Raw genomic sequence first — 576,716 nt, forward strand, 5'->3', positions numbered from 1 at the left:
TTTTAACTACTTGTATCACAAATAATCCTGAAAATGTTTAATAAAGACCAATTGAAAAATTATATTTATCCCAAAATTAGTAAAATGCAATCATAAAAAATTGCCCCAAAGGTGACCATAGCCTTTAAATTTGTCAGACTTTGCCCTTCCTTTTTATACATTGTCAGAATTCTCCCTTTATTCCTTGTACACTTTGTCAATTTAGTATTTTGTCAGAATTCTATTTCCTTTACTTTCTTAGAAATGTCCCTTTTTTTTCATTGCTTCTTCGGAATTCTGACTTTTAGTAGACAGAAAAAAAAAAAAAAAAAAAAAGACACATTGATACTAAGATTTTAATTGCATTTATTTTTTTTTTTTACAAAATTACAATTTAGAGCCTAACTATTGTATCCAAAATAATCATAATAAATATAAGTCAGTACTGAAATTAAATTGCTTATCCAGTAGTTAGACATATTTACATGGTCTAGCTAAATATAGTGCAAATCTGTAAGATTTTCTGTCAGTTTAAAGGGGCTTTCTGACTGTTTTATACTGATAACTGATCCTCGGGATAGGTCATCAGAATCTAATGATTGGGGGTCTGACACCTGGGACCCCTGACGATCAGCTGTTTGGAGGACACAGGTGAGCCGCTGCCTCCCACAGCATGCCAAGCACAGAACCATAGATTGTATAGCTTCTATGCTCGGTATTGCACCTCACCCCATTCAATTGAATGGGACTGAACTGCGCCTATGACATCACTTTGCCTATGTGACTGGCGCAACATCACTGACCTAGGGTAAGCTGCAAAAAGGCCTAAACAGCTGCTTGGCGGGGGTTCCAGGTGAACCCCCACTGATGCGACAGTGATGACCTATCCTAGGTCATTAGTATAAAACAGTCAGAAAACCTATGTCCTATGCAAGGCCAACATATTATAGCTACAGGCCCTTACTAATAGTTAAAGCTGCACAAATATGTGCCATTTGGCTACTATGGAACCTTAAAGTTAAGAGTCTAATAAATTCATGAGCAGTCTCTTGGGGTGGCAAATCACAGGCTGCTATGTATACACAGTAGCCTGTCAATTACAGCCCCAAAAGGTGGGGTGAACACTCCTCATGAATACACGGGACTCCACTGCGAGGTGAACACTTGTAGGGCTCATAGTAGCCAAACTGCACCACCTTGGATAATGGTAGTACGGACTTATAATATGCTGACTTACACAAGCCAGTATATTAAGCTGACAGATCCACTCAAAATAATTATAATATATATATACACCATATCATACAGTAGGCTAGCTTCACTTTTCACTTGGATTATTAAGAAAGGGGGGTTCTGGAAGTAAAATATTTAAATACCTATCGTCAGGATAGGCCATTAATATAAGGGTCCATTCACACATCCATGTGTGTTTTGCGGATCCACAAAACACGGACAGCGGCAATGTGCGTTCCGCATTTTGCAGACCGAACATTGCCGGCACTAATGGAATATGCCTATTCTTGTCTGCTATTGCGGACAAGAATAGGGCAGGTTCTATTTTTTTTTTCGGGATCGGAATTGCGGCCCCATAGAAATGAATGGGTCCGCAATTCCGTTCCGCAAAATGCGGAGCGGAATTGCGGATGTGTGAATGGAGCCTTAGATTGGTTGGATTCCGACTCCTGGCACCCTGCGTGATCAGCTGTTTATAAAGGCCATGGTGCGCCATTGAGCACTTTGGCTTCTACATAGGCCTGTAACCTCATGTTCATTGGTCGCAGGGCTTATGTGCAGCTCAGTTCCATTTACATGAATGGGCCTGGGCTGCAATACCAAGCACAGCCACTATACAGAGTATGGCACTGTGCATGGTATGCTGTGAGGACTGCTGTGGCCTCCTGAAACAGCTGATTCCAACACACCAGATATTGATGACCTATCCTGAGAATAGGTAATAAATATTGTACTCCCCCAAAAACCCCATTAAGGCTCAGTCCTGATCCATATCAAGGTAGATAAGCACTATAGCAGTCAAGAGGTGGAGGGAAGGAAAGACAAGTACAACTAGTGCAGTGCAACACATACTTGATGGTTGAAACAATAGTGCAGAGGTGGCGGCGTAGTCTCAGGACTACAAATGTGAGGTTATTTCATAGGGAGAAGGGGGGATCTGAGGATGCAAACAATTACCTGATTTCTCATACAAGAAATTTTAAAGATTTTGTGAACATTTAGAACAATACGGTTTTAGTTGAAGATTATGGCAGGAGTTTTTTCTCAAAAACCTACAGTGGTACAAAGAGTATTTACAATAATGTTGTGCAGACCTTGGCGGTCTCTAGAAAATGTATACATGAAGACGCAGTCTCTTGTATTGAATTAGACCAGCCAGTGAGATTCTCTTCAACGTATGGCATTATGCCAGATGTTAGTTGGTTCACGTACGTCACCTGTAAAATAAAGTTACACCACCATGTTAATATTTAAAGTGCAGAACTAAAGTATCATTAATGGTAAAGGGGTTTTCCAGGACTTGGATATTGATGGCCTATTGGCAGGACAGGTCTTCAATATTAGATCAGTGGAGGGCCATCAACAGACACGCACACCAATCAGCTGTTCATGGCAGCCATCGGCACTGGAAACTACAGTGGACAAAGCAATTAGCCGAAGGCCCCAACATACTGCAGCTCATCCAATTTGAGTGAATCGGAGCTGAGCTGCAACACACTGACACCACCCATACCTGTACTCAGATGGAGTCTTCTGCTTCCGGCTGCGTCCAACGTATAGTTTCCAGTAACAGCAGCTGCTGCGTAAAGCTGATTGTTGAAGTGGTGGACGTACACCAATCTGATATTAATGAACTGTCCTGAAAACAGGCCAAAATCTAAATTCCAGAAAATCCCTTTAAATGGGATTCCTTCTTGCCCTATAATGCTACCTCCCCCAGACTCATATATTTCTTGGAGATGTGCAAATCAATTTGTAATTTGGACATGATAGAGAAAATTAAAAAAGTTTGTGAACCTGTTCTAGAATGCTTCCATCATCCCAAATAAAGACACTCCTATAGTCAAACAACAAAACCTTACTATAGAAGTCTATCCAATAGTAAATACCAAATGACAAATTCCCATTGTGTTTTAATCCCTTAAATACCAGCTAATTTTTATTTTTTTTCGTCATGTTTAAACAGCCATAACTCTTTTTTTCATTGACATGGCTGTACAACTCCTATTTTTATGCAGGAGAAATTGAATTTTTTGGTGCCGTTTGAGAGCACATTTTCTATATTTGCAATGCAAAACTGTATAAGCCCATGAAGATGCAAGCCTTCTGTAATGTTAGAACTTGAAGACCACTAGAACACTGGCAGTATTTTTATGATGTACCTGTGAAAACATTTCATAAATGAAAGCTACAAGAAAATATATTTTTTAAAATCTAAAAATCTTATTCGAGAAGAATGCTTCTTTCTCCATGTGTCCGGCTCCTTTCTACCCTACCCACTTTCCTAGACTGCTCCCTTAGGGTCCATTCACACGTCCGTAGTGTATTGCGGATCCGCAATACACCCCGCCGGCACCCCCATAGAAATGCCTATTCTTGTCCGCAATTGCCGGAAGATAGTCGTCGCGCTCCGTCCCCATAGAGAATGAATGGGTCCACACACGTTACGCAGAATTGTGGACGTGGGAATGGAGCCTTATTCTGAATTCACTGATAAAAGCCATCTCTAGAGAGAATAATTCAGAAGGCAGAGTTGGAAGATTAAAAAGGAAAGGAGCCCGATAAGCGGAGAAAGAGGCATTTTCCTCCAAAGGTCTATTAAAAACTTTCTTCATTTAGCTTGTACTATTGATGCACAGAAAGTGATTTATAATCTTAGGTACACTTAAAAGACAATCCGGTTTCATTTTTCTTCTTCTAGTAGAAAGCCATTTAAAGTAGGTTATGTAGTAGGGTTAGTGCTCTGTAGATTCACCGTTTCTTGCCCTTCCTATTTTGTTTTCCTGATGGACCTGAAAACGTATTTAAAGAGGTAGTCTGCCTTGTGTCAAAGGTCCACAAAAAATAAGCCATGACAAGGAATCCACTGAAATGATGCAGTGAAATCCATGTGCTGCCCAAGAAAATCTCTAACATGTTAGGTCCTTTACAGCATGAAATGCTGTTTGTAATCATGGAACACTCAGGCGCAAAGTGATTGTCCACTCCTTTATTATTGATTGCCTGTCCTCAGGATAGACCATAAATATTTGATCAATAGGGGTCCAACACTCCGTAAATTAGCCATTTCAGAGTAGCTTTGGCGCTTTAACTTCAATTGGAGCAGTGGTGCAGAAACCAGCTTCATATATTACACAATGGACAGAACTTCTGGTGCTGAAGCTACTCCGAAACAGCTGAGATTAGGCAGTCTATATTTAATGAGTGGACAACCCCTTTAAAAACAAATACTGTGAATGGAGAACCTGCTTTTACCTAAGAATGCTCTAATATGGTATTTAGAAATGGGTTTCAACCCAATTCCATGCATGAAAAACATTCACATAGATTACAAATTTTCAGCTACTGAATATATGTGAATATTACCATTTGCTGATATAGGGTTCATATACAATTGATCACCGTGCCGGTTCCAAGACCTATATGTTACCTGGCATTCATCTGTGTTCTGACGGTATATGAGAAACCCTGCACACTGCACCTCACTTCTCAGGTACTGTACTGATGGCGGGCAGGTTGCCAATGTTACCGATCTCATTGCTACCACATAAGGATCTCTGGAAGACATACAAGATTGAAAGTATAAAAACACAGGACTACAAGATATCCAACAAACTTTACAGTAATCAAGCTACACTGTTCACATCTGCATTGTGTTTTCTGCTTATAATGGAATCCATGATGCTCTGCGAGATCAATACGAGGGAGACCAATGGAGTCCAACAGACCCTCTATTGACTTACATTTTGATGTCCATCATTTTGGTAGAAATAGTGCTGCGAACAGCTCTGATCCCTGGTCAAAAAGGACAAAATTTGCAATCAACCTTGTAATGTAAATGTGAACAGGCCTCAGACCTTTTTTCAGTAGCAGGATCTGATGTTCGATTGATTGGACTGATTCATTTAGATTGAGCTCTCCAAGTACATTACTAGTTTCTTGGATCATATCTGGAAGGAGTCTAAAAGGTACAGCCCTATCATAATATGTGCAGGCTTTTAATGCAGTTTTTGAAGCCAAAACCAGGAGTGGATTTAACCTCTTCGCTACCAGTGCCATACATGTATGGCGCTGGTGGGGGTCTTTAAACGTGGTGCCCTCTCACGCGTGCAGCAGGTGCCATAGCCGACAGGCCTCTGCTGTTTCAAACAGTAGAGGCCTGTGACTAATGTCTACGACTGGCAATAATGCAGATTGCGGACATTACAGCCTTTAGATGCAGTGTTCAGGTGTGATCATGGCATCTAAAGAGTGTAAAGCCCAGGAAGCGAGCGCTTGAGGGTTAAGCAACAAGCAGTGTAATTTTGAAGCAGAAGCAGTGCCCGCACAAGTGCCGCCTCCTCTTCAAATAGAAAATCTGATATTAATGATCTATCCTGAAGAGAAGTCACCAATATATACCCGTTGCACAACCTCTTTAATGTGTTCCTTTGGACAACAGCTGTAGCTGAATAGTTAAGATGGGGAAATTAGGCTTCAACATACTGTGTGTAGACTCAGCCTAAATAGTAGAAGATGCTTGTGATTTGAATTTAAGAGATGCAAAGTGAAACAGTGATTATGCAAAGGTGACTTCTCAAAGCACCCAGCATTCAGCCAGAGAGACTTTCTTTAAAGATGACAGTCGGCGGGCACCACTCCAAAAATATCAAATTACTTCCACTAGTGGATACCAACTGACCTAGAGTCTCACTCCGACTCTGTCCCTAATCTCAATACAGTTCAGTTGTATACAGCTCTTAGCTTACATGTATGAGTGAGGAAAAATTGCTACTCCCTTTGTTTGAAGTGCTTACACTTTCAGTCCTTTATTTGCATAACATTAAAAGCAGTTTCTAGGCTCGCAGGCCTGTGTTTCTGAGACACCGAGTAGTAACCTACTCCATGTGCGACGTTTCGGGGGTCACACCCCCCCGTTACTCATGCATGGCTATCAGGTGCAACCAGACAATTTAAATACTCTTCGTTCTCATGTCTCAATCATCAACATTATTAAAGACATATGGTTACAACAAAAGCTGATTCACAAAAATACCCTGAAGCTACATGTGTCATTTAACCCCTTTGGTTTGAGTGTTTCCAACTTGTTTCGTGTTGTAATAGTTTGTTTATTTTCTTCTGGAGTTTGTCCGGGGTTCACATTCTAATACTACCCATTTTAACTCGTTCCATTTGTGTTTTTTCGCTACAGTGTTGCAGTAGCGTAGTCCCCTCATTTTTATTTTTACTTTTTTAGCAACTTTCGCCATAAATCTTTTTATGCTTGATCTAAGCTCGTTAAGCCTTATTCGGATTTCTCTTTTTGTCTGTCCTATGGACCACATGCTGCAGGGACATCTAATGCCATAAATGACATTTTTAGTCAAACATGTAGTATAATGGTACATAGGTATATTGTATCCTTTTCTAGGATGATTTATTGTATTTCCTTTTATGATCTGATTGCAATTCATACAAGATAAACATGGAAGTGTTCCTTTTTGCTTGTGGCCAAAAAAGTCTCTTTTGTATTTTTACGTCACCTTTAATTAATTAATCAATTACCTATTGATTTCCCTTTCCTATATGAAAAATTTGTTTTTTGTTTGAAGAGTGAGGACCCCTCCACGGGTACCCACAGAGCTAAACCTAAATTTATGTCTGACTGGGAATCGGAACTGGGATCCACCTTCTCGGCAGACCAATGGTCTCTATCTCTCCTCTTTACTCATAAGTTAACTGTGTCATGTAATTTACAGGAGCTTAACTACAAAATCCTTACCAGATGGTATAGGACCCCAGTTCGATTACACCAGTTTTATCCCCAGGTAACGGATGTATGCTGGAGGTGTCTCGCAGCGAAGGGCACAATGACACATATATGGTGAGATTGCCCAGGTGTAGCTCCCCTGTGGCGAGATGTTTTTATTTTATATAACCACCTATACAAAGCTACTGTTATTCCTTCCCCCGCGATAGCTCTCCTATCCATGCTCTCAGGGCGGATCTCTCAGATTAAGAAAGGGGCTCTACGCCTATTCATTTTAGCTATGAGACAGATAATCCCCCGCCAGTGGAGGTCTACCGAAAATCTTTTGAGAGTAACCTGGTCTGGCGCTTTGGATGCGCTGGTGCATATGGAGGAGCTGAGTGCCTCGGACACAGAGTCTGCTTCGGCTTTCTGGAGGGTGTGGGATCCATGGAACCAATTCCGCACTTCCACGTCTTTTCCTGGGTGGTTGACGACTGGTACCATTCCTGGTAGCGGTTCCTAAAGTGATGTATATGGTAGGGCCAACCCATTTTTCTGTCCCCTTCCTCCCCTACCTCTTGTTCATGTCATGTCTTTGTCTGTCGAGTCTAGTCTTGTCCATTCTCGTGTCATGTGATTGTCTGTCCAAAATTGGGAAATGTATGCCATACTTCCTTTTCTACTCAATTCTGGTGGTTCCCATCGGCTTATTATTTGTCAGCTCTATTTTGTATGGGTGTATCTGGATTGTACTACCTATGAATCGCTTATGGAGCCAACAGTTGGCCATTTCTTTTCCTTTATATATATACTTGATATGCTTGTTGTATCATTCATTTACATGCTTCAATAAAATAATGATTGAACCGTAAAGAGTTTTCCATATTTTTTATCATGTTGTAGTAAATCCCAATATTTAATAGTTTATTTTTTTATCAAAAGGGATGTCAGGAGTGGTGACAGTTTATGACAGTCATGCACCTGTTTTAGTTGCTACACATATTCCCCATGTAATAATAAAGGAATGGCACAACATAGAGAGATCAGAATAGATGCTCTAGAATTATTATTTCTACTAGAAGTTATGAATGAATTGCTAGCAGTCTGCAGTAAGGGTACAGAGGGGAGGTAACCAGTTGGTGGAGTGTACCTGCACAGACTTACTCTATCCAATCAGTGCTGCCATTTTCAGACTAAGTACTTGCATTCCCCATATCAATAGCAGATAACATGGAAGGTCTGGGCTGCCGCCCAGGGCTCGTGTTTCCTAGGGGGGCCCATGGCCACCCAGACCATTCACCATCTTAATAGACTCCACATCCATCCAGCCCCTCAACAGGTTAAAATGCAAAGCCTGCCTTTAAAGGGACTCTGTCACCACTTTCTAACCCCCCCTTTTAAAAGTATTGTTCTCTCCATGGCGCCCTTGTGATTACAAAGGTGTTGTTATAACATAAATTCGCCGTCTCGTTTTGATAAAAATACCTTTTATCTAACCTGTCAATCTTGTGGATAAGGTGCCCAGGGCGTTTGTGAAGGTCTGAAGCTGCCGCCCGCCGCCGTTGGTGCCCAGCTCCTCCCCTGATCCTTTCAGCGCCGCCTGAATGTAAAGAAATCCGCCTCCGGCTCTCGCTCAGTGCCCCCTCCTCCTTTTCAAAGATCCCGCGCGTGCGCACAGGCCTGTGCCTGATGCGCCCGTGCGGACATTTAGAATCAGCCTCATTGAGCGAAGTGCGCATGCGCGCACAACGCTCAACCTACTCATAAGACGAGCACTGCAGCCAGCCACTCAGAGCCTGCGGCTCCATACAGCGCTTGGCAGGCTCTGAGTGGCTGGCTGCAGTGCTCGTCTTATGAGGAGGTTGAGCGAAGTGCGCGCATGCGCACTTCGCTCGATGAGGCTGATTCTAAATGTCCGCACGGGCGCATCAGGCACAGGCACAGGCCTGTGCGCACGCGCGGGATCTTTGAAAAGGAGGAGGGGGCACTGAGCGAGAGCCGGAGGCGGATTTCTTTACATTCAGGCGGCGCTGAAAGGATCAGGGGAGGAGCTGGGCACCAACGGCGGCGGGCGGCAGCTTCAGACCTTCACAGACGCCCTGGGCACCTTATCCACAAGATTGACAGGTTAGATAAAAGGTATTTTTATCAAAACGAGACGGCGAATTTATGTTATAACAACACCTTTGTAATCACAAGGGCGCCATGGAGAGAACAATACTTTTAAAAGGGGGGGTTAGAAAGTGGTGACAGAGTCCCTTTAAGCTTTAATATTGTTGTGCCCTATGTAACTGACAGTAGCAGCTGAGAAGTGGATCATAAGCTATTCCACTGCGCTTTCTTCCCAAACTAGCTTTGCAGGACAAAACACACATACAATGCATTTGAAAAAAATCTTCAGACCCTTTCTCTTTTTCATATTTTGTTATATTGCGGGCTTCTGCTACAATAAAAAAAATATATAAATGGAGATAGATAGAGATATATATCCAACGCTTTCCCCCATCAGTCTGCATTTATTATCCCATGATGAAAAAGTGAAAACAGAATTTTACAAAGGTTTTCAAAACTAAAAAAAAAAGCTAAAATTTTGCAGGGACACGAGTATACATATAAGCTATGACACTTTAAATTTTGCTCTGGGGGCCTCCCATTTCTCTTCATATTTGGAATATTTCTATACCTCGATTGGTAGTCTACCTGCTATGAATTCAGATGGGTTTATTTTTCCAAATAATATCCATCCGTATATATAAGGTCTCACAGCTGACAACGCATATCAGAGTAAAAACCAAGCTATGAGGAGGAAAGAACTGCCCTCAGAGCTCAGACAGGATTGTGTGGAAGCAAAAATCTGGAGAATGGTACAAAAAAATTTCTGCTGCACTGAAAGTTCCTAAGATAACTGGCCTCCATGATTCTTAAAGAGGTTATCCAAGACCTATAATGCCCCCCATATGCCCAGGCCCCTCACAGAGGTTGTACTTGCCTCACTCCCCAGCACCCGCATCGCTTCTGATGCCAACACAGCCAGCGCATCTTCCCGTCGTGCGATGCTAGGGAGGCTCATTCCTGTCACAGCCTGCTATTAGCTGCTGACACCGGATGTTTTCATCTGCGCGACGGGGAGATGCAGTGCCAGGGAATGAGGTAAATACAATCTGTGTGAGGGGCCCAGACATATGGTGGGCATTATAGTTATTGGATAACCCCTTTAATTGGAAGTGCTAGCAGTCTGCAGTAAGGGTACAATGGAGTGTTAACCAGTTGGGAGTGTTCCTGCACAGACTCACTCTATCCAATCAGTGCTGCCATTTTCATACCATGCAGGTACGTTCCCCTCCCCCAACTGGTTACAACCCCCCTATACCCTAACGGCAGACTGCTAGCAATTCATTCATAACCTCTAGTTGAAATAATAAAGGAATGGCACAACATAGAGCCATAGGAATAGATATTCTAGAATGGTTATTACATGGGGATGCATGAAGCTATTAAAACAGGCATGTGACAGCTCCTCTAACTGTGCAATGGCCAAGATTATACTATAAAGTGAAAGAGCGGTCTCCTTTTAAACCGTCAGCTGATTCAACAGACTTCTACAGAACCTGTTCTGCTAAACGCTAATACAATTAGTGCCCCCAGGACAGAGTGGAGAGGGGGGCAGCAGTAAGTTTGTGTTGACGTCACCGTTTATTTTTCCCCTTCTTCTGATCCATCAACATAACCCCAAAAAGACAGATTGTAGTGGAATTACTTATGTAAAAAAGAAGGTGTAAGACCAAATATGTAAATAAAGTTCTATTTCACCCCAATTAATGAATCAAGGCCTAAAGGAATTACTTATGTATAAAACAATGTGGGCACCACAATAGCAGTAGTATCAGACAGCTTTTTCACCCCAAATTAGTGCATCAAAGTGTAGTAGAATTGCTCATCTGTTATCCAAGGGGGACACTGTTCTATTGGCCTCCCTAATAGTGTGGATAAAGTTTCCCTACACTGTCCCGGTCCTATCCCTGAAATCTTCCAAACTACATTTTTTACAAATAAAGGCTTTCCTAATCACTGTCCCTAGCGCCCGTTACATCTCTCCCTGCACTTAGTTCCCTGGAGAATGGTGGAGACCGGGCAGGATGAGGCTTTTTATAGGGCTGACACATCACAGGGGCTAGCTAGCTGCTGATTGGCTGGCTGCACGGCATTATGGACGATTCCTCATTCCCAGGCTTCTTACTTTCACTTTGCAACATGTGCAGCAGCCATTTTAGAAAAAAAATTCGGATTTGTGACTAATCCGATTTTTCCTGAAATTTGGATCAAATTCCACTCCGATTCACTCAACACTAGCTAAGACACCAACCAATTAGAATAGGGACTGTGTACCCCACCCCTCGGACCCCCTCGAAATTAATGGAGCAGCAGGCCAAGCATGCGTACTGCAGCCCCATCTATCCCTACAGAAGTTCCGGAGACAACAGTTCAGCACTATTTACAGAATTCCCTTAGAGATTAATGGAGAAGCAGCATGCATGCCCGACCTGCTGCTCCGGTCATTTCTGGGACTCCTGAGGGGTATGGCTTCCCTCTTGTTGTGATTGATTAATATTCCAGGTCCTCCACTGATCTAAAAGTTATCCCCTATTCTGTGGGTAGTGGGTAACTTGTAACCACCGGAATACCCCTCTGTTTCAGTAAGGCTACTTTCACACTAGCGTTTTCAATTCTGCTATTGAGATCAGTCATAGGCTCTCAATAGCGGAAGAAAACGCTTCAGTTTTGTCCCCATTCATTGTCAATGGGGACAAAACTGAACTGAACGAAACGGAATGCACTAAAATGCATTCCGTTCCGTTTGGTTGCGCTCCCATCGCGGACAGAATAACGCTGCAAGCAGCATTTGTCTGTCCTCAATGTGGTGCGGAGCAAGAAGGATCTGTCCTGACACAATGTAAGTCAACGGGGATGGATAATTTTCTCTGACAATAGAAAAAGGATCCGTCCCCATTGACTTTCAATGGTGTTCATGATGGATCCGTCATGGCTATACAAGACATAACACAATCGGATCAGTTCATGACTGATGCATGTGGTTGTATTATTGTAACGGAAGCGTTTTTGCAGATCTATGACGTAGCCTCAAAAAAGTTAGGCTACTTTCACACTAACTCAGTTATTGCCTCATCGGCCATTTAGACTTTCACTTTCATCAGAGAAGATCACATTTTCTCAAATGCCATGTTAGAGTAAACCAGTAAACTCACCCAGTTTTAAATGAATTCCTCCGAGACATTAGCATAACAAAATCTTTGGTCTTGCTTTGCTTTACAGGCGGGCAGGTTACATAAAATATTTTGTCATCATCACCAGCAGATTCCACAAGGTCGCAGCTTCTACAACCAGAACATAAAAAAATACTGTGAAATCTGCACTGAAAATAAAACCGGAGCAGAAATCTAGGATGCATGAGTAAGTAATGTTTAAGATTTAAAAGGGGTTATCACAATACATTAGTGCCTTGTATTAACTTTCTCTACATGATAAATGCCATTTGCTGAAGTGACAACCCCTTTAATGGTCCTCAAATTACCTACATACAGACATGATATGGAACCGGTGAAGCGGAAAAGATTGAAAGATTGATATATTTTTGTGGACAAAAGTTTCAGTAACACTTGTGATCTATACATGTATACGTATTTTTCTCCCTATAAGACGCACCAAAGTGGGGGGGGGGGGGGAGAAGGTCAGTGCGTCTTATGTGGAAAATACTAATTATACCATTATGGAAGCACTCATTAGTGCAAGACGGTTGGAGTGCGATGAATGCGGTGCTCCCTCTGCGGGCTGTGTACTCAGATTCCTGGTCCTCCTTGGTCGCACGCTGTGCTGTGACCTGCGTACAGTCAGGTCACAGCACAACGCGGCAGGAAGAGTGCTGGATCTCAGGAGTGGCTGCGGTGTCCAGACCAGGAGAAGCAAGTTTATTTATTTTTTTCTGATCTGAGGTTTGTATAGGGATTCTCATTCACATTGGGGCTCATTCACATTGAGGTCTGATTGGGGGTCTGATCAGAGTACTGGTTGGGGATCTTATAAACATTGGAGGTCTGACTGAGGCTACATGCAAACAAACGTATTTTGTTTCCACGTCCCTTCCTTTTTTTTGCGGATAGGATGTGGACTCGTTCATTTCTATTGAGCTGTTAAAAAAGCCGGATAGTCAGTTTGTCCGTGGTTCCATGCCACAGAAATAAAATAGAGCATGTCCTATTTTTGTCCGTTTTGCGGACAAGGATTGGCATATACAATGGATCCGCCAAAAATAAAAAATAAATTAAAAAAAATACGGATGCCATACGGACGTCAACTTTTTTTTTTGCAGATCCGCAATTTGCGGACCACAAAACACATACGGTCGTGTACATGTAGCCTAACATTGGTGGGTCTGATTGGTGGTCTGAACAGAGGCCTAATGAAAAATTAAACGGGTTACCCTTTAAATGCCCCAAGCACATTGACCGCTTCACCTGTTTGCTTGGTGCTCTGATCTTTGTAAGCAGTTTGTAAAAGGGTGAAGTGGCGCTTTAAATTGTTTTATACGTGCTTTGAGTATAAGGGGGGGGGGGATGTCCTGGTTGGCGCCCACCCACAGTGTTTGATGTCTGTCCTATTGTCTGCCTTCTTGTGTCTGATGTGTAAAGGGGGTTTGTAGAGAGGAGGAGATGACAGGAGGCAGTTGAGGGAAAGGACTGCTGATAGCAGTGAAGAGAGCTACTAACACTCTGCAGAGAGCAGCCTTGACCAAACAGGACTGATCTGTGTGCCCCATCATAGCATGAGTTGTCAGATCATGGCCAGTGTACTGAGCGCCCACACTGATGCCATGTGTGCCCTGAGAGATTGAAAACAATGTTTTTATACCCAAGACAGGGGTCAGCAACTTTGGGCAGGCACTCCAGCTGTTGCAAAACTACAACTCCCAGCATGCTCCCTTCACTTGTATGGGAGTTCTGAGAGCAGTCAAGCAAGTGTGCATGCTGGGACTTGTAGTTTCACCACAGGTGGAGTGCCAGAGGTTGCTGATCCCAGCTCAATTTTCTATAGTAACTACCAATACATCTGTAACCATCAAGCTTTTCAACCAACTGTGACTGGAACCACCAAGTAATGTGCCTCCTGCTGAAGTCAAGTTTCAAGTACATATAAAATGTTCATCTTATTGCTGAACCATCCTCAAGTGAGGCCCCAGAATAGTATCTAGGGCCACACATAGGACTGACTCTTACATGCTGCCATGTAACAAAGGCACTATCCATTGGCAGAGAGGTTCACTCTACAGGCCTACCTATAGTAGTTGGAGGCAGTGCTAACCTGCAGCTACAATTTAAAGGGGCCATACAACCATACAAGACCACCACATAAAACTAATTTTTTTTCTTACAAGTAGTGAACATCCCAGTGAGGCCGCAGTCCAAGGTCAGATAGCAGAAGATAAGCCTGGCTTGCTTGAACCTTCACCTGCATTTCAATTTTTATTGTCAAAACGTCATTTTCTTCATATGTAAAAACCTGGATCTGAAAGAAGGCAAAATGATAATGACATGAAGGATTCAGTGCATTTCATATTGTAATACAAGACCATGGTGAACCTGGACACTGCCAAAGGTAAGCACCAATGAAAAGTGTCTAGACTCCATAATGAGGTGTGACAATACCTCACCAGGACAAGTTGGAGCCTACACTATAGATTACAACTAGGGATGAGCGAATCGACTTTGGAGAAGACATCCGAAGTCGATTCACAAAACTTTGTTCCAATACTGTACGGAGCAGGAGCTTGTACAGTATTATAATGTATTGGCTCCAATGAGCTGAAGTTATTGCAGTAATTTGTACTGTAAAAAAACATTTCCCGAACTCAGGTTCAGTTCCTAGGTACCACTTGGAGCAGAAGCTCCGTACAGTATTGGAACAAAGTTTTATGCGAATCGACTTCAGATGTTTCATCCGAAGTCGATTTGCTCATCCCCAATTACAACTACAGACTGGTTCTGTTCCATCTAGAATTGGTCAATTTAAAATGGACTACAGAATTTTCAGACAAAGCATTGCTTTTTGAAACAGTCCTGTGAACTGTACTGTAAAGTTTACATATTTGGGCTCTTTCTACTCCTTTTTGGGGCAGAGCACAGGACTCTGTATTTCAGATCCCCACCTTTGGTTTCTGGCTTCATTGCTCCCCCACATAGGTGCCACTGGTCTCAGGTCTCCCTATATAAACATCCGGATTGATTCGGGTAACATTGCTGCTGCAGGCAATGACTGGCTGCAGTGGTGACATGCCACCCATGGGTCATGTTAACCGGATGTTGACATGGAGAGACCCAAGACCTGCTAGGGGGAGCAATGGAGCCAATACACAGCAGCAGGGAACAGGTACGTATGATTCTTACTGTGGCTCCAGCCACGCTGTTTGGGGGGTGTAAGCAGAAAAGAAATGAACAATCCCTTTAATTTTTCTCGCAGAAAAACTGAACACTTTCTGCCAGGTTTCCCCACATATCACAAATGATTGCTTGAGGGAGGTTTCATAATCAGGTGCTGGCACTTAAGTCAACCATTATGAGATTGGTGGGGGTTTCAGTATCCCCATGGGGGGCTGTGGTGCTCAGATGTGATCTATTCATAGTGTACAAAGCACAGTGCTGTACCCTGTATAGTGGCTATACTTGATCATGCTGCTCATTCCCATTTATTCGAATGGACCTGAGCTGCAGAACACCCATATAACCTATGGATGTGATGTCATAGGACGAGAAAGAGACCACAGCAATCATCTGAGCACTGCAGCCCCTTCAAACAGCCGATCATGTAAACTGATATTAAAGGGATACATCCATCAAAAAGGGCATTCAAAAATTCTAAAAAGATAAAAATTAAAAATTGTTAGATGTTTCTTTTTTCATTTCAGCTGTACTAGACCATTAAATTGAATACAAAAAATATTCAGATTCTGTCGCAGTCAGTACAGGGAGATAAAACTCCTATATAGATAGGTCATCCATTGTCAGTTTACTGCTGTGGTGAGGGGAAGATGCTTCCCAATAGTATAATAGTAGGTGTAGAATTGGGATAACAGTATGGCAGCTCAATCTTTCTTTTGATAGGCATAGATGTCCACAGAAAAGCAGTGCATTTATCGGTGTAATGAATAATACTCTAATTGGGTCACTCATCCCTACCCTTCTCTGATCGGAATGAATCTGACTGAGAAAGTCAAGTGAGGCTGTCTGCTGCGTTAAATGTCCAAGCAAAGAGGAAGTTAAAGAGTTTAGACAGGAAAAATAATTCATGGAGTGGTTCCAAAAAATTATATCCACACGTTGCATACGGGACCACTTACAACTGATTGAGGTGGAGTGGCTCAGATTCACCAGACTCCATGATATGGGCTTGTCCAGCTAAAATACCTCCTCATGCTTTACAGCACTCCATAGCTTTCACCAGGGATATTTGGTACAGGTACCTCCTCTTCCACCTTTTATATTCACACCTCACCTTTGCAGTAGTACGACTTATATTATGGCCAAGCCCTGGATTGCAGCAGGTTTATTTTGTTTTAAAGACCAAAAGGTGTTTTATGACTTAGGGCTTGTTCACACGCCCTTTGTGCTCCCGTGGCCGTATTGCAGGCCGCATACATTGGTTCCGCAATACACTGGTCACCAGCCGTGTGCATTCCACATCACGGATGCGTACCAATTCACTTAAATGGGTCCGCAAATCCGGAGATGCGGTGCAGAGCGAAAGCACGGAACGGAACCCCACAGAAGCACTACGGAGTGCTTCCGTTCCATGCTTCCGTTCTGCAAAGAGATAGAACTTGCGCTTTTCGCGGAACAGGCGGATCACGGACCCCATTCAAATGACTAGGTCTTCGATCTGCATGTGGCTTCCCCACGGTCAGTGCCTGTGCATTGCAGACCGCAATTTGTGGCTATCCTTTGGATAGATCATCAGTATCTGATGAGGGGCAGACATTCGGGACCCCTGACCATCAGCTATTTGAGGAGGAAGTGCTGTGGCCTTATGGTTTGACGCCTACCCTCAGCCAGTGATGTCATGTTCATCGGTCACCTGGCCTTGTGCCAGGCTGCTCCTCCACCTGTTGACTGCTGCAAAGTGCATTATTGCTCTGTTCTGGAAATGTATAGCCCTACCATTGAGATCCCATCTGTATGTTCTTGTTAAGGACCTCCATTCTTTGTTTGGACTACTTACAACTCTTGAGATTCTGCTGACAAGTTCCGACTATGGTCTTTGTCTATTTCTTTGAACTATGTATTCTCTTTTCCACCGATATATATACACATATACACACACACACACACACACACACACACACACACACACATACACATACAGAACCCAGATATAATAATTAAGCCTGCCAATAAAGGGGGAGGGGTGGTCGTGATGAGTAAGGAGAAATATGAATCAGAAATGGCGAGACTGGTTTCGGATGAAGCAACCTATAGAAAGTTGAAAAGTAACCCCACCCTTGAATATAAAAAGATTCTTGATGGCATACTAGTAGAGGGTTTTAAAAAAGGGGATATTAAACAAAAAAAGAGTTTGAATACCTAACCGTTCCATTTCCCATAGTGCCGATGATATATCTCCTGCCAAAAGGTGCACAAAAGCCTGATTGATCCCCCAGGGAGGCCTATAATCTCGGGTCTGAATTCCCTGACCTGTAAAATCACAGAATACATTGATTTTTACTTACAGGGATATGTGATGCAGAACCCCTCGCATTTGAAGGATACAGGGGCAGTGATACACCTTAAAGATCTGAGCCCGCCCACAGTAAATACATGGATGGGCACAATTGATGTGGCATCCATGTACACAGTTATCCCCAAAAAATTGGGTATGGAAGCGGTAGGGAGTAGGATCCAAAAAGACCCCAAAATAGGAGATCTGCAGGGGAATTTTATCCTGGAATGTCTAAATTACTGTCTTGATCACAACTACTTCTGGTTTAGGGATTCCCACTATGTACAGTGCATTGGTACGGCGATGGGGGCGAAATTCGCCCCCAGTTTCGCCAACATCTTTATGGGGGCATGGGAGGAGAGTACCATCCTTCCCACACTAGGATCGGACACCCCAGGGGGTAGGTTGACCCTCTGGAGGAGATATATTGATGACTGTCTCCTAGTGTGGGAAGGAGAGAGAGAGGGACTTGAGACCTTCATTCACCAGCTGAATAATAATGAGTGGAACCTGCGGTTTGTGGGGGAGATCAGCAATGTTTCCATTAACTTTTTGGATTTGTGATGGCCGATTTAAAACTAGTTCATATTTTAAAGAGACGGATGTAAACTCATATCGATATGAAGAGTTGCCACTACGGTCCATGGCTTAAAAATATACCGAAAGGACAGTTTAAAAGAATGGCCAGGAATTGCACAGTAGTGGAAGACTATAGGACACAATGTAAGGTGCTAAAAGATAGATTCCTTGAAAGGGGGTATGATGAGGATAATTTGGATACGTGTATCCAGCCTGTAGAGGAGGAAAGAAAGAAAGAAAAGGAATGTATAAGAAAAAGAGAAAAATAATGAGAGGGACTATAGATTCTCCTTTGTGACAAAATATTGCTCGGACAACATCAAAAAAGTGGTGAAAAAGAATTGGGGTATATTAAAGAACGACCCAATTTTAGGAAAAGTCATACCTGATAACCCTTTATTTTTTAGGAAAGCGTCTAATATTAGAACGAAGCTTGTGCACAACGCCATCCCTCCAGGGGGTGTAAAGCCGAGTAAGGAGGGAGGGAAATTCACATGGTGTGGGTTCTGCACTGGGTGCAAAAACCGTAACACAAAAGGAAGATCGAGAACTGTCAACTGTATAGTATCCAAAAAGAATGGAGGGGAGTTCCGTATAAAAGGAAACTGCTCTTGCGAAAATGAGGGTATTATATACGTGCTGGAGTGCCCTTGTGGACTCCAGTACGTTGGTAGGACAGTGAGAAAGCTGAAAATAAGGATCCAGGAACACCTACGGAACATCAGGAAAGGCCTGATGAGTCATAGTGTATCAGCCCACTTCAAGCTCGTGCATGGGAAGAATCCGCGGGGCTTGAAGTTCGCTGGAGTAGAAGTGGTTAAACCACATTGGCGTGGGGGTGACTCGATGGCACAAATTAATAAGAAAGAAGTACAGTGGATCTACCAGCTAGGGACCCTGCAGCCAGGTGGTTTGAACATAGAATTTGATTTAAAACCATGCCTAGTGTAAACTATTACTGCGGGTGACGCTATTTGGTGAGTTCTTTACCTTCCCTCTTGAGGACCTTTTGGCGACGTCATGGGGGAGTGACCGCTCAGTGGGCGGTTGTATCACGTGATGGACGTCATGAGGAGGAGGGGAGGTTGAGAGCTCCTGAATGACGAGACCAAGAGTGGGCGGTGCCTAGGCGATTGCATTATGAACAGTATAGGTAAATGTGGAAAGTTTGAGGGATCTGTGATATAGGTTGTATAAAATAGGAGAGTGAAAATAAGAGAAGACGTGTCACGAGATGGGAGTGTATGATGGTATAAATAATGAAGTTTATTTGCGCCATAAAGCTGCGGTAACCCGAAAGGGGAAGGATGAAAAATAAGTGGTTTTGATTGGAAGAGCACTCTTTTCCAAATATATTTGAAGATTATTGTTTGTATTTTATTTGTATTTTATATGCTTTGGAAACTATGTGAAAACAGTGTTTGTATAATGATATGGATGAACATCGGCTCCTGTAATTTGGGAAGCTGGGCTATTTAAAAGGGCCCCACTGTGGACATGCGCAGTTTTCGCCCCTGAGGAAGCCAGAGAGCGAAACCCGGGTCGGGCAGGAACGTTACAGTTTTTACCTTTGCTACATGCCTTTTGTCTACTATCGCTTGTGAGTAGAATAAAACCTTTTAAACCAACTTGTAAAAGGGTGCTACACTATTTGCCAATTTTCTTAACCCTGCAGAGGAGACGGTCTGTGGAGGATCGGATCCTTTGGGTGAGGAGGATAGAGGCTGGTGCCCAGTTTCATTCACCCGTGAACCGGATGATAGTCTCAAGCAGCGCGGTTTCCAAATTTCCATTACACATATACATACAGATAGATATATCTATCAGCACTCCAGGAAATAAAAATTAAGAACACTCTTTATCCACCTTGGCTTGAGAAAGGCTCATGTAATTGTGGGATTGGCTTTTCCCGGTGGGCCGTGAACCCACATTTAGCTTTAGGCTGTGCTGAGAAATATATATATATATATATATATATATATATATATATATATATATATATATATATATATATTAAAAGTTGAGAAAAAATATGTCCTGAGGTCCTAGAATAAAATAAAAAAATAAAAGGAGGAATCTGATTGGTTCCTATGGGTAACCAAGGCCTCTTTCACACTTGCGTTGTCCGGATCCGTCGTGTACTCCATTTGCCGGAAGTGCCCGCCGGATCCGTAACACCGCAAGTGAACTGAAAGCATTTGAAGACTGATCCGTCTTCAAAATGCGTTCAGTGTTACTATGGCACCCAGGACGCTATTAAAGTCCTGGTTGCCATAGTAGTAGTTGGGAGCAGTATACTTACCGTCCGTGCGGCTCCCGGGCGCTCCAGAATGACGTCAGGGCGCCCCATGCGCATGGATGACGTGATCCATACGATCACGTCATCCATGCGCGTGGGGCGCCCTGACGTCACTCTGAAGCGCCCAGGGAGCCGCACGGACGGTAAGTATACTGCTTCCCCACTACACTTTACCATGGCTGCCAGGACTTTAGCGTCCTGGCAGCCATGGTAACCATTCAGAAAAAGCTAAAACGTCGGATCCGGTAATGCGCCGAAACGACGTTTAGCTTAAGGCCGGATCCGGATTAATGCCTTTCAATGGATTTTTGACCGGAGCAAAAAGCGCAGCATGCTGCAGTATTTTCTCCGGCCAAAAAACGTTCCGGAACTGAAGACATCCTGAACGGATTTCTCTCCATTCAGAATGCATGGGGATAATCCTGATCAGGATTCTTCCGGCATAGAGCCCCGACGACGGAACTCTATGCCGGAACAGAACAACCCAAGTGTGAAAGAGCCCTAAGCCAGTTTTCCTTTACACCAGTTTTGATAAATCTCCCCCATAAGCTGTTAATATACGGAAATTTTGATGTTCGTGTCCCTTTAAAGGATAACGGTCGTATATATTTTTTTGGGAGTATTGGATTGTGGTGATTAATATCACCTTGGTGGCCCTATTTCAACTTTTCACTGTGTATTGAATTACCCCTTAATTCCACATTTTTGTTCCCTGCCTACTTTTACCTGTGCTTAAAATAGGGTTGCTAGGCATGGTCTGTCTATCTGTTGAAGGACGGAGCACGTAGAAGCACGCTGCGTGCAAGGTCACATTACTGACAGCCAGGGACTAAGTAAATGATTAAAGCCAGGTCCGCCCCAGCAGCTGATAACAGTGCCTGGGCTGTGTGCACTTCTCCCTGTCCCTGCGCTTGGCAGACGCTCCCTCACTCAGCAGAGCTGGAGAATGCAGAGTTGAAGCAGCGCAGACCAGGGAAGGGAGATCTGCCATCTGCTCAGTGTATAAATGGAAGCAACATGTGGTAAGAGGACCCCTTTGTGCTGCAGGAGATTAACCCTTTAGGGGGAGGGCTCTGGTTACTGACACTTTTGGGGGGCTATTGTTACTGGCTAGTGAGGACAGGCGGGATTAGCCTCAGGGTGAGGGCAGTGGCGGCCATCTTAACTGATTAGGGAAATTGCCGTTTTATGCAGACTGGTTGCTAAGGGCTGAATCTTATTAAATATGGGGTAAGTCAGTCTAATAGTAACTAATTCTGGAATATCATGTTATTAGTAACTACATATATGGAACTTTGGGTCTAAATGTGACAGTTACCCTTTAAAGTCCCAATCTTTACTCCTGGAAAACCATTTAACATTGACTTGATAATACCCAACAGTGAGACAGCTTTCAGTTCCATCATTCTTAGGCTCCATCCACAAATGGGTCTGCATCCATTACGCAATTTTGCGGAACGGGTGCGGACCCATTCATTCTCTATGGAGACGGAATGGATGCGAACTGCACACCGTGTGCTGTCCGCATTTGCGGAGCGCGGCCCCGATCTTCCGGTCCACAGCTCCGCAAAAGATAGAACATGTCCTATTCTTGTCCGCAGCTGCGGACAAGAATAGCCATTTCTATAGGGAGTGCCGGCCGGGTGTGTTGCGGATCCGCAATTTGCGGGTCCGCAACACACCACGGACGTGTGAATGGAGCCTTACTCAATACTATTGCATCTTCTGATCTGAGCCCTCAATGGAAGGATTTCTCCTCTACTCTATATACAATCTGTACAGTTGAAACTCGAAAAATTAGAATATTGTGTAAAGTTAATTTATTTCAGTAATCCAACTTAAAAGGTGAAAAAAATATATGAGAGACTCATTACATGCAAAGTGAGATATTTCAAGCCTTTATTTGTTATAATTTGGATGATTATGGCTTACAGCTTATGAAAACCCCAAAGTCACAATCTCAGGTACCCTTTGCTCAGGGGGTATGGATTAATTAGCTGACTAGAGTGTGACACTTTGAGCCTAGAATAATGAACCTTTTCACAATATTCTAAATTTAAGTTGCATTACTTTAATAAATTAACTTTTACACGATATTCTAAATTTTCGAGTTTCACCTGTAGGTTTATCAGAAAGAATACATTAGACGATGGTGCATTTTAGATCCACTAGGGGGCACTGGTGAACTTTGGAATAATAATGCAGATCTGATTCTTTTGAGAAATCTTTTTTGTAAGAAGCCTGAAAATTGTGGCAACAGGGTTAGCAATTTTCCAAAAACTTATATTTATTCAAGGTATTTTTTTATATTTTTTTATTTTTAAGAACAAGGCTATAAAACTGAGAACCTTAAAAAAAAACACATCATATACCACTGACATTCATGAGACTTTCATGATCGGATTCCTATTAAGCTTTAAAAATATATCAAATTATAATGCAGTGTCTCAGTGTGAGTCCTCAAGGAATCCCAGCTAGCCATGTCTTGAGGATTTTGGTTTAGTAGTAGGTTTATTTGCCTAGCGAGACGATATAGTACCAAGTTCACATGGCATGATTTTAGCAGGTTGTGACTGCTGGGCTAGAATTCAGTAATATTACAGTACCGATAGGGCTGGTGCGCGCTATGAGGGAGCAGAGTCCGAATCGTGACACCCCCCCCTTCCCCATCTCATGCCAATGACTGGCAGGTTTCTTTCATGTTACAATCAGGAAAGGTACCAGGCCTTGTGGGGCACCAAAGCCCACATCTCCATAAAGAATAAAATGTATTTTTTGGCAGATTGTAACAGGGCAGGTTTTAAATCAGCAGGATCAACCCCACCAGGCAGTATGCCTGGTTTACTGACAAGTGCTACTTAAAGGGTATCCAAACTGTTACTGACAGCACAAAGGTGCAGAAGTGCTGCTCAGAACGTTCTGCACATTCAGTTTTCATCACCTTCGCTTAGCTTTTGGGCGTGTGGAGTATGTCTCTATAGAACGTATATGGGATCTGTAGGCTACAGACTTTAAAAGCAGAGCAGATGAAAGCCCAAGGCGCAGAACACACTCAGCAGCGCTTTAGCAGCTTTGGGTTTCCAACCAAGGTAGGCAGTCTTTTAGAAAAACAATATGCATTAAGTTTCAGGCTTCAATCCTCATTGATTTTCATAGCCCTGATATTCAGTTTGTAACCTGCCCCTGAGTTCAGACTTCTCATGTGAGCGGGTCTCAGTAATGCATCCTGGATCTGTGTGTCCAGGATGCTGCCATCTTCCCAGAGGAGGGCATAGCCAGAGGGCCCACCTGTAAGAATAGTTTGTGGGTCCCTTGCTGTTCAAAAGCTAATTTATCAAGGCTCTCATCAGGGGCGTAGAGGCTGCTTTGGGGCCAGAATTCAAAGGGGCCCACCCAGGAGGATGACCAAAGGATTTTTATTTTCAGGGCCCCCTCAACAGTATTATACAATAGCATATACAATGACCAGTGGCGTACCGCCCATATAGGCAGACCACGCAGCTGCTGTGGGGCCCATGCAAGGGGCCCATGCAAGGCCCGGAGCGCATGGAAGGCCCCACCCCCTACATCTGTATTCTGTACTATGATAACTGCCTACTACTAGTTATATGGGGCATTGAAGCGGCTCACTTGTCTTCCATCCCGGGCTCTGCTTCCCCTCTGTTCAAGTAGTAAGGTGTGCGGGCCCCTTCATCCTCCCTCCCCTATATAAGCCTCTATAGCAGTGTTTCTCAACCTTTCTAAAGCCGTGACCCCTTAATACAGTTCCTCATGTTGTGGTGACCCCCAACCATTACATTTTTTTCCTTGCTACGTCATAACTAATTTTGCTACTGTTATGATGACCCACCAAAAAAACGCAGACACCAATACACCAAATGTTAATTCAAATACACAAGTATTCATTCATAACCACAGAACTTTAGCATAAATACTAAATATTTTCAAACCAAATAAATAACTTTAAAATAAATAATAAACAACAAATACCGCCTAAAAAATAAATCAGTGGTGCTCAGGGTACCCCTCAAATAAATAAATCAGTGGTGCATCAGATTTCTCCCAAATAAATAAATCAGAAGTGCTCAGGGTCCCCCAAATAAATCAGCGGTGCTTCAGGTCCCCCCAAATAAATTAAGACTTGCTCAGCCAAATAATTAAAATAAAATTAGCCAGGCTCAATTAAATCATTGGTGGCAGTGGTGCTCAGCGGCGGTGTCATTAACGAAAAAACTCGGACCTCAGCAGACAGGTGGCCCGACTTACCCGTCCAGACGTCAGGCTCCTTCAAGCAAAGGCAGTGATAGGACATCACTTCCTGTGCGCGAGGATAAGGGGCCGCTGCCGTTGTGCGGGCGACCCACAATAGGAAGCCTCAGGCGACCCCTCAGAAAGGGTCGATCGACCCCCAAAGGGGTCGCGACCCCTAGGTTGAGAACCGCTGCTCTATAGGATCTGTTATCGTGTCGCGCTCAGGATGGTTCAGTTGCTATGACAACCACAACGCTTGGTTGGTTGTCACTTTCTATTTCACCCGCACATTCCTTTCCGCTAATCACAACGTGGCTGACCGCCCCGCCCAATATTTGCAGTCAGCAGCCAATCTCCAACCGCGGGTTTCTAATCTAGACTTTCATTGGCTAAGGGGAGGAGATTCATTGGGCCACTCGTCCAATTGGTGAGCTAGTTTTGGTCTCATTCTGTAACACGTGTAGACCCGGAAGTAGGAAACCTTGAGCGCGGTGCGTGTGGATTGTGTTGCGCAGGTAAGAGGTGTGTGCTGCCCGGTATCCTGATGTTACTTGTGTTGGTGGTTATTGACTTGGTCTGCAAGCTGTGACTGCTGTTGTGGTCTGCAGTTCAGGGTTTGCCGAGAGTTGCAGTCCTCCCAGTAAGTTCAGCCAGAAAACTGCTGGACAAGGTACAAGGTATTCAAAAATGACGCAAAGGAAAACTAACTTAGCTGACTGACTATTACCCAGAACATGCACACCTATTGGAATGTGCATGCAGAGACCTTGAGCAATTTCATGAAGGCGGTATTCACTAAGCAGCACGCAGGCACAGTTTATAAGGCAAGGGGGGCTATGGTGGCACTGGTATACTATTGTCCCAGCGTCACCATAACCCCCCATGAACTGTGCGCTGCTTATAGTGGACAGTGCCCACAGACAATGAATGGGGCCAAACGGAAGTGTTTTTTTCTCGATATTGAAACCTTATGATGGATCTCAATACTGGAAAATAGAAACGCAAGTGTGAAAGTAGCCTAATACGTACCCCGCTCCGCAGAACCCACGTCGCTCCTGATGCCTACACAGCTGCCACTGCTGGGGGTATGGCAGAGGAGCAGCCAGGGCTGGTGGTGGGATGGGCCATTGGTGGTTAGTGGGCAGAGTTAGTGGGTCCCCATCCAGATTCTTGCTATGGTGCCCAATGATTTCTATGTACACCCCTGAACGACACTGTAGAAAACGGACAGACAGTGGCTGTTGGGCCTAGTCAGAGCGATTTTGACTAGCCACAGGAGTGGGAGTTGCATAGGAGGGGGGTTGCAAAGTAGTTCCTGGGGGTGGCCCCATTCAAAAATTTGCTGTGGGGCCCAGTCATTTCTAGTTACATCACTGGATCTCATCAAGGTGCCCCTTACTATGGTTCTCTAGTCAAGCAATCTATTAGATCAGAATACATCAGTAATTTTGAGCCAAGGGAACCTTGGTGCCCTTTTTTAAAATATTTTGGTATGGGTGCACCTTGGATATGCAGCTGCACAGGTTGCATCAATGGCATATCGGTCCTCATTTTCGCCTGGCAAACAGCCTTATCTGTGCAATCCTCCCTCCTTTAATTGTCCTCTCTCAACGCACACCTGCCATATGCAACCTCTTCCCCTTCCTTGTTGCTATATCTAACAAAGGGAAGAGAGGGGAAGAACACAGTCATCAGAAACTGCAGCAGTGCTGTGATGAATTGATATCAGATTTAGCAGCTGATCACTTAAAGGGGTTTTCTGTGATTGATAGATAACCTATCCTCCGCATAGGTCATCAGTATCTGATCTGTGGGGGTCCAACACCCGGGACCCCCGCCGATCAGCTGTTTGAGCAGGCACCAACGGTTCTGCGAGTGCCATGGCCTTCTCACAGCTTACCAAGCACAGCACCGTACATTGTATAGCGGCTGTGCTTGACAAGCAGATACAGGAGTGCTGGTTCCTTCTCAAACAGCTGATCAGCGTGGGTCCCGGATGTCGAACCTCCACAGATCAGATACTAATGACCTCAAGCTACATTCAATAACCTAAGGGAATATCCATTGCATTTCTCTCACGGGAATTCTACATGCAACTGGTGAAGCTAGGGAAATGATTAGAGAGCGTTTATCATCTTCAATTATTTGTACAAGAGATTGCAACTCAGACTTGACTCATACATGGGTGGTTGAATATCTAAACTGCCTAAAACAACCAGTATATACTCATCCATATTCTCCTCTGCTTCCTCCTGCACTGTGCTCTGCTCCTCACCGCCAATCTGTTTTTCTGGCTGCAGCAGTGACATTCTGTGTCCACAGGTCACTGCTCCAGCCAATCACTGGACTCACCAGAGACTTCTTGTGCATGGCAGAGGCCGGCAATTGGCTGCAGCAGTGACTTGTGCAAAGAATGTCACTGCTGCAGCCAAGATGACGTCAGCAGAGGGAAGACCAAAGCTCAGTGCTCAAACAAGGGAGAAAACAGGTAACTAGCCATTCATTTGTTCTTTTAGGCTATTCACAGTGGTTGCCAAGTTTTACTTAACTTGGATAACCCCTTATAGTAGTTTTCCAGTTTGCATCAAAAACTTTTAAAATAACCATTTATGAAGGTAGCTGTGATTTTGTAATGTATATATTTTAGCTTTATTGCTCCTATCTTCTGTTGGGGGCTGTGGGCACATGACCATGTGTCTTTCCCATTTCCTGTGATGTCTATAGGCGGGGCAGTTATAGGGGAGTGTCTGTAGCTAGCTGGGTGGGAGGAGCTATAAACTATCTGGGCTTTGTTAGTGGTGGTGCTGGAGCAGTGGCAGAGAAAGGAGAAGTGCATCATGGGATTGGTTGGATACAGCAACAGGAAGTGCTACATACAGGATGGAAAGGAGCCAAATTGATTTGTTTACATGGTGAATGTTCTGCCCAGCATGGTTAGAAAATGATTCTATTTCATTCTGCCAGGGTGTTGGTATTTCTGTAGTGATTAGTGTGGTTATAGCACCATCTAGCGGTGTTAAGTTGTATTACACTTCGTTTTTCCCGTTACAAAGACTGCTGCATTGTGGGTGGTGCAAAGCTTTGTGGGAGTGCAAAGCATCTTCAGAAAGAGAAAAGTCTCCAGTCACCAGGACACATCAGCAGAGCTTTCCCATGCATGTCTCCCTTACAAACTCCACCATCCTTGTAAAATCATATCTGGTGAGAGATCTACCTTTGTTTCAGGGATATTAGGTTATGCAGAGCTGTTCAGTCAGTTGTAATTGTACTCAGGGAGTGGTTACTACTGTTATTTAGACATGTAGTCTTATGTATAGGCAGCCATTTTAATATGTGCTTCAGTGTTATGCAAATGTTTCTATACTATTCTATACGTTATACATGTTATTTGTATTCTTGTAGTTTTACCAAACTTATACAATCTCTCACTCACGCGCATTGTGCAGAGTACAATCTGTTGACCAATAAACAAGTTAGACTACAAAGAACAGTCCTCTTATTTGGAAGACAGGAATGGTTTATGCTGAATGTCAGACTGCACACTGTGTGAACGTGTATGAAGACAGAACAGTGAACATGGGTCAGAAGAGTCCAAATTAAAAAAAATAATGGGGGGGGGGGGGGAGATGTACATGATGTAAGCAACTACATGAGAATATCTTAAAAACCATTGTAATCCTGGAAAACCCCTTTAAAGTTTGAGAGTAATAATATTATTTTGGTTCTTTAGCAGGGTAAGAAAAGCAGTCAATATAAAATTAACTGTAAACTTACATTTTTCTTTGTGTTGATCAATTCCCATCCTTCTCTAGAGGCTAGTATGGTCAGAGCAGCAACATTATTGTAACAGAGATAGGACTAAAGTAAGAATAGAAAACAAGTACTTTATCAGCTGTATTCTATATTACATACTAAAAGTAAGATGCGGGTCAAGAAAATCCTGTACATTGATGCCTACCTCACCCCCACAAATTTTTATATATATATATATATATATATATATATATATATATATATATATATAAAGAAAAAATGGAGTTGGTGGTGGCTGCTCTCCTATATAGCCTATGATATGGTGCTACAAGTCCAGGGAGAGGACACCCTACCTCTCTGGATAAAATAGAATTTGAACAAAGGTGTATGGACGAGCACTCTACCAGTTGGCACACATTTATTAAGGAATTAATATAATTAGCTAGCAATATAAAATTGATAAAACAATACAATAAAATACAAGTACATTGATACAACCACAATGGGGTAATTGGTGATAATTGGTGATATTCAATATCCAAACAATCCTATGACAAAGATGATATAGATGATATAGAAGGCCTATTGTTGTGGCCTATGTGTCCATAGGAGTCCAATAAAACCCTGAATGGATAGGAATGATGCTAATATAGCTCCACAGGTTCTGGCAGTCTACCAGTATTTGATGTGTCAGGTAGTAGTCCCGTAACATACAATAGTATTGTTGACAGAATAGAGATGCACTTGTCGGCTTTTCAGCCGCTTACCTCCCCTTCGTATGTAACTTCAGTCCTGCGGTTTGCTCAGACTGGATAAATGGGGCTCATAGAGTGCGGCGTCTCCCGTTGTTGTATTCAATAACCGGGCTTGCCGACTATTATATCGCTTACCTCTTCATATGGATGATGCACTTTGCTCTTACAGTGCGGGTAAAGCGCGTGGAACACCCCGGTTGGTATGAAGGGTCTGAGACTTCTAGTTTTCACAGTCTGTTTTTTGTTGTCTGTTTTTTTTGGTAATATCCGATTTTAGGTATCGATAAGTCTAAGATGGCCTTTCAATCATTGATATGTTTAATAAGTTTCCCTCTCTTGCAGATATCAAAAGAGGGAAAACGCAACAAAAATTCCATTCAACATATACCCCATTGATGGATGCATCCTATTATTTAAAACCATGATAATTTATACTAAATAAAAAGTCTTTACACTAAATGAGATTTTTTAATAAATATAAATATATAAGATATATAAATAAAGATAAAAATAGAAATAGATGTGGATAATTAAAAAAATGTAGATATAGTGGATATTTATTACAATATAAACCTGGAGTACCGAGAGCGGATATGAATCAATAATTCCTATCATAGATACCACGATACATGCCCAAGCACATAAAAACCGCAGTGATACCAGGGCTGGCAGCACTATTGACTCTGATGATAGGGTTAGTGGGGGACCTCCAATTTAAGGACGGCCGTAGTGTCAAGACATGGCTTGACCTATAACACTGCATCAAATAAAGGACACCCTCACAGAAAGCCAAAGAGTTCCAACTCTGAATTTAGTCCTGATGGTAACAGACTCCCAAACTCATATATTCGTCGGGACTCCCTTCTGGACATGTGTTTAATATAATTGCCTCCTCTCCAGTGTTGATCCACCTTTTCCAGTGCAGTAAAGACGAGACTGGCTGGGTCACTATTGTGGACCTCCTTGTAATGTTTAGACAAAGAATGTTTGTCATAGCCTTTCTTAATGTTGGCTATGTGTTCAGCCAGTCTTGTCTTTAATAACCGTTTGGTTCTGCCAATGTATTGTCTATTGCAGGGGCACTGGACCAGGTAGACAACACCGGTAGGGTTGCATGTGAGGCAATCTTTGATGTCCCAGACAAAAGTATTCTGTGTGGAAGGGACTGTGGTGGTCTTACGGGGTTTGTTATTAATTCTACATGCAATACACTTGCCGCATTTGAAAAACCCTTTCAAATCCATCCAAGTTCCCATCAATGATCTTTTTTTCTCACTAGATTTCACGGAGGGAGCTATTTTAATACCCAAATTGGGTGCCCTAGTAAATATGACTTTTGGGGATGTAGGTAGGAGATGGCCTATCACCCTATCATTTAATATATGGTGCCAATGTGTCTTCACTATTTGCTGTATTTTTCTATGATCATCATTAAAAGGGAGGATAATCCTATTACTGATCTCTTCACTTGTCTGGGATTTTTTCTTGGTTTCCACTTGACTGTCAAAAAAGGTTTGTCCGTCTAGTTTCCTGACCTTTTCCAAAGCTTTTTCCACTATTTCGTCCGGATAATCCTTCTCCGGGAATAGCTGCCACATTCCAGCTGCCTCCTCCTCAAAACACTGGTCCTCCGTACAATTCCTCCTGATCCTACGAAACTGACCAGTCGGAATGTTACCAAACCATCTTGGGAGGTGGCAGCTGGAATATTGGATGAAGCTATTTCTATTAGTTGGCTTGAAAAAGGTATGGCAGACAAACCGATTATTTTGTTTTCTGATCACTAGATCAAGGAATTCTGTCTCTTCCTTGATCATGGCATTGAAAACCAAATTCAATTGATTTTCATTGATCTCCTTCAGAAAGAGATCAAGGGAATCTCTTTCACCCTTCCAAATGAACACCACATCGTCAATGTAGCGACGCCATAGGGCCAGGTCCGCCCCCAGCCTAGGTCTAATATGGTGGTGTTCCCACTCTGCCAAGAATAGGTTGGCATAGCTGGGGGCGAACCTGGTCCCCATGGCAGTCCCACATTTCTGCAGGTAGTATACACCCTCAAAATAAAAGTAGTTATGATTGAGGATGTATTCTATACCATCTAAAATGAACTGAATGTGGGTTTCCTCTAGTTCTCCCTCTCTTTCAATTTGTCTCACTGCGGTCAGTCCCTGTTGATGGTCAATTGATGTATAAAGGGATTGTACATCCAGAGTCCCCATAATCCACTCTGGTTGGACATCCAGATGTTCTAAAGGGGCGTTCTTTCTGAAGGAGATCAATGAAAATCAATTGAATTTGGTTTTCAATGCCATGATCAAGGAAGAGACAGAATTCCTTGATCTAGTGATCAGAAAACAAAATAATCGGTTTGTCTGCCATACCTTTTTCAAGCCAACTAATAGAAATAGCTTCATCCAATATTCCAGCTGCCACCTCCCAAGATGGCTTGGTAACATTCCGACTGGTCAGTTTCGTAGGATCAGGAGGAATTGTACGGAGGACCAGCGTTTTGAGAATGTGGCAGCTATTCCGGGAGAAGGATTATCCGGACGAAATAGTGGAAAAAGCTTTGGAAAAGGTCAGGAAACTAGACGGACAAACCTTTTTTGACAGTCAAGTGGAAACCAAGAAAAAATCCCAGACAAGTGAAGAGATCAGTAATAGGATTATCCTCCCTTTTAATGATGATCATAGAAAAATACAGCAAATAGTGAAGACACATTGGCACCATATATTAAATGATAGGGTGATAGGCCATCTCCTACCTACATCCCCAAAAGTCATATTTACTAGGGCACCCAATTTGGGTATTAAAATAGCTCCCTCCGTGAAATCTAGTGAGAAAAAAAAGATCATTGATGGGAACTTGGATGGATTTGAAAGGGTTTTTCAAATGCGGCAAGTGTATTGCATGTAGAATTAATAACAAACCCCGTAAAACCACCACAGTCCCTTCCACACAGAATACTTTTGTCTGGGACATCAAAGATTGCCTCACATGCAACTCTACCGGTGTTGTCTACCTGGTCCAGTGCCCCTGCAATAGACAATACATTGGCAGAACCAAACGGTTATTAAAGACGAGACTGGCTGAACACATAGCCAACATTAAGGCTATGACAAACATTCTTTGTCTAAACATTACAAGGAGGTCCACAATAGTGGCCCAGCCAGTCTCGTCTTTACGGCACTGGAAAAGGTGGATCATCACTGGAGAGGAGGCAATTATATTAAACATGTCCAGAAGGGAGTCCCGACGAATATACGAGTTTGGGAGTCTGTTACCATCAGGACTAAATTCAGAGTTGGAACTCTTTGGCTTTCTGTGAGGGTGTCCTTTATTTGATGCAGTGTTATAGGTCAAGCCATGTCTTGACACTACGGCCGTCCTTAAATTGGAGGTCCCCCACTAACCCCATCATCGGAGTCAATAGTTCTGCCAGCCCTGGTATCACTGCGGTTTTTATGTGCTTGGGCATGTATCGTGGTATCGATGATAGGAATTATTGATTCATATCCGCTATCGGTAATTCCAGGTTTATATTGTAATAAATATCCACTATATCTATACATTTTTTGAATTATCCACATCTATTTCTATTTTTATCTTTATTTATCTTATATATTTATATTTATTAAAAAATCTCATTTAGTGTAAAGACTTTTTATTTAGTATAAATTATCATGGTTTTAAATAATAGGATGCATCCATCAATGGGGTATATGTTGAATGGAATTTTTGTTGCGTTTTCCCTCTTTTGATATCTGCAAGAGAGGGAAACTTATTAAACATATCAATGATTGAAAGGCCATCTTAGACTTATCGATACCTAAAATCGGATATTACCAAAAAAAACAGACAACAAAAAACAGACTGTGAAAACTAGAAGTCTCAGACATTAAATTGTGCAGAAACGGAAGTATCAGATCCAGAGGTCCGATCCAGGCTTTGAGGATAACCTAGGGAAGTATATAAGGCGTATTTAGACAGGTACGGCGCAACCACTGAGGAAGGGAGTGTGACAACTCCCGAAACGCGTCTGGGTTTCACGCCATATACCTGTCGACATCTCTTTAATTGCATGGCCATGCAAATAGGACTTTGATATCTGCAATACTAAACATTTGAAAATTGCAGCTTGGAATCATCGGACGCAATACAAGGAATACGTCACTACCGGAACCTACAGGAAGTGACGTAAGTGTTACTCCGCAAGTATCCAGCGCGGATACCAAACAGAGCATCGTGAGACGCCGGCCCTTCATACCAACCGGGGTGTTCCACGCGCTTTACCCGCACTGTAAGAGCAAAGTGCATCATCCATATGAAGAGGTAAGCGATATAATAGTCGGCAAGCCCGGTTATTGAATACAACGGGAGACGCCGCACTCGATGGGCCCCATTTATCCAGTCTAAGCAAACCGCAGGACTGAAGTTACATACGAAGGGGAGGTAAGCGGCTGAAAAGCCGACAAGTGCATCTCTATTCTGTCAACAATACTATTGTATGTTACGGGACTACTACCTGACACATCAAATACTGGTATACTGCCAGAACCTGTGGAGCTATATTAGCATCATTCCTATCCATTCAGGGTTTTATTGGACTCCTATGGACACATAGGCCACAACAATAGGCCTTCTATATCATCTTTGTCATAGGATTGTTTGGATATTGAATATCACCAATTACCCCATTGTGGTTGTATCAATGTACTTGTATTTTATTGTATTGTTTTATCAATTTTATATTGCTAGCTAATTATATTAATTCCTTAATAAATGTGTGCCAACTGGTAGAGTGCTCGTCCATACACCTTTGTATATATATATATATATATATATATATATATATATATATATATATATATATACACATACATACATACATACATACTGCTCAAAAAAATAAAGGGAACACAAACACAATGTAACTCCAAGTCAATCACACTTCTGTGAAATCAAACTGTCCACTTAGGAAGCAACACTGAGTGACAATTTCACATGCTGTTGTGCAAATGGGATAGACAACAGGTGGAAATTATAGGCAATTAGCAAGACACCCCCAATAAAGGAGTGGTTCTGCAGGTGGTAACCACAGACCACTTCTCAGTTCCTATGCTTCCTGGCTGATGTTTTGGTCACTTTTGAATGCTGGCGGTGCTTTCACTCTAGTGGTAGCATGAGACAGAGTCTACAACCCACACAAGTGGCTCAGGTAGTGCAGCTTATCCAGGATGGCACATCAATGCAAGCTGTGGCAAGAAGGTTTGCTGTGTCTGTCAGCGTAGTGTCCAGAGCATGGAGGCGCTACCAGGAGGAAGGCCAGTACATCAGGAGACGTGGAGGAGGCCGTAGGAGGGCAACAACCCAGCAGCAGGACCGCTACCTCCGCCTTTGTGCAAGGAGGAACAGGAGGAGCACTGCCAGAGCCCTGCAAAATGACCTCCAGCAGGCTACAAATGTGCATGTGTCTGCTCAAACGGTCAGAAACAGACTCCATGAGGGTGATATGAGGGCCCGACGTCCACAGGTGGGGGTTGTGCTTACAGCCCAACACCGTGCAGGACGTTTGGCATTTGCCAGAGAACACCAAGATTGGCAAATTCGCCACTGGCGCCCTGTGCTCTTCACAGATGAAAGCAGGTTCACACTGAGCACGTGACAGACGTGACAGAGTCTGGAGACGCCGTGGAGAACGTTCTGCTGCCTGCAATATCCTCCAGCGTGACCAGTTTGGCATTGGGTCAGTAATGGTGTGGGGCTGTGGATGGGACATTATAATTGAGAAAAACAAAACAAAATGAGCAGCCAGAGTTTAAGCAATCCCCTTCTCCAGTGGACTGTGCCCACTGCCGCTTATAATATAGTGTCACTGCAATACCTCCACATAAACTGTGCCTGTTGCCACTGCCATACCTCCACCCCTCATGAACTGTGCCTGCTGTTTATTATATAGTGTACCACTGCCATATGGGGGTGGTGCACTATATAATATGTGGCAGCAGGCACAGTTCCTGAGGGGGCTATTTCTAGTACATTATTTACTGGTGGAAAAGGGTTATGGCAGGGGAGGAGCCAGTAAGGTAGTAGGCGGGATAGGAATAGGTCATGGGGGAACCATTTAGATTTTGGCTATTGGGCCCAATAACTTCTATGTACACCCCTGTATGAATAGATATCAGTTCATATGAGACAAACTCTGAATTACACAATTTTACCTACTTGGTTGCTTTTCTCCCAAGAAATAGAGACCGGCTTTTCTGGCTTGCTGGACAAGATGTATTTTCTAGAAGGGGAAAAAGATCATTCTTTTATAAGAGTGGTAAAAAAAACCCCATCTAAATGCTTCCCTCAATTAAATGCAAACCCTCTCCCGCAGAAATGTTGATTTTAACTATTATGTATGATCAGCTCTGCAGCGCTACCTAAGCCTCCAGATTGCCCATCATTTAGGTGCACCAAAAGCCAGATGTACCAGATTAAGAAGCCTGTGTCTCTTAATAAATGTAAGGCTACTTTCACACTAGCGTTCAGAGCGGGTCCGTCTGATGTCTGCACAGATGGATCCGCTCCTATAATGCAGATGTTTGTATCCGTTCAGAACGGATCCGTCTGCATTATAGTTTGAAAAAAAAACTAAGTCTGAAAGTAGCCTGAACGGATCCGTCCAGACTTTACATTGAAAGTCAATGGGGGACGGAGCCGTTTGAAGATTGAGCCATATTGTGTCATCTTCAAACGGATCCGTCCCCATTGACTTACATTGTAAGTCTGGACGGATCCGCTTGGCTCCGCAAGGCCAGGCGGACACCCGAACGCTGCAAGCAGCGTTCAGGTGTCCGCTTGCTGAGCGGAGGCTGAACGCTGCCAGACTGATGCATTCTGAGCGGATCCGCGTCCACTCAGAATGCATTAGGGCTGGACGGATGCGTTCGGGGCCGCTTGTGAGCCCCTTCAAACGGAGCTCACGAGCGGACACCCGAACGCAGGTGTGAAAGTAGCCTAAAACATTTTACTCCAGCGTTTTTTTTTTTTTTTTTACTACCAAGACTTGTGTAGGACATGTCAGTCTCCCAAGTTTTCACCAATGTCGTACCTGCTGCTTTATAGCAAATTAGGGCAGTATACATTAATGTTTAAGATGCTGTTCTCTATTGATCGGCTTAGATGGAGCAGCCCCCAGGGCCTAAACTGTCCAGTTCACAAGCTACAAAGGCCTAGACAACCCCATGAACATCAATTTGTACACTATACCTTGCTACGCGTATTTTCCTTCGTGCAATGGCTCCACGAAATCTTCTGATACTGTCCTAAAATTAATAAAATAAATGCAGGGTTAAACGCATACTTACCATTTGCAAACTGAATTATATAGGGAGTCAGGGCGCCACAGTTCATACAAAATTACCAGATTCTGTCATCTGCCTTTCCAGTTGTCCAGGTATAGCTGGGAGCAAAGGGGCAGGGTATTGGGAGCATCAAACCAGAGAACTTTTTTTAAACTATGTGGTTTCATTATAATCTTAACATTACCATTCCTACAACCTGCTACTGTCTTAAGTGCCTAACCAATGTGTGACACCACCATGGCTTCTGTTTCCAGGTCTGTTCATTAGGTGCTATGTAACTTATGTATTATATTTCATGCACTGTGCCTGGTTTACCAGCAGGTGGCAGTGTACATGGCAGAGATCTTTAATTAGAATGGAACTTACCATTCCATTCATCCCCCTTTTGGGCACAAGTGGGCTAGTCCTGTTTCACACCAAGGGAGGGGTTGCAGGAAGCTGTATACCAAAAATGTTTTGTCACAGCAAACTAACTCTTTTCTGTTGTGTAGCTGTATGAAGGCTTTGTTTGTTTTTAGTGACACCATTTTGGGGTACATATAACTTATTCATTAGCTTTCTGGATGGTAGAAATAAAAAAATAATAATCCTGGCCAGATATTAGCCCCACCCATAGGGCAGGGCTAATGCTGATTTCACAATATATAAAATCAGAATTGTGCTTTACTGAAGTGTTGAATTACCTAAATTCAATTGCCCAGACCTACTCCAAATTAGCAGTTATGTGGCTGAACACTGAAGAATACACTAGTATGTACCAGAATTGCAATAACTGCTATGTCACCTTACCTCACATTTCCCCGCAGTTAAGTGTGCCTCAAACTGCACAATGCATTATATGCCATGTAAAATGCACTGTGCACATTGTGGAAACTGCACTGTGAACTGTTGGAATGAAAGGGTTAACTGCCAGGTATCTTTCAAGAACTGAGGTCTGAAGGGCTCACTCCTGAATCACACCAAAGAGCACATTCCTGGGATATAATAGAGCGCCCTGCAGACCTTGTATGAAATGCAATACAGCACAGATTGAAGGCTGGGATACACTGCAGCAGGAGAGAGAGACATTTGCATTCTGCATGGTAGTTAGCTAGCAAGTGGAGGTGAGCGACAGTTACAAATTAGTGCACCACATCAGCCCCTAGATAGGGCAGAGACACTCAGGAAACCATACAGCAGTTGAAGGGTGGCCTGAAGCAATGGCAGTTGATCTTAGGCTCCAGAACTTTTAACATCATTGGAACTGAAATCAGGTCAGGAGATTCAGACCAGCCAGCCGCCCCCCAAAGTGTAATACCGGTGTTAATACTTGCATGTGGACTGTGAGTAAAGGGCATCTCAAAAGAGAAACTGACTTGAGTAGATATGCCTGTGCAGAGTAAAGCATTTGTATATTCTGAGTACTATGGCAACCTGAAGAGGCACTAGCATCCAATACCCCAGAGTAGGGGTATTACTATTGTTGCACTTTATTGTATTTCACACAATTTGGATGTAATCTTAATGTATGACATGCTATGTACCTGGTTTACCAGCAGGTGGAGTATGGCTGGCAGTGCTCTACAGCAGGAATGGAACTTACCATTCCATTCCTCCCCCCTTTGGTAGAAGTGGGTTAGTATGACCTCCTGCCAATGGTGGGGCTGAGTGTGTTAGTCAGTGGAGAGGAAAGTGAGGTGGAGGGGGAAAGGGGGTGTCTGTGGCACCTCTCCAGCCAGAAGGAGTGTGGAACCAGCTGACAGAGCACCCACTCCCTGCATATAGAGTGAAAACAGGCCAAGGACACCCTCATCGTCAAGCCACTATTAGGCTAGTGTTAGACAAGTGCAGAAATCACCACCAAGTCAGCCTGCCATCATACCTCCTCCGCTTGTGCCAGAAGGAATTTGCACTACAGTCTGCTGAAACTGTTTATGTTCAAGATGCACTTCGTAAAAGAACTTTATTATGTTTCAAGTGTGGCCTCATTCGTGCTTCATCAACCATTTCACTGCACCAAACCCTAGGGAGCGATGGGCTTAGGTAGGACACAGTTACAACACTACACCAGGGCCACTACCACCCCCATCCTCGACACCGGCTCCCACAGGTGCTGGCTGAAAGTGCTAATGCCAAGAACGCAGAGAGCACCACAAGGAGAGTTGCCTTGGCCTGTAAATCAGAACAACCATTCTCAATGCGGTCTTGCAGAAGGAGACTCAGACAGCATTGTCGCACAGGAAAGTTGCGTGCAAAGCCAAGAAAAAGAGTAAGCCTGTCGCCACTTAGAGACCGTGACTTTACCAAAACATTCTGCCACTAAGTGTGTGCCCTTATTGAGAGACTTAACAGGTTGCCCCATATATCAATAGAAGCAGACCACACAACTGCTATTGGGGCCTGGTAGAGGAAGGGTCTGGCTCTGAATTTTCTCTTCCTGACATGAAAGCACTGCATTTCCATACAGCTGTCACTAGAGGGAGCTCAGTGCAAAGAGATTATTATAGTTACTGAATAATGCCCCCTAACTCTCCCTAGTGGTGGCTGTAGACAGTTTTATAATATATTATGTGAAGGTAAGCAGTGATTTAGATTTGTATGTGGGAGATTTATCAATGTATGTATGCCATTTGTCTGGTTTAAATACATTGAGAAATATCATGCTTAGAATGAGCGCCATATTTTTCCAACATAGAAGTCAGAGAAGGTGGGTGAGGATAATTTTTTTATTACAATTTTTATAAACTAAATTTTCCTCTACAAAAAAAGGTTTTAAGTTACCTGACAAACACATACTGGCCAGCTAGGCGGAGCGGGGGGGACTATACTAAATTTTTCTATGGAGCCCTATGAGGTTTGTGTATGTCCTACCCACATCGGAATATAACCATTATATTAGCTGCCTCTAAGATGTGTGTGACTGTTAAGCTTGTGAGAAGTAAAATGCATTGTTTCGAAAAACTTCATAGAGGTAGCTCTGTCACCGGGAGAAATTAAGGTCTCCCTTCACTCAAACCGCATGGTATTTAAAGGGAACCTGTCACCGGGATTTTGTGTATAGAGCTGAGGACATGGGTTGCAAGATGGCCGCTAGCACATCTGCAATACCCAGTCCCCATTGCTCTGTGTGCTTTTATTGTGTTAAAAAAAACTATTTAATACATATGCAAATTAACATAAAAGAGTCATATCTTACTTGTGTCACCAGAGAAGTCATATTTTCAAGCTCTGACTCATCTCAGGTTAATTTGCATATGTATCAAATCAGTTTTATTACACAATAAAAGCACACAGAGCTATGGGGACTGGGTATTGCGGATGTGCTAGCGGCCATCTAGCAACCCATGTCCTCAGCTCTATACACAAAATCCAGGTGACAGGTTCCCTTTAAGAGCACAACTAGCAGGTAAATTGGGCAAATTGGAGGTATAAATACTAGGGGAGCCCCTGGCGAAATTCTGATTCTGTGGTCTCATTTTGAATCCATAAGTAAGGAACAAAGGTAAAGTACTAAATTGGACAAATGGGGGGGAATCTCTTTTGTTGGCGAAGGGGAGGGGGGATATGGTTCACACTATTTGTTTAAAATGAAAATGGAGACATGTAAATGTACTATCATATACTCGTATGTCAACATGTTACCATGTTCCAGCATGTATGTTTGTAACATGTCCTCTTTTTTCTTCAATAAAAAGATTATATATATATATATATATATATATATATAAAAATGCATTGTTTCCTTCAACCATTCTTAACTGGGGAGCCAAGTGTACCACTCATGGGCCAAAACAGACCTTGTCAAGGATAACACCCTGTAAATCTTCATTAATATAGTTCTTGCTATCTTTCATGAAAAAATGGATTGGTTCAGATCAAAGAAGTTGTTAAAGCCAAGTTAGGCACAGGTTATCACTGCAGACATGTTATCTATGTTGGTAGAACTGCAGATTCATCTTTGTACCTTTGGTATCAACGTTCTTCGTTCATATGGGACAAGCAAGTTCAGATTCCTTCTTTGTATTAGAGTATATCTGTACTTTAGTGTGTCTCTCTCCTCAGATACATCACCGAGTATGGCGACCCGTGGAGATGTGCAGGTACATTATGGCACATTAACCTCTAATAAGGTCTTGGCGTGTCATACATAGCTGCTAATAAAGAAGGTAGTTTTCAACAGATTATGCACCGTAAGTAAACAGCACTTCTTACCTTTGTAGAGGCTTTGACATTGGGGAACACCATATACTCTTTGTTGGCATCAAGGGCTTGGTATATCAGGAAAGCGCTATTAATGTGGCGCGGCTTGCCTTCAGTCCACTCTTCACAGTTATAGGCTTCCACGCGGACGCCAACCTCCACGCTGCAAGAAAGAATTATCATTTTTGTATATTATGCACCAGTGGCCAGAAGTTTTCATGGATTCTATGGAAGAATGAAAGAATTTTACAGACAGGTTTTTGCAATCATTGTGATAGATGATCATAGTTGGCAATTACATTTCATTAGTGTATAGTACAGTACAAAGATGTAACTATAGTTGAATGACAATATAGCACTTGATACATGACCATCGTATTGTCAACTCGTTCACCCTGCCAATACCCCCTTTTCAAATAAGACAACACAAAAAGGTGGATTTTATTGGCCACAGCAGCCATTTTATTAACAAAAATATTAAATAACCCCGTACCCAAGGCCTTTCCACCTGAAGGCCTGCCTCCAGAACCAAAACCCAACCTAAAGCCTGTTACCAATCACGGGGGGAGTCCTTGGAGCCCCGCAAATCTGACGGGTAACTGCCCGCCCCTCCGTTAAACGCCAGCTCAGAGGCAGAACCGGTAATTCTGGGCAACAATGAGGGCAGATACCCGCCATACGCCACTCCATAAACCAATCCCTGGGGGGTCCAGAGCCCCCTTTGGCTCCCTCCCCACCACGCCAAAGCCACCATAACCACTAACTCCAAGGACCACCCACGACCCAAGGGGCAGACATACCTCACCCCTTGCGTCCCGCCACACCCGCAAATCCACCTCAATCCCGTCCTGCAATCCTCCTACACACCACAGATCAATACCCACCGCATTGAGGTGCACCCCATCACTCCTCCAAAACACCCCTTCCCCCACCTCAAGCTCCAAATCTTCTCTTTTAACTCAGGCTTCAAATTTGCCCCTAGCGGCCCCTCAAAGCATACATAAACCTTGCCCTTCGCTGCGTAGTCTAGCCGAGTTTCCCTGTTCGCCCTAGCCCCTTCCCTATCCCCCAAGCTTTGCACCACCGCCCCTGACGTTCCGCTAGCCATGCTACCGGCCGCCTTCACCCCCGACCCACTACTACCCAGTGGTCACAGTACCGGTAAACCCAGTGTGGGCAGCTGCACCCCCGGACGCCTGCGTAGACCCTACCAACCCCTTCACCAAATCCCGCAAACCCCATAACCCTCCCAGCCTGCCCGCGACCGCCGCCCCAGGCCCCCCCCCCCCGACGCAAGGTAAATCCCCTTGTGCCTCACCTAGCTGCGTGGACGCTGTGATTCCACCAGCCGCGACGTGATGCAGTGGAGCTTGACTGGTGCAGACCTCTCCTCTGGACGCCCGTGGTTCTTCAGCACAGACTGTGCCCTCTCCTACCATCGCAGTCCTCCAAGCCTGCAGTACCGCAGGGCCTGACGACTACTCCAGGCCAGCTACATGCTGCCCGCCTCTATCATCCAGCACAGGGCCGCCATCTTGACCCCGCCGTTCCTCCAAACTTGCCTGCCGCACCTTTCCACGCCGGGCATGCTCACCCCCACCTGGGGCAGCTGCTGATCCTGGTCCTGCCGCTGAGGAGACTACGTCCGGGCCTCCCCCTCTCCAGGTCCCGCCTTACAGTAGGATTCCTCCTGGCATGCGCACGCCGGGCCATGGAGCTCCGACCCGCGGCATGTTCGGAGGGTCCCTGGAGGGGCTCCTGATCCAGTCCGCCCCTCTGCTCACCGCCGCTGCCCGAAGCTGCGCCAACAGCGCTTAAACGTCAGACATCGGGACCGCCACAAACCGGTACTGGATACTGGCATTGGGGTTCTCAGCGGGCTGCTCGCTTCTGTCGCCCCAAAATGGCACCTTATCCCACCCCAACGACCCCTATATAACACCTAAACCCCCTCCCCTAAAACGCTGCCCCTTCCTGCCCCCCTATTAACCCTATGCTCGCCTACCCTCACTATGACTCCCTCCAAACTTAGTCATGCCTGGCCTTCTCCCAGGCTTTCAGCCCCAGGTCCGGCCAGCACTTTAATGTCAGCTGAAACACTAGAGAAAAAAATAATGTATGTGCGTCTAGAATCTGGCATACATGCGATGTGCAAAAATGAGCATGTGCACCAGAATTTGTAACCATTTGCAAAATGCTAGAAAATGCTGTCTAGGTCAACTTTTATGCCAATTCTTTGTCTAGTCCTAATTTACACCTTTTCTCATAGACTTGGACATGCTTTGCTGCATCTTGTGATCAAAAACCATACCAACTCCAAGGCGGTCTAAAAAGTTGAAATCTCACACATTGGTCCAGATTTACTTGTGTTTTCGCCAAAAATCATTTTCAAAAAGTAGCACAGATTGGTGCATCTAGGCTTTTATACTTTTTCAGACATGCTCAAGAAGATGGGGCTTGTCGGAAAGGGGGCTTAAAATGTACCACTTTGGGCCAGAATTGCGCAACAGTTCTCCAGTACAATTTGTCTTAAAGTAAGCCAACCAATAGCTGGTATTGAGTAAGAAAAGTGTCCATCACCCAGCCTGAGCCCCTGTGATATAACTGGCACAGGTCTAGACAGCATGTGTAAATTTACACCATCTTTAGGATTAATAAATCTGGCCCAATGTGTTGCATCCTCCCTGCCTTAGACAAAAAAAATAAAAAATAGATCTTCACAATCGAATGCATTTAGCAAATTCTTTTTAGCCTTCATTCCCAATGTAGCAAACATTTAAAAAAAAAAAAAAAAAAAAAAGGAGCACACAACTCAAATATGGGATAAAATAAAAAAACTGAATAAAAAATATTCCAGCACAAAATGCAACACTTAATAATTCTCACTCACTGATCTTATTGCCTTTACCAAGCTACGTCCTCAGATTTTCACACAGGGAAAGCAATGAATGGGGCCACATTAGACATTGAAGGGGAGTACATATTTTCACACACCAAAATATAGAATATGTAATACACAAGCAAAAATATAAGAAAATGACAAAATACACTGAAATTCTCCTTTCCGCTTAAAAAGCTTGACATCTTCCTTCTAGAAACAGTTGTGTGTCTAGTGCAGGGGTCAGCAACCTTTTTTGTATAGAGTGCAGATTTAAAAAAAAAAAAAAAAAAAAAAAAAGCTGAAGCACTGTGTGCCAAGCCATACAGGAAAGTAATATAACACAAATGTGACGTAAACCAGGTATTTACTAGCTACGTCCCAAAATGCTCAACAACAAAAAAAAATACCAAATTTACCCAAAATTTAGAAAAATTAGCAAATTTCCAAGTTTCAATTTCTCTACTTCTATAATACATAGTAATACCTCCAAAAATAGTTATTAATTTACATTCCCCATATGTTTACTTCAGGTTTGGAGCATTTTGGTAACGCAATTTTATTTTTTGGGGACGTTTAGAAGCAAATCTTGAAATGTTTAAAAAAAAAAAAAAACACTTTAAGGACCAGTTCAGGTCTGAAGTCACTTTGTGAGGCTTACATAATAGAAACCACCTAAAAATGACCCCATTCTAGAAACTACACCCCTCAAGGTATTCAAAATGAATTTTACAAACTTTGTTAACTCTTTTGGTGTTCCACAAGAATTAATGGAAAATAGATACAATTTTAAAATTTCACTTTTTTGGCAGATTTTTCATTTTAATATTTTTTTCCCAGTTACAAAGCAAGGGTTAACAGCCAAACAAAACTGAATCTGTAGTTTACAGAAAAACCCCATATGTGGTCGTAAACTGCCGTACGGGCACAGAAGGAAAAGAATGCCACACTGTATTTGGAGGGCAGATTTTGCTGGACTGTTTTTTTACACCATGTCCCATTTGAAGCCCCCCTGATGCACCCCTAGAGTAGAAACTCCAAAAAAAAGTGACCCCATTTTAGAAACTACGGGATAGGATGGCAGTTTTGTTGGTACTATTTTAGGGTACATATGATTTTTGGTTGCTCTATATTACACTTTTTGTGAGGCAAGTATTCACTGCACTGGCCTTTTTTTTCCCGACGCAGTGAAATCCCGCGCATGCCCAGTACTATCTTCCTGGCATCAGCCTCATCTTGTCGCTCCATGCCTGTGCCGGATAAGGTCCCCAGCACCCTCCAGCTCCAGTAGAAGATAGTACTGGGCATGCGAGAGATTTCACTGCGTCGGGAGAAAAAAAAGCCGCCCAGTGCAGTGAATACTAATGAGCTGGGCGGCACTAGGAGATGGCAGTTGGGGCACGGCTGGGCACACAACTGAATGAGGGGCAGCCCCTTGGGCACAAAGTAAGGTAATTTGCATATTGACAAAAACACTTTTTATAAGGAAAGGCAGCGAGGGGTGATAATGGTATAGTTTAATTAAGCATATTAAGACTACTAGAAGAATATAGGTCACTTTATATGCTCTAACGGCCTGTCAGTGTCCCTTTAAGTACCAGGACATCATGACATACCGGTACGTCATGTGTCCCCAAGAGGTTTACAACTAGAGAAAAATAGATAGTAAAGATTGTCACTGCTCCTCGGAATCCTCCTAAGGGACCAATATATGGGTTACCAGTATATGGGGACCCCCTACCACCAACCGTAGAGTGGGGAAGAGCAGCCCTCACTCATTTTAAGTGACCGAGGGCTGCCCTCCCCCATTACTCTCCAACATACATTGGTACCCCATATACTGGTGACCCTCACAGAGCTGCACCAATCACACTTAGATCTCACCCCCCCAGACACAGACTAATCACATTCTGACCATCCGCACCCCCCAAAGTAGTCAGTTAGCTTGTTCCCCATCTCCCCCAGAAATAATTTTCAGGCTCATCACTCCTTCCCCCTTAGTCAGAAAGCTGGTTTCCCTTCATAACCAGCCTCCCCCATTTCCCCAGCAATCATGTTCAGGCTCACCAACATCCCCCTCCCTCAATCTGGTCACAGTGCTCATTCCCCCCCCCCCCCCCCCCCATCTCCCTAAGCTCACAATCCTGCCCCCCCCCCCCCCAATCTGGTCACATGCTTGTTCCCTCATCTCCCCAAGCTCACCTTCCTCTCCCCACCGCAAATCTGGCCATCTGCTCATTTCCCCAGCTCACCTCTCCCCCCCCCCCCTCCCCAAGCTCACCTTCCTGCCTCCAGCCCCAATCAGGTTGCATGCTGGTTTCCCCATCTGCTCCTCATCTCCCCCCCCCCCAATCTGGTGACATGCTCATCTCCCCAAGCTCACCTTCCTGCCCCCAGCCCCAATCAGGTCGCATGCTGGTTTCCCCATCTGCTCCTCATCTCCCCACTCCCAATCTGTTCACACACAAACTCTGTACATTTAAATAACTCTGGCAGCATTTCTGGCAGTCCTGAGGAGGAGATGCACAGCGGCGAGGTACCGTAGAGGCCAGCCAGTAGCGTAGCAGAGTGCCACTCTCTGCTATCGCTCCTCTGTGGAGACCAGGGCGGGTATAGCAGACGAGTCGTTCACGACGCATCTGAAGATCTTTATGTTCAGAGGTACAGCGCGGTGGTGGGGCATCCAACAAATGGCGACAAGACTGAAATGTCTTGCTGTCTTTTGGGGACAGCAGAAAGCTGCCGCAGGTTGCCGTCCCCTGGTCTACTGAATAGAGCCCAGATGCCGTACCATACACAGGACATGGACAAGAGTGGTGCTGAATATAGAAGAAATCTGCCATTTTTTTAAAATGATAAATGTAATTAACATCTACATTGTCCTTTATGCACAAAAACAAGTGAAACTGCATTGATTGCAATTACATTTATTTACATAAGGCCATAAGGGTAGTCATGGAGCAATAAATTAGCTGAAGTAGCATGGCAGAGCATCAAATAAAAGAAACACATCTTGCATCCTCTGTATATGCCATGTTATCTTCGTATTTTAGACTAGGTCTACACGACGACATTTGTCGCGCGACAATAAGTCGCGCGACAGATAGGGCACAACTACACTGCAACATTTGTAGCGCAACATTTTGTTGCACTAATGTCGCGCAACAATTTTTATAATGGCAGTCTATGGTGTCGCACTGCAACATGCAACATGCTGCGACTGCGACGCAACAGTCGCAGAAAAATCCATCTCGAATGGATTTTCTGCGACTGTTGCGTCGCAGTCGCAGCATGTTGCATGTTGCAGTGCGACACCATAGACTGTCATTATAAAAATTGTTGCGCGACATTAGTGCAACAAAATGTCGTGCGACAAATGTCGTCATGTAGACCTAGCCTAAGGCCGAGGCTAGACCTGAACTTTTTGTAGCACAATTATTGATTTTAACGCTAGAGCTGCAGTCCAAAGCAGTATCAAGCTTGTGCACTGCCGCTGTCATTCGGTGAGGATTTTAAATATGCAGCACATCAGTTTAAGCTACAGTAATGCACAGGGCAAAATCCATGACGCATCTTCAGCAAAATCTGCAACGGAAATTCCGCTGCAGAAAATACTGTCTGTGTAGTTGTGCCTTTAAGAGTTGCATACATATCCCGGTCTGTGCGAGTCAACATCTATTAATCATTGCACATATTATCCCCAGAATACTTCTTAGCTTCTCTTTCCAAAAACAAAGATCACGCAATAATAGGTGGCTTAATTGGAGTCATAAAACATTGCAAGACCGTACATGCTCATTACCTCCACACATGTTCAGAGCTTGGCAACCTGCTATGTACTATGGACTGCTCGGTGGCACTTTATGATGAAACACTGTCTACCCATTTAACTTTGACGATTAAGTGATATGTTTCAAGGGGTATAAATCATGCAGTATGGTGTATGACCTTTATGTCTACAAAAAATAAAAATATATAAAAAGTTCTCTTCCCCAATACATGTGCAATGTATAAGCCAAATATTTTTTACATCAATGGCTAGAGAGAAGCAAGAGCTGTGGATTTTGTAGCTCAGCGTACGCGTTGACAAAGAAATGGAAAATCCATTCTTGAACGCAAGGCTGGTTGCAGTCTTCATTTACATCTTGTTCTGTTTGATCTTTTCTCCATATTCTACAAGTGTTCCCTTCTCAATCACTGGCCCCGACTTAATACTGACGTATGCCCCCGCCAGCTTTCCATAAAATTGGCGAGGGCAGTGAAAAATGGCAGTGGTTACTGAAAAGGTAGGATGGCATTGAAAAGTCACAAATCCAGTGGATTTTCAACTTTTTAAAGATAAACCGACAGAAGAATAACAAAATTTCCCTAATTGTCTACACTCAGGACAATAATGGGGTATATTAATGGGCAGTCCTAAAAAAAAAAAAATGGTATTACTTACCGGTAATTTGATTTTACAGAGCCCATGACAGCACCACCGGAGAGAGCAGGATCCGCCCCACAGAGACAGGAAACCTGCAGAATAAAACGGGCAGGCATACTCCTCCTCTTCAGTGAGTTTTCCAAGTATCGGAGGAAGGCCGCCACATGAATTAGACATGCAATTTGTATACAGGGAATATATATACACTTTTTCTCTTGCAACACCCGTGTAATATAGAAGAACCACCAGGGAGGGAAACCCAGGGTGCTGTCATGGACTCTGTAAAATCAAATTACCGGTAAGTAATACCATTTTTTCCTATCGCCCATGACAGCACCACCGGAGATTTACTAGAGTAATCCTTAAGGGTGGGAAGTAGAAAGAAGAACCCCTTTACCAAAGGAAGGATCACCAGAAGAGTTCAAGTCCAACCTATAGTGCCTAAAAAAGGTTAAAGGGGAAGACCAGGTTGCTGCCTCACAAATTTTCTCCATTGGAACAGAAGACCTCTCAGCCCAGGAAGCAGCCACCGCCCTGGTCGAGTGGGCCCTTAGGCCCCCGGGGGGAGACAACCCCGATGAAAGGTAGGATAAGGAGATGGCTGACATGACCCACCGAGATATAGAACTCTTTGAGGCAGCAGAACCTTTGTTTCTCCCTTGAAACTGTAATTAGAGTGAGGAAGATTTCCGGCCAGGAAGAAGTAGAGGACAGATAGGCCAAAAGGGCTCTCTTGACATCTAGACAGTGGAGAGATTCTTCTTCCTCAGAGGAAGGATTTTGACAGAGAGTGGGAAGAACAATCTCCTGAGAGCGGTGGAATTTGGTGGCGACTTTTGGAAGAAAAGCCGGGTCAAGACGGATGATAACTTTGTCCTCTAAAATTAGGGTATACGGAGGGTTGATGGAGATGGCTTGGATCTCACCAATCCTCCGAGCAGAAGTCAAGGCTATCAGAACGGATAGCTTTAGGGTAAGGTGCTTAATTGAAATAGAATCAATGGGCTCAAAGGGGGGCACAGACAAAGCTTTTAATACCACCTCTAGACTCCAGGGGGGGGGGGGGGGCTTTTGGAACTACCACCAAGGAAGACCTCTCCACAGCTCTAAAAAACCTGGAAACCCAAGGGCTACTAGCTATGTTCTGATTAAAAAGAACCGACAGGTCAGAGACCTGAACTTTCAGGGTACTGACTGATAGACCCATCTCGACCTTTCTGGAGAAACTCAAGAATAGAATGCAAAGGAGCAACCCTAGGTAGGTTCCTTAACTGGATCTGGGCAAAATCTAAGAACTTGTGCCAAACTCTGCTATAGATCCTTACTGTAACCTCTTTTTTACTTTTTAGCAGGGTAGAAACCAAGGCATTTGAGAACCCTTCCTTTTCTAATAACCACCTCTCAAAATCCAGGCCGTTAAGTGTAGGCTGTCTACAGCTGGATGTCTCACTGGTCCCTGGCTCAGAAGGCCCCGGACCGTCGGAAGCACCCAGGGATCGGCAATCTACATGGTCCGGAGTCCCGTGAACCAGGACCTCCTGGGCCAGAAGGGCGCAATCAGGATTACTGTGGCCCGCTCTTCCCTGATTTTCCGTAAAACTCGGGGAATCAGGGGAAGAGGGGGAAAGGCATAAGCCAGGCGGAAATTCCACTCCTGTGTCAGGGCATCTATCCCACAGGGGGATCCCGTTCTGCTTAGGGAATAGAATTTTGTCACCTTGTTTGAATACGTGGCAAATAAGTCGATTTCGGGGAACCCCCAAAGATCTACTATCCTCTGAAAAACAATGGGGTCTAGGGACCATTCCCCCTGGGACAGGGTATGGCGGCTCAGAAAATCCTCCTGTCTGTTCTCTACCCCTCTGATGTGGACTTCTGATATCGAGGTGCATATCCTTTCTGCCAGACTCAGAGTGACATAAGCTTCCTCCATAAGAGCCCTGCATCTTGTCCCTCCCTGCCTGTTCAAATAGGAGACTACAGTCCTGTTGTCGAAAGGATCCTTAGGTCCTTTCCTTCTATCTTTGGAAGGGAGGCCCTTGTCGCAAGGCTGACTGCCATCAACTCTTTCAGGTTGGAGGACTCTGCTTTTTGTAGGGGGTCCTAACGACGGCTACCCCTAAAGGGACGAAAGGACCGACTAAACCTATTTCTGTTAGAAAACGATCCCTGAAACCCAGGAAACTTTTTCTTCCTGTCTGGCGCTTTATCCAGCAGGTCGTCCAGACTTGGACCGAAGAGGTATTCCCCTTCACATGGAACACCAGAGCTTAGACTTAGGCCTAGTTCACACGAACGTATGGCTTTTATAGTTTTTTGCGGTCCGTTTTTCAAGGATTGGTTGTTCCGTTTTTGAGTTCCGTTGTGTTTGTTTCTGTTCCGTTTTTCCGTATGGCATATACAGTATACAGTAATTACATAGAAAAAATTGGGCTGGGCATAACATTTTCAATAGATGGTTCAGCAAAAAACGGAACAGATACGGAAGACATACGGATGCATTTCCGTTTGTGTTCCGTTTTTTTTGCGGACCCATTGACTTTAATGGAGCCACGGAACATGATTTGCGGCCAAATATAGGACATGTTCTATCTTTCAACGGAACGGAAAAACAGAAATACGGAAACGGAATGCATACGGAACACATTCAGTTTTTTTTGCGGAACCATTGAAATGAATGGTTCCGTATACGGAACACAAAAAAACGGGCCGTACACCCGCAAAAAAAAACGTTCGTGTGAACTAGGCCTTAGAAGCAATGTCCCCAGACCAGCCCTTTAGCCAAAGAGTTCTCCGTGCAGAGTTGGACAAAGCCGCTGATCTGGCTGCCAACCTAACCGAGTCGGCTGAGGCATCCGCCAGAAAGTCCGCTGCCTTCCTAATTGTAGGGAGGGAGGCTAATATCTCTTCACGGGGGCATCTATTTTTTAATTGGGACTCAAGCTCTTCCAACCATATAATAAGAGACCGGGCCGTGCAAGTGGAGGCTATACTAGGCCTAAAAGAAGAGGTTGATGCCTCCCAGGCCCCTTTCTGAAAGGCATCCGCCTTTTTATCCTGCGGGTCTTTCAAGATTCCCGTGTCATCAAATGGTAGGGCCGTTTTCCTGGAGACTTTGGATATGGCCACATCTATCCTAGGTGCCTTATCCCAAGACACAGAATCTTCCTCCTTAAAAGGATATTTACGCTTAAGACTTTTGGAAATAAATACCCTCCTATTGGGTTTTTTCCACTCTCCCTTTATCAACGCTGATACGTTTTTATGTATTGAAAAGTTACCATGCTGCCTGGACTCCAACCCCCCAAACATAATATCCTGAATTGAGCCGAGTTTCTTCAACCGGAAAACAGGGTCTCCCCACTATTTCTTCTGCCCCCGACGAGGCCTGTGATGAGATATCAGAAGGGGAAAACACTGAAGAAGGGATCTCACCCTCGTCTGACGAAGGGGGTTCTCTGGAATACGCTCTAGTTTTAGGTTTTTGCTGTTTCTGGGCTGCCTGGGATGCATTAATCTCAGAGCGTACCAATGTTTGCAAACATTTGTAAAATGAGGGAGACTCTTCAGCCACCGTCCTATCTATACAGGGCTGGCACATCTTATCCCTGGGAAATGAATTACACAGGTTGCAGGTCATAATGTAATCACCCAGCGATACTCCGTCTAAGCTATAACTAACAGTTATGTTTAGACATTTCCATCTTACCATTCAGATGGCAACCCCCTGCTGCATAACGCACACTCCTTATTTTTCTTCTTTGCCCCCACTTTTTTAGGCTTAGCTGGGGCAGGAACCGTGGGATCCTCAGACCGCTTCTGAAGGCTCTCGTCCTCCATTGCTTAATCAGAAGAGACGCCGGCCGACAAACTAGTGCTCCTCTCATAGGCGCCTGTAGATGTCACAGCCGGCGTCATGTGACTTTAGGAGCGCTCCACGGCCTACTTACAGCCGGAGCCGCTCCTCTTCCTCCCCCTGGTGGTCAGCGCCCTCTTCCGGCGTAACACATGCCGCCGTCTCCCCGCACACTGCCGCCCCCTCCGGAGCTCAGTTGTGCCTCTGCCAGCTCCCGCCATACTTACCAGGGATCGCAGGTTAGTGGGGAACCACCAGAGGGAAGGATCCAGCATGTCGATCTGCAGGCTTCCCATCAGAGACAGGAATCCACACTGAAGAGGAGGAGTATGCCCGCCCGTTTAATTCTGCAGGTTTCCTGTCTCTGTGGGGCGGATCCTCCTCTCTCCGGTGGTGCTGTCATGGGCGATAGGAAAAAAGTCCTGGATAAGTTCTGGTCCTACTTCCAGAAGTTGGCAGCGTCATCTTAGAGGTTTAGTCTTTCTTCTTTGCATCCAGATTAGTGATGAGCGTCTACTTTATATGAATGAGGAGAATTGGATCTCCAAGAGCCGACGAGTGCAGTGACCCAGTGGATCACTGAAAAGTTGAATTTCATGTTACAAAGTTACATGTTGTGATTTAATGCAATGTCTTAAGATACACTATGGGGGTAATTTATTAAGACTGGCGTTTTCCACATTGGTCTTAAGTCCCTCTGAACTGGATGACGCGTCAAAGTTATGTGGAGGAGCAGGCCTCTACATAAGTTTGGCGCTTCCTCCAGCAGGCCAATTGACAGACTAATTAAAGGGGTTTTCTGAGACGTTAGGTCAATAGTATCTGATTGGTGGGGATCCGACACTTGGGGCCCCCACCAATCAGCTGTTCGAGATGACAGCAATGCTCGCAGTAGCGCTGCAGCCTTCTCAGCTTTCCCTAGGCCAGTGATGACACATTCATCAGTCACGTGGCCTAGGAGCATCTAAGCCCCTTTGAAGTGAATGGGGCTGAGCACGATACCAAGCACAGCTGCTACACATGTGCTTGGTTAGCTGCAAGAAGGTAGCAGTGCTGACAGGAGTGCCAGTGTCTTCCCAAACAGCTGATCGGCAGGGGTCCCTGGTGTCAGACCACCACCACTCGGATACTGAAAACCTATCCACAGGATAGGTCATCAGCTCTAAAGTCTTGGAAAACCCTTTTAAAGAGGACCTTTCACCTGTATAAACTATGTTAACTGAGTATGCTGCCATATAGAGCGGCGCCCGGGGATCTCACTGCCCTTACGATTATCCCCGGACGCCACTCCGTTCTCCCGTTATAGGCTCCGGTACCTTTGCTTTTTAAGTTATAGTAGGCGGGTCTTCCCTTGTCCTGTGGGCCTCTCCTTCTCCTAGGCTGCAGCGCTGGCCAATCGCAGCGCACAGCTCACAGCCTGGGAGAAAAAAACCTCCCAGGCTGTGAGCGGTGTGCTGCGATTGGCCAGCGCTGCAGCCTAGGAGAAGGAGACGCCCACAGGACAAGGGAAGACCCGCCTACTATAACTTAAAAAGCAAAGGTACCGGAGCCTATAACGGGAGAACGGAGCAGCGTCCGGGGATAATCGTAAGTGCAGTGAGATCCCCGGGCGCCACTGTATATGGCAGCATACTCAGTTAACATAGTTTATACAGATGAAAGGTCCTCTTTATATCTACACTAGCTCCTATTAGGGTTGCCACCCGTATGGGAATGACCCGACAGTCCGGGTTTGCAATCCTGTGCCCGAGTACAAGCCTTTCTCAGACCCGGGCACAGGATCAGCTGTGCTGCGGCAGGGGAGGGAGAGGAGTCTCCCTCCCCTGTTCCTCTGATAGGCTGCAGGTACAAGGCCGCAGCCTAACAGAGGCCGGTGCAGGCGGCGCAATGTCGTCATCACGCAGCCTGAGCCGTACAGCACGGTACACAGGCCGGGAAGAGGCCTGCATCGCATCGTTGGAGGTAAGTAAAAGTTTTTTTTTTTTTTGTTTGTTTTCAGAGAAGAGAGGCACCTGAAATTGGTACATATGGGGGAAGGGTTAGAAAGAGGCACCTTATACTGGCACATATTTGGGGGGGGGGGGGGAGAAAAGAGGCACTTCTTACTGACACATGGGGGGGCATCTATGGGGGGCACTTACTGGCACATTTGGGGGCTTCTACCGAGGCCACAAAGAAGGGGTATTTTATATGGGGGGCTCTGCATTGTACTAGTATTATCAGGGGATTTATCTGTTTCTGCAGTATAGTATTGGGGAGCACAGAGGCACAGTATTGGGGGTAGTAGGATGATTTGTCCAGAAGATGGGAGGATGATGAAAAAGTAGTAAAGATTATTTTTTTTGTTGTTGCTATTTTTCATCTCTGCAGTTTGACGACAAAATGGTAGTTCAGAACTGCATGTGTACGACAGAGGTCTGAAAGGAGAAGATGAGGAAAGAGAACATCTACATCAAAAGAGACGTCACTGGATGCAAGAGGTATGGGGCGCTGTATTTCTGTAGTGATGGGATCAGGGGCGTAACGATCGCGGTGCGACAGCGACCAGGGGTGGAAGCGGGACATGGGCGTGGCTGGAGGCGGGACATAGGTGGGGCCTGGAAGGGGGCCCTCCCTCCCTTCGGTTCAGGTTTGGCTTGAAGAAAAGGTGGCAACCCTAGATCCTATGCTGGCATAGAGTTAGGCCATTTTCTATGTCAAAATTGGTGTGAAAAATGATGAGATGTGCCTGCTGGCCCACCCACTTCCTACGCCCCCTTTTCTCAACACGTCGGAAAAGTGGCATGTGCAGGGAAAAGATTTTGACGCAAAATGGCATGCAACAAAATCTGCGACTGAAATACACCACAAAAGTGGCGTATATAAGTTAATAAATGACCCCCTGTGTATCCCAAACGTTTAAAGGTAATCAGCAGATTTGCACCTATGAAACTGGCTGACCTGTTACATGTGTGCTTGGCGGCTGAAGACATCTGTGTTGGTGCCATGTTCATATGTGCCTGCATTGCTGAGAAAAATTATGTTTTAATATATGCAAATGAGCCTAAAGGAGCAATGGGGGCGTTGCCATTACACCTAGAGGCTCTGCTCTCTCTGCAACTTCTGCGTACTCTCAACTTTGACAGTGCCAGGCCAGTGGAAAAAGTAATCACGCCTGGTCCTGTCAAAGGGCAAAGAAAGTGGTAGTTGCAGAAGGCTGAGCCTTTAGGTTGTAACGGCAAGGCCACCATTTCTTCTAGAGGCTCATTTGCATATATTAAAACATTTTTTTTCATAATTTCTGGTTAAAGTAGGAAAATAAAAAGTAGCAATCTGGACTCTGCAGTACTACTCATGTATCACTGCAAGGTCAAGGTGACAGATTTCCTAACTTAGTACCAAATTAAATTTGGTTTTTATTACACTAAAAAATATATATTCGCTTTTTAGTATATTTCTTTCATTGCTTCATAATTACCTTTTATGAAATGTGTTATTCACAATTGCCCGAAACACCAGTCTGTCTCCTACAGTAGATGGGCCTCTGAATTTGAACATGTCCACAGACTTCAGAACTGCATGTGTATGACAGAGGCGGCTGAGGAGGGGAAAAAGTATATATGTTAGTGCGGGCTTAGGACATTTTTTTCGCATGAAATGAAAGCAAGGAAGTACATGGCAGCATGGATTATTGTTGGATTTTTTAAAAATTAAATTGGGATGTACATGTAAAACAAATACTACGACAAAAACGTCTAACTTTACATTATACTTTCGGTAAACATTATGCGCTCTTCTGGGATTTTATACTAACAGTCTCAGGAGTTTATCCAGCCAAACATTCTGTGTAAGGGCTCATGCACCAGAACAGATTCTTTTTCCGCATCTAATCTGTGGATCGGATGTGGACCCATTCACTATAACGGGGCCGCATAAGATGCAGGCAGCACACCATGTGCTCTCCACATCCGTATATACGTTCCATTGCACCCACAAAAAAAAATATATATATAGAACATGTCCTATTCTTGTTCTGCTCTATAGAGGGCAGGACGTTCCGCAAAATGCAGAACGCATACGGTCGGTATCCATGTTTTTCAGTTCCTCAATTTGCGGTCTGCAAAAAAGGATATGGTCATGTGAATGGGCCCCAAGGTTGTGCTGGGAGAGCTGCCATGTTCACCAATCTCCAGCTGATCAACCTACCATTGAGAATGAAGCCAAGTCAGTCAATCAGGTTCCTGGCTCAGCATCCAATTCCCAGAGCTAGAAGGGGTATTTAGGCCTGCTACTCATTAATGGCAGCTGCTGTATGTATTCCAGCTCAGTTTGCACCTCTGTGCTTTGTACTGTAGCTCTAGATCTGCTTGTTAACCCTCTGTATAATCTGATTCTCCTGGTGTTCAGACTGTGGCAAGTTTCTGGATTAACCCTTGATCTTCTCTTTGGTTCTGGCCCAGCTTGTCTACTACTCTTTTTACCCCAGTCAGTCAATCTGTAAGGCCCGCTTCCAGCAAACTCGCACCAGTTTTCTGATACCTTACATATCCTGGGTCCCTAGCAGTGGTTTCTGAGTTTTCTGGCTGTGGTTCTGGATCATGACCTCAGTATTTTCTTAAATATTCGCACGAGTGTAAAAATTTGCCAAAGTTAGTCAGCAAATCACCTTGCAGAGATGTTAGCAACAGTTTCCATCCATGCCATGATCTGCCCTCCAAATGTGTTTCCCTGATGGTTTGCATGAGGAGGAAGAACCAGTTCTATACTTTCTACACAAGTGCTATCTGTAGAGATCTTGTTATTATCACTTTCCCAATCTGCATCTGAAAATACAAAGTGCATTAATAATTGGGATTTAATATCAAATATATTTAGGACAGGTGCATGTTATTAAATTCATGTACCCAACATATCCCGAATTCAGAAGCATTGCTAGACTTCACCTGGGGCAAATATTTAGAGGGACATAACTATAGACATAGCAGCTGCTGTGGGGCCAGAAGTTGAGGTGGTCGACAGGCAATAACAAATCTGACTTTCTTGCTTTCTATTGGACTGTAGGAGGCTATTCCCCTCCTATTAAGTCCAGTCCACTTTTTTTTTTTTTAAGTGGAAAGAGCAGCATAAAACTCTAAAGTTCACTTTATGCGCAAAATGCCACTTGCTTAAAAATAGGCCAGAAAATTATTTTGATAAATCCTCCCCACTGTGCATAATGTAAACATTGATCTTACAAACCATAAAAGGCACAGCTATCGTCCATCAGATTGTTATAGGCATCTTCATGATAAAGTCGTATACGCCTCCTTTCAGCCGCCAAACTGTACTCTATGTGATCCTGCGCAGACTGAAGCCTCACCGGTTTTAGATTAACCTGTACAAAAAAAATAAAATGAGTTAAATTCACGTGCCAGAAAATGACAAGAAACCACACATTTATAACTAAAAACTTGAATAGATTGGCTGGAACCAACTAGAGTCCTGACAGTGGAGACTGAGGGGAAATTCTCCTTCCTACTTCATACTCCTGAAAAACACTGCAAATATAGCACTGCATTCAATTGTTTTCTGATCCCATGATGTAATCTAAAGCAGAAATTGGCGCACTTGTGAATTTAGGCTAATGCACGATATTGGTTGTTAGAGAACTATTATTTCCAGTTGCTTTTGCAACTGAAAAAATACTTGAGTACATTTTATAGGGGAAAAAAAAAAAATTCCGTAATTCACAAAAGATCACTTACAGATGTACATTGACACCAGCTGCGCCAGGATGTATTGTATTACTGTAATTTCTTTGTTGCATTACCACATTAAGCAATTCAGAATAACACTGGCTACATGTGTATTAAGCAAATGGGTAATTTTGCATGGTATTTTATATGTTAGGGGACTACATGTGCACGATTAGTTTACATACAGCTATTAAAGTACCATTAGTCAGTTCCGTAGACATTGAATGGTACAGCAGAGGTCATGCGTGACCACCACTCCATTCATGCAGTAAGGAAGAATGGGGGTTTCTAGATCCCTCTTCTAGTGATCCATAGTGTGCCCAGGGGTTGTCCCACTTCAGGAGGGTGGATAAAAAAAATTTTTAAGGAAGGGTCTGGTATCGGGAAAAGACTGCAGAGTGCAGTGGAGTTTTCCATAGACACCAGTGAAAGGCTCCATTCTTTATTTCTAACCTTTCACAAACATTAATTTTGCATTACTTTTCATAGGGAAAATATGGTTCATTTATTATGGGGTTGCTACCTGGCAATGGAGAGGAAACTGTTTTCTAAAGTTCAACCATACCTCTTCCCTTCATTCACTTCTTCTCCCATGCTTTGTTTGATGCATATATGCCATTATTTAACCATAGGATGTATAAATCCCAATACTCACTTAACATAAAAAAAATCGTCAAAACTAATGGCTAGTGTTGGGTGCTAGAGTAGAACACCTCGGGATGCTCGGGTGCTCTACCGAGCACATGAGCACAATGGAAGTCAATGGGAGAACTCTAGTATTAAACCAGGCACCACCTGCTCTGAAGAGGGGAGGGTGTCCGGTTCAAAGAAAAAAAGGTCAGAAATTAAAAGGAAACACCACTGAAATGGTTTGGGAACAGCATGGGGAGGATGTCTGGATGCATCTTGGTCTCCCAGGTCTCTGCTGGGAACGATGTTGTCCGAGTAGTACGCTACTTTTACAGACCGACAAGAATACGCACAAAACCAAAAGATAATTTTTTCTCTAAAATCGATTTCATTAGGAAACATTCTTTCCTGTATATTTACTTGTATATTAAGTGCAAGTGCTGCCAAAAATTACAAGGAAGGGGCACTCCGATACAACCTGTATATCACATAAAGGGGGCCTCATTCACATTGTGGTACAATTGTTCAGGTAGTGGGACTCCTACATTCAAAGCCTATGCGCTAAGGGAAAGGGCTGCCAAAAATTACAAGGAACCGGCTCTTCAATACACCCTTTATTACACATAAAAGGAGGGCATCAAACACACCCTTTAAAAATTACGATTGACGGCCTGCTGGTGACACTCAAAAACATTAGGAGCGAGGGCAGCCTAATAAGCATGTTGATATGATGGAGGACGAGAAAAGGGAGATTGAACAATATACCCTTTTTAGTGGTAGAAGGGGTGCATGGGAATACAGTGTATTCAATACACCATATAAGCCACATTTAGAGTGCCTTTATGTTCAGCCGCTTTCCTCTGGTGGAGTAGAGAAGTCGGGGGCAATCCAGGCCTTGTTCATTTTTATAAGCGTCAACCGGTCAGCATTTACAGTTGACAGGCAGATGCGCTTATCAGTTATGCCCCCAGCAGCACTAAATACACGCTCTGATAAAAACGTTGGCGGCGGGGCAGGCCAGCACCTCCAAGGCATAGCGTGCCAGTTCGTGCCACGTGTCCAGCTTGGACACCCAATAGTTTTAAGGCACACAGGGATCACTGAGGATGCTGACACTGCTACGTACTCCTTCACCATCTTCCAAAGTTTTTCCCTCCTTGTGACACTAGGCCCTGCATCAGGTTGAGGGTGCTGGCGGAGTGTCCTAAAACTGTCCCAGGCCTTGGAGAGTGTTGCCCTGCCTCTGTTGGAACTGCTGTGTGTTCCCCTCATCTCCCCTACTCGGTTGGCCAAGAAACATACTTTTTGGAGCAATTTTTCCACAAGGACCTTCTGGTATTGCACCATTTTGCTCATCCTCTCCACCACAGGAATGAGAGATGAGTTCTCTTTGTAGGGGAGGGGGGGGGCCCAAGAAGGGTGAACAACCAGTAATCTGTGTTGGCCAAAATGCGTACAAAGCGGGATCACGGGAAAGGCAGCCTAACAGACAAGACTTTGCTGTCCTCATCAGGAGGATGACTCAATCTCCTCATCCTCTTCTACCCATCCATGCTTAACAGATGGAATAAAACTTCCATGGGTATTACCCTCTGTAGAGGAGGCAACCATCTCCTGCTCATCCTAGTCATCCAATTCGTGCTGAGAAGACGAACTGAGGGTGGTCTGGCTGTCCCCCTGTGTACCGTCTTCCCCATTTCCACCTCTTTCACATGCAAAGCTTCCGCCTTAATTGTGAGCAGTGAGCATTTGAGTAGACCCAGAAGTGGGATGGTTACGCCGATAATAGCATTATCGCCGCTCACCACCTGTGTTGATTCCTCAAAGTTTCTTAAAACCTAACAGGTCAGACATCAATGCCCACTCGTCGCTTGTGAAGAGCAGAAGCTAACTGGAAAGGGGACGACCATGTTGCAGCTGGTATTCCACTACTGCCCGCTACTGCTCACAAAGCCTGGCCAACATGTGGAACGGGGAGTTCCAGCACATGCTCAATTCACACAACAGTCTGTGAGCTGGCAATTGCAAGTGCTGCTGCAGCGTTGCCAGACCAGCGGAAGCGGTCAATGACTTGCGGAAATGGGCACACACGTGGTGCACCTTAACCAGTAGCTCAGGCAAATTGGGGTAGGTTTTGAGAAACCACTGAACCACTAGGTTGAACATGTGGGCTAGGCATGGTTTGTGTGTGAGCTTGCCGAGCTCCAAAGCTGCCACCAAGTTACGGCCATTATCAGATACAACCATGCCTGGTTGTAGGTTGAGTGGCAAGAGCCACAGCTCAGTCTAGTCCCTTATCCCCTGCCACAGATCTGCGACGGTGTGCTGTTTGTCACCCAAGCAGATTAGTTTAAGCACGGCCTGTTGCCGCTTCCCCAATGCAGTGCTACACTGCTTCCAGCTACTGACTGATGCCTGACTGGTGCTGCAAGATGATAATTCAGAGGTGGAAGTGGAGGAGAAGGGGGGGGGGTTGCAGCCACTAGCATAGGTGGAAACCCTGATGGAAGTAGGGCCTGCAATCCTTGGAGTCCGTAGCACCTGTGCCATCCAAGGGTACGACTCGCTCCCAGCCTCCACAACGTTCACCCAGTGTGCCATCAGGGAAATTTAGCATCCCTGGCCAAAAGCACTTGTCCATGTGTCAGTCGTTATGTGGACCTTTCCAATATCTGCGTTGGTTGGGCACGGGACACATGCTGGTGTAAGACTGGGACTGCACACCGTGAAAAATATTGGAGGACAGTACAGTGGGACAGCCACTGCCATCAGGCTGCGGAAAGCCTCAGTGTTCACAAGCCTAAATGGCAACATTTCCAGGGCCAGCAATTTTGAAAGGTGCGCATTCAGTGCTATGATCTGTGTGTGGGTGGATATTTGCGCTTTCTTTCAAAGGCCTGGCGTATAGACATCTGTACACTGTGCTGGGACACAGAAGTGGATGTTTTAGCCGATGGTGCTTGCGAAGGTGCAGGTGCATGGCGGGAGGCATCTGGGCCTACGTCTTGGACAGGGGATTGGCCAGCACGCAACACAGGGGAAGAGGAGGCAGTGGTGTGACCCGCAGACACTGGTTGTGGACCCAGGCATTCAGCCCACCTATTCGGGTGCTTTGATGCCATGTGGTGGATCATGCTGATGGTGGGGAGGTTGCTAGTGTTCACACCCCTGCTCATTTTGGCACGGCACAGGTTGCAAATGACAATTCTTTTATCATCCACACTTTTCTCAAAAAAGCTCCAGACTGCAGAACACCTACGCCTTGTCAAGGGAGATTGCCGCAAGGGACAGTTGCAGGCCTGTTTGGTGTGGCCCGCCTTCTCCCTTTTACCACCCCACTGCCTCTTCCAGCCTGTTGCAGTGCTGCGGATCCCTCCCCCTCTGTACTGCTGTCCTCGCTCGGCTTGCCACCTTCCCAGGTTGGGTCAGTGACTATCGTCCAGCACCTCCTCTTCCACTTCCTCACTCTGGTCATCCTCCTGACTTGTTGACCTAACAACCACCTCAGTTATTGACAACTGTCTCATCCTCATCATTGACCTCTTGACACTAATTGCGGTTCACTTATTGGCAACTGTGTCTCATCATCATCCACCTCGTGAAACACTAATTGCCATTCCCCACAGTCATCTTCTTCAGACTGTGGATGCTCCAGAGTTTCGGAATCAGGGCACAAGATCTCATGTCCCTCTTAAAGCGGGCTTGGCGAGAGGCCAAAATTAAGGAATGTCAATGAAAACAGCTCCTCAGAATAATATAATGTGGGATCACTTGTTTGCCAAGACTATCTATGGTGGGTGGAAGGAGTATCAGGGTGAGGATTCTGTTGACCAGACTCTTGGCTACTGAGACTGGACTTTGTGGAAGACAGGGTGGTGCTTAACCGACTGGGAGCATTATCTGCTGTAATCCAACAGACCATCTGGTCTCACTGGTCTGACTTTGAGAGTGGTGTGCTGCGCCGCCCTGCAAACTGGGACATGAAGCTAGGCATCGTGAATGAGTGCGTTTCTTGTGCTCTGGCAGCAGGCACAGTTTCACCGTGCCCAGGGCCACGGCCTCTGCGTGCACCATCAGCAGCACGGCCACTTCCCCATCCCTTACTGCTCGCCTTGCGCATATTAAATGGTATATATGCTTGCAAGTATGTCACATGTACAGTAGCGCAGGTTTTGTAAGTGTATGCGCAAATAAAGTACACAGAATGTCAGGCTGCGCACACGTTAGACAGGAGATGTAGCGCAGATAATGTCTGTCTGCAGCAGCCAAACAATTACAAGCTATTTAGTGCAGGTTGCACTAAAAATATATATTGCTGCCAGATACAACTATAGTCCTTAAAAGGACTTTTGGGTCTCTAACAAGTATAAAAACTAAAATATTCCTATTTCACTCCCTACACTCTCCCTTCTGCTCTCCAGCTAGCCCTGACTAAGGCCTCTTTCACACGGGCGTGTGTGCCCCGTGGTCGTGCTGTGGCCCGCAAAATGCGGGCCACAATGCACGAGCACAGTGCGTGGGGCAGCTGCAGTGGATCGCAAAAAGATAGGACATGTTCCATCTTTTTGCGGAACGGAAGTACGGGACGAAACCCCACGGAAGCACTCCGTAGTGGTTCCGTTCAGCACCATTCTGCATCTCCGGATTTGCAGACCTATTGAAGTGAATGGGTCCGCATCCGTGATGCGGAATGCCCACGGAATGGCACCTGTGTATTGCGGATCCGCAAATGCGGTCCACAATACGGCAACGGGGCGCACACGCCCATGTGAAAGAGGCCTAAGACTGAGCCGAACACGTGTCATCAGGTGCTATGTTGCACCTGATCACGCTTTTCGGCCAGCCAATCACTGCAATGCCAGTAGCCAATATAGCTACTGCATTACAGTGAATGGTAGTACTTACCTGCACGTTTATTGGTTGCGTAGCAGCCAACAAACGTTTGGGGAGGAGACTAGCATCGCGTTCGAGCACACTCAGTATTCGGCCGAACACCACGATGTGCCGGGCATCGCAATGCTAGAGTAAAATTAGTGTTCGGCCAAGCATGGTCGCCCAACACTACTAATGGTTCAAGGCAGTCTTAAATACTGGAGCACCTTTAAAAAAGGTACCGGTATCTTCCTTATGCCCTACTTTTTGGGTAGTTTGTATTTTTTTATTTGTCTATTTTCTAACCAGTTACAAATTGCATAAAACTGCTGATTCACGTTATAAGTGTGTCACGGTTAATGATTACATCTCTTGTCCTGTAGTAACACTTTGTAACTTTGAACACAAACGATAAAGCGAAAATGACCTGAAGATACCAAAACTCATTGACTGACCTTTACCACACTAAGGTAAGAGTTCATTATTGGGCAAAACAAGATGCAAACACCCGAGACACTACAAGTGATATTAGATTGTCAGCTCCTCCTGTTCTAAGGACACATACAGGCTAATCATCCTTTCATTGAACGGTCCTCCTAATGTCCAATGTTTATAGGAGCATTTTCCGGAGCGCTTGGCAGGTTCTTTAGATAGACAAAGTGAATGTTCACCATCTAAAGAATGGGTCTCAATACCAGGGTTGAGCTGGCTTGTATAAAGTAATACTTTGCATGCACTTCCTTTCCGATGTCAGCCAGTGCATGAACAGCTAGCAGGGGGAGTATAATCATTCTTACAGTTCGGGAATCTTTTACATACCTAGTCCATGAGAATAGTGTAATCCTTGCAGCCGTTAAACTGCATTCTTCTCCACAGCCTCACTTCCTAGACTATATACTGCTACTTTTTCTATTAAAAGGTTAATGATCTCCTTATAGACAGAGGGGTGGGGGGAGGATGTCTTTTCCTGTGCCGTCCACCCCAGCATCTCAGTGCACCAAAACATTAATGATAGGAGATCAGAAAGGAGATCAAAGAAGTGCAATCAACCTTCGTGTGGTGAGGGAGACCTGTGGGCCCCCCCATAGTCTGCCACTGGTCAATATGAAATATTTTTACCTATTACTGAAAAGCAATTAATTACAGGTATAGACCTTGCTTTACTGTATACAATTTTTCCTGCCATTTATTACATATTTTTTTTAAAAATGCAGATTGCAAAGATGGCATAACAGTATGAACCTAGTCTTAGACAATGCAGCTAAGCTGAAGACACTGATCACAGGTCTGCCCTAATAATGAAGCCATATAAAATAGCCACACATTACCCAAATGGACTTAATGCACATACAAGTTTTCAGCCTACAATTGTACAACCGCTTTAATATAATGATTGGTTCACACATTGTATTTACCTTTTTTGCTCCAAGAGGCTTAACCACATATGTTGAAAATGCTGTGCATACGTGTTTCTGGCTACTTGTAATTGGATCTTCAACGGCAACTTTAATGCCAACCTGCAAATGAAATTTCATCCCAGAATGACAGATTTATGGTCCATATGTAACAGTACATAACAGTTCATACATAATTTCATAAAAAAATATAAATAAATCAATGTTTAACTAAAAAGCAATAGGAACTGCATCAAGCCCAGAGGAGCCGCTACAGCAGATGGGAGTGGTAGTGGCCCTGATGAGGTGTTGTGTCATGGTGTACTCCTTTCAGGCTGTTGATCTCTGGGGACTGATGCAAAGAAAATAATCAGGCCAGAAGTAAATGTAAAAAGTCTTACTATGTGGCATACCCAGCAGTATTAAGTACAAAGTGCAGTTTCTGGCACCAGATGAGGGGTTATGGAGGCTGGTTGGATGGCAATTAATGGCACTTGTGGATATACAGATACAGCAGAGTCACTTAACAGTCAGTCATAACACGTAAACTAGATGTGATAACTCACCAAGTGTGTGTGTGTGTTAACCGTGCTATATCTGTAGGTGTCTGATGTGTGATACAGGCTTGATGTTAGTCTGGCCTGGTGATTACTGTGGGTGATGGAAGCCTGAGCTGTAGTCCTTCACCTGCAGCAGTGTCTATAAAGCTGTGATTTCGCTGATCACTCCGCTGTTCTACACTGCAGCTTATTGGAAGCAGTGTTGAAAGTTCCGATGATCACTCTGGAGCAATGGTCTCACAGGAGAATTGGATACAGTCCCTTGGAGCAGGAGCTCAGACATGTGCTACCTAAGGGTACTGCCACACTTGCGTTAGAGGAATCCGGCAGGCAGTTCCGTTGCCAAAACTGCCTACCAGATCCGAAAATCCGTGCGCAAACAGATACCATTTGTTTCTGGATACGGATGCAGATCAGTCTGAAAAATGCATTGAAATACTGGGTCCGTCTCTCTGGTGTCATCCGGAAAAAACGGATCCGGTATTTTTTTCACATTTGTAAAGGTCTGCGCATGTGCAGACCGGGAAACCGGATCCAGCATTAATACATTTCAATGGAAATTAATGCCGGATCCAGCAATCAGGCAAGTGTTCTGGAATTTTGGCCGGAGAAAATACCGCAGCATGCTGCGGTATTTTCTCCAGCCATATACCGTAAAAGTGACTGAACTGAAGACCTCCTGATGCATACTGAACGGATTGCTTTCCATTCAGAATGCATTGGGATAAAACTGATGTGTTTTTTCCCCCCGGTATTGAGCCCCTAGGACAGAACTCAATACCAGAAAACTAACGCTAGTGTGAAAGTACCCTTACCCCTCCACTATTTCAGGAACTCCCCCTCCTGGCAGGAAGTAGGACCAGCACATTCCTACAAAATGGGGAGGAACAGTGGTTATACCTGTTCCTGCCAACCATACCTTCTCTAGCTGGAATGAACAACCAAAAGATATGGAAATATATCAGAAAACATAACAGCCATTGCAGATACCCCAGGTCTAGTGTATTGCGGAAGCAGTTTACAAAAAGTTGCATAAACTATAAAACAGGTATAATTTGAGATCTTACTTCATATCACTAAAATAATAATAAACCTCCAAAGAGCAAGTTTACCTCCATGCTTGTGTTAAATGCCCGGTTTACTTTTGCTCTAATGCAGATTTGTTGGCCAATCCTAAGAGAAAAACAAATCACAACATTGTAGTTAAAAGTAAAATATAGACAAGACCGAGGGAAAGGTGCTGTATACTGCAGTTAGAGTCTATATATACACCGAGTGTTTACACTTGCAACCATTGTTTATTGCTAATAACTAAAATAAAAAAAATTAAAGCAACTTTGAAAAAGAGGCATTTACAACTATTCCACCATTCTGTGTACACAATTTCTATGCAGACTTGTGTTTTTTTGGTAACAGACTTTCATTATTATTTTACCCTTTAGTCATCACTTATTGCCTTAAATCCGCACAATTTCCTACTGTCCAGGTTAGCAGAAGAGGAGGTAAAGGGAGTGGTGCAACATTCAGCCCTTTACATAGGCTGAGAATCATCCTAGGAACGATTGTTTCAAATAGTTGTCTGTGTAAATGAACACTTAAACGCTTTAATCTACAGTGGTGATCATTTATTCCCTACAGAGGAAGGGATTCCTACATGTAAATGCAGCTCTCCCCTCTGCTTAACAATCTACGATTATCAGGAATGAACTGTTCATTCTCCATAATTGCCTTTTCAATCAGCATGCTATGTTATGGTCAGGACACAGGGCGTAGCTACAATGGATGTACAGTAGATATTTTATTTTATGCACTTCTATAGAGCTACTATATTCCGCGGCGCTTTACAGACATTAGCATCACTCTGTCCCCAATGGGGTTCACAATCCAAGTTCCCCATCAGTATGTCTTTGGAGTGAGAGGAAACCCGGAGGAAACCCACGCAGTATGGCACCCTTAACTGGGTCCTGGTGTCCTATGGGACCTAAAAGTTGTTCTGCCATATAAAATAGTATTATAAATAGCACATGGAAGGTGGGGGTGCTGTGAAATATTTAGTTTTAAAGGGATTGTCTGACTTCAGCAAATGGCATTTAGACACTTACTAATGTATTGCGATTGTCCATAATGCCTCCTTTCCTGGCTGGATTCATTTTTGGGGTTACGACCACCCTGCAATCCAGCAGTGGCGACCGTGCTGGCACACTAAGAAAAAGCTCTGGCCTCCCTGGTGGCTGGGTCTGTGAGTGCATACATAGACATGCCTGCACAGCAGCTCCCATCCCCTGGAAACAAGCAGGGTATAATGCAATGCAATGGAATAATGAATCCAGCCAGCAAAGGAGGCAACATGAACAATCACAATACATTAGTAAGTGCCTTGTATTAACTTTGCCTACATGATAAAAGTCATTTGCTGAAATGAAGCAACCCCTTTAAGACCCAGGAGCAACTTACACCTTGGTCAGGACAGCAGGGGCTTCCTATAACAAAGCCTTCCTAATACAGACAGAGACAGGTAGGACTATCCAAATCAGTCATTGTACATTATACCGACAGGACACTGTTCTGAAGAGGAGACAGAACATCTAACAAAGATGGAAACAAATGAACTCATGAGAGACCACGAGCTAAAGACCCTGTGAACATTTGATGTAATTGGCCTAGATTGGATGGCACAGCAGTCCTCCCTGCTAAGCTGCACAATCCATCTTCATAAACCGAAGGCTTTTGTGGTGGAAATGTCCCTGAACCTCCATTGAAATCATTTACTTTTTCCTGCTCTCATCCATTTCGAGTACTCATTTAGCTTGTAACCCAGAACAATTCTTGTCAGGAAGATAGAGAAAGTTCTTGGACTGAAAATAGGCCACTGCCCGGAGAGAAGAAGTTTCCACTCTCCTCTGCCAGGGTCCTTTAATCCTGCCGCAGGAACACCAATGACAGGAGGGGAGGAAACTTCATATGATCTCTTATTGAAATTCCTGACAGCATCACGGAGAAGTCTGCCAACTAAATATAGACAATAGTGACAGCATGGGAAAATGACGCGACTGCTCAATGAGACAGCTTAACACACTCTTGTAATAAAGTCCCTAGAAAGTTATAAAATACGTCCTATTTCTAGAGCATTCATATGATGCATGACAGGCCTAGCAAAGAAGCACGCAGCATACTGCCCAAAAACACCGGCAACAGCAGATCGCACCTACAGGGAAGCAAAGGAGAATCTGGTCTCCAATGTTCTCCAACTTCCTCCACATGTAAAGGGGGTTAGACGGGTAGTCAGAGGATGCTCCAGTATCGTTCTCTAATGTAATACTTGGAAAGGAGCTTTACTTTAAGCCTAATGCCAAACTCAATTTGGCAATTCTGGTGTGACTTGGCCTCTCATCTCCCAAGCTCACCCCCAAGGAGCAGTATTTATTTGGCCGAGTAGCAGCTTTAGATGCCTCTGAAATGTAGACACTGATCACAGGTAGAAAACATTTTTGTTGCCCATCCAGGTCGCTGTAAAAGTCCTTATTTGAAAAAATTAATAAATCCCTAGCGAAATCCTACAAGAATAGTGACAGCTCTAAAGTAAAGACCAAGAACCATTCATATCAGAGCTTCCTGGAGCCCTGTGAGTGGCAGAGGTAAGTGTTAATTGTAGTTATACCTCAAGTATTTGTGTTCATAATACAGTGCAAACCATCTACTGTATGTACCCATGCTGTGACATCACCATGTGCAATAATTCTTTCCTCTGACTTCATGGTGTTTTCCCTTTTACTTTGACATCACCATGCTTTTTATTTCTGTTTATGACATCACTATGTGCATCATGCCTGCAATGTGACATCATTTGACCATTATTCCCATGCTGATGCTTTACTTCAATCATTATCCTTGTGCTATGACATCAGCAGTTCACCTTCATTGTTCAGAAATGCCAGTTTCTTACCTCTGTATGGTGACATCACTAGGGGAATTGGAGTCTCTATTTACACAATCTATACAGAATGCCTAGCCTCAATTATATTAAAGGCTTGGCACCAGAATCTACTGTACATAACTCCTCCAGCCAGGTATTTGTGCCGTATAACAGGACATCGCTCTGCTGAAGCAAGCAAGATATGGAGGACCATGGCAGGTTTAGAATGGTAAGATTTTGACATACTTGGGGCACAATGGACATTCCCAAGGAGTCAGATAATCCTGCAAATTTTCTTTCATGGATCCTTTGACTATCTTTCACCAATAACCTAAACATGGCTTTTCTCACAGAAGGATCATAATTATCAATATATATGCAGTTAATTATGGAGTAGATGTTATTAGACCCACAACTTAAAGGGGGTGTCCAGGAATTGAAAAATATGACTGCTTTCTTCCAGAAAACACACCTGTTCATACAGTAGGTTGCTCCTGGCATCATATCACAGGTCCATTGAGGAGAATGAGACTGAGCTGCAACATCAGACAACCTGGAATCAAGTATGGTGTTTTTGGAAGAAGAACAAACCTGAACCTTACAGTAATGACACTGCTGGGATTAAAGACCATACCTGGCAGTCTCTTCAATCTGTATATCATCCACAGATGCTGTAACACAGGCCACACCGGCATGTCTCTCCGCTTAAAGACAGAAACAGGGCAGAATAAGAATAGCTCATTAGGAATAGGCTGCAATAATAATCATGCAGAACACTTCATTTCAGAGTCATACAAACATACAAAACACATGCAATGTACTGGTGGTGGCAGAGGACCACTCATTCAGCCGACACCCCCTAGAACACGTCAGACTATCACCTATGGTGTCTAAAGCGAATGCCTCAGTTAAACCTCAGTGTTTTGGTCAGTGATTTCCATCAGCGATTGAGCCAAAACCAGGTTTGGCTCTAAACACAGAACAGGAGCAGATCTTTCCATTATACCTTATGGCTGTGGAGGCTCCAATCCTGGTTTTGGCTCACAAATCACTGATGGAAATCACTGACCAAAACACTGAAGTGTGAATGAGGCTTAAGGGCTCATGCACACAACTGTATGCCCTCCAAGACATACGGTCCGTGAGCAGGTCATATGTCCCGGAGCGGCATACATCGTGCGCACGGGAGTACACAGCATCATAGGTTACTATGAGGCTGTGCGCATCGGGCCGCCTGCCGGACTATTGTCCTGCAGTCATATGATCTTATGAGTGCAGGACAATAGTCTTGCGGGCGGCACAATGCGCACAGCATCATAGCAACCTAGGCTACGTCTATATACGGGGGCAATTGAATCCCTAGAGATAAATTTCTGGGAAATTGCTGCTACATTGGAGGAAAAAGGGGCCACTAGGTTTTGTTTTTTATTGCTATGGCTATATGTAGACTTTGCTGGAGAGAATTCGCTGTGATATTGACTTCCATGGAAATGCGTGGACATGCTTTCAAATTTCTTAAAAAATTTGCGGTCTATGAAATCACAGTAAGTAGCAATAAAAAAAATATATATATATATAACTTCTCACTTTACTTACAATATGATTTATACACTACTCCATGCATTCCATGAACAGTGATATAACCGCGAAGTCTAGCCACACCAAATATGTTCCCTTGATTGGTCAGCATGAAGGGGCCATATGGAAGATAGTACCTTCAGAAGATCAGACTACACACAGGAGGGTTGTTTGTAGTCTGTAAGCATGGCGACATAGATCTGCATAGATGCTTAGTTTTGATTACAAATAGTCTACCAACTATTTGCGAGCTTTATTTTCATATTTTAGATGCAAAGGTTCAGCCAGTCACCTTCTACCAATTCTAGGCTAGACATACAAACTCTAATATGTCTAATAGAGCACACCATATGTCAAATGACCTGAATCTATCTTTAGGATAATTATGTTAAACAGTTTTTACTGCATCATACTCTAATCCCATATTAATTGCTACAATAATTATGTTTCAATATTAAGCCTTATGGTTTCTTCTGACACAATGGAAATCCTTTTAAAAAAAAGGGTTTCTCTTTTTTTAGAAACAATGCCACTTGTCCATGGTCAGAGTCTGGTATGGAAGTTCACCCCTATTTAAACCCATGGACATGAGTGGCGCAATCTCAAGAAATAATAGTACTCAAGGACAACCCCCTTTTATTGAGGTACACATTCATGTCTAGTTGGGAGCAGAGCTCAGAATAGCTGAGAAATACATTGTATATGAACCCCACACCATGGAACAGAGCATCAGCCCAAACACTGAATACACACAAAAATCTCAAGACATCCAGTCCTACCTGCCAGGCAAGCTGTGGTGTCTATCCATGTGAGGAGCTGTCCAGCACTCAGCTCACCACAGTGGTTGGAGTGCCAGGGGTACACAGTATGGCACATCTGAACTTCACCCATCTCATAGTCAGATGCCAGGGCTGTGCTTGGTCTCCTAGGGTCACCTGCTGCATCAGCGGGTTCTCCAGAGAATAGCATGCGGGTCACGGTCACAAACTTCTGCAGGAGCTGCCTGGGAGCAGGGAACAGAGTTCTGAATCTGTAAGCAGCAAGAAAGTAAAATGCCAAGTGTGCAGAGACCAGGAGGAGTGAAGGGAGGGACAGGCTCTTTGGATTTATGAGCGGCATGTAATCTAATGAGATGGGAGTGAGAACTCCAGGAAGATGCAGACACTTGTGGAGCAGGTACTGGCAGTGCACACTTTCCAGCAGGTGCCTGATGTCTCAGCTGATCCAAAGTACACAGCTGTGTCAGGTCACGTGTGGACCATAGTACCAGGGTCATGGAAGCTAACTGGCAGTTTTCCCAGGTGGCATCTAGCCATGCCTTGACTTCAACACTCCCATCTTTCGATAATACTCAGCTAAAGTGTTATGTCACAGAAGAAAAATAGATTATGCAAGATTGAGGTATATTACAGTCCTGTACACCTGCGATATGCTAGTGCATCGTACAGTATACTAGAAATCAATCCTAAAACCGCAAGAATGCAGTGTAAGCCGTACGTTTGAAAGAACAGTGTATAATGTATATATTCTATTCAAAATACTAAACCACAATAAAAGCAAGGGGAGATCTAATAACCATATCAAGGTGAATGCAGAGATCTCTCTCATGATCCATTTACTGTGACAAGGAGACATCCTCTACGCCTAGAGAAAAGAAAGTTTCTACATTAACAGAGAAAAGGATTCTTTACTGTAAGAGCAGTGAGTCCACCAGAGGAGGTGGAGATGGTGAACTCACTAAAAGGGTTCAAGAGGGGTCTGGATGTATTTCTGGAGTCTAATAATATTACAAGTTATAGTAACTAAAAACCTGTAGAAGGGCCATTGATCCAGGGAGGTATTCTGGCTGCCTGATTGGAGTTGGAAGGAATTTTTTCCCCTAAGTAAAATTTGCTTCTACCTCAGTTTTTTTTTTCCTTCCTCTGGATCAACTTGCAGGATAACAGGCTGAACTAGATACACAGATGTCCTTTTTCATATATAAATCCTAAACTACAAGAGTGCAGTGTTTACTATGCTATATAAATTCTAAACTACATGAGTGTAATGTTTACTATATAAATATTACACTACAAAAGTGGAGTATAGCATACCACATACATCCTAAACTACAAGAGTGCAGTGTATACTATGCTATATAAATACTAAACTATAAATGTGCAGTGTATACTATATAAATACTAAACTACAAGAGTGCAGTGTTTACTATGCTATATAAATACTAAACTACAAGAGTGCATTGCATGACACATAGGGCACAACTACTACACTGCTACATGTGTCACGCGACAGTTTTTATGATAGACACACAAACATTAAATAAAATAGATGAAATATACCCGTGCAAAGCCGGGTCCGTCTGCTAGTATGCTATACAATACTAAACTACTAGAGTGAAGAGTATACTAAACTATATAAATCCTAAACTACAAGAGTGCAGGGTTTACTAGACTATATAAATACTAAATTACAAGAGTGAAGTCTATGCTAAGCTATATAAATACTAAACTACAAGAGTGCAGTGTTTACTATGCAATATAAATCCTAAACTACTGCAGTGCAGTGTATACTATGCTATATAAATACTAAACTACAAGAGAAGTATATACTAACTATACTAAAACTTTCCACCCTACTCTAGATCACATTTTACCACCTGTGCACTTGACCCAATCCCATCCCACCTCATCCCTAACCTCACCACAGTATTTATCCCAGCCCTAACTCATCTTTTCAACCTATAAGTAACCTCTGGTGTGTTCCCCTCTGGTTTTAAAAGGGACACTGGCAGGCCCTATAAACATATTTAGTTATTCCTATGCAGTCATAGATCTATTAAAGTGTATTCCAATGATATAAGAGTACCCCCTGTCCGCATTGTAAACCATGTAAAAACAACTTTAAATTAATCTGTCAATCACATTTCTTTATGCCGAAGGGGCGTTTTTGCTCATACCTTTGTGCCCAGCCACGCCTCAACTGTCGATTCCTACCGCCGCCCAGCTCATTATTATTCACTGCGCTGGGCGGCTCTTACATTCCCCGATCCTGTCACCCGAGAGAAGAGTTTCTTGGCCGGCGCAGGCGCATTAACCATCTGAATTTCTGATGACATCAGCACTCTGAAGCGCTGGATACGAGTGCCTGGGATGAGAGATCGGACGCAGGCGCATTCAATTACAGGCTTGGGAGGGTGCCGGCGCATGCGCAGATGGTCCGATTGAGGCCGATGCCCATAAGTATCTATCGGGCATGCGCGGGAACTGACAGGATCGGGGAATGTAAGAGCCGCCCAGCGCAGGGAATAATAATGAGCTGGGCAGCAGTAGGAATCGACAGTTGAGGCGCGGCTGGGCACAAAGGTAGGAGAAAAAACGCCCCTCGGGCATAAAGAAATGTGATTGACAGATGAATATAAAGTTGTTTTTACATGGTTTACAATGCGGACAGGGGGTACTCTTATATCATTGGAATACACTTTAATAGATCTATGACTGCATAGGAATAACTAAATATGTTTATAGGGCCTGTCAGTGTCCCTTTAAACATGCTACCATTACACCCATCCTTTATCCTTTGTCCAGTTATCACCCCATATCACTTCTTCCATATGCCTCAAAGCTACTTGAGCAACATCTCCATTCTGAACTGTTCTCTCACCTCTACTCCCTCTCTGACCATCTAGAATCTGGCTTCCGACCCTACCACTGGACTGAAACTGTCCTTGCCAAAGTCACCAACGACCTGCTAACAGCCAAAACCAAAAAACATTACTGGGTCCTCCTTCTCCTTGACCGGTCCTCTGCCTTTGACATTGCCAACCACTCCCTTCTGTTTCAAACTCATCTCTTGGCATCACTGACCTGGCCCTCTCCTGGATCACATGATGCCTCACAGACCAGACACTTAGCGTCTCCCACTCACACCACCTCCTCCTCATCTCATTCCCTTTCTGTTGGTGTCCCACAAGGCTCTGTTCTAGGATCCCTGCTCTTATCTATCTACACCCTCGGCCTGGGACAGCTCAGAGTCCCATGGCTTTAAGCACCAATTTTATGCTGACAACACAAATCTACCGCTCTGGTTCAGACATAACCACCTCACTACCCAGAATCCCACAATGCCCATCTTCCATATCCTCCTCCTCTTGCTTTCTAAAACTTAGCATGGATAAAACAGAATATCATCTTTCCCCCCCATCTTACTCAACCCCCCAACAGACCTATCTATCACGATCAATGACTGCACACTCTCCCCAGTCAACCAAGTCAGCTGCCTTGGAGTGACCTTGGATTTTGCCCTTTCCATCATCTAACTCAAAAACATCTTCTGCATCTGCACTTTCCTCAACTTTGAGTCTGCAAAAATGCTTGTACATGCCCTCATCATCTCCTGCCTAGACTACTGCAACATTCTCCCTTGTGGCCTTCCATCTAGCACTCTCACCCCTCCAATATATCCTTAACTCTGCTACTCGACTAATCCACCTCTCACCCTGTTACTCCTCTGCCAATCCCTTCACTGGCTCCCCATTGCCCAGCAAATTCAGTTCAAAATACTAACAAATACATTCAAGGCTGTCCACAACTTGTCCCCTCCCAACATCTTAGCTACTTTCCTGATACATCCCCACACGTAATCTCTGATCCTCACAAGACCTCCTTCTCTCCTCTTATCACCTCTTCCCACAATCGCCTCCAAGATTTCTCCCAAGCATCCCCCATACTCTGGAACTCGCTACCCCAACATATCAGACTCTCACCTACAGTGGAATCCTTAAAAAAAATATATATATATATGAAAACCCACCTCAAACAAGCTAGTGACCCTGCTGCCTCTATACCGCCATGGCCAGCTTTACCCTCTCCTACTGTGTCGTCCTCCGATACCATATAGATTGTAAGCCCTCACGGGCAGGGACCTTTCCTTCTGTACCAGTTTGTAACTTGTTCATGCTTAGTGCAATTGCCAGTGTTATGTATGTATACCCCTTTTCATATGTACAGCACTATGGAATCAATGGCACTTTATTAATAATACTAAGCTATATAAATCCTAAACTACTAGTTCTTAAACACTGTTGCCTACTCGGCTATCTAACCACTCTTGTCCCAGACTACTAAAACGTAACTTTTACTTAATCTTGTTTAAAAAACAACCAAAATATTAAATTGTGAGCTACCTATAGGGTTAAAAACACTGTACCCCAATGTGGCTTACTGTATATAAGGACTCACTGGGTGCATGAGTTGGCGGGAGTGCACTAACACCGCTCAGTCATGCAACATATTCCCAGTTGTATAAACAGATTCAAAAAATGCCTGTTATCTGCTTAGCCCCCATGTCTGGGGAGTGACACACCAAAGTTGGATGAACTGAGAAGTATCATGTATTATGGCATCAGGCACACGATGCACACTGTAAGATCACAATAGGGTCAGCAAGTTAAAAAACCTAACATCCACCCCCCAACATGTTTCGCCAGCTAATCTGGCTTCATCAGGGGTATCGGGCAGACTTGAGTATCTGACGCTGGTGGAGGAATTGAACCTCTCAACTCTCAGTTCCTGTGTGGGTAATGCACCAATCCGCAAACTGTTTGAATCATGTTAGTTACTTCTAACCTATCCTTGCACACATTGTTGCAAAGGCAGGTTTTGTGGCGTCACTTAGGAGGAGGGACCAGGATGACCCGATGTGCAGAGAAGACCGCCGCACACACTTACCCTTCCTGCAGGTCCCATCTGTCGTGCTGCGCATGCGTTAGAACTTAGGCAGAAAAACAGACAACTTCTCTGTACGCTGTGCCGTTCCCCGCATTAGCCTCTCTTGCGATCGTGCTGGTTTCTTGCGCATGCGCCAGAACTTGAGAAAAAAGAGGCACAGAATTCCTTAGATGCCTCTATCCTCGTAGCTATATTTGCGCAAAAGATAAATAAAAAACCAGGGAAGGGGATATAAATAGCAAACTTATACTCTGCCTCTAAGTATCATTACTACTTGTTAATGCGCATACTAGCAAATCAGTTCCCCCCCCCCCCCCAATCCCCTTTGTTCAATCTTGAGGGGGTGAACAATCGCCAATGTACTCGGGACAGGACATCTGCATTTCCCTGCAACTGGCCTGCCCTGTGTTACACTGTAAATTTAAAGTTCTGTAGGGATAGTAACCATCTGGTGACCCGGGCATTTTTGTCTTTGGCCTGGCTCACCCAACAAATACCGGAGACACTAGAGTGCCCACTTGATAGACAGGGACACTCTCTCCACTATACTGTACCTGGTCTCGTCTGGGGTGAGATTACGGCTGAGGAAGACAACGGGATGCTCCTCCCCGTTGATTTTCTGAGACAGTACAGCACCGAGGCCTACTTTGGAGGCATCGGTCTGTACTAAAAATTCCTTTTTGAATTTGGGCATCACCAAAACCGGGGACCCGCACAGGGCCGACTTCAAAGCAGAGAAAGCCCCTTCTGCCTGATCATCCCAGCGAACCACTGAACTGCATCCTTTCAAGAGCTGTCAATGGCGTGGGCACCGTAGCAAAGTGGGGGACAAACCTCATGTAATAGCCCAACATTCCCAAAAACGACATTACTTGCCTAGTAGTGACAGGTCTGGGCCAATTCTGTATCGCCTCCATTTTGTTCACTTTGGCTTTGAGGACTCCACGCCCAATGACATACCCCAGGTATTTAGTCTCCTCTAACCCGATCACACTTTTTTTGGGTTAGCGGTTAATCCAGCCTTCCGAAGGGAGTCCACTATGGCCTGGACTTTGGGTAGGCGACTTTCCCAGACTGCACCGCACCGACGATGTGGACGAAGCACAATGTCCATAAGTTGTTAAAAAAGTGGCAGGGGGGGGGGGGGGGGTAACACCTTATATTGGTACTACCCCTCTGGTGTGATGAAGGCAGTTCTTTTTGGCAGCCTTGTCAAGGGTACCTGCCAGTACCCTTTGGTGAGGTCCAAAACCGAAAAATACCAGGCTTCTCCTAATCTCTTAATAAGCTCATCCACCCGGGGCATGGGATATGCATCAAAATTGGAAATCTCGTTCAGTTTACGAAAATAGTTACAGAACAGTGACGTTCCGTCTGGTTTGGGTATTAAAACTATAGGACTGACCCACTCACTTTTAGACTCCTCAATAATGTCTAGTTGCAGCATTAGCTGCACTACCTCCGAGATGGCTTGTCGCTGAGCCTTGGGTACCAGGTATGGTTTTAACTGGACTTTTGCCTGAGGCTCAGTGACCATGTCATGCTGAATTGTGGAAGTGTGTCCAGGGAGGTCTGAGAACACATCAGTGTTCCTGCTGACGAACTTCTTGGCCTTCTGAGTCTGTTTAGAGAAGAGGCTGTCAGCAATCTTCACTGTGGCAACCGCTTCCCTTGCATCAGACCAAGGGGCTAGAACCTCTTCCTCTAGAAAACTCGTCCGCGGGCTGTTGTCAGTACCAGTCTCCCCATCTTTCCAAGGTTTGAGTAAATTCACATGGTACACCTGCTCCAGCTTTCTCTGCCCTGGCTGGTGTACCTTGTAGTTTACCTCTCCAACTTTTTCAATTACTTCGTAGGGTCCCTGCCACCTAGCCAGGAACTTCCTGTCCACGGTCAGTACCAGAACCAAAACCCGATCTCCCGGGTTAAAGATCCGGACCCGAGCCTGCCGATTATACACCCGACTTTGAGCTGTTTGATGTGCAGCAACTTAGAGTTCCTTCATGACCTTGGACATAAAAGGGGTCCTCTGGTCAGTTAGAACCTATTTAGGTAGCCCCACTCGGGAAAACATCTTCATTGCGGATCTGCAAAACACGTGTGCCTTCCGCAATTTGCTGAACGGAACAGGCGGCTCATTGTAGAAATGCCTATTCTTAGCCGCAAAACAGACAAGAATAAGACATTGTATTTTTTTTGCGGGGCCACGGAACGGAGCAACGGATGCGGACAGCAACACTGAGTGCTGTCCGCATCTTTTGCGGCCCCATTGAAGTGAATAGTGGGTCCACACCTAATCCGCAAAAACTGCGGCTCGGATGTGGACCAGAACAGTCGTGTGCATGAGGCCTTAACTCTTTAGCTATGAGTTTGGCCGATGTATGTCGCAGTGGCACCGCCTCCGGATACCGAGTGGCATAATCAAGGGTGACCAAGATGTGTTGGTGTCCTCAAGCGGACTTCGGTACTGGACCTATGAGGTCCGTAGCGATTCGCTCAAACGATACCTCGATGATTGGGAGAGGTACAAAGGGACTGCAGAAAAGGTGCTGGGGGCTAGTTTGGCAGGTCGGGAAAGACTTGCAAAACTCGTCCACCTCTCTAAACACACTGGGCCAGTAAAACCATTGTAATATCCGGTCCTGTGTTTTCTGCATTCCCAGATGACCACCGAGCACATGTTGGTGGGCTAACTCTAACACAGGTTTGCAATAAGCCAGGGGCACCACCAACTGTTCAATATGTTCACCCCGCAGCTGGTTTACCCGATACGGCATATTCTGATGAACCACAAAACAGGGAAACATCGACTCGGCGCCAGGTTGTTGCGATTCACAATTATTACCACATTCTCCCAGGATCGGGATAGGGTTTGGTCCTTGTGTTGTGCTGTACCAAAATTTTCCCCAGAGACATTGAGGTCTGCCAACTCAGGACCCGGTGGCAAGTCCTCCACATCTTCCACCATTACACTCAGCGGGGTTGTCTCCCCCTCTTACACCGAAGTGGCGGTCACCCCTACTGCTGGCCCTTCGGCCTCAGGTTCCCAGGGTACTGGCCTACCTCCTGAACAAGCCCAATCTCCTGGGTTTACCCCTGACTCACGGGTATCAGTAACCCTCACAACCGGCCATAGGGCCAGGAAGCCCGGAAAGCCTCTCCCTATTATGAGTTCATAGTGTAGATTTGAGGCGACTGCCACCTCGTGGGTCCACCTGCCGGCTACCGTGGTTAAAGGCACCAGCGCGGTGGGGTAGTCTTAAGTCTCCATGGATGCACATCACCCAGACTTTCCGGCCAGTATACTCAGTGGACCGCACTAGGGTCCAGCAGCACCTCCGCTTGAGGGTCTCCCACTTCCACAAGTGGTCTATAGATTCCAGGGTACCTGTTGCAAACAGTTTCCTGGCATATAGCGACTGACTGTAACCACAATTGGTGTCCATGGGTTCAACCCGATGAGGACAGTCAGCCCTTGCATGGCCAGGCGCCTGACACTGCCAGCAGACTAGCCAGACCCATAGTGGGTACATCCCAGGTGGGTTTCATCAGCTCAAGCCTGCGGGCCTGGGGTGGAGATCTCCAGGGTTTGACTGCCCCCCTCCAAAATAGAACCCTCCTGTAGATTCTTAGTAGCCTCATAGCGTTCCACCAGGTCCACCATCTCCAGGGCATTGCCAGGAGACACCTGGCCGATCCAGTGCTGGAGAGGGGGTGGCAAAGCCCTCTCCAGAACATATCAGCTAATAGTTAATCCAGCATAGCCTGGGACTCAGCACATCAGGTTGTAGACACTTTTGCAAGAGGTGAAATAAGTCCTAATACTTGGGTTTCGTGGGCTCAGCCGGGTTAAACCCCCACTGACTTACCCGCTGGGCCCAGACCACACATTCACCCCCAGTCTTGCCAGAATCTCACCATTTACTTTTTGGTAGTCAGCCACTTGATCATCCGGCAAGTCAGAATTAGCGTTGAGCATGAATGGATTTGGCAGTGGCTGAGGGACAGAGGGTTGTAGTCAATGGAGTATATTCAGACCATGGTCTTGTTACCTGTGGGGTACCTCAGGGATCTGTTCTGGGACCCATATTGTTTAATATCTCTATCACAAAATTGCAGAAGGCCTCAATAATAAGGTTTGTCTTTTTGCTGATACAAAGATTTGTAACAGGGTTGATGTTCCTGGAGGGATACACCAAATGGAAAAGGATTTAGGAAAACTAGAGGAATGGTCAAAAATCTGGCAACTAAAATTTAATGTTGATAAGTGCAAGATAATGCACCTGGGGCGTAAAAACCCAAGAGCAGAATATAGTCCTAACCTCAGTATCTGAGGAAAGGGATTTAGGGGTCAATATTTCAGAAGACTTAAAGGTAGGCAGACTGTCAGAGCAGCAGGAAATGCTAGCAGAATGCTTGGGTGTATAGGGAGAGGAATTACCAGTAGAAAGAGGGAGGTGCTCATGCCGCTCTACAGAGCACTAGTGAGACCTCATTTGGAGTATTGTGCTCAGTACTGGAGACCATATCTCCAGAAGGATATTGATACTTTGGAGAGAGTTCAGAGAAGAGCTACTAAACTGGTACATGGATTGCAGGATAAAACTTACCAGGAAAGATTAAAGGACCTTAACATGTATAGCTTGGAAGAAAGACGAGACAGAGGGGATATGATAGAAACTTTTAAATACATAAAGGGAATCAACAAGGTAAAAGAGGAGAGAATATTTAAAAGAAGAAAAACTGCTACAAGAGGACAGTTTTAAATTAGAGGGGCAAAGGTTTAAAAGTAATAACAGGAAGTATTACTTTACTGAGAGAGTAGTGGATGCATGGAATAGCCTTCCTGCAGAAGTGTTAGCTGCAAATACAGCGAAGGAGTTTAAGCATGCATGGGATAAGCATAAGGCCATTGTTCATATAAGATGGGGCCAAGGGCTATTCATAGTATTCAGTATATTGGGCAGACTAGATGGGCCAAATGGGTCTTATCTGCCGACACATTCTAGGTTTCTATGAATATTCAAATAGCGAATTTTGTATCGTGAATATCACCACAAAGAATTTGTGAATATTTAGAATATAGTGCTATATATTTGTTACAAAGAAAAAAATAAGGGGTTGGGTCAGCACAACCTGCTGCAGGTGCACATCACTATGGCGAAATACATATACAAACGGAAAATGCAAATGTGATCGCACACTACATCCAGCACTCTGCCCTCCATGCTGGATGAGACATTGGTTTATATTTTGGCCAAAGCATAGTAAGCCACTCACCGCGTCAAGGCTGTCTCATGAGTGGTCCCTAACTCTTGTTCCTACCTGTTCATGGGCCATGACAGCCACATAAAATCCAGGGAATGCAGGTCAGCATGCAAGCCAAGTACACTTTGCTTGTAACCCCGTCCGGTGCCATTACAGCTTTCATCGGATCCAGGGATGCAAGTACCAACATGCATGCTGAACCTACCATATACTTCTCCTGGAGCCAGATGGCTAATGGTAGGTTCTATACAAGCAGACTCAGTTTTATACTGACTTTAAAACCAGCCTCAAGGACAGATTAACTGGTCAGGTGTGCAATGACTCCAAGGAGATCGCCACGCCTCCAATATATACTACAAAGAAAAAAATAAGGGGTTGGGTCAGCACAACCTGCTGCAGGTGCACATCACTATGGCGAAATACATATACAAACGGAAAATGCAAATGTGATCGCACACTACATCCAGCTATATATTTGTTATATCGAATATTCGACATTTATTTTTCCATCTGAGCACATGATTCCTCCCTGCTTCTTGGCCAATGAGAAGGAAGCAATGTCAAGTTCACAACAATACTTAGTGCACCAATCAGTAATCTGTAGTCAGACCTGCTAAAATGTTATAATTTTATAATCACTGCCGATTAGCGCAATTGCGAATATATTGGAGCACTTGACTATCTGCATATAAAGCTATTCTAATGTTCTGCCGTGCCAACCATTTTCTCCAGTCTCAAGAAACTTATACCAGCTTGAAAAATGTAGCCAAAATGACCCACACCTGTATTTTGGGTTATGAATTCGCATTACGCAATTTTTACATTGCCAATTTATCGAATTCAATAAAATAATCTCGAATTCTCAAAATTCGCGAATATGCGACAAATATTCTACAAAATATTTGTGAATTACAGTATAGCCCCTGCCTCTCACCACTAGTCGAAATACAGCCGCTGAGAATCGGATGCCAGGAACGGAGCGACGACCTCAGCTCACTGGTCTCAGGGTAGTTTCTCTTGTGGCCACCTTCTTGCACATCGCCAGGCAGCTTTCGAAGTCATATAAGGGTGTCATCTTTGGCATCGCCACACGGACCGCTTTCTGGACATTATGGACACTTTGGGATGTTCCTGCCATCTGTATAGCCATCACGTGTTGTAACAGCAGCTGGTTTGTTTCTTGCTGCTGCCTGTTAACCTCCCATTGTTGCAGGTTGGTTTCTCAGTGCTGCTGGTTAGCCTCCACAAGAGCCTTCATTATGGCCTCTATTTTGTCGAGGGTCATGGGCTGAAATTTAGCAGTTTTAATGCAAGACATACAACCGTGCCCAGAGCAAAAATTAAAAACAACAATACTTCGGCGATCACGCTTGCCTCACTGCGCTTGCCCGCATCCTCCACCAATTGTGGGGTTTTGCTCTGGTAGAACGGGTAAGCGGATGCAGTACAGAGGCAAAAGACAAGTTCTTAACGGAAAACTTCAGTGTTTATTCACACTTGAGGCAAATGCACAAAACAATGCGTTACTTTGCAGTCTCGGTGTTTACTTCACTTACAAATGGAAAGTACATCTTGATGTTACTTCACACAAATTGGAAAGTTCATATAAGACAAGTCACCTTGATGTCAGTTCTGCCTCCAGCAGGCCACGGCAGGCTTTAGGGGGCCAGTTTCCTCGGCCCATGGGTCTCAACCCTCCAACCTGACACCAAGCCTCAGATCTCAACACAGATCCTGCTGAGCCCAGCTGTCTATTTAAGGACAGCCAGGTGCTGCCAAAAACCCGGACTGGCAATTAAAATCCAGTCCGGTATTTGACCCCACCTGGCTGCAAATCAGCCCAGCAGCACACGCTGGGAGGAAAATACCCGTTTTCCCAGACCATTCCCCTCACTGTGTCATACCTCCCCACAGAAATAGATTTGATATGTTTCTATGGCATATCAAAAGTTTTGCCAAAACTCTGTGACCCTTTGAATTCGTAACATGGTAACAATTTGTTAGGCCAAAAAATACATCCATCCAGTTTAGCCTGTTATCCTGCAACTAGATCTAGATGATGGCAATCTGGAGGTAGAAGCCAATGGATTAATGACCCCTCTCTAGTAGCTATAGCCTGTAATATTACACTCCACAAATACAAGCAGGGCCCCTCTTGAACTATCTTTCCATAAAGAATCCTCTATGTTTGCGTACAAACCTTCTTTCCTCTAGACCAGCAGTGCGCAACCTTTTTTGGTCTGGGGGGCCACATTATCACATCACTACTTCAAGGCACCTCAAAAAAAAAAAAAAGTTGATCAGCACTCGTTTGCACCAGCCTATTAGGCCTCATGCACACCGCCGTGTTCCACGGCCGAGAGCGGTTTGTGGTAACACGGCTTGGATTCCTGTTGAGAGCAGGAGCGCACGGCGTCACTGGTTGCTATGACGCCGTGCGCTTCATTCCACCGCTGCACTACAGTAATACACTTAGTGTATTACTGTAGTGCAGCGGCGGCATGAAGTGCACGGCGACATAGCAACCAATGACGCAGAGCGCTTCTGCTCTCAACAGGAATCCAAGCCATGTTACCACGGACCGCTCTCTGCCGTGGAACACTAAGGAATGATCACAGTCCTTGCTCCCACATTCAGTTCTATTGACTATTGGGAGACCATCCTTGATTACACGGTGAGAAGTGCTGATTTTCGTACATCTTTCATCCTGATAAAGTATGCAGATCAGCCAACAAATGAGCGATTCCTCGTTTATCGGCTGATCACTAGGGATGAGCAAATAGACTTCGGATGAAACATCCAAAGTCGATTCGCATAATACTTTGTTTGAATACTGTATTGTGCGAGCTCTCCATACAGTATTAGAGTGTATTGGCTCCTATGAGCCAAAGTTATTGCTTCGTGAAGTCTTGCGAGACTTCACATAACTTCAGAAATCAATTTCTACAGTAAAAAATAAAAAAATAAAAAAATTAACAAAAAAAAATTTTTTTTCCTGAACTCTGGTTCAGCTCTAAGGTACCAAGTGGAACCGAACCAGAGTTCGGGAAATGTTTTTTTTACAGTAGAAATTGATTTCTGAAGTTATTATGCAAAGTCTCGTGAGACTTTGCGAAGTAATAACTTTGGCTCATCTGAAGTAGATTAGCTCATCCCTACTGATCACAGTCATGATTACACTGACCAGATATCCGGAATCAGCGATCCGATAAACACTAGTAATTATCCTGAATATCGTGCAGTGTAATAGGAACTTAGAGATTGTTATGAGATGAGTAGAGATGATTTTTAACATGTTCCTGCAGCATAGCCCTGAAACAGAAGATTCATACTTTCCTGCTCCCTGCCGCTGTCCCCATTTTCCGGTCCCAGTGCTGTTTACATCTGACTGGCTATGGGCATAGTCACATGCTCCACTCCAGCCAATGACTGGCTTCAGTGGTGATGTGGCCACAAGCAGTATTTCACCGCTGAGGTCAGTCATATGCTGGGGAGGTGCTCCGGGACCGGAAGATGGAGACAGCAAGAGCAGCACGGAGCAGGAAAGTAGGAATCTGTTTCAGGAACTTGTTTAAAAATCATTTTTACTGGGAAACTCCTTTAAATGGCGGCATTTCTTTCCCGTCTCTTATTGACAAATGAGTGCTTTCCTTCACTGCAGAGGACGTTGCTCACTGGTTCTTACCGCCTCCTGCTCCCCCAGATATACTGTAGGTGCCATAACCAATAAGCACTTTCCCTGAAGGCTCATGCACACGACAGTTTTGGTCCGCATCAGAGCTGCATTTTTGCGGCTTGGATGCGGACCCAATCACTTCAATGGGGCTGCAAACTAGGCGGACCGTACTGTCCGCATCCGTTGCTGTTACGCATAATGCAGAACACACAAGGCTGGAATCCATTTTTTGTGGACTGCAAAACATAGTGCGGTCGTGTGCATGAGGCCTTACTAGTGGGGAAAGCACTTTGGTTAACCCTTTAATGACCAGGCCTGAAAAGGCCCTAATGACTAGTCACTTTTTTGTGATTTAGCGCACGTGGTTCAAACACTTGTAACTATTTTTGGACTATCAAAATAACTTGCAGCTTTTTATAAAAATTTTTAGTTTTATTAGGGGGAAACTGTACAAATATTTTTCTAACAAGTCATACTATAGTCAAACTATAACTCATTCTTTAAATATGAAAATTATTATAATTCATAACCTATTGTGTTTGAAAGTTTGATATATTAAATGATATGTATAGTTTCACATGAATGGTGTGATAATAGTGAGTTTTGGTTGGTGTGAGCATTTTTTTATTTTATGTATTTTATTTTATTAACTTTTTATATATTTCTGCAACAAAAAAAATACTTTTGGGGGACACTAGCTGTTTTATTTTGCATATTTTCATTTTATTTGTATTTTAATTTTATGATCAAATTTATTTTTAACCCTTTGAAAACCAAGCTATTTTTCACCTTCATGACCAGGCTTAATTTTGCAAATCTGACATGTGTCACCATGTGCTAATAACCTTGCAATGCTTTTATTTATCCAAGCCATTCTAAGAATGTTTTCTCGTGACATTTCGTACCTGATGTTAAGGGTAAATTTGGGACAAAAACGTTGACCTTTATATTATACAAAATCCAAAAGTTACTGAAAATGTGGGAAAAAAAATGTAATTTTCAAAATTTTAATTTCTACGCATTAAAGGCAGATAATGATACCTCAGAGTTTTTACTTAAGATTCACTATATGTTTACTTTATATTAGCATCATTTAAAAAAATTTTTTTTTTTTAGGATGTTAGAAGGATTAGAATGTAAGAAGCAATTTTTCAAATTTTCGATAACATTTTTTGAAGATCCAATGGGGCCGATGGCTGTACTATACTTTGCAATGCTCTTGCATTGCAAAGTATAGTATAGTACTATCAGGTTTCCTGATGGCAACACTGGACGCCTTTGGAAGGAGTCTGGTTGCGATTGCAACCATCGGGCCGCTCCCATCGCAGCGAGGCAGCACAATGGTTGAGAGAGCCGCATCCCTCTATTAACCCCATGGATGCCGCGGCATCTAAGGGGTTATAGCAGAGTGTTAGCATACAGCTGACACTAGCTGCTGATTGTGGCAGCTCAGGAATAGAGATGTCCCGAACTATTCGCCGGCAAACATCGATTGTTCGCGTTCGCCGCGGCGGGCGAACATATGTGATGTTCGGTCCACCCCCTATACGTCATCATTGAGCAAACTTTGACCCTGTACCTCACAGTCAGCAGACACATTCCAGCCAATCAGCATACCCTCCCTCCCACCTCCTATCAAAAAGCAAGGACAGCATCTATCTTAGATTCATTCTGAAGCTGCAGTGTTAGTGAGAGCAGGGAGAGTGCTGCTGCTGAATTAATAGGGAAATCGTTCGCTAGGCCAGTGTTCTGTGTCCACTTCAGTCCTCAAAGACTCATCTGCTGTAAGGACAGCATCCTGACAGCACCCCAAAAAGCCCTTTTTAGGGCTGGTACATCAGTCTGATATCGGCACCCGGGGTCAGCCAGACAGCACGCCAATCAACGCATGCTGTTGCACCACCAGAATGCAGTCATTGCAAAGCTCAGCAGTGTGGCATTTTTTTTTGCGCATCTGCCTCTGATAACAGCGATGCCATTTTCAACCTGTGCCAAAAGAAACTGATTCGTGGGAAGTCCAACACTCACCTAGGTACAACTGCTTTGCGAAGGCACATGATCTCACATCACAAACACCTATGGGATCAACACATGATGAGTACAAGCAGCACAGAAACTCAAAGCCACCATCATCCTCATGGTCCAGCATCAGCCACGTCAACCACTGCTGTCGTCCTTGCCCCCTTTCAACCACCCGCCACTCCGCCTCTCACCTTCAGCAGTTCCTGCTCATCTGCCCACAGTCAGGTGTCTGTCAAGGAAATGTTTGAGCGTAAGAAGCCAATGTTATAGAGTCACCCCCTTGCCCGGCGTCTGACAGCTGGCTTGTCGGTACTCTTAGCCCGCCAGCTTTTACCATACAAGCTGGTGGAGTCTGAGGCCTTCAAAAAATTAGTAGCTATTGGGACACCGCAGTGGAAGGTACCCGGCCGAATTTTTTTTTTTCACAAAAGGCAATCCCCAACCTGTACTCTATTGTGGAAAAGGAAGTCATGGCATGTCTGGCACACAGTGTTGGGGCAAGGGTCCATCTGACCACTGATACCTGGTCTGCAAAGCACGGTCAGGGCAGGTATATCACGTACACTGCGCATTGGGTAAACCTGCTGACGGCTGCCAAGCATGGAATGCGTGGCTCTGCAGAGGAGTTGGTGACATCGCCACGACTTGCAGGCAGGCCTGCTGCCACCTCCCCTACTCCTTCCTCTTTGCTAACCTCCTCGGCTGAGTCCTCTTCTGCACCCCCCAGCTCCCCAGGGGCTATTCCACATCCCGTATACGACAGTGTCACGCCGTCTTGGGGTTTACTTGCCTGAAAGCAGAGTCACACCGGACCAGCACTCCTGTCCGCCCTGAACACACAGGTGGATCAGTGGCTGACTCCGCACCAACTGGAGATCGGCAAAGGGGTGTGTGACAACGGAAGCAATTTGTTGGCGGCATTGAATTTGGGCAAGTTGACAGATGTGCCGTGCATGGCACATGTGTTGAATCTGATCGTACAACGCTTTGTGCATAAGTACCCAGGCTTACAGGACATCCTCAAGCAGGCCAGGAAGGTGTGTGGCCATTTCAGGCGTTCCTACACGGCCATGGCGCACTTTTCCGATATTCAGCGGCGAAACATGCCAGTGAGGCGCTTGATTTGCGACAGCCCGACACGTTGGAATTCAGCACTCCTAATGTTCAACCGCCTGCTCCAACAAGAAAAATCAGTCAACGAGTATTTGTATGACCGGGGTGCTAGGACAGCCTCTGCAGAGCTGGGTATTTTTTTGCCACGTTACTGGACACTCATGCGCAATGCCTGTAGGCTCATGCGTCCTTTTGAGGTGACAAACCTAGTCAGTCGCACCGAAGGCACCATCAGCGACATCATCCCATTTATTTTCTTCCTGGAGCGTGCCCTGCGAAGAGTGCTGAATCAGGCCGTAGATGAGCGTGAAGAGGAAGAGTTGTGGTCACCATCACCACCAGAAACAGCCTTATCAGCATCGCTTGCTGGACCTGCGGCAACTCTGGAAGAGGAGTCTGAGGAAGAGGAGTCAGAGGAGGAATGTGGCTTTGAGGAGGAGGAAGACCAACTACAGCAGGCATCCCAGGGTGCTTGTTGTCACCTATCTGGTACCTGTGGTGTTGTACGTGGCTGGGGGGGGAGAACAGACCTTCAATGAGATCAGTGAGGATGAGGAACGGGACATGAGTAGCTCGGCATCCAACCTTGTGCAAATTGGGTCTTTCATGCTGTCATGCCTGTTGAGGGACCCTCGTATAAAAAGGCTGAAGGAGAACGACCTGTACTGGGTGGCCACACTAGACCCCCGGTATAATCAGAAATTGGCTGAAATGTTACCGAATTACCGGAAGTCGGAAAGGATGCAGCAGTTCCAAAACAAGTTAAAAAGTATGCTTTACACAGCGTATAAGGGTGATGTCACAGCACAACGGGAATCTAACAGGGGAAGAGGTGAAAGGAATCCTCCTACCACAACTACGCCGGCAAGGACAGGACTCTTTACAGACGTGTTGTTGGAGGACATGCGGAGCTTTTTAAGTCCTACGCATCGCCACAGCCCTTCGGGGTCCACCCTCAGAGAACGACTCGACCGACAGGTAGCAGACTACTTAGCCTTAACTGCAGATAGACACTGAGGAGCGATGAACCCCTTGACTACTGGGTGTGCAGGCTTGACCTGTGGCCTGAGCTATCCCAATTTGCGTTAGAACTTCTGGCCTGCCCCGCTTCAAGTGTCCTGTCAGAAAGGACCTTTAGCGCAGTCGGAGGTATTGTCACTGAGAAGAGAAGTCGCCTAGGTCAAAAAAGTCTAGATTACCTCACCTTTATTAAGATGAATGAGGCATGGATCCTGAAGGGACTGACAGTGGGGGATGCATTTGACAAAAAAAAAAGCCTGATGAGATGCCTTGGGCTAAAAATGGTCCACACGCTGCTGTATTTAATCTCTGCATGCCGGATGACTTGCGTGACTTCTCCGCCACCAACTAGGGTTCAAGCCGCAATGTTTTAGTGCACTTTCTGCCTGGAAAACATCGGCTGCAACAATACCTAAATTTTTCATACATGTGCCAATTCCCCTCCGTGATCGTTATCTTGTTGTGGTGAAGGGGCTTGCGTATCACAATGAAGCGATCACCTCTATGAGTGTGTTGGCAATGTTGGCACACCCCAGATGATAAGGTCGTTGCTTCATTGTGAACAGACCAAAAGCGATCGGCTGGATAATTTTGCATGGAAAAAACATACATTTTCTTTGTGATCATATAAGATGATAATTAAATCCTACTAGGCCAACAATGCCTGCAGAATCATTGTTTTCTGGGTCACTTAACTGTCACTGAACTACCTCAGCACGACCATAGGCTTTGAAAAACCGCCATAGTCTGCAATCTCCCAAACGTGCGCACGAGCACAGTCATCACTACACCAAGATTGACGCATAGAGGAATAAAATTTATGTCATGAGTGTATCAACTATTGACAACTCTTGGAGGTTGTCTAAAATCTATTCGATACACGTCCCGATAGGGGACGTAACAGGGATTAAACTGCTAAGAATAGTACTATTTAACACACCACTCATATAGGGTGGCACAGTACATTGCACGGCACATGCCCAGTGCCCAAAATTGGAAGTAAGAGGACCGACCAACCATCTTTTTCCATCTCCCGGTTCCTAAAATCTATTCCATACACCCGCCCCTGAGAGGGGACAAAACAGAGGTTAAACTGGTAAGAAAAGATTTTTTTCATAAAAAATAAATAAATAAATAAAATAAAAAGAAGAGGACAGCCTCTGCGGAGCTGGGTATTTTTTGGCCGCATTACTGAACGCTCATGCACAATGGCTGTAGGTGATCAGGCCGTAGATGAGCATGAAGAGGAAGAGTTGTGGTCACCATCACCACCAGAAGCAGCCTTGTTGTCGTCGATTGCTGACCTGCGGCAACGCAGAGAGAGGAGTCTGAAGAAGAGGAATCAGGAGGAAGGTGGCTTTGAGGAGGTGGAAGACGAACCACAGCAGGCATCCCAGGGGGCTTGTTGTCACCTTTCGGGGACCCTTAGTGTTGTACGTGGCTGGGTGGAGGAAGAGACCTTCAATGACGTCAGTGAGGACAAGGAATGGGACATGGCTAGCTTGGTATCCAACCTTGTGCAAATGGGGAGTTTGCGGTTGTGCAAATGGACTGTTTGCAGTTGTTTGCGGTGCATTAAACGGGGAGTTTGGTCTGTCACTATGAAGCGGGCGTAACCCTTACACTACCTGATCGATACAACATCATACCTGATCGTATACACACACTGGATGTTTTAAAGCACGTTATTCCAAACATTTTAGGAATGTTAGGCGATTTATGCCCTTTATGGATTAAAACCCGACTCTGTGTCAACTGCGTAATTTTCCATGGGAGTTTTGCCATGGATCCCCCTCCGGCATGCCACAGTCCAGGTGTTAGTCCCCTTGAAAACTTTTCCATCACTATTGTGGCCAGAAAGAGTCCCTGTGGGTTTTAAAATTCGCCTGCCTATTGAAGTCTATGGCGATTCGCCCGTTCGAACATTTGCGGAAATTTGCGTTCGCGAACTGAAAATTTTATGTTCGCAACATCTCTACTCAGGAACCGCCATCAGATTCAGCAGGACCGCAACAGGGGGCACAGATGGAGGCAATGAACAATTAAAGCAGCGTACAGCCGGCAAAGTTAAAAACAGGGAGCGCTGATCGGACAGAGGGCACGGAAGGACTGGCAGGACATTACAATGCACAGATGGGGCACAGATTGGGGGCAAAGATCAGCTAATGCCTGATTTTTTACACTGCTGCGCTCCAATTGGTTAGTCTGCATAAAGTAACCAATTGGAGCGATCACCGACAAGGGACCACTCTGATTGGTCCCTTGCCGGCATTACTCGACTCTGTACTGTCCCTGACAGCTGCAATGCAGGGTAAGAAGCTTTAATCCAAGCGCTTTGCAGCGCTTGGATTAAATTGCTGCCAGAACGTTTATATAAGTGCTATCGGTATGGGGTGTGTGCAGATAGCGCGTATATAGACGCATGGCAGTCGTGAAGGGGTTAAAGTATATTTTTGCCACATATGTCTCCCCAAGAGGTTCTAAAAAGACCATTGGGGGAATGAACCATTTTATTTTGCACTTTCTATTTTATTTATTTATAATTTTTTTTTTATTTTCTTTTATTTTTATGCCAACAATATGTCCCCAAGAAGTCTTTAAAAGACCTCTGGGGGACACTGACTTTTAGGCCTCATGCACACGACCATTGTTCTGGTCCGCATCCGAGTTTTTGCTGCTCGAGTGCGGACCCATTCACTTCAATGGGGCCGCAAAAGATGCGGACAGCACTCCTTATGCTGTCCGCATCTGTTGCTCCGTTACGTAGCCCCATAAAAAATATACAACATGTCTTATTCTTGTCCGTTTTGCGGACAATAGGCAATTCTACAATGGGCCGTCTGTTCTGTTACGCAAATTGCGGAAGGCACATGAGCGGCTTCCGTGTTTTGCGGATCCGTGTTTTGCGGACCGCAAAGAACGGAACGGTCGTGTGCATGAGGCCTTATTGTGCACCTTTTTTTGCCTTTTATTTGTATTTTTTTTTTGCGGTTTCAATTTGTTTTATATATATTTGCCACATAATTTGTCCCCTATAGGTCCATGAAGGACCTTTGGGGACAGACTTTTGCACTACTTCCACTGTAGCATCCAAAGGAGCCCTAGTTACAGGAGAAACCAGCCTCCTGTGGGGGCTTTGTACCAAGGCAGAGCTGATCAGAGCCTACTGACCCTGCAGCTCTGTGCTCCTCTGCCCCAATGACACCCGGTGAACACATGATCGCTGGGGTCTAAACTACATAGTGCTGCTTGAGGAGAAGGCAGAAGCACTGATCAACTGCTTTTGCCTTCTCCTCAGGTCTCCTGCTGTCACTGGGGACCAGTCCTGCTAGAATGCAGGAGCTGTAATTCTGCATCTTGCTGAGCGCTGGGCAGAAACATAGCTGATTGCATGATCAGCTATGGTTCTGTCCAGCAGGATGGGGGCTGCAAACCATGGCTCTGGGGGCCCTGCGAGCTGTGCACCCCTGCTCTAGACATAGGGGATGACCCTTGTCAGTGTCCTGGGTATAAATAAATGATAGGAGAGATCTCTGTACTGACCCCTGATATATTTTTACACAGTTATTAGATCTCTCCTCAGTCTTTTTTCTAAAGTGAATAACTAATGTTGATAATCTTTCAGGGTACTGTAATCCACCCATTCCAGTTATTACTTTAGTTGTCCTCCTCCGAACCCTCTCCAGCTCTGCTATGTCTGCCTTGTTCACAGGAGCCCAGAACTGTACACCGTACTCCATGTGTGGTTTGACTAGCAATTTGTAAAGTGGCAGGACTATGTTCTCATCACAGGCATCTATGCCCATTTTGATGCAACCCATTCTCCTAATGGCCTTGGCAGCAGCTGCCTGACACTGGTTAATACAGCTTCGTTTGCTGTCCACTAAAATTCTTAAGTTCTTTTCCATGTCAGTGTTACCAAGTGTCAGTGGCATGCCTACAGTGATCGGCTCCCCAGGCGGGCCCTTTTCTGGCTTCCCCCCTCCATTACATTAAATAATTGTGCCCCCTTCACAGTAGTCATGCCCCATCTGTGCCCCCTTCACAGTAGTCATGCCCCATCTGTGCCCCCTTCACAGTAGTCATGCCGCATCTGTGCCACCTCTGTGTTAATAAAACAAAAAAAAGCAGTAACTACTCACCTTGTCCCATTCCTGAAGCTTACATCCAGCTCTGCCTCTGCAGACACAGATTTTGCTGCACTGTGTGGGAGGAGCACAGGCATATTCCCGGGCTGCAGGCTACTCCCATACGGCCAGCAGTACGTTCTGTCTCTGCAGGCTGAATGATGGAGCAGTGAGCAGACAGCTTCCTGCTTCCTCATTCAGTGCAGGAGAGAGAGCACGGGGAGCTGGTCAGTGAGTGACAGAACTGCCGTTCTGGCACCCTCTTGAGAGCGGGCACCAAACCCCCCCGCCCCTTGGCATGCCACTGCCCAGCTTTTTACCATTTAGTATGTACGGGTGACTTGCATTATTCTTCCCATGTGCATAACCTTATATTTGTCAGTGTTAAACCTCATCTGACACTTCTCTGCTCAAGCCTCCAATCGTTCCAGATCGCTCTGTCCACTGCCATGTTAGTTACTTTACACAGTTTAGTGTCATCTGCAAAAATTGATGTTTTGCTGTGTAGGCCCAATACTGACCCCTGTGGTACCCCACTAGTGACAGTGACCCAATCTGAGTGTGTACCATTACTAACCACCCTCTGTTTTCTATCACTGATAGAGTTACTTACCCACATAGACATTTTTCCCCAATCCAAGCATTCTCATTATATATACTAACCTTTTGTGTGGCACAGTATCAAATGGAGAAGTCAAGATATAAGACATCCTTTGACTCACCCCAGTCAAAAACTTACCTCCCCATAGAAACTGATTAAATTAGTTTTACATGACCGACCCCTCATGAAGCCATGCTGATAGTGTTATTCCTTTTTTTCATTGAGGTACTCCAAGATAGCATCTCTTAGAAAACCTTCAAACCGTTTACCCACAACAGATGTTAAACTTACCACCCTACAATATCCAGGCTCTGCTTTTAACCCTTTTTGAATATTGGCTACACATTTGCTAAGTGTCAGTCCTGTGGAACACTCCCTGTTAAGAGTCCTTAAATATCAGAGGGTACATTACATTACTTCTCTTAGTATACAGGGGTGTATGCCATCTGGACCTGGTGATTTGTCTATTTCAATCTTTCTAAGACGCCGCTGTACTTCTTCCTGGGGGAGAAGCCACGTTTGATGGGGAGTTTACTTTGACACTGCATTTCATCTGTTTATTTTCCTCAGTGAATACAGACAAAATATTTTATAGCTTTGCTTTTTCCTCATCGCACTCTACAAAGTGATGAAGGATGAATTGTAAAGGGTCAGGGTTTAAACTTATTTATATAATTGAACAACATAGTTTCACTCTTTGTCAATTAATATCTGTCTCTAATTTGGCTGCTTTTATTTGTCTTTTACATATTCTACTTTTTTCCAATGAATTCTCACTACCTTCCTGTTTTAGTGATTTAAAGGCTTTCGTTTTGGCATTTGTTGCTTCCTTGAATATGAATATTTATCCATAGTTTTTTTTCTTGTTCCTCACCCTTTTATTCACATAAGGTATGTACTGTACCTCTCACAATTAGAGCGTTTGGGATGCTTTTAAAAAATATCCCATTTTGTGGCTGCATTTTTATTTTTGAGGACACTGTCCCAGTTAGTTAAGCCAATGGCCTCTCTTAGCTGGTAAAATTTTGCCTTTTTGAAGGTTGGCATTTTTGTGCCTCCCTGAGAAAACTATTGAATGACAATTGGAAGGTGTATTTATGGTCACTATTTCCCAGGTGTCCCCCAACCTGCACATCTGTTGTTCTGTCAGGTCTATTGGTTAGCACCAAGTCCAATATGGCCGTCCCTCTGGTCGGGTCCTGAACCAGTTGGGCAAGGTAATTATCTTTGATTATTCCCAAGAACCTGTTTACTTTATGAGATGTACACATTTCAGTTTCCCAGTCTATATCCGGAAAGATGACATCCCCCACAATAATGACCTCATTATGATTTGCCACCTTATCTATTTCCCTTAGGGCTCATGCTCACAAGCATAACTGCTCAGTGCCTGTGCTACGGACCACAAATAGCGGTCTGCAAAGCACAGGCACTGGTTGTGTGCACACCGTTTATGGATGCAGACCCACTGACTTTAATGGGTCCGCGATCTGCAACATACAGCCAAAGAAATAACATGTTCTATCTTTTGTGTTCCAGGAGCATGGGTGGGAAGCCCACAGAAGCTCTTCGGTGGGCTTCCGATCCATGCCTCCACTCCACAAAAGATAGGTGAAGTCTTTTCTTTGGTTGTATGTTCCAGATTGTGTACCCGTTCAAGTCAACGAGTCTGTATCACGGAGTGCACACGGCCAGTTTGCAACTATGACCACCACTGATTGATTACAGGGTGGTTGTAACTAGGGATAAGCAAATTTACTTCAGATGAAACATCCGAAGTCGATTCACATAAAACTTCATTAGAATACTGTACGAAGCGAGTGCTCTGTACAGTATTAGAATGTATTGGCTCCTATGAGCCAAAGTTATTACTTCGCAAAGTCTCGCGGGACTACGGGTAACTTCAGAAATGTATTTCTGTTAAAAACCTTTTACTGAACTCTTTCAGTTCCAAGTGGTACAAAGTGGCCTAAAACTACGACACTCTGGGGGTGGTGTATTTTGTCCACGTTGTATGATTTTTTGTGGTGCAATTGAGTTTTTCTTGGTGCACTTTTTAAGATGTGTTCTACATTGTAATGTTTGACCTTTTCCAAACAGCTTTTTGTCTAATAAACAAAGTTTTACTGTCTTTTTTTTTGCTAATGGGTAGGGACATGGATTGGGAACATTTTTCTAATATACTTTATTTAGGGAAAACCTTCATTTGTAGGAGAAAACTATGGATGAAACGTCCCTGTAAATAACTCAATTAGGCCTCGTTCACACTTCAGTGTTTGGCCAGGGATTTCCATCAGTGATTTGTGAGCCAAAAGCAGGTGCAGGTCAAAAACACAGAACAGGTGCAGATCTTTCCATTATACCCAGGGCTGTCTTTAACGCGGGGAAAAAGGGGCAGCTGCCCCGGGCCCAGTTGCTCCTGGGGGCCCAAGGCAGCTGCCTCTTGAGCCCCGCTGGCCACTGTTGACGTGGGGGGCGGCGGCAGGGCACAGGGAGATGAGCGGTTCCATTGTGGAAGCTCTCATCTCCATAGTCCTCTGTATCGCTGTCCTCAGGACAGCAATACAGATGGAAGAGCTACAGCCTATCAGAGGCCGATGCAGATAACGTCACCGCGCCGCCTGAGCAGTACAGCGCAGGACACAGGCCAGAAGAGGCCTGCATCGCTGCCAGCCTGATGGAGGCAAGTATAAGTGTTGATTTTTTTATAATGGTACTACTACTGGCACATGATTTGGGGGCATCTATGGGGCACCTGTTACTGGCACATTATTGGGGGGCATCTATTACTTGCACATGATTGGGGGCATCTATGGGGCAGCCGTTACTGGCACATAATTGGGGGCATCTATGGGGGCACCTGTTACTGGTACATAATTGGGGGCATCTATGGGGCACCTGTTACTGGCACATAATTGGGGGGCATCTATGGGGCACCTGTTATTGGCACATTATTGGGGGCACTATGGGACACTTGTTACTGGCACATTATTGGGGGCACTATGGGGACATCTACTCAGGCCACAAAGGAGGGGTATTTTATATGGGGGGCTCTGTATAGTGGTATTTTATACTGGGGTACATTATGGTGGGTACTATGGGGAAGGGCAGGGGAGAGAGGAGTACTATGGACTCATCTATGGGGAGCACTAAGGGGTATTTTATTCTTGCAAATTATGGGGGACACTGAGGGCATCTACTAGGGCACTATATATGGGGCATTTTATACTGGTACATTATGGGGGGCACTAGGAAGAAGGGGGAGAGGAGCACTATGTGGCATTTACTGGGGCATTATATAGGGGTATTTTATACTGGCACTATGGGGACATTAGCTCAACTGGGGGCATTAAAATAAGGTATTTTTTGCACTGGCACATTATAAGGAGAATTATTACTACTGGGGGGGCATTATGATGGGCTTTATTATTACTGGGGGTCTATGGGGAACATGATTACTAGTATGAGCACTATGGGAGCATTATTACTTCTGGGGCACAGTGGGGACATGTTGGGGGCACTATAGGAGCACTATTACTACCATGTGTGCTCTAGCAGAGAATTATTCCTATTGGTGGGACTTTTGGGAGCAGTATTACTGTGGGGGCACCTTGCCACAGTATCAGCTTACCACAAATATTTTAGGGGACGTTATGTTTACACTATTAGTGTCAGGGGCACTATTTGCTGGGCGCAGTTATTTTAGGGCACTGTGTGCCAATAATTATTGAAAAGCACTATCTGCATGGTACTACTATTATCAGGGTGTTTATCTGTTTCTGCAGTATAGTATTGGGGAGCACAGCTGCACAATATTGGGGGTGGTAGGATGATTTGTCCAGAAGATGGGAGGATGATGGAAAAGTAGTAAACTAAGATTTTGTTTGTCAAACTGCAGAGATGAGAAATGGCTAAAAAATGGAGGTCTGGTCTGAAGGGAGAAGGTGAGGAAAGAGAACATCCACATCAAAGAGATGTGACTGGATGTAAGAGGTATGTGGCGCTGTAATACCCTGTATGTAGGGTGGATTGAGGGGTTAGTAGGACAGTGCTATCTGCACATTGGAAAAAAAAAAGTAATCTGCAAAATACTATATATTTGTGTCAGAAGTTGTGCTTTTTTTTTTTTAAACATTTTTAGAATAATGATACAGCCATTTTATTTGACACTTTTGTGCTGATTCTTTTTCCCCCCTCTATATTAAGGGACTATTATAGTCACCAGAACCACAACAGATAAACGTAGTAGTTCCGGTGTCTATAGCATGTCTCTGCAAGCTTTTTAATGTAAACACTGCCTTTTCAGAAGAAAAGGCAGTATTTACATTACTGCCAAAGAACACCTTTTGTGGCCACTGATCATTATTAAAGTTTACTACTCAACGAGGTGTGTGGATTATTATTATTTTTTGTGTGTGTTGTGGTGGAGGGCGTGATTACATGCTAGGGTGTGGGAAGGCGGATCCAGGGGGCCCAAGTAAATTCTTGCCCAGGGTCCAATCAATATTAAAGACGCCCCTGATTATACCTTATCTCTGGAGGCTCCACTCCCGGTTTTAGCTCACAATAACTGATGGAAATCACTGACCAAACACTGAAGTGTGAACGAGGCCTTATGCCTCATTCACAGTGTTTGGTCATTGATTTTGAGCCAAAACCAGGTTCGGATCTAAACACAGAACAGATGCAGATCTTTCCCTTATACCTTATGTCTGTGGAGTCTCCACTCCTGGTTTTGGCTCACAATCACTGACATGTGAATGAGGTTTTACAGAACCAGGAGCAACTGAAGCCATGACCAAAGATGTGAAACCAAAATTTCATATGTTGCAGACAAAAAGCTTGCAGGAAAGATGGAACAATATATTTGTCCCACACAGGCTTCCTTTATTTGGGTAATGGATGCACCAAAAACAACCTGGTCCACAGACACTTGGCAGCATGCGCCACAATAATAAGGCATAAAACTCCTGCTCTGCAGACAAAATATAGCTCATTTAAGAACAGCTGTGCGCTAAATAAGTCAAATCCTAAGGGTCCATTCACATGTCCGTAGTGTATTGCGGATCCGCAATACACCCGGCCGGCACCCCCATAGAACTGCCTATTCTTGTCCGCAATTGCGGACAAGAATAGAACATGTTCTACTTTTTTCGGGAGCCGCGGACCGGAAGATCGGGGCCGCGCTCCGGAAATGCGGACAGCACACTGTGTGCTGTCTGCATCTCTTCCAGCCCCATAGAGAATGAATGGGTCCGGATTCGTTCCGCAACATTGCGGAACAGATCCGGACCCATGCTACGGACGTGTGAATGGACCCTTAATGTGTGCACATGATGGGGAAAAAAGGGCAGAAAATGATGGTTAATGTGCCCCAATGAATGTGAATATAGATCTTAAAGAAAATCACTTGCTGTAAAACCAAAAAAAACTCCAGATTAGGGGGCGTGCTGCAAATCATCTAATTCACAGCATGATCGCCCTTTAGGCCATGTTCACACACAGCATCCACGATGAAACTGCCTCTCATTGTTTTCAATGGGAGTTCACGCTGCCGTTCCTGGGGCTTATTATTTACGGGTGGATTTCCTGACCGCACCGAGAATGGACAGACTATTCTTGGCACGGTTTCCATGAAGAAACCCGCAGCAGTCTGGTTATGGTTTAGCCTCCTGCAAGGTGTCTAAACTTCAAGCGGGTGTGCAGAATTGAAGTTGCAAAATACGCTAAAGTGTCGAGTAAAGAGCCTGTTATTTTTTTTTGTTTTTTTTTTATAGTTTTGGGGGCATTTGCGTCCATTTTGAGTTTTAAGACAAACGCAGATGTTTTCTAACTTTTGCACCTAATTTCTGTCCCATTCATGTAGGTGCGCCACAATTTGTCGGAAAAACTGTCTAATCGCTACCCCACCCCAGGGCTGAAATACTTTTGTCTATTTTGAGTGGGGAGTTGCGCCACAATTTTTCTACTTTCATGGAGATGTGCGCCAAAATTCAGCTCACTTGCGCCACATTTTCATGCACATACGATTTAGACCAGTTTATTGAATTTGGAAACAACCACTAGATGTCAGACTCAAACCAAAAAAGACAAAATCAGATTAAGGGATAATAAATGAGGCGCAAATTTGCTAATACGCTTTTTTTAACTAGAAAAAAAAAAAGCAAGCTTAGTAAATATGCTCCACTGTGTGTTGGTCAAAATCCACCATGCAAACATACGTAGCCTTAGATTCCACTTAGATATGCCAAGGATTGCACTGTAAAGCCTAGTTCACACATCAGTGACTGAGCCAAAACCAGAAGTTAAACCTTCAGAGACAAGGTATAATAGAAAGATTTGTACCTGCTCTGTGGAGGCTCCACCAACTCACTGAAGTGTGAACAAGGCCTAAAAAGACCTCTGCACATTCTCCAGTTTTACATTATGCCATGTATATAATAGACATTACAACTAAAAGGTACGTGACCCCAGTTATGTTAGACAAGGCTCTACTTTACCTCCCGTCCATTGTCTGATGTCTTATGTACAAAGATTTTTTTCTTTCGTTGCCACTGTCAAGCACCCCCTTACAGTAGGGCACAGTACCACGGTGTAGAAAAACGTGCTATTCCTTGTGATAAAATCCATAGCTCAGCCATTTTATCCTGAGTCCACCACTGCTCCTCAGTTACCATAACAGGTCATGGTTTGAAAATGAGGGGAGCAGTAGAGTCACCAGAACATCAGTTGTTCTCAAACATGACAGATTTTGGTAACTGAAGAGAAGGTTGCAAAAATCCATCCACTGACCAGAAGATGTCAAACCCTCCCAGTTGTCTCTACACAGACTTTTATACCATCCTCCAACCAAAGCACATGTGATAATCATGAGCCTTGAGAAACTGAGAGCCACAAGACCTGGACTAGCTACTTTGGAGAATTTGTATTAGGGCACACGCACATGACTTTGCCTGTTTTAGGCCTCATTCACACTTCAGTGATTTGATCAGTGATTTTGAGTCAAAACACAGAACAGGTGCAGATCTTTCCCTTATACCTTATGTCTGTGGAGGCTCCAGTCCTGGTTTTGGCTCACAATCACTGAAGTGTGAACTAGGCTTTATGCGCCGCAAATTGCGGATCCATAAAACACGGATACTGGATGTGTGCATTCTGCATTTTGCGGAACAGAACATCCGGCCCATAATAGAACTATCCCATCCTTGTCCATAATATGGGCAATAATAGGACATGTTCTATTTTTTTGCGGAATGGCCACACAGAAACGGAATGTACTTTTATGCGGACCCACTGAAGTGAATTGATCCGTATACGGGCCACAAAAAAACGGCACGGAAACAGAAAAAAATATGTTTGTGTGCATGAGCTCTTAGGGTACATTTAGGATACGGCTACACTGCCATTATTGGCTACGGCACTGCTGGATTTTTGCCACTTGTGTGTCATGGTCGCTCTTTTACCCCATTTCTATGGCAGCTCTGCTACATTGTGACTTACCTGTTTTTTGGTACGTATTTTCTACAGTAAAATCGCTAGCTCCAAATGTTAGCTTACGGTCCATGGCAGATATGAAACGCAAGACACACGTGTTTTTTTCTACTGACGTTTTTGTTAATGAGGATTTTTTTGCCCTGCTCAAAAATGCAGCATGCTATAGTTCTAGGCGTTTTTTGAGGTGTTTTGACATCATTTTCTCTTTAGGGGAAAAAGTGATGATAAAACACTAGTGGTAAAACACAGTGGCCCAGATTTACTAATCTGAATCTAATTACTAAAACAGGCTGGGGCACATTTAGGCTAGGTCTACACAACGACATGTGTCGTGCGACAGATAGGGCACAACTACACTGCAATATTTGTCGCGCGACATTTTGTTATAATGATAGTCTATGGTGTCGCACCTTCTCGAATGGATTTTTTGCGACTGTCGCGTCCCAGTTGCAGCATGTCGCATATTTCCCCCTCTGCGCTGGAGGCGTGTACCTCATCAAAAATTAGGCACATCTGTGGCAGTCTTTGCTCCTGGAGTCGTTTTTTTGGCTTACATTTGCGCCTGTTTCCCAACCTAAATGTAAGTAATTTCAGCGGGGCTGGGGTCCCAGCCCCAACATGGCCCCCGGCACGCCCCCCAACTGGTGCGAAACCGGCGCTGCGCCAAAATTGTGTCGCACAGCCGGACAGAAAAGGAGACTTGAGACACTCTTTAAGTCTAAAAGTGTCGCAGGTCCATTAGTAAATGTGCCCCGCTGTCTAGACCTGCAGCAGATTTATCACAGCGGCTCAGGCTGAATGATGAATCTGGTGCAAGGACAGACACTTTTCTCAATGGGGCACATTTACTTAAGCGTATGCGCCACTTTTTTGTCGTATTCTCTCCTTGTCACCTGTGTTTTTTGTGTCCACACAATTCATTAACATTGTTGTGCCTGTTTTGTTATGTTTTGCGACGCCTGCACCATTTTCTGATTTTACCACAGATTCTTGTGGCGCACTTAGGTACGCCTTTTTAAGGACACATTTAGGCTACATGCACACGACCGTATGTGTTTTGCAGTCCACAAATTGCAGATCTGGAAAAAAAAACGTGCGTATGGCATCTGTTTTTTTCTGCGGATCCATTGTAATAATGCCTATCCTTGTCGGCAAACTAGAAAAAAATAGGACATGCACTATTTTTTTTGCGGGGCAACGGAACGGACATACTGATGCGGACAGCACACGGCTGTCTGCGTTTTTTGCGGACCCATTGAAATTAATGGGTCCGCATCCTATCCGCAACGGAACGGACACGGAAACAAACAACGTTCGTGTGCATGTAGCCTTAGCCTGTGGCTTAAAACTACGACACTCTCGGGGTGGCTTATTTTTTGTCCACATGTGTATGATTTTGTGGAGCAATTGAGATTTTTTTGGTGCACTTTTTCAGATGTGTTCTACAATATAATCTTTGACCTTTTGCAAACAGCTTTTTGTCTAATAAACGTAAAGTTTTACTGTCATTTTTTTAATTTTTTTTATTTAGCTGATTGGTAGGGACAGGGGTAGGGAACATTTTTTCTAATATACCATACTTTAGGGAAAAACTTTATAGGAGAAAACTAGGGATTTAATGAGATCAGAGTCGCTGCTAAGGGACATCCGTCTTCCTAACAGGCGCGCTCTTCTTCTGTTCTCCCGGCGCACTGTGTGAGTAACCAGCACATATTACATACGTTGCAGACAAAAGGCTTACAAGAAAGACAGGACAAAATATTTGTCCCACACAGAGGCTTCCTTTATATGGGTAATGGATGCGCCAAATACAACCTGACCATATATAATAAATATAGGTGCAATAGCTTCGCACCACAATTGATAAGTACTATCAGGAGTAAAACACCTGCGCTGCAGACAAAATACGGCTCATGTAGGAACACCTGTGCGCCAGATAATAAATTAAACCCTAAATGCTCGCACATGATGGGAAAAAAAATGACAGTAAAAAAGGTGAGCTTAGTAAATGTGTCCCAATACCAACTCTTGGTTGGCTTACTGAGAAAGATTTTTATGCCAGAATTGCGTTGCAATTTTGGCGCAAATGATGCATCCAGTCCCTTTTTCATGAAGCCATGTCAATTGTTGAGCATGTCGGGAAAAAAGTGTAGAAACCCTAGATGTGCCAAAATGCGCCACTTTCTAGATAGATTTTTGGCCACAAAACCAGGGGTGACCCACAAAAAGTGCAGCACTTAGCCCTCTTTCACACGACCGTATGGCTTTTCCAGTGTTTTACGGTCTGTTTTTCCGTAGGGCATATACAGTATACAGTAATAACATAGAAAAAATGGAGCTGGACATAACATTTTCAATAGATGGTTCCGCAAAAAACGGAACGGATACCGAAGACATATGGATGCATTTCCGTATGTGTTTTTTTTGCGGACCCATGGACTTGAATGGAGCCATGGAACGTGATTTGCGGGCAATAATAGGACATGTTCTATCTTTCAGCAGAACGGAAAAACGGAAATACGGAAACGGAATGCATACGGAGTACATTCCGTTTTTTTTGTGGAACCATTGAAATGAATGGTTCTGTATACGGACCGTATACAGAACGCAAAAAAAAGTCCCGTAAACGGAAAGAAAAAAAAAAACGGTTGTGTGAAAGAGGCCTTATTCTGGCTTTTTTTTTTCCAGGTGAAAAATTGCCAGAGACAAATTTGTGTGTGGACCCTCTGTATAGCAATTTTTGTGGTGTTTTTAGAGGAGATGGAAAAATGCCAGAAAAAAATGTGAAAAGCAACATGCAGAATTCTAGAAATAAACCCAGAGACCCATTAAAAAAAACCTGTACCAATTAGAAAAAAAGTCCCATTTACTTGATCATCACATCACTGACCTACGGTAAGCGTCGAGAAGGTCAGAACAGAGTCCTGGGTGTTGGACCTCTACCGATAAGATGCTGATAACCTATCCAGGGCCACTGAAAGCGGCATGGAGGTAAGTATATGTGTTTATTTTCTTCATTTACACTATGGTGTTGCCCAGTATGGGGAAGGGGGGAGGGGAGCATTATGGGGGCATCTACTGGGGGCCCTATATATTGCCATTATATACTGGCACACATTATGGGGGGCACTATGGAGAAGTGAGGGAGATGAGCACTATGGGGGGAATTTTATACTGGCACACCTCATGTGTGCTCTATGGGGGTGGGGATGAACACTTTAGGGGCATTTATACTGGCGCACATAATGGGGGAACTATGGGGAAGGGGTGAGAGGAGCATTATTGGTGCATCTACTTGGGGCACTCTATAGGGGCATTTTATACTGGCATATTATGGGGGACACTATGGGGATGGGGGAGCACTATGGGGGCATCTACTGGTGGCACTACATAGGAGTATTTTATACTGGCACAAATTATGGGGGCACTATGGGGATCTTAGCTCAACTGGGGGCACTGTGAAAGTTTTTTTTTGTACTGACACACAGTAGGGGGCATTGGCACACATTATGGATGGAGGCATTATGGGGACATTGGCTGTACTGGGGGCAATAAGAGTAGTTTTGTTTTTTTTACTGCCACACAAGGCATTTTTTGTACTGGTGTACATTATGAGGGGTATTTTTGCACTGGCACACATTATAAGTGGGCATTTTTTGTACTGGCTCTCATTTTAAGGGGTCATTTTCTACTGTCACACATATAAAGAGAATTATTACTACCGGGGGCATTATGGTGAGCTTTATTACAACTGGGGGACTATGGGAACATGAATATTAGTCTGGCCACTATGGGAGCATTATTATGTCTGGGGTACAGTGGGGACATTATTACTCTTGGGGGCACTGTAGGGGCACTATTATTACTAAGTGCATTCTGGCAGAGAATTATTGCTATTGGTGGGACTTTGGAGAGCACTATTACTGTGGGGGCACACTGGCACAGTGTCATCTTAGCACAGCTATTTTCAGGGACATTATGTTTATACTATTAGTGTCAGGGACACTATTTGCTTGGCCAGTTATTTTTTTTTTCACGGCACAGTGTGCCAAGAATTATTGAAGGGGGCACCATCTGTGTTGTATTAGGGCACAATGGGATGTTGAGACAGCGGAGAGGATGATGGAATAGTAGGGAACGAGAAATGGCTGAAAGATATCATCATGGTGGTCTGGTCTGAAAGGAAGAAGATGAGGAAAGAGGACATCTACATCAAAGGAGACGTCGCTGGATGTAAGAGGTATGTGGCGCTGTATTAGGCTACTTTCACATCTACGTTAGTGATTCCATCAGGCTGTTGCAGCAGAGAACAGCCTGCCGGAATTCACCAGACCCGCCACTGCTGTATGCAGACAGAATGCCTGCTGGCCCAATTAACTATAATCTGGTCTGGCAGCGATCCAGAAAAAATCTGGCAAAAATACAGAGAATCGGCTGGACACAAACCGCTGCATGCTGTTGCATTCTCTGCCAGATCAGTTGCCCCGGATCATAGTGCTGCAGGTGTGAAAGTAGCTTTAGGCTACTTTCACACTAGCGTTAATATTTTCTAGTATTGAGATCCGTCATAGGGTCTCAATACTGAAAAAAATGCTTCAGTTTTGTCCCCATTCATTGTCAATGGGTACAAAACGTAACTGAACAGAACGGAGTGCTCCAAAATGCATTCCGTTCCGTTCTCATACCGGAGAGCAAATTGCAGCATGCTGCTGTTTGCTTTTCGTCCTGGGATGCTGAGCAAAACTGATCCGTCATCACCCACAATGCAAATCAATGGGGACAGATCCGTTTTCTTTGATACAATAGAAAATGGATCCGTCCCCTATTGATTTTCAATGGTGTTCATGATCCGTCTTGGCTATGTTAAAGATAATACAACCGGATCCGTTCATAACGGATGCAGATGGTTGTATTATCAGTAACGGAAGCGTTATGCTGTTATATAATCTACCATCTACAAGGAAACCCAAATCCTTCTCTATAAGTGACTCCCCCAGTGTTACATCACCTAGGACAGGCATGGCCAACCTGCGGCTCTCCGGCTGTTGTAAAACTACAACTCCCACCATGCCCTGCTGTAGGCTGCTAGCTGTAGGCAGTCTGGGCATGCTGGGAGTTGTAGTTTTGCAACAGCTGGAGAGCCTCAGGTTGGCCATCCCTGACCTAGGACATATGAATCACAGAATGGTTTACTACCAAAATGCATAACTTTACATTTATCCACATTGAACCTTATTTGCCAAGTTGATGCCCAATCACTCAGAGTGTTCAAATCAGCTTGTAGTCTATGGACATCTTCCATAGACTGTACAGTTCTACATAGCTTAGTGTCATCTGCAAAAATAGAAATGGTGCTATTAATCCCGTCCTCAAAATAATAAATAAATAAAATAACAGAGGACCCAGCACTGAACCTTGGGGTACCCCACTTATAACCCGGGACCATTCTCTGGACACGGCCTTCAGCCAGTTTTCAATTCAATTACAAACTATACTTTCCAAGCCAATAGACCTTACTTTACTTATTAAACGTCTATTAGGGACAGTATCAAAAGCCCATGCAAAATCCAGAAACACTACATCCACAGCTGCCCCTCTGTCCAGGCTACTAATCACCTCCTCATAAAAACAAATCAGGTTAGTCTGACAACTTCTGTCCTTGGTAAACCCATGCTAGTTATCACTTATAATATTATTTATAGTCACATACTCCTGTATATAGTCCCTTAAAAGTCCTTCAAACATTTTTCCCACAAAAGAAGTTAGACTAACTGGTCTATAATTACCTGTGCGGGACCTTGATCCTTTTTTGAATAAGGGCACCACGTTTGCCTTGTGCCACAGATATCAGCTCCTTTCTCTTCTTTTTTATAGAGCTAAAAAAAAACATTTAGTAACCTGGCCTTTTCCTTATCTTCAGTGACTTACCCCCTTTACCATTATTTAGAGGACCTACCTGCTTTGACTTTGGTTTTTTAGCACTTATATATGTAAATAATTTTTTGGGATTTGTTTTGCTCTCTTTTGCCACCTGCTGTTCATTTTGTATTTTTGCAAATGTTATCCCTTTTTTACAGATTTTATTAAGGATAACTGTCACACTTAGACCCTAATTTCAATTTTCATATATGTAGTTACTAATAACATGATATTCCAGAATCAGTTACTATTAGACTGACTTACCCCATATTTAATAAGATTCAGCCCTTAGCAACCAGTCTGCATAAAACGGCAATTTCACTATTCAGTTAAGATGGCCCCCACTGCCCTCCCCCTAAGGCTAATCCCGCCTGCCCTCACTAGCCAGTAACAATAACCCCCCAAAAGTGCCAGTAACCAGAGCCCTCCCCCCTAAAGGGTTAATCTCCTGCAGCACAAAGGGGTCCTCTTACCACATGTTGCTTTCATTTATTCACTGAGCAGATTGCAGATCTCCCTTCCCTGTTGTGCGCTGCTCCAACTCTGCATTCTCCAGCTCTGCTGAGTGAGGGAGCGTCTGCCAAGTACAGGGACAGGGAGAAGTGCACACAGCCCAGGCACTGTTATCAGCTGCTGGGGAGGACCTGGCTTTAATCATTTACTTACAGTCCCTGGCTGTCAGTAATGTGACCTTGCACGCAGCCTGCTTCTGCGTACTCCGTCCTTCAACACATAGACGGACCATGCCTAGCAACCTGATTTTAAGCACAGGTAAAAATAGGCAGTACAGGGAACAAAACTGTGGAATTAAGGGGTAATTGAGTACACAGTGAAAAGTTGAAATAGGGCCACCAAGGAGATATTAATAACCACAATCCAATACTCCAAAAAAAAGATATATGACAGTTATACTTTAAGCCCTTTGTAAACTTCAAAGGCTACAGCTGACCCCTTAGGTTTGTATTTTTTTAAATGCCTTTTTTGTCATTTATTGCAGTTTTACAGTATATGTAAGCCATGGGGGAGGGAGTTAATTTTAGCTGTTTATACTTGTTACCTAAAGGAATTAATTTTTTAATTTAGTGATGGATGAACATCGGCCGGGACAGTTCGCGAACACGATCAAATGTTCGGGAACCGCAAGATCGCAACGGGCCCCATTCACTTTAATGGCAGGCGAACCTGAAAAACCTTCAGCTCATATTTGCAGCCCCCAAATACTTAGTATTTGACTGCCGGGTGAACCGCAAGGCCATCTCTAACAGCAACTGTAAGGGGGCATGTCTGGCCATAACTACTGTGAGGGGGCACATATCTAGGCATAGCTACTGTGCAGGGGACACAATGAGAGCCTAACTACTGTGAAAGGGGCATATCTTGGCATAACTACTGTGAAGGGTGCACAATATGGGCATTACTGCTGGGAAGGAGCACAATGTGGGCATAACTACTGTGAGGATCACAATGTGGGCATAACTATTGTGAAGGAGGCACGCACATGTGGGCATAACTACTGTGAAAGGGGCATCTGGGCATAGTAACTGTGAAGGCGGCATATCTGGGCATAGCAACTGGGAATGGGAGCACATCTGGGCATAGCTACTGGGAAGGGGGCACAATGTGGGCATAACTACTGTGAGGTGCACAATGTGGCCATTGCTACTGTGAAAATGGCACAGTGTGGACATTATTACTGTGTACTGGCACAAAGACGGAATAATTACTATGTGGGGACCCCTTAGGACTGAGTGTGTATAGTTATATTTTGGGCGTAGCTAGAGCCATGGGCCAGTATGAAAAAATCGCCGCATATTGTCCCTCTCTGTGTCCCTCAAAAGTTGGGCGGTATGCCCTAGATGTCTGCAGATAGGGACCAGTGCAAAGTAGGAAAGATATGCCAGACTGCATGAGTGACAAGAAGAAGATGCTCAGATATTGATACTCTGCCTGATGCCTGAGCCACAGATCCTGAGAGAGTTGGATAGCTTGCTCTGGCCTATTCTGTGCACTGAACCTTCTTCTGCCAGGGAGGAGACTGGAAAAGACAATTCAGTGCTATCGCCTGTATTGTTTTGCACTTGAGTTCCTCCAGTAAAGAAGCACACTAATTTACTACAAACCCTGACTGCAAAAGAAATTAAGTGGTTAATGAACGTGAATTGTGCTAATTGTCAATTATTCTCCTTTTTTAAGTTTTATGCTTAAATGTCTTGGGCTAATATAACATCTATGAAGAGCATGCATTTTTATTTTTTGTACATTTTATTGACAACTCAAAAAATAAAATACAAACGGCAAGATTATTATTTTCTCTTTCCCAATATTAACCCCTAGTCCCCTAATTCCCTCCCCACCAACCCACTCCCTTTTGCGATGCGTCTCCAATCCCCTTGAAAACGGAAAGGTATAGAGAGGGAAAGAGGCAGAAAAAAGTCAAAACTTCCATTCTCCCCAAATTCTGATCCATTTTGCCTCAATATTTCTTTGCTTATGCAAAATGTTTTCATATCTCTTGATTTTATTAATGATTTTGAACCAAGTATTAATACTTGGAGCATTTCGCGCAAACCAAGCCCGTGCTATCAAAAGTCTCGCCAAGAACATTATTTTAATCAGAAGGGTTCTTTTATATTTATGACATCCTACCTTGGAGAGATTACTCAATACCCAACATTCCACCATAAATGGGATCCCAACTTTCAGTTTAAGGCCTCATGCACACAGCCGTTGTTTTGGTCCGCATCCGAGCCGCAGTTTTGGCGGCTCGGATGTGAACCCATTCACTTCAATGGGGACGCAAAAGATGCGGACAGCAATCCGTGTGCTGTTCGCATCCGTTGCTCCATTCCGTGGCCCAGCAAAAAAAAATATAACATCTCCTATTCTTGTCCGCACTTTGCAGACATGAATAGGCAGTTATATAAAAGGCTGTCGCTGCCGTTCCGCAAATTGCGGAATGCACACGGACGCCATCCGTGTTTTGCAGGTCCGCAATTTGCAGACCGCAAAACACACAACGGTCGTGTGCATGTAGCCTAAGGGTAATAAATTTATGGATTGCCCCCCAATATTGTTTCAGTGCTGCACAGGACCAAAACATGTGCAAATAATCCACCTCAGTTGAATCACACCGTGGACAATTAGGAGTGTCCCTTAAACCATATCTATTAAGCCATAAAGGTGTAATATAGATTCTGTGTAAAATATGAAATTGCACCAAAACGGGATTATAATTATAGGACACTAATCTTAAGTTCTCAAACAAAACTTTTTTTTTAACACTAGTAAGTGCCGATCGTAGCTGAAAATACCTAAACCAAGATAAATTACCGGTAGTTAAATTTTCCCTTTGTGCTAAATCTGAGAATGAAAGTATATCACCATTCCCAACTACCTGTGCAACATATAGAATATATATTTTTTGCCAATACTGATCAGTTGCCAATTTATCTAATACTTGTAAGGCTACTTTCACACTAGCGTTCGGAGCGGGTCCGTCTGATGTTTCATCAGACGGATCCGCTCCTATAATGCAGACGTTTGCATCCGTTCAGAACGGATCCGTCTGCATTATAACTTAGAAAAATTTCTAAGTGTGAAAGTAGCCTGAACCGATCCGTCCAGACTTTACATTGAAAGTCAATGGGGGCGGATCCGTTTGAAGATTGAGCCATATAGTGTCATCTTCAAGCGGATCCGTCCCCATTGACTTACATTGTAAGTCTGGACGGATCCGCTTGCCTCCGCACGGCCAGGCGGACACCCGAACGCTGCAAGCAGCGTTCAGGTGTCCGCTCGCTGAGCGGAGCGGAGGCTGAACGCTGGCAGACGGATGCATTCTCAGCGGATCCGCCTCCACTGAGAATGCATTAGGGCTGGACGGCTGCGTTCGGGGCCGCTTGTGAGCCCCTTCAAACGGAGCTCACGAGCGGACACCCGAACGCAGGTGTGAAAGTAGCCTTAGTGATAATTATACAATAGAGGGGTGCAGCCAAGTGAACCAATTATTTCCAACCACAGTCTTATAATACCCCATGACTTAGTGAATAACTTCCCGGCGGCTCTATAATACTTATAAAAATAAATTAGTTAACCGGATTCCAATAGAGTAAAAATATTGTCATATGGAGATCTCCTCACCAGGGTTCTACACAGTGGGCTATGGTTCCAATCCCGAAAGAACCAGAACTGTACAGCTAAAAAATAGCCCTTGAGACAGGGAAGGTTAAGCCCTCCCTGCTCCATCGGCTTATAGAAATGCTCCAATTTAGGCCTTACCCGTCTTCTCCCCCATATAAAATCATTGATAATTCTCTCAATTAACTTGAAAAACGTATCTTCAATCCATACTGGGGGGTTTCGGAGGATATAAAGTAATTGGGGCAAAACCATCTTAACTAGGGATATTTTATTGGCTCTCGATAGCGGAAGCCGGAGCTATATCGTTATAAATATCAAATAAAAATACTCCTTGTAAGAACCCCATTTATTATCAATCGCGCAGTAGGGGATTTATACAAAAGCTTAATCATATTAATAAACCTGGGACCAAATCCCATCTTCTGTAGTACTCTCCAGAGGAACCCCCAGTTCACTCTGTCAAAGGCATCTAAAGACAGGATGGACTGAGAGACCCCCCCGGGAGACTGTATATTAGCAAAAAGACAGTGCAGATATAATGAGTACCTTTACCTGGGATAAAACCATTTTGATAAGGGTGTATAATTGATGAAAAAACCTTAGATAGCCTTGTAGCCAGAATCATTGAGAAAAGCTTAACATCAGTATTAATAAGGGAAATAGGTCTATAGGACCCCAGATCAAGGGGATCCTTACCCTTCTTCAATATTACTATAATCACATCTTCCGTCATTGATTCTGGAAGAAATCCTTCCTCTAATGAATCAAAGAGCATGCATTTTTAAGTTGAATTAAGAAATATAGGGGGTCATTTACTATTCTGAAATACGCCTAAGTTATCTGCGACTTTGCCAGATCATGCCAGGTCTAATATTGCGGGCATGGGTGGGGATGGGAACAGGCCGGCAGGCCCGTCTCATTCATCATTTTCTACGCTTGGTTTCGGACTAGAAAATGGTCTAAATGTAAGACAGCTCGGAAGCCGTCTTACTTTTTGAACTGGCGCTGGATACGCCGAAGGTATGGAGAGCCCTGTGCCTCTTCATAACTTCGTCGGAACCACCGCCAGCTATGGGCCTTTATTAAGATCGGTATCTAAAACGCCAGACACAGCAAATAGGGAACTAATCAGACACTGAGACATTATGAAATATAGTGTGTGGAGGGATCACCCAGACGTAATGTCTAGATGTATTTTTCCATATCATTATGCTTCTGATTGGTTGCTTTAATTAATGCTTGTGATTGGACATATTAAAATTGATGGCTAAAGAGGGGGTGTTAGAGCCCCAATGTACAACTAATAAAATTAGCTCTACAGGCGTTGTCTGGCAGAGAATCCTTTACCAGCTGTCATGGTGCGGTTCAACGTGACGTTTGTTGCCGTGTAGGCTGGCTGCACGTCCTCTCGCGTTTCTGTTTTTCCCTGACCTGGAAGGGTTTATCTCCCTGTGTTGTTTCCAGGAAAGTGTCCTCCCAGGTGCCGTCATTAGGCAACCTTATCTTCCTGTGAGCTGGTTGCTGGGGGTCAGTGTTTGTGCTTTTGTCTTTAGGACAGTTCTCTGCTCAGTTCTGTCTGTACTCCATCTATGTGTTGCTTGTTGGGTGTTGTACCCCTTGCTGCTGATCCTAGGGGTCATTCTGTCTGCACTTCTGTGTGGTTTCACCTGATTCTGCATTTATGTCGTTTGTTGATGTTTTCTGTTACCCGTTCAGTATGTGTAAGCCTATGTCACGGATGGTGTACAGGAAACAAGACAATACCATATAAACAATGTCTCTCTGGATCCACAACTAAGGAACAAAGGGAGACCCCTGCAATAGAGCTGCCGCTCTCCCTCACTGCTCAGCCTATGCGAACACCCCAAAGGTGGATGGCCGCATATCCACGTTCCTCGGCTATCTATTACCTGAAGACCCTACAATAGTGAAGGGACATGACCACCGGCTCCCTACACTGACACGGAGGGAGTCAGGGTCACCTGGATCCAGAAAAGACAAAAACATAAATACATAAACAGCACTTATCTGCAGACGACTGGGAACTGGGAACTGGGAACTGCATGCACACACACTCCAGGAAGTTGTATCAGCCGCACACTACTGCATTATGGGGAGGAACTTAAAGGGTAGCGATCAGTCTGACTGCATGACAGCTGAGATAGACTAACGAGATGAGAAACTAAACCAAAACAAAGAAATTCAAGGAGGAGGATCTGAGAAGCTCCTGTGAGCGCTTCTCAGCTGTCTGGCTGTGACAGTACCCCTCCCTCTAGGAGTGGACTCCGGACACTCAGGGCCCACCTTCTCAGGATGGGACCTATGGAAAGCCCTGATGAGACGAGAGGCCTTAAGTCCGTCACTGGGACCCACATCCTCTCCTCAGGACCATAACCCTCCCAATGAACGAGGTACTGGAGGGAACCGCGGACAAGACGAGAATCCACAATCCTAGAGACCTGAAATTCAAGATTTCCATCAACCATAATCGGAGGAGGAGGCAAAGGCGAGGGTACAATAGGTTGAACATAAGGTTTCAATAAGGACTTATGAAAAACATTATGGGTCTTCCAAGTCTGAGGAAGTTCAAGACGGTAGGCAACAGGATTGATGACAGACAGGATCTTGTAAGGCCCAATAAACCTAGGACCCAACTTCCAGGAGGGAACCTTCAATTTGATATTCTTGGTAGACAACCACACCAGATCACCAACATTCAGGTCCGGACCAGGCACACGTCTCTTATCCGCCACACGCTTATATCTCTCACTCATGCTCTTTAGATTATCCTGAATCTTTTGCCAAATAGATGACAAAGACGAGGAGAATCTGTCCTCATCAGGCAAACCAGAAGAACCCTCTCCCGAGAAAGTCCCAAACTGCGGATGGAACCCATATGCACCAAAAAATGGTGACTTATCAGAGGACTCCTGATGACGGTTATTTAAAGCAAACTCAGCAAGGGACAAAAAAGAACACCAATCCTCCTGATTCTCCGCCACAAAACAGCGCAGATATGTCTCCAGATTCTGATTGACGCGCTCTGTCTGGCCATTCGACTGCGGATGGAAAGCAGAAGAGAATGACAACCGAACCCCCAAGCGAGAACAGAAAGCCTTCCAGAATCTGGAAACAAACTGCGTGCCCCTATCAGAGACTATGTCTGAAGGAATCCCATGCAATTTGACAATGTGGTCAATAAATGCCTGCGCCAGCGTCTTAGCATTGGGCAAACCAGGGAAAGGGATAAAATGCACCATTTTGCTAAAACGGTCCACCACCACCAGAATCACAGACTTCCCCGAGGAACGAGGCAAGTCTGTTATGAAGTCCATGGACAGATGTGTCCAAGGACGGGAAGGAATGGGCAAAGGAAGGAGAGGACCTGATGGCCGTGAATGAGGGACCTTGGCACGAGCGCAAGTCTCGCAAGCTGCCACAAAACCCTCAACCGACTTACGAAGCGCAGGCCACCAGAATCTCCGAGCGATGAGATCCAGTGTGGCTCTTGCCCCCGGGTGCCCAGCAAGGACCGTGTCGTGGTGTTCTTTAAAAATCTTGTGTCTCAAAGCGAAAGGCACAAACAACCTCCCAGGAGGACAAAGATCAGGAGCTTCTGACTGGGCTGTCTGCACCTCTGCCTCCAATTCAGGAAAAAGAGCAGAGACCACCACACCTTCAGCCAAAATGGGACCCGGGTCTTCAAAATTCCCACCTCCTGGAAAACAACGTGACAGGGCATCTGCCTTCACATTCTTAACCCCAGGGCGGAACGTAACAACAAAATTAAACCTTGAAAAGAACAAAGGCCATCTGGCCTGTCTCGGGTTCAGACGCTTGGCTGACTCCAAATAGGCCAGATTTTTATGGTCAGTAAACACGGTAATAGGGTGTCTGGCTCCCTCTAGCCAATGGCGCCATTCCTCAAAAGCCAACTTGATGGCCAACAATTCCCTATCTCCCACATCATAATTTCTCTCTGCGGAGGAGAGTTTCTTTGAGAAAAAGGCACACGGTTGCCATTTGGCAGGAGAGGAACCCTGAGACAAGACCGCACCCACCCCTACCTCAGAAGCATCAACCTCAACTATGAAGGGTAACGAAATATCAGGTTGTTCCAAGAGGGGGAGCGGAAGCAAAACTCTCCTTGATATTAGAAAAGGCCTTACGCGCCTCTACCGACCAGGAAGAAAAATCTACCCCCTTTCTGGTCATATCAGTGAGTGGTTTAACAACAGAGGAATAATTCAAAATAAATTTCCTGTAATAATTGGCAAAGCCCAAAAAACGCATCAGCGCCTTCTGGTTCTCAGGAAGCTCCCACTCAAGCACAGCGCGGACCTCCTCGGGGTCCATGCGAAAACCAGAAGCGGAGACAAGAAACCCCAGAAATTGGATTTCTGGAACCGCAAACACACATTTTTCCAGTTTCGCATATAATTTATTCTCCCGCAGAATGAGCAAGACCTGACGTAAGTGTTCCTTATGAGTCTTGAAATCAGGAGAAAAAATCAAAATGTCATCCAAATACACTAATACAAATTTTCCCATTAAATGATAAAAAATGCTGTTGACGAAATGCTGAAAAACGGCTGGGGCATTCATCAAACCAAAAGGCATAACCAAATTCTCAAAATGGCCCTCAGGGGTATTGAAAGCCGTCTTCCATTCGTCTCCTTCTCTGACCCTAACCAGGTTGTATGCCCCTCTTAGGTCTAATTTGGAAAAGACTTTAGCCCCAACAACCTGGTTAAACATGTCCGGGATCAGAGGAAGCGGATAAGGATCACGAATAGTGATACTGTTCAGCTCCCTGAAATCCAGACAAGGTCTTAAAGAACCATCTTTTTTCTTAACAAAGAAAAAAACAGCGGCAACAGGTGACTTCGAGGGTCGTATGTGTCCTTTTCTCAAACTCTCAGAGATATAAGCCCGCATAGCGACCCTCTCAGGTTGGGAGAGATTGTATAAACGAGATTTAGGCAGCTTGGCGCCTGGGATGAGATTTATAGGGCAATCATACTCCCTGTGCGGAGGCAAACCCTGAACTCCACTCTCAGAGAAGACATCCAAAAATTCAGAGAGGAAAGGTGGTACAGTCTTAGTAGAAACCTCAGAAACAGATGTTATGAGGCAATTCTCTCTGCAAAAGTTACTCCAACCATTTATTTGCCTCGCTTGCCAATCAATGGTGGGGTTATGTTTAGTGAGCTAGGGTAGCCCCAACACTAGAGGAGTAGGCAAACCGCTAAGGACGAAACATGACACATCCTCAACATGAGCATCACTCACAATTAAACGGATATTGTGAACTATGCCCTTTAATGATTTCTGAGAAAGTGGAGCTGAATCAATAGCAAAAACAGGAATATCCCTTCCCAAAGTGCATACCTGGAAACCATGAGTTATTGCAAATTGATTATCAATGAGGTTGACAGCTGCTCCACTATCCACAAAAATCTCACAAAAAATGCTCTTGCTCTCTAGCGCCACCCTAGCAGGCAGGACAAAACGGGAACTACAAGCAAACGGAAAACCTTCAATTTCCGCCTCAACCCTACCAATAGTAACAGACGGAACATTTTTAAAAGATTTTTTCCTTTTTGTCTCTTTATTACTCCCAGAAAACTGCCTGAATCTCCTTGATGGACAAACATTTGCCAAATGATTTATACCTCCACAACAAAAACAAACCCTCCCATGCGGGCTGAATCTTCTATTGTCAGAGGCAATCAACCCCAGCTGCATGGGTTCCTGCTCAGAAGGGGCTGACAGCGACTGAGACTCCTGCGCACAGAATGAGACCGCTGCACTGTTCCGAGACTGAGTAGGACAGGAAGGAGAGATCTCTCCTCTCTCTATAAGACGCCTGTCAATACGAACGGCCTGAGACATAGCAGAGTCCAAGGAGATAGGCCTCTCATGAAAGGAAAATGCATCTTTCAATCCCTCTGAAAGACCATGGCAAAATTGACTTCGGAGTGCAGCATCATTCCAACCAGTATCAGCTGCCCATCTCCGAAATTCGGAGCAGTATATCTCTGCGGATTGTTTACCCTGGCATAACAGACGTAGTCTAGACTCAGCCAGAGCAATACGATCCGGATCATCATATATCTGACCCAGGGCTAAAAAGAATTCATCCACTGAGCGGAGGGGCCGTGCCCCCTCCGGTAGCGAAAAGGCCCAAGACTGAGGGTTACCCCTGAGCAGCGATACAATGATCCCCACCCTCCGTTCTTCATCACCAGAAGAATGGGGAAGAAGGCGAAAATGGAGTTTGCAAGCCTCTTTAAAACGCACAAAATTCTCACTACCCCCAGAGAACGTATCCGGGAGCGAGATCTTGGGCTCAGCACAAACTCCATGAACGCAAGCTGAACCGGTCACTTGAAACTGAGAAAAAATCCTACGGAGATCAGCTACCTCCAATGAAAGACCCTGGAGGCGTTCAGCCAAAAGTGAAACCGGATCCATGCTTGAGACGGTTTTGGCGGCTGATAATGTCATGGATGGTGTACAGGAAACAAGACAATACCATATAAACAATGTCTCTCTGGATCCACAACTAAGGAACAAAGGGAGACCCCTGCAATAGAGCTGCCGCTCTCCCTCACTGCTCAGCCTATGCGAACACCCCAAAGGTGGATGGCCGCATATCCACGTTCCTCGGCTATCTATTACCTGAAGACCCTACAATAGTGAAGGGACACGACCACCGGCTCCCTACACTGACACGGAGGGAGTCAGGGTCACCTGGATCCAGAAAAGACAAAAACATAAATACATAAACAGCACTTATCTGCAGACGACTGAGGACTGGGAACTGGGAACTGCATGCACACACACTCCAGGAAGTTGTATCAGCCGCACACTACTGCATTATGGGGAGGAACTTAAAGGGTAGCGATCAGTCTGACTGCATGACAGCTGAGATAGACTAACGAGATGAGAAACTAAACCAAAACAAAGAAATTCAAGGAGGAGGATCTGAGAAGCTCCTGTGAGCGCTTCTCAGCTGTCTGGCTGTGACAGCCTAGCAGTGCTTAACTGCATCTGATTCTGTTCTGTTCCGTGTCCTGTCTGGCAGTTGTTTCTGCTTCTGATGTGTTGTTCATGTCAGTCTGGCAGTTCCTCCGGAAGGGGGTTCCTGGTTTCCCCAGAGGGGGAATTCCCATGTTTGTGTATGCCCCTTCGCCTTCCGCGTGCAGCTCTGCCTGGGGTAGCTTGCGACGCATGTAACTGCTTCCATCTCTGCTCTACCTGTTGCTGGTATGTCTCTCCCTGTGTGTGGACTCTACTACTATTGGTACCTTCATAGGAATCTCCTGGTCTGTCTGGTCCAGCTGCCACTGACTCTGTTTACGCTCTGGGGAAGCCCCTGGCAACTACCTCGGCCCAAACCTATCCTCACGATCTGAGGCTCTAGTGAATACCAGGTGTTGCTTAGTCATGTCCCTCCAGAGTATTGCCAGTCAGTGCCTCTGTTCCTGTCATGAGCTTGTTCTCTTTAATAAAGTTCCGTTGTTCCATTTTCTGTTCCAGTGTTCCTGCTCGCCTGACGTCTCGAAGGTCCTTCGCGGGATCCCCGGCACGTGACACCAGCAAAGTGTCTGGGTCTTTGATTCTTAGGTCGACTAAATCGCATGGCATATGGGGAGAACTTTGAATCACACAGACAAGCGAGGTGTAGTCCCCTAGTTTGGGACTTGTCCTAAATTGCAGCGACACTGACACTCTGGACTTATTTCCCATTGGGGTGCACCACGCCTTACCATCTACTCCAGAGAGCAGCAACACACGGTGGCTCATTGATGATGTCTAGTGGACCCAACGCAGTGTTAGGGGCAACCTCAAACCTGGCCACTGTACACATGGATGCCATCTTGTCCGCGTCCACCATCTGGATGTATGTATATGTTGCTGTAGGCTATGTTAAAGCAGCAATTTCAGTCACTACAGCATGACTTGACATTACTAAAAAGCAATGGTGCTATATGGCCAAAACAACCCATCTGAGAGAGCTCCACAAGACCACAGAAGAGATGTTATAAAAAGAGGTGGAACTACTGCTGTAACTGCCACAGCAGATGCTATAGGTGAAATATCAAGGGGAGAAAGACAGGCCATAATTTTCCCTGTAGTAGCTGAGACCATAACTGGATAAAGGGGAAGGGGGGCTGCTTTAAACTGCTCTATCTCAGACTGTATAGAAGGTAGAGATATTAGCCAGATCTTAGTTGACAATCTAAGTTTTGAAACAAGATGGGGATTACTGTGTTAGCCACCATACAGTCAGACATGTAGCATTTAAAAACCAGTTCAGGTGAGTGATCTGTAATTAATACCTGCCGATCTAATTTCTCAACTAGTTTCTAAGGGTTCTATTTCTGGCTATGCTGTGATCCTGGTCTTATTTTAAAGAGTGGCAGCTTAAAAAAGAGACCTAGCTCATATCTCTAGGCTCATATCATCAGGCGGTGCGATGATGGTTACACCTGAGTTAGGCAGCGTACGGCTCAGGAAGCAGGACATATGAAGCCAGCAACACATCACTGTAAGTATTTGTGCTTATTGTTGTTGTTTTTTTTATATATATATATATATATATATATATATATTATTATTTTTTTTTTTTTAAATTTGAACAAAACATTCAAAAGGTTCATCAAGTTGTATGACTCATTCTTTTACAAAAGAGATATTGCAAAGACATAGCATATACAGGGTGGGCCATTTATATGGATCCACCTTAATAAAATGGGAATGGTTGGTGATATTAACTTCCTGTTTGTGGCACATTAGTATATGTGAGGGGGGAAACTTTTCAAGATGGGTGGTGACCATGGCGGCCATTTTGAAGTCGGACATTTTGCAACCCTCTTCTCCCACTCTTCACACACTGATAGCAACACCGCAGGAGAAATGCTAGCACAGGCTTCCAGTATCCGTAGTTTCAGGTGCTGCACATCTCGTATCATCTGAAGGCAATCGTCTATGCTGTGAAGATATGAGATGTACAGCACCTGAAACTATGGATACTGGAAGCCTGTGCAAGCATTTCTCCTGCGGTGTTGCTATCAGTGTGTGAAGAGTGGGAGAAGAGGGTTGCATTGACAATCCAACACAATGGGCAGCACATTGAACACATTTTATAAGTGGTCAGAAACTTGCAAATAACTCATGAAAGAATAAAGTTACGTTAAAACCAAGCATACCATTGTTTTTCTTGTGAAATTCCCAATAAGTTTGATGCGTCACATGACCCTCTTCCTATTGAAAAAACAAAAGTTGGATTCAAAATGGCCAACTTCAAAATGGCCGCCATGGTTACCACCCATCTTGAAAAGTTTCCCCCCTCACATATACTAATGTGCCACAAACAGGAAGTTAATATCACCAACCATTCCCATTTTATTAAGGTGTATCCATATAAATGGCCCACCCTGTATATCAAACTAAATCACCAACTCCCTCCCACCCCCCTCTCTTCCCTTCCCCCAGATGCTGAGGCTTCAATCATCTTCTTTTTTTTTTTAACCCTCAAGATTTATTACTGAAATCACTTCAAAACTAATTTATGTATATTATCTTTGTCCCTGTCAGAGACCTGATGACCAGATTAGCTTATACTTTCAGTACCTTGCTACGTTCCTTTATATTAGCTCATTTACCATTTCTGTGGATAAAAAGCTTATATGTAAGTTAACAATTTTGTGTGATATGCTTTACTTTTATGGTCGGTACTATTGGTGTCAACCAGTGTTTTAAGATACATCTCGTAGTGGCTAATAAAATAACGTGTGTCACTAATGGGGTCTGTGTGATAGTGATGTGAAAAATAATTTCCTCTGGAGTTTTTACTAATTTTGTCTTAAGTTTATCATTTAGTTCCTGTGACACCATTCCCATTCCCCATTATCCTGATATCTTACAACATTCCCAGATGCAATGATACATATTGGCCCCAGGTAGTGAGCATTTAAGACAATCTGTTTGTCTCTTCTCAATTGAGGGGTCCATTTTGCTCTTGATATGGAAGCCGTAAATTATATTTATTATATTTATAATTTATGTAGGAATTTGAAATGAGTTTCTCTCCATACTTCTCTAGAGACAGCTTTTTGTAAATTTTTCCAACCCCCTAAAATCTCTTTTGAGCTTACCTGTGAGTTTAGGTGTACACCCCATCCCTTAAAAAGAGTATTACTGTGTGAGTGATAGAAGCACTTCTTAAGCTCGCTATAAATGAAAGCTATAGAGACTTTGGTGTGTTTGGGAGAGCGCTTATAGTTTTTTTTTACTTTGCACCGTAATGATGGGCCACCAAGGAGTGGGGTCAAAGCACTATGGAGGCATCTACTGGGGGCACTAAATAGGGGCATTTTGTACTGTCACACATAAGGAGGCTGGGGGCATGTTCTTGTATTGGCATACATTATGGGAGGGGGCTGTGGAGACATTGGCTCTACTAGGAGCACTGAGAGGGGCATTTCTGTACTGGCACACAGAAGGAGGCATTTTTTGTACTGGCACACATTTTAAGGGGGCATTTATTGCACTGACACGATTTAAAAGGGTTGTATTTTTTTGCACTGGCACACATTATAAGGGGGCATTTTTTGCACTGGCACACATTATAAGGGGGCATTTTTTGTACTGCCACACATTGTTAGGGGGCATTTTTGGAACTTGCACACATAAGGGAGTATTTTTGTACTGACACACATTATAAGGAAGTATTATTACTACTGGGTGACTATGGGGAACATGATTACTTGTATGAGCACAATGCGAGCACTGTTACAAATGGGGGCACTGTTTACACTAAGGGTACTGGCAGATAATTAATTGGGACTTTGGGGAGTACTATTACTGTGGTGGACACCCTGGCACAATATCAGCTTAGCACAATTATTTTTGGGGTACAGTTATTTTTTAGGGCACTGTGTGCCAATAATTATTGAAGGGGGAACTATCTGCGTGGTACTAGTATTTTCAGGGGGACTGTTTCTGCCTTATAGTATTGGGGAGCACAGTGGGCACAGGATGGTGTGTTCAGAAGGTGGGAGGTTGATGGAAAAGTAGGAAACTAAGAAGTCTGTTTGTCAAAATACAGAGACGAGAGATGGCTAAAATCATAGCGGTCTGGTCCAAATAGAGAAGAGGAAATAAAACAGCTACATCAGAGGAGACATCACTGGATGTAAGAGGTGTGTGGCTCTTTATTAGCCTGTATTTTTGTAGAGTTGTATACATACAAGAAGGTTGAATGCGATAAACTCGCAGCCTGTGTCAGTGTGAGGTCCCGTTCTGGCTTCCGCTCTTCTGACAGGATCTCACAGCATTATACTGATTTATAATGCTGTGTAACCCTTAAAGTCCTGAAATCTATTGTATTACATTGACAGCATTTTGTCAGTGCAATGCAATAGATTTCAGAACACTTAGGCCTCTTTCACACGGGCGTTGCGGGAAAAGGTGCGGGAACATGCACGATTTTTCCGCGCGAGTGCAAAACATTGTAATGCGTTTTGCACTCGCGTGAGAAAAATCGGCATGTTTGGTACCCAAACCCCAACTTGTTTACAGAAGTTCGGGCTTTGGATCAGTGTTCTGTAGATTGTATTATTTTCCCTTATAACATGGTTATAAGGGAAAATAATAGCATTCTGAATACAGAATGCATAGTAAAATAGCACTGGAGGGGTTAAAAAAAATCTAAAATAATTTAACTCACCTTAATCCACTAGATAGCGCAGCCGGCATCTCTTCTGCAGCAACAGGACCTGTGGTGACGTCACTCCAGTCATCACATGGTCCATCACATGATCCATCACCATGGTAAAAGATCATGTGATGGATCATGTGATGACCGGAGTTACGTCACCACAGGTCCTGTTGCTGCACACAGCAAAGAAAGAAGTCAGAAGAGATGCCGGTTGAGCGATAAAGGGGATTAAGGTGAGTTAAATAATTTTTTATTTTATTTTTAACCCCTCCAGCGCTATTTTACTATGCATTCTGTATTCAGAATGCTATTTTCTTCCCTTATAACCATGTTATAAGGGGAAATAATAATGATCGGGTCTCCATCCCGATCGTCTCCTAGCAACCGTGCGTGAAAATCGCACCGCATCCGCACTTGCTTGTGGATGCTTGCGATTTTCACGCAACCCCATTTATTTCTATGGGGCCTGCGTTACGTGAAAAATGCACAAAATAGAGCATGCTGCGATTTTCATGCAACGCACAAGTGATGCGTGAAAATTACCGCTCATGGGAACAGCCCCATAGAAATGAATGGGTCGGGATTCAGTGCGAGTGCAATGCGTTCAACTCACGCATCGCATCCGCGCGGAATACTCGCCCGTGTGAAAGGGGCCTAAGGCCTCTTTCACATGGGCGCCGCGTGTGAGGGCTGGATAGGATGCGATTTTTCCGCGCGAGTGCAAAGCGTTTTAATGGATTTTGCACGCGTGTGAGAAAAATCGGCATGTTTGGTAGTGGATGAGGTTAGTTAAATTTTTTTTATTTTTTTTTAACCCCTCCATCCCTATTGTACTATGCATTCTGTATTAAGAATGCTATTATTTTTCCTTATAACCATGTTATAAGGGAAGATAATAATGATCGGGTCCCCATCCCGATCATCACCTAGCAACCATGCGTGAAAATCGCACCGGATCCGAACTTGCTTGCGGATGCTTGCGATTTTCACGAAGCCCAATTCACTTCTATGGGGTCTGCGTTGTGTGAAAAACGCACAATATAGAACATGCTGCGATTTTCACTCAACGCACAAGTGATGCATGAAAATCACCGCTCATGTGCACAGCCCCATAGAAATGAATGGGTCCGGATTCAGTGCGGGTGCAATGCGTTCACCTTACACATCGCATCCGCGCGGAATACTCGCCCGTGTGAAAGGGGCCTAAGGGTTATGCAGCGTACTCAAGTTAGGGTTAATAGTGTTCCTGGGTGTTGTAGTGCAATCATGACACTAACCTGAGACGGCTGACTCTCTGCAAGGGCAGGGGATGATAGGAAATGTTCGTGACGCCAGTGCCAATTAAACGGTGGCACGCCGTTTGCTGATAGCAGGAATAATTGAGGAACCACGTGATGTTAAAGCAGAACTCAAACTTTAGTAGTCATCATATAGGGACAATAACGGAAACGCAGTTCCTTTGAAGACAGTTGATTTTCAATACAGTTGATGCAGGCAATATATGTATAGCAAGGTGACTTCAGAGTGTTAAACACAGGACTTGTAGTACAGGCAGCTTGCACTCTATTCCTGACTGATCCTGGAACATATAAACTCTTCTCCAAGGTCCAATGCCCTAGCTCTGGCGTATATCCTTGGTTTTATCTTTATCAAGTACCTCCTCTGTTGTCTTGAGTACCTCTTGCTTTCCTTGACATGCCTCTGTCTCTCTCTCAGCTTCCTCAGGCTCTAGAAACTTCTGAACTCACTCTGGAAGCTTCTGAACTCAGGTGTTCCTGCTTCTGCATAGATGAACTCAGGAGGGGAACCTTCTCTTTGAATCTGGAACCCGGTTACAGGGACTGCAATACCCTCTCCTGGTCTGCAGGCTTCCGGCCTGGACTTGACTCTGACATAGTCTAAACTCCAACTGCTGTAGACTGACTTTAGACTAGACTGACCTTTCCTTCCCTGACTGGGCCTTATATAAACTAGGGCTCCCTAGCTCCCTCTAGTGACTAAGAGCTGGAATGACACCCCTAGCAGGCCTGTACATGCAAGTTTCACAGTAACAGGGAAATACATAGCATTACAGTTTATAAAGATGACCTATACCAACTTCCCCATAAATAAGGGGGGGTGACAGCACACCAAGTGACCCTTTTGTAGTGACGGGCATTACAGTCCCCGTACACTACATACCCCACTGCTTTAAGCTGAGTACGACCTCGTACTCCATCAGGGCTCGCCCAACTGGAATCTCCACCTGAAACAGAAAAAGAGACATGCAGGCATACATATATGTAATTCATCTGCATTTACATTCATATCAGGTCCAATTGGCAAAGGTGAAGGGTGGTGACAAGGGGCGTCGTTCTCTTCTCCTCAGGATAGTGAATGGAACTGGGGCGCTGACCTGGCACAGCGTAACATTATAACCAGGATAGTCCATGACAATGAATAAGTCCATAATAGAACAGCAAAATAGATAAAACATTATAAAAGTTCTTGGAGGCTCAAAGAACAAACATGAGTCCGTACCCAGGTTACTTTCCTATTAAATCACAGAGGCTCTCATGCGGTGGAGTCCATCTCTGGGCACATTTCCTTTTTAAAAGAGCAAAAATCTCAGAGGCTCAGGTTCTTTTGAGTCTATCTCCGGGTTCGGTTCCTTAGTATCAAGTTGCACAATAAAATTGTAGAATATAAAACAAGTGCTGTAATACCCCTGATCAACCTGAAAAGGGGGTTAAGGGTAAAAGGTGCAACTCAGGAACAGGCACAACTTGGCGTGGGATAGCAAAAGCAGGCAGGAGGTCCTGGAAACAAACGTGGTTTTGCTGACTTTATTACTTCAGTGGTCAACACCTACCACTGAGCCGTGGATAAACTGGCAGCAGCAACAAACGACCAGGAAACATAGGACTCCTGTCCTGGAAGGGTTAATAACATCATTCTTTGGTGAAATAAATCAAAGGCCTAGCAGGCTGATTCACAGGGGTATGTCATCATTACCCGGCTCTGCTGGCAAATACGGCCTGTAGTAGTCCTCTACAGGAGGATGGGCCCACATAACGGTGTTAGGGGGCAGCTGCAAGGTAAAGGGGCCCCTAATAGGTATTGGCCCCATGGGCCTAGGGGTAAACCCTTGGGTGGACCGTACGGGTCCCGGCATGATAATTGTGTGATGTAAGACAGTTGGTACCGCCGCCGCAAGCGGTCCGGTGGGCTCGGTGCAGCAACTCACAGGAATAACGGGTCTTCCTTGGGGCCTTGACGGAGCAACATTAGCAGACGGTGGTTTACGGGTGGTGACAGGCACCCTTACCTCGTCCTTCTTTGGCGGCGTCTGGATCCTGGCGGTCGCGATCTTGCGCAGCTCCCGCAACTTCTCTTCCAGCCGGACAATCTGGTGACCGATGCTCTCCGTGTCGGAATCGCTGTCATCTGTTGGCGCCGCCGGCGCAGGTACAGTCAACGATGGCGCGGACTCGGCCTCTGCAGGTTCTGGTGATGCATCGGGTCTCCGACCCCTCCGGATGTTCTCAAAGGTATTGCGAAGTCCTTTTAAGTTTTCCATATCTTGTATGCTCTTCTCCCGACGAGGCAGCTCGGGGGAAGGATAGGGGCTCACCCATTTTTCCAACACGGTTGGCTGCCAGAAGACGTTAGGCCCAAAGAAGGAGCTCCGCTCCTGGAAGGCGTGATGGGCCGACTCTGGAGAGCGTTCCGGTTCCCGCTCGCAGCCAGAGTAGTCTTCTTCTTCTGCCTCCCAGTCCTCAGGTTCTCGCTTGGGACGGGTCACAGCAGTTGCATAAGGGCCTCTCAGGTTCTCGGCAGGGGTGAACTCCACTTCCTCTCGCTCGCGGAGGCTGTGCTGATAGGAAGGGAGGTAGTCTCTCTTGACAGATCTTCTGTTAACATATAGGTCTCTGCCAGTCAGGTGATCTTGTATGAACCCGTAGCCACGGGCTTTGTCAAAGGACACCACCAACCCCTTTCTCCTTTCCAGGCGGGGTTGGGTGTTGGTGTGTCGTTCATGGATAGTCTTGGTCAATTCCTCATAATAGATTTTAGTCTTTGTATTCCGCTTTATAGCGGCCTCCCGGATCTCTGCCATTAGTGAGGACCACTTAAAAAGAGGGCTGAAAGAAGTCTCTCCAAGAGCCATAGCAGGGCTCCGGTTCTTTCTCCCGTGGCTGGCAGGCGGGTCTCTCCGGTCCCGGAGAGTAGGCCGGCGGAGCCTCCTCTGGCTCTACACCAATATCAGTCATCCTTGGTATTTCAGGCGTGGACGTTGCAGCAAAGCGGTGCTCACTCTCCAACATGCTCGATCCTTCTCTGGAGAGCGATAGGGTGGCGCCAATAAGATCAGCCAGATCCTCCCATTGCACTGGGAGGCCGCCCCCCAGGTATTCCAGTATGGGGAAGGCGGAGTCCATGCTGGCCGACATGCAAATGTCCAGATAAGCAGTGGCGCCTGACCTTGAACTCCTTCCCGCTATTTCCTCAGAAAGGCGCCAATTTTTCCCGCTTTTTCGGGATGAAGATGACGCAGCAGCTATTTCAGTAGCCTCAGCGGCCATCTTTGGTAGAAACGCTGTCTATTCACTGACAGCAAGCAGGATGGTAAAAAGTCCATAAAACCACACTCCGGTGTGGCGATTTTCTTCTTCTTGTTAGCGCAACACTGCACAGCGCTTTTTAGAGGTTTTAGGCACACTTTGGGTATGTTTTTCAGTCCACAAAGTCCACTTTAATAAAACAGGCAATTTGTCACTTTGGTCACAGGGCAACTGTATAAGGCACAAAGTTCACGCTTCTTGCACTATAAAGCGTGCGTATCCTGTTCGTGACGCCAAAAGAGAGGTGCAGCGTACTCAAGTTAGGGTTAATAGTGTTCCTGGGTGTTGTAGTGCAATCATGACACTAACCTGAGACGGCTGACTCTCTGCAAGGGCAGGGGATGATAGGAAATGTTCGTGACGCCAGTGCCAATTAAACGGTGGCACGCCGTTTGCTGATAGCAGGAATAATTGAGGAACCACGTGATGTTAAAGCAGAACTCAAACTTTAGTAGTCATCATATAGGGACAATAACGGAAACGCAGTTCCTTTGCAGACAGTTGATTTTCAATACAGTTGATGCAGGCAATATATGTATAGCAAGGTGACTTCAGAGTGTTAAACACAGGACTTGTAGTACAGGCAGCTTGCACTCTATTCCTGACTGATCCTGGAACATATAAACTCTTCTCCAAGGTCCAATGCCCTAGCTCTGGCGTATATCCTTGGTTTTATCTTTATCAAGTACCTCCTCTGTTGTCTTGAGTACCTCTTGCTTTGCTTGACATGCCTCTGTCTCTCTCTCAGCTTCCTCAGGCTCTAGAAACTTCTGAACTCACTCTGGAAGCTTCTGAACTCAGGTGTTCCTGCTTCTGCATAGATGAACTCAGGAGGGGAACCTTCTCTTTGAATCTGGAACCCGGTTACAGGGACTGCAATACCCTCTCCTGGTCTGCAGGCTTCCGGCCTGGACTTGACTCTGACATAGTCTAAACTCCAACTGCTGTAGACTGACTTTAGACTAGACTGACCTTTCCTTCCCTGACTGGGCCTTATATAAACTAGGGCTCCCTAGCTCCCTCTAGTGACTAAGAGCTGGAATGACACCCCTAGCAGGCCTGTACATGCAAGTTTCACAGTAACAGGGAAATACATAGCATTACAGTTTATAAAGATGACCTATACCAACTTCCCCATAAATAAGGGGGGATGACAGCACACCAAGTGACCCTTTTGTAGTGACGGGCATTACAGTCCCCGTACACTACATACCCCACTGCTTTAAGCTGAGTACGACCTCGTACTCCATCAGGGCTCGCCCAACTGGAATCTCCACCTGAAACAGAAAAAGAGACATGCAGGCATACATATATGTAATTCATCTGCATTTACATTCATATCAGGTCCAATTGGCAAAGGTGAAGGGTGGTGACAAGGGGCGTCGTTCTCTTCTCCTCAGGATAGTGAATGGAACTGGGGCGCTGACCTGGCACAGCGTAACATTATAACCAGGATAGTCCATGACAATGAATAAGTCCATAATAGAACAGCAAAATAGATAAAACATTATAAAAGTTCTTGGAGGCTCAAAGAACAAACATGAGTCCGTACCCAGGTTACTTTCCTATTAAATCACAGAGGCTCTCATGCGGTGGAGTCCATCTCTGGGCACATTTCCTTTTTAAAAGAGCAAAAATCTCAGAGGCTCAGGTTCTTTTGAGTCTATCTCCGGGTTCGGTTCCTTAGTATCAAGTTGCACAATAAAATTGTAGAATATAAAACAAGTGCTGTAATACCCCTGATCAACCTGAAAAGGGGGTTAAGGGTAAAAGGTGCAACTCAGGAACAGGCACAACTTGGCGTGGGATAGCAAAAGCAGGCAGGAGGTCCTGGAAACAAACGTGGTTTTGCTGACTTTATTACTTCAGTGGTCAACACCTACCACTGAGCCGTGGATAAACTGGCAGCAGCAACAAACGACCAGGAAACATAGGACTCCTGTCCTGGAAGGGTTAATAACATCATTCTTTGGTGAAATAAATCAAAGGCCTAGCAGGCTGATTCACAGGGGTATGTCATCATTACCCGGCTCTGCTGGCAAATACGGCCTGTAGTAGTCCTCTACAGGAGGATGGGCCCACATAACGGTGTTAGGGGGCAGCTGCAAGGTAAAGGGGCCCCTAATAGGTATTGGCCCCATGGGCCTAGGGGTAAACCCTTGGGTGGACCGTACGGGTCCCGGCATGATAATTGTGTGATGTAAGACAGTTGGTACCGCCGCCGCAAGCGGTCCGGTGGGCTCGGTGCAGCAACTCACAGGAATAACGGGTCTTCCTTGGGGCCTTGACGGAGCAACATTAGCAGACGGTGGTTTACGGGTGGTGACAGGCACCCTTACCTCGTCCTTCTTTGGCGGCGTCTGGATCCTGGCGGTCGCGATCTTGCGCAGCTCCCGCAACTTCTCTTCCAGCCGGACAATCTGGTGACCGATGCTCTCCGTGTCGGAATCGCTGTCATCTGTTGGCGCCGCCGGCGCAGGTACAGTCAACGATGGCGCGGACTCGGCCTCTGCAGGTTCTGGTGATGCATCGGGTCTCCGACCCCTCCGGATGTTCTCAAAGGTATTGCGAAGTCCTTTTAAGTTTTCCATATCTTGTATGCTCTTCTCCCGACGAGGCAGCTCGGGGGAAGGATAGGGGCTCACCCATTTTTCCAACACGGTTGGCTGCCAGAAGACGTTAGGCCCAAAGAAGGAGCTCCGCTCCTGGAAGGCGTGATGGGCCGACTCTGGAGAGCGTTCCGGTTCCCGCTCGCAGCCAGAGTAGTCTTCTTCTTCTGCCTCCCAGTCCTCAGGTTCTCGCTTGGGACGGGTCACAGCAGTTGCATAAGGGCCTCTCAGGTTCTCGGCAGGGGTGAACTCCACTTCCTCTCGCTCGCGGAGGCTGTGCTGATAGGAAGGGAGGTAGTCTCTCTTGACAGATCTTCTGTTAACATATAGGTCTCTGCCAGTCAGGTGATCTTGTATGAACCCGTAGCCACGGGCTTTGTCAAAGGACACCACCAACCCCTTTCTCCTTTCCAGGCGGGGTTGGGTGTTGGTGTGTCGTTCATGGATAGTCTTGGTCAATTCCTCATAATAGATTTTAGTCTTTGTATTCCGCTTTATAGCGGCCTCCCGGATCTCTGCCATTAGTGAGGACCACTTAAAAAGAGGGCTGAAAGAAGTCTCTCCAAGAGCCATAGCAGGGCTCCGGTTCTTTCTCCCGTGGCTGGCAGGCGGGTCTCTCCGGTCCCGGAGAGTAGGCCGGCGGAGCCTCCTCTGGCTCTACACCAATATCAGTCATCCTTGGTATTTCAGGCGTGGACGTTGCAGCAAAGCGGTGCTCACTCTCCAACATGCTCGATCCTTCTCTGGAGAGCGATAGGGTGGCGCCAATAAGATCAGCCAGATCCTCCCATTGCACTGGGAGGCCGCCCCCCAGGTATTCCAGTATGGGGAAGGCGGAGTCCATGCTGGCCGACATGCAAATGTCCAGATAAGCAGTGGCGCCTGACCTTGAACTCCTTCCCGCTATTTCCTCAGAAAGGCGCCAATTTTTCCCGCTTTTTCGGGATGAAGATGACGCAGCAGCTATTTCAGTAGCCTCAGCGGCCATCTTTGGTAGAAACGCTGTCTATTCACTGACAGCAAGCAGGATGGTAAAAAGTCCATAAAACCACACTCCGGTGTGGCGATTTTCTTCTTCTTGTTAGCGCAACACTGCACAGCGCTTTTTAGAGGTTTTAGGCACACTTTGGGTATGTTTTTCAGTCCACAAAGTCCACTTTAATAAAACAGGCAATTTGTCACTTTGGTCACAGGGCAACTGTATAAGGCACAAAGTTCACGCTTCTTGCACTATAAAGCGTGCGTATCCTGTTCGTGACGCCAAAAGAGAGGTGCAGCGTACTCAAGTTAGGGTTAATAGTGTTCCTGGGTGTTGTAGTGCAATCATGACACTAACCTGAGACGGCTGACTCTCTGCAAGGGCAGGGGATGATAGGAAATGTTCGTGACGCCAGTGCCAATTAAACGGTGGCACGCCGTTTGCTGATAGCAGGAATAATTGAGGAACCACGTGATGTTAAAGCAGAACTCAAACTTTAGTAGTCATCATATAGGGACAATAACGGAAACGCAGTTCCTTTGCAGACAGTTGATTTTCAATACAGTTGATGCAGGCAATATATGTATAGCAAGGTGACTTCAGAGTGTTAAACACAGGACTTGTAGTACAGGCAGCTTGCACTCTATTCCTGACTGATCCTGGAACATATAAACTCTTCTCCAAGGTCCAATGCCCTAGCTCTGGCGTATATCCTTGGTTTTATCTTTATCAAGTACCTCCTCTGTTGTCTTGAGTACCTCTTGCTTTGCTTGACATGCCTCTGTCTCTCTCTCAGCTTCCTCAGGCTCTAGAAACTTCTGAACTCACTCTGGAAGCTTCTGAACTCAGGTGTTCCTGCTTCTGCATAGATGAACTCAGGAGGGGAACCTTCTCTTTGAATCTGGAACCCGGTTACAGGGACTGCAATACCCTCTCCTGGTCTGCAGGCTTCCGGCCTGGACTTGACTCTGACATAGTCTAAACTCCAACTGCTGTAGACTGACTTTAGACTAGACTGACCTTTCCTTCCCTGACTGGGCCTTATATAAACTAGGGCTCCCTAGCTCCCTCTAGTGACTAAGAGCTGGAATGACACCCCTAGCAGGCCTGTACATGCAAGTTTCACAGTAACAGGGAAATACATAGCATTACAGTTTATAAAGATGACCTATACCAACTTCCCCATAAATAAGGGGGGATGACAGCACACCAAGTGACCCTTTTGTAGTGACGGGCATTACAGTCCCCGTACACTACAGTTACATTTGCTTCCTTCAGTGTCTCAGACTAGACTACTTTGACCTTCTCTCTGTATAGAGGTTTACACCAGCCTCATCCAGTGGTGGATATGGCCTCTTAATACCATGTGCTTGTAACTTACAGTAAATGCATATACCACCAAATACATTTGTGAAACCCTGCAGTGGGATGTTGCACCCAGAAACCGACACATTATATAATGTGATGATTTCTGGTTTCGCCCTGGTTGTGAACTCTGACTGGTTCTGGTTTTGTTAGTATTTGGCCTTTCTGCAGCTATTATTTATGCACCATTCAATGATGGTATTATTTAGATGCACAGAGACTATATCAGTTCTATACACCAACAGTTTGAAAAAAAATTTTTTAAGCCAAAGCAAGAATATGAACAGTTTATGTGGCAACACTATCCTGAGATAAAGTAAGCTCCTTTTTACCCTCATAATTACTGTATAATGGGTGCGATCATCTATCACAGTCACATCTTTATTACTTATAGACGTATGGGGCATATTTACAAAGTGGTGAATGTGAATGAAGTGAATATAAGGCTACTTTCACACTGGCGTCTTGGTTTCTGTTTGATATCCGTCAGGGCTCTCACAAGCGTTCCAAAACGGATCAGTTTTGCCCTAATGCATTCTGAATGGATAAGGATCTGCTCAGTTTGCCTCCGTTTCGCCTCCATTCCGCTTTGGAGGCGGACATCAAACCGCTGCTTGCAACATTTTGGTGTCTGTCTGACGAAACTGAGCCAAACGGATCCGTCCTGGCACACAATGTAAGTCAATGGGGACAGATCCGTTTTCTATGTCTGGCACAATAGAAAACAAATCTGTCCTCCATTGACTTTCAATGATGTTTAAGATGGATCCGTCATGGCTATGTTAAAGATAATACAAACGGATCCGTTCTGAATGGATGCAGACGGTTGTATTATTTGAACGGATCTGTCTGTGCAGATCCATGACGGATCCGCATCAAACGCGAGTGTGAAAGTAGACTAAGGGTACTTTCACACTAGCGTTTTTCTTTTCCGGCACTGAGTTCCGTCAAAAGGGCTCAATGCCGGAAAATAACTGATCAGGTATATCCCTATGCATTCTGAATGGAGAGTAATCCGTTCAGGATGCATCAGGATGTCATTTTGACTGATCAGGCAAAAGATAAAACCGCAGCATGCTACAGTTTTATCTCTGGTGAAAAAAGCAGAAAACTTGCCTGAATGCCGGATCGGGCATTTTTTTCCATAGGAATGTATTAGTGGCGGATCCGCCATTCAAAAAAAACGGAATGCCGGATCCGTCCTTCCGGTCTGCGCATGTGCAGACCGAAAAAAAGGTGAAAAAAATAATCGCCGGATCCATTTTGCCGGATGACACCGGAAAGACGGATCCGGCATTTCAATGCACTTTTCTGACTGATCAGGCATTTTTAAGACTGATCAGGATCCTGATCAGTCTTACTAATGCCATCAGTTGGCATACGTTTTGCCGGATCCGGCAGGGAGTTCCGGTGACGGAACTGCTTGCCGGATCTCTCTGCCGCAAGTGTGAAAGTAGCCTAAGGCTGCATGTTCTGTGGAAGCAAAGTTTTCCAGAGCTTTATCCATGCCCATAAACCAAGGTGACCTCTTGGAATGTGAGAAATCTTTCCACGCAGATAACATTTCATTGCCTCCTCAGCCAATGACAGTGTGAAATCTGAGCTCATTAATAAAGCTGTGTACTTCTAGATGCAAGTAAACAGATTTTTACTTATAATCTGTTTAATCTCCTCTCCAGTTTTTATGTAATCACTGTATGTTATGCAATAGGCTGATGTCGGACTAGTACTTATACTACACTACTCAAGAAAACGAGCCACTTATCTATCATGGCTGTGACATGGGAAAGCATTAGTCAAGTGAAGTGGCCCATTGTCTATAATGGATCAGTGTTTAATCCAGGTGCTTCCCATTCAACACTTTTACAGCACTCGTATGTGAACATCACTCATCTGAGCCCTAACAAGCATGTTCTTCTGATCCCCCAAGAATTAGTTCCCTTCTAAATAAACCTCAGCTGATTATGTGCAAATTGCAGCAAGAAAATGCCATAAAGCTTCTAAAGGTATATAGTTTATTGCTGATGAGGGAAGGAGTTTTAGGAATATTGAGGTTCATCTTCCAGGAGGACAATGACCCTAAACATACAGCCAGAGAATGGCCCAGTTAAAGGATAACTGTCACATTTAGACCCTAATTTAAATTTTCATATATGTAGTTAGTAATAACATGATATTCCAGGATCAGTTACTATTAGACTGACTTACCCCATATTTAATAAGATTCAGCCCTTAGCAACCAGTCTGCATAAAACTGCAATTTCACTATTCAGTTAAGATGGCCGCCACTGCCCTCACCCTGAAGCTAATCCCGCCTGCCCTCACTAGCCAGTAACAATAGCCCCCCAAAAGTGTCAGTAACCAGAGCCCTCCCCCCTAAAGGGTTAATCTCCTGCAGCACAAAGGGGTCCTCTTACCACATGTTGCTCTCATTTATACACTGAGCAGACGGCAGATCTCCCTTCCCTGTTGTGCGCTGCTCCAACTCTGCCTCCTCCAGCTCTGCTGAGTGAGGGAGCGTCTGCCAAGCGCAGGGACAGGGAGAAGTGCTCACAGCCCAGGCACTGTTATCAGCTGCTGGGGAGGACCGGGCTTTAATCATTTACTTACAGTCCCTGGCTGTCAGTAATGTGACCTTGCACGCAGCCTGCTTCTGCGTACTCCGTTCTTCAACAGATAGACGGACCATGCCTAGCAACCTGATTTTAAGCACAGGTAAAAATAGGCAGTACAGGGAACAAAACTGTGGAATTAAGGGGTAATTGAATACACAGTGAAAAGTTGAAATAGGGCCACCAAGGTGATATTAATCACCACAATCCAATACTCAAAAAAATATATATATATGACAGTTATACTTTAAATTCCAGATCAAACTCTCATTGAGAATCTGTGGCAAGACTTGAAAATTGCTGTTCACAGACGCTCTCCATCCAATCTGACTGAGTTAGAGCTATTTTGCAAGGAAGAATGGACAAAAATGTCAGCCTCTAGATGTGCAAAACTGGTAGAGACATACCTCAAAAGACTTGCAGCTGTAATTGCAGCGAAAGGTGGTCCTGAGGGGCTGAATACTAATGCATGGCACACTTTCCAGATTTTTATTTATTAAAACTTTTGAAAACTATGTATCATTTTCTTTTCACTTCCCACGTTTGCTACTATGTGTTGGTCTATCACATGAAATACATTTGTTTGTGGGTGTAACGTGAAGAAATGTTGAAAAGTTCAAGGGGTATGAATACTTTTTCAAGGCACTGTATATGACTTTTTATTAAAAAAATTTAGGAAGGGAAGGGCAATAATTTCATGTTTTTTAATTTTTAAAATATTTTTTTTAATGGACTTTTTAGTTGCTTTAGGGGACTTGAACATGCAATCTTCTGAACGCTTGTATCATAAAGTGCAAAAGAATACTATTACAGTATATGGGATTTTTACAGGATGCCTCCCAGGCTTTGTCTCAGGCACAGCTTTGCAGGTAGATCACTATAACAGGCCTGGGAGCCTTCATAAACCCCAGGCTATCATAGCAACCGACTGGAGACCTGCGATGGGGCTCAGATGCCATGCTCTTGACTGAGACAACTGAGAGGTCAGTGTTATCAGCGGTTGTATTATAAAGTCGGCACCTGCTGCATATGGTGCAAGATCACCTTATGAACCCTATCCATAGACCTCTAGCGACACCACTGATGTATTATTAACCCCATAACGACCCATGACATACATGTACGTCATATCTGGCCGGGACTTAAAGACCAGTGATGCACATGTACTGCATGGTGATCGGGCGGGTGCAGGAGCTGTGCCTGCCCGTTTAGCAGCAGTGGTCCGGCAGTCACTGATAGCCGGACCCCTGCTGTATGCGCCGGCATCGGTGAAAACCCTGATGCCGGCGCATTAACCCTTGCACTGCCACGGTCAGCGCTGGCCGCAGCACGTGCAATGTGTGGGGAGGGGGCTGCCATCATGTCTCCGCGCTGCTGTGACTGGGACTCGATGGCAGGGAAGGCAGCCCAATGCCTTCCTTAGGCATCGTGGCTGTTTTTCGTGACAGCCTGTCAGATCCAGCCCCCCGGTTCTCACAGGCAGGAAGATGTAAGGCCTCTTTCACACTTGCGTTGTTGGGATCCGGCATGCACTTCCGTTGCCGGAGGTGCCTGCCGGATCCTGAAAAACGCAAGTGTACTGAAAGCATTTGAAGACGGAACCGTCTTCCAAATGCGTTCAGTGTTACTATGGCACCCAGGACGCTATTAAAGTCCTGGTTGCCATAGTAGGAGCGGGGAGCGGGGGAGCGGTATACTTACAGTCCGTGCGGCTCCCGGGGCGCTCCAGAATGACGTCAGAGCGCCCCATGCGCATGGATGACGTGATCCATGCGCTTGGGACGCCCTGACGTCACTCTGGAGCGCCCGGGGAGCCGCACGGTCGGTAAGTATGCTGCTCCCCCGCTCCCCGCTACACTTTACCATGGCTGCCAGGACTTTAGCGTCCCGGCAGCCATGGTAACCATTCAGAAAAAGCTAAATGTCGGCTCCGGCAATGCGCCGAAACGACGTTTAGCTTAAGGCCGGATCCGGATCAATGCCTTCCAATGGGCATTAATTCCGGATCCGGCCTTGCGGCAAGTGTTCCGGATTTTTGGCCGGAGCAAAAAGCGCAGCATGCTGCGGTATTTTCTCCGGCCAACAAACGTTCCGTACCGGAACTGAAGACATCCTGATGCATCCTGAACGAATTACTCTCCATTCAGAATGCATTAGGATAATCCTGATCAGGATTCTTCCGGCATAGAGCCCCGACGACGGAACTCTATGCCAGAAGACAATAACGCAAGTGTGAAAGAGCCTTAGGTGTATTACAGTGTGTAATACACTTACAGCCAATGCATTAAAATACAGAAGTATTGTAATGCATTGTAAAGGGGATCAGACCCCCAAAAGTTGAAGTCCCAGAGTGGGACAAAAAATAAAGTGAAAAAGAAGTTAAAAAAATAAAGTTTTACAAAAGAAATTAAGTTTCAAGTACAAAAAGAAAAAAGCGTCCTTTTCCCAAAATAAAGTTAAAAAAAATATTAGGTATCGCCGCATCCATATCGACCGGCTCTATAAAAATATCACACAACTTAATCCCTCAGGTGAACACCGTCAAAAAAATAAAATAAAAACGGTGCTAAAAAAACCATTTTGTTGTCACCTTACATTTCTAAAAGTGTAATACCAAGCGATCAAAAAGTCATACGCACCCCAAAATCATACCAATCAAACCGTCATCTCATTCCTCAAAAAATCAGACTTGACCTAAGACAATCTCCCAAAAAAATAAAAAATATGGCTCTCAGAATATGGAGACACTAAATCATGATTTTTTTTGTTTAAAAAATGCTGTTACCATACCAAGCGATCAAAAAGTCATATGCACCCTAAAATAGTACCAATCAAACTCATCTCATACCGAAAAAAAAAAATTGCCCCTGCATAAGACAGTGGCCCAAAAAATATAAAAAACTATGGCTTTCAGAATATGGAGACACTAAAAAATCATTTTTTTCAAAAAATGCTTTATTATGTAAAACTGAAACAAAAAAAGTAGTCATGTTTGGTATTGTCACATCCGTAACAACCTGCTCTATAAAAATACCACATGATCTAACCTGTCAGATGAACATTGTAAATAACAAAAAATAAAAACGGTGCCAATACAGCTATTTTTTGTCACAAAAAGTGTAATATAGAGCAACCAAAAATATTTGGAGTTTCTACTCTAGGGGTGACAAGGCAACTTAAAAGTATCCCAGTGAAATCTGCCCTCCAAAAACCATATGGCGTTCCAGAATCAGGGTAATAAATATTGAGTTTTGTTTGGCTGTTAACCCTTGCTTTGCTACTGGAAAAAATTTATTAAAATGGAAAATCTGCCAAAGAAGTGAAATTCTGAAATTTCATCTACATTTTCCTTTAATTCTTGTGGAACACCTAAAGGGTTAACAAAGTTTGTAAAATCAGTTTTGAATACCTTGAGGGGTGTAGTTTCTAAAATGGGGCCATTTATGGGTGGTAACGCAGTTACTGGGAAGGTCCACTTAACCACTGACACATGGACAAGTGCTTTCGGCCAGGGATGCTACATTTCTCTGACGTCACACAAGGGTGAACGTTGTGGAGGCAGGGAGCGAGTGGTACCCTGGGATGGCACAGGTGCTACCGACGCCATGGATTGCGGGCTCTAATTCCATCAGGGTTTCCGCCACCACCTACGTTAGTGGCTCCAACCCCCACTTCTCCTCCTCCGCCTCCTCCTCCACTTCCACCTCAGAATAATCCTCTTATAACACCAGTCAGCCATCAGTCGGTAGCTGGAAGCAGTGTAGCACTGCAGTGGGAAAGTGGCAACAGGCCGTGCTTAAGCTGATCTGCTTAGGTGTCAAACAGCACACCGCTACAGAGCTGTGGCAGGGGATAAGAGACCAGACTGAGCTGTGGCTCTCGCCACTCAACCTACAACCAGGCATGGTTGTGTCTGATAATGGCCGTAACTTAACTTGGTGGCGGCTTTGGATCTCGGCAAGCTCACACACATCCCATGCCTAGCCCACGTCTTCAACTTAGTGGTTCAGTGGTTTCTCAAAACCTACCCCAATTTGCCTGAGCTACTGGTGAAGGTATGCCACGTGTGTGCCCATTCCTGCAAGTCATCGACAGCTTCTGCCAGTCTGGCAACGCTGCAGCAGAGCTTACAAATGCCAGCTCACCGACTGTTGTGCGATGTGAACACGCGCTGGAACTCGACGTTCCACATGTTGGCCAGGCTTTGTGAGCAGCAGAGGGCAATAGTGGAATACCAGCTTCAACATGGTCATCACCTTTCTAGTCAGCTTCCGCTCTTCACAAGCGAGGAGTGGGCATGGATGTCTGACCTCTGTGAGGTTTTAAGAAACTCTGAGGAATCAACACAGATGGTGAGCGGCGATAACGCTATTATCAGCATCACCATTCCACTAATAATTTTCACCACTTAATCATACTACTGAAAAAAACGAAATATATAAAGTTTTATTTTTTACACATTTGGATTTCAAACTACTTCTCACGCATTAGGGCCCCTAAAATGCCAGGGCAGTATAAATACCCCACAAGTGACCCCATTTTGGAAAGAGTACACCCCAAGGTATTCCGTGAGGGGCATGGCGAGTTCCTAGAATTTATTTATTTTTGGCACAAGTTAGCGGAAAATAAAGTTTTGTTTTTTTCCTTACAAAGTCTCATATTCCACTAACTTATGACAAAAAATAAAAACTTCCATGAACTCACTATGCCCATCACGAAATACCTTGGGGTGTCTTCTTTCCAAAATGGGGTCACTTGTGGGGTATTTATACTGCCCTGGCATTTTAGGGGCCCTAATGCGTGAGAAGTAGTTTGAAATCCAAATGTGTAAAAAATGCCCTGTGAAATCCTAAGGGCTGTTTCACACGAGCGAGTCCATTGCGGGAATCACGCTCCGTGTGTGAGTGTGATCCTCCGCTCTGGACTTGCAGGAGTGAACGGCATTATCATGATTTATAATGCTTTGTGTCTCTGCATGGCCTTTTTTCCACAGAATCATAGTGACATAAAGCTGTCAGTATGATTCTGTAGAAATAAGGTCAAGCAGAGGCACATAGCATTATAAATCATGATAATACTGTGACCTCCTGCAAGTCCAGAGCGGAGGATCACACTCGCGCACGGAGCATGATTCCCGCAATGGACTCGCTCGTGTGAAACAGCCCTAAAGGTGCTCTTTAGAATTTGGGCCCCTTTGTCCACCTTGGCTGCAAAAAAGTGTCACACATGTGGTATCGCCGTACTCAGAAGAAGTAGGGCAAGAAGTATTTTTACATATACCCATGCTGAGTGAGAGAACAACTTTTCCCATTTTTTTATACAAAGTTTTCATTTTAGAGAGATATTTCTCTCACCCAGCATGGGTATATGTAAAAAGACCCAAAACACATTGCCCAACTTCTCCTGAGTACGGCAATACCACATGTGTGACACTTTTTTGCAGCCTAGGTGCGCAAAGGGGCCCAAATTCCAATGAGTACCTTTTAGGAGGGCATTTTTAGACATTTGGATTCCAGACTTCTTCTCACGCTAGAAGGCCCCTAAAATGCCAGGGCAGTATAAATACCCCACATGTGACCCCATTTTGGAAATAAGACACAGCAAGGTATTCCGTGAGGGGCATGGCGAGTTCATAGAAGATTTTTTTTTTGGCACAAGTTAGCGGAAATTTTTATTTTTTTTCCTCACAAAGTCTCCCATTCCGCTAACTTGGGACAAAAAGTTCGATCTTTTATGGACTCAATATGGCCCTCAGCGAATACCTTGGGGTGTCTTCTTTCCAAAATGGGGTCATTTGTAGGGTGTTTGTACTGCCCTGGCATTTGAGGGTCTCCGCAATCATTACATGTATGGCCAGCAGCATTAGGAGTTTCTGCTATTCTCCTTATATTGAGCATACGGCACAGATTTCTTCATTCGCATCGATCAATGTGGATAAAGAAAAATCTCTGGCAAAGAAAAAAAGGAGGGGAAAGGCGTCTGCCAGGACATAGGAGCTCCGCCCAACATCCAAACCCACTCAGCCCGTATGCCCTGGCAAACCCGATTTCTCCATTCACATCAAACGATGTGGATGAATAAATCATTGCTGGGATTTATTTTTTTATATACAAAGTGTTTGCCAAAGCATATGAACACCGCCCCTCAGCTCATAAGCCTCGGCAAACGTTTCTTTTTTACTACAGAGGAGAAATCTCGTCTTGCAGCGCCGCATACACCAACTTTTGTGTAATCTGACAGCAGCGCAATGCTTCTGTCAGAATGCACATCAGTGCTGCAGCTGGTTCATCGGTTGGACCACCTAGAAGGTAAAAAAACAAAACAAAAAAAAAAAAACCAGGCCGCAACGCAATAAATTTATTAACATTAACTTTATATAACATTTGAAACAGAACATTAACTTTTAAAAACTTTTTTGAACTTTTGAAACATTAACTTTTTTGCTTACCTGTGATTTATTTTAATTTTTTTTACTTTTTATAGGACAAACCTCTCCTTCCCCATGGGACAATGTGCAAAGCGCAAATCGCCCAGAGATGTGGTGAAGTACATTATGCACATTGTCCCAGGTGAAAGGAGAGGTTTGCAGCAGCTGTGAGTGAAAGGGCCCTAAAAGCCCTGTGTGCCTCTCCTGTGTAACGCAATCCCTATGCTAAGTGTACCTGTGTGTGGTACTTCCGGAAACACTCCCCTAAGCATAGGGCACGGTGGTCAGGGCAGTCAGGACAGAAATAGCGGGTGTCACGCCTTATTCCACTCCTGCTACAGAAAAAACATTTTTTTCGGGGTGGCGGTTGGTTTGAGGTACCAGCAACGACACTGGGGAAATGTCGCTCGTGTAGACGGCTCACTACACTGGTGGTTGGGGCTCAATGATCTCTTCCTGAAATTTGAGGAAGGATCTTGTTCTCCCAGCCTTACTGTAGAGAACAAAACTATTGTACATCGCCAATTGAATTAAATATACAGACACCTTCTTATACCAGCGTCTGGTTCTGCGGGAAAGTAAATAAGGAGCCAACATCTGGTCATTGAAGTCCACCCCTCCCATGAGCGAATTATAGTTGTGGACACAGAGGGGCTTTTCAATGACTTCAGTTGCTCGTTCAATTTCGATTGTCGTGTCTGCGTGAATGGAGGAGAGCATGTAAACGTCACGCTTGTCTCTCCATTTCACCGCGAGCAGTTCTTCGTTACACAAGGCAGCCCTCTCCCCCCTTGCAAGACGGGTGGTAATGAGCCATTGGGGGAAGCCCCGGCAACTAGGTCGCGCGGTGCCAGAGCAGCCAATCTGTTCTAAAAACAAATGCCTGAAGAGGGGCACACTTGTGTAAAAATTGTCCACATAAAGATGGTACCCCTTGCCAAATAAGGGTGACACCAAGTCCCAGACTGTCTTCCCACTGCTCCCCAGGTAGTCAGGGCAACCGACCGGCTCCAGGGTCTGATCTTTACCCTCATAGACTCGAAATTTGTGCGTATAGCCTGTGTCCCTTTCACAGAGCTTATACAATTTGACCCCATACCGGGCGCGCTTGCTTGGGATGTATTGTTTGAAGCCAAGGCGCCCGGTAAAATGTATAAAGGACTCGTCTATGCAGATGTTTTGCTCAGGGGTATACAAATCTGCAAATTTGGTATTAAAATGGTCTATGAGGGGCCGAATTTTGTGGAGCCGGTCAAAAGCTGGGTGGCCTCTGGGACGAGAGGTGCTGTTGTCGCTAAAGTGCAGGAAACGCAGGATGGTCTCAAATCGTGTCCTGGACATGGCAGCAGAGAACATGGGCATGTGATGAATTGGGTTTGTGGACCAATATGACCGCAATTCATGCTTTTTTGTCAGGCCCATGTTGAGGAGAAGGCCCAGAAAAGTTTTAAATTCGGAAACTTGGACGGGTTTCCACCGGAAAGACTGGGCATAAAAGCTTCCCGGGTTGGCGGCTATAAATTGAGTGGCATACCGATTTGTTTCTGCCACGACTAAGTCCAAGAGCTCCGCAGTCAAGAACAGCTCAAAAAACCCCAGTGCCGATCCGATCTAAGCTGTCTTAACCCGAACTCCAGACTGGGCGGTGAAAGGGGGAACTACTGGTGCAGCTGAAGTTGGGGGCTGCCAATCAGGGTTTGCCAGCACCTCAGGGACTCTAGGGGCTCTACGGGCCTGTCTGTGCGGTGGCTGCGACGGGGGAACTAATGCACGTGCCACCGTACCAGCTTCAACTGCCCTTCTGGTGCTCGCCACTTCACCATGTTCTACGGCAGTGTTGGTACTAGGTCCAGGATGGGCTGCGCTGCTGTTGTATGCCTCACCACGTAATCTGACAGCGCCAGCCCTACTCTGCTGCCCTTGAAGCGGATCCTGCGCAACCTCTGGTCTAGCAACACGGGGCCGGGTACGCCTGGTGGTATCAGGGACCTCAACCTCCTCGTCCGAACTTTGGGTCAGACTGCCACTGCTTTCTACAGGTTCGTATTCTGACCCGCTGGATTCGTCAGATGAGGGTTCCCATTCCTCATCCGACTGGGTCAGAATCCTGTAGGCCTCTTCAGAAGAATACCCCTTATTTGCCATTTGGTCAACTAAATTTAGGGGGTATTCCCTGAGACTACCGAATAAAAAAAGCAAGCCTGTCTTACAAATGGGAGGCTAGCGAAGTACCGGAAGCCGTTGCGATTGATAAAAAATATCAAAACTGATTTTTTTATCGCCGCAGCGCTTGTAAAGTGATTGTGCAGTGATAAAAAAAAAATATATATTTTGGCACTGCGGCGGGGCGGGCGTGGGCGAACGCACGTGTGGGCGACCGATCAGGCCTGATCGGGCAAACACTGCGTTTTGGGTGGAGGGCGAACTAAGGTGACACTAATACTATTATAGATCTGACTGTGATAAGTTCTGATCACTTACAGATACTATAAAAGTACTAATGCTAATTAGCGATACGCTAATCAGCGAATCAGTGACTGCGGTGCGGTGGGCTGGGCGCTAACCGACGCTAACTACCTAACCAAGGGGCCTAAACTATCCTAAACCTAACCGTCAATACTAGTGAAAAAACTTTTTTCCCTTTCACTAGTGATTGACAGGGGTGATCAAGGGGTGATCAAGGGGTTAATTGGGGTGATGGGGGGTGATCTGGGGCTAAGTGTAGTGTTTGGTGTGTACTCACAGTGATGTGTGCTCCTCTGCTGGGACCAACCGACGAAAAGGACCAGCAGAGGAGCACAGAAGCCATTTAACACCTTATATTTATAAATATAAGGTGTTAAATGGCTTCTGATTCGGTTTTTTAAAAGTCACCAACCTGCCAGCGCTGATCATTGGCTGGCAGGCTGGTGACGAACTTCTGATGTAACGAATGGCTCTGCCCAAAATCTCGCGTCTCGCGAGTGGACGCGCCGGCGCGTCCAGGAGGAATTACAGGGCCGCCGCCAGGATGCAATCCTGCGTGCGGCGGTCCTGAGGAGGTTAAAAAAGTAACAAAAAAAGTTACAAATATAAAAAAATAAAAAATATAAGTTCAAATCTCCTCCCTTTCCTTAAAATAAAAATACTTAACCAATAAAAAAAAAACATAATGGGCATCGCTGCATACGAAAATGCCCATACAATTCAAATATAACAATATTAATGGCATAACGCTAAAAAAAAATTGCCAATTCGCCATTTTTTGTCACTTCAACTCCCCAATCATTTTTTTTTATAAAAAGTGATCAAAAACTTCACACTTAAAATTGGCATCACTGAAAAGTACAGATCGCCCCGCAAAAAATTAGCCCTTACACAGCCCTGTACACCTACAAAAAAGTTATAGTAGTCAGATTATGGTGATAAAAATAATTTTTTTTTTATCAAGGGTTTTAATTTTTTTTTGAGTATTAAAATGCAAGAAAGGGGCATGGCCTGACTGAGCTTGATGGCGGCTGCTTGTTAGCAGAGCTCTCGCCACCAGAACCTATCTTAGCCTCTATTACAGCACTATCCTGCATCCGGCATGAAAATCCAGCCGAAGGACTGCACACAGATCCCTTCAGGGCACAAGGAAGACCCGAGCCCGGGGTCAGACATGGAGAAATACCTCAGTAAGTCGGCCTCACAGCCACCAGCGCAGACCTCTAAGATGGCGCAGAAACATCATGGCGCGGCCTCGTGTGACCCTGCAGCATTCCAGGCGTCCCAGGCATCAAGAGATGAAGAAGCTGCAGGTGTCACGGAAGGTGTACAGAAAACTAGAAGACACAAAATGAAGATCCGACTGACTGGATCCAAAACTAAGGAACCAAAGGGATAGCCCTGCAACAGACCTGGCTCTCTCCCTAACTGCTCAGCCTATGCAAAAATCTCAATGGTAGATGATCGCATATCCTCGTACCTCGACTGTATAACACCTGAACACCCTATAATAGTGAGGGGACACGACCACCGGCTCCCTACACTTCATACGGAGGGAGTCAGGGTCACCGGGGATCCAGCAAACAGGGAAATACAAATGAATGAACAAAACTAATCTGTAGAAGACTCAGTAGTAGCATCCAGCATGTATACACTCCAGGAAGTTGTATAAACCGCAAAGTGATGCAGTATGGGAAGGGATTTAAAGGGATGCAATCAGTGCAACTACATGACAGCTGAGAGAGGCTAACGAGATGAGAAAATGAAAGCAAAACAAAAGGAACCTCAAGGAGGAGGTTCTGAAGGACGTCTGTCAGAGCTTCTCAGATGTCTGGTGGTGACTGCAGGAGACAGTAGCTCACAACATGACGAGGAGAGGTCTGACCTCACCAGAAAGTTTCTGTAGAGGAGCCTTGCAGAGAGCGCTGGCTCCGTTAGCTGCAGACCTGGTGTCTATAAAAACGGACATTCATCACATCGGCGATCGTGTTGAAACACTTGAGCACTCCCAAGACGCCATACTTACGTTCAACTCGGCAGTAAAAGAGTCCCTGCACTCCCATACCAGAGCGATGAACACACTCCTGCTACAAATGGAGGATCAGGAGAATAGAAACAGGCAGAGAAATATTAGGCTCAGGGGCCTGCCAGAAGCTGATGATAAAGAGGACCTATTCCAAGTCATGGACTCCCTCTTCCACATGCTACTAGGTCCAGATCAAGCGGTCCATGTTACAGTTGAGAGAGTACACCGGGCCCTAAAACCGAAACCGGCATCCCGCAACCCAAGGGATATAATATGTGGTATTCTGAGCTACAGGGATACCGAACTAATCTTACAAGCTGCAAGGAAGAAAGGTGAAGTGAAGTTCCAGGGGGTCAATGTCCAGATTTACCAGGACTTAGCTGCCTCTACCCTGCAAAAAAGGAGACTACTAATGCCTCTCACCGACCTTCTAAGCTCCTCAAAGTTCCCATACAGGTGGCTTTTTTCCTTTTGGGTTCCTGATTACAGCGGGGTATCGTTGCATAACTGTTCGCACACCGGAAGATCTTCCGCCGGTTTGGGAAGCGCTACAACAGTCGCCAATGGAGATTCCTTCCTGGCTGCCTATCTCACCTATGGAGGACTTACCACCTCTACCATTGGTGTCAAAATGGATGAAGTCGAAACCCCAGAGATCCGGGAGGTACAAGAGGGCCTGGTCCCAAGGAGCACCAGACTGAGGGCTTGCCCCAAGTGTTATTTTTCTTTTTTTTACTGTGGTGTCATCAAAATGCCTGGACTGCTTCATTGGAATTAGTGACCCACCTGTGATTGCAGTTTCTCAGTTTTCACAATTTATCCTTTTTCTCTTAAAAATAGTACCATGCTAACCTCAAATTTCAAAGTAATGTGCTTATAACGTTGAATTACTTCAGAATGTCTCCTCATACCTAGTTAAGATGTCGCAAGGATAGTATTAGTATATCCTGTATTATGGAAGATGAGGCTAGGAGTAGGGGTTCTGGGCTGGTCGGGATACATGTGATAACATCATGTGTATTTATTTTACTCCCCCCAGCACAAAATTCCGAATATATCAGGAATTACCTTTCAGTTTTGTTTATTGGTTTAAGGTTTTAACAGATTTGTTATATACACCCTTTGATATCTGGTCGGATATATGGCCTCAGTCCGTGGTTGTGTACCCAGCTCCAATGGCTCCATTAACGCTATGTTTTTCCACCTTTAATGTGCACGGATGTAATAACCCCATGAAACGTAGCAGAATCTTCCAAGTTCTTAAGAAAATTGCGGCCGATATAGCACTCCTTCAAGAGACCCATTTCTCTAACTCACATGTGCCTAACCTTAGCAACTCCCCTTTTAATGTTTGGTACCACGCCACTTCTGGTAGCTCTGCGGCAAGAGGAGTCAGCATTGGCTTCAAGCGAGGTATCCCCTTTACACTGCTCTCGAAAGTAAAAGACCCGGAAGGTAGATATCTTCTCTTGAAAGGAGAGATAGGTCATCTTACAGTCACGATATGCAATGTATATGCGCCTAATGTAAAATCGGTTAGCTTGTTAAAGGATGTATTAGGCAAAATTAGCGCATTCACTTCAGGCATCCTTTTGGTGGGGGGAGACCTCAATCTCACCCTAAACCCCCTGTTTGACTCCTCTACCCAGAAATCGGCCATCTCGTTTCGTGCTCTCAAATCGGCCAAATCACATCTTACAACTCTTCACCTTAGTGATGTCTGGAGGTCGGTGCATGGTGACAGGCGTGACTACACGTTCTATTCTAATCCTCATAGGTCATATCAGAGGTTGGATTACTTCTTTATATCTGATAGATACTTACCAGCGGTTGTCACGGCGAGGAGTGGGGGAAACCCCTCACCGTGCGATGTTAAAGGGAAAAGGAAGCCGCTAGGCCAGGACAACAGAATCAGGGAGCAGGTCACCTCCTAAAGCGTCCCTAAACTCTGACCCTGACTCCTAACCGTATGAGCCAACCCAGATGGTAGGAGGGCTCATACTCAGGAACCTCGGGTCCCTACTAGCCCTCAGGATATCCCTGGACTAGGAGCAGGGTAAGACGACCTGTTCCTCTAGACACGGACAAACAGGAGTCTAAACTGACCAAGCTGCAAGGAAAGGGAAACATATACAACATATGGATATGGCAGGTGAGTGAAACCACTTCCACGCCTACCTGCCACAGACACAGTGACTGGAACCCGTGCTCAAACGCTGATGTCCACACCAAACATAGAGGGAGACAGCACACACACATTAAACACACAGGAAACCAGATCCATAGCTGCAATAAGGTTAAAACACCACACAAACATAAGCTTAACATCAATACATGTTTTTATGACCACAAGGGTGGCCCTCACTGGACAGATGGTATAAGACCAGGAGGATGACTCCAGCATAAGGCATGGCTGGAGTACTCCTCAGCTACAGGGATCCAGCAGAGGCTAAATAGCCCAAGTAGCCACACCCACACACACAAACTAGGAAAGGAGTTAACCCTTCCAACACCCGACAAGGTAAGTGTCACTTAAAGGGGAAATGTACACATAACATGAATCCCGTGCACACCAAACACAGAAAGTGAACATATACATACAAATGTTGCCAGAAGCAACCGCATGCCTTGACAGCGAGCCGCCTAGCAACCAACTCAGGTTGCTACACTGCCAAACATAATTATATTGCCAGCGGCAACCACACGTGAGACAAATATACAAACTGTCCTAACCTGCGGTAGACAACAAGCAGACCGCTGACAACTGCATGCGACACAAAGAGTCACGACCATAGGCCGTGACAGCGGTACAATCTTCTACAGTCCACAACATCACGGTCTCTGACCATGCACCGGTCTCCTTTGTCATCAGTTTCCCTGACCTGTGTGGTAGAGAATGGACCTGGAGACTGAATCATACCCTTCTGGATTCACAGAATCAGGTGGAATCCATATCACAAAAATTGCAAGAGTATTTCACTTTAAATGTAGAGCCCACTACATCCAGTGCCATAGTCTGGGAGGCGCATAAAGCGGTAATCAGAGGGGAATTCATTGCTCTTGGTTCTCACATTAAAAAGAGTAGAATGAGTAAAATGTCAGACCTGCTATCCCGTATTGCCATCCTTGAATCGTCACATAAACGCTCACTTGCACTAAGAGACTTGGAAGATCTAAAAATCTTGAGACAGGAACTTAAGGGGCTGCTGAACATAAAAGCATCTAGGGCCTACTTGAAAGTTAAACACAAACATTATGTTCATGGAAATAGAGGGGGTAAGATTATGTCAGCGCTCATCAAAAAACGGAATGATCAAGTCTTCATCAAGTATATGAGATCACAAGAAGGGTCTATCACAACAGACACTCAAAAGATATCTAAAATATTTAGATATTATTACCATACTTTGTAAAACCTTAGACAAGGGGAGCAAATGGAGGCAAAGTTGGCACGGGAGGAAGAAATAGGGAATTTCTTGCAGAAACTGAATCTACCAGTTCTTAATGATTCCTCAAGATTATCCCTGTTAGCCCCTATAACTCTGGAGGAAGTGAAAAAAGTCCTTAGATCTACACCATCTGGCAAGAGCCCAGGTCCTGATGGACTTACGGTGGCTTATTATAAAAGGTTTCTCCCAGTTTTAGGCCCACAACTGGTAGCCTTCTTCAATTCTCTGCTGAATGGAACTCCCCTGACTACACAGGCATTAGAAGCACATATTATTGTATTGCCAAAAACGGGCAAAGACTTAGAAGTCCCATCTAGCTTCAGACCGATTTCACTGCTAAACGCAGACGTGAAACTATGGGCAAAACTCTTAGCCAAGAGTCTGGCTTTGTGGGGGGCAGGGAGTGCAGAGACAGCACTTTTTTCGAGTCTTACAGGCCCAGCAATTCGCCTTGAAACAGGGCAAGAAGCTTGTGTTCCTCAGCACTGATGCTGAAAAGGCGTTCGATAGAGTGGATTGGAATTATTTGAAAGCCACACTGCTGAAATTCGGCCTCCCCTCTCAGTTTGTGGATGCAGTGCTGTCTCTGTACGCTAAACCCTCCGCAAAAGTCCAAGTCAATGGTATACTGTCACCTACCTTTAAAATATCAAACGGGACATGACAGGGTTGCCCGCTCTCGCCCACATTGTTTATATTGTGCTTGGAGACATTCATTCAGGCTTTGAGACAAGATCCCGCAATTCAAGGTCTAACAGTAGGTAGGGAGGTTCACACTGTGGCCACATTCGCGGATGACATGCTACTCTTCTTAACAAAACCAGAAGAGGCGTTACCAGCCCTCCTCAAACAGCTAGACATTTATGGATCCCTATCTCATTTTAAAATCAACCTCTCTAAATGCACAGCCTTAGGCATCAACATCCCCCGTTCGGCAGCAGAGAAATTTAAGAGAGATTTCCCCTTCCAATGGTATGACTCCCACATTAAGTATTTAGGCATCAAAGTAACAAAATACCCTAGCCAACTATTTTCCAAGAACTATTCACCACAACTAGCCAGTATCAAACAGCAACTGGCAGAAATAAAAATCCCCTTTCTATCTTGGATAGGGAGGAAATATCTATTAAAAACGTATATCTTGCCCAAATTTCTATATACTATGCAGACCTTACCTATACCTCTTCCTCAATCCTTCCTAGCACGGGTTCGCAGTCTTTTCTCCTCTTTCATATGGGGTAGCAGTAGACCTAGGCTGGCATACAAAGTCTTAGCTAAACCCAGATTTAGAGGGGGTTTTGGACTCCCAGATGCGACCACTTATTATAGAGCAATTCAGCTTAGACTACACTCTGAAATTAGCAACCCTAGGATAAACAAGCTAGGATGTAAGATAGCCAGGGGTTTACTGGGCCCCAAGGGCCTGGCAGGCTTATGGGATCCAGGGGCGGGCTGGGCAGGGAGGCAATTGCCCCCCAGGACGCCCTAAAAAAACGGCCGCACCGCCGATCACCACAGGCGGCGCGGCCCTGGATGTAATTGCGGCGGCGGTGGTGGCGGCTGTGTGCTGTGGGGCAGGGGAGGGAGAGGCGTGTCCCTCCCCTGTTCTTCTGATAGGCCGCAGGCACTAATGCCTGCAGTCTATCAGAGGCCGGCTCAGGCAGCGCGATGATGTCATTATCATCGCGCCGCCTGAGCCGGGCAGCACACAGCAGGGAGACAGGCCGGAAGAGGCCTGCATCGCATCACTGCTGATGGCGGTAAGTATTAGTGTTTTTTCTTTTTTTTCTTTGCGGCGGGCTAGCACTATGGCTATGGGGGAGCTGGCACTATGGGGGGGGGATCTGGCACTATGGGGGGGATCTGGCACTATTGGGGGGGATCTGGCACTATGGGGGGGCTTGCACTATAGGGGGAGTTGGCACTATAGGGGGGGCTGGCACTATAGGGCGAGCTGGCACTATAGGGGGGGCTGGCACTATAGGGGGAGCTGGCACTATAGGGGGGATGGCACTATAGGGGGAGCTGGCACTATAGGGGGGGCTGGCACTATGGGGGAGCTGGCACTATAGGGGGGGCTGGCACTATGGGGGAGCTAGCAATATCGGGGGGGGGGGGCTGGCACTATAAGGGGGCTGGCACTATGGGGCGGCTTGCACTATAGGGGGAGCTGGCACTATAGGGGGGGCTGGCACTATGGGGGAGCTGGCACTATAGGGGGGGCTGGCACTATGGGGGAGCTAGCAATATCGGGGGGGGGGGGCTGGCACTATAAGGGGGCTGGCACTATGGGGGGGGCTTGCACTATAGGGGGAGCTGGCACTATAGGGGGGGCTGGCATTATGGGGGAGCTGGCACTATGGGGGAGCTGGCACTATGGGGGGGCTGGCACTATGGGGGGGGAGCTGGCACTATGGGGAAGCTTGCACTATGGGGGGGAGCTGGCACTTGGGGGGGGGGGAGCTGGCACTATGGGGGGGGAGCTGGCACTATGGGGGGGAGCTTGCACTATGAGGGGAGCTGGCACTATGGGGGAGCTAGCAATATCGGGGGGATGGCACTATAGGGGGAGCTGGCACTATAGGGGGGGCTGGCACTATGGGGGAGCTGGCACTATAGGGGGGGCTGGCACTATGGGGGAGCTAGCAATATCGGGGGGGGGGGCTGGCACTATAAGGGGGCTGGCACTATGGGGCGGCTTGCACTATAGGGGGAGCTGGCACTATAGGGGGGGCTGGCACTATGGGGGAGCTGGCACTATAGGGGGGGCTGGCACTATGGGGGAGCTAGCAATATCGGGGGGGGGGGGGGGGGGGCTGGCACTATAAGGGGGCTGGCACTATGGGGGGGGCTTGCACTATAGGGTGAGCTGGCACTATAGGGGGGGCTGGCATTATGGGGGAGCTGTCACTATGGGGGAGCTGGCACTATGGGGGGGCTGGCACTAGGGGGGGGGAGCTGGCACTATGGGGAAGCTTGCACTATGGGGGGGAGCTGGCACTTTGAGGGGGGGGAGCTGGCACTATGGGGGGGGAGCTGGCACTATGGGGGGGAGCTTGCACTATGAGGGGAGCTGGCACTATGGGGGAGCTAGCAATATCGGGGGGGGGGGGGGGCTGGCACTATAAGGGGGCTTGCACTATGGGGGGGCTTGCACTATAGGGGGAGCTGGCACTATGGGGGGGGCTGGCACTATGGGGGAGCTGGCACTATAGGGGGGGCTGGCACTATGGGGGAGCTAGCACTATTGGGGGGGGGGGGGGGCGGGCACTATAAGGGGCCTGGCACTATGGGGGGGCTTGCACTATAGGGGGAACTGGCACTATAGGGGGGGCTGGCATTATGGGGGAGCTAGCACTATGGAGGGGGCTGGCACTATAAGGGGGCTGGCACTATGGGGGGGGCTGACACTATGGGGGAGCTGGCACTAGAAGGGGGCTGGCACTATGGGGGAGCTGGCACTATGAGGGAGCTGGCACTATGGGGGGGCTGGCACTATAAGGGGGCTGGCACTATGGGGGAGCTGGCACTATGGGGGGGCTGGCACTATGGGGGGGGGGGCTGGCACTATGGGGGGGAGCTGGCACTATGGGGGGATCTGGCACTATGGGGGGGCTTGCACTATAGGGGGAGCTGGCACTATAGGGGGGGCTGGCACTATAGGGGGAGCTGGCACTATAGGGGGCTGGCACTATAGGGGGAGCTGGCACTATAGGGGGGATGGCCCTATAGGGGGAGCTGGCACTATAGGGGGGGCTGGCACTATGGGGGAGCTGGCACTATAGGGGGGGCTGGCACTATGGGGGAGCTAGCAATATCGGGGGGGGGGCTGGCATTATAAGGGGGCTGGCACTATGGGGGGGGCTTGCACTATAGGGGGAGCTGGCACTATAGGGGGGGCTGGCATTATGGGGGAGCTGGCACTATGGGGGAGCTGGCACTATGGGGGGGCTGGCACTATGGGGGGGGAGCTGGCACTATGGGGGAGCTTGCACTATGGGGGGGAGCTGGCACTATGGGGGGGGGAGCTGGCACTATGGGGGGGAGCTTGCACTATGAGGGGAGCTGGCACTATGGGGGAGCTAGCAATATCGGGGGGGGGGGGGGGCTGGCACTATAAGGGGGCTTGCACTATGGGGGGGCTTGCACTATAGGGGGAGCTGGCACTATAGGGGGGGCTGGCACTATGGGGGAGCTGGCACTATAGGGGGGGCTGGCACTATGGGGGAGCTAGCAATATCGGGGGGGGGGGGGGGCTGGCACTATAAGGGGCCTGGCACTATGGGGGGGCTTGCACTATAGGGGGAACTGGCACTATAGGGGGGGCTGGCATTATGGGGGAGCTAGCACTATGGGGGGGGCTGGCACTATAAGGGGGCTGGCACTATGGGGGGGCTGACACTATGGGGGAGCTGGCACTAGAAGGGGGCTGGCACTATGGGGGAGCTGGCACTATGAGGGAGCTGGCACTATGGGGGGGCTGGCACTATAAGGGGGCTGGCACTATGGGGGAGCTGGCACTATGGGGGGGCTGGCACTATGGGGGGGGCTGGCACTATGGGGGGGAGCTGGCACTATGGGGGGGATCTGGCACTATGGGGGGGCTTGCACTATAGGGGGAGCTGGCACTATAGGGGGGGCTGGCACTATAGGGGGAGCTGGCACTATAGGGGGGCTGGCACTATAGGGGGAGCTGGCACTATAGGGGGGATGGCCCTATAGGGGGAGCTGGCACTATAGGGGGGCTGGCACTATGGGGGAGCTGGCACTATAGGGGGGGCTGGCACTATGGGGGAACTAGCAATATCGGGGGGGCTGGCACTATAAGGGGGCTGGCACTATGGGGGGCTTGCACTATAGGGGGAGCTGGCACTATAGGGGGGGCTGGCACTATGGGGGAGCTGGCACTATAGGGGGGCTGGCACTATGGGGAGCTAGCAATATCGGGGGGGCTGGCACTATAAGGGCGCTGGCACTATGGGGGGCTTGCACTATAGGGGGAGCTGGCACTATAGGGGGCTGGCATTATGGGGGAGCTAGCACTATGGGGGGCTGGCACAATAAGGGGGCTGGCACTATGGGGGGCTGACACTATGGGGAGCTGGCACTAGAAGGGGGCTGGCACTATGGGGGAGCTGGCACTATGGGGGAGCTGGCACTATGGGGGAGCTGGCACTATGGGGGAGCTGGCACTATGGGGGAGCTGGCACTATGGGGGAGCTGGCACTATAAGGGGGCTGGCACTATGGGGGAGCTGGCACTATGGGGGGGCTGGCACTATGGGGGGGAAGCTGGCACTATGGGGGGAGCTGGCACTGTGGGGGGGAGCTGGCACTATGGGGGGGGAGCTGGCACTATGGGGGGGGAGCTGGCACTATGGGGGGGAGCTTGCACTATGAGGGGAGCTGGCACTATGGGGGAGCTGGCACTATGGGGGGGCTGACACTATGGGGGGTCTGGCACTATGGGGGGGCTGGCACTATAGGGGGGCTGGCACTATAGGGGGAGCTGGCACTATGGGGGGAGCTGGCACTATGGGGGGGAGCTGGCACTATGGGGGGGAAGCTGGCACTATGGGGGGAGCTGGCACTATGGGGGGGCTGGCACTATGGGGGGGGGAGCTTGCACTATGAGGGGAGCTGGCACTATGGGGGAGCTGGCACTATGGGGGAGCTGACACTATGGGGGGGCTGGCACTATGGGGGGGAGCTTGCACTATGAGGGGAGCTGGCACTATTGGAGGAGCTGGCACTATGGGGGGGCACTATGGGGGCATTTCTTACTGACACATTATAGGGGGCACCATGGGGAGAGGAGCACTATGGGGGTATCTGGGGGCTCTAAAGGGGCTTTTTTTTTTATTATTGGCACATTCTGGGGGGCACTATAGGGGAGAGCAGCACTATGGGGCATCTGGTGTTACTATAGGGGCATTATTTGGGGGCACTATGGGGGATCGGAGCACTATTGGGGCATATGGTGGCACTAAGAAGGGGCATTTTTTTACTGGCACATTGTGGGGGAGAGGAGCACTATAGGGGCATCTGCTGGGGGCACTAAGAAGGGGCATTTTTTTACTGGCATATTATGGGGGACACTATGGGGAAGGGGGAGAGGAGCACTATGAGGGCATTTACTGGGGCACTATATAGGGGTATTTTATACTGACATACATTATGGGGACATTAGCTCAACTGCGGGCACTAAGCGGGGGTATTTCATGTACTGTCATATTATAGGGAGAATTAGTACTACTAGGGGGTATTATGGGGAGCTTTACTACTACTGGGGGCTATGAGGAACATGATTACTAGGGCACTATAGGGGCATTATTACTACTAAGTGTGCTCTGGCAGAGAATTATTTCTATTGGTGGGATTTTGGGGAGCACTGTTACTTTGGGGGCACCCTGGCACAGTATCAGCTTAGCACAATTATTTTTGAGGGACATTATCTTTATACTATTAGTGTCTGGGTGCAGTTATTTTTTAGAGCACTGTGTGCCAATAATTGTTTAAGGGGGCACTATCTGTGTGGTAGTAGTATTCCCAGGGGTACTGTTTCTGCAGTATAGTATTGGGGACATAGCGGGCACAGTATTGGGGCACTATCTGTGTGGTAGCAGTATTTCCAGGGGGACTGTTTCTGCAGTATAGTATTGGGGATGGCAGGAAAGGGTGTTCAGAAGATGTGAAGATGATGGAAATGTGGGAAACTAATGTCTGTTTCTCAATCTCTGCAGAGACGGGAGATGGCTGAAAAATCATCATGGCGGTCTGGTCTGAATGGAGAAGATGAGGAAAGAGAACGTCTTCAACAAAGGTGACATCACTGGATGTAAGAGGTATGGGGCGCTATGTAGGAAAGGAGATGCTACGGCTCCTCCCCCTGCCATTTGCAGAAGGAGGATTCAGAGCTGGGTGAGGACGACGAAAGGGGGCAGCAGGCCACGGGCGGGTGGCAGATGGTGGGGGGGAACCACAAGCCTTGAGCAGGATCTGGGGGGGAAGGAGAGCGGAGGAGCTTCCTGGCTGTAGCCTGCTGTTGTCTATTGTATAATGTGAAGCAGGCAGTGCAGCCAGGACAGGCCTCCCCTCTCCGGATGATGTGTAGAGACAGGCCATAACTATAGAATTGTCACGGCGGATGTGCACACAGACTAACAGTTAAACCACCAACCAGGCTCTAGGCGAGAGGCAGGGGAAGGGTCACCTCCTAACTTATCCCTGACCTCTCTCCCTGCAATGCTCAGCCCACATGCAGACCTTAATGGTAGGTATGATGTGTCCCCGTGCCTGGACTGAAACATCCTAAATTCCCTGAGATGGTTAAGAGGGGAAATAGGAGCAGCCTGCTCGCACAGAACCTGGATGGGAGAGATGACACCAAACAATCAAACAAGAAACCACACTTATCTCTCTGCGCTGGAACAGACAACCTTCCTCTCTAGCTTCCAAGACCAAGGTGATGAATATAATCCGGTCAGAGCACTGGGGTGGAGTGCTATTTAAACTTATAACCCCACCCAGTGCACCTGATGGGAGGCAGATCCAGCACGGCCCCAAAACAAAACACTAAACTCGGGCTTTTAATAATGGGCGGGGCTAAAATGGGCCACTTGACTGGATTTGCCCCCCAGGACTAAGGCTGCCAGCCCTCCCCTGATGGGATCCCAAAATAGTAGTAAAAGGTAGCAATGGCAAGGACAAACTTGACCCTCTTAATGGAGTTCTGGCCACATGGTCTAAAATATCAGCACTTATACGCCCCTCCCTATGTTTGTCACCGTTCACACCTATTTGTTATGTACCATACTTAATAATAAAGGGTTTCCAGGACGACCTGGGACTGTGGGCGGCACTAGGCACAGACGCGATGGGAGACATTTAAAAACAATGAATAGTCCCCCCATTCACTGCCTTAAATCAAATTTCCCACATATTCCATGGACACCACTATATTACACACAATTCCTGAAGATATGCAATCCATACATAGCATGCACCCCTGATCGACTCGATCCTTCTTGGTATGACACGATCTTGTTACACCAAACGAACAAAAAGGGGACAGTTTCTAAGATCTATAATAAGATATTGGACAATGAAGATCTCTCTAAACCCCTATTTGTCTCCCAATGGGAAAGAGATATGAATGTCACCTTTGATAGTGACACGGTAGACAGGATTTTATGTCACTCACACGGGTATTCCAGGTGTATCAGGATTCAGAAAAATGCCTACAAATTGGTTACCAGGTGGTACAATACGCCGGTTAAACTCCATGCCATGGACTCCTCACACTCGGATCAATGCTGGAGATGCAAAGATGCTAAAGGCACTTTGTTACACATATGGTGGAAATGCCCTCTAATCTCTCCATTCTGGGATATGATCTCCAGACATATTCAAGAAATTAGCCCCTCCTCCTCTCCACTTACCCCCTTAGTGGTTTTGCTTAATTTACCTAACGTCAAGTTTGTACTAACAAAGCATTCCTTGCTGGCCTCACTGCGGCGAAACTATTAATTCCTATGTTTTGGCTCACCAACAAAATACCGCAACTATCAGACTGGATTGATAAGGTACAAGAGATTCGACAATTGGAAGAGTTGTCTAGCTGGGAATCCTTGTCCCATGACAAGTATCTGATGGTGTGGATCCCATGGCTGGAGTGGCATATTAATCACAGCGTCAATCAATAGAGGCATTGGTAGCACCTCCACAATTAACTTAGGACTAATTGATAAGTAAAATAGCCAGGGTAATAGTGGAGTGGCTAATTACATAATTGATGTACTTAACATATGCTGTATTTGAATGTGTTGTTCCATTCATAGCATGACGGCGCTGTGATATGTTCGTGTCATATATTTATATGGGGACAGCGGGTTTGTAAGTAGAAATTGTGATTTGTTAACTTATGACCAAATCCTAACTAATAATGTGGAGGTGGTTTTGATAATTTTCTCCTTAGCTAACATCCATGAATAATCATTATTATGCAAATTTCGAGCATGTACTTTATATACTCTGTACCAGATCAGGGATGTATCCTTTTGTTTTCACTTTACTGTTCTGTTGTGCAATTGTACAATGTTTTTCTAAGGTTATATTTATAAAAGAAAATCTTAAATAAAGATTTGTTAAAAAAATTAATAAAAAAATGCAAGAAAAATGCCCTGCACCCTGTAATTAGATTCAAAGCCACTGTCACCCATGCTTTCCCTCCAGTCAAATTTGCTTGAATGAGACAGAGCTGCAGCATTGGGCACAACTCCCTGTATGGCACATGTACTGTCTTCACTAACTATTGCATAGTTTGTTAATTTGTGTGCCTTCAGCACCATCTAGTGACCTTTAGCTGTAAGTGCATCTTTTGCCTTGTTAAGTTATGCATATTCATTAGGTCACCTGACTTCCTGCTCACAGTGCTTTCTGGGAAAGAGACAGGCTCCTGCTTCCTTTTCTCCTCACCTCTTGGAAGGAGCAGCTACACATTGTGTGTCTCTTACTAAAGCATCGTCGGTAAGGGATTAATTCATGTTTTTGTATTGGTTTTGTGTACATTGTGCTGTATATTCAGTTCTTGTATGTTCATTTTCCTATAGTTTACCTTATCTACTGCCGGTTAATAAAAACCACAGACTACAGAAACAAGTCTCATCTTATTAACTAGTAGAATGGTGATATCTGCCTGTTGAACTGCATATAGACCCCGGGGGTACATGTTGTGAGAACAGGACAGTAAACGACGACTTCCAGCGAGAGAGACGCACCTGACTACACAGAAGTCTGTTACGGTCCACGCAATATCTGCAAACGGACACCACAGCGACTTCTATACAGCCAGTGCTGCAAGGGGATAGCAGCTTCAAGCAATGTAGACACATTTGATTGCATACTGTGACCGCTCTCTAAGCACAGCTACCGGCATGCCACAACACGGTAGTCTCCACGCAGTTAAGTGTCTTCACCAACACCATGTCGCGTAGCACAGTATCAAGCTACAAGACAAGATCAGGGAAGGATGGTTCCACTAAGTCGTCTTCCGTTAGCAATGCGGCTACCATTGCCCGCGCAAAGGCAGAAGCCGCGAAGGTTCAAAGCAGCCTTTGCCGAACAAGAAATGAAGATGAAAGAAGAAAAGGCACAGCTGGAAATGAAGATGAAAGAAGAAAAGGCACAGCTAGAGGCTGAGAAAGCAAAGAAACAGGCTTCAATAGACATGCAAAAGGTCCTCTTAGATGCAAAGCTAGAGAAACTCGCCGTAGAGAAAGAAACGGCAGCCGCCATAGCTGAAGCAGAGTTCTTGGAAGCAATGGAATACCCGAAAACCGGAAGTCACCGCAGTGTGCTTAGCCCAGAACTCGGCCAGCAAGATCCTGTACAACGCACTTCAGAGTACGTCTGTCAACACTCTAGACCAAACAGCAATGCTGATCCATTCCCAGGAACCGAAGACGTCACCTATACCTCAGAAGAATCATACCGTCCAAAAGAAAGAGTCACACTCGGATCCCAGTCCTACAAACAAGAGAGCCCAGAGCCATGTGACAAAACTCCAGCTAACTTCCCTGCACACCAAGGAAGCCAGCTTCCAGTCCAGCCTGCAGAGACACCTTATCCCACAAGATGGTATGACATGGGCTGGCCTAAGTCAGAGACTCCATACAGGTATGATCACCCGCCGCACTGTCACCGTGACTTTCCACCTCCAACTAACCTTAGTAGTAACCATAGCACAATAGACTTTGCCAGGTTCTTTACTAAACGAGAGCTAGTTACAAAGGGATTGGCGAAGTTCAGTGATCGCCCTGAAAACTATAGAGCATGGCGGGCCTCCTTTTATAACATTACAAAAGACTTGGGTCTGTCACACAGTGAGGAGATAGACTTCCTTGTAGATCGGCTTGGAAAAGACTCTGTAGAACATGCCAAGAGAATCAGGGATATTAATATAAACTACCCAGAGATTGGCCTAAAAATGATCTGGGATAGACTTGATGAATGTTATGGTTCTGCAGAGGTCATAGAGGATGCGTTGTTTAAAAGAATTGACGAATTCCCTAAAATATCTAGCAAAGGGTTCCAGAAACTTAGGGATTTAAGTGATCTACTGATGGAATTACAGGTTGCCAAAGCTGAAGGGGATTTACCGGGGCTTGAGCTTCCCCACAACCTGCAGGAGAAATGGGTCTCCCACGGGTCAAGGTACAAACATATCCACAATGTGCCATTCCCTCCCTTCAGTGTGTTTGTTGACTTTGTAAGGCTAGAAGCTAATATTCGTAATGACCCTAGCTTTGATCTATCACAGTCTTGTGCCACTCCCTATGACCACACAAAGGATCAGTGGCAGTGCACAAAACTAACATTTCACATGCAGATTCTTACAGGCATTACAGCTCCGCCAGCCGCGAAACAGTCAAAGATCCTGGTAAACAGTGCCCTCTACACAAGAAGCCACACCCTCTTCTGAAGTGCAGAGCCTTTAGAGAAATGTCCATAGGGGATTGCAAAGCCTTCCTCAAGGAGAACCGCATTTGCTACAAGTGCTGCTCATCAACATCACATATTGCCAAAGACTGTCAGGTTAGTGTAAAATGCACAGAATGCAACAACTCAGATCACAACACGGCCCTACATCCTGGGCCTTTCCCATGGACCTCATCACAGAGTAACAGTGCCAGAGAGCATGGCGGGGAGGAAAGTAACTCTGAAGCTAACCCACCAGCAGTTACTTCACAATGCACTGAAGTCTGTAAAGGACTCATAGGCGGCAGGTCCTGCTCAAAAATCTGCCTAACAAAAGTATACCCAAAGGGCTGCAGAGACAAAGCCATCAATGTTTACGCCATCCTAGATGACCAAAGTAATGCGTCCCTAGCCAAATCTACTTTCTTTGACATTTTCAACATCAAAGGGCCTAACACTCCTTATTCTCTAAAGACTTGTGCGGGTACGGTAGAAACAGCGGGGAGGAGAGCTAGTGGCTACCTAATTGAATCCATAGATGGTAAAACGTGTCTTTCCTTACCAACTATTACTGAATGTTACCAAATCCCTGATAATAGACACGAGATCCCTACACCAGAGGTAGCCATACATCACCCCCATTTACAGCGTATAGACCATCTCTTACCAAAACTCGATCCTAACGCTCAGATAATCCTACTCCTAGGGAGAGATATCTTACAAGTTCATAAAACTAGAGAACAGATTAATGGCCCACATCATGCTCCTTATGCCCAAAGGCATGACCTAGGATGGGTCATAGTAGGAGATGTCTGCTTAGGAAGCATACACAAACCAACTTCCATTAATAGCATGCTTACAAGCACATTAGATAATGGACGTCCTTCTATCTTCCAACCATGTAAAAACAACTTCCTCATAAAGGAATTGCCACATAGTACTCAACTACCTTGTTCATTCATAGACTCTGTAGACCACAACATAGCTTGTGACAGTGATGAAGACCACTTAGGTTGCTCAGTGTTCCAAAGGACCAAGGAGAACAATCAGGTAGCAATGTCCCACGAAGACAGATTGTTTTTAGAAACCATGCAAAAGGAAATCAGTAAGGATGAAACAAATAGTTGGGTCGCACCCCTTCCCTTCAGGCCTCAAAGACAACGTTTGCCTAACAACAGAGAGCAAGTCTACAGACGTTTTGTCTCTCTAAGACGTAGCTTCCACAAGAAGCCAGAAATGAAAGATCACTTCTTTACTTTCATGAGGAAAATATTTGAGAATGGTCATGCTGAGGTAGCTCCCACCCTTAAAAACTCAGAAGAATGTTGGTATTTACCCATATTCGGGGTTTACCACCCAAAGAAACCAGGTCAAATTAGAGTAGTGTTTGACTCTAGTGCTAAATATGAAGGCGTCTCCTTAAACGACGTCCTGCTCTCAGGTCCAGATCTTAACAACAAGCTCCTAGGAGTACTGCTTCGTTTTCGTAAAAACTCTGTTGCCTTCATGGCGGACATTTAGCAGATGTTTCATTGCTTTCTCGTTAAAGAGGAACACAGAAACTTCTTAAGATTTCTTTGGTTTATTGACAATGACCCCACAAAAGATATCGTGGAGTACCGCATGCGGGTACATATCTTTGGTGACAGCCTCTCTCCTGAAGTTGCAACTTATGGTCTCAGACACTCTGCTCAGGAAGGCGAACTAGAATATGGGTCAGACGTCAGACAATTCGTAGAAAGAGACTTTTATGTAGATGACTGTCTAAAATCACTACCCACTGTTGAGGGTGCAATAAGTCTCCTTAAAGGGTTTCTATCACTTCGTATGACATAATTAGCTGTCAGACACTAGCGATCCGCTAGTGTCTGCTCTGGCCAACCATCCTAATATAGCAGCTTTTGGGGCAGCCGTTTTGCTAAAAAAATAACTTTTATAAATATGCTAATGAGCCTCTAGGTGCTATGTGGGCGTCATTAGCACCTAGAGGCTCCGTCTACCTTCATACACAGCCACCGCCCAGCGCGTCCCTCCAGCCCGCCCATCTCCTGCTGAATGCGATCCTCCGTGTGACGCAGCGGACGAATTCTCGCGCATGCGCCGTGCGCGGCTGTATTCGGCGCATGCGCAGTGAATGTCTGACAGCTTCCCTGCTCAGACATCTCCACTGCGCCTGTTCCTTGGAGCACTATGACGTCATCGGCGCAGGCGCAGTGGAGATGTCTGAGCAGGGAAGCTGTCAGACATTCACTGCGCATGCGCCAAATACAGCCGCGCACGGCGCATGCGCGAGAATTCGTCCGCTGCGTCACACGGAGGATCGCATTCAGCAGGAGATGGGCGGGCTGGAGGGACGCGCTGGGCGGTGGCTGTGTATGAAGGTAGACGGAGCCTCTAGGTGCTAATGACGCCCACATAGCACCTAGAGGCTCATTAGCATATTTATAAAAGTTATTTTTTTAGCAAAACGGCTGCCCCAAAAGCTGCTATATTAGGATGGTTGGCCAGAGCAGACACTAGCGGATCGCTAGTGTCTGACAGCTAATTATGTCATACGAAGTGATAGAAACCCTTTAAGAGAGCTCAAGAAATGCTTGCATGCTCAAACATGAGACTCCACAAAATAGCCTCCAATAGTAAGCAGCTGATAGAAGCATTTCCCTCTCAAGACCACTCAAACGACCTACAGAGCTTAGACTTAGGGACTGACTCCCTTCCTATACAACGTAGCCTTGGTCTCCTCTGGGATCTAAAATCAGACACGTTTACCTTCCAAGTCAGCCAAGAAGAGAAGCCCTTTACCCGTAGAGGTGTCCTGTCTGCCATAAATAGTCTTTATGATCCCTTGGGATTCACGGCCCCCGTTACAATCCAGGGCAAATCACTACTTAGAGACTTAACTCAGGAGACATTGGATTGGGATCACCCACTTTCCCCTGAAAAAAGAAACATATGGATAGAGTGGAGAAACTCCCTAAAGACTTTATCTAACCTGCATGTTCCACGTTCTTACGCTCCTGTGCCATCCACAGAAGTAAAAACACAAAGACTTTATGTATTCTCTGACACGTTCGTCAAAGCAATTGCCGCTGTAGCTTACCTTAAAACTATAGACAACAAAGGTCAGTGCCACACAGGGTTTGTCATGGGCAAAGCGAAACTCGCACCATTTCTCGAACATACAATACCCAGGTTAGAACTCTGTCCCGCTGTACTAGCCGTTGAACTAGCTGAATTAATTACATCAGAGATAAACCTAGGGATCCGAGACACCGAGTTTTATACAGAGAGTAAAGTGGTCCTGGGCTACATTTACAACCAAACTAGGCGTTTTTACGTTTACGTTAACAACCGAGTGTTAAGAATCAGGAGGTCCACTTTCCCAAAACAATGGCACTTCGTACCTACTGACCACAACCCAGCAGACTTAGCAACCAGGTCAGTTGCTGCCAGTCACCTTAAGGACACAGTTTGGTTCACGGGTCCTGCTTTTCTATACAACTCAGAACATTCTTCTGCCTGTGACTCATATGAGCTGTTAGATGCAGATTCTGATAAAGAAATCCGCCCCCAGGTATATGTGCTACTAACTGTAAATTCGTACAATCAGCTCGTTAGTCACCGTTTCATCAAGTTTTCCACCTGGAAGTCACTTGTGTGAGCTATCACCTGCTTAGCACACAGCCCACAGAATCTTGAACTCTATTTTCTTACAAGTAGGCAATGCTAGACTCTCTCATGAATGCCTTACAACCTTTATGGCCGAAGTCTCAGCCATTATCAATGCCAGACCCTTGGCTCCGATATCAAATGACCCAGGAGATCCAATACTGCTTACGCCTGCCTCTCTACTTACCCAAAAGACTGGTATAGTGAGTGCTCCTTCTGGAGAGTTTGGCACCAAAGATCTCTACAAACGCCAATGGAGACAAGTGCAAGGCCTTGCCGATACTTTCTGGAATAGGTGGAAGAAGCAATATCTTCCCACCTTACAGACAAGAACCAAATGGCACACAGTTAAGCCCAACCTGAAACCCGATGATATTGTTCTTGTTAAAGACTCTCAGGCTCAAAGAAATCATTGGCCTTTGGGCCTCATTACTAAAGTATTTCCAAGTGAAGACGGACACGTAAAGTGGAGGTCAAGATTTTCAAACAAAATGAGACCAAACTGTTTATCAGACCAACTTCCGAACTAATCCTACTGTTATCTGTTGAGGACTCTAATAGTGACATCGGCTGATGTCAAGTGGGGAGTGTACTGTCTTCACTAACTATTGCATAGTTTGTTCATTTGTGTGCCTTCAGCACCATCTAGTGACCTTTAGCTGTAAGTGCATCTTTTGCCTTGTTAAGTTATGCATATTCATTAGGTCACCTGACTTCCTGCTCACAGTGCTTTCTGGGAAAGAGACAGGCTCCTGCTTCCTTTTCTCCTCACCTCTTGGAAGGAGCAGCTGCACATTGTGTGTCTCTTACTAAAGCATCGTCGGTAAGGGATTAATTCATGTTTTTGTATTGGTTTTGTGTACATTGTGCTGTATATTCAGTTCTTGTATGTTCATTTTCTTATAGTTTACCTTGTCTACTGCCGGTTAATAAAAACCACAGACTACAGAAACAAGTCTCATCTTATTAACTAGTAGAATGGTGATATCTGCCTGTTGAACTGCATATAGACCACGGGGGTACATGTTGTGAGAACAGGACAGCACACTTGCCAACTCTCCTGGAACATTTAGACGACTCTTGGAAGACCTGCTCGATGAGTTGGCAAAGGAATTGTGTAAATTTCTGGTCTAATGTACACCCAAAAATGTTGTGAAATGAGTTGGGCCATTGAGGTCCTGTCCGCAGCCTGCCTCCTCCAACCACTTTTTGTAAAAGGTAGGAGAAAGCAGAAAAGTCTCGAACTACACTATGAATGGAGCTGATCAGTGGTGGTACAAGATGTCGGGCCCACACTGATGCAATTTTAATGACCTATCCTGAGGATAGGTTATCGATATCAGGAGCCTGAAAAACCCCTTTAAGAGTAGCCAGTCTCACATGCGGTAGACTTGTGGCAAAAATTTCTGTGATTGTCTCGTTCATATGAATAGGGCATGCAAAAATCCATGCTTGCTACCAAAAGGACCCAATTCAGATTTATGGAACTGACTTTCAGTTGCAAATATTTCTGCAACAAATCTGCTACTTATGAATAAACTCTAAAGATATCAAACTATATAAAGAAGCAGCTTCGGAATCTACTAAATTTACTGTCCTAAATTTTCGATGTGTTCATGATACTAACCTACTATTATTGATTACTGTCTGTTCATTTTATTGTATTCATGTTTTCCTTTGCCTTATAACTATTATTATTCTTTTTTTATATTGCACATGGAATGTCTTGCATTTTTGCTGATTTTAATATAGATTTTACTGCCAGAACATTTTTAAACTAACAATGTTTGTATCATGTTATGTTGTCTATAAATCTGACGAAGAGGTCAGTCCCTGAAACGCGTTGTTCCACAACAAATAAAGCTTCCTTACTGATCCATCGGTGTATGGTGTCCTGCTGTGCCGCCTCTCCTTCTATTACCTGTTTTTCTCCGGTGTTATCTCAGGCCGGGATCGGACCTGACAGAAGGGGGCTCCACTGGTTATCAAGGTCTGACAAGGTGTTGTGCTCTTAGCGCAACACTCCAAGATGAGAAGCCTTTTGCACTTGGGGGGTCATTTATTAACCCCTTAAGGACTCAGCCCTATTTCACCTTAAGGACTTGGCCATTTTTTGCAAATCTGACCAGTGTCACTTTAAGTGCTGATAACTTTAAAACGCTTTGACTTATCCAGGCCGTTCTGAGATTGTTTTTTCGTCACATATTGTACTTCATGACACTGCTAAAATTGGGTCAAAAAAGTGAATTTTTTTGCATAAAAAAATACCATATTTACCAAAAATTTTGAAAAATTTGCAAATTTCAAAGTTTCAGTTTCTCTACTTCTGTAATACATAGTAATACCCCCAAAAATTTTGATGACTTTACATTCCCCATATGTCTACTTCATGTTTGTAGCATTTTGGGATTGATATTTTATTTTTTGGGGATGTTATAAGGCTTAGAAGTTTAGAAGCAAATCTTGAAATTTTTCAGAAATTTACAAAAACCAAATTTTTAGGGACCACTACAGGTCTGAAGTCACTTTGCGAGGCTTACATAATAGAAACCGCCCAAAAATGACCCCATTCTATAAACTACACCCCTCAAGGTATTCAAAACTGATTTTACAAGCTTTGTTAACCCTTTAGGTATTGCACAAGAGTTATTGGCAAATGGGGATGAAATTTGAGAATTTCATTTTTTTGTCTAATTTTCCATTTTAACCCATTTTTTCCACTAACAAAGCAAGGGTTAACAGCTAAACAAGACTGTATCTTTATTGCCCTGACTCTGCCGTTTACAGAAACACCCCATATGTGGCCGTAAACTACTGTACGGGCACACAGTAGGGCGTAGAGTGAAAGGTGCGCCGTTTGGTTTTTGGAGGGCTGATTTTGCTGGACTGTTTTTTTGACACCATGTCCCATTTGAAGCCCCCTGATGCACCCCTAGAGTAGAAACTCCATAAAAGTGACCCCATCTAAGAAACTACACCCCTCAAGGTATTCAAAACTGATTTTACAAACTTTGTTAACCCTTTAGGTGTTGCACAAGAGTTATTGGCAAATGGGGATGAAATTTGAGAATTTCATTTTTTTGCCTAATTTTCCATTTTAACCCATTTTTTCCACTAACAAAGCAAGGGTTAACAGCCAAACAAGACTGTATCTTTATTGCCCTGACTCTTCCGTTTACAGAAACACCCCATATGTGGCCGTAAACTACTGTACGGCCACACAGCGGGGCGTAGAGTGAAAGGTGCGCCGTATGGTTTTTGGAAGCCAGATTTTGCTGGACTGTTTTTTTGACACCATGTCCCATTTGAAGCCCCCCTGATGCACCCCTAGAGTAGAAACTCCATAAAAGTGACCCCATCTAAGAAACTACACCCCTCAAGGTATTCAAAACTGATTTTACAAACTTTGTTAACCCTTTAGGTGTTGCACAAGATTTAATGGAAAATAGAGATACAATTTCAAAATTTCACTTTTTTGGCAGATTTTCCATTTTAATATTTTTTTTCCAGTAACAAAGCAAGGGTTAACAGCCAAACAAAACTCATTATTTATGGCCCTTATTCTGTAGTTTACAGAAACACCCCATATGTGGTCGTAAACCGCTGTACGGGCACACGGCAGGGCGCAGAAGGAAAGGAATGCCATACGGTTTTTGGAAGGCAGGTTTTGCTGGACTGGTTTTTTTGACACCATGTCCCATTTGAAGCCCCCCTGATGCACCCCTAGAGTAGAAACTCCAAAAAAGTGACCCCATTTTAGAAAGTACGGAATAAGGTGGCAGCTTTGTTGGTACTAGTTTAGGGTACATATGATTTTTGGTTGCTCTATATTACACTTTTTGTGCGGCAAGGTAACAAGAAATAGCTTTTTTGGCACGTTTTTTTTTTTTTTTGTTATTTACAACATTCATCTGACAGGTTAGATCATGTTGTAATTTTATAGAGCAGGTTGTCACGGACGCGGTGATACCTAATATGTATACCTTTTTTTTATTTATGTAAGTTTTATACAATAACTTCATTTTTAAAACCAAAAAAAGTTTTAGTGTCTCCATAGTCTAAGAGCCATAGTTTTTTCAGTTTTTGGGCGATTATCTTGAGTAGGGTCTCATTTTTTGCGGGATGAGATGACGGTTTAATTGGCACTATTTTGGGGTGCATATGACTTTTTGATCGCTTGTTATTACACTTTTTGTGACGTAAGATGACAAAAAATGGCTTTTTTTACACAGTTTTTTTTTTTTTTTTTTTTACGGTGGTCACCTGAAGGGTTAGATCATGTGATATTCTTATAGAGCCGGTCGATACGGACGCGGCGATACCTAATATGTATACTTTATTTTTATTTATGTAAGTTTTACACAATGATTTCATTTTTGAAACAAAAAAAATCATGTTTTAGTGTTTCTTTAGTCTGAGAGCCATAGTTTTTTCAGTTTTTGGGCGATTATCTTGGGTAAGGTATGATTTTTGCGGGATGAGATGACGGTTTGATTGGTACTATTGTGGCGTACATGTGACTTTTTTGATCACTTTTATTACCTTTTTTGGGAAGTAAGGTGGGCAAAATTTCAATTTTCTCATAGTTTTTATTTTTTTATTTTTATGGTGTTCACCGTGCGGGGAAAGTAACATGACCGTTTTATAGATCAGGTCGTTACGGACGCGGCGATACCTAATATGTGTAGTGTATTTTATTTTTTTTAATTTTTATTCAGTGATGAATGTTTTTTTTTTTATCTTAACTTTTTTCACTTTTTTTAACTTTTTTTTTGACCCAGACCCACTTGGTTCTGGAAGATCCAGTGGGTCTGATGTCTGTATAATACAGTACAGTACAATATATATTGTTCTATACTGTATTTTACTTACACTGAACAGATCTATGCTTTCAGCATAGATCTGTTCAGCACCATGGACAGCAGGACGCCTGAGCAGGCGTCCTGTTGCCATGGGAACCTTCCCCGTCTGCTCAGAACTTCGCAGACGGGGAAGGGTAAGCACGGGGCTGAGGGGGGCTCTCTGGGGGCTCTCTCCCTCTCCATCGGGGGGCTGCAAAGGCACAGCAGCCCCCCGATGGAGAGGGAGGGAGCTCCCTGACCGACGACAGTTAACTTTTTCCATACAGCGGTCCGTACGGACCGCGGTATGGAAAGGGTTAAACGGCTGACATCTTCACAGATGTCAGCCGTTTATACCAGGGTGCCAGCAATGTGCTGGCACCCTGGTATCCCCACTAGACACCAACGATCATTCATGGGGAGGCGGGCGGGGGATCGCGATCCCGCCTGCCGCACCGCCCGCCTCCCGCACCGCCCCCACCGCATGCGACACCCCCCCCCGCACCACCCGCCGGCATAAAATCGTGCAGGGGTGCAGGGGGGGGGGTGAAAAATATTGATTATAGGCACTCAAAAGTTTCTGATCCCCGCGGTCAGGGACCGCGGGCATCAGAAACTGCAAAAAGCGCAGCAAACCGCAGGTCTGAATTGACCTGCGGTTTGCTGCGATCGCCGACACGGGGGGGTCACATGACCCCCCCTGGCGTTGTCACAGGATGCCGGCTGAAGGATTTCAGCCGAAATCCCGTTCCGTTTAACCCCTCGGGCGCCGGAATACTGAGTTCAAGCTAGGACGTACCGGTACGCCCTGAGTCCTTAAGGACTCGGGAAATAGGGCGTACCGATACGCCCTGCGTCCTTAAGGGGTTAAGACTGGCGTTTTAGACGCCAGTCTTAATAAAGCCCCTGCTCCAGCAGTGGATCGCCACAGTTATGTAGAGGTGCCGGCCTCTACATAACTCCGGCCCATCCAGAGCCGCTTCTAAATGTACGAGAGCGGGGAAAAATGTCGCAGATTGCTGTAACCGTTGCGCCGCAATCTGCGCCTTAAATATGCCTAATATAGGCGTATTTCAGGTTAATAAATGACCCCCTTTGGTTTTTACTATATGCGACAACCCTAAACATGATGCGCTTTTGTTTGTCTCTTTTTATACACATGAGCGTGACGGATTAGGTCCGGATGCGTTCAGTGAAACTCGCACCATTTTGCAAGGAAGTTTAGTCAGTTTTGTCTGCGACTGCGTTCAGTTGTTTCCGCGCCTGTGCAATGCGTTTTAATGTGTTTTTCATGTGCGTGTGATAAAAAATGGAAGGTTTACAAACAACATCTCCTAGCAACCATCAGTGAAAAACGCATTGCATCCGCACCTGCTTGCGAATACAATGTGTTTTTCACTGAAGCCCCATTCACTTCTGTGGGGCCAGGGCTGCGTGAAAAACGCAGAATATAGAACATGCTGCGTTTTTCACGCAAAGCAGAACTGATACATGAAAAAAAATGTACACAGACCCATTGAAATATATGGGTCAGGATTCAGTGCTGGTGCTACGTGTTCACGTCACGCATTGCACCCGCGTGGAAAACTCGCTCGTGTAAAAGTGTTTTACAGTAACAGCAAAGTGGATGAAATATTAAATCTCACCCAAATGCTGCAGAAAAATATCCTTGCATAAAATGACTGCGCATGTCAACTGTTTCTGCTGGGTATGGTCAAGAAACTCTGAGGCAAATTTACTAATCTGGTAAATTACGTAAATTTATACAGACTGTCTAGACCTGCACCAGATTTATCACAGGGGCTAAGGCTAGGTGATAAATCTGGTGCAGGGATATACACTTTTCACTGACTCTATACCAACTATTGGCTTACATTGACAGAATTTTACACCTGAATTGCGATGCATCTTAGACCATGCCTCTTTTCCACTAAGACACACCCCATTCCCATTAGGCCACACCCCCATGGTGAGCTAGGCGCAGTGGATTAGTCTAAAACTCAATGTGCTATATAGCGCCAGATGTTGTCCTAATTACACCTGAATTTTGGCTCACTTTATCACAATGTCTAGCTGCACTCACATTAGGGTGGGTTCGCACTAGCATTAAGCCATTCAGTTATAGGTTCCGTTTATAACGTAAGTCTTTAAGAGGCATTCCGTTTTGCTCGTTCTAATAGAAGTTTATGGGCAAGCATAACGGTTCCGTCTGGTTTCCATTACGCTTGCCCATAGACTTCTATAACGACGAAGCAAAACGGAATACCTCTTAAAGGCTTCCGTTTTGCATTCCGTCTGGCCATTCTGTTCTAAACGGAACCTATAACGTGATGGCATAACGCTAGTGCAAACCCACCTTTAGAAAAACATTTTAACATAAATTGACATGCTGCGGATTTAAAATCCTCTAGGCTATTTGTGGATCTCCATATCACACATCCACTTTTTTAATACTGTATCATGATGTCCAGTTTCCATGCAATCCGCAGTGTATCTCCCCCCTGGTGGCTGCCCCCTAAGGGTATGTTCAAATGTGGCAGGTTCTCCGCTGAAATTTCTGTGACTGTCCCATTCTGATGCATAGGATGAATTTGTTTCAGCTGCAGAAACTTCTGCAACACATCTGCAGTGTATGAACATCTGCTAAGATTACCAGCACAAACTGTATAGGTTCCATTCCAACACGCGCTTTCCTACTGGAGACGCTCCAAATCCCCCGTTCAGTATTATATGTCTTAAAATGACAATACAGGTGAAGGAAATGAGATCGTTGGCATCATGACTGTGCCCCTGTAGACATCTTACGTCTTTACTATGGATTATAATTATCCTGCAGTGGAGCAGTAATGAGCCACAAAGTGTTCAGATGAGGTGTAAAGCATAAAGCAGGCCGTAGATGTTTAACTTGGGTTTTCAGGTTTGGCGCTGTTGCCAAGTCAATTTGATTACAATAAGAAACCGATTGCTGCATAAGAACATAAAATGTACGAGATGTGGGCTGTGACAAGCATTAGTTACAATGTAAGGACACACATTCTATCTCTTATGGATATATTGGGGGTCATTTACAAAGAACGGCTTTTTATGCCACTCTTTGCTTTTCCCCTGCAAGGGGGATTCGGCTAATTTATAATGAAGTGTGCGTCTGGTGTAAAAACTACTTCAGACCCTGACTAGAGTAGTTTCCAGGCTTAAATGTTGGTTAATTTATTGGGGCCGATGTCCCGGGCCCCCGCTACTCCCTCGACACTCCCAAGTGTCAAATGCAGTACAAAAACACCTGTGGAAGATTTAAAAAGTTGCAAAAAAAAGAAAAGAAAAAAGGCCTTTGCAAGTTTTTATACGCCAAAAAGAAGAGTAGTGATGTTCACGAATGACCCCCATTGTTTCTAAAATTTTTCAGTGTTTTTCACGATCTCAGCAAAACTTCTGTGTCAAAAATGTTGGCGTGGCATGCGCAGGGCTTAACGGGAAGGGTGCGGCATCTCACTGCCACAAAAATTTACAGCAGAAACTGGCATAAATGATAGCTCATTTAGGCTTCGTTCACATCACCGTTCAGCCTTTCCGTTCTCCTGCTCCATTTAGGAGCAGGAGAACGGAAAGGAGGGAGAAGGCACATAACGGAGCCAAACGACCCCATAGACTATAATGGGGTCCGTTATGTTTCCGCTCAGATGATGATTTTGAAGCGGAGACAAAATTCCTGCATGCACAACTTTGTCTCCGCTCCAAAATCATCTTCTGAGCGGAAACATAACGGACCCCATTATAGTCTATGGGGTCCTTAGGCTCCGTTCGGCTCAGTTATGTGCCTTCTCCGTCCTTTCCGTCTAGGAGCAGGAGAACGGTAAGGCTGAACGGTGATGTGAACGAAGCCTTAGATTTGACTTTGTTTCTTGGCATTGCAGCTATTACTGTATTATTATTAGTTCTCTAATTATTTTTTATTATAAAGTGAATAAACACATTTTAATCCGATTGATTCAAAGTTCTGCGCCAATTAATTTCTTAAAGGGCACCATAATTATGAAGAACCTGCATGTGAAAGCATCCAAATCCATCTCATCCTGCGCATGAACCAGGAATGGGGGATAGTTCTAGTCCTGTCCACAGGCCAGACTGGGGCCCTGGTAACTGATGTGATGTCAGAAGAAGCTGAGGAGCATCACATGGGGTTCCCAAGAGGCTGACCCACACAACTTCAGAATAGTCAGTATATTACACACTTGTGGGACCTGCTGGGACCCAGAAAACGACTTCAGCGTATCTTTATAGCAACGGTAACTTTGTTTATCTGATACAATCCCATACTTCCCCTCACATAGACATAGTTAGGCCTCGTGCACACCGTTCAGTTTTTTGCGATCCGCAAAACACGGAAGCCGCCCGTGTGCCTTCCGCAAATTGCGGAACGGAACAGGCGGCCCATTGTAGAAATGCCTATTCTTGTCTGCAAAACGGACAAGAATAGGACATGTTATTTTTTTTTTTGCGGGGCTACGTAACGGAACAACGGATGCGGACAGCACACGGAGTGCTGTCCGCATCTTTTGTGGCCCCATTGAAGTGAATTGGTCCGCACCCGAGCTGCAAAAACTGCGGCTCCGATGCGGACCAGAACAACGGTCGTGTGCATGAGGCCTTATAGTGTAACTAAACCTTTAAATAAACTTTATTAACACCTATTCTAAATATGATAAAAACAATGGGGCACATTTATTAAGACCCATGTTTTAGACGCCGGTCTTAATAACCCCCTATACGTGGCGGTGGATCCGCCGGAGTTATGAAGAGGCGCATTAACTTTAGCAGATCCTCTGCCGCTTCTAAATGTAAGCCGGCTTCCTTGCTGTCTTACATTTAAACCATTTTCTCTGCCTAAAACGCGCGTAGAAAATGGTAAATGAGACAGACCTGCTGCCCAGCCCCCTTCCCCGCCCGTAAGCGGGGAGAAGTTGCAGATTTCGGGACGTAAAGGGCCTTTAGGCGTATTTCTGTTTGATAAATGACCCCCAATGTTTGTAATGTGCCTTTTTTTTTTAGTTTTTTTAGTTTTCCTTGCAAAATAGGAACCTGAATTTCAGGTGGCTATAACGCTTTGTATTCCGTAAACTTGCACATCACTGGCATGTCAGTCATGTACGGATTCCACTGGGGCTGATTGGATGTTGCACCTAAAACAACACAATATTAACAGGTGGATTTTCGCTTTAAACGGTTGTATGAGCTTAGAGATGACTTCAACATACAGTGCCACTTTTGTCTATGGACATGTCTGGTACTGCAGCTGTATTTGCTTGAATAGACCTGAGCTGCAATATAGCAGACAGTTCATAGACAACTGCTTTAAGTTGTATATACCCACATTACATTAAACTGCATACAAACTTAAGTTTAGAAACATAATGGTGAGCAGCAAAGTAAAAATATCAGTGATGGAACCCCAGGCCCTATCACGTGAACAGAAGCCTCTTTGCCTTTAATGCAATGCAGTTTTTCATAGACATGGAGCTTAGTCATTTAAATCTATTCTACAGGGTTAGAAAAACATGGCCACAATCATTCATAGTTATTCTAGCATTGCAACTCCATAGAAGTGAATGGAGCTGAGCTGCAATACCACACACAACCTATGGGACAGGGTATAGTTTTTAGAAGAAAGTGGCCATGTTTTTCGAATCCTGGATCCGAATTTGTCTAATCCTAAGGCCCCTTGCAGAAGAATGTGTGCGGATTAGGTCCGGGTGCGTTCAGTGAAAAATGCGCGATTTCGCAAGCAAGTTCATTCAGTTTGGTTTGCGATCGTGTTCATTTGTTCAGTTTTGCTCGCGCAGGTGCAATGCGATTTAATGCGTTTTGCACGCGCGTGATAAAAAAAACTAATTGTTTACAAACAACGTCTCTTAGCAACCATCCGTGAAAATTGAATTGCATCCGCACTTGCTTGCGGATGCCATTTTCATCGCAGAATATAGAACATGCTGCGATTTTCACGCAACGCACAAGTGATGCGTGAAAAACATCGCTCTTGTACACAGTCCTATTGAAATGAATGGGTCCGGATTCCGTGCAAGTGCAATGCGTTTGCAATGCAAACGCTCGTCTGCAAGGGTCCTAAGGCCTCATGCACACGACCGCATGTATTTTGCGGTCCGCAAAAAACTGATCTGCAAAAAATACAGATGACGTCCGTGTGCATTCCGTAGTTTGCGGAACGGAACATCTGGCCCCTAATAGAACAGTACTATCTTTGTATGTAATGCGGACAATAATAAGACATGTTCTATTTTTTTGCGGAACGGAAATACGGAAACGGAATGCACTGGAGTACCTTCCATTTGTTTTGCGGACCCATTGAAATGAATGGTTCCGTATATGGTCTGTAGAAAAAACGGAGCGGACACGGAAAGAAAATACGTTCGTGTGCATGAGGCCTAATTCCTATGTGGCATAGCTGACCTTTTGCCTGCTGAACCCAAAATAGGAAAGGTCCCCCTCTGCATGAACATAGTTACTGGCCCATCATTATGGAGGAAGCCATCTGCTTTCTGCCCAATACAAAGTCAGTGAACCAAGCCCAAACCTCAGCCCGTAGGCTTGGGATAAGGGAGACTAAAGGCCCCATTCACACGACCGTATGGCCACCGTGCCTGTGTTGCAGACCGCAAAAAAAGACAGGCGTGAACTCCATACTGCAGTGTGGACCTATTGACTTGAACGGGTCTGCGACCTGCCACATACGGCAAAAGATAAGACATGTCCTATCTTTTGTGGTGAGGAGGCACGGATCGGAAGCCCACGGAAATGCTTGGAAGCCCTTCTGTGTCCTTGCCTCCACACTACAAAAGATAGAACATGTCCTATCTTTTGCTGTATGTTGCAGATCCCGGACCCATTCAAGTCAATGGGTACGCACCGCAGTACTGAGTTCACACAGCCGGTGCCCGTGTTTTGCAGACCTGCAACACGGGCACAATGGCCATACGGTAGTGTGAATGGGCCCCAAGGCTGAGGCTATACGGCAACTCTGGCTGCCACACATCTCGCACGACCAAAGAATGCAGTTTAGCTCTTTCTGCATTGCAAATGATGAAAGTGAGCAGGGTTGCACTGCGTTGTCGCGACCTGACAGTTGCAAGAAATTCAACATGTAACTTGCGGGTGGCGATGTGATCCCATTCATTTTCATTTATGCAAAGCAAGCAGGGCTACAGTGCAATCTTGGCTCATGCATCATGTGTCCTGGTCAAAGTCACTGTGTAGCCCAAGCCTAAAAGCTCCTGTTGGGTGATACCGCTACAATCCTGGACTGTATCCTACTGCTGTCATTGTGCTTATAAAAATGAATAATTATGATATCTTCTTCTGGAGGAGAGGTCAGGCCAGCAATTTAAATACGGGGCAGCACTAAGAAGTTGTCAAAGGCTTTTCTGCCAGGGATCAGTTTTGCTACATGTTTTGGGAAATAGTCATACTGCTACGTGTAAGGTGCAAGAAGGATATGCACACGGCACTGTAGTTTATGTGGATTTTCCTCGACAGTCTTTGCTGGCTCGTCCCCGTCTGCCATTGGCTGCCCAACCCCTCACCACGACACTGGATGTTTTCATCCGCTCACGGGGAGAAGTAGCGGTGGCGGTGCAGGGACCAGGAGCGGCGTGGGGACCCAGGTAAGTATATTCAGTGTGAGGGGCACAGGCATATGGGGACATTTTTTAGTCTTGGATAATCCCTTTAATGCAATGTCTGCTGGCCCATTTGACTATATTGGGGTCCGGCAGAGAGACGGCCACTACCCAGCAAATTTGCCAGGATTCGGCCACACAACAATCACTGCGTGCCGAAACAGCCTCCACTGATCTTCAGAAGACATGGATTTGGCAGGATGGCATCAATGTGTATTTTGTGAAGAAATTATTTGTATGCACAATACAGCTCCTTCATATGTAAATGATGTGTTTAGGTCTCACTCATGGCCAGTATAGGTATTACGCTGTAATAAGAAAATAAGTTGCTTTATTTGTGTTTGTTATCATCTTTGTAATATTAACAACTCGGAGAATGCAGGAAATAAAAGATGTAGAATGTCTTCAAAGCACTAAAATAATAATGTCCTTGTGTCATTCTTGAAGATTTCATTTTTTATATACAAAATTGCACCTTTACACAAGTCTCTCAAATGACATAATTGAATTTCCCAGCCCATCAGTCAGTTATTCATAGGATAACTTGTATCAAAAGCAATTTAATAAAAGCACTCGTAAGCATTTTATTCCTATCCATGATTGCAGACATTTACAAAAACCAGAACAACATTTGAGTTTACCTTAAAAAATAACTTATTAAGCAGTGATATACACAGCACAAAATAGTTCAGGGAGAAAATGCGACAATTTGTAATTCAAAAATGTAAACGTGGAGGAAAAAAAAAAAAAAGATGGAACAGACGTCTCTATGTCTCGCTACTTAAGATGGCATGTGATAATATCCTTTTACAATGTCCTGTGGGAATATATATATATTTATATATATTTATATATATATGTACAGATGATAAATTGCAGTTCAGTTTAGGGCAATTTTTTTTTACATTTGCCACTCTTTACAGTCTCTTGAGTTTTACGCTTGGACCCGCTTCTTCACAAACAGTGTAAATGGCAAGATATAGAAAAAAAAAAGGTTTCATGTGACGGGGACCAGGATCCTTAAGTTAAATGGCATGGTGATGAATGGTTCTCCTCAAGGGCAGGTCTGTGAAGAGGGCTAACTCACTGCAGTCTTCATGACGAGACATGATGAAGAATCACACACTCATTGTCATGCTAGGGGAATACTGGAGAGGGGAAAAAAAAAAACAAGAGTTAGCAAAGTGGACCAATCCGTTCTATACAGGACATTATACAGTGCATTGTATACCAAACATAGGTGTATCCTGGAGGAGCACCTTCCCCGCAGCTTATTACTCTCTCCCTTGGGAGGTTCTTGCACATGACCCAAGAACAGAGGCTGAACTTTTATTATAGTTCTGTTCAGTCTTGACCGCTTTCATGGCTTGTCTCGGCATCAGAAAGTGGCTTTTTCCCTCCACAGATCAGACAATAGTGCAAATTTACTAATGCAATTGTATCTAGACTTGTCATTAAAAACAAAAAAAGATTTGGCAGATTTCAGGAGCATTGCATGAATTTTTAGACCTAATTATGAAGCAAATGCGCCACAAAGAATACCTGCCCCTAGCTCGCACATTTCATTTGTTTGTAGCTCTACAATGCTAGTTTCACACCTGCGGTAAGGCTATCCGGCATCTAGCCTGCTGGAGTTTGCCATATTCGGCCTAGCCGGATACTGCTGTGCAACATCAGATCCCATTGAGTATATTGGGATCTGGTAGGGATTTGGACGGTTTCCGTATGAGCGCCGGGTTTTGGCTGGGCAAAACCAGATGTGTGCACCAGGGTAACTGGCTAGGTCAAATACTGTTCCTCTGCCGGATAGCTTTATTGCAGGTGTGAAACGAGCCTTAGTAGAAAGGGGTATCGCTTAACATGCAAAAATGTAATGCAAAAAAGTTATGCAACCAATAGGTGGTGTAAAGTGCACCAGATGTATCATCGAGCATGAGCCCTGATCAATTTTAAGCAACCTACAACTTAAAGAGGAGCTGTCACCACTCCTGACATGTTTGTTGTATTAATTAATAATTGTATTACACATCAAAGGACAATTATGCAGCATCTACTCGTATGACTAGGTTGGGTTTTTCCTCTGTTATTTCTACTAGACGTTAATGGAAAAAAATCACCAACTGGGTGGCAGACTGTGCAGTGACAAGGGAAATGGTAACACACAGTTGGCTATTTATTTGTAGTAGGAAAAAGAGAGGAGCAACACAACCCAGAGTTATAAGAAAAAATGCTCTACAATCGTTATTGCAAGGGGAATACAAGCAGTTACTAAAACACATCCCTGGAGATGTGAACTGGTCCTCTTAAGCTAGAGTAGTAATTCACCCCAGTATTTTTAAGATAACTTGTCCTCAGCTCAAGTCCGTGGATGTAGCCACAATGAATTATGTACACATAATACACAATCGTATACCTGCACACAAAGCTATAAACCCATTTAAAGGCTACACAATATGAAATCAATCTATAACTAATAAAGCCAAAAAACAGCAAATAGCAATAAAGTCATCATTCTGAGTCAATACATAGTGTTAGCATTGTTATTCTGATACAGAACTCCAAATCCCTTGTATAGATAAGAGGTACATTATAGCTTCACCTATAAAGCACAGTCTCCGATCTGAATTTTAACCCCCAGGCCAGGCGATGCTGCAGGAATACACGTTACTTAGGTAATTAAAACCTCAAATGCTTTGAAAGACAGAATGTTTGCTGACTGCAGCCATCACTAGGGGGAGCTCACCAGCTTTCTGCATACTATACAGAGTTACATGTACAACAGTATACAATAAGCTCCCCGTAGTGGTGTCTGCAGACAGCCAGAACTTTACATTTACTTCTGTCTATGGCAGAGGATTTGAAGCTCTGAAGTCTGAATATTTCAGACACTTCTATTAATGGCATTATAAATGAATAGTACATTATATAAAACAGGATGGAAGACACTTACACTCTCGCTCTGAAAGGGGTTTAAGAAGTTTCCACCCATTTCTCCATCATCTCGTGGTGTGCCTGGCTGGTTACTCAGGCTCATGTTGTTCGGAGAGTTCTGTGTGTAGGAGTGAAGGATACATGTTATGTAAGGTATCGATCGCTAGCAATTCACTACAAGTCATTTATAAAAAAGAATGCATCATTTATATCAGCACAAGATATGCCAAAAAATGTCCACTAGGTGGACGTTAACCGCTGGTATCCACTTGTATCGGGTAAATGAAGGTCTCCTGACCCCTATTCTGCTAGTCAAGATGGCCGATAGCGGTCACATTGAAAAAAGGATGAAAGAGAGGTGGCCGCTCTCTCTATTCAAGTCTATGGGATGGAAGTAGCAGATGCAGTAGACTTGCTCTGTTAGTCACTGGTGATTTTAATTCACTGGCAAAATAATTTAAAAAATAGTCCTGTATCCTACACAACCACTACTTTATCATAGAAAATCACGGAAGACCACCTTCTCGCCTCTCTAGAAAGGAGCTTACCACACATCTCATAACAGAGGACCCTTTTGTATGGGACAAGGATCAGGGTCACATGTCAGGAACAAATGTTCGTAGGACACCCGTTCCCAATAATTGACCTGTATTAATGTTTCACCGATCACTCGACAAATGAACAAACACTTGTTCGTTGGGTGATCGCATCTGTCATGTGGCACCAAAAATCCTTGTTTGACGTCAGAACATATCCCTGGGTGAATGGGATGTGATGCTGAAAATATGCACCCTGAATGGAGGATGAACAATCCCCCTTTGCATCAGGCCACATGAAAGGCCCTTTACACAAGAGCTGATCAACTTAAGCACTTGTTCCTCGCCCAGCATTGGCCCACTTAATTAGACCCTAAGACTACTTTCACACTTGCAGTAGCCTTTTCCGGCAGGCTGTGTCCGGGTGGGGTAACATCCTGCCGGATCCGTGATACCACTAGTCCACCGTGCTGCCGGAGGTCCGCTCCAGCCCCATTCACTATCATGGGGGCAGGCGGCCGCAGCACGGCAAACATGCCGAGCGGCAGCCGGAATAAAACTACAACATGCTGCGGTTTTTGTCCAGTCACCTCTTGGCATGTTTGCTGTGCTGCGGCCAGACCTCTGGCCTGCCCCCATGATCGTGAATGGGGCCAGAGCGGACTTCCAGCGGCACAGTGGACTAGGGGTAGCACGGATCCGGAATCCTGTTCCCATGCAGGAAAAGGCTACTGCAAGTGTGAAAGTCGCCTTACCCCTAGCTGTATCTAGGGGTAAAAAGATATTGGGATTAAAAGCCTACTTTAAAGGGGGTTTTCAGAGACTAACACACTGATGACCTATCCATACTGTATGATATTGGTGACGGTTTGTCACCCCCCAGTGATTGGCTGCTGCAAGTTCCAGAAGTAAATAGTTTACAGAGGCGGCTGCGTAATGGCCGTTCTTGGGTACTGCAGCTCAGCGTGCATTCACTTGAATAGGAACATCAGTTGCAGTACCAGAGAATGGCCACTATGCGGTGTACAGCGCTGTGGTCTTCTGGCTCCATACATGGTTCATTTCCGGAACCTGCAGCTGTCATAAGCAGGTGATTGGTGGGGGTGCCGGGTGCCAGACCTCCACTGATTTCATATCGATGACCTATCCAATGGATAGACCATTAATATGCTGATCCTGGAACATCTCATATATGTCTAGGTCTTGGGTTTAAAATATAAACATGCAATGAAATAGAATAGATGCAAATAACACAAGTTCACGTAGGTACAGTAAAGGATAAAAAAACACAACAGGTCTCATCATTGCTGATCCAATGCCATTCAGAGCATGAACTCACCTTGGAAATACTGTCCATGTCCCCTGAGCCTACAAAACAAGGCAATGATGAGTAACAATTCCTTGCACACAGTAACGTCAGCCGTCAATTACTAGACGCAATAAGAATGCGTCTAGGTGCTTATGGGACATTTGTAAGCAGTAAGTAATCTTCATTCTCACAGTTAATGGCACTTCTGTATCCAGGCATATAGAAGATCTCAATCATTGCAGTGATGTGGGTTTGTGTGGCATTAATTAATGAATACAATAGTCTCATCCCTGAGCTACAACTAAATCCAGCTTTGGATCTTTTCACATTTGTATTAAAACATGGAAAAAAAGTAAAGTGCAAAAAGTAACACTGACAACATACCTTTACTGATTGTTGTTCCCTGGTTGCAGATACCATTTTTTCTCTTTTCTATTGTCCCTCCCCCCAGTTCCGCTGCAATTAGCGCTATAACTTTAGGCCCCACCATCCAGTGTCAAAAGGGGCCAATCAGCGGGGACAGTGTCAGAGCAGCTCCAGCAGAGTGTCCTGGAGGCTCAGGCTCACGCCCCTTTGACACTGGGCACCCAGTAGGCAATTTACTCATTATAGTCCTTAAAGGTGTTGTTATATTTATTGATGACCTATTCTCAGGATAGGTCATCAATATCAGATCGGCGGGGGTCCGACAGCCGGCACCCCCCGCCAATCAGCTGTTTAAAGAGAAGGCGCGCGCCGTGCCAGCGCTGCCTCCTCTTCACTGTTTACCTGCTCGCCGATGCATCTGCAGCGGTGAGCAGATGTAATTACACCTAACCGTCCCATTCATTTCAATGGGACGGATCGGGTAAACAATCAAGAGGAGGCAGCGCTGGCATGGCGCGCGCCTTCTCTTCAAACAGCTGATCGGCGGGGGTGACGGGTGTCGGATCCCAGCCTATCTGACATTGATGACCTATCCCGAGGATAGGTCATCAATAAATATAACTTGGACAACCCCTTTAAGGATACCTGCAGCTGTCAACTACTAGGAAGTCACTTTGTAAATGGCCTGACAGTCATATGTGACTCCTGAGTCCATGAGGGTACAGAGAAATCATAGGACACCATAGCAAAATTTGGAACTGGTCCCAAACCAAAATTAAAGCTACTCTGTCAGCATGATCAACCCTATTAAACCAGGCATATCACCTGGTAGAGTTGATCATGGTGATAAAAACAATCAATCACTTTCTTGCATCGCTGCGGAGATATGTGGCCTTTTACATTATGCAAATTAGGCAGTTTGAGCCCCTCGGTGCTCAGTACACAACCCCTTTAAGAAGGATATAGATTTGAGCATGAAGGCGCAGACAGATGTGGCAATTGTGCTTAGGAATGTGACTGCACCAAAATCCACTGATACCCCGCTCTAAAGGGCGCCTAAGGTGCACAGCTTGGATGCCATTACCAACCGATAGCAGTTCTCTGTATGGAGACATTCGTTTCAAATGGGGGAGTAATGTGGGCACAGTTGAAAAGTGGGTTGTCAATGACAGCGCGCAGAAAAACTTTCACAAATCCAAAACCTGTGTAGGTTTATACTGTATAGTAGATGTATAAGGGTCTTACCTAATGAGCCATTTATATGGTGCGGTTCCATCCCACCTAATCCACTCATAGGGCCGTCCGATCCAGGCCCCATAGGGAACTAGTATTAAAGGGGGAAAAAATTGGTAAAAAGTACAGCAGTGTTTTTTTTTTTTTTTACTATTTTCATAGCTAGAGCTGCCCAGAAGTAACTGGAGACCAGTGTGGAACTGGGGGAATAAAGGGGTGAGCACTGGCTACTTTATTACTTTAAAGCATTCCCTGCCTTTACAAAAATTGTATTACTGGCCTAAGAGCAGTTTCTCAGAATTGACTCCATACAATTAAAACCACACCCTACCGCACCCCATCTCTTACGTTAGGTCTGTTGGCGCCAGGAGGTACTGCGTTCATTAATGTGTACATATTGTCTCCAGAGTTTGTGGAATCTGAAATAAGACACAAATAATGTATGAAGTAAGGGCATGGCCTCATGTACAGCAGATGAGTGCATACGCTGTACATACAACACGTATGGAAGAGAGTAGATGCATCTCCATGTAATTGTATGTGAAGAAGAGTGACCACCTACCTGCTGGACTGGGCATAATCGGTGTGCCTGGAGGTCCGCCACCACCAGGAGGACCCTGAAATGACAAATGTATGAGACAGTTCATATTGTATCACAGTAGTGACTCCAAGTCCTAGTAGTCCTGCCCCAAAATGATTATATATACGGTATATATATACAGGATGGGCCATTTATATGGATACACCTTAATAAAATGGGAATGGTTGGTGATATTAACTTCCTGTTTGTGGCACATTAGTATATGTGAGGGGGGAAAACTTTTCAAGATGGGTGGTGACCATGGCGGCCATTTTGAAGTCGACCATTTTGAATCCAACTTTTGTTTTTTCAATAGGAAGAGGGTCATGTGACACATCAAACTTATTGGGAATTTCACAAGAAAAACAATGGTGTGCTTGGTTTTAACGTAACTTTATTCTTTCATGAGTTATTTACAAGTTTATGACCACTTATAAAATGTGTTCAATGTGCTGCCCATTGTGTTGGATTGTCAATGCAACCCTTTTCTCCCACTCTTCACACACTGATAGCAACACCGCAGGAGAAATGCTAGCACAGGCTTCCAGTATCCGTAGTTTCAGGTGCTGCACATCTCGTATCATCTGAAGGCAATTGTCTATGCTGTGAAGATATGAGATGTGCAGCACCTGAAACTACGGATACTGGAAGCCTGTGCTAGCATTTCTGTATATATATAATAAAAAACTTTCAACAAGATGAATATCCAAGTATCCAACACAGACTCTGTGCACGGTGTCAAAAGGTTCATGCATGTATGTAAATTACTCAGATGATAACCTGAAGCCAGCCTGCTGAATTTTGGCTACTTATTGGTGAATTATCAGACATTTCCACTTCTTAAAGGCTCTGAAGCATTTAATACATGAGACCGATAATCATTATACCCCTGAATATTAATTATTATTTGAAGAGGGCTCAATAGCCTGATTTATGGTGACAGAACAGATGTGGTTTATGAAAGGGGTCTGTAAAGCGCTGAGGCATATGGCAGCGCTACATAAGCAAAATAAATATGAAGGACCTACCCTCATGATAGGACATGAATATGAGGTCTGTAGGGTCTGACGCCAAGCCCCCTTGCTGATCAGCTTTTGGAAGGGTCCGTGGCATTTGAGCGAGCACTGCTGCCCCTTTCTTGGCCTGTGACATCCCGTTCCCCGTCACATGGCTTTTGTTCAGCTCAGTCCTATTCAAGAGTATGGGACAGAGCAGCAATACCAAGCACAGTTACCTTACAACGTAGGGTACTGTGCTCGGTATACAAAGAGGCTGAAACTCTTGGCCTAGCAGTGTGTGCCCTTCAAAAGAGCTGAGAGTTGGACCCCGACCAGTAAATTACTGGTGACCTATTTAACTTACAGACTGAAAAATAAAATAAAAACTCCAGTAAACAAAAAAAAAAAAACACTCCGACGGTGAGAGAACAAGTTACTTTACTGCCCTTGTTCACAAATTCAAAAGTAATTTTGGTGTTTGGTGAAAAGTGCCACCACCTCTTCACAACTATACAGGGCCATTTACTAAGTGGCGACCAAAGTGTTTAGTGAATGGCAGGAGCACAAATAAAAAAATTAAAAATAAAAACTTATTAGGGAGCATGAGAAGAGCTGTAGCTTTACTGAAACTTGTCTATCATCTTATAATGGTAAGGGTTTGCATCAACTAATCTCACGTGAAACAAGTGGTTAAACGCTACAATAAAAGAAAAGACCCATTTAAATTATATAAGCGGAACGTATACTCTTGCTTTCCACTCCAGTAGCTTTATGGCTTCTCCATAAACTGACCACATTATACCTCTCCAGAAAACGGCAGAGGTAATCAATGGATTCCAAAATGCTCATTGCTGGAAATGATTCTGAAGTACCCTTTAACAGTGGCGTGCATCGCGGTGGATGCGGTTATGTAGGAAAGCCTGGCTCCCTCTGCATCTGTGCCCAGATTGGTAACGGTTCTTCAAACGAATATCAACATATGCACATTAAACGTCAGACAAAACAGTGGAAAGCGCCTCAGATGTTCAATCCGCAGACAATACTCAAGGGCTCCTCTTAACATCTGGATAACTATTTATTTGACTAAATAAAATGTAACATCAATTCCAATGAGCAAACAAAACCAGATGAACTTACCACATAATTCCCAGGAGACGCGGACGAGTAGGATATCTAAAAGCAAATAAAAATCAAAGTTACTCTTTTATTGTTCAGAGAAAACCTCTTCACTTGAGGGGGAAATTTTGCTTGCAGGACATCTCGTCATCTATTAGTTTGATTCGTTCGGCCTGTGCCACACAGACATAACGTAAAAGCGAGGAGGTGGACACACATCACTTATAGGAGTAGCTGCCTCTAAAAGGTGCCATACACACAAGTCAGCAAAACGTGGTGATTTCAGCGGGATCTACAACCAGAAACAGCATATGTAAGGGATAAGACGGATCAGGCACGTTGGGTTTCAACATGCCTGATCTTTGTTCTCATGAAAAATAAGCCACTGCCAGAAGTGTCTGGTATAGGTTATTTCACAGCAGAGCGTATATGTGTATGGGGGGGGGGGGGGAGTAGTATTACATGCTAGTGGAATCTCAGATAAGCACAGAAACGTAAAGGGGTTGTCAGGATTCAGAGCTGAACCCGGACTTATCCCCTCCACCCAGGCAGACATGCTCCAAAGCTCTCCCTTGCTCTGTGCTGATCTGCGCAGGGAAAGGGCTTTTTCATTAGTTCCGGTGACGTACTGGGTCTCTGCTAGGTGGATGCTTCCGCCTAGCTGTGTTGCCGGTGACATCACCAGCACTAATGGGCGGGCTTTAGCGCTGCCGTTTTACAGGCCGCCCATCGGTGCTGGTGACATCACCCGTGAACACTGCTAGGCAGAAGCCTCCGCCTAGCAGTAGGAGTTTGTAAACAAAAAAGCCCTTACTCTGAACAATACAGTGCAGGGCAAAGGAGAGCAATGGAGCATGAAAAGCTCTAACGCTCATCTCAGAAGGGCTGCCTGGGAGAAGAAGAGGATATGTTCAGGTTCAACTCTGAACCCCGACAACCCCTTTAAAGTGAAACGGTCAGGAGATTTCTGCTTCCCTATCTGAGAGCAGGAGATGACAGAGAGAAGCTGAGCTCTGTCATATATAGGTTTATATTATTTGGAGCAGGATTTTTGAGTAAAAAGCATACTAAATCTTTACAGGACTCCTAGGAGAGACCGTGAGCGTCCAGCTGTTAATCACTGTGGGCGGGGTCAGCAGGACTCCCACTGTCTCTCCTAGGGGAGCGTCCAGCTGTTAATCACTGTGGGCGGGGTCAGCAGGACTCCCACTGTCTCTCCTAGGAGAGCGTCCAGCTGTTAATCACTGTGGGCGGGGTCAGCAGGACTCCCACTGTCTCTCCTAGGGGAGCGTCCAGCTGTTAATCACTGTGGGCGGGGTCAGCAGGACTCCCACTGTCTCTCCTAGGGGAGCGTCCAGCTGTTAATCACTGTGGGCGGGGTCAGCAGGACTCCCACTGTCTCTCCTAGGGGAGCGTCCAGCTGTTAATCACTGTGGGCGGGGTCAGCAGGACTCCCACTGTCTCTCCTAGGGGAGCGTCCAGCTGTTAATCACTGTGGGCGGGGTCAGCAGGACTCCTACCGTCTCTCCTAGGGGAGCGTCCAGCTGTTAATCACTGTGGGCGGGGTCAGCAGGACTCCCACTGTCTCTCCTAGGGGAGCGTCCAGCTGTTAATCACTGTGGGCGGGGTCAGCAGGACTCCCACTGTCTCTCCTAGGAGAGCGTCCAGCTGTTAATCACTGTGGGCGGGGTCAGCAGGACTCCCACTGTCTCTCCTAGGGGAGCGTCCAGCTGTTAATCACTGTGGGCGGGGTCAGCAGGACTCCTACTGTCTCTCCTAGGAGTCCTGTCAGGATTTACTCGGCTTTTTCCTCAGAACCCCGGCTCCAAAATCATATAAACCTATTTATCACAGAGCTCAGCTTCTCTACCTCTGTCATATTCTGCTCTCAAATTGGGCAGAAGAAATCACCTGACGGGTTCACTTTAAAGGACTTGGACAGGTAAAGAAGCAACAATCGGCCAGGATCCTGTCATCACATGTACAAGAATGTTAAGAATATAAATGATGGCTGCCATAATTACAGATATCCCAATGGGTAGGAGAACCAGAGTATTCCTTCCTTCCTGAAGCTTCAAATTACATGGAGGCTCTGCAGTCGGAGGTACGGTATTGCGCCCACTCAATTGGGTTAGTAAAGACAGGTGGATGGCTTAATGTAGAGGTCTGTCCACATAATGAACATTACTCCATGGCCCTGTGCAAACCAAAGCTCCATTCTGCAGAATGATTGCAGTTTCCTATAAAATGATTCCCGTTGTTCATAGGAAAGCAACCTGCCAGTCATGGTCCAGAGGCGGGGGCAGCAAGCCTCATCAGACCCGTCCCCCCTGCAGTGCTGGCGTGCGCTGTGGGGTTTGGGTTTGTCATCTCAGAAGTGACACCTGATATCAGAAGTGAATGCCGCCCTCAGTAATGGCAGCATAGTACGGGTGACAGGTTCCCTTTAACTTCCCTATTAAACCCATAAACTAAAAAACACAGACAATTTATAGTAAAAAATCAAATAAAAAAAATACAGGTAATAGAAATATTATCAAATAAACGTATACTAACTGAATTTGCACTGCCAGGATTTGGCCATGGTCTTCCACCGGGACCCCTAAGTGGTAGAATAAAGAACATAAAACATCAGTAAAGTTTGCTCTAGTCCCATGCGGAAGGTCCATGAGTGACGTCATAAATTGTAGTGTTATGTCATATACTGTACACGCTTCTCGACAGCCACGTCCACAACAAGGTGATGTCATGAACTTCAAGAGGGAGGATTTCAAATTGGGCCCTATTCATTTATATACAGATTAAGCTATCATTACTGTACTAAAAATGTAAAATCATTAAGTGAATGTATTGTTTTCTGTTTCCATTTACGACCAGGCAATTTCGCAATCGTTTCAGTTCCCAGCTGCTGAACCCCAACAGATGAGACTTAAGGGGTTGTCTAACTTCAGCAATTTGCATTTATCATGTAGGCAAAGTTACTACCAGAGATGTGGAGTCGGTACACCAAAGGTCCGACTCCTTCATAAATAACAAATATCCTGTAGGAAAATGGTAATATCGGGCCTTTTCTCACCATTATATCAATAATCAGGCTGCTTAGATAGAACATAAAGCTGATTTGAATACAATTTCTGAACAAATAACAAAATGAACAAATAACTTAAACGGGAAAGTGTCACCTAGAAAACACATAGTGACATGGCTGCATAGGGATGAAAGCAGTGAGACTTCACAGACCTCTACTGTACTTGTCAGTGGCTGGAATTATGTAAAAAAAGATTTTTATTGCCGTTGTGAAGGGTCAAAGAGGCATGAATAAGGCTACTTTCACACTTGCGTTCGGGGTTCCGCTTGTGAGTTCCGTTTGAAGGCTCTCACAAACGGCCCCGAACGCATCCGTACAGCCCCAATGCATTCTGAGTGGATGCGGATCCGCTCAGAATGCCTCAGTCTGGCTCCGCTTGGCCTCGTTCGGGTGTCCGCCTGGCCGTGCGGAGCCAAACGGATCCGTCCAGACTTACAATGTATTGTAAGTCTATTGTAATGCAATTTCAAACGGATCCGTCCTCCATTGACTTTCAATGCAAAGTCTGGACGGATCCGTCTAACTAACTTTCACACTTAGATTTTTTTTCTGAAATATAATGCAGACGGCTCCGTTCTGAACGGATACCATCGTTTGCATCATAGGAGCGGATCCGTCTGTGTAGACACCAGACGGATCTGCTCCGAACGCAAGTGTTAAAGTAGCCTAAGGCACCTAAAGGGTTATTCCCATATGGAAAAACATGGCCGCATGGCTCTCGCCGGCCTCTTTGTCCGAACCTGGAGACATCGGGAGTCCAGAGAAAGCCAAAGTGGCGGAGATACGCAATTTGGTAATGCCCACTGAGTTGAATGGGAGCTGCACAAATGGTACAGCCCCAGAAGCTATGCTGTTTACTTAACTCTCAACAGCCTCCTGGTGTCCCAAGGGTCGGGACAAAGAGGTCGGAGAGAGCCTGGCGGACATGTTTTTTCAAGATGGGAATATCCCTTTAAGTGCCCCGGCCTATAGCCTCTAAACGGCTCTGCTATACCACCCTCTCTCTACATGATTGATAGACCGAGCTCTCAGAGTCCTGCTGAAAACCTGTGCGTGCACCATCAGTAACCGAGAGATACAGCTCGTCAGGTATCTCTCTGTCACTGACGGCACATGCGCGGGTTTTCTGCAGCTATGGAGCCAGTTCTGTACATGTTTTCTAGGGGACACTTTCCTGTAAGTAAATATGCAATAACTGAAAAGCGTAACAACGTTTTCAATAAGAAATCTTTGAATTTGTCCTCAGAAAGTATTGCCTTAGATCCTCCTTCATGGATGCCCCGAGAGCAGAGAACAACCTCTCTACTACTCTCTGTATCACACTGTCACATCTTTGACAACCAAATAAGAGCCTCAGATTGATAGAGCATAAAGATATTTTATTATTAACATTTCTAAACTTCCGAAGAAAGTTAAATTAATTATACAATATTAATATGAGATTTCTTTTTTTAAGCTGGAGTCAGAGTTGGTACTTTTTTTTCTGACTCCAGCCAAAAATAACCCCGACTCCACAGCCCTGGTTACTACAAGGCGCTTACAAGTATACTGTGATTGTCCATGTTGCCTCCTTTGCTGGCTTCATTCATTTTCCCATTGCATTATACACTGCTCGTTTCCTAGCCTTTGTGTTTTCCGAGATTTTGATACTGATGACCTATCCTCAGGATAGGTCATCAGTAACCAATTGGTGACGGTTCGACACCCGGGACCCCCGCCAATCAGCTGTTCTCAGCTTTCCCTAAGCCAGTGATGACATGTTCATCAGTCACGTGGCCTAAGAGCAGCTCAGTCCCGTAGAAGAAGTGGGGACGAGCGTGATACCAAGCACATCCTCTATACAATGTACGTTGCTGTGCTTGGTAAGCTGCAAGAAGGTCGCAGAACTCACAGTAGCGCTGGTGCCTTCTCAAACAGCTGATCGTTGGGGGTCCTGGGTGTTGGACCCCCAAAGATTAGATACTGATGACCTTATCCCGGAAAACCCTTTTAACCCCTGGAAACGAGCAGTGTATAATGTGATTGCAAAATGAATCTAGCCAGCAAAGCAGGCAATATGGACAATCCCAATACATTAGTAATTGCCTTGTATTAACTTTCTCTACATGAATATAATTTGCTGACGTGAGAGAACCCCTTTAATTACTGATCTGAATGACATCCTGTAAGTCTCCAAATGGAAAACCACTTTAACAACTCTGCCTTTAAAGAGTGTCTGTGAGCAAAAAAATGTTTAAAACTGTGCACAATGCCAGGCAAGGCTGCATGCCCATATTATAAGCATACCTGTAGATGCCAAATCCAAGCTGGCAATCTTTAGATATCCGACTTGTAATTCATATTCAGATTACCACTCCAGTGCACCGAGGTGGGCCTGAGCCCTTACCCTTCCAATAGCTTTCTCTCTTTCGGGCTCCCCTGTGTCATCACACCTGGCCGCACCATTAATTCCAACCTCATCTCATGCACAAGCAGCTCTCTGGCCCAGCCACACATGTGCAATGTCCAGGACAGAGGGCTGTACTGCGCATGTGCTGAGGTTGAAGCCGCATAGCCGTGGCAGGATTTCAGGGTCAGGCACTATGATGTGGGGGAAGCCTGGCCCTGTCAAATTGAGAAAGAGCGGGGGGCTCTTGGTACACTTACATGTTCATTTGCATATGAATTAAAAGTCAATTTTCTTGCAAATCAGATCTAGCATCTACAGATATAGTCACAATAAGGTGAGGCAGCCCTACCAGGCATTGTGCACAGTTTAAAAGCGATATATCCCGCTGATCGCACATGAGAACGAGCATTATCTGTGATTTGTTAAAGGGGTTATCCTGGAAATAATATTGCTGACCTATCCTGAGGATACGTCATCATTATCAATTCCTGGATAACCCCTTTAATTCATTAAAACCCTGAAAGTCAGGATTAGTGTTCAGCAAATCGAAGCCTTCGATCCGCATTTCAGGGAAAATACTTACTTCATCCATTTGTTTGCGATGGGCCGGCCACCGCCATCTTGATTGAAGATCTTGCACTAAATCCAGTGCACGGTGACATATGACGTCACTACTCCGGCTGACATGTTGACGTCATCCCGGGCAGAGTGAGATTTTGAGCTAGATCTTCAATGAAGATGGCGGTAGACAGCTCTTCGCGAGCAAATGGATGAGGCAAGTAGGATTAAAATTTATAGATTTTTTACATTTTACACTGCGTTATCACTGTCAGATGCCGCGATCAGCTATGAATGCGGCATCTGAGGGGTACATTGACGGGGAGCAGAGAAATCGCCGCTCCCTGTCATTGCACCCACTACTTCCAAAGAAATACGCTTCATAACAAAGTAATTTGTCACAAAGCAAATTTTTGGGTCAAATTCGTCGAAGCAGCCGAATCAAATTTTTTAATACTTTGCTCATCTCTAGTCGGGATAAAAAACACATGGAATAATCCGATGCTCCACATTTATTAAAAATGTACACTTACATATTCATGCCAGGCATCCCAGGGCCACCAAGTGCGTTCAGTGGCGGTCGCATCCCTCCTCCGTAACTCTGTAATGATAACCAAGGGTCAGACTACCACAAAACAAAAAAAAAAAAAAAAGAGGAAATAAAAAATAAAAAAATGTAAAAAAAGGACAGCATATTAATGTCAGCCCTGCAGATGTCTGCTGACAGTGCCTGAACACACACATCAAACAGCGCAGAGGACTGTCCTTCATTCATCCTGCATTCAAAACAGTCAAAGGTTCAGTAGACCCATGGAAAAAAAACTGCCCACTAATTAAGCTCACATAATGTTTTAAGCCTCCGTTTGACGTATATGTTAAAAAGATACAAAAAAAACGCAGCACACCATGTTCTTGTATCCTGCACAGTACAGTAAAAAAATAAAATAAAATAAAGTACATATATATATATATATTTTAACGTATAAATGTTTTTGTATACGTTAAAAGGATGGGAAAAACGTGATGTGAACCCACCCTTAGTTATCCTGTATAGAGGAGTTCTAGGAGATAAATAAAAAGGGTTCGCTTCTTTCCCTAAACAGCACCACTCATGAGTCATGACTAGGGATGAGTGAATCGACTTCGGATGAAACATCCGAAGTCAATTCGCATAAAAAAATTTGTTCCAATACTGTACAGTAGTAGAATGTATTGGCTCCGATGAGCCGAAGTTATTGCTTTGCGAGACTTCGGGTAATAACTTCATAAATTAATTTGTACTGTAAAAAACATTTCCCGAACTCTGGTTCGGTTCCAAGTGGTAACACCCGAAGTCTATTCGCTCATCCCTAGTCATGACCATAGGCTGTGTTAGCCCAATTCACTTAAAATGCGTAAAACCCCTTGTAATCTGCGTATAGAGATATTGTGTGGGCTGCATCAATATCATCACAGTTTAATCGGATTCTTTCTGCAATCCCTTTGTGAATGAGCTGGGAGACGCTTAAATCCTGGGACGTCACTACATCGACCATCTGGCAATTGAACCGAGTTGCAGAAACAAAGGGGGGAATTTATTAAACCATTTCTTCCAGTTTTCTGGTGTATAAAGGTCACAGATTTGGTCACACTCCTTAAAGGGGTATTTCCATCTGGGACATTTATGGTATAGCACCTATCTCAAGATTGGGGCCCAAAAGTGAAAGAAGAGCAGGCCATGCATGTGCAACCTCTCTCCATTAACCACTATGGGAATTCCGAAAATAGTGCAGGCTAGGCTATACATGGAAGTCCCATAGCAGTGAATGAAGAGGAAGCTGTGCATGAGTGGTGTACTCACCGTTCACGGTGGGGCATCTTTCTTGAGAGAGGAGTGGGTCCCAGAGATGGAACCTGTACCTTTTGGACATTTGTGGCATATCCTGTCAATATGCCATAAATGATCCATTTGGGACAACCCTTGTAAATGTGTTAAAATTTGTCAGTGGTGGTTAGTTGGGAGGGGCTGGATCTGACAGATTTACTATAAATTGCCTTAAATCACAGTGCAAAACTACATCTGCACATAGAAGGAAATAAAAAGAATGAGGGGATAAAGACTCCGGCACTGAAAGGCCTTACAAATGACGGCTTTCAAACCCCTCCAAGTCCTCAAGATCCTGAAGAGGTCACAAACTGCCCCAAGTATCACACGACCAGAAACCTCCAGGCTGGCTGTATTAAATATATCATTATACTATATACACTATACTAAAACATTGGTTACTTACCTGTGGGCCAAGAGGAACCATTCCTCGGGGGCCACTCATTCTCTGCATTGGCCCACCCATGTTTGGATGTCCTGAAGTAGTAAGAACACATAATAAAACTTTTTATATAACTTACTAGAACATATAATTTGATATAGTAACTAGACTTCACATTTACACTGAATGTCAACCTAGGACATGCATTCTTGCAGCAGTTGGCAGCATCCTCACGTTGGACTAAGATGACTGTATGATAATGTAACATACTGCACAAAGCAATGACAAGAATGTCAAATTCAAGGATACCAGTAAGACCCCCTCCAGCTATACCAGCGTATTTCGGATGGGTGACCACTGAAGTTAATCATCACAACCATTTTAGGGTCCATTCACACGTCCATAGTTCTGGGTCCTCATCTGTTCTGCAATTTTGCGGAACGGGTGAGGACCCGTTCATTTCAATGGGGCCGCAAAAGATGTGGACAGACCACATCTGCATGTCCGTTCCGATACCCCGCAAACAAGATGGAGCACGTCCTATTCTTGCCCGCAATCGGGAACAACAATAGGCATTTCTATCATAGGGCCATGTGTGGTCCGCAAATTGCGGAATGCACACAGGCCAGAATCCATATTCTGCGCATCTGCAATATGCGGACCACAAAACACTTACTGACGTCTGAATTGGCCCTTAACAGGAGGCATTGTCGCAAATCAAACATGAAATATTCTGCCACATTGATACGAGTGAGAACACAATAAGGATGTTGCTACTTGCGGTCAGTATGTCACCTACTGTAGATTACACCACAATTCAGGGTGCTGTGGCATCTGGAACGGAGGTCCACGGGGTATGAGGGGTAACTGGAGAACAGCCAGGCTACTGATCCCATGAAAATCATGTATGATATGTACAGTGGGGGACATTTATCAATACTGGGCTAAAGGAAAAACTGGCTTAGTTGCCCATAGCAACCTATCAGATTCCACCTTTCATTTCTCAGAGCTCCTTTGGAAAATGAAAGGATCAATCTGATTGGCTGCTATGGGCAACTAAACCAGTTTTCCTTTACACCACTTTTGATAACTCTCCCCCAGTAGGTCTGGATTATAGAACTGGATGATAGTGTCTGGTAAGTATATTCACTTTTACAAATGTGTAGTGGATGCTAATTATTACGGTATTTCCAGAGCTCCCAGTCTAGAGGTGGTATTACACTGGCTGATGAACGGGCAGCGTGAGCGTCGATGGATGAGAACATGACATTGGCACCCGTCTATAACAGCCTAATTACACAGGCCGATGCAAACCGAATGCGGGAGGAACGATTCATTCCTCTCAGATTATGTTCTGGTCATTTTCGGCAGCACATCCCTGATTACACAGAAAGACGATCTGCCGATAATCGGGCATCTTTCATACTAATCGATTACACAAGCCAATTATCGAGAACCAGCCTATGAACGCTCATTCCCGATAATCGGGAGGTCTAATAGGCGCTTAGGTTGCGCTATAAGTGTAAGTATAAGCTCAAAAATGATTTAGCATGTAGCAGAGCCAAACTTATCACTCTGCGATTTTACTACTGATGACACTATCCTCAGAACAAGCCATCAATATCAGATTGGCGAGGGTCTGACACCCTAGCCCCCCGCAGATCAGTTATTCTGCAGTAGTTCCAGTGCTGGAATTACACAACTGGCAGCGCTCTTACTATTGAGGTGAACAGGAGCAGCGCTGCAGTAACCAGCTCCGTCCACTAGGATCCCCGCCAACCTGATATTGATTGCCTATCCTGAGAATAGGTCCGCCATATAAAAATCCTGTAGGTGCTTTTAAGGGTTGATTGGATTGAACAGTGATCACTTACTTTGCAGAATTAAATGGAAACCCACAGAGAAAACACTGATTTCACACCAAGTTGTGCAAATGACAACCTGGCTTAGCTACATGAAAACAAAGCTCAACCCTAGTTCTATTACCTTGTTGTCTTGATGGATCCATGCCACTGGGAAGTAGTGTCTGGCTTCCAGGAACGCCCCCAAGACCCTAGAGAATTAAACACTTTTCTTACAGACAGGTGACAACAAGGATGAAGGAAAACGTTATTTTCAGAGTTTCCGCTAAACTTACCTGATTAGGTATTCTTAATGGAGGCCGGGGACCACCTGGATATCGAGGGGACATGAAGGGCTAAAAAAGAGAAGAAAAAAAATCATTGCAGCTTCTATAATGTGTGAAACTTCTGCAACCCTAATTTATTCAGCCACTTTTTGGGCTGAACCATCAGGTGATTAAAGTGGATGCATACCTCCGCCGGGGACCCCCTCTGATTGCGAGAATGAAGGGGCAGCAGCATTACTCTAGCGCTCCGACTCCTTCACATGTTTTTCTCTGAAAAGTGGCACTCCGGCCAGGTCCCTGCAGTGGGGTGTCTGGGAGCACTGCAGTGCAGGGAAAACTTAAAAAGGGGGTGCAGCTCTAAATCAGTGCTGTGGCCCCTTCATACTCGGGATCGGCGAGGGTTCCAGAGGTCAGGGATTATACAGTAATAGCATATCCTATAACTATACTATATGCCAGGGTCAGCTACACCTCTAAGTACGCACACTTGCTTGGCTGTTTTCGAAATTCCCATAGAAGTGAATAGCACATGCTGGGGGTTGTAGTTTCACAACAACAGGAGATGTTGCTGGCACCCTGCTATATTCCATTCCTGTATAAGATGGGAATACCCCTTTTAATATATCCTCTTTCCTATGTGTCCTTGGAATTCATGAGAATATTTGATTCGGTAAGTGGCACAACAGTTTTTTTATGAACAGGAAAGCAGACAGGTTGTCACAGCTCCACCCACTACTAGGAAAATTGAACTGTATTATTTCTAATAATAATAATAATAATAATAATAAATAATAATAATGCAATTGACCATGTTATCGCAAGTCCACTGAAATGTCTGCACATGTAACCAATTGTGCAAAATAGCATTCCATTATAAACATAGGCATTTGGAGAGTGACGCTAGTCCTCGGGGGAGAGCGCCAGAGATGGCTTAGGGAGTCTTATAGGCAATGCAGTGCAACCTGGGGAAAAGAATACGTAAATTAGCTAGAAAGCAGTCCCTGCAGTGCCATCTAGTGGAGGTAGCCACCCTATAATCACGGTCCAACCATTTAACTAGCAACATGATCGGACAGCATGATTTACAAATTATGGCTATGGTCCAGGCTGCACAGGTGAACTTACCTTTAAGTATTACCAGCTATTTATGAAGAGGCAACTCCACCTGTAAAGTATGACTTTGGGTGGGACCAGACGGTGCGGGTGGATGCAAACGGCAAGCCGTGCCAACTGTCAGCAGACAATGGCCACATGATTTTGACGCAAAATCGTTTGGTCACTGGTGACTGCAGGTGGATGTGTCGCCACTGTCTGGTCTGACCTAAAGCTGCCCATACATTTTAGGTTGTTGGTTTGTCAGCTACTTGTTCGAGCCATGACAGACTATGGAGACAATCAGTGGAAGAGACTCAAAGTCACCATTTACTCCTCAGTAATGGTTCACGCTGCTGCTTATTACTCAGACTCTTGGATTTCTAAAGGTGAAACATCTGTGACACACAAATGTATCGTTACCCACAGCCAGCATCCAGAATATCATGCATTTACTACCATTAAACAGCCATGTTGTTGGAATTCACCAAACCGTTTATTTTTATCTTCCTTAGCTCTAGCATTACAGCAGAGGACTATACTTTATGGTATTTGTCCGTATGTATAATATGACTTTATGCACCATGTTATTTTCTTCCAAAGTGACAAAAGACCCTCCATAAATTACCCTCCATGTTGCACAGGTATTTTACTACTATGACAGAACAGGCATTCAGCTGGTTTATGGGAATAAAGAACTTTATTAAATATACAGAGCAAATAGCTCCTAAAATTGCTTTAACCTATCAAATTTAGAACTGACAACATGGATGACTATGATCACAACTGGTCTGCTCCTATGCAGCAGAGGAACCTTTTTAGACCCTCTCAGCATCCAGGGCCCGAGAGACCACATCCTTTCTACTTCCTATAGATAGGTCCATCTTGATGGCATATGGCTGGGATACGCCATTGTTATCAGATCTGGGGGTTCCAGTCACCGTGACCCCCACCTAACACTAGGACAACATGGGAGCAGTGCTAGATGCTTTGGCACTACACAACTTTTACTGGAAGTCCAGTATAGTCAGTGGCCGTCCATGTGGCCTCCAAAAAAGGAAGAACCAACAAGAGCCTCAGTGACCTAACAAGCATTTGTCCTTCAAGAAATGTGCACACCGTGTTTCCAGGCCCAGACTTTGTACATTTATAATCTGTACTTCCGACAGTTAATATATAGATTTAACCTACATACTGTATATTACAACACATTGAAGCTTTTGTACTTCTCCTGAGATGCAGCCTCTATTAAAACGTGTTATCAGACATCTATCAACAGGCCATATGCAAAATGGATGATATATGGGGCCCCCACCAATCATTAGATTGGGCTCTGGAGACCCACATTTGTGATTTGAGCAGTGATAATGCGTGCGTACTGCCATTTAAAGTCTATGGGATTGACAGAAATGGAGTACAGAGCACGGCTAAGTCAGTCCCATAGACTTTGAATGGAGCAGCAAGACACTGCCTCCGGAACTGGGGCCCATTCTAGTAATCAGTGGTGGTCCCAGCGATCATACATCCTGTTGATTGATGATAACGGTCTTCTGTGAGACGACCATGTAGAAAATTATCATTTAAAAATCTTCATGTAATGTTTGGATAATAATGGGCAACATTAAAGTCATACATACTGGCCAACAGCCAGATTTTGTTCCTGTGAATCGGGTCAGGAAAGGGCTTCTAAAAATTCTGCCCCAACAGTAGGTGTTTTGTGGGCATTCCTTAGTAATCCAAGGGACAGGGCTTACATGTCCAGATTATAACTTTTCAAATGTTGGCAAGTATGAATTATTTATTGTATGTATAGCGGATTTATGAAGGAGCCTAACAAAGTTCCCCATTGATTTAGCATGCGGAAATCCTGGTGACATCTAAACAACGTAGTTTCAGTACCAAGAAAAGTGCTCCCACAAGGACAAGGACAATTTCTGGACCATGCACATGGGAGAGGTGAAGTTTGGTATGAGGATCTGGCCCTCCACAATGGGGTGACCTTCCATCACGACAGGTTGTGTAACACTAGTTGTGTTACTAGTGTTCAGGCCACATTTATTTATCAGCAGAAATCATCTACTCTGGTGACTTGCACTCCTCTCTGCCAAAAACACAAATGGACTTTCAGATGCCAAATAATAGTTTTATAACCATTGGGTGCCCAATCGAGGGGACATTTTTCTTTTTGGTGGCCAAGCTATAAGAAGTTGAAAAGGTGAAAATTTGAAGTCTACGGCAAAGAATTAGGGCATGGGCTACCTGGCTCCTGACCTGGAGCCTGCCCTTCCAAACAAAATAAGACACTATGTGGCCTCCTACCTGACTGTGGGGTCCTATCATGGAACTGTTGAGGTTGTGAGGTAGGTGATGTGCATGTGGAGATGACTGTGAACCTGGAAGACCCTAGAGAGTAATGAGATCACGGATATCATTAGACAGAGAATAGCTAAGTAATCCGGTTATAAAATTTTGAGTTTTTTTTTTTTTAACCTTCACTTTGGGATGCCATTAATAATATAGTCTAGAGCAGGGATGCCCAACCTGCGGCCCTCCAGCTGTTGCAAAACTACAACTCCCAGCATGCCTGGACAGTCTACAGCAGGGCATGGTGGGAGTTGTAGTTTTACAACAGCTGGAGGGACACCGTTTGAGCATCCCTGCTCTAGAGCATTATTATCACTATCAACACATATCTGAACCAAGACAGACCCAGTTCAAATGAATCTATCAATTATGAACAGATGCAATGATGCTAGTATGGAACCTACAGAAGCGCTCTCCCCAGATGGAAGGGTCTGTAATATTATGGAAAGCAGTAGTTAACAAGCCTCGACTTGTCTGTTATTCTATTCCATCAGAAGAACATAAAAATTGGGGGAGAATTATCAAAGTTGCTGCAAAGCAAAACTGGGTTAGTTGTCCATAAAAACCAAATCACATTGATCCTTTCATTTTCCAAAGGAGCTCTGAAAAATGAAAGGTGGTATCTGATTGGTTGCTATGGGCAACTAAGCCAGTTTTCCTTTACACCAGTTCTGATAAATCTGTCCCATTTTAAGCCTCACGCTTTTGAGCATTAGTTATGCTGAGGAAGTTTCCGCTATTTTTGGCGGAAGAGAAGGTCTTGCCTGCAGGACTTTTCTCTCCACCTAAAATAACCGTTACATTTGTTTTTTTACATTATAATGACAGCCAATGGATGACGGATAGAAATGGAAGGTGTTCTTTTGTAGCAGTCATTCAATTCATTTCTGTCTCTCTGATGGAAAAAAAATTATGAAAAAAGTCAGCACTAATGTATTCTCAGCCTAAGCAGAATATAAATGTATCTTACATACTTAAAAATGTATTAAAACTTTATTAACTCCTTGTTTAATTGTTTTTACTGCAATTTTCTTTATTATTATTTTTTTTTTATATGTTATTCTTCTCCAATTGGGGTTGCTTTCAAAATTCTACTGGTTGCCAGTGAAGACCGGCAGTGGTTTATCTCCACTTTGCTATCAAACATTTGAATTAACTTAGCCCTCAGTAAGACCCTTTCACACAAGCAAGTCTCCTGCGTGCAGGGGTGCACCACCAATGAGGCCAGGTGAGGCAGCCTCAGGCAGTACAAGGTAGGGGCAAGAGGGGGGCAGTGGAATGGCCATGGGCGCTTTCATTGTGACAAAGGGGTTTAGGTTAAGAAATTGGCATGGGGGGGGGGTGCCGTTTCAGTTTTCGCCTCAGGCAGCAGATAGGCTAGGTGCACCCCTGCCTGCGTGGGTGCGATGTGTGAAGTGAACGCATAGCACCCGCACTGAATCCTGACCCATTCACTTCTGCGTTGCGTGCAAATCGCAGCATGTTTATATTCTGCATTTTACGCGCAGCTTTGGCCCCATAAAAAGTGAATGGGGCTTCAGTGAAAACCGCATCGCATCCACATGTAATCTGGATGCAGTCCGGGGGCAATACATTTTTCTCTGATGGTTGCTAGGAGATGTTTGTAAACCTTCAGTTTTCTTTCACGCGCGTGAAAAACGCATCAAAACTGATTGCACCCGTGCGGAAAAAAATTAACATCTAAACACAATCGCAGACAAAACTGACTGAACTTGCAAAATGGTGCGAGTTTCACTGAAAGCACCCTGAACGCATCCTGAACCAATCCGCATAGTTCGTGTGAAAGGGTCTAAAGCCAAGTTTGCACAAAATAATATTCCTTAGGTTTCATTTTTTCCCAATTGAGCGTCTACAAACACATGAAATTAAATAATAAACTGAATGTGTACTGATAATAAATAAAGGCATGAAAGTGGGAACGGTAAATATATATATATTATTTTTTTGCGCTACGATCAAGCTTGCATTTGAAAATGACTATATATGTATTATGTTGCACTGCTCGAGCTTCGCTAGTGGTTTGAAAAAAGTGGACCTCAGGATTATAAAGAAAGCATCTTTTTTCCCCAATGGGCTGCATACTGCAGCAATGTATGACCATCAGCGTATAATTAGTTGTGGTCCCATCCCCCACTAAAATGGTAGCAATGCTTGCTTCGACTTCACTGGTACCTTTGGTCTGCAGATTAGAAAGGTTCCCATAATGGTACCCTCACCAAATATACATTTTTGGCCAATCCTGAAGATCAATGTCAAATTGCCCCCCCCCCCCAAAAAAAAAAAATTTTATAAAAAAAATCTGTATTGCCTTCTAATGGACGAGTCTAATCAAGCCAACAGAAGAGCGCTTCACGAATTACAGAAATGAGTTATCAAATATAAAACACCAACTTAGACCTAATTTGGGACTGTTCACAACTGCATAATATAATGATAACCTTAAACCTGATTTTACTTTTACCAATTTTTTCCACATTTTCGTGTTGCTCAGCAATTACCACTTCTTACCACTAGGTGGCAGTGTAGACACAGAGAAAACCATTGCTCCTCTTCCCCTTCTTTTTAACCTTGTCGCTTATTTTTTAGCTTGAAATATAGTGTTTAGTAATTTTATTTTAGGTTATAAAGTAGTCTTTTTTTATAAATAGCGGGTCACGCACTGTATTTCTCAGTTGTTATTTACCAAAAAGTGATCATTTTAAATAAATGGAAGGAGAGCTCCTGTCCCTATGCAATTTTTAGGCACATACTGTTTCCCCCTTTATAGAAGCCAAAATCAAGGATTGATGTTACAGAGTTACATTTTTCACAGATGTGAAGCCATGACTAAAGATGTCTACCGTCTAGTCTATGTGACTGAGCAAAAACGTGTCTCCTGTTCTTCAGAAGACTGAATGAGCGATCATCAAATTATAGGTGAATCCTACAAATCTGCCTTGGGCTTAGCACACTGGGACTCTATACACAGTAAAGCTCCCCTATGCTATGCCTAGTGCACGGCCTGCTGGGGGTCGCATTTTTTTGTAATCCCTTTGTCACAGAGACCCCTCCGCCCTGCACTAAAAACAATATAGCGGATCACTGTAGTCCAGAGTGCTCCTTTAAACCATGCAAATTGTGTGACTTCAGGAGGACCTGTCAAGTCTCCTTATTATTAAAGCGCCATACATATGATAAGGGGAGCACATACATAATACAGACATGAACAAGATGAGTTACAGACTGGTACAGAAGGAGAGGAGAGAGGACCCTGCCCGTGAGGGTATGGTGGAAGGACACAGTACTTGCATCCCTCCTAGTAATAACAATTCTACAACATCTTTTCTTATGGCTCTATAATGTTCCATTCCTGTATTATACCTGCAGGAAATGACTGCATAATGAAGGTCCAGCTGACACTATCCAATCAGTGCTGACAGTGGCAGACTATGCAGGGACACCCTCCCAACTGGTAACACCCATCTGGACCTTGTTAATGTAGTAATTCATTCCTGTACCAGGAAAAATAAAAGAATGGCACAACAGGGAGTCGGCAAAAGTAGCTACTAAAACAGACATGTCAGGGGAGGTGACAGCTCCTCTTTAAAGAGTCGCTGTATGGTGTAACTGGCAAATTTCTAAATCACTTCATTTAAAAAATCTGCCTGCACCCCCCTGAAAAAAACTGTAAAGTCATGACCACTAGGGGTCTCACTTCTACCCAAGTTGTAGCCCACTGCCCGTTGTCAGAATACTATACCTTATCAGAATGCTATACCCTTGTCACTTCTGGTGACGCGGCCGCACCGGATTTGACGAGAATCAGCTGGAGGAGGGGGTGTGCGGCGCTGTGCAAGCGCAGATCCACGGGTAAGTCAAAATTATTGCACCGCCGCGGGAGAAGCGCCCACTTAATGCGCATGCACGAAACCGACCGGGATACACTGCACCTGCGCCCAGAGCCACGGCTGGTTAGGAGATGTGTGTCCGCGCATGCGCACTCAGGGGTATGGAGATCTGATGGAACATTTTGCACTGACAAATCTACCTACCTTTGAGTGCGCACGCGCGGTGTAATCTTGATGTGTGTAGCCGACGGGAGTATATAGCCTCTCCTACGCCATGGCTCCGGGCGCAGTGTGTCCCGGACGGTTTTGCGCATGTGCATTAAGTGGGCGCTTCTCGCGCGGCGGTGCTATAATTTTGACTTACCCGTGGATCTGCGCTTGCACAGCGCCGCACACCCCCTCCTCCAGCTGATTCTCGTCACTTCCGGTGCGGCCGCGTCACCGGAAGTGACGAGGGTATGGCATTCTGATAAGGTATAGTATTCTAACATAACACCGTTCCTGGTAACAGACTCAGAAGACGGCTAAGAGGTGGGGCGTGCCAGAGCTAGCGGAGATCCTGATCCTGAGAAAAGAACTGCTTCTACACTGCTTTTTAAAATTATAGAAGCCTCCTGTGTATCTGTAAGGCTAAAAGCACACAATCGGGATTACTTGCAGATTTTCCACGTGGATTTGTGTGCAGAAAATCCACACCGCAGGTCATGCACATTATATTCTATGAGAATTCGAAATTCTCATGTACACGATGCTGATTTTTCCATGCAGATTTTGACCTGGGCTGCGGATTTTAAAATCTGCGGCATGTCAATTAATTTTATTTTTCCTGACTGGATTTTTTCCATTCACTTCACTGGGGAAGAGGAAAATCCGCACCAGATCCGCATGTAAATCTGCACCAATGAATGTGCAGTCTCTGCACAGATTTCCCTGCGAAGAACTGCAGATTTCAGTGTGGATTGTCTGCACAGAAATCCTGAACGTGTGCATTTACCCTTAGGCTACGTCTACACGACGACATTTGTCGCGCGACATTTTGTTGCACTAATGTCGCGCGACAATTTTTATAATGGCAGTCTATGGTGTCGCACTGCAACATGCTGCGACTACGACGCAAGAGTCGCAGAAAATCCATTCGAGATGCATTTTTCTGCGACTGTTGCGTCGCAGTCACAGCATGTTGCAGTGCGACACCATAGACTGCCATTATAAAAATTGTCGCGCGACATTGGTGCAACAAAATGTTGCGCTACAAATGTTGCAGTGTAGTTGTGCCCTATCCGTCGCGCGACAAATGTCGTCGTGTAGACGTAGCCTAAACGTCCCTTTACACAAGACAATATTATAGCAGATTGTCAGGAAGAAAGCATTCCTTCCTGACAATCTGATGATCGCTAGTGGAGGAGACCTCCAGAGTATGGGGAGGAGCGATCGCTAATGCCATCGCTCTTTCCCATAAGGACTTGTTTGCCGGCAGCAGATTGTATTTACATAGCACAATCTGCTGCCGGTAAACATTCATTTTTTGCGTGCGCACAAACGATCAGATTATTCAATGAATTAGCATTTTGCTTGTTCATCAGCAATATATTTACACCGCCCAATCATTAACGAGCGTTACTATGAATGCTCGTTAGCAATAATCTGTGTCATTCTCATCCCGTGCAAAAGGGGTTCTCTGGGAATTAAGAAAATTAAAATACTTAAATATTACTTTGTTATAGATATATTCCCAAATACCTCTCTCAAGTTATAATGGATTGTTATGTCTGGGGAGCAATCATTAGGAGAAATAAAATGGCCGCCGTCCTATTAGTACACACAAAACCTGTCCTAATCACACAGGAGGACAAGTTACTTCACAACATGGAGCTAAAGAGCTGCCTAATAGGTAATATTTAGCTGCCTAAAGTAATATTTAAGTATTTTCCATAATTGTATTTTCTTAATTCCCAGAGACCGCTTTGAGTGTGATTTATCACTCCTCATCTGCTCCTCGAGCTCTGGAGCTGAAAAACTTAGTGGGAAGTAAGGGAAAGGATGTCACAGCAGTACAGTGCTGGCAGATTCCAAAGAAGGGATACACCCCCTGCTTCTGAATGAAATGCATCTAGCTGTGTATCTAAAGATGGAAATAATAAGCCTAAAAAAAACCTTAGGGAAGCCCAAAAAACACCTGTTCCATCACAGTTATGATTGTACAAAGAAGCACAGCCATCATGCAAACTTTTATTTTAAAACTCAGGTATGCTTTAAGGCTTAGATCATACCTAAAGAACCTCAGCTCAATAACAGTCATGAAGGCACTGTCTTCAAGGGGTCTTCCGGGTTCAGCCTACTGATGGCCTATTCATAGGACAGACTTTCTGTAATAACACCGGTTGGGGTCTAGCACCCTTCCCTATAAGCTATTTGAAGGGGCCATTGTGCTTGTGAGAGAGCTGCAGGGTATTGCATCCTCCATCCCAGGAGGTGTCCTTGTGTGGTAGTAAAACGCAAAAACAAAAAGCACTAATTTAAATATCAAGTGGTAGTAATAAGCGTTTAACAATGTCAGCTGATCGCCACCTTGCATATAAATTTAAGGTTTCATAGGAGAGTACAACACAGTTCTTCTGCGTCTGTAGAACAATTCTGTAAAGCTTAAAACATTCATACAACTTTCAGTACCCCCATTAAATTGTCCACTAGCACTGGCACCGCGACTGAATACATAAAATGGGAGATGTCTGAGAAGAAGATCAAATACCCTTCACACATGCTGCTGGCGCACCCCCATGAAGTATAATACAGTCCAGCCGCTGGCCAGAATGTCCCCAATCGGATTCGATGGCATAGAAAGGTTACCGCTCCATGTTGATTTGTATACAGCTAATTTTGATTCAGAGAGTGTCAAATTACAGAAGATATTTTTCCCAGAATTTTAAAAGACACTTAAAGAGTTTAATGTTATAGTAATGAGCATAAAACAACAATCTGCTTGACGCGGAACATTTTATATCTTGTGAAAATAACCATGAACAGCACTGTGGGCACAGGGACGAGCGGGGGTTCAGAACGTTAGGCCTAGTGTAACGCTAGATAGGTTTCTCCTTTAGGCTTTCTGGTGTGTAAGCACAGCATGTTCGGAAAGAGCCGTCATTAAATGAAGAGCTGTCAATCACGTCTGAGAGAGGATATGTTAATTGCACCATTCTCTGAATTGGCTCATAAAAAGGTAATAACTGAAGCTCCCGTCATGACACCTAAATACTTAAACACTAGTTATGTTCTAGAGAAGAGCGAATGACTATAATTGAGGAGGTACTGGAATAAATGTAGCAAGGTCCGCTGCTCCAAATAAAGTCCCCTTTTTCCAGCCCAGTCTACCCTCCTCAATGCCATCATCACTAGGCATGAACTAGCCATACAGATCAGAAGAACGCATGTTTGCTACAGGACATCTAACACAATGAGATCCCCAAGAAGGTATTGGACTGTTCAAAAATCTGAGCCCGATCCTGCACTGCAGATTTGCCATTTGCACTGCTGCAGATTCAACTCAAGAACCGACATGTCAATTCCTTTTCATTGTCAAATGTCAATTCTATGAAATCCGGAATCAAATGTGGAAAAGTCTGCATGGATTCCCACAAAAAAAACTAAGGAATGAGGAATTGGCGCAATATTCATTTATATTTCAGAGTGCAACAAAGGCCAAGATCCCTGAGGATAGTCAACTGTATGAACCAGGCTGATACTGGCCCACAGGGTAACAAAGTGATTCCCCCGGTGGGCTCCTGAGAAAGGTGCGCCCCTAAGACCCTGCACAAGTGGCGCAATACACTGACTGCAGTACATAGAGATAGACAGCATCTCAGCCAGCCTAGGCGTCCATATAAAAACTGGTTAGATCATTAACAGTCAGCGACCTCGAAGTCACTGCAGGCACCCCCATAATCAATCATCTTGCTGCTGCCTGCCACAGTGTAAGCAGATGATAGTTGCATGTAGCTTTACACTGCGCCCCAGAATGAATTTGACTGATTGTCTCTAAGCACCGCAGTCCAACACTGGTATCAACACTCCCTAAAAAGAACACTAAACACAGGCAATGCAGAAAAATCTCCCATCCTCTCCTCCTTTTATGTTGCCTTGTATAACAATCAATATCAATGAATCACAACTTATATTACTTTGTATACATTAGCACAAAAAAAGATTGTTAAAGGCTATGGGTGCCTTTAGGTGAATTTTCTATAATTGGATTTTACTCATTTTTGGCCTAAAAATCATTTCTTTAATTGGTCTTCATTTCAACAGTTTTTGTCCTACAGAATTAGTCCTCATGCATACCCGTTGCTGTATTGCGGCCTGCATACGGCGGGTCCGCAATACACGGGCAACGGCCGTGTGCACCCCATTCACTTGAATGGGTCCGCAATCCGGGGGGAGTGCTTCCGTGGTGTTTCTGTCCATGCATCCGCACCACAAAAAAATAGAACATGTTCTATTTTTTTACGGTGCGGACAGATCACGAACCCATTCAAGTTCAATGGGTCTCGATCTGTCCCGGCCGCCGCATGGATGTTGTGGTCCCCAATGCACGGAACGGCCGCACAATGGCCGTGTGCATGAGGCCTTAAGCTTCAGTCTATCTGCAGAATATCCTACTTTCAGATTCACTTTTAGTCATGTTGCTTCTGACGGCTTTGAGTAGTCCTTATCTCCGAATTCCTGACAGCTCATAAACACTCATTATACATATAAATAAGGGTTATACATCCAGCCTTCTGAGCATTAACATGATGGCTCAGTGTGAATCTCAAAGCAAGATAATCTGCAGATCAGAAGAGACTGAAGCTTAACCCTGTATGACAAAAACTGTTGAGAATTTTAAATGTATTTATTTTTAATTACATTTTTTAACACCCATTGTAAAAATAAATAAATAAATATATATATATATATATATATATTTTTTTTTTTTAGTTTTTTTTTGCCAAAAATGAGTAACATGCAATCAGAATTTAAGCCCTGCCCACCTAAGCCATCCCACAGCTAAAAGGGGATAGGAGGGAAATTGTATTCTCTGCAGGATTTCTACAAGACTGTAACAGGAGCATGCAGAAAATCCTGCAGACTGAACAATGAACAGTAAGGTCAACTATCTACTAAGGCTACTTTCACATCTGCGCTTTCCCTTTCTGCTATTGAGATCCGTCCTAGGATCTCAATAGCGGGGGAAAACACTTCTGTTTTGTCCCCATTCATTGTCAATGGGGACAAAACTGAACTGAAGGGAACAGAGTGCACCAGAATGCATTCCGTTCTGTTTCATTGCATGCCCATTAGGGATGAGCGAATCGACTTCAGATGAAATCTCCGAAGTCGATTCGCATAAAACTTTGTTCTAATACTGTACGGAGCAGGAGCTCCGTACAGTATTAAAATGTATTGGCTCCGATGAACTGAAGTTATTACTTAGTGACTCACGAGACTTCGCGTAATAACTTCGTAAATTACATTTGAACTGTAAAAAAAAAAACATTTCCTGAACTCTGGTTCGGTACCCAAGGTATCACTTGGAACCGAACTCTAGTTTGGGAAATGTTTTTTTACAGTACAAATGTAATTTATGAAGTTATTACGCGAAGTCTTGCGAGACTTCGCGAAGTAATAACTTTAGCCCATTGGAGCCAATTGTATGAAGGTACTTGGAATCATCGTGGATGGAAGGTAGGTGTCACCGAGGTTCCTGGCCTCGGTGAAGTAAGAGCCAATATTTTATGTGTCAGCAGCAGCTAATGCTAATTGACACCTTGAGATTTAGCATGGCTGTCACAGCTGATCCGGGACGGCTCTTACTCCCTTAGTCAAAGTGCTGGGTGGGTGACTACTCCCCATGTTCCATATATACCAGCCAGCACTGCCAGGTGTGGTGGATTTTCCTCCCTCTAACAGTGGAGCTCAGGAGTCTGTGTGCTGTGAACTGAGGGCTGTGCTGGGATTTGAGGTTTGAGCCGGGCTGGAGGACTCGGGCCCCTCTAAAGGCGAACAGGCCGCCTATGGACTTGATGAGGCTGTGAATTAACACCCAGGAGAAAAGGTGACTTTTATTGTTTATGGACTTTCCTTGTGTGTGAACAAATACCAAGCCACCTGCGTTTTGTGATCCAGCTTATCTGCATTTTGGTTTACACCAATGTGTGAATAAACATCGCTGTTTGATTCAAGAACTGTGTACTTTGCCTCTATACTGAGTCCGCTAGTCCTAACTACCAGAGCGAATCCCCACACAATACATTCTATATACTGTACGGAGCTCCTGCTCTGTACAGTATTGGAACAAAGTTTTATGCAAATCGACTTCGGATGTTTCATCCGAAGTCGATTCGCTCATCCCTAGTTCCCATGACGCACACAAAAGCGCAGCAAGCAGCATTTTGGGATGAGGAGCAAGACAGATCCGTCATGACTCACAATGTAAATCAATGGTGATGGATCAGTTTTCTCTGACACAAAGAAAACGGATCTGTCCCCCATTGACTTACAATGGCTTTAGAGACTGATCGTACTTGGCTTTTTTTTTTTTTAATAATACAACCGGATCCGTTCATAACGGATGCAGACGGTTGTATTATCATGATGGAAGCGTTTTTGCTGAACCTTGCCGAATCCAGCAAAAACACAGATGTGAAAGCAGCCAAACTACTTTTCTGTCCAAAAAACTGAAAAGAAAAATTATGGCAGTGCTCATCCGTTACATGACGCACACCAACGTCACCACTACGTGTCGCTCTGACTATAATGGGGTCCAGTCATGGTTTATGTCATTTTACCAGAAAAAATATCGCTGCATGCTACACATTTTTTTCCACCGAAATATGATGGCGTTTCCAATGCAGATGAGAACAGAGGCTTATTTTGAACTGTTATTTGAGACAAGTAGACGGCCTTTATCTGCAGTCACACATTTACTGTATACAAAAGCCAGAACAGCCATTTCCTGTGCAGCAGGACTAGACCGCCGAAAAAGACTTCAAAACTAAAATCCATTCATGCCACATGACAGAGCAGAAATGAACGCCGGCTGAGGACTTTGTCTAAAGCCTGAATCAATTGTTCTGCTTATATTACTAGGACTGGATGTAATGGCCCGTCATGTGAAGCATCCCGGCCAGACAAGATGTAGCCCTTGAAAGGACAATATTGGGTGAAGTTGTCCCTATTCCTCCATTAGGTCAACAATGGCTTTAACTAGGGCTGTATTACACAGGCAGATCAGCAAGCGATCCCATCCTGGCAATTGCACAGTAGATAGCGGAGGAGACTGCCGCTATTACATGCAGAATGGGAAGAGCGATCGCTATGCCATTACTCGTCCCCATGCTGTATAGTGGTTTGCCGGCAGCAGATCGCTATTAGACACCCCGATGTGCTGCCGGCAAGCGCTGATTTTTAAGCATTCTTAAAAAAATCTGAAATGCCCGATAAACAAGCATTTGCTTGTTTTTTCGGACAATTGGCGGCAGTATTACACTGCAAGATTATCATGTGAATGCTCGTTAGCGATTATTCACGAGTGTGAAACAGCCTTTAACCTTTTTTATTATTATTTTTTAATCCCAGCATTCATTGTGCTTAACCTGCCTGCCAGCGATCTCCTCCATGGAAGCACAATGCTTTCTTTATCCAAGCGCCGAACCTCTGCTGAACACAAGCTAGAAGTGGAGATGACAAAATCCGGCACCGGGACTGACAGCAGGAGATCTTTTTAGAGAGGACCCAGACCGGTCTGTTTTAAGAACTACTTGCATTCCCTATGCAATATAAATTCTGGAACTTCTAGTCATATGACTCTTTGTTGTGCTATTGCTCTATTATTCCTATTAGAAGTATATGAAAAAATGCACAACTGGATTTTACCGGTTGGGGTGTGTCCCTGACAGCACTGATTGGATAATGTCAATGCAGACTGTGCAGGGACACCCGCCACAACTGGCAACAACCAGATGGACCTTTATTATAGACTACTGGCAATTCATTCTAAACTTCTAGCAAGAATAATATAGGAATGGTACAACTCAGTCATAAGACTAGATTCTCAAGAATTGTTATTACATGGAGAACGCAATTAGTTACTAAAACAGACCTGTCAGGAGAGGTGGAGGGTCCTCGTCTATTCACATGCCACCTGCCTCCTAGTTGCCCATCTGGTGTGATTATGTTGTCTAATCAAAGTCCACTAGTGTCATGTCATAGAGATCAATGAGGGAGATTTATCAAACTGGTGTAAAGTAGAACTGGCTTAGTTGCCCATAGCAACCAATCAGATTCCACCTTTCATTTTCCAAAAGGGGCTGTCAAAACTGAAAGGTGGAACCTGATTGGTTACTATGGTCAACTAAGCCAGTTCTACTTTACACCAGTTTGATAAAACTCCGCCCAAGTGACTAAGGCCGGGTTTACATCATCGTTTTATTTTCCATTCTTCTTAGCCGTCAGAAGAACAGAAAACACCAAAAAAACAGATCCTGTATTTTAAGCATCCGTTATGCTCATTGATGCATATTTTGCATCTGGTTTAGCCATTTCCACCTGCGATCAGTTATTTTAGAGGGAAATAAAAGTCCTCCATGAAATACTTTTTTCTTTTTTTTCCCCCAGGATCCATTTTTTCTTGTTGCCGTGTTCTGAATCAGAAGAACGAAAAACAAAATGATGATGTGAACCTAGCCAAAAGGTGACTTAGATAAAAAATATCCCTGGAGTGGCCAACGCTTAGTCGCTGCAGTCAACAAGGAGAGCACTGGACTGACAACCAGGGAAAAAGCGGAGTTGTCAGCCAAATGACAGCAAAGACCGACATCGGGCTGTTATTCTGATTTACTATGAAATCTACAGCTATTGTGAGATATCTGAAATATTGCATCTACTGTACGCCTCAATAACCCTCATTGTAAGGTGACACACCAGACAAAGTAATACAAGGAAATGGTGGAATATTAGCGGTAAAAAGACAAGCAGCTATTAAAATAGACTGTATAACCTGAATGTACAGAACGTATTCCTCCATTGACGGCCCGCTGAGATGGCGTATAAATCATGTCGGAGTATGCTTTATAAGGTGAACGACCCACGTTAGGCACATTATCAGGCATCACAAAAGAGACACTCCATAAGAGGCGCTCCGTGCAGCCGGCAGTAAGAGATTAGACTGTATGAATCTGCCGGCAGCGGCCGCCGTGTTGATGTTTAGTCTGTACATACCTGAAAGAATCCAGGAGGAACTGGACCCACTGGCATTCCATCCCCCGGGGGCATATTTCCTAGAACAGGACTGGGTGCAGCTGCAGCGCTCTGCAGGGAGAGAGAAAATGCCGCCATTAGTGTCACTCTTATCTATAAGTCTGTCATCAAGAGCGCAACACCGGAACAATACAGTTACAGGCAGGTCACCATACAGCCATCTATGCAAAGCTACCCACGCTCATTCATAAAGTGCAAAAAAGTGTCCCAATACCTGATAAAACACAGGCAAAATACTATATTATTTATATATATATATATATATATATACATACATACACACTTTACGGTCTATCAATAACAGCCTCTATAGAAGTCAATTAAAAGGGTTATTCAGGTAGATAAAAATAAATAAATATATGGGTTAAAAAGACAAAACAAGTAATACCTTATTGATTCCATGAGTTAAGGGACCTCCAAAACTGCTGGACCAAACTTCCTACTTCCTCCCCGATTCCGAGTGGACAGGAAGTATGACGTGCAGCCTACATGACGTTACCACTACCGAGTAATCATAACCTGTCTGCACACATCGCTGCTAAGGCCAATGATTAGCTGGCAGTGGTAACGTGGCGTAGACAGCACGTCGCACTTACGGTCCACTCAGAATCGGTTAGGAAGAAGGAAACTTGGTGCTGGAACCAGAAAGCAGGTGACAGGTGAGTCTTTTTTTTAATCCTGCAACTTGCCCGGCCATATGACAAATTGCGGATCCATAAAAGACGGATAATGTGTGTTCTGCATTTTGTGGAAAACACAGGGCCGGCGCTATATAGAAAATGCCTATTGTTGTTTGTGATTGCAGACAGCACACGGTGTGCTGTCCGCATCTTTTGTGGCCCCATTGAAATAAATGGGGGCCCCCAGAGGCCCTAACAAAATTGTGAAAGAAATAATGCCCTAAATCCCGACGCGTTTCTCCAGGTAGATTGATAAAGGTTCATCAGGGGACAAAGAGGGCAATACAACATAAACAGTTATTGCAGACCTTACAGAGCAATACCCGAGCATAAAAAAATATGGAGCAACGGCCTGATGCAAAAAGATACACGTAGGCTCCAAAAATTACCAATGTAGGCCATTTACAGTCAGCGCCATGGAGAACCAATAACAAGGCAATACAATATACAGTACACAATGCTAACGTAAATCTGCGTCGTCATGGCTCCTTCATAGCAAATAGTACGGAATGACTTCACTAGAAAACATGGCTGCGTCCCTCCATAAAACTGCGCCACACCTGTGCATGGTTGCGCCTGGTATTGCAGCTTAGCTTTATTAAAGTGAAGGAGGCAGCTCTGTAACACCAGAGACAACCCGTGGACAGGTGCGGTGCCATTTCCGGAAGAACGCGGTCATGTTTCTACAGTCCTGGACAACCTCTTTAAAAATCACAGCTACCTTATATAAAGGTCATTACTGAATATGCCCCATTTTGCTGGGGAGAGCATCCTGATAATAAGAGGAGGAAAAGAACGCCCTGCAGATGTCCATTTACGCAGTTCCCCAACACATTCCATAAAGTTGGAGGCTCCCTTTAAATATCTAAGAAAATTAAATATGACCAGACAGCCATATAATCTCTAATTTTTTTTTTAAAGTTTCTGCAATATATAAAAGGTAAGGGTAGGTTCACATTTGCGTTTAACGGAGTTCACCAGTCCGGCCTAGCCGGATACTACAATTCACCGACAGACCCCATTGACTATAATGGGATCCGACCTCTTTCCGGCACAAGTGACTGCTATCGGCAGGAATAAAATTGTTGCATGCAACAGTTTTTGTCTGACTGAAACGTCCGGATCCGTTAAGCGCAAGTGTGAACCTACCCTAAAATGACTGATCGCCCCCTACGGCAACAGGTCGACAGGTCTCCTAGAGGAAGGCAGATGCGTCTCCATATTTAAACAGACAGTTCATGCCTTTTTATATTCCTGTGTTGAAAAGTAGGCATTATGTCATGGGCATTTTACACCAGAGCTTTGCATTCCACAGAGACAACACGCAAAGAAAGTGAAATCATTGATCCCTCTTGGGCTTTTCTCGAGAACATGTGGGCTTATGCTGCGTAGAAGAAAAGCCGCCTGGATCATGGTTCTATTAACTCGCACAGCGGGCTGGATGTTGTCGCTGGCTAACAACTGGAGAGCCACAGGTTAACAGCGCACAGGGTTTAATGTGCCAACAAACTGGCAATAAGGCTGAAAGTATGCCAACAAGTTCTAAATAAAGCCAAGTCATTAACACGTAGGGGAAACGGATTTAGACGCCTTCCAGATACAACACTACGAGGGCATAAAATAGAGAACAACATGCCTAGGCCAACAGCATTATTCAGAATAGAAGGTTTCAATAAACAGATCCAGCACTATACAGTTAATATTTTATTATACATATTAAAATATTCATCAGCCGTTACGGGGTCTTCCATTAAAGAAAGACGACAAAACAACTGCATCTGCATCCAGAGACGAATACAAATCCATTACATAAAATCTACATGGTAGCCTGCATTTAAAAGGGAAAATAGAAATATCAATATCTAGATTTTTTTTCTTTTCAGTGCATTAAAAATGTCCTCGAAAGAATAAGGCTAGTTGCTTTATTTAATTCTCATAATGACTTGAACACCTTGCCCTGAAGCCCATTAAAACTCATTGAAGGGGATGTCCCATGAAAAACAGTCTACATTTTTCAAACCAGCACCTGGATCACAATACTAGTAATTGCATGTAATTAAAAATGTTGTATAACCACTGATCAATTCAATACAATAGATCTGTACAGCGCCACCAGCTGTTTGTTCTTTTCCTCATCTGTGTGTCCACATCACCAAGGTGGTCACACATGCTCAGTTCTAAAGCTCAACTACCACCAACCAAACCTATAATCCTTGACCGTTAGGCCCCTTTCACACGAGCGAGTTTTCTGCGCGGGTGCAATGCGTGACGTGAACGCATACCACCTGCACTGAATCCTGACCCATTCATTTCAATGGGTCTGTGCACATGAGCGTTTTTTTTTTCATGCATCTGTTCTGCGTTCACAAAAAGTTGTGCACTACACCGGTAAATGCAAATGGCAATATATGGCTAAACCCTTACACCGATATTAAAATGAGACTTTCGCCAATATATTCTTATATCAAGAACATACTGGAGCCCGCGCACCCCGTCAAGGTATCTCAAAGTGGCACGGGACCGAACGCTAACCTACCTATGCGATATGGGCAATTGTAGGGACGTGAGGTCCGACACACAGCTAATAACTCCCAGTTACCTCCAGTGTGAGATCACACATACAATGGAAGGAGGGAGGAGGCTGTGAGTCCCACCTTTTATTGACTCATGTGACACAGGCCACACAGGTACACCTGAATATTACCCATAGATCAAAAATAAAGGCAAATTTAAACCTGGAGTTGCCACACCCATAGGAATGCACGTACAAACTAATCACAGAATAAAGTGGTCTTAAAAAGGCAGAGAATGCTCAAAACCCCATATGCGATTGCGCATTTCCAACTGGGGGAGCAAATCAGTTCTGCGTTGCGTGAGAATCACAGCCTGTTCTATATACTGCGTTTTTCACGCAGCCCTAGCCCCATAGAAGTGAATGGGGCTTCAGTGAAAAACGCATTGCATTCGGAAGCAAGTGCGGATGCAATACGTTTTTCACTGATGGTTGCGTTTTTTACATGCACATGAAAAACGCATCAAAACGCATTGCACTCGCGCAGAAAAAAAACTGAACGCAATCGCAGACAAAGGCCTCATGCACACAACCGTAGTTCTGGTCTGCATCTGAGCCGCAGTTTTTGCAGCTCGGGTGCAGACCCGTTCACTTTAATGGGACCACAAAAGATGCGGACAGCACTCCGTGTGCTGTCCGCATCCGTTGCTCCGTTACGTAGCCCTGCAAAAAATAATATAACATGTCCTATTCTTGTCTGTTTTGCGGACAAGAATAGGCATTTCTACAATGGGCCACCTGTTCTGTTCCGCAAATTGCGGAAGGCAGACGGGCGGCTTCCGTGTTTTGTGGATCGCAAAATAACGGAACGGTCGTGTGCATGAGGCCAAAACTGACTGAACTTGCTTGCAAAATGGTGCGAGTTTCACTGAACGCACCCTGAATGCATCCGGACCTAATCCGTATCGTTGGTGTGAAAGAGGCCTAACAAGACACAGCCCCTGAACATGGGCACGCCCTACTAAGCTGCCAGCTTAAAATAAATCAGAGAAACTCTGGATCCATGTGAGGTACAGGTCTGGTTCTAGCTTTGTTAGAAAGAGATTGTCATGGACTATAGGATTTTAATTTTAATAATGGGATAACCCCTATTGAGATATTAATTCACAAAAATACACCATCAATATACTAATCAAAGACACCAACGGATCTGCCAGTATCAGATTGATTATCGTTTCCAGGTAGTAATCAGAAGTGGAATTAACTTATTTCTACACTGGAAAAACAAAAACGAAAGAAAAAACTGGAGAACAAGGTAATAAATATGTATTACAAAGGCAATTTACACTGCTATTATCTATTTTCATGAGGAAACACAACAGAGCATACAATAGTAATTCAAGGCTGATACGTACAATATAATATGAACACAATGTGGTTGTCAAGTACACAAAGCATACAATGTACACACAGATTACTCTCCTGGTTCACGTCCATTGATCTCAAATGACTACTGAGCTTGGTTCAATCAAAGCTGGAGCCTCACTTTATGTCACGCTTATTAATTTGCTTATTTCTGTGGTCTATGATCCCTATTGTAACCTCAAATAATTCACCAACTACACCTAGCAAAAAGGGGGATAAAAACAGCTAGTCTCCTGAATGAATGGGAAGACTACCAAACTCCATATAACACCCCACCAGAGTGTACAGCAGTACAACATAAATAGATATGATGGTCCATGTGATCCTTCTGACGTAAATTCGAAATTAGAGCACTGGCAAGGATTAAGATCACCACCTAAGCGTTAAATTAGCAATGTTTCAGGCAGATGAGTTGCTGACAGATATATGTTGCTATAGTACCACCCCATACAGGGCCATCTTAACACATTGGTGGGCCTCGTGCAGAGGTCTCATGAGTGGGCCTAGTTGCCATTGAACCTCCTTACCCCCGGAACACTGTTGATTTTCTTCCTATGTCCCCAGGTAGCACCCCACAAAGTAAAAACACCTAAATGATGCTCCACTCCTTTCTACTCCACAAAGTAAAATGACTGTAATTGGGGGTAAGGGTCTGAACCACATTTTTTGTGTATTTAATTCTATAAAAAAAAATGTGAACAGCACACGTGTGCTGTCTACATCCGTGTGCCCGTTCCGCATGTCTTCTGATAGGAGTGAGAAAATTGCGGAATGCACATGAACAGTATTCATATTTTTCAGGTTTGCAGATTGCAAAATGGCTATGGTCATATGAATGAGGCCTAATTATACCCCTTTTAGGCCTGCACAGACCAATGGTGCCTCCTTTTGGAGCACACGCTCTAATAGCGCTCTTCTTCATGCTCCCCTTAATACTTGTATTGCCCCCTTTGTGTCCCACATAATAATACCCCCACAGAGCTATTGAACCCCTTTGCGTCCTCCCACTGTGATAAAGCCTATTACTGTGCCCAAAATATTATAAATGCTGATGCTCCGTTTTGAAGTTGCTCACCTTCTCTCCCCTCCTACTCTTCAACCATCCAAGCCCCTGAAGAGTGGAGAGCTCTGAATGCGGAGCAGTTGCTGGAGAGTGGACTGCTGAGACCCTCATGTGATCTGCTGCTCTGGAGCTGTGTGTGGGAACCATCGCATAGCCCTGAGGATTAGCAGTGTGGAGTTTCACCTTAGAAACTTGTGCTAAGAATGGACAGCAGCTCCTTCTGCTCAACGCCCCAGTGCTGCCATTGATGAACAGTTGTCTGCAGGTGAGCTGACTAGAAATGGGCTAGAAAACCCCAGAGCAGAGTCTGAGGAAACTTCCTGAAGTCCTACTGACCATGCTCCCCTACCCACTTTTTTGTGCATTCATCATACTAGGCCTCTCTGTGAGCCAGCTGTCCACCCTGTTGCTCCAGCTGGTGTCCCTCTGCGGAACAGGCCTATCCTCGTGTCTTCTCCCCACATTCCTGGTTTCCCAGCACCACTGTCCGCTGGTCCTTGACTGTTCTTTGTGAGGAAGGAGACTAGAATTGGCAACTGCCATCGGACTCCCTCATTCTTCTCAACACTGCTTCACAAGAAGGGGTAAATGATGCCCTGGGCTCCAACTTTTCATTGTATTCAGATCCAGAGGACACAAATACAGTTAAAAATGACACTGCCACCAGGGACCCACTGCTAGGTGGGCCTGGTGCATGTGCACCATTCGACCTAGTGTTTAAGCGACCTATTCAGTAAACCACCTAGCCTGAAGAAGGGCACTTCACTGCATGAAACATTGTTCATTTAACACTTTGGCTATGGTTACAATAAACCTAAACTGCATGGTTTAAAGCTACTTAAAATTAGGAATTTGTCTCAAATTCGGACTTTGGGGTTCCATATGGACACTACAGAGGACTGTCCCCTTTTCAAGGACCTCCTCTATAGCCAGGGCACAGAGCCACTAAATAAAAAGGCAGGCAAGTGATGCTACATTTTCTCCACACATGACCACCAGATTTTTCTAACACTATACACCCCACAATAATCTTAATTTGCTCTAGCAGGCATATATGAGACACATGGGTGGTCTGCACTAGCGTATCACAGTATAATATCGTTATACAAGTGACCGGTCCTCAGGTTCATCAAACATCGTGACAAAACACAGGCCTTGATTCACCTCTTATTCCTCTAGAAGTTTCGTACACAACACAGCAGTCAATGCAACGGCTCCATGAAGATGGAGGGGGCTCCAGATAAATAAGTACTAAACCTTGCAATATATTTGCAACGACATTACTTGCACAGCGTGAGCATTAATGGCAGGCGCGGCATATCTCCTCCGCACAGAGCAGGGGACCGAAAATTTATTGATGCAATTATCAATGGTTTTGTTTGCTACACCTGTAATTTAGTGGCTTCCCTCCTTCTCTTTCATATAATAGACAATTTAATTTGCTCCATATTTTATAAATAACGCACATTGATGTAACATCAAGAAGTCATTATACTAATAGGGTTTCAATAGGTGACTGGCACTGCAATGTGTACACTGATGTCTTCCCATTGTCTGCTGATTGTTTTAGAGAATACGACTCATTACCGAGGCTGACAAAAACAACTCTGCTCTTCACACTTTAATATACCTTCAGCGCAGTAATAAAATGCCACCAATGCAGACCACTTACTAAGCATCTATATGCGTCATTCACTAGACCTATGAAGTCTTACTTACTCCTCTTTTAGGACACAAGGCTTGTGGCATGATGATCTCACCATTACATTAACACAATAGACCAATCAGACATGTGCTTTATCTTCTTAAAAAAAAACAAAAAAAAAAAAACAACAACATGTAAAATTTAAGCATAAGTCATGCTTGCTTTAAAAACACCAGTCGTTCCTGTCCCAGCACTTCCTGGTCCCTTTCAGCACACAGGAAATGACCGCTCAGGCTCTGCCAATCCCTGGCGGAGGTGGATCACTGCTGAAGCCAGTGACTGGTGAAACGGTCAAAAGGGACAAAGAGGAACCATGAAGCAGTGACCAGAAGAGAACCAGGAAGGGTCACAACAGGTACAGTGGCTGATCGGTGAGTACAGCTGTAGCCGAGCTAAACTTGATGGTTAACGCATTAAGAAAACAATGGCAAGAAAATATTAATTAACTTTTTCAATGACTTTCCATGGCTTTTGTCATAAGATAACACTGACACGTGTTATCAGAGTCAATTTTAGCTTGGCTACATAGTTTCTTCTATGCCTTAAAAAAAAATAAAATATATAATAATAATAATAATAATATCATGGGAAAAGATGTCATAGACCCCCACCCCAATAACGTCTACTAAACAATTACCTACCCCCATCATAACATGATCTACTCAAAGCCAATCTCCATCTTGCTGTTAAGTGTCCTAAAACCTCAATGGAGCTGAAATAAGACTATAACCTCATTTTGGACTATCAGTCTTATCTAGAAAAAAGTAGTGGGTCCCGCACTCCATGAACTTTTATTTCAAATATTTAAGAAAAAAATAAATAAAAGAAATGGCATACAGCAGGACATCTCCTTACACCAGTCAACTCATTTTGGACTGTACTCCATCCTTATTCATGACATTTTTTTCAATTATTTAAAAATTTTATGGAAATAAAAAATTTATGGTTTTATTCAACCCACTTCTTTGTTTCTACAGTGTATGTGCACTGAAGACTGGCAAAGGTGGTGAGCTGGTTGCATTTATTTCTTCGTGTATCAGTCTTATGTAGCGCTACTTGTACTCTAACCATGCAACCCTACAGGAATACCTATTAAAACTTGAACATGTCTAGGTTTCCTAAACGAGTCTGAAACTTGTCATGCATCAGTCGCCTCAAAAATCAGCATTGGGTTAGTATTATGAACCCCTCTATTCTCATGGACACTCCATCAGATGAGACCAGGACACATACAGATTTTAGGGGAACCTTTTGATCACATATCTAATACAGTTTCTGCCATGTATCAAAATGAAGCCGACAGTATGAGAAATAGGTCATCCTCCTTGGTCCTGGGGTGCCTAATAGTATAAGTGTACAAGAGATCCCTATGCTGGATGATGCCAAGAAAGTGTACTAGAACAAGTAAGGCTACTTTCACACTGGCGTTTTGGCTTTCCATTTGTGAGATCCGTTCAGGGCTCTCACATGTGGTCCAAAACGGATCAGTTTTGCCCTGATGCATTCTGAATGGAAAAGGATCCGCTCAGTTTGCCTCAATATGACTCCATTCCATCTCCATTCCGCTTTGGAGGCGGACACCAAACCGCTGCTTGCAGTGTTTTGGTGTCCATCTGACGAAACTGAGCCAAACAGATCCGTCCTGACACACAATGTAAGTCAATGGGAATGGATCAGTTTTCTATGACACAATCTGGCACAATAGAAAACGGATCCGTCCTCCATCCAATCAGCAAACAATGTTATCTACGGTAGGTGTTATCTGGGTGCAAAAAGTACTAAATAACACAACAAGGGATGTCCAGAGCCAAGCTGTATGGAAGCTGACTGAACCCTGAAGAAGCACCCCAGTTAGAGCCATCTATAGGGGACTGTTCTGAATAAAGTAGGAATTTATAGTCCATTCATTTTACAAAAGTACATGCAGCCTATATAGAAGTTATAGTAATATAATAATATTCACTGTCAACAGAACTTGTCCCTGTAATAAGCACAGCCATCACTAGTTTCATATCACGGCCCAGCAGACTATTAGTAATGGTAATTACAATCCCCAATAGACAAGCAGGCGACAACATCAGAAGAGGAGTCCACGTGGTCCACTTAGTCTAAAACTGCCCTCCTTGTTCTTCTGTCGACATATCAAAGGCGTTTGATGCCTTTTCCTGGCATATGACCTTTGCACTTCAAAGATGGAAGTTTTGTGCCAACTTTTTGGAGTTGGATCTCTGCCCGTTACACCACAGCCCAGATACAATATGCACACATCAACAACGATCACTAGTATTGAAAGATGTAAAATAACGACAGCACACTTAAGAGAACCGGTCCCACTGAACATACAGTCCAATCTGCCGGCAACATGTTATAGAGCAGGGGGAGCTGAGCAGATTGGTATTTATATTCCTGCTCATTCTATGCCCAGGAGTCCAGTGGGCGGTCCTACTCAATGACTATAGGTTTGAATAGAAACTCCCATTGGACTTCTCGGCATAGAAAGAGCAGTGATTAGAATTAATAAAATACAAGTTAGGCCTCGTGCGCACGACCATTCATGTCAATGGGGCCACAAAAGATGCAAACAGCACACTGTGTGCCATTATCGTTCCATGGCCCAAGAACATGTCCTATTCTTGTGTCTGTTTGCGGACAAGAATAGACATTTGTAACATAGCACGGGAACTGTGGAAGGGAAAATGCAGGTTGCACATGGCAGTATCAGTGTTTTCCGGATCCGTTATTTGTGGACCGCAAAAACAGAATACTGTGGTGTGCAGCAGGCCTTATACTATTTATCTGTCGGCTCAGCTCCTCCTGCTCTATAACGTGCTGCCTGCTGATGTGACACCATGTTCAATGCTTCATATGCTCCCCCCAAATTCTATTTTAAAATGTATCAAGAAACCGCAATGGGACTCCTAGATCAGACCTATCGGTTCACAGTCACCAGTCCAGATTATACCTATCCATTTTGCCAGTGCCGTTTGGGAATTAAAGCTGAACTGGGCAACACGGACACATGTCAGTTTTGATCCACGAGGTCCATGTGCTTTTCCACTCCAACAAGAAGGGACACCAGCATCCCCCCCCTATATTATACCTGCCCTCACCACCAACTGCTCACTGTTATATCACTTTCACTACAAAGTATATTATCATATATCTCTAGTGCAGGGATCAGCAACCTTCGGCACTTTAGCTGCTGTGAAACTACAACTCCAGCATGGCAAACATGCTCAGGTGCTCTTCTAACTCCCATAGAAGTGAGTGAAGCATTCTGGGAGTTGTAGTTTCTAAACAGCTGGAGTGCCGGAGGTTTCTGATCCCTGCCCTAGTGTGTGGGATACGGAGATCAGGTTGTGGTCTACTGGAAAAAGTGAAGTACACGTATAGGGGGGAAAAAAAAAAGTAAAAAAAAGAAAATGAAAATAAAAAGGTAAACTAAAAACTCTCTAATAGCGTTCACAGTCCACAAGTAAGCAACATCTGCATATGAAAAAAGCACATTTCTTACATTTACCAATAATATACAATTGATCTATAACCAACACATAGAAATGTAGACTAGCTGTGCCTCGGCTGCATTCAGTCCATTTCATGGCGAGGTACGACCGATTCTTATATTCTCCAGTAGGTGTCACTCTCGAACTCTGTTTTAATGCAGATTATGAAAGCGGTAAAAAAAAAAAATTATATATAAAATACTTTTGTTGTCAAAGGGACAGGGAATAAACTCTGCTGGAGACTAACTGACATATTCCTAGTTTTCTCGGAAACCGCAAGACACAGTTTATCTACTTGGGGTTAGCTGGAAAATTACATCTGCAACAAAGGGCTAGGTTAGAACAAAGCGAGGCTCTTGAATATTACTCCCCATTATTGGCTTGTCCTTGTCACAGCACTGAGCCCAAGCAGGCTGCATTATATGGTGTGACTTGACGCTTTTCATCTAAAACCGATAAATATTTTGCGAAATATAAAATATAAAACAAGGGCAAAATTTACAGTCCTAGCCATCCATAAGCCATGGTGGCCACAATAAGGTACATGTGAATTTAGCTTTATTATTCTCAAGGAAGCAAATAAAGCATCATGGATTTATGAAAGAAAAAAGTAACAGTTATATACCTACTACAGACATATTGTATTAATGTGCTATAATAATAGCTGGAGGGCCAGAGCTTTAAAGTCAACCAACAGTTAAATATACATATGTTTTGGTACATTGGCAATATATAATACAGCAATTGCTGCATGGCAGCATGTTATAGAGCAGGAGGAGCGGAGCAGATTGATATATAGTTTTGTGGGAAAAGATTCAGTAAAACTTTTATTGAAATCCTTGCTCTTTCTTGGCTTAGGAGTCCATGTGGGCGGTCCGTTCATTGACTGACCGTTATCTCTGTTGAACAGCCACACAAGGAAGACCTGTCCTAGGAGCCAAATCCAACCCTATGCTCCATGGTGATTGGTAGTCCGAATCAGAGATGCAAATGATTTTATATTATTACAAATTAGCCCCTGGGTGCAATGAGGGCGTTGAGGTTGCATCTTGAGCTCTAGTCAGTTTCTCCGGCCCATCAGCTGTTTGAGAAGTCACCAATGCTCGCAGTAGTGTCGCGGCCTCCTCTCAGCTCACCAAGCACAGCGCCCTACACTGTATAGCGGCTGTGCTCGGTATCACAGCTCAGCTCCATTCACTTCAATGTCAACGCCACTGCCTTCTCAAAGAGTTGATGGATGAGGGGTCCTGAGTGTCGGATCTTCGCTGATCAGATACTGATGATCTGGCCCTGAGGATAGGTCATTGGTTAAAAAAAAATAAAAAATCTAAAATAAAAAACCTTTAAAGAAGCACCCCCACAAAAAGTATTATTCTCTGACCTGTTAGAAAGGTACAGGATTTAAATTGTAGTTAAAGGGAACCTATTACCAGGATTTTGGGTATAGAGCTGAGGACATGGGTTGCTAGATGGCCGCTAGCACATCCGCAATACCCAGTCCCCATAGCTCTGTGTGCTTTTATTGTGTCAAAAAAAAATATTTGATACATATGCAAATTAACCTGATGAGTCCTGTCCCTGACTCATCTCACATACAGGACTCATCTCCGGTTAATTTGCATATCCATCAAATCATTTTTTTTTTACACAATAAAAGCACACAGAGCTATGGGGACTGGGTATTGCGGATGTGCTAGCGGCCATCTAGCAACCCATGTCCTCAGCTCTATACCCAAAATCCCGGTGACAGGTTCCCTTTAAAGTAATCTTCTTACCAGTGACTGTATTTGCAAGTTATAACCTCCCTTCTGAGCCTCAGCTGTGTCATCTCCAACTGACACAGGACAGGAAGTCAGTTGCTTCTTTATTTATTCCTATGAGACCGACATTGGGGCTCTCATGGAAATGCATAGAGAAAATGGCTCCATGTCCACACATAAGATGCTGTGTTATCTGAGAGTCAGAGTGTTGGGCACATGACACAGCTGAGGATCATCAGGGAGGTTATAATTTAAAATACATTTACTGGTAAGAAAATAACCTTCACTACAATTCACATGTACCTTTTTAACAGGTCACAGAATAAACATTTTTGTGGGAGTGCTTTTTTTTAAAGATACAACACTTTATAGAATGAAACTTCAGTTTTCGGTTTTATGGGTTCTTTTATCTCGACAGCGTGGCTCGTGGTAATTCCTGCTAGTGGTGACTGTTTGGTTGATTTCTGGAATATACAATGGACACATTTGCCATCCAGGTCACATACATATCAAATCCAGAGGCATATGGCCATAAAACAAATGTCATTCTTTCAGTAAGGGCTGATCTGGTAACATGGAGCTAGATAGATGCCCACACTACTCATAGAATGTCATTTCAGGGGACAGACACATTAACCAAATCCTGAATAGATTTACAGATAAGCAGTCTGCAAAAGACCATGGATTCTCCGATTCTCTCAATTGTATACGTCCTTAGACTGTACTTCATTCTACTTTCCCATTAACTATATTAAATAACAATTAATGAAACAATGATGTTTCATTAAGTTTCTATTAACAGAAGTGGATTATTGATTGAAGATCATCTCAGTCATGGCCTGTGATGATATATATACTGTATTTGCCAACACTTCGCTGCTGAGTTGATGTTTCCAGTCTTGAGAACCAGCCACCGTATTACTAGTCATTGATGGAAACTGGAACAGCTCAATCACAAATCTTTAAAGGGATTGTACAGGATTAGAAAAACATGGTGGCTTTCTTCCAGAAATAACACCACCTCTGTCCTTGACTTGTGCCCGTTAGTGCAGCTCGGCTCCACTGAGGTGAATGTGGCTGAGATGCAATCTCACACACAACCCATAGATAGTTGTGTCATGGGTTTCCTTATCCAGAACAAACCCCTTATAGACCAGGACCACACAGAGACTTTGGCCACGTAGAGGCTACATCACAATATCATGAAAGTGAATGTGGTAGTGTTGCAAGCCAAAGCAATGGAGAAAATCAAGTCTCCGGAAATCCAGCAGGTCTGGATTTCTAGTGACCTGCGTGTCAAGATGTGCCATGTATCCCTAGCCTAAATCATCATAGATCAGGAGCAGCCAAACGCAGGACCGTGTCCGTTCAAGTTTTTTTTGTGGGCCATATTAATTTCAATAGGGCCGCAAAAAAAACAAAAACGGAAATGACTCCGTGTACATTCCATATCTGTATGTCCGCAAGTCTGTCCCGCATAAGAATAAAACAAGTCCTTTTCTTGTCCATTGTTACATCCGTTTTTTTGCGGATCCGTTGTAACATGGACGTCACATGGATGTCAGCAGTTTTTTTTTTTGCGGATCCGTGTTTTACAGTTGTGTGCATGAGCTAATATTGTTATCCATACTTCCTACTTTGCTGTCTGGATTCATTTTTCCATCACATTATACGCTGTTCATTTGCATGGTTACGACCACCCTGCAATCCGTCAGCGGTGGTTGTGCTTGCACACTATAGGAAAAAGTGTCTGTCTCTGGTGGCCAGGACCGTGGGAGCTCACATAGGCTGGTACTTTTTTCTATAGTGTGCAAGCACGACCACCGCTGCTGGATTACAGGGTGGTCGTAACCATGGAAACGAGCAAGGTATAATGTGATGGAGAAATAAATGAAGCCAGCAAAGGAGGCAATATGGACAATCACAATACATTAGTAAGTGCCTTGTATTAACTTTCTCTACATGATAAATGCTATTTGCTGAAGTGAGACAACCCCTTTAAATGTTATGAACATATCCACAGGCACCCAAGGAGTCAAAAACAGTGCCCTCTTTTGGGGCTGTTTGTGTTGGCATACAATAACATCTGTCACTGGTATACACTGACAAAAAATCCTGTGTACATGCATTCAAGCGCAGTGTGAACACAGCCTAAAAGGTGGCCATACAAAGACTCATCGCAACAGCCGAACCTTCCAATTTTGCCAAGATAGACTATTTAATATGTATAGAAAAAATGTTTGTTCCAAGTTGGTTTGGCATATACCGTATTTTTCCCTTTATAAGACGCACTTCCCCCCCCCAAAAGTAGGGGGGAAATGGCCGTGCATCTTATAAAGAGAATACTAGTGAGCGCTTCGATTATGGAAGCGCTCACTAGTATGCATTAGGTGCCTGGAGAGGGGAGAGAAGCGCTCCCTGCTCTTCTTGCAAGGGCCCGCTCCCACTGTCCTAATACAGTACAGCATCAGGACGTAGTGTGCACACTATGACCCGACGCTGCACGCAGTCAGGTGACAGTGCAGCGCGGGCCAGGGAGAAGACAGAGGAGCGCGATGCCGAACCGGGAGTGGAGCCGCAGGGCAGGAGAGGTAAGAGAAGTTTTTTTTATTTTAGTCTGATGGGGGTCTGAAAGAAAAAGGTCTGAGGTCTGATGGGGGTTTGAAAGAAAAAGGTCTGATCTGAGGTCTGATGGGGGTTTGAAAGAAAAAGTGCTGATCTGAGGTCTGATGGGGGGGGGGGGGGGCTTTGAAAGAAAGGGCTGATGGGGTTTAAAGAAAAGGGCTGATCTGAGGTCTGATGGGGGGGGGGGGCTTTGAAAGAAAAGGGCTGATGGGGTTTAAAAGAAAAGGGCTGATCTGAGGTCTGATGGGGGGGGGCTTTGAAAGAAAAGGGCTGATGGGGTTTAAAAGAAAAGGGCTGATCTGAGGTCTGATGGGGGGGGGGGGCTTTGAAAGAAAAGGGCTGATGGGGTTTAAAAGAAAAGGGCTGATCTGAGGTCTGATGTGGGTCTGAAAGAAAAAAGGGCTGATCTGAGGTCTGATGGGGGTCTGATGTAATGTCCTGATATTTATGGGGGTCTGATCTGAGGATCTGATATGAGGTCTGATGAAAAATATTTTTTCTTACTTTCCTCCTCTAAAATCTGGGGTGCGTCTTATCATCGGGTGCGTCTTATAAAAGCAAAAAATACTGTATATGGGTAAAAAAAAAAGCAATGGGTCTATAGTATAATAGAATAGTGGAATCCATCAGATATCTACAGATGCCTCCCTCTTTGTGACTACACTAATCCTAGCCCTGAGTACAGAAGCCGGGCTAATCACATACGAAGCCGAAACAACAAAAACTGTAAAAAAGCAGGAGAAAAAGGGGCTTGTGTTTACATAAAACTGAAAGACAAGAGCAAGGATCTACGTGTTAAACAGCATTCAGCCTGACTTAAAACATTAAGATCAAGCAGATTGCACGAATGGAGGAAACGTATTTGCATCTCTGCTCCTGGATAGCTTGATAAATAACTAAATGAAAATGTGATACAGTTGGCTTCACACGGCAGTAATGATTTAGTACAAGGACCTGAATGAGAAACAAGGCTGTAACAATCTCACGGACCCAGGAAACAAGATGGAATTTGCAACTGTGGTTTGCTAAAACAAGAAGACGAAAGAAGAAGAAGAAAAAAAAAAAAGTAGTAACTGGAGAGAACATATGCAAGATCCAGAATAGATTAAAGCATGGGGCGTATATTGACCAAGCTAGGGGGAGTATTGATTGCCAGGCTTCTGAAAATAAACTAAATAAAACAGAAGTAGAATTAAACTGTACGAGACATTGCTGCCTCATTTTACAATCTCATCATCTCCTAATGACCACGTTAACATTAGAACCTGCGGAGAATACAAATCTTTTAATCCCTTGGTTTGAGAAGACGCTCTAATGTGGTGACTTCCAGAAGAAGAGAAAGGCCAGCTTCATTTTTATCTGGCAGGAAAGTGCACACAACAGCCATTTGGCATGCAACAAAATGAAACGCAATTCTAAAATTGTACACAATTCCAAAAAAATAAAAAAAAATCTAATTTAGGAGGTTCTCCATCTCTACAAAACTAATGGCCTATAGCAGTGATGGCGAACCTATGGCACGGGTGCCAGAGGCGGCACTCAGAGCCCTCTATGTGGGCACCCACGCCCTGGAAAAGGTCTATGGCATAGCAATATGCTTTAGACTTTTCCTGCCGTTCATCATCTCCAGGACACACTATGAACAGCACAGGCAGCGCATTAAATGTAGGCTATTAATCTATTATAGATAAATGATAAAGGACATGAGATATATTATACTGGTATTTCGGTTAAATTGCCGTGTCGGCACTTTGCGATAAATAAGTGGGTATTTGGTTGCAGTTTTGGGCACTCGGTCTCTAAAAGGTTCACCATCACTGGCCTATAGGATAGACCATCAATATCAGATTGTTGGAGGTCCAACTTTTAGCATCTACATGATCGTTTATTGGAGAAAGCAACATCTTTTCAGCAACAACCACCTCCCCTTCATTGTTTACAAGGCACAGCGCCATACTTTAAAGGGGTTGGCCATTTTCTGGGTAGTGTTGACCAGCGTGTTTGTAAGATGATTATATGGTATGGCACTTACTAATATAGTCTTTGTTAAAATTACTGCACCATCTTTTCTATTTCATAAGGTACGTTCCCCTTGTTTGCCAAGCCTTTTGTGCTGTCCACACAGCTGTCTTGTCCATAAGATGGCCGCTGATGGAGGGTCATGTGACCAGGCAGAACCACCTCCATGTGATGTCTCCTCCATTTAAATACACTGCCACCCGACATCTGCACATGTTGGGATTTTAGTGCAGGTACAGTGTGCTGAATGAAGGAAACATCACATGGAGGTGATTTGCTGGTCACATCCCCCCTCCGTCAGCGGCCTCTTATGGACAGCAAAAAAGATCTGCCTAACAAGGGGCATGGCTTATGAAATATAGAAAATGATACAGAATGTCAACAAAGACTATATTAGTAGAGTGCGGCAGAGTCATCTTCTATACATATTGGTCATAACAGTAGCCAGAAGGTGGCCAACCCCTTTAAGTACTGGCTGTGCTTGGTATTGCAGCTCATTCCAGTTTTAAGTGAATGGGAAGTAAAAAGTACATTTTTTGCCAAAATCTATTAACCTTCATAAAGGGGTTGGCCACTTTCCGAAACTGGTTGATCAATGGGGATGAGGCTGATCAAGGGACATGGCTGATGAAACATGGCAAACGGCACTGAATATCAACAAAAACTATATTAGTATGTGCCATAGATAGTTAATCTTACGTTCCCATGATCGACACTCGTCAGAATGTGGCCAACCCCTTTAAATTTTAAGAAAAATAAAGTAATAAAAAACATCAATACTCTCATATTTCGACAATTTCCTATTACAATCAAAGTAGCTCAACATAATGTAATAGGTCGCTCTCTATAGGGACTTACAGGTAGGTGTGCTGAGAGTCTATAGGATAGGTCATCCATTTAGAAGAGCACCAATGGTTTTTGACAATGTCATGCCATAAATGCCCAGAACCCTTCACTTAAGTAGTAGATAGAGATGAGTAAAATTTCTTGAAAATTCATTCGGATTAGAATTGGCTGAATTGGAGCACTCAATTCAGGTTGAATTTATTCAGACCAGTCAAAACACCTGACCAACTGCCCTGAAAAGTTGTGGATGACATTCTCGCTCATGTCAAGCTCTTTAACACCAAGATGTTAGTAATCTGAAAATGAACGGCTATTTTTTTTTCATGTAAAATATAAATAAAATATGGGCAAAAACATTTTTGCTTTTTGGCGGCAAATGAGTACGCACACTGCCTGGGGCCATGTGATCCATCTTCTTTCCAGATCTGGAAAATGTCTGACGGCATGTTGAGAAATTTGCCCAAATTGCGAAATATTTGGATTTCACCCAAAATTGTTTGGGGAAATTAAGGTCGAATTCCATTCATTTAGAATTCTTTTGCTCATCTCTCGTAGCAGACCAGATTTTTCACAGAATTACTTGCTGAAGGCACCGGCAATTTTGCAGTATTCTGCAATCAGAAGTCCATTCGCTGACTCCAGATTGAAGCTTGGAGGGCCTGGCTTGTGGACCGATTGGATGATCACCTCCCATAAAAAGTACGGTTACACGACGACACTGGTCGCGGCCAGGTTCGCTGAGTAGCGGTGATCCCATAGAAAGGAATGAGATCACCGCACCTGTCGCAAGAAATCTAGCAGTGTTGGACACGGTCATCCCATTCAATTCTATGGGATCACTGCTACTCGGTAAAGCTGGCCGCTGGCAGTGCAGCCCTAGTCTTACAGCAACTAAAGAAATTAAATAAATTAAACAGGATTTTTCTGAGATGAAGCCGCACAGCAGTACTGCCTTACAGGAAGTAGCTTCCATCCGGAAAACCTAACAGGAAGTAGAATTCCCCGATTTCTATGGCGATTGTGATTGCGTGGGAATTCTTCTGTAAAACAGTCAGCAGGGTAACTACATCTTCTCCTACTGTCACCACCACCCATCCTATTTAGTAAACCAATGGATAAAAAAAAAACTAAAAAAACTAATTTGCAGGTAGGTGAAAGTTCTGGTCGCTCTATATGGAGTGACATACTGAACTCCACAGAAGTGAGAGGCATGAATGGGGGTCACTTTCAGTTTTTGGCACTTGTTGCTAGCCATCCAAAATGTTACCCAAACTGCCTCATTATAAGCATGGATCAACCAAAATGTTCACATACTATTGGACTGGGGTACCTAGGGCCACTAGCAAAGTTTATATTAATGGGGGCCCCTGCTGTAAAGCTACATGCAATAGTACTGCTCACAACGGCAGCAGCAGGCCGGTACAGGATGATTAATTATGGGGGTCCTGGCAATGACTTTGAGAAGGCAGGACCCTGGGTAAAGAGGGTGCTGACTGGTCTGCCCTGTAGTTTCTCTGCCTCCTGATAGAATATAGAATGTGTTGGCAGATAAGAACCATTTGGGCCCATCTAGTCTGCCCAATATATGAGTACTATGGATAGCCCTGGCCTATCTTATATGAAGGATGGCCTTATGCTATCCCATGCATGCTTAAACTCCTTCACTGCATTTGCAGCTACCACTTCTGCAGAAGGACTATTCCATGCATCCACTACTCTCTCAGTAAAGTAATACTTCCTGATATTACTTTTAAACCTTTGCCCCTCTAATTTAAAAACTATGTCCTCTTGTAGCAGTTTTTTCTTCTATAGAATATGCATCTATAATAATAACTGGGTAGTTTTTTAATAATCTGCCAAGTTTTTATACTGATTTAGACTGGTTGCTGCCTTTCTATACGTAGTGCAGTCTACTTTACCATATGCAAATTGTGCAAGGGATGGGGGCATCAGAGGCTCGTCTTTGTCAGGTTCCGCTGTGGGCCAGTCCTAGCCTGTATGCTAAGAGACTATAATGAAAATAGAACTGGAGTATTCCTTTAAGGCATTTGACTACTTTTAGGGAGCTTTGACACGAGCAGATGCGTGCGGGTAATCGCTGCGTGAAAGAGAGCCAAGCCCCACTCCGGACAGCAGAGACACGGAGCATTGACAGGGTCCATTCACACGTCCGCAATTTCGTTCTGCATTTATGCGGAACGGAAATTGCGGACCCATTCATTTCCGTTCCCGACAAAAAAATAGAACATTGTCCTATTCTTGTCCGCAATTGCGGACATGAATAGGCATATTCTATTAGTGCCGGCAATGTGCGGTTCGCAAATGCGGAACACACATTGCCGCTGTCCGAGTTTTGCGGATCCGCAAAACATGTACGGTCGTGTGAATGGAGCCTTATGCACACGACGTTGTTTTGCGTCCGCTTCGAGCCGCCGCTTTGCGGCTCGGATGCGGACCCATTCACTTCAATGGGCCGCAAAAGATGCGGCCAGCACTCCATGTGCTGTCGCATCCATTGCTCCGTTCCGTAGCCCCCGCAAAACATGTCCTATTCTTGTCCATTTTGCGGACAAGAATAGGCATTTCTACAATGGGCCGCCTGTTCGTGGGTGGCTTCCGTTTTTTGCAGATCCGCAGTTTGCGGACCGCAAAAACGGTGTGTGCATGAGGCCTTAGAGTGTTTCTTTTTGGACTTTGTGGATGCATAAGAAAAATGTACCAAACTGTAAAAACAGGTGGGCTAGCATGCGGTGGATTATGCTCTCATTTATGCTACTGTCCCTTTACAAAATGCAGATGAGATAGGTTCTGGCTACAACATGGGAAAGTGAATGGTAACCTAGTGCTTGTAACTTTTTTGTGAAGTCAGGATAGCATCTCCGGTTTATTAAAGGGGTCGTCTCACTTCAGTAAATGGCATTTATCATGTAGAGATGTTAATACAAGGCACTTACTAATGTATTGTGATTGTCCATATTGCCTCCTTTGCTGTCTGGATTCATTTTTCCATCTCATTATACACTGTTTCCAGGGGTTATAACCACCGCTGCAGTGCAGATACGAGGTGCGTGCCTACGTACGCTCCCACAGTCCTGGCCACCAGAGTGGCGAAGTTTTTTTTCCTATAGTGTGCAAGCATGCCACCACTGCTGGATTGCAGGGTGGTCCTAACCATGAAAAGAGAAGTGTATAATTTGATAGAAAAATTAATCTAGCCAGCAAGGAGACAATATGGACAATCACAATACATTAGTAAGTGCCTTGTACCAACTTTCTCTACATGATAAATGTAAGACGACCCCTAATTATATCTACGGTAATATACATAATTTAAATACATTACAACATATATAGAAAATACTTGAGAAATACAGCTCACAGGCCATAAATATATCGAAGACATATCTTCTCCTGGACCAGAAGCTGAGGTCTAAAGGAAAGATATCTACTGCTTAAAAAAAAAAAGAAAAAAAGAAAAGGAGAAAATAAAGCGGCAGCCAAAACTAATTGGGCTCAGTGTCATTTACAGCAGCTTTCAAGGGTCTGCTGTGAATTTATTCTCACTGGCCAAGCCAGCGATTTCTCCATGTACGGCTCAATACAAGGTGGCTGCTTTACCTTTCCAAAAGATCAATTTGGAAGCAGAATAATGTGCAGATGCTGAACGGTCAGACGGCGGAGCAGTAAAGGCGTCAGAGAGCTGTGATTCTCCATGCGCTGCCGGACTGTAAAGCATAGTTAGAAGTGCTGTTCAAGACAAGCTGTAAGGTGCCAGGCCCCCCGGAAGAGTTATCACCCTCAAAACCCATCAGCTTGTGTAAATTCACCCCGTCAACGACACGGGAAATCATTCAAGCTGGCCAATAAATGCTTGTTGGTAACGATAACTTTACAGAGCAAACTAAAAAACCTAGAACAAACCTATCTGATATCCTGAAAACCATAACAACTAGCCATTATAATAATATTATAGGGTAAATGGATACTTTTTATTTTGTTTATACTTTCATTTTAGCTTTACTGTGCCTTTAACAGCAAATGATGGTAAGGGCTTCCTTAAAATGTTATGCATACCATTATGTTGGCATGGCAACTCCGCTCGCAAATTAAGAGAGTGCAGTTTTAGAACGGTTAGCTGCCCAGTATTTCTTTACCGTACATTTGATGAGCAGGCATTAAACATTGCTTATGTGAAACCCAACTACACAAAAACACAGCCATCCTCGTTAAGTGAAGAAAATTACTGCAGAAGTTACCTTATCAAAATTATACACCATATTTTGCTTTATATAAAAAAATTAAAAAAAAAAAAAAACCTGGTTATAGCCGCTCAATTTCTACTAAAAATAAGCAATGTCTATTACGGGGGGAAAATAAATATAAATATATATATATATATATATATATAATATATATATATATATATATAGTGTAATGCAGATCATGGGCAGACTTGTGTATATTGTGTTACATCCACATGTGAATAAAAAAATGCGGACTGGCTGTGGATGTTGTGGGGGATTTCACCTTGCGCATTTGTAAAGTGGTGAAAATCTACAACATAAATTGGAATGCTTTTAGCTTTTTTTTTTCTTCTCTCTTCCTCGGATTGGTATGGGTTAATGGTAAGGTATAACTTTCGCTTTAAGATTTAGTAATTCATTTATGTGGGACCTTTAGGATTTTGTTGCTATGAATTTTATAATCTGTATCCCATTTTTTTTTTTATGAAATAAAAATTTAAAATCAGCATGCTTGGGACTCTTTCCACATTGTGTGGATGAGTTTTGGCAAAAATACCATCCACTTTGTTGCTACTGTAATATGCTTCAGATTTTACACCCGCAAAATCCAACAAAAGGCTTATGGCATACCTATAGATCTCAAATGGGAGAAGCGCCAACACGTGTGGAGTCAGTATCCATTAAAGGTCTGATGGATGGAAGGAAATAATGGGGACCAGACTCCCACCACCATGACATATGCGATATCTGATCGGAGGAAATCATATCTGCCCCACAGTATCTTAAGACGGGCTGAGGGAGCGGCCGATTGTCGGGATGGAAGCGTTCCTCCCCGACAGTCAGCTGCTCGTTCAGTGAAAGGAGACTGCTGCACAGTCTCCTTCACAGTATGAGGACGCGATCCCTTGTCCCCATACAGAATCAGTTTCTGCAAATCATTGTTTAGAAACGATGATCGGTGGTGTCTGCACAAGCGACAGGATCACCCGATCGCACGTTTTGCTCGTTCATTGGGTGATCGGCAGAACGCTTAGATGGCCAGATTATTGGGAACAGTCGTTTCCAAAGATGCAATCGTGCAGTAAGCTATGTTATCATCTACGTGGAAAAAAAAAAATACTAATTGAAAGCGGACACAAAATTTTTGAACATTAGGCCATCAGATATTTTGGGAGCCTGCACATTACAATGGTGCATGATGACGCAGCGACACACTTGCATGCACCTACATCCCACGCTCCTTTCCCGCTACATTCTGTACAACTACAGACGCCATACAACGGACCACCAATGCCGAGGATTCCCTTTGGTTCCCAAGTCCAAAGATACACAGCTGAGAAAGGACTGAACAGGACCAAAACATCCAGTATCAAATCAATTAGTGTATACTCACATGGACGCACTGAGCATAACGGAATATAATGCTCTAAATGGCAAGGAGTGCCATGAACATTGCCAAGAACATGGAGGATTACCTATTGAGGTTAGTTTTTTTCTAAAGTAAAAGTTTTATAGAAAATTGTACCCAACCATTATAAAATAAAATATTATAAGCTACATGTGCCAATAAAAAGGTGGGCATTTATATTAGTCATTCACATACAGATCTAGACAAAAAGACTCCTGACCATGACCTAAACATTCAGTTTCATGATGGAGAAGGAACCCATAGGACATGGAGAATACTAGAGTAGATAATCGATAGTCCAGTTCAGACAAAGCCTTCTCCAGCCATTACTTAGTAAATCTGAAGGCTGCATCCCTGCCAATTTCTGCAACATTTCCAACACATAAAAATGCTCTTGTCTCATTCAAGGTTGAATAGCAACGAAAAAGTTTTTGCACAGGCTAGCAATTTCTTTTTGTCGTAGATTCTGGCTGAGGACACGGTTACGGCAGGAAATAAAAATTACACTGCTCAGGAAGGAAGCTAATGAGCTCCCCTCCTCCAAGGGCCATTAGAAGACTTCCTGAATACATGAGAAGCACATCAGTTCAAAAGATAGGCAAACACAGGCCATGTACATTTCATCACATTGCGCGCACTGCGTGTTCAAAGGCACATGTGCCAGGCATCCAAACCCAACACGGGAACCTTCTGACCACCCATCACTATGTAACACAAGCACGGCACCTGCAACATCCATGCAAAATACAGCGGGATGCATGTAAATTGCACTGTCGATTGTCAACTTGAACTAGACATATGTTTTCCATTACGCAGCATGGATTTAAAACGGATGACCTTGGAATAACTCCTTGAGCTACATTGCATGGCTCAGATGTTGCCTTCACGGATACATTTTGAAGGTTACGTCTTATTGCAGGAGAGGATAACATAATGTATGTTTAATGTGATGCTGAAGAAGAGCAGGTCCTTTCTAGGTCAGAAATACATTTTCACACGATTTGGCCAATTGCTGAACTCTGATCAGAAAAAAATAAAAAATTAATAAAATGAACCTTCTAAGTCTGGCCCTAAAATGTAAAATAAGGTCAGTAAACGCGTACAAACTGGTAGTATGGATGTTGTCAGAGACTGTGCAATTTCTGATTGTTACAGCAAAAAATTAAAAAATTCACACATACATTGTAAAAATGTAAAAGTAAGCACCAAACATATATATATATTTTTTTTTTTTTAGAGGGACGCCTAAAATAAACCTCCTAAAACATGAAAATGGAGTGCACACAGAATCCAAGAAAAGTATTTATTACTTGACCAGCTTTATCAATAATGCAGTAGGATATGAAAGACGCCCAAGACATATGTACTCCGGATAGGTCATCAGTATCTGATCGGTGGGGGTCTGACATCCGGGACCCCCGACGATCAGCTCTATGAGAAGGCACGGGCGCTCCTGTGAGCGCTGCGACCTTCTCCCTGCTCACCAAGCACAGCCCCGCACATTGTATTGCAGGTGTGCTTGTATTGCATCTCAGCCCCATTCACTTCAATGGGGCTGAGCTGCTCCTAGGTCACGTGACAGATAAACATGACATCATTGGCCTCGGGAAAACTGTGAGAAGACAGCGGTGCTCACGGGAGCGCCACTACCTTCTCAATCAGCTGATTGGCGAGGACCCCAGGGATTGGACCCCCACTGATCAGATACTGATGACCTAGCCGGAGGATAGGCCTTCAGTATAAAAATCTTGGAAAACTCCTTTAAGTGTCATTCAAAAGATGAAAATCCGTAGAAGAAAAATAATCTATATTTTTTAATCTTGCTGCTATTTTAAAAAACTTTCCATATTGGAGATGCACACTTTATACCAGTATGGGCCGTACAGACAGTGCGACACGGTGTGTGCGCTTTATGGCAGCTTAAAAGGAATCGGTCACCTAATTTCACTATACAGTATGTAAACCATAGCAATGCAATGCTGCCAAATATAATTAAAACCATCCGTTTGTTAGCATTAGGCTTATTTCTGAACTCCAGAAAATTAACTTTTTTTGGTATGTTAATAAGACCCAAAGTGCCAAAGAGTCCAAGACCAACTCTTCAGTTCTATCCAGTACCTCCGCTGTGCACCTTGTAGTCCGCCCCTCTTTTGCATCGTCACTATTCTCATTGAACTCTGCCTGCAACGCATGTGCACTACCTGCTGTGAGTCCAATATCCAGCAGTGCACAATCGCAGGCAGATTCCTGGTCTGCGCTAAATTTCAATGAGACATGCTGATCCTCGAACTCCAAGTAGGCAGAGCCTCTGCCTAGCAAAGACCGGTATATCACTGGATATAATGAAAAAGCCCTTGCCCTGTGCAGTTCACCTTTAAGTAAATAGGAGTTAAGAGGGGCTATATTTATAACCTAGCTTAGGATAGGTGATAAAGATCAGATTGTTTGGAATCCGACTGCTGGAATACCATGGATCCCGAGAATGGGGTTCTTGAGGCCCCTCTCTGAATAGAGTGCTAGTCTGTCCACCTTCCATTTATTTCTACTGGAATGATGTAGACAGCTCTCTGTCGGGCTCACAGAAGTTAATGGAGTGGTGGACAGACTAGTGTATTACCGCTTCATTCAGAGCAATCAAGGACACCTATTGGGGTTACTGAGTGTCCAACCAGAGTGGATAGGTGCATCTCCTTGTGGGGAAAACCCATTATATTGATACAGAAATTCATAGGTTATTACAGTCTCCAGGAAGCAATTGATACATCACTCTTCATCACATACCAGGGAGTGACAGAGGAGATACATGAAAAGCCTCTTGCCCCTTATCTAGAGATCTGCAGCATAATACAGTTGTCATTAAGTCCCTCATTGCTTAATAACAGGAAGACTCTGCTCATTCTGTTCCAGTCTATACAGCAAAGTTAACAAGTGAGCTATAGAAACTAGAAAGTGTCTGCCTATTGTGGCTGCTCTAGTGGCCAGTGTGAAAGCTGTAATACATCAAGATATCTATTTTTATTTTTTATGGATAGTTACATAAAAATATAAAAAATAAAAAAAAAGGACCTAAAACTGTTTATAATGAAAATATGATTTAAATAAAATGATGTTTTTGGATGATACATTCCTGTTAATGTTAACACAGCTCATGGGAAGTAAAGAAAAAAAAAGGCATACGTTCTATTACAGGTCTGGTGCACAGGAAAAGTGGAGCAGTTGGCAATAGCAACAAATTAAGCCTCATTTCACACAGTCAGTGTCTTGGTTGGTGATTTCTATCATTGATTTGTGAGCCAAAACCAGGACTGGAGCCTCCGCAGACATAAGGTATAAGGGAAAGATCTGCACCTGTTCTGTGTTTATAGCCGTACCTGGTTTTGGCTTAAAATCACTGACCGAAACACGGACGTGTGAATGAGCTTCATCACTAAAATGTAAAAAATTTTTGTGCTTTTCAGATATGGTCCTGAACAGGTCTAACCCAGTATCATGCCTGCTCTGAAGCATGAACACCTTCTAGTGTATGGACATCGTCCTGTTGTCTGATCCTGAACAGGAGGACAGTGACCTTGAATACTATCGTTGCAGACATTCTCCAGGTGGGTTGGGTACAATAAACAGGGCTCGTTGCAGATACCTCTCACTCTGCAATGAGTTAGGGAAAAGGTAAAGGTGCCCTAAATCAACAAGTATGAAAATGTATGTCAGAGGTCATCTTAAGATTCCTGAAGAATTGCAACACACATCAACAGGCGTCACCAAAGAGAACTAGCTTCTGGCAAATATAAACTCCAAACCTCCAAGCAGTCTGAACAGGAATCCAGTGTTTACAAGGTCTACACGGGCTTGAAAAGAGCACGTCACCAATTCAGGGCTATTAACTAGACGAACCAAGTGTGACAATTTCCCCAATGATCTCACTATCAAGGTAAGGGCACAAGAACCACATATAAGAATATCACATATCTTCAGTGGTCCGTGTCCGATTTTGCTTCAGTTGTGTTTTCTTGTGTCTTCCTTTTTTTTGTCTGACAGGGGGGAAAAAAAGGAAGGTTCATGAAAAGCGTAATTTTATTGCACCAAGGTCTTGTAGAAAAAAAACAGACATGGACACGGATGACATACCAGTTGTGCATCCGTTTTCCACTGACAAGAATAGGACAGGTTATATTTTTTTGACGGACTGGAATCACAGACGCGGAGAAAAAACGGAGAACTAACAGTTTTTTTTCACAGCTCCATAGAAATGAATAGGACCTCAGCTAAACTGTGAAAAACAATCTAACTTTTTGGAAGGATCCGCAGACAGGCTCTCTGATCTGGTATCTGCATTTTGGTTTAGTCCATGTAACACGCGGTGTAATCGTCTATGGGTCAGTTTAATAATCATAATGTTCATGCTCATGGAGATTAATGAAAGGGACGATGTGCAAACAAAGAAAACCTCTTTACAAAGTTCATAAAATGAGTGATTCATATTGTTTACCCAGCACATCACATCCGCCATACAGAGCTAATTCTAAACCTCAAATAGCACATTTAAGTAAACAAGCACATACAAATAGATCGGATACAGCGGCGCTATTTGTCTAAATGAATTGGTGTAGGAAGCCATAAAATGCTTAATAAACATTTGGATTAACTTTTTAATCTATTTAAATGGAATAGCACCTTTAAGAGAAAAGAGTCGGAGATTCAATTAAAAAGTATGTATTGATTTTCATTTCACGGCATTCAAGTGTGTAGATTGCAAACTCCTCACAAAACGTAAATGCTCAAGCACATGCATCTGAATCTGTAAATCAAATGCAAAGTGAGAAAAATAAAGCAAAAAAAAAACCCACAGTATGACAGATTACATTTGCATTGAAAATGATCAGCATATAAAAAGGGATATTTTAGTTATAGTGCAGGTTTTTTTTTTTTTTACAGCCCCCCTACCGAGGGGATAGGTCATCAATAGTAAAATCTCAGAAAACCCTTTTAAAGAAACTACTAAATTCATTTGGTACAATTTAGTATATTATAGGATTATCCTTTGTACAGTTATCAGCTATTCAAAGGATAGGTGACAAATGTATGATTGCTGGGGGTCTTACCACTGGGAGTCTGCAGCGGGCAGATATACATACTACTGCTCTATTCAGGCAGGGCAATCAGGGACCCCCATTCTTGGGATCGCTGCGAGTCCCACCAGTCAGACCACCAGCAATCATACATGTATCACATTACCAGTGGATGGGTGATAAATGCCGTTCGTGGGGTAACCACTTTATTAAGCAGGTATACATAATACACTGCTCAAAAAAATAAAGGGAACACAAAAATAACACATCCTAGATCTGAATTAATTAAAGAGGACCTTTCACTTGTAAAAACAATGTGAACTGAGTATGCTGACATATAGAACGGCGCCCGGGGATCTCACTGCACTTACTATTATCCCCGGGCGCCGCTCCGTTCTCCCGTTATGCCCTCCAGTACCTTTGCTCTGTAAGTTATAATAGGTGGTGTCTTCCCTTGTCCTGTGGGCGTCTCCTTCTCCTAGGCTGTAGTGCTGGCCAATCGCAGCGCACAGCTCACAGCTCACAGCCTGGGAGAAATAAACCTCCCAGGCTGTGAGCTGTGCGCTGCGATTGGCCAGCGCTGCAGCCTAGGAGAAGGAGACGCCCACAGGACAAGGGAAGACACCACCTACTATAACTTACAGAGCAAAGGTACTGGAGGGCATAACGGGAGAACGGAGCGGCGCCCGGGGATAATAGTAAGTGCAGTGAGATCCCCGGGCGCCGTTCTATATGTCAGCATACTTAGTTCACATTGTTTTTAAGAGTGAAAAGTCCTCTTTAAATATTCTTCTGAAATACTTTGTTCGTTACAAAGTTGAATGTGCTGACAACAAAATCACACAAAAAAAAAAATATGGAAATCGAATTTTTCAACCCATGGAGGTCTGGATTTGGAGTCACACTCAAAATTAAAGTGGAAAAACACACTACAGGCTGATCCAACTTTGATGTAATGTCCTTAAAACAAGTCAAAATGAGGCTCAGTAGTGTGTGTGGCCTCCACGTGCCTGTATGACCTCCCTACAACGCCTGTGCATGCTCCTGATGAGGTGGCGGACGGTCTCCTGAGGGATCTCCTCCCAGACCTGGACTAAAGCATCTGCTAACTCCTGGACAGTCTGTGGTGCAACGTGACGTTGGTGGATAGAGTGAGACGTGATGTCCCAGATGTGCTCAATTGGATTCAGGTCTGGGGAACGGGCGGGCCAGTCCATAGCATCAATGCCTTCATCTTGCAGGAACTGCTGACACACTCCAGCCACATGAGGTCTAGCATTGTCTTGCATTAGGAGGAACCCAGGGCCAACCGCACCAGCATATGGTCTCACAAGGGGTCTGAGGATCTCATCTCGGTACCTAATGGCAGTCAGGCTACCTCTGGCGAGCACATGGAGGGCTGTGCCACCCCACACCATTACTGACCCAATGCCAAACCAGTCATGCTGGAGGATGCTGCAGCAGGCAGCATAACGTTCTCCACGGCGTCTCAAGACTCTGTCACGTCTGTCACATGTGCTCAGTGTGAACCTGCTTTCATCTGTGAAGAGCACAGGGCGCCAGTGGCGAATTTGCCAATCTTGGTGTTCTCTGGCAAATGCCAAACGTCCTGCACGGTGTTGGGCTGTAAGCACAACCCCCACCTGTGGACGTCGGGTCCTCATATCACCCTCATGGAGTCTGTTTCTGACCGTTTGAGCAGACACATGCACATTTGTGGCCTGCTGGAGGTCATTTTGCAGGGCTCTGGCAGTGCTCCTCCTGTTCCTCCTTGCACAAAGGCGGAGGTAGCGGTCCTGCTGCTGGGTTGTTGCCCTCCTACGGCCTCCTCCACGTCTCCTGATGTACTGGCCTGTCTCCTGGTAGCGCCTCCATGCTCTGGACACTACGCTGACAGACACAGCAAACCTTCTTGCCACAGCTCGCATTGATGTGCCATCCTGGATAAGCTGCACTACCTGAGCCACTTGTGTGGGTTGTAGACTCCGTCTCATGCTACCACTAGAGTGAAAGCACCGCTAGCATTCAAAAGTGACCAAAACATCAGCCAGGAAGCATAGGAACTGAGAAGTGGTCTGTGGTCACCACCTGCAGAACCACTGCTTTATTGGGGGTGTCTTGCTAATTGCCTATAATTTCCACCTGTTGTCTATCCCATTTGCACAACAGCATGTGAAATTGATTGTCACTCAGTGTTGCTTCCTAAGTGGACAGTTTGATTTCACAGAAGTGTGATTGACTTGGAGTTACATTATGTTGTTTAAGTGTTCCCTTTTTTTTTTTTGAGCAGTGTACATACCTCCCAACCATCCTAGATCTGTAGGGAAAGTCTTAGATTTTAGTGGCTGTCCCACGGTTCCGGGGCAGCGGAGATAGGTACAGATTTCAACTGTATCTGTGTCCTTAGGACTCAGATACAGTTGAATGCAATAGTGAAGTTGGGAGCCATCAGCTCCCTCCTTCATCATTCACTGGCCTGCGCTATCCCCAGTAGCAGTGGCGATTCGGTGACATCATCGCTCCTGATGGGCTGTGTAGGAGGAGTGCAGAGGCCGAGGATCATTCCATGGCCGGGGAATCGGCCTGTGCACGGTCCTGCCCGACTCAGCAGGCGCAATGATGTCACCACATAGCGCCTGCTGCTGGGGAGAGCAAGATGTGCTCCGGTCATCGGGGGAAATGGGGCTAGGTGTGTATTTTTTATTTTATTTAATTAACACTACAGGGGGCACTGAGGGAGCAGCACAACTGTAAGGGGCAAAATTACTGTGTGGTGGCCGTAAGGAGGAATAACTACTGTGTGGGGGCACTTACGCGGCATGACTCCTGTGTGAGGAGCACTATAGGTCCCATTCACAGACTATAGGCTGCCATAACATTATTACAGACCTGCACTTTGTTATAGGAATGTTTTCCAGTTAAAAGGACACAATTGTGATAAGGCTATATGCGGGAACAGCTATCTATGCAAAAACCTCTGGTATGGTCACTAAATGGTTTTACCAAACACAGCAGACCTATACACTAATCCTATTGTACCCTATGTAAATTTGGTTGAGAATGACAGTATATTACTTATTCCATTTTATCTACATATTTCCATCTAGGAAAAAAAAAAAAAGTCATTATAATGAATACATGATTGCTCACTCTTTCCACTCTTGGGCATTATGGCAATATGCCATACAGAAAAGCTCCTTCAGTATCGTATTCCACAATCCATCTACAAAATTCGTTCCCCACTAGAACTAGAAGAAATCTTAGGGTATGTTCACATGGTTTCAATAACATGCAGATTTTGGCACGTGTTCGGCCCTGAAACCTGCACTAAAACCATGGCAAATTGGCATCTCATGGATTCAAATAGGAATTCAAGTTGTCGTTCATATGGCTGTGGGTTTCAAATCCGTGTCCAGAGGGATTAACTGCATTGAACGCAGCTAATCCACATTCAGATCTGCATTCAAACTGAGAATCCATTGCAGACATCGGAGGGTCATCTTCCACCTCCTATGTTGAATCAACTTAACGAACTAAATCTTTTTCCTGCATTCCTGTTTTTTTTCTATTAATTTAAAAACATAAGTAATTCTGTGATACAGGAGCTGAAGGCAATGTGACTCTAGGCAAAAGGCAACATTAAAGGAGAATGTGCACAGTAGTGCGAATATTTTCCTAGAAGCTGTGAGAAGACCAAACTGTGCGCATCACTATAGCAACAAAGAGGGCTACTACAGCATTACCATCGTACATGGAGGCAGAGCGTCGGAGAGGATCACGAGGAGTTCAGCACGCAACAAGAGAGCATTATACATATATAATGAAGTTACTTAAAATAACTGGTAGCACAGATTCTTCTTATTACTGTGACATACACACATATGCCAGATGCAAGTGTACAAAAAAAATTCTGTCAAAATGATTCAAATCTGACAGCTAGACAAATGTCTAAAAAATAAACTACATTTGTAGAAGTAAATTAAAAAATATATGTAAATAAATATTACAGCAGCTAAAATCAATATACAATATAAATGGTGCACAAGGATGATGTAAAAGAGCACTTTTTAACACCATGCTCTCGTGAATTCTGTGCCGATTCATTTCTTAATAATTCTTTATATAGAGAGCTCCCCCTAGTGGTGGCTGCAAGAAGCCTGAATTTTGTCACTTAGCTCCAGGGCTATGCATGGGATTTGGAACTCGGGACCAGAGGCTGTAGCCCCAACCATTACAAAGGAAACATCAAGAATTTTGGACCAATTTAAATAAAAATAGAATGGTGGATAATTGCATGAAGCTTTTTTTTTTTTTTATGGTCTTTAAGGGAGGAGACGCTTACTCCCACTGCTATATCATCAATGGAGGCCAGTCAAGCTACACCAAGACTAAGCCTATACCTTCATTCATTCCTAGCCAAATACAGCGGATACAAGGAGGCGATAGACCCCTTTCTTCTATCTACTAGGCAGTACTAGGAGCTTTTCGAAACCACTTCTAGTGCAGCCAAACTTTTGCTGAAACCACAAAGGTGCAGCAGCACTTTCTATGGATCTATTCCGTGTGCTGGAAAAGCAGAGCCGATGAAACGTTAAGATGCAGAACGCTCTAAGAAACACTGCTGCACCTTTGTGGTTTCAGCAAAAGTTTAGGTACCCTTTAAATGGCTATGAACACACATGACAAATCTTAAGTTACATTTACATATTCCAAACCGATGCAGTGCTACAGACAAACTAAGAGGACACCCATCATCAACCATAGAAATGCAATGTGTTGCAACGATAGGCTTAATGGGTGCAAATCAATACTGGTAGACCAATACAAAGCAATAGGATGGTAGGGTCACCGGTTTCTGGACTAGTGGGATCACCAGCGTAAGGCTACTTTCACACTTGCGGCAGCAGCGTCTGGCAGGCTGTTTCGGCGGGGGAACAGCATGCCAGATCCGTGCTACGGCAAGTCCACCGTGCAAACATGCCGAGATATATCAAGGGGAGAAAAACAGAACTGGATCGCATATCTACAATGCTATGCTTAGATCTAATTAACCTCACTTCTCAGCGCAATATTAAGTGTACAGCCCCCTATACTGCATGTTGTACAAGGGCCATTAGTGTACATTTTGATCAAAAGGCATAGCAGGGTTGCTGTTTGACTTCTGTGTCCTGCCGCCTGCAAGGGCAGTGCCGCGTTGTCACCGCACTGTGCTGCGTCTATTGGTCAGAGTAGGTCCCACTCTAAGAGGCAACCTTGGCGTGGCGAGTGGGCTTATGCCGTTTGATCAAAATGTACACTAATGCCTCTTGTACAGCATGCAGTATGGGGGGGCTGTACACTTAATATTGCGCTGAGAAGCGAGTTTATTATAAGCATAGCATTGTGGATGTGCGATCCAGTTCTGTTTTTCTCCCCTTGATATAAACATGCCGAGAGACGGCCGGAATAAAACTACAGCACGCTGCGTTTTTTTTGCCCGGCCGCCTCTCGGCATGTTTGCCGTGCAGCCGTCGGACCTCCTGCCCGCCCCCATTATAGTGAAAGGGCCAGAGCGGACTTGTGGAAGCACGGATCCGGCAGGCTGTTCCCCCGCCGGAACAGCCCGCTGGACCCTGCTACCACAAGTGTGAAAGTAGCCTTACATAAACCTATGCCATAAAAACAACCATAACTCCTATAATATCCTATATAAACTGTATCAATGCAGAATAAAGAAGAGGTCAGGTCACGTCCATGTAAGGCCCTAACAGGCCTTCCCTTCCACCTGCATTTCAAGCCACACACAGGAATGCGGCACATGGCTCGAGTTTACTAAGCAGCCTTAGCCGCTTTAGTAAATAACCAGCGGGTATAATGCCCTGTGTGATGCATTATACATTGTGTTTTCTTTCGCTAAATAACTTTGCTAGTATAATGTTAATAGAGTCTGACTATAATCTTCCAAGACTCCGTTCTCCAAGAAGAATGAATTGCCTTAGGTATATAGAGACTTCATTGAGCTCAGAACGCTAAACTACAGCAATATAAAAATGTCAATAGGAGCGCTGCTGGGAAGGTGGCTTATAATGTTACAAATAGCTATACGATGGGGAAAAATGACAATGACGTATTCAGTGCATCCAAGCGCCGCGTTTTCTCAATGGAGGATTAGGCTTGCTTTAAATAACACACAGTGGCTAATAAATACGGTATGTTTATTAGGACGTGCATGGTAACTAATTCAACTTGTAAACTATAAATTCGGTCTCCTAATAAAAAAAAAAAATGTATGTGCTCAAAGTAACCTAAACACTGAATAAGTCTGTCCCATATACAGTTTTTTTTTTTCACATTGGCACTTTTCTTGCCCCACCTAAATAACACAGAAGGGTGGTGCTGGGATCATGATTACAAAAGAGCGAACAGGGTAGAAGGCAAAGCAAGCCCAGGAAAACAATACAGGAAGTAAGCCATGCAGACATCCTGCCAGGATACACTGATGCCAAGAACAGGAGAAGACAAGTGTTAACATGAAACACAGCTATATGGGTGCAAAATGTGAGAAGTGGTACTCTCCCGTTAAAATTCAGAACTACTGTATATAACTGTGCTATCTTTTAAAAACGTACAGGAATAACCATGGATATGAATTATGAACAGAAGCTACAGATTTTAATAGATTTCATTTATCACAAAGGCCAGGCTCATCTCTGCATAATATACAGTTTCCAGTCCAGCCTCTGAATTACTGGGAAATCCTCCAATTCTTAAGAAAAATGAAATGGTCTAGTTGAAACAATGCATTAGATTCAGGTTCAGATTGCGAAATGATTCTCCATCTGCTGACCATCATGTGAGTTATGATGGGACAGCACCATTTGGAATAACTATATATTTTATTTTACCTGACTACGTTGTAAATGTGTAGAAATACGAAAATTGTGCAATTATCTGGGGACAATCACGGGGCTACTCAATGCCTGGAAATAAGAGCACCAAAAAAGAATGTGTGTCAACGTGAGAAGGAACATAAAGCATACCATGGCCATCATTGTCCTTCAACTGAAACCGGTGAAATCTCCCAAACGCAGTTACATGCTCTAGGGTGGGTTTAAAAAATAAAAAATAAAGTCAAAATGTGAAAAGTCTAAAAGGCATTGTTTACTTTAGAAGAACCAATTTCAAAAGGGGTTGTTTGAGATTTTGATATTCATGACCTATCCTCAGGACAGGCAGTCAATATCAGATCAGCCGCTGTCCGACTCCTGGCACCCCCGACGATCAGCAGTTTGAAGAGTCTGTGGCGCTGCTGCCTCTTCCCAGGCCATGTGACATCACGTTCATCGGTCACATGACCTAGGTGTAGCTCAGCCGGATATTTAACTGAATCCGGCTAAGCTGCAATACCAAGAACAATGGCTATACTATTAACAGCACTGTGCTTGGTAAGCTGCAAGGAGGCCACAGAGCTCACTGGCAGATCAGATCTATATTCTCATCAGTTATACACTGCTCAAAAAAAATAAAGGGAACACAAAAATAACACATCCTAGATCTAAATTAATTAAATATTCTTCTGAAATATTTTGTTCTTTACATAGTTGAATGTGCGGACAACAAAATCACACAAAAATAAAAAAAATGGAATTTTTCAACCCATGGAGGTCTGGATTTGGAGTCACACTCCACTCAATTAAAGTGGAAAAACACACTACAGGCTGATCCAACTTTGATGTAATGTCCTTAAAACAAGTCAAAATGAGGCTCAGTAGTGTGTGTGGCCTCCACGTGCCTGTATGACCTCCCTACAACGCCTGTGCATGCTCCTGATGAGGTGGCGGACGGTCTCCTGAGGGATCTCTTCCCAGACCTGGACTAAAGCATCTGCCAACTCCTGGACAGTCTGTGGTGCAACGTGACGTTGGTGTATAGAGCGAGACATGATGTCCCAGATGTGCTCAATTGGATTCAGGTCTGGGGAACGGGCGGGCCAGTCCATAGCATCAATGCCTTCGTCTTGCAGGAACTGCTGACACACTCCAGCCACATGAGGTCTAGCATTGTCTTGCATTAGGAGGAACCCAGGGCCAACCGCACCAGCATATGGTCTCACAAGGGGTCTGAGGATCTCATCTCGGTACCTAATGGCAGTCAGGCTACCTCTGGCGAGCACATGGAGGGCTGTGCGGCCCTCCAAAGAAATGCCACCCCACACCATTACTGACCCAATGCCAAACCGGTCATGCTGGAGGATGTTGCAGGCAGCAGAACGTTCTCCACGGCGTCTCAAGACTCTGTCATGTCTGCCACATGTGCTCAGTGTGAACCTGCTTTCATCTGTCAAGAGCACAGGGCGCCAGTGGCGAATTTGCCAATATTGGTGTTCTCTGGAAAATGCCAAACGTCCTGCACGGTGTTGGGCTGTAAGCACAACCCCCACCTGTGGACGTCGGGCCCTCATATCACCCTCATGGAGTCTGTTTCTGACCGTTTGAGCAGACACATGCACATTTATGGCCTGCTGGAGGTCATTTTGCAGGGCTCTGGCAGTGCTCCTCCTGTTCCTCCTTGCACAAAGGCGGAGGTAGCAGTCCTGCTGCTGGGTTGTTGCCCTCCTACGGCCTCCTCCACGTCTCCTGATGTACTGGCAGGTCTCCTGGTAGCGCCTCCATGCTCTGGACACTACGCTGACAGACACAGCAAACCTTCTTGCCACAGCTCGCATTGATGTGCCATCCTGGATAAGCTGCACTACCTGAGCCACTTGTGTGGGTTGTAGACTCCGTCTCATGCTACCACTAGAGTGAAAGCACCGCCAGCATTCAAAAGTGACCAAAACATCAGCCAGGAAGCATAGGAACTGAGAAGTGATCTGTGGTCACCACCTGCAGAACCACTCCTTTATTGGGGGTGTCTTGCTAATTGCCTATAATTTCCACCTGTTGTCTATCCCATTTGCACAACAGCATGTGAAATTGATTGTCACTCAGTGTTGCTTCCTAAGTGGACAGTTTTCACAGAAGTGTGATTGACTTGGAGTTACATTGTGTTGTTTAAGTGTTCCCTTTATTTTTCTGAGCAGTGTAGTTTCCAACGCAGATGTTTTAAACTTAGCAAACCAGGAGACCGTTGTCTAAAGCTCTTGTTCTCAACAATAGGAGGTACGCTACATCGCCAAGGGTATGTGGACATCTTTAATTATTGAGATCCGGTGGTCTGAGTCACCCCCATTACACACAGAACATAGCCATTCCATATCCACCAGAACACTGGTAGTATTGGCCCTTGTTCACATTTCTGTGTCAGTGTCATGTCCGTGAAAAAGTGGCCATGTTTCATCCATGAAGGACCCATGTTTGATCCATGTGCACGTTTTTACCCTCAGGGTGTCATCCGTAATCCAAGGATGCTGCTCTGCTGAAAATTAATTTCCAAAGCATCTCCTATCAGTCTTCAGTGAAAAACTGAAATGTGAACAAGGCCTTAAGATCATACTGGACAGCTCAATGGGGATTGTTTACAAAGACCGGCGTTCTATAAGAGTCTTTTTTTCCCCCCTTCTGCACTGGCGGAGAATGCACCCAATTTATGATGAAGCTCAGGCTTGGTCATAAATTAGGGGAGCCGCTGGCAATCGGTGTGACAGGCATAAGAGATGTCCTCCCCATGCCCCCATCACTCCCAAGTGGCAAGCACAGCACAAATACATCCGTGGACTGGCTTTTAAAAAGTCGCAACAGAGTCTTCAGACATTTTTTTTTTTCTTATCGCCTGTCGTAAATGACCCCCAGTGTCTTTAAAGGGGTATGCCAGGATTTTAACACTGATGGCTTATCAGGATAGGCCACCAATATAAGATTGGCAGGGGTCTGACTCCCTGCACCCCTGCTGATCAGCTGTTTTAGAGTAGCTGGTAATCGCAGTGCTGCTCCCATTGAAGTCAGTAGAGGCAGTGCTGCAGTTACGAGCTCCGTCCACTGAACACATGAAGGCGCTGTGTAGTTCTGGCGCAATCTACTCTGAAACAGATGATTTGTATGGGTGCGACAGAATGGACCCCCTGTCAATCTGATATTGATTGCTTATGCTGAATAGCCCCTTTAAACATGGCACCGTCTTGCAAGTTGCCACCTTTGCAAAACAATATCTAGCGAAACTGCTTCACCAACAACTAGGAGGCATTTCACCAGTGAGGCCTGCGCCTTATAGCTCAAAAGGTACTGGTTTTGCCAAACACTGGCTATTCAGCTGTAAGACCAAACAGTCATGCACACGGGGCCTCCTCTGTTCTGCCACACTGATGACTGGTATTACCAGTGCCCAGGGGAGACTTCTCAAAACTGGTGTAAGGGAAAACTGGCTTAGTTGCCCAAAGCAACCAATCAGATTTCACCTTCCATTTTTCAGAGCTCCTTTGAAAAATGAAAGGTGGAATTTGATTGGTTGCTGTGGGCAACTAAGCTAATTTTCCATTACATCAGTTTGATAAACCTCCCCACCGGACTAGAATACAGTAAGAAGAAACAGAAAAAAGTTGCTAAAGCCACGGTCATTTTTGAAGTGACAGGAGCATCAGTCAATTGGGAATGTGTAAAGGAAAATTGGCTTAGTTGCCCATAGCAACCAATCAGATTCCACCTTTTATTTTCCAAAGGAGCTCTGAGAAATGAAATGTGGAATCTGATTGGTGGCTATGGACAACTAAGTCAAATTTCCGTCACACCAGTTTTGATAAATCTACCCCGAAATGTCTATATATACACACACACTAGATAACATTTCATACAGGTGAAATTCCTTCACATTATTCCTCCTGTCAATAACTGTACATGATGGAATCGGCTCACCACACACATTCATTCTCCGTGATATTAATGTCTGTGATTCTCCATTTCATTCTGTATTTCTGCAGGCCGCGCTGGAGAAAGGCAGGAGTAACGAGGCTTAATCGATACTGAAGGAACAGACTTCTGTCAGTCATGTGCAGCCTCATTTCACAAAATTAAAAACGCAAAGTGTTGCCATGGCAGCCTGCCTGCCCCTAAGGTATAGCGCTTCACGGGAGGCTCGACGTGTCTGAAAGTCACATTAAGCCACAGCATGCCGGTGATGCTCTAAAATAAACCTATAGAGGAGGATGGGCAGATGTGGAGCACATCAAACTCCCATCTCTGAGGAGACCTAATGTACGGATACTATATAGGACTGAGGGGTCTCCACAGATGAGGACACGGGTCACCTAGGTGCTTTCACAATGATGTGAAGTTCTTGTGGCATCACTCTCCATTAGAAAAACTCAGCTAGACACTAGGAAGCTTGTCCCAGACTTTACGGCGGAGCTCCACTCTTTTCACAGCCAGCAGGGTACCTGTCACCTGGATTTTGGGTATAGAGCTGAGGACATGGGTTGCTAGATGGCCGCTAGCACATTCGCAATACCCAGTCCCCATAGCTCTGTGTGCTTTTATTGTGTAAAAAAACGATTTGATACATATGCAAATTAACATAAAAGAGTCATATCTTACTTGTGTGACCAGAGAAGAGTCATATTTTCAAGCTCTGACTCATCTCATGGTAATTTTCATATGTATCAAATCGGTTTTTATACACAATAAAAGCACACAGAGCTATGGGGACTGGGTATTGCGGATGTGCTAGTGACCATCTAGCAACCCATGTCCTCAGCTCTATACACAAAATCCCGGTGACAGGTTCCCTTTAAAGGGGTTACAGAAGACTAAAAAATGTCCCCCATATGCCGGGCCCCTCACAATGAATATACTTAGGCTATTTTCACACTTGCGGCAGTGTGATCCGGCAAGCAGTTCCGTTGTCTGAACCGCCTGCCGGATCCGCCGATCTGGATGTGACTGAAAGCATTTGTGAGACGCATCCGGATGCGGATCTGTCTCACAAATGCATTGCAAGAACGGATCTGTCTCTCTCCGCTTGTCATGCGGACAGACGGATCCGTCTTGTATCTTTTTTCCCATTTTTACTGGTCTGCACATGCCGGATCCGGCACTAATACATTCCTGTGGGGGAAAATCCGGCATTCAGGCAAGTCTTCAGTTTTTTTTGCCGGAGATAAAACCGTAGCATGCTACGGTTTTCTCTTTTGCCTGATCAGTCAAAAAGACTGAACTGAAGACATCCTGATGCATCCTGAACGGATTACTCTCCATTCAGAATGCATGGGGATATACCTGATCAGTTCTTTACCGGTGTAGAGCCCCCGTGACGGAACTGTATGCCGGAAAAGATAAACGCTAGTGTGAAAGTACCCTTACCCCGCTCACCTCCTGGTCCCCGCACCACTGCTGCTGCTTCTTCCCATGCGCGGATGAAAACATCCGATGTCGGGGAGAGCAATCAATGGCAGGTGGGGACGGGGACGAGCCTTCCTAGAATCACCCGTGATTTTTTAGTCTCAGATAACCACTTTAAAGAGGAGCTGCCGCCTCTCCTGACATGTCCGTTTTAGTAACGACTTGTAATAACAATTCCAGAGCATCTTTCCATATAACTATGTTGTGTCATTCCTCTATTATTCCTGCTAGAAGTTCTGAATGAATTGGCAGCAGTCTGCAACAAAGGTCCAACTGAGTGTAAGCAGCTGGGGGCGTGACACTATTCAATCTGTGCCGCCAGGATTTGCCCAATTCAGTGGAGCTAATTTGTGGCTTTTCCATGCAGGGTCCAAAAGAAGAAAGAATATACCGTACTATTCTTCTTGTGCATGATTTATTTTTTTCTACACTATTTTTTTTGCTGCTGTATCTGAATGGAGCATGAAAAGCCCCATTCACTTGCATTAGATTTTTTTGGGTAATTCTGCCCCAAAATCCCATCCGTGTGAACATGACCTGAGCAGACCAATTATTACCGGAGCTCCGGCACTGCACTTCTCTCTGGTAAGAGTAATGTTGCAAATCATTGACCAAAAGCAGTTTCTCTTCAATCAGAAATGAATCTACTGCAGATACCACATACTAAAAACGGAAATGTGTGTCTTCTATGTTTTGAGAAATAAATTTAATTGAATCAGGCAGAATTGGACTGCAGTTTTCTGGACAGGACAGTAAGGTATGTGCTCAGAATGAGTTCAGCTCTGAGGGTCAAAATTACTGAACCATATATACATACTTTAGGCCTCCTGTGTGTGCCCCGTGGCCGCAATGCACGAACACCGAACGTGGGGCAGCCGCAGCGGATCGTGGACCCATTCACTGTAGGGTACTTTCACACTAGCGTTTTTTTTTCCAGTATTGAGTTCCGTCACAGGAGCTCAATACCGGAAAAAACTGATCAGTTTCATCCCAATGCATTCTGAATGGAGAGCATCTTACGTTTCTCGGATGGAGAAAATACCGCAACATGCTGCAGTTTTCCACCCGGCCAATAATCTTGAACACTTGCCGGAATGCCGGATTCGGCATTAATTTCCATTGAAGTGAATTAATGCTGGATCCGGCATTAAGTGTTTCTGCAAAGCGGATCCGGCTTTCCGGTCTGACAATGCGCAGATCTTTAAAAAGGCAAAAAAAATTAATACCGGATCCGTTTTTCCGGATGACACCAGAGAGACTGATGCAGTGTTTCAATGCATTTGTCAGATGGATCCGCATCCGGATTGCCGGATCTGGAAGGCAGCTCCGTTGACGGAACGGCCTGCCGGAATCCTCTGCCGCAAGTGTGAAAGTACCCTTAATGGGTCCGCGATCCGGACGGTCCGCAAAAACATAGGACATGTTCTATCTTTTTGCGGAACGGAAGTACGGGACGAAACCCCACGGAAGCACTCCGTAGTGCTTCCGTAGTGTTGCGTTCCGTGCCGCACTATTCCGCATCTTGGGATTTGTGGACCTATTGAAGTTAATGAGTCTGCATCCGTGATGCTGAATGCACACAGAACGGTGCCCGTGTATTGCGGATCCGCAAATGCGGTCCGCAATGCGGCAACGGGCAGCACACGTTCGTGTGCAGGAGGCCTTAGAGATCGGCTCTCCCATGTGTCTCCTCTAATCTAAAATGGGAACTGATCCCAGCACAAAAAGAAGGGAATATTCCTCTAAGGACATTTTTGAGAATGTTTTCTTTCTTCCTTGATTTGGGATGCAATCCCATTTTCGATGAAAAATAGCTCCCACAACGTAGCGTGAATGCAGACTCTGTTTAATGAATCGCATCTAGAGGGGACCGGTCTGTATCAGTAACTACTTGCATTGCCCATGTAATAACAAATACGGGGCATCTTTTCTGAGGACTTTATGTTGCACTTTGCCTCTATTAATCCTACTAGAAGTTTATAAATAGATGTACAACTGGGTCTTACCAGTTGGGGGTATGTCCACACAGTCTGAATCTGGCAGCACTGATTGAACAATGTCAGACTGTTAACCCCCAGTTGTAGTAATAATAGAGGAACAGTACAACACAGAGTCAAAAGAATACATGTTATTGTCATTGGAACTGCTGGAGATAGCTAAGCGCTTGTAGTCAGCGTCTCCGGTGGTCCCACAGAGTTGAATACAGAGGCAGCGCGCGTAAATGGGGGACATGATATCTCCATGATGATTGGCCAAGGCGCCATCGTTTGGACCCCCACTTAGGGTATTTTCACACTTGCGGCAGGACGGATCCGACAGGCTGTTCACCATGTCGGATCCGTCCTTCCGCTATTTCGCCGTGACGCCGCTCCGTCCCCATTGATTATAATGGGGACGGGGCGGAGCTCCGGCGAAGCACGGTTAAAGCCGCCGGACTAAAAAGTCGGACAGTAAGATAGTAAAATGGAGCAGAAAAAAAAAAAAAAAAAAGGCTCAAAAGAGCAAAATCTGGGTGAACCTGCCATTAGGGTGACCATAAACATCAGATAGAAGTAGGCTGACGGTTGAACAACCATTGAATGAACAATCGTCTGGTAACGCGCCATTTCTCCTCAGCATCTGGCCACACAAGGGGAGAAGAGGGTGAACAATCATTCTGGGAACGTCCCATCAACGAAAGATCGTTCATGACTTGTTCTATGAAATAATAGTATTCATCCAGCTATAGGCCGAAACGTTTCAAACATGGCAGACCTCGTTTCAGGTGATGACGGTGTGCCATCGGTTGGCAAAAACGGTCGCTCTTTCTTATGTCACCAGACGACTATTCGTTATGGTAGAATAAAGCACGTGTATGGGCAACCTAAAAGACCGCCACCTGAGGGAAGATGAAAGCGCCCAGTGAACTGTGAGGAGTCTCTGGTTTGGACAATCCCTTTCCATTCATCACGGATCATGAAGGGTCTGGCTGCAGGGAGCCCCCACTATCAGTAGGGATTGGTGGGGTTCTCATTTCGGTTACAGTAATGCCCCCTTCCAAAACCACAATAGGGCATTTTTACAAAGGGGTGTGTGAACAATCCTTTTAATATGCCACATAGAAAACTGAATTTAGATGGTAGGTCTGAAAGTTTCCTCTATTGTAGGTAATTTAAAGGATCCATGCGGACGCCTGATATTAATACGGTAAACTGCTTTATTCGCCAAAAACACAAGAAGGCTCTCAAAAAATCCAGACCAGATCTTCCAGAATCTTAAAAGTGAAAATATGGGTCTTGTGGATCTGCAAAACACAGACACTGGCCGTGTGCGTTATGCATTTTGCGAAACAGAACGCCCAGGTCTCTGAAGGACAGTCCTATACTTGTCCGTAAAATGGACATGTTCCTTATTTTTGCGGATGCCACAGAACGGACATATGGACACGGAGAGCATACAGAGTGCTTTCCACATTGTTTGCGGCCACACCGTGTTCAGATGTGGACAAAAAAATACATTCGTATACATGAGCCATTAGGCTACGTTCACATCTGCGATTTTACTGTCCGGTTTTGAGATCCGGCATGGGATCTCAAAACCACAGCAAAATGCATCCGTTTGTATAATACAACCGGTTGGATCCATTCAGAATGAATCCGGTTGTATTATATCGAAAAATAATAAACCGGCACCGAAACCACTAAGTCAATGGGTGCCGGATTGTTTTTTTTTTTCGCAACTGAAAAAAAAACGGATCCAGCACCACTGACGTAGGCCGTTCAGTTTATATTGCGCCGTGCAATGCGTTTTACACGCGCGTGATAAAAAACGGAATTTATAAAAACAACATCTCTTAGCAACTATCCGTGAAAAACGCATCGCATCTGCACTTGCTTGCGGATGCGATTTTCACGCAGCAACATTTACTTCTGGGATTTTCACGCAACGCTGGCCCCATAGAATATAGAACCTGCTGCGATTTTCGCACAACGCACAAGTGATGCGTGAAAACCAATGCTCATGTACACAGCCCCATTGAAAAAAGAATGGGCCCGGATTCCGTGTTCGCATCACGCATTGCACCCACGCGGAATACTCGCTCGTGTGAAATGGGCCTTACTTACTGCGATTTTGGGTCCGGCATGGGAACGCAACAAACTGGAACGTAATGCATTCTGGTGCACTCTGTTCCGGCGTTGTGCTACGATTTGGAGATCCTGCGCCGGATCTGAAAACCGGATAGCACCAAGCAAGTGTAAAAGTAGCCTAAAGGTACACAGGTGATTCATAGGCAATGGAATCGGATTAATACAGTAAACCTTTTCACTAGCCAAAAACACAAGAAAACTCTCAAAAAATCTAAATGTTCCGGAATCTAAACAGTGAAAATAAGGTACACAAGTGCTTGATAGGCAAGATAATATATGGCAATGTAAACTAACAGCCTCTTGTCTGGCCGTCCTGCATGGCGTCTGTGCCAGCTGGCGAGTCGATATGTTCAACACTAAAATAGCTGTAATATATAAGATAAGGCAACGAGCTCTCAAGAAACATGATGTAGCAAATAGAAGGTATCCGAGTACCAGAGTAATATTAGCACGCGCACCGGACGACCCTGTACTCATGTTTATTTGTGTCCAGTTTTATTTCAAAAACAACAACTATGCTTCGGGCGGAAAACAGAATCGGAGTCAAAAGTCTGGCATCAAAAGATGCCATATGAAGGCCTTAAAGGTTACGGCATAGTTTGCCACAAAACGTTTAAATTGAATCCAAAAAAGAGTTACCACTGTCCGTCATATTCTAGCTGTAATCTGCTACGTGGTCACCCAGTGGGGTCTTCCTCCATCACCATCAGATACAGGAAGGAAATTCTTCCTCTGCCATTGAGCAGAGACATGCTAGACTGAAGGTGCCCACACCTATAAGAGCCATTGTGACCCTATATGGGTGCAAAAACATAGTACGTTATTCTTTTCCTACCTGCAGAATGGAACTCTATGGTGACTGATAGCACCGTACAGCATCCTTCTGAGGCATCCGTTAAAGGCTGTTTTTGTTAAAGGCTGTGGGGCCGGAGCAGACTTCTGGCGGCACACATGGGCTAGCGTTAGTACGGATCTAAGCGCAAGTGTGAAAGTAGCCTTACGTATGAATGGAAAACGTGATGTAACCCACCTTTATTGTAGCTCAGCCCTGTTCATGCCAATGGAGCTGAGCCGAAATACCAGACTCAACTAAAAGGTCAATACTGGTGCTGTTTGCAGAAGAAAGAGACCATGAATATCTAATTCTGTACAACCCCTTTAACAGCACAACATAGTTATCTAAGAATTCCGTCATGGATTCCACTACCATGAACCATAAATTATGGCCCATGGTAGTGGAATCCATAACGGAATTCTTAGATAACGCCGAACGTGAAAACAAAGTTTGCTCAACCCTATGTATAGAGGGACTTAGGAGCTGTGAGTGATGCCCTCAAAAATATTGTTCATTGGCTGCATAAAGAGAATAGTTTATATCTATAAAAAAGTCAAATATAACATATATTATATTGAAATAAATAAAAAAACAACACAAAAACAAAATACGCAAATTACAAAAAAAATCTCAATCCGCTGCATGGCTCTCCTTTTCTTCTTCAGGTTAAGCCTGGCTGTCATTAATAAGTGACTGGTGCAGCATAATAGAGCAGCCAGACTGCTCCGGAGACACTGAATGAAGCGTCCTCCTGGCTCCAGACGTGATCCCTCCATCCTGATCAGCGGCATCTACTTATTAATCCGGACAGGTGTTGAATAGATGTTTACCGCCAAGTTGTAGATTTTTTATACTGAATTGTTTTCACTGTCTTGGCTGACTGATCTCATTCTACTTAGCGCTGTCAAAGACATGGACTTCATCCTAGGCCGTCCCATGGATAAGGAGGCCTCCATACATGCTACATAGACATGAATCCAACTAAGTTACGAGCCCCAATGGATGGAAAGAAAAAAAAAAGAAAAAAAAAGAAAAAAGAAAACAGAAGAATGGTGACAGAAAACCTCACCATGAACAGGAGAAGTTTTATCATGAAGCAGATCTCGGAAGGAAGAGGCAGAGTCATCCTCGGCCACCGACGTCATCTATTACAGGTCACAATGTTTGCTGTAAATAGCAAAACTCATTCTCCATCCCACAGGACAGTTCTCCTAAGGAGAAGCCTTACGCAATCACACATTTCTCTGAAGCTAGTCATATGCAGTCAGAAGAGACGGACAATTTACCAAGGTTTTTCAAGGTTTTCAAGTGAATAGGAGAGGAGTTGCAGTACCAGAGTACGGCCACTACGCAATGGACAGCGCTGTGGTGTTGCGGCTCCATATACTGTTTCCCATGGCTACGTCTAACAGCTGATTGGTGGGGATCGGACCATCACTATTACTGATCTGATATCAATGACTTATCCTATGGCTAGGTTGTCAATAGGTTGGTCCCAGAAAACAAGCATACCTTCCTTGTCTTAAAGGGGTTGTCTCATCTCAAACATTGATGGCATATTGTAGGGTTATGCCACCCACTGTCAGATAGATGTGGGTCCTATATACACCCATCTCTAGAGCAGACCGCCGATAGTGAAGGATAGCGTATTGCATGTGCGCGGCCGCCCTCCATTTGCTGGATCGGCTATTTTCAGCAGTTACATGGAAGTGAATGGAATGTTCCATAAAAGTGAAAACTCTGTTTTCGGCACTCCCACAGAAATGAATGCATAGTGCTCTCTGCTTCACTATGGGCGCTCCGTTCTAGACACAGGTGTCTATAGGACGCACACCTGTCTGACGATGGGTGGCATAACCCTGCAATATGCCACCAATGTTGTTCATCTGGCAGGTTCCCTTTAAGTACATCAAAAGGTAGAGGTACCATAGAAACTATGTTGGAGATTTATCAAAACTTCTGGAAAGGAAAACTGGCTTATAGTTGCCCATAGCAACCAATCAGATTCCAAATGTTATTTTTCAGAGCTTCTTTTGAAAATGAAAGGTGGAATCTGATTGGCTGCTAGGGGCAACCAAGTCCGCTTTCCTTTACACCAGTTTTAATAAATCCCCTTCCCCCTATGTTCTGTATATATCGCCGAGTTACTGCCCGGTAACAACTCCTGACCAAAAATACATTCATCTTTCTCATATTCCTGTGGACCAGTCACCAGTCTGTATGTGGTTACTGGTCAGCCACATTACATGGTGCACTGTGGGTTTAACTACCACACGATGCTTCCTCTAATGGCAGCCATATCCATTGAAAAATAGACCTTTGGTACTTCGGACAAGCGTCTGTGCTCAATTTACGTATGTAGAAATATAGGGGACGAAAAACTGACACAGAGTGTTGATTTAAAATACTAGTAGCAATACCATAGAAAAATATTTGGTCAAAAATAAATGTATGAAAAAGTTTAGGCTTACAAAAGTGTATATTTATATTTTTTGTTAGGGGTTTGTTGGGAGACCATTCGTCAGTAGGGTCTGTTCAGCTGCGGTCAGATATGTGCCGAATCCAGCACTTCCATTATGGTGTGAACACGCCCTAAAAAGAATGTTAAAAACATTACTAGAAAAACTCAGTTGCTTATACCCACAGGGTCAAAAGTTGCCCTAGCCTCGCTCCTATAGAGAAATCCAAGGATATGGACATGCAGAAATTAAAGGGAGTCTCATCTCCAAATTCACTTTCAAAATAATCATGCCGTCATGGTGCCCTGAAACGTAACCAGTCAACTGTGGTGGAAATCTGCTCCTCTAATCCTAAGAAATGCTTCTTTATATTTTTACCCAAATAGGGTTTTCAGTGCACCATGGGTGGGGTGCTCCATTTGGTGCACCATCAGTCCCGCTCCAGCAGTAACACCCTCTCTCGATTGACAATCCCCGAGATTTCATAGCTGGTAGCAATGACGCAAGAGAAGCTAGGAGCACCGAACAAGACAGCCCCGCCCACGGTGCACCGAAAACTTTATTTGCACAGAAACAACAAGAAGCATCTCTCAGGGTCAGAAGACCAGATTAAAAAAAATAAAAACGTATTGCTATGTTCTGGGGACACCTACCCCAGGCGGTGAGGCGGTAAGCTTACTTTAAAACAGATTCTGGAGGTAATAGACTCCCTTTCAAGGGGTTGTCTGGACTACTGATCTAGATAACCAGTCCTGAGGATTGGTGGGGGTCTGACTACGGCACCCCTGCCGATCTGCTGTTTGAATGGGCTGTGGCACTCATGCGAGCATTGCTCTCTCTTCAATGGAAGAGCAAGCTGTAATTACACTGCACCTCCACTAGAACACAGACGGCATGCAGGGAAACACTGAAGAGGATGCAGCTCTGCCAAGAAAAGAGATAATTGGTGGGGGTGCAGGGTATCTGACTCCGGCCGATCTGATATTGATGACTGATCAATATCTGTAGGCAAGACAAGCCCTTTAAGTGTTTTTACTTGCACGTAGTCATTTTCCTTTGTGCAGCTATGCATGGTTGAGTTAGTCTGTAGGTAGAAGCATTCACATGTAAACTACCTTTTGAGTGGTTCCTTAAGTTCTGCCTCCAAAATGTCATGTGTCAGGTCATAGAGTATCCACCAAATAACCAGACATGTAAACCAAGTTGATATGAGCATCAGAGTAATCATGTCTCCAGTCATCCATCCTTGCCTTCTATGCAAAACCGCCATTCATGTTCCCAACACTAAACTCCCTGCAGATGTTGTGAAGAACATCAGAAATAACATGAAATTGCCTCCAGAAGAGATCCATGCAAGCAAATCCAGTCGAAGTGCGTCCAGGGAACGAACCTCAGCCGCTGCACAAGGATAATCGGACATACCCCTTTCTGCTTACACTGCACTCTCTGCCGCCTGTTCACACACACTATATAAACTAAGTACACACCATATACGACTTACGTCTCAGCAGTGAGAAGGTTAATCATTAGAAGGACGCCTTGTACAAAAAGTCTTTAGAACAAGAGAAGTATTGAAGAGGGTAGGCTGCATTCACAAGGCCATGGGCTGTCCGCGTGACAGTCACATTTCCCCAAACTCACTGCATTATAGGGATCTTTGATGCTGTGAGTTCCAGCCCAACCGTAGGTCTATTGTTCTGTACTCAGATGGAACTCACAGCATCATACATCTCTACGATGCAGAGAGTTCAGCATCCACGAGCCACGACAGCCGTCTAAATGCAGCCTAAGGCCTCTTTCACATGAGCTTCGCGTTCGAGGGCCGGATAGGATGCGGGTGCGTCGCGGGAAAATGCGCGATTTTTCCGTGCGAGTGCAAAGCGTTTTAATGCGTTTTGCACACGCGTGAGAAAAATCGGCATGTTTGGTACCCAGACCCGAACCCGGACTTCTTCACAGAAGTTCGGGTTTGGGTTAGGTGTTGTGTAGATTTTATTATTTTCCCTTATAACACCTTACCCAAACCCAAACTTCTGTAAAGAAGTCAGAGTTCGGTTCTGGCTACCAAACATGCCGATTTTTCACACGCATGTGCAAAACGCATTAAAACGCTTTGCACTCGCTCCCGCGACGCACCCGCTTCCTATCCGGCCCTCCTACGCGACGCCCGTGTGAAAGAGGCCTTAGTGCTTCTCCACTTGTTAGGCCTCCTTCACACAATGTTTTTAGACGTTATTTAAATTGTATTTATTTTAAAATAAATTTACAAACTGTTTGTGTGGAAAAACACACACACAAAAAAAGCCTCCCCCCCCCCCAAAAAAAAGCCCAGTATGTAACCTTTTCAATGACATGATACAGACTATAAAGTAACATTTGCCAAGCATTTTTGACCCTCCCCCTTCAAAAAGTAAAAAAGCTTTTTAACGGACTGTCTATCCTCTGGATAGGTCATCAGTATCTGATCGGTGGTGTCTGACACCCGGGACTGAGCTGTGAATAGGCTATGTGACGTCACTGGCCTAGAGAAAGCTGCGAGAAGGTCGAGGCCCTCACAGTAGTTTCGTGGCCTTCTAAAACCGGAGGATAGCTCATCAGTTATAAGGTCTCTGAAAACCCCTCTAATAGCGCCAATGAGAATAACACAAAACGCAGATTTAGGAAAATTCACAAAGCGTTACTTTAAGATTTGGTCAAATTGTTCTCGGACAGCAACAAATATCACAATCCAAATTGAATTATCAGGCCGTATTTTTCTTTACCGTGCAATCCGTTTTTAAAATGGATTAGTGTAAACGGTTCTGGTCCTATTCTTGTCCGTTTTTTCGGATGAGGATAGCTTTTTCTACTGATAGGAGTGAGAGAAAAGCAACACACACTGAAGCCCTCAGGTTTTTCAAAGATCCTTTTTTCCCCACACCAAAAACTGGATACGGCCGTACTAATGAGGCCTTAAAGGGATTTTCCAGTGTTTAAGATAGGCCATCAATATAGGATTGATGGGGGAGGTCTGCACGTGCTCTGATCAGCTGCACTAGCAAAAAACTATGTATAGTAGATGGATCTGGTTACTGCAGCGCTGCTCCCATCCAAACACTACACAATGGACAGATCTTTGTAGTGCCGATGCCTATTCTCAGTGTCAGAGCTACTACAGAACAGCTGACGCCAATCAGATACTGATGGCCTATCCTGAGGATTGCATAGCCTTATTAGGCTACTTTCACACTCGCGTTTTGTGCGGATCCGTCATGGATAATACAACCGTCTGCATCCGTTCAGAACGGATCAGTTTGTATTATCTTTAACATAGCCAAGACGGATCCGTCATAAACACCACTGAAAGTCAATGGAGGACGGATCCGTTTTCTATTGTGCCAGATTGTGTCAGTGAAAACGGATCCGTCCCTATTGACTTACATTGTGTGCCAGGACGGATCCGTTTGGCTCAGTCTCATCAGACTGAGCAAGCAGCGTTTTGGTGTCCGCGTCCAAAGCGGAATGGAGACTGAACGGAGGCAAACTGATGCGTTCTGAGCGGATCCTTTTCTTCTCAGAATGCATCAGAATGCAAACTGATCCGTTTTGGACCGCATGTGAGAGCCCTGAACGGATCTCACAAACGGAAAGCTAAAACGCCAGTGTGAAAGTAGCCTAATGATATACACTCCAACTCCTACAAAACCTTTTTTGGAATAGGAAGAGGCGTTTCAGATCAACCAGGTTGATACGGTATGGAACAGGTACAGTCCTGCTCTACACCCACCCGGAGCCCTGGGAAGTTGTCTGATGAGAGGGATAGTCTAAGTTCAGCTTATTTTGCCTACGATGGCATCACTGGAAACCTTCCATTGTCACGTACCACATGAATAATACCGCACACAGTACATAAATATTACCGCACACTTACTAAACATCCACCTACATTATTCATCATGGCAATACTCCAGCTATGTTACAATCAGGGCTGATTCACACAACCACATTCAGCCCGGGAAACATGACCTGTGTGCCACCTGCATCTCCTGGAAGCAACGGCACAGGAGCCACGTTTCCCGGACCTCCTCTGTCATGTCAATCATTCCTTAAGAGATAGTAACACATTTCTCCCATTTTGAAGTATAATCAGACATCAGCGTGAACCTGGGCATCACACAGTGACAACCTATCGGTGTGACCCGGCAGTGGAGCACAGCCTGGAGAATGTGCGGGCCCCCCAGAGCGTTTCGCTTGGGGGACATATGGGGGCAATGGCACCATATAGGTTATGTATATCGCTAGGATGGTTTCGACCCCTCCCACCTCTTTTTTCCCGCTCTTTCTTTTACAGATTTTACCTTAAGTTGTGTTACTCCAGTATCAGCAGTTTTTTTCCCGGTTTACCTGTGAGCCGTAGTGACAGCCAAGATCACAGCTGATTGGTTGATGCTGTTGCTGAGGGCGATTCCAGGGCCCTGGTTGGTGGCTGTATCTGTGGCGGGAAATTTCTGGTCCTTAAATTGCGGGTTCAGCGGCACTTCTGGGCCAGTGTTAAGAAGACCGGATGGTCTCCCCGCCCTCCCCCCTTTTTTTTTATCATTTATGTCGCTTTGCTTCGTTAGAGGGGCTGTGTTGCTCAGCTATTGCGGAGTGGATTTCGGTAATTATTAGAGTTTCAAATGGTTATTTATTTAATGAAATTAATTGTTTTAATTATTTATTAAATTTATTAAAGTATGCTGCTATTTTAAAGTTACCCTAAATAAAGCATTGCGGCCATTTTTATTCCACAACAAAGCGTTTGTCATTATTTATTAGAGGTTAGAGATTTTATTATTAAATTTCAGAGGTGTCATTTGCATCCATGGACTTTGGCACTTATGACACCGGTTACTTTTGTTCTACTTGGAGGAGGTGAAGCTGCTATTGACTTTACCACCCGTTTACAGACGGTTAAGGTGTGTTCCTGAACCTTGGCTCATATAAATCACAGAATAAGGCTACATGCACACGAGCGTTGTGTGTTTTGTGGTCCGCAAATTGCGGATCCGCAAAACACAGATGGCATCCGTGTGCGTCCGCAATTTTCAGAACGGCACAGCGAGCCATTAATATAACTGCCTATTCTTGTCCGCAAAATGGACAAGAATAGGACAGGATCTATTTTTTTTGCGGACCACAGAACGGAGCAACAGCTGCAGACAGCATACGGAGTGCTGTCCGCATCTTTTGCGGCCCCATTGAAGTGAATTGGTCTGCGTCCATTAATCCTAATAGGGCCACCGTGTGCTGTCCGCATCCGTAGTTCCGTTCCGCAGTCCCACAACAAAATATAGAGCATGTCCTATTCTTAATAGGCATTTCTATATAGAGCTGGTCCTGTGCATTCCACAAAAGGCTGTTTCCAGGTGTAAATGTTCGGAAATATGACGGGATGATGTTCTGGCCCCCACCACTCCCAAGGGGCGAAGACGGCACATAAACATACGTCCAACAAAATAGTGTCGCACATGCGTTTAAAAGGGGTCTTGCAACGTTTATTACTCCAAAAACTGGGGCAGGAATGCGAGTAAATGACCCCCCAATGTGTGCAGACAGTTCACTGCATGGCGCCAGGAGACGGACCTTTACAAGGACCACGCTTATTTCCAGTCCTGGCGATATAGTGCCGTGCTGGTGTCCTAAAACTTTAAGCTTCTTTACAAGGCTGATTCCTGAAAATACCCCGTTCCCATGGCACCTGGAGCACGCATCTCTGTCCCCGGTCTGATCTTCCTCCCACAGGACTAATCAAGCCTGAACTAAGACTGCTCACCTGCGCTCCTCCAGGAACAGGGAAAACCGTGAGGCCTATTAGAGCGCCTAATAACGTAGTACGGCTAGAAGGACATGTTCACACAGTGGACTTTCTGCCACCAGATGGCTGGCAGAAAATTGGTAATGTTTCACAGTAAAGTCACAGGCTGCCACTAAAAAAACAAGCAGTGGAAGCGGTGTGCGGTGTGGAATTGAAATCACAGAAGGTCAAGTTACGATGCTTATTGCCATCCGTGTTTTGCAATGTGTAGTGTGAAGGCCGCCAAAAAAAAAAAAATATATAAAAAATAAAATAAAATCACTGACAAATCCACAACTAAGGCTACTTTCCCACTAGCGCTTCTATTTTCCGGTATTGAGACCAGTCATAGGATCTCAATACCGGAGAAAAACGCTTCCGTTTTGTCTCAATTCATTGTCAATAGGGACAAAACGTAACCGAGCAGAACGGAGTGCTCCAAAAAGCTGGCAGCTAGCCGTGGTTTTCTTTCCATCATGGGACTTGCATCGTAGGTCATGGCGGATCCGTTTAACTGTGACACAATCGAAAACTGATCCATCCCCGATTGACTTTGAATGGAGTTCATGACGGATCCGTCTTGGCAATATTAAAGATAATACAACCGGATCCGTTCATAACGGATGCAGACGGTTGTATGATCAGTAACGGAAGCGTTTTTGCTGAGCCCTGCCGGATCCAGCAAAAACACTAGTGTGAAAGTAGCCTAATACATGCAGATTTTGCAGCAGATTAGTCGTGGAATACAGAGGAAATTCCACTGTGAAAAATGTGGCCCACGTGACCCTACCCTAGGGGCTCATGCACACAAGCGTAATGGCTCAGTGCCCATGCTGGCCGTGTGCACTCCATTTGTGGACCTATTGACTTGAATTGGTCCGCGATCTGCAAGTTAGTGGCAGCCTGTGACTTTATTGTGAAACATTACCAATTTTCTGCCAGCTATCTGGTGGCAGAAAGTCCACTGCTTATCTGCCATGTGTGAACATGTTCTAGCCTAATAACGTAGTACTGCTAGAAGGACATGTTCACACGTGGATTTTCACGCGGCAGATCAGCAGCATAAAGGCCCCATGCACACAGCCGTGCCGTTTTTTGCCTTCTGCAAACCGCGGATCCGCAAAAAACGGAAGCCGCCCGTGTTGCCTTCCGCATTTTGCGGAACGGAAGCCGGCAATATAAATGCCTTTTCTTGTCCGCAAAGCGCGGACAAGAATAGGACAGGTTATATTTTTTTAGCGGGGCCGCGGAACGGAGCCACAGATGCGGACAGCACACGCTTTTGCAGCCCTATTGAAGTGAATGGGTCCGGATGCGGACCCAAACAACGGTCGTGTGCATGAGGCCTTATACAGAACCAGCAAAGTGGATGAGAATTTCTGAATTCTCATCCACACCAGGAGTTGAAATCTGCAGGATGTCAGTTTGTGCGGTGAACCTCTCCTGCAGATTTCACCCTCTGCAGCAAAAGGGGTTTTCCACAGCAAAAACTGCATTTTAAAACATGTGGTTTTCTTGCTTTTCCGCATGGATGTTCAATCACATCATGTGAACTCAGCCTAAGGATACTTTCACACAAACTTAGGCCTCCTGTGCACGATCATATCCGTTTTGGGATCCACTAAATATGGATGCAATACGTGTGCATCCCATAATTTTTGTGGGACCCACCGCAAAAAAAAAAAAGAAGCCTATTCTTGTCCGCAAAACAGACAAGAATAGGACAGATTCTATGATTTGCGGATGGATGCGGACAGACATCTGTGTCCTGCCTTTTTGGGGGAAGGCTATAGGAGGTGAAAGGGCCAGTGTGTGATCTGCAAAAAATGCAGATTGGACATGGACCAAAAATATGGTCTTGTGCATAAGGCAGGGATGGCCAACCTGAGGCCCTCCAGCTGTTGCAAAACTACAACTCCCATCATGCCCGGACAGTCTACAGCTATCAGCCTACAGCAGGGCATGGTGGGAGTTGTAGTTTTACAACAGCTGGAGAGCCGCAGGTTGGCCATGCCTGGCATAAGGGTATCAGACCTAATGCCCACGACCATATTTTCAGTCCACTCCACGCAAATTATACATAACATATTCTTGTCCGTTTCGCAGACAAGAATAGGCATTCATAATTTATTACATCGTTGGCGAAAGGCGAAAATGCAGGATGCACACGGCTGGTATCCGTGTTTTCCAGATTCACAATTTACGGACTGCAAAAACAGATACAGTCATGTGCATGAGGCCTTAAAGACATATTCCAGCATTACATCCTTTTGAACCTGTGAAGGGGAGCATACATACCTGCTCCACGCAGTTTGTAGGTAAGTATGTTTCCCTTCACAGGAAATAAGGAGAGAATTGGGGGGTCGGGGGTTTCAAAAAAGAAAGTAATCCTGGAACACACTCCTTTAAATTGTGGTGACACAAAATTTACATGTGTTACATGCAGATTTGTAGTGGATTTTGCGGTGGGTCTGTCGCATATTATGAAGGGGGAAATCTGCACCATAATTTGGACATGCTCCGAATTTAAAATCCACGCCCATAAAATTATTATCATTTTTTTTTCTACACAGTGTGTGAATGAAATCTGTTCAAATCTCATCCACTTTGCTGTTGTCTTGAAAGTGTAGGGAACAGTGCAGCCCTGACCCCACTGTCCCTACCAACTTACACAATCTGACCTAAACAGCGGCCCACAACTTGGCGGCGGTCCCTGACTTGAGTAAGTGCAGGGACCTAAACCTAAGGGGCAAAGAGAAGTCCGCCAGAAAGAGGAGAAAACCAGACAGGCAAAACCAGGAGCGAATAACGTCAGCAGGCAAAGACGAGGTCACAAACTAGCAAAGTCAAACACTAAAACAGTGCCCAAAATCAAGCAAGGTCAAATAACAGGCAAATACCAAGAGGTCACGTCAAAGAAACAGGCAAAAGGTCAGTGATCCAGAGTAACAAACACACTACAAGCTAATGAGGCTTACAAAACCAATCACAGGCAACTGTGGCCAGCAGGTGCCTGTTTGAATAGCCCGCCCACATGGACACCGAGCCCTACTGGTCCAGCGTCCTTGCTCCATCATAGGTCAAAGCGCCCCACCGTCAGCGGGGCTGGTTTCCATCTGCAATCCCCTGTGTGGACAAACCCTAATAGGTGAACCAGTGTTGGTCCAAAATGGGACTACAGGCTAGACAATAACGTGCTGGAATATGATATTTTAACGTACAGAAACCTTCATGTGCGAAACGCAAGTTTATACACTGATCAGTCGCAGACACCGAAATGTGACAATTACTGTAAGGAGATTGACAAGGAAATCCCTCATATTTACATGGTATAAAGTACTTAATGTATATACACTCAACATCAAAGCCAAGCGATGAAAGCAGATCCATTGTACGGCGGAAAGGCAAAAAACAAAACATACAATTACACCGAGCAAACTTCTCTGCAATCCCTCACAGCTCAGGTCTCCAGAGGCGGAAGATATCAATGGATCTCCTGCATCAGTCAGGTACTCGACAAGAAACAAAAGGAAGAGCACTTCAAGCATTAAAATGGATTTCATGACAGCACCATACAAGATGGAGACACGTGATAGAGACATTTACATTATTAATACAGGCGCACAGAATGAGCGAGAGCTCGCAACGTGACAGCCACCCGGGAGAAAATATAAAGACGATCTACACAAAGGACTGCACGCAGGGATCTGGACGGAGGGCAAGGCGCGTTATACCAAAGAATAACCTGCAAGATCTATTGATATTATTATTGGGAAGATTGGTGACAACCAATATGGCTGACATTACAGCAGACATGTACGGTATATTATATATATATATATATATATATATATATATATATATATATATATATGTGATAATACACCTTCTGGTCTGGATCAGATCTGTTGACGTTCCTCAGGCAATGCCGGTAAATACGGTATTTTATACATCATTCATATGCAGCAGAAAAAAAAAGCTGCGCTGAGGATTGTAAAACCTGCAGCACGCTTGCACAGATACTGCACAGGAAAGCTGCAGATTAGACCCATTCCATTACAATGGAGATAATGTACGGACCCACGGGCACATCCATGGCAGAAATCAAGAGCGTTCGCCTCAGACTGCTGCCGTGTATATTTTGTAAAATACAAGTCATAATCCTCAGTGTGTGAACTTGTCCTAATACTTTCATGTTGCGAATAACAAACTTAATACCATAAACTGCTGATGAAACAGTGCATTCTACCGCAGTTACTATGAAGAGTGCATTCTACCGCAGTTACTATGAAGAGTGCATTCTACCGCAGTTACTATGAAGAGTGCATTCTACCGCAGTTACTATGAAGAGTGCATTCTACCGCAGTTACTATGAAGAGTGCATTCTACCGCAGTTACTATGAAGAGTGCATTCTACTGCGGTTACTATGAACGGTGCATTCTACCGCAGTTACTATGAACGGTGCATTCTACCGCAGTTACTATGAACGGTGCATTCTACCGCGGTTACTATGAACGGTGCATTCTACCGCGGTTACTATGAACGGTGCATTCTACCACGGTTACTATGAGCGGTGCATTCTACCGCGGTTACTATGAACGGTGCATTCTACCGCGATTACTTAGAACGGTGCATTATTTTACTGAGGGGGATAAGTGGGAGTGATGACGCAGGGAAGGCAGAAGCTATGAATGGTTAGGACTGGAGGGCTTGGGCACTTGCAGTGATGGATAACGCCCCCTGGGCACTTGGGGCCTTATTTACATATGGAATAAAGGCTGTCTTCCGATCAAGCAAACAACACAAAGACTAAGGGCTCTTTCACACTTGCGTTATTGTCTTCCGGCATAGAGTTCCGTCGTCGGGGCTCTATGCCGGAAGAATCCTGATCAGTTTTATCCTAATGCATTCTGAATGGAGAGAAATCCGTTCAGGATGCATCAGGAAGTCTTCAGTTCCGGACCGGAACGTTTTTTGGCCGGAGAAAATACCTCAGCATGCTGCGCTTTTTGCTCCGGCCAAAAATCCTAAACACTTGCCGCAAGGCAGGATCCGGAATTAATGCCCATTGAAAGGCATTGATTCGGATCCGGCCTTAAGCTAAACATCGTTTCGGCGCATTGCCGGATCCGACGTTTAGCTTTTTCTGAATGGTTACCATGGCTGCCAGGACGCTAAAGTCCTGTTTGCCATGGTAAAGTGTAGTGGGGAGCGGGGGAGCAGTGTACTTACCGTCCGTGCGGCTCCCCGGGCGCTCCAGAGTGACGTCAGGGCGCCCCACGCTCATGGATGACGTGTCACATGGATCACGTCATCCATGCGCATGGGGCGCTCTGACGTCATTCTGGAGCGCCCCAGGAGCTGCACGGACGGTAAGTATACTGCTTCCCCGCTCCCCACTACTACTATGGCAACCAGGACTTTAATAGCGTCCTGGGTGCCATAGTAACACTGAACGCATTTTGAAGACGGATCAGTCTTCAAATGCTTTCAGTTCACTTGCGTTTTTCCGGATCCGGCGTGTAATTCCGGCAAATGGAGTACACGCCATATCCGGACAACGCAAGTGTGAAAGAGCCCTAAGGCCTCTTTCACACAGGCGTCATGTTTTTGCCCAGGATAAGATGCGGGTGCGTCACAGGAAAATGCGCAATTTTTCTGCGCGAGTGCAAAACATTGTAATGCGTTTTGCACGCACGGGAGAAAAATCTGCATGTTTCGTACACAAACCCAAACTTCTTCACAGAAGTTCGGGTTTGGGTTAGGTGTTGTGTAGATTGTATTATTTTCCCTTATAACATGGTTATAAAGGGAAAATAATAGCAATCTTAATACAGAATGCAAAGTACAATAGGGCTTGAGAGGTTAAAAAAAAATTAAAAATAATTTTACTCACCTTAATCCACTTGTTTGTGCAGCCCGGCTTCTCTTCTGTCTTTTTCTTTGAGGATTAGGATCTTTGATGAAGTCGCTGCGCTCATCACATGGTCAATCACATGATCTTTTACCAAGGTGATGGATCATGTGACGGACCACGTGATGAGCGTAGTGACGTCACCAAAGGTCCTTTTCCTGTGCACAGCAAAGATGAAGACAGAAGAGAAGCTGGGCTGCGCGAACAAGTGGATTAAGGAGAGTTAAATAATTATATATTTTTTTTTAACCCCTCCAGCCCTATTGTACTATGCATTCTGTATTAAGAATGCTATTATTTTCCCTTATAAATATGTTATAAGGGAAAATAATAATCATCGGGTCCCCATCCCGATAGTCTCCTAGCAACAGTGTGTGGAAAACGCACCGCATCCGCACTTGCTTGCGATTTTTCCATGCAGCCCCATTCACTTCTATGAGGTCTGCGTTGCATGGAAAACGTACAAAGAGGAGCATGCTGCGATTTTCACGCAACGCACAAGTGATGCGTGAAAATCACTGCTCGTGTGCACAGCCCCATAGAAATGAATGGGTCCGGATTCAGTGCGGGTGCAATGCGTTCACCTCACGCATTGCACCCGCGCGGAAATCTCGCCCGCGTGAAAGGGGCCTTAGGCTTCATTCACATCTCCGACATACCTGATCCGGCGGTATGTTCCGGGATAAGTGCCGGATTCTGGACGGACAAAGACTGCTGCATGCAGTAGTATCTTTCCAGCCAAAACCCGACATTTAATCCGCAAAGTGGACGGATCACTGCAAAATGCCATTATAGTCGATAGAGATCTGGTAATGATGGGTTGACATCAAGTTTTTGTTGTCCGTTTAACGCACACAAAAAAACAAAAACAAAAAAAAACAACCAACTTAATTAATGGATGCCTCAGACAGATACAATACTGTGGCATCCGTCACCATAAAGTTCCATGTAGAAAAAAATATATATTATTTTTTTTTAAACAATGGAACCAGTATGAGTTCCAGATTATGGGGGAGTGACAAACGATAGGACCTGACTAGTTATCAGACTTTCTTTTCATCTTGCAGAAATGCTGTTGACTACATCCCCAGGAGAACAAGGTTTCCTTAGGCTAGCTTCACACTAGCGCCAGTGATCCTGCCAGAACAGCCTGCCGGATCTCTCTGCATTCCTGGAAGCATGAAAGTCGCCGTCCGGTGCAAATTGTGGCGGTTTTCTTCTGGCCAATTTTCTGCATAGTTGCAAAGTTGTGGCCAGATCTCCGCCAGTCACCATTCTAGTTGATGGGGCCGGACAGAGATCTTTATGCTTCCGGCAATGCAGGGACCAGCCTGCTGGATTGCTGGCGCTAGTGTGAAGGAAGCTAGCCTAACCCAACACCAGTCAAACATCTCCCCATCTTCTGGGTTTAGAATTTTATTATAGTATTGTTTTTTCACAAACAATACTATAAAAACAGAAACATATGGGGGGATAGGGGGAATCCATCAGCCTACTGTTATAGAATCAGTCATTAGCCATCAGAAGTCTGTGGTTGAAAGTACACCTATATAACATGAAATTTACATATTTCTGGCAACCCTGTTTCACAATCAAACCCTGCAGGTCATCACCTTCTATGATCTTCTCTGCAGTGGCTGATATTTTCTATTACTGGTTTTATTTTTTACATTAGGAATAGATTACCTATGTACTTTTTATAGATCACAGCAAGAAAGGAAGAGTCATATTGAACTAAAATGCAGTCAGAGAGAAACCACAGAAACCCACTGCTGCAAGTGTCAAGTCAAGATCTATGGTAAGAACAGAATTACTATATCCTTTTTAGATGTCCGATGAGTCACATAGAGCTAGTGTCACGGATGTTGTAGGGGAGAACACCAAAAGACAACAAGACGGAAGGGAAAAGACACTAGGCCTCACCACTAGGGAAGGAAAAGGGTCACCACCTATAAAACCCTGCTCCTGGCCCTAACTCCTATCCGTATGGGCACCTCTCGATGGTAGAGATGCCCATACACAGGAACCTAGAAAACCCTGGTGGCCCTCAGATGCCCTAGACATATGACAGGGCAGAGACAACCCGCTCCTTCCCTGGTGAAGGAACCAGCGTCTCACTGAGTCCTAGTAAACAACAGGGGGAGGGAGGAATACAAAACACAACAAGCGGAACACTTAACTTCTAAGGATGATGGATGATCAGGACTTCAACTAGAACCACACTCCAGCTCTTCCAACACCAAATGAAGCTATCCAGAGCAAGGAGTGATGGATGAAGTCAAACTAAATAGGGGGAGGTCAGGTCACATGATCCACACCTGAACAGGAGGTGTGGACATACAAGCAACACACAGACAAAGTGAAACCAAAAGATGCTGTCAGATCACTAATGAGCAGATAATCTTTCAGATCTTCTCAAACCTGTCACCGGTGTGACAGCTAGATCAATCAGGAACTTCAGGGCTACGACCATAACTATTTATAAAATTACAGATGTAGCAGAACTGAATGGGACATTCATTCAGGTCATTTCACCCTATACCAATGAGGTTTTCCACACAACTGCTGGTAAACTTTCTGGCTAGCATGTCGTAGGTACAGGACTGTGGATCCTATGGATGTTTGTGGTTAGGATGGCCAAGTAACCACCAGTTGGTCAAATTTATCAAGACTGGCGTTTCCTAGACCAGTCTTGAGTCTCTGTGCACTGGAGGGAGATACGTCTAATTTATTAAAGGGCGCCTCTTAGTAAATTTGATGTGTGTCTCGTCCTCTGTGTGCCAGAATCTCAAATCTAGCTGGAGTAGGCTGGAGCTGTAATCTGCCCCAATTTCTGGCCAACATTATGGTAAATTTGCTGGGCCTTGCGAGGGTCTGCCGCTAAGCCCACCCCTTTTCTTGATCCTTTTGAAAAGTTGCAAAATGAGCAAAAAGACACAAAAATTATGGCACAAATATTCTGTGCATCATAATCTGCTAATTGTAGACCACAAAAGTGGAAGGGTTTTAATAAATTTACCCCATTGTATTACTCCAGAAGGACGACCCCTGTTCATATGTCTTATTAGGGCATAGAGACGCCATAGAGCTGGTACCCATCTAACAAGCCAAAGCTGTCACCCTGGGGGGGCTCCAACAGCCCATGTAATAAATACTACATCTCTCTGTAGAGGAAATGAGTGGCCAACCACAACTTTCCCTGGGAAAATGTCTGGATGAGGTCTCAGATTAAGGGGTTGTCTAAAATGATAAACCCAATAAAAACAGCTTTACAATACATCGGATATGACAAACCTGGTAATAACCTAGGAGCCCCATGTTCCTTTCATCCGTGGTTAGAGAGGTTCATTTGGCCCTCTACTGAAGAGATCAGCACTTTATAACCAAGATTTACTGCAAAGACATTTCGTTTAGAAAATCTGAGCCTCAAGTAGTGATAAAATAGGTGCGAGACAGGAAAGCCAACCTTTCTACACTAAATAGAACGTTTCTGTTCGTAACCATTAACCTTCTTGCGGTAATGTTTTTCATTTTTTCTCCTCTTGTAAAATGATATATTTTTTTAATATAATTTCAAAATGATGGCAACGCTCCCATTTTTTTTAATACCTCATTCAGACTGAAGAACATTTCGGAGGTATTATGGGGATGTTTTGAACAGCCCAGCTTGGAGAGCCTCCAACAAGATTATGGGACTGCAACGATACAGCATCAGAAATGTGACTAGTCAATGCTCTTTACAATACACAATACTCAAGACCACTGCCATGTATATGAAGGCAGACACTGTAGTATACGTGAATACACTTTTTGGTGTGCTGATAAAGGTGGTGGTATATCGCAAGGAGCAAAAGATACCATCACATTGCTTACCCGATGCACCAGTATTAAAAAGGTCTGAGTTCTATAAAAACTTGGGCAACCGCTGTAGACACTTTCCTGTGTTCTCCACCGTTTCTTCAGCGGTCCTCCCACTGCCATCTTCCTGGCTGCAGCGGTGACGTTCCTTGCACAAGTCACCACTGCAGCCAGTCGCTGTTCACAAGACCTCACTGCTGAGGCCAATGACTGGCTGCAGTGGTGACCTGTGTGCAGAGAACGCCACCACTGCAGATGATCTGGACAGGTGTTGCAACGAAATTCTTTCTGCCTTTTCTATTTGCTCCTAATCTATTCAGAGCCCTGTTCTTGGTAGCATGACGTAAGGGGACAGGTCAGTACATTACACAACATGCGCACCCATCAGTCCATCAATTAAAGGAGCTGCATAGTTTATAATGCTGTAAAATACCCTAAAGAAGCAATGCTCACCCTACTAAACCCCTGCCACTCCCATGCCGATTCTTGCTGAGTACCCTGCTAGTCTCAGTTTAGCGGTGTTAATGGCACTGGGTGTGGACCCTTTGTACCAGCCAGTCATGATTGGTTTCTATGGTCATGTTACACTACAAAGCATTGGATATGAAACCACTACCTGAAAGACTGGCAGCAGGAAAGGCAGCGGACCGTGCCTCTGGTAGCCGTCTTTTTCAACACTGTATATTTAAACCTTTTAGGCTACCTTTTTTTTTTTAACGGCCATCACAAGTCCGTTTTAAGACAAAGGGTAGTCTAGGGGTTATTCACATGGCAGTTTTCTTGACGGTGAGTGAAAGATGGACGTCAAAATAATAGAATATGTTCTATCTTGACCATTTGTCACTGACCGACCGTCCCCATACAATTGAACGGGGACATTTTTAATGTCAGTTTCTCAGAAAGGCATCAGTGAAAAAAACATCCATTAAAAAATGGACAGTTTATCTGTTTTTAAACACTTTTTTTTTACTGTCGTGTGCATGTAGCTTTAGATTAAATTTCTGATAAATCTCCTTTACAACAAATCTCCTTTTTTTTTTTCGGCATAGTTAAACGCTTGCAATAAATGCCATTAAATTTTGAGCAATTTTTATTTTAATGGCTTTTTTAGAAGCACTTTTGGTGGGTAATTTTATTCTTTGATAAGAAATAAATGGATGTTAGAAATGTGTTTTTGAGGTTCTACAATGAAGCCTATGCAACAACAAAAAAAGAACAAAAACAACAGGTGCCGCTGACCCCAAAAATGCTAAGAAAACGTAAAAAAAGCTGGATATGTTCAGATTCCTATATTTTGACATGGATTTTAAAATATCTGGCAGCGGTTTTTTTTTTTTGTGAAAAAAAATGGCAATGGACAGGTCATAAAAAAGGAACTTTTCTTCGAGTTATCACCCCTCTTGCCCTCATATTGTGTCGTTTTTAAATTCTACTATAGGAATGAGAAGACAGTGTACAGCCAATCACTCCATGCACCGAATCAGGAGATTTGTTACTGGACGGGGATCAGGTAAGGCTACTTTCACACTGGCGTTTTGGCTTTCCGTTTGCAAGATCCGTTCAGGGCTCTCACAAGCGGTCCAAAACGGATCAGTTTTGCCCTAATGCATTCTGAATGGAAAAGGATCTGCTCGGAATGCATGAGTTTGCCTCCGTTCAGTCACCATTCCGCTCTGGAGGCTGCCTGCAGCGTTTTTGGTGTCCGTCTGACGAAATGGAGCAAAACGTCCTGGCACACAATGTAAGTCAATGGGGACAGGTCCGTTTTCTCTGACACAATAGAAAAACGGATCCAACTCCCACTGACTTTCAATGGAGTTCATGAAGGATCCGTCTTGGCTATGATACAGATAATACAAACGGATCCGTTCATGACGGATGCAGACGGTTGAATTATTGTAACGGATCCGTTTTTTGCAGATTTATGACGGATCCGCCCAAAACGCGAGTGTGAAAATAGCCTAAGGATGATTCCCTCTGCAGGTCCGGCATGAAGGAGCTCATGATATTTTCCCAATGTTTCAGGTCTACTTTCAGATTTAGTGGGTTTTTTTCCCTTTTAAAAAGGTTATAATTTAGCTGTCATTTGTGTCAAAGGTTTAAACTGTACTGGCAGCTAAAAGGTTAAAACGGCATTCCCAGCTTGATCATGGCCATGACCTCTTATAAAATCTGTGCTCCATGGACAGTAGTTGTTGTGATCTTGCTGCGGTTTTCCCTGGCACACCCACTGCAGAGAGCGAATCCCAAACCAAGTTAATGTCAGTTATGTAAGACACAAACTGGGACTTACTAAACCTGAAATGTCAGCTACCAGGACACTGCGAGCAGGGAGGAGAACGCAAATAAGGATTAGTCCTAAACGCCCATTGTCCTTACAGAAAACTCCTGTGCACGTCCTGCCGAGAGAATGAATGTGGGCCAAAGTGAAGAAGTCCAGAACCTCATCCACATTTTATTTATATCATGCACTTCTATAGCGATACTACACTGCTCAAAAAAATAAAGGGAACACTTAAACAACACAATGTAACTCCAAGTCAATCACACTTCTGTGAAATCAAACTGTCCACTTAGGAAGCAACACTGAGTGACAATCAATTTCACATGCTGTTGTGCAAATGGGATAGACAACAGGTGGAAATTATAGGCAATTAGCAAGATACCCCCAATAAAGGAGTGGTTCTGCAGGTGGTGACCACAGACCACTTCTCAGTTCCTATGCTTCCTGGCTGATGTTTTGGTCACTTTTGAATGCTGGCGGTGTTTTCACTCTAGTGGTAGCATGAGACGGAGTCTACAACCCACACAAGTGGCTCAGGTAGTGCAGCTTATCCAGGATGGCACATCAATGCGAGCTGTGGCAAGAAGGTTTGCTGTGTCTGTCAGCGTAGTGTCCAGAGCATGGAGGCGCTACCAGGAGACAGGCCAGTACATCAGGAGACGTGGAGGAGGCCGTACGAGGGAAACAACCCAGCAGCAGGACCGCTACCTCCGCCTTTGTGCAAGGAGGAACAGGAGGAGCACTGCCAGAGCCCTGCAAAATGACCTCCAGCAGGCCACAAATGTGCATGTGTCTGCTCAAACGGTCAGAAACAGACTCCATGAGGGTGATATGAGGGCCCGACGTCCACAGGTGGGGGGTTGTGCTTACAGCCCAACACCGTGCAGGACGTTTGGCATTTGTCAAAGAACACCAAGATTGGCAAATTCGCCACTGGCGCCCTGTGCTCTTCACAGATGAAAGCAGGTTCACACTGAGCACATGTGACAGAGTCTTGAGACGCCGTGGAGAACGTTCTGCTGCCTGCAACATCCTCCAGCATGACCGGTTTGGCATTGGGTCAGTAATGGTGTGGGGTGGCATTTCTTTGGAGGGCCGCACAGCCCTCCATGTGCTCGCCAGAGGTAGCCTGACTGCCATTAGGTACCGAGATGAGATCCTCAGACCCCTTGTGAGACCATATGCTGGTGCGGTTGGCCCTGGGTTCCTCCTAATGCAAGACAATGCTAGACCTCATGTGGCTGGAGTGTGTCAGCAGTTCCTGCAAGACGAAGGCATTGATGCTATGGACTGGCCCGCCCGTTCCCCAGACTTGAATCCAATTGAGCACATCTGGGACATCATGTCTCGCTCTATCCACCAACGTCACATTGCACCACAGACTGTCCAGGAGTTGGCAGATGCTTTAGTCCAGGTCTGGGAGGAGATCCCTCAGGAGACCGTCCGCCACCTCATCAGGAGCATGCACAGGCGTTGTAGGGAGGTCATACAGGCACGTGGAGGCCACACACACTACTGAGCCTCATTTTGACTTGTTTTAAGGACATTACATCAAAGTTGGATCAGCCTGTAGTGTTTTTCCACTTTAATTTTGAGTGTGACTCCAATGTTTGGAGCTACTGAGAATGAAGGGGACGCTGCTCTGGGAAATGCACTAGGGCTTCTACACCTTTTCTTTCCCTGACTCTATGATGCTGCTTTAGTCCAGGTCTGGGAGGAGATCCCTCAGGAGACCGTCCGCCACCTCATCAGGAGCATGCACAGGCGTTTTAGGGAGGTCATACAGGCACGTGGAGGCCACACACTACTGAGCCTCATTTTGACTTGTTTTAAGGACATTACATCAAAGTTGGATCAGCCTGTAGTGTTTTTCCACTTTGATTTTGAGTGTGACTCCAAATCCAGACCTCCATGGGTTGAAAAATTTGATTTCCATTGTTTCATTTTTGTGTGATTTTGTTGTCAGCACATTCAACTATGTAAAGAACAAAGTATTTCAGAAGAATATTTAGTTAATTCCGATCTAGGATGTGTTATTTTTGTGTTCCCTTTATTTTTTTGAGCAGTGTATATTCCGCAGCGCTTTACAGACATAAGGGTCCACAATCTACGTTCCCTATCAGTATGTCCGGAGTACCCGGAGGAAACCCCTGCAAACACGGGGAGAACGATTCGAACCTAGGACCCCAGCACTGCAAGCTACAACTACACACCTAAGGCGAGTGACTGAACATTTGGCTGAAAATGACCCATACAGGTAATCTATTACCACATAGCTCTATTGCCCAAGGGGCAAAGTAGCCCCTTGGTGCAACGATGGAGTTGCTGTTGCACCCAGAGGCTCCACCCATTCTCTTCCAGGCTGTGCCCCCCCCCCCCCCCACCACCACTGCTTTGACTGACAGGGCCAGGCAGTGAAGGTATACTCATTCCTGGCCCTGAGGTCTTGCAGTTGCGCAGTACATGGTAAGAGATCGCCACGGAGATTGTTTTTGTAACGGGTGTCACATGACCTTTTTCAGAACTAATTAAAGTCTAGGGGGCTATTCATTTAGCATTTTTTTTTTTTTTTTTAAAGGCCAGTGAACACCGGCCGTCAGAAAAAAGGATGTCCTATTTTTGGCCATTTTCATTATTATTCAAATTTCATTTATTATTGAAATCAATGGGTCATTAAAATGTCCATTTTGCATCCGTTTTTAACGGATGGACGGTCAGGAAACGGATGCACACACTGATGTAAAATGGGCATGAAAAACTGACAGTATCCGTTTTTTAAACAGATTGTTTGTCGTGTGAATGTAACCAAAGAGGTTTTTCAGAAAAAAAACACACCAGCTTGTCGAGAAGTCATAAATGTGAGGATACCCGCCAGCTGGGAACACTACTGATCGGAATCAATGGTCCTGTTCCAGCTGTGAGCAGAGAGGTGACCTTGCATGCTCGGGGACGGCCGTCTGCCTGACAAGTCAAAGGGCCTTTCCGGCATCTCCTGACGTTTCACTTGTAGTAAATATGTGTAAAATAACATTTCTGGAGCGTCTTTTCTTATAATTCCGTATTGTGCTGTTCCTCTGCGATTCCTACTGGAAATGTAGAAATGAATAGACAACTGGGTGATACCATATTTCTCGTCAACTGTGTGTTTACCCACACACTCCGCACTGATTGGACAGTACCAGCCGGTAGGAAGTGCCCTGGAATACTTACATTGAAGAACCCTTCATAGACAGCAACTAAAATTCAGCATACAACTGCAATATACTCATTAAAAAAAAGTTATAAAATAACAGATAGAAATGTCGGATCGCTGCAAAACTCAGCACGCCGTTATATTTCAGGCACATATGTAGATTAGTATTGAGCGACTTCATGTGAAGTATCTTCGTTCAAAACTTCGGAATACTGTATGGAGATTCGCCTCCGCACAGTATTAGAATGTATGGGCTCCGATGAGCCGAAGTTAGTTATTCACGAACTCGCGCGAGACTTTGTTGAAGGACTTCGGTAGTTGATTTTTACAGTGGAAAACCACTTTAAAAACTTGAAACCGAACTCAGCATCGGTTCCGAGGTACCAGTCACATTTGTCATCTTTACACTCGCACACAAAGATTTATTCAATTCCAACAACTCCTTCTTGGTAGCTTAGGTTCACATACACTGCACTGCTTTACCTATCTTACATCAATTCTAGAGGATTCCGCCCCTGAGTGTTTCCAAGTAGGGTTGTTGCGGGTATCGAAATTTCGATACCCAATCGATACTTTTGTCCCGGTATCGATACGATACCGGGATTTCCGTTTTTTCGATACTGGGCTGCGCTTCCGCGCAGTCTAGTATCTCTGAACATGAGCGCGCTGCTATCGGCGCGCTCATGTTCTCTCTCAGCAGCACGGGGAGAAGGAAGCTGTCCTCCCTCCCCCTGTGCTGCTGCCGCTGCCACCAATGAGAAGAGAGGGGCGGAGGAGGGGCGGCAATGAGAAGAGAGGGGCGGAGGAGGGGCGGCAATGAGAAGAGAGGGGCGGAGGAGGGGCGGGCGCACTGCGCCACCAATGATAGGATTACTATCGGAGCGATGGGAGGAGACATCAGCTTCACTAGTGGGCGTTCCTTTTCCCTGCGCTGCGATTGGACAGCGCTACAGCCAGGGAGAAGGAACGCCCACTAGTGAAGCTGATGTCTCCTCCCATCGCTCCGATAGTAATCAGCAGCATGTGGAGCAGGAGAGGAGACAGTAATGGGGCACTGCGGGCGAACGGAGCGGCGCCCAGGACTAAATGGTGAGTGCTGAGACATCGCTGGGCGCCGCTCTGTGTGGCCTAATAGTGAAAGTCTGGACTCATATACAGTAGTCAGTCTTTAACACATACAGGAGGCGGGTGCCGGCAGCAGAATCGCATTGCCGGCACCCTGCCCCTGACAGGGAGCTGCGATCAGCGGCAGTTAACTGCCGCTGATCTGCTAGTACCCGCCTCCTGTATAAAGGGGTAAAATCATTGGTGGTGCAGTGTGCCCCCCCCCCCCTCAATCCCCCCATCCCATTAAAATCATTGGTGGCACAGTGCGCCGGCCCCTCTCAACCCTCCAGTATTAAAATCATTGGTGGCAGTGGCCACAGGGACCTCTCCACTCCCCCTCATTGGTGGTGCAGTGGCAGCTTCTGATCGGAGCCCCAGCTGTGTAAGCCTGGGGCTCCGATCGGTTACCATGGCAGCCAGGAAGCCCTGGTTGCCATGGTAACATCCCTGATGCTGTGTGCACAAAGCACAGAGCAGCAGGGACAGTGTGGAGTCCTATTCACCCTGATAGAGATCTATCAGGGTGAATAGGAAAAGGGATGAAAGATCCCAGGTTCTAGCCCCTAAGGGGGGAAATAGTTATTAAATAAAAAGTGAAAAAAAAAAAAACACTAAAATATGAAGTATAAATCACCCCCCTTTTCCCAATTTCACATATAAAATATATAAATAAACATATTACATCGCCACGTCAGAAAAGTCCAAACTATTAAAATATAAAAAAAAAATCTAGGTGGTGAATGCCGGAACAGAAAAAATAAAATAAAAACTGCGCGATTCGCCATTTTTAAAAATGAGGAATGCACGTGGCTTTTTTTGTTTATTTTTTTCGCGTGGTATCGAATGGTATCGAGTATCGCAATACTTTTTCATGGTATCGAAACCGAATCAAAAATTTGGTATCGCAACAACTCTATTTCCAAGGACAACCAGCAGAATTTTGAATGCAGCTCTGGAGTATAATAAAGACAGAAAGCAACAACCTGTATAAAATAGGTAATACATAATTCTATTGCAGGCCTTTGCTTCAGCTGAATGTTCCCAGGTTTTTCATCTTTTGAGCAGCACAGTACAGATCCGCAAATACACTGGAAAACACTGAAATAGGCCTTTGTACGCGTCAGTAAATCGCAGGCGTGTGCTGTCAGTGTTCGCCATGGACAGCACGTATATAATGATTTTCATGGGTTTATTCACACATTCTTGTCAGTGGCAAAACAACAGAGACGTTCACTACTTTAGGGCTCATGCACACAAACTTATTTTATTTCCGCTTCCGTTCCGTATTTTTTTGCGGACCGTATGCAGAACCATTCACTTTAATGGGTCCGCAAAAACAACGGAAGGTACTCAGTGTGCATTCCGTTTCCGTATTTCCGTTCCGCAAAAAAGTAGTGTGTGTCCTATAAGGCTAGGTCTTACATGATGACATTTGTTGCACCAATGTCACGTGACAATTTTCATAACGGTCTACGGTGTCGCACTGCGACATGCTGTGACTGCGACACGACAGTCACAAAAAAACCATTCAAGATGGAATTTTCTGCGACTGTCGCGTCGCAGTGCGACACCATAAACTAATATTTCTAAAAATTGTCGCGCAACATTAATGTCGCGCGACACATGTTGCAGTGTAGTTGTGACTTATTGTCACGCGACACATGTCGTCGTGTAGACCTAGCCTTATTGTCCGCAAATCACGCTCCGAGGCCCCATTCAACTCAATGGGTCTGCAAAAAAATACGGAACACCTCAATATGTCATCTGTATTTTGCGGATCCATACTGTAGAAATGCTATGCCCAGCCCATATTGCTCATGTGTTTGGTGATTAATAAGTTACGGTTTCAGTTTCCGATCCGCAAAAAACGGATCGCATACAAAAACCACACGGATATGTTTTGAGGAATAACGGAACGGAAGAGGACTAAGGCCTCATGCACACGACCGTTGTGTGTTTTGCGGTCCGCAAAACATGGATGGCGTCTGTGTGCGTTCCGCAATTTGCGGAACGGCGCGGACAGCCATTACTATAACTGCCTATTCTTGTCTGCAAAAAGGACAAGAATAGGACAGGTTATATTTTTTTTGCGGACCACGCCACGCAACGGATGCGGAAAGCACACAGAGTGCTGTCCGCATCTTTTGCGGCCCCATTGAAGTGAATGGATCCACATCCAAGCCGCAAATACTGTGGCTCGGATGCGGACCAAAACAGTCGTGTGCATGAGGCCCTAAATCAGAGGGGAAAAAAAACCTCAGATACGGAACAACGGATTCGTTAAAAACTGTGATATGGACCAATCCGTGAAAACCGCTGACAAAAACGGATGGCACGGAGTTCTGTCAGTGGTTTCCACCGACCATTGGAAGGAGAAATTCTGGAAATCTTCTCTTCAGCCTAGTTTTGCACATGGAATATGGATGACACATGGGGGGGGGGGGGAACGGACACACAGACCAAGAACGGACCCTGCACAGACCAGGAAGGGTGAAAGCGGCCTACACCTACATAGTTTCACTTGCCGGGGTTGTCCGAGATAATTAGTTGTTACTGTGAAGAAATCCTGGAGAAATATAAGCATCTAGATGCTCCTGGCATGCTCAGCACAGAGAACACTTCTTCACGGTAAATCAATGTGTACTTAAGCCGTAGATTTCCTTCAAGGGTGTGGGAGGAACAGCATGAACTCCTGATTAATCAACCTCTATTGTGCACAGTTTATGCGCCTCCAAATCTAATCTATGCACAAGAAGCAAACAGCGCTGTATTATAACAGAAAAGAGACTTTAATCCAAATAAAAACTATTTGGGGGAAAGTTTTTTATCCATTGGCATTTCTCAGGAAATGGAATCAGCTGCACATATATTAGTGGGGGACAGAGTAGCAGTCATGTAAATCGCTCCAATATTAGGGTTTCAGGGCACCTCATAATCCTCACGGTATCTTCACAAACCCTTCTGCAGACATAGGCGACACCATGTAGTCTGTAGTGGAGCTAAAACAAATCCCACAGCCTATGTGATTGGTATAATTTAGTCTGTGGAGTTGTTATTTATGCAACTTTCTGATAACTTCTTTGAAATGGCTCTGTGGGGTTGTACTCAAGTTTAGACGTTATCCCCAATCCATTCATTCTGCATGGGACCGCTGGAAATAGCCAAGCGCTGATCTCCGGAGGTCCCTGCTTCACCTTCCGCTCCATCAGATTGGGGTAAAAGGGCCCCCTCAGAATCCCATTCGCAGGATCATTTCGTAAACTTGGCACAATCCCTTTGACTTTAAAGTGTCGCTGTACTTTCACACAATTTCATTTAATAGAGACTGGTGTAACACTCAAATTTCTAAATCACTTCATTTAAAAAATACACCTGCATACACCTGAAAAAAAACGTAAAGTCATGGCCACTAGGCGTCTCGCTTCCATCTGATTTGCAGTCCACTGCCTGTTGGCAAGAACCATCCCTGGTAACAGAGGCTGAGAGGAAGGGGGGGCGTGCCAGAGCTAGCCAAGATCCTGAGCCTTAAGCACCGCAACTGAAGAACAATGAAGCTCTTTTTGCGTTTGTAACTCTGATCTCTCCCTCCTTATCAGCTTTCTGAGATCCCTAAAAGAAAACAAACATAGCAGGAAGTAATGTCACTGCATACAGTACTGGCAGAGTCAACAAAATAGATATACCCACTGCTTCTGAGTGAAATGCATCTAGCTGTGCAGCTGAAACAAGAAATAATATGTCTGTGTTCCTACACAGTTATGATTGTACAAAGTAGCACAGCCATTATGTAAACTTATTTATATATATATATTTTTTTTTTTACTCAGGTATGCTTTAAAAGTATACATGTCAGACCAAAGACAGTATAGCAAACAATGTAACAGAAACCCAATTATAGTCACTGGGGTCTGTCATGATGGATCTGGCGCTTCAGTGTTTGTTTTTTTTTTTTGTTTCATTTTCCTGTTCTAAGAATAGAACAGAAATACTGAACATATGGCACAGATGTGAAGATAGCCTTTTATTTGTGAAAATGAAGTGAACAGTCATAAAGGCATGATTTCCAGCCAACCCTCACCACCACAGCCCCTCCACTTCAGTTGCTGGATATAGATCACAGCTGGGATGGGACTTGAAAAGGATTTGCATTAACAAGATTCAGTAGGCGATATTATCCTAATCTTCCTATGCCAAAGTGATCACGATAATCTCTGGACGTCACGCTGATCCACGTCTCATTAAGAAATAACAATACAGAAGCCCAAATATGAGCACATCTAAAAGAATTATCACCTTACGGGTAGCCCTCGTTGGCAGGTCACAAGCACACGGTGCATATTATAGGGAGATTTTCCTAGCCAATTTTCATATAGAAAATTATCCGCAATGTAATACAGTACCAGCTAAGTAGATGAGATTTTCAAACGCTCATCTACACAGTGCTGAGAGTTTCCATGCAGAAATTGACCCGCGGTGGGGATTTTGAAACCCGCAGCATGTCAGTTGTTTGTGCCTATTTTCAGTGCAAATTTCCCCTGTTTCAATGCAAAAGGTGAGATCTGGAGCAAATCTATGTCAAAATCTGCGACACATGCAGATTTTGCTGCGGAAAATCTGCATAAACTACAGTGTCCATGGACCTATAATGTCACATTGCGTCACTGCATCTAATGATTGTCAATGTGGTCGCAAAAAGAAGGCTAACCTACAGAATTTTTGGTTTCAAGCCACATGTGACTTTATTCGCTTAAAGAGCTTGTCTCATCTGTGTTATATTGCTAGTATATGCCATAAGTGTCCGACAGGTGCAGGTCCCAGAGGTGGGACCGCACACCTATCTCCAAAACGATACCCCTCAAAGTGAGAGGAGAGCAGCCACGGATGCACAGTCGCCCTCCATTTCTATGGGAGTCCCGAAAATAGCCAACGAACGTTGCCCGCACAGTGGGAAGTTGGGACTGCTAAGTTGCAGAACATAAATGTCAAAGGAACCTTACAAATTTGGCAAACCAGTGGTGGTCCTACAGGTCGGGCCCCTAACGGCCACAATGCTATGGCATCTACTACCAGCATGATGATAATACCCAGGCATATGAAAACTACATCAAGATAATGCACATTTCTGATATTTACTTCCAGAAAGCATCAAAATTAGTGAAGGATGAAATCCAACATGGGAGGAAAAATAAAAACATTAACGCTAAGAATATGAGAGGTAAATGCAACGAGGCAACTAGTTCTTTCACAGGACAGTTTTCAGTTTTTGTATTTCGTAGTTTCATATTAAAATTTTTCTTTTTACTTTTTATTTTAAAGGCAAATACACATCTAGAAAAGATAAGAGCGGATATACATTTAAGGCTACTTTCACACTGGCGTTTTGGCTTTCCGTTTGCGAGATCCGTTCAGGGCTCTCACAAGCGGTCCAAAACGGATCAGTTTTGCCCTAATGCATTCTGAACTGTAAAGGATCCGCTCAGAATGCAGAGTTTTTCTGTCCGTCCTCTGACACAATAGAAAACGGATCCGTCCCCCATTGACTTTCAATGGTGTTCAAGACTGATCCGTCATGGCTATAGAAGACATAATACAACCGGATCTGTTCACGATGGATGCATGTGGTTGTATTATTGTAACGGAAGCATTTTTGCAGATCTATGACGGATCCGCAAAAAAAACGCTAGTGTGAAAGTAGCCTAATTAAACTTATGCATAGTAAGTGAGAGATCCTTAAAGGCGTCTCTTAACAGAAAAGGAGCATGACAAGGACCTCTTGATGTCAAGCTCTTCATTTCAGGACTGAGAGAAGAAAACTGAAGAAAGTGAATATGTATATAATGTCAGCTTTCACGGAGACTATTAGAGAGATCCCGCCGGGTATGACCACAATTCATAGAAAACTGAATAAATAAGACGGGCAACTGTTAATATGGCACAGGTTTACATGTAAGCACCATAATAAAGGATGCATTGTAAATGCATTGCTTAACCCATCTTCCATCAATCATGTCGCATTCAGATCCTGTTGAGCATTTCCAAAAACAAGCAGAACTGTGAGTGCAGCTCTGGAGTGCAACACAGGCAGAAAATAATTGTACATAAGAGGTAAATGCCATGCATTTACAAAATTACTACTTTTTATGTAGAATACGTCTATATACAGTCAGGTCCATAAATATTGGGACATGGACACAATTCTAACATTTTTGGCTCTATACACCACCACTATGGATTTGAAATGAAACGAACAAGATGTGCTCTAACTGCAGACTATCAGCTTTAATTTGAGGGTATTTACATTCAAATCAGGTGAACGGTGCAGGAATTACCACAGTTTGCCATGTGCCTCCCACTTGTTAAGGAACCAAAAGTAATGGGACAGAATAATAATCATAAATCAAACTTTCACTTTTTAATACTTGGTTGCAAATCCTTTGCAGTCATTTACAGCCTGAAGTCTGGAACGCATAGACATCACCAGACGCTGGGTTTCATCCCTGGTGATGCTCTGCCAGGCCTCTACTGCAACTGTCTTCAGTTCCTGCTTGTTCTTGGGGCATTTTCCCTTCAGTTTTGTCTTCAGCAAGTGAAATGCATGCTCAATCGGATTCAGGTCAGGTGATTGACTTGGCCATTGCATAACATTCCACTTCTTTCCCTTAAAAAACTCTTTGGTTGCTTTTGCAGTATGCTTTAGGTCATTGTCCATCTGCACTGTGAAGCGCCATCCAATGAGTTCTGAAGCATTTGGCTGAATATGAGCAAATAATATTGCCCGAAACGCTTCAGAATTCATCCTGCTTCTTTTGTCAGCAGTCACATCATCAATAAATACAAGAGAACCAGTTCCATTGGCAGCCATACATGCCCACGCCATGACAATACCACCACCATGCTTCACTGATGAGGTGGTATGCTTAGGATCATGAGCAGTTCCTTTCCTTCTCCATACTCTTCTCTTCCCATCACTCTGTTCCAAGTTGATCTTGGTCTCATCTGTCCATAGGATGTTGTTCCAGAACTGTGAAGGCTTTTTTAGATGTCGTTTGGCAAACTCTAATCTGGCCTTCCTGTGTTTGAGGCTCACCAAGGGTTTACATCTTGTGGTGAACTCTCTGTATTCACTCTGGTGAAGTCTTCTCTTGATTGTTGACTTTGACACACATACACCTACCTCCTGGAGAGTATTCTTGATCTAGCCAACTGTTGTGAAGGGTGTTTTCTTCACCAGTGAAAGAATTCTTCGGTCATCCACCACAGTTGTTTTCCGTGGTCTTCTGGGTCTTTTGGTGTTGCTGAGCTCACCGATGCGTTCCTTCTTTTTAAGGATGTTCCAAACAGTTGTTTTGGCCACGCCTAATGTTTTTGCCATCTCTCTGATGGGTTTGTTTTGTTTTTTCAGCCTAATGATGGCTTGCTTCACTGATAGTGACAGCTCTTTGGATCTCATCTTGAGAGTTGACAGCAACAGATTCCAAATGCAAATAGCAGACTGGAAATGAACTCTGGACCTTTTATCTGCTCATTGTAATTGGGATAATGAGGGAATAACACACACCCGGCCATGGAACAGATGAGAAGACAATTGTCCCATTACTTTTGGTCCCTTAACAAGTGGGAGGCACATATGCAAACTGTTGTAATTCTTACACCGTTCACCTGATTTGGATGTAAAAACCCTCAAATTAAAGCTGACAGTCTGCAGTTAAAGCACATCTTGTTCATTTCTTTTCAAATCCATTGTGGTGGTGTATAGAGCCAAAAATGTTACAATTGTGTCGATGTCCCAAAATATATGGACCTGACTGTATAACCACAAAGTAGTGTTGTAGCCAAGCATCAATAGTATACAACATAGCCAAGCGTAAATCATTCAGGAAACAAATGCTTCTTTTCCATGGTTTTATGATGTAGCACCAAACACCAAAAATAACTCTTTCACACTTTATCCTCAGCTCACACAAAATTGTGAAATCATGCACAAACCAAAGAAAGGCATCCGGATGCAATGAAACATATGCTCAGCACATGTACATAAAATTGTCACATTGCTATAATAAACCTGACAACAGTGTAAACCATGTTCTCCCTACTGAAAACTATACAAAAAGGGATTCTGTCACTGAAGAAGATTCTCATGCTTCCACTACTCAACACCTCAGTATAAACTCCGGCATCTTCTGCCCCGATTGTCCAAAAGGCCCAACGTGATCATGGCCATGGAACACACTTTGCATTTAAAGGGTTTACTTCTATATTCAAGGCCGGGTCTGACACCGCTTATCCCCACCGATCAGCTGTTCTGCAGTAGGCTCCAGTGCTGGAAACTACACAGCTCTGTCCACTGTGTAATGGACGGAGAGGGTTACTGGAGCACTGCTCCTGAGGATAGGTCATCAATATAAACTACTGGAAAATGAACATCACAGACTAAATGGGGCATATTTACTAATCCAGTCTAATATTGCAAACTACTACCAAGTGCAAACTTAGACCAGACAGTTTAAAGATGCGCCAAATCACGGTGGCTCCTGCTGTATGTTAAATGCTAACTGTATACCATTTATTGCTCGGCTTACTTTGTGCCAAAAAATCTGCAATAAAAATTTGACGCTTGGTGGCACATTGCTAGACATTGCAAGCTCTTTTCAATTAGGCCAAACCTGTTCAGGTAAGACATGTCCCTAAGGCCTCATGCACACAACCGTTGTGTGCATCCGCGGCCGTTGTTCCGTTTTTTTTTTGCAGACCCATTGACTTTCAATAGGTCCGTGGTAAAATCGGAAAATGCACCGTTTTGCAGCCGCATCCGTGATCAGTGTTTCCTGTCCGTCAAAAAAATATGACCTGTCCTATTTTTTTGACGGACAACGGTTCACGGACCCATTCAAGTCAATGGGTCTGTGAAAAAACACGGAGGCACCAATGAGTTAAATACAGGGGGCAGTCATGTACACCATTCTTTTAGTATATTCTAACCTGAAGCGTCTGCATCACCATGGGAACGCCTCTGTGTTAGAATATACTGTCGGATCTGAGTTTCACAATCTAACTCAAATCCGATGGTATATTCTAACATAGAGGCGTTCCCATGGTGATGGGGACGCTTCAAGTTAAAATATACCATCGGATTGGAGAAAACTCCTATCCGATGGTATAAAAGGGACTCCTGACTTTACATTGAAAGTCAATGGGGGACGGATCCGTTTGCAATTGCACCATATTGTGTCAACGTCAAACGGATCCGTCCCCATTGACTTGCATTGTAAGTCAGGAGTCAGGACGGATCCGTTTGGCTCCGCACGGCCAGGCGGACACCAAAACGACTTTTTTTTCAAGTCCGTGGATCCTCCAAAAATCAAGGAAGACCCACGGAAGAAAAAACGGTCACGAATCACGGAACAATGGAAATCCGTTTTGCGGACCACAAAAAAACGGTCGTGTGCATGAGGCCTTATCAAACAAAGTGCAAAAAGTGTCTAAAACACAGTTTGTGCCAGAATTCTGGTACATTTTGATTAGCAAATCTGCCTCAATAAACTTTAGGTGTAAATGTGACTTTATGTGAACCTGTAGATGCCTATTAAATCAGGAAGCACCATGTTATAGAGCAGGAGGGGCCGAGAAGATTTATGTATAGCTTGTGGGAAAAGATTCAGTAAAACTTGTAATATACCCTGTACATTCATATCTCAGCTTTTTCTGAACTTTAAGGAAACTGTCAAATCTTAAAACAGCCCCAAACTAGAGTACAGCTAGTTTTACACTAGCGGCAAGGGACTCCGGCAGATGAACAGCCTGTCGGATCCGTGCTGCCACTAGTGCATGCGTGCCCCCGGACTACTGCTCCGGAGTTCCGGCGGCAGCGCGGCAAACATGCTGCGAAGCAGCCGGAATAAAAGTATGACATGTCCTGAGCTCAAGAAGTCGTCCTCTCTGTGCTTTTACAAACCAGCAGTAAAATGCATTGTGTCGGACTCCAAGTGAGTATTAGGATAAAATGACATAAATCGGACTCAGCACCACTTACTCTAGTTTGGGGGAAGGTTTTGGATCTGACTGATTTCCTTTAAGAGTACCCCCGTGATTAGTGACGGATCTCATTCTCTGTGTAAGGGCTCATGCACACAAACATATTTTCTTTCCGTGTCTGTTCCGTTAGTTTTTTTGGCGGACGGTATATGGAACCATTCATTTTAATGGGTCCGCAAAAAACCCCCAAAAAAAACTGAAATTACTCTGTGTGCATTCCGTTTCCGTATATGTCCGTATTTCTATTCCGACAAAAAATAGAACAAGTCCTATTATTGTCCGCATTACGGACAAGGATAGTACTATACTATTAGGGGCCAGCTGTTCAGTTCCCGCAAAATACGGAATGCACACGCATGTCATCCGTATTTTTTGCAGATCATTTTTTTGCGGACCGCAAAATACATACGGTCGTGTGCATGAGTCCTAAGTGTGTATACGTAGATAGCTGTGAGTCACTGATAGCTGCACATGGGGGTGGTCTTAAGTTAGAAAAAGCAGAGATAAAATGTATAAATTACAAGTCTTACTGAACCTTTTCCCACAAAACTATATATCAATCTGCTCAGTTCATCCTGCTCTATAACCTACTGTCTGTAGTTTGTTCTGTAGTTTAGCTATTTTTTTTCTCCCTCATTTAATCCATAATAAAAGGCTACAGCCTTACTATATTGCGAATAGAGGGTTTCTATGTTTAGAAAGCTAATACATATTGCTGGTTTATTTACAGACACAATATATGATTATAAAGACACTAGTAATATGTATTAGCATTCTAAGTATAGAAAACCTCCCTTCTCAATACAGTAAGACCATAGCCCTTTATTATTGGTTAAATGAGGGGGGGGGGGGGGGGGAATCTAGAAGTCTCTTCTGGGTTTTGAACCTAGGACATCTACATGCAAAGTTAACTATTTACCAGGCTACAGCCTTATCATATTGAGAAGAGTGTTTTCTATACTTAGAAAGCTAATACATATTACTGGTTTCATCATAATCATATATTGTGCCTGCGGATAAACCAGTAATATGTATTAACTTTCTAAGCATAGAAATCCTCCATTCTCAACATGGTAAGACTATAGTAAGTAATGTATATGGTATGTTCATGCGAGGACACAGCTCTAGGAAATAGATCAGCCCTCAGAATGCTGATGTCTAGCCCTGTCAATCAAGTGGAAGGGGAGTGTGCAGAGTACAGGGATGTTATAAAAGTAGTGCTCCAAGGATTCAGACCCGCTCCTTGGTGCTCAAACATTCCTATTTGCATATGGAAAAAACATGCAGATCTCTCTGCAGCTGTTTAACATACAGACAAAAGAAATGTATTGTTTTAATCAGCATGATCAACCCTACCAAGCAGTATGCCTGGTTTAATAGGTGACAGAGGCTCTTTAAAAGGAAATCTGTCACCAGATACAGATGTGGCCTAGTTAAAATTGACTCTGATAACACATGGCACAGAGTTATCTTGGTTCTCTCGTGACAAAAGCCATTAAAATCTGTTGAAAAATTATCTTTTTCTTGCCATTCTTTACATAACGCGTTAACCATCAAGTTTAGCTTTGCTGCATCTGTACATCATTATGAAACCAAATTACATGTGAGATGCACGCTCATCAGTACATTGTAATGGTCTTGGGCCACATATTGAAATAGGACTCACAGTGTAAGCATCAGCGATTTATGCTGATTAGCCTCTGGGTGCAGTGAGGGTGACGCGGTTACATCTAAAGCTCCGCTCCTTTCCATCCCCTGCCGCACCGCTGCCATCACTTTGACCGACAGGGTTGGGCAGTGAAGACGTACTCACATATGGCCCTGACGTCTCAAAGCAGCACATTCAGCGCGGGTGCTGTACAGAGACTTCTGGTCCAGACATAAGTACTTCTTCATTGCCTGGCCCTGTCAAAGTGGTTGAGGGGCGGAAGGAATGGAAAAAAAATTGGAGCCTCGGGTGCAACAGCACTGCCCTCGCTGCACCCAGGTGCCCTCCCCACTAAAAAATAACTAACAAATACTAATATTAAACATATAAAATCAATTAGGACAGTAGCATACATCTACAAAAAAGGAGGGTACAATGGTACAATCGTATATTTATGTCGCTGTCATAATTGATTTTATATGTTTACCATTTTGTACAAACAATAAAGATATATCTAATATTAGTATTTGTTAGTTATTTATTAGTGGGGACGGCATTTATTTGATTTGGTGTATATGATTAATTCTGGTCCCCACAGACAGCAGGTTGCTAGTGGGATTCAAATCTTTTTGGGGGGGGTTTTTTATTTTACTAAAGGCAAAAACTAATATAGCTGACATTCCTCCCCCCCCCCCAATCCGTTCAGTATGCATCAGGATGTCTCCAGTTCAGTCACTGTACGATTTTTGGACGGAGAAAATACCGCTGTATTTTCTCCGTCCAAAATTCCGGAACACTTGCCGGAATGCCGGGCATTATTTTCCATTGAAATGCATTAATGCCAGATCAGGCCCCAAGTGTTCCGAAAAACAGATCCGGTATTGCAATGCATTTGCTGGAATCCAACAACGCAAGTGTGAAAGTACCCTTAGTTAACAGCAGCCACTGGGATTGAAGCTTTCATTTTACAAAGGAGCTCTGGAAAATGGGAGATTAAATCTGATTGGCTGCTATGGGAAAGTAAGTCAGATTTCCTTTGCAGCAGTTTAAAAAAAATGGAGTTGTAGCAAATTAGTGCACTCCTGGGGGCTGCAATGGTAACTTAAAGGGGTTGTCCAAGACTGGATACAAAGTTACCATGGGGGTAAAATACTATAAGGCCCATTACTTCCCCACTAAATCTCTTGAACTCACTACAAAAAGTCTGTGTAACCCTGGATTTACTATACCACATGATACCGACTGAAACGTCTTAGAACAACAAATTCAACCAATTGCATTCGTCTTTTAAACGAGTAACTGAATGTAACCAGCAGTCATTACATCCGGGAAATGCTTATTGATCATGTTAATAGTATACGGTATGCAGATCAGAAGGAGCAACTAATGTACGAAGCACTCCGCAACCTACTACATCCAGTCTACTACAATCCCACAGTACACAACGCGTTTCTGCAACACACGATAAACTAGAATGCTGAACGAAACGAGCAGTAAAAAGTGTCAGCCACTTACATAATCATGAAAGGCTTTCGCTTCACTTGAATGTTCACAGGTTTCTCGTCTCTCTGGAGCAGCACAGTACAGATCCCAAAATACGCTGGAAAACACGCAAAATACAGAATATGTATAGCTTAATAACTTTAAAAAACAACCAAACAATTCTATAAAGGGGTTAATTACACTGCACCACTGCTACAACCTAGATAACGTGCAGGTAAAGGACGTGGCCTATTCAACCAGCTGATCAGCAGAGGTCTCCCGCCAATTGGACCTCCACCGATCTGATATGGATGATCTTTCCTGAGGATAAGTCATCCATATTTTGACACTGCCTAAATCACTTCAAAGGGTTTCTGTCACCACACTTTTCACTATTAATTTCAGTATTCGGTGTAGGCGCAGTGAGGGAAGGACGCTCGCCAGCTGCCTCGCTGCGATGTATTTGGCGCAGGCACAGTGAGGAAGCTGGCGAGCGTCCTTACCTCACTGCGTCTGCGCAGAATACTGAACAGGACGGCGCAGGCGCGAGATTTCCCCGGCAGACAGGGCCAGCAGGAGAAGACCACCGCTGGCCTGGCCCTATCAATCAAGAGTAGACCCTCACTGCGACATAACTATCCCTGCGCTAAAACGCCTCTGCCTCTCCCGTGATAACACTTGCCTTTGGCCTCCAGTAATAGGGTGCCCACACATATGACTGCTGCAGCCTGCCACTGACTGAGGGCATCTCCTGCATGTGGAGCAGCAGAGGACATGGGCAGCGTCAGGATGGGAGCGTTGGGGATTGGTGAGATGTGTCTAATTTTTTTTTAATTTTTAATTTGTAAAGCAGTGTGAGCCTATTTAAAGGTATTTTTTTATTCACTGGACAACTCCTTTAATAGAAAAAAATTTGTGTTCTGTAGCAAAAATAAGCCGCCTGCAATATAAAATGAAAGATGACCTCCATTGCCAAAAGGTTTCCTTGACCATCTTGATTTTCTACTCTGTTGAATGAAGTCCAGATTTGTACCTTCTAGGATGGGACAGAAGCTGTAAAATGGCTTGAGAAGCTAAAATATTAATGACAATGCAGGCATCTAGACTGTTGTTGTTTGCTTGTTGGAGCCGGTGTGCTCAGGCACACTGCTGAAGATGATTAATAGTGGTGCTTGTGAGTCTCCATAAAAGCTTTAGACATGCACTTATGGCTGGGTCTCCTGATTCTGGAGGCTCGGGCAGATATGGCAATCAATGAACATTGAGAAAAGCCATTACGGTGACTACCCATGTATTGCTATGTGAAAAAGCACAGCTTGGATCAATGTAAAAAAGTCAATCTACGGTAAGTAGATTATATAAGTAAGTCATAATCTACGGCTGCTTAAAGGGAACCTGTCACCAGTTTTATGGTGTGCTAACTAAGGGCAACATAAATAAGTGACTGATTCTCTTAGCACAATGCTGGGTCACTTTCTTTAATTGACCCAGTCAATCTGCCAACATCTTGTATTGAAAAGCTCCAGCTCATAATGATGAGTCCTGAATATTCATGAGCTCCTGACTCTTCCCGCCTACTTGCTGCTGATTGACAGTTATTCTCCATATGAATCAGCAGCAGGTGGGCAGGGGAGTGACTAAAGCTCTGAATTAAAAATATGCTGGACTCACTGACATCAAGCTGGACTCAAATCAGCTCATTAGCATGTAGCATGTGGCATCTTTGTGTGTATATTATGGAGGTAACCATCTGTCAAACCAGTAAGTGAATACATCTAAGGCACTTTTTAGTAGTTAATGATTGTATATAATTAGTTAGATTATAATCAAATATCCACATGACAGGTTCCCTTTAAAGGTGCCCATACCAGCTATCTCTCCTGACAACCCCGTATGTGCTCAGCTCAGTCGAGCCACGTATGGGCTTACAATGGAGAGAGGAGAAAGCCACTGCAGGACAACTATGGTGGCTTATCTCCTGGGAGAACAAAAGTACTCAATCTGTGGGGGAGACTCAGGAGGCCTCCATACACATTGGACAGCCCATTTTGGTGGGACTCGCCATCAATTTAATGTGTGTAGGGAGTTTCCAAACATTCCTCGACAGACAATGTCAGGGGGAGAGAGATGGATTGAGCTCATTCATTTTCAAATGTCCGATCCCTTTGTTCTCCTAGAAGATAAGGTGTCTGGCAGCAGTTTTCTCTTCCTCCTCATTGAAAACATATACATGCTCACCCAGGCCTAGCAGGTATGTATAAGGGGGGAGTCAGAGCAAAGACAGTGGTCATCGAGAGCTACTGAGGGTGTATGGACACCTTAAGACCAGTAAAAATAGTGACATTCAGAGTACGTTCCCACAGCTAAAATCTACGGCAGATAAATGGGTAGCTGAAAGCAGGGCGTTTTTGGGGAGTCAAGGCTATCTCTCCGCCCTTCCTCATACATGCCTATAAGAGTGTAGATGTTTATTTCACAGTGAAAACTTTTTGAAAAGAAAATTGCCATGATAAAAAAAAACAAAAAAAAAACTTAGGCCTCTTTCACACGAACATAAGGCCCGCAATGCACGGGCACCGGCCATAGGGCAGCCGCATGCAGATCACAGACCCATTCACTTGAATGGGGCCAGCAATCCGTCCGTTCCGCAAAAATATAGAACAAGTTCTATCTTCTTGCGGAACGGAAGCACGGGACGGAACACCACAGAAGCACTCCGTAGTGCTTCCATGGGGTTCGGTTCTGCATCTCTGGATTTGTGGACCTATTCAAGTGAATGGGTCCGCACAGGGGCGCAGCTATGGGCTCATGGGCCCTGATGCTAGAGTTCAGCTTGGGCCCTCCCTTCCCTCAGTGCTTTGTGGTCAGGGGCAGGGAAGCACATAGCCTTCGTGCTGCCTGAGGCAAAAACCTCACCCCCACCCCCGCCATGCCAAATTCTTGGCCTAACCCCCTTCCCTCCAGCCAGTGGGGTAACTTGACCAGCAACCACTTTCTATAATGCCAGTGTCATTTTATGTGGCACAAGGTTTTTCGGGCCCCTTCAGGCTCCTGGGCCCGGTAGCAACTGCTACCTCTGCACCCCCTATAGCTACGCCCCTGGGCCCGCATCAGTTATGCGGAATGCACACGGCTGGTGACCAGTGTATTGCGGAACCGCTGTATGCAGTCCACAGCACGGGACAGAGCGCTTACGTTCGTGTAAAAGAGGCCTTAAAGAGGGGCAATATAATATCAGGCATAATTGTGTCTCCCTTCTAGAAAAACCTCCCAAAGAGGTCAATGAGGTCGCCTCCTGTCTATTGTGTCTATGCCCCATGTGGCTGCTCCCAAAGAATAGAAAGTCTGGACAGATTTTAGGCCTTGTGGCCAATGTGAAAAATACATGATTTTAGGATTATTTTTAATTAAAGATAGGGACATGGAAAAAAAAAATACTAATAAATCACCAAAAACAAAACAACAACAACAAATAACTGTTTACATATAAGTAAAAAAAAAAATTATATAATAATTTATATATATCAGGGGGCTGTATGAAATGAAGAGAAAAAAAAACGACACTCGGCCATGTGAACAATGAGCGGCTTGTGACCCTGCAGACTCGGATTAGAGGGACATTTAAAAAAGGTGAGGTTTTTAATTCATCTCATACTGGACAGTTAAATACAATACTTACCACCACCAAGAGTGTAGGAATCCTGGGGGCTCGCCCAATGTGATATTTTTCTCCCATCTTATCTGGAATAAAGAAGAACATTTTGGTGTTAAATCTAATTGCTGAAGCTTCACTATAAAGAAACAAAGTCATTGATGCCTGAGCCGTTAACATGAAAAGTGGGGCAATAATACCTACAAAGTGATCAGGGGTAATGGCTTAAGGACTGAAAGCAGCATTCAAGACTGAATGGAGTGTCTGGATGCACGCAAACCGAATCACTCCCAAGGGATAGCGCTACTCAATATACATACACATCAAACATATATACACATACACCCTATATATACACTAACCGCTATAAACATAATATACTTGCATGCAAGCAATGTAAAATTTTAATATCTCAGATAAAGGATTTTTGCCCTCCTCGAATCCACTGTGATTTTTTACATCACACATGAAGTACTTCTGGCAGCTTTAAAACCAACTGGCTACAGAGCACTACAATTGTGGGCCAGAGAGGACATCAATCTCCTAAGAGATTGGGATCAGATCCAAATGGCTGGCGAATGACTGCACAAGACTGCGGCCTTCACTAAAAACAGCAGGAAAACACGACATCTACTCATTTACCCCCAGTGCCTAGTACTAGACACATCTAGCTCCACACATCTGTAGCCAAAGTGGACAGACAATCAACTGCATGACATTTGGACACGTACCGACCGGTACATAACTAGACAATGGTAGGAGATCATCTAGTGGCTCATGCAGCTTCATTTTGGACTTATAAGTAAAATCATCATAAAGTAAAACCTAGCTGCTGTTGATGTATAAAAAGAATAAAATGCTAAACATCAGATCTGTGGCCTGCTCATCATGGTACTGTAGATGCCAGAGGATCTATAAGTCCTAGAGTACAGTCCATAATTGGTGGAAATATATATATATTACACACACACACATATTTTAGGCCAGGTTCACAGTATGATTTTAAATAACAAAAATGTAATGTGCATTCAGTATCCATGTCAGAAATGCGAGGCAGACCCTAGGATTTCTATGATGGTTGAAATCAATGTGAGGCGGATACTGGTCAGATTTTGGCTCAGAACATACCTTGTGTGAAGATACCCTTAAAGTTACTTAGGCTCCTTTCACATCACCGTTTCTCCTTTCCGCTCTCCGGCTACGTTGAGGAGCCGGAGAACGGAAAGGACGGATTCTACATGCAGGACTTTCGTCTTCGCTCAAAAATCATATTCTGAGCGGACACCGAACGGACCCCATTATAGTCTATGGGGTCTTTAGGCTCCGTTACGCTCAGTAAGGTCTCAGTCATCTGCAGAATCCGTCCTTTCCGTTCTCCTGCTCCTCAACGTAGCCGGAGAACAAAAAGGAGGAACGGTGATGTGATAGAAGCCTTAGCTTGAAAAATAACATGTGCTTCAAGCTCAACTATTAACCATGTGTGATCCACAGGAAGGCTAAATACCCTCCTGTGGGAAGATTCTAGTCAAGGTTGTCTGCTTTCAATAATATGAAAGCAGATACCAATTGAGAGAAGGGTATCCCCGGGTCTAGCATGAACTTTGGCACTCGCCGGAAATAACAGAGCGCCATACTCCGCTATGTCCAGCAGTCCCACAGAGAATGAATGGAGCAGTCCAGTGAATTCTCCAGTCGTTCCACTTATTTCGGTGAAGGAGGGATACCGGGCTCCGTTCTCATGACCTGACAGCTGGGACACCCACCGATTTAAGAGTTATCCCCTAATCTGTTGGTAGAAGATAACTTGATATAACTGGAAATCACCTTTAAGCACATTTTAATATTCTAATAGTTTTGGTTAGAGATGAGTGAATTTTTCGAAAATTCGATTCGCCAGATTTTTGGGGAAAAATTCGGTTCAATCTGATTTTATTCGCTACAAATTATGTTACAAAACTGCTATTTCCTGGCTGCAGAGAGCCTTTATAGTGGTGTAGATCACTGTGCCTTGCAGTAACACGCATAGGGAGTCTGCTGTGGTAGTGAAACAATACTGTGAGTCAGTATGACATGCAGATGACAGGTGTCGCTCTTAGAATCACTGCACACTTCACTTATTAGGGCAGTCACAGGGCCAAAACTGACCAAATAACTCAAGTGTGAACTCAGCCTTACAGGTCAATGTTAGTGTAAAGAAGAAGCGCACTCCTTGTACACCTTCGTCAGCTGATTCCACATAGACCTTATCAGAACCTGTTCTATTAAATGCTTATACAAGTAGAGCCCCCCCGGAGAGAGTGAAGAGGGTGTCAGCAGTAAGTGTGTGTGGACGATGCTGATTATTTTGCCCTTCCTCTGATCCGTCAGAACAATAACCCACAAAAAACGGATCCTGTCTGTGGAGCATACGCCTTCACTCAGTCAGCATTTGGTCAATAATCCATCAATATTGCTAATGCCAAAAAAACAAACAGTAGTGGATCTAAAACAGAGATGACACATGAATGGAATATCTGCAAGTCTTCTGTGTTTTGTACCCACTCCTGCTTTTGGCTAACAAATCACAAGCCAATTCTGATGGGACCATACAGGCCTTACAGCTGTTACATAGACAGGATCTGTTGTGAGTCTCATTTCTCCTTCCTTCTGACAGATCAGAAGAGAGTTCAAATAAATGATGATGTCAGCCAGGCCGAAAGGCAAAATAGTGGCCCAGTCATGAAGTGGGGAGGGTGGAAACAGCATGAGAAGTCCACAGAGTGGACCTATGGCATAGTGGTGAGATGGAAGCAGCATGAGGAGACCACAGAGTGGCCCAATGACAGGGCCTGGAGGTGGAAGCAGTATGAGGAGGCCACTGAGTGGCACAATGACACAGTCTGGAGTTGGCAGCATCAAGAGAAGGCCACCGAGAGGCACAATGACAGTGTGGAAGTAGCGGCTGCAGCAGCATCAGGTGGAGGCCACAGAGTGGCATGATGACCAAGTTTGGAGGTGGCGACAGCAGCAGCATCAGGATTATACCACAGAGTGGCAAGGTGACAGTGTGGATATGGCAGCAGCATCAGGATACCACAGAAGGGGACATATAAATCACTCAGAGCAACTTCCTAAAACTTAACCTTTAATCTACATACAATTAAAATACAGAAAGATAAATGTGGTCCAAACTGGACCATGATAACTATAGTACAAAAAGCTGTCAAATACAATGGACTGTTAGAAAAAAATTAGGACAATAAAATACATCTGGGACAGAGAATCAAGATAGATATAATATGTCTGTCCCTGTTCATGCCCTTACAAATACTGCTCAGCCCAGAGATGCACCTTAAAAGGTAGGTGCACTCTGTCCACGTACCTAGGCTAACCTGTCCTTATAAAGCCCTATCACTTTGACACAACATACAATGTCCCAATGCATTTTCCCTTCTAGATAATCAAAGGTTCATCAGGGGACCAACGGTGTCAGAATGGTAATATGATGCCATATATAAAGATAAATCATTTTTTCCAGTATTCTCCATAGTGCCCCCACCCTCTACTGCACTGTAACGGAGGATGGCAGGGTGACATAGTGTGGAGATGGCAGCAGCAGCATCAGGAGAGCACAAAGTGACCTGGTGACAAAGTAGGGCAGTGGGTGGCAATACCAATTCCCGCTGACGAAGGTGGTTGAAAGAAGGAGCACTTGGCATCAGGCGGGTGACAGCATCATAGTAGTAGCTGAGGCAGGTAGCCAGAAGAACCCGGTCTCTTTTATCAAGGTTTGGGTGAGGCGGCATGGATAAGCTAAATCAGATGCATCAGGCATTGGTGGGTGTAAATCCTGGCTGATCCACGCCTGATTCATCTTGACAAAGGTCAGTCTCTCCACATTTTGCTCAGTTGCTGGTGTGGCTGTGCAGGAACCACATTCACCCAGTGGGCTGTAAAGGACATGTATTGTTGACTGGCTCACCTTCTGTTCTACATGTGTGTGCAGGGCTGGTACTGCCTTTTTCGCAAAGAAATGACGGCTTGGGACTCTCCACCTCGGCTCGGCACAAGCCATCAGTTCTCTGAAAGGTGCAGAGTCCACCACTTAGAAAGGGAGGGACTGCAGCACCAGCAACTTGGCCAGGAGCACATACAGCTTCTGCGCTGTTGGTTGAGTGCACACATACTGCTGTCTCTTGGCAATCGCTTTGGCGATCGATTTCTGACGGAATGACTGAAAGGAGGAGAAGGAGGAGCCGGAGCATTTGGACCAGCAGAAGATGGGAATGACAGACAGCTACCATGTTAACCTCCTCCGGCGGCTTAAAAAACTGCCACACCGCTGAGTAGGTGATTCCCCCCCCCAACAGTCCGCACTGACTGACTGCTACCGCCGCTGCCTCCGTGAACCCCTGCACCACTACTGGCAGGTAGGATTCTGCTTAGCAGGTGGTCTACCCCAGGCACGTTTGCTTCACGGGCAAGCTGCCACCCTCTTCTCCTGATGATGATGATGAAGGCCCTTCTGCACCCAGCTCCCAAGTGCAATCGGCTTCGTCATCATCGAGTAGTGTCTGCACGTCACTGAGGTCCTCCTCAACGGTCTCTGAGTCAGGAGTCTGACTGCTCGCAGCACCACCTCCCACGCCACTCTCCTCATCACTACTTGCCCGCCTATCGGAGGAAGTCTCCTCCAGATCTTGGCTGGGCAGTAGCTGCTGACTGTCCTCTAGTACCTCGTCCTCGCTGTATAGTGGAGCTGAGCCCACAGCATATAATACTTCTGTGGATTAAGGAACAGCAAAGGACAGAGGCAGGTTGAGGACAGGTGAGGGCACAGCGCCTGCTCCCGGGCCATGCCAACTAAGGGTTGTGTCTGACGAACCCACCGACTGTTGGCTGGGGGTGTCTGATGTCAATTGGGATGAAGTGGATGACCAAGTTAACCAATCAAGAACCGCTGGGTTGCTGGTCAAGACACGACCGCTAGATGACACCGGGAGCTCAGGCCTCTCGCTGCGACTCCTGCTGCCACTCCCCCTTAGTCTGCTGCGACCTGTGCCTGCGCCAGAAATATTTAAGCCTCTGCCACTCCTCTGTGCATGGCCTGGCACTTCTCTGTCTGACATACTTTTAGCTGAACTAAATAAATTAAAAGCAAATTAAAAACACCGCTAAAAGCGACGAATATATTATTTTTCTTTTTATACTGAAATAGGCCACTAAACGCTTTCAACATATATAACTGCAGAAGTGAACTGCGTATATATTTTTCTTTTTCCACAGATATAAGCCACTAAAAAGGTTTTCAACATAGAACTTGCACCCCAAGAACAAATAGCTGGAATGACAGAGCTGTAAAATGGCTATTTGGATCCCCAAATAATCTTTGCCTGCACTTGTAAATCGCTTTTCTAGCACTGTCCCTAGCGTCTTCTGACGACTCTCCCTGCACTAAGATGCTGTGAAATGATTCCTCCCTATCCTTTCCCTGCACTTATAAATCATTTTTTCAGTTTTTTTGTCACAGGTTTTTCCTATTGCTGTCCCTAGCGCCTTCTTACGTATTTATAGGGCCGTGACATCACAGGGCTGGGTGGCTACTGATTGGCTGCATGCATGGCCTTATGGGTCATCCCACCTTCCCACAGTTCCTTGCCCCATGTCCTCACACATGTAGCCTCCATTTTAGGAAAAATTGTGATTCGTTACCACAATGAAATTTACATTATATGCGAATCGAATTTTTCCTGAAATTCAGATCGAATTCCACTTAGTCAGCTTTGATTCGCTCATCTCTACTTCTGGTGCGCTGCCATAGATTCCCATGGCCCTCCTGCAATATAATAATCTCAAAAATATCATTAAGGCTACTTTCACATGGAGGATGTCAGTCCGTGAAAACAGACAAAATAGGACAGGTCTTATTTTTGATGGCTGTTATTCAGAGACTGTGTATTTTAAAAAATTATAAATAAATAAATAAATAAAAAACAGGGTAAATAACATAGTAACATAGTCACATGTCACTTGCATGTTTGCTGCGCTCTCTACTAAAGTCTATGGGAGTCCTGTAAGCATTCAGGCTACCTTGGATGGAGGTTTCCATAACTTCCATAGAATTGACTGGAGAAAACCACAGACATGCACAAACTGCTCTACATACAAGCCTGGATGCAGCGATTCCCTCATTTGCTGCGTTGCGAGTCCGAAAACCCCAGTTCTCTAGACCCTGTGTTGTTGGTGGGAATACAAAGTCAATAACCATCTGTTTTGGATCATTGCTGGGAATGCATTGACATTACCATTTTATAAATCCTTATAAATAGATTAACAAAATCGCTAGGATATTGCGACCCATAGGAGAGAAAAAATAATAGGAACTTGCGGTCCGTAATACATATGACTGGTAAGGAGCCGGGGTGCGGATTGTTGTGCTGAATGGCTTTATATCCAACGATAACATTCAAGCCTCAATACATCCCAGGAGTCATAACCATTAAGTGTCATCGTGTGGGTTTTATACAAGCTTATAACCCGGTCTCACAACGAAAAACAATAGTGATCTTCTGTAAATCTGAAATGGAGCAATTTATCCAGACATCCCAAAGTATATATTAACAGCAGAACGATACAATATTGATATCTATAGCAGGTGGTTTATGGGGTTATGAAATTCCTCTTTATTGAACACATTTACAAGCCTCAAAACAGCCAGAAAAGACTTTGCTCTGTATTCACAAAGAATAAGATAAATCAGACATACTGGCTTTCACTCCTCAATGTGGCAAAAGTCTTCACGGTAAATTTTGTGAGGAGGTATGGGGAAAGCATTTCCAATTATGCAACCATGACTTAATAGGCTCGCTAGAAGATACTCCGAGGTCCTGAGTGGGAGTTTATGAAAATAACACAAAGACGACATCTACAGTGATGAGTCAGTGGAGAGGTAAGTAACATTACGGGAAGCACATATGAAGTATACAAGAAGGACATACCAAAACCATGAGCAGGTTTGTCAAGATCACCAAGCATCCAAATGCTATATCGTACACTTTAGAAAGCATAATCTAGTGCAAAAAGCCAATCTATCAGAAGTCATCTGAGGCAGAGACAATAAACTGGACAAACACATACGCAACTACAATAAATTGTGCGCAGCGCAGAATATTTTTTTTTACAGCTAGTGTATGGGTCATGTATGCTACAGCATGTAGGGGAGAGGGGAGAAATCCACTGCCAGACACCTCCCCGAGAACAAACGGATTGGGCAGTACAAATCCAACTGCCTGATCCTCATCTCTCCGAACATCTGCTGCAGGTGGAGAGTTGGGAGGTCCATACACATTAGATAGATGTCCAATTCTACATAAAGCTATATAATGTGTATGTGTCACAAGGTGGGGGGAGGGGGATAAACACCAGAATGACCACAAAAGGAAAATGACCAGGAACTAGACCTCAAGGCTAAGGAAAGGGAACAGGTGACCACCTAGGAAACCCTAGACCTAGCTCTGACACCTGTCAGTTTGAATAGACCCAGAAAGTGGGAATATTTATACACCGGAAACCTAGGCCCTAGTAACCCTGAAAAGCCCTAGGAGTAGTGACAGGGTCTAAGACTACTTGTTCCTTCCCAGATGAACAAACCAGCATCTCCCTGAGGCCCAGTAAACAATGAGCAACTGAGAACAACAAAATACAAAGCGAAGTACACTTATCTTCAATAGAAAATGGATGAGCAGAAACTCAGATAAGAACCACACACCAGCTCTTCCAACTCCAGCCAGATAATATCAACCACATGGTATGAAGTGCGAGTCCAGACTAAATAGAGTAGCAGTAATGACCACAAGCCGCTCCTGACGAGAGGTGTGGTCCTTACAAAAAACAGCACTGCAACAAGTAAAAACAGAGAGACTGTCAGATAACCTCACGTGCCGCCAGTCTCTCAGATCTTCTAACCTCTGTCATGGGAGGGACCGTGACAGTATGTCCAGCTAAAGAATGATACACAAATATCTCATCCATTATTTCATCTATGGATACAGGGGAAAAAAATTGGGAGACCGGACCAAATGTCTCTTTTAGCTGTCTGGTCAGGAATGCAGCAGAAAGTTGATGTCGTCAAGTTCTCCCTGCCAACAATGAAATCAAGAATAAACAAGCAAACGTCTAACACTTCTGCTTATGTTAAAGTGGTTTTTCTGATGGCCTATCCTCAGGATAAAGCTCATGCACACAAATATATTTTTTGTCCGTGTTAGTTCCGTTTTTTTTTGCAGCCCGTATGCGGAATCATTTATTTCAATGGGGCAGCAAAAAAAATAAAAAAAAATAAAAAAAAAGACTGTGTGCATTTTGTATCTGTATGTCTGCACGTCTGTTCCGAAAAAAAAAAAAAAGTAAAAAAAAAAAAAAAACATTTTGCGGACAAAGACAGACAATGTTACAATGGCTCCGCACAAAAAACAAAAACAAAAAAAAACACATGCAATACAGACATCACACACAGTCATGTGCATGAGCCCTAAGTCAACAATATCAAATTGGTAGGGGTCCGACAGTCACCTCCCCACCAATCAGCTGTTTTTGGCCAACTATACAGTGTACAGACGGCTCCACCACTGGGTAGTTTCCGGAGCTGAAACACCTCGTCATGACCACTACACAATGGAGAGACCTTCTGCTTCTGGCTCCGTCCACTGTATTGTTTCCAGCTCTGGTTGCTGCCCAAAACAGCTGATCTGTGGGGTGCAGAGTGTCGAACCCCCACTGATCTGATACTGATGATCTATCCTGAGGTTAGGCTATCAATATCTAAATATCAGAAAACCCCTTTTTAAATACTTGCTTAAAAAAGTTTAACAAACTGAAACAGTGCACATTTTTTTATGTACGCTATGGGAAAGTAAATAAAAGCTGGATAGAGAGGAGAGGGCGGCGTCACTGTGCCCGTTTTACCTCTCCAGGCATTTCTGTATAGTAAATACTTATTCCCCATGGAATAACAACGCTGCTAAATCTTTCCTTCCAATTCTGTGCCGTTCCTCTATTACGACTAAACCGGGCGTTACTATTCCTCTTGACTAATGCGCCTGTCCAGCCAGTGCCTACATTGTCAGACTGTGTCGGAATACCTCACTTTGAAAAGATAAATGGTAAAAGCCCAGTTGTTTCATACATTTCCAGAAGGAATAACAGAAGAATGACACAAAGCTGTGCTCATGAGCAATTTACGAAAACAGATGTCAGGACAACTTACTGGTTATCTTTCACTAAAAGAGGTCCAACCATCCTTAAAATTAAAATGGAATTCTTTTTGCACACAGAAAGGAATTTCTTTCCCTGTTGTCCGCACCACCTCCCCATTTGCACCTGCTGTACTGCTGACCTACACAGTAGAGTCACATTATTATGACCACCAGCTAACATCCAGAGTAACTGCCGCGAGCAGCACGGACATCAGCTATACATGGGCTGGGAGTGACTCTATAAAAAGGTCCTGGCAGGTTTCAGTGCATCGCTGCTGGAGGGGGCATGGGGAAGATCCATACAGTGAACACGTCAATCAAAGTGGTCCCACAGATGCCCAACTGTGTTCAAGTCTGGGGAATGGTCTTGCTGGACCCCAGGGAAGAGAATAAGCATGTACGGGTGTACGTGATCTGCAAGGCTGGATTCATGCAGTTGAGAGTGCCTTCCACATGGATGAGTGGGCCCAAGGAATGCCACAAAAACATTCCCCAGATAATATCTCTTCCAGCAATGGTGGCACGGTTTTTGTTCTCTGATGTTTTTCATCTGACACACCAATGTCCTTCCATTCAGTGAAGCAGAAACAGTAGCTCATTGGAGAAGGCCACCCACTGCCAACCAGCGGAGGTCCGATTCAGATACTACTTTGTTAGAGAGATATAGTGACCATCCGTCTGCTTCAGAGCCCCATATACAGTAGGGTTCACTGAACTGTTGTTTTAGACACTTGTCTGGTAGCCCCGTTTTGGCAGTGAGCTGCTCCACTGTGTCCTTCCTTGTCCACCTTCTTGGCCATGTTCACCTCTCACATCAATGGCACGTGGTGCTCTGCGGTTTCCACATCACTTATTCACAATGGTACCATTCGTCCACTCACGATACACTTTCACCACAGCAGCACGAGAACAGTTCGAAAAACGGCGCAGTTTCAGAAATACGGTCACCCTTGCCCTGGAAGCCAATCATTGTGATAAATCGGCCCTTTTATCCATGACAGCAATGGGGCATACAGTAAGTGTGCAGACAGCCTATAGCACACCTTATATACCCACCAAGCCAGCTCCCGACACGTGACTTACTTCATGAGATACTTGCTGCAGACTTTGAAAATGGTCATAATAAATGTGACTCCACCACCTATCTACTTCTATATACCAATGTGGATTTCTCACGGCTCTGCACCACCAGGGCACAGATAAAGAGCGTTTTCCAACACGGAAGCAGGGAGTGATGACGGAAGTGCTGCGACTTCTGTGGCCCATGGATCACTGAAAAAGGGCACTTACAAAAGGACACAGTGTAATAAGTGAAGGAAGTTGCATGTAAAATGTCTACAGCAGAAAAAAGTGACAGAACCATGGTGGCATCGAGCGACAGCTTCCTCTCAGGGGTCCCATATTCTGGAGACAGGCGTGGGTCTCAGAGAGAGGACATGCAGCTCTCGGACACTTACAGCACATCTTATGGATATGCACTAAGGGAGACATTTATTAACCCTTTGGCGGCGAGGCCTATTTTCATTTTCTCATTTTGGATTTTTTCCTCCCCACATTCCAATAACCATAACTTTTTATTTTCCCCATTTGCATAGCTACATGAGGGCTTATTTTTTTTGCAGGACAAGATGCATTTTTAATGCCACCATTTAATTTACCATTTCTCGTACTGGAAAATGAGGAAAAAAATTCTGTGTATGGCAAAATTAAAAACAGAATTCCATCAAGGTTTTTGGGGTTTTGACATCACAGAGTTCACTGTGCGATGACCGGACGTCCTTATTCTGCGACTCAATACGAATGTGGCGATACCAAACTTACTTTTAAAAAAAAAGTAAAAACCTTTGTAAAAAAAAAAAAAAAAAAAAAAAAAAAAAAAAAGAATTCTTTGCATTGCCATATTCTGACAGCCATAACTTTTTTTTAAATATTTTTCAGTCTACAGAGCTGTATGAGGGCTTGTTTTTTGCGTAACGAACTGTATTTTTTATTGGTACAATTTTTGTGGTAAGTACATCTTTTTGATCACTGTTACTTAATTTTTGGGAGGACAAGATGACAAAAAAAAAAAAAAAAAAAAAAAAAAAGGCAAACTGCACAAATTTTTATTTTTTTTAATGCGTTCACCGTACAGGATTTTTTTAAATATATTTTAATAGTTCAGACATTTTTGGAAGCAGCGATACCCAATATGTAAATTTTTTTATTGTTTTTTTTTACACGTAAATTTGGGAAAGGGGGTGATTTAAACATTTAATATATTAGTGTTCTTAAAAAAAAAATGTGTTAACTTTTCACATTTTATTTTAATTTTATTTTTTAGAACTATTAGCCCCCTTAGGGGCCTAATACATGGGATCTTTTGATCCACTCTCCTATTCATCCTAAGGGTCCATTCACACGTCCGTGTGTATTTTGCGGATCCACAAAACACGGACATCAGCGATGTGCGGTCCGCATACATAATAGAAAACGCAATTGCGGACAAGAATAGGCAGACAAGAATAGGACATGTTTGTTTTTTTTCGGGATCGAAATTGCGGACCCGGAATTGCGGATCCGCAATTCCGGATCAGGGCAGCACATCGTGCTGCCCCATAGAAATGAATAGGTCCGCAAATCCGTTCCACAAAATGCTGAACGAAATTGAGGACGTGTGAATGGACCCTAATAGAGATCAGCGTCAGCATACTAGAATACCTATCCATTCTGAACTGTGCCTTGTGCATAGCACAGTATGGAGATTGCCATGGCAGGCCTGGATCACTTCAGCAGCGTCTAGGCTGCCATGGCAACTGATAGGAGCCCCGCGATTTCACTGTGAGGGCTCCAATCGGAATGCAGAGGGAGCCGCATCCCTCTGCCTTCACTTACAGGTGCCGCGATTGGCGTTGATCACTGCACACGCCGTGTATGGAGCAGGCCCACTGCAGAGGCCCACTCCATACATCCCCTGAGGCATTATGACGTAACGTTACGTCATAATGTGCGAAGAGGTTAAGACCAGTGTTAATAAACACTGGTGTCGGGTACCTCTGCGCTGCCCGAGAAAGCGCTAAAGTTATGTAGAGCAGCAGGGCTCTCCATAAGTTTGGTGCTTTGTCCAGCAGACAGTCCTCTTGCGGGCGTAGATTTAAGCCATTTTTCACTCCAAAAACCAGGGTGGAAAATGATAAATGGGCCGCTTCCCCACCCACAGCACACCCTCTTTTCTTTGGTAAAAGGGCGTAAGCAGGGAAAAGTTGCAAGTTTTGCCGCACATAAGCCATGGACCAAGACTTGTGACATCTTTAAACTATCCGATTATTGAATTCTGAAGTGGTAATCCTAACCCAGCGCCTTTCCAAGGCTCAGTTCACATGACATCCAGTGAATATTTTCGTGAAGCAGGTTTGTAGAGCCTTGCTGAATGTACGTATCCTGAAAGGCCACTATTTAACATACAGATGGTTACTAAAGTCTACGAGTATCTATGTAGAGATCCACAATTTTGTAGGTATAACAGTCACGAACATGACGACTAATTACACCCAGATTATAATCAATAATCAGATCTAATAAGGATTAACCCTCCACTGCCGCCATCTCTAAACCTGCCCCATTCCAGTGTCCATGGATCGTCATCATGCTGGGAACCACAGTACAACGCAGGGTCCGCTATTCTACAAAGCTTCCCAGAAATAATGGCGGGATCTGTATAACGACATTTACAATTACTCTACACGTACAGTGTATAACGGATTGTGACGCTTCCCAGAAAGCGCTGCCTGCTTATGAATATGGACTAGAGGAAGAGTGACAAACGCACGGGGAAGATCATAAAGTGTTAGGATTATTGTCGGCAGCAGTGATGATTATTCAACCTCACCGTTAATAACTCATAAACCACTTTTCCCAACGTGTGTATTTTCAGCACTTCTAAACGCTCTCTTGTAGAACACAAACCTCGATGTGCTCTCCCATGGGCTGACCCATCTGCCATGAAGCAGGAAAAGCAAGCTGTAAGCAAAAGTTAAAGATGCATGCGAAAATGAAGCGGTGAGGAATACATCAGCACGCTGGCTGCGAGAGGGCGAGATTACAGGGAGGGAACGAAGGCTTTATGTGGTAAATAAAAGGGGAACCAAAAACTGGGCACAAACATATAGGCTCTGTTCACACTGCCATCAATTTCTTATTTTTCTACTACGTCATAAAACATAAATAACTGAGCCCTAGATCAGTCACATGACAAGCGCCAACAGCACCCAATAGACCCCACGGACTCATAATGGGGTCCATCAGGTCCCACCCAGTGTCACTTTGATGGGAAGAACAGCGCTGCATGCTGAACTATTCTTCTACGACGAAAGTGTGAACAGAATCTACAGGCCCCTTTACGAGAGAGAGCAGGAGACGATTGTCAGGAAGGAAGCGTTCCCGTAATTACATTCAGCCCCCCAGAGTATAGGGAGGAGCGATCGCTAATGCCATTGCTTGTTCCCTACAGAATCATTCTTTGCTGGCAGCAGAGTGTTATTTAGACGCCACGATCTGCTACCGATAAATCGATGATTTCGGTGACCGCACCACCGTTCCTAGTACCTGATCAATGAGCATTTTGGTCATTCATCGCCAGTACTTTTATACTGGCAGATCATCACTAACGAGTGTTCCTATGAATGCTGGTTAGTGATGATCTGGTCGATGATCGGCCAATGTAAATAGGCCTTTAGATGTGGAGACTTTATTCCCTAGTGTAGTGGCGATAACATGTTCGAATTTCTATAGAATAATTATTAAATAAAATAAGTTGAACACACACTCAGAGTGGTGCTGAGTAGAGTTGAGCGAACACCTGGATGTTCGGGTTCGAGAAGTTCGGCCGAACTTCCCGTAAATGTTCGGGTTCGGGATCCGAACCCGATCCGAACTTCGTCCCGAACCCGAACCCCATTGAAGTCAATGGGGACCCGAACTTTTGGGCACTAAAAAGGCTGTAAAACAGCCCAGGAAAGAGCTAGAGGGCTGCAAAAGGCAGCAACATGTAGGTAAATCTCCTGCAAACAAATGTGGATAGGGAAATGAATTAAAATTAAAATAAAAAAAATAAAAATGAACCAATATCAATTGGACAGAGGTCCCATAGCAGAGAATCTGGCTTCACGTCAGCAGAGAATCAGTCTCTTCATGCCATAGCAAAGAATCTGGCTTCATGTCAGCAGAGAATCAGTCTCTTCATGCCATAGCAGAGAATCTGGCTTCATGTCAGCACAGAATCTGTCTTCATGTCATAGCAGAGAATCAGGCTTCACGTCACCCACCACTGGAACAGGCCACTGTCACACATTTAGGCCCAGGCACCCAGACAGAGGAGAGAGGTCCCGTAACAGAGAATCTGGCCTTATGTCAGCGCAGAATCAGTCTTCATGTCATAGCAGAGAATCAGGCTTCACGTCACCCACCACTGGAACAGGCCACTGTCACACATTTAGGCCCCGGCACCCAGACAGAGGAGAGGTTCATTCAACTTTGGGTTGCCCCGCAATATAATGGTAAAATGAAATTAAAAATAGTATTGAATGAGGAAGTGCCCTGGAGTAGAATAATATATTGTTAAGGGGAGGTAGTTAATATCTAATCTGCACAAGGGATGGACAGGTCCTGTGGGATCCATGCCTGGTTCATTTTTATGAACGTCAGCTTGTCCACATTGGCTGTAGACAGGCGGCTGCGTTTGTCTGTAATGACGCCCCCTGCCGTGCTGAATACACGTTCAGACAAAACGCTGGCCGCCGGGCAGGCCAGCACCTCCAAGGCATAAAAGGCTAGCTCTGGCCACGTGGACAATTTGGAGACCCAGAAATTGAATGGGGCCGAACCATCAGTCAGTACGTGGAGGGGTGTGCACAGGTACTGTTCCACCATGTTAGTGAAATGTTGCCTCCTGCTAACACGTTCCGTATCAGGTGGTGGTGCACTTAGCTGTGGCGTGTTGACAAAACTTTTCCACATCTCTGCCATGCTAACCCTGCCCTCAGAGGAGCTGGGCGTGACACAGCTGCGTTGGCGACCTCTTGCTCCTCCTCTGCCTTCGCCTTGGGCTTCCACTGGTTCCCCTGTGACATTTGGGAATGCTCTCAGTAGTGCGTCTACCAACGTGCGCTTGTACTCGCGCATCTTCCTATCACGCTCCAGTGTAGGAAGTAAGGTGGGCACATTGTCTTTGTACCGGGGATCCAGCAGGGTGGCAACCCAGTAGTCCGCACACGTTAAAATGTGGGCAACTCTGCTGTCGTTGCGCAGGCACTGCAGCATGTAGTCGCTCATGTGTGCCAGGCTGCCCAGAGGTAAGGACAAGCTGTCCTCTGTGGGAGGCGTATTGTCATCGTCCTGTGTTTCCCCCCAGCCACGCACCAGTGATGGGCCCGAGCTGCTTTGGGTGCCACCCCGCTGTGAACATGCTTCATCCTCATCCTCCTCCACCTCCTCCTCATCCTCGTCCTCCAGTAGTGGGCCCTGTCTGGCCACATTTGTACCTGGCCTCTGGTGTTGCAAAAAACCTCCCTCTGAGTCACTTCGAAGAGACTGGCCTGAAAGTGCTAAAAATGACCCCTCTTCCTCCTGGGCCACCTCCTCCTCCATCATCGCCCTAAGTGTTCTCTCAAGGAGACATAGTAGTGGTATTGTAACGCTGATAACGGCGTCATCGCCACTGGCCATGTTGGTGGAGTACTCGAAACAGCGCAACAGGGCACACAGGTCTCGCATGGAGGCCCAGTCATTGGTGGTGAAGTGGGTCTGATCCACAGTGCGACTGACCCGTGCGTGCTGCAGCTGAAACTCCACTATGGCCTGCTGCTGCTCGCACAGTCTGTCCAGCATATGCAAGGTGGAGTTCCACCTGGTGGGCACGTCGCATATGAGGCGGTGAGCGGGAAGGCCGAAGTTACGCTGTAGCGCAGACAGGCGAGCAGCGGCAGGGTGTGAACGCCGGAAGCGCGAACAGACGGCCCGCACTTTATGCAGCAGCTCTGACATATCGGGGTAGTTGCGAAGGAACTTCTGCACCACCAAATTCAGCACATGCGCCAGGCAAGGGATGTGCGTCAAACCGGCTAGTCCCAGAGCTGCAACGAGATTTCGCCCATTAATCGCACACCACCAGGCCGGGCTTGAGGCTCACCGGCAGCAACCACTCGTTGGTCTGTTGTTCTATACCCCGCCACAACTCCTGTGCGGTGTGGGGCCTGTCCCCCAAACATATGAGTTTCAGAACGGCCTGCTGACGTTTACCCCGTGCTGTGCTGAAGTTGGTGGTGAAGGTGTGTGGCTGACTGGATGAGCAGGTGGAAGAAGAGGAGGAGGAAGCTGAGGAGGAGGAGGAGGAGACAGGAGGCAAAGAATGTTGCCCTGCGATCCTTGGCGGCGGAAGGACGTGCGCCAAACAGCTCTCCGCCTGGGGCCCAGCCGCCACTACATTTACCCAGTGTGCAGTTAGGGAGATATAGCGTCCCTGGCCGTGCTTACTGGTCCACGTATCTGTGGTTAGGTGGACCTTGCCACAGATAGCGTTGCGCAGTGCACACTTGATTTCATCGGACACTTGTTTGTGCAGGGAAGGCACGGCTCTCTTGGAGAAGTAGTGGGGGCTGGGAACAACATACTGTGGGACAGCAAGTGACATGAGCTGTTTGAAGCTGTGTGTGTCCACCAGCCTAAATGACAGCATTTCATAGGCCAGTAGTTTAGAAATGCTGGCATTCAGGGCCAGGGATCGAGGGTGGCTAGGTGGGAATTTACGCTTTCTCTCAAATGTTTGTGAGATGGAGAGCTGAACGCTGCCGTGTGACATGGTTGAGATGCTTGGTGACGCAGGTGGTGGTGTTGGTGGTACATCCCATGTTTGCTGGGCGGCAGGTGCCAACGTTCCTCCAGAGGCGGAGGAAGAGGCCGAGGCGGCGGCAGCAGCAGCAGAAGAGGCCGAGGCGGCGGCAGCAGCAGAAGAGGTAGCAGGGGGAGCCTGAGTGACTTCCTTGTTATTAAGGTGTTTACTCCACTGCAGTTCATGCTTTGCATGCAGGTGCCTGGTCATGCAGGTTGTGCTAAGGTTCAGAACGTTAATGCCTCGCTTCAGGCTCTGATGGCACAGCGTGCAAACCACTCGGGTCTTGTCGTCAGCACATTGTTTGAAGAAGTGCCATGCCAGGGAACTCCTTGAAGCTGCCTTTGGGGTGCTCGGTCCCAGATGGCGGCGGTCAGTAGCAGGCGGAGTCTCTTGGCGGCGGGTGTTCTGATTTTGCCCACTGCTCCCTCTTTTGCTACGCTGTTGGCTCGGTCTCACCACTGCCTCTTCCTCCGAACTGTGAAAGTCAGTGGCACGACCTTCATTCCATGTGTGGTCTAGGACTTCATCGTCCCCTGCATCGTCTTCCACCCAGTCTTGATCCCTGACCTCCTGTTCAGTCTGCACACTGCAGAAAGACGCAGCAGTTGGCACCTGTGTTTCGTCATCATCAGAGACGTGCTGAGGTGGTATTCCCATGTCCTCATCATCAGGAAAAATAAGTGGTTGTGCGTTAGTGCATTCTATCTCTTCCACCCCTGGGGAAGGGCTAGGTGGATGCCCTTGGGAAACCCTGGCAGCAGAGTCTTCAAACAGCATAAGAGACTGCTGCATAACTTGAGGCTCAGACAGTTTCCCTGATATGCATGGGGGTGATGTGACAGACCGATGGGCTTGGTTTTCATGCGCCATCTGTGCGCTTTCTGCAGAAGACTGGGTGGGAGATAATGTGAACGTGCTGGATCCACTGTCGGCCACCCAATTGACTAATGCCTGTACCTGCTCAGGCCTTACCATCCTTAGAACGGCATTGGGCCCCACCAAATATCGCTGTAAATTCTGCTGGCTACTGGGACCTGAGGTAGTTGGTTCACTAGGACGTGTGGCTGTGGCAGAACGGCCACGTCCTCTCCCAGCACCAGAGGGTCCACTAACACCACCACGACCATGTCCACGTCCGCGTCCCTTATTAGATGTTTTCCTCATTGTTCCCGTTCACCACAATTTTGAGAATGGCAAATTTGGGAATGCTTTTTCAACCCAGAAAAAAAAGTCTGCTTTTACAGTCACTACAAATAACTTGACCAGCTAAAACAGTGCAGATTTGGTTGAATAGAGATGTGAGACCTGTTTTTTTTTGCGCTGTGTGACAGGTATAGGTTTAATCACAGAATCAGATTTCTATCAGCACGCTAGCGTGTGTCTTAGGTTTTTCTGAATGACACTATCAATACCTTCAATGTAAGATTTTCTTTTTGGGATAGATTTCAAGTAGGCCTCAAATACCAGAAACTAGTTATTTTGAGAATGGCAAATTTGGGAATGCTTTTTCAACCCAGAAAAATAAGTGTGCTTTTACGGTCAATACAAATAACTTGACCAGCTAAAACAGTACAGATTTGGTTGAATAGAAATGTCAGGTCTATTTTTTAGGCGCTGGGTGACAGGCGCAACTTGCCCCTGATGTAATATATGGCCAAAAAATAACCACACTGTTGATGGTTAAATGCACTTAGGTGACACAGGCTCAGCCTGCAGCTGATGTAGGAAATAGCACAAAATAACCACACTATCGATGGTTAAATACACTTGGGTGACACAGGCTCAGCCTGCAGTTGATGTAGTATATGGCCAAAAAATAATCAGACTGTTGATGGTTAAATGCACTTCGGTGACACAGGCTCAGCCTGCAGCTGATGTAGGATATAGCACAAAATAACCACACTATCGATGGTTAAATACACTTGGTGATAGCTCGTGCTGGCGCACCACAAGTCACAAAATGGCCGCCGATCACCCCAGAAAAAAAGTGATCTAAAAAAGCTCTGGGCAGCCTCAAAAAAGTGAGCAAGTCAATAACAGCACTTCAATGATCCACAGCTGCAGATCGATCACAGAATGAAGTCTTTTGGAGGAGTTAATCTGCCTAATCTCACCCTAACGTCGCAGCTGCAACCTCTCCCTATACTGATCATAGCAGAGTGACGTGCGGCGCTACGTGACTCCAGCTTAAATAGAGGCTGGGTCACATGGTGCACTGGCCAATCACAGCCATGCCAATAGTAGGCATGGCTGTGATGGCCTCTTGGGCCAAGTAGTATGACGCTTGTTGATTGGCTGCTTTGCAGCCTTTCAAAAAGCGCCAAGAAAGCGCCGAACACCGAACCCGGACTTTTACGAAAATGTTCGGGTTCGGGTCCGTGTCACGGACACCCCAAAATTCGGTACGAACCCGAACTATACAGTTCGGGTTCGCTCATCCCTAGTGCTGAGTAATACAACGGACAATACCCTGCAGCATCTACGACTACATCCAAGCCAGTGTACAAGGCATGTAAACGCTATCTGCCAAAGTAATCAGCCTTCAGTCGGTGAGGATGGGCCAACAGTTGGCACAGTTCACAAAGTCATCCTGGTGATCATTCGGGCTGGTGTGAAAATATAGAATAAGCGATCACACGATTGCATGTTAAAGTTCCCTAGGGGGAGCTAGAAATAAATGTAAAAAGATAAAATAAAATCCTTCACTATTTTACAAATATAAACAATAAAAAATAAACATAATCATTGGTTGCGTCCAAAAATGCCCGTACTATTAAAATCTAGAAGTATTTATCCCATACGGTGAACGGATTAACAGGAAAAGAAAAAAAAAGAAAATCTAAAAAAAGTGCCCGATTTGCTCTTTTCTGGTCACTGTGGTTTAATATGTAAATAGAAAAATAAAAAAATCTACAAGTCATACACACTTCAAAAGTGGGGTCAGAAAATAACATTACAAAGAAAATACATTACCCCCTCAATTTTTTATTTACATATTAAACCACAGGAAAACTATAAAAATGTGGTATCACTGATCGTACTGACCCTGCTGGTATGTAAGAAACAAGCAGACTGGATGCGTGCACGAGACTAGATTGTGGTTTACCATCATTTGCATACTCTTACTATTACATCACCAATTAGAAGACTATCATGAGATTAAAAGGATGTAAACCAAGTACCAGACACTAGCTGCCAGAGTGAAGCACTGTTTTTTTCCCCTCAATATCCCCCACCCCCACACTCTTAAAGGGGTTCTCCAGGAATAAAAAAAAATTAAAAAAAAAATATGAAAATATTATTTTATTATAAATATATTCCCAAATCCCTTTCATTACTTATAATGGCTCGTTTTGTCTAGGGAGCAATCATTAGGAGAAATAAAATGGCCGCTGTCCTATATAGTACAGACCAAAAGTTTGGACACACCTTCTCATTCAAAGAGTTTTCTTTATTTTCATGACTATGAAAATTGTAGATTCACACTGAAGGCATCAAAACTATGAATTAACACATGTGGAATTGTATACATAACAAACAAGTGTGAAACAACTGAAAATATGTCATATTCTAGGTTTTTCAAAGTAGCCACCATTTGCTTTGATTACTGTTTTGCACACTCTTGGCATTCTCTTGCTGAGCTTCAAGAGGTAGTCCCCTGAAATGGTTTTCACTTCACAGGTGTGCCCTGTCAGGTTTAATAAGTGGGATTTCTTGCCTTATAAATGGGGTTGGGACCATCAGTTGCGTTGAGGAGAAGTCAGGTGGATACACAGCTGATAGTCCTACTGAATAGACTGTTAGAATTTGTATTATGGCAAGAAAAAAGCAGCTAAGTAAAGAAAAACGAGTGGCCATCATTACTTTAAGAAATGAAGGTCAGTCAGTCAGCCGAAAAATTGGGGAAACTTTGAAAGTAAGGGCTATTTGACCATGAAGGAGAGTGATGGGGTGCTGCGCCAGATGACCTGGCCTCCACAGTCACCGAACCTGAACCCAATCGAGAAGGTTTGGGGTGAGCTGAACCGCAGAGTGAAGGCAAAAGCGCCAACAAGTGCTAAGCATCTCTGGGAACTCCTTCAAGACTGTTGGAAGACCATATCAGGGGACTACCTCTTGAAGCTCATCAAGAGAATGCCGAGAGTGTGCAAAGCAGTAATCAAAGCAAAAGGTGGCTACTTTGAAGAACATAGAATATGACATATTTTCAGTTGTTTCACACTTGTTTGTTATGTATATAATTCCACATGTGTTAAATCATAGTTTTGATGCCTTCATAGTCATGAAAATAAAGAAAACTCTTTGAATGAGAAGGTGTGTCCAAACTTTTGGTCTGTACTGTAAGTACACACAAAACATGTCCTAATTACACAGGAGGACAAGTTACTTCACAACACTGCACTATAGTGCTGCCTCATCTTCCTCTCTGCTCTGCTTGTCAGGAATCATGATCCTGAACACAGGTGAATCACTGTGGGAATGGAGAAGATGAGGAGACATGAGAGGAGGGTGAGGTGTGGATAATGAGCAGCAGCACTTGTTTACAGTCTCCATTACCACAGTCAGTCCTGTCCGTCCTCTCCGTACTTCATGTCTCTTCATAAACTAAAATGCCCAAGAGATTTGGCTAAAGTTCTTATCATCTGTATTCAGGATCATAATCCCTGAAAAGCAGAGCAGAGAGGAGGACAAGGCAGCTCTTTACCTCAGTGTTGTAAAGTAAGGGCCCTTTCACACCTGCGTTCTTTTCTTCCGGCATAGACTTCCGTCGTCGGGGCTCTATGCCGGAAGAATCCTGATCAGTTTTATCCTAATGCATTCTGAATGGAGAGAAATCCGTTCAGGATGCATCAGGATGTCTTCAGTTCCGGACCGGAAAGTTTTTTGGCCGAGAAAATACCGCAGCATGCTGCGCTTTTTGCTCCGGCCAAAAATCCTGAATACTTGCCGCAAGGCCGGATCCGGAATTAATGCCCATTGAAAGGCATTAATCCGGATCCGGCCTTAAGCTAAACGTCGTTTCAGCTCATTGCCGGATCCGATGTTTAGCTTTTTCTGAATGGTTACCATGGCTGCCAAGACGCTAAAGTCCTGACAGCCATGGTAAAGTGTAGTGGGGAGCGGGGGAGCAGTATACTTACAGTCCGTGCGGCTCCCCAGGCGCTCCAGAGTGACGTCAGGGCGCCCCACGCGCATGGATGACGTGATCGCATGGACACATCATCCATGCGCATGGGGCGCTCTGACGTCATTCTGGAGCGCCTCGGGAGCCGCACGGACTGCAAGTATACCGCTCCCCCGCTCCCCACTACTACTAGGGCAACCAGGACTTTAATAGCGTCCTGGCTGCCATAGCAACACTGAACGCATTTTGAAGACGGATCCGTCTTCAAATGCTTTCAGTTAACTTGCGTTTTTCCGGATCCGGCCTGTAATTCCGGCAAATGGAGTACACGCCGGATCCGGACAACGCAAGTGTGAAAGAGCCCTAACTTGTCCTGCTGTGTGATGGGACAGTGGCCATTTTGTTTCCCCTGTTAATTGCTCATCAGACAACACGAGCCATTATAAATAATGAAAAGGTATTTGAGTATATATTTATAATAAAGTAATATTTATATTTTCATTTTCTTAAATGGGTTGTCCGGGTTCAGAGCTGAACCCGGAAATATCCCCATTTTTACCCAGGCAGCCCCCCTGACTTGAGCATCGGAGCAGTTCATGCTCCGATACTCTCCTTTGCCCTGTGCTAAATCGCGCAGGGCAAAGGCATTTTCAACAGTTCCGTTGATGTACCGGGCTCTTCATGGGGCTGTCAGGAAGCCCGGTCACGTCACCGGCACTGATGGGCGGGCTATAGCGCTGCCCTAGCCAGTAAAACGGCTAGGGCAGCGCTAAAGCACACCCATCAGAGCCTGTGACGTCACCGAACACACTGCCAGGCGGAAGCAGTGCGTTATTGAAAACAAAAGAGCCCGTGCCCTGCGCAATCTAGCGCAGGGCAAGCAAGCGCATCGGAGCATGAGCTGCTCCGATGCCAACATCAGGAATGCTGCCTGGGTGAAAATAAGGGTATGTCCGGGTTCAGCTCTAAACCCGGACAACCCCTTTAATTCTCGGACAACCCCTTTAATGAGATATAGCCCCCTACAGATTCTGGTGCCTGATATGCTTATTGAGCATACTTTGCAGACAGTTTCCAGCATCACTCTGACAATCCCAAGGATCGGACAGTCTCAGAGTGATGCAGAAGCCCAGCATGATCTCGAGAGATCGGACTGGATGAAGACCTCAATCTACAGCACAGGGCCGGAGTGGGCTTATACACCGCTCTGTGGTTGTCCGCTCCGCTCTGAGCAGACAGAGTCAGAGTGATGCTGGAAATTCCACCTACAGAGAAGAGAGGCTGTTGTCACCCCCAACTAAAGACAGCATAAACTATAGATAGATCCCCTCAGCAAATCAAGACAGATCCTCTTTAAAGGGGTTGTGTCACGAAACCTATTCTACATTTTTCAAACCAGCGCTTGGATCTGAATACTTTTGCAATTGCATATAATTAAAAATGTTGTACCGCCAGTGAGCTATTCACTAAAACATATCTGTATAGCGCCACCTGCTGTTTGCTCTTTTCCTTATTTTTTGTCTGTCTCACTGAGCTGGTCGATCGTGCTCAGTTTAAATCTTCAAATGCCACCAGTCATATGTTCTATTAGAAGCTGTGGCAGTTACCAGGAGAGAGCGTTGGAAAGGACATGCCCCTTGAGGTGCCAGGCTGAAGATAATCTAGCAGAGCAATTGGAGCAGTGAATGTGGAGCTCTCTGGACGCATTTGTGGTACAGGGCTAGTTCCTTGTTAGAAAGGTATTGTCATGTACCGTATGATGTCAGATTTTCATTTTTTACATCAATCAAGACCATGTACACCTTCGGTGGCAATTTTTTTTAATGATTGGATTTTACTCATTTTGGGCTAAAAATATTTTTTTCAATGGTGTTTATTAAAAATAGTCAGCCATTCTGTCACAAAGGGTTAACTGTCTGGCTGTGAGAATCACACTGTCACTTTGTGCCAGTCATCTAATGACCCTTATCTCAAAATTACTAAGAGGTCATAAGCACTTATTTAAGGCTACTTTCACATCTGTGCTTTGTATTCCGGTTTTGAGATCCTCTGCCAGGATCCTCTTCTGTTTTGTCCCCGTTGACAATGCATGGGGACAAAATGGATCAGAACGCATTCCGTTCCGGTTTCCAAAAGCGCTGCAAGCTACGGTTGTGTGTCCGGTCTGCGAAACAGAACAATCCGGATCCGGCACTAAAAACAATACAAGTCAATAGTGCTGGATCAGTTTTTTGGTTTTTTTTCTTCGGATCTGTCACTAATTGACTTAGATAGTTTTTTAGGGCCGAATCCAGTTTGTTTAGTCTCGATTTAATACAACTACATCCGAACTGAAAGGATGCATCCTTATCTATTAAATCAAGCTGAAGAGTTTTGCTCCGGTTTTGAGATCCTCTGCCGGATCTCAAAAATCAGAATACAAAGCACAGATGTGAAAGTAGCCTAACCTGCATTCTTATCAGTAAGATAAGAACTGAGCTATAACGAGTGTTTATAAAAAGGTCAAAGATCAGAGGTAAGGAGCCCTCAGCTGAGCTGCCTGATGGAATAAAGCAAAAATACAGAGCCTGCTACTAGAGAATCTCAAGGCTGTTTGGAGAAAAGGGTTCAACATTTTTAAAAGACCATTTGAAAAAAAGGTTGTTTTTTTTTAGCTCAAAATGAGTACAAAGCAATAATAAAAGAAATTGCCCCAAAGGTGTACATAGAATTTAAGTATGGCAGAAAATTGGCAAAAAAATAATATTTTTTTATATATAATAATATTCTGCCACAGAATCCAGATGGAGGGAGAGTCTTGACTGAGCATGTGTGTCCACTGGCAACCAGCACATTGTTAAATAATTTTAACACCATGGAGAGAAATTACAAGTATATAGAATATTTCGCCAATTAAACATTTTTCTGACACTAGGTAAATTATATAACGTAGTAGTTTTTAATACTGATTAAATTAAACATTTTTAAAGGGACACTGACAGGCCGTTAGACCATATAAAGTGACATATATTCTTCTATTGGTCTTAATATGCTTAATTAAAAACTATACCATTATCACCCCTCGCTCCCTTTCCTTTTACTTATAAAAAGAGTTTTTATCAATATGCACATTACCTTACTTTGTGCCCAAGGGGCTGTCCCTCATTCAGTTCTGTGCCCAGCCGCGCCCCAACTGCCGTCTCCTAGTGCCGCCCAGCTCATTAGTATTCACTGCATTGGGCGGCTTTTTTTTCTCCCGACGCAGTGAAATCCCGCGCATGCCCAGTACTATCTTCTACTGGAGCTGGAGGGTGCCGGGGACCTTATCCGGCACAGGCATGGAGCGACAAGATGAGGCTGATGCCAGGAAGATAGTACTGGGCATGCGCGGGATTTCACTGCGTCGGGGAAAAAAAAGCCGCCCAATGCAGTGAATACTAATGCGCTGGGCGGCACTAGGAGACGGCAGTTGGGGCGCGGCTGGGCACACAACTGAATGAGGGACAGCCCCTTGGGCACAAAGTAAGGTAATGTGCATATTGATAAAAACTCTTTTTATAAGTAAAAGGAGAGGCAGCGAGGGGTGATAATGGTATCGTTTAATTAAGCATATTAAGACCAATAGAAGAATACATGTCACTTTATATGCTCTAACGGTCAGTGTCCCTTTAAGGGTAGAACTTCTTACACTCAAAATCATACAAACCGCATACGTTCTTTAGCATTTGTATTTACAATGATTACTCACCTCTGACAAAAACGTTTGAGCGGACTTCTGTGCCCCCACGTGTAGCAGGTATTCATACACATATAGAGCTAACCTGGGGAAACAAAGAGACACATATGTAATTCATGTTCATTTGTATGTGGCCAAACATTGCACTAGGAGAATCTAGACCAGTCCTGGGAATCTAAACCAGATTCAACTAAGAGCCCATTTACACTGGGAGACTTTCAGGAGGTAACGAGCACCCATCGGTGTTTATACCAAGTTTAGCGCTCGTTTAGTTCCATTTGCATGAGCAATTATCGGTACTGTATGTGTCTAAACGACATTTAATGCGATTGCTCGGGCACATAGGTTTTCTAATAAAAAAAAAATCTTTAAAAATAAAACAATAAGGGTACTTTCACACTTGCGTTGTGAGGATCCGGCAGGTAGTTCCGTCGCCGGAACTGCCTGCCGGATCCGTAAATCTGTATGCAAACTGATATCATTTGTAGACTGATCCGGATGCGTCAAAAAATGCATTGAAATTCCGGATCCGTCTCTCCGGTGTCATCTGGAAAAATGGATCCGATATTAATTTTTTTCGCATTTTTAAAAGGTCTGCGTATGCACAGACCGGGAAACCGGATCTGGGTTTCCGTAACATTTGGTACCGGACCCAGCATTAATACATTTCAATGGGAATTAATGCCGGATCCGGCAAGTTCCGGAATTTTGGCCAGAGAAAAAAAAACCGCAGCATGCTTCGGTATTTTCTCCAGCCAAATACCGCAAAGGGACTGAACTGAAGACATCCTGATGCATACTGAACAGAATGCTCCATTCAGAATGCATTAGGATAACACAAACTTTTTTTCCCCCGATATTGAGCCCCTGTGACGGAACTCAATCCCGGAAAAGAATAACGCTAGTGTGAAAGTAACCTAAGACAAAATCAGAAAAAATTATGAGCTACCATCTGATTTTAACTGGCAAGAAAATGAATTCTAGGTGACTCATTCCCTTTAAGCCCTTTTTCTTCATAAAGATTCATCAACAAACTACACAGCCCAAGGCCACCTACCAGCACTACAGAAGAAGTGACAGACTCTTTATCAGACACTTTTCCCAAAAGTGTTGAGTTTTTCCAGTTGTGGCAGCACAGATACCAGATCCAAAATAATCCATTTATCGAAGGACTGGTCAGAAAATGACCCCGTATATGACAGCTTAGGGGGCACGGTGGCCATAGATCCTTTATATCCCTTACAACACACTTGTTAAAACCGCAACTAATCTCCAGACCTGAAAACCTCCCTACGTAACAGAGCATTAAAAATGTATGGAGGGAAGAACTGCTGAGGCAGCGGCAATGAGCAGAGCCGGAGGGAACGAGAAATAAAAATACATAAAATACAGCAACATTAGCGGTACATGTCCCCAGAAGAAAACCTGACTAATCTCTACACAACATCAAAAACATTCATTGCAGCAAGTCCTATAGCAAAACTTCACCTGGAGGTCTTCCATGTAGCTGGGCTCATGAATGTAGAAGGCATCACGCTCATACATGGTCCATGTAAAGACATGTGAACTCCATCTGATGCTACAAGAGTTCACCATTAGTCGTGGGACGTTTACAAGGTAGAACATTCAATAATATTTGTGGAATACCAAGGCCAGGTTCCCATGAGCGTAATCCGTCTAGGAAACAAGCGCCGTGTGGGAGCAGTATTTCCCAGACTGAACACTGCTCCTCAGAAGTGAACTCACAGCATTACAATGGTTTAGAATGCTGTGAATTCCCATCTCACCGCGGGTCTACTGAACTGTAGTCGCGGCATTAGGCAAGTACAGTACAGAAGACCAACAGAGACAAGACGGGAATTCACAGCATCACAAGTCATTATGATGCCGCAAGTTCACTTCAGAGGAGCAGTGCTCAGTCCGGGATATAGTGCTCTCACACGGAGCGCGTTTCCTAGAAAGAACGCGCTCATGTGAAACTGGCCTTATTGGACAATGAGCAATGTGGTGTAATGGACCAGCAAGTCAAAGTATAGCAAAAATAGTGTGCTACCATGTTAGCCAGAAAAATGTATGAGACGCTTGTCCGTATGGTGAATGGAAGAGGGCAGAAAGCTACTGGAGACACCTGGAACAGTGACTTATGTAAGGAGAACAAAAGAATCGGCATGTTGAAACCCAGTATGCCTGACCCTTCCTTCCCCTGACATTTAACATCACAGGAGAGTCAGAAGGCATACACCTTAGAGCAGTGGTGGCGAACCTATGGCACGTGTGCCAGAGGCAGCACTCAGAGCCCTCTATCTGGGCACCCGCACCCTGAAGTCTATGGTGTACCAATATGCCTTAGGCTTTTCCTGCCATTCATCAGCGCAGGGCGCACTATGAACAGCACAGGCAGCTATTAGAGCTAAATGATAAAGTACATGGAAGATACACTATACTGGGCTGTAGTGTTCAGGTTACATTGCTGTGGTGGCACTTTGCGATAAATAAGTGGGTTTTGGGTTACAGTTTTGGCACTCGATCTCTAAAAGGTTTGCCATCACTGCCTTAGATGGTCAGCCGATTTCCCCGACCACCCCCCAAATGAGTGGGTTCAGATCACGTTTTATGCCTCCGCTTGACGTATACTTTAAAAAAAACAAACAAACAAAAAAACGTATACCTTAAATAAATAAAAATAAAATTAAAAAAAGATACAAAAACGCTGCACACCACGTTCTTGTATCCTGCAGAGTGCGGTAAAAAAAAAAAAACATATACTTTTTTTTTACATTGGAACTCTATGGTGAACAGATACAGTACGTTTTTTGTATATGTTAAACGGATGGGGAAAAAACGTGATATGAACCCAGCCTAAGGCTTCGCTCACATCACTGTTTTGTTTTCCCTTCTTCTGATCAGTCCTGAACATAGGACTTTTTCTCGCGCCAAAAATAACGCCTCTCTGATGGAACTGACACAAATGGATGCTAAATGTGCCCAACGGTGGCTTAAAATAAAGGATCCATTTTATCTTGGCTTTTTTTTCTGTTCTCCTGATGTGAACGAAGCCTAATATGTATGGACAACTTTAATCATTGTCAATTTCGGTCACTGAAGGTGTCTACAGCCTAGGGCAGCTCCATAAGAGAAGTTTAGATATCATTTTAGTGTATATTAGGGAGGGATAGATACATAGCCACATCCAGAGGCTTCATAGAGTTCCCTTATTTAACATACACACTATTAACCCAAGTCTACAAACTGAAAACACACATCTGAGATAAAGAGAATATATTACCTCCGATTACAAGATTATACTTGATTACAACCTACAGGTGCAAACTATGCAAACACTTTACATTCTCCATGCAAATCATATGCAGACGGAGAAGGCTGCTGGAGGAGAGACGATGAAATCCCAAAACTGGGAGCAACAACAACTTCAAATACAGGCGACCATCGACACGGAGAAACATCAGCCGACAACACCCGACTGTCAGACGCCCTCCGGTCAAGACGTTTCGTCTGATTGATTATCAGCCATCATTTTGGGCAATATCCTCAGGTTCATGGTATGTCCCGTCACACAGTTTTACCAGGATTTGGCATGGTTTTCAAATTGATTGCTAAAAGAATACAAGAACGACAGCACACACCCCGGCACAATGCCTGGTAGGGCTGCCAGAGCTGATTACATTGGTACCCGTTGTAACCTGACTCGGTGTGGCGTTTCCCAAGTTACACAGCTTTTTCTAAAGATGCTAATGAGATCTGAAGTGCACAGAGGGTGGGGCCAAGCCACTCGGTGCACCCTATCAACCCCTCCTCTTACCAAAATTTGACAGTAACTGTTGCTATACGTGTTTTAGACAAAATGTGCAGTTCTCTTAAAGGACATGTACTGTTAAATCAGGCACTATGGGGGAGATTTATCAAAACTGGTATAAAAGGGAAACTGGCTTGGTTGCCCATAGCAACCAATCCAATGCCACCTTGCATTTTCCAAAGAAGCTCTGAAAAATGAAAGTTGCTATGGGCAACTAAGGCTACTTTCACACTAGCGTCGGGGCTCCGCTTGTGAGCTCCGTTTGAAGGGTCTCACAAGCGGCCCCGAACGCATCCGTCCAGCTACCAATGCATTCTCAGTGGATGCGGATCCGCTCAGAATGCATCAGTCTGGCAGCGTTCAGCCTCCGCTCAGCAGGCGGACACCCGAACGCAGCTTGCAGCAATCGGGTGTCCGCCTGGCCGTGTGGAGGCAAACGGATCCGTCCAGACTTACAATGTAAGTCAATGGGGAAGGATCCGTTTGAAGTTGACACTATATGGCTCAATTTTCAAACTGATCCGTCCCCATTGACTTTCAATGTAAAGTCTGGACGGATCCGTCTGAACTACTTTCACACTTAGAATTTTTTCTAAACTATAATGCAGACGGATCCGTTCTGAACAGATCCAAAACGTCTGCATTATAGGAGCGGATCCGTCTGTGCAGACAGCAGACGGACCCGCTCTGAACGCAAGTGTGAAAGTAGCCTAAGCCAGTTTTTCTTTTCACCAGTTTTGATAAATGGCCCTTAGGGCTAGCTCAGCAGAATGTAATGATACCTGTCACTTAGCAATCCATTTTTAATATGGAACGTATTTTTAACCCATATGGAAATTAGCTATTAAGTGCACTCAGGGCAGGCTCAAGCCACTCTGTGCACCCTTGCTCCTCCGCTTTCCCCTTCCAGCCCCTCTCTCTCCTGTATAGTCATAGTTCCTGACCTAGTCAATCAAGGAGTGCAAGGGACTGGCAGAGAAAGCAGTAGGAGCAAAAAGGTTGCACAGAGTGGCTTGGGACCGCCCCCATTGCACTTACCTACTCATTTGAATATGGATAAAAATCACTTTCTCCAGAATGAAGCAAAAGATTGTTAAGTGAAAGGTATCGTTACATTCAGCTGAGCTAGCCCTACAAGGCACAGTGCCTGGTTTAACAGGGAATTTCCTGGTACATTATACACTGCTCATTTCCTGGGGTTACGGCCACTGCTGCAGTGCAGATATGAGGTAGCTGGAAGGGAGCTGCTGCACGTGTGTGCCTATACGTGATCCCATGATCGCAGCCACCAGTGAGGCCGGCGCCTTTTCCTATAGTGTGAAAGCACGACCACCGCTGCTGGATTACAGGGTGGTCGTAACCATGGAAATGAGCAGTGTATAATGTGATGTAAAAATGAATCAAGCCAGCAAAGGAGGCAATATGGACAATCGCAATACATTAGTAAGTAAGTGTCTCCATAATAAATGCCATTTGCTGAAGTGAGACAACCCGTTAAAGGGAACCTGTCATCCACTTTATGCTGACCTCACTGCGGATAGCATGAATTAGTGACAGAAATGCTAATGTCAGCGGTGTGTCACTCATCAGCTAAAAGTAAGTGGTTGCTGAGAACCAGCATCATAACCATTGCAGCCCAGGGCTTGAAAAAGAGTCAAATCTACCTGAGAAGAGTCCTGGTTATTATAATCTCCTGCTCTCTCGCCCATCTGCTGATGATTGGCAGTTCTCTCCTAGAGAGAAAGGGAGAAAACTAGGTAGAAGACTCAGTCATCAGCAGGTGGGCAGGGAGAGCAAGAATTCATGAATAACCAGGACTCTTCTCAGGTGGCTGTGACTCTTTTCCAGGCCCGGTCTTCAATGATTGTGATGTTGGTTCTCGGGAACCACTTACTTTTAACTTATAAATGACAGACCGCTGAAATCAACTCGCCTGTCTCGACTTTATACTGCCGTTAGTATGGGCATCATAAAGGTGATGACAGGTTCCCTTTAAAAACATTGCTACTAGGGAAGGATAGTTCTTGACATATGGCACCACATAGGGGTTGTATATTTCTCCATGCACATGGCTCTGCCATGTACATGGGGCCTGACAGCACAACGGGATGTGCTTTAGTAATGGCACATCTAGGCACTTGAACTAATGAGGCAGTATATGGTTTAGGCATGGCGTCATTACATCGGGATTATAAATACGCAGGTCTTTGAATGCATAGAGGGTTTCAATGGCCATCAAACCAGAAAACAGAATCATTATTTGAACCTACTAAAATAATTGCAGTGAGTAATAGACCATTTATAGTTTGTTATTAATTAGCACACTGGTAATTTAGGAATAAAAGGCAAGGGCTTGGCAAGGCGGCTTCTCTGTACAATAATCAATGTTATCAGTTATGGTCCCAATGCAACACTTACATGGCAATGAGAGCACACACAGTGCTCACAATTACTTCTACTGACGGTAATTAATTATACAAAGTGCTGTTTTACATCGCGATTTCAAGGAAGCAATTAAGAAATGGTAAATAAAAACAAAGATGTCTCATTAGTTGTTAAAAATATATATATTACATAAAAAATCCTTTGAGGATGTCTTGATTTTGCAATATCAGCCATGTGCCCCCCACTCACTCTTCCTGCATGGGAATACTGCTCTTCATAATACGCATATATTTACAACACGTTATATAAGATATATAAAGGAATAGCGCAACTATGTTACAGTTAAAAGTATCAATACTACAGGTTAATAAAGAAACTGTAAAATCTTAAAAAGGGAAAAATGGCTCTTCCCCATCCTCTCCCAAACGAACATGATTTGCTAAATAAGTTCACAATCAGCTCACTAATGTGCTTTCCAAAGATCTCTATGGGAGGGGAGGGTGCAGAGAAACACAAATACATGCTGCCCATAGTAGTCTATGGAGAGGGGAGGAGGAATGAGCTGCTAGAGGGAGAAAGAGGCATGTTCCTCCGATTCGATATATTACAAAGTTTCTTACAGTCACACATACTATTGACTGTTTAAAGGTTAGTGGTAAAATATTTTACCCTCTGCATTTTAGCTACTGTATGTTCCACTAGGGCAAATCTATGATCAGTGACTAAATCTGAAGTTTAAAGAAAGTTCATAATAGTCTGGAACAAACCTCCCGACACATCAGGGACCAATCTGGAGCTCTGTCTCCTCAGCATGCTTTACACTGCAATTTTTATTAGCTACATACCACACTACATCTGTGTCTTGGAACATGAGATAAACTTCAAGGCATGCTCACATGTTAAGGTGTGATGGCTAACCTCCAACAATTCAGCTGTAGTAAAACTACCACTCCCAAGATTCTGTTCTCAGAACTCCACAGAAATGAATGGAGCATGCTGGGAGTCGTAGTTTCAACACAGCTGGAGGTTAGCAATCACTGGTATACAATGATGGCAAACAAACTGTCCATGCCAAAGTCCAGTGTTTTATGGCAATTTGTAATGTAAAAGGAGGATGGCAGTGTGGAATAGTTTGCCAACACATCAGCACAAGATGCACACAGTTTCCAATGGAGGACGTCTTCTAGGATGTATATATGCCATAATATGGCAGGCGATATTCAAACATTTTCAACTAAACCCATCTAAAAAGGGGTTCTTTAGGATTTGAGAAACATGGACGATTCCGTCCAGAAACAGTGGCACACCTGTCCCTAGGTTGTGTCTGGTATTGCAGCTCGGCTTCAGTGAGTGCGGCCCAGCTGCAATAACAGGCCTGACTCATGGACAGGCATGGGACTGTAGCCACACTAGGCTTTTCTAGTCCTAGGTAACCACTTTAAAGAGTATTTATACTTTCAGGTGACTTCAGTATAAGGCCTCATGCACACAACTGCAATTTTGGTTGGCGTCTGATCCGCATTTGTGGTGGATCACATTCTGAACCAATTCATTCCTATGGGTTTGTAAAACAAATGCGAACAGCACACAGCCATTCTGCAAATCATAAAATGTTCTATTTTTCTCCGATTTGTGCACAAGAATAGGCACTTCTACTAATGGAAGTGAGAAAACTGCAGAATTAAGGGCGAGTCCATTGTGGGAATCACTCCCTATGTGTGAGCGTGATCCTCCGTTCTGAACTCGCAGGAGCACAAGGCATTATCATGATTTATAATGCTGTGTGCCTCTGCTTGACCTTACTTCTACAGGATCATAGGACATAAAGCAATAAGGTCAAGCAGAGGCACACAGCATTATAAGGCCTCATGCACACGACCGTTGTTTTATTCCGTGTCCGTTGTTCCGTTTTTCGTGATTTTCTGCGGACCTATTGACTTTCAATGGGTCAGTTGAAAACTCGGCTAATGCACAGTTTGTCATCCGCGTCCGTGATCCGTGGTTCCAGTCCGTCAAGAAAATATAACCTGTCCTATTTTTTTTCACGGAAAACGGTTCGCGGACCCATTCAAGTCAATGGGACCATGAAAAAACGTCTAGCGGTCCTCCAAAAATAAAAGGAAGACACTCGGAAACGGATCACGGAACAACGGAACCCCATTTTGCGGAACGGAACACAACAACGGTCGTGTGCATGAGGCCTAAATCATGATAATGCCCTGAGCTCCTGAAAATCCAGAACGGAGGATCACGCTCACACACACAGAGCGCGATTCCCGCAATGGACTTGCTCGTGTGCAGCAGCCCTAACACGACCGGTATCAGTATTTTGCAGATTTGTGGTTTTGGGACCACAAAATGGATACGGGTGTGTGCACATCAGGAATAATTATATCTGATTATTATAAAAGACTGCAATCTGTATCTCAAATTGCCAGTTTTCCCTAAGGTACAGGGTGGAGAGAAGCTGATCTGATGTCTACAATACACTGCACACAGAGAAGGAGGAGATCTTACCTCTCTCTAGCACACCCTCAGAAGCAGCAGATAACATTATATAGAGCAGTGCTGAGCAGTGTAGATGTGAATCCAGCACTGGGGTAGCTCTTCTGACCTTCCTTTCTCCAAAGATTTCTATGGGCAGCATGTAAGCTAATCCCTCTTTAACTATGTTGCTCAAGACATATTTGAGTTGTGAACTGAAGGGTGAATGATCAGTGCAGGAGGTGGCTCGTAAGTAAAGAAATACATTTTTCTCTATTATGATACCTTACAAGGTTTCTTATATTCATTTGTACTATTACTTTATGCAAAGTTTGTAAAAAGTAAATTGCCTTCCAAAAAATAGAGATTGTCAGCATCAAATAATATTTTATTTCAACATAGTCCACATCCCACTAAGTTTGAAGTAGGCAAAGAATAAATAAGAAGAAAAAATACTGTAATCTAAAAAGCGTATCTCAAGAGAACGCACATTTTCAAACAGATTGTTTAGAGAGATTACTGAGAACTATTACAAAATGTCACTGTAAAATGCAGACTCCTATCAGGCAGATGATTTAGATCTATACCTTGAAAAATTGGCAGAGTTTGTTTTTCCAACAATGCTTACTCAATTGCAGTCAGGACAATGATTCAATTACTGGATAAATGATACACCTCTTCAGATGTGCGCCGACATTATTTACACAGCAGTGCCAATGTAATTAACTCTCATCATGTGTACTGTAGTCTAGTAGCCAAAAACTCGGCAGAACCACGCTTGCACACCGATTACTAGTCACTTGAGAAAACTGAAGTTTGCTTTTTAACCAAAAAGTTGCACTATAATAAAATGAAATGGAAAAGTATTACATTTGTATTAGGGAACGGTCTCACGCAGTGGCGGCACAAATTTATCAGTAACACCAGTTTTACCCACAAAAACTGTATTAAAAGGGGTTGTGCCAAGTTATTAACTTATCACATATTCTGTGGGTAAGCATCTGATCTGTGGGGCTCCAATCGCTGGGACCCCCATCAATCACAAGAACGACTACTGCTCCATTCACTCTCTATGGCACTGCTGGAGATAGCCGAGTACAGCAGTCAGACAGAGAAAGAATAGAGATACAGTGATCATGCAGGACCTGCCGCTCCGTTCATAAGGGGAGACAAGCCCACTATTCTCGTGTTTTATCGGCAGGTTTTTTTTACAAAATAGGCAGCAGGTTCCAATGGACCCATATTGGTATTGTTTTTAGAGCACAGAAGTAAGGAGGTGGAATTTTAAAATAACAATTCTGTATCTGCACAGTTCACGTGTGTGTATTGTTACTTTTTTTACATCCATATTTCAGCAAAAAATAGTTAAGCCTTTAACAAAAAAAGCAAACAAAACACAGATTAAACTCCGGCTTCTAGCAAAATACGGAGCAAAAATTCCACAAAATACAAAAAAATAAAAAATCCATAATGCACATCTGTATTTGATATGTATTTTCATATACAAGTGTGAAGAGCCCTAATAAACTGATAAAACAGGACTCCAGCTCTTTAATAGCGTCCTGGGTGCCATAGTAACACTGAAAGCATTTGGAAGACGGTTCCGTCTTCAAATGCTTTCAGTACACTTGCGTTTTTCCGGATCCGGAGTGTAATTCCGGCAAGTGGAGTACACGCCGGATCCGGACAACGCAAGTGTGAAAGAGGCCTAAGGAAAAACAAAACCAAAAACATCTAAATCCTCTTTTTCAGCTGAACAAATGCTTACCGTGGAATGCACCAAAATGGTATTGCATGGTGTACAGGGCCAGGCGAGTCAAGGGGAATGGTCAGGAAAAAAGGAGGCGCACAGAGGGGCCCGGGCCCCTCAGTGCACTGAAGTTCTAATTTACATAAAGAAGAAAACTCTTCACTGGCCCAGGGAAACATCACCCATGTATTGTTTTAACTGGCAACTCTACCAAGCAGCATGCCCGGTTTAATAGGATTGATCCTGCTACAAGGTCTTTTTTAAGAGCTATACACAAGCAGAGCAGCATGCACAGATGCGGATTTACCAAGACAGACGTGCGCTACACAGGTCGGGATGAGCCCTGCACTGCCGGAGCGGGCGGTTCATTTATGATCAGGCACCAAACTGAAATCTACACCCACTTCTAGCTGCCGTAGATTTCAGTTATCATTTACGCCAGTTTCTGGTGTAAATGATAATGAATGCACTTTTTGGCCAGTTGCAACTGAATGTACTCGCAATGGCATTTAAAAAGTCACAAAACAGAGTCTTGCAACATTTTAACGGCAAATCCATGGAGCACAGGATGATAAATCTCCCCTCCTCATCACTACTAGTAAGGTAAAGGGGTCGTCTCACTTCAGCAAATGGCATTTATCATGTAGACAAAGTTAATAAAAGCCACTTACTAAAGTATTGGGATTATCCATATTGCCTCCTTTGCTGGCCTGATTAATTCTTCCATCACATTATACACTGCTAGTCGCCATGGTTACGACCACCCTGTAAGCGGTTGTCCTGCTTGCACACGAAAGGAAAAAGCTCCATCCTATGTGCGCTCCTACTGTCTCAGCCACCAGAAAGGCTGGAGCTTTTTCCTATAGTGTGCAAACACGACCACCTCTGCTGGAATGCAAGGTGGTCGTAACCATGGAAACAGGCAGTATATAATGTGATGGAAAAATGAATCAAGCCAGCAAAGGAAGCAATGTGGACAATCACAATACATTAGTAAGTGCCTAGGAAGTGAGACAACCCCTTTGAAGTGCTGTCCAGAATACAGCATGTACTTGAACGTGCAGATCTTTGTTTTTTTTAATGGATGTATCTGCTTCAGTAAGGAAGTTAAGACATTGCAATGTTCCCGGCTTATAAAACAGCTCTTAGGCTGGTTTCACCAGGGCGTTGCGGGAAAATGTGCGGGTGCGTTGCGGGAACACCCGCGATTTTTCCGCGCGAGTGCCAAACATTGTAATGCGTTTTGCACGCGCGTGAGAAAAATCGCGCATGTTTGGTACCCAAACCCGAACTTCTTCACAGAAGTTCGGGCTTGGGATCAGTGTTCTGTAGATTGTATTATTTTCCCTTATAACATGGTTATAAGGGAAAATAATAGCATTCTGAATACAGAATGCAAAGTAAAACAGCGCTGGAGGGGTTAAAAAAAATAATAATAAATAATTTAACTCACCTTAGTCCACTTGATCTCGTAGCCCGGCATCTACTTCTGTCTCCTTTGTTGAATAGGACCTGTGGTGAGCATTAAATACAGTTACAGGACCTTTGATGACGGATCATGTGATGACCGGAGTGACGTCATCAAAAGGTCCTGTAACTGTATTTAATGCTCACCACAGGTCCTATTCAAAAAAGGAGACAGAAGGAGATGCCGGGCCGCGATCAAGTGGACTAAGGCGAGTTAAATTTATATATATTTTTTTTTAACCCCTCCAGCCCTATTTTACTTTGCATTCTGTATTCAGAATGCTATTATTTTCCCTTATAACCATGTTATAAGGGAAAATAATAATGATCGGGTCTCCATCCCGATCGTCTCCTAGCAACAGTGCGTGAAAATCGCACCGCATCCACACTTGCTTGCGGATGCTTGCGATTTTCACGCAACCCCATTCACTTCTATGTGGCCTGCGTTGCGTGAAAAACGCAGAATATATAGAGCATGCTGCGATTTTCACGCAACGCATAAGTGATGCGTGAAAATCACCGCTCATCTGAACAGCCCCATGGAAATGAATGGGTCGGTATTCAGTGCGGGTGCAATGCGTTCACCTCACGCATCGCATCTGCGCGGAATACTCGCCCGTGTGAAAGGGGCCTTATACTGACAGTTAACTATATAGTCATCATACATGGGACGTGTAACCTACTGCACATATATGGAAGACTGAGTATCCGGTGTGCACACTGGCCCGTCTACTTCCTTACAGGTGTCAATCAAAAGAAGAAGAAAACATTCTCTAAAAGAATCACCTGCGCTCAGAGACGAGGCGCTTCGTTAGCCCTTGAGCATTCAAGTCGTACATTTCATCTTCGAGGATGCTTGGGAAATCGTGGCCTAGAGCCTCATATATCAGACTCGCACGCTCGGAGAGCAGGTGCTGCCATACTCTTAAAATAACAAGATTTTTTTTCTTCTTCTCGCCCTCGTGTTTGCTACGACAGATTCATGATCTAAGAATTTGTTTGTTACTTACAAACCCCTCCGCTGCTAACAACACTAACAACTTCTAATCAAACATTGGCAGCGTACGAGTCACAAGCACCGATGCCAAATTTACTAATCTTCCTGTACAAACCCAGTCATAAGTAAGTCACCGCAGTACCCCATACACAACCGCCGAGGATGCTTCTATTATACCTTCGCTGTGCCGCGCGACCTCTACCGGTAGCCCTTCAGCTGTTGTAAACTACAACTCTTAGCATGGCCTGAGCGAACTGGGAGCTCACTCTCTGCAGTATAAGGCCCCTTTCACACGAACGAGTTTTCAGCGTGAAGTTAACGCATTTAACCCACGCTGAATCCTTACCCATTTTATTCACGTATCATTACTGCGTTGCGTGAGAATCGCAGCATGTTCTATATTTTGCGTTTTTCACATAGAAGTGAATGGGGCTTCAGTGAAAAACGCATCGAATCCGGATGAAATGCGTTTTTCACCGATGGTTTCTAGAAGACGTTTGTAAATCTTCAGTTTTTTGTTTTTTTTTTAAACAGATCAAAACTGATTGCACCCGAACGGAAAAAACAAACACTGAATGCAATTGCAGACAAAACTGACTGAACTTGCTAGCGAAATGGTGTAAGTGTCACTGAACGCGTCCTGACACAATCCGTATCGTTTGTGTGAAAGAGGCCTAAGGGTTATTCCTTATGTTAGAAATGTAAAGGGTTTTCCCATTAAAATTCCACAGGATAGGAAATAAAGTGTCTGATCAGCGAGGGTCCGACCGCTGGTGATCACAAGAATAGGGGTGCGTGCACCTCAGTGTTAACGGAGCGCCAGTCACGAACGCACGCTGACGCTCCATTCAGCTCTATGGAAGTACCGGAGATAGCCGAATACCGTCTCCAGCAGTCTCAGAGTTGATATCTCTTTAAGACTGGCGCAAGAAACAGCGATCTTCCCTCGTAATATCTATACACTCTATAATGAAGACCACCACTGCGCAATCGTAGCCTGTGTTCAGCAAAGTCTTGGGATCAAACGCGTGTGGTGCGCCAGAAGACGTACATGGAGAAGCAGTGAAATAACGGCAATCATCGTTCTTGACCTTAATTATGGCTTAATGGCAAACAATCGGATTTCAGACATGCTAAATTCAAGCAGATGGCCACATATAGGTAGATAGGAGCAGGTCTTCACACACAGAGATGTGCATGCTGTGCCTACTAATATCTGCGACGTCCACCGGCAGAAATGCCAGAAATGTTCGCCTGCAAAACAGAAAAAGAACATTCCTAACAAGCAAAGCTAACCGGCCTGGAAAACAGATATTTAGCAGCATTTATATCAAGCTGTAGTCCAGATGGGCAGCGATACAATGCCCTAGGCTAGGGTCACACCACGTTCTGCCAAACGTACGCCCCAGACATCTGCATGGACAACCTCGCGGTATGCAACTCTGCTTTTCAGATAGTTTTATTGAAGAGTGTCACTGTGGTCTACAGATTACAATACAGCTGAGGTATAACTATACAAACATATGCCCCTACTCATACATAAAAAAATTTAAATACCAAAACCCACAACCCAAAAATAAAAACAGATCAGGAAAAAAAAAAATATATATGAATATGTTTCAATATCTGGTTTTGAATTTGTAAAACTAATAGAGGCAATACCCGTTAAAGAAATACTGTGTGCCCCATTACAATGGTCGTCCAGTTTCATAATCCAAAAACATGTATAAAACAAGTGAAATGGGAGGATCACAGATTACCATAATCTAGTATCATTACTAGATTATGGGTTTGCCATAGCTTTCCACTTCAGCTGGCAGCTAGTTGATCTCAGCGTAGCACAGGTCAGGGCACTTTCACCCTAGCGTTGTTAGAATCTGGCAGGCAATTCCAGCATTAATACATCTCTATGGAACTTAACACCGGATCCGGCAAGTGCGGTATTGTTCCAGGATTCTGTCCGGAAAAAATACTGCAGTATTTTGTCCGGTCAAATACCGTACAAGGAACGGAACGGACGACATCCTGATGCATACTGAACGGAGTGCATTCCATTCAGAATGCATTAGGACAAAAAAAATAAAAAATTCCGGTACCGAGACCCTTTATCGGATTTCAATACCGGAAAAGAATAAAGCTAGTGTGAAAGTACCCTTAGACGTGAGAGTAGCACTACGTACACAGAGGTACACAATAGCAATTACTGTATGTTCTTTGATTAGGAGGGATATAATCACATCTTTATCTATGGAGTGCTGTTTACCTTTGTCAATTAGGACGTGGCTCTTGTTATCTTGGTACAAGGAGATTGCTCTGCGCTGTGCTTACCCACTTCAGTGGAACAATCGGTCCATAAACTGGTCACACACTTACTTTTGTCGGCCGAACCCCCACTAATGTGTGTAGAGAGCTTCTGATTCTCCCCTGACAGATGATGTTGGGGGGGGAGGGGAATCAAGGACAGGGTGAAATTAATGTTTTCGCCTGATCCTTTTGTTCTCCACAATTGTCTGGCAGCGGCTTTCTCTACTCTTCCCATAGCATACACCAACACGTTCGGCTAGCCGAACGCGTATGGGGAAGCCAGGAGGCAGGTGTGGGGGGAGATCGAGGCTATTGAATGTGTACTGCCAGCTTCACACTCCACATACTTTCCTCCTTAGTCTACGTACGTTCACATCTCCATTAGAGAGGATCCGGCAGCGTGATTCGGTGCAATGTCCGTCCGAAATTCGCCATTTATGCGGGAAACCGGCCGGATCAATGCTGGATCCCATTATAGTCAACAGGAATCCGGCAATGATCTGTCTGTCTGAATCTGGCAACGCCGGATCCAGTGAATGCTGGCAGGTTGTTCTTTTCTGAAACCGTTCACCGGAGGAGATGTGAACATAGCCTTAAAAGGTGGTGGAGCCTTGACTGCCTGAAGTCGGCTGCGTGCCACTGGGTGATGCAGCGGTTGCTGCGGCAGGCTGGACCACTACATCGGAGCCACGCTTCTCCCAGGCCACTTTATTGTGACGCTGCATATGTTGAGGCAGGGCCGTCGTGCCAACATTGCGACCCTGGCCACGCTTCACCTTCTGCCCAGAGATTCAACATATGGCCATGTTCACCTCCTCCGGCGGCTTAACAAATAACTGCCACACCACTAAGTAGGTGATTTTACCCCCAACACTACGTACTGACTGACTGCTACCGCCGCTGCCTCCGTGAAACCGTGCACCGCTACTCCCCGGGCAGGTAGGCTCCTGCGAAGCGGGTGGTCTACCTCGGGCAAATTTGGCTCCCGACCTCCCACTGCTGCCACCCTGCTAACTCCTAGCCACTGAAGCGACTTGCTGGCTCCGCTGCTGCCTCACGGGCAAGCTGCCACCCTCTTCTCCCGATGATGATGAATCCCCTTCGTCACCCGGCTCCCAAGTGCGATCAGCTGCATCATCATCATCGAATACTGTCTGCATGTCACTGATGTCCTCCTCAACAGTCTCTGGGTCAGGAGCCTCACCGCTCGCAACACCAGCTCCCACGCCACTTTCCTTATCACTACGTGCCCGCCTAGCGGAGGAAGCGTCCTCCACATCTTGGCTGGCCAGTAGCTGCTGACTGTACTCTAGTAGCTCATCCTCACTGTATAGTGGAGCTGAGCCCACAGCATATAATACTTCTCTGACTGAAGTCAGAGGACAGAGGCAGGTTGAGGACAGGTGAGGGCACAGGGCCTGCTCCCGGACCATGCCAACTAAGGGTGGTGTCTGATGAACCCATCATCAACTCTTGGCTGGGGGTGTCTGATGTCACTTGGTTTACTCGGTCATCCACTTCATCCCATTTAAGAACCACTGGGTTTCTGGTCAAGACACAACCGCTAGATGACACCGGGAGCTCAGGCCTCTCGCTGCGACCCCTGCTGCCACTACCCCTTAGGGTCCATTCACACGTCCGTAAGTGTTCTTCGGATCCGCAAAACACGGACACTGGCAATGTGCATTCCACAATTTGCGGACCGCACATCACCGGCACTATAATAGAAAATGCCTAATCTTGTCCGCAATTGCGTACATGAATAGGACAGGTTCTATTTTTTGGCGGAAACTGAAGCACGGATGTGGAAGTGCGGATCCGCAAATGCGGTTGCGGACAGCACATTCCGGCCCCATTGAAAATGAATTGGTCTGCACCCGTTCTGCAAAATTGCGGAATGGATGTGGACCCATTTTGCTGACGTGTGAATAGACCCTTACTCTGCTGCGACCTGTGCCAGAAACATTTAGGCCTATGCCACTCCCCTGTGCAGGGCCTGACACTTCTCTGCCTGACATACTGTTAGATCAAATAAAAAAAAATAACAAAAAAGGAGATTAAAACGCCCCAAAAAAAGTCTGTAATTCTCTCACTTTACCACACAACGGCTAATAAGCCCTTTTTTCCCCCACTAATACACACAAAAAAAAAAAAAGGGCTTTAAAACATATAACTGCACCGCTGAACGGCAAATAAATTTTACTTTTGCCACTAATGCACGACAAAAAGGGCTTTACAACATACCACTGAACGGCAAATATATTTTACTTTTGCCACTAATACACGCCACAAAAGGCTTTAGAACATATAACTGCACCACTAAATGGCAAATATATTTTACTTTTGACGCTAATACACGACAAAAAGGGCTGTAATTTTAGCACGTCACCACACAACGGCCCTTTTTTCCCCACTAATACAAGCCAAAACATGCTTTAGAACAGTCAGGTCCATAAATATTGGGACAGCGACACAATTCTAACATTTTTGGCTCTATACACCACCACAATGGATTTGAAATGAAACGAACAAGATGTGCTTTAACTGCAGACTGTCAGCTTTAATTTGAGGGTATTTACTTCCAAATCAGGTGAACGGTGTAGGAATTACAACAGTTTGCATATGTGCCTCCCACTTGTTAAGAGGCCAAAAGTAATAGGACAGAATACTAATTATAAATCAAACTTTCACTTTTTAATACTTGGTTGCAAATCCTTTGCAGTCAATTACAGCCTGAAGTCTGGAACGCATTGACATCACCAGATGCTGGGTTTCATCCCTGGTGATGCTCTGCCAGGCCTCTACTGCAACTGTCTTCAGTCCCTGCTTGTTCTTGGGGCATTTTCCCTTCAGTTTTGTCTTCAGCAAGTGAAATGCATGCTCAATCGGATTCAGGTCAGGGGATTGACTTGGCCATTGCATAACATTCCACTTATTTTCCTTAAAAAACTCTTTGGTTGCTTTTGCAGTATGCTTTGGGTCATTGTCCATCTGCACTGTGAAGCGCCGTCCAATGAGTTCTGAAGCATTTGGCTGAATATGAGCAGATAATATTGCCCGAAACACTTCAGAATTCATCCTGTCGCTTTTGTCAGCAGTCACATCATCAATAAATACAATAGAACCAGTTCCATTGGCAACCATACATGCCCACGCCATGACACTACCACCACCATGCTTCACTGATGAGGTGGTATGCTTAGGATCATGAGAAGTTCCTTTCCTTCTCCATAATCTTCTCTTCCCATCACTCTGGTACAAGTTGATCTTGGTCTCATCTGTCCATAGGATGTTGTTCCAGAACTGCGAAGGCTTTTTTTTATGTCGTTTGGCAAACTCTAATCTGGCCTTCCTGTTTTTGAGGCTCACCAATGGTTTACATCTTGTGGTGAAGCCTCTGTATTCACTCTGGTGAAGTCTTCTCTTGATTGTTGACTTTGACACACATACACCTATCTCCTGGAGAGTGTTCTTGATCTGGCCAATTGTTGTGAAGGGCGTTTTCTTCACCAGGGAAAGAATTCTTCGGTCATCCACCACAGTTGTTTTCCGTGGTCTTCTGGGTCTTTTGGTGTTGCTGAGCTCACCGGTGCGTTCCTTCTTCTTAAGAATGTTCTATACAGTTGTTTTGGCCACGCCTAATGTTGCTATCTCTCTGATGGGTTTGTTTTGTTTCCTTAGCCTAATGATGGCTTGCTTCACTGATAGTGACAGCTCTTTGGATCTCATCTTGAGAGTTGACAGCAACAGATTCCAAATGCAAATAGCACACTTGAAATGAACTCTGGACCTATCTGCTCATTGTAATTGGGATAATGAGGGAATAACACACATCTGGCCATGGAACAGCTGAGAAGCCATTTGTCCCATTACTTTTGGTCCCTTAACAAGTGGGAGGCACATATGCAAACTGTTGTAATTCCTACACCGTTCACCTGATTTGGATGTAAATACCCTCAAATTAAAGCTGACAGTCTGCAGTTAAAGCACATCTTGTTCATTTCATTTCAAATCCATTGTGGTGGTGTATAGAGCCAAACATGTTAGAATTGTGTTGATGTCCCAATATTTCTGGACCTGACTGTATAACTGCACCGAACAAGGGCAAATAAAACGTTGAAATATTTCCTTGCAATAAACCCTGTTAATGGCTGTATCAAACAGCACTTGCACCCTAATAACAAGAATGGTTTGCTGGATTATAGAGCTGTATAATGGCAATTTGGATCCGCAGTCAGTGCAGCAAGGTGTAATAGGATTGTTCCTATTATTCAGGCTGTAACCTCCCCTACTGAACCCTGTTCTACATAAATGCTGTGAAATGATTCCTCCCTATCCTTTACCTACACCAAGAATAATCTTTCTCTGCACTTGTAAATCATTTTTTTAGCACAATGAAGTCTTTCCTACCACTGTCCCTAGAGCCTGCTGACGTCTCTCCCTGCACTAAGTACATTGGAAAATGGCAGAATCCAAGATGGCTGAGGCTATGTATAGGGCTGTGACATCACAGGGCTGGCTGGCTGCATGCATGGCATTGTGGGTGATCCCGCCTTCCCAGAGTTCCTTGCTCCATGTCCTCACACATGCAGCAGCCATTTTAGGAAAAAATGCGATTCGTTGCCACGAATTGCGTGGAAAAAGAAAATCGACTTCGGTGCGAATTAAAATTTTTCCTGAAATTTGGATCGAATTCCACTTCGTCAGCTTCGCTCATTTCTAATTATAAACACTCAAACCTTATCTTACTGATAAGAATGTGGCTTAAATAAGTGTTTATGACCTCTTAGTAATTTAGAGATAAGGGTTATTAGATGACCAGCACAAAGTGAAAGCGAAAGTAGGATTCACACAGCTAGTAAAACAGTTAACCCTTTGTGACTGAACAGCTCAATATTTTTAAATAAAAAAGCAAGTGAAAAAAATATTTAGCATAAAATGAGTAGAATGAAATCATAAAAAAAATTATAATTGCCTCCAAAGGTTTACATAGCCTATAAGGTCCTTTCACATGGGCAGACACTGACTGACTATAGAGAAGGTCAATCGGCCCTCTGTACCTGCATTTACATGTGGCACTTCTTTTAGTATTGGGATGAATGATTGGTAATACAGGGTGGCCCACGAAAAAGCAGCCCACCTCCAGTGATAGTATGACAAGATGAACGAGCAAGTGTTTGTTTTTTTTTTAATTACCCACAAGTCACAAAAGATGCTGACAGTGGTCACCGTTCAGGTCTCTGCATCTTTGGGCTCGTCGGATTATGTTGGCGGATACTGCTTGTGAAGCTGCGGATGGTGTTTGTGATGTTTGCCTTCATTTCATCCAGGGCATGTGGATTGTTAGCGGACACTTTCTGGTTTACATTTCCCCACAGATAAAAACCACATATGGACAAGTCTGGGGAACGTTGGGGCCATAACCCCTTGTCACAGTTCGCTCCTCTGTAAACATTTCATGAACCCGTGCCAGTGAAATCTGTGAGGTGCGGCATGTTGTCTCATCTTGTTGGAAAAAGCAGTATCAGCAGACATAATCCGACGAGCCCAAAGATGTAGAGACGTGAACGGGGACCACTGTCAGCATCTTTTGTGATGGGCTACTTTTTATGTGGGCTACTTTTTTATGGGCCACCCTGTACAATCACTCGACCCCACACAGTTATTAGTCAGTGGCATCCCCTTTATATACGGGGTGATGTGCTGCCAAAAAACAATTATTTTTGGTGTCACATAATAGATGCCATCACCCAACAAACAAGTGTTGAATGTCGGGTGATCGTCCACCTGTTTAGATGCGGCAATGATCACGCACGACAGATGTTCAAGCCTTCTCTTGGAGGTGTACATCGGAAAGATCCCTGGATGAAGACCACTGTATAGGCATACCATAGCGTACATTGCCAACTGACTCCACAATAAACTTTTATTATAATGTTGGCTCAAAAACTGTACACCAGCAGATACAGCATCTGATTGTGCACACAAATGACAAAAAAGAAATGTAGCACACTCACTGGTGCCTCAGACCACTGTCCTCCACTTTGCTACTCCTTGGCCTCAGGTCGGTGTGACCGTGCCCAAAGAATACACGAGGAGTAGCCTCTTCCGCGTGTCTACCGTAACAGATTCCTGGCACTCCATTGTGGTCATGGGAATGTCACGTCAGAGCAGAACCTGATCCACAGCACCGGGTCCCGGCTCGTTCACTCCCCAGTCTCTGCTGCTCGTCTCAGGTCCCTCCATGTAACCTTCCTGTTTAACGCGGCCGCAGCCAATCACTGTACGGTGCTCCCCGTGCATCATGTCAAAAGGTCAGGTCATGCAAGGGAAACAGATCACTGCTGCTGCCAGCGACGTCAAACCTGAAGTTTACATGGAGGTACCCAAGACAAGCAGTGGAGGCTGGGGAGCAAAAGCTGGAACCCAGTGCCAGAGATCAGCTAAGTATGATAACCAACATGGGTGCTGCCAGTCTAAGAGGTCTAGAAATTAGTGCACAACCCCTTTAAGACTATGGCACCAGAATGCCCCTTTAAGAAAAATACATCTAAGTTCATCCAATGTACAATGGGAAAAAATAAATTAAAAAAATAGACTAAAATGCTCAAAGCATAACGTAATCTTTCTAGTTAACTAAGACTACTTTCACACTCGCGTTTGGTGCGGATCTGCACAAACGCATCCGTTCAGATGATACAACCGCATGCATCCGTCATGAACGGATCTGGTTGTATTATGTCTTCTATAGCCATGACAGATCAGACTTGAACACCATTGAAAGTCAATGGGGGAACGGATCAGTTTTCTATTGTGCCAGATTGTGTCCGTGAAAACGGATCCGTCCCCATTGACTTACATTGTGTGCCAGGACGGATCCGTTTGGCTCAGTTTCGTCCAAAGCGGAATGGAGACGGAACGGAGCCAAACTAATGCATTCTGAGCGGATCCTTATCTATTCAGAATGCATTAAGGGCAAAACTGATCCGTTTTGGAGCGCTTGTGAGAGCCCTGAACGGATCTCAAACGGAAACCAAAACGCCAGTGGGAAAGTAGCCTAAAGTACAATCCATGGGTTACATAATCAGCCAAAAGAGGTCCCAAGTGGCTCCCTGCAATTTCCCATAAGTACACCTGTCACCTGTTCCTTGATATTTTATGATCTGGTGGTATATTACAATCCATAGCATATTTTTTATTTTTTTGGAAACAGCCCTTCCTTTAATGTGCCCATTCACAAACTAATTTTTCTTACTAATGTTACAGACTATTAGCTAGATAAGTAAATTTGGCAAGATTTAAGTGGTTTTAAACGCAGTTCTTGAACATGAAATATGTTGCTGCTGCTGGAAACCTCTTCAACATACTTTAGAATAATCATTTATGAAGGTCGCTGTAATTTTGTAATGTATTTCTTTTACTTTTATTGCTCCTTTCTTCCGTTTTGGGCCGTGGTCACCTGACCATGTCGATGCAGCTCTCTCTCTTTTCCTGGGATGTTATGTCCATTAGTGGGGCAGTGATAGGGGAGTGTCTATGTAGTCAACTGGGTGGGAGGAGCCATAAGCTCGCTGGGTGTTGTTAGGGGCGGTGCTGGAGCTGTGTCAGAGGAAGGAGAAGTGCATCATGGGTTTGGTTGGATACAGGAACAGGAAGTGCTACATACAGGATGGAAACAAACCAGAGTGATTGGTTTACACGATAAAAGGAGTCAGGAGAGTCCAAATATAAAAAATAAAATAAAATAAAAAAACACAGATATGTACATGAGATAAGCAACTGCATGAGTTTATCTGTTAAACCCATAGCAATCCCAGAAAACTTCTTTAGGAATGAGATATTTCAAACTGTTGCTCCAAAGTGAAAATTACATGTAAAGCAATATACCCTTTATTATAGGAAAAACTACAATTAGAATAGTAGAGATGGCATTGCTGTTGAGGTTAAGGATGCATAGACACGACTATGTATTTTGCGGTCTTTAAAACGCGGATCCACAAAAATATGGAGGACGTCCGTGTTATATCTGTTTTGTTTGCGGACCCATTTTAACAATAACTTTTCTTGTACGAATATCTTCTTTGCTGGACTACGGAACGGACATACAGATGTGGACAGCACTTTTTTTGCGGCCCCATTGAAGTGAACGGATCCACATCTGCAACAAAAATGCTGTTCGCATGCAGACCAAAAATACGGTTGTGTGAATGGGGGTCTAAAAGTGCATGGATTACTATTAGGACAGAAGTTCTAGCTATGACAAACGTGCAATGCTGCAAAGGATTTAACACACACACACACACACACACGGCCACAAAGGCAGCGCCCCTTTAAATGTGACGCCAGGAGCTAGAGAACACCAGTCCAAGGCACCTTCCAGTTTATGCTGGTGGGGAACACATGTTGAAATAACAGTTCAGCTTTAGACAAATATGTATACGAAGCAGATGTTTCACGCACAGAGACTGCAAAATGAGGACTTCAGGGCCCGGCAGAAGCCTCAGAAAACGTTAAAATATTTAAACACAATGACTGCTTCAGACGAGGGCGAGACAAACAGCGTATTCATGATGGAGACAAGAGACTGCCACTTTAACTGGGACTTTCAGCACCATTAATCACATACATATGGTACCGCTTTACAACGAATGTACTTTAGAGGCACAGTCTTGGAAGACAACAAAAATGATCCCTCGGGCAGATTGGCACTGCAAGAACTGGAAGGCTGAAAAGGCTCTTACAATAACTTATGTAAAGCAGTTGCCTAGTGGGCCCCTCTGCCGCAGACTCTGCCTAGTCACGGCCTTAGGTTAGTCAGGCTGGACGGTGGAAACCAGTAATACACAGTACTGTGGTAATAGTATTTATTGTATAATGTGGGTATGTCAGGAAAACTCAGCAGTATGTGCCTTTTGATATAGTTTGAGGCTTTCGGTGGGCATTTAGAGGAGCAAATATGGAACGAATATAGAATGCCAACCGAAATAGGAAAACACAATGGTATAAGAAATGGTATAAATATTAATTAACATATATACATTTTTTTTCTTTTCTCCCTGGGCAAATCCAAATGTGTGTGTTGTCTGTCAATTAAGTTCTATTATTATATATTAAAATAATAATAATAATAATAAATAAATACATAAATCACCCTCACCTAATGCGTGGAAAAGAAGAGTGGCCTACATTTTTCAGCACCGTAAACCAAGATAAAAGAAGGTACCCAGATGTAAACCAGCCAGCGCCATGTCCCACAGAAACCTATGTGCACACTAAAGTACCGTAATAAATATATATGATCAATACTGATCCATTATGCAATAACAACAGGGAGGACGCTGACTGGCTCCACATTTATTCTACAGCAGGACAACGATGCCAAATATAAAGCCAATGTCTACCCCACTGTCCTATAGAAAGGCTCTCAGAGGCTACTTTTGGGTAGTTTAATCTTGCTGAGAGATTGCAGACTGCTAGACGTGTCTCTACAACGCACTTGATGACATTCTGCCGAGTTAACAGACTTTGAGAGGTATTGCATTACAGGACAGAGAAGCAGAATGGTAATTTCAATTAACTGCCCATCATCTAGGCCAGTGGTGGCGAACCTATGGCACGGCTCTCTGCGGGCACCCACACCCTAGAAAAAGTCTATGGTGTGCCAATATGCCTTAGACTTTTCCTGCCATTCATCAGCTAGGGCGCACTATGAACAGCAAAGGCAGAGCATTGAATGCAGGCTATTATAGCTAAATGATAAAGAACATGGAATATACACTATATTGGGCTGTAGTGTTCAGGTTACATTGCTGTGTTGGCACTTTGCGATAAATAAGTGGGGTTGCAGTTTGGGCACTCTAAAAAGGTTCTCCATCACTGATCTAGGCCATTCTGACCTAGCTATTAGGAGATGTTGGAAGGTACACACATGGTGACCAGGCCCTGAATGACCACTTGAAGAAAGGATCGTTTGATCCACTGACAATCACGAGCAGCTCCCATAGTTTTGTAGTCCATCTTCCAGAAACAGGTGGCACCTTCATTACGCACCCCTGTTTCTGTCCAGACCATTACCAGATGCTCAGCAGTGTCATAGCGCCCATTAAATGTCCTGCCATTGACAGCCAGCCACCATCGCCTTTGTTTTCAGGGCTGTTATGAAAGAGAAACCTCGGCTGCTATAGACTGGAACCATATCAACTTCATCAATTAATCCAGGTTCTGTTTGGGATTAGATGATGGTTGAGTTTGAGTATGAAGGCCTCAGGGTGAGAGCTTCAATCCTGCGTTTGCGGTGGAGCGACACACTGCCCTTAGGCTGGGTTCACACTTGAGCGTTTTACAGCGCGTTCAAACGCGCTGTAAAACGCTCAACACATGAAAACCAATGCTTCCCTATGGCCCTGGTTCTCACTTGAGCGTTTTACAGCGCGTTTGAACGCGCTGAAAAACGCCCTACGCTCAAACAAGTTCTTGAGCTTCTTTGGGGCGTTTTGACGCGCGTTTGTGGCCATAGGACACTGCGGTCAATCACACAAACGCGCGTCAAACGCGCGTTTACTATTGCGTCAAACGCGCATATAAAATGCGCTCAAGTGTGAACCCAGCCTCACGGCTGGTGTGATGATCTGGGGAGCCATCACATACGACAGTCGGTCACCCCTAGTAGTGATATGAGGGACACTAACAGCTCAGAGATGTGTGCAGGACGTCCTGGGACCATGTGTTGCCTCTTATGGCAGGGCTTCCAACTTTTATTTACCAGCAGGATAATGCTCGCCCAAGGGCTTCCCAGGAATGTCTCCACCAGATTGCAGCCCTTCTTGGCTGCCCGGTCACCAGCTGGGACGTCAGCTTCAGAAACCTATGAGTGTGCAGGATCTACAGGCCCAGCTACAACATCTGTGGGCAAATGTGCCGCAGATACCATACAGAACCTGTACGCCTCCATGCCCAACCGTATCTCATCTTGTATCCAGGCTAGAGGCGGCCAACAGGGTCCTAGAGCCTCCTTTCAGTTGTACAGTTTTCCCCAATAAACGTATCCTTTCCCCTAATATTGTCTCTTACATCTTAGATTTATTATCAGGGGTGAGCGAAACAAGCTTCAGAAAAAAGATCCTGACATTATCATGTAAATAGTTGGCAGGGTGGGGCATAATGATAGCATGCGAGACAGCTTACTGTTTTTCCTATGCGCTGCTCCGTTCGCCCATTGTGCCCCCGTTCTGGTTTCCCGCCTGGTATGTAAATCCATACAAATCGGTACAGGGAGGAGGAGACGGCCATGTTTCTCAAGGGGTGTCTCCCTTTTTTTCTCCCTGGCTGTGACGCGCTCCACTGCGAGGGAGAAGGAGAAGCCCTCTCAGAAACATGCCCGTCTCCTCCTTCCTGTACCGATTAGCATACAGGGCGGGAAAACAGAATGGGGTGCACAGAGGGGCAATAGTAAGCAATCTCACATGCCATCTGTATGCCCTACCCTGCCAGCTATTTACATGATAATCTCAGGACCAGTGAAAGGTCCTCTTTAAGTCCAAAGTCGTGAGACTTTAGTGAATAACTTCAAGTTTCGATTCTAAAACACTTCGGTACTGAAGCCGACTTCGGATTCCTGTTTTAAAATGTTTTTTTGCCCCGCTGAAGCACATACATTTTAATGCTGTATGGAGACGGGTCTCCCTACAACATTAAAACAAAGCTTTGGAACTAATTGACTTCAGATCTTGGATTTGCTCACCCTTGGGCTTCATTCACACGTCCGCAAATGGGTCCGCATCCGTTCCGCAATTTTTGCGGAACGGGTGCGGACCCATTCATTTTCTATGGGGATGGAATGGATGCGGACAGCACACAGCATCCGCATTTGCGGAGCGCGGCCCCGATCTTCAGGTCTGCAGCTTCGCAAAAGATAGAACATGTCCTATTGCTTACGGACAAGAATAGGCATTTCTATAGGGGTGCCAGGCGGGTGTGTTACGGATCCGCAACACACCACGGACGTGTGAATGGAGCCTTACTCAGTACATTCACACATAGAAAGTTTAATTCCATTCAAACAACTCTTTTGTGTTTTTTTCTTCTTTAATTAGTGTGTGTATATAAATATAGACACAAAAAAAAACACAGCAGTCCATGGGCCCCATGATATGGATTCAAACAAGATGTACTTGGACTTTCTTGATTGGTACATAATGAGATCGAGCTGCCATACTGAGGTAGGATAGCAGACAGGGGGTGGTTTCACCCAGCAGCAATGCCACTTTTTTGTGGTAAACAACAGAGGCCAGATGTCTACAGGAAAATATGAAATACATTACAAACAATGGCGGAGGGGAGGGGGGGGGGGGGGGGGAATTGTGGTGTTCTTAAGTTGTTTTTTTTTCAAAACACATCTTGCTTTGGGTATGGCATTGTTTGGAAATTGAAAACCGTGACCAAAATAAACAAATAAATATCAAAAAGTGCTTGGAAAAAATAAAATAAAAAATAACGATCTAGCCTAAAAAGCTACCATAAACAAACCTACGTGAGACGGAAGCCATGAGTGGCAACCTGGTAGCACTGTAAAGTCCTCTATTGCTGTAGGACTCTCCACCGCTGATCAGGATGCTGCCGCTTGTGGGGAGTTACACGCTACATAGATGGGGCCTTCTATGCAGTGTCCATGAAATTAAAATGCTGCTATGTCAGTTTATTAGCACAAAGCTAATTAAAATACATGTGCCACTAGTCTAAACATATTACTAGGAGCGCAATCAGCAAGACTGAGTGGTACTGGGGGGGGGTTGGATACAAGGGTGGTTCACACCTGCGATAAAAATAAACCATTTATTTTCAGCAAGTTCCTCCCATGGTTTTGCAAGTCAGCTGCTGGTATAAATATACTATACCCGCCTGAATTTAGACAGAGATTTTACTTCAAGATGACATCCAGCTTGGAGGCACTTTACAGTGTGAGAACTGCATGAATAGTAACTTCCTAAAAAGGGGCGGACTGGCTGATGCTTTTACCATTAATTACAGTATTGTTCACCCTATAAGACGCACCTAGGTTTTAAAAAAGGAAAATAAGATAAAATATTTTTCATCAGACCTCAGAGGCCGAATCAGACCCTCAATGTTAAATCAGACCTCAGAACAGATCCCTAATGTTAATAAAACCCCAATGAATGAAATCTTAGATCAGAGCCCCAACCCCAATGTGAATGACCACCCCCCCCCCCCCCCGACCTCATATCAGAGCCCCAATATAAATAAACCGCCCCCATTCAGACCTCAGATTAGACCCCCAATGTGAATGACCCCCAGACCTCAGATCAGAACCTCACGCTCAGAGCAAATGGGGCGAAAATTACGGTAATGCTGGGAGCATCAATTTCTTATGCAACTGACAAATGCCTGCAGATGCCCTCCAGAACTCAACTGTATCTATGTCCTCAGGATGACAATACAGTTGATATTGAGGCAAGGGTGGCAGTATTTTGTGCCGAGCTGTGATATTTGGCTCTGCTGGGGTAGTATTTTTTTGCTACACGATGGTTAACAGGCTTTACTTGTATTGGCCCCTTCCAACTTGTGTTGCCCCATCTTCTGTCAATTTGGACACGCCTACAACATGGGCCACTTTCCTCTCCCTGTTTTCCAGCACCTGCGCACTACATTCCCTTCTTTGGGCTGTTGCGAGCCACAAGTGCAAAGGCTACAGCGCATGCCCAGAACACATACTGGAGGCACTAGCCCAGAGAAGGGAATGTAGCGAGACCGTGCAGGCATCGGAAGACAGATGACGCCTGCACGCCAACATCAAGAGCTGAAATCGGGTAGAAAAGGCGAGCTTAGGCACTTTCGAAAGGAAAGCCCGTCCAGCTGGGCACTTTGGGCAGGAGTTACATCAATAATAGTTCATATTCTGGGCAATGACTTCACACCCTGGTGACATACAGGTATGTTGGCAATGGTGGTTACATGTCCTCTTGGGTATTGCTAGTAACTTGTGAGAAGTGGGCGATTCCCTGTATAAGAAAGCACAACAGACTAATTTCTACACAGTCTAAAAAGACATACTAATGTATACCACAGAAGATGCAAATGGGGATGCGGGTGGCATCTGTCTCGTCTGTAGGGTTCTATGGATATATTTCAGTGCACTGGAAATACCTTCAAGTGCAACAGAAAAAGTGGTATAGAGTCTTAAAGGGAACCTGTCACCAGGATTTTGGGTATAGAGCTGAGGACATGGGTTGCTAGATGGCCGCTAGCACATCCGCAATACCCAGTCCCCATAGCTCTGTGTGCTTTTATTGTGTAAAAAAAACGATTTGATACATATGCAAATTACCCTGAGATGAGTCAGAGCTTGAAAATATGACTCTTCTCTGGTCACACAAGTAAGATATGACTCATGTTAATTTGCATATGTATCAAATCGGTTTTTTACACAATAAAAGCCCACAGAGCTATGGGGACTGGGTATTGCGGATGTGCTAGCGGCCATCTAGCAACCCATGTCCTCAGTTCTATACCCAAAAACCTTGTGACAGGTTCCCTTTAAAGGGGTTGTCTCATCTGAGACATTGAGTTGGGACCCGTGTTTGTCTGACCTAGTGAAATGCCACCACTCGGCCATTTTTGGAACTCCCCTTGAAGTGAATGGAGAACACCCCGCACATCCGTGTTACACTTTGGGGGGCCGATTGTAGAGATAGGTGTGGGTCCCACTTCTTGGACCTGCACCTATATCACCAATGTCTCAGATGATACAACCCCTTTAAGGGAATGGATCACCAATATATATTTTTTTTTACCAAATAAAACAAAAAAATACATTTTCTTTTTAAATGTACACTTTTTTATTCTATTTTCTGTACATAAAGATGGGGGCAGCCATAAGGACTTAAGGCACAATGGACAGAAGATGTTCATTAATCTCTCCAGGAGAGTTTTATAGGCACGCTCTAAGCAGAGATAATTGTGCAAGGAGGGGAAGTAGATAAGCTATGCCATCACTTAGGCCCCTTTCACACGGGCAAGTATTCCGCGCGGATGCGATGCGCGAGTTGAACGCATTGCACCCGCACTGAATCCTGACCCATTCATTTCTATGGGGCTCTGCACATGAGCGGTGATTTTCAAGCATCACTTGTGCGTTGCGTGAAAATCGCAGCATGCTCCTTTTTGTGCGTTTTTCACGTAACGCAGGCCCCATAGAAATGAATGGGGTTGCGTGAAAATCACAAGCAAGTGCGGATGCGGTGCGATTTTCACGCACAGTTGCTAGGAGACGATCGGGACCCGATCATTATTATTTTCCCTTGTAACATGGTTATAAGGGAAAATAATAGCATTCTGAATACAGAATGCATAGTAAAATAGGGCTGGAGGGGTTAAAAAAATAAAATAAAAATTAAACTCACCTTAATCCACTTGCTCGCGCAGCCGGCATCTCTTCTGTCTTCTTTTTTGCTGTGTGCAGGAAAAGGACCTGTAGTGACGTCACTCCGGTCATCACATGGTCCGTCACATGATCTTTTATCATGGTGATGGATTATGTGATGACCGGAGTGACGTCACCACAGGTTCTTTTCCTGCACACAGCAAAGAAGGAGACAGAAGAGAAGCCGGGCTGCGCGAGCAAGTGGATTAAGGTGAGTTTAATTTTTATTTTATTTTTTTAACCCCTCCAGCCCTATTTTACTATGCATTCTGTATTCAGAATGCTATTATTTTCCCTTATAACCATGTTATAAGGGGAAATAATACAAACTACAGAACACCGATCCCAAGCCCGAACTTCTGTGAAGAAATTCGGGTTTGGGTACCAAACATGCGCGATTTTTCTCACGCGAGTGCAAAACGCATTACAATGTTTTGCACTCGCGCGGAAAAATCGCGCATGTTCCCGCAACGCACCTGCACATTTTCCCACAACGCCCGTGTGAAAGAGGCCTTATTGTGATGGTGGATTTAGTGTTACCTGTCATTGTAATAATGCTTTTGATGATAATGAGATGACTGCTAATAGGCTGACTCTTCCAATTCTGTACAGATCACTTATAATTAGACTTAGCAGCCAATGTGAAAACTGCTAAGTTTCTGGACTTTTCTTTATCAAATGCAGATTAAAAGAAATAAAAACACTAGAAAGTAAATTTCCCTTTAAAGGGCTTCTGTCACCCCACTAAAGTGATTTTTTTTTTTTGGGCTAGTTAAATTAGTTATATAGAGATATATGAAAATATAATTGTGTTACTTACATTGATCCAGCAGTTTATTCGAAAAACGAAGTTTTATCATATGCAAATTCGGTCTCTACCAGCAAGTAGGGCGGCTACTTGCTGGTAGCAGCTGCAGAAATCCGCCCCCTCCTCTTGTTGATTGACAGGGCCAGCCGGGATCTCCTCCTCCGGCCAGCCCTGTCGGCTTTTCAAAAATCGCGCGCCTGTGTGGATTCGGCGCAGGCGCTCTGAGGGAGTTCTGAGGAGACGAGCCTCCTCATCTCAGAGCGCCTGCGCCGAATCCACACAGGCGCGCGATTTTTGAAAAGCCGACAGGGCTGGCCGGAGGAGGAGATCCCGGCTGGCCCTGTCAATCAACAAGAGGAGGGGGCGGATTTCTGCAGCTGCTACCAGCAAGTAGACGCCCTACTTGCTGGTAGAGACCGAATTTGCATATGAAAAAACTTTGTTTTTTGAATAAACTGCTGGATCAATGTAAGTAACACAATTATATTTTCATATATCGCTATATAACTAATTTAACTAGCCCAAAAAAAAAAAAAAAATCACTTTAGTGGGGTGACAGAAGCCCTTTAAGGCACATTTCCTGCTGGTGACGAGCGCAGATCGATATAGCAAGTTGATCAGCGCTTGTTACATGGAGAAATCAGTACTGAATGTGACCGAACAATTGCTAGTGCGAATGTTTCGGCACATACAGGTGCACCATTACAGGCAGCACATCCTGGTTTACACAAAATAGTGAGAATTAAATTGAAAGACATTTCCAAGCGATCAGAGCACTTTGGGTGGAAGTTATTTGGACCCAAACAGAATCGCATCAGCAATTCAGCTGAATCGGACCTGAAGCTTATTTTTTAGCGATTTGCTCATATCTGCTACCGAAAGCAAATTTTTTTTGCCGACATAAAAGATGACAGCGACAACAAATGAGCACGGCCTGTGGGCCAACTGCAATCTCAACATCTGCACTTCTAGCATCTATCAAAGTAACTTTAGCAGCCAAACAGTTAATGACAGACAGAGTAACAAATAAAAAAATAAAAAAATTTAAAAAAAGAGTGGTCAGGCAGAGGGTAAGTTGATGGATGACTGATAATGCCATCAGTTTCCTCTTCCTCTGGGAGACTTCAAAGCAGTTTGTCCCTTATTTGTCAGTTGATGATTTACATCCGCAAAGAGGTCATCAGGGCGAGACTTCCGCCCCGGGATCCCAAACCACTAGACTCAAGAGTCAGAAAAGAGATGGAGCAACGTGAAGAAATCAAGGGCCATGAAGTCCTTTATCACGCTTTTTTTTTTTTTTTTTTTTTTATATCTGTCAAACGTGTCCGTTTTTACTCAGAAACTTTATATATAAAAAAAAAAAAAAAAAAAATCCAGGTCATACAATTCAAACTACTTTTTTTCTACATTTGCCTTCCCAGGTAAAAACGGAAAAATGTCAAAACGGGTCAGTCAATAATGGCAGCCGTGGCACTGCTATATGGCAAATTCAGACAGGTCACTTAAAGTTGATGGATGAATCTACAAAGCTTTCTGCACCAGAATAGTGAACTAATTTTTACGCAAGCACCACACGATTTTTCAGCTTTTTTCAGTGTTTATGGTACTCGCCAAAATAATAAATGCTGGATACGTTGACCTCTGCTAGGCTGTCCCTCTGCTGGAACAGTCAGCCAGATACCTGGGGAAAGGTCATTAATATCAGGCTGTTGGAAAACCCCTTTAAGGCCCTTTCACGTGGCCCAGCAATTGCCCTGTGTAAAAAATGTCCACTAATTAATCGTTTGCATCTTTTAGGGTACTTTCACACTTGCTATTTCGCCGTGCCCCCGGCCGCCGCTCCGTCCCCATTGACTATAATGGGGACAAGGGCGGAGCTCCGGCGCAGCACGGCGGTGCACGGAGAAAGCCGCCAGACTAAAAAACCTGACATGCAGTAATTTTAGTCCGGCGGCTTTCGCCGTGCACCACCGTGCTGCGCCGGAGCTCCGCCCCCGTCCCCATTATAGTCAATAGGGACGGAGCGGCGGGCCGGGGGCACGGCGAAATAGCCGCAGGACGGATCCGACATGGTGAACAGCATGTTGGATCCGTCCTGCCGCAAGTGTGAAACTAGCCTTAGGCTGACATCGTGGAGGTTTTGCAGTTTGTTTTTCACAAATCTGATCCGTTTTTTTGTTTCCGTTGTGTTTCCGTTTCTGTTCCGTATGGCATATACAGTAATTACATAGAAAAAATTGGGCTGGATATAAAATTTTCAATAGATCGTTCCGCAAAAAACGGAACGGATACAGCAGACATACGGATGCATTTCTGTTTTTTTTTGCGGACCCATTGACTTGAATGGAGCCACAGAACGTGATTTGCGGGCAATAATAGGACATGTTCTATCTTTCAACGGAACGGAAACGTAATGCATACGGAATACATTCCGTTTTATTTTGTGGAACCATTGAAATGAATGGTTCCGTATACGGATAAATGGGGGGAGGGGGGGGGGGGGAGAACAGTCATGTGAAAGAGGCCTTAAATGTGAATGAACGATCACATTACAGATTGTATGGTCAAATGCATTGACGATGGCCGCTGTTATGTTGGCGGGGCTGAGCGGACGCCGATCAACTTGCCACATCACTGATTGGTGCTGGTTATGGGCAGGAAATTAGCCCATGTAAAAAGAAGCCTAAAGCCTGTATGACACCAGCAGATGGTCACTTTAGAGATCACCTGACTGTAAAACTGCCGCTGTTCTTCGAGCAATCCAAAACGTTTGACATGTTAAAAAATTATTGTTTGCAGGTGGCAGATTTTGGTGTCTAATAATGATTTGCTGCTGGCAAACCACTATACAGCATGGTGACGAGAGATGGCATAGTGATCACTCCTCCCAATGCATGTGATAGCAGCGTCTCCTCCGCTAGCGAGCAGGCGATTGTCTGGACGGAAGCAATCACCTGTCACATCGGGCTGTGTAATACAGCCTTAGGGCTCTTGCACACGAACGTATTTTCTTTCCGCTTCCGTTCCGGGGTTTTTTTGTGGACAGTATGCGGAATTATTTACTTCAATGGGGCTTTAGAAATTACAGAAGTTACTCCGTGTGCATTCCGCTTCAGTTTGTCCACATGGCCGTTCGGCAAAAAAGTAGTGCATGTCCAATTATCTGCAAATCACGGCCCGAGGCCCCATTCAAGTCAATGGGTCCGCAAATACAGAACGCACACGGAACACATCCGTATGTCATCTGTAATTTGCGGATCCATACTGTAGAAATGCTATGCCCAGCCCATATTGCTCATGTGTTTGGTGATTACAGTAATACGTTAGCAGGCTTGACAAAGCGCGATTGTTGCGCGAAACGGCTGTTGCCTTTCCTTCTGCGATGTGTGACCCGCACCAGCTATGTTTTTAAACAAATAAAGCTACGATTTGATGAAGATTTGGTGAGTGCCGCCCCCTTTTTTTCTTTTTTCTTCTACCGTTGATGATTAATAAGTTACTGTTTCTGTATATGATCCGGAAAAAACGGATCAAATACGGAAACCATACGGATATGTTTTGTGCAATAATGGAACAAAAGAGGACTTAAATCAGAGAGAGAAAAAAAAACCTCAGATACGGAACAACGGATCAGTGAAAAACGGACCGCAAAACAACAACAGTCGTGTGCTCTACACCTGCGAAGGGGGCTGTCTGAAGCTGAGGACCTTTCCTTCACCATTTGAACGACAGGGCTGAACATATCGACCCTGATGATCTCACGCCTGCAGCGTTGCTTTCAGTAGAGGTGAACGTGCAGAAGCTCCACTTCCGCTACTGAAGCAGAGACTGGGCATATGCTGCTATGCTTCCAGGTAGTGGCACATGAACAGTTGATGCTCCGGAAACAGAGCCCCCTGCACTTCTGCCGCTCCACATGCGCAAGATTGTCAGAGCCGCCTAGCCCTGTTAATCAAGTGGCAGGGGGAGCGCCCGTCAACTTGGGGAACACCCCGTCACAGGTGTAGAACTCTGCTTGATGAGATGAATCGCATATTCGCGCATCTCTATTCACAGCATTTACGCTACGTGTGCCTGTACTCTAAAGCCCCTTTCACACGAGCGGGTTTTCCGCGCGGGTACGATGCGTGACGTGAACACATAGCATTTCAATGGGTCTGTGTACATGAGCATTTTTTCTTTTCACGCATCAGTTCTGCGTTGCGTGAAAAAAAAAAAAAAGCATGTTGTATATTCTGCGTTTTTCATGCGGCCCTGGCCCAATAGAAGTGAATGGGGCTTCAGTGAAAAACGCATTGCATCCGGAAAAAAGTGCGGATGCAATGCGCTTTTTACTAATGGTTGCTAGGTGGTGTACATGTTAAATTAGCCGTCCGCTTTTTGGGAAAGTGGCGAGGGTGTTACCAAAGCTAAAAAGTTGCAAAGTAAAAAAAAAAAAAAAAAAAAAAAAAAAAAGCCCTTGCGACAATATTTGCGACTTTCCTACACCAGAAAACTGGCATAGAGATCTGATATGTGAACCCCATTGTCATGATTTTCACTTTCTTCTATAAAATTGGCCAAACACTGGCATAATGTCTCCATCTATAACGGCATGCTGGGAGTTGTAGTTTCCCAGCACATGTAGACCACTGTGCTCCACACAGAACAGTATACATTACACCTCCGTGTTACCACATAAAATCAATATGCCGCGGCCTGCAGACGTTTTCCACGGTCGGGCACTGTGGCGATTGTTGCGTGATCTCTTCCTCTGTGGAACGAAGTCTTAGCCCCCTGTAAACCATCTTTTTCTCCGCCTTTAATCTCGCTTGCTTTCACTTTCTGTTTAATCTGCCTGTAAGCAGAGGCCTCTCAGTGCTACTCGGGCCTACAATTGTAATGGCCTCCACATCATTGTAATACTATGAAGCTATGATGAATTGATTTGCGCACGTAATATATGTTTTTCAGTGCTATGGAGCCTTCCAGCTTTTTCGGTCATGGCTCACCATTATAAAATATCCCCCCATTGTTATCTTTATTACTTTAGGGTTTGTGTTTGAGGCAGGGAACTTGGGATACATTTCACCCAATTCCAGGCGATTATAGACTTTCAGCCTCAAAATCTTAAACTTTTCGGCATTGCTTGGTAATAAGATACAGCTTTCAGGGGAGTTCTTCCGCCGACGGCGTGACACACCACAGGTTGGCCCTCTCGGCACAGACAGATAATGCCCTCCTGCTGCCATGACAGTCACAGGAATAAAAAGCCGATATGTTTATCTCCTGGGGAACGGCCTCCAGGTTAGGGAATTACCAGCGCTTGTGTTTTCCGGAGTTAAGCCGTTTTCTACACAGGGAGCGTTTTATTTCCTTACTGACAAATACGAACAGCAAGGGGTCAGTATAAAAGCAGACAAACAGAAAGGGGCAAACGTACACCGAGAGCCCTGCCTCAGTCTTTTATCAGAGGGTCACATCTACTTTACCCATAAACGGGGAGCTATCAAAATTAGAAATTTCACCAATGGACCAGTATACTGCTGAGGACAGTGACTGGCTGCAGCGGTTGCGTGCTGTATAAGTACAGCTCTCTGCTGCAGTCTCTAGACAGCAGGAAAACGATCAGACTGGCGGCCCAGAGAAAGAGGAGAGTGCGATTTTTTTAATTTTTAAAATGTATTATTTTTTTTATTTTTTTACAGCATTCGGGGGCATCAGTAAAATGTATAATATCTTAAAACCCCTAGGGGGCTAGTTTAAAGCATCCTGCACTCAAGACTCCAGTGCAATATCTGTAACTTGCCCCCCACCTTGTGGTCATGTCTACTATGTCACCCCCTATACCTGCCTACTCTCAGCCCAGACATGTTCGAAGAAAAAAACCTGACGGAAAGGAACAGTATGAAGAGAGTACAAGTATACAGGATAGGCGAGAGTTGCCCTGTTCCTTGGGTTTGTGCCGTCTCAGATGTGGAAGACTTTCTTCTGAGGGGTTAGAAATGTAGTTGTGTCGGCACCGGTATATTTTACAGGGGCAGTAACTGGTGCCACTCTAGTATTTCACTATTTAATATATTATAGATTTAGCCACCTTCGTGGTTTTTGGAGTATGGAATGAATCCATTTGATATGGAGACATATGGGAGGGGGGGTATTATTAAGACTGGTGTCCTCCTCACAGTGGTTTCAGACAAAGCTTCTTTTTTTTTTTTTGAAGCCACAATTTTTGTGGCTTTTTTTTTGTGGATTCAATATTTAAGTCCTGTGTAAAGCCTTGTAATAAACTTGGCACATCTTCTGGCAGTCCATGTGCCAGAAAATAAAATTTACAGCCTTCTCAAAACACCTGATCAGCAGGAGTGGACCCCAATAATCTCATTCTCATGATGACCTATCCTGAAGACAGGTCATCAATATCAGATTCGTGGAAAACCCCTTCAAAAGGGGCTGTCGGCCAACAATGATGTGCCATTCAACCACAGGTGACCACCGGAAAGCCAGTTACTGGCTGCAGCAGTCAAGGAACCAAGTCACTTCCAGTCCAGTGGGGACTGCGGAGCTACAGATAAAATAAAAATAAAATACCTATTTTTACTGGGCACTGCTGAGCACTGGTTCCATCCATTGGGGCTGTCAGCTGCTGGCGGACAACCCCTGTAAGGATTTTCCACCCTCTATACATAACAATTATGTTTAGCTCATTAGTCCAGTGAAGATCAAAATCAACAAAGAAACAAATTCTGGAAAATCTGGAAATCGCAATTCCATAAGATATACGCGAAGGTAACCTTTGTTTAGCGCTTTTTCCATATCCTTATCACCGGATTCAGACGGCTGTTCTGATAGGTGTTTGCAAAACATGGTTGTATTCCGGACACCCATGGGAATGAATAAGTCTTAAACAGAAGACAAGCAAGAACGGTGCTGAAGTGTGAACGGCACCGTATAATTCCTGGGGCTATGTGGGTGCAGTCCGGAATCTACCGCCATCAGGCGGTTTCTTTTCTACCGATGCTTCGAGGTCTGTAAATGAGATTGTAAGCTCCACTGGGCCAGAGACAGTTCTGAGAAAATTGTAAGGAAACTGCTGCCTAATACGCTGGAGCCCCATAAACATGGCAATGACAATAATGTAGTCAGGAGACACTAATGCAGCTTTTAAGACTTCTAAAATTATTTGTGAGAACAGGCTATTAAATGGAGTGTGTGTATATATTATATATATGGAGTGTGTGTGTGTGTATATATATTATATATATGGAGTGTGTGTGTGTATATATTATATATATGGAATGTGTGTGTGTGTGTGTGTGTGTGTGTGTGTGTGTGTGTGTGTGTATATATTATATAGATGGAATGTGTGTGTGTGTGTGTGTGTGTGTGTGTATATATTATATATATGGAATGTGTGTGTGTGTGTGTGTGTGTGTGTGTATATATATATATTATATATATGGAATGTGTGTGTGTGTGTATATATATATATTATATATATGGAGTGTGTGTGTGTGTATATATTATATATATGGAGTGTGTGTGTATATATTATATATATGGAGTGTGTGTATATATTATATATATGGAATGTGTGTGTGTGTGTGTATATATTATATATATGGAATGTGTGTGTGTGTGTGTGTATATATTATATATATGGAGTGTGTGTGTGTGTGTGTGTGTGTGTGTGTGTGTGTGTATATTATATATATGGAGTGTGTGTGTGTGTGTGTGTGTGTGTGTGTGTGTGTGTGTATATATTATATATATGGAGTGTGTGTGTGTGTGTATATATATTATATATATGGAGTGTGTGTGTGTGTGTGTGTGTATATATTATATATATGGAGTGTGTGTGTGTGTATATATTATATATATGGAGTGTGTGTGTGTATATATTATATATATGGAGTGTGTGTGTGTATATTATATATATATGGAGTGTGTGTGTGTATATTATATATATATATATATGGAGTGTGTGTGTATTATATATATGGAGTGTGTGTATATATTATATACATGAGATGGGAAGAAGAATATTAAGTACAATCAGACGCAATGTGAGAACATAATATATATTATACATACACACAAAATTTACCTGCCATTTTATTGCCCATTGAAAAAAATGCTTGCATGTTTTCCCATACCGCGCGTGGTTTTTATTTCTTTAGTGTGTAGCAACATGGTTCAACATGCTGCATTTTCAAGAAGACCACTAATTAGAAAAAAAGCCACTCACTAAAATAAAATAAATAAAAAAAAAAAAAAACGCACTAAAAACACAAGTGCAAGAGACCACCACTAAAAATGTGAAAAGTGCAGAAAAGCGCCACAATACACCTATGTGTGACTTTATCATAAAAGGGTTTTTCCCGTTTAAAAAAACCCATTTTCATAGACCTTATACTCAGTCAGGTATTTCTGGGTTAATAAATTTTCGGTCCCATGTACAGGACAGTAGTCTCTTGGCCAGAGGGGAAGGGGGGGGGGGAATTGGTTAGAAACATCTCCAGAGGGGACCTGCCCTGTCCTCCAGTTACAACCCACTAACGTGAAGGACGGTTGTGTAATGCTTAATTTCCCCTGTGGTGGCGCTGCAGGGAAATTGAACACTTGCTGCAAGGTTTCCTCAGCAGATCACTAGCGTTCTCAATAGGGGAAGACCTAGTGATTAGCTTACTGTTAAGGGCAGGCGCAGACTGGGCATAGGCTCCACATTAAAATTTCCTGATGGGTTGATGCCTTGGGGGTCACCGAAGCCCTTCTCATGGCCACCGGCAGCAGGGTACATCACAACCTGACAATCCTAGCATTAAAGGAGCTGTCTCACTTCAGGAAATAGCATGTATTATGTATAGGAAGTTAATACAAGCCACTTACTAATGTATTGTTATCATCCATATTGCTTCCTTTGCTGGTTGGATTCATTTTTACATCACATTATATACTGCTCGTTTCCATGGTTACGACCACCCCGCAATCCACATGCCCAGTTCCATCCTTAAACTGCCACCAGACATATCTATTGCTAGGCTAGTTTCACACTAGCGGCAGGGGACTCCGGCAGGTGAACAGCCTGTCGGATCCGTCCTGCCGCTAGTTCACGTGTGCCCCCGGACTGCCGCTCCGTCCCCATTGACTATAGTGGGGACGGGGGCGGAGTTCCGGCGGCGGCACGGCGAGAGGCAGCCAGACTAAAAGTACTGCATGCAATACTTTTAGTCCGGCTGCCTCTCGCCGTGCGCTGCCATGCTGCCGCTGGAACTCCGCCCCCATTATAGTCAATGGGGACGGAGCAGCAGTCCGGGGGCACACGGCAGGACGGATCCGACAGGCGGTTCACCTGCCAGAGTCCCCTGCCGCTAATGTGAAATTACTCTTAGATGCTGTGACAGTTACAGGGACAGACCTGCGGCAGAAAGGACACACTTCCTGAGCCATAATAGGGAGCCAGCTGCAGCAGAAAGTGCACGCCCCGGAGCTGTCAGCCTGAAGAGAATATAGCAGAAAAATTGAAGCAATGAATGATGAGATCTCTAGATCCACGCAAGGCACACGACTGGTTCTAGCTTTGTTAGGGCTCATACACACAAATGTATTGTTTCTTTCTGGAAGTTACCCCATGTGCATTCCGCATTTCCATCCCGCAAAAAAACAAAACAAAAAAAACATGTCCTATTATTGTCCGTATCATGGACAAGAATAGGACTGTTCTATTAGGGGTCGGCTGTTCCGTTCCGCAAAATACAGAATGTGCACGGACATCATCCGTGTTTTTTGCGGCGCCCAAAATACATACGGTTGTCATTAGAAACAGGTTGTCATGTACTATATGATGTCCGATTTTCATATATGTTACATCATGGCATAACCCCTTTAACATGAAACAAGAAAGAGCCGATCCCTATGGCATCCGTGTGAACGGACATAAAGCAGGAATCCTAATTACATTACTCACTCTATAAAACACATACCCTCTTTAGAGGCTTTCCTACATGGTTATTACACAAGACGGCGATTATATACCATTACCGCCGTAAACTTGGCCCCAGAATTATTTAAATCCCTGAAAAGATCATTTTGAATTTGTGTAAACGTCAGAATTTCACACATCACGGTAACAACGCGATATAGGGTCTATATGTCAAAAGGTAATCCGCCAACATATCAATACATCTAAGTGGTATAGTAGTAACACTGCACGCTGTATACACGTGGAATACAGCCATAAAGACAGCACGCCGACAGAAAGAGGGGAATGGGCTACAGAGAAAGGAAGCAAGTGTTCGGAAATGTAGGTACTCCCACCGGAGAAGCGAAGGCATCACAAGATCAAGCCACACAACTGACCGGTGCGAAAAGGCTGTGTGCACAGACTATACACCGTACATAGCCACAGACTGCCACGGATGAGCCTTAGGCTACATGCACAGGAACGTTGCTTGTTTCCGTTCAGTTTTATTTATTTTTTGCAGATAGGATGCGGACCCATTCATTTCAATGGGTCTGCAAAAAACGCGGACAGCACGCTGCGTGCTGTCCGCATCAGTATGCCCGTTCAAAAAAAAAAACAACTGTGCATGTCCTATTTTTTTTCTAGTTTGCAGACAAGGATAGGCATTACTACAATGGATCCGCAAAAACAAATAAAAACACACGGATGCCATATGGAACGTCATCCTTTTTTTTTGCGGACCGCAAAACACATATGGTCGTGTGCATGTAGCCTTATCCCAAGAATTGGCTTTTATTCCACTGCACTATAAAGGGTAGGGTTGACGCTGCTTTCCGATACCTAGAGAGTGAAGCGAATACTGCACAGTGTACGTATACAACCGTCAGTCAGAGTTACAGTATTACAGAGTCCAACGCAAGTACTGGTCAGGTCCATCAGGCCACGAGCAAGACAAAGAAAGCAGGTGTCTAGATCTGGCTTTGTGAAAATAAATTCTTTGATTGCTGTCAGTGAATGAAAAGATCAGTATTCACAACTAGAAGTTCACTGTGGTTACGTCCAACTAAGGGCCATGACCGTGGGGCAGCCGCATGCGGATTGCAGACCCATTCACTTTTATGGGGCCCGCGATCCACATCAGACGGTCTCATGCACACGAACGTATTTTCTTTCCGTGTCCATTCAGTTTTTTTTTTTTTCTCTTGCGGACCGTATACAGAACCATTTCATTTCAATGGGTCCACACAAAAGAAAAAAAATATATAAAGTTTCAGTATGTCCGTATTTTCTTTTCTGTTCTATTATTTTCCACATTACGGACAAGGACAGGACTGTTCTATAAGGGGCCATCTTTTCTGCAAAATACGGAATGCACATGGACGTAATCAGTATTTTTTGCGGATCCATGTTTTGCGGACCGCAAAATACATACGGACGTGTGCATGAGCCCTAACACATTTGATCATCTTGCTAAAAGGGTTGTACCAGACCATAACATTTCTTCCAGAAACAGTGCCACACCTGTCCATGGGCTGTGCCTGGTACTGCAGCTCTACTGTTCTAGTGAAGATGGGGCTGAGCTGTAATACCAGGTACAACCTGTGGACAGATGTGGCACCGTTTTTGGAAGAATGTAGGAATTTTCTATATTTTTTTACAACCCTGTCAAGAAGATCAGAGTCCTCTTGTAGTGAGCCACGGACCTGCCAGCAGGACCCTATCATAAGTAACTAGCTCCTGGACATTAAAAAAAAAAAAAGTTCCCTTTTTGGCCTCATGCACACGACCGTTGTTGGGTTCCGTGTTTGTTGTTCCGTTTTCCGTGATTTTCTGCGGACCCATTGACTAGTTTCAATGGGTCCATTGAAAACTCGGAAAATGCACCGTTTGTCATCCGCGTCCGTGATCAGTGTTTCCAGTCCTTGAAAAAAAATATGACCTGTCCTATTTTTTTCCCGGACAACGGTTCACGGACCCATTCAAGTCAATGGGTCCGTGAAAAAACACGGAGGCACACAAGATTGTCATCCGGGTCCGTGATCCGTGTCTGTTTTTTTTCCTATCATTTTCAAGGCAAACTTGACTTAGATTTTTTTTTTCATTTTTCATGTCTGGTGATCCTCCAAAAATCAAGGAAGACACATGGGGGGAAAAAAAAAAAAAACGGAAACGGATCACGGAACAACGGAACCCAGTTTTGCAGACCGTGAAAAAATACTGTGGTGTGCATGAGGCCTTTAACAGATTTCTGAAAAAGGTGTAGAATAAAAGAAAAAAAATAAATGTTATTTTTTTGATTGATTGATGGATTAAAGGGGTATGCCGGTTATACAGTAAGACGTTGTCCCTATCCACAGGATACAACTACTAGATAGGTGGGGGTCTGACCGCTGGGGCCCCCATTAATCACAAGAGTGGCTTGAGCATGCGTGCTGTCTGTTCATCCTCTATGGGACTGCTGGACATTGTACTCTGCTACCTCCGACAGTCCCATAGGGAGTGAATAGAACGGCAGCACATGCCCACCAGCCCCTGTATTCATTCTGGCGCACAGGACCCCTGTTGTCATCTGTAAGGGTCCTAGCGGTCCGATCTCCACAAAAGGGGTATTCTGGTCATATGTTATTTAGAAAAAAATAAAATAAATCAGAGACACCCTTTAATCTGCGTTTTTTTGCATCTGTCACACTGCAACTAGATCCATAAAGGGGATCCTGAAGAACACACAACGGTTATTATCTCTCTAGGAGCAAAAGCTGAAAAAGGGCAAGGCCACATGAGGTGCCAGGGTGGTGCCCCTTCAGTGCAGTTAGAGGGGTGGGGTGGGAGGGTCTCGATTTGTAGGACTGGAAGCACATGTGCCAATGTGGCATCTCAAGAGAAAATTAGATCCAGCTACTTTTTATATAGGCAAATGTGTGGGCATATTTAGGGGTTAAAAAGTGTACCACTGGAAATAATGACTTCCCACACAGTTACCATGGCAACATGCGATCTGGTGGAGTGTTACTTGGTTCACAGCCACCCTTCTGTAACATATTGGCATGCACCAACCTAACCAAGCGTTCTCTTCCATTAGCATAAAATGTAACATGAACCATGGAGATACCATTGCAGTATGCCAGCTAAACCCGCGGGCACGGCAGTGTACAGTCCATATATAAAGGTGAACACTCGTGGCCTGCCATTGTCTGATACCGGTGTACCACATTCACGTGGCAGGTCAGGACACTTTAAGGGTACATTCACACGACTGTGGTGCCGCTGTGCCCATGTCTCAGACTGCGGGTGCAAAACACGGACACTGGCAGTATGAACTCCACAGCCAGTTAACTTCAATGGGTCTGTGATCTTCAAGATGTGGTGAAAGATAGGACATGTAGGACATCTTTTGCGGCACAGAGGGCCTCTGTGTGTTTTTCGGGTCCACGCCTCGGCTGTGGACATGTACCCTAAGGGTGAATTCACATTATTTTTGCCGAAGGGCCACAATATCCAAACCCTCCATGGTTCTATGGAACAGGACCTTTACCACTATAGGATTCTACACACAGCCACTATTGCCAACAGGTTGTGTCTGGTATTGCAACTGCGCTCCCAAGAACTCCTGCACTACCTCTTCACATAGCTGATCAGCGACGGCAGCGGGAGTCGGACCCCCAACAATCGGATATTGATGACCTATCCTGAGGTGAAGAAAAGGTTGATATCAGTATCCCTGGTGGTGTGGGGTAGCAAAGAGGTTAAAGGTACCGACAACCTCTATGGTCCTAAGGCATGCCCCATTAAAAACCAAAACTGTTTGCCGGTGCCCAGTGACATACTGCTCATGCAGATGTGACAGCGGAGGTCTGTTTTTGGCCATAGAAGTCATTTGGGGGGACCCTGAAGGGACCAGAAACGGCAAGGAGTGGGGCATTGCAGGACAAGTGGTTTTTTTTTACTTTTGAGGGGTACGATCTCTCCTTGAGGAGACCTTGTAGGCGCCTTAGGCTACTTTCACACTCGCGTTTTGGGCCGATCCGTCATGGATCTGCAAAAAAGGATCCGTTCAGATAATACAACCGCATGCATCTGTCATGAACGGATCCGGTTGTATTATCTGTAACAGCCAAGACGGATCCGTCATGAACTCCATTGAAAGTCAATGGGGGACGGATCCGTTTTCTATTGTGCCAGACTGTGTAAAAAAAAAAACGGATCCGTCCCTATTGACTTAAATTTTGTGCCAGGACGGATCAGTTTGGCTCAGTTTAGTCAAGCGGACAGCAATACGCTGCAAGAGGCGTTTTGGTGTCCGCCTCCAGAGCGGAATGGAGACTGAACTGATGCATTCTGAGCGGATCCTTCTCCATTCAGAATCCATTAGGGCAAAACTGATCAGTTTTGGATCGCTTGTAAGAGCCCTGAACGGATCTCAGAAACGGAAAGCCAAAACGAGAGTGTGAAAGTAGCCTTAGTGGGCGAGAGGAGACCTATAGGCCAAACATGCTGCTCTGGAATTCTGGGAAGAAAGCTATGCAAATTAGCTCTTAACAAGCTCCGCCTCTGTCACCAGATGTAAGGCAGCTATCCTGGAAGTCAATGTTCGACCCTTTAAACGGACCTTCAGACATGACTTGGATATTAAGTAAGCCAGCACCTCATCTGCAGACAGCTGTTTCGGGGAGATTGCACCTCATCAGTGCATAGCAGAGAGTACTGGCTTAACTGGGTGAGAGGCCTAACGGCTCACACGTTAGAACCATAGGGGTTGTTGACTCCTATGCCCGACAACCCTTTAAGGTCAGTATCTCTGGTGGTCTGGGTGGGCGGTGGAGGCATTAATGTTGAATAGTTGGTGGTGAACTGACCCTCCAGGCTCCTGCATTGTCCCTATGGTAGGCAGGTTGAGACTGGACAGCTCAAGGTTACAAAGGCCACTTGTAAGTATCAAGCGAGGAGACCTGTAAGGCTATAGGAAGACATATTCAACAAAATAAACTCGCCCTAAAGACCGCATTATGTGAACAGGGCTTTAGAAATCCTGTTCACGACAGATTGTCCTCTGCAGATACTGTATAACTCTTAGGCTAGGTCTACACGACGACATTTGTCGCGTGACAATTTTTAAATGATAGACATTGGTGCGACAAAATGTCGCGCAACAAATGTCGTCGTGTAGACCTAGCCTTAAAGGGGTTGTCTCATCATAGTCAATGAGGGCATATCGCTAGGATATGCCCCATTGTCTTATAGGTGCGAGTCCCACCGCTGGGACCAGCACCTATATCAAGAACAGAGCCCCGCAAGGTGGTGGCTGGAGGACTCCGGTCCAGCCACCACCAAGCCGGCTCCCCATAGTAGTGAATGGGAGTGTACCGCGCATGCGCGGCCCCCGCTTCCATTCATTTCTATGGGGCCGACGGAAATAGCCGAGCCAGCACTCTGCTATTTTCGCCGGTCAGAGAAAATGAATGGATGGTGGCTGCGCAGGCGCAGTGAGCCCCCCTTCACTTGCGGGACTCTGTCCTCAATATAGGTGCGGGTCCCAGCTGTGGGACCTGCACCTATAAGACAATGAGGGCATATCCCTTTTATATGTGATTTCCCCCCCCCCCTTCTTGTTAATACATAACCCCAGACGTCCTTTCTGTCAAAAACTAAGAAATCTATTGCTTAAAACATCGGACACATCACTGAACACATATTAGACACTCAATGCCAAGCTGCCTTAGTCACTGCGAGCCACAAGTAGTAAACTAAAGTGCGTCTTGTATTTGGAGGATATTCCAAGTACTTGCGGCTGGTAATTATTAACTTGTCAAGACTATTTATCTAAAAGGCCAGCTCCTGGGCCCCATAAATTACCTGCATTACTGGGAACCGGTCCTTACAAGAAGGCAAAAGGATTAAAGGGGTTGTCTCACTTCAGTAAGTGGCATTTATCATGTAGAGAAAGTTAATACAAACTACCTACTAATATATTGTTATTATCCATATTGCCTCTTTGCTGGCTGGTTTCATATTTCCATCACATTATACACTGCTCGTTTCCATGGTTACAGACCACCCTGCAATCCATCAGTGGTGGTCGTGCGTGCTTGTACACTATAGAAAAAAGCACCAGCCTATGTGCTCTCCCATGGTCCGGCCACCAGAGAGGCTGACACTTTTTTCTATAGTGTGCAAGCACAACCACCACAATTGGTCCACACAAAAGAAAAAAATAATAATTATATATTTTATAATAATAATAATAATAATAATAATAATAATAAATAAAATAAATAAATAGAACATGTCCTATTATTGTCCGCATTATGGACCAGGATAGGACTGTTCTATTAGGGGCCAGCTGTTCCATTCCACAAAATACAGAATGTGCACGGACGGCATCCATTTTTTTTGCAGATTGCAAAATACATACGGTCGTGTGCATGAGCCCTTAGGGTTTTTGAGGGTAGAGAAAATGGGTAAAAATACAAAAACAGCACTACTCCAATTTTTATAATTTTTTTGTAAATCATTCACCATGAGGTATAAATTATGTGAATTTTATTCTTCAGGAGCCGGTAGATGTGATTATATAATTTATGTACCGTATTTATTTTTTTATAATTTTACTTTATAACTTTTTTATTTTTATTTTCTTTGTCACCACATCATGAGGGTCAGTATGGTTACATCAATATGAAATTTATATTTTACAACTTATTTGTCGCTGCATTAAAAGACCCATGACATTTTTATTTTTCCTGTGGACATAGCTGTGTGCGGCTGGGCATGCATTGTATCTTTTTGGGGTACATACTACTTACTGATCAATTTTAATTCCTTTTTTTTTGCAGGATAAGCAAAAACAATCTTTTTTTTTGCCTCACTCCAGGGTGTTAAATAACACGATAACTTTGTAGTTCAAGTTGTTAGGTATTTATGTTTTTGTGTTCTTTAATAAATATATCATATTTTTTGCTTTATAAGACACAAAAGTGAGGGAAAAATGGCAGGAGACACAGGGAGTGGAGAGTGTAGCACTGCTAGCACTGGCTGTACTCGCCTCTCCTGGGTCTTCCTCCAGTTGCCACGCTGATGCTGTGCGACATAAGGTACAGTACAGAGTGGCACTGGCAGAAGACCTGGAAGCGGTGAGTGCAGGAAGAGCATGCTGTCCGAGGCAGGAGAGGCAATTTGTTATTTTTTTATTTTACGGTCTGACAGAGATGGGCGGTCCGACCTGAGGTCTGACAGAGATGGGCGGTCCGACCTGAGGTCTGACAGAGATGGGCGGTCCGACCTGAGGTCTGACAGAGATGGGCGGTCCGACCTGAGGTCTGACAGAGATGGGCGGTCCGACCTGAGGTCTGACAGAGATGGGCGGTCCGACCTGAGGTCTGACAGAGATGGGCGGTCCGATGAAAAAAAATAAAACATTTTTTTCTTATTTTCCTCCTCTAAAACCTAAGAAGATTGGGGCAGTTCGGAAAGACAGAAAGTAATTCTATGCGGCAACATTAAATATTTGTAATTTTCTCTCGCCCTGCATGTCTTCCTGAAGAAGTCGAGCTCCTGATAATTACATTAGGCTACTGCATTACGAGCAGTTCCCTAATAATTCAATTCAGATAATGAGGCAGCAGGTAAACCAAATTTCATGCTGCTTTCCAGCGGGCACCAAATGTTTGTTATAGGTGCTGTTTAGTGCGGCCTGCGAGTGGAATGTTTTAGGTGTTTTTTATTTTTTTTATTAAATCATCTCATATGCTGTAGTAATAAAGCAATGCCAACTAGATCCACGTTAGATACATTTGATGTGAACAGACTCTGATCAGGTCCTGCATCAGCTCATTGTGACAAGTGACAAATTGCTTGGCGCGCTACTACAAACTGCACTGTAAACTGTTAAAACGGCATAATCAGCACTATTGGAGGTAGAAAAAAGTTTGATAAATAACATTTTTCCCCTATAGACTGTACAGTGATGTACTATATAGAGAAAAAGAGCCAACAACAAACCATAGCAATATAAAGAACTGAAATAACAAAGAGACATGAAAGAAAAGTGTGCTGTAACGGCACAGGTCACCGCTGAAGCCACTGATTGGCCGGCGGCTGGGACGTGCATATAGCTGGTAGGTCACTTCTGGACCAGCGGAGACAGGGGGTCAGTGTGGATCCAGAAGGCTCTGAGCAGGCCATTATTATTTTTATTCTTTTCTTTAATAAAAAAAAATGTTTACTTAAAATACGTTCTGCATAAATAAAAGTATGGGGTTGTCTATAATGGATGCCACTGCTGGGACCTCAGAAATCAGCTGTAATCTGTAAACTACAACTCCCAGCATGAAAACCTACTTCTTGTAACTCCCATAAAATTGAAAGGAGGATTCTGGGAGTTGTAGTTTCAGAACAGCTGGAGGGACGGAGGTTGCGGATCCCTGCTGTAGGGGAGTCCAAAATGCAAGTGTTCTGTTGCTCAGCAGTGCCACTAGTGGTGAATTAAAGCATTACACACTTCACATTGAAATCAATGGACCGCATGATGCATGGATGTTCTGGATCCACTATCTGCTCTGGCTAATAAATGATGGTCCAGAATGGTTTAAACTGCTGTAAAAGACGTTACAGAAGAAGCCAAAGTTTGGCTCATACACAAGGCTATGGGCACCGTGCATGTACAGCGGCACGCAGAGTCCCCTTCGGGAAGAACCATCATTTTCTCGGCAGGTTTCAATCGATAACAAAATAACACTTTTACCCGCAGATATTGAGAAGCAATATGGCTGCACTTCCGTTGTCACCTCTGAAAAAAATAAAATAAATGCCCATCATAACTAAAAAGACAAAAAAAAAAAAAAAAAATCTCTGATTAAAGATAAAAACTTAGTGAAAAGGGTTTTTAGAGTTCAAAAAAACTCCTGGATAGAGTAACCCCTCCCCTCTATAATATCCATATACCCTGACCGACTGATGAAACATCCAATTTAGGCCTCATGCACACGACCGTTGTTTGGGTCCGCATCGGCGGCTCGGATGCGGACCCATTCACTTTAATGGGGCCGCAAAAGATGCGGACAGCACCTCCGTGTGCTGTCCGCATCCGTGGCCCCGCTAAAAAAATATAACATGTCCTATTCTTGTCCGCGCTTTGCGGACAAGAATAGGCATATATATTGCCGGCGCCCATTCCGTTCCGCAAATTGCGGAAGGCAACACAGGAGGCTTCCGTTTTTTTGCGGATCCGCGATTTGCGGACTTAGGCCTCTTTCACACTATCGTTTTTTTTTTCCGTTTTGCGGGCCGTTTTTTGCGTTCCGTATACGGAACCATTGATTTCAATGTACTCCGTATGCATTCCGTTTCCGTATTTCCGTTCCATTGAAAGATAGAACATGTCTTATTATTGCCCGCAAATCACGTTCCGTGGCTCCATTCAAGTCAATGGGTCTGCAAAAAAAAACTGAACACATACGGAAATGCATCCGTATGTCTTCCGTATACGTTCTGTTTTTGCGGAACCATCTATTGAAAGTGTTATGCCCAGCCCAATTTTTTCTATGTAATTACTGTATACTGTATATGCCATACGGAAACAAGGAACAGCGTGTACTCTGAAAGTACTGACTGAGGTGCCAGAATCAGCGGGTCTGTCACTACACTATGCCTCAGTAAGGGCAGCATGGTGCCGGTGACAGGAGAGGATGGCACTCTTTGTATACAATATATAAAGCGACCCCCTAGGCCTCAGTTACTCCGGCCCACCCCCTCAGTTATCTACTAGGCCTCAGTTACTCCGGCCCACCCCCTCAGTTATCTACTAGGCCTCAGTTACTCCGGCCCACCGCCTCAGTTATCTTCTAGGCCTCAGTTACTCCGGCCCACCCCCTCAGTTATCTACTAGGCCTCAGTTACTCCGGCCCACCCCCTCAGTTATCTACTAGGCCTCAGTTACTCCGGCCCACCCCCTCAGTTATCTACTAGGCCTCAGTTACTCCGGCCCACCCCCTCAGTTATCTACTAGGCCTCAGTTACTCCGGCCCACCCCCTCAGTTATCTACTAGGCCTCAGTTACTCCGGCCCACCCCCTCAGTTATCTACTAGGCCTCAGTTACTCCGGCCCACCCCCTCAGTTATCTACTAGGCCTCAGTTACTCCGGCCCACCCCCTCAGTTATCTACTAGGCCTCAGTTACTCCGGCCCACCCCCTCAGTTATCTACTAGGCCTCAGTTACTCCGGCCCACCCCCTCAGTTATCTACTAGGCCTCAGTTACTCCGGCCCACCCCCTCAGTTATCTACTAGGCCTCAGTTACTCCGGCCCACCCCCTCAGTTATCTACTAGGCCTCAGTTACTCCGGCCCACCCCCTCAGTTATCTACTAGGCCTCAGTTACTCCGGCCCACCCCCTCAGTTATCTACTAGGCCTCAGTTACTCCGGCCCACCCCCTCAGTTATCTACTAGGCCTCAGTTACTCCGGCCCACCCCCTCAGTTATCTCATCAGGTCTACTCACTGGTGCTTTGGTATTTACAATCATTCTGCTCCTAGTGAAGAGGTGTTTATAAACCGCAGCCAATCAGAGAAGGCAGAGCTGCAGGGGGAGGGGGGTGAGCAACAGCCTGAACCAATAGTGAGACAGGGGGTGTGTCTCAGACTACCTCAGACTCTCCGTACAGTAGGCACTGCAGCAGCCAAGCAGCATGATCTGAAAAATATAAATAGAAGGAAAGCGCCCCCTATAGATCATCCTGAGCTCCTCAGTGCACTGCCACTTGAAATCTAAGCAGGGAGCTTAGTTTGACAGAATACGATGCTCAGATGTACAGGTTTGGGGACAATGTTCTGCTCCTGAAGACCACAGATGTTGGTTAAGAGCTGCACAATTTCTAGACCATGCCGCCTTTACACTGCTCCATAGAAGTTATGAATGAAATGCTAGCAGTCTGCAGTAAGGGGACAGAGGGGAGGTAACCAGTTGGGGGGTGTGTCCTTGCACAGTCTGACAATGGCAGCACCGATTGGATAGAGTCAGACTGTGCAAGGACACACCCCCAACTGGTTACCTCCCCTCTGTACCCTTACTGCAGACTGCTAGCAATTCATTAATAACTTCTAGTAGAAATAATAGAGGAATGGGACAACATAGAGCCATAGGAATAGATGCTCCAGAATGGATATTACATGGGGGAGGCATGAAGCTATTATTACAGACATGTCAGGAGCGGTGACAGGTCCTCTTTAAAGGGAACCTGTCACCGGGATTTTGTGTATAGAACTGAGGACATGGGTTGCTAGATGGCCGCTAGCACATCCAGAATACCCAGTCCCCATAGCTCTATGTGCTTTTATTGTGTAAAAAAAAAAAACATTTGATACATATGCAAATTAACCTGAGATGAGTCCTCTCCCTGACTCATCTCACGTACAGGACTCATCTCAGGTTAATTTGCATATGTATCAAAATGTTTTTTTTACACAATAAAAGCACATAGAGCTATGGGGACTGGGTATTGCGGATGTGATAGCGGCGATCTAGCAACCCATGTCCTCAGCTCTATACACAAAATCCCGGTGACAGGTTCCCTTTAAAGCCACGACCACATCAAGAGGCGACATATCCATTCTTGTCGCAGTGTCCAGAAGGATGTCACTTGGAGCTAAGCTGCGAGCAGGTCTGTGGCATTCAGAAGTGACCCGCCATGTGAACAGGCCGGAAGGATAGGTTCACACAGAGGATTTTTTCAGCAACAAAATCCTCCACATTTTCCGCGACAGAAATTGCTGCGCTGAGGATTCTGCCGGGGGTCTTCATGCGGACCTGCTCTAGGTTTAGCTCTACTGAATGGAGTGACAGGCTCCCGCTGGGTGCGAGAGGGATCCACATGGTAACTGTGCCAAAAACTTCCTGACCCGGTCTTGAAAACCACAATATTTTTTGTTGACCAAAAGACTAAAATAAAATAAGAGTGATAGTGTACCGCTCCAGCGCTGCCGCTTCCCTGCTCCCCCACCGGTGTCTGTATCCTCCACTCTAGGGATGATTGTGGACATGGACACTGCTGAGGCCAGTGATTGGCTGAAATGGTCACATGTCCATGTCCCACCATAATTAATGGAGGTGAGGATACAGGAACTAGTGGAGGAGCAGGTAAGCGGCAGGATCGGTACGGTATTACTCCATTATTTTATTGTACTCCAGAGGAGCACAGATGCTCCTCTGGAGTGTACCGCCACACTGACAGCACAAGCGCTCCTCTGGAGTGTACCGCCACACTGACGCTCCTCTGGAGTGTACCGCCACACTGACAGCACAAGCGCTCCTCTGGAGTGTACCGCCACACTGACAGCACGGACGCTCCTCTGGAGTGTACCGCCACACTGACAGCACAAGCGCTCCTCTGGAGTGTACCGCCACACTGACGCTCCTCTGGAGTGTACCGCCACACTGACAGCACAAGCGCTCCTCTGGAGTGTACCGCCACACTGACAGCACGGACGCTCCTCTGGAGTGTACCGCCACACTGACAGCACAAGCGCTCCTCTGGAGTGTACCGCCACACTGACGCTCCTCTGGAGTGTACCGCCACACTGACAGCACAAGCGCTCCTCTGGAGTGTACCGCCACACTGACAGCACGGACGCTCCTCTGGAGTGTACCGCCACACTGACAGCACGGACGCTCCTCTGGAGTGTACCGCCACACTGACAGCACGGACGCTCCTCTGGAGTGTACCGCCACACTGACAGCACAAGCGCTCCTCTGGAGTGTACCGCCACACTGACAGCACGGACGCTCCTCTGGAGTGTACCGCCACACTGACAGCACAAGCGCTCCTCTGGAGTGTACCGCCACACTGACAGCACAAGCGCTCCTCTGGAGTGTACCGCCACACTGACAGCACAAGCGCTCCTCTGGAGTGTACCGCCACACTGACGCTCCTCTGGAGTGTACCGCCACACTGACGACACGGACGCTGCTCTGGAGTGTACCGCCACACTGACAGCACAAGCGCTCCTCTGGAGTATACCGCCACACTGACGCTCCTCTGGAGTGTACCGCCACACTGACGCTCCTCTGGAGTGTACCGCCACACTGACAGCACAAGCGCTCCTCTGGAGTGTACCGCCACACTGACAGCACAAGCGCTCCTCTGGAGTGTACCGCCACACTGACAGCACGGACGCTCCTCTGGAGTGTACCGCCACACTGACAGCACGGACGCTCCTCTGGAGTGTACCGCCACACTGACAGCACGGACGCTCCTCTGGAGTGTACCGCCACACTGACAGCACGGACGCTCCTCTGGAGTGTACCGCCACACTGACAGCACGGACGCTCCTCTGGAGTGTACCGCCACACTGACAGCACAAGCGCTCCTCTGGAGTGTACCGCCACACTGACAGCACAAGCGCTCCTCTGGAGTGTACCGCCACACTGACAGCACAAGCGCTCCTCTGGAGTGTACCGCCACACTGACGCTCCTCTGGAGTGTACCGCCACACTGACGACACGGACGCTGCTATGGAGTGTACCGCCACACTGACAGCACAAGCGCTCCTCTGGAGTATACCGCCACACTGACGCTCCTCTGGAGTGTACCGCCACACTGACAGCACAAGCGCTCCTCTGGAGTGTACCGCCACACTGACAGCACAAGCGCTCCTCTGGAGTGTACCGCCACACTGACAGCACGGACGCTCCTCTGGAGTGTACCGCCACACTGACAGCACGGACGCTCCTCTGGAGTGTACCGCCACACTGACAGCACGGACGCTCCTCTGGAGTGTACCGCCACACTGACAGCACAAGCGCTCCTCTGGAGTGTACCGCCACACTGACAGCACGGACGCTCCTCTGGAGTGTACCGCCACACTGACAGCACAAGCGCTCCTCTGGAGTGTACCGCCACACTGACAGCACAAGCGCTCCTCTGGAGTGTACCGCCACACTGACAGCACAAGCGCTCCTCTGGAGTGTACCGCCACACTGACGCTCCTCTGGAGTGTACCGCCACACTGACGACACGGACGCTGCTCTGGAGTGTACCGCCACACTGACAGCACAAGCGCTCCTCTGGAGTATACCGCCACACTGACGCTCCTCTGGAGTGTACCGCCACACTGACAGCACAAGCGCTCCTCTGGAGTGTACCGCCACACTGACAGCACAAGCGCTCCTCTGGAGTGTACCGCCACACTGACAGCATGGACGCTCCTCAGGTTAGCCCTGGCGCCTTGCAGCACTGGGGTCCAGGGCTAGAATCCAACCAAGGAAATCATTTGCATGGAGTTCGTATGTTCTCCCTGTGTTTGCGTGGAGCTCCGCTGTCCTCCCACTCTCCAAAGACAGACTGATGGGGAACTTAGATTGTGAGCTCCACGGGGGACAGCGCGATGCTAATGTCTGTAAAGTGCTGCGGAATATGTCAGCACTATAGAAGTTAGTATAATAAAAAATAAATAAAGATATAATAATAATATACAGCATGCCCCTCCTCAGGAGTGTACCGTCACACTGACAGTGTCCTTACCATTGCTACATTGTTACCTGAAAACCTGATAATAAATCAGTCTGAACAGTGTCCAACCAAACCAGGGCAGAACAAACCCATACCCGGCACAACACGAGTCATTGTTCCCTGGCAGCAGCCACCTTCCACACTCTGCGGTGAGCGGCTCCTTTAAGAAGGCTCGCGGTCCGGGGCTGCGGGTGATGTCCCCGCACGGTCCTCCGGGAAGGGACTGGTGAAGAGCCGGGGTCGGTGGCGCTGCCCCGGGAGGAGCGCCCGAGCCGCCGCCGGAGGACAGCACATGCGGCGGGGAAAGTTTACAGTGTGCGGGCAGACAATCCTGGCCAATATCGCATCGAGGATTGTCGCATGACCGCACAGTGTACAGCCCTCCATACCCCGTGCGATATCTGCAACACCTACCGCAAGTCTTCCATCGTACGACACGATCGGACGTCAGCCATACACACAGCAGAGCGTGGGGCTGTCAGCGCTACACACAGAGCGTGGGGCTGATTGTCAGCCATACACAGATAGACCATCGGGTATACACAGCTAGAGCATGGGTTGTCAGTCATACAGGTGGAGCATTGGGCTGTGGGGTACACACAGAGCGTGGGGCTGATTGTCAGCCATACACAGACCATCGGGTACACACAGTACTGGGTTGTCAGCTGTACAGATAGAGCATGGGTTGTCGGGTACACACACAGTACTGGGTTGTCAGCTGTACACACAGAGCACTGGGTTGTCAGCTGTACAGATAGAGCATGGGTTGTCGGGTACACACAGAGTACTGGGTTGTCAGGGGTACACACACAGTACTGGGTTGTCAGCCATGGACAGAGCACTGGGTTGTCAGCTGTACACACAGAGCACTGGGTTGTCAGCTGTACACACAGAGCACTGGGTTGTCAGCTGTACACACAGAGCACTGGGTTGTCAGCTGTACACACAGAGCACTGGGTTGTCAGCTCGCAGGTCACGGCTCTGCACACACCGAGCCCCCGGCCGGTACCGCACAGGCAGCGCTCTCCATGCACTCACTGCCCCAAACTTACTTTCCCCCGGCACCGGAGCGGCGGCTCGTCTCCAGCACACACAGATGAGGGGAGGAAGTTTGGAGAAGCCCCGGCCTGTCCCCCCCCGCACACGTCCCCCCGGGCTGAGCGCCACTTACTTCTCCCTGGCCTGGCTGTCGGACGGTACGCTGTTACTCTTGCCTTTGGCGTACATGCTTGCAGAAAGCTCCGATTGTCACACACCTGTCAACCGATCACAGCCTCCCCGGGAACAACCCCGTCACCATGGCGACACCAGCAGCGCCCTCCCTGATAGGCCCGCCCGGCGGCCGGCCCCGCCCATTCGCTATAGCAACCAGTTTGATGGACAAGCTCTTCCCCCTCCTTCCCCTCCTCCCTCCTTTCTTGTGCTGCTCCCTCCTCCTCCCCAGCAGGACGGGCTCAGAGCGGCGCACACAGGCTGCCGCTGCCTCCTCCTTCTTCTTCTTTCCTCGGAGCTGGGGGGGGGGGAGGGGGGATTTGAAACCGTTCTAGAAGGATTTTTAAACAACTGGCTGTTCCGTGTATCTCGCGGCCCGCCCGCCGCTACCAGGAGCTCGCGCACAGGAGGGGGCCGGGCGGGAGGAAAGTGCGGCCTGGATCCTCCGCTCACACAGCTACGGTCTATGGGCGCCTCAGCCGCCTTTGTACTGCTCCTCATGTGTGCCAGCCGTGCCAGGACGTGTGCCACAATGGTGCCCGTACACGTCCAGAATAGAAGCCATGGCCATTACTGTGTGGTAACATGTACCAGGACCTGTACAGTGCCTTCAGTCTTCACACCCCTTGGACTTGGTCACATTACACCCCCAACCCTAAATATATTTGGGGGTGTACCATTTGTATTCAGCCCCCCGAGTCAATACTTTGTAGGACCACCTTTCACACGTCTAGAGGCTGAGATGTTTGCCGTTCTTTGTGAAGTAGCTGAATCTCAGTCAGGATGGATGGAGAGCGTCTGTGAACAGCAATTCTAAAGTCTTGCCGCAGATTCTCAAATGAAATTTAGGTCCGGACTTTGGGCCATTCTAAGGCTACTTTCACACCTGCACTTTTCCTTTCCGCTATTGAGATACGTCATAGGATCTCGATAGCGGGGGAAAACGCTTCAGTTTTATCCCTATTCATTGTCAATGGGGACAAAACTGAACGAAACGGAGTTCACCAGAATGCATGGTGCCATATTCAACAATAACCTTTTAAATAAATAATAATACAACACAAACTTCAAATGGATGAAAAGGCCGCGGTCTTTATTAAATTCTTTGGGGTTACATAACTCAACCACTTTAAACCAATATAAAACCATATTTGATAATATTAAAGTCCATTTACTGAATTAATTTAAGTCCACCCAGAATTCTGAGCGACTAACCCCCCCCTGAAATGAAACAAAGACCGCAACAATATTCAGGGAGGGCGGGCGGGACAAGCCTCTTCTCTGTCCTTGACTCGGCGACTGATCTCCACAGGTACGATGCCTTCTTAAATAGGTAGCTTTCCCGCCGCACCGCTAACCAATCCAGGACCTAGATAAAAATAGAACAAGGCCCAGCAACCGGACAGCAACAGATTTAACCAATAATAATCACTGACCCTTCAGCCAAACTGACCAATCCTGAAGCTGCCCGGTATCCAACTGGCTTACTTCACCTGAGGAAAATAATCAGAGACACAAAGAGAAAAGGGGGGGGGGGGGCAGAAAACCCAAAACCAATAGTACCATATGTTTCAATGGCACCATGAGGTGCAAAGCCTATTCAGGCCATGCCCCTATCATTCCGTTCCATTTAGTTGCATCGCCATCGCGGACAGAATAACACTGCAAGCAGCGGTTTTCTGTCCGTGGTGTGGTGCGGACACAAGAGAAAATGGATCCGTCCCCCATTGACTTTCAATGGAGTTCATGACGGATCCGTCTTGGCTATGTTAAAGATAATACAACCGGATCCGTTCATAACGGATGCAGACGGTTGTATGATCAGTAACGGAAGCGTTTTTGCTGAGCCCTGCCGGATCCAGTAAAAACGCTAGTGTGAAAGTAGCCTAATACATGAACATGCTTTGATCTGGACCATTCCATTGTAGCACTCGCTGTATGTTTAGAGTCATTGTCCATTTGGAAGGTGAACCTCCGCCCAAGTCTCAAGTCTTTCGTAGACTCTACCAGCATTTTCTTCCAGGATTGCCCTGTGTCCATCTTCTCTTCATGCTGCCACCACCAGGGTGGGGATGGTGTGTTCGGGTGAAGTGCAGAGTTAGTTTTCTGCCACACATAGCATTTACACCAAAAAGTTAAACTTTGGTCTCATCTGACCAAAGCACCTTCTTCGACATGTTTGTTGTGTCCCCTACATGGCTTGTGACAAACTGCAAACAGGACTTACTTTCAAAAATGGCTTTCTTCTTGCTACTTTTCCATAAAGGCCAGATTTGTGGAATCCAAGACTAATAATTGTCCTGTGCACAGATTCTCCCACCTGTTCTGTGTGACCATGGGCCTTTTGGCTACTTCTCTCATTTCTGCTCTCCTTGCATGGGCTGTCAGTTTAGGTGGACGGCCATGTCTTGGTAGGTTTGCAGTTATACGATATTGCTTCTATTATCAGTTGATATATTGAAAAGTGCTCCATGAGATGTTCAGAGCTTGGGATATTTTTTTTTATACCCTAACCCTGCTTTACACTTCTCTACAACTTTATCCCTGACCTGTCTGGTGTGTTCCTTGGTTTTTACGATGCCGTTTGATCTCTAATGTTCATTAACAAACCTCTGAGGCCTTCACAGAACAGCTGTAGTTATATTGAGAATAAATTACACACAGGAGGACTCTATTTACTAATCAGGTGACTTCTGAAGGCAATTTGTCACACTGGACTTTATCAAGGGGTAGCAGAGTACAGGGGGCTGAATAAAAATGCACACCACACTTTCCAGATTTTTATTTAATACAAATTTTATTTTCGCTTCACACATACTTATTACTTTGTGTTGGTGTATCACATCAAATCACAATAAAAGACATTTAAGTTTGTGGGTGTAACATGAAAAAAATATGGAAAAGTTCAAGGGGTATGAATACTTCTTCAAGGCACTGTAAGCCATGGGTATTACTAATTGTATCATAATGTATGCAGGACCTTGGCGGGGGTACATGGCCAGAATATAAGTCATAGTTATTATTAATTGTGTCGTAGAAGGTATGCAGGACCTCACCAAAATCATATGTGCACTTCCTAATAATAATAGGAGTTACTTTTACACCACCATATTCTACACCCATCCAGATGTGGATAGTCAGGGAAGCTGTGTACGTATAACAAGACGCGCTTTATGTCTCATATATGGTAGGAAAGGGGACAAACTCTTCTAGAGAAGATTATATTGTAGAATAGGAGACTCTGTGGCAACGTTTCATTTTGCTGTGCCTGGCATCTGGCTGGAAAAAACATGTGTGTGAGAAAAGCCTAGGTACTCTCATCCAATCTGCTTTGCGGAGAGCACACCTTGCAATGCTGATTGGCTGAGAACTGTCCTTTTCAGTTGGATGCCAAGCACAGTGTACCTGTCACGGATGAACCAAGACATACAGATGTCAAAGCGACAGTGATTGGCAGGAGATCTGTGAGACTGGCAACATGTGGTTTGATCTGACAGGTTTTCCTTTTGGATCAATAGGTGTCTGTGTTGGTTCTGGTAATGGCCACACCTCTTGCCTCCAGGTGTTGCTTTTGTGGTCATTTAACCTTCCTTATTTATAGTTGCTTCTCCCACTATGCTGTGCGGTTTATAGCTTCTGTGCCTGTGGATTGTTTGTGGTTGGATCTCGGCTAAGTTCCTGGTGCTTTCATAGCCTCTTTTAAGTTAAGTCTTTCCTTTCCCTTTTGTATGTTGTTTAGGTTCTGTGGGTTGCATTTCCCTATTGTTTGTATTAGGCCTGAAGTAGACTCCAGTTCGACCTTCCTTTTGGAGGAACAAGTAGTTTTGTCCCTGCCATAAGTACCAGGGTCCTATAGGGCTAGATAGGACTCTAGGTATTCCTGCGTATGAACTCACCTACCTTTGGGGTCTGTTCATACTGGTAGTCAGTTAGGGTTTTCACTAGAAGTTGTCCATCTTCCTTCCCTAGTTCTCAGGCCTGATTCCCTGTTTCCCCCTTCCCTCTTATGCTCGGTGTGGTGTTTCCCTCCCACACTGAAGCGTGACAGTACCAACCTCCCAAACTATAGTTCTGGAAGCTCTTGGTGCCCCCTGCTGATCGTATAGACACCATTGTTCAATGTGAATCTAGTGGAACACCTATTACTAAGGGTTGCCATACACATTAGATGAACATAACCTGGACCTGTCAATTTCGGCTGTACTGGCAGATCATCTAATGTATAATGGAATGTCTCGCTTCTCCCCAACAGCAGATGTCAGGGGAAAAGAAAGGTCAGGAAAGTTTAATTCATACCTGATCCTTTTGTTCTCAATGGGGATAACAAGAGGTGTCTGACAGTGGCCTGCTTACTAAGAACCAAGCATGGGGGTGTATGTAAGGGTGTCTGCTAAACCGCTATATAAATAGTAAATATATATACGAAGCAGTGGTCTGGACTTTCTAATCAGTCTGCCCTTGCTGTAAAGGAACTCGTGTCCATGCACTGACTTCTCGGTGAGATGACTTGTGTCATCTCACCTAGAATCATGTAGACAACCATGGGCAATCACCCAAGACTCAGTTTCCTTGCTAATCCTAAATTGGACCTTCATTGTGAGATGTCTTACTGAAACCAGCAGCCTCAGACCCTTGTGCTGGTGTCATTTTGGGATTTCAGTTAATCTATGTGAAAAGGAAGAACTGAGTCATTTCAAGGAAAATGTTTAACACATTGAGAACTTCCTTGTACAATATATGAAGAAGCTCCTATGATTGTCACGGATGCTTCATCACTCCCTGTAGTCTTTATTGTTAGACTGCACCAACGACAGGACTTACACGAGACAGTATATACATTGTAGACCCTTGATCCAACCTCTTCTACCAATAATGAGACACAGAGACTGGCACCACGACGCACGTACGTATGGCTGGATCCTGAACTGTGAGGTGAAAGCCTGAAGAAGGGTTTCTTCTATGTAAGCACACACTGATGTAGCAACCTGTGCTTGCTGCATTTTTGCTGTCATGGAATTTGAATATATCACTTCAAGCTTATCACATTGCTAGGAGCCCTGTCCCTGACCTGACCATGACCATGACTTCCATATTTGCACAATTTTTGGGGCAGAAAATTGTAAAAGCACCAGGGATTGTGCTCCCAACTCATTCATTCGTGCCTCAGTACACGTGAGTGCTACCTAGACCTCCATCCTAAATTCTGCTGATGTAAAGTGCACTGAGGAGAGCATGAAAGGAGAACATAGGGTCATACTTAGAACTTGTTCACATGACCATCTTCTTTTTTTTTTTTAAAGGATAGCACAAAGACCCATTGAACTCAAGGGGGCTATTCACACATTGTTTTTGTCACGGATCAGAGCGCCGATCAGAGCATGTCCTCTTCTTCTCCCATTCCAGTACAGGAGTGGGAAAAATGCCCACAGGAAGCTATCTACGTGCTATCTGTTTTTCATGGACCCATTTGTTTGTGGATGGAAAATTGGACACGGTCATGTAAATAAGGCCTTATTGCCCCAATGCGCCAAAAAATAGACCTGTGTAAGTGTGCAACACTTATATAGAGTCTGTTTGGTTTAGCGGTGTAGTGTGCACAACATTTAAAAAAAAAAAACACATTCAACATTTTCTGCTCTCAGCGATCCAAAGTCCAAAGGGAGGCACTGGCAGATGGCTATGGTGGTGTTTAGGGCCTCCTGCATACGACCGTATCCGATATTTCAGTTCACAAATCACGGATTCACAAAATACGGATACATTCTGTGTGCAATCCACATTTTTCTCACTCCTATCATCAGAAATGCCTATTCTTATCCGCAAAACGGCCGAGAATAAGACATGTTCTATAATATAAAAAACGGCCACACGGATCCACAAAAAATGCAGATGGCCCCATGGGGGGGGGCGGAGGTTAAGGGTGCTTTCACACTAGTGTTTTTCTTTTCCGGCACTGAGTTCCGTCAAAAGGGCTTAATGCCGGAAAATAACTGATCAGGCATATCCCCATGCATTCTAAATGGAGATAATTCCGTTCAGGATGTCTTCAGTTCAGTCTTTTTGACTGATCAGGACAGAGATAAAACAGTAGCATGCTACGGTTTTATCTCAGGCCAAAAAAACTGAACACTTGCCTGAATGCTGGATCCGGCATTTTTTTCCATAGGAATGTATTAGTGCCAGATCCGGCATTAAAAATACCGGAATGCCAGATCCCTCCTTCTGGATGACACCGGAAAGACGGGTCTGGCATTTCAATGCATTTTTCTGACTGATCAGGCATTTTTCAGACAGATCAGGATCCTGATGAGTCTTACAAATGCCATCAGTTGGCATACGTTTTGCCGGATCCGGCAGGCAGTTCTGGCGACGGAACTGCTTGCCGAATCACTTTGCCGCAAGTGTGAAAGTAGCCTTTTTAGCTAGCACAAATTTTGGATTTGGTCAAGGAACTGGCCTCCGACATGAGGTCTGGCTGCCAATATAGTCTATTTGGTGTGCCACGATTTGGGCTGGGCTCCCCTTAGATGTATCAGTATTTCTATATATCAACTAAAGTGTCTTATTCTACAACCTTTCTGCGAAATCTTGTGTTGTGGTGTTTACCTTGTGGGAAAAAGGCTAAGGCCTCATGCACACATCCATTAAAGTTTAAAAAAAAATAAAGATTGGATGCAGACCCATTCATTTCAATGGCACTGCAAAAAAATGAGGACAGCACAACATGCCAGTATCCGTGTTTTGCGGATCTGCGGTTTGCAGATTGCAAAACACACATGGTCGTGTGCATGGGGCCTAAGGGTCCATTCAGACAAATGTAGGTGCTCCATGCCCATGCTAAGAACCGCAATGCACGGGCACCAGCCGTGTGCACTTTGCAGAATGCAAACCCATTGACTTGACATGTGCTATCTTTTGCGGTGCAGAGGCACGGACCCGAAATCCAACGAGAGCGCTTCTGATCCATGGCTCCGTTCCGTTCCATGTCCTATCTGTTTCCGTATCTTGGGGATTGTGGACCCATTCAAGTTTGCGGGCCGCAATACGAGCACGAAGCCCTTATGGTCGTCTGAATGGACCCTAAGGCTAATTTCTCACTAGTATGTCCGGTCCTGGAAACACGCCTGTGTGACGGCCACATTTCCTGGACCAAAGACTGCTTCTCTGACCTGAACTCCCAGTATCCCAGTGGCTCACAGTACCGTAGACCCGCAGTCATTATAATACCATCCTCTGCGGATCGTAGACCCCATTCAAGTGAATGCGTCCGCGGACAGCGAGGACATGGTGGGTGTCTGGACTGCCAGTGCATTGCGGTCTGCAGACGGGCACGGCTGGTCTTGTGGATGAGGCCTTTGGTATTGCAGTTCACCCTGATTCAATACAATCAGAGCGAGCCGCAGTACCGCACAGAGGCTATGAACACAGGTGGCGCTGTTTCTGCAATAAAAGCAGGATCTTTTCTCTCTTTGTTGACAAAAACCTTGCCCAGTGGAAAGGACTGAGATGCAACATTTCGCTTCTTTTTCACGGAGACCTTTCTTCTTTCAGAGGTTGTGCTGTCATACTTGCCAAATTCACACAGGTCCATGCATCATTTTTATGAATTTGCTGCTTATCTAGTAAAACTATACCCACATTGACACCATTTATAAATGTGTCAGGCTACGTGAACGCAGGCACTATATCAGCTCAGGCGCTGGCTTTGCTAAGGATGTGTAAGAGAGATGGTCGCAGGCAGCGAAGGGTTAAGGATGGACAGGAAACAAGCTACCGTCTGCGCCTCTGCCTGGGAAAAGGAGGCACAAGCGGCTGCAGAATCTCTCCTCAAATATATGCCTATAGTACATACCTTGGGAGGGGGCAGTTTTAGCAAAAAGCCTTCACACCCATCCTGTCTGCAAACATACCATAGCATGCTATTCCCCAGACCCTCCCTCTCTTCAGAATTAACCCCTGCTTCTTCGGAAAAAAACAACACAAACATTATATTCTAGTACTTAAGAAATAAAACCTTACTGCTATAATATAATAAGCCGTAACACCTAAATGATGAATATTCAGCACATGTATGTCATTGGACAGATTGTACATCTGCACAGAGCAAGTATGAATCCACCCATGAGATTTGACAGTGATTGTTGTGTTTTGTTTAGTCTTCACCTACAGTAGGAGTCCCCCCAGGGTCCCCACCCCTGTGGGAGTGAGACTTTAGCTGATAATATCTCAGCAGGCCCCTGGCTTCCTTGCTTTGTTGTTGCTGTTTCAGCCTGGCTGGTTTTATACGCCTTCTCCCAATAGCGAGAGCCTATAGTCCGATAAATTAGAGGTGGGGGATAGTTTGGGAATAGCGTGTCTCAGGCAGGATTTTATGAACATGTAAAATTCAGGTATAGAATCAATCCTCTTACAGCTTTCTTGTAAGGAGCTTTCTCTGCAGCCGAGGGCATCAGGACTAGAATAAATAAAATATAGATACGCATTAAAGGGACACTGAAATCAGAAAGGAGCCGTTTTTTAAACTCAGCATTCATAGAAAACAATTTTTTGGGGGTGGAATTTTTTTTGCCACTTAGAATGCCATGGAAATTTAAATCGGAAATATTGTCCTTCTATAGCAGTCTGCTCTAGGGTGGCTTTAGGCCGGACAATCCACTTTCCTGGCTTCATGTCCAGATCCGGCATTGTCAAACATTACCGGACAAATATGGCATATGCCGGGATTTGGACAGACAAATACCTCTGCATGCAAAGGTGAAACAGGCCTTAGGTATTCACTCTCTGCTAAGCCAATCCTTGGGTCTTCACCCTCGGCCAGTCAGGTCGCTCTAGTGAGTCACTGGAGGTTAGAGATGGCCGCACGCAATGCACCATAAGGTCTCGGGAGGACAGGATGGTCTGAAGATGTAAGGCAGGTGCTTGTAAGGTGGTCGTGGATGTAAGAGTGGCGGTCACTCTCTTTTCTCTTGCTGGCACCATTAGGCCTCTTTCACACGACCGTATGGCTTTTTCAGTGTTTTGCGGTCCGTTTTTCACGGATCCATTGTTCCGTTTTTTGTTTCCGTTGTGTTTCAGTTTTTCTGTTCCATTTTTCCGTATGGCATATACAGTATAGAGTAATTACATAGAAAAAATGGGGCTGGGCATAACATTTTCAATAGATGGTTCCGCAAAAACGGAACGGATACGGAAGACATACGGATGCATTTCCGCATGTGCTCTGTTTTTTTTGCGGACCCATTGACTTGAATGGAGCCACGGAACGTGATTTGCGGGCAATAATAGGACATGTTCTATATTTCAACGGAACGGAAAAACTGAAACGGAATGCATATGGAGTACATTCAGTTTTTTTTTTGCGGAACCATTGAAATGAATGGTTCCATATACGGACCGTATACGGAACGCAAAAAAGGGCCCGTAAACGGAAAAAAATGAAAGAGGCCTTACTGTGAGGAGGCTGGGGTTGGTGGGCATTGCTTAATGGGGGAAGGAGTGGCCTAGGGTGTACTGCTTTTTGGGGTTATGCAAGTGGCCACCCTAGTTACCACAAAGAGATAAACCGCCTATATAGATAGGTAACTCATTGTTAGTTTACCGCTGTTGTGATGGGAAGATTATATCTGCTCGTATAATAGTGGCTATAGAATTGGGATGACAACTCTATAATTCTCTTGATAGGGCTAGATAAAGATGCCTACATAAGAGCAGTGCACTTATCAGTGTAATGTGTGAGGTTCAAATTGAGTCACTCGTCCCCGTTCCTCTCTGATCAGAGTGAACGGTGTGAATGAGAAAGTCAAGCGAGGCTGTTTGCTTTGCTAAAAGTGCAAACAAAGTGGAAGTTAAAGAGCCAGGACAAGACGTCATTTATAAAAACATATATCCAGAAAACCATGTTTTTGGAGAAAAAATGACATAGAATTAAACGCGGATCCATTCACTCCTATGGGGCCCTAAAAGATACGGACAGCAAACACTGCGCTGTCCGCATCTTTTCTTCTGTTCCGCGACTCCGCAAAACAAATCATAAAACATGTCCTATACTTGTCAGTGAAAATCTGTTTGCTGCTCTGGAAGTTGCCTGTAGCCTTTACTTTGTTGAGAGTTTTTCCGAGAGCTTAGCCTATATGTTACAATGTCGTATAACCACATAGCTGTAATACAAAAGGTAGCAGTGTATAGAATACTAATATCCTGCATTGGCCACTGAGGCGCTGCACTCTATGTATATAATGCTGAGCAGCTCGGTGTGGAAAGTTCCTATTGAACCTTTAGCCCTCCGGCTGGAAAGGTAATTAAACAAAAAAGGTCAGAATGGCATAAAAATAAAATAAAAGTAATACACATCTAACTGATCCCCTAATTCTCCCATTCCAGTGCTTCCCAGTTCCCAGGGGCGGACTGGCCATAGACCCTACCGGGAAATTTCCCGGTGGGCTGATGCCCAGGAGGCCGTTTGAGCCCTCCTCATGGTCGCTGACCAGGTACATAACGATCTGATGCTCTCAGCATTAACTAATGCTAGGAGCATCAGGTACTTCTGTACCTGGCCAACAGCCAGATGCCCTCCTGAATTCAACTGTATCACGTCCTCAGTATGGAGATAGGGTAGTATTTTATGCTGCACTGTGGTATTTTGTGCTACACTACAGTATTGCTGAACCCTCCTACTTCTATTGGCACTGCCTACTTTTGGCTTGTGGTGGCCCTCCCTACTTGTGTTACATAGAAACATAGAATGTGTCGGCAGATAAGAACCATTTGGCCCATCCAGTCTGCCCAAAATACTAAATACTATGGATAGCCCCTGGCCCTATCTTATATGAAGGATGGCCTTATGCCTATCCCATGCATGCTTAAACTCCTCCACTGTATTTGCAGCTACCACTTCTGCAGGAAGGCTATTCCATGCATCCACTACTCTCTCAGTAAAGTAATACTTCCTGATATTACTTTTAAACCTTTGCCCCTCTAATTTAAAACTATGTCCTCTTATAGCAGTTTTTCTTCTTTTAAATATTCTCTCCTGTTTTACCTTGTTGATTCCCTTTATGTATTTAAAAGTTTCTATCATATCCCCTCTGTCTCTTCTTTCTTCCAAGCTATACATGTTAAGGTCCTTTAACCTTTCCTGATAAGTTTTATCCTGCAATCCATGTAGCAGTTTAGTAGCTCTTCTCTGAACTCTCTCCAAAGTATCAATATCCTTCTGGAGATATGGTCTCCAGTACTGAGCACAATACTCCAAATGAGGTCTCACTAGTGCTCTGTAGAGCGGCATGAGCACCTCCCTCTTTCTACTGGTAATGCCTCTCCATATACACCCAAGCATTCTGCTAGCATTTCCTGCTGCTCTATGACATTGTCTGCCTACCTTTAAGTCTTCTGAAATAGTTGCCCTGCCTTCTGTCAATTTGGACTTGCCTTCTACATGGGGCAACTTTTAGTTGTTTTTTTTTCCAGGGCCACTTTAAGTTCCCAGTCTGCCCCTGTCAGTTCCCCACTTCTCTACTTCTTCTAGTTGGTCCTACTCGATACACACAGCCAGTCATTGGATGAAGTATTCACCGGTGTTACCATTGATTGCCGTAGCGGTCATTTCCTGTTTGACAAGAGGGACCACCAAGATAAAGCAGTACCGACCAGTGTGAGAAGCACTTGAATGGGAGCAAAGGCAAATGTTTTTATACAATTTTGACTTTTTTTTAAAGAAAAAAAATCATTTCACAGGCTGGACAACCCCTTCAATATATTTCTGTGCTCTTACAAAGTAGCAAAAAAAACTAAATTGCTCTAAAAACATCCACATGGTTACACAGCCATTTGTATTTTTTGTTAAATGGGTTCTCTAGGATTTTTATATTGATGGCCTATCCTCAAGATGTCATCAATATCAGATCAGCGGGGGTCCGACTCCTGGCACCCTCTGCTCTGATTCAAGTGCAGTAACCAGCTCTGTCCACTGTGTAATTCCAGCACCAGGGGTGCTGTCGGGGGTCAGACCCTGACCTATCTGATATTGATGACCTTCTATCCCTAGTTTTTTAACCTCTGACATTTTCTAATACTGCAAATAGTTTTTTTTTATAGTGTCATACAGGCGTTTTAAAATGATGTTTTTCTTGTACATGTATTTTTGTGTACTACTTGTTTTGATAAAAACACTATAAACCAAATGCCATATGTCTAAAGATATGCATGTTTATATACAATAGCAGCAAACATCTGGCTAAAGGGTTTTTGGTTTTGCTAAAAATCCACAAAACACCATGAAAACACTCCTAAACCCTGTGTGTGAATCTGGCCTAAGGAAAACTCTCCACTTCTCATCTTTTTTTGGATCCAGTCCTGGGTTTGGTTTTAGAAAAGAAAGCCAGAGGGAAAAAAAAGGTGATTATAAAGGAGGGACTAATACTACAAGACGTAGAGAGACTCGCAGTATTGTCAAGAAACGGCACCTTGGGTCATTATACTGCTGCATGTCCTTATGGCGCAGATCATACATTATATTCCATAGCCAGGCTGCTCCCAGTTTAGTACAGTTATTAATGTATATGACAAGCAGTATAATAGTGTCAGAGTCGCACGTGTGCAATATTCTAGGTGTATTTAGTGCATAGTTGGCCAACAAGAGTAAAAAAGCAACAATGTCTGTGCAGACTATCCCAGAAAATAGACTTTCCGTGCGGGTGCAATGCGTGACGTGAATGCATAGCACCCGCACTGAATCCGGACCCATTCATTTCAATGGGTCTGTGTACATGGGCATTTTTTTCACGCATCAGTTCTACGCAGCATGTTCTATATTGAGCGTTTTTCATGCAGCCCTGGCTCCATAGAAGTGAATGGGGCTTCAGTGATTGCATCCGGAAGCAAGTGCGGGTGTAATGCGTTTTTCACTGATGGTTGCTAAGGCTACTTTCACACTTGCGGCAGAGAGATCCGGCAAGCAGTTCCGTCGCCGGAACTGCCTGCCGGATAAGGCAAACCGTATGCCAACCGATGGCATTAGTAAGACTGATCAGGATCATGATCAGTCTTAAAAATGCCTGATCAGTCAAAAAAATGCATTGAAATGCCGGATCCGTCTTTCTGGTGTCATCCGGCAAAACGGATCCGGCATTTACTTTTTTCACCTTTTTTTCAGTCTGCGCATACGCAAACCGGAAGGATGGATCCGGCATTCCGGTATTCTGATGCACTAATACATTCCTATGGGAAAAAATGCCGGTTACGGCATTCAGGCAAGTCTTCTGTTTTTTTCACCGGAGATAAAACCGTAGCATGCTACGGTTTTCTCTTTTGCCTGATCAGTCAATAAGACTGAACTGAAGACATCCTGACGGATTACTGTAATCTGACGGATTACTCTCCATTCAGAATGCATGGGGATATACCTGATCAGTTCTTTTCCGGTATGGAGCCCCTGTGACGGAACTCTATGCCCGAAAAGAAAAACGCTAGTGTGAAAGTACCCTAAGAGATGTTGTTTGTAAACCTTCAGTTTTTTATCACGTGCGTGAAAAATGTATCAAAACGCATTGCACCCGCAATCGCAGACAAAACTGACTGAACTTGCTTGCAAAATGATGTGAGTTTCACCTAACGCATCCTGAACGTATCCGGACCTAATCCGTCATGTGCGTGTGAAAGAGGCCTAAGGGGAACTTTTATCAAACTGGTGTAAAGTAGAACTGGCTTAGTTGCCTATATCAACCAATCAGAATCCACCTTTCATTTTCCAACGAAGCCGTGAAAAATGAAAGGTGAAATCTGATTGGTTGCTTTGGGCAACTAAGCCAGGTCTGCTTTACACCAGTTTGATAGCTGTTTGCGGTGAATGAGCATGCTGATGCCATCTCTTTAAAAGTTATATTAAAGGAGTTGTCCGCTTTTTTTTTCTATTGATGATCTATCCTCAGGATAGGTGATCAATATCAGATTGGCCGAGATCCGACTAGCAGCACCCGCACTGATCAGCTGTTTGAAGTGACCGCAACGCTCATACAAACTGCAGCACCCCTTCTCTTCTCTGTTTATTTGTTCTCTGTCGCAACCGCAGCGATGAGCAGGTGTAATTACTTCTCAGCCGTCCCATTCACTTTAACCACCTCCGGACCGCCTAACGCAGATTCGCGTTCCGGAGGTGGCAGCGCTGCGCACAATCACGCATATACGCGTCATCTCGCGAGACGCGAGATTTCGCTCAAAGCCGGCTCGCGCATGCGCATCGCGGGCCGGCAAAATTAAAAGAACAAGTTCGTCACCAGCCTGCCAGCAACGATCATTGGCTGGCAGGCTGCCGATTTTCAAAAAATCCAATCACAAGTCATATAACAGATCATATTAGTAAATATGATCTGTTATATGGCTTCTCTGCTCCTCTGCTGGTCCTTTTCGTCGGTTGGATCCAGCAGAGGAGCAGACTGAACTGTGAGTACACCAAACACTACACCTTAGCCCCAGATCACCCCCCTGCACCCCAATTAACCCTTTGATGACCCCTTTGATCGCCCCTGTCAATCACTATTGAAAGGAAAAAAAGTGATCAGTGTAAACTGATCCACTAGTATTGGCTGTTAGGTTTTAGGGATAGTTTAGGCCCCTTTGGTAGGTAGTTTAGCGTGAGTTAGCGCCCAGCCCACCGCACCGCAGTCACTTATTCGCTGTTTAGCGTATCGCTAATCAGCATTTGTACTTTTATAGTATCTGTAAGTGATCAAAACTGATCACAGTCAGATCTATAATAGTATTAGTGTCACCTTAGCTCGCCTTCCACCCAAAACGCAGTGTTTGCCCGATCAGGCCTGATCGGTCGCCCACACGTGCGTTCACCCACGCCCGCCCCACCGCAGTGACAAAAAATATTATTTTTTTTGATCACTGCACATTCATTTTACACGCACTGCGGCGATAAAAAAATCCGTTTTGATATTTTTTATCAACCGCAGCGGCCTCCGGTACTTCGCTAGCCTCCCCTTTGTAAGAGAGGCTTGCTTTTTTTCTTGGGTAGTCTCAGGGAATACCCCTAAATTTAGTAGTCCAAAATGTCAAACAGGGGGTATTCTTCTGAAGAGGCCTACAGGATTCTGACCCAGTCGGATGAGGAGTGGGAACCCTCATCTGACGAATCTAGCGGGTCAGAATATGAACCTGTAGAAAGCAGTGGCTCTCTGACCCAAAGTTCGGACGAGGAGGTTGAGGTCCCTGGCAGCACCAGGCGTACCCGGCCCCGTGTCGCTAGACCACAGGTTATGCAGGATCCGCTTCAAGAGCAGCAGAGTGGGGCTGTCGCTGCCGGATCACGTGGTGAGGCATACACCAGCAGCGCAGCCCTCCCTGGACCTAGTACCAGCACTGCCGTACAACATGGTGACGTGGCGAGCACCAGAAGGGCAGTTGAAGCTGGTACGGTGGCACGTGCAGTAGTTACCCCGTCGCAGCCACCGCACAGACAGGCCCGTAGAGCCCCTAGAATCCCTGAGGTGCTGGCAAACCCTGATTGGCAGTCACCAACTTCAGCCGCACCATTAGTTCCCCCTTTCACCGCCCAGTCTGGAGTTCGGGTTGAGACGGCTCAAATCGGTTCGGCCCTGGGATTTTTTGAGCTGTTCTTGACTGCGGAGCTCTTGGACTTAGTCGTGGCAGAGACAAACCGGTATGCCGCACAATTTATATCCGCCAACCCGGGAAGCTATTATGCCCAGCCTTTCCGGTGGAAACCAGTCCAAGTTTCCGAACTTAAATTTTTTTGGGGCCTTCTCCTCAACATGGGCCTGACAAAAAAGCATGAATTGCGGTCATATTGGTCCACAAACCCGATTCATCACATGCCCATGTTCTCTGCTGCTATGTCCAGGGCACGATTTGAGGCCATCCTCCGTTTCCTGCATTTTAGCGACAACACCACCTCCCGTCCCAGAGGCCACCCAGCTTTTGACCGGCTCCACAAAATTCGGCCCCTCATAGACCATTTCAACCAGAAATTTGCAGATTTGTATACCCCCGAGCAAAACATCTGCGTAGACGAGTCCCTAATACATTTTACCGGGCGCCTTGGCTTCAAACAATACATCCCAAGCAAGCGTGCCCGGTATGGGGTCAAATTGTATAAGCTCTGTGAAAGGGCCACAGGCTATACCCACAAATTTCGGATCTATGAGGGAAAAGATCAGACCCTGGAGCCGGTCGGTTGCCCTGACTACCTGGGGAGCAGTGGGAAGACAGTCTGGGACTTGGTGTCACCCTTATTCGGCAAGGGGTACCATCTTTATGTGGACAATTTTTACACAAGTGTGGCCCTCTTTAGGCATTTGTTTCTAGAACGGATTTGCGCCTGTGGCACCGCGCGAACTAGTCGCGTGGGCTTCCCCCAACGGCTTGTAACCACCCGTCTTGCAAGGGGGGAGAGGGCTGCCTTGTGTAACGAAGAACTGCTCGCGGTGAAATGGAGAGACAAGCGTGACGTTTACATGCTCTCCTCCATTCACGCAGACACGACAATCCAAATTGAGCGAGCAACCCGTGTCATTGAAAAGCCCCTCTGTGTCCACGACTATAATGCGCTCATGGGAGGGGTGGACTTCAATAACCAGATGTTGTCTCCGTATTTAGTTTCCCGCAGAACCAGACGCTGGTATAAGAAGGTGTCTGTATATTTAATTCAATCGGCGCTGTATAATAGTTTTGTTCTCTACAGTAAGGCTGGGAGAACAGGATCCTTCCTGAAATTCCAGGAAGAGATCATCGAGAACCTCCTTTACCCAGGAGGTTCCGTGGCCCCATCCACCAGTGTAGTTAGCCGTCTACACGAGCGACATTTCCCCAGTGTCGTTCCTGGTACCTCAACCCAACCGTCACCCCGAAAAAGATGTTGTGTCTGTAGCAGGAGTGGAATAAGGCTTGACACCCGCTATTTCTGTCCTGACTGTCCTGACCACCCTGCCCTATGCTTTGGTGAGTGTTTCCGGAAGTACCACACACAGGTACACCTAGCATAGGGATTGCATCTCACAGGACAGGCACACAGGGCTATTAGGGCCCTTTTACTCACAGCTGCTGCAAACCTCTCCTTTCACCTGGGATAAAGTGCATAACGTACTTCGCCACATCTTTGGGCGATTTGCGCTTTGCACATTGTCCCATGGGGAAGTAGAGGTTTGTTCTATAAAGGTAAAAAAAACTAAACAAAAAAAAAATTACCGGTAAGTAAAAAAGTTAAAAAAGTTAAAAAAAAGTTAATATGTTCTGTTCTAAAGTTAATAAAGTTATTGCGTTGCGGCCTGGTTTTTTCTTTTTTGTTTTGTTTTTTTTACCTTCCAGGTGGACCAACCGATCGACTAGCTGCAGCACTGATGTGCATTCGGACAGAAGCATTGCGCTGCTGTCAGATTACACGCAAGTCGGTGTATGCGGCGCTGCAAGACGAGATTTCTCCTCTGCAGTAAAAGATACGTTTGCCGAGGCATATGAGCTGAGGAGGTGGCGGTGTTCATATACTTTGGCAAACACTTTGTATATATAAAAAAAAAAATCCCGGCAATGATTTATTCATCCACATCGATTGATGTGAATGGAGAAATCGGGTTTGCCAGGGCATACGAGCTAAGTGGGTATGGATGTTGGGCGGAGCTCCTATGTCCTGGCAGACGCCTTTCCCCTCCTTTTTCTTTTTTTGGCAGAGATTTTTTCATCCACATTGATCGATGCGAATGAAGAAATCTGTGCCGTTCATTTTTTTCTTTCAGCCCAGAGGCTGAACGGAAAAAAAAAATCTCATTACCCGTATGCTCAATATAAGGAGAATAGCAGAAACTCCTAATGCTGGGCATACATGTAATGATTGCGGAGACCCTCAAATGCCAGGGCAGTACAAACACCCCACAAATAACACCATTTTGGAAAGAAGACACCCCAAGGTATTCGCTGAGGGGCATATTGAGTCCATGAAAGATTGAAATTTTTGTCCCAAGTTAGCGGAAAGGGAGACTTTGTGAGAACAAAATCCAAAAAATCAATTTCCGCTAACTTGTGCCCAAATTTTTTTTTTTTCTATGAACTCGCCATGCCCCTCATTGAATACCTTGGGGTGTCTTCTTTCCAAAATGGGGTCACATGTGGGTATTTATACTGCCCTGGCATTTTAGGGGCCCCAAAGCGTGAGAAGAAGTCTGGTATCCAAATGTCTAAAAATGCCCTCCTAAAAGGAATTTGGGCCCCTTTGCCCACCTAGGCTGCAAAAAAGTGTCACACATCTGGTATCTCTGTATTCAGGAGAAGTTGAGGAATGTGTTTTGGGGTGTCTTTTTACATATACCCATGCTGGGTGAGATAAATATCTTGGTCAAATGTCAACTTTGTATAAAAAAATGGGAAAAGTTGTCTTTTGCCAAGATATTTCTCTCACCCAGCAAAACACATTCCCCAACTTCTCCTGAATACGGAGATACCACATGTGTGACACTTTTTTGCAGCCTAGGTGGGCAAAGGGGCCCACATTCCAAAGAGTACCTTTCGGATTTCACAGGTCATTTACCTACTTACCACACATTAGGGCCCCTGGAAAATGCCAGGGCAGTATAACTACCCCACAAGTGACCCCATTTTGGAAATAAGACACCCCAAGGTATTCCGTGAGGGGCATGGCGAGTTCCTAGAATTTTTTATTTTTTGTCACAAGTTAGTGGAAAATGATGATTTTTTTTTTATTTTTTTTTTCATACAAAGTCTCATATTCCACTAACTTGTGACAAAAAATAAAAACTTCCATGAACTCACTATGCCCATCAGCGAATACCTTGGGGTCTCTTCTTTCCAAAATGGGGTCACTTGTGGGGTAGTTATACTGCCCTGGCATTCTAGGGGCCCAAATGTGTGGTAAGGAGTTTGAAATCAAATTCTGTAAAAAATGACCAGTGAAATCCGAAAGGTGCTCTTTGGAATATGGGCCCCTTTGCCCACCTAGGCTGCAAAAAAGTGTCACACATCTGGTATATTCCAAAGAGCACCTTTCGGATTTCACTGGTCATTTTTTACAGAATTTGATTTCAAACTCCTTACCACACATTTGGGCCCCTAGAATGCCAGGGCAGTATGACTACCCCACAAGTGACCCCATTTTGGAAAGAAGAGACCCCAAGGTATTTCGTGATGGGCATAGTGAGTTCATAGAACTTTTTATTTTTTGTCACAAGTTAGTGGAATATGAGACTTTGTAAGAAAAAAAAATAAAAAAAAATCATCATTTTCCGCTAACTTGTGACAAAAAATAAAAAGTTCTATGAAATCACTATGCCCATCAGCGAATACCTTAGGGTGTGTACTTTCCGAAATGGGGTCATTTGTGGGGTGTTTGTACTGTCTGGGCATTGTAGAACCTCAGGAAACATGACAGGCGCTCAGAAAGTCAGAGCTGCTTCAAAAAGCGGAAATTCACATTTTTGTACCATAGTTTGTAAACGCTATAACTTTTACCCAAACCATTTTTTTTTTTACCCAAACATTTTTTTTTTTATCAAAGACATGTAGAACAATAAATTTAGAGCAAAATTTATATATGGATCTTGTTTTTTTTTGCAAAATTTTACAACTGAAAGTGAAAAATGTCATTTTTTTGCAAAAAAATCTTTAAATTTCGATTAATAACAAAAAAAGTAAAAATGTCAGCAGCAATGAAATACCACCAAATGAAAGCTCTATTAGTGAGAAGAAAAGGAGGTAAAATTAATTTGGGTGGTAAGTTGCATGACCGAGCAATAAACGGTGAAAGTAGTGTAGGTCAGAAGTGTAAAAAGTGGCCTGTTCTTTCAGGGTGTTTAAGCACTGGGGGCTGAGGTGGTTAATGGGGCAGCTCTGTCCTGTTCAAGTGAATAGGACAGAACTGTCCCATTGAAATGAATGGGACGGCTGAGATGTAATTACACCTGCTCACAGCTGCGTTGCAACGGCAAGCAGCTAAACAGAGAAGAGAAGAAGGGCTGCAGTCTGTATGAGCGCTGCGGTCTCTTCAGACAGCTGATCAGCGGGGGTGGCGGCAGTCGGGCCCCTGCCAATCCCATATTGATCCTGAGAATAGGTCATAAATATAAAAAAAAAGCGGACAACCCCTTTAAGTTATCTCCTATCGCAGGATAGGTGATAACTATCAGGCCTCATGCACACGACCGTATGTATTTTGCGGTCCGCAAAAAACGGATCTGCAGCCTATCAGAGGCCGGCGCAGGCGGTGCGATGACATCATCGCGCCGCCTGAGCCGTACAGCGCGGGACACAGGCCGGAAGAGGTAAATATGTGTTTTTATTTATTTATTTTTATATATACAATACTTTTACTGGCACATGGGGGGCTGTTATTAATACTGGCACATGGGGGGCTGTTGTTAATACTGGCACATGGGGGGCTGTTGTTAATACTGGCACATGGGGGGGGGTGTTATTGCTGGCACATGGGGGGGGCTGTTATTAATACTGGCACATGGGGGGGCTGTTATTAATACTGGCACATGGGGGGTCTGTTATTAATACTGGCACATGGGGGGGCTGTTATTAATACTGGCACATGGGGGGTCTGTTATTAATACTGGCACATGGGGGGTCTGTTATTAATACTGGCACATGGGGGGGCTGTTATTAATACTGGCACATGGGGGGGCTGTTATTAATACTGGCACATGGGGGGCTGTTATTAATACTGGCACATGGGGGGCTGTTATTAATACTGGCACATGGGGGGGCTGTTATTATTACTGGCACATGGGGGGGCTGTTATTACTGGCACATGGGGGGGCTGTTATTACTGGCACATGGGGGGGCTGTTATTACTGGCACATGGGGGGGCTGTTATTACTGGCACATGATTGGGGGGGTTGCTCTTGTTACTGGAACATTATTGGGGGCACTATAGGGGCATCTACTGAGGCCACAAAGAAGGGGTATTTTATATGGGGTGCTCTGTACAGTAGAATTTTATACTGGGACACATTATGGTGGGTACTATGGGGAAGGGGGTAGAGGAGTACTATGGGGTCACCTACGGGGGGCACTAAGAAGGGGTATTTTATACTTGCAAATTATGGGGGACACTGAGGGCATCTACTGGAGCATTTTATACTGGTACATTATGGGGGGCACTAGGAGGAAGGAGGGTGTGGAGCACTATGGGGGCATTTACTGGGGGCACTATATAGGTGTATTTTATACTGGCACATTACGGGGGCACTATGGGGATATTAGCTCACCTGGGGAATTACAAGGGGGTATGTTTTGCACATTATAAGTAGAATTATTTCTACTGGGAGGCATTATGGTGGGCTTTATTACTCCCCCATGGTATGACCCCCTAGCAGCAGCACCAGCCTCTCTCTGCTCTGCGACCCCTCTGCCCCTTCTCCAAATCCTTATTATGAAATCTTTCTCATTAGGATAAAACACATCAGTTCCACCGAGCCCCCTGGTCAAAGTGTTGAAGTGGTGTCCGAGATCCCCAAGGGCCAAGCCAAGTAATTATAAGTTTTCATGTGGAATATGTTTGTTATACACATATAACATACACTGTGCCACATAATATACAGTATACCTCTACACTGTGGAGTCTGTTCTATAAGCACCATTGTTTTGTGGCGGCGGACAGAAAATAATCTGGAAGTGCCCCTCCCGAGACCAGGCTCTGGATCCGCCACTGATCCGTGTGCATTCCGTATTTTGCGGAACGGAACAGCTGGCCCCTAATAGGACAGTACTATCCTTGTCCAATAATAGGACATGTTCTATTTTTTTGCAGAATGGAAATATGGACACACGGAAACGGAATGCACACGGAGTAACTTCCGTTTTTTTTTGTGGACCCATTGAAATTAATGGTTCCTTATACGATCCGCATGAGGCCTTAGATTGGCGGGAGTCCTACTGCTTTTACCCACAACAATTGTAAGAATGGGGGCCTCGTACCCCGTGCTATATTGGAACTCAATATAACTGGAATCCACCTTTAAAGGATAGCTGTCAGATTTATACCCTAATTTAAATTTTCATATATGTAGTTACTAATAACATGATATTCCAGAATCAGTTACTATTAGACTGACTTACCCCATATTTAATAAGATTCAGCCCTTAGCAACCAGTCTGCATAAAACTGCAATTTCACTATTCAGTTAAGATGGCTGCCACTGCCCTCACCCTGAGGCTAATCCCACCTGCCCTCACTAGCCAGTAACAATAGCCCCCCAAAAGTGTCAGTAACCAGAGCCCTCCCCCTAAAGGGTTAATCTCCTGCAGCACAAAGGGGTCCTCTTACCACATGTTGCTTTCATTTATACACTGAGCAGACGGCAGATCTCCCTTCCCTGGTCTGCGCTGCTTCCGCTCTGCATTCTCCAGCTCTGCTGAGTGAGGGAGCGTCTGTCAAGCGCAGGGACAGGGAGAAGTGCTCACAGCCCAGGCACTGTTATCAGCTGCTGGGGAGGACCTGGCTTTAATCATTTATTTACAGTCCCTGGCTGTCAGTAATGTGACCCTGCATGCTGCGTGCGATAGACGGACCATGCCTAGCAACCCTATTTTAAGCACAGGTAAAAGTAGGCAGTACAGGGAACAAAAATGTGGAATTAAGGGGTAATTGAATACACAGTGAAAAGTTGAAATAGGGCCACCAAGGAGATATTAATCACCACAATCCAATACTCCAAAAAAATAAATAAATACGACAGTTATACTTAAAGGTAATGTCTGATCTGTGTCTTTTAAGTTTTATTGATTAGAGGTAAGTCTGTAGAAGCCAGATTATGTGTTTGTTCTTTTTGTAATGTTGAGGCTATTTATTTTTTACTTAGAAAAGCTTTCCTGGATGTGGCCACATAGGAGACACGCCGCCTTGCTTCCTGTATTGTTCCTTCCTGTTTATAATAGAAACTTGACTTAGATAATGTCATTTTCTGATGGGACTTCCCCTTTAAGAAGGCCTTGATGTGTTCCAAATTGCTTTGGTCAAGGGGCCTTTTGGTTGCTTTAGTCCTTCTCATCCTCATCCTGTTGCCCATCTTGGTTTAGAAGGTATTGTTTCCACAACCATACAGCAATAAACTAAGGAAGCAATACACTTTCATAAGGCCCCATGCACACAACTGTATTTTTGGTCCGCGTCCAATCCAACGCTAGTGGTAAGACACACTGGGGGATATTTACTAATCATGTTGAGCCAGAATTAGGCCTCTTTCACACAACCGTTTTTTTTTTTCCGTTTTGCGGGCCGTTTTTTGCGTTCCGTATATGGTCCGTATACGGAACCATTCATTTCAATGGTTCCGCAAAAAAAACGGAATGTACTCCGTATGCATTCCGTTTCCGTATTTCCGTTTTTCCGTTCCGTTGAAAGATAGAACATGTCCTATATTTGGCCGCAAATCACGTTCCGTGGCACCATTAAAGTCTATGGGTCCGCAAAAAAAACGGAATGCATACGGAAATGCATCCGTATGTCTTCCGTATCCGTTCCGTTTTTTGCGGAACCATCTATTGAAAATGTTATGCCCAGCCCAATTTTTTCTATGAAATTACTGTATACTGTATATGCCATACGGAAAAACGGAACGGATGAACGGAAACGGAAACACAACGGAAACAAAAAACGGAACAACGGATCCGTTTAAAACGGACCGCAAAACACTGAAAAAGCCATACGGTCGTGTGAAAGAGGCCTTATGCTGTAAAATGTGCCAAAAATCATGGCATTTTGATTTGCGCCAAATGTATCAACTGTTTTCTCCTTATTTTTTGCTAGAAAAAATGAAACACGCCAGAAAAGTGGTTTCAATGTAAAAGTGGGCGGGGCTACCAAACTGGCGAGTATTACGGCTCATTTATCAACTTATGTTCTGTTTAAAAGGTGCAAAATGTAGTGGTAGATTAAACTTTCTTCTGTGGTAGTGTAAATTGTTATATAGGCGCACAGCAGATCAGATAGATGCGACTTTTATTCAAACAATCGCAATTTTAGCGATTAAATGTTGCAAATCGGCCTTAAAGAAGTTGCACGTTCAAAATCAGTTGAGCACAGATGTATTTTCGCTAATACAATTAAATGTCACATTTTAAGGCCTCATGCACACGGCCGTTGTAACATCCGTGCAGCGGGCCGGACCCATTCAACTTGAATGGTTCCGTAGTCTATCCGCAACGCAAAAAAAATGACATGTGCAGAACAACGGAAAGAAACACCACGGAAGCACTCCGTATTGCTTCCAGTGTTCCGTTCCGTGACTCCATTCCGCATCTCCGGAATTGCGGACCCATTCAACTGAATGGGTCCGCATCCTTGATGCGTAGTGCACACGGCCGGCGGCCGTGGATTGGCGAGCCGTTATTTGCGGGCCGCAATGCTGCCTAACGGCCGTGTGCATGAGGCCTAACACTTCAGCGTAATAAAAAATTGTTGCAGTTGTTTTTGGCAGATTTTTAGCCTACAATTACAAAAAGTTACAAAATTTTAAAAATAGCAAACGCCTTTTGATAAATGAGGTGAAACAAATCACCACTTTTGATTCGTGATGTAAGGATTTTTCTGGCGCCATTATTGATAAATGCCCCCCACTGTCTGCAAAAAATGGCATAAAAACACCACAACAATACAGCTAAAATGCAGGTACCTCAAAAAATTTATTCAGCTATTGTGCAGTTTTTTACTGGTGTAAAAACCACTTCAAAAATTAGTTTGTGTAGGTAAATTAGGCCATTTTGTGTCATTTTTCATTAAATAGATGAATAAGGGTGTGCTCACAGGTGGCAGAATTTTCCGCCAGAAAAGCCGCAACATCAAGACTTCCTTGTTATCCTATGGGGTTAAAAATTGTCTACCACAGAACACATGCAATTTTTCCCGTCTTCCTTCATTTAAAGGGTTTCTACCATCAGAATTACCGTTATGTAACTGACTGACATTAGCGATGCGCTAATGTCAGCACTACATAAGTGCGTTTTTTACATTTCTCCCTGCATCCTCAAACTGCGGCCCTCCAGCTGTTGCAAAACTACAACTCCCAGCATGCCTGAACAGCCTACAGGTATCAGCCTACAGCAGGGCATTGTGGGAGTTGTAGTTTTATAACAGCTGGAGGGCCGCAGTTTGAGGATGCCTGACCTAGAGGCTCCGTCTACTCACCCTTTATCCCGCCCAGGTCCCCTGTTCTGTCCGCCCCGCTCCTCTTCATTGATGTCACGGTTCGCAGCATCGCTGACGAAATCCCGTGCCTGCGGCGTTCACTTCTGTGAAGGCCGCTCTCCTGGTGCCGGTTTCCTCACTGTAACGTAGTCGGCGCAGGCGCAGTGAGGAATCCGGCACCAGGAGCGCATCATTCACTCACTGCGCCTGCGCCGAATACAGAAGTGAACGGTGCAGGCGCCGGATTTCGTCAGCGATGCTGCGAACCGTGACATCAATCAAGAGGAGCTGGGCGGGAAGAACAGAGGACCTGGGCGGGATAAAGCGTGAGTAGACAGAGCCTCTAGGTGCTGATTCTACGCCCACATAGCACCTAGAGGCTCATTAGCATATTATAAAAGTGCTTATTTTATCAGAATGGCTGCAGGGAGAAATGTAAAAAACACACTGTTAGGTATTTCTGACATTAGCGCATCGCTTAATGTCAGTCAGCTACATAACAGTAAATCTGATGGTAGAAGCCCTTTAACTTTGCGCCTAAGGCCTCATGCAGACGGCAGTTGCCGGCCGTGGCCTGCATCACGGATGTGGACCCATTTACTTGAACGCGTCTGCAATCCAGAGCTGCGGTGCAGAACGGAGGCACAGAACTCCACCGAAGCACTACAGAGTGCTTCTGTGGGGATCCTCTCCGTGCCTCCGCACCACAAAAAAATAGAACTTGTTCTATTTTTTTGTGGTGCGGATGGATCACGGACCCATTGAAGTTGGTCTGGATCCATCGGGGCAGCCGCACGGATAGTGCCCGTGCATTGGGGCCTACAAATTGCGGTCACCAATGCAAGGAACAGCCCGAACAACGGTCGCATGCAAGAGGCCTAACACTCATATCCAAACAAAAGCTAAAGTCCCCCATGCACATTAGTGTATTGTTGGCGAAACCCATTTCTGGGTAGCAGCCCCTGCATAGTCAGTGCTCCAAAGCTGAAGCAGAGCTATTGCCCTTGCTTGGCTAATTAGAGCAGCAGAGGTAGGAAATTGTCAGAGTTGGGCTAAGTGTCCAGCCCTGTCAATCTAGCGGCAGGTGGGCTCTTCTTCACCTAAGGGAACAGCCCCCCCACAGGTGAAGAAGTCCTGCTGATAAGATGAATTGATTTGTTACAATCGATTCGCTCATCTCTAATTCATACCCTTTAGGCCTCCTGCACACGACCGTTGTGTGCACTCGTGGCCGTTGTGCCATTTTCCGTTTTTTTTCACGGACCCATTGACTTTCAATGGGTCCGTGGAAAAAACGGAAAATGCACCGTTTTGCAGCCGCATCCGAGATCCGTGTTTCCTGGCCGTGAAAAAAATATGACCTGTCCTATTTTTTTCACGGCCAACGGTTCACGGACCCATTCAAGTCAATGGGTCCGTGAAACAACACGGATGCACACAAGATTGGCATCCGTGTCCGTGATCCGTGGCCGTAGGTTACTTTTTATACAGACGGATCCGAAGATCCGTCTGCATAAAAGCTTTTTCATAGCTGAGTTTTCACTTCGTGAAAACTCAGAACCGACAGTATATTCTAACACAGAGGCGTCCCCATGGTGATGGGGACGCTTCTAGTTAGAATACACTACAAACTGTGTACAAGACTGCCCCCTGCTGCCTGGCAGCACCCGATCTCTTACAGGGGGCCGTGATCAGCACAATTAACCCCTTCAGGTGCGGCACCTGAAGGGGTTAATTGTACTATCATATCCCCCTGTAAGAGATCAGGGCTGCCAGGCAGCAGGGGGCAGACCCTCCCCCCCCCCCCCAGTTTGAATATCATTGGTGGCTAGTGCGGCCCCCCCCCTCTATTGTAATAATAGGTTGGTGGCCAGTGCGGCCCCCCCCTCCCTCTATTGTAATTATTCGTTGGTGGCACAGTGTGCGCCCCCCCCTCCCTCCCTCTATTGTAATAATTTGTTGGTGGCACAGTGTGCGCCCCCCATCGGCCCCCCCTCCCTCTATAGCATTAACAACATTGGTGGCCAGTGTGCGGCCTCCCATCTCCCCCCCCCATCATTGGTGGCAGCGGAGTTCCGATCGGAGTCCCAGTTTAATCGCTGGGGCTCCGATCGGTAACCATGGCAACCAGGACGCTACTACAGTCCTGGTTGCCATGGTTACTTAGCAATAGTACAATAGTAGAAGATTCATACTTATCTGCTGCTGGCTGCTTCTGCGATGTTCGTGCCGGGAGCTCCACCTACTAGTAAGTGACAGGTCTGTGCGGCGCATTGCTAAATGAACTGTCACTTACCAGTAGGAGGAGCTCCCGGCCGGACACAGACATCGCAGCTCCTAGGTAAGTATGAATCTTTTACTATTGTACTACTGCTAGTAACCCGCTGCCACCAATGATCGGGGGGGGGGGGGGGAGATGGGAGGCCGCACACTGGCCACCAATGTTGTTAATGCTATAGAGGGGGGGGGGGCCGATGGGGGGCGCACACTGTGCCACCAACGATTTATTACAATAGAGGGAGGAAGGGGGGGGGCGCACACTGTGCCACCAACTAATTATTACAATAGAGGGAGGAAGGGGGGGGGGCGCACACTGTGCCACCAACAAATTAATACAATAGAGGGAGGAAGGGGGGGGGGGGCGGGGGGCGCACACTGTGCCACCAACGAATTATTACAATAGAGGGAGGAAGGGGGGGGGGGGCGCACTGGCCACCAATGATATTCAAACTGGGGAGGGGGGGGGGTCTGCCTGGCAGCCCTGATCTCTTACAGGGGGATATGATAGTACAATTAACCCCTTCAGGTGCGGCACCTGAGGGGTTAATTGTGCTGATCACTGCCCCCTGTAAGAGATCGGATGCTGCTAGGCAGCAGGGGGCAGTCATGTACACAGTTTGTAGTATATTCTAACTAGAAGCTTCCCCATCACCATGGGAACGCCTCTGTGTTAGAATATACTGTCGGAAATGAGGTTTCACGATCTAACTCATATCCGACAGTATATTCTAACATAGAGGCGTTCCCATGGTGATGGGGACGCTTCAAGTTAAAATATACCATCGGATTGGAGAAAACTCCGATCCGATGGTATAAAAGGGACTCCAGACTTTACATTGAAAGTCAATAGGGACGGATCCGTTTGAAATGGCACCATATTGTGTCAACGTCAAACGGATCCGTCCCCATTGACTTGCATTGTAATTCAGGACGGATCCGTTTGGCTCCGCACGGCCAGGCGGACACCAAAACGACTTTTTTTTCATGTCCGTGGATCCTCCAAAAATCAAGGAAGACCCACGGACGAAAAAACGGTCACGGATCACGGAAAAACGGGACCGTTTTTGCGGACCGCAAAAAAATACGTTCGTGTGCAGGAGGCCTTACTCCATACTTAGTTAAAGCACCTTTGGCAGCGTTTACAGCCTCTAGTCTTCTTGGGGATGATGCCACAAGGTTTGCACACCTGGATTTGGGGACTATCTGCCATTCTTCTCTGCAGATCTGTCAGGTTGGATGGGATGGGAGCCATTGGTGGACAACCATTTTCAGGTCTCTCCAGAGATATTCATTTGGGTTCAAGTGAGGGCTCTGGCTGGGCCTCTGAAGGACATTCCTAGAGTTGTCCCTAAGCTACTCCTGTGTTGTCTTGGCTGTTCGTTTACGGTCATTGTTTTGTTGGAATATGAACCTTCGGCCTAGTCTGAGGTCCAGAGCACTCTGGAACAGGTTTTCATGAAGAATATCTCTGTGATTTGCTCTATTTAGCTTTTCCTCAACTCTGACCAGTCACTCTGCCCCAGCTGCTGAAAAAACACCCACACAGCATGATGCTGCCACCACCATGCTTCACTGTAGGGATGGAATTTAACAGGTCCTGGTACAGAGTCTCCAGATGTACTGCTTAGAATAGAAGGTAAACTGCTCAATCTTGGTTTCATTAGACCAGATAATCTTGTTTCTCACAGTCTAAGAGTCCATAGGTATTTTTTTGCAAACTCCAGGCAGGATTTCATGTGTCTTTTACTGAGGAAAGGGTTCTTTCTAGCCACTCTGCCATCAAACGCAGATTGGTGGAGTGCTGCAGTGTTGATCTTCTGGAAGTTTCTCCCATCTGCACACAGGATCTTTGGAGCTCAATCAGAGTGCCCATTGGAGTCTCAGGTCACTTCTCTTACTAAGGCCCTTCTCACCAGATCACTTAGTTTGGTGGAGCGTCCAGTTCCAGGAAGAGTCCTGGTTGTTCCAAATTTCTTTTACTTAAGGGTCCATTCACACGTCCGTTGTGTATTGCGGATCCGCACTACACCGGGCCGGCCCCCCTATAGAAATGCTTATTCTTGTCCGCTATTGCGGACAGGAATAGGACATGTTCTATTTTTTCCGCGAGCCGCGGACCGGAAGTACGGAGCCACGGACCAGAAATGCGGATACGGACAGCACAATATGTGCTGTCCGCATCCTTTCCGTCCCCATTGAGAATGAATGGGTCCACACCCGTTCCGTAGAATTGCGGAACGGATGCGGACCCATTCTACGGATGTGTGAATGGACCCTAAGAGTCATAGTCTAGAGGCCACTGTTCTCTAGAGAACTTTTAGTGTAGCAGAAATGTTTTTGTACCCTTCTCTAGACCTGTGCCTCCACACAATCCTATCTCTGAGCTCTACATCAACAAGAGCTTATGCTCTCAAAAACTCTTAAACAGAGGCCATACAATATTTGGCTCTTATTCATAAATGTGATACAAATCAATAGATCATACCCCAAATGGCTACCATACTTCCAAAATCTAAATTTTTTGAGGAGACACACAGAAATTATTATTTTTTAACTCTTTTATTAACAGAAGAAAAAAGTACATAGACTTGTACATTCCGATATACATCATAATACAATAAGGTTTAACAAGTCGTACATTTGTCACAGAACTTCAATTATTCACTAATTTCCATCAACTCAAAAAACTCAACCACCCATTGCACCGTTGCCGTCACCTTATTCTTACATCATATATGTCTTTCAGGTATTCCCATTAAACCGATTGAACCATGGATCCTCGAGCTGTTGATATAGCTTGTCGCAGTCTCGAGGACGAGTACTGTGTATGTGGGGATTCACACCACCGACCCCATACCTTATCAAATTTTTGTGGTTTATTGCGGTGTTTAAACACCAGTACTATATACGGTAGAATCTGATTTATTTGTTGTTTCCACATGGATAAATTCGGTGTATTGAGATTGTACCATCTCAGAGCAATACATTTACGGAATAGAGATTCCTTTAAGAATATTGTCATGTAATGATCCCAATTGTCCTCGTTTAATATTCCCAACAGGCAAATTTCAGGGTTGCAAGCCACCAAAACCAGCAACACGTCTGAGAGAAAGGACGCCACTTATTCCCAAAACATGGCGATTGGGCTGCACCTCCAAATCATGTGCCAGAAATCCGCCTCCAATTCCCCGCACCTTGGGCATGCAGTAGATGATGCTCTACCCATTCTGTAGAACCTAGTTGGTGTTAGATATGCCTGATGTACAATGTATAATTGTATTATTTTATTATTGACTGCTGGCGACACCTGTAAATGCGATTCTAATAAATCTGCTGTAGAATCAGCTGTAAGCGCGGGTTTCTGTCTTTTCCATTTGTCTATCATCATAAAGGGTTTGGCGCTGACCTTTGCTTGTACTAGATGTGAATAAATTGCTGTTACCAATCCTCTGGGTCCCTGAGTTTTAACGACTCCTCTTAGTGGGTATTTGGAGATTGTGGTGCTTGCTGTTGAGAATACACTTTGTATGGCTGATCGTAGCTGCAAGTTCTGGGGATTTGATGTTTCTGGGATAGCGCTTCAAATGTCATTAACACTCCCTGGTCATATACGTCTCCTAGGGTTTTAACACCCACCATTTGCCATCTGTCCACCCCCATTACCGCCCGCATTTGTGGTAATGATTGGTTAGCCCACAAGGGTATGTCGGAAACTACCTCTGTAAAATGGGTTGGTGATTTGACTTCCCTCCAGGTTGTTTGTGCCAACTTGTGTATTGGCAACAGCGGTTTCTGAAATCTAGGGGGCATTTCCAGAACTGACCATAGTGTTTTACAGTTTAGGTACAGTTTTAAGAAGTATTCATGTATAAGAGAAAATCTAAATCGCACATCCTCATTCCTATACTCCTGATATGACAACTGTTTTCAATTTTCAGCATGATAAACCATGGCTGTACAGCACTATTATCAATCATTTGCTGTGCACTATAAGGAGGCATTAGTATACAGTTTGATCAAAGAGCATAGGCCCACTTACCACGACAAGGATGCCTTTTTTAAGTGGGGACCTACTCTAACTTTGGCTCGGCACCGTGCGGCGACCATCGCGCCTCCACACCGCTCCGGCAGGCGATGGGATCCAGTGGCCACACAGCGCCCTCAGTGTGCGGCAAAGCCACATAGGCCCTGGGTCCCATCACTCCACCAGCACAGCACAGAAGCAGCGACGGTCACCGTCCAGCACGGCTGTGGACAGGTGAGCTCTTTGCACCAGTTCACTTGCGGTGCTGGACGGTGACCGTCGCTGCTTCTGTGCTGTGCTGGTGGAGTGATGGGACCCAGGGCCTATGTGGCTTTGCCGCACACTGAGGGCGCTGTGTGGCCGCTGGATCCCATCGCCTGCCGGAGCAGTGTGGAGGCGCGATGGTCGCCGCACGGTGCCGAGCCAAAGTTAGAGTAGGTCCCCACTTAAAAGAGGCAACCTTGTCGCGGTAAGTGGGCCTATGCTCTTTGATCAAACTGTATACTAATGCCTCCTTATAGTGCACAGCAAATGATTGATAATAGTGCTGTACAGCCATGTTTTATCATGCTGAAAATTGAAAACAGTTGTCATATCAGGAGTATAGGAATGAGGATGTGCGATTTAGATTTTCTCTTATACATGAATACAGTTTTAAGAAGTATTCTGACGTGGGTAGTTCTTCGGAAGAATACCAAGTGCTGATGAGCTTCAATTGGCCTGCCAAGTAATATATGTAGTGATCTTGTAGTGCCATGTCTCCTTCTGTTTTAGGGCGTTTTAGTGTATCCAAACTTAATTTAGCTCGGGATCTGCCCCAGATAAAAATCCTAGTCAAAGAGATACGCTAGGTGATGATAAATATAGTATGATGTCATCTGCATATAAACCTATGCAAACTTCATTTTTCCCCCATAGTTATTCCTGTGATGTCATTGCTACTTCTCACCCTAATTGCTAATGTCTCTATGGCTAAGGCAAACAACAATGTCTTGTGCCTCTATGGAAAGTGAAGGCTTCTGATAATTCCCCGTTTACTAATAACCTGCTTATCGGTCTGCTGTATAAAAGAGTGACCCATTTGAGGAACTGTGGACCAAAACCATACCCTTTTAAGCATTGATGCACATAAGCTCACTGTCACGACCGCTATCCCAGCAGCAGTCGTGTCGCACCAGACGGAGGGGAAGGGGGACCCTTATCTACGGATGGGAAATAGAATGGCCACCCCTGACTAACCCTAAGCTGGCACCTGTCTGCCCTGATACCCTAGACGGGGTGTGAACCCGTGCGGCGAGCAGGATGCCTAAACCCTCAGTCGCCCTAACAAGACTGGACTGGGGAAAGGCCGATGGGAGCGCTAGTCACCATCACTCACGTCTAGGAAAACAACAGGGGAAGACAGCAACAAACAAACAACAGCAGAGATAGACTTATCCAGTCACGAGCAGAGAAGGCGATCCCAAACACGACAGTCCACGCCGGACAAGAGCTCCACAGCAACACCATCAAACGATCTTCTTCCAAGGTCAGAGTAGCACTGGAAGTAAGGACTATATCTGGCAATGACTGCAAGTGAAAGTGAAACTAATATAGTAGCTGGGAGTGGCAGACAGGACTCACCTGAGAAGGATGCCTACAAACTCCCAGTCAGGACAAAAAGGTTCACAAGGCAAAACCCAGATGACATACCCTGAACCACGGAGCAAACTCACAAGCTATCGCGAGTAGCAAGTCGCTGCGACCTTCTCCTCCCAGACCTGTCTGGATCAGTCACAGTCGTGACAGTACCCCCCTTTCTACGAGGGGCCCCTGGACCCTCAAGACCAGGCCTCTCCGGATGGGAGCTATGAAAAGCCTGAATGAGTCTGTCCGCTTTTATCTCTGATGCTGGAACCCACATTCTCTCTTCGGAACCATAACCTTTCCAGTGCACCAGGTACTGAAGAGAGCGGCGAACATATCGTGAATCAACAATCTTTTCTACCTGAAACTCAAGACTGCCATCAACAACCACCGGTGGAGGTGGTAGTGGCAATGGTTCAGGAGGTTCTACATATCTCTTAAGCAGAGATCTGTGGAAGACATTATGGATCCTTAGAGTCTGAGGTAGCTCCAGACGAAAAGCCACCGGGTTAATGATCTTAATTACCCTATAAGGACCAATAAATCTCGGACCTAATTTCCACGAGGGAACCTTCAACTTGATATTTCTGGTAGACAACCACACCAAGTCATTCACCCCAAGGTCCGGACCTTCAGAGCGCTTCCTATCAGCCGCACGTTTGTATCTACCACCAATTCTCTTCAAACTTTCTTGCACACTCTGCCACACTGAAGAAAGTGAAGACACAAATCGTTCCTCCTCGGGAATCCCAGACGGCCCCCCCCCCTCACTAAACGTACAAAACTGAGGATGGAAACCATACGCACCAAAAAATGGTGACTTATCGGTGGATTCTTGACGACGATTATTAATGGCAAACTCGGCTAACGGTAAATAAGATGACCATTCCTCCTGATTTTCGGAAACAAAGCATCTCAAATATGTCTCTAGGTTTTGATTGGTACGTTCAGTCTGACCGTTGGACTGTGGATGGAAAGATGAAGAAAACGACAGATGAACCCCTAAACGAGAACAAAAAGCTTTCCAAAATTTAGAAACGAATTGGGTACCACGATCCGAAACAATATCGGAAGGGACCCCGTGAAGCTTCACAATGTGGTCAATAAAAACCTGAGCCAGTGTGTTAGCATTAGGCAATGCGGCAAGAGCAATAAAGTGCACCATTTTACTGAATCTGTCAACAACAACAAAAATAACAGTCTTCCCCGCTGATACTGGTAGATCCGTAATGAAATCCATTGACAGGTGCGTCCAAGGCCTGTTGGGGATGGCCAGAGGTAAAAGACGCCCTGCCGGACGAGTATGATCTACCTTAGAACGAGCACAGGTAGCACATGCAGACACAAAATTCAACACCTCCTGGCGCCATTTAGGCCACCAGAACCGACGAGACACTAACTCAGAGGTTGCCCTACTACCTGGGTGTCCTGCCAGTGTAGAGTTATGGTGTTCTTTTAGTATCTCCAGTCGTAAATTTTCTGGCACAAACAGTTTACCCGAGGGGCAGGAGGCCGGGGCGTCCCCCTGAGCTTCCAACACCCTCCCCTCCAAACCTGAGTGTAATGCAGAGACCACCACCCCCTTTTGCAAAATGGGCTCTGGTACCTCAACATCACCCCCTCCAGGAAAACTTCGAGACAATGCATCCGCCTTAGTATTTTTTGCCCCCGGGCGATAGGTTATTACAAAATTAAACCTAGTAAAAAATAACGAGCACCGAGCCTGTCTAGGGGTGAGACGTTTAGCAGACTCCAGATATAATAAGTTTTTGTGATCAGTAATCACCGTGACGGGATGAACCGCCCCCTCCAAAAAATGACGCCACTCCTCAAAAGCCAACTTAATAGCCAAAAGTTCCCTGTTGCCAATATCATAGTTCCTTTCTGCAGTAGACAATTTCTTCGAAAAGAAAGCACACGGACGCCATTCACCAGGGGACGGGCCCTGAGATAGTACCGCTCCCACCCCCACCTCTGATGCGTCAACCTCTACAATAAAAGGAAGCAAGACATCTGGCTGTACGAGAATAGGGGCCGAGGTGAATCTCTCCTTCAGAGATGCAAAGGCAGTTTTGGCTGCATGTGACCATTTGGAAAAATCGGATCCCTTTCGGGTCATGTCCGTCAGTGGTTTGACCACCAAGGAATAGTTCTTTATAAACTTTCTATAAAAATTGGCAAACCCCAGGAAGCGTTGCAATGCCTTCAGGTTCTCAGGCAGATCCCAGTCTATAATCGCCCGGACTTTCTCTGGATCCATGCGGAAACCTGAATCTGACAACACATACCCCAGAAATGGCAGTTCTTTTATGGCGAACACACATTTTTCTAACTTAGCAAACAATTTGTTGGCCCTTAATATCTGCAGCACTTGTCTCACATGGATCTTATGTGTATCCAGATCCGGGGAATAGACCAGGATGTCATCAAGATATATCACAACAAATCTCCCGATAAGGTGACTAAAAATATCGTTGACAAAATGTTGGAATACCGCAGGCGCATTAGTAAGACCAAATGGCATGACCAGATTTTCATAATGCCCTTCCGGAGTATTAAAAGCCGTCTTCCACTCATCCCCCTCTTTGATGCGAACCAGGTTATAGGCTTCTCTGAGATCCATTTTGGAGAACCATTTAGCACCAGCAACCTGATTAAAGAGGTCGGGAATGAGAGGAAGAGGATAGGAATCTCGGATAGTTATCCGGTTTAATTCCCGGAAATCCAGGCAAGGACGTAGGCCCCCATCTTTCTTTTTAACGAAAAAGAACCCTGCAGCCACAGGTGAAGAAGAGGGTCTGATGTGTCCCTTAGCCAAACTCTCCGAAATATAATCTTTCATAGCCTTCCTCTCCGGGCCGGAAAGATTGTATATCCGGGTTTTAGGTAGTTTTGCCCCAGGTAATAGATTAATCGGGCAATCATATGGACGATGAGGTGGTAACCCCTGACAACCCTTCTCAGAGAACACATCCATAAAATCTGACAGAAAGGCAGGTAAAGATGTTACAGAGAGCACCTACTACTCAAGCAGTTGTCCTTACAATGTTCACTCCACTCCACAATCTCCCCGGCCTGCCAATCCACCACTGGATTGTGAGTCACCAGCCAGGGAAGCCCCAATACCATAGGAGCCGGAAGACCGTCCAGGACATAACAAGAGATATGCTCTTTATGGAGGTCCCCTACCTGCAGATGGATATTATGGATGATCTGAGTTAACTCTCTCTGAGTAAGAGGGGAGGAGTCGATGGCAAACACAGGAATAGTTCTGCATACCGGTTCCGGAGTAAAACCCAGAGCCTGAGCAAACCGTGAATCCACCAAGTTGACCCCCGCCCCACTGTCCAAAAAGACGGAACAGATCTCAGTTTTATTGCCCGCCTCAACGGTAGCGGACAACAAAAACTGAGACATGCGTATGGAGGAAACGAATACGCCCAGACTGTTCTCCTCCGCACAATCTGGGGACTCTAGTTTTCCGGCGGCTCCTTTGTTTGTGGTCTCTTGGGTTCTGAGGGACAAACCTTTACAAAATGACCCCTCCCCCCCACAACGAAAACAAACCTCTGACCTACGGCGGAACTTAGGAGGATTCACCCGTCTAGTGGCGCCCCCTATTTGCATTGTTTCGACTGGACCATAACAGACCGATCCCTGCCCTATAGAGGCCTCCGTAAAATTTAATAGTCTCTCCCTGAGTCGTCTGTCGATTCTTATGGACAGAGACATAGCAGCCTCAAGAGACCCAGGGACCTCGTATACCGCCAGCGCGTCTTTTAATTTTTCAGACAACCCCTGGCAGAACTAACTCCTAAGGGCCGAGTCGTTCCATAACGTATCAGTAGCCCACCTACGGAATTCGGAACAATATAGTTCAGCGGACCAGTTCTCTTGCCGAAGTCTACGTAGCTTAGACTCAGCCAGTGAGACCCTGTCCGGGTCATCATATACGAGACCCAGGGCTTCAAAAAACTCCTCCACTGATCGTAAGGCCGGAGAGTCTGATGGTAGGGAGAAAGCCCAAGCCTGCGGATCTCCTTGCAGGAGAGAAATTGCAATGCCCACCCGTTGTTCCTCACCGCCGGAGGATCTAGGGCGTAACCTGAAGAACAATTTGCAAGCTTCTCTGAAGGTTACAAATTGGTCTCTCCCTCCAGAGAACCTATCAGGTAAAGCCACTTTTGGCTCAGGAGTACCTTGGTTTCCCGTAGCAACGGTGGAACCCAAGGATTGCTGCTGCAGCACTGTTGCTTTTAATCCTGCCACTTCAAGGGATAACCCCTGTAATTGTTTCGCCAAAACCGAAACCGGATCCATAGCGGAACAGACAAAATACAAAGCAAAACAGCAAGCAACAAAGAAAAAAAAAAAAAAGAAATGTCACTTTTTTTTCTTTTTTTTTTTTAAAAGGCCAGATATACTGTCACGACCGCTATCCCAGCAGCAGTCGTGTCGCACCAGACGGAGGGGAAGGGGACCCTTATCTACGGATGGGAAATAGAATGGCCACCCCTGACTAACCCTAAGCTGGCACCTGTCTGCCCTGATACCCTAGACGGGGTGTGAACCCGTGCGGCGAGCAGTATGCCTAAACCCTCAGTCGCCCTAACAAGACTGGACTGGGGAAAGGCTGATGGGAGCGCTAGTCACCATCACTCACGTCTAGGAAAACAACAGGGGAAGACAGCAATAAACAAACAACAGCAGAGATAGAGTTATCCAGTCACGAGCAGAGAAGGCGATCCCAAACACGACAGTCCACGCCGGACAAGAGCTCCACAGCAACACCATCAAACGATCTCCTTCCAAGGTCAGAGTAGCACTGGAAGTAAAGACTATATCTGGCAATGACTGCAAGTGAAAGTGAAACTAATATAGTAGCTGGGAGTGGCAGACAGGACTCACCTGAGAAGGATGCCTACAAACTCCCAGTCAGGACAAAAAGGTTCACAAGGCAAAACCCAGATGACATACCCTGAACCACGGAGCAAACTCACAAGCTATCGCGAGTAGCAAGTCGCTGCGACCTTCTCCTCCCAGACCTGTCTGGATCAGTCACAGTCGTGACACTCACTCTATGGAATCAAATGCCTTGGCTACATCTAATGAGGCTAGGGCCCAGTTTGCGTTCAATGAATGTCCCAGTTGCGTAACCACCTGAACCCTTCTGATATTTTCTGTGGTAGACTTCCCCGGCATAAATCCCGTCTGGTCCGGATGAACCAGTGATAAGATTACCCGGTTCAATCGGGTAGCTAGAACCCTGGTTAGAATTTTATAATCTACGTTCAGCAGTGCAATGGGTCTATAAGAGCTGCAATCTAGGGGATACTTGTCGGGTTTAAGTAATAATATAATGGTGACTTCCATAAATGACTCCGGCAGACGTCCTGTTTCCAGTGCTGTTTGTAGGATGGATAACAATTGTGGTGCTAATGCCTCTGAATATTTGGCATAAACTTCTTTATGGAGTCCATCCGGCCCAGGCGACTTCCCATTGTTAAGATCTGCTATGGCTGCTGTTATTTCTTCTAAACTAATTGGTTGGTCCAGTTGGGCCCTTTGAGTTGTGGTAAGTTTGGGAAGGGAAATACTCTCCAGGTATGTGGCTATCTCTATTTCTGATGTTTTTACGCTAGATCTATATAAGTCTTGATAGAATTGTGTGAAGGTTTGAAGGATTGTTTCTTGCGTGCTACACTCTTTACCTGCAAAGTTCCTGACTGATAATATTGTTGAAGATGGTAAATTATGTCGAATTAATTGAGCCAATAATTTAGCTGATTGATTCCCTAGCTCGAATGCTGTTTGCTTCACGAAAAATAGTTTCCTATCTGCTTTGTCTTTTAGTATAATTAGGTATTGCCTGCCTGCTTGGAGACGTGCATTTCTTAGCCTTTGTTGAATGACTTATGTATTGCTGTTCCAGTATTTTACATTGGGATTCCATCTCCATCTCCAGGCATTTAGTGTCTTTTTTAATGTATGAAATGCTGGAGTGTAGGGACCCACAAAGAAATGCTTTTAGAGTATCCCAGACTAGGGTTATATTAGGCTCATCTATATGTACGTCCAATAATTATTTTATCTGGCAAGCTGTCCCATCTGCTGAACCCAGCAAATTCAGCCAGAACGGATGTATGCTCATCCTGTACATTACTGAGGGGGTACCCCGTATTAGAGTGCCTAACATTGGTAAATGGTCTGATATCCCCCTGGTTAAGTATGATATGGAGCAGAGATTTAATAATGCTAACTCGTTGCCTAGTACGTATTCGGGTTAGGGAGTTGTGCCCACCGCTATAGCAGGAGTACACCCTATCTCTAGGATGTTTGGTCCTCCAGAAGTCAAACCACCTGAACTCAGTCAAGAACCCGTTAAGTTGTGAGGGGCTCCCTGTACTGGTTGGGTCTGCTGTATCCGTAAAGCGGTCTAACGAGAGATCCATCATCATATTTAAATCTTCCATGCAAATTACTCTAGAATGTGGGTAAGTGGCTGCAAAGGTAGCTGCTAAATGTAATATTTGCATAGATCCAGGAGGGGGGTTATAGATACCTAGTAGTGTATATTGTACATTGTCAATTAGAGAGTTAACAAAGACATATCTGCCTTCTGAATCAACGGCCAAGTCTTTTACCTCCAGCATAGTTGTTTATGAATTAGTAATGACAACCCTCGTGAAGAAGAGGTGTGATAAGTGTGTGCGGCCCACTGAACCCAGGGTTTCTGTAAAACTTTAGAGGTGGTGGTAGTCAAGTGTGTCTCCTGTAGACACAGGATTTGGGGGCTAGAATTCCTAATAAAGGCCAGTACCATAGATCTCTTTTGTGCTACCTAATCCCCTGACATTCCATGATAAGATTTTTAGCTCGGCCATGGATTCAAAGGCAGACATGGGTTGTCAGATGTGAAGCTCGGCACAACACGTGTAATTGTAGACACCATTACTACAAAAATAACTGCATCTAACCAATAAAACATTGTTGTTTTAAATTCAAACATAATAGTAACGGTATGTTAACTTCGCATGTAGTGATAGCTCTGGAGTGACGTCTCACTCCAGAATATAGGCCAGTGAGACCGGGCTGCCTCCGCCTATGGTGACTATTGGCAGAAGCATGCGGGCTGTGGCTACAATAGTGGTATAACCATTTGACTAAGTATAGAAATTAATGCCCTATAGCTTTGTCTAACATGGAACTAGATATAATCATGTAACCATCTAGGACATAATAAGTTAACCGAACCAATTCGTTAATTCGTTGCCATCAGTTGGTGACTAGTCCCTAGGAATTGCAGGAGTCTCAGCGTCTGGGGGATCTTCTCCTTAAGGCCATCCATTCCGTGACTTCTCCAGGAGATGTAAAGAAGACCGCTCTTTCATCGTCCACCGCTCCGAGCCTTGCTGGATAACCCATGGAATAAGTGATGTACGCTTCTCTCATAAATGTGCCACGTTGTTTCTGCAGTTCAATGGAAAAGTCTGGGCAAATGGATACTCTGGCACCGTCGTACTTGATTTCTTGCCGTCTTCTAGCCAGAACAAGTATCATGTCCCTGTCTTTGCAATTGAGGAACCTGGCAAGCATGGGACGAGTTGGGGCCCCTGGTGGCGGTGGTTTCGCAGTACTCTGTGTGCCTGTACCATTGCGAAGGCTGAGGAGAACTCTGCATCCGGAAAGAGCTCCTTTATCCATTTTTCTATGAATTCGTCAGGTATACGACCCTCAGCTCTTTGTGGCAATCCGATTATTCTGATGTTATTTCTGCTGAGTCTGTTTTCTAGGTCGTCTGCTTTTTGTTTCCAAGTCTCCGCTTTGGTATTTAGATCAGATATGGACCGTGGAAACGTGGAGGTAACATCTTCTATGCGTGATATATGCTCTTCCGCGTGCTGAACTCTCTCCCGCAGGTTATGCAGGTCTTGGTGTAGTAGCCCCCGGTCAATTTTAACTTCATCTAGTTTCCCTGTGAGAGATGTCTTACACGCTGTTATGGCCTCCAAGACTTGGGCTGTTACTTGTTTGAGGGTGGGTTCTTCTTGGTCCTCCTCAGTGGACCCTGCGGGCGCTGTTGAATCTGATGCTGTACTTGCCCTAGTGTGAGCATTTCTCTGCGGCAATGGTGATCTCGATCCTTCGTCAGGTTGTCTGGCAAAGTCACACAATTTCTCGGCAGCGCTCTGTGATTTTTGCGGCCCCACTGTTATATCAGAGTATCTGTGGATTTGCAATATGAGATGCAGGATAGGGGAAGCACTGTATTACTTCGTACAGTCGTTCTATTAACCAGTGGATATATATTTGTCCCTTTGGATTCGTTTTGGCTTTCAGTATGCAGTACGGTGAGCTGTGTCAGTAATCTGGCAGTCTGCAATGCTATTGAAAAGTGTGCACAGTTGTATGGAAGAGGGTTTATGTACCCTCTGCTGATATAAGTGCCTGCAGTACAGTGATCTCCTGCCTCCACAGCATGCTGCCGGCGCCGCCAAGATGGCTGACTGCCGGGAAAACTGAGGTGCCTGTAGTGGTGGCCGCAGGGGCGTTGCTAGGGTCTGAAAATATTATCTTATTCCTTCGCCAACTTTGCTTCAACCGCTGCCTTCCTATGCTCCCCCTCGCTTCTCACCAGCTCTGGAGCTCTCCTGTGTTGCTCCGTTCTGCTGCGCAGTTGGATCGCGCTTCTCCTTCTTCAGGGCTCCTGATGCGGCGTGCGGCACAGCTTCAGCGTGCGCTCTGTCGGGTGGACTTCGCCAACTTCTGATATCTGGTTCTGCTAGTGGGGCTTGTTTAGGAGACTGAGACCTGTTAAATGGTGTTGAGATCTGCAGGATTTGTCCCGAAATGTAGCTTTGGCCACGGAGCTCCCTTTAGCTGCGTCCAGCCATCTTAGTTGCCACGCCCCCACACACAGCATTTCTCGAAAAAAAAATACAACTTAAATGGAATTTGTCACCTTTATTTTTTACTACAGCCAGTTTGTTTGAGCTGCTGTTAACAGCATTTAGAGATTTGCTTTACAGCAGCCTCATGAAGAACAGACACAATGAGCAGGAGATGACATACTGACATTTATGGGAGAGTTTTCTAGACATGCGCTGCTCCGTGTCCTGTCACTGTGCAGGAAAGGGGAAGAGTTGAGCTGTGTCCATCAATTATTGATGAGATTGTGACTTTGGGGTTTCATAAACTATAAGTCATAATCATCCAAATTATAACAAATAAAGGCTTGACATATCTCACTTTGCATGTAATGAGTCTATCTCATATGTTAGTTTCACCTTTTAAGTTGCATCACTGAAATAAATTAACTTTGCACGATATTCAAATTTTTCGAGTTTCACCTGTAGGTGTTATCTTTTACTGTAGTCCAGCCTGTGATGATAATCAGGTGACTGCTGAAAAGTAATCTCTACAGAGCAAGAATAGTCAGCCTATTATTAGGCTTAGTGGCCTGAGTGAAAATTTCCAGATTTTATAGATTGTGACTAGTAATTTGTGACATCACTAAAATTAAAAAAAATGTTTAGCATAAATCCTTGATTTAAACAGTCAGTCATGTTCTGATGGTACATTACTTTTAATAATTTATACACACAACCACTGTCACACAGCTTTGCATAAATTCCTGAAAATTGAGCTTTGCGACTAAATGCTTAAGCAGATTCCTGAGCTTGCAAACAAAATGCACTATGCAAAAATCTGTAAGGCCCCTTACACACAGGTGAGTTTTCCGCGCGGGTGCAATGCGTGACATGAACGCATTGCACCCGCACTGAATCCTGACCCATTGATTTTAATGGGGCTGTGTACATGAGCGTTCTTTTTCACGCAGCACTTGTGCATTGCATGAAAATCGCAGCAGGTTCTATATTCTGCGTTTTTCACGCAACGCAGGCCCCATAGAAATGAATGGGGCTGCGTGAAAAGTGTGGATGCGGTGCGATTTTCACGCATGGTTGCTAGAAGATGATGTTAGTAAATAGGGATGAGCAACCCCGGACCCCATTAAAGTCAATTCACTGTATTATTTTCCCTTCTAACATGGTTATAAGGGAAAATAATAGCATTCTTAATACAGAATGCTAATGTCACGAGGGTATCAAGAGCTTCCTGCCTGGACATCTATACTGACCCACTGGAGTGGTTAATCCTGGTTGTTGTTCCTGAGTGCTACCCTCCGGATCCCTGTTGGGCTTATTGTTGTCTCCTGTTGTCGCCCACCTGGGAATATATGTTGAGTCTGTGTTGTCTGTCCTCCCCTTGGTGTTTTCCCTTAGAGTTAGTGGTGCGGACTAGTGTTCCCATCGCCCTGTTCACTACCTAGGGCTCAGCTCAGGGAAAGCCAGGGCTTTAGGCACGGGATCGGCGTACGGGTGAGGAACCCGTCTAGGGACGTCAGGGCAGCCAGGTGCCAGCCGCCAGGTGAGTCAGGGGTCACCATCTTCCCTCTCACTTGGGCAGGGCCTTCCTCGTTCCCTCCCTCTGTGTCACGTATGTTATAGCCACGCCGACCGTGATATTATTACTGGCCCTTACTTTTTGAGAAAAATAAATAAATAAAAATTTTTATAATTTTTTGTTTGTTGTTTTTTTTTTTTTTTCTCTACTTAGAATCCAATATGGATCCTATTGATGCCTTGGCAGAACAGCTTCAAAGCCTGTCTTTGGAGGTGGCAGGATTGAAGGCGTCTGTTCTCCAACAACAGCAGCAAATGCAGCAGACCGCACCCCCAGCGGTTGCTATGGGTAACCAGGTTGTCACTGAGCCCAAGGTTGCTCTTCCCGACAGATTTTCTGGGGGAAGGGACAAATTTGCGACGTTCCGTGAGGCCTGCAAATTATATTTTAAGTTGCGCCCTTACTCCTCAGGTCATGAAGAACAGCGGGTAGGGATTGTCATTTCCCTGCTTCAGGGGGATCCGCAATCCTGGGCGTTCTCGTTACCCCCTGGTTCCCAGGCTCTCCGGTCAGTGGAGGGATTTTTTGGGGCTTTGGGTCTCATATATGATGACCCTGACCGAGTCGCCCTGGCTGAGTCGAAGTTACGGAGACTCCTACAGGGAGATCGGTCAGCAGAGGAATATTGCTCAGAGTTCCGTAGGTGGGCTATGGATACTCAGTGGAACGACCCGGCTCTCAGGAGTCAGTTCTGCTCTGGGTTATCTGAAAGGGTTAAGGATGCACTGGCGCTGTATGAGACCCCCCTTTCCCTTGATGCTGTTATGTCCCTCTCTATCAGAATAGATAGACGTCTTAGGGAGAGATCGAAAATTCCGGAGCAATTGGTTACCTCTCCCAAGCAACAGTCAGCCTGTACTGACTTAGATGAGCCTATGCAGCTAGGCGGAACTTCTCGTCAGGTCCGTCCTCCCGAGGTTCGCCTAGGGGGGGGGGGCTTGTTTTTTCTGTGGGGGGAGGGGTCATTTCATTAATGTCTGTCCCTCCTTTCTCAAAAACAAAAGACCGTCGGAAAACTACTAACCCCGGGCTGTGCGGAGGATGTCAGCCGGGGGGTATACGTTTCCTCCATACGAACATCTCAATTTGTGTTACCAGCGGTCATTGTTTTTGGTGTTAAGACGGAGTCTGTTTCTGTTTTTCTAGACAGTGGAGCAGGGGTAAACTTGATTGATGCCCATTTTGCCCGCACTATGGGTTTGTCTCTCTGTACGCTGCAGAGACCTATTCCCGTATTCGCTATAGATTCTGCTCCTCTGTCTCAGAGAAACCTCACCCACATTGTTCGTAATTTACACCTTTGGGTAGGGGACCACCATAATGAGTGTCTTTCATGTTACGTTCTGGAGGGCCTTCCCTCTCCGGTGGTATTGGGTCTTCCCTGGTTGGTAGCACACAATCCAGTGGTGGATTGGCAGGCCAGGGAGATATTGGAGTGGAGTGAGCATTGCAGAGAGAATTGCTTAAATAACAATTGCTTAATCGCCTCCATAGCTTCCCTACCTACATTTATTTCGGACTTTGAGGACGTTTTTTCTGAAAAGGGTTGTCAGAAACTACCACCTCATCGTCCTTATGATTGCCCGGTTAACCTGATTCCCGGGGCAAAATTACCCAAGTCCAGGTTGTATAATCTTTCGGGTCCCGAGAGACAAGCCATGAAAGATTATAGAGTCTGGCTAAGGGACACATCAGACCCTCTTCTTCACCCCTGGCTGCAGGGTTTTTCTTTGTTAAAAAGAAAGATGGGGGCCTGCGTCCTTGCTTAGATTTCCGTGAGTTAAACCAGATAACCATCCGTGACCCATACCCTCTTCCTCTCATTCCTGACCTTTTTAATCAGATTGCGGGTGCTAAGTGGTTCTCCAAACTTGATCTTAGGGGGGCCTACAATCTGATTCGTATCAGGGAAGGGGATGAGTGGAAGACAGCTTTTAACACCCCTGAGGGGCATTATGAAAATCTAGTTATGCCTTTCGGTCTGACCAATGCCCCTGCTGTCTTCCAACATTTCGTTAATGATATTTTTAGTCATCTCATCGGCAGGTTTGTAGTCATTTACCTAGATGATATCTTAATTTATTCGGCTGATCTGAAAACACATGAGGTGCATGTCAGGCAAGTACTGCAGGTCCTACGGACGAATAAATTATATGCGAAAATTGAAAAATGTGTCTTCGCTGTTCAGGAATTACAGTTCCTGGGATATCTATTATCTGCTTCAGGTTTCCGCATGGATCCTGGGAAGGTCCAGGCAATTTTAGATTGGGATCTTCCTGAGAACCTTAAAGCCCTACAACGGTTTTTGGGTTTCGCTAATTTCTATAGAAAGTTCATTAAAAATTATTCAGTGATCGTTAAACCCCTTACCGACATGACTAGGAAGGGGACGGATTTTTCCAAATGGTCTGGCGCCGCTAAAGATGCATTTTCCTCTCTAAAGGAGAGGTTTACCTTGGCACCTGTTCTAATTCAACCTGATGTCTCCCAGCCTTTTATTGTCGAGGTAGATGCGTCAAAGGTGGGAGTGGGAGCTGTATTGTCTCAGGGTCCGTCTCCTGGCAAATGGCGTCCTTGCGCTTTCTTTTCCAAAAAATTATCTTCTGCGGAGAAGAATTATGATATTGGAAATAGGGAACTGTTGGCGATTAAACTGGCGCTTGAAGAGTGGCGTCACTTCTTAGAGGGAGCAATCCACCCCGTCACGGTGATTACGGATCACAAGAACCTTCTGTACCTAGAATCGGCTAAGCGTCTCACCCCTAGACAAGCTAGGTGGTCGCTATTCTTTACCAGATTTAACTTTGTAATCACCTATCGTCCTGAGGCAAAAAATACCAAGGCAGACGCATTATCTCGTAGTTTCCCTGGAGGGGGTAATGTTTGTGATCCGGTACCTATTTTACAAAGAGGAGTGGTTGTCTCTGCTGTACACTCTGTTCTAGAGGGAAAGGTGTTAGAGGCTCAGGGGGACGCCCCGGCCTCTTGCCCCTCAGAGAAATTGTTTGTACCGTTAAACCTGCGTCTTGAATTATTAAAAGAACATCATAATTCGGCACTTGCTGGACACCCGGGTAGTAAAGCAACCTTGGAGCTTTTATCTCGTCGTTTTTGGTGGCCAAGGTTGCGTCAGGATGTAATGGATTTCGTGTCTACTTGTTCTACTTGTGCACGCGCGAAAGTCTCTCATACACGTCCAGCAGGGTCTTTATTGCCACTTTTCATCCCCAATAGGCCATAGACACATCTGTCAATGGATTTCATCACTGACTTACCGTTGTCGGCGGGTAAAACAGTTATCTTGGTAGTAGTAGACAGGTTTAGCAAAATGGTACACTTTATTGCGCTACCCGCACTTCCTAATGCTAAAACTCTCGCTCAGGTGTTTATCAGTGAAATCGTGAAGCTTCACGGGGTCCCTTCCGATGTGGTTTCGGATCGGGGAACCCAGTTTATTTCTAAGTTTTGGAAAGCTTTTTGTTCCCGTTTGGGGGTTCACTTGTCCTTTTCCTCAGCTTTCCATCCTCAGTCGAATGGACAGACTGAGCGTACCAACCAAAACCTAGAAACATATTTAAGGTGTTTTGTGTCTGAAAACCAAGAGTTGTGGTCATCATATTTACCGTTAGCTGAGTTTGCCATAAATAATCATTATCAGGAGTCCACTGGCAAGTCACCATTCCTTGGTGCATACGGTTTTCATCCCCAATTTTGTACTTTCAAAGAGGGGGGGTCTTCTGGGGTTCCCGAAGAGGAAAGGTTTTCTTCATCTCTTTCATCGGTATGGCAGAAGGTGCAAGTTAACTTGAAAAAGATGAGTGGTAAATATAAATGCATGGCCGATAAGAAACGGTCGCCAGGTCCGGACCTAGGAGTGAATGACTATGTGTGGTTGTCTACTAGGAATATTAAGTTGAAGGTTCCTTCTTGGAAACTGGGTCCTAGGTTCATTGGTCCCTATAAAATAGTAGCCGTCATTAACCCTGTGGCTTTTCGCCTGGAGCTACCTCAGACTTTTAAGATCCATAACGTCTTCCATAAATCATTACTCAAGAAGTATGTTCCACCTCTAGAACCATCGCCGCTGCCACCTCCTCCTGTCATTGTGGCTGGTAATCTGGAGTTTCAAATAGCCAGAATTGTTGATTCTCGTCGGGTCCGCCGCTCTCTTCAGTATCTGGTGCATTGGAGGGGTTACGGTCCCGAGGAAAGAATGTGGGTTCCAGCGTCAGAGGTAAACGCCAACAGGTTAATTCAGACTTTCCATGCCTCTCATCCGGAGAGACCTGGTCCTGAGTGTCCGGAGGCCCCTCGTGAAAGGGGGGGTACTGTCACGAGGGTATCAAGAGCTTCCTGCCTGGACATCTATACTGACCCACTGGAGTGGTTAATCCTGGTTGTCGTTCCTGAGTGCTACCCTCCGGATCCCTGTTGGGCTTATTGTTGTCTCCTGTTGTCTCCCACCTGGGAATATATGTTGAGTCTGTGTTGTCTGTCCTCCCCTTGGTGTTTTCCCTTAGAGTTAGTGGTGCGGACTAGTGTTCCCATCGCCCTGTTCACTACCTAGGGCTCAGCTCAGGGAAAGCCAGGGCTTTAGGCACGTGATCGGCGTACGGGTGAGGAACCCGTCTAGGGACGTCAGGGCAGCCAGGTGCCAGCCGCCAGGTGAGTCAGGGGTCACCATCTTCCCTCTCACTTGGGCAGGGCCTTCCTCGTTCCCTCCCTCTGTGTCACGTATGTTATAGCCACGCCGACCGTGATAGCTAACTAAAATGTCCATTGAGGGGTTAAAAAAATATAATACACTGCTCAAAAAAATAAAGGGAACACTTAAACAACACAATGTAACTCCAAGTCAATCACACTTCTGTGAAATCAAACTGTCCACTTAGGAAGCAACACTGGGTGACAATCAATTTCACATGCTGTTGTGCAAATGGGATAGACAACAGGTGGAAATTATAGGCAATTAGCAAGACACCCCCAATAAAGGAGTGGTTCTGCAGGTGGTGACCACAGTCCACTTCTCAGTTCCTATGCTTCCTGGCTGATGTTTTGGTCACTTTTGAATGCTGGCGGTGCTTTCACTCTAGTGGTAGCATGAGACGGAGTCTACAACCCACACAAGTGGCTCAGGTAGTGCAGCTTATCCAGGACATCAATGCGAGCTGTGGCAAGAAGGTTTGCTGTGTCTGTCAGCGTAGTGTCCAGAGCATGGAGGCGCTACCAGGAGACAGGCCAGTACATCAGGAGACGTGGAGGAGGCCGTAGGAGGGCAACAACCCAGCAGCAGGACCGCTACCTCCGCCTTTGTGCAAGGAGGAACAGGAGGAGCACTGCCAGAGCCCTGCAAAATGACCTCCAGCAGGCCACAAATGTGCATGTGTCTGCTCAAACGGTCAGAAACAGACTCCATGAGGGTGATATGAGGGCCCGACGTCCACAGGTGGGGGTTGTGCTTACAGCCCAACACCGTGCAGGACGTTTGGCATTTGCAGAGAACACCAAGATTGGCAAATTCGCCACTGGCACCCTGTGCTCTTCACAGATGAAAGCAGGTTCACACTGAGCACATGTGACAGACGTGACAGAGTCTTGAGACGCCGTGGAGAACGTTCTGCTGCCTGCAACATCCTCCAGCATGACCGGTTTGGCATTGGGTCAGTAATGGTGTGGGGTGGCATTTCTTTGGAGGGCCGCACAGCCCTCCATGGGCTCACCAGAGGTAGCCTGACTGCCATTAGGTACCGAGATGAGATCCTCAGACCCCTTGTGAGACCATATGCTGGTGCGGTTGGCCCTGGGTTCCTCCTAATGCAAGACAAGGCTAGACCTCATGTGGCTGGAGTGTGTCAGCAGTTCCTGCAAGACGAAGGCATTGATGCTATGGACTGGCCTGCCCGTTCCCCAGACCTGATGTCACTACCAGAGCTTTGAGACGTTCTCACAGCTCTGTTTCTCCACCCCTGTGATGATGTCACTACTAGAGCTTGGAGGAGTTCCCTCTGCTCTGTTTCTCCGCCCCTGTGTTAGGAGTCAGTTCTGTCATGGTCTCTCAGAGAGATTGAAAGATGCGTTTGCTTTCCATGAGAGACCAACGTCCTTAGAGTCTGCCATGTCCTTGGCGGTACGCCTTGACAGGCGTCTAAGAGAAAGAAACGAGACCTCTCTGTCCAGCCATTGTCAGTCTAGGGGCAGTGGTGCGGACTCATTCAGTGTGCAGGGGCCTCATCCTGTCTCGGTCCCCTCTGAGGAGGAGCCCATGCAGCTAGGTCGACTTGCCCCTGCCCCTTGGCAAATGTTTGTACCTCTAGGAAATTCATGAACTGTACTAAGAGTGATAATAAGAGAAAAACCTCAAAAGGTAAATCATCAAACTCTGCTTCATCTGCTACTTTGGGCAAAGTTGATGTAGGAATTGATGCTTTTCCTCTGACCTGCAGTTCCCGTTTTCTCCTTTCTGCCAAGGTGGCGCTAGAGAGCAAAGTCATTTCTTGGGAAATTTTTGTCGATCATGGAGCGGCCGTCAATCTTATTGACACTCAATTTGTAGCCATACATGGTTTTCAGGTTTGCACATTAGAAAAGGATACACCTGTTTTTGCTATTGACTCTGCTCCACTCTCACAGAGATCCCTGAAGGGCATTGTTCACAATATCCGGTTAGCTGTAGGTGACACTCATGTGGAGGATATTTCTTGTTTTGTCCTTAACGGATTGCCTTCTCCTCTAGTTTTGGGGTTACCCTGGCTCACTAGACATAACCCCACTATTGATTGGCAAGGAAGGCAAATAAATGAGTGGAGTGAGTTTTGTAGAGAGAATTGTCTCACAGCGACTTTGGCAGAGGTGTCTACTAAAACTGTGCCATCATTTCTCTCTGATTTCTCGGACGTGTTTTCCGAGAGCGGTGTTCAGGAGCTACCTCCTCACCGGGAGTTTGACTGTCCCATTAACCTCATTCCCGGCGCCAAGCTGCCAAAAGCACGCCTCTACAATCTCTCACAACCGGAAAGAATCGCAATGCGAACCTATATCTCTGAGAGTCTCGATAAGGGGCATATTCGTCCCTCAAAATCACCTGTTGCCGCTGGTTTTTTTTTGTTAAAAAAAAAGATGGCTCTCTGAGACCTTGCCTAGATTTTAGGGAGCTGAACCGTATCACGATTCGCGATCCCTATCCCCTTCCTCTGATCCCGGACCTCTTCAACCAAATTGTTGGGGCCAAGGTTTTTTCCAAATTGGATTTGAGAGGCGCGTACAACCTAGTCAGGGTCAGAGAGGGGGATGAATGGAAAACGGCCTTTAATACCCCTAACGGGCATTTCGAGAATCTCGTTATGCCTTTCGGCCTGATGAATGCTCCGGCCGTTTTTCAGCATTTTGTTAACAGTATTTTCTACCATTTAATGGGGAAATTTGTATTGGTGTATATTGATGATATTTTGATTTTTTCCCCTGATGTTCAGACCCATCAGGATCATCTTTTTCAGGTTCTGCGGATTCTGCAGGAAAATAAATTGTATGCCAAGCTGGAGAAATGTGTTTTTATGGTATCGGAGATTCAATTTCTGGGTTTTCTCCTCTCTGCTTCTGGTTTTCGCATGGATCCGGAGAAGGTCCGTGCTGTGCTTAAGTGGGAGCTTCCTGAGAATCAGAAGGCTTTGATGCGCTTTCTGGGTTTTGCGAACTATTACAGAAAGTTCATTTTGAATTATTCCTCTGTTGTCAAACCCCTCACTGACATGACAAAAAAGGGGGCGGATTTTTCCTCTTGGTCGGAGGAGGCGCTTGCAGCTTTTTCTAAGATTAAAGAGAGTTTTGTGTCTGCTCCCATCTTGGTGCATCCCGATGTTTCCTTACCTTTTATTGTTGAGGTGGATGCTTCCGAGGTGGGTGTGGGTGCGGTATTGTCCCAGGGCCCTTCTCCTGCCAAATGGCGACCCTGTGCCTTTTTCTCTAAAAAACTCTCCCCGGCAGAGAAAAACTATGATGTGGGAGATAGGGAGTTGTTGGCCATCAAGTTGGCTTTCGAGGAATGGCGCCATTGGTTGGAGGTGGGCAGGCACCCTATCACTGTTTTTACCGACCATAAGAATCTGGCGTACTTGGAGTCGGCCAAGCGTATGAATCCGAGAGAGGCCATATGGTCTCTGTTCTTCTCCAGATTCAATTTTGTCGTTACATTCCGCCCTGGGATCAAAAATGTGAAGGCTGATGCTCTCTCTCGCTGTTTTCCGGGAGGAGGAAACTCCGAGGACCCGGGTCCCATTTTGGCGGAGGGGGTAGTTGTTTCTGCTCTGTATTCTGATTTGGAGGCCGAGGTCCAGGCTGCCCAGACTGAGGCACCTGCCCGTTGTCCTTCTGGGAAGTTGTTTGTGCCTCCTGAGTTACGTCACAAACTCTTCAAGGAGCATCATGATACTGTTCTTGCTGGTCACCCCGGGAGTAGAGCCACGGTAGATCTCATTGCTCGGAGATTTTGGTGGCCGGCTCTTCGTAAGTCGGTGGAGGGTTTTGTGGCTGCTTGTGAGACGTGCGCTCGCGCGAAGGTCCCTCGTTCATGGCCTTCAGGTCCCCTTCTCCCGTTACCCATACCTTCCCGTCCTTGGACACACCTGTCCATGGACTTTATCACGGATCTTCCTCGTTCCTCAGGGAAGTCAGTGATCCTGGTGGTGGTGGACCGTTTTAGCAAGATGGCTCATTTCGTACCCTTCCCTGGTTTACCCAATGCTAAAACGTTGGCGCAAGCTTTTGTCGACCATATTCTTAAATTGCATGGCATTCCCTCTGATATTGTTTCCGATAGAGGCACGCAGTTTGTGTCCAGATTCTGGAAGGCTTTCTGTTCTCGCCTGGGGCTTCGGCTGTCCTTCTCTTCTGCTTTTCACCCGCAGTCGAATGGTCAGACTGAACGTGTCAATCAGAATCTGGAGACATATTTGCGCTGTTTTGTGGCAGAGAACCAGGAGGATTGGTGTTCATTTCTCCCTCTGGCTGAGTTTGCTCTGAACAACCGTCGTCAGGAATCTTCTGATAAGTCACCATTCTTTGGTGCATATGGGTTCCATCCGCAGTTTGGGACATTCTCGGGAGGGGCTCCTTCTGGTTTGCCTGAGGAGGAGAGATTTTCCTCGTCTTTGTCTACCATTTGGCAAAAGATTCAGAGTAATCTTAGAAAGATGAGTGAGAAATATAAGCGTGTGGCTGATAAGAGACGTGTGCCTGGTCCGGACCTGAATGTGGGTGATCTGGTGTGGTTGTCTACAAGAAATATTAAACTGAAGGTTCCCTCCTGGAAATTGGGTCCCAAGTTTATTGGGCCTTATAAAATCTTGTCAGTCGTCAATTCTGTTGCCTTCCGTCTTGATCTTCCACGGGTTTGGAAGATACATAATGTATTTCACAGATCTCTCTTAAAACCATATGTCCAGCCCACGGTACCCTCCTCTTTGCCTCCTCCTCCGATTTTGGTTGATGGCAATCTGGAGTTTGAGGTTTCCAGAATTGTGGACTCTCGCATTGTCCGCGGTTCTCTTCAGTACCTCGTTCATTGGAAGGGTTATGGTCCTGAGGAGAGGATGTGGGTCCCGGTGTCGGACATTAAGCCACTCGCCTCATCAGGGCATTTCATAGGGCTCATCCTGAGAAGGTGGGTCCTGGGTGTCCGGAGTCCACCCGTAGAGGGGGGGGGGGGGGGGTACTGTCACTACCAGAGCTTTGAGACGTTCTCACAGCTCTGTTTCTCCACCCCTGTGATGATGTCACTACTAGAGCTTGGAGGAGTTCCCTCTGCTCTGTTTCTCCGCCCCTGTGTTGAGCTCTTTACTTCCTCCCAGCTGTCCCTCCTGTGTTTGATTTCTCTGCCTTTAAATCATCCCTCCTCCTTTGTAGGGTGTGGATTATACTTTTCATTTAAGCTGTATCTCTCGCTTGAGTATCTTCACTTGTGTGTTATCTTTCTATGGACCTGAGTTCTGCTGAAGCAAGTACTTCGGATAGTGTCTGCTGACTTTGGATCTGTCTTCACTGCTGCAGCAGCTCATTCAGTTAAGTGTGCAGACATTGTGTGTTTCTGTTTGTTTTCTGACTGGATCCGAGGCGACCCCGGTTCTGTCCATATTCTGAGCAGGGCACCAGTGGCCGTGCCCCTTCCACTATTGTAGGGGTTACAGTGGTCATCAGCCTTAGGTACGCGGGCATGTCTCGATCCACCATTTGGATCTGGACATGTGCTTAGCAGCATAGGGAGAGCTTTTAGGGTCTGACAGGGGTCACCCTTTATCCTCCCTAGTTTGGGTCCGGTCAGTAGCTTATTCACTGTGTATGCTCTTGTTGCTCACATACAGACGTGACACCTGAATCCAATTGAGCACATCTGGGACATCATGTCTCGCTCTATCCACCAACGTCACGTTGCACCACAGACTGTCCAGGAGTTGGCAGATGCTTTAGTCCAGGTCTGGGAGGAGATCCCTCAGGAGACCGTCCGCCACCGCATTAGGAGCATGCACAGGCGTTGTAGGAAGGTCATACAGGCACGTGGAGGCCACACGCACTACTGAGCCTCATTTTGACTTGTTTTAAGGACATTACATCAAAGTTGGATCAGCCTGTAGTGTGTTTTTCCACTTTAATTTTGAGTGTGACTCCAAATCCAGACCTCCATGGGTTGAAAAATTTGATTTCCATTTTTTAATTTTTGTGTGATTTTGTTGTCAGCACATTCAACTATGTAAAGAACAAAGTATTTAATTAATTCAGATCTAGGATGTGTTATTTTTGTGTTCCCTTTATTTTTTTGAGCAGTGTACAACAAATCTATAACGTCAAATAATGCACTTGACGGGTAACTCCCAATAATAAGTGAAAAAATGTACTGATCCCCTAGGGGACAAAGGGTTAAAACTTAACATTTATTCCTATATCTAAAAGAATTAAGCTCTAACAAAGCATCGGCCTGAAGGGCCTCTAAACAGACTAACATGAAGACAGCCCAATAGGGCCAGGACATACAAAAACAAATGGGTAACACTGATGGAAAGCGAGCAGAAAAGGAACGTTCTCACCCATCAGTGTTTGTACAGTTCTCCCCAGCCCATACATATTGCTGTCGACTGCTGACATACATATTGCTGCCGACTGATATTTAAAATCAAATATAGTGAGATAAAAAGTATATGTCATGTGTAGATTATTAGTAGAGATGAGTGAATTTCATATTTTGAAATTCGTTCATGCTTGGTTTGGTGGTAAAAGCAGAATTGCGTTATGGATTCCGTTACCACGGACCATAACGCAATTCTATGACTGAATGCCTTCAGAGGCATTCCGTTATTTATTCTGTCATAATAGTAGTCTATGGGCTGCAAAACGGATCCGTCCCGTTTCCGTTATGCAGGGGAGTCCTCTCCTGCATAACGGAAACTGGACAGATCCGTTATGCAGGCCATAGACGTCTATTATGATGGAATGAATAACCGACTGCCTCTAAAGTCATTCCATTATGCATTCCGTCATAGAATTGCGTTATGGTCCGTGGTAACGGAATCCATAACGCAATTCTGCTTTTACCACCAAACGAAGCGTGAACGAATTTCATAACATGAAATTCGCTCATGTCTAATTATTAGAACAAATATCCATGCACAATGCAGGTAAGGTTGGCACTGAAATCTTGACCGGTATGCTCCATAAGCCTTGTCTGCAATCTTTGCTATGTACTTAATATTGATAGATCCCAGTGTTATCCCAGCTGGCAGTGTGGTATTACCCAGCGTGTAATCACCAGGCTCCTGTACGGTTAATACACTAGGAGCAGGATGCAGTTAGGGGCTTCTGCTTTCAAGCCCTCTGATATAATTCACTGAATATTACTAGCACTATAGCTAGAGCACCAATGTTAACTGTATTAATGCTGGTTTTTCCATTTTGACAAAAGTAAAATGTGGCATCACCATGCTGAGGTTCTTGGCTTCACATCACAGAATCATTGGCTGAAAAGTAAATTGAATAATAATAATGGTAATAATAGTATTTCACCGTCTGTTCTTTTCCCATTGTATGTGCCTCTGTGTAACAGCACGGCCACGCAGCCACACTATTTGACTGCTTGTAATTTGCACTAAAGTGTAATATACTTTGAATTAAGCTGCCCATTGTATCTTTTATATGTTAGACCTACAGGAGACAGCTATTTCATATTCCTCATCTGTGTTGACATAAAATGGTGCAGCTCCTGTGGCAGCCAGTTCATATTCTCCCAGTCATTTTCATCTAGATGATATTAGGCATCATGATTGTGCCAAATGGTCGTCCATTCAAATAATCTTTTCCAAATGCAATGATGAATGCCATTTGTTTGGCTCTGACCCACGGCACGGACTCCTGCCAAAAACCCAACTGCAATGTTAAGCAATAAACATAATTGTGATCCTGCTCATTGTAGGAGGACAGCATCCAGCGCTAGATGGACATTTTTCTCATGCTGAAATGTTTTGCTTAATTATTTAAGGTCGGCATGTTTCCTGACAGTGCCATTTGTCTTCCATCCTTAACTTACAGCTTAAAAAAACACTTTTTATGCACTTCTTTCACTATATTTTAACATCACTTCCTCTTCTTTTTTTTCTTTTTTTACTGGAATGCTGATGAAGTAATTTTGGCCTTAAAGCCTATGTTTACCTTTCCAAAAGTTGTTTTATTGCTCCAGTGAGTATAAAGAAGTAGCTTTACCAATTGTCTTTACTAGTGTCACGGTGCGGTTCACTGTGACAGTTTTGGCTGTGTAGGCCGACTGCATGCCCTCTTGTGTACTGGCTGCAGGCTGTCTCCTGTGTATGCTGGTTGCTTGGGGCTGCGTGCTGGCTGTGGTGTTTTGTGGAACTGCTGCCTGTGAATGTTTGCTCTCCCCGTGTCTGCTTCTCTGTGTCCTTATCACTGTTGTCGTGCAGGCTCCCTCTTGAACTGGCTGCAGGCTGACACCTGTGTATGCTGGTTGTTTGGGACTGCATGCTGGCTGCGGTGTAGTGTGTGAACTGTGGCCTGTGTTTGTGAATTCTCGTGTCTGCATCTCTGTGACTCATGTCTCTGGTGCCGTGCATGCTGGCTGCATGCGCTTTGTGTACTGGCTGTGGGTATCCCCATGCATGCTGGTTCTGTGATGCGTGCTGGCTGCGGCCTTGTGTGTGAACATGGCCTTAGTATGGATGCATTTCTGTTGTGTCACGGGTTGTTTGTGCTCTGGCGTACTGGCTGCTGTGGACTCCATGTATGCTGGTTACCAGGGGCAACGTCCAGTACTGCAGCCTGTGTGTTCACTTCCCTGTTCATGCAGGCTCCCCTCCCTATTTAGTTCTGATGGGGTTAACTTCCCCTGGTCCGTTCCTGGGTGTGGCTTATCAGGTGCCCTCATTATGCAGCTATATGTACCTGTGAGCTGTGGGGCTTGGGATCAGTCTGTCTCTGTCCAGTGCCTTACTGGGTGTAGCCCCTTGCTGCTGACCCAGTTTTTTTTTTCCTATTTCCCCTTTTTTGTGGTGTCACCTGGTAAGGCTAGTTTCACAGTTGCGGCAGGACGGATCCGACATGCTGTTCACCATGTCGGATCCGTCCTGTGGCTGTTTCGCCGTGCCCCCGCTCCGTCCCCATTGACTATAATGGGGATGGGGGCGGAGCTCCGGCGCAGCACGGCGGTGCACGGAGAAAGCCGCCGGACTAAAAAACCTGACATGCAGTAATTTTAGTCCGGCGGCCTTAAGCCGTGCACCGCCGTGCTGCGCCGGAGCTCCGCCCCCATCCCTATTATAGTCAATAGGGACGGAGCGGCGGCCCGGGAGCACGGCGAAACAGCCGCAGGACGGATCCGACAGGGTGAACAGCCTGTCGGATCCGTCCTGCCGGAAGTGTGAAAGTACCCTAATGCATTGTCTGATGTTGTTGTTACCTGTTCTATGATGTTGTTGCTGCACTGTCTGATGTTGTTACCTGTTCTATGTTGTTGATATTGCTTTGTCTGATGTTTATGTTATCCTTGTCTGTTCCTTGTTTCTACTGTCATGTGCTTTTATTACACTTGTAATAATGTTCTCTGTTGGTCCTTGGTCTGTTTTACCTGTGTCCCGGAGGTCTGCCTTGGGCCTCCAGGACGTGACAACTAGAGTGGCTGCACACACAGTGCAAGATTTTTGTGCAGAAAATCCACATGAAATCCGCACCAAAACCACACAAAAAAAGCACACATAAATCAGCACTATTTATCGTGATTTCGGTGCATTTTTTGTGTGATTTTTATGCGTTTTTTGGTGCAGATTTTCTGGATAGGTCATTAACCCCTTCAATACCAAGCTAGTTTTTACCTTCAGGACCAGGCCATTTTTAGCAAATCTGACATGTGTCACTTTATGCGGTAATGACTTTAATAATAACGCAATAATTCTTTTACTTATCCAGGCTATTCTGAGATTGTTTTCTTGTCACATATTGTACTTCATGACAGTGGTAAAATTGAGTAAAAAAAAATTTCATTTTTATTTATATAAAAATGTACCCAAAATGTAAAAATTTTTTTTGCAAATTTCAATTTCTTTACTTTTATAATAGACAGTAATACCTCCAAAAATAGTTATTACTTTACATTCCCCATATGTCTTCTTCATGTTTGGATCATTTTGTAAATGCCATTTTATTTTTGGGGGACGTTAGAAGGCTTAGAAGTTTAGAAGCAAATCTTGAAATTTTTCAGAAAATTTCTAAAACCCACTTTTTAAGGACCAGTTCAGGTCTGAAGTCACCTTGTGAGGCTTACATAATAGAAACCACTCAAAAATGACGCCATTCTAGAAACTACACCCCTCGAGGTATTCAAACTTGATTTTACAAACTGCGCAGAACGAAGGAAGCCGGCACCAGGAGCGCGTCCTTCACTCACTGCGGCTGCGCCGAAAACAAAACGAGATGGCGCAGGCGCGGGATTCCCTTGCCGATCAGGAGAAGTCGGACGTCCCTCAAGAGGACCTGGGCGTACTAAATGGAGGACCTGGGCATGCTAAATGGTTCGTAGACCGAGCCTCAGTCTAGGTGCTGAATCCACTCCCTCATAGCACCTAGAGGCTCATTAGCATACTTTTAAAGTGGTGTATTTTTTAGGAGAACGGAGGCAGGGACACAATTATAAATCACACTGTTATGTCCTGCTGACATTAGCACATCGCTAATGTCAGTCAGCTACATAACAGAATTTCTGATGACAGAAACCCTTTAACCCCTTAACCCCTTAAGGACACAGCCTTTTTACACCTTAGGACCAGGCCATTTTTTGAAAATCTGACCAGAGTCCCTTTAAGTGCTGATAACTTTAAAACGGTTTGACTTATCCAGGCCGTTCTGAGATTGTTTTTTCGTCACATATTGTACTTCATGACACTGGTAAAATGGAGTAAAAAAAAAAATTTTTTTTGCACCAAAAAATACCTAATTTAACAAAAATTTCAAAAAAATTTGCAAATTTCAAAGTTTCAGTTTCTCTACTTCTGTAATACATAGTAATACCCCCAAAAATTGTGATGACTTTACATTCCCCATATGTCTACTTCATGTTTGAATTGTTTTGGGAATGATATTTTATTTTTTGGGGATGTTATAAGGCTTAGAAGTTTAGAAGCAAATCTTGAAATTTTTCCGAAATTTACAAAAACTCAATTTCTAGGGACCAGTTCAGGTCTCAAGTCACTTTGCGAGGCTTACATTATAGAAACCACCCAAAAATGACCCCATCTAAGAAACTACACCCCTCAAGGTATTCAAAACTGATTTTGCATACGTTGTTAACCCTTTAGGTGTTGCACAAGAGTTATTGGCAAATAGGGAGGAAATTTGAGAATTTCATTTTTTTGTCTAATTTTTCATTTTACCCATTTTTTCCACTAACAAACCAAGGGTTAACAGCCAAACAAGACTGTATCTTTATTGCCCTGACTCTGCCATTTACAGAAACACCCAATATGTGGCCGTAAACTACTGTACGGCCACACAGCGGGGCGTAGAGTGAAAGGTGCGCCGTTTGGTTTTTGGAAGGCTGATTTTTATGGACTGGTTTATTTACACCATGTCCCATTTGAAGCCCCCTGATGCACCCCTAGAGGAGAAACTCCCTGAAAGTGACCCCATCTAAGAAACTACACCCCTCAAGGTATTCAAAACTGATTTTACATACGTCGTTAACCCTTTAGGTGTTGCACAAGAGTTATTGGCAAATGGCGATGAAATTTGAGAATTTCATTTTTTTGCCTAATTTTCCATTTTAACCCATTTTTTCCACTAACAAAGCAAGGGTTAACAGCCAAACAAGACTGTATCTTTATTGCCCTGACTCTGCTGTTTACAGAAACACCCCATATGTGGCCGTAAACTACTGTACGGGCACACAGCGGGGCGTAGAGTGAAAGGTGCGCCGTATGGTTTTTGGAGGGCTGATTTTGCTGGACTGTTTTTTTGGCACCATGTCCCATTTGAAGCCCCCCTGATGCACCCCTAGATTATAAACTCCATAAAAGTGACCCCATCTAAGAAACTACACCCCTCAAGGTATTCAAAACTGATTTTACAAACTTTGTTAACCCTTTAGGTGTTGCACAAGATTTAATGGAAAATAGAGATACAATTTCAAAATTTCACTTTTTTGGCAGATTTTCCATTTTAATATTTTTTTTCCAGTTACAAAGCAAGGGTTAACAGCCAAACAAAACTCATTATTTATGGCCCTAATTCTGTAGTTTACAGAAACACCCCATATGTGGTCGTAAACAGCTGTACGGGCACACGGCAGGGCGCAGAAGGAAAGGAACACCATATGGTTTTTGGAAGGCATATTTTGCTGGACTGGTTTTTTTGACACCATGTCCCATTTGAAGCCCCCCTGATGCACCCCTAGAGTAGAAACTCCAAAAAAGTGACCCCATTTTAGAAACTACGGGATAGGGTGGCAGTTTTGTTGGTACTAGTTTAGGGTACATATGATTTTTGGTTGCTCTATATTACACTTTTTGTGCGGCAAGGTAACAAGAAATAGCTTTTTTGGCACCGTTTTTTTTTTTGTTATTTACAACATTCATCTGACAGGTTAGATCATGTGGTAATTTTATAGAGCAGGTTGTCACGGACGCGGCGATACCTAATATGTATACAATTTTTTTTATTTATGTAAGTTTTACACAATGATTTCATTTTTAAAACCAAAAAAATGTTTTAGTGTCTCCATAGTCTAAGAGCCATAGTTTTTTCAGTTTTTGGGCGATTATCTTAAGTAGGGTCTCATTTTTTGCGGGATGAGATGACGGTTTGATTGGCATCTATTTTGGGGTGCATATGACTTTTTGATTGCTTGCTATTACACTTTTTGTGACGTAAGATGACAAAAAATGGCTTTTTTTACACAGTTTTTATTTTTATTTTTTTACGGTGGTCATCTGAGGGGTTAGATCATGTGATATTTTTATAGAGCCGGGCGATACGGACGCGGCGATACCTAATATGTATACTTTTTTTTTATTTATGTAAGTTTTACACAATGATTTCATTTTTGAAACAAAAAAAATCATGTTTTAGTGTTTCCATAGTCTAAGAGCCATAGTTTTTTCAGTTTTTGGGCGATTATCTTGGGTAGGGTATGATTTTTGCGGGATGAGATGACGGTTTGATTGTTACAATTTTGGCGTACATGCGACTTTTTTGATCACTTTTATTACCTTTTTTGGGAAGTAAGGTGGGCAAAATTTCAATTTCATCATAGTTTTTTATTTTTTATTTTTATGGTGTTCATCGTTCGGGTAAAGTAACATGACCGTTTTATAGATCAGGTCGTTACGGACGCGGCGATACCAAACATGTGTAGGGAATTTTTTTTTTTTCATTTTTTATCAGTGATAAATGTGTTTTTTGATTTTTACTTTTTTTTCACTTTTATTCACTTTTTTTTGACCCAGACCCACTTGGTTCTTGAAGATCCAGTGGGTCTGATGTCTGTATAATACAGTACAGTACAATATATATTGTTCTGTACTGTATTTTACTTACACTGAACAGATCTATGCCTTTCAGCACAGATCTGTTCAGCACCATGGACAGCAGGACGCCTGAGAGGCGTCCTGTTGCCATGGGAACCTTCCCCGTCTGCTCAGTACTGCTCAGAACTTCGCAGACGGGGAAGGGTAAGGAGGGGATCTCTCGGGGGGCTCTCTGGGGGCTCTCTCCCTCCCCATCGGGGGGCTGCAAAGGCACAGCAGCCCCCCGATGGGAGAGGGAGGGAGCTCCCTGCGCTGTTAACCTTTTCCATACAGCGGTCCGTACGGACCGCTGTATGGAAAGGGTTAAACGGCTGACATCGCATCGCAGATGTCAGCCGTTTATACCAGGGTGCCAGCAATGTGCTGGCACCCTGGTATCCCCACTAGACACCAACGATTATACAAGGGGAGGCGGGCGGGGGATCGCGATCCCGCCTGCCGCACCGCCCGCCTCCCGCACCGCCCACACCGCCCGCAACCCTCCCCCTGCACCTCCCGCCACCATAAAAATCATTCGGGGGTGCAGGGGGGGGTGAATAAAACTTTTTTTTTGACATATAAAGTTTCTGATCCCCGCGGTCAGGGACTGCGGGGACCAGAAACTTCAGAAATCGCAGCAAACCGCAGGTCTGAATTGACCTGCGGTTTGCCGCGATCGCCGACATGGGGGGGTCACGGGACCCCCCCGCGCATTTAGCCTAGGTGCCTGCTCAATGATTTGAGCAGGCACCGGGTTCCGATCACTGCCAGCCGCACGGCAGTGATCGAAAATACACAGGGCGTACATGTACGCCCTGTGTCCTTAAGTACCAGGGCACAAGGGCGTACCTGTACGCCCTATGTCCTTAAGAGGTTAAGGACTCAGCACTATTTCACCTTAAGGACTTGGCCATTTTTTGCAAATCTGACCAGTGTCACTTTAAGTGCTGATAACTTTAAAATGCTTTGACTTATCCAGGCCATTGTTTTTTCGTCACATATTGTACTTCATGACACTGGTAAAATGAAGTCAAAAAAATTAATTTTTATTTATAAAAAAATACCAAATTTACCAATTTTTTTTAAAAAATTGCAAATTTCCAAGTTTCAATTTCTCTACTTCTATAATACATAGTAATACCTCCAAAAATAGTTATTACTTTACATTCCCCATATGTCTACTTCATGTTTGGATCATTTTGGGAATGATATTTTATTTTTTGGGGATGTTACAAGGCTTAGAAGTTTAGAAGCAAATCTTGAAATTTTTCAGAAATTTTCAAAAACCCAATTTTTAGGGACCAGTTCAGGTCTGAAGTCACTTTGCGAGGCTTACATAATAGAAACCACCAAAAATGACCACATTCTATAAACTACACCCCTCAAGGTATTCCAAACTGATTTTACAAACTTTGTTAACCATTTAAGTGTTCCACAAGAATTAATGGAAAATAGAGATACAATTTCAAAATTTCACTTTTTTGGCAGATTTTCCATTTTAATAATTTTTTTCCAGTTACAAAGCAAGGGTTAACAGCCAAACCAAACTCAATATTTATGGCCCTGATTCTGTAGTTTACAGAAACACCCCATGTGTGGTCGTAAACCGCTGTACGGGCACACGGCAGGGCGCAGAAGGAAAGGAATGCCATACGGTTTTTGGAAGGCAGGTTTTGCTGGACTGTTTTTTTTTGACACCATGTCCCATTTGAAGCCCCCTGATGCACCCCTAGAGTAGAAACTCCATAAAAGTGACCCTATCTAAGAAACTACACCCCTCAAGGTATTCAAAACTGATTTTACAAACGTCGTTAACCCTTTAGGTGTTCCACAAGAATCAATGGAAAATAGAGATACAATTTCAAAATGTCACTTTTTTGGCAGATTTTCCATTTTTATATTTTTTTTCGTGTTACAAAGCAAGGGTTAACAGCCAAACCAAACTCAATATTTATGGCCCTGATTCTGTAGTTTACAGAAACACCCCATATGTGGACACCCATGTCCCATTTGAAGCCCCCTGATGCAACCCTAGAGTAGAAACTCCATAAAAGTGACCCCATCTAAGAAACTACACCCCTCAAGGTATTCAAAACAGATTTTACAAACGTCATTAACCCTTTAGGTGTTCCACAAGAGTTATTGGCAAATGGAGATGAAATTGCAGAATTTAAATTTTTGGTCAAATTTTCCATTTTAATCCATTTTTCCCAGTAACAAAGCAAGGGTTAACAGCCAAACAAAACTTAATATATATGGCCCTGATTCTGTAGTTTACAGAAACACCCCATATGTGGTCGTAAACAGCTGTACGGGCACACGGCAGGGAGCAGAAGGAAACGAATGCCATACGGTTTTTGGAAGGCAGATTTTGCTGGACTGTTTTTTTTGACACCATGTCCCATTTGAAGCCCCCCTGATGCACCCCTAGAGTAGAAACTCCAAAAAAGTGGCCCCATTTTAGAAACTACGGGATAGGGTGGCAGTATTGTTGGTACTAGTTTAGGGTACATATGATTTTTGGTTGCTCTATATTGCACTTTTTGAGGGAAGATAACAAGAAATAGCTGTTTTGGCACCGTTTTTATTTTTTGTCATTTACAACATTCATCTGACAGGTTAGATCATGTGATATTTTTATAGACCAGGTTGTCACGGATGCGGTGATACCTAATATGTATACTTTTTATTTATTTAAGTTTTACACAATAATATAATAAAAAATAATAATAATAATAATCATGTTTTAGTGTCTCTATATTCTGAGAGCCATAGTTTTTTCAGTTTTTGGACGATTATCTTAGGTAGGGTCTCATTTTTTGCGGGATGAGATGACGGTTTGAATGGCACTATTTTGGGGTGCATATGACTTTTTGATTGCTTGCTATTACACTTTTTGTGATGTAAGGTGACAAAAAATGGTTTATTTAGCACAGTTTTTATTTTTTATTTTTTACGGTGTTCATCTGAGGGGTTAGGTCATGTTTATAGAGCCGGTCGATACGGACGCGGAAATACCTAATATGTACATTTTCCCCCCTATTTTTTACCAATTTTTTTAAACTTTATTTGGGGAAAATGACGATTTTGTTTATTTTTACTTGAAACTTTTAATTTTTGGAGGGGAAAACTTTTTTTTTAAACTTTTTTTTTCACTTTCTTTTTTGTCCCGCTTTTGGACTTGAACTTTGCGGGGTATATTTCTTTACAATGCATTCCAATACTTCTGTATTGGAATGCATTGGCTGTATGAGTAATACTGTGTGTATTACTCATACAGCTTCCGGGGCCTGTGAGATCCAGGGGGCTGGATCTCACAGGCTTTTCACCGGAAGCCAGCGTGATGCCTTCCTTAGACATCGCGCTGCCTTCCATGCCATCGGGTCCCCCCCTGGCACCGCCGCCGCAACCGCAGGTAAAGCCGCAAACCGCAGGTCTGAATTGACCCCCCCCGGCGTTGTGACAGGATGCCCGCTGAATGATTTCAGCGGGCATCCTGTTCCGATTAACTCCCGCCGCAAAAAAACGTTTTAATCCCATGACGTACCGGTACGTCATGGGTCCTTAAGGACTCGGGAAACATGCCGTACCGATACGTCATGCGTCTCTAAGGGGTTAAAGAAAAATGGAGATGAAATTTCCGAATTTTCACTTTTTTGGCATATTTTCTATTTTAATCCATTTTTTTTCCAGTAACAAAGCAAGGGTTAACAGCCAAACAAAACTCAATATTTATTACCCTGATTCTGTATATTACAGAAACACCCAATTTGTTATCGTAAACTGCTGTACGGGCACAGAAGGAAAGGAATCACATATCGTTTTTGAAGGGTCATGTCACATTTGAAGACCCCCTGATGCACCCCTAGAGTAGAAACTCTAAAAAAAGACCCCATTTTAAAAACTACAGGATAAGGTGGCAGTTTTGTTGGTACTATTTTTAGGGTACATATGATTTTTGGTTGCTCTACATTACATTTTTTGTGAGGCAAGATAACAAAAAATAGCATCAAATTGGCACCATTTTTATTTTTTGTTTTTACAATGTTCATCTGACAGGTTAGAGCATGTGGTATTTTTATAGAGCAGGTTGTTACGGATGCGACAATACCAAATATGACTTTTTTTGGTTGTTTTTTTTAGTTTTACATAATAAAGCATTATAGAAAAAAATGATTTTTTAGTGTCTCCATATTCTGAAAGCCATAGTTTATTTTATTGGGCGACTGTCTTATGTAGGGTCTCATTTTTTGTGGTATGAGATGGGTTGATCGCTTGGTATTACACTTTTTTTGATGTAAGGTGACAAAAATGGCTTTTTTATGATGTTCACCTGAGGGGTTAGGTCACGTGATATTTTTATACAGCAGGTGCTTATGGACGCGGCGATACCTAATATGAATACTTTTTTTATTTAATAAAGTTTTACACAATAACAGCATTTTTTAAACAAACAAAATCATGTTTTTAGTGTCTCCATATTCTGAGAGCCATAGTTTTTTTTATTTTTTGGGAGATTGTCTTAGGTAGGGTCTCATTTTTTGCGGGATGAGATGACGGTTTGATTGGTATGATTTTGGGGTGTGTATGTGTAATGCAAGGCACCAACGAAACAGACCACTGAGGATGAAGTCAAAGGGGTTTATTAACAAAATAAACAAAGTCCAGGTAAACTTCACTGGGCAAATATCAGGCAAGCAAAAAACAAAGGTAAGCCAGGAGTAGTCCTGATCCGTGCCTAAGTCTCAGGGCGCCAAGTGTCCACTCCTCATAGGTCATGATCCTGCCCTACACCTGTGTACAAGGCTTTGGTTGGGCATTAGTCAATTAGACCAATGCCGGCCCCCTAATCTACTTTGAACTTGCGGCCAGGTGCTATTCCCTTCGCTGGTCAGCGAAGCGCATAAGAAGCGCGTACGTTCGACCGCGTATCCCCTTGCAAACCCCTTTTCGAACGTACACGCGGATGCACGACAGGCTCTGCGAGAGTGCGTCGACATAGACACCGGAATGGAATCCGCAATATGCACCGGAGACAAGCTCGGCCGCAGCGCACTGCCAATAGCCCGGCCAAGCTCTCCCCGAAAGCCATGCGGTCTTCCCCTCCAGCACACATGCGAACGCATCCCCGCGTCTGTTTGCAAAGGGGTCGGAGCTGGTGTATCAATGGAGACACGCGTAACCTGTCCTGCAGCTCCACGAGGACCCTTTTTGGTCAAACCGGAGTGCGAGACAGGTGAGGATCTTACATTACACCCCCCCTCGAGGAGGCGGCTCAGGAGACTCAGAGTGAGCTTTCCCTGGATTATCCCGGGGGAAAGCTGCCACCAACTCATCCACATGCACCTGACGAGCAGGTAGCCAACATCTCTCCTCTGTACCAAAGCCCTTCCAGTCTAGCAAGTATTGGAGAGACCTCTGGACAAAACGAGAGTCGAAAATCCTGTTCACCTCGAACTCTGGCACCCCTTGGACCTCCAACGGGGGTGGAGTCTGAATGAAGGGGGCGGAGTCGGCTGCCGATTTGAGAAGTGATACATGAAAGGTGTTCACTCCTCGAATCGATGGTGGAAGAGCAACCTTGTACGTAACTCAGTTGATCTTCTGCGTCACAGGGTATGGACCAATGAATCGAGGACCCAACTTGGAAGATGGCTGATGCAGCGGAATGTTCCGGGTGGAGACCCAGACCTGATCTCCCACCTTAAACTTTTGCTCTACAGTGTGATGACGATCAGCAAATTTCTTTTGTCGTGCCACCGCACTGTATAGACTCCGCTGAACCAACGACCAAATGGGACATCTATTCTCGAACCATTGATCCACCACCGGTGAATCAGTGGAGGGCCCGGCCAGAGAAGAGAGCCTTGGATACCTGCCCCCCACGCACCTGAATAGATACATCTTAGTGGAAGCATGCTCAGAGTTGTTATAAGCCACCTCTACGAAGGGTAGATGCGTGGCCCATTCCTCCTGGCAGTCTGACACAAAGCACCGGAGATATTGCTCCAGGGCCTGGTTAGTCCTTTCCGTCTGACCGTTGGTCTCTGGGTGAAAACCGGAAGAGAAAGTCAAATTACCCAAGGGCGTAAAAACCCAAGGGCAGAATATAGAATATTTGACACAGTCCTGACCTCAGTATCTGAGGAAAGGGATTTAGGAGTAATTATTTCAGAAGACTTAAAGGTGGGAAGACAATGTAATAGGGCAGCACGAAATGCCAGCAGAATGCTTGGATGTATAGGGAGAGGTATAAGCAGTAGAAAGAGTGAAGTGCTTATGCCGCTGTACAGAACACTGGTGAGACCTCACTTGGAGTAATGTGCGCAGTACTGGAGGCCATATCTCCAGAAGGATATAGATACTCTAGAGAGAGTTCAGAGAAGAGCTACTAAACTAGTACATGGATTGCAGGATAAAACTTACCAGGAAAGGTTAAAGGACCTTAATATGTATAGCTTGGAAGAAAGACGAGACAGAGGGGATATGATAGAAACTTTTAAATACATAAAGGGAATCAACTCGGTAAAGGAGGAGAGCATATTTAAAAGAAGAAAAACTACCACAAGAGGACACAGTTTTAAATTAGAGGGGCAAAGGTTTAAAAGTAATATAAGGAAGTATTACTTTACTGAGAGAGTAGTGGATGCATGGAATAGCCTTCCTGCAGAAGTGGTAGCTGCAAATACAGTGAAGGAGTTTAAGCATGCATGGGATAGGCATAAGGCTATCCTTCATATAAGATAGGGCCAGGGACTATTCATAGGATTCAGATATATTGGGCAGACTAGATGGGCCAAATGGTTCTTATCTGCCGACACATTCTATGTTTCTAAATTTATACCCAACCGGGAGCAGAAAGAGCGTCAGAACCGAGAAATGAATTGAACACCTCTATCTGAAACAATATCATCTGGCGCTCCGTGTAATCGAAAGACATGATTTAAAAACAGATCTGCCAATTCTCTGGCCGAGGGCAATTCGGGAAGTGGGATAAAATGGGCCATTTTACTCAAACGGTCCACCACTACCCAGATTACCGTACCTCCAGAGGGCCTTGGCAATTCTGTGATGAAGTCTATGGAGATGTGAGTCCATGGAACCTGAGGAATGGGTAGTGGGAGCAAAGAACCGTGAGGGGCGGACCGAGACGGTTTACATCGAGCACACACACTACATGCCTGGATGTAGGCCTTAACATCCACGGACAAACTGGGCCACCAAACGTGACGTTTAACAAGAGCAAGTGTTTTCTTAACACCCAGATGCACTGCAGACTTGGAGTCGTGAAGCTGTTTGATAACCTTTAACCGAAGGTTAACTGGAACAAACCATCGCCCCTCGGGCTTGTTAGGCGGACTCTCTGCCTGTGACGGCTCGAGAAGAGAGGACAAGTCCTCTATCAACTCTGCGGTCCCTAGGGTGGCCAGAAAACATTTAGTTGGAAGAATAGTCTCTGACTCAGAGCTCAGGATGGAAGCAGCCTCAGGGAAGTAACGGGACAGAGCATCTGCCTTCACATTTTTAGAACCTGGCTTATACGTGAGGTGAAAATTGAAGCGGGTGAAAAACAATGCCCACCGAGCTTGTCGGGAGTTGAGTCTCTTGGCAATCTCTAGGTACTCAAAATTTTTGTGGTCAGTGTAAACCGTAATGGGATGTTCCGCACCCTCTAGCCATGTCTCCACCCTTGAAAAGCCAATTTTACTCCCAGAAGCTCTCTATTGCCGATGTCATAATTACACTCGGCTGGAGAGAGCTTCCGAGAGAAGAAGGCACAGGGATGTAACCTCTCAGGGACCCCAGAATACTTCGAAAGAACTGCCCCAACACCCATTTCGGAGGCGTCAACCTCGAGGACAAAGGTCGGGAAGTGTCTGGATGAGTAAGGATTGGCGCAGTGCAAAAGGCCTGCTTTAGCGTCTCAAAGGCTCTGTCTGCCTCTCTTGTCCACTTTGAAGGATTAGCTACCTTCTTAGAAATGTTTAATAAACTTGCGGTAGAAGTTGGTAAAGCCTAAGAAACGCTGCAGTCTTTTCAGATCCTTAGGCCGAGGCCAATCCAAGACAGCAGAAATCCATAGCCAGTCCCCTTTCTGAGATAATATACCCCAGAAACGGCAATTCTGTTACCTCAAACAGACACTTCTCTAGTTTGGGAAAGAGGCGGTTCTCTCTCAGTTTCTGGAAAACCTGACACACCAGATCCGACGAGTAGATTAGTATGTTGTCTAAATAAACAACAAATCTACCCAAGAAATCCCTGAGGACATCATTGATGAACTCCTGGAAGACTGCAGGAGCATTACAGAGACCAAAAGGCATAACGAGATACTTGTAATGCCCGTCCCTGGTGTTAAATGCGGTCTTCCATTCATCACCTTCTCTGACGCGTACCAAGTTATATGCACCCCTCAAATCGAGTTTGGTACAGATCCGAGCCTCTGCCACCTGAGAAAACAAATCATCAATCAGAGGCAGAGGGTACCGTCTCCTCACCGTGATCCGATTGAGGGTGCAAAAATCGATGCAGGGTCTCAAGGCTCCATCCTTCTTCTCCACGAAAAGAACCCGGCTCCAGCGGGGGCAGTGGATGGACGAATGAAACCCTTCTCGAGATTCTCTTTAATATAATCACGCTGGGTTAAATCTCAGGCCCAGTGAGATTATATAGATGTCCCCAGGGTGTCATGGTACCTGGAAACAGATCTATGGGACAATCATATGACCTATGGGGAGGTAACACATCAGCCCCCTGTGGACTGAACACATCCTGGAAGTGATGGTAATGCTGGGATAATGTACTTAATACTTCTGTGGAGGCTAGTGGCAACTCATGACATATGTACCGAGTGAGGCATTCAGTACTCCACTGGCAAATCTGACCTGAGCGCCAGTCCACTATCGGATTATGTAGTCTCAACCAAGGGAGACCCAAAATCACAGGAGTGGATGGCATGTCCAGGACAAAAAGGCTTAAAGTCTCCCGATGATCAGCCCCCACTGTTACCTGCATCCCGGGCGTTAGCCACACGGCACGACCATCCTGGAGAGGAGATCCATTAATAGCGGTCACCGACAGGGTGGTCTTTGGCTGGATAAGCGGGATGCCAAGTCGATGCACCAAGACTGAGTCCATAAAATTCCCTGCTGCTCCAGAATCAATCAGGGCAGAAAACACATGGACTTTGTCTTGCCACTGTAGTGAAATGGGTACCATCACTCGAGTTGGAGGAGGGATAATAGCACCTAGGAGGTTGTCCACTATGCCTTCTATGTACATTTGTTTCCCGCCGACAGGAGGGGACAGGTCTTAACGAGATGTCCTGCTTTTCCACAAAACAGGCACAGACCTTTCTGTTGGCGACGAGCTCGTTCCGCTTGTGTAAGATGGGAGGACCCAACCTCCATTGGCTCTTCTGCCGGCTTGGTGGCCCCTGGATGTGGCCGTGAAGGTGTAAAGCGAGTTAACCATTCTACCCGCCTCTCCCCGATCCGTCTGTCAGCATAGATTGCCTGGGAGATGGCCATCTTCAATGAGACGGGAGTGGGTAAGGCTAGAAGAAGATCCCAGACTGCTTTAGAAAGTCCCAGCCTAAAACGATGGCGGAGGGCTGCATCGCCCCATGTGGTGAAAGACTGAATTCCGCAGCGTATTCTTCGGCAGGGTGGTGACCCTGCTAAATATGCTCGAGATGGTTCTCGGCAGTACGGGTACGATCTGGGTCGTTGTAGATAACGGCCATGGCCTCAAAGAAAGCTTTGACTGCTAAATAGGCGCCGTGTTCAAATTAAACGCTCAACGTTATTTAGGAATTCCTGTCTATCTCCTGTGAAGGAGTCAGGCAGAGGAATGTTCAGCTCCACTTGGTGTCTTGCGATCGTGATGCGTAACTTGGAAGTTCCTTGGAGCAGCTGCTGAACCTCCCCCATCACATTAGACAGTTGCTCCTGGATTTGAGCTGCAGTGACTGCTGGCACATTCGGGCATCGTTGGGTGATTAACTGCTCCTGTTAAATCAGTTAGCTGCTGCTGGATTCTTTCCATGGCAAATGTTTGTTGGGCCCACTGTTCTGTAATGCAAGGTACCAACGAAACAGACCAGTGAGGATGAAGTCAAAGGGGTTTATTAACAAAATAAACAAAGTCCAGGTAAACTTCACTGGGCAAATATCGGGCAAACAAAAAACAGAGGAAAGCCAGGAGTAGTCCCGATCCATGCATAAGTCTCTGGGCAACTTGCCAGGTAAACGGATGCGTCACGGAAAGTCCCGGGTCCTGGGTCCCACTGGAACGGATGGAGTCCCAGCAATCTTCAGTTAGTAGCTAGCAGTACCGACCTGCACCTGGATAAGGAAGGATAGCAGTGGCCACCGACCGACCTGGGAGGCCACCTTTTATGTGCTTGCTAACAAATCCCAGGGCGCCAAGTGTCCACTCCCCATAGGTTATGATCCTACCCTACACCTGTGTACAAGGCTTTGATCGGTCATTAGTCAATTAGACCAATGCCGGCCCTCTAATCTACTTTGAACTTGGGGCCGGGTGCTATTCCCTTAGCTGCGTATCCCCTTGTGAACCCGTTTTCAAACGTACACGCGGATGCATGACAGGCTCTGCGAGAGTGCGCGAGTGCATCAACATGGACACCGGACTGGAATCCGCAATAGGCACCGGAGACAGCGCACTGCCACTAGCTCGGCCTCTAGCGCACATGCGAACGCTAGTTTTAGTGTCTCCATAGCGATAGTTTTTTTTATTTTTTGGGCGATTGTTTTAGGTAGGGGCTCATTTTTTGCAGGATGAGGTGACGGTTAGATTGGTACTATTTTGGGGAGCATACGCCTTTTTGATTGCTTGTTGCACTTTTAGTGATGTAAGGTGACAACATTTTTTATTTTTTAGCACAGTTTTTATTTTACTTTTTTTACAGTGTTCACCAAAGGGTTAGGTCATATTTTGATAGACTCGGTCTATACGGACACGGCGATACGTAATATGTCTACTTTTTTCCCTATTTTTTATTTTTTAAATTTTTTACTTTATTTTGGAAAAAGGACGCCTTTTTTAAGGCATTCCGGCGCCGCAGGGGTTAATCGCAACGGGATGCCGGCTGAAATCATTCAGCCGGCATCCTGTCACAACGCCGGGGGGGTCATGTGACCCCCCCGTATCGGCGATCGCCGCAAACCGCAGGTCAATTCAGACCTGCGGTTTGCTGCGATTTCTGCAGTTTCTGATCCGGACCGCGGGGATTAGAAACTTTTAAAATGCCCAAAATGCTGATTTGCACCCCCCCCCTCTGCACCCCTGCATGATTTATGTGGGTGGGAGGTGCAGGGGGGGTGTCGCAGGCGGTGCGGGAGGTGCGGCAGGCGGGATCGCGATCCCCCGCCCGCCTCCCCTTGAATGATCGTTGGCTTCTAGTGGGTATACCAGGGTGTCAGCACATTGCTGACACCCTGGTATAAACGGCTGACATCTGTGCAGATGTCAGCCGTTTAACCCTTTCCATACCGCGGTCCGTACGGAAAAGGTTATCTGTCATCGGTCAGGGAGCTCCCTCCCTCTCCCATCGGGGGGCTGCTGTGCCTTTGCAGCCTCCCGATGGAGAGGGAGAGAGCCCCCCGCAGCCCCGTGCTCACCCTTCCCCGTCTGCGAAGTTGTGGCAGACGGGGAAGGTTCCCATGGCAACAGGACGCCTTCTCAGGCGTCCTGCTGTCCATGGTGCTGAACAGATCTATGCTAAAAGCATATATCTGTTCAGTGTAAGTAAAATACAGTACAGAACCCTATATAGTGTTCTGTACTGTATTATACAGACATCAGACCCACTGGATCTTCAAGAACCAAGTGGGTCTGGGTCAAAAAAATGTAAAAAAAAGTGAAAAAAGTTAAGAAAAAAAAAAAACATTTATCACTGAAGAAAAAAAAAAAAAAAAAAATACACTACACATATTAGGTATTGCCGCGTCCGTAACGACCTGATCTATAAAACGGTCATGTTACTTTCCCCGCACGGTGAACGCCATAAAAATAAAAAAATAAAAACTATGAGAAAATTGAAATTTTGCCCACCTTACTTCCCAAAAAAGGTAATAATAGTGATCAAAAAAGTCGCATGTACGCCAAAATAGTACCAATCAAACCGTCATCTCATCCCGCAAAAATCATACCCTACCCAAGATAATCGCCGAAAAACGGAAAAAACTATGGCTCTTAGACTATGGAAACACTAAAACATGATTTTTTTTGTTTCAAAAATGAAATCATTGTGTAAAACTTACATAAATAAAAATAAAGTATGCATATTAGGTATCGCCGCGTCCGTATCGACTGGCTATATAAAAATATCACATGACCTAACCCCTCAGATGACCACAGTAAAAAAATAAAAATAAAAACGGTGTAAAAAAAGCCATTTTTTGTCATCTTAGGTCACAAAAAGTGTAATAGCAAGCGATCAAAAAGTCATATGCACCCCAAAATAGTGGCAATCAAACCGTCATCTTATCCCAAAAAAAATGAGACCCTACTTAAGATAATCGCCCAAAAACTGAAAAAACTATGGCTCTTAGACTATAGAGACACTAAACCATTTTTTTGGTTTTAAAAATGAAGTCATTGTATAAAACTTACATAAATAAAAAAAATAGTATACATATTAGGTATCACCGCGTCCGTGACAACCTGCTCTATAAAATTACCACATGATCTAACCTGTCAGATGAATGTTGTAAATAACAACAAAAAAAAAAAACGTGCCAAAAAAGCTATTTCTTGTTACCTTGCCGCACTAAAAGTCTAATATAGAGCAACCGAAAATCATATGTACCCTAAACTAGTACCAACAAAACTGCCACCCTATCCCTTAGTTTCTAAAATGGGGTCACTTTTTTGGAGTTTCTACTCTAGGGGTGCATCAGGGGGGCTTCAAATGGGACATGGTGTCAAAAAAACAGTCCAGCAAAATCTGGCTTCCAAAAACCATACGGCGCACCTTTCACTCTACGCCCCGCTGTGTGGCCGTACAGTAGTTTACGGCCACATATGGGGTGTTTCTGTAAACTACAGAATTAGGGCCATAAATAATGAGTTTTGTTTGGCTGTTAACCCTTGCTTTGTAACTGGAAAAAAAATATTAAAATGGAAAATCTGCCAAAAAAGTGAAATTTTGAAATTGTATCTCTATTTTCCATTAAATCTTGTGCAACACCTAAAGGGTTAACAAAGTTTGTAAAATCAGTTTTGAATACCTTGAGGGGTGTAGTTTCTTAGATGGGGTCACTTTTAGGGAGTTTCTGCTCTAGGGGTGCATCAGGGGGGCTTCAAATGGGACATGGTGTCAAAAAACCAGTCCAGCAAAATCTGGCTTCCAAAAACCATATGGCGCACCTTTCACTCTACGCCCCGCTGTGTGGCCGTACAGTAGTTTACGGCCACATATTGGGTGTTTCTGTAAATGGCAGGGCAGTAAAGTCAGGGCAATAAAGATACAGTCTTGTTTGGCTGTTAACCCTTGCTTTGTTAGTGGAAAAAATGGGTTAAAATGGAAAATTTGGCAAAGAAATGAATTTCTCAAATTTCATCCCCATTTGCTAATAACTCTTGTGCAACACCTAAAGGGTTAACAAAGTTTGTAAAATCAGTTTTGAATACCTTGAGGGGTGTAGTTTATAGAATGGGGTCATTTTTGGGCGGTTTCTATTATGTAAGCCTTGCAAAGTGACTTCAGAGCTGTAGTGGTCCCTAAAAATTAGGTTTTTGTAAATTTCTGAATAATTTCAAGATTTGCTTCTAAACTTCTAAGCCTTGTAACATCCCCAAAAAATAAAATATCATTCCCAAAATAATTCAAACATGAAGTAGACATATGGGGAATGTAAAGTCATCACAATTTTTGGGGGTATTACTATGTATTACAGAAGTAGAGAAACTGAAACTTTGAAATTTGCAAATTTTTCCAAATTTTGGGTAAATTTGGTATTTTTTTATGCCCAAAAATTAATTTTTTTGACTTCATTTTACCAGTGTCATGAAGTACAATATGTGACGAAAAAAAAATCTCAGAATGGCCTGGATAAGTCAAAGCGTTTTAAAGTTATGAGCACTTAAAGTGACACTGGTCAGATTTGCAAAAAATGGCCAAGTCCTTAAGGTGAAATAGGGCTGAATCCTTAAGGGGTTAAAAAAAAACACCTTTTTTCCACTTTATTTTACTTTTTATATTTGTCCCACTGTGGGACTTCATCTTTTCACGGTTTGATCCCTGTTTCAATTCAGTACAAAACATTCTGCATTGTATTGAATTGATCTGTCAGCGTCTCACACAGTGAGATTCTGACAGTTACCTAGGAGACCCAGCGCTCAAGCTGGATCTCCTGGGCTTCCATAGGCTGGCAGCTCTGATGCCTGTGACAACCATCGGCCCCCTGCTAGTGCAGCGCGGGGGTGCGATGGGGTCAGAGGGATCTCCCTCCCTCTGTATACCCCGCACTGACCGCCGCACGTGAAAGGGTTAATCCGCCGGCATTACCGCACACACCGATGCCGGCGGATGCAGCAGGGGCCAGGCTATCAGTAACAGCTGGGCTCGTGCTATGGATCGGGAGGGTGCAGCTCCTGCACCCGCCCGATAACATCACGTACATGCACGTGAGGATGCGGCAAGGAGCCACATTTGTTCACATACATGTACGTGATAATTCGGGAAGGGGTTAATATCTGAATGGTGGGGGGGGTCTGACACCCAGGACCTGGCCGACATGTGTGTAGCTATAGGGGAAGCAAGGGAAGGCAGCGATGCTTGCAGTAGCGCTGCACCCTTCTCTCCCCTTTTTCTAGGCTAAGTGACGACACATTTATCAGTCATATGGCCCAAGCCCAACTCTATGGGGAAAACCACTCTACATAATGTGCGGAATCTCACGATCAATTGACATGCAGCAGATTTTCAAATCCGCAAGGCAGGTCAATTTCCACACATATAAAAATAAGCAAAGTGTACATGAGATTTGGTAAATCTCATTCACTTTGCTTGTACACTATGCTTTCACTTTGCTTGTACACTATGCTTTGTCCACACAAAATCGGCTCAGAAAAAGCACAGCCATTTTGGTTTTACAGCTCCTATATCGATTAATGCCTCTCCACGGTCACAGACTACAAACCCTGTGCTGCCTGGTCTGTACCCAACATCTTGCTTACATATTCGGTTATACAGGGTTTGTTTTTAGTCTGTAATAATATAACAGAACATAGTGTTTTTTGTCATATAGTAATAATAATAATATTATAATCTTTAATGATATAGCGCCAACATATTCCGCAGCGCTTTACAATTCAGGGGTTCATGTACAAAATATAACAGCAACAGACAAATCAATAATTAGAAGAAGAATTAGGGCCCTGCTCGCAAGAGCTTACAATCTATGAGGAGATGGAGGTGACACAAAAGGTAAAAGTATAGGTCAGGCATCCTCAATCTGCGGCCCTCCTGCTGTTGTAAAACTACAACTCCCACAATGCCCTGCTGTAGGCTGTTCGGGCATGCTGGGAGTTGTAGTTTTGCAATAGCTGGAGGGCCACAGTTTGAGGATGCCTGGTATAGGTGATTTTAAGTCTAGACCTTAATGCAAAAATGTGGGTTTTAATATTTTTTTTTATCCCTTTATCGTTGAATTTCTTATAAATACAATACATTCTTCCCTATCCACTAGATAGGGGATAACTGTTGGATTGCTGGTGGTTGAACTGCTGGGACCCCATTGATCATGTGAATGGGTGCCCCATGACCCACTTTTGAATGGAGTGATACTCGAGCAAGCATCACCACCAAACTTAGTGGGACTGCTAAAGATATCTGAGTACAGTACTCGGCACTCCCTGGCTGTGCTACAAAGTTTAAAGGGAGTCTGTCACCACAATTTGCCCTTATAGACCACTTACATAGCACTGTAGCATAACTATAGATCAGTCAAATGGTACCTTTGTCTTTTTGTTTGGATGTTCACCAGGGGCAAAAACTGAGTTTTATTCATATGTAAATGAGGGATTGCAAGTGCCCAGGGGCGGCGTTCGGGCTGTAAGTGCCCAGGCCGCTCTGCCTTCTTTTCACTTTACTCCTCCCCAGCCTCTGCCTTTGCCCGCCCTCCAAGTCTCTTGCCTCATCGATAGGTCCGGACTTGGAGGGCGGGCAAGGGAAGAGGCTGGGAGGAGTAAAGTGAAAAGAAGGCAGAGCAGCCTGGGCACCTACACACTGAACGCCGCCCCTGGGCACTTGCGAGTGCTCATTTGCATATGAATAAAACTCTGTTTTTCCTGCTTGTGCAAGTCTAAAGAAAAGAACAAAGGTACCGTTACAATCCTGTATAGGTGTGCTACAGAGCCATGTAAGCACTGTATATGGCCATATGGAGGTGACAGACTCCCACATGCTCGAACATCATTCCACTTTAATAAGGGACACAGGACACTTGTTCTCATGAATGGTGAGGTTCCAGTGGTTGGACTCAACCTAGTAGATTGGGGATAATCTTTTGTTACCAAATTACCCCTTTAAAAAATCATTGAAAAATCATTAGTGCACCTAAAAAATAATAAACAGAAAAACAAAAAATGTGAACAAAATAACAAATGATGTTATATAGATTGTATGTACAGTCGTGGCCAAAAGTTTTGAGAATGACATAAATATTGGAAATTGGAAAAGTTGCTGCTTAGGTTTTTATAATAGCAATTTGCATATACTCCAGAATGTTATGAAGAGTGATCCGATGAATTGCATAGTCCTTCTTTGCCATGAAAATTAACTTAATCCCAAAAAAACCTTTCCACTGCATTTCATTGCTGTCATTAAAGGACCTGCTGAGATCATTTCAGTAATCGTCTTGTTAACTCAGGTGAGAATTTTGACAAGCACAAGGCTGGAGATCATTATGTCAGGCTGATTGTGTTAAAATGCCAGACTTGGCATGTTAAAAGGAGGGTGATGCTTGAAATCCTTGTTTTTCCATTGTTAACCATGGTGGCCTGCAAAGAAACGCGTGCAGCCATCATTGTGTTGCATAAAAATGACTTCACAGGCAAGGATATTGTGGCTACTAAGATTGCACCTCAATCAACAATTTATAGGATCATCAAGAACTTCAAGGAAAGAGGTTCAATTCTTGTTAAGAAGGCTTCAGGGCGTCCAAGAAAGTCCAGCAAGCGCCAGGATCGTCTCCTAAAGAGGATTCAGCTGTGGGATCAGAGTGCCACCAGTGCAGAGCTTGCTCAGGAATGGCAGCAGGCAGGTGTGAGTGCATCTGCACGCACAGTGAGGCAAAGACTTTTGGAAGATGGCCTGGTGTCAAGAAGGGCAGCAAAGAAGCCACTTCTCTCCAAAAAAAACATCAGGGACAGATTGATCTTCTGCAGAAAGTATGGTGAATGGACTGCTGAGGACTGGGGCAAAGTCATATTCTCCAATGAAGCCACTTTCCGATTGTTTGGGGCATCTGGAAAAAGGCTTGTCCGGAGAAGAAAAGGTGAGCGCTACCATCAGTCCTGTGTCATGCCAACAGTAAAGCATCCTGAGACCATTCATGTGTGGGGTTGCTTCTCATCCAAGGGAGTGGGCTCACTCACAATTTTGCCCAAAAACACAGCCATGAATAAAGAATGGTACCAAAACACCCTCCAACAGCAACTTCTTCCAACAATCCAACAACAGTTTGGTGAAGAACAATGCATTTTCCAGCATGATGGAGCACCGTGCCATAAGGCAAAAGTGATAACTAAGTGGCTCGGGGACCAAAACGTTGACATTTTGGGTCCATGGCCTGGAAACTCCCCAGATCTCCCATTGAGAACTTGTGGTCAATCCTCAAGAGGTGGGTGGACAAACAAAAACCCACTAATTCTGACAAACTCCAAGAAGTGATTATGAAAGAATGGGTTGCTATCAGTCAGGAATTGGCCCAGAAGTTGATTGAGAGCATGCCCAGTCGAATTGCAGAGGTCCTGAAAAAGAAGGGCCAACACTGCAAATACTGACTCTTTGCATAAATGTCATGTAATTGTCGATAAAAGCCTTTTAAACGTATGAAGTGTGTGTAATTATATTTCACTACATCACAGAAACAACTGAAACAAAGATCTAAAAGCAGTTTATCAGCAAACTTTGTGAAAACTAATATTTGTGTCATTCTCAAAACTTTTGGCCACGACTGTATAGTATGCTAATGACCTGACTCACCACAGTAGCTGGATTTGAATTTCCTGGTAAAGAGAGTCCATCATACCTAGGACCTTCCCAGAAAATGGCTAACAATAGAGAGATGAGAAAATGTGAGGACCTTCCTATGAAATGACTAGCGATAGGAGTGCTGCCCGCAAAAAAATAGACAATGTCCTATTTTTGTGCATGTGCAGACAAGGATAGGACATACAGTATGTGAAGGAGTAAAAAAAAAAATGGTGGCAGGCTCTTGGCCAGTATTTGTGTTTTTCAGATCTGTGATTTGGGGACCTCAAAAATGGATACGATCGTGTGCAGGAGCTCTAAAGCTTTATTCACATATACCACTGTTGCCATGATTTGACTGCTGCGCTACATTGCAATGTGCTGAAATATTTTTAGGATTTTCTGGATTTTTTTTAACCATGGCAGGTCCTGTCCACAGCAATCAGTTTTTTTTACAGAAGTTACTTCTAGAAACAATTCCTACAACTTTTATTTTTTTTTATTTTTTATAGCATTGTCAGTTGTAGAAAAACTTGTTTTTGTATATTTCTTTTTTCATGTGAGCCTATCCTTGGAATATGTTCACAAAGAGTTTTATTTTTATTTTAATTTGTGGATTTTAGAGCAGATTCAATGCCTAAAATCTGCTTAGAAAATGTGTGCACTTCACACTGATATCATGGGGAAAACGGCATGATAATTTACATGGCATGCTTTTTTTTTCTGCTCGCAGTTTCTTCGTTCATTTATATAGTATGCAAATTACTGTAAATTGGATGGCTGCAGCCTAATGTGTAAAAACGTTCCTTCGGGTTGTAGCAAATACAATTTTATAGATGACAATGAAATAGATAAAAACTAATATACATTGTATTCCAGATCTGCACTGTGTCTTAAGTTTGGTATCATTATAGGAAAGGTAGGCATACAATGTTGTCAGGTATGGAGGAAGAAAAATGTCTATGTAGATGAGTCATAGTTCTTAAAGTGGTTTTCCAGGATTTTAATATTGATGGCCTATCTTCTGGATAAGCCATGAATACTGATCGCGAGGGTCCGACACCCCGCACTCCCGATGATTAGCTGTTTCGGAGTCACAGCCAGCACTACGCAGATCCGTCCATTGTGTAGGGGATAGAGCTGGTTACAGCAGTGCTCTTCACTATGGACAGAGCTGTGTAGTTCCAGTGCAGGAAGTCGGCGCCTTAGCTGATTGGAGGGGTGGCGCAGTGTCGGACCCTCGCTGATCAGATAATGATGGCCTATCTTGAGGATATGCTATCAATATTAAAATCCTGGAATACCCTTTTAAAGGGGAATGGGATCTAAATTTACATTTTGGGTATCTTCAACAGAAGATGTGGGGGCTCTTGGTCCCCTTTTTGTACTGCTAGGAGTTAGTCCATTATTGAAAATCTCTGATAAAAGACCCAACAACCAACATCAATATTATTGCCTGACATGTCTGACTTGATATAATTCCTCTTTAACCTACTAACAATTAGGGATAATGCAGACCAAAGCTATGACTGCAAGCTCCTTGGCTGCAAAATCAGTAACATGGCTCCCCATCTAACACTGCTAACCTCATATGGGGCAGAGGGATCCCTCAGGTTCCAAGGCCTAGGTGTGGATGAAACCTCTGCACCCCCCCCATGATAGTAATATGATTATATTAAACCCTTAGGCTGCGTTCACACGGGCGAGATTTCTGCACGAGTGCAATGCGGTAGGTGAACGTATTGCACCCGCACTGAATCCCGACCCGTTCATTTCAATGGGGCTGTTCAGATGAGCGGTGATTTTCATGCATCACTTATGCGTTGCGTGAAAATCGCAGCATGCTCTATATTCTGCATTTTTCACGCAACGCAGGCCCCATAAAAGTGAATGGGGTTGCGTGAAAATCGCAAGCATCCGCAAGCAAGTGCGGATGCAGTGCGATTTTCACGCACGGTTGCTAGGAGACGATCGGGATGGAGTAGCCCGGCATCTCCTTCTGTCTCCTTTGCTGAACAGGACCTGTGGTGAGCATTAATTACAGGTAAAGGACCTTTGGTGACGTCACTCCAGGTCCTTTACCTGTAATTAATGCTCACCACAGGTCCTGTTCAGCAAAGGAGACAGAAGGAGATGCCGGGCTACGCGATCAAGTGGACTAAGGTGAGTTAAATTATTTTTTATTTTATTTTTAACCCCTCCAGCGCTAGTTTACTATGCATTCTGTATTCAGAATGCTATTATTTTCCCTTATAACCATGTTATAAGGAGAAATAATACAATCTACAGAACACCGATCCCAAGCCCGAACTTCTATGAAGAAGTTCGGGTTTGGGTACCAAAAATGCGAGATTTTTCTCACGCGAGTGCAAAACGCATTACAATGTTTTGCACTCACGCGGAAAAATCGCGGGTGTTCCCGCAACGCACCCGCACATTTTCCCGCAATGCCCGTGTGAACCCAGCCTTATACATTAAGAAATGTGCAAGGGTTTAAATGAACATCTCCCGACGTCCCCCCCTTATATCCCTTGCCTTTAGAGCACAAAACTAGAGACCTACCAGTGCCCCTAAAGGCGTATTTACACGCCCCCATGATGAGCAGCAAATTTACGTGCAGCATTCACCTCCACAGTATGAGAACGAGGGATCACTATTGCCAGAAACGATAATTTAGGAGCCTGCACGAATGACAGTTTCACTTAATAAACGAGCGTTTCCCTCGTTCATTGGGAGATCTCCTGCACCCTTATATGGGCAGATTGTCAGGAACGAGCGTTCACGAACGTTCATTCCCGATAATCTGCCCGGTGTAAATCCACCTTACTACATGGGGTAATTAAATTATTATTCATCAGAGATGCTAACAAACTAATGCATAATCATAGTAGAAAGCTACAGCTTATACCGGAGTGTCCCTTTAATATCATTATAAATTTACAAGAAGGGCTCCAGATAAACCATGACAGAGCTCTATTAGGGAATTCTGTATTGTGCTGCAGGATGCAGTCTAGACATATCATTTAAACATTGATTCAAGTTCTCTTTCCCTCAAATCAAACTTGTGCAATGTTCTCAAGAAGCAGGGTTTAGCTCTAAATGTAAGATTCACAGAAAATATGTAACACAAAGTTACAGAGGCAAAATACTTGGAAGACGCCATACTAAATATTAAGAAGCACTTTAGACATGTTCATCTCTATATTGAGGAGTACCTACACGTATGTTTAAGGCTACTTTCACACTAGCGTTTCTGTTTTCCGGGTATTGAGATCCATCATAGGGTCTCAATAACGGAAAAAAACGCTTCAGTTTTGTACCCATTTATTGTCAATGAGGACAAAAATTAAAAACCTACAAATAATTGCCAGACCGATTATAAACAAATATAATTTTATTACATAATTACATATAACTTACAAACATGAATAAAAGACATTGATGCAGGGAAAAGAAGGCGACATCAACTGGAGGACAAACACAGCGGATAACACGTCCACAAATCGCCCATCAGTATACATATGATTTACATAAAGTGCAAGTGCAAAGCCGAATTTATTCACAATCAAAAGGACATAGAACATTTACCCATGCTGTGTCTCCTCCAGGATGGCGCCAACCACGACGCGCATTTTGGCTAACCTTTGTCTGGGGGTTCGTCTCTTAAGTGAAAACTGTACAACACTTGTTCTACCATCAATCTAGCATAGCATACACAATACTAGTGATAGCTCTGTGTCAGGTCATCTCACATATTTAGTGTTTTGTTTTTTTGAAAAACCGTATACATCAGTGATTGAGAACAAAATATTAGGGCTAAATCCATTTCTAATCTACACACACAGTTCCAATTTTTAATTTTATTGTGTGTGCGTGTGTGTGTGTGTGTGTGTGGGGGGGGGGCGTTATTGAATTTAATGAAACCTGCTTATAGGTGATTAGTAGTACACCAATACAAAGTGTTGGGCAACAAGTTACCTGTGTGTCATAACGTGAAATTGAGCCTCAGGCCTGGCCCTTAATGATCCGTTTTAGTTTATTTAACCCCTTCGACCACTGTGACATACCGGTACGTCACGGTGGTTGAGGGAATGTATGGAGCGGGTACCAGCTGTATCATAGAGCAGACACCGGGCCACACTGACGGGGAATGGCAATTGCAGCGAACTCCGTCATTTAACCCCTCAGATGCCGTGATCGGTGTTGACTTACCTGTGAAATTGTGCATCAGGCCTGGCCCTTAATCATCTGTTTTGGTTTATTTTATATCCACACAGTTGGAATTTTATTTTTTTGGGTGCTGTTCAATGAAATTAAAATCAAACCAGTATATAGGTGATTAGTCAAACCAGGGCCGTCTTTAATATTGATACAGGCCCCCACACTATACAGCACCCCACTATACAGTAGTTTACAGTATATTAGCATAACAGCCCCTGTCACCTTTTTCTGATGTAATCTTCACAAAAAAAGCTCCACAGTTAAGGCAAACTTCTACAGCAACACTCTTGGTAGGACCTTGATGACCTCATAGCCATGTGACCAGTAATATTGCTAGGTTACTGGTCACATGGTGATGATGTCATCTAAGGTCCTAGAGAATCACAGCTCTCACAGTACGCTGCCTGGAGTGCCGGCAGGCAGGCATGGCAGCACCCCCTGTGTAGCTGACAGCCTGACACCTGGGGCAGTGGCTAGCAGGGCTCAAGAGGCAGCTGCCTTGGGCCCCCCAGGAGCAACTGGGCCCGGGGCAGCTGCCCCTTTTGCCCCTTGTTAAAGACGGCCCTGAGTACAACAAAACACTGGGTATTGCACAAAATTATCTGAGAGTGATAACAAATTTTATCTGTTTATTTCTGTCTCTCCAAGTTTCCAATAATTGTTTTGGGCGTTGTTGATTATAATCAAACCAGCAAACGAAATATCCAGAGCCAGAATGTGGGTAGTAGCAGCACCAGATATCTGGCCACAAGTAGTAGTAGTAGGCCACAGTTGTCCCTACTGGTTTCGGAAAGGCTCAACATTATTGTTGAGGGAAAAAGTAGGAGATTGTGGATCGTAGCAGGATGACGTGGAGGTGACTTTGGAGTCCGACACCATTCCGCAGAGCCAGGGGTCACAACGTTGCTCCTGCTCGTCCCCCTTGCTGCCCCAGAGAAGGCTTTCATTGGAGCCCTTCTCAGTCTTCACTTTACTCTTCCTAGTGGGACACCTTTCTTTTTTCTAAGAAGTGGCAAAAAAAATTAAACCCCATCACGTCCAACAGCAGATAGTCAAGAGAGTCTCCCTGTTGACATTTTGTGTCAGAGCCGTGACCGTTTGGCATGCCCTGAGGAGGAGGTTGGGGAGGAGGCTGGGGGCCCTAGGCATAGCTGTGTTGATGATGGTGGTAATAGTGGCACCTGTATCCACAACACTGACGGTGGGGGCAGTGTTGCGGACGTTCCCGCGACAGGTGTCAGGAGATCGGTGAGACTAGTAACACGTAGTTTGATCTGACATGTTTTCCATTTGGATCAAATGACGTCTGTGTTGTTTGTGGTGCTTGCCACACCTTCTTTCCCCAGGTGTGGCTATTAGGGTCCTTTAACCTACTCTATTTATAGTTGCTTCTCCCACAATGCTGGGTGATTTATAGCTTCTGTTTGGACCTTTGGATAGATTGTGGTTGGATCTCGGCTGAGTTCCTGGTGCTTCCATTGCGCTTTTGAAGTTAAGTCATTCCTTTCCCTTTTGTATTTTGTTTGGGTTCTGTGTGTTGCATTTCCCTATGGTTTGTATTAGGCCTGAAGGAGACTCCTGTTCCTCCTTCCTTTTGGGGGAACAGGTAGTCTCGTCCCTGCCATTAGTACCAGGGTCCTATAGGGCTTGATAGGACCTCTAGGTATTCCTTCATATGAACTCGCCCACCTTTGGGGTCTATTCATACTGGTAGTCAGTCAGGATTTTGGTTAGGGTTTTCACTAGGAGGTGTCCATTTTCCTTCCCTAGTTCTCAGGCCTGATTCCCTGTTCCCCCCTTCCCTCCTTACTAAATTATCTGTATGGTTTCTACCTACATGCTGTAAAAAAATAAAGGAACTTAGGCCTCTTTCACACGGGCGTCATGTTTTTTGCCCGGATAAGATGCGGGTGCGTTGCGGGAAAAAGCGAGAAACGTTTTGCACGCACGTGAGAAAAATCTGCATGTTTTGTACCCAAACCCGTTTGGGTTAGGTGTTCTGTAGATTGTATTATTTTCCCTTATAACACGGTACAGAATGCATAGTACAATAGCGCTGGAGGAGTTAAAAAAAAATTAAAAAAAATTAACTCACCTTAATCCACTTGATTGTGCAGCCCGGCTTCTCTTCTGTCTTCTTTCTTCAGAACCTGGGTAAAGGACCTGTGGTGACGTCACTGCGCTCATCACATGGTCCATCACATGATCTTTTACCACGGTGATGGATCATGTGATGGATCATGTGACGGACCATGTGATGAGCGCAGTGACGTCTCCGCAGGTCTTTTACCCAGGTCCTGAAGAAAGAAGACAGAAGAGAAGCCGGCTGCGCGATCAAGTGGATTAAGGTGAGTTAAATTATTTTATTTTTTTAACCCCTCCAGCCCTATTGTTCTATGCATTCTGTATTAAGAATGCTATTATTTTCTCTTATAACCATGTTATAAGTGAAAATAATAATGATCGGGTCTCCATCCCGATCGTCTCCTAGCAACCGTGCGTGAAAATCGCACCGCATCCGCACTTGCTTTTCACGCATTCCCATTCACTTCTATGAGGACTGCGTTGCGTGAAAAACGCACAAAATAGAGCATGCTGCAATTTTCACGCAACGCACAAGTGATGCGTGAAAATCACTGCTCATGTGCACAGCCCCATATAAATGAATGGGTCTGGATTCAGTGCGGGTGCAATGCGTTCAACTCACGCATTGCACCTGCGCGGAAAACTCGCCCGCGTGAAAGGGGCCTTACACTCACCAAACCGATCCCCAGCTGCTGCACTTCTGACGGGCGTCAGTGATTATGCTTTGGGTGGAGTTAGAGGTGTGGCCTAGCATGAAAAAAATTGCCACGATGCGCGCCGCACATATTGTCCCTCTTTGCGATTTTCAAAAGTTGGGAGGTATGATACCTTTTTCACTTCCACACTGCAGTGCTGCTGCTCCCAATTAAAAGGGAGAATTTGTTTAGGCTTGTTCGCAACAAGCCACTTTTTCTTCTGACAATCAACACTTGTGCGTGTCATATGGGCTTACATTCTGACCCTGTCAAGGCATAATTTTTGGACGTTTGGTCCCCCAAGCCACTTTTTTTTATTTTTTTTATTTCTTCCCATAACACCGAGTGTGTTTAAACATCATCTGCCCCAATAAGGGATCATTTTTGGATGCTTTCAAATATGAAAAAGCATAACACGTGCCAGTGCAGTGTGTTTTTAAACACGTTGTATGTTAACGCTGTCAAACATCTAGTTACCCCTTAGCTATGTACAGTATGTCACTGTCACTCAGACATCATCTACTATTGCTGTCATTGCGTTTGGGAGCTTGATAATAGTGGAGGGAAAAGAAAAAATTCATAAAAAATAAACGAAAAGAGATAACAAGATTTCCTAAAAATTATGAATCCTAGGATGCTAGAGTGGGTTATATACCAATATTTAGGGCAATTAGACCAACTTCTGTTCGGCCCGAACCAGTGGCGTGCCTAGGGTGTTTGGCAACCCGGGGCGGGTCCTTTCTTTGGCACCCCCCACCAATACTTTAAAAAAATTGTACACAGTAGTTTTGTCCAGATATGTGCCCTCTCATGGTAGTTATGCCCATATTGTGCCCCTTCAAGGTAGTTATGCCTTCACTGTACAACTTTCACAGTAGTTATGCCCACATTGTGCCCCTTTAAAGTACTTATCCCTTCATTGTGCCCCCTTTACAGTTGTAATGCCCTCTTTGTGCCTCCCTCACAGTAGTTATGCCCTCTCTGTGACCATTTCAAAGTAGTAATGCCCTATCTGTGCCTGCTTCACAGTTGTAATGCCCTCTGTGCCCCTTCTGAGTAGTTATGCCCTCACTGTGCCCCCATAACAGTAATAATGCCCTCTGTGCCCCTTCATAGTAATAATGCCCACTCAGTGCCCCATAACAGTTATGCCCACCCACTTTACAAGAGTAATGCTCTCTGTGCCTCCTTCACAGTAGTAATGCCCATTGTGCACCTTCATAGTAGTAATGCCCATTGTGCCCCCTTAATAATAGTAATGCCCATTGGGCCCCCTTCATAGTAATAATGCCGACTGTACCTCCTTCACTGTAGTAATGCCCATTGTGCCCACTTCATAGTTATAATGCCCATCGTATCCCATTTATAGGAAAATTGGAAAAAAAAAGGGATTGCGCTGCAGGAGAGTGTTCTTATTGTATTTAAGTCCAATGGTATTGGTGTTCTATTGTCTATGGAAATCTTCAGTCAAACAGGTTCATCTACACACATCAATCACAGCTACGGTGTGGAAATCTGAAATAAAATAGAAACCGCACTATGGTGTAGTAACTTCTCAAGGAGGTGTCACCTGTGAACAGGTTATACTCACAAGACTCAGATGGTATTAGGCGTAACAGGCAGGCTCAGCGATGTCATCCACCAGGGAACTTCACACACTGAAGTGAAGGTAAAACTGGAGTGGTCAGGAGGTCCGGAGGACGGATGTAGGTTTGTACTGTAGCTGGTAGATGTACAATCACCCTTGGATGTCGCCTAAGAAGCCGCACGGACGGGGGGCTTTACCGCTTGTATAGAATCTTGCAAATGTCCACGATCCCAAAGATGGAAAACCACTTTCACAGGATATCACCAGACTCTCCACTCTTCGGAGTCTCAAAGAAAGGAGGTCAACCAATAGTGAAGTACGTACCACAGTGTTAAATGAAAAAAATTTATTATACTCACAAAAAACACAAGTATATCAGCAAGTTAAAAATAGTACACAGTGCCCGACCCGGGTTTCGCCATGACGAAGCATCATGGCGAAACCCGGGTCGGGCACTGTGTACTATTTTTAACTTGCTCCTATACTTGTGTTTTTTGTGAGTATAATAAAAAAAATTCATTTAACACTGTTAAATGGCGACATCCAAGGGTGATTGTACATCTACCAGCTACAGTACAAACCGAAATCCGTCCTCCGGACCTCCTGACCACTCCAGTTTTACCTTCACTTCAGTGTGTGAAGTTCCCTGGTGGATGACATCGCTGAGCCTGCCTGTTACGCCTAATACCATCTGAGTCTTGTGAGTATAACCTGTTCACAGGTGACACCTCCTTGAGAAGTTACTACACCATAGTGCGGTTTCTATTTTATTTCAGATTTCCACACCGTAGCTGTGATTGATGTGTGTAGATGAACCTGTTTGACTGAAGATTTCCATTGACAATAGAACACCAATACCATTGGACTTAAATACAATAAGAACACTCTCCTGCAGCGCAATCCCTTTTTTTCCAATTTTACTGTACGGACCATTTTTACTCACTTTGTCCTGGATTTTGCAGCGCTAGAGGGAATAATATCTGAACAGGGATCGTACCTTATATTTTTGTATCCCATTTATAGTAGTAATGCCCATTGTGCCCCCTCCATAGTAGTAATGCCCATTGTGCTCCCCTAATACTAGTATTGCCCTCTGTGCCCCTTTGTAGTAGTATTGCCCTCTGTGCCCCCTTTGTAGTAGTAATGCCCTCTGTGCCCCCTTTGTAGTAATAATGCCCTCTGTGCCCCCTTTGTAGTAGTAATAATGCGCTCTGTGCCCCCTTTATAGTAGTAATAATGCTCTCTGTGCCCCCTTTGTAGTAATTTTGCCCTTTGTGCCCCATTCATGGTAGAGATACCCTCTGTGCCCCCACCATGGTAGAAATGCCTTCTGTTAAATAAAAAAAAAACACAGTACCTACTCACCTTTCCCGTTCCTGAAGCTCACAGTCCTCTCTCCCCTAAAGACACAGATCAGTCTGCAGCACTGTGTGGGCGGAGCTTATGCAGATTTCAGGGCTGCAGACTCCACCCATACAGGCCGGCAGCGCGATCTGTGCCTGCAGGCTGAATGGTGGCGCGGGGAGAAGTATTCCTGCTTCACCATTCAGTGTAGAAGAGACAGAGCGCAGGGAGCTGAGTGACAGGACCAGAGCTCTCTATGCTCCTGCAATGAACGCTCCCATCTATATTGATGGAAGCGTTCATTGCTTCTAGGCTCTGGCACCCAATGAGAGACGGCACCCCCTCTGGGCACGCCACTGGTCCGAACTGAAATTTTAGCCTGAACCGAACTGAATCTCGAGTGGTTCGCTCATCTTTAATGGAAAGCCTTCACAAGTTTTGAAAACCACAGCTTTTTTTTATTCATTTTTGGTTAAATAAGGTTTAATTGAAGTAAAAAAAGACAAATTTCAAGTATCCACTTAGGAGTTGTAGGAAGGCGCAAGGAGCCGTCATTGATGGAAGGTATGTGTCACCGAGGTTCCTGGCCTCGGTGAGGTAAAAGCCAGTAGTTTTAAGTGTCAGCGGCAGCTAGTGCAGATTGACACTGGTTGTATTTAGTATGGCTGTAAAGCCAATTAAGGGCCAGCTCTTACTGGGAGTAGCCAAAGTGCTGGGTGGGTGGCTTCTCCCCATGCTCCAGGCCGGGTCTTTATGGCCTGTATAAAAACCCAGCTAGCAGTCTCAGCTGGGTGTGGATGATCCTCCATCTAACAGGGAAGCTGTGGAGACTCTGTTTTGGGATCTGTGAATTGGTGCCATGCTAAAGGCTTGAAAGCCGCATGCTGGAAAACAGGCACCTAAAGCCTGCTGTGGACGGCTGGAGGAACACTGCTAACCATGTGAAGGTTTTGTTCTATGGACATTGCATGGTGTGAACAAATGCCAAGACTGTGAATGGTCATTTTGTGTTTCATTATGTGTGAATAAACACCGAACTGTTTAATTTAAAGACTTTGTGATTGCCTCTATACTGAGTCCGCTAGCCTGTCTACCAGAGCAAAACCCCACAGAGCGCATAAGCATATATGTTCACAGATACAACTGCAATGAGCAGGACACTGGTACGGTGGCCAATTATGCAGTGGGTCAGGATATGTGCATATAAGTCTATGAGTAGTTTGTGACGCCAATTGCAGCTTGCGCAGGTACTGTAACAGGGCCCTTTAAGATGTAATAACTCACGTACCAGGTGAGGAATGCCAGAGGGGGATAATGTCTCTGTGTAGTAGGTATTGTGTCAACGGTGTCTCCTACCTTGGTACGGCTGGACTCCTGGATCCTGGCTCACTAGCAATAAATTGAGTGCGGTTAGTAGGAGTAATTGAAGAACTTTCTAGTAATGAATAAGATCCAGACTGGAGATATAATCCAACTTGTCTTTAGTTAATGATTGGCAACTTGAATCCATACGAGTTACAGCATAGGTCTTGGGTTCCAGCAGGTATTGGCAATATGTGGCAGGAATCAATATGTATTCTGCTTCTTGTCATATGCCTAGTAAATCTGGCAGGTATCTATCTTCTGCTCTGTCTGTCTTCTGCTTGGTATGGGCCTGACTAGCTGAGGAGGTATTTCGCTTCTCCTGGACTCTGGATAAGTACTCACAGGACCGCTCGCAGGGAATGGCTTTTTCCTGGAGATCTGTAGTTCTGGAGGTGGCTGCTTGCTTTGTCACCAGCTGAGGTAGAAGGCTCAGTCTGGGAAGGATGATCCTCGGCCTCAGCTGAGGCTGGATCCTAGGTTGGGATCCCTGTAACTGTGAGCTCCTACTAACACAGCCTTCCCCTAGCAGGGGGCTGGTACACATTCACTTAACTTCCTCTCCTCCCCATGAGGTAGGATGTGGGAACATTCCACTCCTCCTCAAAGAGGGGGGAGCTAGACTGGAATGAACTATTCCAGTCTAGATATACTAAACTGGCTATGGTCTGCTGAACATATTGCTGCCACCTGCTGGTGTACATGAAAATTACAGCAAATACATAATACAGGCCTGGAAAATATACATAATGGAAAATGCATTGTTAGATCACACAAGATGACAATAAATGTACGCCTAACATGTTGTAGCGGGGAGAAAGAGTTTAGTGACATACTCTGGGATGTTACACAACCTCTACCTGTTGTATGGCCTTGCGAAAATACTCAAGGGACTGGGGGAAAAAAGACACAGACACATTACAGGGAGTAAGCAGGAACACATCTGAGCTAATAAAAAAAAATTGCAAACCCCTTCGTGCAATGCACTGGTATCTCTGACCCCCATGGCTCAACTTCCAACTACACTGGGACTATTCCAAGAGGTAGCAGCCTGATTGGTCCCCTGCAGCAAAGGCCACATCCCTGTATAGGGGTTTAAGGGTTAAAACCAGGGAATCGCCTGGATAACACCCTTAAGGTTAACCCAAAGTCAAACCAGTTAGTTAGTACAGTGGGTCCACACCCACTGCCCTTTACAATTTCACCCATGGTGGTGCTGAAGACAAACCAAACATTTCCTCACGATCCGATAATAGTTAATTACTAGATCTCCCAAAAAATATATACACCGCCTTAGTCTACTTCCCCCTGTTGGTAATTATGGACTATTCACTGCTCTTCATAGCCATGGAATAAGGTGAGCCAAAAAGGTAGCATCCACTAAATAGTAACTTGTAGTGAAATCAGGACCATAGTCAGAGGTAGTTAATGGGAAAGCAGTCACATTGCAGCAGGCTAGAGGGTCCCCGCCAAAAAACCTGGTGGCTTCTAAGATTCTGTCATTGCTGAAATTCTGTTCATTACCCCTGACAGAAGCTGCTAAGTCTTTCACTGTTTGTCGGTAAGAGTTGAACGGCACTCCTCATTTGGTGTGGACGGTGCTCAGTGGTAAGTACACTGCTCAAAAAAATAAAGGGAACACTTAAACAACACAATGTAACTCCAAGTCAATCACACTTCTGTGAAATCAAACTGTCCACTTAGGAAGCAACACTGAGTGACAATCAATTTCACATGCTGTTGTGAAAATGGGATAGACAACAGGTGGAAATTATAGGCAATTAGCAAGACACCCCCAATAAAGAAGTGGTTCTGCAGGTGGTGATCACAGACCACTTCTCAGTTCCTATGCTTCCTGGCTGATGTTTTGGTCACTTTTGAATGCTGGCGGTGCTTTCACTCTAGTGGTAGCATGAGACGGAGTCTACAATCCACACAAGTGGCTCAGGTAGTGCAGCTTATCCAGGATGGCACATCAATGCGAGCTGTGGCAAGAAGGTTTGCTGTGTATGTCAGCGTAGTGTCCAGAGCATGAAGGCGCTACCAGGAGACAGGCCAGTACATCTGAAGACGTGGAGGAGGCCGTAGGAGGGCAACAACCCAGCAGCAGGACCGCTACCTCCGCCTTTGTGCAAGGAGGAACAGGAGGAGCACTGCCAGAGCCCTGCAAAATGACCTCCAGCAGGCCACAAATGTGCATGTGTCTGCTCAAACGGTCAGAAACAGACTCCATGAGGGTGATATGAGGGCCCGACGTCCACAGGTGGGAGTTGTGCTTACAGCCCAACACCGTGCAGGACGTTTGGCATTTGCCAGAGAACACCAAGATTGGCAAATTCGCCACTGGCGCCCTGTGCTCTTCAAAGATGAAAGCAGGTTCACACTGAGCACATGTGACAGACGTGACAGAGTCTGGAGACGCCGTGGAGAACGTTCTGCTGCCTGCAACATCCTCCAGCATGACCGGTTTGGCATTGGGTCAGTAATGGTGTGGGGTGGCATTTCTTTGGAGGGCCGCACAGCCCTCCATGTGCTCGCCAGAGGTAGCCTGACTGCCATTAGGTTCCTTAGATGAGATCCTCAGACCCCTTGTGAGACCATATGCTGGTGTGGTTGGCCCTGGGTTCCTCCTAATGCAAGACAATGCTAGACCTCATGTGGCTGAAGTGTGTCAGCAGTTCCTGCAAGACGAAGGCATTGATGCTATGGACTGGCCCGCCCGTTCCCCAGACCTGAATCCAATTGAGCACATCTGGGACATCATGTCTCGCTCTATCCACCAACGTCACGTTGCACCACTGTCACTACCAGAGCTTTGAGACGTTCTCACAGCTCTGTTTCTCCACCCCTGGGATGATGTCACTACCAGAGCTTGGAGGAGTTCTCACTGCTCTGTTTCTCCGCCCCTGGGATGAGGTCATTACTTTCTGTTTCCTTCCTCCCATCTGTTCCTCCTATGTTTGTTTCTCTGCCTTTAAATCACCCCTCCTCCTTTGTAGAGTGTGGATTATATTTCTCATTTGAGTTGTAGCTCTTGCTTGAGTATCTTCACTTGTAAGCTATCATTTCACTGGACCTGTGTTCTGCTGCAGCAAGTACTCCGGATATTGCCACCTGTCTTTGGATCCGTCTTCTCTGCTGCTGCAGCTCCTTCAGCTAAGTGTGCAGACATTGTAGTGTATCTGTTTGTTTTTCTGACCGGATCCGAGGCGACCACGGTTCCCTCCATATACTGAGCAGGGCACCGGTGGCCGTGCCCCTTCCACTATTGTAGGGGTTACAGTGGTCATCAGTCTTAGGTACGCGGGCATGCCTCGTTCCACCATTAGGATCCGGGTATGTGCTTAGCAGCATAGGGAGAGCTTTGAGGGTCTGACAGGGGTCACCCTTCATCCTCCCTAGTTTGGGTCCGGTCAGTGGCTCTATTTTCTGTGTATGCTCTAGTTGCTCACATACAGACGTGACATTATAATCCACCAAAACCGTCTTTTTTGACATGGATCTGCTTTCTGGCCTGGTTGACCGCATACAGGGTCTTTCTTTGGAGGTAGCGGATCTCCGTCAATCTATGACTCAGCTTCAAGCATTGGGCTCTGCTCCGGCCCATGGAGTCTGTTGCGAGCCAAAGGTCTCACTTCCGGAAACGTTCTCCGGGGGCAGTGAGAATTTTGTTCGCTTCAGAGAGGCATGCAAACTCCATTTTTGCTTGTGTCCCCATTCCTCTGGTAATGAAGAGCAGAGGGTGAGGATTGCCATCTCCCTGCTCAGGGGTAATGCTCAGACTTGGGCTTTTTCGCTGCCATTAGGGGATCCCTCCCTTCGATCCGTGGAAAGATTTTTTGTGGCCCTGGGGCAGATATATGATGACCCGGATCGTGTTGCGCTGGCCGAATCTAACTTACGTTTTTTATGCCAGAACAAACTGTCTGCGGAGCTTTATTGTTCTGAATTTCGGAGATGGGCAGCTGATTCAGGTTGGAATGATGCTGCACTCCGGAGTCAGTTCTGTCATGGTCTCTCAGAGAGATTAAAAGATGCGTTTGCTTTCCATGAGAGACCAACGTCCTTAGAGTCTGCCATGTCATTGGCGGTACGCCTTGACAGGCGTCTAAGAGAAAGAAATGAGACCTCTCTGTCCAGCCATTGTCAGTCTAGGGGCAGTGGTGCGGACTCATTCAGTGTGCAAGGGCCTCGTCCTGTCTCGGTCCCCTCTGAGGAGGAGCCCATGCGGCTAGGTCGACTTGCCCCTGATAAAAGAGGATTTAGTCCTCAGAGTATGGTGTGTTTTTGTTGTGGGGGCATAGGTCATTTGGCAAATGTTTGTCCGTCTAGGAGATTCTTGAACTGTACTAAGAGCGATAATAAGAGAAAAACCTCAAAAGGTAGATCATCAAACTCTGCTTCATCTGCTACTTTGGGCAAAGTTGATGTAGGAATTGATGCTTTTCCTCTGACCTGCAGTTCCCATTTTCTCCTGTCTGCCAGGGTGGCGCTAGAGAGCAAAGTCATTTCTTGTGAGATTTTTGTCGATAGTGGAGCGGCCGTCAATCTTATTGACACTCAATTTGTAGCCATGCATGGTTTTCAGGTTTGCACATTAGAAAAGGATATACCTGTTTTTGCTATTGACTCTGCTCCACTCTCACAGAGATCTCTGAAGGGCATTGTTCACAATATCCGGTTGGCTGTGGGTGACACTCATGTGGAGGATATATCTTGTTTTGTCCTTAACGGATTACCTTCTCCTCTAGTTTTGGGGTTACCCTGGCTCACTAGACATAACCCCACTATTGATTGGCAAGGAGGGCAAATAAATGAGTGGAGTGACTTTTGTAGAGAGAATTGTCTCACAGCGACTTTTGCAGAGGTGTCTACTAAAACTGTGCCATCATTTCTCTCAGATTTTTCGGACGTGTTTTCCGAGAGCGGTGTTCAGGAGCTACCTCCTCACCGGGAGTTTGACTGTCCCATCCTCATTCCCGACGCCAAGCTGCCAAAAGCACGCCTCTACAATCTCTCACAACCGGAAAGAATCGCAATGCGAACCTATATCTCTGAGAGTCTCGATAAGGGGCATATTCGTCCCTCAAAATCACCTGTTGCCGCTGTTTTTTTTTTTGTTAAAAAGAAAGATGGCTCTCTGAGACCTTGCCTAGATTTTAGGGAGTTGAACCGTATCACGATTCGCGATCCCTATCCCCTTCCTCTGATCCCGGACCTCTTCAACCAAATTGTTGGGGCCAAGGTTTTTTCCAAATTGGATTTGAGAGGCGCGTACAACCTGGTCAGGGTCAGAGAGGGGGATGAATGGAAAACGGCCTTTAATACCCCTAACGGGCATTTCGAGAATCTCGTTATGCCTTTCGGCCTGATGAATGCTCCGGCCGTCTTTCAGCATTTTGTTAACAGTATTTTCTACCATTTAATGGGGAAATTTGTATTGGTGTATCTTGATGATATTTTGATTTTTTCCCCTGATGTTCAGACCCATCAGGATCATCTTTTTCAGGTTCTGCAGATTCTGCGGGAAAATAAATTGTACGCCAAGCTGGAGAAATGTGTTTTTATGGTATCAGAGATTCAATTTCTGGGTTTTCTCCTCTCTGCTTCTGGTTTTCGCATGGATCCGGAGAAGGTCCGTGCTGCACTTGAGTGGGAGCTTCCTGAAAATCAGAAGGCATTGATGCGCTTTCTGGGTTTTGCGAACTATTACAGAAAGTTCATTTTGAATTATTCCTCTGTTGTCAAACCCTTCACTGACATGACAAAAAAGGGGGCGGATTTTTCTTCTTGGTCGGAGGAGGCGCTTGCAGCTTTTTCTAAGATTAAAGAGAGTTTTGCGTCTGCTCCCGTCTTGGTGCATCCCGATGTTTCCTTACCTTTTATTGTTGAGGTGGATGCTTCCGAGGTGGGTGTGGGTGCGGTTTTGTCCCAGGGCCCTTCTCCTGCCAAATGGCGACCCTGTGCCTTTTTCTCTAAAAAACTCTCCCCGGCAGAGAAAAACTATGATGTGGGAGATAGGGAGTTGTTGGCCATCAAGTTGGCTTTCGAGGAATGGCGCCATTGGTTGGAGGGGGCCAGGCACCCTATCACCGTTTTTACCGACCATAAGAATCTGGCATACTTGGAGTCGGCCAGGCGTATGAATCCGAGACAGGCCAGATGGTCTCTGTTCTTCTCCAGATTCAATTTTGTCGTTACATTCCGCCCTGGGATCAAAAATGTGAAGGCTGATGCTCTCTCTCGCTGTTTTCCGGGAGGAGGAAACTCCGAGGACCCGGGTCCCATTTTGGCGGAGGGGGTAGTTGTTTCTGCTCTATATTCTGATTTGGAGGCCGAGGTCCAGGCTGCCCAGACTGAGGCACCTGCCCGTTGTCCTTCTGGGAAGTTGTTTGTGCCTCCTGAGCTACGTCACAAACTCTTCAAAGAGCATCATGATACTGTTCTTGCTGGTCACCCCGGGAGTAGAGCCACGGTAGATCTCATTGCTCGGAGATTTTGGTGGCCGGCTCTTCGTAAGTCGGTGGAGGGTTTTGTGGCTGCTTGTGAGACGTGCGCTCGCGCTAAGGTTCCTTGTTCACGGCCTTCAGGTTCCCTTCTCCCGTTACCCATACCGTCTCGTCCTTGGACACACCTGTCCATGGACTTTATCACGGATCTTCCTCGTTCCTCAGGGAAGTCGGTGATCCTGGTGGTGGTGGACCGTTTTAGCAAGATGGCTCATTTCGTACCCTTCCCTGGTTTACCCAATGCTAAAACGTTGGCGCAAGCTTTTGTCGACCATATTGTTAAATTGCATGGCATTCCCTCTGATATTGTTTCCGATAGAGGCACGCAGTTTGTGTCCAGATTCTGGAAGGCTTTCTGTTCTCGCCTGGGGGTTCGGCTGTCCTTCTCTTCTGCTTTTCACCCGCAGTCGAATGGTCAGACTGAGCGCCTCAATCAGAATCTGGAGACATATTTGCGCTGTTTTGTGGCAGAGAACCAGGAGGATTGGTGTTCATTTCTCCCTCTTGCTGAGTTTGCTCTGAACAACCGTCGTCAGGAATCTTCTGCATATGGGTTCCATCCGCAGTTTGGGACATTCTCGGGAGGGGCTCCTTCTGGTTTACCTGAGGAGGAGAGATTTTCCTCATCTTTGTCTACCATTTGGCAAAAGATTCAGAGTAATCTTAGAAAGATGAGTGAGAAGTATAAGCGTGTGGCTGATAAGAGACGTGTGCCTGGTCCGGACTTGAATGTGGGTGATCTGGTGTGGTTGTCTACAAGAAATATTAAACTGAAGGTTCCCTCCTGGAAATTGGGTCCCAAGTTTATTGGGCCTTATAAAATCTTGTCAGTCATCAATCCTGTTGCCTTCCGTCTTGATCTTCCACGGGTTTGGAAGATACATAATGTATTTCACAGATCTCTCTTAAAACCATATGTCCAGCCCACGGTACCCTCCTCTTTGCCTCCTCCTCCGATTTTGGTTGATGGCAATCTGGAGTTTGAGGTTTCCAGAATTGTGGACTCTCGCATTGTCCGCGGTTCTCTTCAGTACCTCGTTCATTGGAAGGGTTATGGTCCTGAGGAGAGGATGTGGGTTCCGGTGTCGGACATTAAAGCCACTCGCCTCATCAGGGCATTTCATAGGGCTCATCCTGAGAAGGTGGGTCCTGGGTGTCCGGAGTCCACCCGTAGAGGGGGGGGGGGTACTGTCACTACCAGAGTTTTGAGACGTTCTCACAGCTCTGTTTCTCCACCCCTGTGATGATGTCACTACCAGAGCTTGGAGGAGTTCTCACTGCTCTGTTTCTCCGCCCCTGGGATGAGGTCATTACTTTCTGTTTCCTTCCTCCCAGCTGTTCCTCCTATGTTTGATTTCTCTGCCTTTAAATCACCCCTCCTTCTTTGTAGAGTGTGGATTATATTTCTCATTTGAGTTGTAGCTCTTGCTTGAGTATCTTCACTTGTAAGCTATCATTTCACTGGACCTGTGTTCTGCTGCAGAAAGTACTCCGGATATTGCCACCTGTCTTTGGATCCGTCTTCTCTGCTGCTGCAGCTCCTTCAGCTAAGTGTGCAGACATTGTAGTGTATCTGTTTGTTTTTCTGACCGGATCCGAGGCGACCACGGTTCCCTCCATATACTGAGCAGGGCACCGGTGGCCGTGCCCCTTCCACTATTGTAGGGGTTACAGTGGTCATCAGTCTTAGGTACGCGGGCATGCCTCGTTCCACCATTAGGATCCGGGTATGTGCCTAGCAGCATAGGGATAGCTTTGAGGGTCTGACAGGGGTCACCCTTCATCCTCCCTAGTTTGGGTCTGGTCAGTGGCTCTATTTTCTGTGTATGCTCTAGTTGCTCACATACAGCCGTGACAACCACAGTGTCACGGCCATGCCCATGACCGTGACTTCTTTACCGCATGCAGTTGCCTGCGGTTTTGTATGGGTGTTCAAACACGGGTGAGGGCCGCTTGTGTGTGGCCTCACTTGTGGTTGCCGCGGGCAACTAGTGTTGTATTTAGCAGCAGAGCAGCCTGAGCATCGCTAGGCAGCTTGCTGCCCTGGCATGCGGTCTCACCTGACTTTCTTTATGTTAGGTGTGTGTGTTGTGTGCACGGTGTATTATGTATTGTGTGCACTTTCCCTTTATGTGTCTTTCCCTTCTGTGGTACTGGAAGGGTTAACTTCCTTCCCAGTGTGTGTGTGTGATGTCACTGGGTGTGTCCAACCCTTGGGTGTGGCCACTTGGGCCTATATAGACCCTCTCTTTAGCAGGGCTCAGTAGGTTGTTTCAGTCTTGCTAGCTGGAGCAGCCTCCTGTCTTTTCTATCCGCCTGTGAGAGCCACCACTGTGGTCATAAGTTTAAGTTTAAGTTTAGCTAAGTCTGTGTGATGTTCGGTTTATGTTTTCCTGTATTATTCAGTGCTGCCATGTATCTGGGTTCCGGTGTGTGGATGAGTTTGTGCTGACTTCTGTTTGCTATTTGTGGACTTCAGCTTTCCTGCACACGGATCCAGTCAGCAGGGCTGTGGCAGGTGGCTGGAACTAGTGCAGCACCTGCCATATACATAGGCTTGCATTTGTTCCCCTTTTCCCAACAGCTTGGCCAGTGAGACTCCTGCTCCTCCGTGCCTAGGAGGAGTAGGTCGTCTTACCCTGACTCCTAGCGCAGGGACCGGACGGAGGGTGAGTTAGGGATCCGAGGTTCCTGCGCATGGGTCCTCCTACCTTTAAGGTCGGCCCATGCAGTTAGGAGTTAGGGTCAGGGTAGGGACGCTGTTAGGAGGTGACCTGCTCCCTATCCTGTTCTCCTGGCTGAGCAGCCATAACATCACCTGGCACGCACGGCTGAGGATTTCCCCCATCCTCAGCCGTGACACACAGACTGTCCAGGAGTTGGCAGATGCTTTAGTCCAGGTCTGGGAGGAGATCCCTCAGGAGACTGTCCGCCACCTCATCAGGAGCATGCACAGGTGTTGTAGGGAGGTCATACAGGCACGTGGAGGCCACACACACTACTGAGCCTCATTTTGACTTGTTTTAAGGGCATTACATCAAAGTTGGATCAGCCTGTAGTGTGTTTTTCCACTTTAATTTTGAGTGTGACTCCAAATCCAGACCTCCATGGGTTGAAAAATTAGATTTCCATTTTTAATTTTTGTGTGAGTTTGTTGTCAGCACATTCAACTATGTAAGGAACAAAGTATTTCAGAAGAATATTTAATTAATTCAGATCTAGGATGTGTTATTTTTGTGTTCCCTTTATTTTTTTGAGCAGTGTATAATACCAATGTTAATAGGAAGACCATGAAAGAAAGAAAATGTTGCGTAAATTTCTTATTTATTTTCTTATATTCTTATATTTTTGTATATATTGTAGGGATTTGCTCTGGTAGGCAGGGTAAGCGGTCGCAGTACAGAGGCAAGAACACAGTAGTAAAGCAAAAAGTTCAGTGTTTATTCACTCTAAAGGAAAAAAGTAACACAAACACTTTGCAGAGTCCTGGTGTTAATTCACACCGCACAAAGTCCACAGAACAAAGATGTCACCTGGCAGGCTGATTTTTCCACTGCAGTCCACAGCCCTCCACAGCAGGCTTTAGGGCGCCTGATTCCCAGCAGTGTCACTCCAGCACGGTACCAAATGTTTAGGTCCCAAAACAGAGCCTGACCGAGCTCCACTGTCAGGTGGAGGATACATTCCACACCTAGCTGAGCTGCTGGCTGGGTTTTTAAACCCAGCCAAAACCTGGCCTGGACATAGGGAACAGCCACCCACCCTGCTCTTTGGCTGCTCCCAATAAGAACCGGCCCGGATTGGCTTTACAGCCACAGTAAGTAAAACAGTGTCAGCGAGCACTAGCTGCCGTTGACACTCAAAATTACTGGTTCTTATCTCCGCGAGGCCAGGAACCTCGGTGACACGTACCTTCCGTCAATGACAAACCCTTGCGCCTTCCTACATACCTCCCCCCTTTGTTCAACCCTGAGGGGGTGAACACACGCCAGACAGTGTACTCGGGACAGGGCATCCACGTTTCCCTGTAACCGGCCTGCGCTGTGTTCTACTGTGAACTTAAAGTTTTGCAGAGACAAGAACCACCTGGTGACCCGAGCATTCCTCTCTTTGGCCTGGCTCATCCACTTAAAAAGGGGAGTGATCGGTCACCAGACGGAACTTCCTCCCCAACAGATAATAGTGGAGAGACTCAAGTGCCCACTTGATGGCCAGGCACTCTCTCTCCACTATACTGTACCGGGTCTCCGCTGGAGTGAGCTTACGACTGAGGAAGACAACGGGATACTCCTCCCCATTGACTTCCTGAGACAGTACCGCACCGAGGCCTACTTCGGAGGCATCAGTCTGTACCACAAATTCCCTCTTGAAGTCGGGCGTCACCAAAACCGGGGACCCACACAGGGCCGACTTCAAAGCGGAGAAAGCCTCTACCGCCTGGTCATTCCAGCAGATTATCACGGACTTCCGTCCCTTTAAGAGCCCTGTCAATGGAGCCGCTAAAGTGGCAAAATGGGGGACAAACCTCATGTAATAGCCCACCATTCCCAGGAACGACTTGACATGTCTAGAGGTGGCAGGTCGGGGCCAATTCTGTATCGCCTCTATTTTGCTTACTTGGGGTTTAATGACTTCGCGCCCAATGACATACCCCAGGTACTTAGTCTCCTCTAACCCTATCGCACATTTCTTTGGGTTAGCTGTTAGTCCCGCCTTTCCAAGGGAGTCCACTATGGCCTGTACTTTGGGCAGGTGACTTTCCCAGTCGGTACTGTGAATGATAATATCGTCTAGGTAAGCCGAGGCGTACCGCTGATCTGGACGAAGTACAATATCCATTAGACGTTGGAAAGTGGCGCCATGCAGGCCAAAGGGTAACACCTTATACTGGTACAGCCCCTCTGGTGTAATGAAGGCAGTTTTCTCTTTGGCAGCCTCCGTCAAGGGTACCTACCAGTACCCTTTGGTGAGGTCCAAAACAGAAAAATACCTGGCTTGGCCTAACCTCTCAATAATTTCATCTACCCGAGGCATGGGATATGCATCGAACTTAGAAATTTAGTTTAATTTCCGAAAATCGTTACAAAATCGGGAATTAAGACTATAGGACTGGCCCACTCACTTTTAGACTCCTCAATGACGTTGAGCCGCAACATGAGCTGCACTTCCTCCGAGATGGCTTTTTGCCGAGCCTCGGGTACCCGGTATGGCTTTAACCAGACTTTTGCCTGAGGCTCAGTGACAATGTCATGTTGGATTACGGAAGTGCGTCCAGGGAGGTCTGAGAACACATCCGTGTTCCGACTAACAAACTCCCTTGTTTCCTGAGCCTGTTAAGAGGAGAGGCTGTCAGCAATTTTTATTGTGGAAACCGCTTCCTTTGCATCAGACAGAGGAGCCGAAACCTCTTGCTCTAGAAAGCCTGGCCGTGGGCTGTCTTCCGTACAGGTTTCCCTATCCTTTCAAGGTTTTAGTAAATTAACATGGTAAACCTGCTCCGGTTTTCACCTCCCCGGCTGGTGTACTTTGTAATTTATCTCTCCAATTTTTACACGTACCTCGTAGGGCCACTGCCACCTGGCTAGGAACTTACTGTCCACGGTCGACACCAGAACCAAAACCCGATCACCCGGGTTAAAGATCCGGGCCTGCTGATTATAGATCTGACTCTGGGCTCGCTGAGCGGCCTCCATATGCTCCCTGACAAGAGGCAAAGCGGGCTCTATCCGCTGTTGCATCTTGGTAACATATTCAAGGACCCTTTTATGTGGAGTGGGTTGTTGTTCCCATGCCTCTTTGACTACATCCAACAAACCACAAGGATGTCTGCCATATAGCAATTTGAAGGGCGAGAACCCAGTAGAGGCCTGGGGAACCTCTCGCACTGCGAACATGAGATAGGGCAGAAGAAGGTCCCAATCCTTTACATCTTTGGACACTACCCTTTTTAACATGGTTTTTAGAGTTTTATTAAACCTTTCAACCAGTCCGCCCGTTTGTGGATGGTACACGGACGTCCGTAACTGTTTAATACGCAGTAACTTACAGAGTTCCCTCATGACCTTAGTCATAAAACGGGTCCTCTGGTCAATCAGGACCTCTTTAGGTAACCCTACTCGGGAGAACATTTCCATTAGCTCTTTAGCTATAAGTCTCGCCGATGTATGTCGCAGTGGCACTGCCTCCGGGTACCGAGTGGCGTAATCAAGTACAACCAAGATGTGTTGATGTCCCCTAGCGGACTTCGGTACTGGGCCTACTAGGTCCATAGCGATTCGCTCAAACGATACCTCGATGATCGGGTGGGGCACCAAGGGACTGCGAAAAAGGTGCTAGGGGCTAGTTGCCTGGCAGGTCGGGCAAGACTTACAGAACTCGTCCACCTCCTTAAACACACTGGGCCAGTAAAACCGTTGTAGTATCCGGTCCTGTGTTTTCTGCATTCCCAGATGACACCCGAGAACATGCTGGTGGCTAACTCTAACACGAGTTTGCGATAAGCCTGGGGCACCACCAACTGTTCAATGGATTCACCTCGCAGCTGATTTACCCGATACAACATATCCTGATGAACCACAAAGCGGAGGAACACCAACTCTGCCCCTGGTTGTTGTGGTTCACCATCTACTTTTAATACATTTTTTCAGGCTCGGATAGGGTTGGGTCTCGGTGCTGGGTGGTTCCAAAATTATCCCCGGAGACATTGAGGTCTGCCAGCTCAGGACCCGGTGGCAAGTCCTCCATGTCTCCCACCATCACACTTAGCGGGGTTGTCTCCCCCTCTTCCACCAAAGTGGCGGTCACCCCTACTGCTGGCCCTTTAGACTCAGGTTCCCAGGGTTCTGGTCTCACCCCTGAGCCGGGCCATTCTGCTAGGGTTACCCCTGTCTCATGGGTATCAGTCGAGGTAGAGAGAAAAAAGAGAGGGTTAATCCTGTACTCCTAAGGTAGGAGATATGGGAAGAACACACAGGGCGCCAGAGGTAGAGGACACAGTGGAGTGGGAGAAAAGTAAATTTTAATAATATGTATTCAGGTCCAGATCGTGTTAGACAAGGAGGTGAAGAACCAACAAGCAGGGCAGCCTAGGTGATAAACTATATGCAGAGAAGCAATATAGTAGAGCAGGAAAAAGATAAAAAGGAAAAAAATCACCAAATGGCGCCTCTCCGCTAGTTAGATATAGTAGATGCTAGAATAAAATGTATCCCAACAAGAAATTTTAGGAGATCGATAAATATATATATAAATATATACAGTATAATAACTGATATAAATAATAAATGTAACAGATATAAGCCCCTTTTGAGGGTGTAGAGGTGGAACGCAACAATGCTACGTCTGATAAAATGAAGCCGCAAGGAGCAGCTGGTCTATATTCAATAATGTATATAAAAACATAAAGTAAAAGGTGAAAAGTCACCGAAACTCACTTCACCAGGGAGGGGTGTAAAGGGATAAAGCTCAAGACACCCAATACAACCACCTCCCTCGCCTGGTTCGCTTGTATAATGATTGGAAAACACGGTAGTCCACACCAGGGGTCTTCTGGTATAATCGTATAAGCCTATTACCTACTCTGCTCCTGAGGAAGGGGTTTATATATCCCCGAAACGCATTGAGCCAACCTGATTTTTACCTATTAAAGGGATTATACCAGAAGACCCCTGGTGTGGACTACCGTGTTTTCCAATCATTCTACAAGCGAACCAGGCGAGGGAGGTGGTTGTATTGGGTGTCTTGAGCTTTATCCCTTTACACCCCTCCCTGGTGAAGTGAGTTTCGGTGACTTTTCATCTTTTACTTTATGTTTTTATATACATTATTGAATATAGACCAGCTGCTCCTTGCGGCTTCATTTTATCAGACGTAGCATTGTTGCGTTCCACCTCTACACCCTCAAAAGGGGCTTATATCTGTTACATTTATTATTTATATCAGTTATTATACTGTATATATTTATATATATATTTATCGATCTCCTAAAATTTCTTGTTGGGATACATTTTATTCTAGCATCTACTATATCTAACTAGCGGAGAGGCGCCATTTGGTGATTTTTTTCCTTTTTATTTTTTTCTCATGGGTATCAGTCACTCTCGTAACCGGCCACAGTGCCGGGAAGCCCAGGAAGTCTCTCCCTATTATAAGTTCATAGTGTAGGTTGGTTGCGAAAGCCACCTCGTGGGTCCACCTGCCGGAAACCGTGGACAGAGACACCATAGCAGTAGGGTAGTCTTTTAAGTCCCCATGTATACACATGACTCCGACCTTACGGCCGTTGTACTCAGCGGAGCGTACCAGGGAAGCCATTACCAGGGTCACCAGACTCCCTGAGTCTAACAGAGCCTCCGCTGGAGTGTCTCCCACCTCCACCTGGCACAGGTGGTTCAGAGACACCGGAGCACCCACGGCACACAGTTTCCAAGCATATAATGATTGAAGGAAGCCATAGTTCGTGTCCATGGGTTCCCCCTGCTGTGGGCAGTCCGCTCGAACATGGCCAGGCCCCCGACACGGCCAGCAGACCATTGGAGCGGGGTCCACAGGGGCCACATCCCGGGCAGGTTGGTGGGCGCAAGGTCGCCGGGTCCGAGGTGGAGGGACATGGGATTTGAGTGCCCCCCTACCAAAAGAACCTCCCTGTAAGTTCCGGGTAGCCTCATAGCGCTCCAGCAGGTCGACCATCTCCAGCGCATTACCTGGAGAGACCTGGCCAATCCATTGCTGGAGATGGGGTGGCAGAGCCCTTCAGAACCTGTCTGCTAGCAACCGGTCCAGCATAGCAGTGGGGCTCAGCACGTCAGGTTGTAGCCACTTTTGCAACAGGTTGAGCAGGTTATAATACTGGGATCAGCCGGATTGAACTCCCACTGATGCACCTGCTGGGCCTGGACCAGCACATTCACCCCCAGTCTTGCCAAAATCTCCCCATTTACCTTTGGGTAGTCGGCCACTTGATTGTCCGGCAAATCGAAATACATGCGCTGAGACTCTGATGCCAGGAAAGGAGCAACGACCTCAGCCCACTGGTCCTGGGCAGCCTTTCTCTGGTGGCCACTTTCTCATACATCGCCAGGTATGTTTCAATGTCATCTGTGGGTGTCATCTTAGGGATCGCTGCACGGACTGCTTTCCGGGCATTGCGGACTCTTGGGGTTGCTCCTGCTGTTTGCAAAGCCATCACGTGTTGTAGCAGCAACTGGTTGGTCTCTTGCTGCTGCTTATTAGCCTTGTGTTGCTGCAGGTTGGTCTCTCGCTGCTGCAGATTAGCCTTCAAAACATCCTCCATTTTGTCACGTGACATAGGTTTAAATCTAGCAGGTTTGATAAACGACATACACCCGTGTGCAAACCAAAAATATTTAGGCAATCACGCCAGCCTCACTGCGCTTGCCCGCTCCAAGCCACCAATTGTAGGGATTTGCTCTGGTAGGAAGGGTAAGCGGTCACAGTACAGAGGCAAGAACACAGTAGTAAAGCAAAAAGTTCAGAAAGCTGTATAAGGACTTCTGATGATGTACATTGGATGTGACCATTACAAATATTTATATACGTTGTTTCAGGAGTTCTTATTAGACGCATATAGGAAGGTTTGACAATTTGCAAACGGGTTCCCTGATGATTTGGCGGATGCCAAAGAAACGCGTTGGGATAAGATAATATGGCATAATTGCACCTGGGACCATTGAGTCACATTTTGGATTTTCTTCCCTTTCTGTTTCCTTTTGCTCTTGACGAAGCTGGGCAGTCACTATTGCCTCAAAAAGGGACAGTAAGGGGAAGCTTAGAGAGGGAGTACCAATGGTGTGACGTCTTAGGGTTACATAGGGGCAGCGTCCCAGTATCCCTATCTCTCCTTTGTATCCTCCCTCCTGTCCTTGCCTATTGGATTGTGTTTTGTATTGTTTTGGAGGCATATTGAGGTCGCATGGATTGTATGGTTGGTGTGTCCTTGTCTCATTTTATAAATTTTGGGCTCTATTTTTATTAAGATATATTAATAAATGTTAAGTTTTAACATTGATTCATGTAATAATACTTATCTCACCGAGGCCAGGAACCTCAGTGACACGTACCTTCCGTCAATGACGGACCCTTGCGCCTTCCTACAATATATATCCATCCGGAAAATTAATTTATAGTGGTATACTGGCCAACGTTTCGGTCTTATCTAAGACCTTGTTCACGGCCTGGTATATAGAAAAATAACAAAGTGGCATGAATAATACGGTTCAAGTATCACAAATAGTGGATAAGGAATATTACATGTCACATGATTGTAGTAATATATGATTACAGTGGAAAAGACATGATTCATAGGATAGTAGACGGGTATATACCGATCAGTAGATCAATATATCTCACACAGTTTATAGTATTACATAGGTACATCAGATGAATGGACAAGTAGGCAATGAGGCAAGAACAATGTGATGGCTGAATCAGCGACCTCTGTTGGGGGAGGGTTCATAGTTCCCTGTGGTGATAGGGATCCGTATCCACTGGAAACAAGAAAAAATTTAATGAGTATGGAGTAGTTCTATGTGTAGGGGGTAGGCAAGAGGCTTATAGCGTGTCTATGCACCTTAATTGCAATTTAGATATAGTCCTGGCGTGGACTGATGCAGTGGAATTATTTGCTGTGGAGTAACTCTCTTCTATATTACTCTACAGTAATTATAATATCTGCAGCCCGCTTATGAGACCATTGGAATGTTGCCTAAAATATAGTCTAGAGTATTAAGTGGCCAATACTGTGCTGGCCTATAGCATATAAGATATAGAAGTTGTCTATGTAGGCATTGGTGGTCAGTGGGTGCTTACCTGAGTCTTACGAGTAATGGAGGCATCGGATGGCGTGAGGACGCCATGTACCTGCCTCGTTATGAAGAGGGACGTAAGGGGGAGGGCGTACGTGGTGTTGCGCCCCTCGGCGTGAAGGTACGGCGGGCGCCTGCGCAGTAGGGGCATACTGGCCAGTATGGGAACTGGCAGATGTGTATAGTAGTATCGCACCCTGTAATAACAATTCTGGAGCATCTATTCTTATGTCTGTATGTTGTGCCATTCCTTTATTATTTGCACCAGAAGTTTTGAATGAATTGCTATTAGCCTTCAGTAAGGGTACAGAGGGGAGGTAACCAGTTGGGGGGGTGTACCTGCACAGACTGACTCTATACAATCAGTGCTGCCATTTTCAGACTGTGCAGGTCCCCCCCCCCCCCCTCCAACTGGTTACCACCCCTCTGTACCCTTACTGAAGGCTAATAGCAATTCATTGATAACTTCTTGTGCAAATAATAAAGGAATGGCACAACATAGAGCCACAAGAATACTGTAGATGTTCCAGAATTGTTAGTACATGGGGAATGCATGTAGCTATTAAAATAGTTAGGTCAGGAGTGGTGAAAGGACCTCTTTAGAGATTATACATTTCCTTTGTATTTTAAGGAAAAACTATTTTTTATTTTCATCTTTTACATTTAAAAAATAACAAAAAAGGAAATGGGCCATAGCAAAAGTTTAGGCACCCTGCATGGTTAGTACCTAGTATCCCCTTTGGAAAGTATCACAGCTTGTAAGTGCTTTTTGTGGCTAGCCAAGAGTCTTTAAATTCTTGTTTGTGGTATTTTCATCCATTCTTCCTTGCAAAAGTCTTTTAGTTCTGTGAGATTTCTGGGTCGTCTTGGATGGACTACGCTTTTGAGGTCCATCCACAGATTTTCAATGATATTTAGATCAAGGAACTGTGAGGGCCATGGTAAAACCTTCTGCAACGTGCCGGTCCGCAGGGAAAAACACATGAGGTTCACGGTGGGCCGACGGGTACAACAGTTCATCGGGTACTCACGGTTAGCAGACGTCTCCCTGGGCCAGCAGTGCAGTGAAGAGGAGAACAGCACTGGATTCTCAGGGGCACACTCTATTACAGGGGACACCGGCCAGGTGGTGATTGAGGTGCCCTTGATGGTGACTGGGTTTCTGAGTGCTTGTGCGGCTGGGCCCCTGATTTAGGTAATGTCGTGACGCCAGCACCTTGGTGGTGCAAAATGATGAGAGTGGTTGTAGTATGGAGATAGAAGAATGAGGCAGGTTTAACTCCAACTGAGAACTTTACTGTAACCAGGATCTCGACAACAGTTTACATCCAGTTATTAAACAGTCTCTTATAAACATGCAGGTTGGATGTGATAAATCACAGTAACAGGCTGTACATGTAGTTATGTCTCAGGCTATAGTAGGTAGGTATGTACTCACTATCATTCAGCTCTTTGCCTTGCTTCAGTCTCAGTAGTAGAGGTAGTTCAAGTCTTTATCTTCTACACACAAGTGAGGCAACAGAAATCTTATCTGTACTTAAAATAACGGTGATGCTGCCGGAAGCTAATAAATCCTTCACCTAGATACAAAGGTGCCTAGAGCCTAGAATAATGGCTTTGTCCTTCCTTTGTATTTTCTACAATGAACTTAACAAAATCCACTTGACACTCCGGAAGAGTAGATGGTAGAATACAGACTTCACCTCAGCCTATTTTCCTGGCTTGACACTGAGATATAAATTGGCTCCTCTGGGCCGTGGACCCCAAGAGAGAGCTGAGAGGAGAGGGGTCCTCTCCTTCTCCCTTGCTCCATCTCCTTCTTACTCGAAACTCCCAACAACTACTTAACTAGGTTTGAACTGTGCTACAGTTGCAAGAAAAAGTATGTGAACCCTTTGGATTTCTGCACAAATTGGTCATAAAATGTGATCTGATCTTGATCTAAGTCACAACAATAGACAATCACAGTCTGCTTAAACTAATAACACACAAAGAATTAAATGTTATCATGTTTTTATTGAACACACCATGTAAACATTCACAGTGCAGGTGGAAAAAGTATGTGAACCCCTAGACTAATGACATCTCCAAGAGCTAATTGGAGTGAGCTATCAGCAAACTGGATTCCAATCAATGAGATGAGATTGGAGGTGTCCTGCCCTATAAAAAAACACACACCAGTTCTAGGGTTGCTTTTCACAAGAAGCATTGCCTGATGTGAATGATGCCTCGCACAAAAGAGCTCTCAGAAGACCTACGATTAAGAATTGTTGACTTGCATAAAGCTGGAAAGGGTTATAAAAGTATCTCCAAAAGCCTTGCTGTTCATCAGTCCACGGTAAGACAAATTGTCTATAAATGGAGAAAGTTCAGCACTGCTGCTACTCTCCCTAGGAGTGGATTTCATGGGAGGATACCACAGAGGAAGCCACTGCTGTCCAAAAAAAACATTACTGCACGTTTACAGTTTGCACCTGGATGTTCCACAGCAGTACTAAATAAAAATATTCTGTGGACAGATGAAACCAAAGTTGAGTTGTTTGGAAGAAACACACAACACTATGTGTGGAGAAAAAGAGGCACAGCGCACCAACATCAAAACCTCATCCCAACTGTGAAGTATGGTGGTGGGGGCATCATGGTTTGGGGCTGCTTTGCTGCGTCAGGGCCTGGACGAATTGCTATCATCGAAGGAAAAATGAATTCCCAATTTTATCAAGACATTTTGCAGGAAAACTTAAGGTCATCCGTCCACCAGCTGAAGCTCAACAGAAGATGGGTTGTGCAACAGGACAACGACCCAAAGCATAGAAGTAAATTAACAACAGAATGGCTTAAACAGAAGAAAATACACCTTCTGGAGTGTCCCAGTCAGAGTCCTGACCTCAACCCGATTGAGATGCTGTGGCATGACCTCAAGAAAGCGATTCACACCAGACATCCCAAGAATATTGCTGAACTGAAACAGTTCTGTAAAGAGGAATGGTCAAGAATTACTCCTGACTGTTGGGCACGTCTGATCTGCAACTACAGGAAACGTTTGGTTGAAGTTATTGCTGCCAAAGGAGGTTCAACCAGTTAATAAATCCAAGGGTTCACATACTTTTTCCACCTGCACTGTGAATGTTTACATGGTGTGTTCAATAAAAACATGGTAACATTTAGATCTTTGTGTGTTATTAGTTTAAGCAGACTCTGATTGTCTATTGTTGTGACTTAGATGAAGATCAGATCACATTTTATGACCAATTTGTGCAGAAATCCATATCATCCATACGACTGAGCGTATACGACGACCCCCAACTTTTCCATTTAAAATATAGGGTTTGGGCTATACTCGCTGTATAAGACTACCCCTGAATGCCCAGCCCTCCCTGTCTTCAAGACGATCTTCTCCAGTCCAGGGAACTGACTGGGATCTGTGGATTGCACTGTTATAAGGAGGGGGATCTGTGGATGGCACTGTTATGGGAAGGGGGATCTGTGGATGGCATTGTTATGGGGAGGGGGATCAGTGGATGACACTGCTATGGGGAGGAGGATCAGTGGATGACACCATATAGCATCTTATGCTATATGTGTCATCCACAGATCCACCCCATGACAGTGTCATCCACAGAACCCCCTCCCTATAACAGTGTCATCCACAGATCCCCCCTAAACAGTGCCATCCACAGATCCCCCTCCCCATAAGAGTGCCATCCACAGATCCCCCCTAAACAGTGCAATCCACAGATCCCTCTCCCATAACAATGCCATCCACAGATCCCCCCACATGACAGTGCCATCCACAGATCCCCCTCCCATAACAGTGCCCTCCACAGCTCCCCTCTAAACAGTGCCATCCACAGATCCCCCTAAACACTGCCATCCACAGATCCCACTCCCCATAACAGTGCCATCCACAGATCCCCCTCCCCATAACCGTGTCATCCACAGATCCCCCCCATGACAGTGCCATCCACAGATCCCCCTCCCCATAACAGTGCCATCCACAGATCCCCCTCCCCGACGCTCAGAGGAGTATACATTTATTAACTGTAATCCGTAACTTTAACTTTAAATCAGCGCTCATCTCTTTACTAGGGTATCTTACTCTCAGCTCCGGTAACAGGCAGTGCGGGCGGCGCTCACTCACTGATGTCACGCGCCTGAGACGCCTAGTGGGAGGAGCATGCGCATGACGTCAGTGAGTGAGCGCCGCCCTCACTGCTTGTTACCGGAGCTGAGAGTAAGGTACCCTAGTAAAGAGATGAGCGCTGATTCAAGTTAAAGTTACGGATTACAGTTAATAAATGTATACTCCTCTGAGCGGCGGGGCCCTGTATATTCTAACCTCCAGGCAAGCGTCTCCGTCACCATGGGTTAGAATATACCATCGGATCTGAGTATACCCGGCGTATAAGGCGACCCCCGACTTTTGAAAAGATTTTCTAGTGTTAGAAAGTCGTCTTATACGCCAGAAAATACAGTACATTTTGAACTGAGGAAATGGCAACCTGAAAACACTTTGCTATTTTCCTTTAGCCTTCTTCTGCATTGTGGGCCTCAACCATTTTCATTTTCAGAGTGTTAGGCAGCTGCTGTTTTTTGGGATACGGTTAGAGGAGTCTGCGTATTTATAAAGGTTTAAAATTTGCATCACCTGGCCTTTCCTAATAATGATTGTGAGCAAGCCTAAACCATTATAGACCATTTAAGGTCTGAGACCTCAGTCTAAGTTATCTGAGTGTTCATACCTCCTTAGGTTCTCATACTTTTGCAAGGTACTCTTTTCCCTTTTTCATTCAAAAATTGTACAGAGCAAAAAAATACTGTGACATTCCTTAAAATGTTGAAAAGTGTGTTTCATCTTTAACTTTTTATGCCTGCTGGAGATCATTTCATATTCAACTTGCTTAACTGTTCTCACAGTAACAGTAATTCTGACCAGTGATGCCCAAACTTTTGCATGGCACTGTATATATTGTATAATGTTCCAGATTACTATATAGTGCACACATTATGGAATTTTAAAATCTAACAGTAAATGTAATTTACTGTAATGTAATGACTCACCAGGACTGTAGTCTTTGAAAGCAAAACCAGTTTCCTGTCCTCTAAGAGTCTGTTTGTCTTTTAGAAATGTATTTTATCTGTCATGTCTTGAGGTATTATATTAATACATGGTACTGTAGATTGTTTTGCACACATTTCTGTGACTGCCCATTCATCAATAAGAGCTTGCAAAAAATCCATACACCTGTTGCAGGAACTACTACTCTCAGATGTATAGGATGATTTTTGAGTTGCAGAAATTTCCTTTACAAATCTACCATGTCTGAACATTGAGTAATCAAATGTCTGAAATTTCCTCTCTTTATACATTTGTCTTAATCCTTCTATTTTTACAGCTCCACTGCTAGGCCAAGTGATTGCTCCTGGCATGCATTTCCATGCCTCTCTTCAGTGCAGCAATATATAGCAGTGCTAGACTCTGTTGTGGTGCACTTTGAAATATATCACTGTATTATTTCAGACAGAAAGAAGATCTGGAAAATCATTAAGATCAAAGAGATGCTGTTACCAGGACAGATTCCTGTAAATTATGACTTTATGAATATTATTTATTTATATAGACCCATCATCTTCAATGACTTTTTCCACAATAAAACATTTAGGTAAAACACTTAAAGGGGTTGTGAAGTGCTAAGATATTGATGACCTATCCTCAGGATAGGCAATCTATCAGATCAGCGGGCGTCCAACTCCCAGAATCCCCGCCAATCAGCTCATGCGAGCACTGCTTCCGCTTCAAAATTACCTGCACATCATCTTCTGTGTAGAGGCTGCACAGTGTGATTATAACTGCTCGTCACATTTACTTAAATGGGGAAAGCAGTTGTAATTACAAGGCACCACCTCTACAAGCTCGCATGAGCGCCACTACCTCTTCAAACAGCTGATCGGCAGTGGTGCTGGGAGTCCTGAGGATAGGTCATCACGCTGCACACCCCTTAAAGGGTTTCTGTCACCCCACAAAACTCTTTTTTTTTTTTTTGGATAGTTAGATTCCTCATAGCGCGATATAGGAGAATATAATAGTCTTACTTACTTTCATGCGGCCGATTCTTTATAAAACAAAGTTTTATAATATGTAAATGAGGGCTCTACCAGCAAGTAGGGCGTCTACTTGCAGGTAGCCGCAGCAGAAAACTGCCCCCTCGCCGTGTTGATTGACAGGGCCAGCCGTGATCTCCTCCTCCGGCCGGCCCTGTCAGTAATTCAAAAATCGCGCGCCTCTGGTCATTCGGCGCAGGCGCTCTGAGATGAGGAGGCTCGTCTCCTCAGCACTCCCTCAGTGCGCCTGCGCCGATGACGTCTTCCCTTTCGGTGATGTCATCCGCGCAGGCGCACTGAGGGAGTGCTGAGGAGACGAGCCTCCTCATCTCAGAGCGCCTGCGCCGAATGACCAGAGGCGCGCGAATTTTGAATTACTGACAGGGCCGGCCGGAGGAGGAGATCCCGGCTGGCCCTGTCAATCAACACGGCGAGGGGGCGGTTTTCTGCTGCGGCTACCAGCAAGTAGACGCCCTACTTGCTGGTAGAGCCCTCATTTACATATTATAAAACTTCGTTTTATAAAGAATCGGCCGCATGAAAGTAAGTAAGACCATTATATTCTCCTATATCGCGCTATGAGGAATCTAACTATCCAAAAAAAAAAAAATGAGTTTTGTGGGGTGACATAAACCCTTTAAAGGGAATCTCTCACCAGGAAACTCACTGTTAAATAAGGCACAAAGGCCCAGATTTACTAATGTTAAAGATGGTTTAAACTTAGACTGGATGTCTAGACCTGAACCAGGTTTATCGCAGTGGCTCAGGCTGGATAATACATTGCCTGTCCAAAAAAAAGTCACCATCTGGATTTAACTAAGCAAATAGTTATGAGCCTCCTATTGGATAATTACTGCATGGGCGATTATCTTTCAGCTGGCAATAAGTTATTTAACCCCAACTGGTGCAATGAGTTGCTTTTCATGTCTTAAACAACCATGTCGAAAGACACATCTCATGGTCGTGGAAAAGATGTTAGTCTGTTTGAGAAGGGTCAAATCATTGGCATGCATCAAGCAGAGAAAACATATAAGGAGATTGCAGAAACTACTAAAATTGGGTTAATAACTGTCCAACGGATTATTAAAAACTGGAAGGATAGTGGGAACCCATCGTATTCGAGGAAGAAATGTTGCGGGAAAAAAATCCTGAATGATCGTGATCGGCAAATACTTAAACGTTTGGTGAAATCAAATCGGAGAAAAACAGTAGAACTCAGGGCTATGTTTAATAGTGAAGGTAAGAGCATTTCCACACACACAATGCGAAGGGCACTCAAGGGATTGGAACTGAACAGCTGTGTAGCCATAAGAAAACCACTAATCAGTGAGACAAACCAGAAAAAAGGGCTTCAATTTGCTAGGGAGCATAAAGATTGGACTCTGGAGCAATGGAAGAAGGTCATGTGGTCTGATGAGTCCATATTTACCCTGTTCCAGAGTGATGGGCGCATCATGGTAAGAAGAGAGGCAGATGAAGTGCCTACTGTACTGTACTGCCTAGTGCCTACTGTACAAGGCTGTGGGGGCAGTGCTATGATCTGGGGTTGCTGCAGTTGGTCAGGTCTAGGTTCAGCAACAGTATGTGCTCCAAGAATGAGGACAGCTGACTACTTGAACATACTGAATGACCAGGTTATTCCATCAATGGATTTTTTCTTCCCTGATGGCACAGGCATATTCCAAGATGACAATGCCAGGATTCATCAGGCTCAAATTGTAAAAGAGTGGTTCAGGGAGCATGAGACATCATTTTCACACATGGTTTGGCCACACAGAGTCCAGACCTTAACCGCATTGAGAATCTTTGGGATGTGCTGGAGAAGACTTTGCGCAGCAGTCAGACTCTACTAAATTAATGCAACACTCGATGAAAATAAATCTTGTGACATTGCAGAAGCTTATCGAAACAATGCCAAAGCGAATGCGTGCCGTAATCAAAGCTAAAGGTGGTCCAACGAAATATTAGAGTGTGTGACCTTTTTCTTTTGGTGGCGACTTTTTATTTTGACAGGCAGTGTATATATGGTGCATGGTCAGACACTTTTCTCTATTGGTTGGTTTACTTTGAGACAGATTTTATGCTCAAATTGCACCCAAATTGTGGTGCAAAATAGAGCATCTTAAAGGGCATCTGTCAGCAGATTTGTACCTGTGAAACTGGCTTACCTGTTACATGTGCACTTGGCAGCTGAAGGCATCTGTGTTGGTCCCATGTTCATATGTGTCCACATTGCTGAGAAAAATGAAGTTTTAATACATGCAAATGAGCCTCTGGGGCAATGGGGGTATTGCCATTACACCTAGAGGCTCTGCTCCCTCTGTAACTGCTGCACTTTCTCCAGTTTGACAGGCATTGAAAACATCATCACACCTGGTCCTGTCAATCAAAGTGCAGAGAACATGGCAGCTGCAGAGAGGGCTGAGCCTTTAGGAGTAATGGCAATGTCACCATTGCTCCTAGAGTCTCGTCTGCATATTTAAAAGGTCATTTTTCTCAGCAATGCAGTCAGGTCCAGAAATATTGGGACATAGACACAATTCTAAAATTTTTGGCTCTATACACCTCCACAATGGATTTGAAATAAAACGAACAAGATGTGCTTCAACTGCAGTCTGTCAGCTTTAATTTGAGGGTATTTACATCCAAATCAGGTGAACGGTGTAGGAATTACAACAGTTTGCATATGTGCCTCCCACTTGTTGACCAAAAGTAATGGGACAATTGGCTTCTCAGCTGTTCCATGGCCGGGTGTGTGTTATTCCCTCATTATCCCAATTACAATGAGCAGATAAAAGGTCCAGAGTTAATTTCAAGTGTGCTATTTGTATTTGGAATCTGTTGCTGTCAACTCTCAAGATGAGATCCAAAGAGCTGTCACTATCAGTGAAGCAAGCCATCATTAGGCTGAAAAAACAAAACAAACCCATCAGAGAGATAGCAAAAACATTAGGCGTGGCCAAAACAACTGTTTAGAACAGTCTTAAAAAGAAGGAACGCACCGGTGAGCTCAGCAACACCAAAAGAGCTGGAAGACCACAGAAAACAACTGTGGTGGATGACTGAAGATTTTTTTCCCTGGTGAAGAAAACACCCTTCACAACAGTTGGCCAGATCAAGAACACTCTCCAGGAGGTAGGTGTATGTGTGTCAAAGTCAACAATCAAGAGAAGACTTCACCAGAGTGAATATAGAGGGTTCACCACAAGATGTAAACCATTGGTGAGCCTCAAAAACAGGAAGGCCAGATTAGAGTTTGCCAAATGACATCTAAAAAAGCCTTCACAGTTCTGGAACAACATCCTATGGACAGATGAGACCAAGATCAACTTGTACCAGAGTGATGGGAAGAGAAGATTATGGAGAAGGAAAGGAACTGCTCATGATCCTAAGCATACCACCTCATCAGTGAAGCATGGTGGTGGTAGTGTCATGGCGTGGGCATGTATGGCTGCCAATGGAACTGGTTCTCTTGTATTTATTGATGATGTGACTGCTGACAAAAGCAGCAGGATGAATTTTTGTGTTTCGGGCAATATTATCTGCTCATATTCAGCCAAATGCTTCAGAACTCATTGGACGGCGCTTCACAGTGCAGATGGACAATGACCCAAAGCATACTGCAAAAGCAACTAAAGAGTTTTTTAAGGGAAATAAGTGGAATGTTATGCAATGGCCAAGTCAATTACCTGACCTGAATCCGATTGATCAGGCATTTCACTTGCTGAAGACAAAACTGAAGGGAAAATGCCCCAAGAACAAGCAGAAACTGAAGACAGTTGCAGTAGAGGCCTGGCAGAGCATCACCAGGGATGAAACCCAGCGTCTGGTGATGTCTATGCGTTCCAGACTTCAGGCTGTAATTAATGCAAAGGATTTGCAACCAAGTATTAAAAAGTGAAAGTTTGATTTATGATTATTATTCTGTCCTATTACTTTTGGTCCCTTAAGAAGTGTGGTGCAGATAAGCAAACTGCTGTAATTCCTACACCGTTCACCTCATTTAGATGTAAATACCCTCAAATTAAAGCTGACAGTCTGCAGTTAAAGCACATCTTGTTCGTTTCATTTCAAATCCATTGTGGTGGTGTATAGAGCCAAAAATGTTAGAATTGTGTCGATGTCCCAATATTTATGGACCTGACTGTATGAACATGGAGATGTGTTCATGTGATGGAGATCAGTGGGGGCATTGGGTTTACCCTACTGACATCTTCTCTTTAACCCCTTCTTTCACTAATAATAGTGTAACAGTACATTGCGGCAGGAAGGTAGTTAATGTTCTCCAACATACTGTTACAGCCTAGTGATGGCAAAGGCTCAGGAGCTGTCTCCATGCCATCACTTGCGGTGTCGGCTTTGTTACACAGCTGGCACCCTGCTCTAGAGGCTGGGATCAGAAATAACTCTAATCTGGAACTTGTATGCCCTTAAGTGCCATGGTCATTCTGTCAAATGTATCTCTGTTTACATTGACTGTAATACAGGGAAGATAATCGCACTATATAAAAATATTATAGTATTAACAATTTTTTTTAATTTAATATTAATTAGGGTAAGAACATGGATTTTTGCCAAAGGCCACTCTAACTGTGAGCCAAATTCACATGATCCTATCTTTTGTAGTGCAGGGGTATAAACCCAGAAGCAAACAGAAGAGCTTCTGCATGCCTCCGTGCCGCAAGAGACAGGACAAGTCCTTTCTTCCACCACATTTTTGGGATCATGGACCCATTGAAGTCAATGGGTCCACACTGTGATGCGGAGTGCACAAGGCCTGTGGTGGTATTTTGCAGATCTGTGGTTTGTGGCTGTTGCAGCTCCAGATTTTTTAGAAGATTCAATTTTATTCAGTTTCTTTTTGTATACAGTGCTAGGATTTTGAGTTTTGTGCTTGACAATTTTAAAGTCGGCATTGGCATAGTATTTTGTAAGCACATTCGATACGTTTTTCTTATGCCTCTGCCTTCTTAGGTCGGTTACAGTAATCAGGACTTTTTACTTCCCATAGACATAGATCTGTATGTTTCTATAAAGTCTTTATTTTTTGTCCCATAAGACGGGGAAAAATGCGTCTTGTGGGGCGAATACTAATGAGCGCTTCCATCATGGAAGCGCTCATTAGTACCGGAGGATCAGGAAGTGGTCCTCGGCTGTAGGCTGTGAAGGCTGCGCACAGCGTGAGGGCGCTCTGTGACCTCACGCTGTGCGTGTTAGATCACAGCACAGCCGACAGCAGGAGGGAGAGGATCGCGGACGGTGAGGAGCGGCAGCGTCCAGGAGCAGGAGAGGTAAGTGATTTTTTATTTTATTAAACATGAGGCTGCTGGAGGCATAATAGGTGCTGCTGGAGGCATATGTCACGCTGGACAGGATACAAGATACCACAGAAAACCACAAACAAGTGTCTAGGCCAGAAGCTGGGGATAAAAGGTCACCTCCTTATAAATCCCTACCAGTTCTCCCTAGACTACTGTGCCCACGTTCAGACCCTGAAGGTGGGAATAAACGTGCCCCCATGCCTAAGGCTGAAGATACCCTAAAATCCCTAAGATGGTGACAGGGGAAAAGAGACAGCCTGCTTCCTCGGGACCTGGAGGAGGCAGGCGTTTCCCTAACAGCCTAGACAGAACACCCAAAAGAAAACCAAATTCAACTTATCTTGTCAGAGAGCAGAAATGGCAAATCCTTCCTTCCTTCCTTAGAGCAAGACTGAAGCTATGACCCGCACGGAACACTGGGAAGAGGCGTGATTTAAACTCCTACAAACGACCCCACCCAGAGCACCTGAAAGAGGCGGATACAGCTCAACTCCAAAACAAAAACAAAAAACTACACACGTGCTGCTAACCTCGCAGACCTCCGCACATAATCTGAGCAGGGCATGACAGCATAATGGGGGCTGCTGGAGGCATAATGGGGGCTGAGAGGCATAATGGGGGCTTCTGGAGGCATAATGGGGGCTTAGAGGCATAATGGGGGCTGCTGGAGGCATAATGGGGGCTGAGAGGCATAATGGGGTCTGCTAGAGGCATAATGGGGGCTTAGAAGCATAAGGGCTGATTATGGGGGCTGATGAGAGGCATAAGGGCTAATATGTGGGTTGATGAGAGGCATGGGGCTCTTATCAGAGGTCTGATTGGGGGTCATTTACATTGGGGTCTGAGCTGAGGTCTGATTGGGGGTCTGATTTGAGGTCTTATTGGGGTCTTATTAACATTGGGGTCTGATTGGGGCTGTCAGCTGAGGTCTAATTAACATTGGGGGTCTGATTGGTGGTCTGACCTGAGTTGTAATGAAAAATATTTTTTTCTTTTTGTCCTCCTCTAAAACCTAGGTGCGTCTTATAGGGCGAAAAATACAGTAAATGAAACAAACATGAATTAGTAGAAGATGCTAATGTAATGCTAATTTACAGTGCATATTGTAAATTCAGTTGCCAAATTGTCAGCCACATGATAGGTATTGAATGTTACAATGTGCACTACTTCAATTTGTCTACTTTCCCATAAGCGTTTAGGCTGTACGGTTTTCCGATCCAGAAGAGGATCTCAAAACCACAGCAAAACGCTTCCGTTCAAATAATACAACCAACTGCATCTGTTCAGAACTGATCCGATTGTATTACATTGAAAATGAAGAAACCGGATGAGGCACACAAACGAATTGTAAGCCAATGGGCGATGGATTAGGCACCATTGACGTACTTGATTTTTGTTGTCGGATCTGGCTTGTTCAGTTTCCCATGCTGGACACAAAAATGCTACTTGCAACAATTTTGTGTCTGGCATGGGAACCCTACAAACTGAAATGGAATGCATTCTGGTGCACTCCGTTCCAGTTTGTTTAGTTTTGCCCCCATTGACAATGAATGGGGACAAAACTGAAACGGTGTGCTACAGTTTTGAGACCCTGTGCCGGATCTGAAAACCGGATAGCACCAAGCAAGTGTAAAAGCAGCCTTACATTTACCAGTGGAATTGTGATGGTGAGTATAACTATTCCCAGGCAATGCCTGCGCATAATGCAGTTCCAAATTTTTCTCCAGTTTAAATATTAGTGTCGACCAAAAGGAATTAAAAAAAAATCTTTAATCAACATTTATCCAAAAGTATATAATACAACAGCATGTGAACCATCAATTACATGCAAATTGATACTGCACATGCGATAGATGAAATCTTACAATGTTACCTGCAAACCCACACTTGAGCAGCCTGTACTGAAGAATTTTTTTTCAAATAATCGTTGCCATTATTGAACTAATAACGAATATGTGAAAGTAGCCGCATCCTGATTCAATGTGATCTGGTTTGTTCTGTTTTTTCTGCATTGACAATGCATAGGGATAAAACGGAATATGGCGGATATCAAAACCGGAATACAAAGTGCATCAATTATATTGAACTGTTACCTGTCCTTAAGGGTAATAAGTTTGAGCTACAGAATTGCATTTGATGTCGTACCTTAAAGAAGGAATTCGAGGATTGTGCAAAACCAATTTCGAGGTTGCGAAGTGCTGGGATGCGTTAAAAAGTTTAATGTAGCAAAGATCCACTCGCAGACCAGATAACGTGGTTCCCGTGATCATTTGAAAATGGAAAGGAAAAATAATCTTCTATGTTTATTCCCCATGCGGTAACGAATTTCCATTTCAATGAAAAAAAAAAAATTAATTTCAAAGACACACCTATTGCCACTCCCCCAAGCCATGCAGTGCATTGTTAGCGACTAGACGACTCCATATTATACGACTGGATCTATTAATGACCAACGATAATTTTATGGCATGCTGGAAGATCACAATGAACGAGAAATGATCGATTTATCACTCATCTTTCAATCGTTCATACTTATTAAATCACACGATTCTTAGCCATTTTCGCTTGCATGCACAAGAATTGGTGTGATATTTGCTCATGTAATAGGGCCTTCAGTCTTTACTTTATATTTTTGATTCCCTTCTAATTAACTTCTATCTTTGGCTCAAAAACACTGCCACAAAAGCCTACATGTGAACCCACTCTAATGGAAATACAAGGGCGTGTTACAGCAATGCATTTACATTGACATTGTTACCGAGATTGTAAATTTACACTAACCAGCTTCATTTCTACTGGAGGTTGCAGCATAATCATATTAGTACAATTATTAGACTTTTCAAAGAGGAACTGAAGAAACAGGATAACGTGTTGCCAATATACAGTCCCAAAGGAAAAGAAGGTGTTTCCTGTGAACAACCAAAGGAAAATGCAATGCATGCTCGATTATATTTTTACAAGCTGGGGAAAGTGATATCTATCTATCTTATCTCTTATATATATAAAAATGAATTTCTGTCTTTCTGTTCTTTATGCCCAGCCAAATTTGGCACATCGGGTGCCTAGGAAGGTTTTCGTACAGGTCTGGAGGTCACTGTTAAGGGGGGTGGATGTCACGGAACCATGAACCAGACGTACAACAAGAGATAAGTGAAAATAAGAAGGCTTTATTGAAAATAAAGCTGTAGCAAAAGTCCAAACGGATGGTGAAACCGAAGCAGAGTCTTTGAGAGGCCAGGGGTCAGGAACCAGAAGGGTAGTCAGACGAAGCCAGGATCAGGAACCAGCAGGGTAGTCAGACGAAGCCAGGATCAGGAACCAGCAGGGTAGTCAGACGAAGCCAGGATCAGGAACCAGAAGGGTAGTCAGACGAAGCCAGGATCAGGAACCAGAAGCAGCAGCAATCTTAGAAGCATGTGAACACAGGAGGACCAAGCAAGGAACTGAAGCCACAGACCTCCTATATATATGAGCTAGGCATCCAGCTCCTCCCAGTGGGAAGGAGGAGCCGCAGGGTGGAAGGCTACAAGAAACCCAGAAACCAAGATGGCCGCCAGCACATGTCAAACGAAGGAGAACAGCAAGAAGGTAAGACCATGACAGTACCTCCCCCTCAAGGGCCCCTCCTCCGCGGAGCAAAAAACGGTTTCTGAGGGAAGCGTGCGTGGAAGGCTCGGAGCAAGGCAGGAGCATGGACATCTGCGGAGGGAACCCAGGAACGCTCCTCTGGACCATAACCACGCCAATGGACCAAAAACTGCACCCGACCGCGGACCAGGCGTGAGTCCAGGATATTGCTCACCTCATACTCCTCACGATTGCCCACTCGGACCGGACGAGGCCGAGGAACCGAGGAAGTGAAACGATTACACACCAGTGGCTTCAACAGGGAGACATGAAACACGTTAGAGATCCGCATGCCAGGAGGAAGCGCAAGGGCATAGGCTACCGGGTTTACCCTGCGAAGCACTCGGAAGGGACCAACAAAGCGAGGCGCCAGCTTGGGAGTGGGCACTCGAAGGTTGAGGTTGCGGGTGGACAACCATACACGGTCTCCGACCTGGTAGGAAGGAGCAGGCGCTCGTCTGCGATCAGCCTGGAATCTCTGGCGCTGCGCAGAGGCCTCAAGGGACTTCTGGATCTGTACCCAAGAAGCACGTAGGACGGAAAGGTGATCCTCCACAGCCGGAATATCCTGGGGAGAGAATACCTCCGGTAACACGGCAGGTTGGAACCCATAATTGGCCATGAAGGGAGACGTCCCAGAGGAAGAGTTCACCGCCGTGTTCCTGGCAAACTCAGCCCAAGGCAGGAGGTCAACCCAATTGTCTTGGTGATCGGAGACATAGCAACGAAGGAATTGCTCCAAGGCCTGATTGGATCGTTCTGCGGCACCATTGGACTGAGGGTGGTAGGCCGAGGAGAAGGAGAGATGAATCCCCAACTGGGAGCAAAAGGCGCGCCAGAACCTGGACACAAACTGACTCCCCCGATCCGACACAATCTCCTTGGGCAAACCGTGCAACCGGAAGACCTCCCTGGCAAAAATCGTGGCCAACTCTTGTGCAGAGGGTAACTTCTTGAGAGGAACACAGTGGCACATTTTGGAAAACCGATCCACAATCATGAGAATGACCGTATGGCCTCGGGATGCAGGGAGGTCCACAATGAAATCCATCCCCAGGTGTGACCATGGGCGCTCCCCGGTGGCTATGGGTTGCAGAAGGCCCAACGGAAGGTGCCGAGGGGACTTACTCTGGGCACAAACGGAGCATGCCGCTACATATGCGGCGATGTCGGAACGTAGGGAAGGCCACCAGAACAGACGTGAAACAGCCCAGGACAGCTGATTCTTTCCAGGATGCCCCGCGGTCTTGGAGTTATGGTAGGTTCGCAACAACCGAGTGCGCAACTCCTCAGGCACAAAACATCTGCCGTTGGGTCTCCCAGAGGGAGCACCAGATTGAGCCGCCAAAATCTGCTCACCCAGGGGAGAGGTCAGGCTGGTGCGAATGGCGGCCAGGATCTGATTCGGAGGTATGACCGAAGTCGGAATCGACTCCTCCCTGGACAGCTCGGAGTACTGCCGTGATAGGGCATCCGCCCTGATGTTCTTGGAACCGGGTAGGTAGGAGACCACGTAATTAAAACGTGACAAGAACAGAGCCCATCTGGCCTGACGTGGTGTCAATCTCTTGGCCTCAGAAAGGTAGGTCAGATTCTTATGGTCCGTCAGGATGAGAACCGGAACCACCGAACCCTCGAGCAAGTGCCTCCATTCTTTAAGGGCCTGCACGATGGCCAATAACTCCCTGTCACCAATCTGATAGTTGCACTCCGCGGAAGACAGTTTCCGGGAGTAAAACCCACAAGGAAGCAGAGGACCCTCTGGTGTTCTACGCTGAGACAGAAGGGCGCCTACTCCCGTCTCAGACGCGTCCACCTCGAGGACAAAGGGCAACCCAGGGTTGGGATGCGACAGAATCGGAGCCGACACAAAAGCGGACTTTAGGGCCTCAAAAGCTCGGATGGCCTCGAGCGGCCAGACCTGGGAATTACTGCCTTTCCTGGTCAGATCCGTGAGAGGCTTGGCCAGCATGGAAAAGTCCCTGATGAACTTCCGATAATAATTGGCGAAGCCCAAAAAGCGCTGCAGGGAACGAAGACCACTGGGCTGGGGCCACTGTAAGACAGCCGAAACCTTCTCAGGATCCATGGAGAACCCCTCAGCGGAAATGATGTAACCTAAGAAGGTTACCTGGGATCGGTGAAATTCGCATTTCTCAAGCTTACCGAACAGCTTGTTCTCTCGTAACCGTTGCAACACTCGTCTGACATCCAGAATGTGGGCCTCCATGGATTCAGAATATACCAAGATGTCATCCAAATAGACCACCACACACTGCTGCAACAGGTCACGGAAAACATCGTTGATGAATTCCTGAAAGACTGCGGGCGCATTGCACAACCCAAAGGGCATAACCAAGGATTCATAATGACCGGTCCTGGTGTTAAACGCGGTCTTCCACTCATCGCCCGCCTTGATCCTTACCAGGTTATATGCCGCCCTCAGGTCGAGTTTGGTAAAGACCGTGGCCCCTTTAAGGCGATCGAACAGCTCGGAAATCAAGGGTATCGGGTAAGCGTTCTTGATCGTGATGCGATTGAGACCCCTGTAATCGATGCAAGGCCTCAACTCACCGCCCTTCTTTTTCACAAAGAAAAATCCAGCCCCTGCCGGGGACGAGGATTTGCGAATGTGTCCGCGTGAAAGCGCCTCCCTCACGTACTCCTCCATTGCCTCATTCTCCGCTACCGACAGTGGATAGACTTTGCCACGAGGAGGAACGGCACCAGGTTGTAAGTCTATGGCACAATCGTATGGGCGGTGCAGAGGTAGAGCAACCGCGCGCACCTTATCGAATACATCCCGGTACTCCTCGTATTCAGGAGGCAACAGAGAGTCCGAGGAAGTACACAGCAACTTGACAGACCCATGGATGCAACTAGCCCCACACTGCGGTGACCACGAGAGGATCTCGGCCGATCTCCAATCGAAAGTCGGATTATGCTTCTGGAGCCAGGGGTACCCCAAGACCACCGAGTAGTGTGGAGACGAAATAACCTGGAGGCAGACCGACTCTCTGTGAACGGCACCAATGGCTATCCCCACTGGAAGGGTCTCATGAGTCACGTGTGGCGGCAGAAGGGGTCTGCCGTCTATCGCCTCAAGAGCCAGTGGGGAACCTCGAGCCTGCAGAGGAATGGAATTGGCGGCAGCGAACACACTATCAATGAACAAACCACCAGCACCAGAGTCCACCAACGCCTGGGTCGTCACCGAGCCCCCGACCCAGGAGAGGACAACAGTGATCAGTGGTTTGTCAACACGGGAAACCGGGGACGAGGAGACTCCACCCAAGATCTGCCCCCGACAGGATCTCAGGTGCGAGCGTTTTCCCGGACGGTTCGGACATGCCAACCGAAAATGCCCACTGAGACCACAGTACATGCATCGGCCCTCGAGTCTCCGGAGTACCCTCTCCCCCTCGGACAGGCGAGCAAACCCCAGCTGCATGGGTTCACCCCCAGACAAGTCATCTCCAGGAGGCGTGGGAGGAGAGGGAGGCACGGGTGGGACAGCAAACGTAGGCGCCAATCTGTTAGAAGACCTCCGCAGGCTCTCCTTAAAGGAAGGTCTCTCCCTGAGTCTGGTGTCAATCAAAATCAGGAAAGAAATAAGAGACTCGAGCTCCACTGGTAGGTCCTTAGCTGCAACCTCATCCTTCAAGGCATCCGAGAGACCATGAGAGAAAGCAGCGACCAGAGCCTCATTATTCCAGCCCACCTCTGCTGCCAGGGTACAAAACTCAATGGCGTATTCAGCTACGGATCGTGAACCCTGTCTGATGGACATAAGGAGCTTCGCAGCAGAGGCAGCACGAGCCGGCACATCGAATACCTTCCGAAGAGAAGCAACAAAACCGGAAAACTCGGCAACCACCGGATTGTTGTTCTCCCATAAAGGGCTGGCCCAGGCCAAGGCCTTGTCCGAGAGCAGCGAGATCAAGAAGCCCACCTTTGATCTCTCAGTAGGAAAGGCATGTGGCAGCAACTCGAAATAAATGCCCACCTGGTTAAGGAAACCTCGGCACTGAGTTGGCTCTCCCCCAAAGCGCTGTGGAAGAGGGGCAGAACCGGTCATACCCCGAAACACCGCAGGCGCAACAACAGGTGTCGGGGTAGACTCTGGCGCAACAACCGGAGCGGCAGTAGGAGCGACAACCGACCCATCGGCAACGGGAGCGAAATGAGCCGTGCGTTCAAGCAGGGTTAGCAACGCCACAGCGAACCGACCCAACAGGTGATCCTGCTGATCAAGTCTGGCAACCAGCATGGGTAGCGAGGATGGCCCTGTACCGTCAGAATTCATGGCTTGGTCCTAATGTCACGGAACCATGAACCAGACGTACAACAAGAGATAAGTGAAAATAAGAAGGCTTTATTGAAAATAAAGCTGTAGCAAAAGTCCAAACGGATGGTGAAACCGAAGCAGAGTCTTTGAGAGGCCAGGGGTCAGGAACCAGAAGGGTAGTCAGACGAAGCCAGGATCAGGAACCAGCAGGGTAGTCAGACGAAGCCAGGATCAGGAACCAGCAGGGTAGTCAGACGAAGCCAGGATCAGGAACCAGAAGGGTAGTCAGACGAAGCCAGGATCAGGAACCAGAAGCAGCAGCAATCTTAGAAGCATGTGAACACAGGAGGACCAAGCAAGGAACTGAAGCCACAGACCTCCTATATATATGAGCTAGGCATCCAGCTCCTCCCAGTGGGAAGGAGGAGCCGCAGGGTGGAAGGCTACAAGAAACCCAGAAACCAAGATGGCCGCCAGCACATGTCAAACGAAGGAGAACAGCAAGAAGGTAAGACCATGACAGTGGAGTGCTGTGGAGGTCACTGTTAAGGGGGTGGAGTGCTGTGGATGTCACTGTTAAGGGGGTGGGGTGCTGCAAAGGTCACTGTGAAGAGGGTGGGGCGCTATGGGTGGTTACTGTTAAGGGGGCAGGCCATTGTGGAGGTCACTGTTAAGGGGCGGGGTGCTGTGGAGGTCATATTTTTAGGGGGTGGGGCGCTGTGGAGGTCACTGTTAAGGGGCAGGGAACTGTGGAGATCACTGATAAGGGGTTGGGCCGCTGTGGAGGTCACTGTTAAGGGGTGGAGCTCTGTGGCGGATCTCTGTTAAGGGGGTGGGGTGCTATGAAGGTCACTTTTAGGAGGGCAGGCCGCTATGGAGGTCACTATTAAGAATACAGGGTGCTGTTGTTGTAGAGGTCACTGTTAAGGGGACAGGGAACTGTGAAGGTCACTGTTAAATGGGTAGGCAACTGTAAAGGTCACTGTTAAGCGGGCGGAGCGTTGTGAAGGTCACTATTAAGGAGACATGGCACTGTGGAGGTTACTGTTAGGGGGAAAGAGCACTGTGGAGGTGACTGTCAAGGGGGTGAGGTGCTGTGGAGGTCACAGTTATGGGGGACACTCTGTATATCTTTTAACCACAAACACAAACGTTAAAAGAAATAGTTTAAATATACCCGTGTGTGAAGCCGGGTTATTCTGCTAATAGATATACTGTAGATGTAGATAGATAGATAGATATTATTGATGAGCAAATAGATTCATACGACTTGGGACTATCCTCTACAGACAATTGCTTACTAAGTGGGCAGACTAACATGACCATGTATCTGACAAGATATACTGTCTTCATATACGTTAGCACGGTCTGTAATCTGACATGTAGCTAAACCTTCTCTGTCTTGATAAGAAGAGAAAACTGTACTGCATTAACTTTCTCTTTATTGATAGTAGATTGACAGGAAAGGTGAAACTACAGTATAAAACAGTAGTATTTTATAACATAAATATCCATGGTACATGGCATAAGACACAGAATAATCTGCTATACATACAGTACATGAGATAATACAATGATAGTGAGCTATCAATACAAGAAACATATATTGAACTGCAGTAAATGTCACAAGATAGTGTCCTTACCGCCTATGCTAGAAAACAGGCTGAATAACAGATGATGGGGCAGGAAACCAGTGAGAGAGTGTGGCTCCTGAGACACAAGATGGTTGCTGCTTGCTGTACCAGCACAAGACTACAAAGAACCAGGAACTACTCACAATGCCCTGGGACTCCCATAATGCTTCGGAAAAACAGGCTGGATGAAATACATGAACTCATCAGTAGATGGTGCTGTTACCATACAATATAATGCACATGAATTACAACACAGGTAATGCAATGTCAAACTGATAAACACACAGAAACAACTGGATCTGCATCTGGGGACAGAACACAAGACTATCATAATCTCACTCATGCGCCATTACTGCAAGAATTATCTGATTACGAAACTGAATCAGGGATCGTGCCTGTGCCACCAAATCAGTGATGCAGATTCGTGAACAGATCATCTACACGTGCCACTACTCACAGTAATGGCGCATTTGTGGGATTATCAAACTCTCGTGAGATGTGTGATGCCATTTTTAAAGGACAGAGGGAGTTTCCATAGCTGTGGGGGACATTCCCTTACAGAAGGAAAATTAGTTCATGATGAACTATTTGTATGAATCGATTCACTCATCACTAATATATATACAGGGGTCCCTCAAGTTACAATATTAATTGGTTCCATGATAACCATTGTATGTTGAAAACCATTGTTACCTGAGTAATCGGTTCCAAAGCACCAAAATGTCATCCAAGATAAGAGAAGATGAAGATTTTAAGGATATGGACACCTTTGTTAATTTTAACTAATTAATTTAATTTGTGGAGAAAATAATTTCTTCAATTGGTTGTGTTTTGTTCTCCAGCAGGCTGCTCTCAGTGAGTTTACAGAAAATCCGTCATCTGACGGATTTTCTGTAACTCCTCCTCCTGTGTACACGGGAGCACGCACAGTCTCCCTCTCCCTCGCCACCCTTTCAGGATGGTAGAGCGGCAGTGGGGCAGAGTGTTAGCTGTCACATACAGCTGACATTCTGCTTGAAATAACTGTTTAACCCCTTCCCCGCCGCCGCCTGATCTATAAAAGGATCATGTTACTTTTACCGCACAGTGAACACCATAGCAAAAAAAAAAAGAAAAACTATCATGGAATAGAAATTTTGCCCACCCAACTTCCCAAAAAATGGTATAAAAAGTGATCATAAAAGTCATATGTACCGAAAATTAGTACCAATCAAACTGTGACCTCATCCCGCAAAAAATTAGCCCCTACATAAGCCAATCATCCAAAAAATAAAAAAATATATGGCTTTCAGAAAATGGAGACACAAAGACATGATATTTTTTCAAACAAGCTTTTATTGTATAAAATAAAGTTAAAAAATGCACATATTAGGTATCGCTGTGTCTCTAACAACCTGCCCTATAAAAATATCTGGTGAACACCATAAAAAAATAAAAATAAAAAATGTGCCAAAAAAATCTATTTTTTATCACCTTACATCACAAAAAGTGTAATACCAAGCAATCAAAAAGCCTTATATGCCCCATAATGGTATCATTAAAACCATCATCTCATCCCGCAAAAAATGAGACCCTACCTAAGACAATCGGCAAAAAAAAGGCTTTCAGAAAATGGATCAGTTATACGGAAAGATCCGCAGCACTCTTCCATTTGTGCAAAATACAAATTGGTTTATTTCAAATCAGCAGCATAGTGACAGCGACGTTTCGACCATCTCTGGTCTTTATCAAGCAGTGAGACTATAACATAAGATATGCCTTATAAAGGGTGTGAGTGACACCACCCAGGAAGTGGGTGGGTGTCACCAATATTAGTCAAAATATCTCAACATATGTGTCGATCTTAAATATAAAAACATGTGAATCAATAGGAGTGTACATTCAATTCATTAAAATCATTGATGAATGATCATCCTTACTGTATCCTGGTGGTGCCCCGTGAGAGGTCCAATGTGCTGAGAAGCGCGCGCTACTGTCCAGCGTACTTCCCATTCCACTGCGCATGCGCAGGGTTGGTGATAGGTTTCGCACTCCAGCCAATGGAAAACAGGAGTCTGATGACGTATCCTGTTGCTAAGTGCAGGAGAAGAATCGCGCTGTAGCCAGTAGAAGGAAAGGGGGAGTGTCAAATGACGTATGTTGTTGCTAAGGAATGGAAGCGACTCAATAATCTAATCGCGTCCTACAGGCAAAACTCTATACTCCTACCTGAAAAAAATGGAAGGACAGTTAGAGAGCAGCTAACCAATGGTTGATTAAATTAGGGGGCTCAATATGACTGGAGTCATCGCATAAGCGTCTTCTAGTCCTCACACGAGTCCCCAAAAAAATCATCAAACGCAGTGATCCCTACTGGGGAGTGATCAATTTTTAATTGACCCTCAACCCTACTCAAGGAGTCACTGCGGCCATTAAACCCCAATGTATATAGGGGGGGACAGCGTACGTTAATAAGCATGTCCCCCCTAATATTATTAAACATTAACTGGGTAAAGGGGGAAGGTACCCCCATATGTCGGGCGAAGTCATAAATCAAATGACTGTCCCGCAGATCAACAATCTCATCCAACCTGTCCTAGCCAATTCACCCCTAGTGAAGTTGTGGTAATCATACAGTATTTTCAGGAGGAGTAAAAGAGGAACATACTATTCAGAAGAAAAAAACGGCACGGACAAGCAAATCCAAAGCAAGTGTGGATATCACAAAGGGCACCACCTAAAAAGAAACAGAAAGAAAAACAAAGTTTACTGTATGATGAGAATGTAAAAATTTGAAACACAACTAAATATTGTATACACAGGGTAGTTATAGCATCCACCTTGGGAACAAACTACCTCATAAATATAGCCAAATTGTAATCCCTGTTGAGACCTTTGGAATTCTAGGGTATCCAACCTGTGGATCCATTTAAGTTCAAGTTTTTTAAGTAGAGTTTCTCGATCGCCACCGCGACGGGGATGTGGGATCCCATCTATTATCAGAAACCTTAATTGAGAGATATTGTGTCCACATAAAAAAAAATAATCCGGGACAGGGAGCTCTAAAACCGCTTTGCGGATCACAGATTTATGTTGTGTGATTCTCTTTTTTACTTCTTGCTTGGTTTCTCCCACGTACAGTAGCCCACAGGGGCATCGTAAGATATAGATCACGAATGAGGAATTGCACGTAAAATGTTGTCTGATGTAATACCTATTCCCTGTTTGGGGATGCACGAAAGAATTACCCTTAATGATGCTGCTGCAGTGACAGCAGCCCAAACACGGGAAACAACATGTCTTCTTGTTTAACTGTCGTAGTGGTGGAAGGGAATCCGCATGGACCAGTTTATCCCTCAAATTGGTACCCCTCCTGTAGGACAGTAACGGAGGGTTTTGAAACTCTGGAACACCTGGAAAGGCCTGAGTAAGTAATCTCCAATTTTTCTTGATAATATCTGCCACCTTATTACTAAGGGGAGAATATGTAGAGACAAATGGAGTGCTTCATGTGTAATGTGTTGGGTTTTGACCTGATGTTTTGTGACTAATTTTGGAGGATAACCTCTTTTTACAAACTTGCTGTTCATTTCCTGCAGTCTAGTTTGGATGTTCTGTTCGTCACTGACAACCCTTCTAACTCGTAAAAATTGTCTATAAGGTAGGGAATTTACCATTCCCCTTGGGTGTGAGCTGTCAAAGCGAAGTAAATTGTTCCTGTCTGTCACTTTAATGAAGAGGTCAGTTTTCAAATTGTCACCCTCCACATAAATCAGTGTGTCGAGAAACTGTAATTGCTCGGTTGAGTAGACCTTAGTGAAGCAGAGTTCCTGATGTATGTTGTTAAGATGGTCATTAAACTTGTGTAACTGGGATTCCGTACCTGTCCAGATAAAGAAGATGTCATCAATGTATCGCATCCAGACCCTCACAAACTGAAAGAAGCTGGATGGATACGCATGCATATTCTCAAAATGTGCTATATAAATATTAGCATAAGATGGGGCCACATTGGACCCCATTGCGGTACCCCTACATTGGATGTAAAAGTCATCTTTAAACAGTAAGTAGTTACAGGTTAGAACTGTTTCCAACAGTGATAGAATAAACTGTGCCTTCCGGGGGGTATGATCAGATTCGGCTAATCTATGTTGAACAGCCTCCAAACCCTTGTCATGTTCTATGCTAGTGTACAGGCTCACTATATCAAATGAAACCAATATGTCACCTTTAGTAAAGTCAAGTTCCTGAAGTTTGAGAAGAAAATGAGGGGTGTCTTTGACAAAGGAGACAAAAGAGGTGACAATCTCCTGGAGGAATTTGTCCAGAAAAACAGCTATTGGAGAAAAAATAGAATCCCTTCCAGACACAATTGGGCGCAGGCTCGGACTGGCCCACAGGGTTACAGGTGAATCCCCCGGTGGGCCCCTAGTTTCCCATTCCCTGCACAAGTGGCACATAACACAGTAGACTTACTGCACTACATACATATATTCAATGTACAGCACATCAACCAGCCTATGTTCATATAAAACACTTGATTAATTATTAAAGAAACTCTCCAGTTTATTATTATAAACACGATCAGAGATGAGATGACTTCTAGGTATAGGGGAAAGCTAGCCAGTGTCCTCTTCTCCCCAGCACCTACCTTCTCAAAGTTGCTGCAGGGACCTCCATATTCAATCATCTGGTAGCATCTTGCTGCTGTGTGAGCAGGTAATATTTGAATGTATCCATACAGTGGGCCCCCAAAATACATTTTATTGGTGGGCCCTAGGCACTCTAGTCCAACACTGTATAGTTCTGTATATTACACTGCACCCCATGTATAGTCCTGTATATTACACTGCACCCCATGTATAGTCCTGTATATTACACTGCACCCCATGTATAGTCCTGTATATTACACTGCCCCTCATGTATAGTCCTGTATATTACACTGTCCCCCATGTATAGTCCTGTATATTATACTGCACCCCGTGTATAGTCCTGTACATTGCACTGCACCCCATGTATACTCCTGTATATTACACTGCACCCCATGTATAGTCCTGTATATTACACTGCACCTTAGGTATAGTCCTGTATATTACACTGCACCTCATGTACAGCCCTGTATATTACACTGCACCTCATGTATCGTCCTGTATATTACACTGCACCTCATGTATAGTCCTGTATATTACTCTGCACCCCATGTATAGTCCTTTATATTATACTGCACCCCATGTATAGTCCTGTATATTACACTGCACCCCATGTATAGTCCTGTATATTACACTGCACCCCATGTATAGTCCTGTATATTACACTGCACCCCATGTATAGTCCTGTATATTACACTGCCCCTCATGTATAGTCCTGTATATTACACTGTCCCCCATGTATAGTCCTGTATATTATACTGCACCCCGTGTATAGTCCTGTACATTGCACTGCACCCCATGTATACTCCTGTATATTACACTGCACCCCATGTATAGTCCTGTATATTACACTGCACCTTAGGTATAGTCCTGTATATTACACTGCACCTCATGTACAGCCCTGTATATTACACTGCACCTCATGTATCGTCCTGTATATTACACTGCACCTCATGTATAGTCCTGTATATTACTCTGCACCCCATGTATAGTCCTGTATATTATACTGCACCCCGTGTATAGTCCTGTACATTGCGCTGCACCCCATGTATAGTCCTGTATATTACACTGCCCCCCATGTATAGTCCTGTATATAACACAACACCCCGTGTATAGTCCTGTACATTGCACTGCACCCCATGTATCATAGGCGTGCGCAGCCTATTGCATTAGGGTGTGCACCCTAAAGCACAAACACACACGCCGCGCGCATGTATGTATATATTATATACACATATATACACACACATATTTATACACAAATACACTCTGCATGCATACATACAGACCCGCACTATCTTGTACAGTCTGCTGTGTGGGCGCACATAGTGTGAGGTCACAGCGCGGACTCACACTGTGCGCAGCCTTCACAGTGGCACGCCGAGGACCAGGAAGGAAGAGGAGAGTATAGCGCTTTCAGCACTTCCCGGCTCTGACAGAACCTCGAGTCGGCTTGATTAGGGTGTGCCCAGGCACACCTGGCACACCCTGTGCGCACGCCTATGCCATGTATACTCCTGTATATTACACTGCACCCCATGTATAGTCCTGTATATTACACTGCACCCCATGTATAGTCCTGTATATTACACTGCACCTCATGTACAGCCCTGTATATTACACTGCACCTCATGTACAGCCCTGTATATTACATTGGCTCATTTTCGGAACATTTCTCAGCCTGGGTTGATTCTCTGCTCCAGCCTCTGGTGCAGGATATACCAGGTTTCCTGCAGGATACAAGGAGTGTTCTGCAGGCCTTTCACAGCCTAAAGTGGGAGTCACGTTTTGCATGGATTTCTGCAGACGTGACTTCCCTCTACACCGTTATTCCACACGATTTGGCCATCAAGGCATTAAGTTGGTTTCTTGCTGTGTATTCAAATTTTTCTATTCATTTTCAGGGCTACGTGTGTGATGTGGTTTTTTTTCTATTAAAACACAATTTTTTTATGTTCAATGACAGGTTTTTCCTGCAATTATCGGGAGTTTCTATGGGAGCCAAATTCTACCCTTCCCTGGCCAATGTGTATATGGCCTGGTGGGAACAGGCATTTTTGTTCTCCCCGACTAATTCCTGGGCATCCTCTCTGGAGTGGTATGGCCGTTACATCGACGACCTGCTATTCATATGGTCAGGTGATGTGGCAGCCATACCACTCTTTGGGGAGTTTTTAAATTGCAACACATGCAATTTGAAATTCACTCTGCATTCTCATGCCACTTGTATTTCTTTTCTGGATTTGTCTCTTGAGGGTGATGCGCGCACCAATTTAATTTACACCCGCACCTTTCGCAAAGAAACTGCGGGCAATACAATTCTCCATGCGGCATCTTGCCATCCTCCTCATGTTGCCAAAAATATTCCCAAGGGTGAGTTTATTCGCATTAGACGAAACTGCACTCAGGACGCAACATGCCGCATGGAGATGCGATCTGCGGCCTCTCGCCTCTCTATCAGACAATATTCCCAGCACGGTTTGGAACACGCCCAGAAGCAGGCTCTGTCCATACCCAGACAGACATTATTATTTACTCACCATAATCGCACACGTCGCTCTGAGAATACTAACCAGTCACGGCATTCTCGTTTGCCTGTTTTTGTCACTGCCTATAGTACACAATATTCGCAGATTTGCAACATAGTAAGAAAGCACTTACCTATATTGTCAACGGATGACCAATGGTGTAGCATCTTGAAAGGTGGCATTTTGTGCTCAGCCGCAGAGCGCCCACGCTGGGTAATAGACTCTGCCCCTCTCTATTTACTGAGGGGGCATGAGCCTCTCCATTTTGGTTGCGGTTTCTCGGCAGTTATAAATGCGGGCATAAGATCTGTACGTGTTGCTCCTATATGCGACCTGGCAAGGAAGTTTTTTCCTATGCCATGAATAAATGTTTTTCCATCAAACAATACATTAACTGTAACACCACTCATGTGGTGTATTGTATCTCACGCACTCTCTGTTCCCTCCAGTACATCGGCTGCACCACCAATGGCCTTAAGGTTAGACTGTGCAGGCACATCTCTGACATTCCTCATTCACATGCCAGAAATGTGTCTGCAGTCAGCCTGCATTTTTCAGCGGTGCATGGTGGTGACACACAGGGTTTAACTGTGCAAGGTCTGGAGAGGGTTACTCCACCATTAAGGGGTGGTAATTACAAAAAGAAGCTTTTGAATCGTGAGTCGTTCTGGATCTTCAAAATGGGGTCCACCATACCGAGTGGACTTAATCGGAAACACGACTTGATGTTACATTACTGAATTTTAATTTAAGTTATGTGTGTTCTTTTGTTTTAATTCACCATGCCTTTCAGCATGTGTTGTCAATTTCATTTAAAGGAGGAGCTTGTAGTTAGTGCGTCCACCTGCTTTCAGGTGGAGGCGCTATATATTCAACCTCCTCCTCCTCAGTATGTGTATGTCATGAGGATCGCTATTGTCCTTGATCCGAAACATGTAGACTGGAGTGTACCTGGCTTTTAATCTGCACTGAAAAATAAAGGTAACATTTTAATCGAGCTGGACCTTTCTCTCTCCTTTACTGTATATTACACTGCACCCCATGTATAGTCCTGTATATTACACTGCACCCCATGTATAGTCCTGTATATTACACTGCACCCCATGTATAGTCCTGTATATTACACTGCACCCCATGTATAGTCCTGTATATTACACTGCACCCCATGTATAGTCCTGTATATTACACTGCACCCCATGTATAGTCCTGTATATTATACTGCACCCCATGTATAGTCCTATATATTACACTGCACCCCATGTATAGTCCTGTATATTACACTGCCCCTCATGTATAGTCCTGTATATTACACTGCACCCCATGTATAGTCCTGTATATTACACTGCACCTCATGTATAGTCCTGTATATTACACTGCACCCCATGTATACTCCTGTTTATTACACTGCACTCAAATGTATAGTCCTGTATATTACACTGCACCCCATGTATAGTCCTGTATATTACACTGCACTCAAATGTATAGTCCTGTATATTACACTGCACCCCATGTATACTCCTGTATATTACACTGCACCCCATGTATACTCCTGTATATTACACTGCACCCCATGTATACTCCTGTATATTACACTGCACTCAAATGTATAGTCCTGTATATTACACTGCACCCCATGTATAGTCCTGTATATTACACTGCACCCCATGTATAGTCCTGTATATTACACTGCACCCTATTTATAGTCCTGTATATTACACTACATACCATGTATAGTCCTGTATTTAGCACAATAATCCACTGTAAACTATCGGAAATATCTTTCAAATGTTTTATTGTGAAAATGTAACATTATAGATAACTATCTGTAAGCACTCCAGTCATCTCACAGTTTATTACTACCATCATGTCACACACAATGCATCTCTTCCATCTTATACATAATTTGTCACTCCCACCATCTCCATCTCATACCCAATATATTTGAAACCATCATTGCACAATGTATTTCTCCCATCATCTCACACATTGGGTCAGATCAACAGTAAAACTGTCCTTGTTGCCCCTAGCAACCAATCACAGAACTGCTTTCATTTTTCCAAAGCAATTTTAAAAATGAAAACTGAGAGATTCAGAGATTTAGATGGCAATGGGGCAGATGTGGTGAAGTGGGCAAAAATAAAAAAGTTTTTTGTTGCAACCAATAGCAGCGCAGATTTTATCTTCCAAGAGCAGAATATGAAATGAAACCTGCGCTGTTATTGGCTGCTACAAGGACCAAAGTTCTACTTTTAGACATGTATATAGATGCTGTGTTATTAAAAAATTATCCCAAGAACACCCCTCAGTGCAAAGTGTGACCCCATTACATTCAATAGGGCCACTCTCATGCTAAGGCACTTCTTGTGATGTCATCATCAGAATGGCATGGGCGTGCTTAATCCCCCCCCCCCACTTGCTATGACCCCTTTACTTGTGATGTCATAATAGGGGCATGACTCACCTACTTATGACATAATAATCAGGGGGTGTGGTCTAATCCTATAAATCGGGGTCACACCCTGACAGCAGTGTCAGTTTCTCTAGCTGTCTGTCACCATGGGGAAATCTAGGAAGAGGAGGAGGTTGGTTCCAAAGACCGTTCCTGTGGTGAATGCTGTAGAGAGCATGGATGTCGGCCCTCGCCAGTATCCAGATGATGAAGAAATGAAATCCGTTCCCAGTGATGACGACAAGATGGATATTGGCCCTCGCCAGTATCCTGATGATGTCGAGATGGAGGACCTTCAGGGGGTCACCACCAACATCAGGGCCTCTTACCCCCGGAAGAGAAAGCGGCCATCTTGTACCATCTGCCGCCGGCTATAACATCTGCCGATAGGCCCTCAAAATAACATCTGCCCCTGGGCCATTAAAATAACATCTGCTGCTTGGTTCCCATTTACCATCTGCGGCTTGGGGCCATTTACCATCTGCGGCTTGGGGCCATTTACCATCTGCAGATTGTGGCCCATTTAGCATCTACCCCTTGGGGCCCACTTACCATCTACAGATGGTTTTTACCATCCAAACCATCTGAAATTCCCATGAAGATGAGAAGAGCACCACCAGGCCTGGTAAGTTTGGCCTCTTCCCTCCATCTTCTCCTTGTCTTTTTTGCAAACTGTTTTTCTTATTTGGATATTTTCTCTTCTAAGATCTGACTACAAAACAACATGAGGAACCTCTCGGGACACTATTCCGTCCCTGAAAATCTGCCAGAAGTTCGACCCCCAACCTCCTCTCTACAAGTTAGCGGACCTGAATCTAGCCAATCCTGGTGACGGAGCCACTGCCTCCCTTAAAGAGCCGCCTCAGAAAATGCACTGAAAACCTAAACTGTTTTATAATAAACATAGTTTCTTTTAAAAGAAAAAATTTATTCTTATTTATCTTAATTATCAAATTGCACAAATTGTACTCAGCCCTATTTTCTATGGGTATCCTAAGGGCGTTGGTTCATAGCTGGAGCCTGAAGGGGTGAGTTAAGAATTTTCAAAAGTGTATTATGTAAGCTCACCAATTTTTGTTTGTGCCTTATACTATGCCAGAAAACTAACACAAGTTTCAAAATAAATTATCCCCCCCGGTAATACTTTATGCACTAGTGATATCTCCCTTAAAGGGTTTCTATCACTTCGAATGCCATAATTAGCTCTCAGACACTAGCGATCCGCTAGTGTCTGCTCTGGCCAACCATCCTAATATAAGAGCTTTTTGGGCAGCCGTTTTGCTAAAAAAATAACTTTTATAAATATGCTAATGAGCCTCTAGGTGCTATGTGGGCGTCATTAGCACCTAGAGGCTCCGTCTACCTTCATACACAGCCACCGCCCAGCGCGTCCCTCCAGCCCGCCCATCTCCTGATGAATGCGATCCTCCGTGTGACGCAACGGACGAATTCTCGCGCATGCGCCGTGCGCGGCTGTATTCGGCGCATGCGCAGAGTATGTCTGACCGCTTCCCTGCTCAGACATCTCCACTGCGCCTGTTCCTTGGAGCACTATGACGTCATCGGCGCAGGCGCAGTGGAGATGTCTGAGCAGGGAAGCGGTCAGACATTCTCTGCGCATGCGCCGAATACAGCCGCGCACGGCGCATGCGCGAGAATTTGTCCGTTGCGTCAAACGGAGGATCGCATTCATCAGGAGATGGGCGGGCTGGAGGGACGCGCTGGGCGGTGGCTGTGTATGAAGGTAGACGGAGCCTCTAGGTGCTAATGACGCCCACATAGCACCTAGAGGCTCATTAGCATATTTATAAAAGTTATTTTTTTAGCAAAACGGCTGCCCAAAAAGCTCTTATATTAGGATGGTTGGCCAGAGCAGACACTAGCGGATCGCTAGTGTCTGAGAGCTAATTATGGCATACGAAGTGATAGAAACCCTTTAACGGTATGTTCACAAAGTGTGAGCCCAGTACATTCAATATGGCCGCTCTCATGCTAAGGCACTATTTGTTATGTCCTCATTAGAATCCTAACATGGTTACACTTCTTGTGGTGTCATCATTAGAATTCTGGCACAGTCACTTTTGTTTCCTTAGAAACACTATTTGTGATGTCATCTGCTAGAGAATATGAGGCTACATGCACATGACAGTGAAAAAAAAAAAAACGGCCATTAAAACACACTGTCCATTTTTCATGTCCATTTTTCAACCATTTTTGCATCCTGGTCATCAGTCTTTTTTTAATGGCCGTTTTGCATCCGTTTTTCATAGTCTTTCAAAATGTCCATTAAAAACAGATTAATGTGATTGGCTTTTATTTTATAAAAATCTCAACTCCTGCAGTGCCCTGAGTATACATAATGGCCCCAAACAGTAATAATGCCCCCCATAGTGGCTCCGGAAGTAATAATGTTCCCTATGGAGGCCCATAATGTCCCCCATAGTGGCTCCAGCAGTAATAATGTCCCGTATGGAAGCCCAAAATGTCCCCCATAGTGTCTCTAGCAGTAATAATGTCCCCCATAGTGGCCTATAATGACCCCCATAGTGTCCCCAGCAGTAATAATGTCCGCCATAGTGTCCCCCAGCTGTAATGTTTTTTTTTAGCAAATAAAAAAATCACTCACCTCACTCCATTTGCATACGCAGAGGTAGTTGCTCCTCTCTTGATTGTGAAGGACCTGCACTAAGTGTGGTCACATCACTGCACCATCCCAGAATGATCACGTTGTGACGTCTAACGCTGAGCACATGATCCTTCGGCAGGTCCTTTTCAATCAAGAGAAGAGCGACTGCCTCTGTGAGTGCAAGTGGATGAGGTGAGTGATTCTTTTTTTTTACTCCATAACCATATTGCAATAGAGTACCCATTTCTAACGGCCATTAGACAGGTGCACTCTTGTCTAAGCAACCATTAAAAACGGTCCCATTGAGAAGCGTTAAGTGTAAAATGACAAATTTTCGCATAAAACCTGCGTGCGTCAAAGTTTGTGACTCTTATTATGCCAGAAAACTAGTTCAAGTCTCAAAATAAATCCTCCAATTAGGTAGTTATCCATCCACTAGTGATATCTCCCACCTTTAAGGATATGTGCACACAGCCTTTTTTACACATAAAGTATATATTTGGCATGTATTACGTTGCAAAATCCAACTGAAATCCACCTTCCAAAGTTTTCAATGGGAACTCATGCTGCCGAATTGCATGGGGCACAAAGGAGGACAATATTATTGTATGGGGGCACTAAGGGGGAAATTATTATTGTGCATGAAGGGGGTATTATCCCTGCATGAAGGCACAAAAGGGACGTAATTTTTGCTTTTGTGTACAAAAGGAGACATCATTATTTCGTTGTGCACAAGGGTGGATTATTATTGCCTACCTCCCGACTTTTATAAAGCTCAAGCAGGGAGAATATTAGCGGCACGCATAGCGTGGCATGAGAAATTTGTTTTACACTAAGTCTTACCTCTAACTGCGCCCAATGCCTATATTTACACCTACACAGTATAATGCACCCTTAGTGCCCCCCACATCGTTTTTATGCCTCCTTAGTGCCCCCACACAGTAGAACGTCTTATTGACCCTACACAGTATAATTCCCCCTTAATGCCCTCCGTATTTATGCCTCCTTAGTGTCCCCATATTAGTGTGACCATCTGCAACAGTCCTGTATATTACACTGCACCCCATGTATAGTCCTGTATATTACACTGCACCCCATGCATAGTCCTATATATTACACTGCACTGCATGTATAGTTCTGTATATTACACTGCACCCCTTGTATAGTCCTGTATATTTCACTGCACCCCATGCATAGTCCTGTATATTACACTGCACCCCATGTATAGTCCTGTATATTACACTGCACCCCATGCATAGTCCTATATATTACACTGCACTGCATGTATAGTTCTGTATATTACACTGCACCCCTTGTATAGTCCTGTATATTTCACTGCACCCCATGCATAGTCCTGTATATTACACTGCACCCCATGTATAGTCCTGTATATTACACTGCACCCATGCCCAGTCCTGTATATTACACTGCACTTCATGTATAGTCCTGTATATTTCACTGCACCCCATGCATAGTCCTGTATATTACACTGCACCCCATGTATAGTCCTGTATATTACACTGCACCCCATGTATAGTCCTGTATATTATACTGCACCTCATGTATAGTCCTGTATATTACACTGCACCCCATGTATAGTCCTGTATATTATACTGCACCCATGTCCAGTCCTGTATATTATATTGCACCGCATGTATAGTCCTGTATATTACACTGCACCTCATGTATATTCCATATTATACTGCACCCGATGTATAGTCCTGTATATTACACTGCACCTCATGTATATTCCATATTGTACTGCACCCGATGTATAGTCCTGTATATTACACTGCACCCAAAGTATAGTCCTGCATATTATACTGCACCCCATGTATAGTCCTTTATATTATACTGCACCCCATGTATAGTCCTGTATATTACACTGCACCCCATGTATAGTCCTGTATATTACACTGCACCCCATGTATAGTCCTGTATATTATACTGCACCCCATGTATAGTCCTGTATACTATACTGCACCCCATGTATAGTCCTGTATATTACACTGCACCCCATGTATAGTCCTGTATATTATACTGCGCCCCATGTATAGTCCTGTATATTACACTGCCCCCCATGTATAGTCCTGTATATTATACTGCACCCATGTCCAGTCCTGTATATTACACTGCACCTCATGTATATTCCATATTATACTGCACCCGATGTATAGTCCTGTATATTATACTGCACCCCATGTATAGTCCTGTATATTACACTGCCCCCCATGTATAGTCCTGTATATTATACTGCACCCCATATATAGTCCTGTATATTATACTGCACCCATGTCCAGTCCTGTATATTACACTGCACCTCATGTATATTCCATATTATACTGCACCCCTTGTATAGTCCTGTATATTACACTGCACCCCATGTATAGTCCTGTATATTATACTGCACCCCATGTATAGTCCTTTATATTATACTGCACCCCATGTATAGTCCTGTATATTACACTGCCCCCCATGTATAGTCCTGTATATTATACTGCACCCCATATATAGTCCTGTATATTATACTGCACCCATGTCCAGTCCTGTATATTACACTGCACCTCATGTATATTCCATATTATACTGCACCCCTTGTATAGTCCTGTATATTACACTGCCCCCCATGTATAGTCCTGTATATTATACTGCACCCCATGTATAGTCCTTTATATTATACTGCACCCCATGTATAGTCCTGTATATTACACTGCCCCCCATGTATAGTCCTGTATATTATACTGCACCCCATATATAGTCCTGTATATTATACTGCACCCATGTCCAGTCCTGTATATTACACTGCACCTCATGTATATTCCATATTATACTGCACCCCTTGTATAGTCCTGTATATTACACTGCCCCCCATGTATAGTCCTGTATATTATACTGCACCCCATGTATAGTCCTTTATATTATACTGCACCCCATGTATAGTCCTGTATATTACACTGCCCCCCATGTATAGTCCTGTATATTATACTGCACCCCATATATAGTCCTGTATATTATACTGCACCCATGTCCAGTCCTGTATATTACACTGCACCTCATGTATATTCCATATTATACTGCACCCCTTGTATAGTCCTGTATATTACACTGCACCCCATGTATAGTCCTGTATATTACACTGCACCTCATGTATATTCCATATTATACTGCACCCCATGTATAGTCCTGCATATTACACTGCACCCCATGTATAGTCCTGTATATTACACTGCCCTATGTATATTCCTGTATATTACACTGCACCCCATGTATAGTCCTGTATATTACACTGCACCCCATGTATAGTCCTGTATATTATACTGCACCCCATGTATAGTCCTGTATATTATACTGCACCCCATGTATAGTCCTGTATATTACACTGCACCCCATGTATAGTCCTTTATATTATACTGCACCCCATGTATAGTCCTGTATATTACACTGCCCCCCATGTATAGTCCTGTATATTATACTGCACCCCTTGTATAGTCCTGTATATAACACTGCCCCATGTATAGTCCTGTATATTACACTGCACCCCATGTATAGTCCTGTATATTATACTGCCCTATGTATATTCCTGTATATTACACTGCACCCCATGTATAGTCCTGTATATTACACTGCACCCCATGTATAGTCCTGTATATTATACTGCACCCCATGTATAGTCCTGTATATTACACTGTCCCCCATGTATAGTCCTGTATATTATACTGCACCCCATGTATAGTCCTTTATATTATACTGCACCCCATGTATAGTCCTGTATATTACACTGCCCCCCATGTATAGTCCTGTATATTATACTGCACCCCTTGTATAGTCCTGTATATAACACTGCCCCATGTATAGTCCTGTATATTACACTGCACCCCATGTATAGTCCTGTATATTATACTGCCCTATGTATATTCCTGTATATTACACTGCACCCCATGTATAGTCCTGTATATTACACTGCCCTATGTATATTCCTGTATATTACACTGCACCCCATGTATAGTCCTGTATATTACACTGCACCCCATGTATAGTCCTGTATATTATACTGCACCCCATGTATAGTCCTGTATATTACACTGTCCCCCATGTATAGTCCTGTATATTATACTGCACCCCTTGTATAGTCCTGTATATAACACTGCCCCATGTATAGTCCTGTATATTACACTGCACCCCATGTATAGTCCTGTATATTACACTGCCCTATGTATATTCCTGTATATTACACTGCACCCCATGTATAGTCCTGTATATTACACTGCACCCCATGTATAGTCCTGTATATTATACTGCACCCCATGTATAGTCCTGTATATTATACTGCACCCCATGTATAGTCCTGTATATTACACTGCACCCCATGTATAGTCCTGTATATTATACTGCCCCCCATGTATAGTCCTGTATATTACACTGCCCCCCATGTATAGTCCTGTATATTATACTGCACCCCTTGTATAGTCCTGTATATAACACTGCCCCATGTATAGTCCTGTATATTACACTGCAACCCATGTATAGTCCTGTATATTATACTGCACCCCATGTATAGTCCTGTGTATTACACTGCACCCCATGTATAGTCCTGTATATTATACTGCGCCCCATGTATAGTTCTGTATATTACACTGCACGCCATGTATAGTTCTGTATATTATACTGCACCCCATGTATAGTCCTGTAAATTACACTGCACCCAAAGTATAGTCCTGTATATTATACTGAACCCCATGTATAGTCTTGTATATTGCACGGCAATCCATGTATACTCATGTATATTTCACTGCACCTCAATTATAGTCCTGCATATTGCACTACACCCATGTATAGTCCTGTATATTACACTGCACCCCATGTATGGTCCCGTATATTACACTGCACCCCATATATAGTTCTGCATATTATACTGCACCCATGTCCCATCCTGTATATTACACTGCACCTTATGTATAGTCCTGTATATTACACTGCACCCCTTGTATAGTCCTGAATATTATGCTGCACCCCGTGTATAATCCTTTACATTTCACTGCACCCATGTCCAGTACTGTATATTATATTGCACCGCATATATAGTCCAGTATATTACACTGCACCCCATGTATAGTCCTGTATATTATACTGCTCCCCAAGTATAGTCCTGTATATTATAGTGCACCCCATGTATAGTCCTATATATTATATTGAACCCCATGTATAGTCTTGTATATTGCACTGCAATCCATGTATACTCATGTATATTACACTGCACCTCAATTATAGTCCTGCATATTGCACCTCACCTAAGTATAGTCCTGTATATTATACTGCACCCCATGTTATGTCCTGTATATTACACTGCACCCCATGTATAGTCCTGTATTTTACACTGCACCCCATGCATAGTCCCTGGCTCGGACTAGGTTGCCCCTAGTTTCCCATTCCCTGCACAAGTGGCACATAACACAGTAGACTTACTGCACTACATATGCAGTAAGCAGCCCTGCAGGGTGAGCGAGTGTGAGGTCCCAGGGGTAGTTAATGAACCGAGGGTTGCTCTTGGTACTCACAGTTTATAGAAGACCCTGGGCAGGCATACAGCAGTGATGGAGAGGCTGGCACATGGATCCTCTGGGGCATTCTCTGTGTATAGGGACCAGGCCAGGTGGTAGGTGAGGTGCCCTGGGTGTTGCAGGTTTAATGTGCCGGTGGCAAGATCCCTTTAAGTTCGTGACGCCAGTGCCGGTAACGGTGGCACACCGATTTATTGTAGTAAGAAGTGAGGAACACAAGTTGCGGTGACCAAAACTTTCTTTTACTGAACAGTTAACTATTTACAGTCTTTGGTCAGTTCCACATGTAAAAAGGTTGATGACAGGCAGGCTTTACACATCAAATGGCAGGCACAATGTTCTTGCAAGATACTCAGAGGGTTAAACAACTTACAGATCAGGCTGCACTTTTCCTCAGAATCCTGTCTGTTTTTTATCCCAAGGCCCGTATGCGCTATTGCTGGCTTTATCCTTGGTTAGGGAAAACTTCCTCAGGTATATGTCTCCTTGCTTTAAATATATCATTCAGCCCTTCAGCTCTCTGTTCGGCTGGAATAAACTTGGCTCTGCACTGTACTCTTATAGGAACTTAGTTTCTCAGGAGGCAGACTCTTCTCCTGGTACAACTTCTGAGCTTCTTTTGCTCAGGAACCTCAGGCAGGCTAGACTGTACTCACTAACCTCCTGGAATATACTGAACTAACTCCTTCCTGTCTGGGCCTAACTATATATACTAGGGGGTTCCCTAGCTCCTTCTACAGCTTGGGAGGAGAAATTACACCCCTAACAGGCCTGGTACACAGGAATGAACATAGCATTACAATGCAATACAAAACACCATTCTCCCACAGGAGGTGGGAGCAACATAACCCTTAGTAGTGCCCACCTTTACGTAGTGGGACACTACACATACATATATTCAATGTACAGCACCTCAACCAGCCTATGTTTATATAAAACACTTGATAGATTAATAATAAACTGGGGAGTTTCTTTAATATAGACACGATCAGAGATGAGATGACTTCTAGGTATAGGGGAAAGCTGACAGTATCCTCTTCTCCCCAGGACCTAGCTTCTCAAAGTTGCTGCAGGGACCCCCATATTCAATCATCAGGTAGCATCTTGCTGCTGTGTGAGCAGGTAATATTTGAATGTATCCATATGGTGGGCCCCCAAAATACATTTTACTGGTGGAACCTAGGCACCACAGTCCAACACTGATTGGGAGTCCCGGTGGATTGTCCCTATTCTTATGGATCTTCGGTAGAGCATAAATGACTGGAGTAGTAGGATATGCTGCAATCAAATAGTCATGGAGGGAATAATCAATGATGTCATCAACATAAAGTTTGATCCTCCGTATCAATTCAAATTTAGGGTCATGGTCGATTTGCCGATATACTGATGAGTCATTGAGTTGCCGTAAAATCTCCTGTTCATATTTGTGTCCATAATCACTATAGCCCCTCCCTTATCCGCTGGTTTTATAGTCATCTCCTTCCTACAACTTAACTGATCCAAAGTATCCCTATGTTTTTGTGAGGTTAGATCTATACCTAAGTTGTGGGGCCTGTGTTCTAAGTTTGCTAACATCTTTTTGAACTAAAGAGATGTATGCTTCCACTATATGGTTGTTACAGGGTGGATAAAAATTACTTTTGGTAAAGAAGTTAAGGCTTGTAAGTGACAAAGTTTCACTAGTTGCTTTGGAGACAGTTGTTGGTATATCATCCGATGGACCCATGGCTAAAAAGGCTTTCAGTCTCACTTTTCAATTCTCTTTTTATTGATTTTTTTCTCTTAAATAAAACAGAAAATTGGACAAATGGTACATTATTGATTAGAAAGTACATTTGTCATGAATAATAACAAGACCATATATCCGTATGTATTAACAATGCACATATATATATATAATCGGCATGTTGTACCTAAATGTTATAATTTAAGAAGGTATTATGGATGGAAAGGTAGGATAAGGATAGTTTTATAGGTTGTTTCCTATAAACATCTCCTTTGTGGTAGTCTTCCATGTCTCTATGCCATTTTTGGCGTTTTGTTATCTCTATGTTATTGCGATATTTCAATAGATCAGAACTTTTTTCTTTCGTGCATCCCCAAACAGGGAATAGGTATTACATCAGACAGCATTTTACGTGCAATTCCTCATTCGTGATCTATATCTTACGATGCCCCTGTGGGCTACAGTACGTGGGAGAAACCACACAAGAAGTAAAAAAGAGAAATCACACAACATATATCTAAGATCCGCAAGGCGGTTTTGGAGCCCCCTGTCCTGGAACATTTTTTTTAATGTGGACACAATATCTCTCAATTAAGGTTTCAGATAATAGATGGGATCCCACATCCCCGTCGCGGTGGCGATCGAGAAACTCTACTTAAAAAACTTGAACTTAAATGGATCCACAGGTTGGATACCCTAGAACCCAAAAGTCTCAACAGGGATTACAATTTGGCTATATTTATGAGGTAGTTTGTTCCCTAGGTGGATGCTATAACTACCCTGTGTATACGTGTTTGTTAGATTGTAACATAAGTTTTGTGCCCAACAAAGATTTTTTTGTTGTGTTTCATATTTTTACAGTCTTATCATACACTAAACTTTGTTTTTCTTTCTGTTTCTTTTTAGGTGGTGCCCTTTGTGATATCCACACTTGCTTTGGATTTGCTTGTCCGTGCCGTTTTTTTCTTCTGAATAGCATGTTCCTCTTTTACTCCTGAAAATACTGTACGATTACCACAACTTCACTGGGGGTGAATTGGCTAGGACAGGTTGGATGAGATTGTTGATCTGCGAAACAGTCATTTGATTTATGACTTTGCCCGACATATGGGGGTTTAATAATATTAGGGGGGACATGCTTATTAATGTACGCTGTCCCCCCCTATATACATTGGGGTTTAATGGCGGCAGTGACTCCTTGAGTAGGATTGAGGGTCAATTAAAAATTGATCACTCCCCTGTAGGGATCACTGCGTTTTATGTTTTTTTTTTTGGAGTCTCATGTGAGGACTAGTAGACACCTATGCGACGACTCCAGTCATATTGAGCCCCCTAATTTAATTAACCATTGGTAAGCTGCTCTCTAACTGTCCTTCCATTCAGGCCCCCCTGTCAATTGACTAGTTTTATCTTTCTTTCTAGTTCAGTTTTTTCAGGTAGGAGTATAGAGTTTTGCCTGTAGGACACGATTAGATTTTTGAGTCGCTTCCATTCCTTAGCAACAACATACGTCATTTGACACTCCCCCTTTCCTTTTACAGGCTACAGCGCGATTCTTCTCCTGCACTTAGCAACAGGATACATCATCAGACTCCTGTTTTCCATTGGCTGGAGTGCGAAACCTATCACCAACCTTGCGCATGCGCGGTGGAATGGGAACCACCAGGATACAGTAAGTGGTTCATCAATGATTTTAATGAATTGAATGTACACTCCTATTGATTCACATGTTTTTATATTTAAGATCGACACATATGTTGAGATATTTTGACTAATATTGGTGACACCACCACCCACTTCCTTGGTGGTGTCACGCACACCCTTTATAAGGCATATCTTATGTTATAGTCTCACTGTTTGATAAAGACCAGAGATGGTCGAAACGTCGCTGTCACTATGCTGCTGATTTGAAATAAACCAATTTGTATTTTGCACAAATGGAAGAGTGCTGCGGATCTTTACGTATAACTGGTATATGCCGGGACCCTCAGCCAGGATCTCTACCTGCGAGCACCATCTCTCCTATCAATGGTAGATATATATTTTTTTCCAATTGCTGGACTCTCTAGAGCTGCTTATCTTTTGTTATTTTTCAGAAAATGGAAACACAAATACATGATTATTTTTCTTCAAAAATGCTTTTATTGTGTAAAATAAAATAAAATAAATGTACATATTAGGTATTGCTGTGTCCGTAACAACCTGCTTGTGATTCACCCGGTATTGTTGTGTCCGTAACATAGCATGTGATTCAACCCGTCTGGTGAACGCCGTAAAAAAGAAAATAAAAAATGTGCCAAAAAAGCAATTTTTTTTATCACCTTAAGGCCTCATGCACACGACAGTTGTTTTTTGCGTCCGCAAAAAAACCGGATGCGGCATCCGTTTTTTTTGTAGGATCCGTTTTTTTCCACAGATCCCTTGTAATAAATGCCTATCCTTGTCCGCAAATGTGAAAAAAGTAGGACATGCACTATTTTTTTGCGAAGGGAAACACGGACAACGGACGTGGAACACAAACGGATGAACTATAAGCATTTTTCTGAGGACCCATTGAAATGAATGGGTCCCCATCCTATCAGCAAAAAAAACGGAACGGAGGCCGAGAAAAACAACTGTCGTGTGCATGAGGCCTTAATCACAAAAAGTGTAATACCAAATGGTACCAATTAAGGCTACTTTCACACTAGCGTTCAGAGCGGATCTGTCTGGGGTCTGCCCAGACGGATCCTCTCATATAATGCAGACTTGGGATCCGTTCAGAACGGATTCGTCTGCATTATATTGTAGAAAAAATTCAAAGTGTGAAAGTAGCTTCAGACGGATCCGTCCAGACTTTACATTGAAAGTCAATGGGGGACGGATCCGTTTGAAAATTGAGCCATATAGTGTCAAATTCAAACGGATCCGCCCCATTGACTTACATTGTAAGTCTGGACGGATCCGTTTGCCTCCGCACGGCCAGGCGGACACCCGAACGCTGCAAGCAGCGTTCAGGTGTCCGCTTGCTGAGCGGTGCGGAGGCTGACGCTGCCAAACTGATGCATTCTGAGCGGATCCGCGTCCACTCAGAATGCATTAGGGCAGTACGGATGCGTTCGGTGCCGCTTGTGAGGCCCTTCAAACGGAGCTCACAAGCGGAGCCCCGAACGCTAGTGTGAAAGTAGCCTTAGCCATCATCTCATCACACAAAAAATGAGACCCTACCTAAGACAATCGCCCAAAAAAAAAAAAAAAAAAAAAAAAATGGAAACACAAAAACATGAATTAAAAAAATATATGTTTTATTGTGTAAATCCAAAATAAAATTAAAAAAATAGACATATTACATATCGCGGCGTCGTTACGACCTGCTCTATAAAAATATCAAATTATCTACTCTGTCAGGTTAACATTGTAAAAAACTAACAATAAAAACTGTGCCAGAACAGCCATTTTTTTGTTACCTTGCCTCATAAAAAGAGTAATTATATATATATATATATATATATATATATATATACACACACACACATACACACACACTCAATGCACAACTACCTCTAGCAAAAGATTTATATACTACAGGAGTAACCCTAAAATATATATATATATATATATATATATATTGTAGGAAGGCGCAAGGGTCCATCATTGACGGAAGGTACGTGTCACCGAGGTTCCTGGCCTCGGTGAGATAGGAACCGGTAATTTTGTGTGTCAGCGGCAGCTAGTGTTCGCTGACACTGTTTTTACTTAGTGTGGCTGCAAAGCTGATCCGGGCCAGTTCTTATTGGGAGCAGCCAAAGAGCAGGATGGGTGGCTGTTCCCCATATTCCAGGCCAAGTTTTTGGCTGGGATTTAAAAACCCAGCCAGCAGCTTAGCTGGGTGTGGAATGATCCTCCAGGTGATAGTGGAGCTGTGGAAGCTGTGGACTACCAGGTGACATGTTTTGTTTTGTGGACTCTTGCTGTGTGAATTAACACCAGGACTCTTGCTGTGTGAATTAACACAAGGACCCTGCAAAGTATTGTTTTTCTTTTCTGCCTTTTTGTGTGAATAAACATTGAACTTTTGGTTTTCAACTGTGTTCTTGCCTCTGTATTGCGTCCACTTACCCTGCCTACCAGAGCAAATCCCTACAATTGGTGGAGGATGCGGGCAAGCATAATGAGGCTGGCGTGAATACCAAAATATTTTTTTATTTTCACACAGTAGTATGTCATTTATCAAACCTGCTAGATTCAAACCTGTGTCACGTGACAAAATGTAGGCTGTTGTGAAGGCCCTCATGGAGGCTAATCTGCAGCAGCGAGAGACCAACCTGCAGCAATGCGAGGCTAATAGGCAGCAGCAAGAGACCAACCAGTTGCTGCTACAACATGTGATGGCTTTGCAGACAGCAGGAGCAACCCTAAGAGTCCATGATGCCCGGAATGCAGTCTGTGCAGCGATCCCTAAAATGACTCCTGCAGACGACGTCAAAACCTACCCGGTCATGTATGAGAAAGTGGCCACCAGGAAAAAGCTGCCCCAAGACTAGTGGGCTGAGGTCATCGCTCCTTTTCTGGCATCAGAGTCCCAGCGGGTGTATTTTGACTTCCCAGACGATCAAGCAGCCGACTACCCAAAGGTAAAGGGTGAGATTTTGGCAAGACTGTGGGGTGAATGTGCTGGTCCAGGCCCAGCGGGTGCATCAGTGGGGGTTTAACCCAGCTGAGCCCATGAGACCCCAGTATTATAACCTGCTCAATCTGTTGCAAAAGTGGCTACAACCTGACGTGCTGAGCCCCACTGCTATGCTGGACTGGTTGTTAGCAGACAGGTTCTTGAGGGCTCTGCCACCCCCTCTCCAGCATTGGATTGGCCAGGTCTCTCCAGGTAATGCGCTGGAGATGGTTGACCTGGTGGAGCGCTATGAGGCTACCCGGAACTTACAGGGGGGTTCTTTTGGGAGGGGGTTCGCTTGGGATGTAAGCCCTGTGGACCCCGCTCCAATAATCTGCTGGCTGTGTCGGGAGCCTGGCCATGTTCGAGCTGACTGTCCACATCATGGGGAACCCATGGACACGAACTATGGCTTCCGTCAATCATTGTATGCCAGGAAACTGTGTGCAGTAGGTGCTTCGGAGTCACTGAATCCCCTGTGCCAGGTGGAGGTGGGAGACACTCCAGCGGAGGCCCTGTTGGACTCAGGGAGTCTGGTGACCCTGGTAAGGGCTCCCCTTGTACGGAGTCATGAGTATACTGGCCGTAAAGTCGGAGTCATTTGTATACATGGGGACTTAAAAGACTGTCCTACTGCTATGGTGTCTCTGTCCACGGTTTCCGGCCGGTGGACCCACGAGGTGGCTGTCGCAACCAATAAACCTATAATAGGGAGAGACTTCCCGGGCTTACCGGCACTGTGGCCTGTTCCGAGAGTGACTGATACCCATGAGACAGGTGTAATCCTAGCAGAGTGGCCCGGCTCAGGGGGAAAACCAGAACCCTGGGAACCTGAGTCCGAAGGGCTAGCGGTAGGGGTGACCGCCACTTCGGTGGAAGAGGAGGAGACAACCCCGCTAAGTGTAATGGTGGTAGACCTGGAGGACTTGCCGCCAGGTCCTGAGCTGGCAGACCTCAATGTCTCCGGGGATAATTTTGGTACTGCACAACACCGAGATCCAATCCTATCTCGAGCCTGGGAAAATGTATTAATGGTAGATGGTGAACCACAATAAACAGGGGCAGAGTCGGTGTTCCCCTGTTTTGTGGTTCATCAGGGTATGTTGTATCGTGTAAACCAGCTGCGAGGTGAATCCATTGAACAGTTGGTGGTGCCCCAGGCTTATCACAAACTCGTATTAGAGTTAGCCCACCAGTATGTTCTCAGGGGTCATCTGGGAATGCAGAAAACACAGGACCGGATACTACAACGGTTTTACTGGCCCAGTGTGTTTAAGGAGGTGGACGAGTTCTGTAAGTCTTGCCCGACCTGCCAGGCAACTAGCCCCAGCACCTTTTCTGCAGTCCCTTGGTACCTCTCCCGATCATCGAGGTACCGTTTGAGCAAATCGCTATGGACCTAGTAGGCCCAGTACCGAAGTCCGCTAGGGGACACCAACACATCTTGGTTGTCCTTGATTACGCTACTCGGTACCCGGAGGCAGTGCCACTGCGACATACATCGGCTAAACTTATAGCTAAAGAGCTAATGGAGATGTTCTCCCGAGTGGGGCTACCTAAAGAGGTCCTGACTGACAAAGGGACCCTTTTTATGTCCAAGGTCATGAGGGAACTCTGTAAGTTGCTGCATATTAAACAGTTACGGACGTCCGTGTACCATCCACAAACGGACAGACTGGTTGAAAGGTTTAACAAAACACTAAAAACCTAGTTAAAAAGGTGTGTCCAAAGATGGAAAGGATTGGGACCTTCTTCTAACCTACCTCATGTTCGCAGTGTGAGAGGTGCCCCAGGCCTCTACTGGGTTCTCGCCCTTCGAATTGCTATATGGCAGACATCCTCGTGGCTTGTTGGACGTAGCCAAAGAGGCGTGGGAACAACAACCCACTCCGCATGAAAGCATCCTTGAATATGTTACCAAGATGCAACAGCGGATAGAGACCGTTTTGCCTCTTGTCAGGGAGCATATGGAGGCCGCTCAGCGAGCCCAGAATCGGATCTATAATCGGCAGGCTCGGGTCTGGATCTTTAATCCTGGTGATCGGGTTTTGGTTCTTGTAACGGACCGTTTCAGCAGACAAGGGGTTAAAATCCATTTAGGCGATATACCCCTTTCTGAGAGACAGGCACAGCTACTGCAGAACACCAAACTCCCGAACTGGATAAAAATAGCAATCCAAACTGGAACCTCACGAATAGCTGCTAGCAGACGAACAGGAATCAGCTTACACTCCTGGCAATCAGTCTCTAACAGCATACAGTGGATCCCCCCAATAACGAGACAAGGCTCCGTGTTGAGGGTCAAGCAGTGGTCTGAGATGCTGGGACACCCAGCCTGGTTTTTATTACAGTTGTTGCAAATACAGGTCCGCCCACAGGGTTTTGAAATCCAACCAATCAATATGTTACAACACATATAATGTAAGTACAGCAACCAAGCCCATCTGGTGTACACGCCCCTAGGGGACCAGAAGGAAGACTGCGACACAGGACAGATATGTAGCAATTCAGGATACAGACACAACACATCCCCACAATGCATCATGGTTTCCTCCTCTCTGTCCTGGAGACAACCGAGGAGCAATCCAATTATCTCTCAGGACAAAGGGAAATCGCCAATACACATGTGAGAACAACAGGACAGACATCACCATTTAAACACACAATGGGACAATGGCACAATGGGACAATAGAAACACACCCAGCATATTCCTCCCCTCTGTCTATCCACTCAACTATCTCCCAAGCTGACAAGCTATACTTATTATAAATTGTTACAACTTTGTGAGTTTACATTGTCCATACATATAACTTATATCAATTTAACCAGTATAACCTGGGGACAAACCTATCCAAAATTCACTTGAATAGGTTCAGGGGTTTAAAAGTTAGTATGGGCCATAATCCTGAGGCAAGAGGCTGGTAAACAGGCCTCTCCAAAACCCAGTGGCGAGGTTGGTTTCGCCACACATCTCCCCCTCCCAGGGAAGACTAACCAGATACCTGACCTCACGGTCAGTACCTGAGTTAGTCTGGCAGTCCAACCACAACCCAATACTGGACCTGTTGAATCTTGGGGCCTGGCTCTGTTCTGTATGTCCACCAAGGTTATGTTGGTAGCTGGTACTCCCGGTCTCTGTGTTGCTCCCTGGCTTGGAGTGGAGGTTGCTTTGTGGGCAGGTATCAGCGGTACTCTGCCCTGGTGCCAGTGTTACCATGGAAGAAGCCTGGTTGGAGCCTGGTTGTTGGAGGGGGAGACCGACTGTCTCTACCTCCTGTGCTGTAAGTGCAGAGACCACGGTCCCATCTGCACTGTTGTGGGGCTTACTGTCTCCCCCTGGTGCGTTAAGCTGCCGCTGGGGAGAGGGGGGTAACGAGCTCCTCTCCCATACATACTTCCAGCCGCTGGGGAGGGCGACCGACCGTCTCCGCTCCCAATACAGTGTCCTGCTGCTGGGGAAAGGAGACTGGGCTCTCTATTCCCTGCTGGACACTCTGCCGCTGGGGGACAGGACCGACTGTCTCTGCCCCCTGTAACTCTGCCTGCCGCTGGGGAATGGTGACTGGGCTCCCAATTCCCTGCAATTCACACTGCCGCTGGGGAATGGAGACTGGGCTCCCAATTCCCTGTACATCACTCGGCCGCTGGGGAATGGAGACTGGGCTCCCAATTCCCAATAAATCACACGGCCGCTGGGGAATGGAGACTGGGCTCCCAATTCCCTGTACATCACTCGGCCGCTGGGGAATGGAGACTGGGCTCCCAATTCCCAAAAAATCATGCTGCTGCTGGGGGGCAGGAACAACTACCTCAGCCCCCTGTAACTCAGCCTGCCGTTGGGGAGGGAGGACGCTGCTCTCCTCTCCCTGCATTTCACACTGCCTTCCCGGCATATCACCCTGCTGCTAGGGGGCAGGAACAACTACCTCTGCCCCCTGTAACTCAGCCTGCCACTGGGGAGGGAGGACGCTGCTCTCCTCTCCCTGCATTTCACACTGCCTTCCCGGCATATCACTCTGCTGCTGGGGGGCAGGAACAACTACCTCTGCCCCCTGTAACTCAGCCTGCCGCTGGGGAATGGAGACTGGGCTCCCAATTCCCTGCAATTCACACTGCCGCTGGGGAATGGAGACTGGGCTCCCAATTCCCTGCTGGACACTCTGCCGCTGGGGAGAGGAGACTGAGCTCTCTCTGTCCCGCAACTGTAACTTCCGATGGAGGTCCACCCAACGTGGCAGCTGACCGTCACCTTCTGCCCGGTATAGTAGGGTCTTGAACACTAGACTCCTCACGAACTTCACAGATTTCTCAGCTGGATTGGGTCCGAAGAAGTTCAGCCGCAACCACATCATACGGTCAAATTCCTCAACAGAGTATCTGTACTCCACTGCTGGTTCCATCCTGGTGCTTTTAGGGTCGCTGTACTGAGACATGCGTTGCCCTTAAGTTGTAAAATCCAAAGAAATGGTGTCTCCTGTAGCTGTCCTTCTGGCTGTAGGAACGATCCCGCTGCTTGCCACCAATGTAACGGACCGTTTCAGCAGACAAGGGGTTAAAATCCGTTTAGGCGATACGCCCCTTTCTGAGAGACAGGCACAGCTACTGCAGAACACCAAACTCCCGAACTGGATACAAAATAGCACTCCAAACTGGAACCTCACGAATAGCTGCTAGCAGACAAACAGGAATCAGCTTACACTCCTGGCAATCAGTCTCTAACAGCATACAGTGGATCCCCCCAATAACAAGACAAGGCTCCGTGTTGAGGGTCAAGCAGTGGTCTGAGATGCTGGGACACCCAGCCTGGTTTTTATTACAGTGTTGCAAATACAGGTCCGCCCACAGGGTTTTGAAATCCAACCAATCAATATGTTACAACACATAATGTAAGTACAGCAACCAAGCCCATCTGGTGTACACGCCCCTAGGGGACCAGAAGGAAGACTGCGACACAGGACAGATATGTAGCAATCAGGATACAGACACAACACATCCCCACAATGCATCATGGTTTCCTCCTCTCTGTCCTGGAGACAACCGAGGAGCAATCCAATTATCTCTCAGGACAAAGGGAAATCGCCAATACACATGTGAGAACAACAGGACAGACATCACCATTTAAACACACAATGGGACAATGGCACAATGGGACAATAGAAACACACCCAGCATATTCCTCCCCTCTGTCTATCCACTCAACTATCTCCCAAGCTGACAAGCTATACTTATTATAAATTGTTACAACTTTGTGAGTTTACATTGTCCATACATATAGCTTACATCAATTTAACCAGTATAACCTGGGGACAAACCTATCCAAAATTCACTTGAATAGGTTCAGGGGTTTAAAAGTTAGTATGGGCCATAATCCTGAGGCAAGAGGCTGGTAAACAGGCCTCTCCAAAACCCAGTGGCGAGGTTGGTTTCGCCACACACGGTCCTGTCCCCCAGCGGCAGAGTGTCCAGCAGGGAATAGAGAGCCCAGTCTCCTTTCCCCAGCAGCAGGACACTGTATTGGGAGCGGAGACGGTCAGTCGCCCTCCCCAGCGGCTGGAAGTATGTATGGGAGAGGAGCTCGTTACCCCCTCTCCCCAGCGGCAGCTTAACGCACCAGGGGGAGACAGTAAGCCCCACAACAGTGCAGATGGGACCGTGGTCTCTGCACTTGCAGCACAGGGGGTAGAGACAGTCGGTCTCTCCCTCCAACAACCAGGCTCCAACCAGGCTTCTTCCATGGTAACGCTGGCACCAGGGCAGAGTACCGCTGATACCTGCCCACAAAGCAACCTCCACTCCAAGCCAGGGAGCAACACAGAGACCGGGAGTACCAGCTACCAACATAACCTTGGTGGACATACAGAACAGAGCCAGGCCCCAAGATTCAACAGGTCCAGTATTGGGTTGTGGTTGGACTGCCAGACTAACTCAGGTACTGACCGTGAGGTCAGGTATCTGGTTAGTCTTCCCTGGGAGGGGGAGATGTGTGGCGAAACCAACCTCGCCACTGGGTTTTGGAGAGGCCTGTTTACCAGCCTCTTGCCTCAGGATTATGGCCCATACTAACTTTTAAACCCCTGAACCTATTCAAGTAATTTTTGGATAGGTTTGTCCCCAGGTTATACTGGTTAAATTGATGTAAGTTATATGTATGGACAATGTAAACTCACAAAGTTGTAACAATTTAAAATAAGTATAGCTTGTCAGCTTGGGAGATAGTTGAGTGGATAGACAGAGGGGAGGAATATGCTGGGTGTGTTTCTATTGTCCCATTGTGCCATTGTCCCATTGTGTGTTTAAATGGTGATGTCTGTCCTGTTGTTTTCACATGTGTATTGGCGATTTCCCTTTGTCCTGAGAGATAATTGGATTGCTCCTCGGTTGTCTCCAGGACAGAGAGGAGGAAACCATGATGCATTGTGGGGATGTGTTGTGTCTGTATCCTGAATTGCTACATATCTGTCCTGTGTCGCAGTCTTCCTTCTGGTCCCCTAGGGGCGTGTACACCAGATGGGCTTGGTTGCTGTACTTACATTATATGTGTTGTAACATATTGATTGGTTGGATTTCAAAACCCTGTGGGCGGACCTGTATTTGCAACAACTGTAATAAAAACCAGGCTGGGTGTCCCAGCATCTCAGACCACTGCTTGACCCTCAACACGGAGCCTTGTCTTGTTATTGGGGGGATCCACTGTATGCTGTTAAGAGACTGATTGCCAGGAGTGTAAGCTGATTCCTGTTCGTCTGCTAGCAGCTATTCGTGAGGTTCCAGTTTGGAGTGCTATTTTGTATCCAGTTCGGGAGTTTGGTGTTCTGCAGTAGCTGTCTTAGTGCCCCCCGTAGATGACCCCATAGTACTCCTCTCACCCTTCCCCATAGTACCCACCATAATGTGTCCCAGTATAAAATGCTACTGTACAGAGACCCCTATATAAAATACCCCTTCTTTGTGGCCTCAGTAGATGCCCCTATAGTGCCCCCAATAATGTGCTAATAATGCTGCCATTTGGGGCTAATGCTGCCATTTTACATCGCAGTCTGCTATGCTGCAGCTGGACGGGGGAGGGAGGAGGGGCCAGTGTCATGCAAATGCGGAGGGGCTGGTGCGGCCCCACCGCTCACTCACTTCCTTAATGCCTAAACCTTTTATAATAATAGCTTTCATTGAAGTTCCGATCCGATCCCCAGCCCCATCTGTACTACTTACTAAATGTCCTGTAGGCTGTAGCAGGCAGAGGCACGTGACATCAGTGAGTTCCGGCCGGCCGCCGGCCCTGCTCTGCCTGCTACAGGACATTTAGTAAGTAGTACAGATGAGGCTGGGGATCGGATCGGAACTTCAATGAAAGCTATTATTATAAAATGTTTAGGCAATAAAGCAGTGAGTTAGCGGTGGGGCCGGAGTACAGTGACCGCACCGGCACCGCCGCATTTGCATGACATCGGCCCCTCCCACAGGTATATTAGGGCATATGTGGATGGCACTATTATGGGGTGGGGGATATGTGGATGGCACTGTTATGGGGGAATGGAGATCTGTGGATGGCACTGTTATGGGGGGGTGATCTGTGGATGGCACCCTTATGGGGGGGTGATCTGTGGATGCCACTATTATGGGGTGGGGGATATGTGGATGGCACTGTTATGGGGTGGGGATCTGTGGGTGACACATATATAGCAGTGCCATCCACAGATCATCCCCCCATAACAGGTCCATCCACTGATCACCCCCCCCATAACAGTGCCATCCACAGATCACCTCCCCATAACAGTGCCATCCACAGATCACCCCCATAACAGTGCCCCCCCTCAGATCCCCCCCATAACAGTGCCCCCCTCAGATCCCTCCCATAACAGTGCCCTCCTCAGATCCCCCCCATAACAGTGCCATCCACAGATCCCCCATAACAGTGCCATCCACAGATCCCCTAATAATAGTGCCACCCACAGATCCCCCACATAACAGTGCCACCCACAGATCCCCCATAGTAGTGTCATGCACAGACCACCATTAGTTCAAAACTCACCAAAAGCACACCTTTTGGTTAAAAATTATTTTTTTCTTATTTTCCTCCTCAAAAACCTAGGTGCGTCTTATGGGCCGGTGCGTCTTGTAGGGCGAAAAATACGGTATCTCACATGAAAACTTATAATTACTTGGCTTGGCCCTTGGGGATCTCGGACACCACTTCAACACTTTGGCTGGGGGGCTCGGTGGAGCTGCTATGTTTTATCCTAATGAGAAAGATTTCATAATAAGGATTTGGAGAAGGGGCAGAGGGGTCGCAGAGCAGAGAGGCTGGTGCTGCTGCTAGGGAGCTCATACCATGGGGGAATAATAAAGCCCACCATAATGCCTCCCAGTAGAAATAATTCTCCTTATAATGTAACAGTGCAAAAAATACCCCCTTGTAATGCCCTCAGTTGAGATAATGTCCCCATAGTGCCCCCATAATGGGCCAGTATAAAATACCGCTATATAGTGCCCCCATAGTGCCCCTCTCCCCCTTCCTCCTAGTGCCCCCATAATGTACCAGTATAAAATGCCCCATATATAGTGCCCCAGTAGATGCCCTCAGTGTCCCCCATAATTTGCAAGTATAAAATACCCCTTCTTAGTGCCCCCCATTGATGACCACATAGTACTCCTCTCCCCCTTCCCCATAGTACCCACCATAATGTGTCCCAGTATAAAATGCTACTGTACAGAGACCCCTATATAAAATACTCCTTCTTTGTGGCCTCAGTAGATGCCCCTATAGTGCCCCCAATAATGTGCCAGTAACAAGAGCCCCCCATCATGTGCCAGTAACAAGAGCCCCCCATCATGTGCCAGTAATAAGAGCACCCCCCCATCATGTGCCAGTAACAAGAGCACCCCCCCATCATGTGCCAGTAATAAGAGCACCCCGCCCATCATGTGCCAGTAATAAGAGCCCCCGCATCATGTGCCAGTTACAAGAGCCCCCCATCATGTGCCAGTAATAAAAGCACCCCCCCATCATGTGCCAGTAATAACAGCCCCCCCCATCATGTGCCAGTAATAACAGCCCCCCATCATGTGCCAGTAATAACAGCCCCCCCATCATGTGCCAGTAATAACAGCCCCCCCATCATGTGCCAGTAATAACAGCCCCCCCATCATGTGCCAGTAATAACAGCCCCCCCATCATGTGCCAGTAAAAGTATTGTACATATAAAAAAAACAAAAAAACACCTATACTTCTGTCCATGTCAGCGATGCGATGCAGGCCTCTTCTGCGCTGTACGGCTCAGGCGGCTGCGCCGGCCACTAATAGGCTGCCGGCCTAGTGCCTGCAGCCTATCAGAGGAAGGGGAAGGGACACGCCTTTTTCTTTTCCGGTGTTGAGTTCCGTCACATAATGCATTCTGAATGGAGTGCATTCCGTTCAGGATGCATTAGTTCAGTCCCTCTTACGTTTTTTGGCCGGAGAAAATACCGCAGCATGCTGCAGTTTTCTCTCCGGCCTAAAATCCTGAACACTTGCCGGAATGCCCAATCCGGCATTAATTTCCATTGAAATGTATTAGTGCTGGATCCGGCATTAGGTGAGAGGGCAAAACGGATCAGTTTTTCCGGTCTGCACATGCGCAGACCTTTAAAAATGCAAAAAAATAAAAATACTGGATCTGTTTTTCCAGATGACACCGGAGAGACAGATCCGGTATTTCAATGCATTTGTCAGACGGATCCGCATCCGGATCTGTCTGACAGATGCCATCCGTTTGCGTACGGAGTACGCACTGACGCCACTGGAGTACAGGCCCCAAAAATTAGGCATTCACCTGACAGAAAAGAGTTCCATGGCAAATTGTGCCAGCTCTGGCCACAGGTCAAGCCTGCACACCCAGTAGTTCAGGCGTTACTCGCTTCTCAGAGCGTCCACATCGGCCGTTAACCCAATTTAGTCGGACACCTGTTGGTCTAGGCGTTCCCTGAGGCTGGATCTGGAGGGCGGCTGCAAGAATGATCTCATATCCGAAGTGACCAACACATCTTCAAACCGCACTCTTCTTGCAGGCGCGGTAGGATTGGTACCCACACCTGTATCGCTGTGGGTGGAAATTCCTCTGCCAGCACCCGCAACAGCAGAATGCAGCATCTCTCACAGTAAGGCCTGTAAATGCTGCATTCTGACAGCCCTCTGTGATGCTGGTAACATGTCCACCATTTTGTGTTTGTACCAGGGGTCTAAGTAAGTTGCCACCCAGTACTGGTCCTTGCCCTTTATGCTTTTTATATGGGGGTCCCTCTTCAAACACTGGAGCATGAAGGCCCCCATTTGCACTAAATTGGAAGCGGTGGAGTGCCCTGGCTCCTGCTCATCGCCCAGGAGAATGTCGTCCTCGGTCTCCTCCCCCCAGCCACGGACAACACCAGAGATCCCCGAAAAGTTTAAAGTCCCACTCAAAGTGGTCAGATGTATCTTGGTACCGACACTGTGCCAGAGATATATTTACTTGCCGCTGAATGTGGCCATATAGCTCTGGGATGCCCTTCTGGGAGAAATATTTCCTTCTGGGGACCTTCCATTGCGGTGTGCCAATAGCCACAAATTTTCTAAAGGCCTCCGAGTCCACCAGTTTATATGGCAGTAATTGGTGGGCTAGCAGTTCCGACAAGCCAGCGGTCAGCCATTGGGCAAGAGGGTTATCCGGCGTCATCAACTTTTTACGCTCGAACATTTGGGCCACGGAAGCCAGCCTTCTGCCAGATGAACGCAACGACTGCACGGTGGAAGTTGGAGTGGAGGACAAATGGGAGGAGAGAGGAGAAGGAGAAGAGGCATGACGTGGAGCACCGGGAGTGTGGCTTTGTGGGTTCTGAAGGCGTTGCTCCCACTGGGCTCGGTAATGGGAGGCCAGGTGCCTTCTTAAGGCAGTCGTCCCTAGGTGAGTGTTGGGCTTACCGCGACTTATGCATTGACAGCACAGGCTGCAGATGACAACACTATTGTCGGCAGCTGACACGTTAGAAAAAGCCCACACTGCGGAGCCATGTGCCGGCGTCCTGGGAGCGCAAGAAGTGACCGTGCATGGCTCGCTCCAGATACATTTGCAGTCTGCTTTTTGCCTCCAGTGCCCTGCGAGCTCTGGCTGCTTCTCCTCCCTCTCTGCTGCTCCGTCTCTCCCTCTGAACTCCCCTCCTCTTCCTCTCTTGTTGGCACCCACGTGATGTCCATCGACACATCATCGTCACCTTCACCACCACTGACATTTGAGATCTCAGAGTAGGCAGCAACAGCGGGGATCTCCCTCCTTGGGCTGATCTGGGTACTGTCGTCAGACTGCTGGGTGGCGACCGTTGCTACCTCCTCTTCCTCATCCGATGTCAAGAATGGCTGCACATCGGTAAGGTCTGGGAATGGATGGGAAAATAATTCCTCTGACTCGAGTAGAGGGGCTATGGTGGTGGTGGTGGTGGTGGTGTATTTGGGAGTGCACACAGCAGAGAGTGAGGAGGGTGTAGATACAGAGGATGAGGAGGGTGCAGAAGGCTGAGTGAGCCACTCAACCAAATCTGGTGCGCCCTTTGAACGAATTACACGCGCCTTCTCCAACTTCCCACTTAGGCTCCGGCCTGGTGCACCTGCCCGACCCCTACCACCCCTGCGGAACGGCCTGCCTCTTACTCTGCCTGTCATTTTCAAAATGACCCTGTGCCTAAATCCCTAGAGAAGAGCAGTATTTGTGGAAGCAGGTATATCGCAGGCCTCAATCAATATTTAGTGTAAACAGGTATATCGAACCCCTTAATCAGTATTTTGTGGACACAGGTATATTGAAGGTCTCAATCAATATTTGTTGGAAGCAGGTATATCAAACTGTCATGCCCTGCTCAGACGATGTGCGGAGGTCTGTCAGATTAGCAGCACGTGTCTAATCATTTGTTTTGTTTTGGAGTCGTGCTAGAACCGCCTTCCTTCAGGTGCTCTGGGTGGGGTCATTGGCTTAAATTACTTTCATTCCCGGGGTGCAGTGAGGGTTATAGCTTCAGTCAGTCTGTGGAAGTAAGGAGTGAAGGATTGGTTTTTCCGGCTCAGATAAGATAAGTTGGTTTCTTATTTCTTTGGTTTGCTGTCTAGGCTTTTGTGTGTCGTCTGTCCCCTCCTGGTTCTGAGGGAGCAGGCTGTCCCTTTTTTCCCTTTCACCATCTCAGGGATTCTAGGGTATTCTCAGCCCAGGCACGAGGACACATTATTCCTACTGTACCTTCAAGGTCTGAATATGGGCAAAGCAGAATAGGGAGAGCAGTTAGGGATTTATGTATCTTATATCCTGTCCGCCGTGACACAAACCCCTTAATCAGTATTTTGTGGAAGCAGGTATATCGCACCCCTCAATCAATATTTGTTGGAAACAGGTATATTGAACCCCTTAATCAGTATTTTGTGGAAGCAGGTATATCGCAGGCCTCAATAAATATTTGGTGGAAGCAGGTATATCAAACCCCTTAATCAATATTTTGTAGAAGCAGGTATATCGCAGGCCTCAATCAATATTTGGTGGAAATCGGTATATCAAACCCCTTAATCTGTATTTTGTGGAAGCAGGTATATCGCAGGCCTCAATCAATATTTGGTTGAAACAGGTATATCGAACCCCTTAGTCAGTATTTTGTGGAAGCAGGTATATCACACCCCTCAATTATTTTTTTTGCCACAGGAGTTATATCACATCACCCTGTTTATTTGGGGCAACAGGTATATCACACCTTGGCGCGGTGCTCGGGCTCAGACATGTCTTCCACAGTAGGATATGTTGGCTAATCTCTCAAATTTAACATCAGTATGAGGGTTTAGTAAGACCACAGAGTGCACCTGTCTTTGTAAAAGTTATTGTTATTTTGTTTTATTGTTTATCACATCCACACATTTGCTATCCTGTGTAGGATGTCTATTGTGGTACTTGTGGTCCGCTGCGGGCATCCTCCATTGTATGCATTTTTGCTGTGGATTGCCATTAGCAGCGGACCACAAGTGCAGGATCTGCCGCCCTGGTTTAGATGCACCACTGCATATGGGGTTGAGCACTTTCTGCTTTTTAATACCACGCCAATTTGTAGTTTATATATAGAATTGTTTGGAGGTGTAAAAACACCTAGTCTGAATGTGCCTTTATTTCCATCTACAGGCAACATTCTGGTGCAAATGTAAGGCCTGTATCAGGGCTATATCAGCTAGTTTTGGGTGGGGCTCAGAGCTTTCTCCCTCCTCCCATTGTAAGCATGGCTGAATGCTGGAGGTAACTGGGAGATTTGCTGTGAGTCAGACCTTGCACTCTTGTAATTTGCTCACTGGCTCCTGGTATTGCCCATACGGCACAGGTAGGTTCAGTGTTAGTTCCTGAGCTACTTGAGAAACCTTGGCGCAGTGCCCGGGCTCAGACATGTGCTCCACAGTAGGATAAGTTGGCTAATCTCTCAAATTTAACATCAGTATGAGGGTTTAGTAAGACTGCAGAGTGCACCTGTTTTTGTAAAAGTTATTGTTATTCAGGTATATCGCAGCCCTCAATCAGTATTTTGTGGAAGAAGGTATATCACACCCCTCATTCAGTTTTTTTTATGGGGCAACAGGTATAACACACCCGTTGCAATTAGTTGTTCCAATAGCGTTTGTTTCTCTATATAGCTCCGGTATTGCAGCAGAACCGCATACAACTGCTGCACAATACAAATGCACTATTACATACTTTCTATGATATTAACAAATTAATATTTTACTTAAATAACAAAAAGGATCTCTGAAATCATGAAATATAGGTAAAAATGTCATAAAAACCATATTTTTTTTAGTAAATGCCATATTGTAGTGACTCATAACTGCTGAAAATTTATCTAAAAGACCGCATGACATTTTAAATCTATCAAGTCCAGAATTTGACTTGCGTCACTCCCCATTCACAAACGATGCCATAGCATTTCAGAAGCCCATGTGACACTCTTATCCAATCAGGTAAGGGATAACTCTATTTTATGCAAGTCATTACATCTTCATCAGGAGTCCCTCCAGAAGCACCTCTCTTCTCTTATTACCTAAAAGAAGAGGCGGTATAAAAGATTTAGTTAGCAGGAAGTACTTAGGCCCCTGATGAAACAGCTTGTGAAACCCTGGGTTGGGCGTTTTATGAAGTGGAATTTTGCATGCTGATTTTACTTTGCAATCTTGTGAGTATAATAATATCTTGCGGTTTGGCACACTGTTTGTCAATGCTTCACTATTTGATTTTTTTTTTCTGTATACTTGAAAGAGAAAGAGGGATTCCAGATGAAGAGACACTGGGAGTGTGTGAACAGTGACCAATTACATTGTGGACTGTGACTTATCTGATGGTACCCTGTGGAAGCTGTACCCTACAAAGACTTTTTTATGCTCAGAAGGAAGGGCTGTGCAGATCTGGTATTTATTGTGAAACTTTGTACTGAAGAAGACCTACTTCGTTCAGATCGTGCTGTGTCCAGCTGGAACTATGTTACTAGAGATGAGCGAAGTTCTCAAAACTTCTATTCGACACATTTTTACAAAGAAGTTCACTTTGTGATGAAGCGCATTTCTTTGTGAGTAGTGGGGGGCGCAATGACGGGGAATGGCGATTGCGCCGCCTCCCTTCATTGAACCTCTCAGATGCCGTGTTTATTGCTGATTGTGGCATTTGAGATGACTATTGAGAGCTGTCAGGGGTTAATCTGTTAAAAAAAACAAAAAATACTCACCTTATCCATTTGATAGCAAAAAGCCCACTGCAGCCATCTTGCTTGAAGATCCAGCGTGAAATCTCGAGCAGTGCATGATGATCTCATCACGCTAGGCGGTGCCATCATACGTCACTGCATACGATACTTTGCGTGGTATCTTCGTCACGTGCAATTGGATGAGGTGAGTATGATTTTTTTTTTGTTTTACCTCCATTTTAGAGAAAATGTATTCGTTACCATGAAACATGAGGAAATTCGGCTTTGCAGCAAATCAAATTTACCCTGAAATTAAGATCGAAGTCCACTTCGTGAACTTTGATTCGCTCAACACTAGATGTTACTATAATTTTTTTCTCTATGTCAGTGTAATGCAGCTTTCAGGTGGTTACATTTTAAAATCTCTATTATGTTCACAATACCTGAAACTCCTTGAACTAAGCTAAACATAGATTATTAAAGAACATCATGGTGTCGAGCTATGTTCAGTTCAGGAGAACTGCGGGATCTCAATATATATTTGTAGCCATTAAACTGTGCCAGTAACATGGGCATCAGACCGTGGCCTTACTCCACAGTAACTTAGCAGGTAATGGGGAGTACTCAGGGCAAAAAGACTAACATGATGCAAAAAAAGCTCAGTGCAGACCAGCGTCAATGAACTGCTCTTCGTTGCCCTCTGTGTGAGAAGGTTGCAAACCTTTTTCCACCTTCAAAGTAAATGCAATGTGGCTAGATACATGAAGCAATACTATAAAGTGTTGAGGCCCTTAGAGGGGGTTCTAAAAATAAAGGCCGGACTGGGGGGCAGAGCCTTTAGGGGAGGCCAACATAAAGGGGGGTTGGTTCAGGGAGACCCCGGGGTGTGTGGGGATTAGATGATTTAATTTTAGGGGCGGGTAATCAGGGGGGTTCTGGTTGGTAAGGGTTGTTTTATCGGGCACAGAGATGGTGGTAGCGGCAATTTGTCACGGCGGCTGTGGCAGCGGGAGGTCCTTGACGTTGGAAAATTCTCAGGTGGGGATGATGGGAGTGCTCCACGGTTAGGGCTGGACTCCCATGGTTGGCGGTTGGTTGTGGCAGAGTGTGGGGGCCATCAGTGGTGCCTCCGAGCTGGCGCTCATCGGCTGGAGGCAAGATGACTCACCCCGGACAGGGTAACTCATTATTTGGGGCTTCAAGGACCTCCCCCCTAATTAATTATATGTTATACATATGGAAAATTGGTATTGTGCATATGCCGTTGCATATGGGTTTTTGTTATGTTATGCTAATTACTGTAAAAGGTTTATATGTCATGGTAATAAAACGGCTGCTGTGGCCAATAAGATCCAACCCTGGTGTCCGTGTTTTATTGGGGTCTTAGTTATTTATGCAAGTTTTTAGGTTATGGGGTTTTAGTGGGGAAGGCATCTAAAGGGTCAGGTATGTATTACACGGGTCGAGCGGAAGGTAACTAATACCTCCGTCATGAAGTTTTGGGCAGGGTTTGTGGTGCCAACTATAGAAAGGAAGCATTTGATTTTCAGAACCTGCAGAATCACACACATGGAGCTGTTTTCAATACCAGCTGAAAAATTTATGTTACTAGTCTCTTGGCACTATGCTATAATTCTGTGGTCACTACAGTTGGTACTATGTCTGGTACTGAATTTTATAGGCTCCATTATATACCCCAGTTAAGTGAATAAGCAGATTGTGTTAACTCTATTACGACTATAATAATAAACTATCATGATTTTACAATTCACATAAAATTATTTTCATGTGTTCAAATTTGTGTTTTTTGTAATTGACATACTTTATGAATTGGAGTGTTTAGTTTTCTAATCTATCTGTAAAAAAAGGTGACAGTTTGTGATTTTTGGCTGTGTAGCTCAGAAAAAAGCCTGAAGTAGACAACCCTGGTTCTTCTCCTTCCAGGCTATTATTAGTGCACTAATCGAAATGCGTTGGAGTAACTCTGGTCCTCCTAGTCCACCGTAGCTTCTGCTGTGACGTCACGCGGCGCTCCGTGCGAGCGCGAACAAGCGGCTTTTTCAAACAACGAGCTGTGCCACCGGCCGGGGCAAGCTCTGTATTTTACAAAAAATTACAAAAAATCATTAGGGTCTAGCCCCCTACACCTTTCCTCATCCCGGACGGCACCTAAGAAAAAAGAAAAACCCAGAAAGACGCAGGAGAAACAGCCCTCACCCAGGATAAGGTATTTTAAACATAGAAACATAGAAACATAGAATGTGTCGGCAGATAAGAACCATTTGGCCCATCTAGTCTGCCCAATATACTGAGTACTATGGATAGCCCCTGGCCCTATCTTATATGAAGGATGGCCTTATGCCTATCCCATGCATGCTTAAACTCCTTCACTGTATTTGCAGCTACCACTTCTGCAGGAAGGCTATTCCATGCATCCACTACTCTCTCAGTAAAGTAATACTTCCTGATATTACTTTTAAACCTTTGCCCCTCTAATTTAAAACTATGTCCTCTTGTAGCAGTTTTTCTTCTTTTAAATATTCTCTCCTCTTTTACCTTGTTGATTCCCTTTATGTATTTAAAAGTTTCTATCATATCCCCTCTGTCTCTTCTTTCTTCCAAGCTATACATGTTAAGGTCCTTTAATCTTTCCTGGTAAGTTTTATCCTGCAATCCATGTACTAGTTTAGTAGATCTTCTCTGAACTCTCTCCAAAGTATCAATATCCTTCTGGAGATATGGTCTCCAGTACTGAGCACAATACTCCAAATGAGGTCTCACTAGTGCTCTGTAGAGCGGCATGAGCACCTCCCTCTTTCTACTGGTAATGCCTCTCCATATACACCCAAGCATTCTGCTAGCATTTCCTGCTGCTCTATGACATTGTGAGTTTCTGTATTATTGTATACTGCGGACCTTCAAAGTGCCGACAGGCAGGGAAAATAGACGGGGTACATCTCGCGCAGTACCTAATACATATATTGCATACATCATTTACTTGACTCTCAACGGTGTCGATACCGTTGCGGTACCGCTGCGTCAGTCTATATAAGTGCAAGCGCCGGTGTATGACTAGTGTTTTATATTCCTGTATTCTGTTGAGGATGTAATGTTTCCCCTATCTGAAAGACCAGGAGTGCAGATACAGTTGCAAGAAAAAGTATGTGAACCCTTTGAAATTATATGGATTTCTGCACAAATTGGTCATAAAATGTGATCTGATCTTCATCTAAGTCATAACAATAGACAAATTCTTTGTGTGTTATTAGTTTAACCACCTCAGCCCCCCTAGCTTAAACACCCTTAATGACCAGACCACTTTTTACAATTCTGCACTACACTACTTTCACCGTTTATTGCTCGGTCATGCAACTTACCACCCAAATGAATTTTACCTCCTTTTCTTCTCACTAATAGAGCTTTCATTTGGTGGTATTTCACTGCTGCTGACATTTTTACTTTTTTTGTTATTAATCGAAATTTACCGAAATTTTTGCAAAAAAATGAAATTTTTCACTTTCAGTTGTAAATTATTATTTTTTTAAATACATTTCTATATAAAATTTTCTCTAAATTAATTGTTCAACATGTCTTTGATAAAAAAAAATGTTTGGGTAAAAAAAAAAGACAGGCATGATGGGAAATGTAGGATTCATTAGGGATACTATATTTGAGGGGAGAAGGAATCAAGATGGCTGCCAACTCACAAATTACACATAAAATAACTGGTATACACAAGAGCCTCTATCTCAGGGATCAGCAACCTCAGGCACTTCAGCTGTTGTGAAACTACAACCACCAGTATGCTCCATTCACTTTCATAGGAGTTCTGTGAACAGCCAAGCAAGTGTGCATCCTTAATGCTGTAGTTTCACCACAACTGGAGTGCCAAAGGAGCTGATCCCTGAGCTGATCTTATTCTTTAATAATGGCCTATTCTGCACTATATCGACAAAATAATCCTTCAACAAAAAGTTGTGTTTTATAGTGATATTTGCAAGCACCCGACTGTATAGGGAGGGTGCTTAGGGACTGATGGTTCCCCCGCCCTCATTCCCCCTTTTCCCCTCAGGACATTCAGGGAGCTGGCCCCGCATGTTAATGGTTAAATAGGTGGTAGATCAGGGGGCCGTTAAGGGTTAATTCTCAGGGGATCCTCCTTAGACAGGATGGGGGCGGTGCAGGAATCCTGAAGGTTACATATACCCTTCCCCTGTTCCGGTCACTTGCTCTTGCAAGTGGAAGCAAAATTGGTGAGGTATGTCTCCCCCTTTGCTCTATCCACACCAAGTTTCCGCGGGAGATGTGGCCTCAAGGGCCTCCTGGCGAGTTTGCATGTGGAGGGTGAGGGTTGGCTGGCTCATTTATGAGCATTACCGGCTCTCCCCTGGCACCCTCCCCCTGCTCCTATTCACAGAACTAGACGGGAGCTGCCGCATCATACGAGCAGCCCCAGCACTTTAGCAATGGGGCCAGCGGTCCCCTCCGCCCACCCAACTTTTGGTACTATATCAATAAATAAAAAAAATTAAAATAGATCTTGTACGCTATATGCTCCTTATATAGATGGTACGCTATGGGTGTTATGTTTGTGATATACAGTGTCGCCATATGTTTTTACTGTATCCCCCTTTTAGAGAAGGGATGCATCCACGGCGGAAAGGTAGCGTCATAGTATGGTGTAGGAATAAGTGGAGCCAGACTTGGTTGCAATAAAGTAAAAAAAATAAAAAAAAATAAGGAAGATCCCCAGTTGTTTAGGGCTCTTTCACACCTGCGTTCTTGTCTTCCGGCATAGAGTTCCGTCGTCGGGGCTCTATGCCGGAAGAATCCTGATCAGGATTATCCTAATGCATTCTGAATGGAGAGAAATCCGTTCAGGATGCATCAGGATGTCTTCAGTTCCGGAACGGAACGTTTTTTGGCCGGAGAAAATACCGCAGCATGCTGCGCTTTTTGCTCCGGCCAAAAATCCGGAACACTTGCCGCAAGGCCGGATCCGGAATTAATGCCCATTGGAAGGCATTGATCCGGATCTGGCCTTAAGCTAAACGTCGTTTCGGCGCATTGCCGGAGCCGACATTTAGCTTTTTCAGAGTGGTTACCATGGCTGCCGGGACGCTAAAGTCCTGGCAGCCATGGTAAAGTGTAGCGGGGAGCGGGGGAGCAGTATACTTACCGTCTGTGTGGCTCCCCGGGCGCTCCAGAGTGACGTCAGGGCGCCCCAAGCGCATGGATCACGTGATCACATGGATCATGTCATCCATGCGCATGGGGCGCTCTGACGTCATTCTGGAGTGCCCCGGGAGCCGCACAGACTGTAAGTATACTGCTTCCCCGCTCCCCGCTCCTACTATGGCAACCAGGACTTTAATAGCGTCCTGGCTGCCATAGTAACACTGAAAGCATTTGGAAGACGGTTCCGTCTTCAAATGCTTTCAGTACACTTGCGTTTTTCCGGATCCGGCGGGCACCTCCGGCAACGGAAGTGCACGCCGGATCCCAACAACGCAAGTGTGAAAGAGGCCTTACTTGTTATATACGGAGAGTTATTGTATACCGTAGTGGGTGAGGCTTATACTGACGGTCGGGGGTTCAATTCGAGTATTGCTAATCCACTTGATCCGAAGAGTTGCATTTTTAGCAGGAGTCTGGCGAGGTACAGCGTTAGCCATTGGTATAGTGACCCTCCTTGAGTATTGCCACCCCGGGCTCAGGCCCAGGAGAGAGGTATGTAAAAAAAATAAAAATGAAGAAAAAAATATATATAAAGAATGACATGATATGATGTGGTTATTTCACATATTGACGGAAGCCTGTGGTTTAAAAAAATAAATTAAATTAAATTAAATACATAAATAAATGTGATAAATAAAATATAATAAACATAGGAGAGTATAAGGGAGCGGTATATTCGGGTGCTTCCCTGTGTAAAGTGGTACTTTCTGTTGTGCTTCTACCTTGTTTGTGTGTATTTTTTAAATAAAAAAAAATTAAAAATAAACATTTTATTTGTTCTATTTGGGCTTTCAATACTAGCATATATGGCAGGGTTTTGTTCATATATACGGGGGCTGGACAAAAAATAAAAAATCCATCTTTTGTAGTGTTTAATATATTTGTCTAGTATACAAGGTTGGGAGTTTGAATCCTGGCAGAAACATTCAGAAATAGAGATAACATTTGTATATTTACTATTTCCTGAAGCACTAGGCTATGATGCATAAGCTGTGAGTTTGTATCCCCTTCACAAACTTTTTTCTTGTTGGTATTTCAATTGCCTCATGTCCAGTGTTACAGGAGTTACTGTTCGGTGGGTTTCTGTAGGGACAAACCCAAGGGGGTCGTCCACTATGTATGCAGTACAAGAGTCTTTATTCTAGTGCAGCTGGGTTGGTCGCCAGGAGGGCGGTATTGGGACGCAGTGGTTGCAGGGTTTGTGCGATGCTGGGCTGCCCCAGTTGGGTGGATATTGCAGAATCCGTAGTTGCAGGTATAGTAGGAAGTTAAGCCGGAAGCGGATAACCAGGTCCGTTCGTAGACGGCGCTCAGGGTAGAGCCTTCAAAAGATACAAACACAGTTATGGAATTTCACTTTAAATTGCAGTCTTCCAATCCCTGTTCTGATCTAGGTTTTGAAGCGGGTCAGACACACTGACTGGTCCTCTTGAGGGGCCTTCACAGGCCGGAATGCTGACCCTCCAAATATCATTTTGCATGCATCGTTCCATTGTACGGTAGGCGAGACAAAAGCCATTGAAAAGCAATTGAAGGTGTTTGCTTAGATTAGATAACACAACTCAGAAATCTCAGAAAACAGGAGTGTTAAAGCGAACCTTTCACCTGCATTTCACTTAATAAACTATCAAAAGTACCTTATAGATCATCCTCATTGTGTTATCATACAGTCTTGTCCCGCTTTTCTGCCATGTATATGCATGAAAAAAAAATCGCCTTATAAAGTACTCTTCTCCAGCTCCACAAGTCACGTTAGAAGTCAAGGGGGTAGCCCTTCCCTCACTCCAGGCTGTAACTCCCCTGCCCTAACCCCGCCTCTATGCAGTCTAATTGACACACGGCTCAGTCGCCGGGACCGCGCTTGTACAGGCGGCGCATGCGCCGTCGGACTCAAGCGTGATCCTGTAACTGAATCGCGCATGCGCCGTCCCCGATGCCTGCCTGTCTTCTCTTCCTCACGCGCACCCCGTTCTTCACGCTCCATGCGTCCACGTGATTCAGTTACAGGATCGCGCTTGAGTCCGACGGTGCATGCGCCTGTACAAGCGCGGTCCCGGCGACTGAGCCGGGTGTCAATTAGACTGCATTGAGGCGGGGTTAGGGCAGGGGAGTTACAGCCTGGAGTGAGGGAAGGGCTACCCCCTTGACTTCTAACGTGACTTGTGGAGCTGGAGAAGAGTACTTTATAAGGCGATTTTTTTTTCATGCATATACATGGCAGAAAAGCGGGACAAGACTGTATGATAACACAATGAGGATGATCTATAAGGTACTTTTGATAGTTTATTAAGTGAAATGCAGGTGAAAGGTTCGCTTTAACTCTACTCCATCCGTAGGGCCAGGAGCAGGGTTTTAAGGGTGGTGACCCTTTTCCTTCCCTAGCGGTGAGGCCTAGTGTCTTTTCCCTTTCTTCTTGTTGTCTTTTGGTGCTCTCCCCTATTACATCCGTGACATTATCCAGAGCCAATACCGCCATTTTTGTTCTGATCTGTGCAGCTATGAATACTATGTCTGCACTGGTCGAACAGCTGCAGAATCTGACTTTGGAGGTAGCAGACCTCCGCGCGATGGTCTTGCAGATTCAGAGTCCACAGGCTGCTGGTTCCGGTGGTGGGTCCCAGGCCTGCCCTGAACCGAAGGGGGCTCTCCCGGACAGGTTTTACGGGGGTAGTGACAATTTAATCCGGTTCAGGGAGTCATGTAAATTATACTTTAGGCTTCGTCCATACTCTTCTGGGCATGAGTGTCAACTTATGGGTATGATTATTTCATTGCTTAAAGAGGACGCCCAATCTTGGGCTTTTTCTCTGCCGACCGGATCACTGTCCCTCCGGTCGGTAGATGAATTCTTTCAAGCCTTGGGTCTTATCTACGATGACCTGGATCGGATCTCTCAGGCCAAGACCAAGTTACAGGATTTGCGGCAGGGAGAACGTTCCGCAGAGACCTATTGCTCTGAATTTAGAAGATGGGCTACCGATACAGAGTGGAACGATCCTGCTCTCTGTACCCAATTCTGTCAGGGTCTCTAAGAGAGACTGCAGGACGCATTGGCTTTTCATGAAAATCCTGAGTCATTGGAAGCAGCTATGTCCCTTGCTGTACGTCTTGATAGATGCCTGAGGGAGAGATCTAGGGGTCTTCATCTTCAGGAAGTACTGTTCAATAAGGGTACTGCTTCCTTTGACACTTATAGTGGAGAGACACTGGTGGTTGCGCATTGCGAGGAGCCTATGCAGTTAGTAGGAGCTACTCCTGGAACTTCTGGCAAAGTTTTGGTCATGTGAAAGGAGTCTGCTTTTGTTGTGGCAAGATGGGACATTTTGTGAATATTTGTCCGTACTTGCAGCATCAAGGTGTAAACAAAAAGGAAAAAACTTTTAATCCCCAAATTACTATTGGTGGTGTGGGTGGGGAGCAAGAAAACCTACTTTTTACTGGTAGTACCCATTTTCTCCTGTCTGCCGAGGTGGCGCTAGAGTCCAAAACTGTGAAAATCTAAGCATTTATCGACAGTGGGGCAGGAGTTAACTTGATTGATGGACAGTTTGTACGTATTCACGGGTTGACTACTAATGTATTAGAGAAAAGTATTTCTGTCTTTGCAATTGACTCAGCACCTCTCACCCAAAAATGCCTGTCGCAGGTAGTGAATGACATTCATTTAAGAGTGGGTGATTTGCATCAGGAATCTATCTCCTGTTATGTGTTGGAGGGTCTGCCTGCTCCATTGGTGTTGGGTTTACCATGGTCAAACAAACATAACCCTAACATTGACTGGCAAGCGAGACAGATTCTCGATTGGAGTGATTTTTGCATGGACCACTGTCTTAATGCATCGTTCTCTATGGTTACCACTAAAACTGTTACCTCGTTCATTTCTGAATTTTCTGATGTGTTCTCTGAGAGTGGTAATCAGGAGTTGCCTCCGTACCAGGACTATGACTGTCCCGTCAATCTTATTCCGGAGCTAAATTGCCCAAATCTCGGTTGTATAATCTTTCGGAACCCGAAAGAAAGGCCATGCGAGAGTATATTACCAAAAGTTTGGCAAAGGGACATATTAGACCATCCAAGTCCCCAGTGGCTGCTGGATTTTTCTTTTCTGCTGTGAAAGAATGTTTTGCTTCGGCCCCTATTCTGGACGTGTCTCAGCCATTTATTGTTGAGGTTGACGCGTCCGAGGTAGGGGTAGGAGCAATCTTGTCGCAGGGTCCTTCACCCAGTAAATGGCGCCCATGTGCATTTTTCTCTAAAAACTCTCGACTGCTGAAAGGAATTATGATGTGGGGAATAGGGAATTGCTGGCCATTAAGTTGGCGTTTGAGGAATGGCGGCTTTGGTTGGAAGGAGCAATTCATCCTATTACGGTAATTACGGATCACAAGAATCTGGCCTACCTGGAGTCGACTAAACGACTAAACCCAAGGCAAGCCAGATGGTCATTGTTTTTCACCAGATTTAACTTCATCGTCACTTACCGCCCTGGGGTTAAAAACGTCAAGGCGGATGCTTTGTCGCGTAGCTTTCCTGGGGGGGTGAGTCTAATGACCCTAGTCCCATTTTATCTGAAGGGGTAGTCATATCTGCTCTCTATCCTGATCTCGAGGCCAAGGTGTTGGAGGCACAGGAGGATGCTACGGACTCTTGTCCTCCGGGGAAATAGTTTGTTCCCTCCGAATTGCGTCACAAGGTGTTTGAGAAACATCACTGTACGGTGCTTGCTGGGCACCCTGGGAGCAGATCCACTGTCGATCTCATCTCTCGCAGATTCTGGTGGCCGGGGTTGCGTAAGTGTGTTGAGAACTATGTGTCAGCCTGTGGTACCTGTGCATGTGCTAAGGTGACATATACTCAGCCCTTCCGGATCTCTGCTTCTTCCATTGCCCATCCCGTCCAGACGGAAAAACCATGATTCTGGTGGTAGTTGATCGTTTTAGTAAAATCGCACACTTTATTGCATTGCCTAGTCTACCTAATGCTAAAACTCTTGCACAGGTGTTTGTTGACAACATCGTGAAACCACATGGCATTCCCTTTGATGTGGTGTCCGATAGAGGGACTCAGTTTGTTTCCAGATTCTGGAAAGCGTTCTGTACTCGTCTGGGTGTACAATTGTCCTTCTCTTTGGCTTTTCATCCTCAGTCGAACGGACAGATGGAGCGCACTAATCAGAATCTGGAGACTTACTTGAGATGTTTTGTTTCAGAGAATCAGGAAGAGTGGTCTTCATTTTTGTCGTTAGCTGAGTTTGCTATAAATAACCGTAGACAGGAATTCACTGATAAGTCGCTGTTTTTTGGGGCATATGGGTTCCATCCACAGTTTGGTACATTTTCTGGTGCTCAAAATTCCGGCATTCCTGAGGAGGAACAATTTTCCTCTTCTTTGTCTTCTATTTGGCGGAAAATCCCAAATAACCTGAAAAAGATGGGCAACAGGTATAAGCGTGCTGCTGACGGTAGACGTATGAGTGGTCCGAACCTGAGAGTGGGTGATTCTGTGTGGTTGTCTACAAGAAACATTAAACTTAAGGCACCTTCTTGGAAGTTGGGCCCAAGATTTATTGGTCCATATAAGATCACTGCCATTGTTAACCCTGTAGCCTTCCGTCTTGAACTTCCTCAGGCATTGAAAATCCATAACGTATTTCATAAATCGCTGTTAAAGAAATGTGTCGAACCTGTTGAGCCGTCCTCCTTACCTCCCGCTCCTGTCATGGTGGACGGCAATTTAGAATTTCAGATCGGCAGGATTGTGGACTCCCGAGTTCTCCGGAGATCCCTCCAGTATCTCGTACATTGGAGAGGGTACGGACCAGAGGAGAGAATGTGGGTTCAAGCGACTGATGTTAATGCTAGTCGTCTGGTGAGAGCTTTCCACAGAGCTCATCCTGATAAGGTCGGTCCTGGGTGCCCGGAGGTCACCCGTAGAAGGGGGGATACTGTCACTCCTGTGACAGGTCTTAGAAGGTCTGAAAGATTATCTGCACATTAGTGATCTGACAGCCTCTTTTGGTTTCACTTTGTCTGTGTGTTGCTGGTATGTCCACACCTTCTGTTCAGGTGTGGATCATGTGACCTTTACCCATCCCTATTTAGTCTGACTTTACCCATCACTCCTTGCTCTGGATAGCTTCATTTGGTGTTGGAAGAGCTGGAGTGTGGTTCGTGTTGAAGTCCTGTTCATCCATCATCCTCAGAAGTTAAGTGTCCCGCTTGTTGTGTTTTGTCCCCCCCCCCCCCCGGTTGTTTACTAGGCCTCAGCGAGATGCTAGTTCCTTCACCAGGGAAGGAACGGAACGGGTTGTCTCTGCCCTTTCATTACCCTTAGAGCATCCGAGGGTCACCAGAGTTTTCTAGGTTCCTGTGTATGGGCATCTCTACCATCGAGAGGTGCCCATATGGATAGAAGTTAGGGCCAGGAGCAGGGTTTTATAGGTGGTGACCCTTTTCCTTCCCTAGGGTTGAGGCCTAGTGTCTTTACCCTTCCTTCTTGTTGTCTTTTGGTGCTCTCCCTATTACAACCGTGACAAAGGGGTTAATAACTGCTGTGAAGGGGGGACTGCTGAAAGGGGTCAATAACTACTGTGAAGGTGGGACTGCTGAAAGGGGTTAATAACTACTGTGAAGGGCCTCCCCCCTGGCAATGGGGGCATGGTTTCGTTGTGTGGGGGCGTGGCTTAACAGGGGCGTGATACAGTGGGATTGTGCCCGGATGTTTTCAGACCCTAGTAACGCCCCTGCCCTTACCCCTGACTTTCAGTCCCACCCTCCTGTGACCCTCCGCTCACCAATCAGGCGCTGCTGCTGCTGCTCTCCTCCCCCCCGCCACCTGACACGCTACATCGAGCGTAATGCTACGTCGTGCGTACGTTTATGGAGCCTACATCACATCCTGGAAAAATGAAATAACATAGTAACATAGTACATACTGTAAGGCCGAAAAAAAGGACAATTGTCCATCCAGTTCGGCCTGTTATCCTGCAAGTTGATCCAGAGGAAGGCAAAAAAAAACTGTGAGGTAGAAGCCAATTTTCCCCACTTTAGGGGAATAAAAAATGATATGCAACTGACAATACTAGCTAATTCCTCAGGCCGATGTTAAAAACTGAGAACTTTGCTAATATCTTCCAGTCAGGAACATATCGGAGCCCCTCATGCACCACGTCACGGTGTCTCAGCACGCATGGGGTCCTACCACTAAACTGCCCGTGGTGTGTGAACAGGGTCTGAACAGTGCAATTAACTCACAGCCAGGCTCTCACATGCCTCCACAGTGGTATCACAAATGCATTGTGAGGTAAAATAAAGCTATGAGCCGCACCCACAACAGACCATGTGACACCGAAGCTACCAGGTGCAAAAGAATGTTATGAGGTGGAGTTCCATATGGAGTAGGAGTTTGAGGAGGCGGTGGAGGAGGACGAGGTAGCCGACACAGGTTTTTGGTTTTAATTTTATTTTTTTAAATTAGGGTACACTCTAAAAGAGTGTGAAATATCCAAAATACAAGAATGAGCAATTGCGCTGCAGTATAACAATGGCTGGTTAGTGCCGGTATTCTATGTTTCTATGTCTATTCTGCACAAGGTACGGACAAGTCCTGAGGGATCCATGCCTGGTTCATTTTAATGAACGTGAGCTTGTCCACATTCACTGGGACAGGCGGCTGCGCTTGTCTGTGATGACGCCCCCTGTGCTAGTGCACTGAGCTTGCATAAAATGGCCCCCGCCGCCTCCCACCTAACTGACTTATTAACCACCTGCCATCTGGGCCATTTGCCCCCTTCCTGACCAGACCTAATTTTGCAAAACTGACATATCTCACTTTATGTGGTAATAACTTTGGAACGCCTTTATTTATCCAAGTCATTCAGAGATTGTTTTCTCGTGACACATTGTACTTCATGATAGTCATAAATTTGATTCAATATATTTCACCTTTATTTATGAAAAAATCCCAAATTTACCCAAATAATTGAAAAATTTGTAATTTTCTAAATTTCAATTTGTCTGCTTTTAAAACAGAAAGTGATACCTCATAAAATATTTATTACTTTACATTCCCCATATGTCTACTTTATGTTGCATCATTTTGGAAATGTCATTTTATTTTTTTAGGACGTTAGAAGGCTTAGAAGTTTAGAAGCAATTCTTAAAATTTTTAAGAAAATTGCCAAACCCACTTTTTAAGGACCAGTTCAGGTCTGAAGTCACTTTGTGGGGCCTACATAGTGGATACCCCCATAAATGACCCCATTGTAGAAACTACACCCCTCAAGGTATTCAAAACCGATTTTACAAACTTTGTTAACCCTTTAGGCGTTCCACAAGAATTAAAGGAAAATGGAGATCAAATTTTTAATCTGCCAAATTTTTTTTTTTGGCAGATTTTCCATTTTAATCCAATTTTTTCTTTAACACATCGATGGTTAACAGTCAAACAAAACTCAATATTTATTACCCAGATTCTGCGGTTTACAGAAACACCCCACATGTGGTCATAAACTGCTGTATGGGCACACGGCAGGGCGCAGAAGAAAAGGAACTCCACATGGTTTTTAGATGCCATGTCCCATTTGAAGCCCCCTGATGCACCCTTACAGTAGAAACTCCCAAGAAGTGACCCCATTTTGGAAACTAGGGGATAAGGTGCCAGTTTTATTAGTACTATTTTTTGGGTACATATGATTTTTTGATCATTCATTATAACACTTTATGGGACAAGGTGACCAAAAAATTGGTTGTTTTAGCACAGTTTCTATTTATTTATTTTTACAGCGTTCACCTCAGGGGTTCAGTCAAGTGATATTTTTATAGAGCAGATTGTTACGGACGTGGCGATACCTAATATGTATACTTTTTCTCATTTATTAAAGTTTTACACAATAATAGCATTTTTGAAACAAAAAAATTATGTTTTAATGTGTCCATGTTCTGAGAGCTATAGTTTTTTTTATTTTTTGAGAGATTTTCTTATGCAGGGGCTCATTTTTTGCGGGATGAGGTGACGGTTTTATTGGTACCATTTTGTGGGACATACGCGTTTTTGATCACTTGGTGTTGCACCTTTTGTGATGTAAGGTGACAAAAATTGCTTGTTTTGACACAGTTTTTTTTTTGGTTTTTTTACGGTGTTCACCCGAGGGGTTAGGTCATGTGATATTTTTATAGAGATGTTTTTTACGGACGCGGCAATACCAAATATGTCTATTTTATTTTATTTTTTCTATTTTTAATTTTTTTTTTTATTCCTTACTTGGGGACTTTTTTACATGTGAAACTTTTTTTTATTTATTTTTTTCAACCCTTTATTTTTTTATTTTTTATTTTACACTTTTCGTCCCCCATAAGGTCATACAAGACCTCTGGGGGACATTTACTTCACTTTTTCTTTTTTTTTTCACTGTTGATTTCTCCTGTAACTGGGGCTGACATAGTAGCCCCAGTTATAGAAGAAATACACCCCCCAGAGAGGCTGTACAGCGTAATTCTGCGCTGTACAGCCTCAGAGCAGGGCTGATCGAGGTCTCTGAAAGACCTCACACAGCCCCTGCAATCTCCGGTCACGGCGGTCACATGACCGCCGGGACGGAACAGGAAGCGCATAGCGCTTCCTGCTCTGCATACACAGCGCTCGGTGAGCGCTGTGTATGCAGCGATCCAGAAGGCAGGGACACCTGGGAACTGTCCCTGCCTTCTCTCTGGGTTGCCCTGCTGTCACTGACAGCGGGCAACCCGATCAGCAGCTGCACGATTAGCGTGCAGCTGCATTTTCTGAACGGACGTTTTAAAACGTGCGTTCAGAAATAGAGATCCACCCATAGGACGTTTATATCCTATGGGCGGACGGAAAGTGGTTAAAGTTATTTTTTTTTTCGGTTACTGGGCTCAGGGCAGGATAAAAAAAATTGTGCCCTGCACCCACAAAACACAAAGTATGTAGATCGCTGAGTTAGATTCATATTTTGAGCAAAGACTCTCTCCTATTCTCTCCCTGAAATCACCAGCAGCATCCTCTCCCTACACTAAGCACAGCAGAGTGACGTGCAGCGCTACGTGACTCCAGCTTATATAGAGGCTTGGTCACATGCTACACTGGCCAATCACAGCCATGCCATTAGTAGGCATGGCTGTGATGGCTTCTAAGGTCAGACAGTTAACCGCTTGTTGATTGCCTGCTCTGCAGCTTTTCAAAAAGTGCCAAGAAAGCTCCGAACACCGAACCCGAACCGAAACTTTTACTGAAATGTTCGGGTCCGGGATCCAAAAATCCTGAAGTTCGGTACGGACCCGAACTTTACAGTTCGGGTTCGCTCAACCCTATTGAAGAACATTTTAGGGTTAGTTTTACTCTCTTTGGCAATTAATCTCTCGGTCTCTAATTTGGCCGCTTTTATTTGTTTTTTTTCCTTATAGTTTTTCAGTGCTTCCGTGCTACCTTCCAGTTTTAGGGATTTATATGCTTTTTCTTTGTCATTTATTGCTTTCTTTACAGTTCTATTTATCCACATTCGTTTCTTTTTGTTCCTTAACCTTTTATTCCCATACGGTATGTACCTCTCACAATGAGATTTTAGGATGCTTTAGAGATATCCCATTTTGTGGCTGTATTTTTATTTTTGAGGACTGTGTCCTAGTTAGTTAGGCCTATGGCCTCTCTTAGTTGGCTAAATGTACCTTTTTTGAAGTTTGATATTTTTGTTCCTCCCTATAGAAACGCTCTTTTGAATGATAATTGGAAGGTTATTACTTTATGGTCACTATTTCCCAGGTGTCCCCCAACCTGCACGTCTGTTGTTCTGTCAGGCCTATTAGTTAATACTAAGTCCAGTATGGCCGTCCCTCTAGTCGGGTCCTGAACCTGTTGGGAGAGGTAATTGTCTTTGGTTATTGCCAAGAACCTGTTTCCTTTATTAGATATACAAGTTTCAGTTTCCCAGTCTATATCTAGGTAGTTGAAGTCCCCCATAATAACCACCTCATTATCATTTGCCGCCTTGTCTATCTCGTTTAGTAGTAGATTTTCTGTGGACTCTGGTATATTAGGTGGTTTATAGTAAACTCCTATTAGTAATTTATTATTGTTTTTAGCTCCATGTATCTCTGTCCACAGTGACTCCACATGTTCATGTCCCTCACTTATATCTTCACGGAGTGTGGGCTTTAGACAAGACTTTACAGGCAGACCCCTCCCCCTCTCCGGTTTTGACGATCCTTTCTAAACAGACTGTAACCTTATACATTAACTGCCCAGTCATAGTTATCATCCAGCCATGTCTCAGTTATTCTCACTATGTCATAGTTCTCCTCACACATCACTAATTCCAGCTCCCCAGTTTTATTAGTCAGGCTTCTGGCATTAGTATACATGCATTTGAGAGGTTTATGTATATTTTTTACCCTACACCTTTCCTTCTGAACTGTTCTAGTCACTCCTTCCATTCCTCCCCCAGTCCCACTACCTTGCCCCCGGTCTCTATCTGCACTATCTTCCCCTCCTATAGTGTAATTTCCCTCCCCCAGTCCCTAGTTTAAATACTCCTCCAACCTTCTAGCCATCTTTCTCCCCAACACAGCTGCCCCTTCCCCATTGAGGTGCAGCCCGTCCCTACGATAGAGCCTGTAGCCGATAGAGAAGTCGGCCCAGTTCTCCAGGAACCCAAACCCCTCCTTCCTACACCAGTTCTTGAGCCACTTGTAAATCTCCCTAATCTCCTGCTGCCTTTCTTGTGTGGCCCGTGGTACAGGCAGTATTTCGGAAAATACTACCTTTGAGGTCCTTGCCCTAAGCTTTTGACCTAAATCCCTGAAATCATTTTTAAGGACTCTCCACTTACCTCTAACTTTGTCATTGGTTCCGATATGGACCATGACCGCTGGATCTTCTCCAGCCCCTCCCAGTAATCTGTCAACCCGATCCGCGATGTGTCGAACTCTAGCACCAGGAAGACAGCACACTGTTCGGCGATCACAGTCTTTGTGACAGATTGCCCTATCTGTTCCCCTAATAATTGAGTCTCCCACGGTCAGCACCTGTCTGGCCTGCCCTGCTCTCCTGGTTCCCTGCTTACTGGAGCTGACATTCCCCTGACTGGCAATGGAAGTGTCCGGCTGCAGCAGTGCCGTCCCTGGACTGATATCCCTCTCATCTGCCAAACGTACAAACTTGTTGGGGTGTGTCAGATCAGGGCTAGCCTCTCTGGCACTCTTCCCTCTACCCCGCTTTCTAACTGTTACCCAGCTATCTACCTCACTTTCCTCAGCCTCCTGTCATCCCTCCCCCTCATCTACCCCAAAGAGTGCTTGCTCGGTGAGAAGCAAACTCTTTTGCAAATTGTCACATATAAGCAAATCTATCCCAAGTACATACACACCATCGGAACATCTCTTCTCTGCAACAGGCAACATAGCGTGTAAGAAGAGAGCTAGCCTCAGCCCTGACCATGTAGACATGTTGTCTTTTTTACATTGTAATGTGAAATTTTTATATTATGTAACTCCTAAAATTGTTTTAATGTGGCCTTTGTACATTTTTTTTTCAAGTTAAATCATATAAACCCCTTTTTTTGTCATTTTGGTGTTTTTCCAGATTAATCGTTGAAATTATCGACAACTATTCAAATAATCGTTAGCTGCAGCCCTACTCAAGAACCAATTACATTAGAAAAAAATGTCCCCAAAGAAAAGAGTTTTCCCTGCTCACTTCAAAAGAGGACAAAGCGGACTCAAATTTTTTGAGTTTTAGGGTACATTCACATCTGCGCTATTTGATCTTGTAGTCTGTTCTGACTGGATACTGCCGTTCGCCACCTAACCCCATTGACTATAATGGGATCCGGTTGGCTTCCAGCATGAGTTTCGGGTTTCGGCTGCACAAAAAATGGTGGATACAGCAGCTTTTTGAGCATGGCGCCTACTAGTACCACCTATGGATTTTGAGTGAAAATTTTGCCAGAATAGATCTACACCAGGTATCACCCAGGCGTCCTTTTCCTGAAATAAGTGCAACCACATCGCACTTGCGTCAAATTGACTATTAGTGGGCTCAGTTTTCATAAATTTGGCATGGGGGTCCATAGCAACTCCAATTAAAAACTAACCCCAAATACACAATTCCCCTTTAGAGTTTTTAGTGATTTATATAATGTGAGGGTTAGCTCGCTTACAGATTTCTTCTCAGACCACGTATTTTCATAACCAAACCGTGCTTTATTGTGACACAAGCACCAACAGAAACAGTACAAAATAAAAGCCTGCCCGTCTGGGCTCTACCTAACACAGTAACTGAAGCCCTGACTCAATTACAGGTTACAATTCATTGTTAGTATAGTGGGACCGCGCTGCTCCTTATTCACACACAAAGCGTTTGTTCGCCCCTGACGAAGCTATATGTGAAACCCGGGTCGGGCTGTGCGGAAAGAATATTGCTACATTGCTATATTGATATGCTGAAAAACCATTTTATTTTTGTGAGTATAATAAAGCAGAATCTTTTAACTGTGTCGGAGGTACTCTCACTATTGTGCGGTTTATGACATCTTACAGAGGAGCCTACGACAATCCAGCATAGAGTTGCTGATTTTCAATCTGCGTTGAGGCACAAGGCGATTGAGCTGAAGGGTGATATGCAAAATAACCGTGGAGCCCCAGTTATGGGTCTTCAACACAGTGAAAGCCAGATATCCCTCAAAGGAAGGAAAACTGAGCAAAGGGGTGTCCCCATTACAGAGATCACCAAATCCACCATATTAAGTGGCCCATATGTCAAGATCCCGCTCTTTTACAAGCTTTAAGGATGTGACGGGGAAAACCTAAGCCAGTTATCCATCCACAGACAGCTGTTTCGGGGTGTTGCCCCTCATCAGTGTGGAGTAGGATTCTGGCTAACCGGGAGCAATGCCTTGGAGACTACTCATACAAAACAATAGTAATTCACCAACAACGGCTGTCGCCAGCCAAAATGTGCACCGCACGGCCACAAATTTACAAACTCCTATAGATGCACAGCACGCCAGTGGTCATGTTCTTATAAAATTTTTATTAAACATATATGCAAAAAATACAATACATTAAATACAAGATTTAAAACCCAGAAGGGAAATACAGACAAGTGTGGATGAAAATTCCCCCCATAGCCGGTATATATATCAGTGCATGATTGTAACAAGTTGCCACTGCCCGTGTAGTGCGCCGGAAACCGTAACAAGCACACTGAAATTATCAGAAAAATCAGATCAAAAATAAATAATAAATAAATCAAGAAACTCCTAAATGGGTCACCTCAGTGGAGGCACTACCTCATCCCAGGTAAGGGTTGCAAATCTGGGAAACTGAGGAGACCCTGGAGCATGAATAGTGTGCAGTACAGTTAAGGCACCGGTGAACCCACAGGCAGCATTAAAGGCATATAAGGTACATAACAATGAAATAACCAACCTGGCTAGGGGGAGCAACCCGACGACCGTTTCGCTCTCTGACTTTATCACAGGTGTTACGCTGAGCGCTCCGGGTCCCCTGCTGGTCTCGGAGCGCTCACAGCGTATGTCCCCAGGCAGCACTCCAGCGTCTCGGCGTGTGCGCCCTCGCTCTCTAGGGCGCGCGCACGCCGGGACTCTTAGATTCAAAGGACCAGTGCACCAGTGATTGGTGCCTGGTCCAAAGGGGTTATTAAGGGTTAAGGTTGTGAGAGGCAGTGCTGACTTAATTAGGCTGCACCTGTGCACTGCCCATTTATACCTTCTCCTCCCACAGCCTTCTGCCGGATCTTTGTGCCTTGTGCCTCAGAGAAAGCGTTCCCTATGATGTTAGTTTGCCTTACCTGTTGCCGTACCCATTGCTACCGTCCACTCGCCTTTGAACCTTTGCCGCCTGCCCTGACCGCTGCTTCGTCCGACTACGCTCTTGCCTTCTCCCTGTGTACCACGCCTTATCAGTTGCCAGAGAGGTCGAGTTGTTACTAGGGGAGACGACCTGGTAGTTACCGCCGCTGCAAATCCATCCCGCTTTGCGGCGGGCTCTGGTGAAGACCAGTAACTGCTTAGAACCGGTCCTCTAGTACAACCCGCGCCATCGCCTCTCTGGTGCAGAGGATTCACTACCTGTCCTGCCGGTTCGTGACAGTAAGATCCGGCCATGAATCCCACTGATGTTCCCCTGCCAAGCCTGGAGGACCTCACCACCATTGTGGCCCAGCAGGGTCAACAGCTGGCCCAGTTGACCGCTATATTGCAGCAGCTCCTGCCTTCTCTGCAACAGCCAGCTCCTCCGTCTGCTCCTGCTGCATCACCTCCGCCTGCAGTTACCACCGGTTCCAGAATCCGTTTGTCCCTACCAGACAAATATGACGGAGATCCTAAGCAGTGCCGTGGGTTCTTGTCGCAGTGCTCTCTCCACCTCGAGCTTCTGTCCGACCAGTTTCCTTCTGAGCGAGCCAAGGTAGCCTTTATTCTCAGTTTACTGTCCGGGAAGGCCCTGGCCTGAGCTACACCACTATGGGACCGCGCAGATCCTGCCACCTCATCCGTCCAGAGCTTCTGCCTAGAGTTCCGGAATGTTTTTGAGGAGCCTGCCCGGGTTACCTTCGCAGAATTTGACCCAAGGAGGTTCTTCCGTGGGTGACTATGCCATTCAGTTCCGCACTCTGGCCTCTGAGCTGAACTGGAACAATGAAGCCCTTTGTGCCACCTTCAAGAAAGGACTTAACAGTGAAGTAAAGGACGTTCTGGCTGCACGTGTGCTTCCTTCCACTCTTTGTGACCTCATCTTGCTTGCCACTAGAATAGACAAACGTTTCGCCGAAAGAAAGGAGGAACTCCTCCTTGAAAAGGAAAAAGCTCGTCCTAGACGCTTTCCTCGTCTGGCTCCCGTTTTTCCGCATCCACCTCAACCCGCTAATGGGTTTTCCACCGTGGAAGCCATGCAGGTGGATCGGTCACGCTTGACTCCGCAAGAACGAAGCCGCCGCAGAAACGAGAACCTGTGTCTGTACTGTGCCAGTACCGAGCACTTCCTTAGAGATTGTCCTCTCTGTCCACCGCGTTCGGGAAACGCTCGCACCTAGTAAGCGTGGGAGAGGCGTTGCTAGGTGTGGATTCTTCCTCTCCACGTCTCATCATACCCGTGCAGTTGATCATCTCTTCCAAGTCCTCTTTCTCCGCAGCCGCCTTCTTGGATTCCGGTTCAGCTGGCAACTTCATTCACGCCTCCTTGGTTGACAAGTACCGTATTCCAGTAATCCGTCTACCCAAGCCGTTTTTCATCTCTACTGTTAACGGTGAGAGACTCTCAGCCACCGTGCAGTTCCGTACCCAGTCTCTACAGATGAACATCAGAATATTTCATACCGAGACTTTAGAGTTTTTTGTCCTTTCCTTCTGTTCCTCCGAACTCCTCCTGGGTCTGCCGTGGCTTCAACGTCATAGTCCTGTCCTGAATTGGTCCACCGGTGAGATCCTGCGTTGGGGCTCCTCCTGTTCGGACCGCTGTCTCAAGCCTGCTCTGGTCAAACAGAACCCGCAAGTTTCTCCGCCTTCTGGGCTGCCCAAGCCATACCATTCCTTCACGGATGTCTTCTGCAAGAAACAAGCTGAGGTTCTTCCTCCTCACCAATCCTATGATTGCCCGATCGACCTGATACTCGGTTCTACTCCACCTCGGGGCAGAATTTATCCTCTCTCACCTCCTGAGACTCTTGCCATGTCCGACTATATATGTGAGAACCTACAGAGAGGATTCATAAGAAAATCTTTTTCTCCTGCTGGGGCCGGTTTTTTCTTCGTGACAAAAAAAGACGGCTCCCTCCGCCCCTGCATTGACTACAGAGGTCTTAATAAAATTACCATCAAGAACCGTTACCCTCTGCCTCTAATCTCTGAGCTATTTGATCGTCTCCGAGGGGCTAAGATCTTCACTAAATTGGACCTCCGAGGGGCCTATAATCTGATCCGTATCCATGAGGGAGACTAATGGAAGACCGCCTTTAACACAAGGGATGGCCATTTTGAGTATTTGGTGATGCCCTTCGGCCTCTGCAACGCACCTGCTGTCTTCCAGGAATTCGTCAATGACATTTTTTTTAGGGACTTACTTTACACCTGTGTGGTCGTATACCTGGATGATATCCTCATCTTTTCCTCCAATTTGGATCAACACCGGGTCCATGTGCAACAAGTTCTTACTCGTCTCAGGAGAAATCGCCTATACGCTAAACTTGAAAAATGTCTATTTGAACAGACCTCCCTGCCTTTCCTGGGATACATTATCTCAGCCCAAGGACTTCAAATGGACCCAGCCAAACTCTCGGCGGTTCTGGATTGGCCACGTCCCTCTGGTCTCCGAGCCATACAAAGATTTCTGGGCTTTGCGAATTACTACAGGCAATTCATCCCTCACTATTCCACTCTGGTAGCTCCTATCGTGGCCCTCACTAGAAAAGGAGCTAACCCCAAATCCTGGCCTTCCCAAGCCGAGGAAGCCTTCCAGTCCCTGAAATCCGCCTTTGCCTCTGCACCCGTTCTCTCTAGACCAGATTCCACCAAGCCCTTCTCTCTTGAAGTGGATGCCTCCTCGGTGGGAGCCGGAGCCGTCCTCACCCAGAAGTCTTCCCGGGGCAAGACTTCAACTTGTGGCTTCTTTTCAAAAACATTCTCTTACGCAGAGAGAAATTACTCCATTGGGGACAGGGAACTGCTGGCTATTAAATTGGCACTGGAGGAATGGAGACATTTACTCGAGGGCGCCACACATCCTGTGTACATCTTCACGGACCACAAGAACCTGGCTTATCTCTAGTCTGCTCAGAGATTAAATCCCCGTCAGGCTCGTTGGTCTCTGTTCTTCGCCCGCTTTAACTTTGAGATCCATTTCCGTCCGGCTTGCAAGAACATTAGGGCAGATGCTCTGTCTCGCTCCTCTGATGTGGTGGGCGACGAGTTAACACCTCGATATATTATCCCTCCAGAACGCCTTATTACAGTCGCTCCCGTGGACCTGCGCCTTCTTCCTCCTGCATGATTTGCGCCCGGGATAAATCACCTCGCCAGAGACCAGCGGGTCTCCTCTTGCCTCTACCTGTTCCTGAAGTTCCCTGGTCTCACATCGCCATGGACTTTATTACTGATCTTCCCTCCTCCCATGGCAAGTCCGTTATTTGGGTCGTGGTGGATCGCTTCTCCAAGATGGCTCACTTTGTACCCCTGCCCGGTCTACCCTCTGCATTCTTGTTGGCCAAACAATTTTTCCAACACATCTTCCGTCTCCATGGCCTTCCCAAACATATTGTCTCGGATCGTGGGATACAATTCGTCTCCAAATTCTGGAGGGCTCTATGTGCCCAGCTCGGGATCAAATTGGACTTTTCTTCTTCGTACCACCCTCAATCTAACGGCCAAGTAGAACGGGTAAACCAGATTTTGGGTGACTATCTGCGTCACTTTGTATCCTCTCGCCATGATGACTGGGCTGATCTACTTCCCTGGGCGGAGTTCTCCTACAACTACAAACAATCCTCTGCCTCTAACAAGTCTCCTTTCTTTGTAGTTTTTGGCCGTCATCCTCTTCCACCGCTGCCGCAGTCTCCCACTCCTTCTTCTGTACCTGCCGTTGACAGTCTTGTACAGGATTTTTCCTCCATCTGGCGAGAAACCCACGCTGCTCTCCTCAGGGCTTCCGCCCGTATGAAGGTTCAAGCTGACAAGAGACGCAGATCTCCACCGGAATTTCGCCCGGGTGACAAGGTGTGGCTCTCCTC

At 45.1% G+C, this 576,716-nt stretch overlaps 2 protein-coding genes across 3 annotated transcripts; both read right to left on the reverse strand.

The window, feature by feature from the left end:
• Nucleotides 1-1,612: 1,612 nt before the first annotated feature.
• On the reverse strand, nt 1,613-71,921 carry ACOT12 (acyl-CoA thioesterase 12). The gene is made up of 15 exons (XM_040421502.1): nt 71,498-71,921; nt 69,775-69,844; nt 66,340-66,400; nt 64,689-64,790; nt 57,275-57,410; nt 56,703-56,859; nt 55,515-55,634; nt 40,910-41,060; nt 36,624-36,679; nt 35,592-35,655; nt 28,629-28,712; nt 14,388-14,521; nt 12,208-12,336; nt 4,643-4,769; nt 1,613-2,429 (listed from the first exon to the last, which is right to left on the reverse strand). The coding sequence occupies exons 1-15, from the start codon at nt 71,835-71,837 to the stop codon at nt 2,286-2,288; spliced, it is 1,875 nt and encodes a 624-aa protein (XP_040277436.1). The 5' UTR covers nt 71,838-71,921; the 3' UTR covers nt 1,613-2,285.
• A 106,386-nt stretch (nt 71,922-178,307) lies between these two features.
• SSBP2 (single stranded DNA binding protein 2) lies at nt 178,308-384,543 on the reverse strand. 2 transcript variants are annotated; one of them, XM_040421503.1, is made up of 18 exons: nt 384,408-384,543; nt 327,364-327,436; nt 301,439-301,500; nt 297,793-297,877; nt 213,802-213,891; nt 200,657-200,740; nt 197,255-197,314; nt 197,104-197,170; nt 195,142-195,212; nt 193,405-193,472; nt 189,393-189,438; nt 186,858-186,893; nt 184,705-184,759; nt 184,491-184,561; nt 184,155-184,233; nt 182,574-182,602; nt 180,718-180,816; nt 178,308-178,915 (listed from the first exon to the last, which is right to left on the reverse strand). In XM_040421503.1, the coding sequence occupies exons 1-18, from the start codon at nt 384,461-384,463 to the stop codon at nt 178,886-178,888; spliced, it is 1,161 nt and encodes a 386-aa protein (XP_040277437.1). In that variant the 5' UTR covers nt 384,464-384,543; the 3' UTR covers nt 178,308-178,885. The 2 variants fall into 2 exon arrangements, with proteins under 2 accessions (XP_040277437.1, XP_040277438.1); XM_040421504.1 differs by lacking the exon at nt 200,657-200,740 and having other exon boundaries at nt 384,408-384,481.
• Nucleotides 384,544-576,716: the final 192,173 nt, after the last annotated feature.

The sequence above is a fragment of the Bufo bufo genome, chromosome 2 (assembly GCF_905171765.1).
Source record: "Bufo bufo chromosome 2, aBufBuf1.1, whole genome shotgun sequence".
Lineage (NCBI taxonomy): Eukaryota > Metazoa > Chordata > Amphibia > Anura > Bufonidae > Bufo > Bufo bufo.

Excerpts from the sequence above, each read along its gene's own strand:
- ACOT12 (XM_040421502.1), bottom strand. The coding sequence starts at position 71,837 with ATGCCGCTCATAAATCCAAAGAGCCTGTCCCTCCCTTCACTCCTCCTG. Across the intron at positions 64,791-66,339 it reads CATTTAACACAAGCATGGAG|GTTGGCATTAAAGTTGCCGT; the intron begins GTAAACTTGCTC and ends TTTCATTTGCAG. Across the intron at positions 41,061-55,514 it reads AATAACACATTTCATAAAAG|CGTGGAGGTTGGCGTCCGCG; the intron begins GTAATTATGAAG and ends TCTTTCTTGCAG.
- SSBP2 (XM_040421503.1), bottom strand. The coding sequence starts at position 384,463 with ATGTACGCCAAAGGCAAGAGTAACAGCGTACCGTCCGACAGCCAGGCC. Across the intron at positions 213,892-297,792 it reads CGAAAGCCTTTCATGATTAT|AGCGCTGCAGCTGCACCCAG; the intron begins GTAAGTGGCTGA and ends CTCTCCCTGCAG. Across the intron at positions 178,916-180,717 it reads ACCCCTTTCAGAGCGAGAGT|TATTCCCCTAGCATGACAAT; the intron begins GTAAGTGTCTTC and ends TCCCCTCTCCAG.